Source organism: Ochotona princeps, chromosome 1, assembly GCF_030435755.1.
Source record: "Ochotona princeps isolate mOchPri1 chromosome 1, mOchPri1.hap1, whole genome shotgun sequence".
NCBI classification, from domain to species: domain Eukaryota; kingdom Metazoa; phylum Chordata; class Mammalia; order Lagomorpha; family Ochotonidae; genus Ochotona; species Ochotona princeps.
The window spans coordinates 13,068,476-13,645,191 of NC_080832.1; the positions used below are offsets into that span (position 1 = coordinate 13,068,476).

General features: G+C 41.3%; 2 protein-coding genes and 1 non-coding gene across 4 annotated transcripts; 1 reads left to right on the forward strand and 2 right to left on the reverse strand.

Moving 5' to 3' along the window:
- Nucleotides 1–4,500: 4,500 nt before the first annotated feature.
- ESR1 (estrogen receptor 1) lies at nt 4,501–362,724 on the reverse strand. 2 transcript variants are annotated; one of them, XM_004598354.2, is made up of 9 exons: nt 362,589–362,724; nt 235,071–235,592; nt 206,276–206,466; nt 168,430–168,546; nt 123,583–123,918; nt 79,408–79,546; nt 41,807–41,940; nt 9,318–9,501; nt 4,501–5,621 (listed from the first exon to the last, which is right to left on the reverse strand). In XM_004598354.2, exons 2-9 carry the CDS (start codon nt 235,514–235,516, stop codon nt 5,387–5,389), a joined length of 1,782 nt encoding a protein of 593 aa, XP_004598411.2. In that variant the 5' UTR covers nt 235,517–235,592; nt 362,589–362,724; the 3' UTR covers nt 4,501–5,386. The 2 variants fall into 2 exon arrangements, with proteins under 2 accessions (XP_004598411.2, XP_058520139.1); XM_058664156.1 differs by lacking the exon at nt 362,589–362,724 and adding an exon at nt 237,565–237,684.
- An 81,680-nt stretch (nt 362,725–444,404) lies between these two features.
- On the reverse strand, nt 444,405–560,741 carry CCDC170 (coiled-coil domain containing 170). The gene is made up of 11 exons (XM_058664079.1): nt 560,641–560,741; nt 534,746–534,874; nt 529,753–530,009; nt 518,033–518,177; nt 514,682–514,867; nt 495,244–495,549; nt 481,447–481,647; nt 477,144–477,317; nt 473,846–474,088; nt 448,671–448,907; nt 444,405–445,924 (listed from the first exon to the last, which is right to left on the reverse strand). The coding sequence occupies exons 1-11, from the start codon at nt 560,710–560,712 to the stop codon at nt 445,724–445,726; spliced, it is 2,151 nt and encodes a 716-aa protein (XP_058520062.1). The 5' UTR covers nt 560,713–560,741; the 3' UTR covers nt 444,405–445,723.
- On the forward strand, nt 448,481–448,582 carry LOC118758410 (U6 spliceosomal RNA). The gene has a single exon (XR_004995701.2). It is a non-coding gene; the product is annotated as a U6 spliceosomal RNA (small nuclear RNA).
- Nucleotides 560,742–576,716: the final 15,975 nt, after the last annotated feature.

The window sequence follows — 576,716 nt, forward strand, 5'->3', positions numbered from 1 at the left end:
CAGTGCTCTCCACAGACGAGCCCACGTCCCCCCAGTGATGCCCCAGGTAAGTGGCACCAGCATCTTCCTTTGTTCCCTGGTTTGAGTATGATCTAGTTGTGTGACCCAAGGGTTCCTGTCGGTGTGGAGGTATGGGGAGGTGGTAGATGCTCGGCAGCTAGGACCTAGTACAAGATGCCTCTCCAGGCACTATCCTTGGAATGAATCATACAGTTCTCATGGGATTCCCGTTCTGTTAGAACAGAAGTGGCTCACTGGGTGAAATCTATCACATTCACTCCTGCCACAACGACATCCATTCTGTGATGTTTTCCTATGCTTTGCTGTTCTTGAGCCTTCAAAGCTTCAGCTAAGCCAACCTCTTCTCTTGGTAAGTCAGCTGGCTTCGAGTATTTTGTATTGCTATAAACAATAAATGAATTAATTTTACAAGTAAGGAAACTGAAGATGTGGAAGAATTCCCTCACCCAAGATTATACAATGATTAGTAGAGTGAGGATTTCAGCAGATCAATAAGCTGCAGAGCGGTATGTATTACAGTGTTTCTCAACACCTCCATACTTCCTCCACTACCAAAACATCAATTCACCCCTTAACTCACAGAGGCAACACACAGAAGTGAGTAAAAAGAGACACAGGTGATTTTGACAAGTGAAGGGAGCGCTGAAATGGAACCCTGTGCTGGGAGTAGGCCAGTTATTCCGACTTTACTTTCTGGATGGTAAAAAGGACTTTCAGCTGATTGTGCATCTTAAGCTTGACTCATTCATTCTCTAATGGACTCACTAGGAACTTTCTTCTATCTTCTCCTTAACAGGGAAGTGAGAGGGACGAGGCATTAGAAGGCAGCTATTTTGTTGAGCATCTTTTCAAATCCTCATGATTTTCCTGTGGATTCGTTGTCATTATCACCATCGTGTTGATGGGGAGGCTGAAGCTCTGAGTTATTGTCAGTGATCATGAGATGCGCAGGTGCTAGAGCCAAACATCAAGGCCAAGTCTGCCAGATGCCAGGACTCACACGTGCCTAGGTGTCAGGAGAGAGAGTGAAGGAGGTGGGGGGGTGGCTTAGATACAAATTCACTGTAATTAGCAGATCCTTTAATAATTCTAACTTCAGGTAGTCAGTAGTGAACCAAAAGCAATAAGTTCGGCTTGTAAGCACAGACACACACACACACACACACACACACACACACACACAAACTCTTATTTTTTTTATTTTGACATCAAATAAGTTGAGAAAATGGTTACAGGTGCTCTAGCATCCCGCCGAATTCTTTACTTTTCTTAAGGTGCAAAAGAGGTTTACAAGTGTAAATTTCATTAAACAAAGCAGTGCAGCAACAAAACAGAATCACATCAATAATAGTATGCATTGGTAGAAAGGCAGATTGAATCTACCAGACACAATGTGGCGTTTGAGCCTTTTCCCATAAATCAAGAGCTCTACACTGAAGAGTAGGTAGTGCACAAAGAGCATGTTTATAAGCTGTGAAGGAACATAAACTGGCAAAATGTCACTTATGGTTTCAAGTCTCTGTGACCAATGACCTCTCTGAACACAAAGGGGTCCATGTCGTAGGCACCTGCTCATGGGACTGTATGTTGTTTCCAGGGTGCACAGCTCTGTACACATATACACATATGAAACATGTATCTGGGATATGGCAGCATTTACATATTTAAAAATTCAGGCACATCTGGATGCAAAATAAAAATAGAAATTTGTCTTGAATTTTCAAAGGACAGTGCAAAATTGAAGTGCCACACTAGAGGCAGCAATTACTTATGAAACAATTTTGAATGACTTAAAAAGAGGCCATACTCTTTTGATGTAAAGGCAATGCAGCTAGAAACAACAGTCACATGGATGAAACGATGGATATTTGGGACCACAGGTAAATTCATTTGCTTCAGTTGAGAATGAGTAAATGTTCTTTCCTCAAAGAGATTCCCGGTTGCCTTGGGAGCTACTGTGCTGTTCTATCTACCTTTCCAATAACTGGGTTCTCCATGCTAATCTGTCTGTGAATATTGGACATTATCACAGTCCTGTAATCATTCCCAAAGTCCACAGTCCATATCACAGTTGAAAAGTATGATAAAGGATTTGTAACTGGTTTCATGTAGGGATAGGGGTATTCTAAACCAACAGCCTAACACAATAGCACTTCAAAGTAGATGATTTCTATGTGAGACTACCTAAATGTCATTAAAAGCAAATATTATGGTATCTGTTCAGCTAGCTAAAGGCATGGGAAATGCCCTGGTTAGATTAAGGAAATGCAAACCAAGACCGCACTTATTTAAGGGTTAGATTCTACAATGTAGTTCAGTGGGACTTTCTCTTTGGATGACTTTGTTTCTCCTACTGCTGCATGATAACTTTAGAGGATCTATGCAACAGCTTAGGCAATAGCTAAGAAGAATACGGAGCCACTAGCTATTGCTTGGACTTCAAAGCTAGTGGCCTGTTTTCTTTCCACAATTAATGCTGCCATTTGGCGAATGGCTGCCAATGGAGTCTGTTGTTTTGGATAGTAGTGCAGATTTCGAGTACTGAAACCTGGTGCACACTCCAGGCACTAGAAATGATCTGCCTCAGAATACTTTCACAATTTTCATTACCATATTTCCCATTCTCCAAATTCCCTGGCCCATTTTCCCACCCTCTCTTGGCTCCTCAGGTGAATCAGGCTTTTGCAATTTGAAGTTTCCTCAGAGTGAAAAAATGGCACAGGTAACATAATCTAGCAGGTCCCCTCCATCCTACAACAACATCAGCTGGAGAAAGCTGCCCATTAGTGGCACTTCAGATCAGCATCAAAAGAAATTTCCAAGACATTGAGACTCTTGGGCTAACCTTTCAACCATCTGATGGTCTCTGCCCATTTCAAACGTAGTAATATCTTAACATGAATACAAGTACATTAGATGAATAATGTAAAACCCTCTATTAATGTTTGGATTTAGCTGGTATTACATCATCTATAATCCTAAAGATTTTTTTTTGTTTTCTTTTTATTTTTTTAAAAGAAAATCTAAGTATAAACATTAAAAAGAACCCACTGACCCATTAGCTACTGTCCAAAAATATTACTACTACTGATATTTTGGTAAAAGCAAAATTAGCTGCCCTGAATAATTTTCCTGTTCAGGCATAATCTCTGCTACATAAGATTGTCTGTCATTCAATATCCAACAATAGGCATCTGGATTAGTGCTATTTTGTCTACTGTGGATACAAAAGCTGATATGAAATGTGATCTTCATTTAAATGAATAATCACCAGGCTTTAAGCATCCATGACTGCATACATGACAAGATACCTTGAAAAGTATACATAAAAAGCTAAATATTTTCCTTGGTTTTTGTATGTTAACCCAAATTAAATCCAGAACAGAATCATTACATTCAATTGTCTGATAAACAATGCCATTTCAAAAAAATATATATTATACTATATAAGGTGCCTCTTCAACAAACAAAAGAACCGTGCTCTTAAACATATTCTTAATGCAGATACATGAAATTATCTTCAAATTTAGATACACATATGTGAAAAAAAGTTTATTTGGCCCTCCCAGTCCCAGTTCTTTGGTGCTCACTTAACTGGGTAATCCAAAAACAGGGAAACATACTTAACCAGACAGAGCACACGGAGAGAGCTTAGCAGCTCACCTGGGTTTTGGCTTACATCATCTCTCCACAGGGTTGAAATTGTAGGCAGTGAAAGCAATAAAGGAAAAAGTTTACTTTCTTTCTAGTGAGCTAAAAAATAATAACTTCTAATTGCACTAGAGAAGCCAAGACCCAGGGCAGTCCTCCCTGTGTGTGGGATAAGCCTTTTTTTTTTTTTTTTCTTTGAGGGTTGAAGGATTCATGGGACCCAGTTATGGCCTTCTGATTCTCCTGCCTTATGAAAGGTAAGGACATGGGCCATGGAGAGCATTGTGAGGGATTCTAAAGCCAACCCTGGTTTTGGGTCATCTCTAAACCACCAAGGGCATGTGTAATCTGACCACAGGTGCCTGGCAGCCTGAGAGCTGAAGGCACACAACTGCCCATTACACTGCTTCCCATCCTGGCTTTGTTAGGCAGGGGAGAAGGGGAGAACTACTTGGTGTGTGCCTGCGCAGCCCCACTATTAAGTGCAGGGTCTTGGAAGCTGCCAGCTGTGCCAAATGACTCTGAGCAAAGGCTCAACATGCCTCACAGTTTGATGCAGTTCCTATCCCACTTCCCTTCTGCTTCTCTCTCCTCTAGCAGCCACAGTCATGACACACATTTATTACTTAGCCCTGTACCCAAGGGCTTAAAAAGAAAAAGTATCACAAGGGTGCTGGCTCAGTGAAATTTCTTGGGTCATTCATTGGCTGGCAGGTACAAGGATGAGCCAAGTAGAGCATCCTCTATGGGTAGATTTAAGATGCCCCCTCAGTAGTCTCCATCCCCAATGCTCCCCAACCCCTACAGAACAGGTCTGGAAGTCAACTTTTCTCCAATACCTGGGAGGAGATTTTGTCTCAAAAGATGAAAATGAAGAAAGTAAAACTGGAACCCATTCCTTGTTTGGGGAGATTGGCATGGTCAACAGTAGAGGTGACTTCTTTCCACTGATTCTTTTCCATAAGTCCATGGGAAGCAAGAGAGAATGGGAACCCAGGACCTGTTTGCGATGCCATAGAATGCCAGCAGTAGTGTTTGAAGCCTGAGGTGCAAGGTACTAAGGTGCAATAGTCTTGACAGGTATGGAATCTTCCCCCCTCCCCCATGCATCTTGTATTCCTATAGGGACAATGAATCAACCAAACATTGTGCTACAGTCATGCAGTGAAGCAACAAGTGTCATCACCTTCAACAGTTGATGCATGACTATAGGAATACAAGAGAATGCTAGACCAAACTCTTGAGCTAGCTTTCTCCCAGCCAGCAGTGAAAGGAGTCACTTTAAATTCCTTCCCAGTCTTATTCTTAGAGCTATTACAATTATACAGTCTTATTCTTAGAGCTTTTCAGGGGTGATACTGTCTATTTCCCAGGCCTGGCTCAACAAGCAGATTAAATGCACATAGTCATCCCATGGACTGAGTTCTGTCAGCAAGAGCTACAGGAATCCTTTTTGCTTAATCATGGAGCAAAGGGGCGGCGGGGAGAGAGCTGTTACCAAGATTTAGCCCTGGAATCCCTTTGGCTGTTCCCAACAGAAGACGTGTCACTACTAAGAACTGTGCAAGCAAATGAATGGCCACTCATATTAGAAAGCCACTGGTGGTAGATGCATGCTGAACTATGCGCAGGAGACAAAATTCCACTAAAGTGATACATGGCATGGGTAAAATGCTACAGGGATTCGCAGAACCTGTGGGGATGTGGGGAGCTCTCAGATCGTGCTGGGGAAGTTCTCAGCCTCTCCAGGGATATAGTAAGTTTGCAAGGAATGTGCTGAAGCAGAGCTGGTGGTAGTCATCTGGCCTTGAGGGGGCTCCTCCATGGGCACACCTCCACGGTTGGTTGGAGCATGCAGGCGGTGGGCATCCAGCATCTCCAGCAACAGGTCATACAGGGGCACCACATTCTTGCACTTCATGTTGTACAGATGCTCCATGCCTTTGTTACTGCAGAACAAAGAGAGGACTTCATAAGACAGCATGAACCCCAGGATGGCTGGGCTCTCCAGCAACCAGAGCAAGAACCCCAGGGAGATTCCAATCCTTCTCCACTGTTTAAAGAACCATTTTTAGCTGGTGGCTGCAGAGGCTAAAGGCTTTCTGAATCTTCAGCCTGGGTTTCAAATGTATGTCCATAGCTGTCATCTCCTACCTCCTGTAAGGGCAATCCCACTCTCCTAACCCCTCCCTTCAACCTCTTCCAGGGTCTTTGTTACGCAGGTGACCTAAAGCGAGATCTCCCTCTGTCCCCAAAGTAGGTGGGAAGCCAACAGGCCTTGAGGTTCTAAATGCAGTTTATCCCTCTCTAATGGCCTCTCACTGATCTCAGAAGGAGATTAAATTTTCTGTGTATGCCATGCAGCAGAAATTTTGCCTCTATCCTCACAGAGCTCATCTTTCTCCCATTCCCTTATTCTCCGTAGCCACAGTGGGCTCTGTCCTGCGGCTTACAGGAGTTAGGCTCTCCCGGATGTATGTGATCTACACCCACGTTAGCCTCATGCCAGTTGCACCTTTCCTTCTGTGAGATCTGTAACCGCTGTCTGAAGCCCTGGCAGCCGCAAATACTGTCTTGCATATTACTCCATCCTTATCACAACTATAAACCAAAAATTTTGCTGCCTACAAAGGGTCCTCAAGAAGTTCATGGGAAATGCACATTATTTTTAAAAATGTAAAAAAAAACCCTGATTTTTAAAATTCTATTATCCATCAACTTTTTTGTAATACCCCTCTATTTTTGTTTCGTATCCCCATCTCCCTTCCCTACACACAGATGTTTCAGAAGGATGGGGATTTGTCCTTTGGTTTGGTGAAGGCTCAGAAAATGGGACAAATGATAAGAGGGGAATGTAGGCAAATAACGTCTCCCTCTCCCTTTCTCCTCCACCAGTTATAACACTGTTCCCACCACACCACTGGGGTGGAAGCATGGAGGAAAAAAAAATATTGTCCACCTGGATTTTTTTTCCAAAGGAAATGTACATCATAAGTAGGTATCACCAAGAGTATGTCCTAGAAAATGACTACATCACTAGCAAGGGGAAAGCCATGGAGAGAAGCACTGAGACAAACGAGCCAGCAACACTATCTGAATCAGACATTGAAGGGTTACTTTTGCTTTTTCATTGACAATGCTGTCAAAGTTGAATGCCCCTTGGACCCCTGGACCTGCTACTGTCTTCTTCCTACAACCTAATGAATCATATTTACAATTAGATGAAACCCACTGTTGAATTCTGACTAGCACCATATGGCTGAGTCCAAGCTAACAAAACAGAGTTCTGTGCTTAGCTGCAATAAGGCACCAAAATATTTGCATGAGTGTGTGTGAGAGACAGAAAATGTTGAGCTTTTAATACACTAACAACACCTCTCCAGTTTTGCGCACAATTCCAGCTGAATCCAGTTCTTTCATCACAGCTGCCATCTGCCAAATACTGCCAGCATAATCCATCAGTGCTGAATATGTACTGCATGAATATGTACTGCAAATATGTGGAGCATTAACTAATAAAGCATGCTAAGTGCTCATAAGCAGAAAAGGCAGGTAAAAAGTAAATCATTTCTATCAACAGCAATAACGAGAAAGCACTTCTGCCTGGTAAAGGAGTATGCCCAGTGCATTTTCTCCAACGATTAGTTTACTGGTTTACTCAAGGCGCATGGCAGAGGACTTGTTATTCTGATCCCTGATCCCTTTACTGCCTATTTACTGTGTGATAATCAAAAAGATAAATGGGCAGCAACCTATGGATATGGCTACTGTGGATGCAGACTCTTACTCTACCCAGCAAATGGGAGTTCTAAGAACAGAGATTACAATCATTCCCTCAAAATTTTGCCAAGGGTGGAACTTTCTCCTTTGCGAATTCTGAATTTGTAAGGCAGTGAAAATGCTGCCACAATTCATGTCTTCATCCACTCATCTGTTAATTTGTTTCCTCACTGATAATACTGAGAGCCCATACAATGTGTAAGGCTTTTTGTTTGACACTTGTGGTAATACAAATATAAAAAGATGCATCTATTTCTGAAAGAAGTCAGATTTTGCAGGAGTGTCTCCAGAAAGGATGGCACCTGCGCTTTGATGGGACAAACTTGAGCCATAAACTCAAGATTTAAAGGCTCTGTATAAATTAATCCAATGCCTCTTGTGCACTCTAGTCCTTCCCTCCCAGTCACTAACAGAGGGAACCTTTGTTCCATTGTTTGGGTGCCAGCATGAGACCAAGGTCACATGGGCTCCATCTAGTATATGTCATCACTTCCTGCCATTGTCATAGTCTTTCTGGAATCTGAAGAAAAAAACCTACCACTTTTCATTTCTTCCCTGGTGGATCAGCTTGGCATATGAGAATGGCACACCCTAGGCTCTTGGCAGCCAAAGCACGTGACTCGCATTGTCACAATTATTTACTTTGCTGGTATCTCTACTTGATTCTTACAGAAATTCCCTTCTGTCTGTTTTGCCCAACATTGCATTAGGTGGTATTGGATACAAAGAGCATGCAAGACAGATGATAATTTCTTCACACAGTTTAGTATCATGTAAGACAGAAAAGGGTCAGTTGTAAGGGGGAAAACAGAATGTTAAGTCTCAGCTAGGTCAAAAGGATCAGAGGATGCTTCCTACAAGGAGTGATACCTAAGCACTAATAGATTGGCCTGATTACAGCTCAAAAAATCACAACCTCTGCCAGGTTTTTATGATCCTTGACTATACATTCTGCCATGTCATTGGCCTATCCAGGGTCATCTCACCAACCTGCTGAGCTGTGGCTTAAAGCTGAGTCTTCCCCTCCACCTGTCTGACATATGGATGAACCTAGCTGCAATAAACGGGGCTGTTCAGCCAGTCTGCAATCTATAGTGTAACCTCCCTGGTGCCTCCTACAACAGCTTATCACAGCAACAAACTCAGACTCCCAAAGCAGGATCATAAGGAGTAGCTTACACAAAAATAGCAATATTATCTTTCAAGTCAACAGGAAGCCACTTAGGAGTTTTAGGTCACAGGAGAGAGTGATTTGATTTGGCTTTAGAATAATCATCCCATACAACCACATCACGAACGGCAGATTAAAAAATAACCAAAAGCAAAGACAGGGAGATGTGGTGGGTGACCAGGGCAGAGATCCAGCAGGAAATGGTGATGACTTGAGCTGAGATATTGGCAATGGGGTGACAAGAAGGGTTTGAAAGATATGGGGGAGTCTGCATTGACTCTAAATGAGGCATCTGGCCTGAATGAATTTCCTCATTTAGGATTTTCCAGGGTAAGTAGGATGACATTGAGGTGAAAAGAGCCAGGGGTGTGCTCCGTGCTTGTGAAGTAGGCTCACAGAGCTCCCCTGATTGGCCTCCTGTTCCCCCTGTTCACTGAATACACCTCCATTCACAGCTCACATGCTGCCATTAGTTCATATGACTTCAAACCAACTCCTGCCCCTTGCCTCAAGTTCCTGGCAGACTCAATGCTCCATGCTTCTATCCCCCAATAGCATTCACACCTACTGTGTACCAGAGCAATTCCAAGGGTATCCTGCACATTAAGGCTTAAGTCTTGCAAGGCCAGCACTCCCTGAGATTTGCAGCAAGCTCTGTGTCTGTCTCTTTTGGGAACATGCATAGATGACTCACCTCATGTGGCGGATGTGGGAGAGGATGAGGAGGAGCTGGGCCATGCGTCGATGCTGTTGTTGCAGAGTCAGACCTGCCTTGGCCATCAGGTGTATCAAGGTGTCTATGATCTTGTCCAGGACACGGTGGATATGGTCCTTCTCTTCCAGAGACTTGAGGGTGCTGGACAGAAAGGTGTACACCCCTGAATGTGCAGGGGGAGAAAGAAAAATTTTCATAGAGGATGTGGTCTAGGGGACCTGGAGAATCCATGGGACACAATCTTGTCCTTGAATGGTGCAGGACAACAGTGGGGATGTTTAAGACCCATCTGGAAGTAAATAACCATGTACAACTCCTAATGAATAAACATGTCTGAGAGCATCAATGTACCAACATGGCTGCCTATGCAGACAGAAACTGGACGCCAGGGCTGTAACAGAGACGGCTATTGCTCCTGCTCAAACAGATATCAGCCTGTACTGTGCATTTAACACTGAAACAACCCGGAGAGGAAGCCATCACTCTCCAATGGAGAAAATGTAGACAGAGAAATGCATGAACCAACAGAGGTAACTTTCACAGTAGCCACCAAACTCAGACTGGGACACAGTCAGCTGACTCCACATCCAGTAAAGAACATGGAGGCAGCAGAAACTCCTGGGGAAATTCACAAGAGAAATTGAAGAAGGACTGATATGTGAAAGGAAGGTGAAGTTTCCAAAGAGGATTTAATTTGTTTCTCTTTTTAGAGTGAAGTCTGACACCTAAGCACTTTTCAACCTCAATTGAAAGGTTTGTGATATGAGTGGACATATGCGGACTTTGGAAACAGTATCGTGCAAGTTTTCTCACAGTTTTTTTTCTTCTGATCTCAGGGCCACACATGGACCAGGTCAGAGTCAATGCCATCATGGTACTCCAGGTTTCTAGACCGCATTAGTCTTACCCTGGACACACAGACTTTCTCTACATGAACTATAGATAGAGGCTGTAAGATAGAATACTTTTCCTCCAGGGTTGCTAAGCTGGGATAATCAGACAATTGTACAGGATTCTGAACATCCTTCCTCACAGCACACACAGCACCAAGGAATGGCTGTGTGTATGGCAGCAGCAGCAGAGACGGCGGGAGGGAGAAGGTGTGAGGAAGAGGAGGGTGAGGGAGGGAGACACACAGACAAGGCAGGAGAGAAGGAAGGAGAAAAGAAGAGAGCAAGAGATGGAAATCAATCCAGGTTGCAGGGCAGGGTCCTACTACTTAACCGTTGACATTTGACCTTAGTTCTTTCACAGTATCCTTCCTAACATATGAATCAATGAATTCCCTTTTGCTCAAAATAATACAAGTTGGGCTTCTTTCTCTTACAACTAAAAGGGTAAGTTGTGTGCTCAGCATGAGGATGAGGAAGGTTAGTTAGAGCAGGGCAGGATGGAGCAGGCCTGCATCACTGAGACAGAGTCTTCAGAGCACCCGTCTACCCCAGAAATAAGCTGCAGCCTGCATTGTCACACTGCCTGCTAGGAGACAGATGGCACAGAATGTATCAAACTACATATTCTGTACTGCTAATCAGCATACTGACCACTTCATACCCAAATTTTTTTTCTGTCTCCACCCTCTCCAGCACCTTTACATTAAAGGCTTCTAAGTGTTTACAGTGGTCATGTAGTGAGGAGTTACTCCTTCCATCAGCTTCCTGGAGATTGGCAAGTAAAACACCTACCCAAGGTCTGGGGACCACCCACCACCCTCATTGGGCGGTGAATGGGATTGGGGAGGGGCGCGACCTTGGCCCTGGGGATTTAAACTTCCAACAGCCGGGAGGCTGTTGGTGGGCCCCAGGAAGGGGTGTCCTGCTCAGATCCTGACTCCAGCCACCATGTGCACGTGGTGAACTGTCCCTGGGCAGCCAGTGCGCCATTTGGCACCAGGCTCTGCCTGCTGGCCGCCCGGCCAGGGAGCTCTGGGGTATTGGTTGTCTGAATCACTGCTTAGGTAGCTCCAGGTTGATCCCACTGTGCTTCTGGGATCTTAGTCAATCCTAAACATTCCCAATGGCGGTAACTCTTCCTTTGAAGAAATTGGTAACGGAACGGAATGTACTGGGCAGGACTGAGCAAACCTTAGCCTACCAGTAAAACTAGAAACCAGCATGGAGCACAGGTCATGCTGAGCCATGCTCTTGCACCTACTGGTCTACTTGAGTCAAGGACACTAAGCCACACTGTAAGGCAGAGGCCAGGACAAGTGAGGGACTGAGACAAGCTGAGTCAGAGCAACCACTGGCAGGCACATGATCTACGGCTAGGAACAGGCCCAGTTGGGGAGCTAAGGGGACACCTTAACAGGTTGAGGTTCCCACCAAGGGGCGCATGTGCTGGAATGGGGGCTGCGTTCTATCTAGGAAACAGTTGCAATCTCCCGAGGCACTAGTGTGGGCTGGGATTGGATGCACCAGGCCAGGCCAGACCCCAACATCATCTGGTGTCCTGGAGAACCAGGGTGGATGCGGGACTGAGTAGGCTGGGTCTCAACCCCCTATGAGCCATATGTGAGCTGTACGTGGGTATGGACGAGCCATGGCTGGGCTGAAACATCCAACAACAAGAACCAGAATGGGGTGAAAGCTAGCCAGGAAAAGCCACTGTTCCTGCTAAGACAGGAGGTGAACTGAATAGGGCTGGCTGAAGGACCCCTGGTATGCGCAAAATCTGGCATTGGGAGAGGTTCTGATGGAGGAGCCTGGGCAACTCCTCTGGCAGGACACAGTCCCTGCAGGTAAGCGCAAGAAGCATGATAGGAAACAGCCCAGAATAGGCCATGGAAAGTTTCCCACTGGCATACATTTGGCATGGGTCAGGGGCAGACCAGGCTGAATCAGTTCATGTCATCCACTGGCAAATCCAAACACCAGAACAGAGTGTGGGTCGAGCCGGGACTGGTCGCAACAAAACCAGTGCACGCTATGGAATGCTAGGGTGAGGTTGCCTGTACTGGATTTGACTGCAGCACCCAACCAGCACACGCGAGATCCAGGAACGGAGGGGCAGAGCCGGCAGGGGGATTAAGGGGCTGGTCCCCTCACCAAACAGCTACTCCCACTGGAGAGCTTGGGCTGGGATGGGGACAGAACAGACTAAGCAAGGCTGCAACACCTGTGCGTTGCACGTGGACTAGATCAGGGAAAAGCCAGGCTAGGCGGATTATTCCTGCTGGTGCAAGCATAAATTAGAGTGGGTGAGAGATGTTTGGGCTTAGCCACAGCATCAGCTGGCAGAAGCTGGCACTGGGGACTAATTCTGTCAAGTCAAACCACAGAACCACCCGAAGAGTGCATAAACCGGGACTGTGAGAGACCTGGGAGGGAAATAATGGGTTCCCCCCTCTTGGGTCACTTGTCCCGCAGGAGGGCATGAAAACTAGGATGGGGGCTGGGGTGGCTAGACTGAGAGGCACTCAACAACATCCGTGAGGGCTAGATAGTTGGGTAGATGGAACTAAGCTTTAATACCCACTGACAAGTACAAGAGCCAAATAGGATGTGGGACAGACTGGACTAGTCTGCTATACATACTGGCAAACCAGGGTAGGGGCAGGCCTGGGGGGGTTATTGTGGGTCGCCCCAACTGGGCTGCAGCTCTCACTGGTTGGTGTGGGGGCCGAGTGTGTGCTGGGCAGGGCCGGGCTGGACTACAACACCCATTGGCTCCAGTGCAACTTGGGACTGAGAACAGAACCAGCCCTGTGGTTGAAACCACCAGCTGATCATGGTGATGGACTGTGCCGGGCCCTGTGCTTGCTGGAGCATACAAGAATCTGGTCTGGGAATACCTCAAAGTTTCTTTGGAGATCTCCCCGATCGAACTGCTGGACTCAGAACCCTAGCCAGGAAGAGACAGGACAGAGCAACTACCTCAGCTATATGTTGACAGCGAAATACTGGGCAAATGAAGACTCTATGATGGACTGTGTCAATCAGTGGACAACCTCATCGAACGAAACTGGCAGCAATTCATAACTAGAGAATTATTAAGACCATTTGAGCAAGGATCTCGGAGCGTGCCCCATATCCGGGACTTGGGGTGGGTGGGAGACTGGGTGGGGCTTCTCCCTCAATATCCCCCTTTACCTCAGATACATGATGGAAACAATATGGACATAATAGTATTACCCACTTCCCTATACCCCCTGAACTTTTTTTTACTGTAATTAACTATGTAAAGATTGTCAACAAAAATACAATAAAATTCTTATTAGCCATTTAAAACAAAAACAAAAACAAAAACAAACCACCTACCCAGCATAATTTACAGTAGATGGGGTTGTCATTGCCTAGAATGGAAAACATCCAAGGCCTAAACCAAACCAAAGAGCCAAGGCTTAAACCAACCCAAATGACAGCAACACAATTAGAATGCTGAGGATTTCAGGAGTTTAGCTGCTGCAGAGTGGAATAATGCAGTTTCAGGTATGATCCAAAGCAAACACAGCTCAGAATGAGTAAGCAGCAGAAAAATTGCTTGATGACTTCATTATATTCCATCTGGACTGCTAAGAGGGAAGAACGTGCCCATGAGAAAGACAGGCAGACATCCAACAGCCATGGGATTGGCTTGGAGGATGCAGGTGTCAGGGAGGTGTGGCTGGGAGCTGGAGTCTGGGGTGGCCTTAGCCGCAGTCCAGTTCTGCCTCTCTGGGTCCTGTATCATCAGAAACACCTCAGCCCCACATCTCTTAGAGGCTCTGCCTCTGGCTGAACACCCCAGGAAACCATCCGGGCCACAGAGATGAATAGTCCAATTGGAAGATGTACTTTGTACCAATTCCTTTGTCATCACCCAGGATCCTGCCCTCATTCCCTGTTCAAGGAAACCACAGGATCAGGCTTTTGTGGTGGTCTTTCCAAAGAGGTTAAGAGACTTGGCACCCAGGCTCCAGCAATCAAACCTTCTCTCGGGCTGGCAGTTCCCTGTTCCCTTCAGTGTATACAGACACATATGTCTTCCTTCATCTGGAATGCATTTATTGAGAATTATTGAGTGCATGACATTATGAAGGAGCAGGGGTTCCTTTCAAGTGTTAATGTTTCAAAGGCAGCTATTGCCTTTGGAGAGAAAATTTTCTTATCATGGGCTTGCAGGATATAAGCCATTTTCAGCGCAAGCCTGTTTTTACAGGCCTGTTTTGGCACCAATACAGCTTATCATCCCATTCTTGTCAGCAGATGCCTCCTAGTTGAATAAATACACTGACAAATAAAAATACAGTGTTGTTGAAAATGCCAATAACTGACAACAGCAGCCATCATCTTTTGGACTTTTCTGGCAAAAATCAGTTCTAGTTTGCTACCTGTTGCCCCTGAGGAGTGACTGGAGAGCTGCTACAGCAGCACTAATCCCCAGGTTCCTGGTCGCCTCTGCCAGCCTGGAGGGTGACACCTGCTTTCCCAGAAGCAGACAGCAAGGACCCTGAGAAGGATATGTGCAACCAGACAAGCTTTTGCAACTCGGGGGCCTGCCTCACATCTTGAAGACAAAAAAAAAAAAAAAAAAGAAAAAGAAAAAGAAAAAATCTGCATGTTGTTAGCTAATCTCGAAGCTTGGCAGGCAAATCTGAGGTCCTGAGCACTCAGCATCTTGTCCAATCCTGGGTGACTTGGGCAGAGGCCATGGGGAAAGGAATGGGGAGTAAACCACATGGCGCCCACATGCACAGGGGTCTTCCACAAGTTCGTGGGAATGCGGGTGATTAAAGAAAAGCTGCACATGGATTTCAAACTCTTCTGCTCCAGAATAAACCAAACTTCTAATTCTGCATTTCATGAACCCTTTGAAGTATCTATGTCAGAGAGCTGGCGACTGAGTGCCTCTTCTCCATATCTCTGCCTGCTGCTCGCTCTCACCTCCTCATTCCACTGCAACTCTTTCATTCCCATTTTCTGGCTTCACCCATGGAAACTCCTCTTCCACTCCTCAGTGCTTTCCCAGATAATGAAGTCAGCTGGAGGAAGGTGTGCACACTCCCACTGCAGCTAACGCATGACAGACCAGAAGCCAGCACTGCCACCATCAGGGGACCCCAGTTAGCTCCACCATGGATCTCCCCCAGGGGCCACTGCTGACTGTTCAGGGAGAACCGAGGAATGCTGAGGCTAACAGCTTACCAGAAACACTAGGACAAATATTTCAAGTGAGGCCATGCTTTTGTTTTTCTTTCCAAAAGGAAGAGTGATTGAACAGCCCCTTGGAGAATTCAGTTTGTGACTGCTTCATTTTTTTTAAAAAAAGTAAAAGATCAAAAGGAAAAAGATAGCAAAAGAAAACTCCTTACATTCACGGCTGTAAGCAGCCAATGCCAGGAAGCTGCCACTAGGCTTGGATAAGAAACAATTTCCAGTGCTCAGAGGGGATCCAGTAGACAATTGGCATGTGAGCCTTTTGGGTTTTCTACTGGAGACTGCTCCAGAGACTAAGTGGCTGTTGCCTCTAATGTACTGTGTGTGCACAGCGCTTGCCCGGTCTTGCCTTGGCTCTTCAGGCGATTCTCTCCCCAGCCTGTCTCTGCTGCCACCCCACAAGAAGGGCTGTGATGGATATCCTGGAAGGAGAAGGACATTCTCCATACTTCCTCAATCTCCTACTGGTCTAAAGTAAACGCAAATTTGAAATGAAAAGCTTCAAAAAGCTTTTACAAACCTATATCCAAAAGGTCCAGTATTGCAATTGGTTATAGAGAGGAAGTTAAATGGAATACTTTCTCTCCAAATCATTAAAGTTTTCACTTCATGCAATCTGCCATGGAGTGTATTATAGAAACTGTAACTATCCATTCAGTTATGATGACTTCAGGAGAATGTAGAGGCACTACAGAAACACAAGTGCTTGAAAATGTGGTGGCTATATAAGGCTCTTATGAAAATTAGAACTGATAGGTATAAAATAGTACACTTTGATGAACTATTGAGTTATTGCCTCCGAACCACCGATTGTAATTTCATTTTGGAATATAGATCTGCTTTGTTAAAAGTACATGTAAAAAGCATTTGGGGGTTCTTTCTAGCTCACATTGAAACTGTCTCTGGAGTTTTCTCACACTTTTCTCAATAGATTCTTATGTGTTATTAATTTAAAAAAATTCTTTTTATTGCAAAGTCAGATATACAAAGAGGAGGAGAGACAGAGAGGAAGATCTGCCACCTGATGATTCACTCCCCAAGTGTGGCAACAGCCAATCCAAAGCCAAGGAGCCAGGAGCCTCTTCCAAGTTTCCCACAGGGTTCAGGGTCCCAAGACTTTGGGCCGTCCTCGACTGCTTTCCCAGGCCACAAGCAGGGAGCTGGATGGCAAGTGGAGCTGCTGGGATTAGGACACGGCAACCCATATGGCATCCTGGTGCATTCAAGGGGAGGACTTTACCACTAGGCCACCTGGGCCCTGGTCTTCTTTTTTTTTTCTCCTCCATCATCTCTTTTTTGTTGTTTATCCAATGGACAGTGTCTCCAGGGCCTTTGAAGCTCTAGAGATGGAATCCTAAGAGAGCCATCCACTTTGTCTTTCCTCATTTGTATGACAAAGGGGATCAACATAACAATAGGCTTAATAAAACCCAGCTCATTTGCAAAATTACATTGCTTTTTCACTTTTCTTCCACAGTCATTTTTCATTTGCCATCTATTACTAAATTGATTTATTTCTATACAAATAAGTTTGGGTTAGTTTTTGTTTTTCTTATTTTGGTGTACACTTCTGGCTCTGTTTTTCATATACCTATACAGTTTGGACAGAAAGACTTTTAACCATCTTCTTTTTCCGGAAACTCATTATATTGTTTTATAAATACAAATGAGCATTTGAAGATTTTACTATGCTTTCTACTTCGGTTAAGCCTGGGAATCTGTATTGAAATATATATGTATTAGCTCATATATATTTATATGGAGAAGGATAGACATTCTTTGATATTCTATATATGTCACATATATAGAATATTTTATATTCCCTGGTTTACTCTGCAAATGCCTGCAATCACCAGGGCTGAGCAAGCCAAGAGAAGGAACTCAGCTCTCCCATACTGGTGGCAGAGACTGAAGCACTCAGCCCATCATGTGCTGTGTCACGGGCACCTGGGCAGGACGCTGCATCAGAAGGCAGAGGCAGGGCTAGACTCAGACGCTCTGTTTGGGGTTTAGGCATCCAAGGCAGGGCTCTATTCCCCTGTGTCACAGTGTTCTCCCTAAAAATTTTTTAAATAAAACAGACCCCAAATCAGATATAAGTCCTAAGCAATGTTTCATTATATGCATACATTCTGTAATATCCAGCGAGGGTCAGTATATTTATCTGTTCTAACATTTCACAACTCTTCATAGAGAAAACGTTCAGAAGTTCTCTTAATGTTTTTATGTGGAAAATACGTCGTGAACTATAGTCATCTACCTTCTTTTTAGTGTGCAATAGAATCTCAGACCTTCTTACTCTGATCTGGCCATAGTCTAGTTGAATTATACATATAGCAGTCTAGCGTCTACTTCATATTCAGAGTGAAATCGATGTGTATATTTTACTAGGCTGATGGTTTTTTGTTGTCAATTCCAGGAGTTTTCCCCAAGCTTTCTAATTTTCAAGTTTGCCTATCTCTTAGAGTGTCCTATACTTTTTTTCTGCTAAAATCAAATTCTATTTGTGAATTCAGCAAAATAATTTTTATAAAATAAAACAGCAAAATATTTAAATAGAATAAGGTAATTTTTAGACAAGTTCCAAAAAAATTTGCACATTCAAGTTCTCAACTCTACTTTAAGTACAATATTAACCAATGAGTTCCTTATGTTTAATCAAATGTTATTCTGAAATTATGATATCTGTTATATTAACTATCCAGTAGTTTAATAATGGAAAAGGAGCCAGGACAATTGTTGCTTTCAAGTAAAATTGTGACTGAGCAAAAAATCTGGATGCTGGAGCATAATAGAAGATTGTATCTGGGGCCTGGCACAGTGGCCTAGCAGTTAAAGTCCTCACCCTGAACATGCCAGGATCCCATATGGGCGCTGGTTCTAATCCTGGCAGCCCCTATTCCCATCCAGCTCCCTGCTTGTGGCCTGGGAAAGCAGTCGAGGATGGCCCAAAGCCTTGGGATCCTGAACCCACATTGGAGACCTCGAAGAAGCTCCTGGCTCCTTGGCTTCAGATCTGGCCATTGCAGTCACCTGGGGAGCGAATCTTCAGATGGAAGATCTTTCTGTCTCTCCTCCTCTCTGTATATCTGCCTTTCCAATAAAAATAAATAAATCTTTTTCAAAAAGGACTATTTGGTGCTTGTTTTGTTTATTTGGTAGAGCTTATTAGGTGAAACTTGTAAAACTTTCCCCCTGCTGGATGTCATGGATGTGGAAGTCATCAGAGTCTCACCTCCGCACTAAGAGGTCTCGTGCATTTTTATAAGAGGCAGTTGCCCATGGTCCACCCAAACCTGTTGACTGGAAGCCACGCGTGGAGCCCTGAAGTGTGTACTTCTCACAGCTTCTCATTAATGAGTCATGCACAGTTACAATGATCAATCATGTAGTTACCGTATTTATTCATATCATCATTATGAAATCTTGAAAATATGGGCTACATTTTTCTACTCTGAAAAATGCCCCTCGCCTTGAAAGCCCCGGCATCCCATATGGGCGCCGGTTCTAATCCCGGCAGCTCCACTTCCCATCCAGCTCCCTGCTTGTGGCCTGGGAAAGCAGTTGAGGACAGCCCAATGCATTGGGACACTGCACCCACGTGGGAGACCCGGAAGAGGTTCCAGGTTCCCGGCTTCGGATCGGCGCACACCGGCCCGTTGCGGCTCACTTGGGGAGTGAATCATCGGATGGAAGATCTTCCTCTCTGTCTCTCCTCCTCTGTATATCTGACTGTAATAAAATGAATAAATCTTTAAAAAAAAAAAAAAGATACACTGACTTTAAAGTGATTGACCTTTTTCCTTCTGCATACCATTTGTTGCATTATCTCTGGGCTGATGAAAAGGAACAGAGCTCCTGGGAAGATCTGCAATGCCTTTTGCTTAAGATATTGAAGCCCGGGAGACTCGCAAGATGGCCGACATAGGAGGAAGACCATGAGGGAGCTCACAGACAGAGAGGGCTAGAACGTGACAAAAGCGTAAGTGGAGCAGCATCGAGCTACAGGGAGAAGAACGTGAAGTTCCCTGGACAGTGTGGAGCCAAAAAAATCCACACAACCCGGAAGAGCAACCAGGGAAAAACAAAACAAAGGGCAGGGAAGACGGCTTTCCGCTCCTGACCTGCTGAGTCACCTTTGAGTGCAGCCGCTGAGAGCCGCAGTCGACCTGCAGACCTCAGGACCCGCAGACACTGTGGCCGTGAGGACCAGCAGTGATCAGGACCCGCTGGCACCTGCCCACCATAGTCGCCAGGACCCGCCAGGACCTGCACCCACTGCAGACATCAGGACCTGAAGTCATCAGGACCCGCTGGCATCCGCCCACCCTAGTCGCCAAGCCCCGCCAGGACCTGCACCCGCCTGCACCTACCGCAGTCTCCAGGTCCCATCGGGACCCGCTAGGACCTGCAACGGATGCAGTCGCCAGGAGACGCACCCGCGGCGAGGGTTCCCACCAGAGGAAGAGGCAGACTGCAAGAACCTGAGGTTTGAGTGAGTTGGGTGGGGACAGTGGTGGGTTGGAGGCTCCGGGAGTTGGCCCCCCAGGGGCATGCACAGAGCCTGAACACCCTCAGTGCTCATCTCCCTGCCCCTCTCCCCCGAGACTCCAGCATCTAGGGACACAGGGTGAGTGCCTTGAAACTGCCAAAACTGTGTGTTGGAGGTGACGTACAGCGGTCCTGTGCACTGAGGAGAAAGGCAAAAGGCACACTGAATACTCCCCCGTGCCTTTGCGGTCTGGCACTCAGCTGGGCGGTGCTATCCCACAGGAAACCCTCGCACACCTCTGGGCTGGGCAGTCCCGTGCTAGCGCTGGGGCGGTCGGTCCCCTGCAAGCACTGGGGTGGGCGGGCCTGCGCAGGAGGCGCTTCCAGAGAGCACCTGGAACACCCCACGCCCTATAGTCCCGTGTTTGGGAGAAGCACCAGGAGGACACTGCGGAGCCGCGTGCAGGAGGCGTTCCCAGAGAGCACCTGGAACCTCCACGCCCTGCAGTCCCTGGCACTGGGGACACACTGAGAAAGCACCTAGAATCCTCCGAGCCCTGTGATCCTGCGCACAGGGGGCGCGCACAGAGTGTGCCTTCACTCCCCCATGCCCTGTGGTAGCATACCTGTAGGGGACGAGCTGAGAGTGCGCTTTGAATCTGCTGGGCCCTGGAAGTGGCGCCCTGAGGTCCAGTGTTCTGGAGACGCACCAAAAGTGCCTTGAAAATTCCCACACCCTGCTACTCCACGCCTGCAAACTCTGATCTCTACGGGACAGTGCTTGGAGACCCCTCAGCACACTGGTGCCTAGGTCTCTCAAAAAAGAAACACTAACACAATGGGAAGAAATACCAGAAAAGGTAATGATCCAGATGAGAGAGCCAGCACCCCACCAAAAAAGGATCAAAAGCCAATGTCTATTTCGGAGATGCGAGATGAAGACATAGAAGATCAACCAGACAAGGAATTCAAAAAAATAATGTTAAAATATGTCAGAGACAAAGAGAAGAATTGGGAGGACTTCAAGGAATTCAAGAACCACATAGTCACAGAAATACAACAAATGAAAAGTAAAATCCTTGACTTAGAGCACAAAATTGAGAGCCTAACCAACAGAACAAATACAGCAGAAGAGAGGATTTCTGAAACGGAAGACACACAAAACGAACATACCCAGTTCATTAAAAAGCTGGAGACAAGTCTGAACAAAGCCAATAAGACCATACAAGAAATGAAAGACAACCTCAGAAAATTGAATATTAGGATTATTGGCCTTCCTGAAGGAGCGGAAAAAGAGTCAGGAATGCAAATGGTGCTCAATGAAATTATACAGGAAAACTTCCAAAACACTTGGAACATGAACCCAGCCCAAATCCAGGACAGTCAAAGGACTCCCAGCAGATATGACCCAAAGCGATCTTCACCCAGACATATGGTGCTCAAGTTCCACTCCAATGAAGACAAAGAAAGAATCCTGAGACAAGTACGAAGCAGAGAAAAGATCACATACCGGGGAAAACCAATCAGGATCACTGCTGACTTCTCTGAAGAGACCTTATAAGCAAGAAGAGAATGGACAAAGATCTTCCAAATCCTGAATCAGAACAACTGTCAACCAAGAATATTGTACCCAGCAAAGATCTCATTCGTATTTGAGAACGAAATCAGATACTTCCATAGCAAAGAGAAATTAGAAGAATATGCCAGCACAAAACCAGCTCTACAAAATCTCCTTAGAAATGCACTAAATCCAGAAAAAAAGGAGGTGAATCATAAGCAAAGATGGCAAACAGGAAGGTCTCCCAACTAAAGTCCACACAAGGAGGGGCAATTACACAGATATCAACACCCACAAAAACAAGTATGGCAGGGCAAAATCACAACTTCTCAATTTTAACTCTTAACACAAATGGCCTGAACTCACCAATCAAAAGGCATAGATTAAAAGAATGGATTATCAAACAGCACCCAACTATCTGTTGCCTACAAGAGACACATCTAACCAGAAGAGATTCTAAGAAACTGAAAGTGAAAGGTTGGAAACAGATATTTCATGCCAATGGACGAGAAAAAAAGGCTGGGGTAGCTGTCTTAATTTCAGATGATGTGGACTTCAATCTGACACACATCAAAAAGGACAGGGAAGGACATTATATAGTGGTGAAGGGACTGATCCATCAGGAAGTAATTACCATTGTGAACATATATGCACCAAATTCAAATGCACCTAGCTACGTGAAGCAATTACTTACGGACTTAAGGGGAGACATAGATATGCACACAATAATAGTGGGTGATCTGAACACTCCTCTAACAACAATAGACAGATCAACAAAACAAAAACTCAACAAAGAAACAACAGAGCTCATACAAACAATAGAACAACTGGACATGATAGATATTTATAGAATTTTTTATCCTAAGGCTACAGATTATACATTTTTTTCAGCAGTGCATGGCACCTTCTCCAGGATCAACCACATGATAGGACACAAAGCAAACCTAAATAACTTTAAAAAGATAGGAATCATACCATGTACCCTCTCAGACCACCACGGAATGAAACTGGAAATCAGCAATTCAAAATGCCCCAGGAAATACAGAAACTCTTGGAGGCTGAACAATATGCCATTAAACGAACAATGGATCAGAGAAAAAATTAAAGATGAGATCAAAAAATTTATGGAAACCAATGAAAACTCTGACACAACATTCCAAAATTTGTGGGACACTGCCAAAGCAGTGCTACGGGGTAAACTCATCGCAATTGGAGCTCATGTCAAGGCCCAAGAGAGGCGCCAAATACAGGAACTAAACACACACCTCCAGGAATTGGAAAAACAACAGCAGAAGAGCCCCACACACAATAGGAAACAAGAAATCATCAAAACAAGGGAGGAAATTAATCAGATAGAAATAAAAAAAAGATACACAAAATCAATGAATCAAAAAGCTGGTTTTTTGAGAAGATAAACAAGATAGACACCCCACTGGCCCGACTGACAAAGAAAAAAAAGACAAGGCAAGAATTAACAGCATCAAAGATGAAAAAGGCAACATAACAACAGACACCGCATCCATTAAGGACATAATTAGAAATTACTACAAAGCACTGTACTCCAACAAATCAGAAGATCACCAAGAAATGGAAAAGTTCTTAGACTTCTACCACCTGCCAAAACTTAGCCCAGAGGCAACAAATGACCTGAACAAACCCATAACTGAAGCAGAGATTGAATCAGTGATTAAAGATCTCCCAACAAAGAAAAGCCCAGGCCCAGACGGCTTCACTACAGAATTCTACAAAACATTCCAAACAGAACTGACCCCAATCCTCTACAAACTCTTCAAAACAATAGAAAAGGAAGCAACCCTTCCAAACTCATTCTATGAAGCCAACATTACCTTAATCCCAAAACCAGACAGAGAACTAACAGAGAAGAAAAACTACAGACCTATCTCTTTGATGAACATTGATGCTAAGATTCTCAACAAAATCCTAGCCAACAGAATTCAAAAACACATCAGACAGATCATTCATCCAGATCAAGTAGGATTCATCCCTGGAATGCAGGGATGGTTCAACATTCGGAAATCCATAAATGTGATACACCACATCCAAAAACTGAAAAACAAGAATCACATCATAGTATCAATAGATGCAGAAAAAGCTTTCGACAAAATCCAACACCACTTCCTGCTAAAAACCCTAACCAAGGTAGGCATAGATGGAAAACTCCACAACATAATTAAAGCCATATATGAAAAACCCAATGCCAGCATCATACTGAATGGAGAAAAACTGGAACCCTTCACACTGAGATCTGGAACAAGACAGGGATGTCCACTTTCTCCACTACTATTCAACATAGTCCTAGAGGTACTCGCTGAGGCCATAAGACAAGAAAAAGAAATCAGAGGAATCCAAATGAGAAACGAAGAAGTCAAGCTCTCACTATACGCAGATGATATGATTCTTTATGTAGAAGAGCCAAGAGACTCAATACAGAGACTGCTAGAACTTGTACGAGAGTTTGGTAGAGTGGCAGGGTACAAAATTAATGAACAAAAATCAACAGTCATAGTGTATGCGAACAGCCCCAAGATGGAAAAAGATTTAACCAGCAAGATACCATTCACAATAACAGAGAAAAGTATGAAATATCTGGGAATAAATCTAACCAAAAATGTAGGACACCTATTTGAAGAAAACTACAAACTACTTAAAAAAGAAATTGAACAAGACCTCAAAAGATGGAGTAACATCCCATGCTTCTGGATACTTAAAATCAATATCATTAAAATGTCTATACTGCCAAAAGCAATATATACATTCAACGCAATCCCAATCAAATTGCCCAAAACATTCTTTATGGAAGTGGCAACAATGATCCTAAGGTTCATCTGGAAACACAAAAAGCCACGGATAGCTAGAACCATCCTGAATTACAGGAAACTAGCAGGGGGAATCACAGTTCCGGACCTCTGGACATACTATGGGGCAGTGGTTATCAAAATAGCATGGTACTGGCACAAAGATAGAGAGGAAGATCAATGGAGCAGAATAGAAACACCAGAAGGGAGCCCAAACAGGTACAGCCAAATAATCTTTGACAAAAAGACAAATGACAATCCAGGCAAATGGGAAGGTCTGTTCAATAAATGCTGTTGAGACAACTGGTTAATAGCCTGCAGAAACAAAAAGATAGATCCACCTCTCTCACCATACACTAAGATCAGATCTAAATGGATAACAGAACTAAACCTACATCCAGAAACCTTCAAACTTTTGGAAGAAAATGTTGGAAACACACTGCAACACTTAGGGGTAGGCCCTCACTTCCTAAAAAAGACTCCAAAAGCAGTAGAAATGGAGACCAAAATAAACAATTGGGACCTCATCAAACTAAGAAGCTTCTGTACAGCTAGAGAAACAATCAACAAAGTAAAAAGGCAACCCACAGAATGGGAGAAGATCTTCGCACACGACATAGGTGATAGAGGGCTGATCTCCAGAATATACAAAGAGCTACAAAACAACCAAAATGTCAAAACAAACAAGCCACTCTAGAAATGGGCACGGGAAATGGGCAAACACTTCACAAAGGAACAAACCCAAATGGCAAATAAACATATGAAAAAATGCTCAAGTTCCCTGGCAATAAGGGAAATCCAAATTAAAACATCAATGAGGTACCACCTAACGCCAGTAAGACTGGCCCACATGAATAAAAGCACCAACAACACTTGTTGGTGAGATTGTGGGGAAAAGGGAACCCTACTCCACTGCTGGTGGGGCTGCAGGCTGTTACAGCCTCTATGGCAATCAGTATGGAGAATATTCAACCAACTCAAAATCAACATACCGTATGATCCAGCAATAGCACTCCTAGGAATATATCCAGAACACTTGTTTTATGAGAAACCAACATGCACTCCTATGCTCATAGCAGCACAATCAGTAATTGCAAAAACATGGAAGCAACCAAAATGCCCATCAACAGAGGATTGGATAAGAAAGCTATGGTTCATCTACTCCATGGAATACTACTCAGCTATTAAAAAAAACAAAATGCAGTTCTTTGTGGCCAAATGGGCCAAACTGGAAACCATAATGCTAAGGGAAATGAGCCAATCCCAAAAGGTTAAATACCACATGTTTGCCTTAATTTAAGATGATATGATGTTATGTATAACATGTTATGTTTTGAATGTTATATGTTGTGTATAAACTAAAATTGAAGTATAGGTGAGGTGGTCACAGAAGGTGGCTGGGAACCCGCATTTACTTTTAACATATTGGTTACTCATTACTATGTCAATTAATTCCATAATGATGTAAATTTTTGCTGATGGTATGTTGGAGCTTTCAATTGACTGGGATGATACTCTGCTGGCTCTGTCTTCAGACCAGAAAGGGTATACCTAAGAAGCCACTGGACTTGACTGGACAATAAGATGCTGGACTCTATGTTTGGTATACGCTTGCAATGGGGGAATCTTAACTGAACTTGAGCTGTGGTTATGCAACAAGGTGGAGGAATCCACCATGGTGGGAGGGTTTGTGGAGGGATGGGGAGAACCCAAGTACCTATGAAACTGTGTCACATAATACAATGTAATTAATGAATTAAAAATAATAAATAATAAAAAAAAAGATATTGAAGCCCATGTCAGCCTGAGTCCCTAATTTCCAAATGCCAGATTAGAACACTAACCCTCCCTGTGGACCAAGCACTGGTGAAGTAACCAAGAAATGAAAATCTAGGTGTTGGGGCCACATAGCCTTCTCCGATACAAGTTAGAAATAAGTTTTGCATGACTTTCTGGCAGTGAGATGCATACATTTGTACAAAAAGAGAAAAAAAATCAGTTCTGCGAATTTCCTTTAGTTGCTTATACCTGCATTTTCGAGACCTAATGTTTTCACAGTTGATCTAGGAATCATTTCTTTTTCCAAGTACACATATTGCCACACTTTATTATAAAAATTGTAATGTAAATTCTAGCAATCTATGACAACTGTTTTCATAGTTATTTAAGCTTTTCCCACACATTGCCACACTTTATATAGAAACTGCAATCTAAAACCCAGTCAAGCCTTCTCATGCCAACCATTCATTCTGAAAACTACTCTATTTCAGCAGACAGTTTATTCAAGGGAAAGCTAAAGTATCGGATTGTCTAGACTGAGATAACCAAAAGATGTGGCTGTCAACATTCCTAACGACTTTAAAAGCAATAATCTATGCTAGGGAGGCACAGCTTCTCATTTTGTGAATTGAACAATGAGAGCTTTGCTTTGGAACACATTCATCCATACATGAGAAACTCCAATTCTACTGATCAGTTATTGTTGACCTGAAAGAAGGAGAAATTTTTCACCACCCAGTCATGGGCACATACTCAGGGCTTGTGTTGTGACAGAACAAGGTACCTACAATGTGAGCATCCCATTGGGTGCTAGTGCCTGTCCTAGCTACTCCATTTCTAGTCAAGCTTCCTTATAATATTAGCAATAGCTTAAGTGCTTAGATCTCTACCACTCATGTGGAGGGCTAGATAAAACTCCTGATTTTGGCCTGACCCAGCCCTGGCTCTTGCAGACATTTGGGGAATAAACCAACATATGTGACATGTTTTCTCCCTGTCTCCTTCTCTCTCTGTAACTATTTTTCAAATAAATATTTTTTTTAAAAAAAGAAAAGATCCATGCATTCACTCACAAAGTTTCTAAGTGGCATCAAACAGAGGGGAATCCCAGTGAAAATGTGTGTTCCTGCTAGAACCCGAATAACAGAACATACTGGTCTTGCTTATTTAGTATTGCCATATCTTGACAGATGACCTCTTAGCACAGCCTACTATGGAACGATATGCTTCTGACTTGGTGACACTTATCAATATTAGTGAGATATTTTAGTAAAATTTACCAGGCTTAGAATATCCATACATTTAAGATGACTCAGAGACAAATTTCTTAATGATAACTTCAGATGGTAAAGCTGATTAACTGATCCAGTTGACTAGGAAAAAATCTTATGCATGAATTCTAAGAATAATTAACTGGCAGCCTTCTATCTCACTTTTATATATGAGCTATTTTTAATCTTTGGAATGAGCACTCTCCTAGTGTTATAACTTTTTATGTTCTCTCCAATTTAAGCCAACCTTTATGCACAATAAAAAATAAACACATATATAGATAAACATGTGTATACATGCATTCTTATACCTTTTCATACTAAGCCATCCAGGCTATAAACTTTGCTTAGGAGCCTTATTCTTGTTAGCTATACTTGTGACATAGTAAAGTTCTGAATTTCCTATTTCCTAGTCAATTACTATCTTTGTATTCAAATAGGAGATTCGCTGATGACACTTGATGAAGAATTTTATTCCAACACATCCAATAGGAGTTCGAACAAAATGTCATGTCGTAATTCTTCACGCCTAGTCCCACTGAATTGGCCTTATCTCACTAGGCCTTCAAGTTTACCTTGTTACCCTAGAAAAGGTAGGCTTAAGTAACCTAGATGAATTTGCTTCCATGAACTCCACTTCTTTCTATCTGACAGTTTTAACTTCACAGAGCAGAAAGTACCACTCTCACACGTTGTGGCTGAGTTTCTGTTTTAGAGATGGCCACAACAATATCTCCCATCTACATCAGTTTTTACAAGGTCATCTTGACATTCTTCATGGCAATGTAATATCCATACCGCCCCATAGCCCTTGGATCTAGGTGAACTCATGATTGACCTATAATCAACAGAGTGGCCAACTTCTAGGAACAACTGATAGAAGATCTTTCAGTTTTTGCATTGTCAGCTAGAATATTTGCTTGTAGATGGCTTGCCATGCTATGGAGGCCACAGACAACCAACAGCTCCAGCAGGTGGTTTGCCCAAAAGCCAGCTTTAATTCTTGGCATGTGAAAAAGATACCCCAGTGTGATTCCAGCTCATAACCATCATGTGATCCGTAGTAAAGGATGTTCTCTGAGACTCCATGTACTATGAAGAAGAGACAGACAAACAAATCATTCCCAATATGCCCCAAAGAGAATTCATAACCAGTTCCAAACTTTTCCTTTCCTGTTAAATTTTATGTCCAGTTATTGCACTTCACAGTAACCAGAAACACATAGATACCTATACCAGGTAAGGGAAAGTTATTCAAAACAGGCAGATTGGAGACGAGGCTCCCTGTCTGCTGTGCCTTTGGGTACTTTCACCCGTGAAGGGAATCCTGCTGCCTATCAGTACCTTAGCCCAGCCCTGCTGATGCAGTGAAAACAGGGCAGTAGCAGTCTATCCTGTCAGCTACAGCATCCCTTTAACCCTGCCCACTGCCCAAATGACTGCCAAAACATATAGAATGGCCCTAAATTGTCAACCCCAAACCTACACTCTAACCTCTCCCCAGAGGATAAACAAATTTGAATTTTCAATTACACAATCCTCATCAAAGTCTGGGTTCTCAGAAACAGACTTCATAGAGGTCAGTCTGAAGGAGAGTTTCTATGTTGAGCAACTTGTCTATTTTACTTTATTTTTATTAAAAAATCTGTAAACTTTATAATGGGTTGTGCTGTCCTCTTTGCTTTAGCCAGGAACGTTTTTGCATTTTCTAAGCTGCTTGCCATGTTCATGAATTTTGTCAACACCTGGACTATGGAAAGGAAAGCATGGCTGGTGAATGGACAGTCCCCAGAAGAGGGACTATTGTTGGGTATCGCTTGTTACTTTCCTGATATTTACATAGCTTCGAAGACTGTTCACATTTCTGAATGTTTTACGAAGCTTCTCCTTTCAGCATGATGTGGAGCTAGCCACGTGTTGCTACAGACTTCTTGTATAATTCTTCTAGTTGGAAATACGTCTGCCGTGTACATCACTGGAACTGCAGCTCATCCATGTACACAAAGGCTCCAGAGAATGACAACGTGTCATTCCTGGAGGTCTCGCAAGTTGCAGCGCTAAGAAAACAGAGTGTCCTGGTTTGACTCAAAGGTACTAAGGGGTTGCTCCTACTTAATGTGAAAGTTGTGATTGAACTGCATGACTAACACATGCTATTCCACAGGAAAGTACCATTCCTTCCCTTGCAGGATGAAAGTGAATTCTGCATTCTGGGTGTTACTCATCACTGTTATTGATGCCAATTTTAAGGAATAAATAAAAAAGCAAGGGCCCGGCGCCATGGCCTAGCGGCTAAAGTCCTCCCCTTGAATGCCTCGGGATCCCATATGGGCGCCGGTTCTAATCCCGGCAGCTCCACTTCCCATCCAGCTCCCTGCTTGTGGCCTGGGAAAGCAGTTGAGGACGGCCCAATGCATTGGGACACTGCACCTGCGTGGGAGACCTGGAAGAGGTTCCTGGTTCCCGGCTTCGGATCGGTGCGCACCGGCCCATTGTGGCTCACTTGGGGAGTGAATCATCGGACAGAGATCTTCCTCTCTGTTTCCCCTCCTCTCTGCATATCTGACTTTGTAATAAAATAAATAAATCTTTAAGAAGAAAAATAAAAAAAATAAAAAGCAAGCAAGAAAGAAAAAGTGGCAGGCAGTGGGTGAAAATAAATAAACGTCCCTGCCAGTCCCCCTGCCACTCAGGCTTAGCTGTCCCAAACCAGGCCAGGGAACCCAGCATTTGCCTTCAATTGCAGAGAACCAAGAGGTTAGAAAACACTGGCTCCTGTGTCTCCATGGCACTGAAAGTGTGCCATTGAATTGACTGGAGAAGGGCATGACTGGAGTGACATTGTGCCGTGTACTAAGTTGCTTCCCTCAAGCTATTTACTGATGAGGAGAGTTACATCAACTACCAGGAACCTACAGCAAGTGGAATATCTGAGGAGCCAGCTTACACTTCCATAGAAAAATTTCAAAGCAAAAATGCACTTACTTCATTTCTTATCTTTCAGTAACCTCAGAACAGTGGCAGAGGGTAAGACATAAAAATAGTACCCCTGCTTTGATCACCTGACTTCAGAATAAGGGCTGTTTGCTAGCAATCTGTGCAAGTAATAAAAATTTTTAATTGATGTATTTATGTGAGAGGTAGAATTACATAGAAAGGAGGAGATTCTCCAATGGCTGCAAAGGCCAGAGCTCAGAATTGCATTCAAGTCTCCCATGTAGGGTGCAGATGCCCAAGAATTATTTTCTGCCTTCCAAGGTGCGTTACCAGGGAGTTAGGTTGGAAATGAAAGAACCTGGACTTGAACCAGTGTTCATATACCAGGCAGGCTTTGCATGCAGTAGCTTCATGTGCTGCATGACAGTGCCAGTCCCCTGAAGTTATAAAACGTACAGTTTACATAAAAAAGCACCTTTGTATGTCAAAAAGTCAAAGCAAAATGCATGGTGAAAGATTACTTTCTTCAGAAGGAAATCTCTTTCTTACTGACTGTAGAATTCCGGACAGCTGCACCGTGCAGTAGAGAGCAGTGTCTGGCAGGTAGAAAGTGTGTGTTCTCTAAACTAATCTCAGCCTGCATTCACCTCTTTTTCCACAGTTTGCTCGAGTAATGGGTAAGTGCACCCAGAGCTTTAACAAAATGCTTACACTCCATCCATGTCAGCATACTTTCCCAGTGACATGTGAAAAAGTAGCAACTACAAGGGGATAGGGGGCCGGCGCCATGGCCTAGCGGCTAAAGTCCTCCCCTTGAAAGCCCCGGAATCCCATATGGGCGCCGGTTCTAATCCCGGCAGCTCCACTTGCCATCCAGCTCCCTGCTTGTGGCCTGGGAAAGCAGTTGAGGACGGCCCAATGCATTGGGACCCTGCACCCACGTGGGAGACCTGGAAGAGGTTCCAGGTTCCTGGCTTCGGATCGGCGTGCACACCGGCCCGTTGTGGCTCACTTGGGGAGTGAATCATCGGATGGAAGATCTTTCTCTCTGTCTCTCCTCCTCTGTGTATATCTGGCTGTAATAAGATGAATAAATCTTTAAAAAAAAAAGGGGGGGGATAGGGACTGGCACTGTGGCACAGCAAGTTAAGCCGCTGGCTACAATATGAGCAAAGGATGTGGCAGCTCCATTTCTCATCCAAATCTCTCTGCTAACGAGACTGGGAAATTAACAGAAAATATACCAAGTACTTGGGCCCCTGCCACCCATGTGGAAAACCTAGGTGGAGTTCCTGGCTCCGGCCTTTGGCCCGGCTCAGTAACTGTGCCGTTTAGTGTGCAAACCAGCAGATTAAAATTTTTCTCCTCTCTCTCTCTCTCAAATAAATAGAACAAATATTCTTCAAATGTTAATTTTTTTAAAAAAGTGAACAAAATACGTATGAAAATAGAATGCAATGATTTTCCATAATACTGAAGGAAAAAAACCACTTAAGTATTTAAAAGTATCAAATTTGTTGAATAAATCATGTTATTTCATAACTGATTACACTTCCAAACTTATTTGTAAAGGATGTATAAATAATCACAATTAAAATATATAATATAAACAATCACACCACACAAAAAGGTTTCTAAAATCAACTATGGGACACATAGGAGTGGTCTCATAAAATCGTAGTAAGTTTTAAAAATTTCCATCTCCCAGTGATATTGTAGCCAGACTGACATTATATTGTAATGCATAAGTTCTGGATTTGTGGTGATATTGATGTAAACAAATGTCCATGGTGCAAGTCAAAGAGAAACATAGTACATACAGTACATCATACTTGATGATGATAAAGAACTATGCTCCCAGTATATGTTTTTAGTTAGCTTTTCATTATTTTGAATATATGGATAGTTATAAAAGAATAGTGGAAAAGAGTGTTCTGGATTATGGCAACAACAGCCTCACAAATCCCATGCCTACTGTGTGTCCAGACTGTCCAAAGGTCCACACTAAGTGACGGACTCACACCATCCAGGAGTACATACACCACATGCTGTTCACATGTAGTTCTTGGCTCGTTTGCTTTATGTTCGGTAGCACACACAGAAGAGATGGAAAAGAAAATAGCTCCTAACACAAACAGCAAGCATTGTTCTGAAAGCTGACTGGCACGAACAATGCCCAGGTCAGCAGCAAGATACCACAGGCAGAAATGGTGCTTGACTTAGGGGTGACTCCTTCATTGTTTACACCGTGTCCACTCTCGATAGGCCCATGAAGTCATTTCTGCGGAGTCCTTTGAAACTCAATCCACATGCCTCGCTCCATGTAAACCACAAAGTGGAAACTATTCTGTCCTGGATTTTACAGATGGAACAAGCACAAACAATTCTGTGTTCCCAATTTATAGCATGACGGTTGGAAAGCAGTCAGTCCTTGACAGACGGTAGGCTGGTAATGCCTAGTAGTTCACACAGCCACAGACATCATTCATTTCAGTAGGCTATTGTTGGCCCTAGAGGCCAGAAGAAAAACAGAATCCCCAGAGCACAGATAAAGACAGAGAAAACAGAGCTGAGCCAACCTCCAACACACACGATAGAAAAGTACACTGCTCTGAGTACTTAGTGTCCAAGAGGAGGAATGCATCACGGGAAGATGGGACTTACAGCCGAGCAGTGCTTTTCTATTTCTCTCTCTTCCTCCCTCCCCCTCTCTCTCTGCTTTCCTGTAACAATGATTTTCAGAATTAATAAGCCTTAAAAAACATACCTCCCCAAGTCTGTTCTTTGAGATGTCTACATCAGAGTATCAAAAGTAATGAGTTCGAGCCAGTGCAGCAGCCTAGTGGTAAAACTTCTCACCTTGAATACACCAGGATCCCATTTGGATGCTGGTTCATATCCCAGCCACTCTACTTCCCTTCCAACTCACTGCTGGTGGCCTGGGAAAGCAGTTAAGAACAGACCAAAACCCTGGGACTCTGTACTCACATGAAAGACCAGGAAGAAACTCCTGGCTTCAGATTGGCTCAGCTTTTGTTGTCACTTGGGGAGTGAACCAGCAGATGGAAGATCTTCCTCTCTGTCTCTCCTTGTCTCTGATTTTCCAATAAAAAATAAATGAAAGTGGTAAGTTCTACTCCTGGTTCCAGCTCCTCATTCCAGCTTTCCACTAACCAATACAACACTGGGATGTAGCAATGATGGCTCAAGTAATCGAATTCTTCCTACCTGTGTGGGAAACCTGGAATGAGTTCCTGGATCCCAGCTTCAGCGCTGCCTTAGTCCTGGCCTGCCTCCAGTTATGATGTGTGTTTAAGGCATGAACCAGCAGGTGGAAATTCTGTCTTCCTCTTTCTCTTCTTCTCAAGGAAACAAAATTTAATGTCAATAAAAATGTTTTAAAAGTGGCAGATATGTGGCCTACCATTTAAGGACCAACAGAGACACCTGCCTCCCATACCAGACTATGAGGGTGTGAGATGCAGCTTGGCTGCTGCTTCTAGCTTCCTGCTAATGCGCATCCCAGGATGAAGTAGGGAATGACTCAAGCAGCTGATTCCCAGCCATACACCCATGTGGGAAACCTGATTGAGTTCTCAGCTCCCACCTGCAGTCGGGCCTAACCTGGCCAATCACTGCAGACATTTCTCTCTCTCTCTTGCTTTCTGTTTCTCTTGTTAAAGAAAAAATGTAACAAGATGAAGGCCCACCCCAGTGGCCTACCGGCTAAAACACCTTGAACACACTGGGAATCCATATGGCCGCCGGTTCTAATACCAGCAGTCCTACTTTCCAATCAGCTCCCTGCTTGTGGCCTGGGAAAGCAGTGGAGGATGGCCCAAAGCTTTGGAACCCTGCATCTGTGTGGGAGACTTGAAAGAAACTCCTGGCTCCTGGCTTTGGATCAGCTCATCTCCAGCCATTGCGGTTACTTTGGGAGTGAATCATCAGATGGAAGAACTTCCTCTCTGTGTCTCCTCCTCACTATATATATGACTTTCCAATAAAAGTAAATCAATCTTTTAAAAAAATGTAAGCAGATGAAATTGAAAGTATAAAATCTTAACAGGCATTCCTGAGGCCACACGTACTTGGCCACACTCCCTGATTCTCAGAAAGGTCAAGAGCCTGTTCCCAGACAATGCAAAGCCCCATGCGTCACAGCCAGGGCCTGAGCCAACATGTGGAGGAACCTCTCCTTCACAAGACTGCAGCCTATAACCCTGCTCAGAGCTTCCACGCGGGAGGGTCCTATCTGTTCAGGTGTGATCTGGGGAGTTTGAGAACAGATGACACCCACCGATGTGTGCTGATGTGCTGAGCACAGGGCTATGTACTGCTTCTAATCACTGCGCAATTCTGGGATGGGAGTGGCAGTTTCAGGTTCAGGTAGGCACCTTACCAAAGGGCTGCTGGCACCCAACCAGTGAGGGACAGGATTGCTTTTTGAATCCAGGTACTTTCTGAGAGCAAAGTTTATGACACCTCACCTTTCCAGGGAATGAATGGAGGTCATGAGGCAGGGAAAGCCTCCAGACGCCAACCTGGCTGCCTACAGTCCAGTCACTGATGAGAAAACACGTGACCACAGAGGAGTTGTGAGGCACCGTTTATTAGCAAAGTTACAACAATAAGTGAGCTCCCTGGAGAGGAAGTGTGGTATTAAGGAAAAAGAAACTCAAAATTATAACCAGACCTTCATGAACATGACAGCACCGGGCATCCCTGACAATGTGCCCATTTGCGATTTCCAATGCCTTTTGCTGTCAGAAGCTTCCAGTGGTTGAAAATGAGTGATTCTCAGTGTTGACAGTCAACACGTTTAAAAAAAAAATTCTTTCATCTAACTCTTGTGATGCTGAATCCTTGACTTATTTCCACTCTGAAATATATAAATGCTGTGAGTAATTGTCTAATACAACAGAGTGAACACAAATGAGGCAACTATGGAGGGCAGAGGCTTGCTTTCTGGCAAGAGCTTGTTGTGATCAGTCATGAAATAAATGCTGCTTTGACCAGAGTGTGGCCAGAGATGAAAATATTTAAGCAAAAACAGTATGACATTGACTTCTCCATCATTTGCTTCGGAAAGCTGCCACCATGACACCACACATCATGACAAATCTCCAAGAGGTGATAGACAAGGACTCACATCGTTTTGTTTGTGATCTATACATTGCTGTTCAGCAAAACATGTCCCATTTTTATGCCAAATGTAGACCATCACCCATGCTTTAGAGAGGTTGCTATAATTCTTTCTAGTATCCCTGATTCCCCTTGACTTTTAAGCTTGGAGTTTTAAGTGTCTATGGATTTGGCTACATGGTCCAAATTAGTTCATTAATTAAAAGAGAACCATTGGCTAAAGGTCAGTTGTGAGTGAACAGGTAATCATGGCGTATTTCATCAGACATTGCAGGTATAACAAGGGATGCTGCTGGTCCCAGAGGAGCAGCAGGCACAGAGAAGATTCTGTGAAGCTGCTAAAGGCTTATGGTTGCAAAGAGGACAGAGTATCCATGAGCAGAGGGCTAAGGAACCACAAAGAGGAGTCTGACGAGCTATCCAGGGAACCAACTGGTCAAAGGTATTGAGCAACAAAGACTATGAAGCTCTTCCGGATGAAATATACACTACTCTGCTCACTGCCTAGGTTTCATTGTACCTAGACAAGGGTTATTCTGCTAGGAGAAAAGCAGCTAATAGCTGGCAGGCATCCTGGGCTTGCTTAATGCCAAATTTATGCTAACACTGCCAGGGAAACTGTCTATTCCCTTTTTTTAAGATATATTGGGGGCAGATGCTAGCATGCCAGCAGACAGGGTCTGAGGATCTGCACATGAGTTTGTGGGCCCTGGGTGGGAAGGCAAGGCCCCAGGTTGCCACAGCACACTGCCAGAGGATCAAGCTTGGGAATATGTGGGCATAGGGAGCTCCGGATTACCCAGGGGAGGAGGGTCTAGAGATGTGTGGGAGGGAGGACTGTTGAGGGAGAACATGACAGGTGAGGAGTGACTTCTCAGGGACTTCCAGGAACCAGACTACTGCACTTGCAGGCAGATGAAAGGGGTGAGACTGGGTGGTTTCCAGGAGGGAAACTGGATGACCTTGGGGGACAAACCAATATACCCACCAACAAGGGAGACCTGAGCTGAACCTGATAGTATAAACCACTGCCTACTGATGTACACAAAAGCATGGCCAGGGGCCTGCCTGGCAAGGCTTAAACAGGACCCACTAGTGAATGTTAGGGCATGTGATGGACCACATCAGGCTGGGCCATGACACTAATCAGCCTGCAAGAGAACAGGGTCTGGGAGTAGATTCTATGGGGGATCATGGGCTCACCCTTGTGGGACTGCCATACCAACTTGTTTGCTCAAGGGCCAGGGGGGAAACAGGCTGAACTAGGCATGACCATGGAACTCATCATTCATAGGTTCTGGGATTGGTCCAGGCTATAGCACCCACGGGAACACTGAAGAATTGGATGTGGGCAGGCCAGACCACAACATCGACCAGCACACACAAAGGCTGACACTAGGAGGCAGACTGTGCTGGATAAGGGTCTAGCACCCATTGACATGCAGGAGATCTGGGTCTGGGATTGGGTCTGGTGGGGAAACTTGGGGACAATCCTGGTGGGTTGTTGCTCCCACTGGTGAGCACATGTGTTAGAGCCAGATGTTAGTAAGGCCAGGCGAGAGTCTGGTTCACTCCCCAAGTGGCCGCAACAGCTGGAGCTGAGCCAATCCAAAGCCAGGAGCCAGGAGCTCTGCCGAGTCTCTCACGTGGGTGTAGGATCCCAAGGCTTTGGGCCATCCTCGACTACTTTGCCAGGTCACAAGCAGAGAGCTGGATGGGAAGCTGGGCCGCCGAGATTAGAAACGGCGCCCATATGGGATCCCAGGCGTGCAAGATAAGGACTTTAACCACTATGCGATCGCATATGTCATTTCAATGGACCTTGGAAGGATTTGCTCAACCTTGGAGCAATGAAATCAACAGCATCTCAGAACTATCAAAACCACTGCAGCAGTATCCCAGAGCATGCTCCACTTTGGGGACCCTGAAATGGCTTCAGGTGACTGCGCCCCATTCCTGGGCACTGATGCAGTTGTGCTGCTGGGAATGGCCCTGTCCCCTTCTCTTTCCACTTTCCCCAGAACAGCAAGAGAAATGGAAATTGGAGGCAGCTGTCTTGTCCACTCTCCCCCACTCCTCCCCGCCCTAATTGGTGGTCCGCATGGGCATGCATCCCTCTCAACTATGTTAACATCACCACAAAGAAAATGAATCTATTATTTTTTTTAAAAAGAGACTCAAAAAGGGTGTATAAACAATCATTAAATTGAAGGTCAAAATAAACCTTAGAAAATACGTGTTTTATAGTCTGACGTGTTGATTCTGAAGAATGACAAGATCCCAATCAGTATATCCAAATGACCTGTTTCACTCTAACATTTTTCTAAACATTATTCAATAGGGTAATTAACGAAGTCTAGTGTAAGGTCAGAGTCCATTCTGTTATCCTCGAGAGCCCCACATTTCTTTTGTAAGCATCATTGAAGGCTTTTCAACTAAAGCCCTTAATCACATTGCAAAAAGTACAGAGTACACTCAGGGTAAGCCAGAGATTCTGGTCAATTCTGCCATTGGCCATGGGATACTGTGTTGCATTAGCTATGTATAATGCGTCTTTATATACCGTTTCTCCTTTAGTGAGCATACCAAGAAAATGGACAGTGTCTCTCCCATTCAATTGTCTGATCTGATCTCAATCCATGGCATACTGACAAGGATAACATGTTTCAGGGAAACTTGTACTTTCTAGGTTCAGCAGGTAAGCATCTATTAAATGACATGTTAGACTTGTTGACAGACCACCAGCTAAACATTGGGAGGAATAAAGAGCTTATTGGGAAATTGGTACATATATTCTTAAAAAAGAAAACAGCATAGGCCTGGCGTGGCAGCCTCGTGACTAAAAGTCCTTGCCTAGCACGTGCTGGGATCCCATATGGGCGCTGGTTCTAATCCCACCAACCCTGCTTCCCATCCACCTCCCGCTTGTGGCCTGGGAAAGCAGTCGAGGATGGCCCAAAGCCTTAGGAATCTGCACCCCTGTGGGAGACCTGGAAGATGCTCCTGGCTCCTGGCTTTGGATTGGCTGATCTCCAGCCGTTGAGACCACTTGGAAAGTGAACTAGTGGGTGGAAGATCTTTCTCTCTGTATTTCCTTCCCTCTGTATAGCTGACTTTCCAATAAAAATAAATAAATCTTAACGAGAGAAAACAATCCAGACTTAAGCACACAAAAGTGTACCAAAAATCCCACAAAACTGTTTGGCACATAATTTATAATAGCAACTCAGTAAATGTTTAATTATTAGTTAAATGAATGCAACTACTGAATAAATTAGTAAAAAACAGGCAATCAACTAATGTAGATGGTATACTGACTTAAAGAACGAAAATAATCCAAAGAACTTTTATTAGGAACTGAGGTAGTTGCAAGGCTTTCTGACTAAGGCACGATTTGAGTGAGGCCTAGGAGATTTACACGTATTTACGAAGCAGCCACGGTCAGCGGAAGGGTTACGCAGAGCCCGCTCAGTCCTTTGGCTACTTTTTCCCAGCCTTTTCTAACTGAACTCATCTGCTCTCTTATAGCTTGCTTCCTTGTTCTCAGTAACTCTTGAAGCTGACATTGACTTTGCTAAGGCATCTTTGGCTGGCATTGCTATGCCTCTGTCCTCTGAGGTGGCATGGAAAAACAGTGCTTGTCCTATGGAGCATTCTGAGATTTCGCAGAAATCAAGACAAAGTATCTCCCACCTCCAAAAAGCTGCTAAGAGTGTTTCCCATGGGAATCCTGGCACCTGGGATACCACCTCAAAACTCTCAGAGGGACATTTCCAGCAGGTTCTCACAACCACCCTTCAGTTTCCTGCATGTCTCTGCCTTCGGATCAGGGCCAATATGAACACAACTTCCTTTGTCAACAGGGGCTCAACCTAAAACCTTGGGTTCCTCCGCACACGGAGGTTCTGTTTTTCAGACATCAGAAAGGCCTCTTCTAATCTGATTTCCTGATTCCTTCCCAGCTTGGCTTCTGTTGGAGATTCCTGAAGGTGGAATCACTTTGTAATTTATCTCATGATAAATAGTTATCCCAGACTGGAGCTATGAATCAGTTGGTGTTTTAGAAAAAATTCCTTTCTCCAGCTGAGGAGACAAAAACCACTCATGCCAGTACCCTTCATAGCAAGGATTGCTTTTTCACTCTGAAATAAATAAATAAATAAAAGGCTCCAAGTACCAGTCCAGATTCTGTGTTTCCAGGAACGATGTCAGACACCAGGAGTTGGGTTCGGTAGGATATCTGATTTTCCAAAACATGGCTCAAATTCACAATGAGCCAAGTGCATCCCCTTGTCTGGGGCAGAGGCACAGCTTCTGTTTCCTGCCTTCCTGAGCCAGCGGCACCGACCTGGACAGAACAGATGAGCTGTTGTCCCATTATCTCAATGAGCAAAACAAAACTGTAAACTATGTCGGCATACAATGTCTTGCATTTCCAGAACAGTGCTCCGACCCTCTGAGAGCAAAAACACAGAAAACTCTAAGAAATAAGAGGACAGAGGATGAAAGCTCAACCAGGGTGAGAAATCAGATGAATACCAAAGCATAGAATGGCAAAGATCGCATTGACGATCTGCTGCTAGTATTTAAGTAAATTAATAAATAAAAGACTTTTGAGCACAACACATTTCCCCCCTGTGCTGTAAACTGGCTCTACGGTTCTATGGATCCCATGGTCTCATAGAAAAAAAGTCTTGACTTTTCATGCTAAAGAGAACCCACTCAATAGTGCAGGAAAAGGTCAGATGAATGAGAAGGAAATATTTCTAATTCCCAAACCAGAGCCTTCACTTGTGCTGTTGATACAACTCTGGCTCAGTTCAGTTGCCATCCTGTGTTATTCTTGCCTAACTGAAGTGGGTGGAGGAAGGCCTTATCCTAGACAGACGCGTGTTCCCTGAAGTCAACAGCCCACCTGAGAGCGAGCTGCACGTGCCAGACCTCCAGTGCAGAAGGAGCAGGTTCAGGACCTGGCACTGTGCAGCCGAGTGGCGCTGCTCCCAGAATTCTCTCCCAATAAAGAGCCATTGTGATATCCAAACCCTTCAATGCACAGGACAAAAACCTCAAATGAACGACACAATGCAAGTGAGTGGGACCTAAAACTCGAATGAGCAGCAATCACTCGCTTAGAGCAGATCACGTTATTTTTCACGCAACTTCACTGAGAAATTCATCCCTTGCCTTCCAGAATGGTACAGACTTCCAATTATCAGCTGATAAGTGAGAATGATTAGAGCAAAAATCATTCAACAATATGAGTTACTAGAAATGGAGGGAAAGAGAAGTGGAAAATGGTTAGGGGAGGCTCAATAGGAATGAGACTCAAAATGAAAAGAGAGAGAGAAAAAAAAAACCGGGAATAAGAAGGAAGCATTGAATCACCGTGTGTGTGATCTATACAACCACGGCTATAGAGTTGAGAAGCTGACATCATGCACAGTGGGAGAGGAAAGCAGAGCACACCCAGGCTTGCAAACAGCTCTGATTTCTCCTTGGAAATGAGAATGATCCAAACAGTGTGGCCAGAAGTCCAAGCCCAGGTTAGCTGCACCTGTCCTGCAGCTGATACCCGACTGTCAGGGTCGGATCCCAGATCCTGAACATCAGTGCCTCGGCCCGAACGCTGAGAGTCTGGAAGGAATCAGGGTGCTATTCTGGGCTAAGTCACAGTTTCCATCCAGGTGACCCTCCCACAGCAGCCAACCTTATACCAAATCAAAGCAAATAAACCAACAGGTGTTGCTCTTAGCTAAGGTTTTTTCAAAAGAATCAACAGGAGAGGAAAATAGAGTTGGTTCCCATATATCAAATGAAAATGCTTTTTCACCTGTACCCATTTAAGAATTTCTCCAATTTTCAAATCAGTTTTTTTTTTTCTTTTTACCACTCAGCCAACCCTAACTTTAGATCATTAGCCATTACCTGAAAAAAGCAAAAAACTCAGTTTCAAATGACCCTCAGTACCTGGAGCTTGGAATTGGTAACAAGATCTTAACAAAGTCACTTGTTCTACTGGCTTTCTAAACTATAGATACATCTAATGACACATGATTTTAACCACAATATCCTCATGTATGTGAAAGCACACACACATTTCAACAAGACCATTTGATTCAGTGTCCAGCCATCATGTGCCTTTCATCATATTTGACCAGCAGGGTTCTACTTCCGTAAACAATCTATAAGATAATGGTGTATTTTAAATGTATATCACTATTTTCTTTCAATTTATGACATTTTTCTTTTGAAGTGGGTAGATTACATCTGGTTGAAAATAGATATGAATATTTTCCAGAATCCAGAATTGTAGACACTCATGCTGTCAACTCACCAGAATTCAGTAAAATGATTGATTTGAGGCACACAAACTCCTCTCCCTGTACATTCATCATACGGAACCGAGTCGATGTCGCCAGCAACATGTCAAAGATCTCCACCAAGCCCTCCACACATTTCCCCTGGTTCCTATGAAAGCACAGGGAAAAAAGTGTTAAGGAACAAACAAGCTTCTGTAAACAGGATCAGATTTACATTCACAAAACTTCAGCCCATTCTTAGGGCACAGATATTTATTTTAATCAGAGAAGGCAATAAAAAGAGGATTTTATATAAAAAAATTTTAAATTCTTGGAAGAGATTTGTTGTTAAATTCTAAAAGATGCCACACTAAATATGGATGATTTAAAAAAGAGAGGATAATCAAAAATGACCGGAGTATAAATGATTTTTATCATACTCATTTATTCAGCTATGACTATATTCTAGACAGTGTGGTAGTTATGGGAATAAAAATAAAAACCTCTACTCTCAGGATGATAATGGCCTTGAATTAGCATAGCAAGTCCTAAGTAACGTATTCTGAAGTGCTTTTGAACTGCAAGAAAAATGACAATAACTGTGGAAGATGATTGGGCTACAACCACTGATATTGCAGAGGATGATAGGCAAAGATGTGCCTACTAAGTGCTTTTTGAATTGACATCTTAAAAGGATGCAAGATTTCATGAAAGAGGTGTGCCTGAACCCTGCAAGTGGGTCCTAAACAACCCAAGGAGGAGCAGCATCAATGAACATGGAGCCGTACACTGGAGGTAAGGACCTAGGAGATGATAATGTCAGGTGAGAAAGGACCTTCTGCAAACCGTGGAGAAGATTCTTCATAAGAGATCCTTAAAATCAGGATTTAGCATCCACAGTTGCAAACTTTATGTAGTTAAAATTGATGTTCCATGCCATGTAATATTTAAAAATGCAAATGTCACTGTTTTTCCCTACGGTTGATTCATGTATTAGTGACATACTATGTATAAAAGATTCCATTCATTGCTTGTTGCCAATTTAAATGCTGAATGTGATCTATTGGAAGAAATCAGAAGAGTTAAAATATCCTATATATCCAAGCAAGTTTGTGAAATATGCAAACATTTGAAACATCAACACAAAATACATTGTTTATAAACTCATGTTTTAATGAACAGGATGTGACTCCCATAACCAACTGCTTAAAACAAGTAGATTATTTCTTTTTTTACTTAAAATGGTACATTTTTAACACTTTTTTTCTGGGCCTACCTTTTATTGTTTTCAGGGATTTTGCTGTTACAGAATTTTACTTAATGACTATCCTTTTGTCTTTGGATATCAATAGTTACAGGAAAGTTACTACAGATAAAATTGCCAGACCAAAGAAACTATGCATTTTTAGTTTTGATAATTCAATTGTTGCTTTCAAATTGTTTATACCAATAGATTATTGATAGGAGAAAATATTCACATTAGCTCTTTCCCTGAGATGTCTCCTCCAGTCCTCTGCCCATATAGTTCTGGTAGGCTATTGGTCCCTTTCACATTGATCCTGAAGAGTTATTTATATATGATAGCAATCAGTCTTCTCAAATATATTTTGAATATCTTTTTTTTAATCTTTTACCTTTCATCTTTTATTGTCTTTCACAAAACAAAACAAAATCAAAACTGCTGGGCCCAGCGCCATCCAGCTCCCTGCTTGTGGCCTGGAAAAGCAGTAGAGGACAGCTGTAGCCCTGGAATCCTGCACCCGTGTAGGAGACCTGGAAGAAACTCCTGGTTCCTGGCTTTAGATAGGCTCAGCTCCAGCCATTGCGGCCACTTATGGAGTGAACCAGCAGATGGAAGATCTTTCTCTCTGTCTCTTCCTCTCTCTATGCATCTGTCTTTCCAATAAAAATAAAATAAATCTTTAAAAATTTATTTCAGAATCAAATGCAATAAATTTCATTCATGGATCTAGTTTATCTTGTTTGCATAGAGTATCAGCCTTCTAAAAACAAATAAGAATGATATTTCCTTCTAGTTTAGTTTATCTTCAAATCTTTGTCCTAATGAATTGGATGTATGAATTTTCAATAAAATCTTTATTGTGCAACAATGATATAACTTGCAATTCACTTACTTAAATAAAAACATTCCAGAGGGTTTGTTTATTCACAGAACTGCATTGCCATCAATTGGATTTATTTTGGTGTAAGACACAAGGCAAGGATTCAGCTTAATATTTTCTCCAGGTAGCTATGTGTTATTTAGGGACTAAATCATATTTTTCACACTGGCTTGAAATATGGTATACAGTTTTCATTTACTTCTTAAAATTGATTTCTAAGCTAAGCATTAATTTTCCAAATAAGACAAACCACATTGTCTACCAATAAGAAGAAAGGATTCCAACAGGATGGTTTTGCCTTCCTTCCTACATAAAATTTATTTAGAGCCAGTTGCATTCCATTCCTTGTGCTAGACATTTGGATACAGAGACTAAAATCATGGGTGCTTGGACAAAGAGATGTAAGTCAGAAAAAGATAGACAAGAAATAAAACAGAGGCAGTGCTATGGGATACATCTCCAGAAAAGTATAGAAAGGAAGTCTCTAAAACCAAATGCTAGTTCTCCCAAGATCAACCGTTGATAATATTGAAGCAACCATCACAGCATTTTCAGAGCAGTTAAAACGAGGTTTCATATGAAGTGCTTAGGCTGAAGCGTGGTAGTGGACTATACTTAATCATTAGCTGTAGCTACAGTATGCACACATAGAAACTCATAGACTTCAAGGGAGAACTTGACCTTTTTATCTTTAGTATTTAGGAAATAACTGTGGAAATCTGGATCCACTAGACCAGCAACGTCTGAACTCTATTACTGCAGAGACAAGGATGGTCACACGAAAAGGTCAGACAGTCCTATTTAGACATGGCCGGATAGAAGCTGGATTTTGGTCAGGTATCTGATTTTCTTTAAAAAAAAAAACAACAACTGCATTTTCTTTTGAGTGAAAAAAATAAACAAGGAAGAGAAAAATGTTTGGAGCATGGAGCTTTAAAAATAACAGCTCACAGCCAAAATAGAGAAATGTTCCTTTCTCAGGATAAAACCTCTGTTTTCTTAACAGACTGCACACTGGCGGGGGGGAGATCTTCGTGTGGGAGGGAGCCTGTGCTCGCCCGCTGTGAGCAAAAGTTCAGCTCAAAAACTGAGAAAGTGGATTCTCAATAATTTTCCCTTCTTGTACCTTTTCAATAATCTTGCACATTTTCCCATGTGGAGCTGGTCTTAAGCTCTTCCACTGGGGGAATATTTTTCTCAGCCCTTTCTCGGTGGATTTCCTGTTATTCCCAACCAGGGCCTGTGCCTGTTGACACTGGAATCCTTGTTCAGCCAGGCATGTGACAAGGTGTGGATGTGCCCTCAGACATTGATGTACTACAAACTAAACTCAGTTCTCCACGCACGCATGCATATGTGTGCATGTTTACTTTCTTCGCGAAGGTGAAGGGGACAAGTGTTGACCATTTGTCAACAGAGATACTATCGTGGAGGACACGCCAGCCTGCCTTCATGTGACCATGTCCTGCTGCATGTTTTGTGACTGTGTAATTGAATTTGGAGAGCTCATGGAATGATATTTAAGGCAGTGAAATCAGAGTTTCTAAGCAATGATATGACAGGTCAAAGAAGTGTACCCTGATGACCACGTGAGAATGAACCCATTAGTCTTTTCAACATAAACAACTAAGTTGGTCCAAGTACTTCAGCCAATCCACTATTTGTGCAAAAATAAAATGGTGCATTTTGATTTTCCTGATGAGATTTTCATTAAATTATTAAAATGTTGCCTCCATCCTAATGACTGGATGCTTATGCCATATCTGCTTGTCTCTCAGGTATGTGATTACAAGGTGAAAAACCATGTCATCAGAGCTGAGGAACAAGGGACAAACCACCATGTGACATCTTGGATGAACCTATGTGGACTTTGCAAGTTACCAGTCACCTACATGAAAGAAGAATCCCTCACCAGCTGCTGAAGTCACTGCACAGGGTGGTCAGGACCTCGGTTCTCCAGTGCTGTTGATAGTTTATAGTGCCTTCCAAGAGCAAATTAGGCCAGGACATTTAACTCCATTTCAGAGGGAAAGGATGAACTGATGCAACCAGAATCTACGTGATTACTCAGGATCAGGAGGTACTATTTGTGTAAGATAAGGTGAGTCTTAAACCTCAAGGCTGGTCAGTAGGCAGGTTGTGGAAAAACAAGATGATTTTTACAGAAAGCACAGCTTCAGTCACAGATCAGAAAACAGAGCAGACTCCATCTCCCACTGTGAGACGTGACAGGCTGCAAGGAAGAACTCCTCCTCCGATAATATCAGTCTGGTTTTCTGCGTGCCTCAAAATCCCCTTGTGGGGAGACTTGTTCATCCACTTATCCTTTCCAAATGCTGTCCATTTGCACTTGGGTAATGGGGAAAAGAACAGGTCCTGAAAGAGTTCCTGCCCACGGTATGCCCTGGAAGTTTCTCCTCTATAAAACTGAAAGTTTGCTTTCCCTGCATCCCTAAGGTACCTCTCCCAACACAAGAGAAATAAAGAACTCTAAAGAGCACATAACCAAACTGCACTTGTAAGTCTTCAAAAATACACCTTATAAACTTGTTGTCCATGAATTTGTCAGTATAAAGAAAATGGAAAAGTACAAGCAGAAAATCCAGCAGATGAATCCAATACTTTAATGAAGATGTCCCAAAAGAAAGTATCATATGATTAGGAAAGAGATGTCCCTTGAAATCAGTCATGGCAAGATTATTTGTAGTTGGATGCGACAAAATCTCAAAGCAAGCACTCTGAAAAACTGATTCGATAAATGTAAGAGCACGACGCTTACATCTGTAACTCATGGAAGCATGAAAAAAGTGCTAAAGATGGAAAACTGTAAACTACATCTATCTTAAAAATTAAAGAAAAGTGGTTCAGATTGTGGAGTCCAACTGCCCGAATTTAAGTCCTGACATCATCGCTTCCTTTTTTTATTTTTAAAAGTTTATTTATGTTTATTGGAAAGACAGATTTACAGAAAGAAGGACAAACAGAGAAAAATATCTTCTATCTTCTGGGTCACTCCCCAAATGGCCACAGAAGAAGGAGCTGTGCCAACCCAAAGCCAGGAGCCAGGAGTTTCTTCTGGGTAGCCCATGCAGTATAGGGTCCCAAGGCTTTGGGCTGTTCTCCATTGCTTTCCCAGGCCACAGGCTGGGAGCTGGATTGGAATTGGAGCAGCTGGGACACAAACTGGTGTCTCTATGGGATCCTGGCACTTGAAGGAGGAGAATTATCCAATTGAGGCAAGTTCTGCATCCTTGAATGAATACAAAGAAAGAATCACGCTCACTGCAGTATAAGAAGAATAGGGAAGAATTAAGCCACAGGGATTTGGTGATTATTATATAGAGAAGCTAGCTCATGTAAAACCACATGAGAGTTAGAGGAAAATAATAATCCCAAAAGGTCAGATACCACATGTTTGCCTTAATTTAAGCTGAAATGCTGTCAATCTGAAAAATGGTACCTGTAAAATGTAGTATTATTTCAACCTCTAACAACCTGTAACTCATAGAACTACATATTGTGATATAATCAATGAACCAACAGTCAATGTGAGGCAGACTGCTCATGATTTTCATCAAAGAACTATAAAACCTAATGCAATTTTAAGACCCGATGCTTCTCGGTAATGGGGAGGGAGAGCAGAGAGATCTTCCATCTCCCTAGAATGGGTGAGGCAGATGTAGCATAAACTATCAAGAACATAACAGGTAACTTAAAGACAACAGACTCGAATCAGCATCAGACAATAGTAAAACCACAAAGACATGGAGGGTGTTAAGAGCGACCCTGACAACCTCTTAACAGGAAGTCATATGCACAGAGCGGGGGGATTCCAGAGTGGAGCAGGTGGACAAGAGGAGACTTGTATTCCAACCCTGGAGACTTCCGGATCCTCACCAAGGACTACCAGTATGGGCACCAAGGACTACATCCCAACTGCCAAGGAGACCATGGGGAATTGGAGTGCCTTCGGAGGCTAAGTACTCTGAGGTCATCCGCTCCCACTTGAATCTCCCACATAGGATAAGTAGTAGTCCAAATCCTTCCTTGCAGAGCCCAGTGTCACCGGAACAACAGCCAGGAGCCCTGAGCCGTCTAAAGAAACAGAAAAACAATAAAATCCCTCCAAGACCAGGGAGAGGAGCTTTCTCTGGTTCTTGCTTAGTTCCAGTACTGGATCCCTGCCCTCTCTTGCAATGACCATCAGGGTCGCCCTGGAGCCCCCCCAAAAAACAAAACAAAACAAAACAAACAACAAAAAAATTAGAATAGACAGAGAACAACTAGGAAAGCTTAGAACTAGACAGGAAACAATCAGAGGGGACTCACACATACCTTACCAGGTAGGACACGAAAATAAACTACTCCTAACTAGGGTATGGAGGATTTCTCTGCACACCCCTCCCAACAATGTTCTATGCCTCAATGGGTGTCACATGCCTTGCTAAAGGTATAAGCCAGTTTAGACTACCCTAAAATCTGGCAAGTTCAGTAAAAATTATGCTTCAACACAATAAACTGCTAAATACTGAAATGAAAATAGCCATGAGATAGCTGAATGGTATCCTATAGCCAATTTAAGGTAGATAGAAGCCAGTTGTATGCAAACTATAATTGAAATGTTAAGGAAGTAGTCACATGATGTGGTTAAAAACTCGCATTGTCTAACATATCAGTCACTCATTACAATGTTAATTAACCCCATAATGTTGGAAACTGTTGTTGATGTTATGTTATGGCATTAAATTGGTCGGATTGATATTCTGCCAGCTATGTCTCTAGACCAGAGTTGGTCTCCCCAAGGAACTGTTGAGTTGAGCTGGACAATAAAATACTCTATGCATGGCACATGCAAGAAACAAGACTAGATTTGAACTGTAATACTGCAATAAGGTGGAGCAATCCACCATGGGGGAAGGCACCGGGAGGGGATGGGGGAACATCAGAGCCTATGAAACATTGTTATAAAATGAAATGCAATTAAAAAATATATGTAAATAAAAAAATTCCTTATTGTTGCACTGCATAGTAAGGAGATCACAGTTCACAACAACCCAGATATATTTTATGGAAAAAATTGAAGAAAGAAGCTCCAAATCTGCAGTCATAAAAAAGAAGGGGAAATATTAATTACCATGACTTGATAAGTATATATTGTGCATATACGCATTCCAATGTCAACATACAGATCAAAATCATGTACAATTACTGTTAAAAATTTAATGGAATTGGTACTAGATGTAGAGTACTCCCATTAAAAATGTTTACTTTGTAATGTCACACAGTGTGGAAACTGAACTTAAAACAAGGTAGGAAAATATGTAACAGCCTGCAGAAAGTTTATTCTGAGATAACTTCAAAGGCAGACCACATGCCTACAGATGTGGTCAGGACACAAACTGACTCTATCCCATGGATACTAGAGATGCCATTAGCCAGGTATCACAAGGAAGGTGTGAGCCTAGCAAGAATTGGAAGTGTCTCAAGCAGAAATTGAAGAGAATGGAAAGAGATTAAGTTCAATGTTCTTACAAGTTTAGCAAAAAAAAAAATTCTTCTAGTTAGAAAATATCAATAGATGAAATTGAAAAGCAAAGTGCATATGAAAAAGCCTGGTTAGATTTTTCCACTGACAAAGTAACTCAGTCTTATGGAAAAGGGTGACATCCAAATATCTGACCTTCCCATCCAGGGGAATTGTTTCAATAAATCATGAGGGAAAAGCTGAAGGAGAAAGAAAGAAACCTAAGAATATTTAGCTTGTTGAGGACATGGAGACAGGGGAACATTGATACACTGTTAACGGGAACACAGCAAAGAATGTGATCATATATCATACACACACATACACACATTACACCTGCACTTAGAGGATACACACCAGCCAGTATCACTCAGCCTTAAAGCAGAATGATTGCATGTCATTTACAGTAACATGAATGAAACTGGAGGACATTAAAGTGAAATAAGCCAGGCACAGGAAGCCAGATATTATCACACAATTCCTCCTACAAGGAATCTCAAATTCTCAAAAACTCTTTAATCATGGAAGCAGAGAGAAAATGGTGGTTCGCAGAGACAGGGCTAGCAAGGAGATGTTGGTCCGAGTCCAACACTGCAGTTGTACAGGAAGAACATACTGCTGTTTAACATGATGACTATGGATAATAGTAGTATATGGCACACGTAAAAATTGCTGAGAGCATAGATTTTAATGTTCTTACTACAAATAAACAATAATTGTGAGAGGTGAGATAATCTTTATGTTAATTATTTGGATTTATTCAATCAAAATTGGATGTATATTTCAAAACCCACTGTACTCCATAAATAAGTACAATTGCTGTTTGTCAATTCAGAAAATAGATAACAATAATTTATGAGAGTATATCAGGCTTAAGAATAATTTCCAATAATGGACATGGACAAAAAACAGATACAAGTCTCCTACGCTTCTCAAAGAACGGTACGACCACAGAAAGTGTGAGCCTGAAGCAAGAAGCAAGGCTGCTGGACGTTCAACACTTCAATCCTGGGGCCCCAGATGTCTGCTGACTAGAAGTGCCGTGAGCACCACCAAGACAGGATTCTCAACATCAACTTCAAATACGGCCACGGTGAACAAGGGGGAAAAAATCCCCCAGCAGGAGAAAAGAAAAATATGAAGTTAAGTTTTTTGTCAGAGAGTGTTAACAATCAAAGAACTGTTCAGCTTTTCATAGTAGAATCCACATCAATTCTACCCAGTAAAATTCCATAGCTTTTGTGGAAAGTTATGCTAGCTACCCTCTGCTTTTTTTTCTTTGATGAATAGAAATTTTCATTGCATTTCACTTGCCCTTTCCCCATCACTGGTTATTGCATGCACAGGTGAGATGAGGGTGCCTAACCAGTGGCAGCTGCAAAGTGCCTGACACAGAACTGCACATCACAGACAAAGCACTGAGTTGGCTGCTGGGGGTGGATGTGACTTTGTCTCCCGTGGGGAGTCACAGAGTGTGACACACGAAGGGGATGAATGGGAACTTGGAATCCAGAAGTGGAGTCCCTCGGAAACAGTCTGCTGTCCGCACCACAGAGCTCCCTGTGCTCCTCTGTTTCCTAGTAGAGCCTGCAGCGTTTCCAAGCTTTCCTTGCGAAAGGTGAGTATGTGACAGAGTTCCGGCTGATGAAGAGTGAGCAGAAGCTCTTTCCATCACCTCTGTGGTGAGCGAGTTAAGTAAGAGGTACGGTTTCTCAGTACTTTTCCCTCATCAACAATGAATTAAGAGCATTTCATAAACCCAGTAGAGGGCAAAGCAAGAGTGTGGGCTCCTCAATGTGGGACAGTCACTCAGTAAGGACAGTGACTTGAACAACAAATGGTTATTGTATCAAGTGACTAACATTTAGGAATATCTGATTTTTCTCCATCTCAACATACTCCAAACACACATAATTGCACAAAAGCATAGTTCTAATTGTTCAAAAACGACAGTTATCTCCTATATACATGGTTCCTAAATAAACAAAGGGACAAGCAAGCTATTTCCCAGGGAATCTGGCCTTATTAATTCAAACTCTTTTCAACTGGCATAATTAACTTCACAGAAGTTGTGTAGCATTTGATGCGGGTATCAAGGGATTGGAGGAGTGAGGAGGAAGGAAACTGATTAGCAACAAATGCAGAAATGGAAGAAGATAAGGCATATTTGAGGACTACTGAGTAACCTGACTCATGGAGTTTGGTGTTCATAAGAGAAACTGACAAAAGCAGCTCAGTGTCCACAGAGTTGATAACAGTAATTGAATGATATAAAAAAGATCATTTAAAGCTTACCAGTGAATGACATGTACACATATGAATGTATAAATGCCCCTATTGGTAGGCATTTACACTACATCAGTATGTATCCGTAAAATACATTGCGTTTTTCAAAATTGTTCTTTACTGTTTACTCACAGGAAATTTTTATTATGGGACATAAATTTTGTTACATCTATAAAAGGGGAGAAAATTTCATGTATATCATATATATATATATAATTAATTAATTTTTACTGCAAAGGCAGATATACAGAGGGGGGGAGAGACAGAGAAGAAGATCTTCCATCTGATGATTCACTCCCCAAAGGCCACAATGACTGAGGCTGAGACGATCCGAAGCCAAGCAGGGAGCTGCATGGGAAGCGGGGCTGCTGGGATTAGAACCGGCACCTATATGGGATGCCAGCATGTTCAAGATAAAGACGTCAGCTGCTAGGCTATCACACTGGGCCCTTTATCATCTATAGTTTTAAGAATATAACGATACTTCCCATCCTACCCTTCCTCACTGCTTCAATCTCATCCCCATTCCTCTTTTTTTTTTTTAACTTTTTCTAAGGGAGTATTTTCAGTTTACTTTATAATCACAAGCTTAATTGCTAAAACTAAACAATTCAAAGTGTAGTAAGTAGAAAAATCACTATTCTTCAGAAGTATTGAGAAAATCTAAAAGCAATAATCAAACCGCACAATGCCAATGAAATTATTCTTACTAGTGTGTTTTTGTCTTCCATACCATATAACATTCTTCCTCATTCAACATATTGAGTACCAATGATGTGCCATGATTAGTCACTAACAACATAGTGAAAAGCAGCAAAGAAACGGGCTGCTTTCAAAACGAACTTACAATCTATATGGATGGAGGTTTATAACAATTTATAAAAAAATTTTAAAATAAATTATATGGTATGAAGAGGTAAATTATGGTGTTTCACAATCCTGTGAAGAGATGCTATGTGGAAGAGAAATTGAGATGGCCATGCTGGTTTCAAAGAGATGTTAGTGAGCTGCAGATCTGAGGATTACAGAGATATTTGTTCTGGAAACACAACTCTGAAACTTGCCAAAGGAGAGCACAGAGGGCCAGAACACAAAATCCTGGAGAATAGGGCCTAGAAGCAACATGACCCTGCACAGGACACAGAGGAGAAGCAGCGGAGGCTACAAAGGAACCAGGAGGATGGGCATCACAGTGTCACAGAGGGTGTCAGTAATGTGGACAGTTCAGAAAAATCAGGGAGTATAGGAATGCATTTGTAGGCCAGACCAAGAAGGTAGTGTGGTTTTTCCCAGTAGCCTTGCAAAGCCTAGGGATGAAAGTGGAAGAAGACAGTGGGTGTGACCCAAGATAGGAGACTGACTGCTTGGGCATGAACAAAGGTTAGGGCTCAAAGATTCCAGAATGTAATCTTGCAATGACTGATTGCAGGGCTGGAGATGACCCAGTGAGGCAGGGGTGAGGTGGAGGAGGAAATCAGAAGATTGTTTGAAATAGTGGTGGGCATTTGGTATAGCAGGTAACATGCCACTTGGAGCCTGCCTTGTGCAGAGCACCTAATTGCAAGCCCTGGCTCTTCCTGGTAGCGCGCACTTTGGAAGGCATCAGGTATGGGTTCAAGTACTTGAGTTTGTCACATGTATGGGTGATACAGATTGAACTCCCAGCTCCTGACTCTGACTCCTTGCCCTGGCTGTTGTAAACATTTTGGAAGTAAAACTTCCTCTTCCTTTCTCTACCATTCAAATAAACCAAGCTTGATCTGGAACTGTAAAAGAATAATATAAATAGAAGCCATGAGTATCAAAGCTCAAGTAGGTTCAGTCTGCATAAGGGACGGGGCAAACAGGAACCACAGAAGAGGATGGTAAGACAGGGAGCTTCCAGCATAAGATGCACTGGCAGTCAACTTTAAGGGAAGGTCTCCAGTGTAGTAGAAAAGAAGTCAAATACATAAAATGTAGAGCCTTAACAACACTGAGATTAACAGCATTATTATCACAACAAAACACACTGTATTTTCCTTATTCAAGAGAAAGGCACAGAACAAAAGTGGTTGGGAGGAGAGGGAGAGGGAGAGACAGGCCTTTCATGGGTTCACTCCCTTACAGGCTGAGTGAGTTGGAGCTCAGAGTTGAGAACTCAATCCAAGTCTTCAACCTGGAGGGTAGGAACCCAATTACCTTAGTCATCACCACTACCTGCCAGGCAGGACGCTGAACTCTAAAGCTGAACCTGACATTGAATCCAGGTGCAGTGATAGCGATAGCAATGGTTCAATAGTATCTTTAATCCTAAATCAAACTCCTTCCTCCAAACATGACATGTCATGGACTATAATTCATAGAAGGACTGACTTCTGTCAAACATGCAGCACAATGGTTCAGTTGGCTAAATTTTCCCCTTGCAAACACTGGGCTCCTGTATGGGAACCAGTTCATCACCCATCTGTTCCACTTCCCACCCAGCTTCCTGTCTGTGGCCTGGGAAAGTAGCAGGAGATGGCCCAAAGTTCTGGGACCCTGTGTTCATGTGGGAGACCCAGAAGAGGCTCCTGGCTTCAGATTTGCTAACTGGCTATTGTGGCCATTTGGGGAGTGAACCAGCAGATGGAAGATCTTTCTTTCAGTTTCTCCTTCTCTCTATAAATATGCTTTTCCAATAAAAATAAACAAATATTTTTTAAAAATCTGATAGTTCATTATTCCTTATTTTCAAAGTCTTCCATAGGTTGAGGTCTTTTTTAATGATGATTGTGCTGAACAAATGGAACGATCTGAACATTAAGTTATAAGAATGGTTATGATGGGGGCTGGCTCTATGGTATAGCAGGTACAGTTTTCATCTTTTGTTCCAGCGCCCAGCTAATGTGCCTGGGAAAGCTGTGGAGAATAGCTCAAGTCCTTGGATGCTTGTCCCCATATGGGAGACTCAGAAGAAGCTCCTGACTTCAGACCAGCCCAGCTCTGGCTGACCACTGCAGCCATTTGGGGAGTGAAGCAGTGGATGGAAAATCTCTCTCTGTCTCTTTCTCATGTTGCTCTCTCTTTCTCTCTCTCTTCTGCAATTCTGCATTTCAAGTAAAAATAATGTTTTTTCAAAACTGAAGGAAAAAGAAATGGGCTTCATGAGCTCGTCAGAACATATCTTCCTCATGCCTGGCCTTCCTCATTCACAGCTGTCAACATGTGAACCCAACAGCCCCAGACTGCAAGTGTCCTTGTATGTCAGTATGCTTTAACTACCGCGAGTTATCCATCAAGGAAAATATGCAAAACACAGAATGATGACTAACAGAATTTTTATTCCTCTTACGGGAATGCTTTGCTAGAAAACTAAAGCAGAAAAACAGAATGAAGTAAAATGAGAAATTTTAAGGACACGGCCCGAGGATCATTTTTTTAGAGTTATTATGAGAAAATGGAAATAAAAACTATGTTGTATGATGCATTTAGAAGGATTAGGTTTCAAGTGGAAATGACTTTTGGTCCATTACCTTGAGAAGAGTTGCTATGAGACAGAGAGCCAAGAGTTGCTTCACTGAGAGTCTGAGGAATAAACGCACCGAGCAGTTCAGCTAGCGTTTCAGAGAGGTAAGACTCTGAAAACATATGCTCCAAGTCTAGCACAACTTGCCAAAGCCAGAAAGCACAAAAACGTTTTCAGCTTCTTCTTTTTATTAGCATGTGTTCATATTTATTTTGCTGCTATTGTTGATTTTTATTTTAATATAAATAGGCTTAATTTTCAGTTCTAGAATTGGGCAAGATAGAGCTCAGATAAGCGGATTTTAAAACCTTAAAAAGACAAAAAGGAAGGTCTTCATTGTTATAGCAAAAATCCATATATAATGATTGATTAGGAAGTGACAGAGGCTACAAAATAAAGTACATTTCCTTGTTGTAAGAGAGAGAATGTGAAAGAGCAAAGAAGTGAATGAATTCCCGATGTTGAGAATTGACTGCTCCCCAAATGCCTGTAACAACCAGACCTGGGCCAGACCCAAGCCAAGAGCCTCGAACTCCTTTGTATGAGGCAGGAACCATGTAAACACAGCTCCTACACACACGGCAGGAGCTTGAGAGATTCATAAACCCTCTCAGGGCACACCATTGCCAGGAACAGCTCAGACACAAAGACACAAGGATTCTAACATGGATGGGGCTGTCCACAGTTGTAAATGCTACACCTAATGCTTACGCCTGTTTTTTTGTTTTTTTGTTTTTTTTAACTTGTGGAAGTCTATTAGAAAATCAGTCAACATGGGCACCCAGTGACCAGATTTTTAATGAAATAATAATAATTCGAAAAATCAGGCAAGAACGATGCTTTAAGTGTAAGTCTGTGATCACTGAAAATCAAGAAAGGTGCATTCTTCTAAGGCAATTTTATCAAGGTAAGGACGATCAAGTTCACAGAGAACAGAGACTTCCTCTTCTGAGACTCTGATTACTGCCCATATAATTCATGTGGCACCCCTCCCAGAGGGAAGGTCTAATTCATGCTCTCCCACCATGCCCAGACTGCACCAGGAAGATGCTCCTCCTCACCTCTGTGTCCTTCCAGTCATCTCGGAGGGTGTACCTGGGCCGTGGGAGCCTCCCTCCAAATCCCAAGCACATGGACAGATCCTGAGACATACACTTGTCATGTAGAGGATTCAGACCATGAATAATGCAAATGGTTGTTGTAGAAATTACACAGGGAATGGCGGACTGACCTATCTCAGAGATGTGTCTGGATTTTCAAGCACTTCAAACACGCAGTCATATGATGTCCAGTTTATCTTTATTATGCTACCTGCACACAGGAGTAAAGATCCACAGAACCATTTGCCGCTTACTTTTCTCACATAAGGAGGCTGATAGCTGAAAGTGTTCTTAAGCACAGAGATCTTCTAATAGATACAACAAATCTTCACATGCACCCTTTTCATATACTTTTAGGTGCTAAAGTGGCGAGAAGGGAGGTTGAAGTTGGTTTTATAGATGCTTCTTTCAGAATGTGTAAAACACACTTCTGGGTTTGAATGGTTTGCCAAAGGGAGATGGAATTCTGCACTTCTATAGATAATGATCCACTTAAGTTTCCTTGTTGAGTTTATACAGTTTAAGAGCCGAAGCAAGTCCCTAGAGGAAAATTCCATAACAGTTGTGCCTACTCAAACTCCCAGCAGAAAATAAATCCAATCAATCTTTAAAGATGCCCCTATCAGTTATGCAATATAAGGAAGGTCTCAGTTATTCATCTTTCATAGGGATATCTTGAGATTATACAGAGTAATCAAGCAGTTTTTCCCACTAAGAGTAACCAACTGGAATGATGGGAAATCAGCGAACAAAGAGTGCTAGTGAGGATTCTATTACTGGTAAATCAAGAATTGCCTGTATACAAAGAAAATAGGATTAATATTTCTCTTGTTCTTTATGTCAGTTTTAGTTGGGCAGTGGTTCTCCAGCCCATCTATACTAGAGCCCCTTCTAGTTACTAGGGAAACAAAATTCAATTTCATTCATTCATCCCTTTCAATAGACATTAACTGCATCAGAACCTAGTCTCTCCTAGAAACTGAACCGACACACAGGGTGTGACAACCAGCACATCAGACATAGCCTTGCCCTGCTACAGCTGACAGTTCAGCAAGGGAGCAGACATCAAAGGTACACACAATGATGAAGTAAAACTATTAATTATGATAAATGGCAATGGAAATGAGGATGAACAAAAGGCAAACAAGCGATGGACTTAAGCAAGGTGGGAACTGTTAGAGGAAACCTCTTTAAGGATGTGAAATTCAATCTGAAAGGGAAAAAAAATTGGAACAGTGTTCCAAGGAAAGAGATTGTGTGGACATTAGGAGAAAATGCTTGAAGGATTTGAGGAGCTGAAAGAAGATGGATGACCTGGAAATTAGGTTTCCCAAGAACAGGTGGCACAGGTTAAGGCTACAAGACAACACCATAGGAACGTGGTTTTAACATCTGGAGCAAGAGGCATCACTCCAGGCTTAAGAATGACTAAGATTTGTGTCTTTCAAAGACTGTAGGGGAAGGCATTTTTTGCCTATAGGTTAAATCTTAAGTAGGAGACCCTCTTCCCTCATTGTAACTGCTGGCTTCTGTTTCTGGGTTAGCTTCCCGCTAACGTGGAGCCTGGGGGCCCAGGTAATGGCTGAAGTAACTGACTTCCTGCCACTCAAGGTCAGGGACCTGGACTGAACCCCTGGTTTCTGGCTTTGGTCTGGCCTGGCCCCAGGCATCCTGCCATTTGTTGAGTGAACCAGCAAATGCAGCTCTCTCTACTCATCTGACCCTTCCCTCCCCAACCCCCTTATTTTAAAGGAAGACTAAATCTGCCCTCATGAAACTCACAGACAAAATATTTGTCTCAAGTCTAATGGTAAAGTTGACATTTCTTAACATTGTATTTGCAAAAGATCTTGTGTAGACAAAAATCTAAACAAAATACAATGTAAAATATTTTAGAATCAGTTAATCACAGCCATCAAAATGTCTGAAGAGAAATAAATGCCTTTCTTTAACCCTTCCTTTTACATAAAATTTCAATCTAGTCACTATCCTTCAGGATGAATGAAGTGTTGGAATTTCAACAATCAAACTAATGACCAGGAATGTTGATCTCTGTGAGATTCTAGAGTTAATCAGTACCCTTAGTTAGGAGTTTACTAGATCCTCAGCACCCTGCTGGCTGCTCAAGGTCCCTTACTTTTCCGGAACCAAAAGTGACCCAGTGTATAGAGCCTCAGACCAGTTGCTGTCTGTAGGAACCAAATCATCTCCCATTTTAATATGAGCTCTAACAAAACTGGCTATCTTGTATTTGAGGCTGTGACATTTGAAGTGTATATCAGGCTGCTTTGAGATTATCTCAAATCCATCTTCAGAATAGAAATTTCCAGAAATTGCACATTAGGGCAAGTAAGATGTAGTTATTTTAATAAGGTTAGGAAAAGGTGTACTGCTTTTGAAATCCAACAAGGAAGACTAAGAAATGTAATGCATTGAGTCAAACAATGCAAAAATTTTAAAAAGTTAACAGTGGCTTCCACATTGCCTTCCTCTTAAAAAGTCAAATCTCTCCATCCCTGAGTTGGAACCACAATCCTGAGAGAGTCTTGGCCTTCCCTGAATCAGGCCACCGATAAGGCCTGCCATCAGTGACCACCACAGGCCGGGTTCATTGAGTATATCTCTCCTGATATGTCTGATTCTTGCTGTTAGTTTGCTTCTTTCATTCCTCTTAGTCTTTTCAAATTAGTGTTAATATTGTCTTGAGTTCACCAAATAATTTGTATCTTTCATACTTGTTAAATCTTTGAGTTAAATAAAAACACAAATGTAAAATAAGCACATGTATCGGAAGATGGCAAGTGTCACCGGGTTGTTCCCCAGTGGGCATGGGGGAAAAGGCTGTGCATGTCTCAAAGCCTCATTTCTGTCTGAAGGTTTTACATGGCCAGAATGAACTGGGAGCATATTTTCTAAAACATTTCTTTTGATCATATTAAAATACAAGAAGTGCCACATTGAAGAGCATCATGTCACTGGGGAAGAACAGTATATTGGGAAGGAATGAATCCGTGTCCTTGGCACCAGTCTGTGGGTCAGTGGTCTGCCACACTGGGCACACCACTCGGCCTGTCTGGAATTCCATTTCTTTATTTGCAAACCAGGAGGCTGAACTGCATCAGTGGTTTTCAAACCATTTTAAGGAGTAATATACTCATAATCAGTTAAATAAAATGTGATGTTCCAACTATGCAAAAGCAGCCCTGGAGGAACTAGGAGCATAACCTAGAGACCTAGCCTTAACGCCTGTGACTATCTAACCTGCACTCACGAGCAGCTAACTTAACTGTGTCAAGTCTCCTTTCCCAGGAGAAAGATGTGCTTTGTAATGTCGGTCACAGAAACCCCACGGACACATGAGAGAATAAGTGGAATGGCAGATTATAAACCACAAGAATGACACAGATGATCAAATTATCACTTACAATTTTCTATGTTTTCTATAATAATTGACTGTAAGGCTCTTTCAAATCAATGCAATATGAGAGAAGGAAAGTAATAGCTTAGGAATGTATATGAGAAACGGAAATGAAAATTAAGAAAAATTGGGAGCCAGCACTGTGGTATAGTAGGCTAATGCTAATGGATGTTGGTTTGTTTCTGGCTGTTCCATTTCCCACCTAGTTCCCTGCTTATGGCCTGAGGAAACAGCAGAAGATGGCTGAAGACCTTGAACCCTGCACCTGCTTGGGAGATTCAGAAGAAGCTGCAGGATCCTGGCTTCGGATCCACTCAGCTCCAGCCATTGTAGCCACTTGGGGAGTGAACCTGTGGATGGAAGATCTTTCCCTCTGTCTCTCTTTCTCTCTATAACTCTGTGCTCCAAATAAAAGACAAAATGAATAAATTTTAAACAAAAAGAAAAATTCACAGAGTTTTATTAACAACAAGGCTCAGCATCAGCCAGGCGGTTCAAAGGCAACATGAACCTACCCGGATCCAACCAGCATCTGTACTGCTGTAATCATGCTTATTGGCATTCTCAGGGAAGAAGTCATTTTCTGGATGATTTATGCGTCAATATTTCTAACTCCCCACTGTCCCACAAAGGGTATTGTTTTCCTTTTTGATTTCCTATTCCTTCCCCCTCCACTACCTCCGCCTCTGTTCTCCCACATCTTCAAGCTGTAGCATACATAAAAACACAGTATCTTCAGTGTAACACGACAACACTAAATCAAGCCAGTGCCATTTCTCTGGTTTACCAAAAGCTTCTCCAAAAAACAAAAATGAAGTACTGACACAAGTACAATCGTACTATTTTACCAGTGAACAGCGCCACCACATTATCCTGGGAACAAGTGGTAAACAAAATTTGAGCCCATTTCTGGGCTTTTAGACAAAAAAAAAAAAAATACATTGTTATCTTTTCTTCTCCCACTCAGCCTACTCCCAAGGACTTGGTGCTGTACTCTGCTGCCCAACCAGCCTCAATGATGGTTAAAGCTGATTCTGAACCAAGGTAAACAGGGTTACTCCCAAGAGTCTGGAGAGCTCCAGGCAGGAGAAAGCTAATGAAGTCCTTGAAAGAGCCTGCTTCTCTTCCACCCACACTTCATCGAGATGCTTCTGCGTCTTATTGTGTTGTAATTACATGCTATAGAAAACTCAACAAACATCTATTTCAAGATTGGGCCCATACTCTTGCTAAAACATTTCAATTCCATTTCCCTGAGCATCCAATCTCTAAATGTATCGGTGAGGGCTCTCCACAAGTATTTTCATTTCACATTTCAGAAAACTTGAGAGTGACGCAGGTTCCTAACTTTCTTGATCCCAGATGTAAACAGAATGCCATTATCAGTGGTATGGGGTTTTTATTTCTCTTTCTTTAATATATCTTTAATATAATTTAATCCACAAAAAGTTGCATTAATATATACTATAAATCATAATACAAATAAATACCTACTTCTTCAGCAACATTATTCCTCTTTTACTTTATTAAAGATTTTTTTGAAAGTCAGACAACATTGTCATTTTTTCATGGCTAATACTTTCTGCATCGTGTTTAAAAAATAATTCCAAATTTCAGATTCTTGGAAAAGTTTTAGTATTGGCTCTACATTAATTTTTTTATTCATCTGGGATTAATTTTTTTCAGATGATATGAGAATCATAATTTTATTGTAGTTAGCCAAATGTCTCAGCCTCATTAACTTAATTTCATTACTCACTCTGGAGCAGGTAGATTTCATGAATGTCGGTGCAGTTTCCAATCACCTGTACATTTCACTACTCAGTAGGCTTATTTCTATGCCAATATCACATTAAGCATTGATTATTTTTATAAAAAAAAATAGAATTTTTTTACCCTTTCTCGCAACCTTCCTTTGTGTCTTCAGATGTATTTAATCATCTTGGTTTGACTAAAACTGCATTGACTTTGACCACTCTGTGGAGAACTGATACATTTTTGAGAATCAATCTTCCTAGCAATAAATAAAGCATAACTTTATTTTCTGATATTGTTTGTGCTTGATTTCTTTCAACAGAAACCTATAATAATCACTATGGATTTTCAATTTCTTTATGAAATTTATTTCAAAATGTATTCTAATTTTTGTTGCTAATATAAAGCCCATGTAATTACAAATAAAAGCTTACCTATTATTTATTTCTGATGCTGGAATAATTTTTATTAGTCAATTTTTCAGTTAAAATGTAACACTTGTGCTTTATGGAGTAGAGTGTAGTATACAGTGTATACAGTGTAATCCAAGCAGGTGTTCCTACCTCCCCACCTTTTCCCCACGTTTGGTGCTTATAAGCTATGCTCCTTTGGTTCTTTACATAGTATATAAAATATTATCGTGATTATCATGATCTACAGTCACCATGGTGAACTGTGTAACTCCACATCTGATTATTTAGTCTAACTATGTTTTGGTACCCATATCTAATCCTCCACATCTTTGTCTCTCTCTCTCTCTCTCTCTCTCTCTCTCTCTCTTTCCCTCTCTCTCTCATCTCACTTTCCTCAATGGAAAAGATAATCCAGACATAAACACCAAAAACACAATACCAGTGTACTGCATCACAGATCACCCAGACCTAACAAATAGTTTAAAGAACATTTCACGCAACACCTATAGAATACACATTTAAAAAAATAGAACACAGAACATTCTTTAGAACAGATAATCATGCCACAAAACAAGCCTTAAAAAGTTCAAAAATATCAATATTGTAATATGTGTTTGATCACAGTAGAATAACTCCAAATGAATATTGCATTTGAGCTACACAAACAAACAGAAGCTGAACAACAAAATCTGAACAACAGGTCATTTAAAATAGAAAAAGGGAAATTAAAATATTTTCTAAACAAAATAAAAATGGAAACCGAAGATACTGAAACTTGTAAGATACAAAAAAAAAGCAGTGTTAGGAAGGGGGTTAGCATATGCATTTGTGCAATTATTGTTCACTAATTAGAGAGGGTGAGAACCAGAGAAGAGAGAGAAACATGTAGATGCTTTTATCTACCACTTCACTCTCCAAATAAAATCCAACCGAAGCTGCAGCCAAGAGCCAAGCATCCAGTCCGTATCTTCCACATGGGTGCCAGCAGCCCAGGCACTCCTGCCATCACTGACATCTGCATTAGCAGAAGTCTGGAAAAGTCGCCCAAAATTAAACCTAGGCACTCTGACATAAGACATGGATTTTCTGACTAGTATCTAAACTGTTAGGTCACGATTTTACTTTCTTTATTATTAAATAGGCTTTCTTTTAAACATATTGATAAGATTGAAAACAATTAGATAAGTTCTTATCTAAGAATGCTTTAAACAGGATGTATCAAATCTGCCTAAATTGTCCATGATTTTAAAAACTTGGACTTTTTATTTTATGGGATGCAGCTGCTAGACATTGTGAAATAATCTCATAAACTTTCCTATCTCATGTTTAGTAAAATGTAAAAACTGAGTATACCAACTCTAAACCAGCTTCTTTGTGCAAATGTTAACCTCATGTAAAGTTAGCAATCAACTATGGCTCCAGAAATTAAAAGACATGCCAACCGAGGAAAATTCACCTGTGCAAGCCCGTGTTTTGGTTCAGCCTGTTTGATGACAGATCATATTGCGTCTGTTTCATTTTTAGCTGGTGTCTTTTGCTAATTGTTAGTAACTATTTACAATGATTTGGATGTTATTTATATGGGTCTGCTTTGACAATTCAGCCCTTGACAGACTGCTACCACAAAGTCAATAAAAATTGCAACCCAGTATTTCAGAATGAACTTAAAATATAAAATAGCCAAAGACTTGAAAGAATTGTTTGTACATTTCTGAAAAAGAGAAGTCAGAAATGATAGGATCACATAACAGAAAAAACTAAAAATTGAAAATAAAATTCGAGTAAGGGAAAATCATTCACAGCATAAATGAAATTATGCAGGATTAAACAACAAATCCATTATGACAAATGTTTTCCAAGGAGTAAAGGATGGAAAGGTAAAAGTGAAACAAAATGGACAGGCTTTGTACACCAGGATGAAGAGGCTAACATCCCATAGTAGAGTATGTTAGCTTCAGTTTGGGCCCACGTTCCAGATTCCAGTTTCTCACTAGTGTGAAAAAAAAAAAAACCACCTCCAAATGAATATGTAGAGCACAGGTTTTAAGTCTATTAAAATTATTCTGCATAACACATACATTAATATTGAACACAAGTCACCATGAATTTATCTATACACACAGAAAGCATGTAGAAGATAAACTGAAGATCTCTACATCCTCTGTTCCATTTTTCTAAATCAAAAACTGTACTAAAAATGAAAGTCAATTTTTTTCATTCCCAACAACTATGGGAAAGAAAATCAGGCTGTCATCCAATTTCCTAACAGCAACATTTTATAGCAGCAAATAATGGAGCCATAATTTAAAACACTTAAGGAAAAATGAGCCAAGATTTTGTATCCAGTTAAACTTTGCAGTTGAAAGAACACATAAAAACAATTAAAAACATTCAAAAATAAAATCTTGTCTTCAATAGTCTCCTGAAATTTTTTCAAAAATCAAAAGAAAGAAGAAAGTCGCTAGAAAATCAAAAAGATTAGAGAATCATCAACATATAGTGAGAGGGTGGACATTAAAAATTGGGATCAAATGAAAGATGACAGGCTGCAAAGAATGATGGGATCTAATAATATGTAAAATCAGTAGCGAAAGTTAGATGAGGATGCAATAGTCATTATAGTTATTACTAGTTTAATCAATTATCTCATGGATACGAACCAAGAGTTGAGTGATTCTGACGAGCCATGCAGTAGACTTGACACTTTCAAATATCATACTAGGATAATACTAATGATTAACAATAGGAGAATGGTCAGGTGTTGAATGATTCAGCTCACTTCATTTTAATATGTAGTAAGGAATTAAAAATTTCCAAAGTAAAAGTAGAATAAGTAAATATAAATCTAACAACCAGAGCAAAACCACAAAATACCTACAACTAAATTAATCAAATCGATCAATAAGTAACAATGGAATAATTTAATACCTGAGAAATGTAAAATAATAAAACAGAATGTGAATCAAAGCGGTGTTGGTATCCATGAACTAAGCCTCCTACTAAAACATCCTATTAAAGCATTTATTAAGCCACCTGTTAAAGACATTCTCAGATTGGCTAACAAAGTAAAATTTAATTGTACACAATATAAAATAGAGACCTAAAATGATTATTTCAATGTTAGAAATAAAGAATAAGAACAATATTTTAATTAAATGAAAAATAAAAAACAGCGGTCATGATCTAGATGTCAAATAGAGTAAGATCTGATTCCCCTAAATGATCGATAAACCAAAAACTTTAAAGCACAAAAAGTGCAATGTATAATAGACAAAGAAAATATAAATATTTATGCAGTAGATAATGAGTTATGCTTCCACTAAGGAGAAACTGTAGGTTACAAAGTGGGCATGGGCAGACCATCTTTTATCTTCTATCTTAGAATAAGTGAACCTTTATCCCAAGAATATATGAATCTATACACTCACACACACATATATATGACATTTAGAAAAGCTGTAATATATAATTAGGCTATTATGACAAATGTAGTATGTTCCCAAAGTAGTTGAAATGGAAGCAATGTTTCTAAAGCAAAATATGTTTATTAATAACAGAACAAATGATTGCCCTGACAATCTAGAAATTAAACTATTTCAAAACTCTTAAATAAAACGGAAAAGGAAACATGAAAATGCAAGTTTTACAGAAAATCATGATAAGGAAAACAAAATATTTCAGAATTTGTGAAAAATAAATTTGGGAAAATTCTGAGCACTAATTACACACACACACACACACACACACACATCACAAAATGAAAACAGGTGAAATATCAAATCTAAAGAGAAAAATTAAAATGTTACGTGACCCAAAGCTTAAAAAGGACTGACTGAATTGCAAAATATAACTTAATAAGTTAAAAAGAAGAAAATCAGTAGAACTAGTTTCTAAAAGCAAGCTAGTTCTTTGGAGTAAAGTGTCAACAAAACAGAGGTACAGAGAACAGTAGGTTATTAGCTGATCTCCACTTTCTAACAAGGATGAACAAACAAAATAAATTATAAGGTGAAAATAGCCATTGGGGGGATAAATTTTTAATAAATCATTAGTAAACATTAGTCAACCAAATGCCACAAATTCAAAAACCCAGATGAGGGACATTGCTTTACTAGAAAAACGATTTACAGTTACACAAAACTGACTCCAGAAGGAATAGAAAGTCTAAAAATCAATTACTATAGGAGATCCAAATTTTGAAAAACGCCCCCATAGAAGACAACATCAAGTTCAGATGATTTAAAGGGAATTTTACCATTCTTTTAAATATTAAAAATCAGACACTTCGCATACTACTTAAACTTCCCTGAGCACTCTAAAGTTCTGGATGCAAAATATTTTGATATTTTGATGCAAAAATAACCATTTCATTCATTACTAAAACAATAGTTTAATAATATAGAAATGCCTAAATTCTTGCTATATAAATATATAGGAATAAGAAAATGGTACCTATGGTTCCTACTATGAGAAGTGCCTTAGTTATTTGGGATTAAACAGAAAAATCAAACAATATCTATTTGCTGTTACATGGTTATATACCACCATGAGAATTAATGGAAAAACTAAAGAATAAGAATTTAGTCAAGTAGCAGTCTATAATATGCAAAACATAAATTATGTATCACCATAAAAAAAGAAATTAAGATATAATAGAAGCTTCTGTTAATATTACTATCAATAATTTACACATTTACATCTGTATGTTAAACATATATGTACACATTTTAAAAATTGTAACTATATGCATACATTTGTGCTTAATGGTGAGGCACAACCTGAAGATAGGTGAAAAGTATATAGAATGTTTGAAAGACCAACTTTGTACTTTCCCGAATAAGAAGATTCAATGTCAAAAACATATCAATACTCCTGAGCTAATCTTCACACAATCCTAAAGCAGTTAACAATGCATTTTTATATGTTAAACAAGGGAATTCTAAAAATATCATAGAATAAGAAACCAAGAACCATCTGCAAAACTCTGAAAATCCAAGGGGGCAATAATTAGGTAATAGTGTGTCCAGATTTAAGACAATCTGGAGTTTCCACAGACAAATATGTGCTGTATTGATTTATAAATAGATTTTTAAAACTTTAGTAGATAATTGGAATCTCAGAAAAAAAAGATGTAAGTTTACAGGGACCTTTAGTATGCAATTAAGAATACATCTCAAATCACTGGAAAAAATATTGACTTTTTTATAAATGGTGTTGGGACAACTGAACAGTCATTTGAAAAAACATGAAAGTCAATCTTTATTTCGCACATACATCAGGAAAAATTGATTTTAAAAGTTCCCCCTGTGCTGCTGATATCAAGTACTGGACCCCAACCTCCTTCCTCCTGCTTCCCTCACTGGCAAAGACCTTTAAGATCTGAAGACACTATCTGTACCAGCAATGTCGGGACACACTTAAATAACAGACTGGTGAAGCTATGACTCCTTATGAAGGACTCTACAATTGTAGCAACGTGTGGAAAACCTGTTGGAGGAGTGGGAGTTTGGGGGGGGGAATCCCAAATAAAATAAAAATTTTTTAAAAATGTGAAATTCTAATCTTAAAAAAAAATAATAAAAATCAGAAGTACTGGGAACTGGGATTTTCCCCTGTACTACCACTAGGCTTCCCAACGATGGTGGTGCTGGCAGTGGCAGAAGGCACAGCTCCCAGGAACCTCCTGGTCATGCTAAGAAACCGCCTGATGACACTCTACGGTATTGAACTGTGATGGTTAGTGGTACTAACTGCATTTTCTTCTTAGGTACTTCCAACTTACAATATCTTCAACTTAATGCATTCATGGGGACATAACACCAATAGGAAGTTAAAGAACAAATATAGAAAGAAAAACTCACATTCCCACAGCATATATTCTCCCTCCTGTCTTTTACATCCTTTTGTTTGCCAAGATGACAACCCAGAAACCCTTCTTCTGCTCCCCAGACACACTCACACAGAACTCAAGCGCTGTCTCAGGTTCTGCCCTCCTCACAAACAAGGATCAATCGCAGGCTCAATGATTTCTGTGATTTCTGCACACAGAAATCAAACTTGTCTTGACCCAACACAAAATTCTAGACATCTGACATAAAGGGTACCTTGGTTGGTAAGGATGCAATGAACAGCATGTCCTTCTCCAAAGACAAAAAAATAAAAGATATTTGATGGATCTTGCAATCTATGCCAATACAGAGTGGTAAATATGTAATTTTGTCAAGAAACTGGTTCTCTGCTGTGGTATAAAAGGAAACATGAAACTGATAGTGGGGATTTTATATCTCCTTTCTATTTGATTAAACAAAAATAGAAAATAACAAATATGAATATTAAGTGAGCTTTTAAAACATCTCTAAAAGCATTAGAAGAAAAACACCACCTATACGTAATTTTTTTTCTTAATTAGGAGCCCACAAGAATTTTTATTAATAATATGGGGTGTAGCGACTGGGACATAATTATAGACTACAAGGGCAAATAACCATGGCACTAATAATAAAGGCAATTTCAAGTTTAACAATCAATGGAGATAGACGTACTATCTGTCTACTTTCAGGTCAAATCGTTATTCGTTCAGAGGTTACTATCCAAGCAGTTCTCAGTCTTTGGTCTATGAGACTTCAAAGATACGGAAGCATCACTATCCTCTGCCTTGGTAAGCCCCCTCAGCACTTCTTGCTTTCCTTTTTCCAGTCTTCAGAAGGCCAATTTCTGGGATGACCCCACTGCCAGACTCATATGAGATCAGGTTACTCTTTGAAATGTGATAAATCAAAAGAGCTATGATGAATTCTCTGCATGAAAATGTCAGGAATGAATCAGTTTACAAATGCAATGTAAGATAAGGACTGTTTTTTGCTCAAACCTGCTGACTTTAGAAATTGGTTAAGACCACTTAGCTGTGAGTAATGTGAGGGTCTGCTCTGACGTCATTCATTCATTCATGCTGCTTTACAGCTAGGCAGTAAAGTCCCCAAGAGCATACCAATATCTTTCACATCTCTTATTTTGTATCCAACAGAATTCTAGCTACATGCATATAGCCTAAAATGACATATGTCAACTGAATTAGATTAAACTGAATCTTAAAACAAACTTAAAGGAACCATATTGAGCCCGGCATGTTAGCCTAGTGGCTAACGTCCTTGCCTTGCATGTATCCTGGGATCCCATATGGATGCCAGTTCATATCCCATGTGCTTCACTTCCCTTCCAGCTCCCTGCTTGTGGCCTAGAAAAGTAGTAGAGGATGGCACAGGAACTTGGGGATCCTGCACCCACATAGAAGACCAGGAAGAAACTCCTGGCTCTTGGCTTCAGATTGGCTCGGTTCCAGCCACTGTGGCCACTTGGGGAGTGAACAAATGGACAGAAAATGTTTTTCTCTGTCTCTCCTTCTCTTTATAAATCTGGCTTTCTAATGAAAAAAAACTTTAAAAAATTTTCCCTGTGCCCCTCTATTTTAAAGAAAATAATCATGTCCCCTTATAGCTATATTTTATCAATAATGATTAGAGGGACTTTTAAATATGAACAAAGAGAGCAAGTTCTAGAAAAAGAATATATTAGGGTGGGATTACTTGGCTAATGTGTATGGCTGAAATACATCAACTTGATTTTAAAATTAAGCTCTCAAAATGTTTTGATTTATATTTTAACCAATTTACACGATGTCTGAATGTTGATAATACATTGGAAATTTTTTTTGATGTGTGATAAATGTAATGCAAGGCAATTCTGCTCCTATACAGGGTTAATTGTCGGAGCGGAGCTGTACTATGCTGAGTGCATTATGACTGGTCACAGTACAAGTCTCCTAAGGACTAACAGACTTGTGGTTCAGCAAATTTTACACTGCTAGGTTGCTGAACAGCTTTGGTTTTTAAGGAGAAACCTTGGTTTGAATATATGGTGCTGCAGCTGACCCGCTCCCAGCAGGAACCTTCCGACCACTCTCCTGACTGACGGTTCTATGGGTAAAAGTGACGTGTCTGATAATTCCAACCTATGTCTGCTTGCTTGTGTTGAGTATTTCTATTGAGATGCAGCTCACATATCATTCTTAAAGTGTATAATTCAATTGGAGTTTATTCCAATAGCTATTTTGATTCTTTTTCTGTTAAAGGATCAATAATAATGATAGTTTGGCTAATTTTTTTCCTTCTTTTGGCCTCAATTTTGCTCCTTTAGAGTTTCATGTTACCAGGATCTGTCCAGGGAACTAAACCAAAGACTTTCAAGAATCAATCAACTGACACCCTCCTTTGAATTGTATTAAATAATGAAGGGGTCAGAACTGGATCTGAGACTAGAATGTAAGCCAGCAGAACTTTTCACTTGCCAATAGTCTCAGATAATGTAGGAAAATATAACCCATAGCCAGAGTGAATACACTAGAGTTTACTACATGTTGGCTTACTTTTTTTTTAAATCCAGTTCCATATGATGGAGTAAAGTGTATGAGAAATGTTCTTACGATATGGATGTGGCAGAGAAGCCTTCACACAAAAATGCACAGAGATTACACCCCTCAGGAAGATGAGCAGCACTGGCACGCAGGAATGGTCTTGCAGAGCAGCTTTGCTCACAGGTATCCCACCGCGTCCCCTCCTTCCAGTCTAACACCTGCTGCTACCCCTCCAGTGCAGCACACACTTTTTCCAGAGAATTCTGAGAACATAAAAAGAATGCCCTCTTTTCATGCCCCAAAAGCACAAATGAATGATTTACATTTTGAATCCATCAATTTGACTTATTGCCAAACTTCATGTTTGTATTCTCAGAACAAAGCCAGAAAATAAATTTTCTAATGGTGTCTATAGAAACACAGCCAAGAAAAGTGCTAGAACATTGCTCTGATGTATGATCTGTCCTAAATACATATAAAAGAACAACCTCCATGGAAAATGATCTTATTTCTAGAAAAAGATGACTTTTCTCAGCTTAAAATTAATAATAATTGGAAAACAGTCTGCATTTTGTTAGAAGAGACAATGTTCTCTCTGCTTCTGCAAGCTGTTTTTCTCTTAAGGTTAATTCATTCCTGCTCCTTGCCTACAAATAAAATATTTTTGTTGTTGTTCAGTGCTATTTCCTGCAGGCAGGGTCTCCTGATGACTGAGGATGGAAACACCTAGATCAACAACTTCCTGGCCAGACGCTTGGTGGAGGCAATATTCTGCTCATTAAATTAGGACCTGCTTTTCAAATGCATGAATGCTTCCCCTCCTCCCCCAAGTGAACAGAAGTCAAAAGAGAGCACTTCGGCTTCCCTGAAAAATCCACAAATATTTCTTAGAATTTCTTAGTACAGATGGTGCCAGCAAAACAGAATTAGGCATCCCTTGGAAAGTGGATAGTCTTATTGAACAGGCAATTTGCATGATTTCCTCTAGCAAAACATCTGCCTTCCTGAGATAGTAAACTTACTCTCACAACCAAAAGAAACGCCACCAAGAACGATGCACAAAGAGCTATGTTGCCCCTGTCGTTAGCCTATGGTTTTGCAGTATGGGCATCCACATTGGATATAGCAGATATATTTTGTGTTTTCTGATGTCAAAACATACCAAAAGATTGGGTGCTAGAATGGAAAATGAATCTTCCATTTCCTGATGATTTTCACAGGCATTCTTATTAGCATTAATTCTCTCATAAATATGCATACATATAGCCTCCAAATCACTGGGTTCTTTATTAACACCTTATAATAACCTTTACTGCTCAGTTCTCACAAAAGAGATGACTTGTCCTTCCCTGCTGGAGGATGGAGGGGAAAAGTGGACCTTATGAGTGTCTAAAAATGCATAAAACTACCCTACAAGCATATGACTACCAAGACAGTTATAAAACCCCTGAACCAAGATTAGATTTGTGGTCAGAGAATAAATCAAGCAGTTAACTCTTTGTAAGTCAGGGCAAGATAGGCAATACAACTGCTGCTCTCAAATGTGAGAAGGCAAACCAAAAAATGTTCCTTTTCCTGTTTAATCAAACGTTACTGGCCAATGCTAATGTCTGAATAATTGCCAGAGAAGAATGGGACACCGCCTATCCTATGGATGGTTTGGTAAGGCACAAAGGCCTGGATTAGATCAATGGATCTGAGAGAACGGGATCTTGCCTTAATCTACTGCAGATAGACGATGATTCCTATTGGCAAACAAGTTAATCCCAGCAAGCAAGCCAGGCTACTTGCCGTTTTTGGCTTTATTTTGTCCCCATTTCTACACAAATGAAAGCAGGCTGTGAAGGTGATAGACTTGGGCATTCTAGTCTGAAGTGTAATAAAAAGGATAAAGCTAACATCTGTCTGCTGCCAGCTCAAGATCAAACACTTTGCTTTGGAATTTACAGATAAACACTTTTTGTTGACCAAAGGATTTACTCCACAGAATGTGATGAAAGAGCGACAGGAAGAACAAGATGATGTGTGCGAATCAGGGAGATTCCTTTAACCATGGCACTGGAAACCTACAAGGAACAAACATAAACTGCTTCTCGGTTAAGACCCAGACGCCACTGCACACATGTACAAATTTAGAATGGGCTAATGGTCATAGTATGTCTTATTTTCATGCATCCACCAATGTCATCTGAAGCAGATATCCTCAAACACCAAGACAGTAAATTCAAATTTACTAATAAGGCCTATGCTAATGATTGCAAAAATGTTTTTATACTACTTACGATACTTTGAAATATTGCTGACATTTATTTATGTACTTTACTCATCCTTAACTTGCAACTATGCATTCCATATTAGACCCAACTCTAGAAAAATAAAATCCTCTGTTTATCCACATCTGGAAATTGTGTGTTATATAACAAGTTTGTAGAATACAAGCAGAAGTTTAAGCCTAGTGAAGTGCTAAATCCTTCCAAAATAGGTAAGTTGTAAATTCTACAAAGTCTCCAAAGGAATAAGCCAGGAAGTTGGGAACAGCAACGACAAGGAGTTGTAATGACGCTAATAGCTGAAGGATAACTGGCAGTTGTGGGTTCTCCACATCCTGCCGTGGGTGACCTTACTCATGCTATTAATATGTGACGGGTATCATGGAAAACTTTGTACACTGCAGGTGACACAAAAGTGAACAAATCCATTTGCTGACCACAAGAGGTTTACAAATTTATAGGAAATACTTCATTGGGAAGAACAGGCCAAATACAATAAGAATTTAGATCAAGGAAAGACTATTTTTACCTAGGAGGAGCGAGTTTGAAGAAAGGGTTGTAGAAAAGTGGGATGAGCCTTTAGAAATGAGTAAGATTCCAAACAAAAGATGGGTAAATAAAGAAGGGGGTGGAGGGAGGTAAGAAAATACAATTATATTCCTAGGATTGCATAAATGAACAACATTGAAACTGTTCTTTTTGTTTTACTACAACATTATCATGAGAATCAATGAGAGTTGTGTAGTAATTATCACGTAGTTGCTGCCATCCTGAGAATCTACCCTACCAATAAATATTTTTAAAAAGAACAGAAGATTCTGACAAGCAATTGTAGAGATGGGAGACTTTTCAGAGGACTGAATGTGTCCTGCCACATTTAGAGTTCTCAGGGCAAATTCAATGGCCAGGTACGTTTCACCAAAAATAGAGAGCAAGTGAGAAAAAAAAAAAAAAAAAAGAACACATAGATAAGGCCACAGTTCACCTGACTGAGGAATTCCTGGCAGAAATCTCATAGTCTTGTAAGATACGGAATGAGATTTTGGCGTTACTGAAGGAAAAAAGTCTTCCGACAAAATATTATACCCAACAACGCTATCATTCTCCTAAGGACAAATAAAGACATCACCAAGTAAATGAAAGTTGATAGAATTAGTCGCAGTCAATGCTTCATTACAAGAAATGATGATGGAAGTTCTTCAAACTGAAAGAAATACTGATAAAGAAGGAAAAATATCCTGAAATAGAAAATTCACTGGCTGGAATAAATACTACAGAAAGATGTAAAATGTTTACCAACACAGTAGAAAAAAAAACTCTGTTTACTATGTAAATTTTTAAAATAAATTAATAATCACAGTGCAATCAGACAGAAAATATAGAAAGATTTTAAATGGGAAATAACATGTGGGAACAAATGGATGCTAGTATTTGTATACCTTTTCTTTTGTGATTCTTCTAGCTTTATAGCATTTCAAGTCATTATTTCAAAATATGTAAAATCATAGTTGTCTAATTATACTAATATCTAACTACATTTACACAAAACAAAAATATTATAGAGTTAGCAAAAAATTCAGAATTGGATCAACACTTACTATTATATAAGATCACTTAACCAGAAATAACACTGTAGGGAAGGAGGAGAGGAAATGTAATACAACTAGAAAAGTATCCTACCTATAATAATTACCACGCATACAAATAATTAAAATTCCTAACTTTTTTTTAAAAGATTTATTCATTTTATTATAGCCAGATATACAGAGGAGGAGAGACAGAGAGGAAGATCTTCCGTCCGATGATTCACTCCCCAAGTGAGCTGCAACGGGCTGGTGAACGCCGATCCGAAGCCAGGAACCTGGAACCTCTTCCAGGTCTCCCATACGGGTGCAGGGTCCCAATGCATTGGGCCATCCTCAACTGCTTTCCCAGGCCACAAGCAGGGAGCTGGATGGGAAGTGGAGCTGCCGGGATTAGAACCGGTGCCCATATGGGATGCCGGGGCTTTCAAGGGGAGGACTTTAGCCGCTAGGCCATGTCGCCGAGCCCAAAACTCCTAATTAATAGACACTGAGTGACCAAATAGATTAAAAAAAAAAAAACCATAGCAATGTACTACTTGTAGGAAACTTGTTTTAGCAATTGTCATTGTGCTGTAGCAGGTAAAGCTGCTGCTTACACCATCGGCACCCCTTACATCACCCATTTGAATCCGGGATGCTCAATCCTGCTCTCTGGTAATACGTCTCAGAGAGCAGCGGAGGATGGTCCGAGTTGCTTAGGTGCCTGCGATGCATGTGGGAGACCCAAAAAGAGGCCCCGGTTCCAGGCTTCAGTTTGGTCCCATCCTGGTTATTATGGCCACTTAGGGAGTAAGAAGTAAACAGAAGATTCATTCTGTATATTAACTCCCTTCTACCTCCCTGCTCCTCCCTCTTCTCTCTCTCTCTCTCTCTCCTTTCTCTCTCTCTCTCTCTTTTCTATCACCCTCCCTTTCTCTCTCCTTCCCTCCCTCCTACTCCTTATCTGTAATTCTAATTTTCAAATGTATAAACTTTGTTTCTCTATTTTAAAGACATAAATATAATGAAAATATCAGGATAGTTAAGACATTACAGTTATAAAAATTCAAAAGAAAGCAGAACACCCATACTTTCTAAAACAGATAAAATAGATTTTAAAGTTAAAAAAGAATGACATAATGTTGAAAGATCCACTCCAGCACGATGACATACCAGTTGTAACATACGTGTTTGTAATCTTGGAGCATCCAGACACACAAAGCAAAAATTAACAGAACTAAAGAGAGATGGACTCTAGGAAAGAATATTATGGAATTTTAACACTATATTTTACCAAAAATGTCCAAATAATTCATAAAGAAAATCACCAAAGATTCTGCACAGTTAAATCATACTTTAGATCAAATTGCTTAGCCAACATATGGAGAGCATTCCATCCAACAGCTATAGATTACATATTCTTCTCAATAGCACATGGGTTGTTTCCAAGGGTATATTGTATGACACATCACAAAACCATTCTCAACAAACAAAAAAGATAAATTGTATTCTATTGTATTATGTTTCTGTATTGTATTGTTTTATAGGTTAGAAATAAGTAACAAGAAAAACTTCCAAAAGTACAAAGAAGATGGAAATTAAACAACCTACTCCTGAACAATCAGTGAGGAAAGAAAGAGAAAATTAATAAGGAAGATTCAAATTTCTTGAAGCCAATGAAAACACAAATACAACACACCAAAACTTGAGATAATAGCAAGACAAGTACAGCAGAGAACTCAACAGCCACTGTTAATATTTATATCAAAGGAGCAAGAAGATCTTGAATAAAGAACTAGAAACACAAGAACAAATCTAACTTAAAATTAATAGAAGGAAAGAAATAATAAAACTCAAGGAAGAAGTAAACGAAATAGAATTTAAAAAAATTTATCCAAAAATCAATGAAAAAAGAGTTGGATCTTTGAAATGATAAACAAAAACAAACACTTATGTAGATTAACAAAAGCGAGAGAAGGTTTAAAGATGAAATTTAAGACAAAAAGACAGACATTACATTTGACACAAGAGAAACACAGACCCTCTTTAGAAATTATGATGACCATGTTAAAGCAACACATTGTGTAATAGAATGCCTAAGATATTAACAATGAGTAATATAATGTTCATATTTTCAGTAAGAAAAACTTAAGATTGGATGAGTTGATTTCTGAATTCTACAAAACATTTAAAGAAGAATTAATACCAGTTCCTCTTGTATTATTCCCTGAAGTAGAAGAGGATGAATTTCTCCCTGTTTCATCTGAGGCCAACATTATCCTGATACCAAAACCAGAGAAGGACACAGCAGAAGCAACACCAATACCGCTGCTGAGAGGGTATGGGGAAAAATCAGCAAATACCAACAAATTAAATCTAGCAGCACATTAAAGCAACTATTTATTATGATCACTGAAATTCACACAAATGATGCACGGATAGTTCAAAATATGCAAATCAACAAATGTGATATACCACAAAAGCAGAATAAAAGATACAAATAATATGATCTTCTCAATAGAAGTAGAAAAGGTATTTGGTGAAATCCAACATTTCTTCATAAGAAAAAAAAGAATAGATTAATGATAGAAGAGATAAAACTCCACATTTTAAAGTTTATGTATATTAAGCCACCAACGAACTTCACAATAAATAGAGGAAATCTGAAGGCTTATTCTTTACAACGTGGAAAAAGACAAGGCTGTTGATGTTGTCACCGTGGTTCAGGTAGCCCTAGCCAGAGCAACCAGGCAAGAGAAAGAAAGAAGATACATTTAAGTTGGATATGAGAAAGGCACATTGTCAATGTTTGAAAACAACATGGTCTTATATAGAAAAATCTCAAAGATTCTGAAAAAAATTTAGAATTAATAAATCAATTCAGGAGGATGACAAGACAGACAGTCTGTGTACAAATGTACAATCATTAGCACTGCTGTGCACTGACAGCGGGAAGTTCTTAAATAACTGCTCTATTATAATCAGATGTGAGTAAAAAGTTCTGGTGCTCCATTACACTGGTTTTGCAGTTTTATTTTAAAATGTATTTATTTTTATTGAAAAGCAGATTTATAATTGAGAAGGAAAGACAGTAAGAGCTTCCATTTGCTGGCTTACTCCCCCAAGTGGCCACAGTGGCCGGAGCTAACCCAATCTGAAGCCAGGAACCAGGAGCTTCCTCTGGGTCTCCCAAGCAAGTGCAGGGTCCCAAGGCTTTGGACCATCCTCTACTGTTTCCCAGGTCACCAGCAGGGAACTGGGAAGGAAGTAGAGCATCTGGAAACAAACCAGCATCCATATGGGATCCTGGTGCTTGCCAGGGGAATATTTAGCTACTGAGCCATCGCACCTTCAGAGTAATAATACGTAATGTTAACACACCATGTGTTTCTCTTTTAGAAAACTATGACGAAAGGATTTTCAATGTTTTAACCATAAAGACATGATAAATTTTGAGGAGACAGACATATTTACCTCGATCAGTTATTACACAATATATGTAAACAACATATGGTAACCCATTAGTAGGTATCACTTAAAATTTTTTTAATATCCATAGTAGCTAATGGCGTGGTATAGCATGCTAAGTCACTGGTTGTAATTCCCATATCAGAGCTCTGGTTCAAGTCCTGGATTCTCGTTTTCCAATCCTGCTGTCTGCGAATGTGCCTAGGAAAGCAGCAGAAGATGGCCCAAGTACTTGCGTTCCTGCCACCCACATGGAATGCTCAGATAGAATACCCGTCTCCTGGCTTCAGCCTGGCCCAGACATGGCTCTAGTGGCCACAGGGGAATAAAGCAATTGATGGAAGAAATGCCTCTTGCTTCTATCTCCTCTTCGTCCTCTCTCTCTCTCTCTGTCTGCCCTTGAAATAAATAAAACAATTCTTCGACAAAATTCTTTGATTTTAAAGCTAAAATATATATTAATACAAAATGGCAACACAGTAAACAGTACGTTATTGAATTCTTTTGAACCTTGATTAATGTTTCTGTAGCTCTGTTCCAGAGAATGCTGGGGTAGCGATCCAGGGAGTGGGGCAGGAATGGAGAGATAGTATGGTATTCCAATGTGAAATTTCATGAGCTGTGTGATAGGAAGTCAAGTTACATCGGAGTGTGAAATGAGCTTGCAAGAAACAGCAATTTTATGGTTCCTTCCTAGACAAAAGCCAAGATACATCTGGAAGCAGAGCTGTGGTTCCAAGCCAAAGGAAGCATCGCTGAAGAGAAAAGTATGGAAGGGAGTAAGTCCCCAGGACAGAAGACCATAGGGATGAGGCATAAAGATTCCGGATGTAGATTCTCATGCCCTTCCCAGATGGTTCTGTGCTTTTTGTATCTGAGCCTTAGTGGTGAAAATGAATTTTGAGTGTTTCATCTCCCAGGGCACTGTGAATGATCAGATAAGACCATGTGCCCCTCATACTTGGTAGAGTTATTGGTGTAGGGTGAAACCATGCTCAGTGACCGTTGATACAGCGTAATGCTTAAATTCTGTTACTCTAAGCAAAGACCTAGACAGAGAAATATAATATCCATGTCCCAAGGGAGCTCAGGAGGAATTTTTTGAAAAGGCAATGTTTGAAAACTGAAGTGACTCCATGACTTTCAGAACTTTCTGGTCAAGTTCATTTTACTGGTGGAAATAATGGATAAAAATAAAACTTCTGGGCTTGGTGTGGTAGCCTAAATTCCTCACCTTGAAAAGCAGTCAAGGATGGCCCAAAGCCTTGGGACCCTATATCCACACGGCAGGCCTGGAAGAGGCTCCGAGCTCCTGACTTCAGATTGGCTCAGCTTCAGCCATCGCGGCTGCTTGGGGAGTGAACCATAGGACACAAGATCTTACTCTTTATCTCTCCTCCTCTCTGTATATCTGACTTGGCAGTAAACATAACTAAATCTTTTTTTAAATAAAACTTCTATTATTGTTTGAATCACAATTTGATTTTAATTAAAGCAAAGCTAATCATCATTTTTATATGACCCATGTTGAACAAGAGCTAAGTAATTGCAGTTCATTGTACGGCATGGCATGATGTGGTAAGCGTGTGTGTGTGTGTGTATGTGTGCATGTGTGTATTCGAGCCAATAGGGGTCCTCTGAGAAGACTGTAGCAGAACCTTATCCTAAGCTTTCCATGCAGTTACTGGCCTTTTGCACCCAAATTGATCCACTTGTAAGGCAAACATACCTAACTGAAGTTTCAGAGACTTCTGAATAAAACAAGGTCAGTGACCAAGAAAAATAGGAATCTCCCAAACTATAATCAGGTCACTCACCTATCCAGGGGCAAGTTGGGAGCGAACAGAAGCTTCCCTGGGTGCTCCATGGAGCGCCACACTAGACCAATCATCAGGATCTCCAGCCAGGCACATTCCAGAAGATGGACCTGGTCGTGGAGGCCCAAATCCACAAAGCCTGAAACAAGATAGAAAGAACTTTGTTGACTTGAAACGAAAAGTCTGTATTACTGGTGAAACTTATCCAACCATATATATTTAAGCGCAAGTGTCCACATTCAACTGATGGAATCAGGTGTGACAGAAGCACATATTACAAGAAAATACTGTTTTTCAATCTAGTGATAACAACGAATCTCAACATTCAGTTTGCTAGAGCCTTAGTGTCACGTCTACAGGAATGTACAATTCATGCAACCCTCTTAGCCTTCTAGAATGTTCTGTACTAAAATTGCATTAAAATGTCAATTCCTACTTTTAGACATTTTAATAGCCTCAAATGACTATTATAAATCATTTTTTTAGAAGACCAAAGATGTAATATAAATTATTGACTTAACACCAGTCAGGACCAAATTCCTAAATTCCTATGTCTTTGCTAATCTATGGTCTTTCTTTTTAAACATGTAAAGAAACATCTCTGATACAAGTATGGGCCAATACATCACTTGGGATAACAATCCAGATGAACGATGAAGACGTTATGGCTACTTCTGGCAAAAATCAATGAAGTATGCTCTTGCTTCCTATCGGTTGATGAAGAGGACAAATGTTTTTCTAGTCATTAATAAAAATATGTTGGGAAGGGACAGAGTCGGGGAAAGGTGCAGAAAAACATGCCAATTAACTTTCCAACAATACAATAAAAGTGAAACAAAACTGTAAGATCAAGTGTCTCCTTCCTACAGTTTATATAGTTTTGATGCTATTTTGCTCCTCATTCTGTTGTGAAAAAAAAAATGTTCACAAACACTCTCAATTCATACACAATAGGGAAAAGTAACACAAATCCCAAACAGAATTAAATCAATCCAACTATATATAGATATTAATTTCCAATCTTTAGGTTACTTTTTCCTATAAACATGAAGAATAATGTAATACATAGTTACACATTCAGCTGCTACAATGACTTCAGGGATTAAAAGTGTATTTTTTTCTTGAACAAGTCAGAGTGGCATAAGCATAAATACAGGAACATGGCAGTGGCTTTGGTGTCAGAAGTAGAAACCCTCTCAGGTGGCAGAGTGAGAAGTGACTGCTCCCTTATCAGTGGAGGAGCCCCACCTCCACACCCATGAGCAGAGGCCCGTCCATGGGTGGAGTCCACACCAAAGGGCCACAACAGTCCTACAAAAAGCTAGAATATGTTCTTCAGACAAGGTGGAATCAGATATTCAGAAATGTTATTTTAAAAATTAAATTAAATTTAAAAAAAAATTTTTTTTTAAATTAAACTAAATCACACTGGGCCCAGCTCAGCAGCCTAGTGGCTAAAGTCCTTGCCTTGCACACGCTGGGATCCCATATGGGTGCTGTTGGAAGCAGCCCTACTTCCCATCCAGCTCCCTGCTTGTGGTCTGGGAAAGCAGTTGAGGACGGCCCAAAGCCTTTGGACCCTGTACCCATGTGGGAGACCCGGAAGAGGCTCCGGGCTCCTGGCTTCAGAATGGCATAGCTCTGGCCATTGCGGCCACTTAGGGAGTGAATCATCGGACGGAAGATCTTCCTCTCTGTCTTTCCTCCTCTCTGTATATCTAACTTTCCAATAAAAAACAAATATATCTTTAAAAAATTAAATCACAGAAGAGTCTTTCCTCTTATCTACATTCCCAGTTCTAGTACAGAAGTATCCAGAGATGAGATACAGTATAGCGAGATCTTCAATTCCACCCCAGCTTATGCCTGGGGAAGACCTAGCTGGCTAAGGAAACTGAGTCTTCTTATACAGAAAAAGGCAGCTCCCTCCACTGTGCACCCAGCTCCTTTTTAGCCTGTTCACCAAGTAAAGGCATGTCAGCTTCCATCCTCCAGTACCGAGGAACCTGCTCACTTCCTCCCCAAGATGGTGACATTTGGTTTGAACTTCATTTTGATGGCAAGTATCTGCCCCCCACTTCTCGGCTATCCTCTGAAAGGCACTGAGCACACATTGCTTAATCTTCCTTGGCACACAAACAGATCCTGAAGGTCCCATCCTCCCCATCCTCCCTTACTGGGTGGGGCAAGACTCTTGGAAATGTTGGAAAGTGTTCAGGGATCCTTAGGCAAAATGACTCACAGCATCTGAATGCTTGTTAAGTTACACTTTGCCTTGGAACAATACATTAATCAGAGTAGCCCTTCAGTAGAGACACGAGAAAGACTAAGTACTATAGTAATTACATTTGTTATTTCCAAGGGATACAATCTTTGAAGATACAAAGCAAAGTAGAAAGCCTGTGAGAGATAAAAAAGCATATTTTTCTGGGGAGTACCATCTACAAAACTAGAAGCCAGGTGGTTGGCTCCCTCCATAAATCCACTGGAAAAAAAATATTGGTTGTCTGACCTTCAAAAATTAATCATGTTCTCAGTCATGGGATGACAGCAATAGTCTCCAAAATGTCAATTTCAAAATTGCCTTTTATATCTTTTTGTGCATTTCCTTTTTACTCAAGGTAAAAAGAGCTGAATAATTCATCTCGCTTCCTTTGCTACAGGAACTCAATGCAAGCGAGGAGTAAGTTAGAAAAAATAAACCAAGAAACCATGGAACGTAAGATGCTAGTGCAAAAACAAATACAGACCAAATAAAACTTTAAATTCTGGGAGAAAATCTTTGGTACAATAATGTCAGAAGAACTTATAATACTCCACTTCGGATATTTTTTCCCAGAAAATACTAACTTAATGACATATCATGAAAAATAGGCCTTATGGTATAGTTGAATATGGCCTTCATTTTCTCAAAGAAGTTTTGAACTCCTTCTTATAAATGGACCCATTACACAGATTCCCATTATATTATAGGTATTTCTAGCAATAGCACAAACATTGAAAAGTCATTTTTTAGAAGAATAAACTCAATTCATTGAAATAAGTTATACCATACAGCATTCTTATACAACATGTATCCATAAAATAAGTGTAGTACAGCTCACTAAAATATACAGTAATCGAATATGTGTTTATTTTGGGGAAAATACTGTGGAACACAGTGCAAAGGCAGGGGTTTCCTCCCAGACCTGCCCTATGTCAAACCACTGGGTGATCTGGCTTTCTTTTGCTATAGTAATGGAAGCATGAGCAGGTGCCACTGTGACCTCAACTCTTATATCACCTATCCAACACACTTACATAGCCACCAGATTAATAGCCACCTTGTCAATGGCAAGCTACCTTTTTCTTGTGGCTAAAATAGCTCTTATCCTCAACCCTAATGATGAGTACATCCAAATTCTGGAACATATTGATTATCTGAAATGAATACCCCTCCCTATTCACCACCACCATGAGCATAAGATCAAAAGAAATCAAAACAGAAGGAGCTGAAATTTCAAGTGGACCTGGCTTGCAATTATTTGGTGGCCTGTGGCCAATTACTTTAGATGTCTAAGAGCCTGTCCCACCTATAAAATCCAGATGGACTAACAAGCCCATAAAATGTACGGGGTGAGCAGACGGCCCAGGCTTCTAGAGCAGCTACTCTCCTTACGTCATCCCAACAGGTTGCAATGTGTGCCCAGCTGAAGGGAACACTGGTTTCATAAAACACCAAGAGAAACATTTTGTTTGAAAACACTTTGGCTTTAGAACTGCAATTGTAAATGGCATTTTGTGTTTGCTCTAATTTATGATGTCATGTTGTGTTTTCTGTTTATTTTTTCCTTTTGATTTATATAAAAATAGACTGGTAAAAAGGATAAAAGGCTTTCTGGACATAAAACAACTCTCACAAAACATTTTTCATGATTTAAAAGTAGACGAAACAAGGGCATGTGGGTTATATTTTACTGAAAATACATATGGAAAATAGAGACGAAAGCACGTTTTGGATGTATTGCACTCAAAACATTTCAAGATGTTGAGCATTTCTAGAAAGGAACTGTTTTTGAACACTTCCAATCTAGTTGGGATGGTTTTCTATTGAATCCAGTCACCTTTTACACTACATTCTCCACCCTTTTAGGGGTAGACAGAACCTTGCCCTGTGGTAACAGCTTGCCCCGGGAAACAAAACAATTTTCTTCAGGCAACTTCATGGCCGTATTACTCTTACGGCCACGGATAGCCTGTTATTCCGTTTTTCATTATTTCAATGAAACACTTGAGGTGTGGAAAGTTTGTGAAGACAAGTTTAGTTATCTCACAGTTCTGAAGGCTTAAGGGCTCATATCTGGTGACGGCAGACTTGCCAGCACAGTCCCAGGACACAACAGGCATCACATAGCAAGGAAACAGGGATGCATGTGTGTTTATTCTAATAAAGCCACCAATGTTCAGCTGCAGAGCTCCACACTTCCAATCATTCCCCCAAAATTATCAGCTCTAAATATCACAGTCCAATTAAGATCCTGCCTCCTTACCACCCCACAATCGGGATTAAACTTCAACATGACTTTTTTGAGGGAAATAATGTATTCAAAATACAGTCACAGCCAGTAACTTTGAGTTAAGAAGTGACCAAATCAGAACCTTCATATATTTTAATCTAAAAGATACAAACCTCAATATTAGCATCTTGAAATAGTTATGGAAGATGACAGTTATTTCTATAGAAACTACAACTTCTTCTTATAAACTTATAAACTACAAACTTCACAACTTTGACTATGTAGTCTTACAGCAGAATCATGTTATTTCATGTGATAACATCGTCATCAGATCCTTCAAAACAAAGCAGTTGAATCTGACACCTCTTCCACTGAGAATTAATTTTGCATTTTCAGATTCAAACATGATGGCTCTAATGCCCATCCAACATAAAAACTGACAAGTATTATTTGTAGAAATTCTGCACCTGCCTCAATGTAAACAAAAGAAGAAAAATAAACTGAAGTCATGGGGTACTTTCTGGACCTCTCTCTCGCAATACAAGCAGCAGGTAGAAACCAAATGCAGAAATCTATTTTTCCTCTGACAATGGTCTTAGGTAGAAGAGGCAGCCTACTAACTGTACGCTACTCTTTGATAAAAGAAGTCTGAAGACAAAATAGATTTCAAGTTTGCAAACAATTGTCATCCACTTTTAAAAGCCATCCCAGAACCATCTTCAAGGAACCATACCTATTGTAATGCTCCTCTGAAAAACTATCAAACTTAACCCCAGGAGTTTACCAGGCTTTAAACCTTTTCTAGCAATTTTTGCCTGACCTGGACATTGGCCCATGTTTACTATTTAATCATCAAATATATTTTTAAGTGTGTGTTTTTGTGTGTAATATGTTGTGATTGTATCTTCTCATCCAGTAGAATTTGACTATTTTTACACATCAACATATGTTCTATTAAAAAGAATTACTGCTGTTCCTACATGGTCATAATACACTTCTGAACATGAAAGAAAAATGGAATTACACTGAAAAGGTGCCTCAGTTGGAGTTACAGATCCCAATGCATACAATGTACTTACAATACAGAGGAAATTCCATGACATATTTCTCTTACCTTTTACTTACCAATTTAGTTTGCCACACACCTTTAATGAGTAATTGTTTTCTTCCCCAGCCCAAAGTTGTATGTATCTTAATTCTGATCACAGCATAAAGAAGCTTGGAATATCGAATATTGCTTAAGTTCCCTTAATAATGATAGCCTCAGTTTCTATAGGAAGTTGATATGAGAAGATGCCATCATGTCTATGGCCAAAGGAGAGAGAAGACAGTGGGTTGTTTCACCTGAGTAGGACAATTTCTCTCCATGTATAGCAGGAGGAAATGATTTTCTTCTCCTGAAGAATTTATATATACTCTTTCCTGTTGGCTATGAACACTGAGAGAACTGACCAGACTGTGTGTAGCCTTACCATTAGCAGCAAAAGATTTTTAACATGATCTTCAAAGCAAAGCCAACTTTTCCTACTTCCTAGGAAAATTGTTGCCTATTATTCCTTCCTCTGGACCTCATTGTCAATGTGCACTTCAAATCAGACTTTGCAAAATAGAGAAGTTATGAAAACATCCATATTTGCTTTCACACACACATAATTATGCATCATTTCCTTTATTTAGCAATAATCATGTTGCATGATGACAGGTGAGGAAGTAGTTTCACAGGAGAAAAGAATTCATCTTGCAGCTACATCTGACTCCCAAAAGAAAAAAAAAAAATGTTAGGACTTCCAGATTTCAGGATCACTCTTGGGGATTAAAAAAAAAAATAGTCCCTCAGAGAAAACAAAGCAGATGGCAACGGTACCTTGTTATCAATCCCATCTGTATTGCACTCAGAGCCCTGGTTTATGGAGAGAGGGTTGTCATGACGATAAGCATTTGAGAAGAGTTCTAGAGAAGCTGATGAATCTAAGCATGTCTTCTTGCTTCCCAATTTTCCAAACACGCATGAAAAGCCAACCTCCACTGCCATCCAAAAAAACGATTCAATTACTTCTGGCAGGGACTACAGTCATTCTATATGGACATGAGACTTTACACTCATGTTACAATCCCCCTGAAAGGCCTAGAACAACACCCTAGTCTGATACCATACAGCTTGAAAGTAAATTTTTGTCTTCAATTTCTTATCCAGCAAAGGCTATTATATTAACTACAATTTTTTTCCTTTTATGAACTCAGAAAGAAATCAATTTCAGCTTAAATGAGAAAGAGGACAACGTAAAAAATTATTTTCCAGTTTCTGAGAGTAGTTGGCAAACTAAAAGAGGAAACGAAATTAATAAGCCATGAAGTGAAGTACTTAAGAATGTCCTTTTAAGGGTTCATCAAATGAGCAGGAAGGCCAGCCACTGTGGAGCGATTCTGAGTTCCCTGACAAAGAGCACAGACTGGCTGTATTTGAAAAGTCAACAGGCACTTGTACCTTGGAACATACATTCTTTCCCATCCACCTCAAAGCAGACCTACAGGACATTTCAAATATAATTGCAATTTAGTCTCAGTTGTCCAGATAACTATATGCTCTGGGTAAACACTATAAATGTCACCAATACAAAGACCTTAAAAAGAGAGTGAGGGAGTCCCCTTAAAAAACGTATTTACTTATTTTTATTAGAAAGGCAGAATACAGAGAGAAGTCGAGACAAAAATCTTCCATTTACTAGTTCACTCCTGAAAAGGCCACAATGGCTGGGTCACCTACAAGTAGAGGGTCCCAAAGCTTTGGTTCATCCTCCGCTTCTTTCCCAGACCATAAGCAGGGAGCTGGACTGGAAGTAGAGCAGCTGCGACACAAAATGACACCCAGATGGGATCCAGAACTTGCAGCCAGGGGTCAGCCAAATGAAACACTGTGCCAGCTCCAGAAGTCTACTTTCTATAGCAAGTTCCTCCAAGCAAATGAATGATGATGGTTGCCTCCCACCTCCCCTCAGTGAAGCCAAAACTGATGCTGACAATGATCTGATAGTGTTAGTGACGGCTCTGTCACGCATACACATGCAGATATTTGACTTGAAAGTGCAGGAAAGCCCGGTGTTACCAATGGCACATGGCATTCTAATTCTACAACAAATTAGGAAAAAAGACAAACTGATTCTACCATTTTATGTAAATTCAGAGTGGAGTAAGGCAAAATCATCAGGAGCTATCCAAAAGTCTGAGCATCAAATCACATGACATGCTTCTGCTGAGTCCCACACTGCACACCAAGAAGGAGATGCACCAGAAAGTCCGGAGGACTGTGGGGGTTCTGCGGGAGTGAGAAGGGGATCTTATGACCACACAAGCTTTATTTAGAACAAACTTCTCCCTCGCTCTGGCCTTCCTATAGTTTCCCACCTCCCATAATTGTTCCATTCCCCTAAACAAATATCAGTAGCAGAGAGCACAAGTATCAAAAGGAAGAAAAATCATTCTACATCTTAAGTTGATGATTTCTGAACCTATAAACATCATTCTAAAAAGAGGATGAAAGGATATTATATTATTAAATGCTAGAGAGCCAAAGAGTTATTTGCTTTTAACCCTGGTGGAATCTTTTTTCTTAGTACCTCTTTGTGAGGTCATTAAATAACCACTCTAAAAATAATGTGGATAGACAGAACAGCCTAAAAGATTCTATAAATTCGAATTAGCCTGGGGGTAAAAATTATTCCATCAGTTGCTGGCCAAACATGATCCCTGGCTCCAAACTGCATGCCTTCAACTATGATGAGTTTGTAAGGATTACAACAGAAACTACACTTGCATCCCTAACAAAGAAAAGCATTCATTCTGTTAGTTGTCTAGGACTGCTGTAACTAGTACCTAGGAGGCACAAACCTAGCCTACTAGTGAAGATTGTAAAATCTCTTGTTTTCAGATTATAAATGGGATATGGTCTGCACTGAGATAACTAAAACACACGAACCATTCCACAAAAAAAAAAAAAAACACAAAAAACTCACAACAAAATAAAAACACACAAAGAAGGACACATATACCAAATGAAAAGCAAAGTTTATAAAAACTAAGCAAGGTGAGGAAATAGGTTATCTTTATCTTTTCTTTAAAATAAGGATATTCAGTTGCCCTCAGTGAAGTGGCATCCTCTTATTTTTATGCCATGGTGATATGATGAGGGGCAGACCTGGAAGCAAACTGGATTATTCCAGGACATCCTGGTTGGTCTTTGATTCACTCAGACACTGCTTCAGGGGACAAAAGTAGAATTACAACTTCACAGTCCCACATGTCTCCATAGAATTTTTAACTTTTTTCCATGTAGAATAGGTATTAAGAAGATCCAATACGTAGTAAAAACGGTGTTGGCCACTGATGGACTTTTCCACTTGATAGTTATGTGGCCTTGGGCGAACCTTTTGACTGTTAGGATGATTCTGTTTCTTATATGTTTTACAATTTTTTTAATGAATGAGTTATTCTAGGCTTCAACTTCTTCATCTAAAAAATGAGACTGTTACTATCCAAGTATGTTATGATGAGAATTACAAAAAAATATATGTGAAGAACATATTGCGGTGCCTGTACATACTAGTGTTCAACAACTAAATAACAGCTCTCAATACTATTAGTTCATTGTTAAAATAATGACACAGGACCAAAATATTTTATTTTAAATAGTACATAGCACCAAATCCTGTTAAAGTGATGCATTTTCTTCTTTCTGCTTGACAAGTATTTGCAACTTAAGATTTGTAGGTTGAGATGTATTTACGACCGGGTTGTAAGCACTGGCGTTCCATTTTGGGTTCTGATGGAATCTATGGATTCCTTCCCAGAATCAGATCTTGAGTGCATAAAACAGCGTGATTATTAAAATCATAAGGCAAAACAGTCTACTGATATCCAGTTCTTCCGAAGAACTTTGGGCATTCCTGTGCCCCTCATTAGCAGCCTACGTTGGGTTAAAGACACAAATCTGTGATTTCCAAGATAACAAAGATGCTGGCAGTTTTTCTTGTTACATCCTTTCAGAAAACTGAGACATGCCTTCCTTCATTACATATTGACTTCTGAATCTAAAATAGATGAACATTTCAGCGGTGCTGCGATACAAACAGGGAAGTCCCTTCTTTATTTTCTACTTTTCTTGGAATACTCAAAAAATTATTTAAAGGCAAAAAAGCATTATTAACTATCAGCAGGGTTTGGTACAAATGAAGCAAAGATATTTGAGAAAAGGTTATAACAATGAGACAGCTTCTGCTTTAGAGCAGGTGCAGCAATTGGCCTTCATGACTCAATTTTGATGAGTCACTTCATAAGCTATTAAGAGAAATGAATAATATCCTTATCTAACTAAAGAATGTCTGTGAAAAATTATCAAAATTCAAAGGTTAGAAAATCAAGCCCTAAACTAAGATTATTAACTTAAGTAATCATAAAAGGATTTTGATGCACTAAAAATATATATGCTATTTAAGTGATAGCAAAATCTGTTAAGGCAAAGCTACATATAAAAGACACAAGTAAAATCTCAAAAACATCATTTCCTTCCATCTTTAAAATCTCTCCCCAAAGTTTGCCTACTTATGAAGCTTTCTTTGGTTCCTGAATGTTAAATGGCTGGCTAAGGACTGCCCAAACAGAAGAGGACATCCACTCAGCCCCTGAGGCTGACGCTACCTTGGAGGTAGCTGGCACAGTCAGACTGTTCACTAAGCCTGCTTTGGAGACAATCTATGGGTTCTTCCCACAGCATCTTGAAGACCAATGATCTTAGAACTAGGGACCAAGGACAACAGCTCAGCATGTAAAAACCATGCAAATGTGTGAGCTGTCTGCTTTGGATGGTAAAAGGAAGTGAAAAGTCTTACATTTGCTGATGTCACCTGTGCAGAAACTGTTCATAATGCATGGAGAATCGTCACTCACAGCACATCTGAATATGCTTAAGGAGACTATCAGTTGAGTTTCCAGTAGAGTCAGAAGGACTATACATGTTCAATGGCATGTGATTAGGGGGAAAAATGTAATTGTTGGACTGAATGATTTCTGATCCTTTTCCTTAACCTTCTAGAACCAGGTTCTAGACAATATTCCACGTCTAGTATTGAACTATCTATGACATTCGACATAAAAGAGAAGAGAATACAGTCTCACTCATTCATTGCTTTTCTCAAAGATTCTAGAACTGTGCATTTTTTGCAAATACAATGTTCTGAAAATAAGCAAGAAAAAAAGGACTGATTTTATTGGCTACTATAACATCCTATATTATATGGCTTGCCATACTAGGCAGCCTTATTTTTGAAGATTTGTGTAAATGTCACAAACACTTTACCTAACCATTAAATACTACTTAAATTGGGATTCATCAGAGAAATAACCAAGGTGAAGAAAGCAAATAACGGTCCTAATGATGCGCTATTACCAGGACCAAATATTTTTTCTAATAATACACCCAAGAATGATATCTACTTTCTTCGACTGAATATGAAATCAATGGATTAATGTCAAATATCCATATAAAATATAGATAATAAAACATTTGGAAGATTCTCTAAATAAATCCTCCATCTAGGGGGTAAGACGCCAAGTGACCAGAAGGGATGGACTTTCTCTCATCACTCCTGAGAGATTTCAGGGACACATCCCCTAGACTCCCTTTGACTTGCTGCTGTCAATGTCTCCATTCTCTTTTACTGCCCTGATTTTATTTCTGTATTTTTCTCTTCAATTGCTCCTTCCAACAGAGTTTTAGCAAAGTGAACATGACTTAAATTCTGAACTCTAACAAACACTCTAGATAACTTTTGCCCTCCTAAAAGCACAGTCAGCGTTGAAAAAGTGACAGAAAGAGAAATGGCAGCTTGTTGAAAAACACCTTCAGCCCTTGGATCTATTAGCTTTCAGCAATCATAGCTATTCTAAATTTCATTCTCATGGTGCGTTTTTTTCCTGATGCATCAGTATTAACAATCATAATGGGTTATACTTGTCCATTTGAAGTTCCTGCAAGTATAATAGTCATCCCAGAGAACCTCAGGAACTCCCAACTCATTTTGAAATAGTGGAACTACGTTTTAAAACATTATCAGAGTGTAAAAAGCATCCCAAGTGCCCCAAGGTTTTTACAAAAACGATATCACTTAACTCAAGCTCAGGGGTTGGACGGGATTTGTATTACCCAATGTCTCAATTTCTATTTCTTAAAGAGTCACCTACAGATATGTCATTATTTAGTAGTTAATTTGCACGTTAGGTCTTGATAACATGTATCATTAAACTAATCATATTTGGGGAAAATCCAAAATCTAGACCTATACAACCTAACTATTCATAAAGATTAATCAAATCTACTCCTATAATTTTTGCTTTATTTTCAGTTGCTGGTTTTGCTTCTCTTTTAACCAGGACTGGAAAGGGTGTTAATGCAGGAAGAGAGAGCTCTGCTTTTCAAAGGTTCATATAACCACATTTTGTCAGCTAGAATGAAGAATTGGGATGACAACTTAAGATGTATCCAAAATCCCCACCCTTTTTTGTCACTCCGATTTCTCTTGTCCGTAATAAAACAAGGAGCAAATGGGTCCATACCCTAAAACATGGGATTCCCTTCACTTTCCTCTGAGTCTGGCCCTTCCTTCTGGGTTTGCTCAGTGAAATCAATGTAACAAAAATATCATTTACATATTTACTGAAGACCAACGTGTCCCAAGCCATTTAAATTTTTTCAGAACTACTGTGTGTGAAATTGATCTCTCACGTTCTCTTTCAGCCAGGGTATTATCTATGTATACAAATGTTATTCATTTGTATCTATTGGCTTTATATATTGCAATTTTGCCAAACTCTATTAGGCTCAATAAGTTGACTTTACCCTTTCTCAATGGTGTCCCTTTTTTTTTCCTTGTCTAATGTCATTGATCAAAACTTACAGAAAATGACTGAGTAGTAATGGTAAGAGTGGGTGTATTTTTCTGTTTATGTATCTTAGTGGAAATGCTTCTAGCATTTCCCCCAATTAGTATTATGCTGGATGTGACATACTGCCTTGATTATACAGAGGTATTTATCCTGAAAGAATATAACATTTTATCAAATGCTTTCTTGACATCTGTTGAAAAAATGAAATTGTTCCTATTCAATTTTTGGTGTATCATTTTTATTCTTTGCGTATGTAGACCTATTCCTGAATACCTGGGATAGATCCCATTTTGAGACTTGATTACTATTTGTAGCCCTTAACTGTACTCCTGGGGAACAGTCATATTTTTCTAATTACTGGTTGCTGAATTCTTTATTTACTGTAGGGTTAAGCTTGAGATTATAAAGTACATTGAAAAATACGTTATTGCAAAAATTAAAAGAAAAAGAAGAAAAGAAGAAAGAAGGGCTAGCGCAAGGGAGGGAGGGAATCATGGAAGGTATTATTATGTTCTTAAAACTTTTTTTAAAATACATTAGATTTGTGCTTTTCAAAAAAAATTAAACAGTTTTAAAGATGGGTTTATGGGACTTCATGTGCAAGCCCTTCAGAATGCTCTGTGGTGCACTGTATAGGGAATGAAGCCTCTGCGCTTACCCTGACTGCATTTTCAGCATTCATTCTTGATAATGGCTTTTGACGCTTCCCTCTGCCACACATGGAGCAAGAAGGAGTGGACCTGACCTGTGACCTGAGTCAGCAGCCACGGAGCACGACACACAATAAGCAGACCACTGAGCTTTGCACTTTATTTCGAGGAATATTTTGCAACGTAAGAAGTTTCTATTAAGTACATGTACTTAGGCCTGCTAATACGAGTGGGAAACCAGAGTCATGTGTGGAACATTTTTGGCAAACTTAGCCGAGTTCACTTCTTCCAACACCAGCATGCTCAGACCTGGGAGGCAGGGACAATGGTTCAGTTGCTTGCATTCCTCTCATGTGGAAACTGGAATTGCATTGCTAGCCCCTGGCTTCAGCTCTAGTACAGCCCTGCCACTGCAGGCATCTAGAGAGTGAAACAGTGGACAGAAGTGTTTCTCTCTCGCTCGCTCGCTCGCTCTTTGTGTGTGTGTACAGGCACACAGGTCTCTCAAAAGAAAGCTTTTTTTGCATGCCTGTTTTATGCAATCCAAGCCAAAAAAAAAATTCACAAAGACAAAACCACTGAAATTAGCAAGCTAAGTATACATCCACATGCAACACAGAGAGCTGCCACTGGTTACAGTAAACATGCCACTCACTGTTTCCTGAGATTTGATGTCCTCTGAAGCTGCTTCTCTTTTCTGCCACTGGGATAAGTGACTTGGGTAGTATCCCTCACATTCATCATAAAAACAATCATTCTGGGCCTGGCACTGTAGCCTAGCAGCTAAAGTCCTTGGTTTGAATGCTGCTGATTCTAATCCTGGCTGCCCTGCTTCCCTTCCAGCTCCCTACTTGTGGCCATGGAAAGCAGTCAAAGATGGCCCAAAGCCTTGGAACCCTGCACTCGCGTGGGAGACCAAGAAGAAGCTCTTCGCTCCTGTCTTCAGCTCAGCTCAGCTCTGGCCATTGCAGCCACTTGGAGAGTGAACCAGTGAATGGAAGATCTTCCTCTCTGTCTCTCCCCCTTTCTGGATAGCTTGCAAACTCAAATTCTACATAAGACAAATTTCTCCTAAGATATAATTCATTTATGGATAAAGAAGCTTAGGAACATAAGATTGCAGTAAAACATGATTCAGGATTTCCACACCTCAGAGCAACTCAAAAGTCAACATCTTCTGTGCAATCAAAGGAAACGGGAATCACATGTGCCAGAAATGTGCAATCACGATGGAGCTAATCTTTTAAAAATTGGCTTCAAGCATTATATTCGGCAAAAATTCAGCACACTGAAAGAAACTGTCAACAAAGTGAAGAGCTAGCCAACAGAATGAGAGAAAATATTTACAAATTTATGTAATAGATAGAATGTTAATATCCAGGTTGCATAAGGAGGTTAAGAAACTTAACAAAAACAAATCAAACAATCCAGTTGTAAAATGGGCAAAGAAAATAAACACGCAATTTTCCAAGAATGAAATATAAATGGCCAATGCTCACATGAAAAAGTTCTCAGATTCACTAGTCATCAAGGAAATGCAAAGAAAAACCATTGTTAGATTTTATGCAATATACATTTGTATTTTCTCTTTTCTATCCCTCTCCTTTCCAGTACACACACACACACACACACACACACACAATCTCACAAAAGGGATATCACTAAAGAAAATAAATAAGCAAAAAGCACTGTATTGGTAATGAATAATCATGATTTCTACTGAATTTCAGAGAATGCTTAAATAACTTATTTAAATTCAGTAAACATATATTTGATATTATGTATACATTACATAGTATATAATGTGTATGTATTATGTAGTATATATTATCCATATTTATCAACATTATTACCTAAACACCTATCTGTTCAAGACTCATGAAATGGAGTCGTATCAGAATGCTATAAGCCCACATGATAGATAATGTAACTATACATATCAAGAAAAACAAACTAGGAAAGAAAAAGTGGACAAAAACCAATCCTCACTCTAAACACACGTAGACAAAGCATAATTAGAAAACACTGAAGTTCTAACAGATACGTAGTCTAACTTTTAAGCATCATTGTCATAATACTTAACATAAAGTTATAGTGAAACTAATGTTTGTATTGGAAATATGCACAAAATGTTGCCTTCAGCTTGCCACAAAGTCCCAATGATTTCAGAATGTCATTATATGTCAATTAAGTGTAGATTTATTTCATTGTGCTGCATAAATCATTTAAACTTACAATACTTCATTTATTGATTTATTGATTTATTTCAAGCATCAAGAGACAGACAGAAAGAAAGGTATCTCATTTACCAGGGGCTCATTCTCCAAATGTCTGTAACAGTCAGGGCTGGGTCAGCTCAAAGATGAGAGAACTTAGCCTAGGTTCTCCATGTGGTGACAGGTGCATGGCCAGCTATCATCACTGTCTACAGGGTCTACGACAGCAGAAAACTAGGCTCAGAGTGTACCTTCCTGGAAGAGCCAGGAAAGAGAAACAGACATCTTAGCTGCAAAGTCAAATGCCTGCTCCTGGCTATGACCCTAATTATAATATTCTATAATACTTATGAAGTTAATTATTTTCAAATTCACAGAGAACCACAAATTCCATAATGTAAGCACTGCTGCTACTTTTCTTAGAATTCTGGAGAAGGCAAAAAAAACATACTAATAATATGTAAATCTGCCATAGTCATTAAATCATGTGTGAAACTTTCAACACTTCCCTTTGCTTTGACTTATATTTTTAGTAACTAAGAAATTATACATTGCTAATGGCAGGTCTGCTTAACAGGTCTTAGATTTTAAAGGCCTTGAATGAGCAAGGTCGGATAAATGCCATACCAACAAAAGTATTCCTACTTAATTCATGATGACTAATAGAACTCTTTACATATTGTTAATACATGAATGCTTGCCTTCTAGTTGAAGTATTTCATATTATAAAATTTATACAGTTAAATACCTAGAGTACACATCAGAAAACTCAAGAGGTAGGATATCATCTTTATGGAGACATTAGTTATCAACACAACATACAAACTTTAACTTGCATTCTTTGTCTCACATGAAGATTGAATTACACACACACATACATACATACTATTACACATGATTGATACTTAAAGGATATATTGATAATATTCAAGAACCTATTACATAATAACAGCATACAAAGGGACACAATGTTACAAGTGCTATCACTGGAGGGCTGTAAACTCAACCACAGACTCTTCCAGGAAAACATGACTGAGGGGTGATAGAATATGAAAAGGAAGTGCAGTTAAACTAGACTAAAGCCACCACAGACTCAAGGGTGAGAGCCTCTATTCACAGCAAAGCTCCTGTAGACCCAGGCTAAGGGAAGAGAAACAACTTGTAAAGAAGTTTCCATAACTGCCTTTAAAAGGCCAGTGCTCCCAGGGTAGCAATTCTTCCATGTAAGGTAAACGGATGGTTCAGCTACCTTGGCCAACCTTCCCAAACTGAAGCCTGCCTGGCAAAACAGACTTAAACCTCCTCTCCTTCTTACTTTCTCTCTCCCTCTCATCATACAGCAAAAACCGGGAAGATAAACTAGAAAGGAAAGTGTATAGATCAAATATTATACCCTTATAAATGCATCAAAGTTAGAAGTCAGGATATTCTACTTATAGTTGACAAACCAAGTATGAAAAACACAAGCAAAATGTTTAAGGTTGTGGCTGTGGTCTCCAGGACTACCAATGAAGACTTTGAAGGGAATATGGCAAAAGGGACAATTTATGACATTTTTCAGTTCATAACGAATTGCTTGTAGCATTTGGCCTCATGAATATACCTAATGATTCTTCAAAAATGGATCTAATAGCTTAGTTAGTCCAAAACATGTGTTGCAATTATTTAACATCCATTGTTATAATCCACTATTACACTGATCGCAATTTATTGTCCACTTTTACAATTTTATCAATAGCATTGTGTCTAGCAGCCATTACAGGCACAAAAGACCTAGAAATTGAAATAAACATAAATTGTTATACCCAAAGAAAATGAAATCAGCATATGCAAGAGTTATCTCTACCACCATTCAACTAACAGCACCTCGATTCACAGTAGCTAAGACATGGAATCAATCCAGACTTCCATCAACTGATGACTAAACAGTGTAGTAAACAGTGGGATATTTAGTCAGTAAAAATCAATGAAACTGTCATTTTGCAACAGACAGATGCAACCGGAGACCATTATGCTTAGTTTAATAAGTCCAACTAAAAAAAGACAGCTATCTTAAGTGTTTTGCGAGTATAGCTAATATGTAGGACACACACACACACACAAGCCTAATGCATATCAAGCTAAGCTGACATCTGGTGACTCAATTGTTGTCCATAATCCTTGTTTATACCCCATGGAACAGTGGTCTTGCTGCCTTTAACTTGTACAACCAAGTTTAGAGAAGCACTGAGTCTGAAATTAGAAAGTAAATGTATGTTGTCACAAAATGTTAAAAGAAATGAAAGAGGAGGGAGGAAAGCATTATATTTTTGAGATTGTATCTAAGAAATTCATGAAATCTGTTCCCTATGGATTAATGAATAACTAAATGTAATGAAAACTATTTTAAAGCTATAAGTATTGCCCTACTCAACATACTATGAGGGCTACCTGGACCACAGAACTACTTTGGCAGACCATCGGCATTTCTGTAGACCATGCCCAGTTTCAAAGACAAATTTTCAACGTCCTACTACAGTCACTCCGTGAGCATGGAGACCAGGGAGACTGCAATACAGTTACTATGGCACTGCTCCGTTTGCCAGTGTTGACTGATACACTGCACTTGTCCAACACGTAACAGAACTAGGTTTCTACCTACACTGACACACTACTTCCTATTGCAGCAATTTATCATCTCTAGTATAAGTGATGAAGCTGCTAAGGTGACGTAGGATTAAATTACTTGTTCAAAAACTACATAGGAAATTGACTTTGAAACTGGGTTTCAGGGCCCCAGGATCATGTCTTTTTCTTTTATGATTGTTCCAAAATATTCAAGCATAATGGGTACTGAGTCACAAAAGAAGGTATAATACGGTCTGCAATTCCACCCCACAGTAGTTAGACTGCACTTTAGGATACTACTTAGATATTATATGTTCCAAAGAAATTAAACTAAGTATTTTGTGTATTTTTGCCACAAAAAACCAATCAATGTTTGAGGATCTAAATATGCTTACCCTTGTTTGAATGTGTGTATCAAAACATCAGGGCCTGGCATGGTAACCTAGCAGCTAAAGTCCTCGCCTTGCACACATCAGGATCCCATATGGGTGCTGGTTCATGTCCCGGCAGGCCCACTTCCCATCCAGCTCCCTGCTTCTGGCCTGGGAAAGCAGTTGAGGATGGCCCAACAACTTAGGACCCTGCACCCATGTGGGAGACCTGGAAGAGGCTCTGGGCTCCTGGCTTCAGATCAGCATGCCTCTGTCTGTTGCAACCACTTGGGGAGTGAATCAATGGATGAAAGATCCTCCCTTCTGTCTCTCTTCCTCTCTGTATATTTGACTTTCCAATAAAAATACAAAATAAATGTTAAAAAATCACATGGTACCCATAAATATGAACACCTTCATGCATTATTTTACAAAATCATAGTAGTATTTTTAAAAATATCTACAGAGAACTAGTATAATAAGACATTGGAATATAAAGGAAATTAAATAGTCTACAAATTCATTACAATTTTCTGAGATTTCAGTATAAGTATAGTTCAGTCTCTAGAACAATGAGTCATACAAACACAGAATATGCTGATGGGCAATGAAGAGGCTTACTTAAGAAAGCAAGTTATTTGTGCTCCTGAGAGAAATAAAGTAGAATCACATAGATAAAATTCATAAAGAGGAGTCCATCAACATTCAAATGACACCATATATTCAAACAAATCGTTTGTGATAATGAAGACTAAAATATTATGCACAAAAGCTCTGGATTTGCACACAGATGCCATAGCTGTTGATTTCAGCACATTTTCAAGGGCAAAAACCAATTCCAACTTTTTGATCTCTAGAATTTTGTTTCTCCGATTGGACTTACTAAGACTCATTACTTCCATGGAGTTGACTATGAATAATCATTCTAACTTTTAGTTCAATGTCTCTGATGTTGCCTTAAGCTATGTTTGTTGAAAGGAAAAAATAATAGCACAGATGAGAAATAGCAATATTATAGACAAACAGAGGTTTAAATTTTAGGAAACCTTCCCTCCTGTCATTGGAAGGATGAAGAAATACTTTAAAAAAGCAGAATCAAGGAGAGCAGTCAAAATCTCCTGTATTTAAAATTCTAAAGAGTAGAAATTATTTCGTCAAGTTAGTGTTGAAAATCCTTCTAAATGTACAGCCTGTTCTGGTCTGTGATTTTGTGTTTTGGGGTTGTGCTTGGTTTGTTCATTTGTTTAATCTTAAGGGAGAGTGATTAGTGGAAAGAAAGCACTACAATCAACTGAACTTTGCAAAGTTAGAAGTTTGCCAGAAACTCAGGCCTGTAAAATACGCCAACAGGCTCAGGGCTCTATAAAGATCTTTGTTAGCAACTGGGTCAACCATTATCAGAATTTAACAAATCATCTATTCGTCTCAGGGACAGTTCCAACATTCTAGAAACATGATAAGCAGTGATCATTTCCACCACTGTCCTCTAAGAGTCAAGGAAAGAGCTAGAATAAGGAACAGAATTTGACTCAATTTGGGTTCACTGGAAAAGGCCAATGAGCTAATGAGTAGGGAAGGAGGAAGGGAGGGGCGAGAAAGAGAGAAATAAAAGATCCAGTGAAAGAAACAAGCAGACATGGAAGGGAGGGGTGGAGGGAAGAAAAAAAAAGAATATCATTGTATCGTTTGAATTGTATGTATTAACTATTTGCACATGTTAAAATTTTAAAAATTAATATAAAGGGTCCAGAGCAGTAGCCTAGTGATTAAAGTCCTTGCCCTTCATCCATCGGGATCCCATGGGGGCACCGGTTCCTGTCTCAGCTGCTCTATTTCTAGCTCCCTGTTTGTGGCCTGGAAATGCAGTCGAGAATGGCCCAAGGCCTTGGGACCCTGCACTCACGTGCGAGACCTAGAAGAAGATCCTGGCTCCTGGCTTCGGATCAGTTCAGCTCTGGCCGTTTTAGCCACTTAGGGAGTGGACCAGCAGATGGAAGCTCTTCCTCTCTGCCTCCCCTTCTCTCTTTTTTAAATCTGCCTTTCCAATAAAATAAATAAATCTTTACAAAAACAAAGTTAGAATCAAATAAAATCATTAATAGCTAACAGCATTTACTGTTGCTATGTTTCACCCTTTTAAGGGAGTAAAGTGAAGAGTTTCCCCTCCTCTGTATGCGGTGAGTTCCGATTGGCATTTTAAGATCCACTGTCCTGATTCTTTATTAACATCTAGATCTGGGTGTCCAACTATATCATACCCCACTTATCATAAATCATCCTAGAGCTATACTAGCTGATATTGTATCCACTAGACACTTATGGTCATGTCGCATTTAACACATGGTTATGCTGCTCAGAAAACAAATACAAAATTTTATTGAATGAACCTACATTTTAAAACTTATCATGGGGCCTGGCGGCATGGCCTAGCGGCTAAAGTCCTCGCCTTGAACACCCCGGGATCCCATATGGGTGCCGGTTCTAATTCCGGCAGCTCCACTTCCCATCCAGCTCCCTGCTTGTGGTCTGGGAAGCAGTCAAGGACGGCCCAATGCTTTAGGACACTGCACCCACGTGGGAGACCGGGAAGAGGTTCCTGGTTCCCGGCTTCAGATCAGCACAGCACTAGCCGTTGTGCTCACTTGGGGAGTGAATCATCGGACAGACGATCTTCCTCTCTGTCTCTCCTCCTATCTGTATCTCTGACTTTGTAATAAAATAAATAAATCTTTAAAAAAAACTTATCATTCAATTCTCAAAATACTTTAAGAATACTAGGAACAACATGAATATACTTCATTGATTCTAAAATTCATGAGATCTAAGAACAGATATCTCCGGTGGGAATGTATTTTTCAATTTGAAAGTTTATTTTCAATGTATCTGAAAGAGAAGGAGACAGAGATCATTGGTATACCGATTCACCCCACAAATGCCTACAATGACCCCACAAAGAGCTGGGTCAGAAACTCAATTCAGGTCTCCCCCACAGGAGACAGAGACAAAACTACGTAAGTCATTACCTGCCAATTCCCAGGGTTCACATTAAGGGGAAGTTGGAATTGCAAGAGGAGCCTGGATTCAAAAAGAGACCCCGATATGGCACCCCAAGAGCTGTACGAAATGCCTACCCTTTGTGTGAAAATTTAATATACAAACTAAGAAAAATCACAAGTGTACAACACAAAATGAATTGAAAGCTTTAGCATAAGACAAAGAATTAAAACTAGTTTTATATTGATTATATATTGAAATGCTATGTATTTGATTAAACAAACACTAGTAAAATTAATCTAGCCCACTGGTCTTTTTACTGTTTTAATGTGGCTTGAAAATTTCAGATTGCCTATGGGCCTGAATTAGACTTCCGCTGCACTTGTACCACTCTCAGACATTCTAGAAAAACTTTCTAAACACGATTCATTGAAATAAAAATTTGATACTTTATGCCAGTTTAACTAGTAAGGAAATAGAACAAGAAGTAAATTTTGGACCAGGTCTCTAGGGACGTCTGGTCCCAGCTCTCATCATCCTCTTCCCCGGTGTCTGTGTGTCAGGCAGCTCATTAGAATATGAGCCTTTCCGCACAGGTCGCCTTCATCATTTTCACACATTCACCAACATACACAAGAGAAACAGTCCACACAGTTTTGATTGAACAGATTAAATACATAATTACTGAGTGAGATGAGATTTATCAATGTTAATATGTTTCTAGCATGTAAATGATTTTTGAATACGATATAATATTAAATTCAGTTCAACATTACAGCTTGGAAAAAGAATCTGATAAAGAAACATTGCAGAACTTCTTAACGTAGCATATGCTTTTGTCAAAATAAACGGGCTCCTTTTTGAGAAAAATGGGTTCAGTTGGACATGAAGAGTATATCCTCAGGTCAGACAGACGAGACGCTGGAAAAGCAAGTGGGAGATAAAAAAAAAAAGTCCAGCAGGGGAGGAAAGCTACTAAATAATAACACACATCTGCATTTTTTATTACAAAGTCAGATATACTGAGAGGAGGAGAAATAGAGAGGAAGTGGAGCTGCCGGGATTAAAACCAGCGGCCATATAGGATCAAGGCAAGGACCTTAGCCACTAGGCCACGCTGCCGAGCCCCCATACAACTGCATGTTTAAAGATACATTATTTTTCCTGATACAGTTCCTTCCACTCAGGGATTCCTCGTGCCCTACCTTCTCGCCCCACTGTTCTCCCCTATGTTGTAACAACGGTTAGTCCCTCAGCAACAGGCACAAGTCTATCATTCTATTTAAATATGTCCTGACACTGTAGGTATAGAGAATTTTTAAAAGTCAAATAGTTCAAGTTGCTCAAATTCGTGTAGCAATAATTTTATGTAAATATAACAACCTAATATTCTTAGGTTTATATTTCACCACACACTTTTTTAACTGGCACTCTCTATATATTTTTCAAGTCCACCCTACTGGACTTGATGTGTTACCAACAATTTCATAGGTTTAAATGGGGATTCATTTTTCAGGGAGACAAATTAAAGGTGCCTCAGAACTGTTTAGATATGTCAATCTTAGTATTTTCTTGAAGTTGAACAATTGTGCAACACTATTTTCTTTGCACCTAAGTATCCTTCTTAGAGAAAAAATTTAATTCAGTTTCACAAAATTAGCCAAAAGCTCACCGTGTTTGATGCTGGTTTTTAGAAAGTAAGCAAGATAATGAATGATATCTTTGGTCACTCCTTTCTGTTCTTTTCTTTTTCTTTCTTTCTTCCTTCCCTTCCCTTCCCTTCCTCCCTTCTCTCCCTCTCTCTTTTTCCCTTTACAGAACCTTGAAAATGAGTCATTCCTTTATGAGTGGAAACATGTGGGGAAGGAATAGTACAAAATACAAGCTTATATAGCAGCAAGGCAAGATAAAAGGCCCTGAGTTCCCCAGTGCAAGTATGAAATGAAGAGGACCAGGGCTACAGCACAGCTATAGATAAAACTACTCAGAACACACTGGGTAGGACCTGAGAAATAAGTCCAAATCTAAAGTTCATGGTCTGGTCATTCATAATCATTAGAAAATAGTATCTCCTACTAAGACACCTGCAGCCATTTGAAAACTTCAGATGGCTTTAGTCAGCAATACTCATCTATCTGAATTTCTTTCAGGGAAGATAACATAAACAAACTTCAGGTTATAGAGAGCTGGGCTAATCCTGCCCTCGGTAAGTCCTTCTAGAAGAGTCTCTCTGAAGAGTAGTTAACTGTGCCAATTAGTTTTCTACATTTTGTCACCTGTCTCAAAAAGCTTTAGATTATTTAGGGAAAAAAATGTCTCCTTTTAAGGAAAATAATTACATATTTTTCCCTTTGTTGATTTTCACCCCATCAAAGTCCAGAATTGGTCCTTGAATGAATGCCAGACACTGAAAATTACTCAAAGCATTATAGTAACACATCAAAGAGAGAAGAACAGGAAATTAATTGCCAACAATTTCTTTTGGACACTCCAACAGCTACTTTAACTGGTGTGTAGGAGTGTCAAAACCCAAGACTGCAAAAGGGGAGGACGTAAGAGGAGGAGTACAAGCGGGAATGTAGCTGACCATTCGGGTTTATTTTCTTGTCTAGTAAAATAAGCAAGCAATGTGCTCCAAGAACCCATCACTTACCAATCAGCTAAAGGGCTTTTTCGCAAATGTGACAACTAAAAGTGCACTGGTTGCTCAAATCCTTCAATTGGAAGGAAGCAAATATTTAATAAAATGTCTTTCATAAAACATATCTGTGTGAAAGTAGACAGTAAATAGCAATTTGAAAAATCTGTTACTCTTTCTAAGTTTTTACAAGATATATTGTATAACACAACAAAATACCTCTTACTTAAAAATCAACAATCTCTGACCCCAGATACAGGATGATATTAGTGTGGAAACAACGGTATTACCCACTTTCCTGTAGCCCTTGACCCTTTGTATCCTAATCAACTAAGTAAGATTATTAGAAAAAAATCAACAGTCTCCAAAACACGCCTTGTTAAGATGAGAACAAGGAAACCTCATTACATTTCAATGCCAAATGTGTTCACAATATGGAAAATACTGATAAATAAACAAAGCAAAATCACAAACAATACTAAAGAGGAGGAAGACTTATTCTTGTCAGAAGAGATTTTTCTTTGAGAACTTCAGAAGAACTACACACAACTAATGTTGAAATGGCCAATCATTATCTTCTGTCCAATAAAATGGGTTCCAGAATCTACTTTCCAATTTTAGTCCGTTTATCTTCTATACAATAAGTCAAAATATGATTTTATGTGAGCTTATTTTTACAGAAAAAGTAGAATTAAGAGCAGTGAGGGTTTTAAAAATGAAACATGTCAGCCCAATAATAAAATTACAAAATGGGAAAATACTTTAAATTCTCATGGAAAGTCAAATTAAAAGATAAATTTATTTGGAGGCAAAAATTTTGAAACCCATAAATAGAGGAGTCCTCAGTAAGTCCATGGGAAATATGCTTTATGAAAATGCATGCATGAATTAAAAAAATTGTACAAAAATAAACCTAAATTTTATTTCCATTTCCATTAGCTGGTGCTTATTTTTATTTACTTAAAGCCTCTTGAGTAATTTCATATTTAACATCCATTTTCTCTGAAAATTACTGGAGGATAAAGAGCCAAGTTTAATCCTCCAAAAGAGCTGTGTTCTCTACCGTTTCTGCAAGATGGAATTGTACCACAAACACACATATGATTGCTTTAGCTGGTCCCTGTCCTTTCAAAGGTGGTTTCCGAAATCTTCATTCCCTAGTTCCTTAGAATGTAACCATATTGGGAGCAGGGCCTTAAAAAGGAGAATAAGCTACAACTCGGTCAAGGGGGTGAGGCAGTTTGATCTAGTCTTGCTGGTATTTGGTTACACCGAAGGGGCATCAGGGCTGAAGATTCCTAGAATTTCTCATCACCCTGCCCTTCCAATCCATATTATCTTTCAACCTTCAAATTCAATGCTTATTGATTCATTCGTCAATGCATATTTTTCTTGGCTCACACAATTCTAAATATTGTGCTCACTCTTCCTTCTTCTGTAAGTATTCTTGCTAGAATAACTCTATGTCTTAAGCCTGAATTACATCCTGCAATATGTTCCCTAGTTTTGTGACAGGAAACTATTTTATCTGATAATACTATTCATCACAATCATTCTTAAAATGATCTTGCTATTACGCAACTTGAAAATGAAAATTATACTCTGTGTGTGTCAACAGCATTCCATCAGCTTCTCGTTTTCACGGTTGCTATTAAAAAGCCAATCATCCTATTGCCTCCCGCAGGTTATCTGTCTTTTCTCTCTGGTTGCATTGAATATCTCTTTGATGTTCTCCAGGTGTCTTGGCATGACTTTTTCCTGTGTAGTCTGTAGGCTTCCGGACCTCAGGATCTGTATCTTTCAACATTTCTGAAATATCTTCAGCCATTATTTTTTTTAACATACATTTCTATTCCTTTTGCCATTTTCTATCTGGATCTGATTAGAATTTATTATACCTTCATATAATTGTCTTCACATCCCTTAAACCAGCACTCATTTTTTGCCATGTGTCTCTTTCCCGAAGCTTCATTCTAGATGAAATTTCTGCTTGTTTTGTTGACTACGTTTTCGTTTGGTTGTATCTATTCCACTGTTTGATCCATCAGTGACTCTGTTTTCACTATTTTCAGTCTCTCTAACTTAATTCAAATCTTGTTTGTCATTTTTCAGCTTTTTAAAAGATTTATTTTTATTGGAAAGTCAGATATACAGAGGGAAGGAAATATAGAAAGAAAGATCTTCCACCCACTAGTTCACTCCCCAAATGGCCGAAACAGCCAGAGTTGAGCCGATCTGAAGCCAGGAGCCAGGAGCCTCTTCCAGGCCTCCCATGCAGATGCAGGGTCCCAAGACTTTGGGCCATCCTCCCCTGCTTTCCCAGGTCACAAGCAGGGAGCTGGATGGGAAGTGGGCCCACCGGGACATGAACTAGCTCCCATATGGGATCCCCGTGCATACAAGGCAAAGACTTCACCCTCTAGGCTACCACGCCAGGCCCCATTTTTAAGCTTTTATCAGCTGTTACTCTCACCTGAACTTTTAGAAAAAAAGAATTAACACACTTGTGTTTCTTAAATGTATTTCCTTGTCTGTCAAGTACCAAAACCTCCAGTACCCACACTGCATTATTTTAACAGTGTTGTCTTTTTGCTCTGTCTCCCTCATGGTAATCTGTATTATTTGTGATTTCTGATTAGGTATGCCTAGTCTGAAATATCTGAGGACCAATTGTACTCTTTGAAAATGTTCTCTTTCCATTCCTCGGGCTGCTGGACTCACTACCAACCCAGTTCCACAGGAACGCACACTGCTGTGTTGGGGCATTTTTTGAACTACACAGATGACCTCAGTCCTAATCACAAATGACATCACAGAGAGCTCCCGGTAACTGTCATCCGGGAAGCTATGATGCTTTCCTCTACCTGGAGCCAAAGTTGCATCAGCCAAGTCAGTTACTGCTCCATTCTGCCGAGAGTTTATTTCTTGTTCATGTTAACACTATTAGGGATGACGTTTTTGGAGCCTCAGATGTTTGCAGGAGACTCTTACTGGACTGTGTACAGGTCAAAATGGAAACTTGTTTGAGAGATTCCCAAATGTCTTCAGGTTCTCTTCCCTCCTGGGATTTCTGCTTTCACCTTCTTTTGTTGTCTACGATGGTATACTTGCTTGCCAGCTCAGCAATGCATTATGAGTGACACCTTTTAATACATAATTCATTATTTAAACTATTTGCAATGGCTTCTCTGGGCTATCTTGCCACCAAACTACCTGCAAAGTCACTCTCCAAGTGGAGTCCAAGATTTCAAAAAGCTTCAATTTAAAATTTGCCTAATTTTTGAATGGTAAATTTAAACTGCATACTTATATAATTACACATATTTGCACATATATAAAAGTACTGCAAAAAAAGTTTTCTGGAATATGGGCTTCAAACAAAAGCAGTTGAACAAAATCGTAGTTGAACTCAGCCAACTCTCACACCTGCAGAACAGAATTTCTGAGTCTTAGGTAAAAACAAGCTAAGCTTTGGTGTTGTCAAACAGATAAACCACACTGCCACAGGCTTCCTCCCTTTTTCCTTCTGGCTCTTTTTTAAATGAAAGTATGAAGTCTGTTTCATTGATCATAAAATAATTTTTTTTCAAAAAGGAATACATTAAAATTCTTGGGCTACTTAAAGTAGTCATCATCCCCATCTTTGACAAACAATGTTATGAAAAATTAACTAGATTGTCAAAAATATAATAAAAAAAGAAAAAAAACAAAGAAAAATTAACCAACATATTCTCATGTCCCCAAGCCACACTGGCAGAAATCCACCAGGGAGTGAAGAACACTAACACTCTGATTCTTCTTTCCGAGGAGCCTCCAGGGGTTTGCACGGTGGCATGGGGGATTAAGCCACTTGCTGTCACCCCTCAATCAGTGCACTACCTGAAGTCCTGACTGTTCATCTTCCAATCCAATTCCTTGCTGATGTGCCTGGGAATGAAGTAAAGGATAGCCAAGAGTTCATGTCTCTGCCACCTATGTGGATGACCCACATGGAATATCAGGCAACTGGCTTCAGCCTGGCCAATCTCCAGCACTTACCTGGAGAGTACCAACAGGTGAGAAAATTCTCCTCTCGTTTCCCCTCTCCTCCCCTAATTTTACTTCCCTTCCTCTCCATTCCCCTGTCTTATCTCCCCTCAACTGCCTTTTAAATAGATAAATCTTTAAAAAGGAAGATCAAGAAGAAGAGGAGGAGTAAGATTTCTGCATTGCACAGGATACTGGGTTACCCAGAATGACCAAGATTTTGACTTCAGGTTTATAGACATGATACAATAAGAGATTATCACAAGAGATGTGTTCATTTTATCCTGTAACTGTATTTTTTACATGGAGAGAGAGAGAGAGAGAGAGGGAGGAGAGAGAGAAAGAGAGAGAGAGAGAGAGAGAGAGAGAGAGAGAGAGAGATATCTTTCATCTGGTTTACTCCCCAGATATCCAAATCAGTTAGGGTTGCACCAGGACAAGGCCAGGAGGCAGGTCTCTCATGGCGGGGGCCAGGAGGGGGACATGAATTCAATTATTAGAACCATTTCTACTGCCACCCAGAGTCAGAATCACTGGTAAGTGGAGTAAAGACACAGAGTCAGGAGTAGAAAGCAGGCATTGCAACAGAGGACATGGGCATCTCAACCACGGCTAAATGTCCTCTCTGTAAATGGCTCCTATGAGATCAACTTGGTGCCCACCGATCAACTCCACCACTCAACGTTACTGCGAAAGTACTTTTAAATGCAATTCGGATGTAAATCCCACTCTAGGTAGTCTTTATACAGAAGACTCTCCAGAAGGTGGGTAGATATTGCCCGATTTGTTGAAGTCCTTAAAGGCAAAGACAGACACTTCCTTAAGAATGATTTCTGGGCCCGGCGGCGTGGCCTAGCGGCTAAAGTCCTCGCCTTGAAAGCCCCGGGATCCCATATGGGCGCCGGTTCTAATCCCGGCAGCTCCACTTCCCATCCAGCTCCCTGCTTGTGGCCTGGGAAAGCAGGAGAGGACGGCCCAAAGTTTTGGGACCCTGCACCCGCGTGGGAGACCTGGAAGAGGTTCCTGGTTCCCGGCTTCGGATCGGCGCGCACCGGCCCGTTGCGGCTCACTTGGGGAGTGAAACTTTGGATGGAAGATCTTCCTCTCTGTCTCTCCTCCTCTCTGTATATCCGGCTTTTCAGTATTAATAAAATGTTTAAAAAAATAAAAAAAAAAAGAATGATTTCTACCTCAAAATTACAACAACAAAAAACTCTGCCTGAGTCCTTAGACTCCTGGTTTTCTCTGTAGATTTCAGACTTGCCAGTAACCACAGGTACACGCACCAGTTCCTTGCAAATACATTGTTCTCTCCACCTATGAATAGACAGACTAAAAATACTTAACTCTGATTCTGTTTCTCTAGAAAACTGACCGATAACAACAAATGCATATAGAATGTTACTAGAATGTTGCTATTTGGCTGCATTAGTCTCCTGCCTCAATCCCTGATCCCCCTTAGGTCTCTTCTGAATCCAGCACCCTGAATGAACTCTTGCAAAATATAAAGCGTATTATGAATTTTAAAATCCTGCCAGGAACCCTCACTTACCTAAGAATAAAAATGAAAATTTTAATCCCCACAGGAATTCACACTCACTCATCCAATGCTGTCTCCGACTGAAGGGTTCTCCAGTCCCAGGCTCACTCTGCTCTCCTGCTCCAGCAACATGGGTCTCCTTCCTGAACCTAGAATATTGCAGAACTGCCCGTTGTATCGGAACTCTGCAGTTATATTGGTGTATTGCTCCTACTGCATGACTTACTCTCTCCACCACGCCAATAATTCCTTCCTCCTTCAGGGGTTGCACCAGTGACCTCTAGGCAAATCTTCTCTAACCGGGGGCTCTCATCCTGCTCCCCATCAACAACCCCCAGCACTGCTGGTCCTGTCTTTCTTTGTCCAAAATCCCAGTCATTAAAAAAAAAACTGATTTACTTATCTAATTGGCTTGTTCCCTGCCTTTCCTGGTAGAATGTTAGCTAGATGTAGGCAGAATTTGCTATGCCCCAAGCACTCACAACAGTACTGGTCCCATGGCAAGTTTAATAGATGGCTGAGTCAACAAAGTCGCGAGTAAACCTGCCGCTGCCATTTCCTGTCACATTCCAGGTTCTTTAAGGCAGTGTTCGGTTATTTTTCCAAGTGTGGAAATTCCATGCGAACATCAGCAGAAACTAAGGGTCTATCTCTAACACTCGTCACCTAACACACATACATTAGCTGATGTCATTTTAGGGAATGTTGATTGAAAAACTCCATAGTAACCAGAAAACACTGGCATCAGTAATCCATAAACTAAATTTGTTATGTAACCATTCAACAATATTGTATATACACTTAATATGTAACACTTATCGTTCCAGGAACTTGCAATAAAATAAAATAAAATGATAAAAGTGTCTGCCTTCATACAACGTCTATTCTCCTGGTTCTTTGGGGTACTGGCTCATTGAACACATAGTTCACACACGGGCGAGACACATTAATCAATGTGGTCATGTGAAGATTGGACATCTTAGCCTAATGCATGAAATTTCAGAGGAAGGAACCATCTTCTTAAGGGGGAGAAGGTTACTTTTGATTGGTCAAGAAATCTTTTGAAGTTCAAACTACCAGGCAAAACGAGGTTGCTTAGTATTTAGTTGTTCTCCCTAAATTAAACAAAATTCAATTCAGTTCAATTTTTCTCATTGAAGTGGGAAGGGGTAGAAATGGGAGAAGGCTGAGACACATCCTGATAACACGCCAACCCCCTGGGTTTATGAACTTCACATTTACCACCTGTTTCTCAGGCAGCCACCACCTTCACCAACCTCCCGCAAAGCTAATGGTTGTGTGGAAGCCACCAAGCACTCAGCTCTGCCCTTCAGGCCTGACAGGCTGAGATAGAAAAGCATGAGTTTAGGGGATGAGACAAGGGGGTTGAGCGCCTATTCATAAAAATAAAGAAAAAAGCTAAAGAGGGGAAGGAAGCAAGTGAGAAAGGGAGAGGTAGGAAGAAAGAAGGGGGGGAGAAAGACTGACTCGTGAGAAAATAGTCATTTGCGTCTGTTCACTGCAGAAAAGGTGTGTGCTGCACCAGTAGTTTCTAACAATGTCAGAGCTCGGGCTTTCACAGATGACTGAGCAGTCTTTCCCGGAGCTTGATTAATGGGACGATTCCAACAAAGATGGGAGAACTCAGCACAGCTCTGCAACTGAGAACGCAAGGGTTGAAGAGAGGACATTTCCTGCTAAAGGTTACCTACCTGTTAGTACAGCTCCCCCTCCTCTGCACCCATTCTATCCTCCTGCCAGTCCCCAAGCAGATACATGGAGTGCCCTCACACACACACACACACTCAAAACAGTTCAGACAGGGCACAACTTAAACTCAAATAGAGGGGCCCAGCATGGTAACCTAGTGGCTAAAGTCCTTGCCTTGCAGGTGCCAGGATACCATATGGTCACTGGTTCTAATCCTGGTGGCCCTGCTTCCCATCCAGCTCCTTGCCTATGGCCTGGGAAAGCAGTCCAGGACAGTCCAGAGCCTTGGGACCCTGTGCGTGGGTGTGAGACTCAGGAAGAAGCTCCTAGCTTGGGTCGGTTTAGCTCCCGTTCTTGTGGCCATCAGTCAGAAGATCTTCCTTGCTGTCTGTCCTCCTCTCTGTATACCTGACTTTCCAATAAAAATAAATAAATCTTTTTAAAAAACAGATAAATATTTAAAATTCAAATATAGGGCAAAAGTATGAGTGATACAAAACCATCAGGTGACAGAACCCGCTGCCTGTTCATCAGCACAGAGCTGGATTCAAGCACGTGGGAAATTGGTATTTCCTGAAGCCAAGTAGGGGATGTTAGTCTGCCATTATGCTCAGAAAACATCCTCTCATATAGGAAAAGAAATTGCCTTATAAAGAATAACAATAATTCTCAAATATAAGCGAGTGTCTTTTGGTCTTCAACTCACATTTTAAAGCTATGCATGCATGCAATAGCATGCATACAGAATTCCAACAGTCAAAAGTCGGGCCAGAGTTGTTGACAGAGCAGTGACAATCCTGATGGTGACTGACTGCAATATTGAAAACCGGCTTTGAGTCAGAAAATGCAGCTGCTCCCAGGATGGACTTCTGGGCACACAGGAAGTAGACTGTTTGGGGCTCTGCAAGCCTTTCCATGATAACATGTTTGGGAAAGCTTCTCAGCAAAAGCGCCCTCTACCTCTTTAGCCTTAAGGTGGCCACAGTAATATCTACCTCACAGGGACACTGGGAACTTAACATTCAGAGGCGGTGACCTTTTTCCCAATAAGCCCTTACTTATTATGAATTCATATTTTTCTTCTGATTATTTTTTAAAAAAACAATTATTTATTACTGGGCAAAGCTGAAGCCAGGAGCTTCTTCCAGGTCTCCTGCATGGATAGAATGGGACCAAACACTTAAGCTATTTTCCACTTCTATTCACAGGTCACTTAGTGGGAGGCGAATTAGCTGTGGAGCAGCCAGGACATGAACAGGCACACAGATGGGATGCAGACAGTGTGGGAGAAGGCAGATTTACCTACTACGTCACAACATTGGCCCTGTGATTTGTTCTTACATTGATGAAATATTTACGACAACTGTCCATTCAACTTGTCATATTAAAAAAAATCAGATTTTATTCCAGAACTAACATGGACAGCTTAAAGACTGTATTTAAATAGTCGACTCTACTTTCATAAGGCTGGAATCATGTATTTCATACGCAAATGTTAAGTACTAGCAGACAGACTGATTCCATCGGACTATATATTTGTGTATTACTTTTGAAATGTTTAAGTCCTTGATCATCCATCTTAGCAGAATCCTTCAGTTCCACAAGATCAATGTCAGGGCAGCACTGTTCTGGATCACACCTTTGGGAAATCAAAATCTACCTGGGGAAGGACTATACATATTTTTCAAAAATTTATTTATTTTTACTGGAAAGTCAGATATAAAGAGAGGAGGAGAGACAGAGAAGAAGATCTTCTGTGCACTGATTCACTCCCCAAGCAGCCACAACAGCCAGAGCTGCATCAATTCGAAGCCAGGAGCCAGGATCCTCCTCCAGATCTCCCACGTGGTCCCAAGGCTTTGGGCTGTCCTCGACTGCCTTCCCAAGCCACAGGCAAGGAGCTGGATGGGAAGCAGAGCTGCCAGGATCAGAACTGGAGCCCATATGAGATCCCAGTACACGCAAGGTGAGGACTTTAGGTGCTAGGCTACCATGCCAGGCCCATGGGCAATATATTTTTGAACTCTTATCTCTGAATTGCAAACAATAGTAAAAGGAATCAAGTTTGATTATCTTCCATGTCTGTCTTATTGATACGACAAGGAAGATACTACAGATGAAGCTAGACTGTGTGCATTTGACAAATACTCTTTCACAGGGAAAAGCTTTGGATGATTCTTAAATCCAAAGCTTTTATCAGTTCATCTCCAATGGCCTAAGCTAATATAGGCAAGTACTTTGACCACGTAAAAAGAACCAAATATTACAACGTGATGCACTATTTCAAGAACAGACATTTTAATTTCCTCCACAGACAGGACTGTCCCCCATTTTATTAGATTTTTTGTTTAAGAAGCTATCAGATAATGAGTAACTGAAACACTAGAAAAAGAAACTTGGGTTTCTTCTAGAGAAGGACGCTGGCACGACTTTATTAAAACCCCCTTCATTTAGCAGCCACACTTCCCTATGACTGCATTAGGGACTCCCATAGATACAACTAAACAGTAAGTTCTAATCTGAATGTCAAGGCCACTTGTTTTCTAAACTAAACCATAGTGAATCAGTCTCAAGAACATTTGAAGAGAACCTAGATTTTTAAAACAGCAACACTCTACTTACAAAAGGGAACCAGCCTTTCAAGGTGCAGCAAACATCATGGGACAGCTTGGTAACCAAGGAAGCAGAACTGAAATCCTAAGGTTCCCCAGGAGGGGGACTCCCAACTGGGCAGAATTAAATTTATCATTTACCCTTTTGAAGATGAACTGAATATATATTGGGCAGTTTGCGGTGGCTCAGGCGAGATGAAACATTAACAACCCAAGCCCATGCTCACTACTTAATGTTCAAACACCTTAAGCAATAGGACTTCACCCCTGTGTTTCCTAATACCTCATCCTCTAGGCAAAATACCAGCAAGTAGAATGGGCACCTGTTTCCCTTAAACAAGTACCTCTCTGTTACGAATCCTTTTACAACAACAATTAACATTGTCTGCTCTGAGCAATGAATTTCTTGGTTTGCAAAGATTGTTATTTGATTTAGAGAAAAGAAACACATATTACATCTCGTCTAGTATTAACACTGTTCAATCTGTTTCAAGGTTAAGCACCTGCTTGAGGAAGCAGATTTATTTCTGAACTAGCAAGAAAATACTTAGCAAGAGTATTTGGAGGCTAGGAGTGAGATGAGGGGAGAGAAACATTAATTGTGCCAAAAGTAAACAGATTAGATTCTAGTGCATTTTACAGACTACCGTGAAAACCTATTAACTGTAGACCTTTGGTTCTGGTAAAAGATGGGAAAGCACAAACGTGGGTGGCAATCAAATTTCAAACTTGTGTAGTGAGGTTTCTCTAGAAAGCTATTAGTTCTATAGAAAATTGCATGGGAAATAGGTGAATTCAATCTTATCCAACAGATTCCTGCCAGTGTTCTTACTGCTTCTGATGGCTCCACCTACTTGGATCTGATTGAGGCTGATACTGAACTTCTACCCTCTTTTCAGCTTTCTGACCTTTCACCCTAAAGAAAATTAGCATCTAACATGAATGGATTATATGGATGCCTGGGGCACAAAAAATTCTAAGCATACCACTTTTGGGGATAAATGGATTCGAAGGATCTAGACACAGAATAGCGTAAGACAGAAACATGCAACATAGTCACTTGCATTTAACATTAAGAAGTTGTAAAAATTCAAAACCATCCTAGGAACACAGGTCTAACATGAAAAATGCACTATATTCAACTTATATGAAACCTGGTGAAAACTTATTTTTCAATAAAAAGATTTGTCAAATAATGGTCATTTCACAGCATTATCTGTGTAGGTCTCATTTAAATGAAAGACACCCTTCCTACATTAAAACATGATTCATTGAATATACATTCATTGTGCATATATACAACTTTTAAACAACAAGTTCACGGATTAAGCAAATTAAAGCCATGTCACAGAAATATTTTTCCTTTAACGAAATTCTCTAGACAAAATTAGAAACCCAATCAACAAAATCTAGTCATCTTTCTATTTCAAAAAAATAATCAGCTATAGTGTTGTCAAAAGCCCAAGTTATGACCATTTATTATAAAGGTCTTAATTGGCTTTATTTTGCTTTTATGGAATTGAGCAATATTTCATTCCATATAATAGAATAAGTGTTCCAATTGCAGAACAGGCAAGGTTGGTTTTATAAGCAGAGAAATACTGAAGAGCAGAAACAGAATAAAATGTGGATTGGTCATCCCAAGGTTACTTTCCTTGTAAGGAAGGAACAAGAGATTGAGCAACAGAGAAATAGCTGATTGGTTAATCTCAAATTACTTCGTGTCACTTTTTGTAAGGATTGAGGAGGTAATAATTAAAGCAAAGGGAATCTCATTCTCATGCCAGTTGAAACGGGCCTGCTTGGGAATCTTGGCTGCTGTTTCTCTCTCAGATTCCAGGAAGGTCAGATAAGAATTTAGTTTCACTTTGACTTTTACGATGACTGACTCCATGTTGATTTTTTTGTTGGTGCCTACTGCAGGAGCTTGTTCCAAAAAAATGACATCCTATAATGTTTTATTTAACACGACAAATGAATTATCCAGCAACAAATCCACCATGAAGGAAACAAGAAAATATTTCGCAGCTGTTTCTGTGTTTTGAGCCCCAGTTGATTCAGTTGCACAATCTACTTCCGGCAAGATATTTGGGACCAAGAACTGGTTGCCCTGTGGGGCGAACTCCAATCAATGTCACAGTGTTGAAGGAGTTTGTTTCAGGGAGGAAGTAGTATCTAAAGTTCTCCTTTAGAGAAAAAACGAGCATAAACTTTGAATAGAAAGGGCAGACAAAACTAAAATAAATACCTCATGTGAAGAAGACAAACACAGGGCAAGGAATGGACCAAAGAGATTGTCTAACATAAGCAGTACTTGTTGGCAAATAGGACGCAACTAACTTTTCTACAAGGATTTGTCCCGAAAGTTTGTTTACACAAGGTTAACTTAGTTAGGCATGTCAAAACACATGAGCTTCTATAATTAAGCTTTAAAGAATGTTATCATTTATGTTAGAACAATAAATTAGATAATAAGGTCCTGATGCCAATTTGAAACTGAATATTTGGTCCCTAAAAGTCATATTCAGCCAGAAACTATATTTGAGTACAACTATATTTGGAAATTGGGTCTTTGGTGGGATCATCAAGTTAACATGAAAGCATTCTGGCTGAAAGTAAGATCTAAATCTAGGACATCTGTCATTCTTTTAAGAAGAAGGTACTTTGGTAACAAAGACATAGGCACAAGAGAGAATATCAGGCGACAACTAACTACAGCAGAGACCAGAGAGATGCAGCTAAAAGCCAACCAATGCCAAAGATGCCAAGCAGCCACTAAAACTGGGAAGATGTGGCATGGAATCTCTGGAAGCCACGGTCCCATGCAGCCTTTGATTTCTATAAGAGAATACTGTTGTCTTAAGCCAACCTGCCACAGCAGTCACAAGAAATTTGTACAGGTAGGGTGGCATTGTGACATGATGATTTGTAGAAACTGGGGAATGAAGTGACAAAGAGAACCGATTGAAAGAGGAGGCTGCAACCAAAAAGATCAGTTAGGAGGATATTTTAGACTTTAAGCCTGAAAAATAAATTCAAAGGTAGACTTAGATTAGTGACAATGAAATGGAGAAACATGGAGGTGTTGACAAGGAAGAGTGACTGACAAAGGATAAAGACTATCCAAGCCCAGAGATAATTTCACAGTTGAATAAGGAAGGATGGAGACCCTGGAAAAAATGGACCAGGAGAAACAAACGGATTTGCTGGTGAATTGGAGAAAGGGAATGATGGCTAGTTTGACACAAATGTGCCATTTAATTGTTGTCTGTGGCTGAAAGAACTGACCAATGAGATGCTTAGACTTCTGTGACTCATGAACCTAAGTGTAGATGGCTGCAGCTCTGAATGCACTCACGCTTCCACTTGGCGGAAAGATTCAGGAGCACCCTGAGCCATGCACGGAGCATCTGGGGGTCACTGAGAACAGAAGGGGAAAGAGACAAGGAAAACCTCACACATCCTTCTTTTTCTCTCCAAGGGGAACAGTTTGATTTCCTTTGAAAAGTAAACAATAGTACCTGTGGATACCTCGCAGCCCTGGTGTTGTCTCCACATCTCAAGCCTCAAGACCTTTTGTCTTATCTTTCTAAGATGAATGGAGAGTTGCTTGAAACACTCAAACCAGACACATGACAAAGAAAAGAGACTTGGGGAACTCCCAGTTTTGAAGGCTTAAAGTCCAGAAAAGGGCAGAGCAGTCCACACGGCTGCTGGTGGGGACCTAAGGTCAGCTGCCAGGGTAGGAACTGAGGCAGGGAACAATCCAGGCAGGAAACCCGGGGAGGACCAGGAGCCAGGCTCACTTGCTCTCCCTTCTCATGCCGACTCCTGAAGGTAACCCAGCTCCTAGAGCAGAGTCCCTACTGACTGCAGGACCTCCCACAAGGTCCCATCTCCTCGAGGTTCACACCACACCGAGAAATGAGTCTCTAATTCCTGTAATCCCGGGGAACAAATCCCATCCAAATCACCCAAGTTACCAAATAGAAACACTGATCATACAGATATTTGTCACTTACTAATTAGATGGATTGCTATAAATAAATGATTTTCTTCTTTTAATTTCAGAATTGGGAAAAGTTAACTATATCTTTGACACTACTTTAAAGACTGAAAAACAGTCAACATCTAATGCAAGATGTCTAAAAGACTTTTGAAGAATGCTTAACAAATGGAAAGAAAATCTGGGCAGCTCCCATTGTAAAGCCCACACTGGAGTCAAACCTCCTGCTGTATGCCACAGTGAATTCAAGTAGAACAAAGACACCAATGTACCAGGAAAACATTCCTCCGTAGGCTAACGTCTTTTACAAGGCAGCGACCAGGTGGATGTATAGCACTACTGGAGTGCCAAGTCAACTTCAAAGTCGGAGCACATGCTAAGGACATTCTTTTGCAGGGAGAGCAGAGAATGCATAGGAGTAAATGATTAACCATACCTACAAAACCAACCATTCCTCTTCAATTAGCTTTAGTACACTTTCTACTCACTCTCTAATGGCACACATTCAACGTAGAAAAAAGATGCCTTTTGAAACAACAGAAATGGAGTCCTGGAGCCTGAGTGCCTCCCTTCAAGTTGCTCCACATTCAAGGTGCTAGCAAGGGTGTGACCTCTCCAGGTCCTGGGGAAAGCTCACTGCCGCCTCATCTAGCTTAGGATGCCTGCCTTTGCATTCCTGGATCTGGAGACGCACCACTCCAACCACATAACCTTTACCTTGCGCACATCTATCTCCTTGTCGAAATTTCCATTGTAGTAAGAACCCCAAGTCATTGGATTAGGCCTCTATATTGATGATATTCAACTTGAATTTGAACCTCTAGAGGGACCCCACCTCTAAATAAGACCCCTGAGGTACCACACATAGGGATACCAACATATCTTCTGAAGGAAGCACAATCAACCCTAAGACTTCCCTAGTAATATTACTTCATAGCACACAAAAAGTTAATAAAACCTGACACTGTCCATTCTAAATCCCTTTTGGGCATGTCATGGCTGTGGGACAATACTCGACAAAAATGACTGGGCGGGGAGAGAGGGAACCATTTAGTCACTATGCTCAAGGCAAACATGCAGGTTCTGAGGTCCAGCCCACATCCCTGGAACACAGCCTGGCGTACAGACTGGCCAAGAGATCTAGGTGGGCCATTTTGCTCAAATACTCTCAAAATGAGTACAGGATTTTTAAAGGCTTAAAAGCATGCAAGCCAAGAAGCCCTGATGAGGCTACACAGTTTCAGACAAAAGGAAAATCAAATGAATAGCTGCTTTCCTTGGGTTCTGCCAAGAGCTTCAGAGCAGCCATGCAAAGCTGGGCAAGGCTGACATGAAAAGGCGCCTTGCTGGGTGGTGACAGTCAGAGGGTGCCACCATTCATGCCTCACGGCTCAAGGCTCTCAGGAAGGACGGGCTGTAGAACCTACACGTCAAATGGTGCCTTTCAGTACTTGCGTCTGTCACCTCTCCTAGGAGCGGCCCTCCTTCCACATCATCTTTGTACTATCCTGTAGCAGGCAAGAACACGTCAACCGTCAGGGAGCAGGGTCTGTTGGCCTGATCACACTTAGGCAGCACAGTACTGGGAAGTCCGGCCAAGTCCCTGGAATCCACAGGAGCCTCCCAAAATAGAATGTTTTCCTTGAAAACGCTCCCAAATCCCAGACTGAGGGATCATGCCCTCTCCCTGCCCTCGTGCCCCACCCACTGTAAGTTTTCAAGTCCCCTCACTAAGTGAGACTCACTAGCCGATAACAACAAAGGTCTGTTAGAGCTGGTACTCCTGTCTTCAGCTTCCTCCACACGGCTCTCTCTGTTCTTCATTAAAAAAAAAAAAAGTTTGGAAACAGGGTCTCCCTGGGACAGCTGCCAGAGATGTCAGAGCAACAGGTGGATTTTGAGGAGAGGTAAAAACTGTGAACGTTGCAGCCTTAGGAAGCAGGAATGAAATAGCTCTGCATTGTGGCAAAAAGTGAGTTCTAACAGGACTCAGAGACCTTGGAAAATGAGTTTCCAAAGTTGCCATTCATTAGCCATTTATTCCTTTATTCAAGCCCCTCCTATGCTCAGTCCATTGTGAACTTTAAAGATGAAACTAGCATAGCCAGGAAGCCAACTTCTGGATCCCTGTGGAAGGCAGAAGCAGAAGTATAGCAGCCTGTAGCCGCAATAGCTGAGACAACCATGCAACATCAGGAACACCCCAGACTTCTGAGCTCGGAAATGGGTCGAAGACATGTTCGGTAAATGCAGATCCTGTGTTCCTGGGTCGAAAACGAGCACAGAAGAAGTCTAAGATACACTAGCACGGAGCCTGGCTCAGGGACAGCAACAAAGGGATGCATCAGAAGGGAAGGAGGGAGGCTGCCTGGTTTGAACTGGCACAGAGGCAGAGGCAGCCGCTTCCAGCTCCAGCAGCCGTTCCCTCACACCCCTCTTGCAGGGACTCCAGGACTGCGCCCAGCCTGCAGGAGGCCAGCACGCCTCTCGCTACCAGTCAACATCTGTCCAAATCTTCAGGTAGCATACAAAACTAGAATGCAAACTTGACGAATGAAATACCATTTGAACTCTGTAAAATTAGAGTGAACTTGGAAAAAAAGGCTTAATTGTTAAAGTTGCAAAGCGACAGCTGACACATTCTGAGCTCCTGCTTAAAAATATATAAAATCTACCACTCGATGATGTGGAAATTAAAGATGGAACAATTTAAGCAATTTCCCAGTATCTGACCTTCAGTTAAGTGAGTTAACATTTACTCACTAGCTACACTGCATGCAGGATAGTAATAAAATTAAGATCTAATGACTTGACTCTTTGAAACTAAATATCCACCAACATACAGATTATAAAATAATAAAATTTTAATTCAAACTATAAGGAGAAAAACCTTTTCTAAAACGAGTGAAATAGAAAGAGCAAGCAGATAGCACAGACTACTACAAAGTCCTCGTCAGAGCTGGGTAAGTGCATTTGATCATTCTTGTTGCCACAGTTATTTGTAAATCACAAACGGAGACATGATTCCTCCGTGTCATCTTGGTCGGATCTTACCGATTGGAGCCTGCCTATCACACTGTGTGATGTATTATACTTTCCACAGCTACATTCTTAGTAAAAACAAACATCAAAAAACGACATGTGCTGAAAACCTAAAGACAAAGAAAAATTCTATTACTAATTTTTACTATGATGTAAATTGAACTATTTTATCTAGCTGACAAAACAAAGCAAAAAAGTGCCCAGTGCGGTGACCTAGTAGCTAAAGTCCTTGCCTCGGCCTTGCATGTACTAGTTTCTCATATGGTCACTGGTTCTAATACCAGCAGCCCCACTTCTCATCCAGCTTCCTGCTTGTGGCCTGGGAAAGCAGTCGAGGACAGCCCAAAGCCTTGGGACCCTGCACCCGCGTGGGAGACCCGGAAGAATCTCTGGGTTCCTGGCTTCGGATCCGTGCAGCACCAACCACTGCGGCCACTTGGGGAGTGAATCATAGGACGGAAGATGTTCCTCTCTGTCTCTCCTCCTCTCTATATATCTGACTTTGCAATAAAAGTAAATAAATCTTAAAAAAAAAAAGCCAAAGCAAAAAGATAGCAAGTAAAGGAAAAAGAAGGAGTGTGAGAGGGAAGATGGGACTATCATTTTCTTCTTGGAAATGTATCTACACATTATAAAATAACATTTTGAATGTGTTAAACATTAAAATCAAGCACAAAAAAAGAAAGAAAAAGACAGAAAGGAAAATTCAGCTTGTAATCGCAACATCTGAAATTCTGCCAATATTGTTAGTGAAAAAGATTTCTGGAACTATTAAGTGCCCAAAAGTGTTGATTAATTGACAGTCATCATTTAGAATTAAATCAATGCACAATTTCAGTTCTATTCACAATCACCTTAAGAATTACCCATCTCTTCAGCAGGTACCCAGAGCTAATTCCAATGACTTCTAGAACCATTTTCCTTGCTGTTCTTGCTAATGATGTGTTTGATGCCCTCCTTTGCAAGTTGTTATTATAGTCACACATTTCCCATATAGTATAACACTGTCTACATCAGATTTTCAGGCTATTTTTTTTAAAGATTTATTCGCTTTATTACAGTCAGATATACAGAGAGAAGGAGAGACAGAGAGGAAGATCTTCCATCTGATGACTCACTCCCCAAGTGAGCCGCAACGGGCCAGTGCGCGCCGATCCAAAGCCGGGAACCAGGAACCTCTTCCAGGTCTCCCACGTGGGTGCAGGGTCCCAAGTCCTTGGGCCGCCCTCGACTGCCTTCCCAGGCCACAAGCAGGGAGCTGGATGGGAAGCGGAGCTGCCGGGATCAGAACCAGCACCCATATGGGATCCTGGGGCATTCAAGGCGAGGACTTTAGGTGCTAGGCCATGCCGCTGGGCCCCAGGCTATTTTTTTATATGACAAATGGTGTTTAAATCTATAAAAGCTTTAAATTAGAGCTTTGTTAATTTTTCTGAAGACAACAACCTTCATAGTTTTACCGAAGACATTTTTATTATCTCTTATTTCAACTTTTCTAAATCAATGACTATTTCTAATTTTCTTGGTCAGGAAAGCAGGCTTTTAATATACCAAAGCTGTATCCCAGTGACACAAATACACATTAAAAATGTATATGCATGCCTTTTAATTTGATTTTTATATTTATAAAATTATCAAGTAACAAGATATAGTCTGCTCCAATTATTTTGGAATCATTCAGGTCTTTTAAGTTAACATAATGATATTATCATATTACCACAAATTTGTCTAGGGGTAGGTTTATCAATGGGATGGATATGCATGGGCATTATTTTTTTCTTTCCCTGTTTTTTGTCTCCATTTCACCCCCTAAATTCATAAGATAATTGTCATGGATTCTTTCATCTACCAGTAATGCAGTTTAACTTAATTTTGAATCACTTTAAATGCTCTTCAAAGTTTGATAATTATAAAAATGTCAGGATGGGAATCCACTAATAAGTATGGAAAATATGACCCTGTATTCTGCCAGCCAAGATTTAACGGGGGAAAAATATATGCTAGCAGGACGGTAAAACTTAGTAACAACTACAACTCGGCTGTCATGGAAGTGGCCACAGGTCTTTTGCTGCCTTATTCTCTTCTCCCGAAGTATGAAAAAACAAGATTATAGCTAATATAAAGGAAAACATACAGTTATTTTGCATTTGGATTCCAACATGCACATTTAATGTATCTGCTTCATTTAAGAAAGAACTTTTGAAAACCTAAATTTTCCTTTTATTTCCCATGCTTTCAAAGAACCCAGTCTTTGCGACACTGTCCATTTATACAGAAACCCTTTAACAAATGAATCTTGGTATTGGTGCCTCCCCATGTAAAGTACTGCATGTTGAAATCTTGGTATATAAAAAATACAGTTAAGAATATCTGAGGCCAGACACATGACCTATACCATATCAATGGTTCTTGAAGTACAATATTCCACATTTTTCCACTTATTTTCAAAAATAATCTTTGATCAGATAATAATTAGCTTAATCTATAAAAGGAATCAAATGAACAAATCTGTCAAAAACCATCATCCATTTGCCCTAGGGGTTGAGAAAAGAGAATTAACTTCCTCCTGCCTGGCTTCGTCCTTGTTAATTCCTGAATTGGGTATGTCGGGGAATGGAGAAGGTCACTTTCTAGTCGTGTTTTCATAATAACCAGAATTATTCTCCCGTATCAACAAGAGCAGCCGTCACGTCTTACAAAAACACCACTTCTGAAAAAATCAATGCGAGGACTAAAGCGTCACTTGAGCCACTGTATCTTTTTACAGGCTCTTCCCAAGGATAAGAGCTAATTGATTTTTCTATTTTATTTCCCTTTCTGCGAAAATACTAAGCATAGACTAGTTCAGCTAAATAATTGGCACAGTACATAAACCTATCATTATCACTTTAGTCCAGAGAAAAGATTTTAAAGGTAGAATGCTTATTATTGAAGTGTTTGAAATAACAGTTCTCAATAATATTACAAAAAAAACAGGTTATGGCTCATTTAATGTTAAACTCTTCTAACATTGTGATCATATGATAGTAAACATATTTATCAGTTAGGGCCTAACCCAAATCATTTTGACATATATGATGGGATGAAAACAGATCAATGAACCAAGTAATAATTTTAACCATTTCTATTGTGATGATAAAACATTGTTTCCTGATTTACAAGAGAAACATTGTGTATGGATATTGAAAGTTAACAACTTCCGATGTAGTCTTGAAACAAGTAGACTAGCAAGGCATTATTTCTTTTTCTGCTGCAATTTCTCCCATGTCATCACAACCAGTTCTTGAAAAGATGCTGATGCTCAAAATACAAGTGAGGTTTAGTGTCCTTACCTGGAACCCTTTTTGCCCAGTTGATCATGTGTACCAGCTCTCTGTCAGCCAGGTTGGTTAACAGGCCCATGATTGAAGCCTCGCTGAAAGGTCTGGTCTGGTCGTACTCAGAGTAGAGTATGGGGGGCTCAGCATCCATCAGGGCACTGACCATCTGATCAGCCGTCAGGGACAGGGCTGGGCTATTCTTCTTGGTGTGCTTAATCAACAGAGGGCTTGGCCAGAGGTTGGCTGCTCTCATGTCTCCAGAGGGCCCTGTGTCATTCCCGCCATCCCCATCGTCTCTTTGGCGCTTGTGTTTAAGCATTCTTCCTCCTCTTCTGTCTTTCCGTATACCTGAAAGTATGGGTGAAAAATTAATTTTTTTTCCTCATGGAAGATTTCATACAAAGCCCAACCTCAAATATATTTCTCTTCATTTTTTTAAATACATGCTTAGGTCGTAACAACTGGTTCTCCAATAGAAAAAGAACAGCAATTGGAATTGTAGAGTTTGCCAGTCTCCTGGTATAAATATTACCATCATAAAAAACTTTAGAACACTTCTCCGATGTCATATAGCTGATAGAAATACTGAAATCTAATTCCAAGACAGCTTTTGTAAACCAGTAGAATAGAAACTGGCTTTGGCATATCAAATGTGTGTGTATGTGTGTATGTGTGTGTGTGTGTGTGTGTGTGTGTGTGTGTAAAATAAATGTCATAAAATTAGGACTGTAACAGTCATTCTTGACAAACAGGAAACACCAAAGACTACATTTGTAAATGAATAGTCTTTTAACCATGAATTAAAAGAACCTTTTTCAATAAGCAGGGGCACATCTGGTGGCAGCGTATAACTCCATAGTGATTACCTCCCAACAGAAATGTCTTCAACAAGTAACCAGAGGACAACATTCTTGAGAACTAAATAATGCAGATGAGTGAACAAGGTAATACAAAAAATGCATTGAACAAGGCACAAAGGAAAGAGTTGTTTAGGTCATCCATGTGCCACCCCCCAGCAGGGCAAAATGGAGACACAAGACTGAATGGGGGAAGGAAAGTAAACAAAGTCCAAGCCTTAGACTTGAAACGCATGCCAAATCCAACACGGTGAAACCAAGGACTGGACAGACGCACAGTTCCTGCTCCTTAGTCAGTACCCGAGGATAGAGCACCAGAATCCAGCTTAATCAACACAGCCAAGGGTTTATCTCTTCTTTTCCCAATCTTGAGAAGCACAGAAGAGAGCACAGTCCATTGTAGGAAGAAATGACTACAACATCATGCCTTGGAACGCAGGACTGGGCTCCCCATGTAGAAACTCAACACTAGGGCCAAGCACAGTAGCTCAGCAGCTAAAGCTCTCATCTTGAATGCCCAGGATCCCATATGGGAGCCAATTCTAATCCTGGCAGCCCCACTTCCCATTCAGCTTCCTGCTTGTGGTCTGGGAAAGCAGTTGAGGACAGCCCAAAGCCTCAGGACCCTGCACCCACATGGGACATCTGGAAGAAGTTCTTGGCTCCTGGTTTCAGATCAGCTCAGCTCTGGCCATTGCGGCCACTTGGGGCATGAGTCATCAGACGGAAGATCTTCCTTTCTGTCTCCCTCCTCTCTATATATCTGGCTTTGCAATAAAAATAAGTAAATCTTGAAAAAAAAAAGACACTCAACACTCAGCAAAACACAGTGGACCCTGGTCCACAGACCAGGACTCCACAACAGAACTCCATCCTTTTCAGAGACAGTAATAAACCCTGATGAGACAGATTCTAGCAGCTGGCATCAGCTCTAGCCGGGAGCAATATTTCCAGGTATAACTAGAGCACAACAACATGCACATCATAGAAATATGGATTTTGGTGAAACGCTTGTCTTCGTGACTTCAAGTCTGGGTGTGATTTAGTATTGTTACATCTGCAAAGTCACAGGATCTCATCTCACTCCCAAGCCCAGGGAGCACAACGAGAAGAGTCATTTTCTGTTATGCAAAAGAGTGAGGGCGGTGGAGGGTGGTAGTTGTGGTGGGGATAGACACAAGAATTGGTTAAGATCCTGGGACTAGACTCTACAGTGTCAGACAGAACCATGCAAGGCCTCATCACATGTTACTGACTATGGGCAAATACTCTGGATCCATCCCGGCCTAGGGTGGAGGCTGGTGGGGAACGCCTACTCTTGGCAGGCACTCCTCAAATCCAATACAAAGAACATACTAACTGCAGGTTTAGGAAAAATTGGGTTTGGCTTATCCTCTTGTGCTGAAACAGTGACAACTCATGAAAGAAGTCTGGTAGTGCTACTGAACGTAGGATGCCATCTAGTGCTTCAAGAGCAGCAATAACCACAGGCCAACGTGTAAGGAAAGCTGGATTCCACCTACTGGAACAGTCATACAATGCTTCAAGGTGCAGAGATATCATGTGTCAACAAGGACAAGCAGCTGTCATGGAACTGTGAACTCGTCTGATGAAAACTGACCACAAAGCAACTGATATGTGAAAACTCTCCAACAGGGAATTCAAATGAGTCATTTCAAAGATCCTCAACAAACTTTAAGAAAACCCAAAGAAGCAGTTTAAGAATTGACTGGAGAAAATGAAATTTCTATGAAGGAGATTGAAGTTACATATTTTTAAATATCAAATAGAAATTTGGAGATGAAAAATCATACTGCAAAAATTAAAAATTGCTCTAGAAGTAAGCAACAGCAGAATCAAACAGAAGAAAGAACCAATGAGCTCAAAGACTGGATATTTGAAAATATACAGGTAGGTAGAAAAGGTGGTGAGGTGGAGGAAGATAAAGGTGAATGAAGAAATTATGGGAACATGGGGCAGCATTGGAAGAACAAATATTGGGTGTGAATTGTGTGGTGACAATTTATGTGGCTCCTTGGAATGTACACATCCCATATCAGAGTTGTAATCCAAGCTGCTCTGCTTCTGACCCAGCTTCCTGCGAACGCAAGTGCTTCAGTCTCTGCCTCCCACATGGGAGACCTGGATGAAGCTCGCTGTGTCGGGCCGGGCTAGCCCTGGCTTTTGCAGGCATTTCTGGAGTGAACCAGCAGATACGATTCATTCTCCCTAATTCTGTCATTCATCCATTCTCTCGCTCTCCATCCTTTTATCTTTCTGGGTCATGTTTGACAGAATTTCTTGTACACCTACACTTTATAGCATTCTTGTGAAAAGTAGATACATTCAGTCAATGTGCATATATGAATATAAATGCAATGTGTTCTACTTTTTTCCCTTTATATTTGCTTTAAGCTTGACTTTATGCTTGGGGAGAATCTAGCAAACAGAGAAACTAACGGCTACTTCCCTGTCAGGTGAGTTGTGGCTGCTGTTAAGGTTTATTGTCTGCTTAGCATCTATTTTTCTCTCATGAAATACTGCCGTGCTCAAGAGAGGCTATATTGAATGGCGTAAAACTATGGAACTAACTAGCGGGAACAAAAGAGAAAATGATCTAAGACATTGGAATGATTAGAGATGGTTTAAATAGGAACACAAAGAGGCAACAAAAGTAAAAACATACCAGTGGAATACGTCAGAATAAAAAAAAGTCTGCACAGCAAAATGATAAACAGAGTGAAGAGAGCTCCTACAGAATGGCATTTGCAATTTACATCCTTGACAAGTTAATAACTGGAATATAGAAGGAACCAAGTCAACTCCAAATAGTACTATAAATCCAATTTGAAAATGTGTAATTCCCCCAGAATAAGATACACAGATGGCTCACAGACAGATGAAAAACATTCAATATCATTAATTATGAAGCAATTCCAAATCAAAACCCAGTGGGAGATCACCTTACTTTAGACTATTATCAAAAAGACAAGAAATAACCAGTGCTGGTGAAGATGTAGAGAAAAAGGGACCTTCCACTGTGGGAAGGTAGACTAGGACAGTCATTACAGAGCACAGTACGGAAATTCCTCAAGATAATAAGAGAACTACCACATAATACAGATTCCTCTACCGATCAACAGTCATTAATATTGCAAAGCTGTCTGCACTTGCACGTGACTGTATCTGTATTCATAATAGCCCAGAGATGGAAATCACCTGAGTCCAACAAATAATGAATGAATTAAAATACCAGTATACATAAACACTGGGCAATGCTATTCAGCCATTCAAAAGCCAAAATTCTGTCACTTACAAAGTATGAATGGAGGGCATCATGTTGAGTGACATACGCCAGAAAGACAAACACCATGTTTCCCACAACAAGAGTTACTCCCTAAATGTTCACAACTTCATGTGTCTATTAAACACTATCCTATTTTTTAAAAAATTATAAAATGTACATTTTAAAATCATTTAGTAAATATGCTTATTATCCACATATACCTTTTAATGGAAAGTACTAAAGAGCAATGATTTTCAAACTTAACATTTGTGAGGAACCTCTAGACTGCAATGACTTAAAGTCTTTCACGTCCATCCACCGAGTTGTATCAGATCAGTTTTTTACAGAAGCAAGTCCACCAGGTAGCTCTCACTTTTCACAAACCTTTTTCTTTCCCAATATAAAAGTTTTAAATAGTTGAAAAAAAATTCTCCTCAAAGGTGCAACCAGCTGTTGTTCTCAGCAACTAAATGATGGAATGTGGCAGAAAAAGTTGAGGCAGTCTCTCTGAGGTGCTGCTTCAAATGCTCAGCTCATCAGCTTAGAGTGGGAAAGAACATGCTATGCATCTAAAATGTTATCAGCAAAAGCAAATATTTCTGCCTGTGTTTCCAAAGAAGTTCAGAATTACAAATTTGTCAGGCAGTAGCAGTTCCTACATTTATACCAAGGAAACAATGGATTGGGTAAAAAGTTTACACAACAATTTTAATATTAAAAACATAAGAAATACTCTTATTATCTTTATTACATGACAAATGAATATCTAACATGAAAACTATGTGAACGCCATCAAAGAATTTGAGGAAATGCATGTGTATAAATTTTTCATGCATCACTTTTCATACTTTCGTTTTAAAAAAATTATGTTTGATGTGATACCTAGGCAACAGATCTTTCATCTACTGGTTCACTCCCTAAATACCTGCAACAGCCTGGGACAGGCCAGGCTAAAGCCATGAACCTACAGCCTGATTGAAGTACTCGGCCCTTCACCTGCTGCTCCCCACCTCAGGGGTCGCTATAGCAGGCAGGTGAAATTGGAAGCAGAGCTGTGACTCAAAGCAGCATCCACAAATGGGATGCAGACCTCCCAAGTGATGCCTTATCCACTTTACAGAACAGCTTAAAAAGAAGCAGAGAAGGCACCTCCTCTTCCTGTAATTTTTTTTTTCAGCTGTAGAAGCAGGATTTTATCAGATTTTAATAAACGATTACAGAAACTGTTACCACTAATAGGCACTGAGAAAGACATGTTTCATACTTTGTATGTAGTTTAAATGGAAGATTATAACTAGTTTAGTCCTCACAATTATCCTGTAAATCCTGAAAAATCAGTAGTGAGAGAGGTGAATGATCGTTTTCTGTAAAGTCAGATTCCATATGTAGGTTCCGAAATGAAGGAGTTACTTCTTTGTTTCGTTGATTTGTTAACCAGCTATTTTGAATTGTATTTATTATCAACACAAAATTAATCATTTGAGGCACACTGAGAAGCAAATCGGGTCCAATTAGAATAGCAGTGTTTGACTAGCCATCATCACATATCTCAACTATCTGATTGCTAGAGGAAATCATTTAGGGAGATGAAATTACCTCTCTACTCTGTGTTTCAAAGATCATGCACACAGCATCCGGCTCACTGCTGGATGTTTCCTATGCCAGGGTATGTCGGAAAGCTCATGGAAAATAACAGAACCAAATGTGAAATCTTTGCCACACGTTGTTATCATACGCATTTCCATTAAATTATTGGTGACCCCTATACTCATGGCTTCAATTCTGTTTTGCATCAGAATAAACTTATTTCTTAATTCAATTTCTCATGGACTTTCTGTATTACTCTCACTGGAGAACACACATACCAATTAGAGTAACTAGAATAGTGTAAATATATGAAGTCGGGTCACGTGGAGAGGACTCTCCTAGAGATGAAAAGGAAGACACAGGAAACACAAGCAGTGCTCTCAAATGGGCTGGGCTCTACAAGATGCACTAAATTTTACCTTTTTGAGCCTAAAGGCTAAAAACATCAACAGTGCATACAAACAGTGAATTTCATCTTACAGTTTAATAAAATGAAAAGTTTGTATCAGTCATTGTTGATAACAAAAAATGAGGTCAGTTCATGGGAAATGGTGTTTTGTATCTCTGGAAAGTCCAAGAATAGAGCAGGTGAAGAATGTAAACGGGCATTTGTGACAAACCACTAATGTTCTTTCCTTGAAAGAATTTAGAAATGGATCTCCCAGTTCAGTCATATCAGTATTTAGAGCAGTAACTTCAATCAGGAAGCCATTTGAGTGTTACAACTAATTATGGAGACTGTTGAATACAAGCTAAAACTGACAATGGGCCTGGCGTGGTGGTGTAGTGGTTAAAATCCTCGCCTTGCCCACCTGGGATCCCATATGATCACCAGTTCTAATCCCAGCGGTCCTGCTTCCCATCCAGCTCCCTGCTTGTGGCCTGGGAGGGCAGTTGAGGACAGCCCAAGGTTTTGGGACCCTGCACCTCTGTGGGAGACCCGAAAGAAGCTCCTGGCTCAGCTCCAGCGGTTGCCGTTATTTGGGAAGTGAACTATCAGACGGAAGATCTTCCTCTCTGTCTCTCCTCCTCTCTGTATATCCGCCTTTCAATAAAAATAAATAAATAAATAAATAAATAAATAAATAAATAAATAAATAAATAACAATAAAGTACAACTGGACATGTGAAAGAGAGTCAACTATAAAATTATCAAATATGGTAGATTAAATTAGCAATAAAAAGCATTTTTCTAGCTTACCCCAAATGAACTATATTTTAAGAACAAAAGTTCCTACAAAATGTACAAGCAAAACGAAAATAGAAAATTTTAGATTTTACTTGGCCAACTATAAATGATAAAATCCAGAATATGACTCAAAGATAAAGGCATACTTCTTGACTTGTAAGTAGCAATTACATATATCACAGTGAAAATATTGAACACATACAGCAGCTTTTAAAATAAAACTGTTCAAAACAGAATGGAAGAAAATAAAAATAATAGAACCTCTATTTCTAATTTACTCTAGGTTAAGTAACAATTGAAGATCAGAACCACTGACTGCAAGCTGTTTCAAAACAACATACGTAATTCTTCCTTATGCAGAATAGTGGAGTACAGAGGTGGCCCAGAGAATTGAAACCCAAGATAAAATTAAAAAATCATTGAACGATCTCTTTCAAGACCATTTCCAGAATTATTTGGAAAGCTGCACCACAGAATAATAGTCTTACCTTAAGCTCACTCTACTTTGTCTGATCTTTTTTTCACTATAAAGAAAAAAGTAAAAATACTAAATGACTAGAGAGAAAAGAAATCAATTGGCTTAGATCATGCAGCCCAGTAATTTATTTGTGGCAAACAGTGTTTGGCTTGTCATGCCATACAAGCAAAATGAATTGTTATAGAGTTCAAGAAGATGTCATTTTTCCAGAATGGTTGAGCAATACACTCAACAGCACAATAGAGATGTCATACATGGGATATGTAGTGCAAACACAAATTGTATTACTGATTATATAACATTTACAACAAAACAAGTTACTTTGTGCCCTCTTTATAAAAACTCAAGCTGAGCGCTTTCCTTAGCAGGCTTCTGATTTTATAGAAGTAACTGAGAAAGCAAACTCTTTAACCTGGCAAGCTCATCATTAAGTTGGAATGCCATCCACTTGAATTCTATCTCTGGGTTAAGCCAACTCTAATATCCTCAGGACATTGTTGTATGAATTTGCTAAGGCCGAAGGAAAAGCCTCCACTTGATAGCACTTAACATGGATTTGAGTTATCCACTCTAGGAAGAGTGAATTCAAGGCAATTTATGCCAGTAAACAATGAGAATGAGAATGAAAGGGAGATGGGTAGCCTACAAGGCATTATCTAGAAAGGTAGCAAACGGTAAATCTTTCCCAAGGGTGCCCCGTGTGGCGGAGGTTGTCTAAGCCATGATACAGAGGTTAAGTCTTGGCAAAAGCAAAGGAGGTAAAGATTTGTGAACAGTATGAGCAGTCATGTCCCGGCCATAAAAGATTTGTCTTAATGAACCAAACGCCTTTAGGTATTTTGTAAAACTACTTCTAATTACTTTAGAGTTTGAGATTTTCATTGTTCCTTATGCTGTGTGTGTTGGCTACTGCGTCTTCGGAAAAATTAACATATCTGAATATTCATTAATGATCAAATCTAATGAGTTCTTTGCTTTTAAACCATTTAATTTTTAATCTTCTCTTAATATCCTATGCATTCTACACAAAACTAATATAACATTAATAAAACTGTTCTTCCAGTTTCCTATAACTACTTTAAAGTGTCATTAAATATTTCAAAAAATTGCATAATCATCTTTCTTTTGTTTCTCAATTATTTCTCATTACTCATGAGATATTTAAAAAGCCAGATAAAGAAGTACACTAAAAGGATTTTAAAATTCAAGATGTTGAAGAAAACAGAAGTGGTGATTAGTGACAAATTAAAATAAGAATTAGTAAAACTGGTCTTGGAGAGGATTAGTTCTAATGCTCTCCCTTCAAATTCTTGATATAAATCCCATAAGGTAGGTACTGTCACTATACCCCGATTAGCAAAGAAAGAAATGCCAAAGTCTCACAATGTTCAAGTCTTACAGAGGGCAGCATGAGGGTCAGAACTGGGCTGCATCACACTGCCAAGACTCTGGGCCACAGCAGCATTCGTTGTAAAGCCTCCATAAGACTGATACAGTAGGCTATAAGCTTAACTTCATTCAAGCAAAGATGAACGTTATCATCACAATCGAAGTTCCTAACTATGTCGAGGAACTGTGAAACATTCAGTTCATATAAAGCTACTGAATGTTCTTTCTTTCCCTGTACTCACAACTGCCATCCTATATATGCATAGCATGATTGTATGGGGATTGGGAATAACTTGAAAAGAAGTTTATTGGTAATATTAATTTGTAGTCAAGTTACACAGTAGAAGGGAGAGATGGAGACAGAGACCATCTGCTTATTTGCTCTCCAGATAACTGCAAAAGGTAGGGCTGGGGCCAGGCCAAAGCTGTGAACCAGCAGCTTCATCTGGGTCTCCTCCATAGGTGGCAGGAGCTCAACCATGTGGTACCTTCCACTGCATTACACAGGTCATTACCAAAGAGCTGGACTGGAAGCAGAGCAACCAGGACATTTGACTGGTGGCCAAATCGGATGCTGTGTTTCAGGTGTTGACTTTTCCTGCTAGGCCATGATGCCAGCTTGCATCTTAAATTTTAAAACTCAACAATCTGCTGGAAAAAAATATAAGATTCATGAATTTCCAGACTATCCCAGGGTACCTTTCAACTTTCTTTATAAATCCCATTATTTTTTATGAAGCAGGGAGAGCTAGGCCCTTGTTTGCTTGCTTGCTTATTGTTTTTGTTTGTTTGTTTCATACTATTTCCCCAAATCACTGTATTGTGTTTGTCTTAGCTACCCTCTAATTTAGGCTTCAAAATACAAATTGAAGTCCCATTTTGTGCAGAAAGTCAATCTTACACTTCTGCCCACTCTACTGATTCCACCACAACATTCCTGGAGCTTTTCTTTCCTGTGCCATTCACTGGGCAACTGTCATGTCCTGAGCTCCATATTAAAATATACATGAGTCCCTCCTCACTTGCTGTGGCCCTCAGCATCTGTAGGCAGAAGTGCACCCATCCTAGGGCTTCATCCATTTGTTTGCCATTTCAGGGGAGAAGAGGCCTGCACTATTTGATATCCAAGGGTTATTATAAACAGCCATTCAGATACTGTGTCCAGTTTCTTATTTATTTGTTTGCTTTACTTTTATGCTACTCCATCTTAACCAAATGCAGAAGTTACCAATAATTATCTGGGCCTCAGGTTTAACAAAACCCTATATCTTTATCTTGCCTATGTTGGCTATCAATTTGAAATCATCCACTTTTTTTTCTTTTAGTTTTATTCACAAGGATCTTGCTAGAATTACCTTTTTTGTCTCCTGTAAAGTGTAACGGCCAAGGAAACTTTCAAGCCCAATTTGAATAGATGAGGGCACCTACTACAGAGAAGCACAGGGATCCCATCTACCTGCCCCAGATCTAACTCTTCAGTCAAGCACTAAGTTCAGGGGCCTCGTCTCCTGAACCTTATTCTCTTCATTTCTTAATGAACCATGGTTCATTGTTTCCTGGCTTCCAAGCTTCAATCCCTGCCCTCCCTACTGGCTGCCACGAGAATACACCCTCCACTTCTGATCATTGCTCTTCCATCTTAATTATAATGGTCTGAGCACAAGGTCGTTGTTCAGCTGTAGAGAACCCAGAGAAAAGAAATACTACTTGAATCAAGCAATCAATGTCAGCATCAACAGGGCTAAGGCATGCTAATTACATACACCTCTGACAACATGTGGTAAGAATCTCACATAACCTCTGTTATCTACCTTCCCAAAAACATTCTAATGAGAATAACATCACAAAAGCCCAAACTGGGAAGCATCCTACAAAATATCTGATTATTTCTGCACAAAACTGTCCAGATAATCAAAACCAAAGTCTCAGAAGCTATCGCAACTGGGGACAGCTTAAGGAGCCACGATTACTAAATATCATATATCCTGCCAGGATCCATGGACGCATGCAGCAAAAACACAGGAGATCTGAATACTGTATGGGAATTACTTAATGAAGAATCCATAAGCTGTGATGACTGGATCATATAATTCAATGTTAACAATGGAGGAGGTTGAGTAGGGGTTATGAGAATTCTTACTATCTGATTTTAACAATCTCAAAGTGACCTACAATTAAATTTATTTTTTAAAAGCAGCCAAGTGCAAAATACTGAGAACACTTTCGTGGAATACTAAAATTAGTTATATGCTGTCCTTCCACTGTCCAGAAGATGACAGTGTCACTAAACCTGCTATAGTGAAGGAAGACAGATGAATCCTGCTAAAAGTTTGAGCCAGGATATAATTTTATATAATGATTACATCATACAGAAGGACACCATCAAGTTGGCAAATAAGAAAATTAAAGCTGTCAGCAACCCCAACGTGTAAAGCAAAACCACATAGATTTTATCAAACTTCAACCCTGCTGTAGCTTTTCCTATGTGACTAGCATGCACACAGGACAGGAGACCTGTGAGGACTTCAAAAATGTTGTGGAAAATGCAATGCAAAGATAAGTTTCCTTGGTGCAAAAATTTTTTGAAGTCCATGCATAGCTTTTTTTATGATACCTTTCTACGAAGATCCTTCTTCCAAATGCCTTTGTTATGCCTCAAAAGTGTCTCCTCTCCTCTACCTAGTTCTTCTTTATCTCATTGAATCTAGACAAATGCCCTTTCCTCAAAGAAATTTCCTCTCCATTGGCCACCCAAAGTACTGCTGTCATAGCATCTGATGCTTCTCCTTCATGGCACTTGTCAAAATCATGACTAAAATTACAATGATAATATCAACTTGCACTTCAGTGCTTAACTGAACATGTGTTCTCAAATGGCACTGAGATCCAACACAGCCAACCTGAGGTTAACATGCTGTAACCTCAAAGTCTACCACTAACTGTGGTAGTCCTCACTATTTGTTGTTGGCGATTCTGATCATTTTCAAAGCCAATACCTCTCAAAAGTTCTAAGAACACTAAAAGCCTAGATGATAAATGGCATGATTCTAAAAATTCTGGTCCAACTACCTGGCAAACAAAATTTTCTCTAATTGGGGAAAGAAAATCAAAAGTGCCACTGAGGGAAAGACAAAGGCAGGAGAGAAAGAGAGGGAGGAGGAAGAAAGGGAGATGGAGGGAATCATGTGTATATAGAGCTCTTTCACCCACTTCTTCATTCCCCGAATGGCCACATGGGAGCACATTCCCCACTCTGGTTAACCTAGAACAGCCATCAAGCTCAGTCTGCCTCCCTTGCATGAGAAGTAACCAGAGCCCACCAGTTGCTGCTCTCCAAGCTCAGCCTGGTTCTCCCTTACCCGTGGCCCACAGCCAGGTTCCTCCTGTGGCAACAGAAACTCAACAAGCAAAGCACACAGAGCAGCTGTAGAGCATGACTAAGGAAACCATAATGCTGCTGTCAGCCCTGCCTGGCCATACCTCCCCACACAGGGCATGTGCCCACAAGTTGAGAGCAGCCTAACTCTGCCCTGTCAAGCGCATGTGTTCCAACACAGGGATTTTCTTGCAATAAACATGGTACTCCAGCGATTTTGTGGAAAAATGGAAGTAAATAGTGGCTATATTTTGCTGTAAAAATTCATTATCCAGGCATAACTTTTCCTTATCACATAATTTCCATGGACTTTTTGAAGACTGCCTCACATGAATGGATTTCAAAATTTGGGGCAATAGTATAGTTATATTTTAATTTCATTGCCTCCAGGTTTTTGAAGTACTCTTCTGCTTTTCAAATCAATTCTTCTGCAAAGCAAACAGATCCAAGTGTTAAGCTTCCTCTTTTGCCAAATCATGTATCAAAATCATTACCTTGAAAGCATTTGTTTCACATTGAATTCCTTTTTCCTTCTTAATTTTTTAAAATGCTTATTTGAAAATCAGTGTTACACAAAAAAGGGAGAGAGAATTCTTCTATCCACTGGATCACTCCCCAAACGGCTGTAAAACTCAGGGCTTTGGCAGAATGAAACCAGAAACCAGAAGCTTCTTCCTGGACTCCTTTGTGAGTGCATGGCTCCAAGTACATCACCATCCTCATCTGCTTTCCTAACACTTTAACAGGAAGTTGGAGGGGAAATGGAACAACCAGGATTTAACCAATGCCTATAACGGATGCCTGCATTGCAGACAGCTGCTTAACTTACTATGCCAACAATATCAACCCCTCAAAACTTAACTCTTAAAAGGCATTTCATTGTTCCTGTCCTGACTGGTTACTGTGCTGTTTAAACATTGTTTCTGTTGGAAATCAACGTGATTGAGGAGATAGTCCTTAGATAAGGACTTCAGAAGGTGCCCACAAGTCCAGGAAGGGAGTGGGAAAAACTGAGAATCAGTCATGGTTGTCATACCTTTATTTGCATATGAAATCATGTTACCTTCTTCCATTTTCAAAAAGCAAAATGCGAGGGCCAGCTCAAGCAACTGCTTCACATAAGTTCCCAATGCTACCCACTTAGAGTCAAAAATCTAATTTTCACTCTTAAAACTGACTATGCATTTTATTTCAATAAAAATCCTGTTTCTAGAGACAGCTGTGGCAGGCTGTTCTGTAAGAATCAAACTTACTAACACAAAATATATGGGTGAGGAGAAAACCAGTATGTATTTTCTTGCTTGGCTTCATTTCCCTGTAATAGCTAAGTGATGAGTCTCCTGCTGGCAGGCATTCCGTAGCCAAAAGGTTCAGCGAGGTTCAGCCTGGGAAGTCTTTTTTCTCCTATTCCTCCACAGCTAAAAATCATAGCTTTTCTTCTCTCACTTGTGAAAGACACAGTCTGCTTCCTCACCTCCCCATACAACTCTTAGTCCCCTGCAGTGTTGAATATAAATAATGTCCCTTCATCTTTTACTTGATTATGCAAGAAATGTCTGGGCCTTGCCTATGGTCCCCGACATAAAATTATACTCTCCTGAGCAAGAAGCACTTGCCAGTGGGATACTTGGCCTGTCAACTGTCCTACAACTGAATTCACACACTAGCTCCCCAAAGCTCTCAACTGGGAGCAAGTCACCGTTCTTGAAGCTTAAAGAGGCCTATTCCTCTTCATTGTCTCGTGTGTGAATTACATCACCTTAAGCGTGGGATATCCAGAGCAAAAATGTCAAGCAGGACTCTTTTCTAAAGTAATAATCTGTACAATATTAATCATATTGAAGGGTGATAAAATGGAGAATTGTCAACAGCCCTTATGACCACAAAGTTCTACTAGTTCTACTGACACAATAAAGTTCCACTGGTATAATTTTAAGGCACAAGTCATCAAAAGAAAATAACTCTCACCACCAACTCCTTCTCACTATACTCATCGCAAAGAAAAGTCCCCATTGCAGTATTTCTCTCCGAAACAAGCAAAAACTTCTCTCTGAATTGTAGAGCTGCTGGTTGAAACGCCATTTGTAACATCCACATACCCTAACAAATGGCCAATTTAAGTTCTGGTTGCTTAGCTTTCAAACTCCCTGCTGATGCACCTGGGAGGTGGCATAGGATGGTGTTGTTTTGGGCACCTTCTACTGTGTGGAAGATCAAGATGTCGTCCTGCACGCCTGGTGTTGACCTGTCCTAGCCCTAGTGCTACGGGCTCTTGAGAGCCAACCAAGGAACAAACATCTCTTTTTTGTGTTTCTCTCTCTGTCTCCTCCATTTCAAGCAGGTAAAGCAATAAATGTTTTTATAAATGTCTAACAATAAGGATTGTGTCTAAGTTCTTTACAGTTCTCTAGTTAATTACCTGTCTTATAAAGTACCTTTCCTAAGAATGATCAATGACTCTTGGATGCACTGACAACATTCCACAGAGGCAGCTGTGGTGCTCCAGGGTCAGTGCTCTTCTATGGGATTTTCCCTTTCCTTTTCTCTGACTACATCTTAGCATTAGTGACTCCTCAAGTATTCAAACAAAGCAGCAGGCTTATTAGAGTGTGGTTTATTCCTGAATATCAAATATCTCACCCCATCTGATTTGAATTCCATTATTCATTCTCACAAGTTCTTATCCACTTTTCAGAAAAATTAATGCATCATGATGCAGGTGGCATGTCCACATCTGTTCACCTCAACAAATACCAACTCTATCCTCTGACAATTGTGAAAGCTGAAATTGCATTGAAAATATCTTCAGCAAGCTTAATCATCAAATGTCAAATGCTAAATACAAATTGCTCCAGAATATCTGCACTTTAGTAGAAATATACTTAGCAACCTGACATGACTACTGGATTCCTACAAAATGTAGATTTTATTGCCAAGCAAGGAATCAAGAGTGTGTGTGTGTGTGTGTGTGTGTGTGTGTGTGAAAGAGAGAGAGAAATACAGTGAGTCAAAGCACCTTCAGTCAAAATACAAAAGCATATTCCATTGATGTCTGTAATAGCCAGAGAGACAGATAACATCCCAAAGGAAGCTTACCAGGTAAGATATACTGAAAGTCTTTTCTTCTAAGATATACTGAAAGTCTTTTCTTCAAGTATTATATGTAGTCAGCTCTTCAGAAATGGTTAGCAGTCCAATCATGGTAAGCAGAACATACAACAGTATTTTAAAAGTTGAAGGAACATTGAATTAAAAGATAATTTTACTTTGGCGCAAAAAACTTTAAGTACATGTAGTTTATAAATTTCTAAAGCCCCTTCATTAGAGCTAGCTCCAGCCCAACATTTGTCTGAAGTCCTAACACCCTGTAAAGATGATTCAGTGGCTTCCTGCCACTGCCGACCTTGTCCCTGTGTTAATTTCTAAAAGTAATTCATTCTTCACATGTGGACTAGAAGTCACAAGTTATGACAATGAATAAAGGATTCCGATTTAGAATGGAATATTTCAGCCTGAAGGAAAAAATGCTCCTATTTAGATAATTTCAGGAAAAAAAAACCTTACAACTTATTTGCAGTTCAAAAATGATGATTACAGGGCTGGCACTGTGGCACAGAGGATTAAGCTGCTGTCTGTGGCAATGCCATCCCACATGGGCATGGGGTTGAATCCCAGCTGCTCCACTTCCTACAGCAAACTGCTAGTGGCCTGGGGTGGGAGGGACACTGAAAATGGCACAAGTACTTGGCCTTGCATCCACTTCAGGACCTGGTGTGTAGTTCACCTGGCCAGTCGCAGCTCTGGCAACCATCTGGACTCTGCACCTGCCTCTCCCTCTCTATCCCTCTCTGCTGTCTCAAGTAAATAAATCTTAAAACATACATATACAAGGGTTTAAACTAGAATTAACAAGCCAGTTCCATGTATCCTTGATAATATTGGGGTTTCCGCTTTACCTTATCAAGAGAACACAGCAGGCATGTGGACCCCTTGCATACAAACTAGTGGGACATAACACAGACAAGTTCATCAAACTTTTGGTACTTGACAGCTGGAGAAGGTAGACTTTTCTTGAAGTTTACTTTCACTGTGACTGTAAATCTCCCATAACCAGTATGATAGCACCTAATTAAATTTGCAAGGCTTTAATTCTATGAGAAAGAGACTTGAATAGCTATATTCCTGGACTTCTCAGTGCATCTCTTTCTAAAATAGTTATTTATTTATTTATTTATTTATTTATTTTTATCATATAGGCAGATTCACAGAGAAAAGGAGAGAGAGCGAGAGAGAAAAAAAAACCTTCCATCCACTGGTTCACACAATAAGTGGCTCTAATGACTGGAGTTGAGCCAATCCAAAGCCAGAAACTAGGAGTTGTTTCCTAGTTTCCCACACGGGGACAGAGTGCCAAGGCTTTGGTCCATTCTCTACTGCTTTCCGAGGCCACAGGCTGGGAGCTGGAAGGGAAGTGGGGTGGCCAGAATATGAACCAGCGCCTATATGTCATCCTGGTGCTTGCAAGGCAGGAACTTAAGCCACTAGGCTACTGTGCCAGGCTCGATTTTCAGTGCATTTCTAAGCACACCACTGTGCCTGAGACCTCAAACATTCCAGAAATGTGTACAATCATGGCCAACAATGACAGCTGGATGCTCAGACTCCAGGAAAGCTGAGGAACACTATTTGCAGCCAACAATCATACCTGCACATTAACCAAATTACAATATCTTTTAAAATGATTTTGTCAAAAATTGCATTCATTCAATTTGTTAATTCTTTCAAGTTCATACCCAGCTCATGGTGACAGTAAAGGTATGAGATAGTGATACACACAGCATGTTGATCAACAATGATTGAAGGAAAATGGTTCTCAGTTGAAAAAAAGTTCCAAGTTTCTTATCCTGAATTCAACATACAGCTGTCTATCTTCAGGAAGGGAATGTTCTGGAATGCTTATTGTACTACATAGTTTGGTGGTGTTTTACATGTGACTTTGTTGAAATATGAGATAGTAATCTTTATTTTAATAAATGAAAGAAAGTAATAGTTGCCTAGCTCAAAGGCAAGCAATTCAGGACTGAAAACAAAGATCATCAAAGCCGCAGCTCCACCCATCGTCTATGCCCTTATTCCTCTTCCACTACTCCCACTACTGTCGAGATATATTCAGTTTATAACAAATGCTGAACCGCCTCAGGGGCTTGTTCACCTGATGCGCCATATATGCAGATTATTTTTTCACTCTCAACACTGCATTCATAACAAACCATCTCACTTCAATTTCACTGCACACAACCTAGTAACCTAAATATGCTAGAAAATTCTTTCACATTGTATGATGACTTATAAACCCCGTTCGGCATTTACTTAATTCAGTATGATTAAGGAGGACAAGAAGTTTTCCTCAATCAGTAAGCAGATAACTTTTAAATATGACAATATATATATTGATGAAGCCAAAAGGCTGAAGTCTATTTTAATGAAAAAAGTAGACACATGTACAACGGATAATCTGGGAAGCTCAAAGAAATTGAGGGCCTGAATAGCAGAGAATGGGGCTGAGTAAAAAGTTCCTTAGAAGAGACACAAGAAAAGGGAGAAAATTGGCTTGCGGAAAATGATGCGGGAATTAGAGACAGGGATAGAGAAATGACAGTTATTTTTCCCATGATGCTAAAGTGAAGGAATAGAACACAGAGCTCCAGAAACTCAGGATTTTATTTCTCAAGAAAAAAGCACATTAAGACCACATGAAGTCAAGAAAAGGAAAATTTAAGTTCTGATTAAATGTTCTGAATGGAAACGAGAAATGAAATAAAGTGTTCCTAAAGATGCTGCTTGGGAAATGTCAAGATTATCACAACTATTAAAAAAGGAATCATTTTTGAACCAAGGAGCTGATGGTCAAAATAATTTTCTAGTAATTTGGTGATGCTTGTACTTTTTAGCAAAATACATAAAAAGATAGTCATATTTTCCTTTTAATACACTTCTGCAAAATTTGAAGCATTTCACCTGAGATGTGGCTTCCTTTGGGACCATGAAATTAAAGCTGAAGACAAAGATGAAATAAAAAGGAGGGGAGTCACTTTTGTAAACAAATCCTATAGAGTAAGTTGTTCTGCTTAAGTTTTATAGGTATTTTTCTGGGACAAACCTAGATTTACTACCCATTTATTATGCGCTAATAATTATTACCGAACACAATAACTGGCTTACCTCTCAAGATATTAGTTGAACTGTCATTTTAATAATTCTTTCTTGTACCTGCAAGTGTCACTATTCAAAGGAGGGTGAAACTTAACAGAATGAACTTGTTAAAAATAAAGTGTACGCAGCTACAGAATCTTAATTATAATTACATAGTCATTTGCGATCATTTTCAATCGTCCTTGGCAAAGACAAATGAGCGTAATGAGGTCCATTAATGGACCAAAGTGTTCTGTATGTGTGTGAGGAGGGACTGAATACAAGGGCTGTCAGGAGGGCATACAGAGTGAAACAAGTGCTGGAGGTGGAAATCGGCCTCACCGTGGAAGTAAAGGTATCATGAATTGGATTTCAAGACATTTGGAAAGAAAAAACAAGATTCACCAAAAGTTAGCCTGGTAAAATGGCTACTTGTACCTTTGAGGCTTTGAAGATGTGGAAAAACTTTTAAGGAAGTGGTTCTGCCACTTCTGATAGTGTTTATGATCTCACCGGCACTCATCAGATGTTTCCATCAATGCATTACTGGAGTATGAGATTTGTCCCTCCCAGGGATTTTGCAAATGTCACGGTGTAAAGCATTACTGATACAATATTTTCCTTTAGTGGAATGAGAAACCTTGGGGTTATTTTCACCAGCTGTGCACTTCTTCCATAGAACAATACAGATTTCAGAATGAATCACTCCCATGATTAAATTGTTTTAAAATGGTGTACACAACACACACACACACACACACACAGAGATTGAGTTCTGCTACACTAACAAGATATATTGAACAAAAGCAAGCCAAACCCATCATGTAAAACTAAAACAGGCATCAGTCACAGGTATTAATGAACCAAAATAAATTTCAATTGAACTTGAACGTTTTAATAAAATGGAGTGAGATTGTGGCACAGCAAGTTTAAGTCATCACTTGGGTTACATGCACAAATCAAACTAAGTCCTTGCTGTGCTGGATCCTATCGGGTTTCCTGCTAATGCGTCCTGTAGCAGAAGATGGCCCCAGGGCTCTGGCTGCTGCAACCCACATGGGAGACTCAAGCAGAGTTTCATTATCTTGGCTTCGGCCTGGAGCAGCCCTAGCTGTGTGGGCATATGAGGAGTGAGCATTTGAGGTGGAAATCAACCAATCAATCTCAATCAACCTCTCTCTCTCTCTCTCTCTCTCATTCAGATGAAAATAAATAAACATTAAACATTCATAAACTATGTTTCAGATGTGGTATAAGCCACAGCATCAACCAGCTCCACAGAAGGTGCTGGACTTTCGTCCTCCTTCATACCCCATCTCAATGGATCTCAATTGTTAACACTATCCATCAGAACTCCCTGTGCTCACAGATGTTCTGAGCTGTGTTCTCCAATATTGCAGCCACAAAGCACTGTACAATATTATTTATAGAATTTGCTTTTCAATAGACACCTGTTACTGGTGGCACCCACTGGACCATGCAGTAGACTAATTTGTAGCAACAACAACAACAACAACAAACATCGTTGTTCAATTCTGGATGCTCACTACAGTACCCTGGGTAGCTGGGGCCACAACTCCATTCTCACCATAGAGTTTAATTCAACAAATTGAGGAGTGCAACATGGCATTGCTGCCTCTGAATCCCAAGAATGCATGAGGCTTTGTAAGGAAGAGAACCCCAGCATCACAGCGTCTGTCATTTTCTTCATTTTTCATTATGGATAATTGCACCTGAGCAGAAAATGAAGCCTCCCAAAGCTAAGTCAGCACAGGTACAAGAGGAGACTATCCATTCCAAAAGCTCTGTGACGTTGATAAAGTCAGAGGAAACTATAGAGACAGAAGGCAATGGGACATGGAAAAGGTGAAGCAATGGAAAGGCAATGCACTGAGTACAAGCAGAATTGTAACATCTGTAACAAGAAAACCAGCTGAGATCCTTACTGAAAATATCATGAAAACAGAAACCATTCAGGATCCACACAATACTCCAGAAAGGTCATGCAAAATGGAACTAAAATGATGCACACATAATCAAAGAAGCATGAATACGGAAAGTCTTCCAAAAGATCATAAAAACGTACATTATGAAAAAAAACTACTCATGGATTTCAAAATGTTTTTGTGCCAAAATAAACTTATCTTGAAATTTTATCTTTCATAATCTTTTTTTAACATTATGTATTACTAAATTATCAAAATATATGAGAATAGGCTAAACAAGGAATCAAATTGGGTAGTGTCAGGGATAGCTCTCTCCGAAGCCATTTCATTTGACGGAGTCTGACCTAAAGTTATCTAGAGTTTCCTCATTTAGGCCTCAGTTAGTCTTCTTCCTTGGTCCTACAAGTCTCAAATTGAAGATCCATGCCATGATCTGATTCACTTAAAAAACAAAATCACCTTCTTTTGCCGAGTTGAGAATGGTTAGCAGACAGACAGCAGTCTGTGGCCAGTGTCATTGGATTTTTTTTTTCTCTGCGATTCACTTTTGGGAATGAGATAGTATCCATGACCTTGACATCATTAGTACCAGGCTCTCACCAGCTGAGCATCTCAGAGTTTCAGGAGGATTTTAAGGTCACAGAGATTGGGTTGCCATTTTTCCATTTTTTTCCCCAAAGATGGGGTGAATTACATTGATTGCAGGTGTTGACCAAATAAAAATATTGCAATTTTGAGATCTTTCAAAACAATGTGTCCTGGTAGTGGAGTGAGAGCCAGCAATCAGGAGGAGCTGCATTGTAGCTGCTACAAAAACCTCTGAAAAGACCCCTGATGACAGTAAGATCTGCTGCTGGGGGCGGGTCTTAAACGTAATATTATCAAACTCGCTTTCCACTATTACCTACAGAAAATACATTCAGATAAAAAGGTGACGCAGACATAAGTTATTGTCAGAACAAGATTTTCTCAATCATTTAGGGAGAGTTCGTTTTTCCCGAAACCTAGTTGTTCCTTATTTGTATCTCAAGAGAGAACAAGGAGAGTGTTTTTTTGTTTTGTTTTATTTTTTAAAGAATGAAAGCTAACTTCTCTAGTTTCATGAAGTCAACTCCTGAGTGAGCTACAAGGGTAAGTAAGGAGGGACATGGACATATAATCAGCAGCTTCTCAGCATCTTGCCGTTGGCGGTAGTGGCTGCCTTCCTTCATGGAAAAAAATGTGTGTAAGCCACAAACAGCTCAATATCTAAGAAAATAGTAAAACCAGCCATGGGCTATTGATACCTCAACACCATGAGGATGACACTGAATGAATTCACTCAATGGCATTTATGAGCTCACCTACAATGTAATAAAATAAAAAATAATCGAATGAAAAATAAGTGAACGAATTATGAAGTTTATGAGCTAGATGTAACAATGACAGTACACATAGTTGTTACAAGACAGTATGTCAATTTCACATCTTTCCCTATGTGATAGGAATAAACAATTAAAGCAGTCATATAAATAGGAAAAGAATTACACAAAAATATTCCCAAAAAATAAATAGAACTATTATCTTACTAAATGTATATAAAAAATTGAATTACATGTTACATTCACAAATAATTCAGGGGTGTTATACAGAGAAGAAATCAAAATCATACACAATTGCTTCAATTGGACTCACTGCTGTTAGCTCTTTGTCATGTAACCTCCAGAATAATTTATCCACTCATCCATTCACTCTCCTTTTCACAGAACAGATACAGTCTATATAACATAAAACGCTTACATGCTATTAAAAATATAATTTCTTCACATGTTCCAAATCTATATATATCAGTTTCATAATTTTAACACACATACTCAATGTACATACTCATATATGATATAATATCAAGTCTAAACCAATCACGATTGGGATTATATATTCAAGAAAAAGTGCATACCTTTGAACCAGGCTTTCAAATTCAAGGAGTAAATCTTACGAATGCTTATCACAGTATGCAAATATTACACAAAATGGATCTTTACAGGTGTAGGTGTTTGGTACAGTGGCTTGGCACAGTTAACCACTCACAGTTTGGGATTCGCACATCTCATATCAAAATACAGGTTGAGACCTGGCTACTCCACCTCCAATCCAGTTACACAACAGATGATGGTTCAAATATACCATGAGTCCTTGCCACCCACGTGAGAGAACCGGCTGGAGTGCCAGGGTCCTGGCTGTAGTCTTGCTTGCCCAGCTCAGACTGTCACAAACATCCAGAGAGTGAATCAACAGAGACAAATTTTCTGCCTCTCTCTTCATCCTGTCTTTCTCTGTATCTCTGCCTTTCAAATAAGATAAAAATACATTTTTTAAAAAAATGCTTATAGTTAAGTTTAAAAAGTTTAAGTTAGAAGCAATGTATATAAACAATAATTTAGGAAATAGTTAAATAAATGATATTATGCCATGGCAGAATATTGATGAAGCTCCCCCAATAAGTTTGCTTTGCAGATATCCACCAGCATGAGAAAATGTTAAATGGGTATGTACTATAATCTCAAATTTGTAACATTTTCAAAAATATATGATACAAATGAACCAATTAAACAATGTGATTTTTAAATATGTCTTGAGAATACCAAGAAGATGGGCCCGGCGCAACAGTGTAGTGGTTAAGGTCCTCGCCTTGAACACACCGGGATCCTATATGGGAGCCAGTTCTAATCCCGGCAGCCCTGGTTCCTATCCAGCTCCCTGCTTGTGGTCTGGGAAAGCAGCTGAGGACAGCCCATAGCCTTGGGACCCTGCACCCATGTGGGAGACCCGGAAGAAGTTCCTGGCTCCTGGCTTCGGATTGGCTCGGCTCCGGCCGTTGCAATCAATTGGGGAGTGAACCATTGGACGGAAGATCTTCCTCTCTGTCCCTCCTCCTCTCTGTGTATCTGCCTTTCCAATAAAAATAAATAAATCTTAAAAAACAAAGGAAAATACCAAGAAGATAGCTATGAATTTTTTAAATGTGTACAATCTTTTGAAAGAAATTGAAAAACCTTGGGTAAGTAATTTTCAAAGACCTAAAATAAATGGAGGGTTATATAACATTAATGGGAAGAAAGATTATCACAAACATGTCAACCCTCCTTAGATTAATTTGTAAGTTTAATATAATCTCATCAACAGGTCTATTTTAAATTCATCTAAAAGCAAAAGTCAACATAAACATCAAAAATCATTTTGAAGATGACAAAGTCCCATTCTAGAAGGACTATGGCATCTAATTTCAAAGTTTCAGAAATTAAAACGGATTTTAGTGTGAGCATGCACGAATGGAGCAGAGAAATGGTGGCGGCATGAGAAACATTCTCACACACAGGGGAACTTCAAACATCCTGAAGGCGTTTCCCAGGTCAATGAGGGGAGGGGCAAGTACATTATTTAATGTAGAGCCTTGGAGCAACTGGCAAAAAAAAATGAAATTATACTGTCTCCTCACTTAATATACAGAAATCTCCTCATCAGTTGCAATTTGTAAAAACGTACAAGTAAGGCAAAAGGGACATGAGAAGGGAGTTCAGGACTCCTGGCTTCAGCCTGGCCCAGCTCTGGCCATGGCAGCGATTTGGGGAGTGAACCAGCAGACGGAAGACATTTTGTTCTCTGTCTTTCCCTGTCTTTTTCTTTTTTTTCTCCCTTCCTCCTGCCATCCCTCCCATCCAGTCTCCACATAATTCTTTCAAACAAATAAATAAATTTAAAACCAGAGGTTTAGGCATGGAAGGACTCAAAGCACAATCTACAAAGAAAAAAAAATATTATAAATTCCAGAAGTAAAAAATTATTTTTTGAAATGTGCAGCACATTAAGCAAAGTCAAGTTCCACGCGGGACAAATTAGCATCCCAAGCACAGGAAGAGACCTGAAAATCCAGCAAGAAATACAGAGCTGCTGCCCACGGTTTCTCCCTGATGTCTCTTGGTGTGACCGTGCACATATGCACTCAGTGTGATGTTTGCCCGAGGAATTATATGTTAAATCTAGTCAATTATTTTCTTACCATTTGTGCAGTCCATTTTCAGTAAATGCAATGCATATTTTATGAGTCCTGGATAAAATTCACTATCAACTTAGTTTTAATAGTAATTATATGCTGTTCATTTCAAGATTTCAAGCTGCTTTCTTCTTAACTAGATAAGAACTTATATGATTTCTTAACAACTATCATCTGTTGTACCAAGAACTTACACATTAAGTTTCTTAAATTGAAAAATAAACTAAATTGTCATTTTAGTGGATCGGGGATATGGAGTCAATTGAATTCACTCTTTTTGACCCACCTTACCACTTCAGTTGATAGTTTTAAAATACCTCATCCTTCTCAATGACTTATAATATGCAACTTTGAGATGTCTCATTTGCTAGGTCATTTCATTTTCTAACGTTAACTTTTTGTTAATGTATTAATCTATTAACCTTTAAGTATCTTAAGCTCAGTAAAATAAGCAAGTTTCAAAAAGACAAGGATTGCACCTTCTCCGAGTTTGTCAATGAACACATGCAATACAAACACCAATGTGATGTATATGAAAGAAATTGACACCTTGAGATTTGATTATTGTAGATAGCCCTTGTCTGCACCATGCAAGAACAGTAGTCCTTTTACTGACAACTTCTTGAATTCTTTATATAGTGGGGGATTCAACTTGCAATTATAGTCAGTTGAAAATACGTCATAATAAAATTGAAAAAAATAAATAAATAATCAATTTTCAACCACCTCTCAGGTATACACTAAAATTTAAAATCGATTTTATTTTCACATTTTGAGACACTATTTTTCTGCTGTCACATAAGAAAGCTATCTTGGGCCCAGCGCAAAGGCCTAGCACCTAAAGTCCTCTCCTTGAACATGCCAGGATCCTATATGGGCGCCGGTTCTAATCCCACCAGTCCCACGTCCCATCCAGCTCCCTGCTTGTGGCCTGGGAAAGCAGTCAAGGATGGCCCAAAGCCTTGGAACCCTGCACCTGTGTGGGAGATCTGGAAGAAGTTCCTGGCTCCTGGCTCCCGGCTTTGGATTGGTGCAACACTGGTAGTTGAGCTCACTTGGGGAGTAAATCAGCAGACATAAGATCTTTCTGTCTCTCCTCCTCCCTATATGTGATTTCACAATAAAAAATAAATAAATCTTTAAAAAAAGTTATCTTGCCTACAAGTTATGCTTATGGTGCTTATAAAATCTGTCTCAGATTTCTGTATTTTTTCCTTAAATCCCCAAATGCCTCAAATGTGGAAAACCTACTTCCTGGAACCACTTGCTACCCTACTCTTAAGCACAAAAGTGTCTTTATTTTTTAATTGAAAAGTCAGTTCTATTAGTCTTTCTTAGAGGATTATGCCCTAAGTGCAGGTCTCTAGTTACAAGAATGATTCCTTTGATTCATGTCCCTTATTATATTTTCTTTTTTTAATTTATTTTTTGACAATAGACATAATTAGGGTAAAAAGGCTCAAGCGCTACAGGAAGATGGACAAGACAATTAGTTCCATATTTTTTCCTTAATATATCTGATATGAAAGGGGTTTTTAAGGGAGAGGCCCCACCCAGTCTCCCACCCCAGGTCCCGGATGTGGGGCATGCTCCAAGGGTCTTGTTCAAGTGGTTTTGATAGTTCATCAGTTCTTAATCACTGCCACTCTCATCATTCCAAGCATGATGAGGTCATTGGAGACTCCACTGATTGACATAGTCCATCACAGAGTCTCCGTTTGCCCAGTTTTTCACTGCCAACATATAGCTGAGGTGGTTGATTGACTTGTTCTGTCCTCTGTCTTTTCATGGTTAGGGTTCTGAGTCTGGAAGCTCAATTGGGAGGATCCTTAAAGAAACTTTGTCTGAGGTGTTCCCAGACCAGATTCTTATATGTACTAGCAAGCACAGGGCCCAGCACAGTTCATCCCCCAGATCAGCTGGTGGTTGCAGTTGCTAGGTTGGTTCTGTTTCCATCCCTGTCTTCCACTGGAATCAATGGGTGCTGCAGTCCAGCCTGGTTCTGTCCAGCACATACAAAGCCCTCACACAAACCAATGTGGGCTTCAGCCTAGTCGGAGTGACCCACAATAACCCCTACCAGGCCCGCCCCCTGCCCTGGTTTGCCAGTATGCGTGGCATACTAGTCCAGTCTGTCCCACATCCCATTCCGCTCTCATACATGTCAATGGGTATTAAACCTTGTTCCATCTAACCAGCTCAACTGTCCAGCCTTCACGGATGTTGTTGGGTGTCTCTCAAGTTACCCAAGCCTCTGTCCTAGTTTTTGTGTCCTTCCATGGGGGGTGGTAACCCAAGAGGGAGGAGCCCACTATTTCCCTCCCAGGCCACTCACACTCCCAGATTATGCACTCTCCAGGTGGTTCTGTGGTTTGACTTCACAAAACTAGCCCCCAGTGCCAGCTTCTGCCAGCTGATGCTGTGGCTAAGCCCCCAAAAACCCTCACCCACTCTAATTTCATTTGCACCAGTAGGAATAATCAGCCCAGCCTGGCTTTTCCCTGATCTTGTGCACATGAGGCGCATAGGTGTTGTAGCCCTGCCTACTCTGGTCTATCCCCATCCCAGCTCATGCTCTCCAGTGGGATTAGCTGTCCAACAAGGGAACCACCTCTTATTCCCCTGCCGGCTCTGCTCCCTCCCTTCCTGGTTCTCACGTGTGCTGGTTGGGTGCTGCAGTCACATGTGGCACAGGCAACCTCACCTTGGCATTCCATGTTGTGTACTGCTTTTGTTGCAACCAAACCTGGCTCCACTCACACTCTGTTCCAGTGTTGGGATTTGCCAGTGGATGACGTGAACAGATTCAGCCTGCTCTGCCCCCAACCCATGCCAAATGTATGCCAGTGGGACACTTTCCACGACCTCTTCTAGGCTGTTTCCTTCCATGCTTCTTGTGCCTACCTGCCGGATCTGTGTCCTGCCAGAGGAGTTGCCCAGGTTCCTCCATCAGTACCCCTCCAAGTGCCAGATTTTGCACATACCAGGGGGTCCATGAGCCAGCACTACTTAGTTTACCTCCTGTCGTAGCAGAAAAAGTGGCTTTTCCTAACTGGCCTTCAACCCATCCGTTTCTTGCTATTGGATGTTTCATCCCAGCCACGGCTTGTCCATACTCATGTACAGCTCATATATGGCTCAGTTGGGGTTGAGACCTAGCCTAGTCCATCCCCCATCTACCCTGGTCCTCTAGAACACCAGAAAGTGTTACAGTTTGGCCTGGCCTGGTGTATCTAGTCCCAGTCCACACTTGTGCCAAGGGAGACTACAACTGTATCCTGATCAGAACGCAGCCCCATTCCAGCTCGTGCGCCCCTTGGTGTAAACCTCCACCCAGCTAGGGTGTCCCCTTAGTTCCCCAACTGGGCCTATTCCCAGTCAATGTTCAGCATGCCAGTGATTGCTCTGACTCAGCTTGGCACAGCCCATCACCTGTTGCGACCCCTGCCTTAGACACTGGCTCAGCGTCTGTGGTTCATGCAGACCAATTGGTGCAACAATCTAGCTGGGCGTGTCTAGTGCTCCATTCTGGTTTCTGATTTTACTTGTGGGCTAAGGTTTGCCCAGTACTGCCCAGTGTGCCCATTCCATCACCATTTCATACACTGACGAGCCATTTGAGCTACTTTGCCCAGCTTGTCCGACCCCCAGGTCTGGACCACCTGTTCACCAGTGGGAGCTATGACACACCAGAGGAGTTTCCCAAGTTTCTCCCCTTGATCTCCTCCCAGACCTAGTTCTCATATATGCCATTGGGTTTTAGGCCAGTGCCTGGCATAGTCTGGCCTTCCTTTTGGCCTTGCATGAGCTGGTGAATGTTGTAGCCTGGCCCACCCCACACCCTATTCAGGAAGCACATTCGGGTGGTGCTGCCTTGACCAGTCCAGACTGCCATCAGTTCTTCAATCTGTGATTGATGGCAGGCTCCTTGGTCACACCTAGCTTAGTCCATCACCACTCCATCTCTTGAAGTAACCTGTGGGGCTAGAATTTCCACAGGGTTTGGCCCACACATCCCCCACAGAATCTTCCCCTGGATATGGTTCTCTAGCATGTTAATGTCACGGCCCTGCTTAATGTGACTGGTCTCCACTGGGTCAGTTCTGTTTCCAGCCCTGTCCATCCACTTGGACCAATGGGTATTGTAGTCCAGCTCAATCCTACCCATTTCATACTTGGTCCTCACGCAAACCAGTGGGAGCTGCAGCCTAGTTGGGGTGACTCCCCATAACCCCCACCAGGCCTGCTCCCTTCCAGAGTTCCCATGCATGTGAGTATGTACTGCAGGCTTGTTCAGTCTGTCCCACCTCCCATTAAGCTCTGGTACTTGTCAATGGGCATTGAAGCCTAGTTCAACCCAACCAGCCTACTATCCAGCCCATACACCCATTCTGGCAGGTGCCTTTCTGTTTAGCAACTCCTGCCCCTGTCCTGGTTTTCGTGCTCTCCAGTGGGAGTGGTTACCCACGAGGGAGGTGCCCACTATCTCCCTACCAGGCCACTTCAACTTCTGGATTGCACACTCTCCAGGTGGTTCTGGCATTTAACATAACAGAATTTGCCCCCGGTGCCAGTCTCTGCCATCTGATAATGTGGTAAAGCCCTACCAAAGCTTGCCCATTCTAATTTTGCTTGCACCATTTAGAACAGTCAGCCCAATTAGGCCCTTTCCCAATCTAGCTCACATGAGGCCCACAGGTGTTCCCCTCACCTGTCTCAGCCTTTCCTTTCAATGCTGTGGCATAGTTTCCCTGCCTCCCGTAGACCAGTTGTAAGAGCCTAGGTTGGAATGACATGTGCTCCATCCTGATTTCTATTCTTTTTTTGTCAGTTGAAATTTGTTTGGTCCTGCCCAGTGTGCCCCCTTCCAGTTGCAGCTCAGCCCAGTCCACATCCTGTTTTACGATGCTCCTTCGGGTGATGCTGCCTTGACCTGCCCAGAATGCCATTGGTTCCTTTATCCATAAGTGATGGCAGGTGCCATGGTCACTCCTAGCTTAACCCCTCGCCACCCCAACTTGCGAGCTAACCTGCGGGACTTGTATTTCCACAGGGTTAGGCCCACACTTCCCCCATAGAGGTTAGGCCCGGACCAAATTCTCTCGCGTGCTGGTAAGTGTCTTGACCCTGCCAAATGTGACCAGTCCACTGTTCCACCACCCAGTCAAGTAATGGTGCCCAGCTAGACAGGCCCCCATCCATAGCTTTGGTGTGGACCGGTGTGTGGCAGTGATGCTCTATGCTAATAACCCTTCCAAATTCCTAATTTGGCTGGTGATTCAGTCTGACTCAAATAGATCTTATGGACCCTCCCCTCCAAACCATCAGGTCTCAGTCTCCATACTTACCCGAAAGTTTCAGTACCCTATAACCGGAAATCACCCAGAATTCATCTCTCATGTACACTAAAGCTGGCTTTATTCACAGGAGTCTCTAAGCAGCAATTTCATACCCTAAAAACCCCAGAGCTCGCCGCTGGGCAGCCAACAGGCAGAGCCTGGCACCATTTGGTGCACTAGTCGCCCAAAGCCAAGGACTCAGTCACTGCCTTTTGATAGTGGTTTTGTCCTGCTGATTCCCGGCCTTGGATCCGGCCTGGCAGGGGCATCCCCCATAGTTGCCACACTGTGGGGGGCTGCCATCCACCCCCAACCCCAAGGCCCGGAATCCTCCCAGACTCATCCTGGCGCTGGCTTTTGGGGGCATGATGGAGCTAGGACTATAACCCCATTCCCAAGGTTCCCTCGTGGTGCACTTACCCTGAGGGAAGGTTCCTCTTGGGCCTGGGAAATAGGTGAGTATACTCAATTAAGACTGGGACCAACACGATAGCCTGTTGGCTAAAGTTCTCAGTTTGTATGTGCCAAGATCCCATAGGGACACCAGTTCATGTCCCAGCTGCTTTACTTCCAAACCATTTCCCTGCTTATGGCCTAGGAAAGCAATAGAGAATGGCCCAAAGCCTTGGGACCCTGCACCCATGTGTTAAGACGCAGAAACAGCTCCTGGCTCCTGGTTTCAGATTGGTTCAGCTCCAGCTGTTACACACTTGGGGAGTGAACCAACAGATGGAAGATCTGTCTCTCTGTCTCTCCTCTATGTCTCTCCTTCTCTCTGAAATATAACTTTCCAATAAAAATGAAATAAATCTTGAAAAAATAAGAGTTCTGTTTCTAGAGCCAAGTGTTCATTAAAGTAAGCAGAATGTGATGTCCTACACTTTACACTAATTATCCAAACACAGACATATATTGTAATAACTAACTTCTTCATTCTTATTTAATTAGGATGATCATAGCCCGCTGGGATTGCATTTCATTTAGAGTTCACATTAAGCACACAAAGCAAAAAGAAAACGCAAGTGTACTCTTCATCAGCCATCATAAGGGCTCAGTAGAAGCCAAATGCAAACTGAACGCTTTGACATTCCCACTTTTGCAGGCTCACTAAGTATCCACTATCTTTCGTGACATGTAAGAAAACCGAAGGTTGATGAGGCTGAGTATCCTATTTTCCCACACCAAGAAACAGAACTAGAATCTGAATCCAGGTACCCCAATGCCAAAAACTAGAGACTTGAACCACAATGCTACACCATGTATGAATACTAATAACTAGCATCTGTTTCCCTCTATGTAATTAACAAAACACTCGAAGCCTTTGACTATCAGAGTACTCTCAAAATACTCCTGTGAGACAATATTTCCACACAGATTTTTCCCAAGAGAACAGAACCAATCAAAAATGACTTTACATTAACTCTAAGTTAAAACCTACCGAGAGCCAGCAAACCTGATCCCGGAGAATGAAGTTAGAATCAATGCATAAGTTAAAAACAGGGGCCCAGCGGTGTGGCCTAGCACCTAAAGTCCTCGCCTTGAACATGCCTGGGATCCCATAAGGGCACCAGTTCTAATCCCAGCAGTCCCACTTCCCATCCAGCTCCCTGCTTGTGGCCTGGGAAAGCAGTCAAGCATGGCCCAAAGCCTTGGAACCCTGCACCTGCATGGGAGACCTGGAAGAAGTTCCTGGCTCTTGGTTTCAGATTGGCTCAGCTCCACTGGCCGTTGTGGTCACTTGGGGAGTGAATCAGCGAACAGAAGATCTTCCTCTTTGTCTTTCCTGCTCTCTATATATCTGAATTTATAATAAGAATAAATAAATAGATCTTTTTAAAAATAGGAATTTTGGAGCAACTCCCAATCTGGGTCTGTTGAGGAATGACAAGGTTTGATCATTTTTATGGGAATGACCTTCACATCAGTAGGTTGCCTAGTGTTTGTGGGCTGTTAGTGACCACAGTTCAAATCCCCCTAGGTCTATAGCACCTTCAGTAGACGTTCAACAACTGTTAATCTGTGAATTATTTAGGTTAACTAATGAGAACTGGGTTTGGCATTTATAACATAAGATGTTCTCAATAAAATAGCTAACAATTTAGCTATAAAACAAATAGTGATTAGCCCCTTCAAGTAAGATTTTCAAGTTATAAACACTAAATATAATTCTATATTTATTTTTTACTAATTATCATTTGCCCAGGCAAACATAAATTAAACCATGTGTTTTGTTCAGGCCTGATCAGCATATTTGTTTATAAATGACTGCATCTACACTTCACCTTAGGATCCCTATGATGTCCGGCATATACTTCTCCAATTTCCAAAAATTCTGGCCTCAAGTATACTGGCTTATATGCACTGGATAATTTTTCAAGCAAGCAGTCCCTGATCAGTCTATGAAATATTGACCAGACAGTTCTTGAAGATCACTAATTTATCCATTTTTTTCTTATTCCTTTTTTATTCCACAATGCAGAAATGGGGAACAAGACAGTCACCAGCTCTAGGGCTCGAAATTTTGGCCACGTCTACCACATTGCCAAAACCAGGAGAGTTCTGGTAACTGGCTATCTCAACACACTCTGTTACTAAGTTCTTTCATGTAATTCAATAACTTTGCTGTGATGACAGAAGTAAAACTACCTTCAGAAGAGATTGTTTTCACATACGTCAATGAAGGAAATAACCTTATTCATTGCAACAGTTCACTCCATTATAAATCTGAATGCAGATCATATCACATATTTGAACACAGTGAAAATCTTCAGAATGCAGGATAAAGTGGCTTTTTAAAAATTGTAACAAATATTAAGTAATAAGTTAACATGAAAGAAGTCTTAAAATATGCATTATACTGTATACAAATGTTATTGGGAACTTCTACCACACAACTAGGGCAAATATATTGAGATGTTTTGTTGAAGAGAAATGGTATTCTGGGTTCACAGTAATTATTATTTTTTAAAGAATTATTTTTATTGGAAAGGCAAATTCGCAGACAGAAGGAGAGACTTAAAAAGATCTTCCAACTGCTGATTTGTTCCCCCAAATTGCTGCAATAACCAGAGCTGAGCCATCCAAAGCCAGAGGCCAGGCACCTCTGGGTCTTCCACATGGATGTAGAGTCCCAAGGCACTGAGCCATCCTCCACTGCTTTGGATGGAAAGTAAAGCACTTAGGACATGAGCCAGCCCTGATATGGGATACGGGCATTTGCACGCACAAGATTAGCCAATTGAGGGATTGTGCTGGCCCCACACAGTAATTATTCTTAAGTCACAATTTTGATTTATGGGATACTAGCAACTTACTATGCGTGCACCTATCTTTCATATTCTACGTCATGTGCAGAACAGTTAGGCAGGGCAGTACAATGAAAAGTGCACTGAACCAGTTAGATGTCTTAGTTTCTTGCCTGAGCAGTTAACTGCCCATATGACCTGCCCAAGAACAATGAGCTTAGAAACAATGCAGTGTGCGAGGTGACTGCAAGTTCTTTTCAGTTCGAAAACTATTCATTACCCTAATCACAACCACCGAAACATCAGTAAGCATATGAAAATTCCTGGGGTCTTAGTCTAACAATTTAAAAGTAGCGATTGACTCAATGACTGTTCCCCAAATTTCTAAATTTTCTGGTCTGTCACCTCAAAGAGTCCTTATATCTTCTCAAAAAATGTTCTGATTTTGTGAAAATTAATTATAGGAATAAGAGAGATGCATTTAAAATGTTTGTCTGGCCTTGAGTCACTGCCAACACTTCTTCAAACATTTAAGGCAAAACAGCCATTTAAAAATTTGAAAGAGAAGGGAGAAGAGAGCGAGAGAGAAGTGAGAAAGTGAGAGAGAATTACAGAGAAAGAGAGAAAAAGCTCCCACTCTCTAGTACACTTCCTAAATGCACATAAGGTTGTATCACACAAAATTAGCAACATAAAAATTAACTTGGGGCCCGGCGGCATGGCCTAGCGGCTAAAGTCCTCACTTTGAATGCACCGGGATCCCATATGGGCACCGGTTCTAATCCCAGCAGCTCCACTTCCCATCCAGCTTCCTGCTTGTGGCCTGGGAAAGCAGTCGAGAATGGCCCAAAGCCTTGGGACCCTGCACCTGCATGGAAGACCTGGAAGAGGTTGCTGGTTCCCGGCATTGGATCGGCGCAGCACCGGCCATTGCAGCTCACTTGGGGAGTGAAATATCGGACGGAAGATCTTCCCCTCTGTCTCTCCTCCTCTCTGTATATCTGACTTTGTAATAAAAAATAAATAAATCTTTACAAAAAAAATTAACTTGCCATAAATGTATTGGGAGTCCCACCTGCTATTGCCTTAGTTTGGACAAACCCAGTGATTTCATGGATCTTATACAGCCCTTGGATGCATGTTCCTCAAGCCTTATCTAAACCATAATTGTATATAGATATATTATATATATATATATTTATATAACCATTTATTTATATATTATAACCATAATTATATATAAAATATATATTACATATATTTATTCATATATATAAATAAATATATATATATTCCAGAGAAGAATTTTAAAATGCAAAAATAGACTGCTAGGATTATACCAAACTAAAAGGCTGCTCCACAGCAAGAGAACCAATCAACAAAGCACAGCACAGATCTCTAGAATGAGAAAATATTAGCAAACACAATCTCAGAAATGCATAGCATCAAAATAGGTAAGCAACTCAAACAACTCAGACAGAAAACAACCTGACTGAACACAGACATAGAAGCTGAACACAGTCATTTCTCAATGGTTTCCATTTGTATATATTTTGTTTCAAAATACAGGATTTTACTCATTTGTATAACTGATCATTATTTCCTAACGTATATATACAACAGTTTCTTTATCCAGTCATGAATTGATGGACACCTGGGTGTATTCCATTTCTTGGCATTGTGAATTGAGCTGCAATAAGCATGAGGGTACAGATAACCCTTTCGTGTGCTGATTTCAATTTGCTCAGGTAAATTTCCAGGAGTGGAATAGCTGGGGCATAATATAGATCTCTCCTCAAATTTCTGAGGACTTTACATACTGTCTTCCATAATGTTAACATTAGTGTACATCTCCACCAAGAGTGGATTAGAGTACAATTTTCCCTATATCCTCACCAACATTGTTTTTCTATTTTTGGATGATAGCCAGCCATTCTAACCAGAGTAAAGTACAACCTCATTGTGTTTTTATTTGCATTTCCCTGATGGTCAGTGATGCTGAGCATACATTTTCATGTGTCTGTTGGTCAACTGAATGCATCTTTTTAAAAAGTGCCTGTTCACATCCTCTGTGCATTTCTTTACTGTTTCTGGTTCTGTTGTTGCTTTTCCTGAGCTCTTATAGATTCTGGATGGATATTGCTCCTTTATCAGTTGCATAGTTTGCAAATATTTTCTCTTATTCTGTCAACCGTGATTTTTTTTCTTGAGTGTTTCATTTGCAGTACACAAATTTCAGAGCTTGAGGTAATCTGATTTGTTGATATTTTCTTTTATTGCCTGTGCTTTGGGATCTTGATTAGTGTACAGTACATTTTAAGTGTTCTCATCATAAAGAAATGAATAGGGTATATAATTAATATATTAATTGGCTTGAGTTATACATCCTACAATGCACTGATATTCCAAAACATCATTAATATAAGATGCTTATGATTTATTTATGAAAAAATATAATTTTTAAATTTAAACAACATTGCAAATATAAGTTAAGAGCAGAATCATCAATAATTTTTGGTTACTTTAATATGTAGTGAGAAAATTTACTCAAATATCAAAATACCTTATACATGATCCTTTAATCTCTACTCATAACCACTCATAACATATACATATATATATAAAAAACATCTGAATCTATGAGTGAAATCTAGCACACCTGAAAATATCCAGTATTTCTTCAGAAGCACTGATACATCCATTTCTAGGTTGTCCTGCTTTACTGTGTCCATGCGTCATGTATACAAGACAGGCAGGAAAAGAAGGATATTTCTAAATTTTATTTTCCAACAAAACTGCTCAGGGGGAGTCCTATCTTCATCAGTGAAGAAAAGCAGGTTAGCTCTAGGTCCTTCCAAACCTAACACTCTATGGCTATATTTATTTTACAGCTCTAAATCTGAAAAGCTCATTTTTTGGTTGAGAAATAGATTTAAAAAGAAAACAGTCCAAATTTGTCAGCCTGAAGTTCTGTCTCCATGCCCCTAGACTCAAACTTTTGAGCTGTTCAACCCTTGGATAGCATCATACAATACAAGGAAAGGCTTCAGCAAGCTCGTGATTTGGGGCTTTATCATTTTTGAGTCTTTGCCATTATCATGCAGGCATGTGTGCACCAGCCTGCCAAAGGCAGAGAAAGACATGAAACATATGAAGCAAAACTGAGTCTTCCTGGAGCTCTTGCCAAGCAGCTCCTGAGAGAAGAGTGAGCAGCCAACATAGGCAGCTCCTCGCTGCGTCTCCCTGACATGTAATAGATGCTCATATTTATCAACTCTTGAGATTTGGGGGATGATATATAACAGACTACCTACTATGCCAAATCTTACTTTCCAGCATATAGTCTCCCTTAATTGGAAAAACAGCACTCTTGATCCTCAGCACATTCAAAGCTCTGTCTCCGTATCTTCAATTTTATTCATTCGTTCATTTTACTAATCCATGCACAGCATTTTATTGACTGCTTATGATATGTAGGCCATTATCCAAGTGCTTATAAAAACTTACGGGAACAAAAAGTAAAATAAGCACTTTAATTATTTGTAAGCTGTGTTTTAAAAGCCACTACACTCTAGTGAGGCAGACATTGAATAACAGAAAGCACTTTTAACTTAATTGGATATATTAAAAGGTGGAAATATTATCAATGAACAAAGAAGGAAAACTGAATTTGGGCATAGGAACATTAAGAGGGCAGCAACCAGGAAGCAGGGGAAGCAAATAGCATTGCTAAATAAGATGGTCAGAGTAAGTTTCCTACATAAAAGAATGCAGAGCAAAGAACTTGAGGGACATGAAGGATTAGCCACACATACACATACAATGGTTCACATAAAAAAGCAGCAATAGGGCCCAGCGGCATGGCCTAGCACCTACAGTCCTCGCCTTGAACACACCAGGATCCCATATGGGCACCGGTTCTAATCCCAGCAGCTCCACTTCCCATCCAGCTCCCTGCTTGTGGCCAGGGAAAGCAGTCGAGAATGGCCCAAAGCCTTGGAACCCTGTACCAGCATGGGAGACCCAGAAGAGGTTCCTGGTTCCTGGCTTCGGATCGGCATAGCACCGGCCATTGCAGCTCACTTGGGGAGTGAAACATTGGACGGAAGATCTTCCCCTCTGTCTCTCCTCCTCTCTGTATATCTGAGTTCGTAATTAAAAAATAAATAAATAAATCTTTTTTTTTTTTTTTAAAAAGAAAGCAATACTGAAGGAGGAAAGAACTGGTCAGATTCTAAATGCTCTGAAGTAGAGCCACCAGCATTTCCTGTGTGGTGAGGTGGGAGAGAAATGGGGCTGAGTCAGTATTTTGGCTTCAATGGATCGAGACCTAGAGTTATGAACTAAGATGGGTGAGACTGCAAAGCGTAGCTGGGAGGAAAACAGCAGATTCAGATTTGAACAATCTGAGAAACCTTCATTATTTTGATACCCCTCTGAAGAGAACATGAGCAGTTGTACATACGAGTCAGTGGCTTGGCAGGGAGCTTGAGCTGGAAGTACAAGTTTTGAGGTCACTAGCAAATGAATGGTGTTCAATGCACCATTATTTCATTTTTTCAATTGCTTCATTTTTCTCATCCATGCTAAACTAATGGACACGTATATTTCCCTTTTCCTTGGTATTTCATACATACAATTCCTTTATTCTGGAATATGATCTCACTGATTCTATTGTCTGGCAACAGTGTAGTCATTATCTACATTTTGTTTCAAACTCTACAATTCAGTTAGTCCCAATACATTTCACATCCCCTGCTCCTAACACAACTGCTACTGTTATTGAAGCAGGAATGAAAAACTATTCAGGAATTAACTCTGAATCTTCCAGGACAAATTTCCTCAGTTCCCAGGTCAAGGAAGCACTGACATGATAAAATCTGGAAGATTAAGATGGCTAATTGTACCCCTCCAGAGTATATGTATGTGTACATGTACACTGAATTATAAATCACCTGTATTTTTAATGTTATTTTTCATGATGAATGTGTTAGCATGGCAAACCAGAGTGAAGAGATGTTCTGCAAAGAAAAAGCACTCTGGGAACTAGTACTGTGATACAGCAGGTTAAGCTGCTGCCTGCGATGCTGTAATCCCATTTCGGTGCTAGTTCGAGTCCCAGTTGCTCCACTTTCTATACAGCTCACTGCTAATGTGCCTAGGAAAGCAACAGAAGATGATCCAAGTGCCAGGTCCCCTGCACCCCCATGAGATGTCCCAAAGAATCTCTAGATTCCGCCCAGCACAGACTTGGAGACTCGGACGATCTGAGGAGTGAAGCAGCAGATGGCATCTCTCCGTATCCCTCCCTCTCTCCTGACAATTAATAATCCCGAGTTTCAAGTAAATAAATAAATTTAACAGAAAACAAAGAACAAGCACTGCGAGTCTAGAATGTGAGATTCCAAACTCACTTATGTATGTAATTCTAAGACTTCAAGTGAGTTAATTTTTGTGGACTTTGGTTTGAGGAATCTCTAGGTTAGACCAGTAATGTGTAAACTGTGTTCCTAGGAACACTGGCCTCCCAAAAAATAAAAAAGTTTCTCATGAATACCATATTTGCATAAATAGAGAGCATGACAAGTCAATCCAGTTTATTTTTTCAGTATCTGCTTCTGCTTCTAAGGAGTTTGATTGCTTTAAAATATTGCAAAGCATTGGATTCATTCGTCTTTAAGGACCTATATGATTATATTACCCGATTCAACATGTTTCTTATTACAAATGAAGAATCATGGTAGGAGAAAAATCTTCGGATATGAGGAAACCTTTGGATATATTAAATATGTTTATGGTATGAGCAGACAATATTTAAAGTTATAAATATATAATGCCTTGCTTAAAATAACCACAATCTCTTTGGCAAAGTGAAAGTGGCTTTTCTTTACCAAATCAAATATTAAACATGAACACACACATCTGCATTTCTAAAAGAAACCCTGAAATCAGACGCACTTACACTTCTTCTTAAATCAGTGGATAACCTCAAGAAAGCAGTTGTCATTTGGGTTTGCAATGTGTTGTTCTGGTCCCATCACTATCAACATTAAATTGATTGTACACTTTTGCTAAAAGATAGTCAAAGTTAAACTAAAGGGAAGTTCATTCCATACATAAAGTGAATTATAGTAACTCATAACAACACATATTAAACTTTGGAAATAAGAAAATAATTACCTAATTCTTCTCTGCATCTGAGCTATTCTAGACAGATACATATATTTTCCCACCTAGAATCAGGATATTTCAGAACAATCATTGAAACAGAATTATAAAATAACTTTATTCCTACACAAAATTATTTAAATATGAATTTTCTATCAAGCTTCTAAACACTCTTCCTTTACTACTTTTTCACTTTAAAATTCTAACAGTAAGAGTTGGTACTGTGGTGTAATGGGCAAAGCCACCACCTACAATACCAGCATCCAACGTGGGCTCCAGTTTGAGTCCCAGCTGCTCCACTTCCAATCCCCAATCCAGCTCCCTGCAAATGCACCTGGGAAAGCAGCAGAAGATGTACCAAGGACTTGGATTCCTGGAACCACATGAGGAACTCATAAAAAGCTCCTAGCTTCTAGCTTCAGTCTAGTCCAGTCCTGGCCATTGTGGCAGTTTGGGAGTGAACCAGCAGAACGGAAATGCCACTCACTCACTCTCTCTCCCTCTCTGTAACGCTTCCTTTCAAGTACATAAATAAATCTTTTCTTAAAAAACTATACTAGTGACTTTGAATTCTTGTTTTAGAATATTTCCAAAAATTACAGCATGGCACTGTAACTAAAATAAACCAGAACTAGCAGACAGCCGCTACTTTGATTCAAATTTCTCCTTCATGTAATTGTAACCAACAAGCACCATGCAAGAGTCCAGCACAGTGATTATTTTCTGCGTGCCCATTTGATTATTGACAAAATGAAAATCTGGCTACCAACACACCTTTGGAATACAGTACAAGGAAAAACCTTCAAAAATTATTGAAATATTTGGAATTATAAAATAGTAACAAATCTTACTCACCCTACAAGTATATCCAGCATGTGAACCCAAAGCTTAAAAAAACACAGTTGTCTAAGAAATCATTGCTGGTGCTGTCTCCTGCCCAAACTCAGTTACAGTCAACATTTAGAATGAAAATATCCCCCCCTTTTTCTGACAAATCATACAAGAATCTTATAAATAATCAGAAATCACAAAACCACTTTCACCATAAATTTACCAATGAGCCTGAAGGTTGTATACTCTTTCAGCTCTTTATCTGGATGATTTTTCCCAAAGGTATAATCTGAGGACATAAGTGACTCTAAACTCTGTTTATTGTCAGCACAAGTTTACACCAAGAGCTTGACAGCCTCATAATCACAACTAAGCCAGATTTTATTCTCTACAAAGAAATTAGATATTCATTCACAGTAAAAGTCACAAAAATAACATTTTAATTTTAATTGAAAAAGCAGTAACACTCAGATATGGTAAAGTTCAATGAGATAGGGAATTACTTTTAGGACAAAAAAATATAATAGCTAGCACTTATGCAGTAGTTTAAATTCATATTCTCACATATTGTGATCTCGGATCAGCACAACAAATTGGTTAAGTATAAGCTACTTAATTCCATCCCATGTCTGAGGACATGGAAGCTCACAATGTGATTTTAACTGAGCCGCTCAGCAGGCATGAGGAGTAGCCACTGTCTGAATCCAAATTCCTAAGAATACATAACGTGCAAGTGAGATGACCTGTGCAATATTCTGGTTGGAATAAAGCCAGGACTGGTTAACCAACACTCTGGATTTCCAGCCTGAATTTCAACTATTTGAACCATCTTTCCACTCAGTCAAGTCTTCACATGCAAATATCCTCTTTGCACAATGAAGACTTTGACAGTAGGGACCAGTATCTTATTTATGCTTGTTTTATCCAAAGTAATGTGGGTGAAATCTGCTCTAAGCAAATAACTACTTGAATAAATTGCATCAATTAATTCACACAAATACATTTTACTAAATACCTGCTTTGGGACTTAATGTTTAGTGGCAAGATCAGTAGAGGCAGCCTTCATCATGGGATTAATGGGCTACGGAGGCAGACAGAAATTGTACAACTGACCCTAGCAGTCATGGGGACTCAGATAAAAACTTCTTGCTATAAACCCAGAGCACAAGCATCCAACCTATACACAGAACCAGGAGGGCCTCCTTGCAGAGCCATTTAATCCACAGTCTAAGTGGAAGGGAATGGAGACAGATGTAGAGTAAAAAGCAAAAAAGACAGAAAGCCCAACAGACGCATTAAGACGCAGAAGCGCAGCCTCTAAGTCACATCTTACATTCTGCATCTAATGGTTCAGAACATAATCTCACAAGAATTTCAATATTTTCAGGAATTATAGGCTTTCTAACATTAAAACAGATTTAATCATGTAGATAATTGTGCATTCTTGAATGTTTAGAATTATTCTTCAGTAAGTTTATTTCCCCTTGCTATAAACATAGGGATATGTATGTGATCTCTTTTATCTGAAACCAAGCTTTTTTTTAAGATTTGTTTATTTTTATTGGAATGTCAGATATACAGAGAGCAGGAGAGACAGAGAGCAAGATCTTCCACCCACTGAATCATTCCCCAAGTGACCGCAACTGCTGGAGCTGAGCCAATCTGAAGCCAGGAGCCCAGAACTTCTTCTTCTGGGTCTCCCATGTGAGTGCAGGGTCCCAAGGCTTTGGGCTGTCATCTACTGCTTTCCCAGGTCAGAAGCAGGGAGCTGGATGGGAAGCAGGGTTTTGGGGATTAAAACTGGCACCCAAATGGGATCCCGGCATGTGAATTCAAACAATTTTAGCCACTAGGCCACTGCGCCGGGTTCTGAAACCAAGCTTTTTAATCCCACATGTAAATATTTCATATCCTCATTGGTAACTACCTTAAGAAACCAGATTGCTGTAAAGTCAGTCAGAAAAAAATTGTATAGATGCATTAAGTTACCACTATTAATTTTAAGCGACAAATGTTAGTTATCATTGTACTTTCAGTTATAACTGAAACATTCAATGAGATGTTGAGGAGTTGTTATATAAGGTGTCTTGAGGCTATGTGCTTGTTACCCTATGTAATGGGACATAAAACAAGCTATTCTGCCTTGTGTACTTATCATTAAAATGAGTTGCTCAAATTCTATAGTTTCATTATTTTGGTTTTAGAGTGTATAAACTGACATAAATACATAAGTCCTCATGATATGTATTTGTTTGTCTCCCCGAAATTTCTGTTGAAATCCTAACCTCCAGAACTTCATAATGTGACTGTATTTGGATATAGGGCCTTAATAAGACAATTAAGATTCGATGAGATCCTAGTTTTAGGATCATAATCCAACATGACTGACATCTTCCTAAGAAGAGCCACCAGGACTGTGAGAACAGAGGAAAAGCCATCTGGGGACAAAGGAGCAGGTAGCCCTCTGTAACCAAGGAGAAAAGCCTCAGGAGGAATCAAACCCGAAACCTCAATCTCTGACTGCAATCTCCAGCAATGGGAGAACATTAATTTCTGTTTTAAGATTAAGCCATTCAGTTTGTGGGATTTTGTTACTGCAGCCGGTTTTGGGTCAAAGTCTCCCTATATGACTGTAATTGGAGACTAGTCCTTTTCAGGGATAAACAAGTCTAAGTGTAGTTATAAGGTTAGGGCCCTAACCCAATGGGATCAGTACCCCCAGAGAGTGCATGAGTACAGAAAAGGCCATTTGAAGATCTCAATTTTTGACTTCCCGCCTCAAGGACCATGGAGAAAACTAATTTATGTTGCTCCAGCTACCCAGTATGTGAAATTTCATTACGGTAGACCTGGAAAATGAACATGGATATTTATTTTACAGTCATAAATATACATATGCTAGTGTTTGCATGCTCACAAAAAACAGCTGTGTGTAAATTATCTATATTATTATTTCTTTGCATATTAGAATTTCTGTTAGGTTAAAAATGAGGATTTACGATTTATATAACAGCATCCAGATAATTAGAGGGACAAAATAATGATTTCTGTAAGTTCAGGCCAATGTATGTTTGCAAAAAAAACATATTTTGTGCACACTCACAAGTTGATTATCATAGTTTCCAGAGAGCCTGTGCTTAATCTACCATTAATTGCCAGGTAACAAAGTTCATCTTAGCCTCCAGTGCTTCAGATAAAACTGTTCTCAGGTAGCTGTCTTATTTCTGTTACTTAGCAAGTTGCTACCTTCATAAGCTTTTGGGAGTTTAATTAAAACTATTTTTCCTACAGTATAAAGATGAATTTCTCAAATATTTAATCAATTTATGAATCTAATTGTCATTTTCTTCATGTGGCTCTTAAATGATTAGAATTAATTGCCCTTTGATTAAGGCTGATTTTTCAGACATTCAAAGCCTACAGATCAGGCCCAGCACAGTAGCCTAGCGGCTAAAGTCCTCGCCTTGCAGACCCCAGGATCCCATTTGGGAACCAGTTCTAATCCCCAAAGCCCCACTTCCCATCCAGCTCCCTGCTTCTGACCTGGGAAAGCAGTAGATGACAGCCCAAAGCCTTGGGACCCTGCACTCACATGGGAGACCCAGAAGAAGAAGTTCTGGGCTCCTGGCTTCAGATTGGCTCAGCTCCAGTGGTTGCAGTCACTTGGGGAGTGATTCAGTGGGTGGAAGATCTTGCTCTCTGTCTCTCCTGCTCTCTGTATATCTGACATTCCAATAAAAGTAACAAATCTTTACAAAAAACATACAGATCAGCTCACCAAATGTATAAATGCCCTCTATTTACCAGAAAAATTTATTTCAAATGCTGTACTAAAAATCTCAAGCTAGTGGGCTTACTTAGACCCCAGAACTAAACGTGCAGTGTATGTAGACATTGGCACAAACAAGCATGCCTATTTCTTGCTCTTATTTCTGTGTTTTTCCTCTTTCTTCATCTTTGCATAAATAAAGCATTAGCTATTTTCTACAGTTCTTTTTTTGCTGTAACTTTGCTCTCTCCAACTCACACTGTGACACCACTGGCCTTCCTCAGAAAGCCTGTTTCTCATCCCACCAGCAGGCAGCACAATCACTGTGCCTCCCTTCCTTCCCACCAAGCAAAAACACAGAATGCATCTGCATTTCTATTTTAATGAGACATTGTCTAATTGCTCTCCTTTGTTGCGTTGACAGTTATCCAAGACTAACAGTCACGCTCCTCAAAATTAGCTTCCTAAGAATGTGTGGCAATCGATCTGGCACCTAAAGCCCTCAGTTTGGTACTTCAGATTCCCTAATAAGATCACTGGAAGATTGGACCCATGAAAAGACAGGGACTTGCGCAAACCCTATGCACATGGGCCCGCAGCCTGACTGCCAAGTGCTTGGAAGTTGCTCATACTCCAGTCATTGAAAAGTTCCCAATACCATGCTAGACGTTAGCAAGGCTTGGAGTGACTCAGCTTCTAAAGGACAAAGCTATCTTTGACTGAAATTCAAATTTCCTTGGACATTTTGAGAAATTGAATGCTTATAAATGAGCTGTTTTGCCTTCATATGGAGTAGTTTCAACTTCAGGAAAGGACATATCCAATGATCATTTTCTAGCATTAGCAACACAAACAGCAACAGAAAAATATTTCTTGAATAATTCACTGAACAGTCTGCCTCCTCTTTCACCTCCACCTCCCACACATTTTTGGTTTAAAACACGTTTATGTTGAAAATATAAAACATGGTCATGACAGAATTTCCAATTTCAAATGCTTCCAATTTTTAAATAAATGAAATGTACTAGGAAAATATTTGTGTGGTAAAGAAAAATAAGAATGGGAGAAAGCTAACTAGATGAGAAAACATTAAATATCAATGGCTACTGAAACAGACACAGCCAGCACTGAGAGGTACCCAGGCCATCCGTATCAGGAACCTCATCAGCTCACTTACCTCCTTTCATCATCCCCACTTCGTAGCATTTTCGGAGCCTGCAGGCCTGGCAGCTCTTCCTCCTGTTTTTGTCAATCGTGCACTGGTTGGTAGCTGGACACATGTAGTCATTATGCCCTACAAAAGCAACAAGACAGAATTATGACTGCCAGAAATTCAGCCAGCTGGAATTCACAGGGAAAGAGAGTGGAAAATGTATTCCCATCATTCCCCTGAACTTGCCCTACAGCAACTCGGTCTGCCTTCCCTTTGTCCTTCTCTAACTGTGGTTACAATGTCCCCTAGTCTTTTTTTCACTGATTTTAGCCCATCCCAGCCTCCACACTGCGGCTGGTTAGGGATGAATCAGCGAATAGGAGTTCTATCTCTTTATATCTCTCTTGGTCTTACTCTCACACTTTCACTTTTGTTCTAGCATTCTACTGTGGAAAAAAAAAGCCAAATATATACACAAAATGAAGCACAGAATACCTAATTCCTGTTGAGCGTTATGGGATGGGCCTTTGGAATGTTTCATCTGTAAGTCAGTAAACTAACCCATCACTTGATAGTAAAGAATGTGGAGCAAGCTACTTAAGTTAGCACTTCTATGTCTCACCTCCTTCTGTGATGAGGATAGGAGGGAGAGTGAGGGAGGAAGCAGGGGAAGAAGGGACGGAGGGAGGGAGGGACACAGGAAGAGAATATCAGAATATCAAAAGTTTATCTACAAATCATATTGCTTGTTAACAACTAATTAGAATTCAAATTTAAAAAGGAGATGTACCAAAAGAGAAAAAACAATAAGCAAGTATTCAAGGAACTAAACATGAGGATGTAGGTTTACCATGTATCACCATGCCCTAGAAAAGTACTTAAAAGATATTGGCTGTTGTTACTGTTTTAATATTCCTCTTCTTGCTTTTCTTTGTGTATTGAATCTCTCAGGCACAAATACTGCTTTTCTCATTGACTATTGTCACACGTAGTCCATCCTAAAATGATGGTTGCTCCCGACTTCACCTCACTCTCTAATTTCATCTTATCTCCTGTCCTTTCAGTCCATTAGACCCCTCACCAATTCCCACACTTGAGTCTCCTTCGCTCCACCTACACTCACATCAGTCTGTCTCCAGCATAACCGTTGGACCACTCAGTTTCCCGGCGAGTAGCAGCACTCACAGCAGCAGCTGAGCACAGCCACGCCTCTGTGCCTCTGGAGACCTGCTTTGGCTTTGGTATCTGTCACACCACACTCTCCCCGAGTTCCTTCTGCCTTCTGGGACGTGCTTTCCCAGTGCCGTGGCACATCCAATCTTTTCCATTCAATGCTTGGCCAGAGTTGCAGAGAGCTCACAGGAAGGCCACTTTCTCGTCTAAGGCTTCAGGTTCTCCCATGACAGAGTCAAGCTGTGTGTATGGCTTCCATTGCCACTCAAAGGAATGTGGACTCCCAAAACAACCCTTCTTCTCCAAGTTCAGAATGTATACAAGAGTACTTCAAAAAGTTTGTGAAACTGAATGAAAATAAGCTTATTTTTCAAATGGGTGCAGTTGAGGCCTTCAAGGAGTTAATGACTGTGTGTAATGAAAATTACCCAGAGATTTTGAAATCTCCCCAAAATAAGCTTACCTTTTAATTCCATTTTCCCATAAACCCTCAATCATACAAGTACCCATTGGAAATATCTGTCCTAATACTTGCTGCCCTATTTCCTTACCCACTGATGAAAGTCTGCTTCATACTGTACAGAATATATCACTTCACAAATTGGTAAATACTGGTAAATACTTGCTACTTATCTTAAAGAAGTGTCCTGGATTTAGACTAAGAAAATGATACAGGTTGTATTAAAACACATATCTCATTCTCCAAATAAAACTAAAAGTGAATACATATTCCACCTGCTAATTCAGATTCTAGCTTAGGCTCTACTCTCACTAAGGACAAGATGGAGCACGTAGTGACAGATCTAAAGAAATACTGGTCTCATAAAATTTAGTCTTCATCTTTAGGTATACATGATGAAAGTCATTCTAAAAATAGGCTTTAGACCAAGCTAACATCTGCATTCTTCTGCTACATAAAGGAAAACAGTAAATCAGCGAGCAGAGTGATAAGCTTGATGCTTCAGAGGGAGACCACACGCAGCCACAAATATTCTAGCACAAGTTTATTGAATTGTCCACAATGAAATGTAAATACAAGCAAGTATTAGAACTAAAAACTTGTTTGAGCAGGTGCTAATTTTAAGCAAAAGGTGTATTTTTTTATACCATAAGGAAATGTGCAGTGTTTATATCTTATGGTGCATTTTATGTAATATATGTTGATACATTTTCATTAAAAATATAAGTATACGTGCTGTCTCAAAAGAAAACAACTAAGTCATTCAATCCAAATATTGTTTTGGCTCATTTTTTTCTCCCCTAAAGTCATGTGTTTTGCAAGGCAGAAAAAGATAGGAGGAATGAATTAGGTCATCAGCCATTTGGCTGCATCTTATATTTGGATTGGCGTTCCACTATTGGCTATCTTTATAGAACCAAGTGACATTCCTGAACTACCATGTCTAATGTATAAAATGCACTGCACTTGTGCAACTAAATTCATTCCTCAAAAAGAGTGAAAAATAGATTACAATGGAATCATTTCCAAAAACAAACTTCAATGACACCACCAGGCTTCCTCCTGCCAGAAGTATATTATAATTTTGAAATGCTAAACAGGCAAAAAATGATTATATATTTAACATACATAATACAAATTCTTCTTAACCAACACCAAAAACAATGATTTGAATATCTCCAGCATACATTAGAAGAAGAAAAACAGTGATATGGACTTTTATTCCTCTCCTTAATGAGTTTAACTTGGTTGATATGTGTTATAAAAGAACCTGATTTAAGTTTATTTAAAAGGAAATTCTTTTAAATATCATTATTTGATCCATTAAAATCAAAGTTTGGGAAAAATTCTATTAAAAATTTTTAAAAACCTCTTAGCAATTATATTAGTAAAACATACAATGTTTTCAGTAGGCAGAGAAACTCTGTACCTGTAACATGCTGGCCCAAAGGGCTCAGATGAAGCACAGATTTCCAAAGCCAAGATGCAATTAGGATCAGGTGGAGATTTGAGAATATAATCACCACTATTCTCTTTTTCACCAAAACAACCACATGAAAAGCCTTTGGGGAAATCCATGATTTGAATAACAGGAAGTGAAAGGGGAAAAAAGAAAAACAAGTGAAAGAACTAGAAAGACAAACAGAGTGGGAAGAGAACTCCTGTAAGCAGCGATTGCCAAGGTTCTCTCACCGCTTCATTTCCCCTATTCCTGCTTTTTCAATAAGTAGCTTCCGCTGTTATCACCACTCAGAAAGTTTATAGCTGTGATTTATATGAAACTAAACAATAATCCATATTCGGAAGTGTGAGAGCAATGTGAACACAAACCAAATTAAAACAAGCAGTAGCATGACAGAAATCTAATACTGTGGTTCTTTTCTGGAGTCACTCTCCTTCAGGAATTTAGGCATCATCACAGACCAAATCCCTTTCCTGGACTCCAGATGGCATGTCCACCTGTCTCTGTCCATCCAAACAGTACTCTCAGACCCTTCATGCTGGAAATGCCCCAAACACAACAGGTCAACCTTCTTACGAATGACAGAAAAAACCGGATGGCCTGGCCTCCAACCTTCCTCTGCCAACCCTTCTGTACCATGTTATCAGTGTGATTTTTCTTAAACGATATACTATCATGACATTCTCCCACTTTCAGTTTCTAAGGATACTGGATATTCTAAGGGTAACTAACATCTAAATGTCTTGGCAAATCTTTCAAAGCTCTTCCTGACTCTCTTCTTAGCCTCTCCACTGACTCTCTTAAGTAATATCCAAGTTCTAGCCACACTTACTGTTCAAATGCACTACACATCCCTTTACATGTTCTCTTAACATGGGAATAACAGTTTCCCTACTGTTGTCCCACTGTTTTCTCTTCCAAGCATGTCAGTCAAAATATCAACTCATGTGATCCTCCCACCATACTTAGTCTGTGTCCTAACAAAGAACTCATGCATTGGGTTGTAACTGCTTATGTCATTTCTCAGATCAAGTTTGGTATAGCAAGAGATGACCAATCTGTCTCATCCATCACGATTGGTCCTCTGTCCTGCACTTAATTAGGCACATGGTGGAGTTCCAGCAGAGAGGCTACAGTTTGGAGTCGTCCCCACTCCTCAGATTCATCTATAGAACATATCTCAACAAAAAGATTGAGGTCCTACAAATGAGGGACAACTGAGAAACAAAAGAAAAGGCTGCTGAACCCAGAACCCCAAGGTTCAGGTCTATGAGAATAAGACTGTGTCCTCAGATGGTCCTGGAAGCAGAAACCAGCCATGGGAGAGAGAAGCCCTCTTTTCAACATTGGGTAGGTACCAACTCTACTCTAAAGCAGCTGTTCTTCACACATGAGAAGGAGTAATGCATAAAATCCTCACCAATTATCCCCACTGCTGTTCTGGTTTGGATACCTTGATTTCTTTTTTTATTGATTTATTAATTACATTGTATTATGTGACACAGTTTTATAGGCACTGGGATTCCCCCCACCCGCTCCCCAAACCTTCCCCTCATGGTGGATTCCTCCACCTTATTGCATAACCACAGTTCAGGTTCAGATGAGATTCCTTCATTGCAAGCATATACCAAGCATAGAGTCCAGCATCTTATTGTCCAGTTAAGATCAACGGCTTCTTAGGGAGACCTTCTCTGGTCTGAAGGTAGAGCCAGCAGAGTATCATCCCGATCAATTAAAAGCTCCAACATACCATCAGCAACAATTTATTACGTAATAGAAGTAATTGACATAGTATTGAGTAACCAATATGTTAAAAATAAATGCGAGTTCTTAACCACATCTTGTGTCTACTTCATTGACATTTCAATTTTGGTTTATATACAACGGGTTCTATACATCTCTGAAATCCTTGCTCAAGTGGTTCCGATACTTCACCTCATAAGTCCATGCCAATCTCGCCATTCCAGGTACGATGAGGCTGGTGCAGAGTCCACTGATTGATATAGTCCATCATAGAGTCTCCCCTTGTCCAGCATTTCACTGCCAACATACAGCTGAGGCAGTTGATTGACCTACTCCATCTTCCATCTTTTCTTGGTTAATGTTCTGATTCCTCCATTTCGATTGAGGGGATCCCCAAAGAAACTTGGAGGTGTTCCCCAGACCTGATTCCTATATGTACTAGCAGGTACAGTGTCCGCCTCAGTCAGCTGGTGGTTGCAACCACTGGGTTGGTTCTATTCTCAGCCCGACCTCTACCAGAACCAATGAGTGTTGCACTCCATCCTGGATCTGCCCATCACACACTCGGCCCTCACCCAAACCAGTGGGAGGTGTGCTGGTTGGGTGCTGCAGTCCCATCCGGCACAGGCAGTCTCGCCTTGGCATTCTGTGTTGTGTACTGCTTTTGTCGCAACTGAACCTGGCTCGACCCACTCAGCTCCAGTGCTCGGACTTGCCAGTGGATGACGCGAGCTGACTCAGCCTGGTCCACCTTCAACCCATGTCAAATGTATGCCAGTGGGACGCTTTCCATAGCCTCTTTTGGGTTATTTACTTCCGTGCTTCCTGCACTTATTTGTAGGGTCAGTGTCCTGCCAGAGGAGCTGCTCAGGTTCCTCCATCAGACCCCCTCCTGGTGTCAGGTTTCGCGCATAACAGCAGGTCCATGGGCCAGCACTGCTCATTTCAACTCTTGTCCCGGCAGGAACAGCAGCCTTTTTTAACTGGCCTTCAACCCATTCTGGTTCCTGCTGTTGGAAGTTTCAGCCCAGCCACGGCTCGTCCATACCCACATATAGCTCATACATGGCTCAGTTGGGGTTGAAACCCAGCCTAGTCCGTCCCACATCTACTCTGGTCCTCCAGAACGCCAAACTGTGCTGCAGTCTAACCTGGCTCGGTGCATCAAGTCCCAGTCCACACTTGTGCCAAGGGAGATTACAACTGTGTCCCGACCAGAACGCAGCCCCATTCCAGTTCCTGCACTCCTTAGTGGGAAACTCCACCCAGCCAGGGCCTCCCCTAGCTCCCCATCCGGGCCTGTTCCCAGCCAGTGTTAAGCGTGCCAGTGGTTGCTCTGGGTCAGCTCAGCACATCCCGTAGCCTGTCGCGACTCCTGCCTTGTCACCACCAGCTCTCCTAAGCCATCCAATGGGGTCAGAATTCCCACGGGGTTTGGCCCACACATCCCCGACACATTCTACCCCTGGATATGGTTCTCAAATGCTAGTCAATGTCATGGTCCTGCCTACTGTGACCCCTCTGCTGATCCCTCATCCTGTTAGGCAATGAGGACATCCTGCTGGACAAGCCCGGAATCTTGGCTCTTGAATGAACTGGTGTTCGATAGTCTGCATTATAAAGTGATTACAGGTTCTTCAGAGGAAGATTTACTGCCATAGAGAATCTTTAGGACTGATTCACGTCCCCAAAGCACTGTGGGCTCAGCATGGAGCTACCAAAGCAGCATATCAAAGAACCAAAATCCCAGAACTCCCTGGCCGGGCGGCCAGCAGGCGGAGCCTGGCGCCCGGGAGCCACTCACCACGTGTACCTACATGGTAGCAGGAATGTGTGTTCCAGGCTCGAGCCATGCCCATCCCAAGGCTCCCTGGCAGCCAGGCGGCTGCCAGAGGTTTAACTCCCCAGGCCCAGGCCCAGCCCCTACTGGCCACCTTGCTGATTTCTTAACGTGAGAGCATTTTATGGTTGCTTTAAATAAAAATCACCATATACTTTCTGTATACAGAAATGTGGTCATGAATTTAAAATTATTTTTACTCCTCTCACATTTAGGATATATATGAATTTTAATAGAGTCAATTTTATTATTAATGATTTTTATAGGATATGAAATTTCTACTTCATGATTTTACTAAACCCTCAGGATTAGCAGTTTCTTGAGTTTCTATCCTCCATCACAGCTACCAACAGAGAATACACTTAGTATGAATATAAAACATCCATTTTGACTGACTTTAGAAGATAATAATTCTTATACATACTTATGGATCTTTTACGAATAGTAGTTCTTACAAATGAATTATTAACAATGTCAAAGTTCTTCCTTACTCCTTTCTCAGCCTCTCTCCTGACTCTATTAAACACACACAAGTTCTAGCAGTGCCTTCCGTACAACCTAATCATATACCTCCAATTCCCCAGACTTTGCATGTGTTCTTGCTAGTGAGAGTATGCATTCCCTATTCTTGGCCACACAGGCTCTTCCACATACACACATGTTAGAGGAAAAGGGACATTTTGATTAAAGGGTTTCCTACTCAACTATCTAGACTGTGACTGACTCATTTTACAGGACAAACTAAAGTTCAAAGTGTTTTACTTATGGGTGAATATAGATACTAAAAATATTTCCTTAGATCATAAGCCATAAATCTGAAGATCAATTTTTGCCAATAATTCAGCTTTGTTACATAGGTGTGCACTATAGTCATTTCTTCTTTTATTACTCTCTAACTTTGTGAAGTCAGAAGTTGTACCTGAGCAGGGCTTTCTAGCTATTTCTACTTGCAACTGATACTTTTCAAAATGCTTCTCAGTTCACCTGACAAAGTACACACTCAGTTTTAATCATGATCAGAAAACGTCAAAATATATGACACCAGCTCGTTTTATTACCTTTTTAATAAATGAACTCAGTAAACATATATACACTACCATGAAAAATGCATTAAAATCAAGGAGTGGTTCATGAGAATGGGCAAAAGGCCAAGTAAGAAAACCAAAAAGGTTTTTTATGCCAAGGAATAAATATTTAACATTTCCTATTACCAAGGTTGAACACTGAGCTAGCTGCTCATATTCCAAACCATAAAAATGAAGATAAATTCTCAAGGAAATTTAACTTTCCAATATTTAAGCAGCCAATTTCAGTTAATTCTATCTAAAAGAATCATTGGAAGATGCTAACAAAGTATTACTTCATCTTTGAAATCAAATTATTTCATATCTGATTTATTCATAGAGATAAGATCTATCAAGCATGCCTGCCAGGGTGCCATTGTGATGTAACAGGCTAAACCACTGCCTACAAGCCTGGCATCTGGTGTGAGTGCTGGTTTGAGTACTGGTCTAACCACTTCCAATTCAGTTTGTGGTTCATGAGCCTGGGAGCGCATGAGAAGACAGACCACTTGGGTTCCTGTCATTCCATGCCAGAGACCAACAAGGACTCAAGGCTCCTGGCTTCTGCCTGGCCCAACACCAGCCATGGCAGCCACTTGGTAAGTGAACCAGATTACCTCTAATGTGTCATTATTACACGCTATCATTGAATAACTGCAAAAAATTAATGGGAGTTTACTAGGATTAAATGTGGCCAAGAGATTAAAATGGCAGTTTAAGTTGCCAAAGTATAATATAAAAAATCTAGATTTCTTTTAAATTCTGTTTATCAACATGAACTTTTAAGGTGCTTAATAAAATTTTAATTGTGGAAGCCTATACATGCTTGACCAAAGGAAAATCCAGAATGCTTCAGTTTTATTAGTGCATGATTTTGTTCAGACAAATGCTCCTCAATCTACAATAGGTTACATCCTAATAAATTCCAAATCAGTTGAAAATATTCTAATTGGAAAATGAATTCATGTGGTTGTCTCACCTTTCTCTCCAAGACAACTGACCTTGTTAGGCAGTGAGCATTATGTGTCAGCCACTGTATTTCACATGAATTACTTCATTTAACTGGGAAGGAATTATATTAATTCCCATTTTACAGATATAAAACAGAGTACAAAATTACTCCAAGCCCCACAGCAAGGATTGAAACATAGGGTTTTGAACAAAGATCTCCTTCACTCTAGACACTGTGTTCTTATGGTTTCTAACCACCTGTATCAATGGAAGACTCAACTTCCCCTAAAAGAAAAGATCTTCAGTCAAGGACAGTGTGTATCTATGTTCTAGATGTTATTAACAGGAAGATTATCTGCAACTATCTGACCACTAAATTATCCTGGTGTGTAAGGAACTCATACATAATAAAATAAAAGTGAAGTTTTTCACTGAACATAAGGGTCTCCAGTTTGGACCAATTTGTTGTAGATGCAGAATTTCATTCTTTTTAATGGCTGAGTAATATTCATAGAGTAGATACACCACTTTTTTTTACCCATTCCTCTTTCAGTGGGCATCTAGTTTTTCTGTCTTTACTATTGCAGATTGTACTGCTGCAAATATAGAACTACAGACCTTATCTACAATGTCATGATACACTCAAATAGCAGAATGATGGACTTGTTACTTTTGCTTAAGGATTATACTATTTTAATATCATAAGGAGAAACAATGGCATTACTTATTGGGAAGGGTGAAAGGGGAAATCCCTGAGGCTATGGAACTGTATCATGAAAAATAAAAATTTTTCAAAAAATTAAAAAGTGAAGCATTAATTTGGCCAAGTCAGTATTATTGATTTTCAACTAACATACACGCAACATAAATAAATACTAAGATTTAATTATTGGGGCAATAATTAAATTCTCCACGGACTTGCAGTGGGGAAATCTGCAGTTCAACTCTCCTAGACACCAGTGAACTGATGAACAAAAGAATGCTCTCACATCCCAGGAAAGATGCCAACTTCATACGTTAACTGAATCTACCCCAACCCTGCACCCATGAGTATGGCTTTGTCTAGGCAATGCTACACATGTTATTTACTGTTACCAAAGGAATGAATTGTTATGCGATTGCATAACAACTGGTACTTTCCATGACAGTGAAAATTCCGTGACTACCCAATAAGGCATCAGGTGAGCCTTTAAGCAATCACTACTTCTGGCTTCAGGAGCTCAGAGTTCTTGAGAGCTGCACTGCATCATCACAGAGGGCTCCATGCTCACACCGAGGAGTGAACAGATCCTCTGTGTGCCTCAGGGACGGAGTGGGGTAGGTGTGCTGCCATCGTGGGCACAGACTGGGCAGCTGAGGTTGTGACGACACCAGGTGTTAGGATCACACCCTCCTCCCTGCTGACTACAGAGGAGATCTACCATGTTCAACAGAAGAGCGAATGCATGAGTTTAAAACAATACATGACACGGATGAAAATAAAAATCTACTGGGAAATACAGATACTGAAGAAAAATAAAAATAAAATATTAGGAATGAATAATTCAATTGGACACATAAACCATACAGTGGAAAGCCTTAAAAACAGACTTGGTGAGGCAGAAAAAACAATCTGATCTGAAGGACAGATCCTTAAGAATATTTCGAGCAATAACAAAATAAACAAGAGAAAAAAATTAGAAAAACTGAAAGTAGTATTCAATAATCATGATCTTAGCAGTTCCTGAAGGTATAGAATTAGAAAAGAGGAAATAAAGTTTTCCTGATTTTGGAGAGCATGATTTTATACATAGGGAGCCAAAAGACTCTACTGTGAGACTATTGGAACTCATAAGAGAGTTTGGCAAATTAGCAAGATACAAAATCAATACACAAAACTTGATGGCACTTGTATACAAACACAATGCCAAGGCTGAGAAAGAACTGGTAACATCAGTTCCATTAACAATACTTACAAATGAACAAGGCAATGCCTTGGGATAAAGTTAACCAGACATAAAAGATACTTGCAATGAAAATTGTAAAACATTAAAAAAAGTAAAAGAAGACATCCAGAATAGAAAAAAATCTTCCATGTTCAAGCACTGGACAGAATAATAACATCAAAAGTCTATACTACCCAAGGAAATTAACATACTCCATGCAATCTCAGTAAAAATAATAAAAGAAATTCTCTTCAGATCTGAAAAAAACCTGAATATTCATATGGGATCACAGGAGAACATGATATCTAAAGCAATCTTAAACAATAAAAATAAAGCTGGAAAAATCACAAAACCAGACTTCAAGATATAGTAGAGGGCAGTTATAATCAAAACAGTCTGATACTGGCAAAAGATTAGACATACAGATCAACGGAACTGATTTGAACTGCCAGAAACTCATTCTCACTTCTACAACAAAGGGATCTTTGACAATCTAAAGATGCTCTCTGAAGAAAGAACAGTCTCTTCACAATGACTTTGAGTCACCATGTGCACATCTGTGAAACAAGGCTGTCTTACACCCTATCTATCAACTAGCGAAGGATCAAGAACCTGAAGCCAATATGTGAACCAAAAAAATTACTAGGGAAAACTCTGCAAGATGTTGAGATAGGCTAGGCAAGTGAAATGCCAGAAGAACAGGCAATTAAAGCAAAACAAATAGGATTATATCAAGTTAAGAAGCATCTGTACAGCAAAGGAAACGCACAACAAATTCAAGGGACGATCAACTGAAAGGGAAAAAATATTTGCAAACTTTATATCTGATAAAGGATTAACATAACACATAAGAAGTTCAGAAACTAGAAAATAATTATAATAAAAATACTCCTGTTGAAAAATGGGCTACATATATGAATAGGTATTTTTTCAAAAGATGAAATACAAATGGCAGACACATGAAAAGATGCTCAGGATTACAGGTCATTGGGGAAATGCAAATAAAAGCACCACAAAAGTTTTCCTTCACCCCAGTAAGAATACCATTCAAAAACTTAAAAATACTGGCAAGGATGTGGGGAAAACTATGCTGTTGGTGAGACTGTAAACTACTATAACCAGTAGGATAGTATGGCGATTCTTCAGAATGGTAACAATAGATCTACCTTGTGACTCAGCCATTCCACTTCTGGGAATCTACCCTAAGGAAATGAAATCAGCTTATGAAAGAGCTATCTGTATTGCTGTGCTTATAACAGATCTATGAACAATAGCTACCAAATAAAATCAACATTGATATCCATCACCTGGTGTTTGCATAAAGAAATTGTACTATATAGGCCTGATGGAATACTGCCCAGACATAGAAAAAGAATGAAATCCTGTCTTCTGTAACAAAATGAATACGACAGGATACCATTGTGCTTAGTGAAATGAGGCAGTCCAAAGAAGGCAAAGTGCATGTTTCACCTAAACTTATATCACTACTCTACAGAGTAAAACAATGCAATCGATATGAAGGAAATTCGCATTTTGAAACCTGATTATTGGTTCATAGCCCTTTTCTCCTAAGAACAGTTGTTTTCCAGCTTATTATCTGTTGAACCATTTCTTTAGTGGATGGTTAAGACCGTGAGTACAAAGTAAATTGAAAACAAGTCATAGAAAAAGTTAAAGGAAAAACAGACAGGAAGGAGTATAAAAAGTGGAGACATGGGAAGGTGGTTATGGTGGGAAGCACCTTTTATTCCCCTAAAACCGTATGTATTAAATGCATTCCCATTGTATAACAGACTATAAATAAAAGACTAATCCAGTGATCATAAGGATAAGTGGATACATAACATGTAATAGGTAAATACAATGGCATAGGGGTCATCCTTTAAGAAGGAATACAATTCGGACTCAAACTATAACAAGAATGAACCTTGAGAACATTAACAGAGGAGAAATAAACCAGACACAAAAGAAAAACAAAGTGATTCTACTGAAATGAAGTATCTAGTGCAGTCAAATTTATAGGGACAGAATACAGATCAAGGAGTTGGCAGGAATTACAAAAAAGATGAATGGTGAACTGTTGTTTAATAAATACAAGGTTTTGGTTTGCGATCACAAAATCTCTGGTTCCCCAGCAGTGTGAATGTACTTAATGCACTGAACTGTGTACTTAAACTGGTTAAAACTCTACACACACACACACACACACACACACACACACACACACACACACAATGTTTAAAAATAAGCAGAGTTCTAGGAGCATCTAGATGAGGAGGGGCAGTTTAATTTGTTTCATCCAATATAGTGACGTATATAGATTTCTTTCTGCCCAACAATAATTGGGTTCAAGAACTGATGAGCAGAATGGGCCATGTATTTCCCTTGGTCCAGGTGCTATCCTGGACCAGCTTTTTGTCTAATCTAGTCATCACAGCGAGTTGGGCTGCCCTAAATCCCAAGCTGTAGAAGCAAAAATCAGGCATAGGCACAATTGCTCACCTGGCTACTCCTCCATCTCTAACTTGTGGCATTCCAATGGGTACCCGTTTGTGTTCCAGTTTCTTCACTTCCCATCCAGCTCCCTGTTTGTAGCCTGGGAAAACAGTAGAGGATGGCCCAAAGTCTTGAGACCCTGTACCCATGTGGGGGACCTGGAAGAAGCTCCTGGCTTTGGATCAGTTCAGCTCCAGCTGATGCAGCCATTTGGGGAGTGAACCAGTGAATGGAAGATCTTTCTGTCTGTCTCTCCCTCTCTCTCTCTGTACATCTGCCTTTCCAAATACTTAAAAGAAAAAAAAGCAGCAGCAAAAACTGCCACTCTAAGAGAGTGACTAACTCCTTGAAAGTTATTTGGCTAGTAAAGGAGAGAACTATGATTGTAATCCAGGACTATGTCATTCCAAAGTCCTTGAAACTTTAAATTTGAAACATCATGACAGACTTGATGAAACAAAAAGAACTTAATATTAAATCAGAACATTAAATAGCAAACTGTACTTTAATAAATAAAGGTATAATCCTGTGACAAAATTATTAAGTTGTATTATCAGGAAGGATTTCATAAGAAACTATAAAATTGTTTCCAAAATCAATGATTCTTAACACACCAAAAGCTCTAAATCCCAAATCTGTGATACATTAATCATATGAAAGGTAGTCATCAGATTAGTATACCTGTTATCAAATATTTCTGAAAAATTACAGCATTTAATAATGAAAGAATAAGATAATAGGAAGCAGGGTATTCAAGAAATAAATGAGAAATTTACATCCTATGAAAGAACAACTGCACTATTATGTTTGGAAATAAATTTTGACTCAGATAGCAAAGCAAATATCCTCCAATTTACAGCCAACACAATGAGCCAAACAAAATGAAACATAATTTGGCTCTCCCTGTGAACACATTCCTAAAAATCCACTGAGGACATTCAATGTGCCATGATTTGAGCTATTTCCCAGCCACATCTGTATGTAACAGCATGCAAATAAAATCAGCATGCTTTAAAATGCCTCCAAAACCATAGCTGATTCTACTTAATCTTATCAGTGAAAATAATCAACTCCAATTGACACTTTACTTTTATTGTTTAAGTGTAATAAAAAATGTTATTGGCATGTGGGTGCATTTGCAATGGATATTTTCTTAAAGAGATTACAAGAAAGAAGATTATCTTGGCAACTTATGCACCTGGAAAAGCATCATACCAACAGCTTCAGTAAAACCTAACATAATGAAATCAGTGACTACCATACCACTGCAACACCTCCAAGACAATGGACCACCCTTAAAATCCTTTCTCCCTGCTCCATTGTTCTGAAGCCTAGAAAAAAAAAGCCTTGTGATATCGCTCCTTCTGGGACCATAGATAAGCACCAAACAGGAGAAAAGGGACCACCGGTGTGGTCAGTTCAACTGCAGGCAGCATTTAGCACACTTCTGGATCCCTTCTTTCGTGCCAGTTAGCTGTTTCCAGAAAGTTCTCCAAGGTTTCTCCCTATTTCAACTTACTGAAAGTCCAAATCCCACTGTCAAAATAACAGAAAAAAATTGCAACCTGCCTTTCTCCCAAGCTGAAAGAACAAGCAAGAGGAAAACCAATAACAACACAGAAGTGCCGAGCAGGGCTGCGTTTCCCAGCCCACATTTCTAGAATCAGATATAAGTGCTTCTTCCCACTCTTCAAATGGGTCAGATCAGTGCTGTGGGGAAGAAGGAAAGGTTTACATTTATCAAGACATAGTGCGGCATGCAATATAAACGTACTCTGGGCTTGCCACACCTCAGTCTTTCCTTATCCACTTCTGACTCTCTAACTGCATGCAAGGGATTTGATTCACCTTCAAGAATCCTATCATAATTATGTTCTACAAAAAAAAAAAAAATTCCTCCCAGCCATCCCAGTAAGATGAATGCAGAGTCTCAGATTCAATGGGAAGATGGATCTTCAAACACATTTCTTAAAAAAAAAAAATAAGATTCATTTATTGGTTTAATGATTAATTTGAAAAGTAGAGTTATAGATACAGAAGGAGACGTGGGGAGGGAGAGCTTCCATCCACTGGTTCAGTCCCCAGATGGCTGCAACAGCCTGGGCATGGCCAGGCTGCAGTCCGGAGCCAGGAGTTTCCTCCTAGTCTCCCACAAGGATACAGGCAGCGAAGAGCTTATCCATCTTCACCTGTTCTCCCAGGCAATTAGCAGGGAGCTGGATTAGAAAGTGGAGCAGCTGAGAACTGAACTGGAGCCCATATGGAATGACAAGCAGCAACTTAATGTGCTAAGCCAAAATACCCACCCCAAGCACATTTTTACCACAGAAAATTATTCTAACCTACTTCAAAAATAGGAAAACAATCCAAAACACAGTCTACTTGCTTACTTTCGCAAGAGAGATAAAAATTTCTAACAGTAAGAATTGACGAATACCAGTTTTCATTCTTTTATTATCATCGAGTCTTTATAGAGTGGTTGTTGCAAAAACAAAATTAAATCTTTGCAGGAAGAGACATGACTTGCACTTATTTTTTACTTGTATGATAAATTTAATCCAAAGGAGCCCAGATAAACTCATACATTTGATAATCCTCACGATAGGGGCCAGTATCTGGAACAAGGACTTTAAGGAACTCATGAGAAATGGGAATTAATTTTATTTTGTTGCAAAAAAAATGACATCCATGTATAGCTTCACAGACATGGATTTCAAAACTTCTTTAATTAGTCTAAATTTATCTTTTAAGTCTAAGTTCCATGAACTTTTAAGAATAATCCATATACTGCCACAGCACTTGCATGCTGGCAAACAGTAATGTTAATATCAGATGTACTGTGAATGAAGGCAAATGTGTCAGGGAAAACTACACTGCCTGTCCATCCAGAACACTGAAGTCTATGTGGTTCCACTGCATGGCCTGGAGAATCCTCTCAGATGACATCACAGTCCTGGGCAGTGGGGCTCGCACTCCTCAAACATGTTTGCCTACTGGGTCCACAGTTTGTCCACAACCAATTCTAGCTCATGAGAATAAACAAGCCTGGAGTCATCTGGAGTCTGTTTGTCCCTGTCTGAAACTAACCGAAGGAAAGCAAATGGCCCCAGGGTTCAGCCTGCAGGAGGTATCTTAGGGCTGAAGGATACTCTCAGATCCCCCTGGAAAAGGGAAGGAGACAGACCCATGAATCAATACAGGATCTCCTATCTTTAAACTTCAATTACCCTCTTTTTTTCCACCCTTTTAGTCCCACAATACCTTTTTACTTCATTTCTCGACATTTTGGGTAGTAATCGTTTAACTATTTCCAAAGAGTTTAGCTTAACTTATTGGTCACTGTACCAGACTGTCACAATAAAGACATGTTTAGGAAATGGCACAGTATTTGAATCCCAGGCTCCAGGCAACCCTGGATGAACTAGGTAAACTCTACCTACATACATGACCACAATTTTATCCAGTAAGATAATATGTATAAACAATTTGTCAATCATCAAACTGTGCCAATAAAAAATTTTACTTCGTTAAGAACAGCCCTTTAAAATAATGACTGAATGTTATATGTACTGAAAGATACCCAAGCTACATTACTTTGTGGGAGAAAACTAAGTAGAGACTAATGTGTAGATAAACACATGCTGTATGCATATATACAGTGTCTATACATTATATACAGTATATATATGTGTATAATACATTAAATACATTATGCATATGTGTACACATAAGTACATTGCAAATATATTGTATGTAAATTATATACATACAAATGTTAAAATTCAGAATAAATGCTAGTTTTTAGCCTATTGAAAAAGGGACTGTGTTTTAGTATAAAAAATGGAAAACCTTCACTTTCATTATGTACCATGCTGTATTCCTTAACATTGGCATTTGCTGTTGTTTTTTTTTTTAAAAACAAATAATTTCAGAAGGATGGATGGATGGAGAAAGAGAGAGAGAGAGAGAAGAAGTCCAAATTACCAACAGCCTAGCGGCCACAATCTCTCTCTTGGCTCTGCTATCATACCAGTGGTTATTTCTCTCTACTCAGCCACCCCCAGACTAAGCAATAAACTTCACCACCAGAACATTATCAAGCAAGAGAAAACTACATCATTTGTTTTAAACAGCATAAAAAAGAAGACCAACAGTGAGCTATAGGTTTATTTTATTTTATTTTACTTTACTTTATTTTACTTTGAGAGGGAAGAGGGGAGGGAAGGAGAAAGAAGAGAAATCTATATACTGGTTTATGCTCAGGAACTAGGAACTCAGCCCACATCTCTCATGTCTGCAAGGGCCCACCTACTTGAGCCACCACCTGCAGCTGTTTCCGGAGGGCACATTAGCAGAAAACTGTAGTCAGGAGCCCAGCTGGCATCTGAACCCAGTCAACACGGTGATGTGCACCAGGCTGGCTTCTTAATCACTGAATCAAACACCTGTCCTGACCTTTGTCAGTCTTGATACTCCAGCAATGAAAAAAACAACAGAAAGTCAAAGTGTGGGCAAATGTTCAGTTTCTTTCTATTCATTTCATCACAAAGTTACCTGAATACATCCATGGTCCTTCTCTCCAAACTGGACCCTCATTTTTTTTCCCCCATGAATCCAAAATTTTATCCCTAAGGGGCTTACTCTTCTATGCAGAGGGAGATGACATCATCTGTGACCATCCTATGTTTTGTAGAACAGTAATAACCACATGGATGGCTGCCTGGGACCTGCCCATTGTATGGTAACAAATCCACGTCCTACTGTCAATTGCCATATACACTCTCCTGGCCCCCTCCTCTTGCCTGCCAACCGGGAGCACAAGGTGCCAGTCTTCACCTCCACTGTTTCCTTGAGAATCACTACAGTCCTAGGGACCAACATTGTGACACAGCAGGTTAAGCTGTGATCTGCAACACCACCACCCGAGACGGCACTCTCTCTCTCTCTCTCATTCATTCTCTCACTCACTCTCACTCTCTCACCTTCATTTTCTTTTTTTTTTTAAGATTGATTTAATTTTATTGCAAAAGGCAGATAGACAAAGAGGAAGATCTTCCATCTGTTGATTCATACCTCAAGCAGCCGCAACAGCCAGAGCTCAGCCAATCCAAAGCCAGGAGCCAGGAGCTCTTGTGGGTCTCCTACATGAGTGCAGGGTCCCAAGGCTTTGGGTCACCCTTGACTGCATTCCCAGGCCACAAGCAGGGAGCCGGATGGGAAACAGGGCCGCCGGGACTAGAACCAGTGACCATATGGGATCCCAGCACAAGCAAGGCGAGGACTTTAACCACTACGCTATCGCCGAGCCCAACTCACCTTCATTTTCAAACAAATATATTTTTTTAGAATTTTATATAAAATACAAATTAAAAAAACAAGCATTACTGTCCTTGGTTGAGTCAGGATCTGTAATCAGATGAGTTCAATTGAACTGTGTCTTACACATCTCACTTTTCTTGTCTGAAACAAGAGAGTAATTAGAGTGATGAATGTCTTCACAAAATTTTGTGCAGGACTAAAAGAAACAACACATATAAAATGCAGAACACAAAGCCTGGGGCAAGGCAGGTGCTCGCTGAAAGTTAAACGGCATTATTATTTGATCCTAAATCTCCAGACAGGCAGAGTCCACATTTGTGCTATCTAAAAAGTAATGCCTCCAACCCAATCTATAATAACATATCATTTTCTTAGTAAACAATCCATTTTTACCCTAAAGTGATTCTCTTCACATCACGCAACTTTCAAGGCTACATTTATTCAGTGAAGTGCAGATCAGGCATACATGGGATCCTATCCAGAAAATCAGGGTTGGAAATTATTTTAAAGGTTCAGAAAGCAAGTAAAAATGAAAGAAAAACAGTCATGTTTCTGAGTCGCCTAACAAAATACAATCAAACCCCCAAGATTCAGCCTAATGATCCAGGAATGAGGGAATGTCGCAGGATGCTTCTGAGAGGGTCTGACCTGGACTCGTAACGTGCTCCTGGCTTTCGATGTGAGCCTGATCACCTCCCTGTCCAGGAAGTTAAAGCACAAAAGTTGCCTGTAGTCCCAGGTACAACTCCAACAGGCTCCAGCACAGAAACACACTGCTCACCAAGTCATACTACCTGGATGTTTTTTTACTGTCTAGTGAGAATAGGGAAAATAGACTATATTTGATCTAACAGAATACATTTGAAGAAGTGTTAAATATGTATAATGATCTGTTTGAAATCTATTCTTTTGCTACTAATTAATAATTTGGTGCATTCCAAACTATGATTTTGAAGTAGCAATTATACAGGTTATTACAAAGTTTGGAGATTTCTACAGTTACTAAAAATTCTAAGCTGTTCAGCTATACAAGCAACTCTTTGCATACACTTTTATCAACAGAAATTACATTCCTAGGAATCACTATCAAAGACATAAGAGACCAGTCATGACAGAAAACATATTAAATAATTTATGCATTCCAAATTTACTTTAAAATCATTACTTCCTGTATATTACCTTGGCTATTTTTTAAAGTAGATTTTAAGTAAAGGATTCCTAGCTTACAAAAAGTGACACAGCAATAAAAAAATTAATTCAAGAAATATTCTAGGTCTCTGTTCTATATAAGAAGCTATGAAGTTCGGGCAGGCGCAATGGTGTGACAAGCTAATTCTCTACCTGCTAGCGCCAGCACCCCATATGGGTTCCAAATTGTGTCCCAGCTGCTTCACTTCCAGTCCAGCTCCCTGCATATGGCCTGGGAGAGCAATGGAGGATGGCCCAAGTCCCTGGGCCCTGGCACCCACGTGGGAGAATCGGAACAAACTCCTAGGTGGATCATCTCAGCTCCAGCCATTGTGGTCATGTGCAGAATGTATCTGCAATGGGTGATTTTTCCCTCTCTGGAATTCTGCCTTTCCAGTAAAAATAATATTAAAAAAAATCAAAGGTTAGAGGTATAAATCCAGTGAGATTTTCAAATTCTGCTCTCTTATAGCAGAAATGATAACTAATTTTTCAGGTGCTCGCTATGACAAAAATAATGTGCTCCGGAATGGGCATTTGTCCCCTGTGTCTGGCTGCTTCACTAGCACAATGTCACATCCATGTTGTCCCAAATGGCAGAGCCTTATTTCCTTAAGAATTAACTACATATATGTGCACATGCATGCACTACACATGGTAGTCAAAACTGCATAGAAATGTGCATTAGGAAAAATGTATATGTTTAAAATATTTTGTATTGAAATAGATATATTTTGAAATTCTTTCAGAACATACATATATGTGTATAAAGACAACATGCTGCTGACCTTAAGCATGTGTGATGCTAATTTAAAAATAATTTTTATCAATAAATAAAAATGGAATAATGATAGCTTTAGAGGAAAAACAATGACATATTGAGCTATTTGCTCTATGCAGAACAGAACTAAAATGGGTGGAACCAATTCAAATAATCGCGACATTCACTCTTTAGAGAGCACCCTCTGAGGATTAAGTGTGATCAATAATCACTACTTCATCCCAACAAGAGAGCACTACGTAACATTTATAACGGAAGAACTGAACTTCAGAGACATTAGGGGGAGGTGCTTGCTAGGTGAGACTTCTGCTACCCCAGACAACTGCTTCCACTTTCCCAAAAGCTAGTCTGAACTACTCACTCCAAACTGGAATCCCTAATTACTACACACAATATTTGGTATTTCTGTGGTAATGTATGACTCGTAAAACAAGTTCTCATGTTAAAATCATTTCTATCAGCTACAATATATAAATTGTGACAAATATGATGCATTTTTTAAGAATGCAAAAACAGATTGAGGATAAAAAAAGACGTGTCATTTTGTGTCTTAGAAGTCATGGAAGTTTTAAAAAATTGAAAGAATCAAGACAAGAAAAGTTAACAAACCAGAAATCCTCTTTTTCTGCTCCCCCCATGACTGCTGATATACTGGCAGGTTCTACGTAATGACAGCTCCTGTGAAGTCTTTCTTGAAAGAACACTATTGCAACCTGACTCATAGACTGTTTTAAACAGTAAGCTCCACTTAATTAGCAATGAAAACAAAGCTGATTTAGAAGAAAGGCACAATTCTAAGTCTTGCAGAAATAAATCAATCTGACCTGTTATTTCTTGGAAAATGATTCAGTCTTTAATTTCTATTCTTTCCACTTCAAATATACTATTAAGTATTTAAAAGGCTCCATACCATGAACCATGCATAAATCACAGTGATTTGATGTAGTTACAGTTTTAAACCACAAATGTATCCTAAACAAGACTGCATCAAAAACCAGGTAAAACTGTGATCTTCAGTCTGCTTAAAATACAAAGCTAAACCCCTTGGAAAGCATTGTGCCCTTGGAAGCAATCTATTAATTCACAGTTAAAACACCAAAACAAACAAGGAGGAGGCAGGTGTTGGGCCAGAGTACATTTCAGATGTAATTCCCTTCCAATCCTAGTGCTCAGTAACTTAAATAGATCACCTTGAAAATTTTTCTTAAAGTCTCATCCTTTCAGCCTTACCAACAACTTTTCAGAATCACCTGTAAACCTCTTCAGTCTCCACAAGTCAATATGATATGAATCATTGCCAATTCCACTCCCTAATAGGTTTAGTCTCTCCTTGGGCAAAGGACACTTTCCTTCACATAGTGAGAGGATGAGGCCACAGATCCTGAAACTTCCCATCGGTCTCCACAGTTCCACTCAACTGTTGTCTATTTCAATGGTGTCTTAACTTAACCATATTTCCCTATATGCAAAAAAGTCTGCACAAGAGCAAAGCAATTCATCTTATTACCATTATCCTACCACCATCATCATTAACCTCACCAAAATTGTTTAAACAGTTCAATTTTTTTAAAAAGATGAAAACGAAGGTGTTAAAGAACAAATGACTCAAAACTACGAGCACAGGTGTTTTCCTGCATTGTGAGAATCACATGAGAAATTTCAGTGCAGATATTCCCCCCAAAAAATCACAATCACATTCTCAAAAGAACAAACTCTAAGTAGTCATATAACATAACACTCTTTCTTCTCTTACATAAAAAGTGAGAGGGAGAAAAGCTCATTGTAGAGACACAGTACCACAGAGAAGTTGTGCTTGGAGGAGCCGATCCCACCACTGAGACTGTGCTGAAAGAGGTAGAAGCTCAGAACTCCCTGGAACCTCAGATGACTTGGTTCCAGAAGAGCAGAACATCAGTGTCTTGCAATGATAGTTTTCTGTCAGAAGAACTTGTAAAGCTGCAGACTGAGGTGGAGGTGGAGGTGATGGTGGCGTAGAAGCGTAGTAGAAGGAGCAGGACAGGAAAGCACAAAATAGCCTCCACCACCATTGCCATGACAAACCTAAATCCATTATAACCAATTATAATTCGTGGTCTACAATATTTTTCACTTCAAGATGGCTTTTTATCCTTCGTATAGCTACTTTTCTATGAAGAAAATGCTAGAAGGAAAATGAAATCACCCTTATTCAGAACTCTACTAACAACACCTGTTGGCATGCATTTGGGGAGAAAGGTACTCTCCATCACTGTTGATGGGAGTGCAGGCTAATACAGCCACTGTGGAAGTTAGTTTGGAGAGTACTAAGGGAACTGAAAATTGATCTGCCATATGACCCAGCTATCCCATTTCTGAGGATATATCCAAAGGAAATCAAATCTGCATATGAAAAAGAGATCTATAATCCTATATTTCCAGCAGCACAACCTGCAATAGCAAAGAAATGGAAACAACCCAGATATCCATCAAAAGAGGAGTGGATAAAGAAACCAGGGGCACATTTATTCTGCGGAATACTACTCAGCCATTAAAAAGAATGAAATTCTAGCATTCAAAACCAAATGGTCCCAACTAGAGATCACTATGCTCAGTGAAATAAGTCTATCCCAAAAGGATAAACATCATATGTTCTCTCTGATATAAGGCAACCTTCATGCAAAATACAAGATCAATAGATATATATGTAAACTTGCATGTACATACAGTCACCTAGAGGAACTATACAATACAGACCATTATATAAAGATGTGAAGATTCAGTGCAGTATGCATCTCTACGTCCAAATCAAAGATAGACTCCCAAAGAAACCATTAAATGCATCTTGACAATAGAATGCTAGACTCTGCCATTCTGCATATCCACAATGTCAGGATATATTGGGGTCCCCGGGGTCTCCCGTACCTGCGAAGAAATCACCCGACACTCCAGGCTCTGTTTCAAGAGCCACTTTACTTCCAACCAATCTTTCTTCGTCTTCGTCGTGGTCGTGGTCGTCGTCTGTCCCATCCGTCCGTCCTCTGTAGCTCCCTGTAGCTCTCTCTCGCTTGCCTACAGCGGACTGCTTATATATCCTTTTTTCCCTTGGGTCCACTGGGTGCTACCTGATTGGCCAGGCCCTGGAGAGGAGGCAAATTTGCCTAACCTGCTGGCAAGACCAGCTCTCCTCTCTCCACTTTGCAGAGCAGCTGCCGGTCCTGGGTTATTGGCCACAGCTGCCACTGCGGGGCTTTCTTCAGCAACCCGCTCCCCACAAGGATACACTGAAATAGCAGACGATGGACTTACAACTGTTTTCTAAAGGACTGTATTATTGTAATAAAATAGGGAAAATGGAGGTGGAAGGAGAGATGGAAGGAGGGGAGGGGCAATTCCAGAGCCTTTGGAACTATATCATAAAATAGATTATTTTTTTTAAAAGACGAAAATTCATAACTTGTAAAGAAGTGGGGGAAAATGAATTGCTGGTGTCTATGTCTGGAATCACTCTTAGTGTCATGTGGAGTTGTGGCTTAAGGTATGCCATTGAGAGGAGGACCAAGCACAGTTTTCAAATGTTGAAGTTCACCTGTGCAAGGTGTTTTTAATGCATGTACAGCCCGTGTCAGGTATGTGTGAAACTATAATCAATGATGAACAACCAAAGCTCCTCCCGGAATGCTGGCCCCTCCTCCCCAGAACTATGGATGAAGCAAACACTTACTGCTTGGCGGAATGACTGAAATACACTACCCTTTCTGGTCAAGCCAGCACCTAGAAGGCCCTGGATTCCTGGTGATATTAACACAAGGCCTTTCGCCTGCTATGCTATGTGCAGTTTCACAACAGCCCTGAAGGAATGCTATTGTACTGGCCTACCTAAGACTACCAGATGCAGGTTCACCTGGGCTCATGAGTCATAAAATGAAAGCAGCACTTCAGGGCAAATCTATCCTCTTGCACAGAGTAAAGTCATCTTGAAACAAAGTATTAAGAGTTGGTAGATCCACAACACTCTTTTTCCACTCAGTGTAGCATACAGAAGGTTGTAACACGGATTTGTAAAATGATGTTTTCATTTTACAAATAAGAGATAACTATTGTAGAAAAATCAAAACACAGACACATAAAAAGAATAAAATTGATCAATAATCCTATCCTATCATTCATAGTGACATTGGTGTTTTCTAGTACATATTCTAGCACACATTAAATATATTCCCTCTCCTCTCTCTCTCTCCCTCCCTCACTCCCTCTCTCCTTCCCTCCCTTCATCTCCCTCCCTTTCTCTCTTTCTCTGTCTGTCTCTCTCTCTCTCACACACACACACAGTGTGAACACAAAGCCTTTTCTGTCATAATGTCCCGCATACAAAGATTCGAACAACTGTGGATCAAAATATTTGAAAACTAATTGCCTCAATACTAAACATGAAAAGATTTTTTCTTAACATTATTCCCAAATAATATAGTATAACAACTGTTCACATACAATTTACATTGCATTAAGTATGTTACTTTTAATATACAGTAGCATCCTCAGAGGTTACACACAAATATAGCCCTGTTGTAAATGAGGGACTTGAGTTCCTAGGATTTTGGCATAGCAGGATGAGTCCTCTTCAGATATCAAGCAACAACTCCATATTTTGTGTACATACTTGTATTTGTTTATTTTGATACACACATATACACACAACGTAAATGAAAGTTTTACAAAAAATGAGTTTGAATCAAACTCTTATGCTTGCATTGTATTCAGAAAAGGTGAACACACATATACAAAGAAGTGTTTTAAAAGCAATAGCTCTTACTTGGGGCACTTAACCATCCATGCGTTTCTAGGAAAATAAAACCTAAGAGAGAGATGATGACACCCTTACTTGGTTCAGAAGAAGATATGGGAGTAAAAACAGGGGAGAGCAGAAGGACATCTTGCCCCAAAATTGAACATTAATTCTTAGAAGCCAAAGTTTCCACCTATTTTTTAAAACATCCTTTCATAAATATTTCATAGAATTAAAATCAGGGGAAAAAAATCAAGATAACTGCAAACCCAGTGTTAGAGTCCAAACGCTGGGTAAGTAACCATTAGCTAAGGTTCTCTCCAAATCAAAGTCAGTGTATTTTCCTCTATACAAGTTGACTACAGAGAACAACGTTTATGTTGATTTAATATCACTCCCATGTTAAACTTCCAAAATAAGAATATGGTACTCTCATCCTGGAAAATGAATAAAGTATTACTCAGTCTCAGGAGAGAAAAGAAGCTTATTGCTAATGACTCAGAGAAGATAGGTAAGTAATAAGAATATTTTTGAAATGGAGCACAAATACTCATTATTCTAAAATACCATATCCTGCTACCATGCACTGAGCAAGCAGAGTTGAGCATGGACTTAACATCAATAAAGTGCAATATGGTAACAATGAAGCAGCTCTCCCTTCACAGGCTGTGAGTAGACACCAACTTAAACTCTTGTCCACAAATCCTACTAGCACAATCCAGAGCACTATACTTGTGCCCTCATCTGAAACAGAGCTTTCTGTCCTGAGATACCTCCTGGTCCCTCTAGACTTCTTTAAGGTAGGACTTCATCTTCCAGGGCTTCATGTATTCACAAAAAAACACCTTTCACGTGTATCCAAGCTGAATCCTGAATTGCATTTGGGGGTCTATGAATGATATATTTTTGCATTTAATCTAACAGTAAAATAGTATGCTCATCCAATCAATAGCCATTATAAGTTCATATATATGTAAGCTCCTAAGCTCGACAAGCTAACCCTGTCAAGGGAAGAGGATGTAGGTAATGTGAACACGGGGGTATCTCAATGCACACAGAGTACACTCGCACTAGGAAAGGTGACATGAGGAGAAACAAAAAATTGAGACACAAGGGTGAGGAGCAGACTGGCTGCCAGGAGCTTGAGACTTAGAAGAGCAATCTGAATGTTATAATTCAGGAAAACATGCAATGCGGGAGAAAAGCATCTCCTCAGTGATCATGTTACACCACCAAGGCACCGGCTAACTCTAGTGCTCAAATACAAATTGAATCATGTTCAAATGCAAGCCTTACTAGCGTTGCTAAAACACCAAAGGAGCAAAATAATTATAAGTTTTGATGATATTAAAAACCATAATTTATCTTCCAAAATGTATAAGGACAGTACTATGGATCGTACATCATGAGCTACTCTAAGCAGTAATGGCATTTTTCTGAACCAAAATTACATTTAGATTTCAGCCACAAATAATCCATGTTTATCAACATGATCCAGCCATTTATCTTGGATAATGATTTAAGAACTTTCTCCTCATTCACTCTGTTCTTATTGAGAAGTACAAGTGAATTAGATGTAAAAAATGCTCATTTGGCCAAAATTTTAAATCCGTAAATTGTTTCTCAAAGAAAACACAGCAAATGCCTATTACCGCAAAAAAAAAATTATACTTTAATAATTAAATTGTTTTTGTTCCTTTCCTTCTTAGCATCTAAAAAAACAAAAATGTTTATTTCTAATAAGGGAACACAGAAATATGAGAAAAATCGTGAGTATTTTTCTCACTTTATTGTTTCTCAACTAAGACATACATATCTTTGAAGAAAACAAATCAAGTTTGAGAATCAGTATAATAGCGTGAAAAAGTTGTGCAAAGTTGATGGAAGACTGAAATAAACTTTTCTTGCATGCAGTTTTTCAGCCAAGTAGCCAAGCAGGCAAGTTGCAATACAACCAGAATACATACTACCAAAACAGCACAGTACTCAATTCAGAAATAACCAGTCTGCTTCTGAAAACATATTGTCCTCTGAATGAGAATCAGAAAAACACACCATTCTCTTCTAAGGGGTTTAAAGACAGCTGCAGATTGAAATTTGGCAGGACTGGGTCACAGACCAACACTGGAAGATTTTGTAAGAACAGTGTTTGCAATAATTTTGAGGCCTCATTGGTGCCATTTGAAAATGTTCCCATTAGAGCCTACCTATAATTTTTATGGGAAATTATTGCCACTCATAAACAGGGCTTTCTAATGGAACTGTTGATGAGCTTAACCACTATATACAGCCACAAACTACCACTTTAATGGAAATAGCCGATGCCATTGACCAGGCCAGTTCCACTTAGTAGGGAAATTGAAAATTAAATTTCAATCAGATGAACAAAAAGTGAAGAAGAATGCTTGAAGTAGTAGCATGAAAAATACCAGTGATTAAAAACATTTGGAACCTTTACTTACTCTTCAAAGGCATTTGTTGCCATGGTTTTTAAAGACCTCTGAAAGCTTCAGCTGTGTCCACAAAAGCTGCCAAGAAATAGGGGTTCTATATTGATTTTGTCAGAGGCATTTTGTCTTAATTATCTCCAAGATAAAGATCATTTGGCCAAAAGGGAGAAGGAAACATTGTCATATTATAAGGTAGGAAGACTGTGCCTTTCAGCCCTCCCTGAAATGCACACAAGCATGTGTACACACAAGAGTCTCATTTTATTCTATAACACTAAAAAGAAACAGAAACCTGGGGCCTGTTAGAGTGTGGGGAGTTAAGCTGCCATGTGTAGTACCAGCTTCTTATGTGAATACCAATTCAAGTCCCTGCTGCTCCATTTCCATTCCACTCCCGGCTAATACAAGTTGGAAGACCTTGGAAGATAGTCCAAGTCCTTGGGCCCCTGTACCCACCTGAGAGAGCAGGAAAGAGTTCCTGGCTCCAGCCATTGCTCCATTTGATGAGTGAACCAGTGAACAGAACACTTCTCTGTCTCTCCTTTTCTGCAACTCTTCCAAATAACAACAAAAACGAGAGTGACTTTATCCGGACACTGCTATCATGGAGCGCACTCTCAGGTTGAATGAAACTTTCCAGACTTGAGTTCCCTGGTATGTCTCTTTATCAAAGAGAACCAACAGCCAAACGTCTAATAAAGTTATCATAACCTGGGGAAAACAGCTTCCTTTTAAAAAGGCTCATTATAAATATTTTCATTTGAAAACTACATAAGTAGTGGGGTGGCATCTAGGGCTAAGTCATGGATTAAGACTCACTGTATCCCACACTGGAATATCTAAGTTCGCTTCTCAGCTCCAGCTGAAGATGCCAGCTTCCTGCTAACACAGACCCTGGTATGCAGCAGGTGAAGTCATTAAGAAGTTCAGGTAATTCAGTTCCTGTCACTCAATGGATTGTCTTCATTCCTGGATCTCATTTGGCCCAGCCACGGTAGGCAGTTTAGAGTGGACAAGTAGTTGGAAGTCTTTCCCAGACCTTCTCTCCCTGCCACCCATTTTCCCTCTCTCATTCTCTTCATCATTTCTGTTTCTCCCTCTCCCAAATATTTTGCCTATCAAACTTTTTTTTTACAAGAAAAACATTATGATAGTTTTGCTGTGTATGCACTCAAACATTTCTCCCCTTGGCCCTCAATAGTTTGGTTTCTCTGATGTACAAGATGCCATTACTACAAGACAGAAAGTAAAAACCAGGAGAAATAATGGACAGATCAAGCCAACTCTAGGTCAGGAAATGAGGGTATGAATTCCTGCATTAGAAACCATTTGACAAAAAAAAAGGAAAGAAAAAAATCTTTGTTCTTGTTTGAATACCATGAAAATATTTAGATTGTTCCTACAGCTGTCCATGTGTGAAGATTAATGTGTTGCCATCAACATATTCTCTTCTATATCATAAGCCCCTGCGAGTTAATTTGTGTTTTTCCTGTTAAACATGTCCCTGAGGCTACATTTCTGATCACAGGCGTGTTTCTTTCAAGGTTTTGTAATCAGGAAGTTCTGGAAGTTATTCCTCCATTACAGAGGATGTGCAGCCTTCAAGAATTATTCAAGTTATTCTCTCCATCAAGTTCCTTCTAAATTCATCACGAAAATGATCCAAATCCCCATCCCTGGAAAATCTGAAAAGTGCTGTTTGCATTTCTGTGGCAACCAGGTAATCCCGTTCTGGTATTCAGACATCACCTCAACCTCACCACTGAATTTGCTCCATCCTCCCACCCCCTGCAAATTGGCCTCCTTGATTCCACAGTTCACCCATTTCCCTGTTCATTCTCCCTCCATTTGAACCTGCTCAGCTCCCTTTTCTTGTGGACAGCCCATATTTAATCACACGAAAGCAATGTATTTTCATCATATCTTTCATCCTATTCCCTTTTTCCCATTTTTTCCCATTTTACAAATACCAAAAAGAGCAAATTTGTACGAGTAAATTAGTTCAATACTGGTCAAACTATGCTTTCATTCTGTCATTTTGCTGCCTTCTCCTGTATATGCTTCTGGCAGCTCAATCCCCATTAAGATTGTTTCATCCCATCTCTTACATACTGAGAAAATATTCGAGTGTTGCCTGAAGCCTACACATGGATCCCAACCTTCCTCTCCATCATTAGCTCGTTCATAGAGGCACTCCCAAAACATAAAGCCTTAATTATATTGTTCTCTTTAAAAAGCTCACCATCTGTTTGGAAGAGAACACACACAAATATATTCAATAGAGTAAGACAAAGCAATTTGGAGGTCCCTATAGGAAGAAAGTAAGGCATAAGCATTTGATGACAGTCATCTTTGATTATGATAGAAAAATTGTTAATATGTACATCATGAGAGATTTTTCTAGCCAGATATTCATATATGCAGAAAAGCAAGTGTTTGTGGGGTGACCACTTCAGAAACAGAAATAAAACTAGAAAAAGATTCAGAAAATCCTTGTTTAGTTGTCTAAATTTCTTCCATGGGAGATAGAAGTCATTGATGGATTTTGTGCAGAATATTGTCATGATTATTGTTTTTGCTTTAACAACAGCATTGGCTAGGCCCATCACAGTAGCCTAGCGGTTAAAGTCCTTGCCTTGCATGCACCAGGATCCCATATGAGAGCCAGTTCTAATCCCAACAGCCCTGCTTCCCATCCAGCTCCCTGCTTGTAGCCTAGGAAGGCAGCTGAGGATGGCCCAAAGCCTTGGGGCCCTGTATGTACACGTGAGACCCGGAAGAGGCTCCAGGCTCCTGACTTCGGATTGGCACAGCTCAGGCTGTTGCGGCCACTTGGGGAGTGAATCATCAGATGGAAGATCTTCCTTTCTGTCTCTCCTCCTCTCTGTATATCTGGCTTTCCAATAAAAATAAATCTTTTAAAAAAAGAACAGCACTAGCCTGGCAGTGTGCCAAATGTCCTCATGATAGAAAAACAAGTGAAGCAAATGACATATGTAATGTACAAATGACAAAGCAAACAGAAACACCAAATCGTGGCAATGGCCCTGGCAAAAGAGAATGGGGCTGATCTTCATAATGAGAATGATTGGAAATACAAGAGATATCCAAAAGGTTTATAAAGAATGGAATTAAAAGATAAGTTTATGTTGATACAAAAGTATTTACTTTCTTCATGTTATGTACTCCTTATGAACCTTCTGAGGAGCTTTTGTACATAGAAGAAGGCAAGGACTGGGTCCAGTGCAGTAGCCTAGTGGCTAAAGTCCTCGCCTTGCACATGCCGGGATACCATATGGGCACCTGTTCTAATCCTGGCAGACTTGTTTCTCTTCCAGCTCCCTGCCTGTGGCCTCAGAAAGCAGGCGCTGGCTATTGTGGCTGCCTGGGGAGTGAACAGTAGATGGGAGATCTTCCTCTCTGTCTCCCCTTCTCTCTGTATATCTGACTTTCTAATAAAAATAAATAATAAATAAATCCTTTAAAAGAAGGCAAGAACTGCATAAGGCAAAGGCAGAGCAAAGGCTGCAAAGTGTAATGATGGACACAACTAACCCCAAGTCATGAAGTGTGGAACCCAGATGGGGTAGTGTCCAGAATACACAAAGAAAATAACCCAATAACCATTAAAAAAAGCCAACAAACTGTATTTAAAATGGGCAATAAGTTTAGACATTCCTTAAAAGAACAATTACAAATGGCCAATAGATACATGAAAACTGTTAAGCTGGGAGCCTAGGACCCCAACTGGATCTTCAGTGTGGGTAACAGGGTCCCAAGGAATTGGACACCTTCCACTGCTTTCTCAAGTACATTCACAGAGACTGGGTTGGAAGTTAAGCATCCAGGAGTCTATCCAACACTCATCTGGGAGGTTGGCGTTGTCAGAGGCTGCTTAACCCACTGTGCCACAATGTCAGCCCCCAAACAATATTGTTTGAAATTAAGCAGATCAGTCACACGAAGACATATAGTGTGTGTTCTCATGAATACATGAATATACGATGCTGTAAACATGATTGTGTTTACCAGAGGCATAGGGAAAGGTTGGCCAATGGGTACTAAGCAACAGTGGGATGGAAGAAATTCTGGTGCTGCACTGCATATTTCTGTGTATTTCAAACAAAACCAAAAAAAAAGTAATCATTTTAAGATTTTCAACGCCAAAAAGGGATAAATATGTTACTAGTTTAATAAGTTTAGCTTTAATTGAACACTGATAAATGTATTGAAGCATCATGGGATACCCCATAAATATAATTTTATGTCAATTGTAGGGGGATATAAAAGTAATAAAGGCAAGCTAAGGAAATACTTTTCAACCTCGGGGCACTAGTTTACAGAATTACTCTTGGAAAGATAAATGAGGAAGACCTATGGAAAGCAAATGTGGGCAAAGACCTGAAGCACGGAAGCTATCCATCAGAGACCTGGAGGCTTTAAGCCAGAGAAGACCGCAGGTGTGCAGTTACTAATGAAGGAGCATCCAAGTTTCTTGGAAAAAGAGAAACATCGGAGTATTTTTTATGGGAGTGAATGATGGGGAGGGGCTTGGTAAAGTAAGCAGGGGTAGTAATACGTAGAATGTTTTAAGTCATAGAAAAGAAATGGTACTCTAAGTATATTGGGGATTTCAAGTTTCAGAGAATGTGATCTGGCTGATAGTACTCTATATTGAGGATTTCAAGCTTCACAGATTATGGTTTGATGGACAGATCTAAAAGGCCTCTCCTGCTGCTGTTCCATGGAGACTGGGCTGTAGAGAAATATGACAGCCAAAGATTTAGAGTAAATGTTTTTCAGGATCCCTGGAAGGCTTTGTGAGACGAGGGAAGCTTCCACTTCTACACCACTGCCCCACCTTTTTTTGCATATGAGAGCACATGCATTGGGAAACTAACATAAAAATAAATATGAAAAGTAACCTGCTACCCATTAACTAAGTTACAAGCAAAGTGAACAAGAGTGAGTTCTCTTATATACAACTTCGTAAAGCAAGTTGAGTCAGGCCAATGGCCATAATTTTTTTTTTGAAAAATTATAATTGTGCTTACCATGCAAAACTGTTACGGGAACTATCCAGGGTGCTGGACTATCTCACCATGGAGTTTTCCAAGGTCTGTGAATCAGGACCCCAGTTAACCTTCCCGGACCTAAGACCACCACCATACTGAATCATAATGAGACTCCACCTTGAGATGATCTTCTTATGGTCATAGATAACTTGTAAGCCTGGAAGTCTGAAGTCATCAGCTGTATGCTAGCATATTCAGCAATTTATACATGAACCTTACCAAACGAATAGGATTTAGTGGCACAGTTAGTACCAAGCAGATAGGCTTGAGCCCTACACTGTGCCTAATCATCTTTTGAAATACTATTTCAAGATAAGCAATGAATTCAGTGGAGTTCCTCTTCCTTGGAATAAAATGCAAATATACTTCCTGGCTGGCTAAACCCAGAACCAGAATCACTTGTATAAATGACTCCAAAGTCTCCATCTGAACACATCTTAAGAAACACTACTTTGTTTCAAATTATCAATAAATTCATAGCACCAAATTTCATTTTTCTGACTTAGAAAGCATCCTTTATGCTCTCTGTCTCTCTCTCTATATATATAATGTGTGTGTCATATATATGTATGTATATGTATATATGTATATGTGTGTGCACATATAAAGATACATATATGTGGGGAAATATATATACATAAATATTCAACTGGAAACCATTACTTTACTTCTTAAGTAATCAATTTTGTACACTAAGTAGTGGATGAAAATTTGTGTGCTTTCAAATCAAACACTTTAACTCTTCAACCAAAACACTTAGAAAATAATCTGATATATATACTTATTTCTAGCTCTTTTCATAAGTAACAAGAAAAAAGGAGAGCTGTAGCATCTTCAGGACTTTCCATCTATGTGTCAGGTCCTTCACTATCTTTAAATGGATTTCAGGGGCCATAGGATTTATAAAAAGCCAAAAAGTTCAGTACAACTTGTTAGTTCTAAGTTATCAAGACTCTGATGAGTAAACAGGACCAGAAAGCCTTTATTTTTTTTTCTGTTATTCACCTCTTATATGTACAGTCATACCAAACAGATGGAAATAGAACTAAAGGAAAAGCAAAGTAAATTACTTGGTCTTACACAATCCAAGATTAAATTCATGGTTGATCCAGAAACATCTTCGTCTAACCTAGTGCTTAATTAATCTTATCTATTTTAATGCACAGAACTTCCCACATTCTTCCTTTATTCCTGGTCTTTATTCATATGCTCATTTCCTATTAATGAACACAAACGTATTCCTTCCTGTATCGTGTTCACTTGATTCATCCACCCAACAATGTTTTTCAAGAGACCTTCTCTGAAAGCATGATGCACCCTACCAGGACTTCAGGGACTTTGGAAAGACACAGTATTCACCTCCAAGTGAACCCGTGTCACACTACAATTTATCTGCAAGTTTATTTGTTCATCCCTTTCTCAATAGTGTAAGTTCAATAGTGGTAGGAATGGTCTGTCCTCTTAATGTATCTTCAAGACCTTGCACAGTGCTTTGCTTAACAGAGATAATTAATGAATAAAAGAATAGTGAATTTAACAAATTTAAGCTTGCTCATTACCTTAAAAATGTATTATCTCACCTTGATTCTAAACTCCTTATAAACTGTGGATTTAATATACATCTCCTTTAAGAAACGTTACAGGACCTGGCACAGTGGCCTGGTGGCTAAAGTCCTCACCTTTAATGCACCGGGATCCCATGTGGATGCTGGTTCACACCCCCAGCTGCTCTACTTAACTTCCAGCTCCCTGTTTGTGGGCTGGAAAAACAGTCCAGGATAGCCTAAAGTCTTAGGATCCTGCACCCATGTGGGAGGCCTCAGAGAAGCTCCTTTCTCAAAGCTTTAGATTGGCTCAGCTCCAGCTGTTGCGGCCACTTGGGGAGTGAACCAGCAGATAGAAGATGTTTTTCTCTGTCACTCCTTCTCTGTATGAATCTGATTTTCCAATAAAAATAAATCTTTATTAAAGAAACATTATATGTGACTGCACATATATAGAAAGTGCCTGAAATCAAGTATAAATTGTCATTTTTGATATGGCAAAATTAAAACGAAATCCAACTGGCTAGTCTAGGTATACAAGATGGAAAGCATCATGTTTTGAAATCAGTACCTCAAAGCACTTTTGTGCTGACTGCAACACTGTTCACAACAGACATGAACTCAATCAACATGTCTTAATGAATTAAGTTGAAATGATGGAAGATACTCATAAATATACAATGGCATATTATTCAGCTCTATTAGAGAGTGAAATCTGTGACTTTCAGGAAAATTGATGGAACTAGAGGACATTTTATTAAATTAACTAGGTCAGACACAGAGAAACAAATCCCACCTCATATTGGGTGGGTAAAAAATTATCTGAACGTAGGCTAGAGACTGTTAGAGGCTAGACAGGAGAGAGGGAAGCAGAATAAAAGAAAGTTGGGTAACAGATACTGAAACACAGTTAACAGAAGCAAAGTGGAGTTTAACTCAAAATAATGTATGTATTATATCTTATTGAAAACTAGAAGAATCTGAAGTCCCAATGCATTACCAAATGATAAGGAAATGAACTACCTAGTTACCTAATTTTATAAGTACATGATTTATATACATGTTGAGACATTTTCTTGTATTCCATAAAACTGAATAAATACTACATAACACAAAACTTTTTATTTCTTTGTATTACTTACATACTAATCAGCAAAAAAAATTTAAATATACTTGATTTTGACATAATGCCATGCTAATAAAATACCCTTTTCATAAGCTTCATTTTCAGCATTAGCTTATATGTATTTTAACATATGCATGTTTTCTGTTTTATGGACTGAGAAATAACATTAAATTTGATGGTAATTTATGAAGTATGTCGCTAAATACTGAACAAACACAATGAGGATAAATTGTGTTTTGTTATTTTCTTTTTTTGAGGAGAAACAACTCTACTCTCTGTATCTTCACATTTATAATTGATAGAAATGTGTTTTCTCATATGTGTTGAATGTTTTCCTTATCTTTTTCAAACAGGTAGCATTTCCTCTACATTCTTGTTCTCTGTGTCATGAAAACAAGAGTCTCCGCCTGCTCAAATAAATTTCAAATGTAAGATAATGGATTGTGTGTTTGCACATCTCTCAGTTTCCCTGAAAGCATCTAGACAGGAACAGCATAAGTTCTCAATAAAATGTGAATAACCAGAACCTCAGATTTTAAAACCAACTATTTCCTATCCATAAAAATATGGTACTTAAATTACATGAAACCAAACATTGAATTAGGGACCAGCAAATTACAGTGCATGGCCTACTTCTGGTATCTGTCTTTATAGGATTTAAATTGTAATGGCACATGGCCATTCCCATCTCTTTCCATAGTGCCTATGGCTCCTTTCAGGCCACCATGCCAGTATCTAGCAGATACAATGGACTGTAGCGCCTGGAAAGCCTAAAAGAGTTATTGCCTGATCCTTTATAGAAAACTGCTACTGACCTCTGCTCTAAATCATTTTTCCTGATGAGGGAACTCCATCTCAGATAAACAGCATATCTAAATGTGCTGTCAAATCTTTCCACTAACTGTACCACTGTCAGATAGTTTTTACTACCAGAGTAAACACTTAGTAAAAATAATGGCTTTAAAATTACCGAAAACCAAATACACAAGTTATAATGGTTGTCTAAAGCCATTTAACAGTTTATATTAACCTGAAACTAATTATAAATATTAATTTTCCAAATTAAGATAGTAACCTGTGGTATAACTAAACAATTTGTGTGAACATAATCATCCAGCACACACACAAAAACTTTTCTATCAGAGAATATTAATTTTTATAAAATTATCAAAAATGTCCAAGGCGTTCTGCAGAGCTTTAACAGACATGGAAAGCAATAAGTGTCAAAGAAAATGCTTTTTTAAAAGGACCACACTGACCTCACATGCTACTCGATTAAGAGACAAACAGTTTTAAAGAAAGAAAGAAATCTCACTGTCAATGGATGGAAAAATAGAGTGCACCACCCCCAGCTTTCATCCTATATCAGGACAGGAGAGATGAACAAATACAGGACCATCACTTCTTAAACCAGACTCTTAACCAAATCTGGTTTTCAACAAGTTACTTACCTCTGGATATCTCTAGAGTCATAGAACTTCATCTGAAATATTCTTATATTTATTACACTAAGCTTCACTTAAGCTTAGGCAATAAAAAGAGAGGAAAAATGGCCCTCTATGATAATCAAGATTAAACTCAGTAAGCTGAAATTTCCCCCAGACTCTATTCCCAGTAGACCAAGCTACTATAGCATATATATATTTTAGGTAGTAATAATGATGTTTCCCAAGCTATCAGATACAAGGAGTGCCCCAAGAGTTCATAGATAATGTATATTCTGAAAAAAATCTAAGTGTAGCTTTAAAAAATTTTTGTAACAAAATAAACTCATCTTGAAATCCCATTTCCCCTGGGCTTTTCTAAGTATCCCTATATAAAACAATTATATAGATACTTCTAAGATAGAAATGAAATATGATTGGCAGGATATCTGAAAATCTGTAATTAGTAAACAACATACAAGAAAATGTTGAAGTAGACAAAAAAAATATGATTTTACAGTAGGATCCTTACTAGCGCATAGTGCAGATGGCCCTTCCCTATCAGAAGTCCTCAACAGCCAGTCTGCTCATGCTAACAAGAGCTTACACCATCCATTTAAACAAGACGGGGATGGAAGAAGAAAGAGAAGAAGCCACTGAGGTGGTATGGACCAAAGTCCAGAGAAGACTATGTGTATAGAAGTGGCGGGTGTACAGCGATAATGATGTAGAACAGTTGGTATCACAGGGCATCACAGAAGCCTGGGTACCTGAGAAAACACAATACCCTTCTCTGCCATCTCAAATCAGGGTGGAGACATTTCTGTATGCCTCAAACACCCAGCAGTGGAAATCCTCTTTGGATAGAACTTGTTCAATCTTGTTTGACTCTCACCAAGTGAAAGAAACAGAACTGCTGAGTGACACCTCAGTGTACATCCATCAACCCCTTCAGGGACCCCATCACTTTCCCATGTTTCCACTAAGCACACTAGAGGACCTACCAGGTAATAAACATTTTTCATAAATGGCTGATCACAAGTCCCTCCTGTTCATAGGGTCAAAAGTGAAGCAACATAACCATTACCTTGAATACTTCTCTTGAAGAAGGCTTTACAGCCCTCACAGGACCAGACTCCATAATGGTAGCCCGAGGCATAGTCATTGCACACCGCACAATAGCGTGTCTCCTTGGCAGATTCAATGGCCATGCTTCCTCTGTCACCGCTGCTGGCCAATCTCTCCCGGCCACCCTGGCGTCGGTTATCTGAACTGGGCCTAGGGGAGGAAAAGGGGAGAGAAAAAAAAAGCGAATCCTCCATTATCATTAGAAAAGCAAAACATTCACTCTCTGGGCCCGACGGCGTGGTCTAGCGGCTAAAAGTCCTCGCCTTGAAAGCCCCGGGATCCCATATGGGCGCCAGTTCTAATCCCGGCAGCTCCACTTCCCATCCAGCTCCCTGCTTGTGGCCTGGGAAGGCAGTTGAGGACGGCCCAATGCTTTGGGACACTGCACCCGCATGGGAGACCCGGAAGAGGTTCCAGGTTCCCGGCATCGGATCGGCGCGCACCGGCCCGTTGTGGCTCACTTGGGGAGTGAATCATCGGACGGAAGATCTTCCTCTCTGTCTCTCCTCCTCTCTGTATATCTGGCTGTAATAAAATAAATAAATCTTTAAAAAAAAAAAAAAAAGCAAAACATTCACTCTCTTAGAAAGAGTAAGGGTTTAGGGCCATGTAGCAGATCCACTTTATTCTGACATTTTGAAATAATGAATCATAATGTAAGCTAATCTTTCATTACCTCTTGCCTTCTGTTGCAGCATAAGGTGTTTGCCTATTATATTAACCTTGAGGGGAAATTGTTCATGGTAGAGTTGCTGAAAACCTGACTGCCTACCCTAGAATACATGACTCAGAAAACAACAAAGGGAAATTAGATGATTTTTAATAGTTTTCATTTTCTCAGAGAGTCACAATTAATGCAGCACCATCAGAGACCAATATTCATCCCAATTCTCAACCACACCATGTGTCTTCAGGAAACAAACCATCAAGTAGAGCTTTAGAGAGTCAAATAAACTGACACATTATACAGAACGCATAGCTAAAAACTAAAAGCTAAAAATTTTGTCACTGTAACCAGTAATATGGAATACCAGTTTTTATAACATAACCCTATAATATGAGGATACTGTTTAATAATCAATACTCCTCTTTAACAACATGTCAAACAAGGAAAGAGACACAACTGACCCCAAATTTTTACAAGATTCTATGGAAGAAATAAATAACAGAAAGGAAATTAAGAGTGAGCAATGAGAAAATTCTAGAAGAACTAAGTAAATGGAGAAACAAAAAGCTCAAAAAAAGAAGAAATATTTAATAAATATACAATGAGTGCTGCTGATTGGGACAGAAAATCCCAACAAAGAGCTCATGAAGTGAACATGGAGTTGACCAAGAGAAAGCTTAGCAATTAGTTCTTGCAGAGGAGCAAACATGGCACAAGCCACAATCCATCAGCTGGAAGAGTAGAGGGATGTGAGGAAATTTAAAAATAATCTGGATGAAAATTTGAAGAAAAAGAAACAGGTGAGAAGCTAAGGAACATATTAAAAAAAGAGAGAGATTTTTAGAATTAGACTTGACAAAGTACTCAAGGAATTGGCCAGTAGAAGGGAATGGCTGAAGATTCAGAAACAGAATTAAAGACAAAGGCATGAAGAAAATGGCATTAGTTAGGATTATAGTCACCTCCTTGAAGTAGACTGGAAGAAAGACGTGAACGAAACAATTAGGTGAGTGTAGGTCTGTACCTCTGATCTGATCAGGTGTAGAGGGGAGATAGTATAATTCATTCAAGACTTACTAGGCATAGGCAAACAAAAGTGGCAGAAGGAAATTGGCAATACTCAACGCTAAGTCTTTGCTTCTTACTCACATTTTACAACGATCTCCTCCTTCTCATTCATTAATATGGCATACAATTTTGTGGCAAAGCTTGTAAAATGATATTTACCACAATATTCCCAAAATATCAGCTATGTGGATTGAGCACATCTGGCTTGGCCAACATTTTCCATTCTAAATATCATAGCTCTGAGGTTGACAGCCTCAAACAAGGCTTTTGATTTTTAAAGATCCTTAGAGAAATTTTAAGGGACCTCAGAGAACACTGGTTCATTTTTCAAGCTGAGTTCATGTTATACAACACATCTTCTTCCATTTCACCATCATGCTGTTGAACTACCCCCATCATCAATGTTAACGCTTTCTATTCTTTATTTACTAATCTCATATGCATGATTCAAGCCAGTAGGGAGCACTACAAATTGTTAATGACAGAAGCATAGTGCCTTTGAGGTTGGGAATTAATAATGAGCCAGAATGGAGTTGATAGATTTATTGTTTTGTAAACCTTATAATTGTTGCTGCCCTAATAACTTAGTTCCCAGCACTTAGCAGCATTCAACACATGTGTATTGAATGACTGATTGAGTGAAGAAATGAATGAATGAAGCAAATGAATGGCATATGTACGGGCAAAAGCTCCTTGAAGAAGGAATCAAGGAACTCTAATTGTGCTATGATTATACAGAACATAAACTTTATCATCAATTTGACCACTTCTATGTGTACAATTTATAAGTGTTAGGTGTATCCCCATTGTTGTGCAACAAATCTTCAAACCATTCTCATCTCACAAAACTGAAGGTTTATACACATTCAACAGTGATTCCTTACTTCCTCCTCCCCCAGCTCCTGGCAACCACCATCCCACTTTATGTCTCTGTAAATCTTACTGTTCTTTAATAGTCAAACTAGAAAAACCATACAGTATTCATCATTTTGTGCCTGGCACACTACCCTGAGCAAAATATTCTTAAGATCCATCCTTCATATCACAGCATGTGTCAGAATTTATTCTAATTCTTTTTTGTAAAATGGCTAAATTTCCACCCGAATGTATATCATATTTGTTTGTCCAGTCATCCTTGAGTAGACCTTTTATCTGTTGTAAATGGTGGTACTACGAACGTGGTTTGTGGGTTTCGGCCTCACCTCTTTTCTGCTGTCCCTTCACTGCACTTGTGATAGACACGGCATTTTCAGCCTGGCATTTCTTGGTATAAAGTGCCTATTCCACATCTAATACAACCTTCCTTTTCTTTCCCCAGCCTGAGATTCTTTGGTTTCAACTTCCTTTCATAAGACCAAAATTAACCACGATCATTCTTTTTATACTCAAAAGTGTTTCCAGGTTCTGCCTTCCTAATACAACTTCACAAATTCTTAAAAAGCATTACTCCATATAAGTAAGCACTTAACTAATTCTTTAACAAAACATCTCCTTCCTTCAAAATACTTACATCTAACTGAATTGTCACTGAGATTTTACAGTTTTTCATATCAAGACTGTCTCATGTGTTGAGCAGCTGATCAGCTTACCAAACCTCACACTACCACATCAGATGTTCTTGAGTCCACAGACATCTTTCAAGATAATGTGAGGAGAAGAAAGCGGAACCTCAAGTGGAGAATAGAGGAATATCTTATATGAATTATTCAATGCACTAAAACCTTGAAGCACACAAGTGCCAGAGAAAGGATGGCCAGAGAGATACAAGACAGTACGAAATGGAGAGCAGCACTGCACCTTGAGAAACTAGAAATTCACCGCAGAGATTCACTTTCATGTTCATTGTGCTCACTGACTACTGAAATTTCCATTTAACATAGCAAAGAGTGATATCTGAAGGGATTCATCTTGGGCCCAGAAAGTGGGCTGTATTGGCCAAAATGAAACAATTTAAAAAAAAACACTTGCCAATATTTTCATTAAGCAAAGGAAAAGTCCGAAGCCTAACATAATCAAACACTGTCATTTTTCCAATTATAAATAATAATAATACCAGATATCCAAAAGCATTGTTCCCCTGATTAGCTAAACATTTAAAAAAGAACTAAAAAGCCTTGGTTTCTAGAAGAAATAATTTGCAAAGCAAAATTAAAAGAAACAACAAATGTCCATTCCCATGAAATGTGACTTAATTAAGTGCTAGTGATTGGACTTCTTAAAGCTCCTTTACCAAATCAAGTCCCTTATGATTTGTGCACTCAAAATTCTCTCCACTTCTTTGCTTAAGAGATTTAGTTTATTTATTTGAAAGGCAGAGTGACACAGAGTAACAAACAGATCTTTTCAGCCAATGGTTTACATATCACATGGCTACAACAGTCAGGGCTGGGTAAGACCAAAGTCAGGAGGCAGAATTTATGTGGGTTCCTACCTGTGTGACAGAGGCCCAAATACTTGCATCGTCTTCTGCTGTTCCTCTCACAGACGCATTAGCAGGGACCAAGACTGGAAGCAGAGCGGCCAAGGATGAAACTGCAAGGTTATATGCCAGTGTCTCCAGAGGTCTAACCAGCTACGTCACACAATGACACCTTTGCTTCATTTATCACCCCCAACTCCTCTGTTTACATGGCTGTTGACAAATACACATTCCCCTCCAAGATGGTATGTAGCACGCCTCACTGGTTCCCAATCTTAAATGACACATGGATCCTCAATGTGTCATTTAGTGTGCCTCCTGCATCTAACCCATCATCAAATTCAGCTGATTATTATTTAAAACCTTCTACCAATTCTTCTTTGCCTTCCTTGTAATCATCATTCTTGTCCAAGAGAACAACATTTCTCTGTTTGAATTACTAGAGTTCCTAAACAGGATCCCTTCATTTCTCAGATTCATGCTGCAAGCCACTGCCGAAGAATCAATTATCATAAAACACCATATTTACTCATTCACTTTTCACTGTGTGTATCTGTGAAAATACACAATAAACAACTCTCAGCTTGGGGCTTTATTATTAGAGAGATGGTAAACCAAGAGAATTCATAATTTTTAAGAAATCGTGAACATAACAAAATTAAGTCTAAACTGGCACTGCTCTTTGCAGCTCCCTAAGCAAAATTTTTCCAGTTCCTCACACAAGTCTCCCACACATGCTCAGTACTTTCTGACACCTAAACACATTTTGTCTCTCCTGGAAAACCTAGCTTTAGTCACACATCACTCATGAGCTTCATCCTAACATTTCTGACTCATACTGGTTCTGCTTTGAATTCTAATTGTACCTCAAATCTTCATCACATTGTTTCAACATCTCATTAAGACACTAGCTTCTATTTGTGGAGACTCCTCCATCTGTACTTTTGCCGCAAGTATCATCTTCCACCAGCCTCCTAAAATGCCAGTTTCCTTCAGCACTCTGTCCTCAGGCCTCTGTTAACACCTGTTGCGTGTTCTTATACCATTTCAGCCTTGAGAGTAGACACTCAGCTGCCACCTTCCACCCTCCTCCTAGACTTCAGACCTCCAGCGATCTAATCCAAACTCTTGCAACTGTGGCAAGGCCCAATAGTTTGAGCCATCTCTGTTGCCTCTCAGGGTCTGCATTAGCAGGAAGCTGGCATCAGGAACCAGAGTCGGGCATCCAATCAAAATATTCTAATATAGGAAACAACAGGCTAAATGCCCATTCCCCCAAGAAGGTTTGATCTTTTATTTACATACACAGTTGATTTTGCTTATATTCTTAAGGTATTTCACGGTCCTCCTTAAAAATCCATGAATATGTCCACGGGAGATTTCAGACTGAGACCCACTGGCCTAAGGAAGGAACACCAACTCCTCAGCAGCACCAGTCCTTCGTGATCCCGCTGCTGTCTGTGTCTTGAGCCACTGTGCGCCCTGTGATGGCTCATCTGACTCCTCTCACTTCTCCAACTAAGTTAGGATATCTCTCTGGCCTTTGGCACCACTACTTCATATCTAAGGCAAAAGTCACGAGCTCCTGTATTAAAGTCTTCCTTACTAGACGGCAGTCACTGACCTTCTCAAATAACACACATGTACCACATAGGGTCACATATGTGACTCTCAGAATTCTCCAGGTAATCACAGAACAACATGTTCACTGTAGGTTTCTGGGAAAGTGGTTATATAGTAACAGCACTGTTTCCCAGTTTCCAACATACTACTGAGAAGTAGTAGGCACTCGATATGTGACTGTGGAATGAGCAAAATTCCTCATCCCAAAGAGGACATAAGCCATTCAAGAATAGGAATGATACATTCTTAGCATCTGTCTGACCATCAAAGTATGTGCTATGGTGCACTGCACACAGGAAGTAGCCAATAAATACTTACTGGAAAAGTTAGCCAATACAAGACAAAGAACAATGTTGCCAGAGGCATAGCTGAAATTGTTGTTGTAACAGAATGATGTGATGAGGCAATGAAAAGGCAATTATTCATGTTTGCCCATAAACCAACACACAATCTAAAGTGAATCTTTTTGACTTCAAGTATCAGAAGGGATGGGAATTAGCTGAAGGTGCTTTGCAGCTATAACTACAACGAATCTTTCAAGTATTTCTTACCTGTACTTCAATTTAGATATAACTTCCATTTTTCACAGAAGCAAGTAGATATATTTTAAAAATGAACTCCACCAAAAATGGTAGTCCAGAGAGGATTTGTTTTTAGGCAAGTTCAGGGTAATCCTGCGGACCATGTAGTACTTCTCTTGTGGAATAGGAAAATTTAAATATATTTTGTCACATAACAAAATGTGTCCCTGAAAGTCATGTTGGAAATCACTCTAGTGATTATACATGGTTAAGCCCAAAACAACATGTCTTCTGTTTCATGTTATCCATTTAATAAATTTTATTTTGATTTTGATTGAGCCTTTTTGCTATAAAATGGAGGGAGATGGTGCTTTTCCCTCAAAGATACAGAAGAACACTCCCTAGAAAAAAGACTGGAGATAAATGCAATCCTCGACAGGGAGAAACTTAGAGCCTGACTTCAGACCACATCATGGACTTCTGGAAAACCTACCTGACATTTGTTCTAGTAAGATAAAAGCCATACATCCAGGAGGCAAGACAATTTTCATTATAAACTGAAGGTTGTGACAGACACTATTTTAAGTGCTTTATGTGTATTCAGATAACCATGAAAACAACTCTAAACAGTGTTATTGTAACTTCAGTTGTTTTAGAAGTGAGGTAACCAAGGCACAGAGATTAGCCAACTCCCAGTCATGTAATCGGGAAACACTAGAGTCAAGGGCCCAGGAGTCTGACCCCAGAGCCCTGGCTGCCCAGAGGACAGAATCCTTGGGAACTCCACCCAAACGCAACAGAAGCCAAGGGCAAAGCCTTTCACATCTGGGACAAAGTCATTGCCTCAGACTCATCCCTAAAGTCATAAATCCCAGTAGAAACTGTCCACAATTCTTTGTTACAAGATCAGTTGTGGATTTTATTTTTTCTTTAGGTAAAATGCCAGTTAATTACTAGTGCAAAATGAACTCAACTGATTTTCCTTAAACAGGCAGTGGAGCTGCAAGCCTGTGGAAGAATGGCTTGCTCAAAGCTTGAAAATGTCTTAAAATAGGATTACAGAAATCATCTACTTTAACCCACAGATAATGTCACTAATGTGCATATGCAAGAGTTCTGAAATTCTTTATAAGCAAAGAACATTAGCAGTCACCGCTCAAATTTAAGTTTCCTTGTAAAAATGTCAAGAGGTTTTCCCACCCACTTAAGCAAAATGTCTTCACCTCAACCCTGAAGCTTTGATTTTCCACACTAATGGAAAATAAGAGGAGCCTGGTCTAAAGTTGCCTAAAAACTCCATTTATTCAATATCTTTTTATCTTTTATCAGTTACTAACATGTAATCAAATGACCCGGTTTGAGTTTCATCACCTCTGTTTTTCTACTCACACCCATATGTAACAAGTGCTAATGAATGGTGCAGACTAGCAGCCCAAGAATTCAAGAAACAAGGGGTAAGGATGGCTGAGTAGTGGTACATGAAGAGGCAAGAGAGCGCATGCACTACAGTTTGACACCACACTTTTTTAAAAAATGATTTCAGGTCTAATTTTCACAGATGACACCATCATCAGAGAAAAATAAGCTTACCTACATGCAGAATTAAAAAATCCATTCATTTGTTCAATAGCAGAGAGAGAGCATCTAGCTACCATCAGAAAGGGTGTATATTGGTGTACTGGGATGAAGAACCGAGTCAGAGGAGGAGGAGGAAGGGTGGGGGGGCAGGGGCAGTGCAAGGGAAGGGAGCACAGTAGGAAATGCAGAAGGCCAACATCTGGCCTGGAACACAGACAATTTCAAGAGGAAGACGTGGACCTTCGGGAAAACTGACTCCAGGCAAGAATCCTAGACCCACTAGCACTAAAGCGCAGAAGTCCTACGCCAGAAACAACCCCATTTCAATGCTGAACTTTGGCTTGGTTTTGATTGTGATCCCTAAATCTTTTCTTTTATGATCCCATCTGAGAGCATTAACCAACAAGTCACCATATTAGAATTCCTCATAAACAAATGCAAATGGAAATTTTCTCCTAAAAATGCATTTGGGAATTTGCACATCATCATGGATCACACTGTTGCAAATGGGATAAGCCAGGATAAGGGGACAGAGTTTTGTGGTGGAAATGTTCTAGACGAAGTCAGACTCTTGGACACTATCCCAAAAGCTGCCAATGACAGCTGTGTGGTTTAAGCAAGTCACCAAGCCTCTCAGGATCTCTGTTTCCTAAACTCCTCTCTGTCTCTACAATTGTAACTTTATTCCATCCCAAGGCTTTGATCAACAGTAACATTTATAGTCAGCTAGAATTTCTCCAATGGGCCCCCTGAGAGCATGGCCCATTTTTCAAAACTGTTTCCTAAGAATAATACATGCATAACAGATAAGTTTGGAAGAGGAACTAGCACTCAAAACTGCTATGAAGGACCATCAGTAATACCCATTGTCCTTGCAACTGCTCAAAGTTCTTGCCCACAAAAAAATGCCTCTTTTCTAACACGAGGTGTTGGAAAACCAAAAGGAAAAGAGTATCAAAGAGAAGGAATATATGGATAAAGAGAAAGGGGAAAAAGTACTTCTCTGTGTCTGACCTCATCTTAATTCACTATGCTCCACCAAGAATGACAACAACAAAATGAGTTGTGATATCAAAGGTAAAAAGAAACATAATCCATTCTATGATGGCATGACCCAGGTTAGCACACAAGGCTGGGGATAGCTATGAAGCAAATTCATGATTCCACTTGAAAGCATTTAGATAAAGACAGCTTCCTTCACACAGAACTTCATCATGGAACATGCTAGCACTACTTCTCTATGAACATGGTTTCCAGAATATTTCAACCTCTTTCTTCAGACTCATACCCCGATTCTCCTCCGCCATTCTGCATTAAGATGCAAATAATTATATACCTTTCCCAACTTGCTATGCTTTTCCCTACTCCTCCCTCCCCCAACAAATCCCTTTGCCTTGAGTCATGCTGTTCCTACAGGCATATCCTTTCACAGCCCTTGTGATCCTGGAGAAATCCTTACCAATTCTGGGACCCAAGTTCACTCAGCTATTCTGTGTTCACATTTCCTTGACCCCCTCCATTCTAACCCACAGCTGCTTAGGATGCCTACGTGTCACACTGCAGAGTCCCAGTAAACAATATCTAATATTTGGGAAGCAACCAATAAATCCTTTGAATGTATTTAATTAAAATAATTTCATTTGAACTGCATAGAACTGGCTCCATGATATTCCTTGAAATAATTTAAAATGCCTTAAAAAGTTAGTAAATCAATCCTGATACATCCATTTACCTAACCAAATTTCCCACAAGCAAGAATGGATAATATGCCAGAAGGAATTGTGAGTTTGGACACGTCATGTATGGCTCACCAGGATTTTCCTAACCACTGCCTAAGGAGCTTTAGAGAACAAGATATTTAACATATAAGTAATGATGTGTCATGTTCCTCATCTGAAAAGAGGACCAAGATTAACTGTCTCCTGAGAGTTGTTAGCACCAGAGAAATTTCATGAAAAGAAATTTTAAATTAGGAAGCCAGATGTTTGGATGTTCATCTTTAAAACCTACTTAAACCAAAAATTCTAACTCCCCAGCAATTTTTAACCCTGCTTTTACTGGCCATAACTACTGGTCAGAAAATCCCACCAACCCAGCTGCCAAAGTGTAAAGCAACTCCAATTCTTAATATTTAAATAAATAGTTTTTATTTTTAAAATACATTTGTCTTTCACATGAATCCTCATGCATTAGGGCATATGGATACATATGGAAAAGTTTACCTACTAAATATAATTGCTGAAATTGGGTGGGTTGTTGTGTTTTTCCATCTCTATAAATGTTTGCAAACTTGCATAATAAAAAGCCAGAACAGGTCATCTCTCTTTTCAGAACCTTCTACTGGACCTTCAGTCCACAGAGACACAAAGCTGGAGTTCTGAGTAGAATCCACAAAGATCTTGCTGGCTCTCACCGCACACTCCTCATTAGGTATCTCCAACTACTAACTCCACCACAGTCAAACTGGCATCTGCAACTTAACCTACGACACAGAAATGGTCCTATCTCGGAGGTTTTCACCACTGTGCTCTCAACTTCCATGCTTTTAAACACCACTGTCACATTGGATACTTTCATGATCTCTTTGATTTGTTCACTTGCCTAGTCCCAGAACTTGACATGGAAGCAATGGTCAGTAAATATTGGTTGAATGGTTGGATGAATGAATGAATGAACGAACTGAAGCAGCCATCCAGTGACGTTAACAAGATATTTGACAACACGGAGTTGGATAAAAGCATGTCAGATGGGCATGTTGCTTGCTGCAAGCCAGACTGCCACACAATTTCAATGACCCCTTACAATGAAGGAGAACAAGAGTCTAATACGGTAACAGAGAACATTTTTTTCCAAAGCCTGGGTATTAGGCAGCCTGCAGATGAAGCTGCCCTGCTACACTGCTTTTAGACACATTGATACCGCAGTCTTCCAGCACTGACTGGCACATCCTAGCCTCTGCACTTGAAAACCCCTCTCTCATTTCCACATAGTCTCTTCTAATTATGTATAGATGATGCAATCAGAAGGAACCTGAAATCTCCAAGGATAAGAGTACAGACCTGTAGCCTCCACCACAGCAACTCTATAAAATTCGACCATGCTCAGAGGTAAATTGGCATTTTATATCTTTATTATTGCTGTATGTGGTGCTTATGACTTTTATATGTAGCTCAGGAATAGTTTTTCAGATACTTCCGCTATTCTCCAAGATATTAGGAAGCCAATAAGCCAAAAGCAAACTAGGCCTGATTTCCAATTCCCTGCTCTTCCCTTCCCCAGCTCTCAGCACAAACCTGGGCTCGCACCCAACTGGGGCAGAATCACTTTGTTATGAGTCATGCTCCAGCTGCTACCAGCCAAAGGGACACATTTCTCAAGCACTGGAGAACACAGTTTTAGTCCTTTGCACAGTTTAGGGGCAGGGGTTAGAAACAGAAAGAGGCAAAGAGAGCATTCCTACTGGTGGCTTACTCCCTAAACACCTCATAATAGTCTCCCGCTGTGGCTAAAATGGAAATTTGCTTCAAGTCCTTCACGTGGGTGGCCAAGAACCCAATGATTTGAACCACTTACCTGTCGCCTCTCAGGGTGTGCATGAGCAGAAATTCAGAGTTAAGAGCAGAGTCACGTATTGAACTCAGATGCCCCAATATGGGACTGAGTTGAAAATATCCACCCCTCCCCCCCAACTTTTACTTCCTCCAACTTTTCCTCCCAACTGCAGCTCCAAGTGTGACCCTCAGAGTTCTAGAATACCCTCGGGTTAGGACAAAGTAAAAATAAATATTTCAGAGGATTTGAGGACTCTCACAATCGATTCTCCATGGTCACATCAAAAAAGACTTCAGACAACTTCCCTTCAGAAAACTGCACAGACCAAGACTCAAAAAACTACTTCAGTATTTCTTTCTATCAGTGACTCCCACATACAGGCCTTTGCAAATCATGGCCTGGATTTCCTTACAAACGCCACACCAATCGGAGATTCCCTGTACCTACAAGGTCATCCTAACCATGCACCCCCTGACACAGCACACTGCATCCCATGCTGCCACAGTCAAGCTCAAGTTCTCCTGCTATCAATCCAACCCCTCACCAACAGCGCTAAGCACTGCATGAGTACACAGAAGGGGTTTTATCCAGATAGGATGTGCACGCTCTTTCCTTATATTTCAAGCACTGGAGAGTATTTCAAGGATTTATTTTTCTGAACTATACAAACACCCAAAAAAAAACAAAAACAAAATGTTATCAAGAAAATCAGTGCAAATATAATTTCTATATTCCTCAACACTATTCTTTCATAGAAATTAATTTATCCATGGTATTGAATCCAAGGACTCTTACTCTTTATTTTCCCCTTATGCATCATAATATGTCCTGAATGCTTTATCTTCAACATTATCTAGAGTCAGAGTTATCAAGAATTATAATTATCTGAATAATAATGTCATTTTATGCATAATTCCTGTATACTGACCTTGTTACTCTAAATAGGATGCCTTTGTTTTTCCTTTTTTTTTTAAAGATGTATTTATTTTTATTGGAAAGGCAGACTTGCAAAGAGAAGGAGAGACAGAAAGATCTTCCATCTACTGGTTCATTCCTCAAATGGCAGCAACTGAGCTGATCTAAAGCCAGGAGCCAGGAGTCAAGAGTGTCTTCCGGGTCTCCCCTGCCGGTCCCAAAGATTTGGGCCATTCTCTTTTGCTTTCCCAGGCCACAAACAGGAGCTGCATGGGAATTGGAGCAGCCAGGACATGAACTGGCACCCAGATGGTATCCCGGTGCTTACAAGGCGAGGATTAGTCACTGAGCCATTGCACCGGCCAATGTTTTTCTTTCAAGATTTTTTTAATTTGAAAGGCAGACTTAGAGAAGGACAGAGAGAAAGATCAAGACATCTATTTACTGGTTCACTCCCAAAATACCAGGAGCTGAGCCAATCCAAAGCCAGGAGCCAGAAGCCTCTTCCGAGTCTCCCACTTGGGTATAAGAACCCAAACACTTGAGCCATCCTCCACTGTTTTCCCAGGTTATAAGCAGGTCACTAAATTGGCAAAAGAGCAGTGGGGACATGAACCTGCACCCATATGGGATGTCAGCACTTCAGTTAGAGAATTAGCCTGCAATATCATTACCACGGCACTAACAGTGTGCTTTTAATAAAAGGAAATACAATTGCCTAAGTCTAGAAGCATTGTTTGTTTAGGATGACAGAGATAATTAATCCCATCACATTTTTGTTCATGCTTTTTAACAAGTGGCAAAAGTTTATTTAGGACATAATTAGGGATTTTAAAAGTGCACTCATTCTTGGGCTGGTAGTTTTTCACATTAACTTTATGCTCACCAGGTTACAGAAGTTACCTGTGAGTTCAGAAGACTGAAGAACTCTGTTTCATGTAGCCTAAGTCCCCAAAGAGGAGCTTCCTCACCAGTCACATGTGGCAGGGAGCTTCAATACATCTGTCTCACTTTCCTGCACCTGTTGCCACTCTCCTTTCCGGAGATGCAATTAAAACGTTTTAGCCTAGACTTTGAGAAGATTAAAGTGATCCTCTTTCTAAGAGAAATATTAACTTACACAAGGCTGTCGTTGAGGCAACTCACCTCTGTTTGGTATTACTTGCCACCAAGGATCCAAAAAATGCAGGACACACTCAGCAAAATGTATCTCAGAGTAGCAAGGGGATGGCTTTGTCGTCAATTCTTTGGCAGAAGTCATTTTGTTGAGAAGATAATGACACTAATTTAAGAATCAGAAGAAAATATGTTTGGCCTACAATTTTTCACAAAGAAACAAGATAAATGTAAAGGTCAACTTTAAGCAATCTCTTATTTTCTCCAACCCGAAGGTTTCTTTTATTTCTTTTTCACATACAAAAGTCTTAAAATATTGGCACAAACATATTTAACTCCTACATGTTTTAAAGTGTAGTGAATTACTATGATTAAATTAATATTTCCCTTTGGAATGTTTTCAGTGGTAACACTAACAGTTATTTAACTCACATTTAAAATGACAGTGAGGGCCCAGCGCGGTAGCCTAGTGGCTAAAGCCCTGCCTTGCATGTGCCAGGATACCATACGGTTGCTGGTTCTAACCCCAGCAGCCCGCTTCCCATCAAGCTCTCTGCCTGTGGCCTGGAAAAACAGTCAAGGATGGCCCAAAGCCTTGGGACCCTGCACCCGTGTGGGAAGAAGCTCTTGGTTCCTAGCTTCGGATTGGCTCAGCTCCAGCCATGGCGGCTCACTTGGGGAGTGAATCCTCGGAGGGAAGATCTTGCTCTCTGTCTCTCCTCCTCTCTGTATATCTGACTTTCCAATAAATACAAATAAATATTTTTAAATGACAATGAAAAACGCTACAGTCTTGCTTAATTATAAATCCTATCTTATATATGTCTACAGAATAATCTTGTCCTATTTTCTAGCATTACTACAATTATAACTCAATCACTCCTTGAACACATTTATCAAGAACATTAAATATACTTCTGACATATGGCTCCATCAATTGCTATTCTTACTAAGCTTACATTTCATTTTCAGGGACAATATTAAAATCCAGGGAGAAAATTTTAATAGTCAATAGTATACAATGAATACTAGGTTCAGTAACTACTCCAAGAGAATACTTGTTTCCAATGTAGTAACCATGTAACCAAATGTTTCTTTTGAACCCAGCACGGATTAAATTTTTAACTTTGTCAATACTAGCGTGAAATATCTGTGATGAATTAATGCAAGTTCTGTTTTCTCATTGTCATAGGAGAATAAAAATAGAGCCGTTTCAGAAATCTGAAAGGAACTGGCACAGATCTCCAGGGAAATCTGGCAAGGTAATTCCTGACCTCTGAACTCGAGAAGCAGAAATAAGGAAAACAACAAAGGAATTTTTTTCAAGCACAAAGTAAATCAGATACAATGATCAGACCTGAGAGGAAATGATCTAAACTGAAGTGGAGAAGATAACTCCCGCTTGCGACCTAAAACTGATGCAGCAAATACAATTCTCGTGTAACATCCATGTGGCTCCTGGAAGCAGCAGGGGTTGTTCATGTCACAGGATGCCCATCATGCATGGGGAAGACCTGGATTGAGTTTCCCACTCCTGGCCCCCGGTCCTGCTCAGCCCAGGCTGTCGTGGCCATTTGGGGAGTAAATGAATGCACAGGAACACTTTTGCTCATTACCTCTCAAATACATAACACAAATAAGTATGGATTTAAAACTCTTGAATAAATCATTTGCCAGTAAAACGTGGTCAGTCCAATGACACTTTCACTTTGCCGTTGTTATAACTCTGGTACCCCAATCCAATAATCCACACATCCAATCTTGTTGAGTTGTAACTATAAATACCAAAAACACAACATTGGGTAAAACAGGGCCTCCAAAGCCTCCATGAATAGGTACTGACCAGGCCTGCACGCGGGAGGTGTAGGCAGTGGACAGGAGGCACACCTAGCGATCACAGTTCTGATTCCATCACCACTTGGAGAAATCACTTCCCCTACCTAAAATACATGACTAAGATCCCTCTTAAATACAAAATGCCACCAGCCTATGATTTCATCTGTGCAAAATCAAAATGGCAAAATTAGATACTGCTTAATGTCCCTTCTGAATGAAAATCCTGCGATTTTCTGACTTGATCTGTGCAAGAGGGTTATACCGAATACACAGCCTAATTCGGTCCAGACTTCGCTTGGTGTTTACATGCAGAGACATGAATAAGTTACTCTCAGCAAGTCTGAGTTTTCTTTTTTTCTCTTCCTTCTTGTTTTTTTTTTCATTTAATGACTTGTGATACTAGGATGGAAAAGAACTCCCCTCCCCACTTAATGGGAATTTGTTTAAACATGCTTTTAGCAAACATAAAAATAGCCATTTCCCATAAAACTAAAAGCAGCTGCTCAGGACATATTCCAAGATGAAAGCATTGTCACAACTAAAATAAAGACATTACAAGAAATTAACAAACCAACTAGCCAGTAAGTTGATCAGCAGTAGAAAACATCCTGCCAATGTTTCTGCACAAGTATAGTCTGGTCAAAACTTCGGTCCCAGAGTCCAACTTAGAATCCTTAATCCTCCAATATTGGCTTTCACCTTGGGAAAACTTACTTCTCATCTCTCTTGTTTTGTTATGTATAAAAGGAGAAAAATAATATTCTGCTTGGTGTATCTGGGGCACTGGGCTCAAAAAAAAACCAGAAAACCACTAGTTACCAGTATTAGAATCATTTCCCTGATTCTTAACAATATGAATTTATTAATTTGGCAATTTGTCTCTGTAAGTTATTGAACATTCATCCTGTCCAAGAACCTAAGATGGAACTGCAGGGTGTAGAAGGATAAACAAAATTTAACTTCTTTTTCATTCTCATCTTTCTTTAAAAATGAATAAATACATTGCTGATTTACTTGAAAGAGTTACAAAGAGAGGGTTGAGGGGAGATGGAGAGAGAGATCTTACACTTGCTGGCTCATCACCAAAGGCTTTTTCCCAGCCATTATCAGGGAACTGGATGAGCACAAACTAGTGTCCATATTGGGGGCCAGCATCAGTTCTCTGTGGTACACCACAACACCCAACAAAACCCCAAGCTGCCTTTCATGGCCTAGCAGAAGGTCCCATTCTTAAAACCCCAAGCTGCCTTTCATGGCCTAGCAGAAGGTCCCATTCTTAGAAACCCCAAGCTGCCTTTCATGGCCTAGCAGAAGGTCCCATTCTTAGAAACCCCAAGCTGCCTTTCATGGCCTAGCAGAAGGTCCCATTCTTAAAACCCCCAAGCTGCCTTTCATGGCCTAGCAGAAGGTCCCATTCTTAAAAACCCCAAGCTGCCTTTCATGGCCTAGCAGAAGGTCCCATTCTTAAAAACCCCAAGCTGCCTTTCATGGCCTAGCAGAAGGTCCCATTCTTAAAAACCCCAAGCTGCCTTTCATGGCCTAGCAGAAGGTCCCATTCTTAAAACCCCAAGCTGCCTTTCATGGCCTAGCAGAAGGTCCCATTCTTAAAAACTCAACTGAAAGTAGCACTTGTTCCATCCAACCTTCCCAGACCTTTGCCTCAAGGCACTGATGTTTGACACTCCTGGTAGTTTTTCTTCTAACACAATTCTTCACAGATTTAAATTCATCTTTGTGCCCATTATCCTCCTTCACAGACTACAAACTCCTTGATGACAATGTTCCCAATTTCTGTAGCTATTACTCGAGTCAGTACACTGCCCAGTAAAGCTTGCTGACTGAGTACAGAAGTGAGTTAACAGTGTCCACTAAATCACCTTCATCCATAGCAGATAAAGTGCATTAAACAGGAAAGACAAATCTATTTACAACAAAAATGAAAGGGAGTCCACAGAGACTACGATAAAGTCACACCAAAAAGATTCTATTATCTGCTCAATGTACAGGAAAGGAATTCCATATGGCACTCACCCAGTAAACATAACATTCATCTGAGCCTTGACTTCTGGGTAGCAGTGGCTAACAGAGATTCAACAAAAGGAAGACAAATGGCACGGATGGGATGAATCTGAAGAACAGTGTAGGACAGTGCCATCTGAACATGATTTTAAGCAGCAGCTCCAGACCCTCAATAAAAATCTGATTAGAATCCGATTATATGCACTTGGCATTGTAGCACAGCAGGTTAAGCAATGGCATACAATGCCAGCATCTCATATGAGCACCGATTCCAGTCTAAGTTGCTCCACTTTTAATGCAGTTCCCTGCTAATGCATGTGGGAAAGTGGCAGATACTCCAAGTATTCGGTCCCCCACCACCGACATGGAGACCCAAATGGAATTCCTAGCTCCTTGCTTTGGCCTGGCCTAACCCCAGCTATTATAGCCACCTGGGGAATAAATCAGAGGATGCAATCAATCTCTTACACTTGTGCTCTCTCTAACTCTCTCTCTCTGTCTCTCATGCACTCTCTCTCTTTTACTCTGACTCTAAAATACATAAATAAATGTTTAAAAGCATCCAGAGACCACCAGGCATAACAGGCTAAATATCTGTGTATGGCACCGGGGCCAGCACCAGCCCAACATCCAATATGGGTGCTAGTTCAAGTCCAGACTGTTCCATTTCCAATCAGAAGGTGTCCCAAAGCCCTGGACCCCTATACCAACATGGGCAACACAGAAGAAGCTCCTGGCTCTCAGATTTGGAGCCCAGCTCTGACTGTTGTGACTAGAAAGGGAATGAACCAGTGGATGGAAGATTTCTCTCTCTGTTTCTTTCCCTCTTTCTCCGTAACTCAGATTTTCAATTAAGAATAAAGTTTTTTCAATCATTTAAAAAGAAAAGAATGAAAAGGGTTTAAATGCCACACTGTGGAAAATGCATGTGTTCTGTGATGACTAAAAAGGCACCATAGCTTTTTCAAGTAGAGAAAGGACTAGATCCAGAATATAGGCAAGTACATATTATCTTTCAGTTCCATTCTTGAATGAACTTTTGAAGTGTACTCACATATAGGACTTCAATAAAATCTTGTAAAATGAAATGAAACATTTAATTTTGTTTTAAAATATTGAAATCCATAAGAAGGTTCTTCAAACAGTTCATGAGAAATGCATATTATTAAAATCTGATTTATTTTACAAATTTTTGCACCAAAATAAATCATGCAATGCCATTTCCTATGAGCTTTATGACACACACACACACACACACACGCACACACACACTGGGTAGTACCTTAAAGTGTCAAAGAAAGATTAGAATTTGAAAACTCAAAAGCTATTAAACCAGTGGCAAACTGACTGCAGCAATAACAGAGGATTGGCCATGTCTACAAAAAGGAGAGAATGACACAAGGAGATTTGAGAAGAAACGTTTCCATTTTGAAGCTGTATCAGAAAACGATGGAAGTTGCACTTAGGTCAACTCTAGTTGCTCAAAGTAAAAGGTCTGGACGCAAAATTCTTCTACCTGTCACTTTATCACTTTACTATTTGCAAATCTCAAGCACAGAGTTCTTAGAAAACTATTCAACTCATTACAGAAAAGTCACTTTTATTTCATCCATCCCAATCTTTAAGTATCAAAAACAAAGACCAAAGAAGCAAGGAGCTGTGGGTTGTTAGCTCCTCATCATGAGCTATTACAGTCTGTTGGTCAAGTAGTATTGGCACTAGAGCAGGCCCAGGGACACTTCTAAGGCAAGGAGTGGCATTTGTGGGGGAGTCTGAGATCTCAAAGACTTGCTTTCAGCTGCTTATCCTGGGCAGAGTCACCTGAGGAAAAGAGTGGCCCTGCTGATTGAACAGTTCAGGACAGGAGGCTGTGCAGACGGTCTGAAGCTCCAGAGCCAAACTGGAGTGTTTAAGTGCCTTTGCCTCAGCAGCAGCATAGCCTTTTAATATTCAAGGTGGGTGTGCTAAAGACAGCCCACATGCTACTACCTGTGTCAAGAATTCTGCAAATATTTCAGAAGGGATTGGTTCTGGAAAGTTTATTTTTAATATCTGTTTATTTGCAGAAGCATAAAGAGACAAATAGAGAAAGAGCTCTCACCCCTTGGTTCACTCCCCAATTGCCAACAACGGCTCTGACTGTGGCCAAAGCCAGGGGTAGGAAGACAATCTAGGTTTCCCACAGGGGTAACGGTGACACAATTTTTAGAGACACTTGCTGCCTTATAGGTTCTGCATCAACAGGAAGTTAACATCAAGAACTGGTTAGGGATACTGAACCCATGTACTCCAGTGTTCAGGCCCTACCTGGCATCGCAATCACCAAATGCCCCCAGGAGAACTCCGAATCCGCTTCAACACTGATGACTTGTTCTTGGATTTGAACTTGAAAGACTTACTCAACACATTACTGGCAACAATTTGCTATTAACTTAATGCCCTGATACTTAGGATTTAAAAGCTGTAGATGCAATGGTAGTGGTTATAGTTACTACTGACAGTCAGTGTTGTGGCAACTCTCTGAAGAATGTGAATGAAAAAGAATACTAGTGCAGGAAAGGTATGGGGACTCCAATTACCTTCAATTACCTTAACAGCTAACAAAAATAAGATTATGTAAGGCATTTACATAGGTGTATGTTTGTATCCGTGTTTTATGTTTATATCCTACAGCAAAAGTCTATATTCTCATATTTTTTTCCATCTGCTTTCTTTGTAGATATCAAGTGCAGTTGTCTACCTCAACTCTTATTTTGGAAGGACAGAGTAGAAATTAATGTTACTCCATCTTCTCTTCAACACGCCTTTGGTCCTCTGCTTTTGAAACAGAAATGAGGGTGTGGAAATTGGCAGTTCTAGCCTGCACACCTGCTCCACAGGGTTCCGGCAGAGCGAGTCCCGAGGCCCACCGGGACCTTTAGTATCTCCACTTCTCCGTCTGAAACATCCCATCCATCTAAAGCCAACGGAATCTGAACGGCACTAACTCCTGCAGATGAGCTGGGAAACTGAAGATTTCAAGGGAGAAAAGTTCTCAAGAATTTCATTCGTTTTTATTTTTCTTAATTGCCGATTTTAACTCTAACTCCGGAACAATTATCTGAACCACTGAGATAGATCCTTGGTCTCAGTAGTTTGAATCTTCGGAATAATTCTGCAATCACTCTCGATGCCACTGTGCAGCCAGCACTGAAAATCCACCCCTCAAACCTAGCTTCCACCCCTCGGCTTTCCCTGGCGTGCTCAGGTCCTGGTCACACAGCAGTGCCCTGCTTGCCAGGGCACTAACAACTCCACTGCCTCCCTCTCTGGGATTACTTCATAGCACAGTATTCTTGCCCACCCCGTCTCCAACTCTCTTATATTAATTGATTGATTCTTACTTCTTTGACATGTGTTAGAGTTTTGCTTTGTTTTTCCAACCAAGAAACTGGCATGTAGCAGGTACTTCAAGAAATACTAACTTCCTGCTTCCTTTTGGTTGGAAAATTTTAACTTGTAATCACAATAGAATACAGAAGTCGGTTCCTTGAACACAAATGAGAACAAACGCAGGGAAGTTGTATAAACTTTTCAGACCAGAGAGCTCCCCTATTCAGCTTTGCAATATATAAATCTCTTCTAAACAAGAAATTAAAAAAAAAAACAGTGGCTTGCTGAGCATATGCGAGTCATGCCTTAAGTCCTGACATCTATGAATTCATTTAATCCTCAAAATATGTGAAAGATACAAGCTGACTTGGTGTTTACAGGTGAGTAAACTGAGCTACTGTTGCCAGCAATCACAACCAGGTGAGAATCAAGAAACATTAGCTGCCTGTCTCCCAAACACATACTAAGACCATGCTCCTCCATCAAGTTGGGTTAATGCTGAAATGCCAAGACTGAATCATTACGCCTTAGGGGAAAGATGGTAGATTCCTGGGAGTCTCTGGTCAAGGCATTTTTGTCAGCCAATTAAACACATCCTTGTTTAACATCCATATCAACTTAAGAACACTTTATTTAATACATACTGTTCCCTCATTAGCTGCAAACTCAGCCACCAGCACTGTAACCATGCCTGAACAAAGTTCAGCTATTTCATGTGCTCTGTGAGACACAGTACAGCCTTGCTTCACTTGGGATTACAGGAGGCACTTCCACCCTATGGTTGGGCCATTGGAAGCAATGAAATCCGCAACCTGACAATGAATAGCCTGCAGCAAAAGCACTGGCTCACAGTAAGCGCTGGAACAGAGAAGGCCAAGTGTCACCCTGTTCAGCCTCAACTGGAAATGTGAGCAGTGGAACACTCAACATTGTTGCCTCCTCACATATCCACAAAGGGTTAAGAAAACACTCAGTGAGGAATCTTACAACTAAAATCTAGTAAGTAAGCAAATTTGCAAATATAATATGAATATTGACATGTCTTGTGGAGTCCTTTATTTCTGAGAGAGGGAAACCCACAGATATCCCATACTTTTCCAACAACATACAAAAACTCCTGTCTAAATGGCCTTGGTCTCTCTCCGCTACAGCTCTTAAATCTGAGCCAATCCACACAACTGGTACTTCCTGCCACCGCCATGCATTCATTCTACCTACAGCTTCTTAGGACTGTTCTGTGTCATGTGATTTGCTAACATGGTGTCTGCTTGGACCAGTGACCAGGGACTCCAGAGATTTCCTAAGGGGTCACACGTTATTTTTTCTCATAATTAATAATGACCCTAATAGTAAGCTCTCAGTGCAACTAAGTTGTTTCTTAAATCCAAAAGCATATCCTTGTTCTCTGAATTGCAATATTCCAGCAGAAATTAGATAATGCAAATGATTCAAAAAGTTGACAGAAACTACATATGATGAAAAACTGTGCATACATTCCAATATTTCTGCACCAAGATAAATTTATCAGGCCTCTCAAAAAAAGTAAAAATCAAAGTCACCACAAAAATCCCATGAAATCAATTGTTTCAGACAATGTGACATGGCATTCTGAAAACTTGCCCCAAAAATCACCATTTAAAATACCTTCATGACGTAAGTAGCTGTGGATGTACACCTGACTGCTAAAAAAAGGGGGGGAGCAAATTTGTTCACTGAATGGGAAATCACGGTTGCCATAAATACCTCTTTCAAGTCCATAAGAATGTAGAACTCTGAAACATGATCCACTAGCAGACAATAGGTAAGGTAGCACTTTGATTATTCTCAACTCTACCATTCTAAGCAAATGTTAGTGACAGCAGTTTACCCTGTAAGATTTTCCAACTGTTCTATGCAACATTATGATATGAACTCCTGAGAATGCAGAAACATATTTCATGTGATCTATGCCCCTCTGTGAACTACTTAGTTTGGAATAAAACCAGCCAAATGAGTGAACTATCAAAGCAATCCAGTCAGTGGACATTCCTTCTCGGATTTTGAGTTTCTATCCTTACAGTTAAGGGAACCGAAACTACTTTTGAAACGTTTAATCTCATCAATGTCATGCTCATGCCATCTGCTTTCCTATGGTTAGCAAGAATTCTGCTGAACCTTTTTCCAAATGTTATTAAAAACAGATAAAACAGATTAACAAGAAAATAAATCATAAAAAGAAAAATGTTAGAATACAGATGGAACACTAAGAAAAAGAAGAGTTTAAAGGGAGGTCCAGGCATCAACGGAAAAAAGAAAACTATTCACTCAAAAAACATTTGCAGAGGAAAGAGGAAGTATACTGGTCAAAGTGATGGCTTCTATCATCATTTTGTTGCAAGAAGTTAAAAAAGGAAAATTCTCTCAAATGTTCAGGGCCTTAGAAGAAATCCCATCTATAAAGGAGTCCAGGGTCCAAGAACACTGGCGTGAGCTGGTGAAACCACTGTGTGGGAACAAGCAGACTGTCTAATCAAACAGAACAGGAAGGACAGAGACCCAGGAGCCAGGCTGCTGGGGCTAGACAGTCGTTCAGCTTCCAAGCTGCAGGTGAGAAGCAGGGTTCCTCATTCCTCACAGGGCTGATGACATCTGGGGACCTTTCAGAATGAACCCCCTCCGCGCACTTAACCAGGGCTCACTTAGGAATGTCTAGACTTCAATGTTAGTAACTTCACTAAAGTGAACTACAATGCACAGGAACTTCAGAAAGCAGAATATGACACAACAAAGAAGTCAACTTAATTAAAAGCGATGCATTTCTATTAAAGTAGAAGATGTTATGGCAGCAATTAATGACACAATTTGTCCTTCCACAAAGTTAAGAGGAAAAGCAAAGAATATCCAGACTTGTTTGGTTTTTAATTTCCTGTATAGCAATCATAACCCTGTGATATTACTGATAATACAAACGTTGAAATTTTCAGAATATTACATTATAACCAGACAAAATAAAACACAAGAATATGTGAAGGATTTGATTTCTGTAGAAGATAAACATCCCCAGGCTATAGAATAGGTGAAATATTCCCTACCAAAATGGAGACCAACCCTTCATGACATCATCATCATCTTTGCCATTTGTATCATTATCATCATCACGACCTTCCAACTCACTAGCAGCTGCCATAACCCACTTTTTTTTAAATTTAGTTAAGTTCCTTTAAATTATCTTACTAAGCAATATAAAATTTTGTCATTCAGAACCAAAAAGATCCCTTCCTAGCTTTTGTATTTTTAAAATCGGACCTGAAAATGTAAACAAAATTTAGAACACTATGGAATTCTACAGAACTGTGATCACAACTCCTAACACTGTTCTCTGAGGTACAGAACCCAGGGCTCCTGGTGTCTTCCATCCTGGGATCAAAGTGTTGGCTAGAAGTGCCGCCCTACCTCCAGCCCACTCAGCCCGCGGCTTGCCCAGGACAGCAAGACAATGTTGCAGCGATGGAGTAAGAAGCAGTTGATGGAAGGCTTTGCTTTCTTGATGACATTATCTACCCAATCACCAACAGAGTTTTAAATATAAAATAAAAAAGCTGGTGACTTTGATGAATTGCCTCCTGCCTGTGAAACCCCTTACACTTTCACTTTGCTTGGTTTGCCTTTCTATATATCTGCGTTTTGTTTCTCTCTTTTTTTTTTGGGGGGGGGGGGAGGGTCAGGGAGGAACAGTTTGTGGATTTACATAGCACCTTTCTCAGGAGGATGCATTTGGGTTCTAAACAAGTGTAGCCTCTGCATGTTTTGTTTTCTCAAACAGGCAACCTGAAACTTGGAATTCAACTGAGACATTTTGCTCCTATCCTTTCAAAGTATCCTGGAAAAGAAAAGAACGGAGTTAGCATACCGCTCTCTCGATGGGACTCCTCGCAAGTCATATTAAAATTAATGCTAAAATCACAGACAGGAGCTAGCTATATTAACATTGTGATGTTTATGGGTTTTACAGAAATTTAATTAGTATGTCTGTATTTATGTAAAATTGTTTTCATATGATCTGGCTTTTGACATTTTACAAATGTATCCATAAAATAAGTATTATCTATGATAACCCAGGCAATACAAAATAATGCTGTAGATGACAAAAAAAATCTTATCTAAATCTGACTTCCACAGAAAAAGATTTCATACTAACACCTTCCTGTCTACACACTAAAACTTTTGTGCTTCCCCACATTTTAGATTACAAATGCACTAAGACACATATTATTATGTGGCTAAAATAATTTCTGAATAGTTAATACTGTATAGTTTATGCACTTCTTTCACAGTTATAATCTCACTTGACAAAAATACCATTTTCTCATCCTTCATGAGAAGTTTGACATTTTTTATAGTTTTTCCTAATGTGAGTTCCCTCATTTTTATCCTCAAAAGTCTAAGAAACCAAAACCTTCAACCCAGATTTTTCCCAAATGATGATCGTCATAACCCAAATATATTCACAAAAGTAAATTACAGGCAGCCATAGCCAGGGATCCAAATTAACTGAGTGGAGAAAGATTAGAATAAGTGGCAATTATCCTCCAGGGGCTCTCCACCGAACGGGCACAAGCCACATGGAGGAGGTGAAAATGAAATGGAGATTGAAAATGTGATTCCGTTTTCCTCGGAAAATGCACAGGCAATATGTGGCTTCAGGGACTATTCTCAGCCCAGCGCAGAGTGTCAGGTGACAAGGACAATTAACATGAAGGAAAAAAGTAAGAACAGAAAGAAAGGGGGCTGAAATATCACCCAGGTGCAGGGAAAGTATTATGGAAACTTGATAATGAGCATCTCGGATTTCTCTATGTCCTGTTCACAACTGACTCACGATGTTAAGTGGCCATCAGTAGGCAAACTAGTTATCTTGGAAACAAATGACCAGAGCTCTGGCGTAGATGCAGAGGTGTTGTGCACTTGTCAAGCATTTTGGAGGAGGGGGGTGATTAACCTGTAAGATACTGAGTAATAAAGCTAAAATAGACATACAGCATCAAATACCTAATTTGGATTTCTTTTTTTAAAAAAGGAACTATAATTATTTCATCTTAGTTTTACTTTAACTCCTAAATTCTTTGATCTGCAAAAGTGAACGCCAGGAAAACATGAATCCCAGTCACCTTATGAAATTTGAGAGAAGACACATCTTGTAAACCACTGGTTGCTTGCTTCGTAACAAATTTATGACTCCTTCATAATAATTTGTCGGTATACGGAACAATCTTTCTCACACGACTTTATGCCCAGAGCCATTTAATCTTTTTTTTTGTTAGAGATGACGGTCCTTACAGGGCTCATCCCAGCACCCTGAGGCTAAACAACACACACTCCACATAAATTCTCGGTGCATGAAAAGTCTCATGAAAAATGTCGATCTACAAGAGGAAAAGGAAAAATCAGAAACTCTTACAGCTAAGTCTAACTGACCTAAAAGCACCAGATTAATTTGTAATAGAAAAATGTAGAGTATCAAAATGGCTATCTTGTTTGTATATACAGAATAACCACTCCAGGCCTGCATTTTTTGTTGTTTGTTTTCTTCTGAACATCACATCTTAGGCCAGCATCTTTCAAACTTCTTTAACCTCAACCCAAAGAGAGATATTCTATATCAAAATCAGCAAGCACACCCAAGCACACATGCACATAATTAAATTTAAATAAAACTCCTCTAAGGATAACACACTCTGATATTTGCTGCAATATTCTTTTTCACTTTGTCTTTTAAGGAAAAAAAATAAGTTGCAGGTGAACTAAATTGATTTTGTGATCCTCTGTTTCAAGACACACAGATTGAAAACAACCCCAAAACTTTTAGTAACTTTTTAAGAAAATTAAAACCTCCAAAAATGACTGATTTCTTTCATTCTACAGAGTTACTTTCGAGGAGGAAAAATGAGAGGGAGAAGAGTAATAACATCCGATCCTTTGAATCACTTTTATAGAAACTTTTTCCTCCCTAAGTAATTGTAGCAGGAATCCGAACCAGGCAAAGAAGTTATGGGGAATAAATCCCGGAGGAAAAACCATTCCAAGACTGAATTTCCTCACAGAATCCCCCGGCACAAATTCTTTATTTTCAAAAGTCCCTTGGCCTTTTCTTATTATTATTATTATTAGTAGTAGTAGTAATAGTAGTAGTAGTAGTACTATTATTCTAAAAGTACTTCAACGTGACGTCATCTGAAAAGTTTAAGCTAGGGTATATGATACTGATACTATTCACCACTGGGCTGATGAACAGTTTTGAACAATACGCGATCCCCTCTTTATTTGACCACATTCACTTTGTAATTATTAGCAAGGCAGTAAACAGTCTGCAAGGAGTCTTCTCATTAGTGCCCATTGAAATCTAGTGGCACTAATTTGCAGTGAAAGAACTGAAAATTAAAATGGAAAAGAACTAGTTTCTAGAGTCCACCATAAAGTGATGGAATTCACACCCCACCAGTGCCTTCCCTCAGAGCAAGCAGTTTAAAACGCTGTGTGAATTAAACTTAATTGCAATGTTTTGTTCTTTCATTTAGAATTTAAAAAAAAAAAGTAGGCAGAAGAAATTCTCTTTCTATTTTAACCTTGAATTACGAGAAATTAATTTGAAATAGGTCAACTTTTTCAAGTTTTGTCCACTGTGTTTTAAGTGATGGCACCCTAAAACTGCCTAGGAAATGTTCCAGAATACTCTAAGCAGACCAAAGATGCTATGTTTGGATTCCAAGAATCCTCCGGTGCCCTCTGGGGTGAACCTGCACCTTAGTCCTATTTCCTCTGCTATAAATATCTCTGGAAACACAACACTCGAGCGAAGGGTGCCCGCAGCTTGCGCTGGCATCTGGATCAGAGCAGGAAACGGGGTAGAAGCTGGTGCATGGCGGGGAAGAACCGAAGTCACCGCCTGCCTGGTAGACGTGGGCCTTGAAGCCTCCAAAACCCTGGCCTGGGAGCCCCAGCCTCCTCTCTGGCAGGTGTTTCCCAGAAAGACACACTCTGTCGGCCCCTTTCAGGAGAAAATAAAAACAAGGACACCAAAGACCTGCCAGTGAGTTGACCAAGTGCTGTCCTGTGTCTTGGACCAGGGCTCCTCCACCATGAGCACCTGGTGCATGCTCTGCCCAGCAGACCACAGGCAGGCAGCAGATTATGAGCAACCACTGGTGCCCTGATAAGGCAGGTTTGAAACTGGCAGGAGGCAGGCGTTCCACAGGAGCTGTCTGTAAGACAGAGATGAGTTTGCAGGACTCCGTGGCAGAGCAGCAAGTTGTGGGGACCCATTACCCTCGGCGATAGCCCTGCTGAGCCCCTCAGTTCTACCCCAGAAGTCCGGAGCCAGGGTGGCATGGAGGGAGAACAGGAAGGGGGAGGCCAGAGGGGGCTGTGGAAATTGGCTTCTGCACCTCAGCCTGCACATTTCTCACCCCCCCCCCCGGATTCTAGAGAAAAAGAAATGTTGCCAGAACAAAATCAGGCTGTAAATAGGAAAGAGCAACAAAACTCTCCAGGTGGAGTTGCTTTAACCCCCAACACCTGTAGCTTCCCACGCCAAAGCTGGACTTGAGTCCCTCAAAGCACCTCTTGTCGGGGTGCTTGTGGTGTTCCCCAACATCACCCCATCCCCAGCAAAAACAAAACAAACAAACAAAAAGCTGCGTTGCTAGCTTTGCCAAAGACTGCTTAGTAAGAACGCGTGAGAGCTTTTGGATCCTCAGCATTCCTAGGAGGGCAGACAGCTAGGATGATGATGACGATGATGGTGGTGGTGGTGATTACATCCCCCCTTTAGTTGCCCATGGCAAGATCGCGGGCTCCGCGAATCACCGCCTGGCTGCGCGGCGCACGCCCTTGGGTCGCGCACCCAGTGGCTCCCACAGTCCCGCACTGGCCGGGGCTCCTCTGAGGTGAACAGCTCCGGGGCTGGTGGCCTCCAGCGAGCTGCGCGAGGCTCGGCCCCCTGGTCAGCACGCCCGCCCGCCCGCTCGCAGGCCCCCTCCCGCCCCGCGCGCGGCTGACACCCTGACGGCACGCGTGGCGGCGGCGCGAGTACCTGTAGAACGCCGGAGGACCGGTCTCCCGCATGCCGAAGCCGCTCGGCTCATTCTCCAGGTAATAGGGCACCTGCTGGCCGTGGGGGTGCAGGAAGGGCGAGAGCTGCGGCGGTGGCGGTAGCAGCATCAAGGAACTGGGTGACACGCTGTTGAGCTGAGGGAAGCCCCCCAGGCCGTTGGCGCCAAAAGCAGCCTCCGAGCCCGGGCCGTAGGGTAGGCCAGACTGGCCGTAGACCTGGGTGCTGGCGGCAGCGGCCGCGGTGTTGAAGTCGTACGCAGCGCCCTCAGGATAGTTGTACACCGAGGGCTTCCCGCTATCCACGTACACCTCACCCAGTGGCCGCTCCAGGGGCATCTTGAGCTGCGGGCGGTTCAGGGGCTCCAGCTCATTCCCTTGAATCTGGTGCAGCAGGGTCATTCCAGAAGCTTTGGTGTGGAGTGTCATGATGAAGATCAGTGGCCCTGGGCAAGGCAAGAGCCTTCTCCCAGTGCGGCAGGGGGCTCAGCAAAGGAAGGACCACCTGGGAAAAAAAAAGAAAGCAGAGTCCGCAGTTAGAGGCAGCACAGCGCAGATCCTGCCTAGAGCGCTTTTCCAGCCCTGGTCCTGGCTCCGGAGCCGGCGGGTCGGCGGGTCGGGTGGACCTGGGGCTTCCAGGGACGAGCGAGTGCAGCCCCGGTGTGAGGGAGCACAGACTCCGCCAACTCGTGGGCTCCTAGGTCTCCAACTTTTAAGTACTCTTCCTCCGAGCTCATATGCATTACAAAGCTTCTGGAAGCTGTCCAGGGACAGTTGCCTCGCACCAACATTGTTTTAAACATCACTCTAGGCGCAACTTATTTTGGAGCGGTCCCAAAGAGTAGCTTCCCTGAACTTTACTTTACTTGTGGTCGCTGCCTGTTGAAGGCTGATATTCCACCACAGGCGGGGGAGAGCGCAGAGCGAGCTCCTAAAGGTGGCCCAGCGAAGACCTGGTTTAAAACAAACACTAAGGACTAAGCCTGGGGAGGGCGCGTTCCAAAGCGCTGCCTTATGTGCCCCTTGCCAGACTCCAACCTATCTCTGTTTGGCTCCCCTTCTGCTTGATTCACGCTCCTCGTTGGCTAGAGAGATGTCCTGTGTACATAGGATGACCCTGGGGAGGACTCCTGTGTAACTGAGATATGCAGATAGGATTGGAGGGGGGTGCATATGCAGCCAGCCACAGACAGCTATATTTAGCAGCCTCAGGAACTGGTAGGAGGCATCTGGGGCTGGGGAGGGGGAGGGTGCACTGGGGAATCAGAGGCACCCCATTTTACACCCAGCAGACAGTGGCTAGAACTGTTTCCCCATCTGCAACATGTACTTTCCAACACCCTCTTCTGCGACCCCCCTACACACACACACACACACACACACACACACACACAAAATTTGCCTATGGTTGGGCAGCAACATTTTATTTTCTCCCATTAGAAACCCTCCTATGAATGATTCAGAAAAGAAGAAGAAAAAAAAAACTTTGGTTAGGCACACACGGGTATTAATGCCTACCGCAGGTTAGCCAGCCAAAACTTTGAAAAACTGAACATGAAATGTGACCTTTTCGCAACAGAACATCCCCTCAGGTCATTAAGCAAAGCTCTGGCAATTATATCCCCCTGCTGATCTCACCACCAAATTTTAAAATGTATTTCTGTTCTTGAATCCTACAACCGGCCCTTTTCAGTTCACTTACGCTAAAATATTGGATGGAAAAGAAAGTTTTGAAATGGAGTAAAAGGTAAGTATTTATAAGCATTCACTCTCATTTGTGCATGCGCGCACACACACACACACACACACACACCTTTTAATGAGACAAGATAAGTATATCATACATCTGAAATCTTATTTTTTACTTTTCAATCAACTTGCCTTGCTAATAGACAACCACGACACCCAACAGAGTACCTGGCCAGATGTTGATCTATAAATGCCAAGGTTGTTATTGCTAATCCTAACTTTTAAAAAATATTTTATAAACATAAGCAGACATTTTTTTTTAGTTCTTACCCAAACAGACCTTTTTTGAATAATGTGCAAAGGTAGCTGGTTTACTATGAAGCCGAGACTGACGTAGGCATTAGAAACCATAGATTATAACCAAAGAGAGGGTTAAAAACAGATTAGATGGATCACAGATATTTCTCTTTATGGTCAGTTTTTAAAGCATTTTTCTTGCAGATGATTTACTTTTTGTAAAATCACACTTTCCATTTTCAAACGCCTCTTTAAAACACATGCGAGAGCACTTCATGGGGCTCTTAAAAATTCTGAACCTGCCAAATTATACACAAATGACACAACGAAGCCTACACGTCCTGAGAGAAAAAGGAGACACACATCAACCCCCCCACCCCGGAAGACAGCAGTCCTCATCTCCCGGCTGGGATACAGACCCCAGGCAGGAAGGTAAGTTGCTTTCTCAAAACGCTCAAGCTACAGAGAGAGAGAAATCAAAACAACATTACCCTGCTGGACCAAGAACGTCTTTCCAGAAATGTTCCATGGGCTTGTAGAAGTCAAGGGCCGGAGCGTGAGGAGGATGGCAGGAGTGTGCCCGCACGTGTGAGTGGCTCAGTGTGTGAGCGAGGCAGAGCGTGTGTGGAAGTGTTTGTGTGTGGAATGGCAGGGAGTCGGGAAGCAGCCAGTAGGCAGGGCACTTGGCAGCCCCTCCCGGCAGACGCGGCAGCTGGGCTGCTGCACGGAACTGGATGAATGGCAGCAAGGAATGAAGGGATAACAGCTCAGTCAGCTTCACCCAGAAGACGGAAGTCAGCCCCTGTGCTCCCTACCTGGGGAGCCTGGAGCATGTCCCCTATTTTTCACTGCCACCCCCGGCAAGAGGGAAAACAGGTTGGCTATAAATCATGGGCTTAAAGCTAAAATAGAATGCTAGTCAAAAGTGCATGGATATCAGGTTTACAAAATGTGACATGGGTGGCTTTTCCTAAATAATCTAACAACTAAAGCCTTTCTGGCCCCAGTTCCCAGTGTCAGCACAGACACACCATGGCCATTCCCCGCCACTGCACCAGGAAATCGGGCTTGGGAATAAATGCCTTGGCATTCTGGGCTGAAACATAACAATCCTCTACTTCGTTAACCAAATCCACAAATCTCTCCACAAATACCACATTGACTGCTTTATGTATCCATATGAGAAAGTATTATTAAACACCTAGGGTACAGAGATCAAACAAAGGTGGGTACTTTTGTTTTAAACTGATTTTTAAGCTTTCAAGTTGAACTGGCCATGCATATGGGGAGAAGTCTCTTGGTTCCCAGTCATGCCCACAGGATTCCACCTGCTCCTCAACTTTTCTGTTGACCACAGTGATAGCAGAGACCATGAGGTGTTCCTAGTGCACCCAGGGTCCCAGGATACATGATGCTTAGTGGAGCCATAGTGGCCAGACCTTAGTCACCATCTGTGGTATTAAATGACTCTAATCACAATGCCAGGAGTGCTAGTCTCTGGCTCTGGGACCCTGTACAGTTACCAAGGGATTTATAAGTGCCTGTTGAATTCAGTACCCAGAAAGATATTATAAATGCTAATATGTCACAATGCAAATATATATACAAGCTTTGAAAAATGCAAAATATCACCGTGTTGGGGCACAGTAGTGCTCCCTCCAGTTTCAGCAATGATAACAAACATTGAACGTGAGTAAGTAAACACTACTACACTACCCCCTGTAGGTCAACCACGGCCACTATGCACTAGGCTGGCTGAAATTAAATGAGTATACAAATAAGGAAAATGGGAACAGAAAGAAGAGAGGGAAAAAAGGGGGAAGGAAAGGGAATCTGACCGTTAATGTTGAATCCAGGACAAGAAGCTACAAGGACTCAGCGAGGTTATTCAGGAAAGTACAATCACAGTGAAGCTGAGATGTCCCTGACCACGTCCACCCTGGCATTTTCTGTCACACCCTTCTTGGCAAGCCCATCTCAGTCTTGGTGACAGAAAGGATAGGAAAGCACCCTGCCTGGTGGGGAACCTCTCTGCCTCCTCCCATCTCCTGTCTCTTCTCCCTAGAGCCCACTGCCTGTAGATCTTTCTGGTTCTTTATCTTCCAGCTCCACAGTTGCTCTGGGAGTCCGACCGCTACCCGCTCTGCCTGTAACCCCCCTTTCTCACCTGCCCTCCCTGGCATGTTGTCTGTGCTCCAACAACTCAACACATCTCTCATCTACCCAGGATCCTCATTGTCCTGGACCTTTGGGCAAGGAAACCCTTTTAAAAGCCCAGACCAAGTGCTTCCCTTCCCATAATACCCTCCTCCATTCCCTAATTGAACTGTGTCCTCTCCTCTGAAATCCCATGGCAGTTTTCATTTATTTATCACGTTCTTCCTTGAATTGGAAGTATTTGCATATTATCCCTCCATTCCGCTCAGAAATTCCTTCAGGACAAGTTCTGGATAAATTATTTTTTTTTTATAATTCCGGGTGCCTCAAACTGTGTCTGCCCATGTTAAGTCATCAAATTTTATCTCACCCATTAATCCATACAGTTAAGAATAAAATAATATCACACCGGTCTGAACAACCATCTCTAAAACCTTGATTTCCATGTGATATTCTAGGATTTTTCAAAACTGTTTTTGCTAGAAGATTATCTTGTATCTTCATACTGACTAAGGCCATGAAGTCAAAATTCAAATCGGTACAATCTCGAGGCTTACGCTTGCAATTCTTGGCAGCATGATTCACAAGAGAGTTCTGAATTTTTAGTTCGTAACCAGATAATACTATGACCAAACATAGCTTCTTCTCTAGCTCCATTAAAAGCTTTTTACATTTACAAAAACATTATTCCTACAACAGAAACACAAAAGAAAATAAATGTGGAAATATCTCTGTAATAGCTTAGCTTACTAGAAATGGGTTCTTCCCTGTGAGAAGTAGGTTAGGCATGTTCAAAGTGATCATGATATTAATTATAAATGTTCTATTGAGGAGTTAGTTTTGAGCATTTATTTGACACCATCTGTTTCTCACCAACACAGAAAACTAATCATTGCAAGTTCCCACTCATTTTCAGATGTTTTAGTCATTTGCTTTAAAGGTTTCTTTTATATGAGCTTCTACACGATTTTCACCTGACCTTGGATTTTGTTCTGGAGATGAAATCTGCATATGACAGAATGTATGTATCTGAAGGACACAGGTGAGTGTGTAAAGATGCAGCAAACAGCCCAAACAACATAAGCAGCATTTCTATCACCCCGAGAAGATGCCCGGATGCATATCCTGGTGAATGCCTAAATCCTTCATGTCACCATGGTTCTGATTTCTGTTACCACAGATGTAACTGACCACTGGGATATCTCACAGATGGAAAGACATATGCCCATTTGCAACCACTGGCACAACCAGGACTGGGTATGTGGCTTTACCTGGCACTAGGGTACCAGGCTCTCCTGTAATTCAAGCCCTTTTCCCTGGAATGGGGACCCTCATGGTCACAGACTTGTGCTATCATTCTATTCATGGACATTTTAAGTATGACAGGAGTTTAATGTTTTCAAATGTTACCTAAGCCTGCAAGGCTACACACTAATGAGACACTGAGTGGAATCAATGTCATAAACATATTTCTAGATCGCTTTTTCTTCCTCACTGCCTCTCAGAGAAGAGTGTCATGATTCATGCACCATGAACCAAGTAAAAACCCTTAATCTTGCAAACCTCAGATGCTACTTCCCAGCTTCTTACCCAGGACTTGATGAAGAGCTTTTGAATTTTTGGTTGTCAGGAAGAATGGCTAATCATTATTATGAATCAACGAATGATTCAGATTTAATTCACTTGCTTGATAGAATTGAGTAACTTCCATCTTACATTTTCTTGGAATTTTTTTCCTATATTGTATGTAGTAGAAAAAAATTTAGAAAGTAGTTTCACTATGAGTGCCATGACTGCTACAAGAATTCTAATTACCCTAATTACTGTTACACTGTTCTTCCTCCCTTTATCTGTTATTTACTTGAGGAATCTCATAGCCAGCTTGGGGTATTATTTCTCCATGGACAGCAATAGCCAGAGAGTGTGAATTTTAGCTGGCATCAGATAATCCTACCTAATGTTAAGCAAGTCCCTTACACACACACACACACACACACACACACACACACACGGGCAAGAGAGAAAGAGAGAGAGAATGAATGAATGGATTGATGAATGAATGAACCACAATTTCAGAGCCAGACCTAGCCAAATAATATTTGGCAAAAAATGATATTTATGCATTTGGAGTCTTTTTTCCCCTTACAATTGCATCCCCATAGCTGCCTCCCACTCCCACTAAGAACCCAGGATTGCTATGCCACCAAGTTCTTAGCTCCTCTCCCAACCCCCTCAACTGCAATTGCACTGGGTTGAGGGAGGAATATATTTGCAAAATCATGCCAACAAATGACTCATTCGATTCAATTCAATGAAAAAAATATGATTTCCTCTGTTCAGTAGGACCACTTCTAGGTGTGGGACTCTGGCTTGGTAAGCCTGGGCCCACCATATTTAATCAAATACTATAGTGCTGGGAGACTTAGGCAGCACCTATTCATTTTCTCTCAGATCAGGAGGCTGCAAGTCCAACATCAGAGTGGCAGCATGCTACGTTCTTGTGAAGACCTCTTCCTGACTTGCAGGTAGCCAGTTTCTCAGTGTGTCCACCCATGACCAGGGGAAGAGAGGCGGGGAAGAAGACATAAAGAAGGCCCTTCTGCTTGTAGTAAGGGCAGAGTTCTATCAGCAGGGTCCCATTTGATGACCTGATTTAACCTTAATTGTCCCCTAAGGATCGTGCCTCCAGATACATTCTCATTGAAGATTACGCGTCAATATAGGAATATGAAGGCAGCAAGGTTCAGCCTGTAAAAGGTACCAAAAAGTAAACAAAAATCTCAGCTTTCATATAACCAAACAGGGTTTGTGGTTCAATTCCGGTAATTAATCTTATCCAATCTCTTTCCCATTTACTCTCAGGTGTTACTGCTCCCCTGGACCCAGGTCCTTCATCTCTTCTCCTCCACATTCCTTCCCTTGGATGGCCACCAAAAAGGTATGATGTTTCCTCTGTACACCAAAACTTCAAAATAGGAATCTACACCCAAGATCTCTCCTCTGGGTAGAGATCCACATTTCCAGATATCTTTTGGGCAATTTTTACTTGTATGTTTGTCTAAATTAGTTTGTGTTGAGCACCTGCTATGCAATATCACTTGAGGCTCAACTCGGTTTTTTTTTTTTTTCAGCTTTTCTTTTACCTATCCTGCTTCTCCCCCTCCATTTCTTCTCTCTGCAAATGGCACTACTGTTCAGAGAACTGCAAGTGAGGAAAAGATCCAGTCCTCACCTTGTTCCCACTCCATCTCATTCCTTACGTGTGACCTGCTGAAGATTTCTATTTCTGTTCTCTTGATGCAATATGTGCCCCCTTTTCTCGCTCTCTCATCATCTTCAGGCTACCATCTCCTCTTTGAAGATCATGGCCTCCATGTTTTTCTTAGTCATTGCCCACATCATAATGTATCTCAAAGGAACTTGAATTACTTGAACTTGAACTTAAATTTCTAGCGTTCCCATCCCCAGGAAAGTTGGCTAGCCTGTTACTACTCAGCCTGTGGAGCTATTTGTCAGTATCTCTCTTAAGTTTTTGCTAGACTCTATCGAAGTAGGACACCCTTACTGCTCTGTTAGCAAGATTCATGTCTGCTTTGTTAAGTTATTGAGAATTTCTTTCCTTACCTAAGATTCTTAAATTCTAAAATTATCAATATATGGCTTTTAGAACTATTTAATTGCCTATCTCTGCCATATGTGTATGAAGTTCTGTAAAATCTTACTAGAGTGCTACAAACTGCTGAGTTATTGTAAATCACAACCAGTTTGAGATCTTTTATCAGCCTCTGTATGATTTATGTAAGTCTTATAACAAGCAATTTGTTAATGGGCTTTATATTCTAGGATAAATGTTTTTCTGAGACTATTAGGGGTCATAACAATTGGTAAAGTATAATTGTTGTAGAGAATCTAACACTTGCCTATTTCCTGACTAGATGCAAAGTGGCTTTAGTCTTTTCAAAGTTCAAATAAGTTTAATTGATTATGGGTTTAAATTCTTTATCCTCTATGAAAAATATTTTTCTTAATTCAAAACTGTTAATGCTAGATAAAATCTGACTCCACTGAAACCTTGAAATTAAACTTGTAGTCACTGTCCTACTTGATGGACTTACAGCCTATCGTTAATGCTAATCCGTTCATTGTTCCTGTGCTCCTTCAATAATCTAGATACAATCCTTTACAGTTCAGGGATGCTTCCTGTGTTTTATTGTCTTTATTGACTTAATTGTTTGTAAATCTTAATCTAGATCGTGTGACATTTACTCTGACAGAGGTTTAAACCTAAGCTTTAAAGACACACTAGTTTGGAAGTAATTATAACTGTGTTATGTTTTGTTATCTAGACTTCAACAAAGAGAAGCACTTAAGCTCCAATCAATATTTCAAGCACCTGATGTCTTTTACCTTCTATCAGGACCCTCTAAATGGACCCCTTGAAGAATGCCCTGCTGTTGTCCCTGGCCTTTCAACACCTCTTTTCAGCTTGAAGCAGCCAGAGTGGTCATCAGCCCCTGTCCCTGACAGCAGCAGCTACGGTCCATTCTCCTGGGGGGAGGAGGGGTGGGAATGTGAGGAGTCAGATGGGGTAATAGGCAGCTAGGATCTCTACTCCCTGGTGAACTCACCTTTTAATTTCTACAGGGTGCAGCCTCCATGGCCCCATATGTGTTTTAAAATGACCAGCTGTGCATTTGACATCATATAGCCTTTACGAATGGTAGTGATGTTTTCATTTTGCATCTTACCTCTTGTGTTGTTTAATTACATGTGCCTTAATATGTCTTTTAAAATCTTTGTGACAAGAATGATACCAGTGCCTTGGATTTCAGTCTGACAGAATGACAAATGGAAGGGACCCTGAGAGCAGGCACACAACGGGATCCTCTCTTCATTTCTACACTGGATGCAGCAAGCACCTGGCCTCATCATCACTGCTGCTGTCTCTCTCGTTGCCACTGCAGTGTCTATGTATCCTCGACTCAAACCATCAACACTGTAAGAACTGTGATTAACATAACCATGCTGGACAACTGTGCCCTTGGGACTCAAAATTAGGTCAATTACTTATAGATTCACCGTACTAGCTTTCCAATAGAGACTGGACTTATATCAAAGACATCTAACATTTTTGTGACAGGCGTTCTGCCTGCAGTGTGATGTTGTAACAGATGATGTTCTTATGTTAAATTTTGCCCTCAAATGTCTGTTCCAACATCTTAGAATTCACAGAACATAAGGCCCCCTTTTGGCAAAAGGCTTGGTGGTAGAATTTGCTCCAAGAGCAGAGAGGGGGAGATTTGGGCAGTTGTCCCCGGGTCTCCGTCTGCTACCTTGTAGATGTGGCTTGCAGCCTACCTGAAGCACAGCTTCCAGCCCTGTATGCAGAACCTGACCTCTGACATGACTGGAAGATCAGGGGAATAGACATGCTCCTAGCCAATTACAGCGTCTTTGGCAGGAGGGGGCACAGCCAGAAGATGCTCTCCTGCCCTCCCCTTCCTTAATCTTTAAAACCCTGGAATTTGTGCTGAATAAATGGACATTCCTCACCAGCTAGTCTCTGGTGGTTTTTATGGCAGAAGAACACAATCACCTCAGTTACCTCAAAGCCTGCTGGAAGGATTAAATCCCGAGACACAGAGAGCATTTACCTCAGTGACTATAACACCAGCCCAGTAATGTATTATTATTATTATTATTGTTGTTGTTGTTAGTTCATTCATTTGAAAGGAAGAGAGGAGATGGGATTAGATTAAATGAAAGATAATGGCAAAGAAAAAGAGAGAGAGAGAGAGCACTTCTATCCACTGGCTGATTACCCAAATGGCCATAACAGTCATGGCTAAGCTAGGCTAAATACAGGATGCAGGAACTCTATACTGGTCTGCCAAATATGTAGCAGGAGCCAGTGACATGAACTGGCACTCTCATCTCAGATGCCAGCATTGTAAGCAGCAGCAGAGCTTGCTGAATAATGCCAATCCCATACAGCAGATTATTAAAATGAATTGTTCCTTTAAGTGGTTGAGTGCAAACTTCTCAATGTAATTGTAAAGAAACTGAGGCTCCAAAAGGCACAGGAACCTTTTTGAAAATATCACATCCAATGGAAATAGAGAATTCTTTTCCTCTACCCCAAGTCTCTGTGTATAGATATTGCATCATTCTTGTAGTATGGGCCATGCTCAGCCTAAATCAAAATAAGGCAAAATCTTTGATGGCTCATAAGTTATTCTTAGAGCCTTAAAAATTCTCTGCTCCTTAGAAAATGCAGGACTGCTTCCCCATTCCCAGATCACTGGTAAAGAAATGCCTTGGGATGAGTTTGAGAACATGATGTTTTTAACAAACACTGAAACTACTTATGTTCAGAGACATGATTTGCCTTAATAGAACATGAAGAAATGAGTAATCCACCTTCCATTCATTACTCTTCAGAAAGAGTTCATTGAGGTCTCACTGCTATAGCCATACAATTTGAATTGAACTTTCTAGCTAAAGAACAAATTTAAATCCTTCCTGTATCTGTTAAATTGCAAAGATGTGCAGTTGCAACGCCATTAAGCAAAAGAAAACTAGTTGTTTTACCTTATTTCTTACATTTCCATTTCTAAAAGAATGTAATTGGAAAGACACCAGATTTCCTTTTTATTTTGCTGTCTTCCTCATCAAGGAAACTGCTCTATGGCCAAAAAGTGAAACCCTTCCTAAATATTATTTTCTTTGAAGAGTTAGAAAGCTTATTGGCAATTACGTAAACATCCAAAGGCTAAGAATTTGGTAGCAAATGTTTGGTTGATTCTTGAACGAAGATATTACTTGTAGTGAAATTAACCAGCAGTTTTTGGATCATAAACACAGAGGAAAAAAACAGCAACTCCCTAAACACTACACCAAATGCCTAAATTGTAAAAGTTGTATATTTCCCCCATCTCTCCATCCTTCCTTGATAGACCAATGTGTTCTCTTTCACAAATATCCTTAACTCCCCCAACCTCCTTTCTCAATAAAGATGTCTTCTTAGAACTATTTTTTCAACATAGGCTTCTCAGGCTCTCCCCTTCAATAGGATACCCAGAGGTCAAGTTCTGCAGCTTCTGCTCCACCTACCTTCTGCCTCACCAAATTCCCAATGTGCTCAAGATCTCAGGTTCTGCCTCCAATTTTAGAGCATGTATGACTGTGCTAGTTTCAGTCCTACCTATCCTATTGGATTTGAATTCTAACAAGGGAAATTAAACCAAGGAAATCCCCACTTGTGGACTTAAACAAGGGAAAACAAAGGTCTTGGCAAGAGGTATGAATGCAGTACTATCATGCTCTTCTTTTGCAAGAGGCTTGGGAAGTCACAAGAACGTGAGCTGTGTAGCTCCTTGAGTGAAAAAGTGAGTTGTTCACATCTCAGTAAGGATGTGTGGCTCTTACCCTCAAGCAGATCATCCTTGCTCTTTGGTAAGCATTTGATAATATATGTAAAACAAATGTCAACGGTGTCTGGAAGTGGAGGTAGGGTTCGCAGAATACGTGCTAAAACAGTTCAGATGATTTTCTCAAAAGAAAACTAAAGGCGCAAGGATTCCCATATACCAAGAACTTATTCACTCACTACTAGCAATGCCAAAGATAAAACACAGTCATTCATAAAGTCCTTTTCTAGAGTAAAATGCCCAAAAGTTTAAGTCTAAAAAATTCATTTCCACTGACTTTTCCTACAGCAAGATGTGATCTTTAATACCTTCTAATGTGACAATTCAGCTATTTCAGAATGGATGTAAGAACAGTTCAATTCAATAGAATTCTTGCACAGTCTGGACATACTTATTCATTAAAATAAATTCTACATTCATCTAAATGAACATTTTCCAATCAACTGAAAGTCATCTTTTACTACATATTTAACAGACTTCCCCACTTCTGCCCACCAGATCTGTGTATTATTTGGAGCAATTTAGAACCTGCTGAGTGACCAGGAACACCTCCAGTGCCATTTATGGACACTTCATTTTGTTTAAAGAAATCTGAAATAGACATCCAGAACTATTACCTTCTATATCTGTGCCTGTATTCCTGTATCTGTATTGTGAGATCCATGAAATGTGTTAATCTCATAACTAAGGTTTTTTAAAATTTTAACATCTTTCTAAAGCTGTACTTGTAAAATGCCCCCCAGCTCTATCTGCCAGACATCAAGTTCCCATCTTTGAAGACAACACGTGTTATCAATTTTTTGAAAGTGTCCTTCCAGACGGAACTCTTTTAATTTCATTCTACCTTGTCATATAAATTAAAGATGCTCATAAAAAAGGGGAACTATATACCAATAACTTTAATGAACAGTTTGGTGTGATTTGGGATACAAAATCAACATACGGAAGTCAAAAACATTTTTTTATCCGCCAAGAGCAAACTTCATGAAAAAGAAATCAAAAAGTGTATTCTATTTACAAAAGCTACAAAATCTCAAAAAAAAAAATCTAGAACTAAGAAATAAATACTCTCTACCATAAAAACTACAAATTAGTCTCAGAACATATTGAGAAAGACACAGAAAATTTAAACATTGACAATGTTCATGGATTGGATGAATGAATATTAATATTTCATTAATTCTCAAAGGAATTTACAGTCAATGAAATCCTGATGAGAATGCCAATTAAATTGCTCATAGAAACAATTTTGAAATCTTAAAATTCATCCCAAATTACAAGGATCCCAGGTAGCAAAAATAATCCTGAGCAAAAAGGACAAAGCTGGAGGCATGACACTCCCTGATTTCAAAATACCCTACAAAACTATAGTAACCAAAACAACATGGTAGTGTTATACAAAATATACACAAATGTGAGCCCAGTGAATACACTGATATAACATAGTATTGGTATGCTAATAAAGAACCCAGGAGTAGGTCCACTCAAGTACAACCACCTGATCTTTGATAAAGGCTCCAAATCATACACTGCAGAAAACACAGCCTATTTAGTAATGAGTTCTAGGAAAACTATACAGAGAAACTATGAACCTACTGGGAGGAAACAAGGGAAACACTTTAGGAGATCCAGATAGGGAATGGTTTTTGTATAAAATCCCCAAAACACCAGTAACCAAAGCAAAAATAAATAAACAAAATTATATCAAACTACGAACACTCTGCACAGCAAAAGAAACCACAAAGTGAAGCAGCAACCTGCCAAAAGGGAAAAACAAAATGTACAAATGAGTATTATTGACAAGAGATTAACATTCAGAATACAAAAAGATCTCAAAAAATCCGACCCCAAAATAATATGATTTCTTAAAATTGGTAAATCGGGAAGGTTGTTGAGCCAGGGCTTTAGAAGCCAGTTGGGGTACCTGTACTCAAATTAGAGAACCTGTTCGGACTCCTGGTTAACTTGTGCTGATCTGGCCTTCCCATAAGTATACTCCTGGAAGCAGGAAGTGATGATCAAAGTGCTTGACTTTCTTGCAGCCATGAGGGAAACTTGAATTGAGTTCCAGGCCCTGGGCTTTTGCCTGGCCCAGACCGTGATGTTGTGGCCTTTTGGGGTATACATTGGTAGCTGCAAAATCTCTCATTGTCCCCCTCCCTCTGACTCTTTGCCTTTAAAAAATATATAATAGACTGTGAAATGTAGTATCATATCCAATAGCACATTACTTAACTTCATGGCACTGTAAATTTTTATTTTTTCTTCCTGTTGTTGATTTTATATTATGGTTTTTCATTTAAGGGGATGTATAGTAACTGTGTAATGGAGATTATCATGTCTATATGTGAAGAGACAATGCAGTATTCATCTCTACTTGCAGATCACAGACAGACTCCCAATGAAACTGTTTCCTGTATCTTGAGAATAGGATGCTGGACTCTGCCATTGTCCATGCCCACAATGATGGACATATGACTGTGTATGTAGAACTATACTATAATAATAATATAGAGGAATTCAGAGGGGGTGAGGGAGGGGACTTAGGGAAGGAGTAAGGGAAAATCCCAGGGCCTAAGGAATTATATCATAAAATGATAAGAAGAAGAAGTAAAACTACCTAAATAAATAAATAAACCGAAAAGAAAGAATAAAAGATAAAATAAATAATTTTAAATGGACAAATGATCTTTTGGACATTATTCAAAAGGAAATATATAAATGCTCAACAAAAGTGTGAAGAAATGCATATCAAAACCAAAATAGTGTTTCATACTAGCTAAAATGATTATAATCAAAAAGACAAAAAAGAAAAAAGCAACTTCTGGCAAGAATTCAGAGAAAGGAGATGTCTTACACATTTTGGTATGAATGTAAATCAGTACAGCTATTATGGAAAATAGTACGAAGTTTCCTTTAAAAAAAAAGAATGCCCTCAATATAGCTCTATCATATGACCAATTTATCATTCCACTACTGAGTTATATCTGCAAAGAAAATGAAATCAATATACCAGAAAAACATCTGAATTGTTGCTTGTTGTAGCCTTAATTTACAATAGTCAAGACAGAGAGACAACTATCTACCTTGAAAGGTGCATGCACAGGAAAATGTGCTAACTACACATAATGCGATATTAGTTAGGCTTACGAAAGGATGAAATCTGTCATCTTCAGCAACATGCAGAGAATGGAAAACATACTAGGTGAGATAAGCCAGGCACAAAAAGACGAAAACTGGATGTTCTCGATGCACTTAAGCACACAGTGATCATTAAACTGTAAGGATGGTAGAAGACAAATAGAAGATCAGATCATAGGCACCAAATACAGTTACATGTGAATAAGCTATAGGGTTCTACAGCACAGCATGGAGACTTCGGTTTATGCAGTTTATTATTGTTTTATGAGTACTAAATGGTGGTGCACATTTGAATCAATGATTAAGAACTTGTTTAGGGCTCCTGCATCCCAAAGCACCTGCATTGCCTGTTGATGTGATCCTCCTTCAATGGAGATATTTTTAGATAAGTAAAATTCCTTCCAGCGACATGTCATGTATATTTTAAAAAATGCACATACGAACATTTCCGTTTGGTAAATGTTGCCAAGTGTCCTCACAGTTACTAAACAACTTAAACTTGAACTCACATCTTCATACGAAGGCCTTTAAAATGAACTACCAAGTTGGGACAAACCCAAAACTAGCATTACAAAAAGAGTCAATGAAATCATGTTGTCAGTAAAGTAAGTTCTTTTTGGTGGTTTGCGCCATTCTTTTCTCAGCAGTTAACAATCACTGAGGCCCCAGAAGCACAATCTAATAATGAATTAAAGGTGACAGCAAGTGTGATAAATACCAGGGTTGTGCAACCTGTGAGCTTTAGATGAAACAAAGAGCTGCTATGGAAGGCTTGCTTACATGACTTCCAAAGTGGCAGCTGCCTAACACAACATCATTGAAATTCAGTACAGATCAGGAATACTTTCCCCACGGATAGAAAATAACCATGCATACTGACACTCCAGGTGATCACAACATTAACACCAGCAACTATAAACTGGGAAATGAAATTCACCTAAGAGTCCAGTGTGTTTTTGAAAATGAATTGCTGCAATGCCAGTTTTTACTGCTTTAGTATGTTTTCAGGCCTCTGCAAGCCATCTCCTATTGCTCCCACAGAGGTATTACACAGCACAATATCCATCTTCAGATTGTAAGGCTCTATAAATAAATGGTACATGTTGACAAAACTGTGGCTGTCATGTAGAGAAAAGGACTGTGGCTTTTACAAACATAAAAAGAAATATTTTGAAACAGACTGTCAAATATCATGTTTTAAGATGCTTTGATATACAGCTAAAATGTTTGGGGCTAAAACAGCAAATGTGCCTGCAGTCTAATTTGAATCCTATACGTAGAAACTCTTCAGGAAAATCGAAACTGTAAATCAATAAATTTTTTCGATGCATTGTATTGACCCTAAAGGAGAACCGATTCTAAGATTCCTCTCCACTCTTAGATATGCTGTATTTCAAAGTTTTAGAAACTATATAACTTATCCTTAATAATAGCATTATTTAAAATGTTTCAAGCACAAACCTGGATCTAAAATTAAGAGCTAGGTAAATTTAATTTCCCTATGGTGAGTGGTTAGGTGGTCAGTTACAGGAGTTGTCACTTTTTTAAGAAAAAAAGTTATTTATTTGAAAGGCAGAGAGAGAAAGGAGAGAAGGGGGAGAGAGGGAGAGAGAGAGAGAATGAGACAGAGAATGAATCTTCCTTCTACTGATTCTGCAAACAGCTGTCAGGCTAAAGTTAGGAACAAAAACCCCATTTAGATCTCCCATTTGGGTCCATAACGAACCTGTGCAGTCTTCTGCTACTCATTCCTAGCTAGCTGGATTTAAAGCAGAGCAGCAAGGACTTGAACCGGCACTCCGACATGAGACACTATCATCACAAGTAACAGCTTAACTCACTGGGCCACACTTTGTGCTCCAGGACTTGTCATATGCATGACACATTGTTTTACTGTTGTTGTTGTTTTCTTGACTTTCAAAATCAAACAAATCCCTTTATGCCCCTTGAAAATTACCAGCCACATATTGAGTGCTCCTTATAAATGTGCTAGAAGGGAATAAGTGAATGAATAAAGTTTCTTGAACTTACTGCTTAGCTTCACATAGCTGTAAGCTGCTTTCCCCAGGTTCCTTCCTGTTGGGTGTTTGGTATGCTTTGGGCATGGTTGAAGTGATTCTCCCCAAGTTCCACGTGCTGGAAGCTTCATCCTCAGAGTGGCAATGTTTAGAGTCAGAATGGAGCCCAGGGGGAGGTGATCACTAAGAAAGATTACTATTCTACTTTCAACAACTGAATTCTCATCATGCAGGACATCCCATCAGAGCAACAGCTGACATTTCTTTGGAATTTCCTTTGCTTTCTAGAGTACCATTTGATCTTCCACATGCATTCCCATGATGGTGATGTCATCTGCTATGAGGTCCTCACCAGAAATAAGCTCAACTCAGCTCTGGCTGCTACAGCCATGTGAGGGGAGAACCAGCAGATGGGACCTTTTTCTCTCTCCTTCTCTCAGTAAACTGCCCTTTCCAATAAAAATAAATAGATCTTTTTAAAAATCATTAATTCCTTCTAGGTGGAAGTAAAAGTTGAGGAATCAATTCACAAAGACACATGTGGGGATTCGATTGCCAGCTTCTTCTTCACCCTTTCTTCCACTATTGGAGAAGTCAACAAATGGCTTCCCTGATAGCTTACATGCAGCAGAGTACAATTTGTTGAGCCAGAAAAGTCAACAGATTTTCTGTTTTTTGTTCAAGAATATACTTGATGTCTGCTGCAATAAATGCCTTAATAATCCTTTATGTATCAAATGATAGACTTTTAAAATAATCAACAAAGAATACTTTAACAGGTTCAATCTACCCTTGTGTGTTAAACCAAATGTCTTTTTAAGCAATACTTATGAATAATTATTGTTTGTTGTTGATATTTAAAAACACAAAATTGGCAAAAAAACGAGCACGTTCATTAGTTATTCTCTGAATCAAGTGAAACAACGATGGACAAATGGGCTACCCAGTTAACAGGGAGCCAGGCTCTACCCAGTTAGTGCTTTGTGGAAAAGACTTTGTCCAGCACAGCTGTGGCCCTGAAGCCTACCTGGATCTGGAAGGAAGGGCAGTTCTTGCTGAGCTGTTAAAGGCTGATTCTAACACTGCTAGAACCAAGAAATGTGTCTCAGGAGACAAAACAACTCCCTGCCACTTCTCTAGCACCAGAGACAAAGTCTTGTGATTTAATGTGAAAATTGTATCAGTCAGAAGTGTTATAAGCACCCCATGAAGACAAGACAGGGAACCAGGGGAAACAAACAAGAATTGAGGAGTACTTTGGATGCCATGTGGTTTACTAGTTCTCAGCTGCTTCTCTACTCACATAAAGGATGAGACACAACATTAACAAACTCAGAGTGCTCTGGTATACCAAGTAAAGCCACAACCTACTAGGCTGGCATTCCACTGGACACTGGTTTGTGTCCCAGTTGCTCCACTTCCAATCTAACTCCCTGTTACTGACCTGGGAAAAGCAGCAGAAAAAGGTCCAAGAGTTTGGGTCCCTGCCACCAATGTGGGAAATCTATATGAAGCTCCTGGCTCTTGGCTTTGGCCATTAGCCATTTGGGGAGTGAACCAATGGATAAAGGATTTCTTTCCTTCCTTCCTTCTCTCTCTCTCTCTCAAAATAAATAAGTTAGTTTTAAAAATACAACAACAAACCCTAATTGACTCCTGTGTACCACTCTGGATTTGCCACAGTCTCTACTGTGTCAAGATTTTCCTTCCACAGAAAACTTCAAAGTGGAAAGAAGGTAAGTGGAAGAGAAACCATGTCCTTCACACAGCTCCCATACCGCATTTGAATCACACTTTCCAACAAACCTCATTGCTCAAGTTACCCATCATAACACATTACAGAATCGCTTTGTTGCCCCTCTACCTCATACAGAGGGAGAAACCAGTGCTCTGATGGTGCACTGGGTTCAGTGCATCGCCCGGAGTTACAGTGCAGAGTCATGGCCAGATCTCTTCCTAAGCAGGATGGGATTTGTGCTCAGTGTCCTCTCCAGGTGAGCCTAGCGCTCACCTGCTGCAGTCCTCCACCCTTGTGCTGTGTTAGGATCTTTTGATCTTTTGGAGTTTCCATCTTGGCTCCTTTCTTCCCAACTGAACTGCCAGCTCCAAAGAGAATGTGAAACAGACATGAGGAGGAAAGGGGTCATGCACGAATGGACCTTCCCAGAATTAGTTATGCAACAATGGTTCTCAAACAGCAGCATCATTGGGGAAACGGCAGAAATGCACCCTTGTTTTAACCAATTCCTTCCCTTCCCTAATATCTTTTTGTATTTCAGCCCAACTGTCACCCCTCTTGACTAGTTCATCTAAAGGGTACACCCAGTACCCCCTCTGGGTCTTCTTACTGTCCTATCACCTGCTCCTATGTGTAAGGGTCACTATCACAGTTTTTGATGATAACCTGGCTAAGCTGCAGAATCCAGTTATTTAATCAAACAATAATTATTCTCAGTGTTGCTGTGAACGTATTCACATGGACATGTGCACAACACCTCCCATCTGGACAGAAGTCCCATCCATAATGTGGCAGGACTCACATGATCATCAGACAGGTTTCCTAAGGAACAACTTTAGCCTCAAGCTCCGGTGTCATTCCTGTCCTGGTTTCCAGCCTGCAGCCCACCCCACAGACTGCAGACAGCTTAGTCTCCTCAATGGCACAAAGCACTGACAAATAGGAAAATGACAACAAGCTCATGGAAAATGTATATGGTTTTAAAATTATGCACAGATTTCAAAGTATTGTGTCAAAATATTCTTTTCCACTACCTTTTCAGAGTATCCTCCCTATATGTTGGACACCCCTAATCCAAATATCTGAAACCTTTGGAAAATTAACATGAGGTCACAAGTAAAAAATGATCCATTTAACCTCATGAGACGTGCCTAACTCAAAATAGAGGAACCCCAGAAATAATGAATAGGAGGTGTACATTTTGCGTAGTACTGAAAATGCCAGTATGATGCCAGTATCCCATACCTGACTTAAGCTTCTTCCTCAAGTAGACCTAGGGAGGCACAAGAAATTGGATCCATGGCAGCAACATGGAAAATCTGAGTTGAGTTCCCAGGTCACAGCTTCCATTCTGGCCCCACCCAAAACCGTGGGCATGTGGAGAGTGAACCAATGAACAAGGACACTCTGTCTCTTCCTCTTATTCTTTTTCCTCTTAAATAAAAAAGCTTTAGAATATTGTATAAAACTGCCTTAAAGCTGTGTGCATCAATGCATAATATAAAACATAAATAAGAATTGTTGTGGCACAACACATTAAACTCCCACTTGTATTGCTGGTATCCCATATCAGAGCAAAAGTTCAAGATCCAGCTGCTCTATTTCTAATCCAGCTTCCTGCTGATGTGCCTGGGAAGGCAGTAGAAGATGGCCCTTAGATGTTTACCATCCAATTTTGCTCCTGCACTGGCTGTAGTGGCCATTTGGGAAGTAAGCAGGAAGATGGAAGACCTCTCTCTCTCTGTCTCCCTCTCTCCATCCTTCCCTCCTTCTCTGTTAATCTGCCTTTTAAATCAATCCTTCTAACAGTGAGAATTTCAGATAAAGGATTTCAACTTGTATTAAGAAATAAAGGAACATAGACAGGGTGTAGGGTAGATGGTGCTTACGGGGAAACTTCCCCAAAAGAGCGATGCACATATGCAAAGGCCCATGGCAAGACGGAAATAAATGAAAATAACCCAAATTAGCACTGACTGGAACCCATGGAATGCTATAGTGGTCACAGTGACTGTGTCATGTGGCCCAAGGGCAGCCACAGAGGGCGTTATCCATTCCAGAAGCAGAGGCCTCCAGGGAGCTTTGGAGAGGCAAGTACAATCTTAATCACTTGTTGCCTAACTTAGCTTTGCACACTTGTCAATTTTCTTATCTTAGTACATTAAAATACAGACACTTATTATTAGATTACAAGCAATCAATAGAATTGTATTTGATGGAAAATGGAATGAATAACACCCATTAAGAGAAAATTTAAAAAACATTTTCTTCTATTGACTCCATTCTTAGATGGTGTTTTCATTTGTAAAAAATACATCTTCTCCCAAAGCTGGAACAGCTTGAGCAATAAAATAAATTAGTACTGAATCATATCCCAAAGTATAAAATAAATATTCATGAGTCTATACTGATATAAATAAGTGACTGGGTAAACAGCTAAATGGGAGAGATAGATAAATTTCTCATGCAGCATTCCAAATCATTTATATTCATACTCCACCAAGAAGGGAGAGAAAAGTAACCCTGCTCTCCCTAAGTGTGACATGCACATCATGACTCCTTCCAAGGGTACAGTGTGAAGAGAAGGCCAGGAAGAAAGCTTACCCTGGGAAATGCCACAAACACTCCCTCAGGCACAGGATTATGGTGACCATTAAAGGCCGTAAGCCATGGTGACCATATACAGGCTTGCGTGAGAGTAGCGTTCCACCTCCATGGCCTTCCTCCAAAGAGAATCCATCATTCCATTTTAATCATGAGAAAAACGTCAGAGAAATCTCAGTTGAGGAACAACTACCAAATGCTAGGCCAGTACCTCCAAATTGCCAAGGCTCTCAAAACCAAGGGGAGACCGTGACAATGTCACAGCCAAGAGGAGATGACTAAATGTAACATTGTATAGTGTCTTCCAACACCACACCCTATTAGACCACTATGAGATTAATCCATTTTACTCATTGTTGGCATTAGTGATTGTGAGGCTTCTCCAACCATGAGGGCTTTCCTTTTCCTGCACTGACAGATGCCCCTTAGGAATCCTTGAGGCAGGTATTTAACCGAGTGGCTAAGACACTGAATCCTATTTCAGAGTCCCTAGGCTGAAGTTCGGGGTCTGTTCCTGATTCCTGGGAAGCATCAGGCAGTGGTAAAAGTAGCTGGGCACCTGCCACTCACATGGGAAACCTCAGCTGCATTCCCGGCTCCTGACCTCAGCCTTGCCAAACCCCAACTGTTGTAGGCATTTGAGAAGCAAGCCAGCAGAATGGAGAACTCTCTCCCATTCATTCACCTTCCCCCTTCAAATATTTTTAAATGAATAAATAATAAAGATATTTTTAAAAGAACTCAGTTCCAGCCGACAAATTGTTGCAGTACTTGATCCAGTGAAAGAGCTGGCAACCCCTGAGAAAATAAAAAGGCAGAAAAGGGGCTGCCAATGAATCCTCTGGGACATGTAAGAGAACTGGCAGTCAGCGTTCCTTTTGCTTAACACACACAAGCCTTGTGCAAAAGTGTTTTGATTTGGGAAGATTAGGCCTTGATATGCCAGCCATCACCTTCTCGCCCAGCAGTACAAGCTACTATGCAATAAGTGTCCTGGGGACATGGATATCATTAAGGCTATAGCAGATGATGTGTGAAGGCATTGCTACTCAAGTAGAGGGGCCAGTCCAAGCTACAGCAAAATTCACTTAACAAACTACAACATTACAAGTCTCTAGGATCCTATAAATTAAGGCTAACAGGTCCCTGTGCAATAGTCTGGTAGCTGAGGTCCTTGCCTTGCATGTGTCAGGATCCCATACAGGTACCAGTTTGTATCCCAGCTGCTCCACTGCCCTTTCAGCTCCCTGCTTATAGCCTGGGAAGGCAGTGGAAGATGGCCTAAAACCTTGGGAACCTGCCTACATGTGGGAGACCCAGAGCAAGCTCCTGACTCCTGGTTTCGCATTGGCTCAGCTCCAGATGTTGCGGCTGCTTGGGAGTTAATCAGCGGATGGAAGATCTTTCTGTCTCTCCTTCTCTCTGTAGCAATAAAAATAGATTAATCTTAAAAATTAAGTTAAATACATTTTATCTCAGTGATTGTGCATTCAGTGTTGTCAGGTGGAAGGACTAGTCGCAAGAGTATTTCATATTTCCACTGACTTCACATTTAACATTTTTTTCTACATTTTTCAGGACTTAGTGATCCATTCACACATGAAAAGCTCTTTGGAGGAGAGTCATAATTCCAGGGAGGCTTGGGTTACAGAAGGTGGCTATAACACTAGGGAGTGATGAAATGTTCAAATCTGTGATGTGCTGCTAGATATTGTACATTGAACAGTTCCAAAGGCTGGAGAGTTAATGAGTAAGAAACCAGCATCTGGTGGGAACCTTCGGGCTGTGTCATCCCATGGTAGGAGACAAAAGCACAAAACAACAAAGAGGAGTTGATACCTCTTGACGCGACTACATTGCAGAGTTTCTGCTTCCTTCACCCACACAAAACTAAAAGGACTATATTAAAATAATCCTCAAGGATTCTTCCACTTATGAAATTCTACTTCAAAGTTTTAGAAGAACTGTATGCTTTTTAAAGAAAAAAATAATTAGTTTCAGTGGTATTTTCATTCTATGACAACAACTAAAATCTAAATATTTCGGGGCTATTTCTATTTTAATAACTCCCTACCACATTTTTATTAAAATAGTAAATTTTAAAAATCAAGGCGATTCCTAGTTCGAAATATCTACGATGCTATAAAGCATTGCAGTTGAAAGAAAAAGAAAATAACACTAAAAAACACACTTAAAGGGCTGCGGAGAATTAGAAGCAGAACTTAAATGGTCAGTCTTGTGCCATGATTTTGACACAGTTGCTCTCACTGGATGTTCGATGCACGGAGCAGCAAGAATCAATGACAACAAACACACACCTAACCCACAAGGAATTTGCCAGAATCAGGGATGTACCTTCTTGGACAGACACAGAAAACTTCAAGCTCCAGCAATTTCAACCCTGGCTGCATCATACAGCCAATAATGCAATTTTTAATTATGCATGCCCATACCTCATCCCATCCCACACCAATGGAATCAGAATCTTGGGCTCAGCTTTAGGCAATTTTTAAGTGACCCAAGTAATTCTGTGACCCCAGCTGAGGAATTAAATAAGGAAGCATATTAGAACTGATGAACAATAAATAAAGCAAGTGGCCGAGCGAGCTCTCCTCAGTGATCTACAGGTGTTTGTAACTGCTTTTGCTACTCCATCCTCTGCACTGTGCCCAAAACAGAAAACCACGAAAATTCACAAGTCAATACAAGGAAAGAATTTAAGAATAAGAACTGTTGGTGATTTGTTAGGAAAGTGGGAGCATCTTATAAAAATGAGGCTTGGAAGGAATTGTGTCTTGGGGAGTTAACTGTCATGATGTGGGTTTCCTGGTTTTACACAGTCTCTTGCACATATTTTCCGTCCACAATCATCTCCTGACTTAATTACCCTGCTCTCTAATGGTGCTTGAATGTTCATTCTCACATTAGCACCTTTCCACCACAGCCTGCAGCTCTCAAGAGCATTAATATTCAGCATGTATATTCAGTGAAATTCCAAACTCCCCTTTCCTGCCAATTGCTACAACCATAATCCAAACCTATAGCTTTACTTGGAACTGGTAATCTGCTGATCACAGTCGGTGTCATCCAGATCATCATAAAAATTCAGCACATCTTCCTATTAAATCCTACTCCTGGGTCTGACTTCTGACCTAGGGCAGTCTGAGACCTAATAAGAGCCAGCCGGGGCTTCATCTTCTGCAGCAGTTTTTGCTCTTCCTATTCCCTGGGATGTAAGCTGAAGAACTGTGTTCACTTGCTGATACAAATACTCATCAACTTATGCTGGGGACACAACGTGACAAACCCCCGACAGCTGAGAAAGACCATGAGTTGAATGCACATTTAATACAATCGACACACTGAACACAACAGGGTATTGGTTCTTGTCCCTTGTGACTGAGACCTGATTTGAAGCTGTACTCATGGTTGAAGCCCTGTGTCAGATAAAATGGGATCATACAGTGGTAGCTTTGAAAATATTCATAGTGAATATTCCAAATAAAATTCATACTGAATCAAGATCAGTTGTGTATCATTGTGCAGTGGAAAAGAACTCTGAACCAAATTGGAAGTCAAGGACTGACTCTCCTGATGAGTACTTTTTTCCTCTGGGATATCTTCTGTAATAGCTCTGACTTACTTATTTATCTATCTAGTTAGTTTATTAGTTAGCTAGTTAGTTAGCTAGTTGACTGACAGGCCATAAAAGAGAGAAGAGAAAAGACAGAAAATCTTCTATCTACTCCACAAATGGCCACCACAATCAGGGTGGGGTTAGACTGAAGACATGAGCCTGGAACTTCTTCCTGGTCTCCTACATGGTGCAGAGGCCCAAACACTTGTGCCAGCCATCACTGCTTTCCCAGGCACATGAACAGGGAGCTGAATCACAAGTGGAGCAGTTGGAACTCCAACCAGTGCCTCATAGGATGTTGGGATCATGGAGGTTTAGCATGATACACCATAATCCTAGCCCTTCATTGTCCTTTAGACAGTCACACTTCGCCTGACTCTCCTTTTTACCCTTCCTGCCACTCCAGTTGCTACCCAGTGATAAAAAACAGCCATGTAAATAAATGCTGGCATTCCACATTTTCCAAAATTAATAGGACCCACAATGCTAGATATTGCCTATCCTCCACCCCTCTTTCATTATGGTGAGATAAGGGAGAGGTCAATTAAAACGACACTAAAAGCAAAGTGACAAGCCAAAAGAGTTGGAGCAAACTTTTTGTAGTAACCTGCTTTAGCCCAGAATTTTTTCTACTTACCTACTCGGTTTCTGTTTCTGTGTCAATAAAGATGTGGAAATGTCTTATCTTCTTCTGGCCTCACTCGCAAATGCTCAAAACCAAGGATGGAGGACACCAGCGTAGACTGCTTACAATGGTCATCTCTAAGCAATGTGGTCATCACAGACTTCTACACACAGAAGGTGGTGAAGAAAATTAATGACAACCCAGCCCTCCTTCTACTGGATCACATATAATTTTAGATATTCAAGAAAGACCACATGCAGAGCTACTACCCATCCATGACTAATTCATCCCCAGTGATCCAGAAACTGTTACCTGTTCTTGGTATACCATGACTTGTTCAGAGACAAAACAGTTCAAACAACAAAACTTCAAACAAAATGTCAAAGTTATTCATTATTCACAGAACAGCCATTTGTCCTTCCCCACATTGTTTTCTGTGAGATGCTGTACTTCCCAAAGTGGCACCTTTCAATAAGATCAAAGCAAGCTTTTGGAAGAACAGCAACACGTCAAAGTGAGCAATATTTCCTATCTGGAAACTGGTAAATTTCATCAACTGTAAGATAGGTTCAATCCCAGTTAAATACAAGGCAATTCAACACTGAGAAAAACCGTCCAGAAGCCTTCTCCAACTCCCTCGTGGCAATATTCCCCATAATAATCCTGGTTAATTTTATTCTGGGGCTGCCACTGTGGTGCTGCACCATTTGCGTGCTGGTTTGAATTCTGCTGGCTCCACTTCTGATTAAGCTCCCTGAGAAATCAGTAAAGGATGACCCAAGCGCTTGGGCCCCTGTACTCACACGGGTGATTCAGAAGAAACTCCGGGCTCCTGGCTTTGGAGCCATCTGGGGAGTGCAAGACCTTCTCTGCATCCCCCCCTTTTTCTTCTGTAGATCTGTTTATCCTAACTCTACAAATACTTATTGGACTCAAACATTCTGCAAAGCATCACTTTATCTTGATCTGTTCCTCACTCTTATTTTAGAAAATTTTCCCTTTACCAAGGATAGTAGATATGCTTATTTGGTTGGAAACCATCTGACACCACATTACTATTAACAATCCAATAAAGAAATTAACCTATCAGAATTGGTCTGGAAGGTTTGAGAAAGGTATTCAAGCTGGTGGGTATGACACCAATGAAGATGCCTGTGTCCCACACTGGAGTACTTGGCTCCTGATGCCAGACTCCAGTTAGTGCAGAACCCAGGAGGCAGCAGACAATGGCTCAAGTAACAGAGTTCTGAGCAGATGATGGCTCAAGTAACAGAGTTCTTGCCAACCATGTGAAAGCCCTCAACTGAGTTCCAGCTTCAACTATCGCAGGCATTTGAGAAGTCAAACAGCAGATACAGCTGTCTCTCCAGCTCCCACACTTGCTCACCTTTCTTCCTCCCTTCTTATCTTTCTGTTCCAATATATTTTTAGTTAATTTAGGAATAAGTTTTATGACCAGAATCTTCAATCACTGGGTGACAAAGAAGAGATTAGTTTATAAAGACAATTCAACTCTGTCAGAGAACTTTGCCATGACTCTTTGAATAGCAGGATATGTCATATAAGTCAGTGAACAAGCAAAGACAACAAAGTAACCACAATTACTACTTGCCCCAAGACACATGGAGTGAGGCAAGAGCTCTGGCTTTCCCGAGTCACCAAGCTACCTGCCAAGAAAGCTACTAGACTTCTTTTCAACTGGGACAAGCGTAGAAGTCTCTGGATGTCTCCCAGCACCTGCTTTCAGACTCTCTATAGGAAGCAAATTCTCCTTTCTCGGTGATCTTTAAGCTTCTACAGAAGAATGGGTGAGAATGTTCCCCGGAACTAATGATGTAGCGGAGGAGAGGGGTATAGGCTAGCAGCTAGGTGGCTGCATCAAAAACAGGAAATAGAGCCATGACAAATGTGCTGTCTCACTTTCTCAAGGACAAAAGCTCAAAATCAAAGTGGTGGCAGGAGAGTTACTAAAGGCAGTTCCATCAAGTCTTCTTTGTGGTTCTCTGCAGTTTCTGTTGTCTGCTTTCTCTCGGCTGTTAGGAGAATCATGCCATTCTCTGCCTTTTTCTCCACATGGCTTTCTCCCTGGATAAGTGTCTATGGCCAGATTTTCCCTCTTAATAAGGTCACAGCAGGCACATTGATTTAAAGCAACATTAAAGACCTCATTTTCACCACATTAGCTCTGCAAAGACCTTCTGTACCAATTAAATCACATTCTAAAATACTAGGTTTTAAATCTCAACCTCTCTTCTGAAGGTAGCGCAATGTAGCTCCTAAGCTGGAGATTTGAAGATCTTGGAGAAAATAGGGTGCTGAATAACTCAAGCAGCAATAGATTTCAGGCACAGCACAACAAGGAGAGGGATTATTTTATGAACTGCTGAGAGGAAAAATAATTTCATTATTTTATACTTTGTCTATAAAACAAAAACAGTTCAGAGATTTTATCTTTACAACTTCCCTTTCAAGCAGTACTTTAGCATTTATGATTTTGTCATCGAGACTATACATCTGATAAGAATTTAAACTCGTAATGGTTGATTGGATAATCATTATTTTCCATTTAATAGAATCCAATTTTCAATTCTTGCTGGCATGTAGACTGTAATGGAACAATCATCAGTCTTAGCTCCTTTGTCATTCTAGTCTCTCTACACTCCCTCCCCCCTCAAATGGGGTCTTGGCCATAAATTTCCTCAAACTAGATTACATCTGATTAACAACTGAACAATCTGCCATGTGTGGCTAAACCCTGACCTATGGATTAAAACTTTTTTTTAAAGATTTTATTATTATTGGAAAGCCAGATATACAGAGAGGAGGAGAGACAGAGAGGAAGATCTTCCGTCCGATGATTCACTCCCCAAGTGAGCCGCAACGGGCTGGTGCGTGCCGATCCAAAGCCGGGAACCAGGAACCTCTTCCAGGTCTCCCACACGGGTGCAGGGTCCCAAGGCTTTGGGCTGTCCTTGACTGCTTTACCAGGCCACAAGCAGGGAGCTGGATGGGAAGTGGAGCTGCCGGGATTAGAACCGGCGCCCATATGGGATCCCGGGGCTTTCAAGGCGAGGACCTTTGCCGCTAGGCCATGCCGCCCGGCCTGGATTAAAACTTTTTAAAGTGGATCTTGTGTAATCCAACGTTTTGTGCATGTCTGTGGCCACATACAATGCAGCTTGCCCTTTTGTGGTACAATTTTTAAATTACTATAAAGGCTATTGAAAACAATTTTCTTTTTAATTCTATGATAGGAACAGTTTGAAGGTGTTGGGACCAGTGTACACATCTTAAAGGTCACTCTTGCATGACCTTTGGGTACTGTGTCACAGTGTGCAGCGAAGTTGAGTCCTCCATTGGTACCCTACCTCCGGTTCTCCCAGCTCTCCCTTCCTGCTTGAATTCCATAAATCACCTGTTCCAGAAAGCAGGGGTTCCCATTGTCCTGCCCTGTTAAACGCCCACATCCCTTGGTTTACCATAAAGACTTGCATGTCACATTTGTTACTGAAAAACATTAAAAGGAGGCCTTTAGGCAGAAGGTGGGAAGGTTGAGCTGTTCATTTCATTAGAAACATTTACCTTTTCTTTTCAAAGCAGCCTCCTGAGAAAAGCAGGGGAGCTTTGATTTAGTAAAAGAAAATAGTGTTCAAGCAGCATATCAACAAATTAATTATTCCAACATATTCTCCTCCAAGTCATTTCTTACTCCCTGTAGTTATTTGCCAGTTGTTTTTAAATTACAAAATAACACTTGCTTATTTTAAAATGCAGAATTGTAGAAAAGTAGAAACTATGTTATACAAAGTAAAAATTTCACTTCACTTTCCCTAACTTCTTCACTCCCCATGGGTAATCACTGCCTAAAATGAAGCAAAAATCTGAACATGTACTTTTAAGCACTACAACTGCTTATTCACAAGAAAACCTGAGAGCAAGCATCAAGCACAGTAGTTGAGAAGCTGTTTGGGAAGCTGCCACACACATGGAGGTCTGAACTGAAGTTCTGGATACTCCGGATTCCCCATTCCTGTTTCTGTGGACCCCTGGAGGAAGCAATGGACAGTTCGAGTGGCAGGCTCCTTGTCAATTATGTTGATGATCTGGGTTGGGATTCCAGCTCTTAAGCTTCGGCCGGGCCCAATTCATTTGTGCTCGTTCGTTTTCTCTCTCTCTCTCTCTCTCCCACCCCCAATCCTCCCTCTCTCTTGTTCTCTATCTCTCCTTCTCCCTCTGAAATAAAATAAATACATTTTATAAAATAAGACAATCTTGACATTCACAAAATAACTTCTTTTTTTTACTATATTAATATGGACTTTCTTCCTTTTATAATATATTTTTGTAAAAGAATACTATTTTATTTTTTCATGGATGGTGAAATAGCAACAGATGGTGTAACTACACAAACAAGAACAGCTAGCCTTTCACCAGAAATTCCAGCTATATCTCTGGTGTAAGACTAAATTTTCAACAGGTTATCCTGGAAAAGTGGAAACTTTAGAACAAAGCTAACTGAACAGTATTTCATGTGCTGTGGACAAAGGTGGGGGATTTCATTACTTCCAAGTGCCCAATTTTTCCACTAAGAGAGGATAAACGCTTTCAATTACACGAATTCCCATCAGGCAGACAACAATAGGCATGGGTACAATTCTATAGCTCTTGAGCAATAAAAAGTATATCACAGGATGGAGAACGGGACAAAGAGAAACAGCTCCGTCTTCATAATAAGGAGGAGAGAGTTGTTATCTACAAAATGCTGCTGAAGCACATTAGCAGAAAATTTTAAGCAAATCAGTTGTACACTATTTCTGAGTGATTTGCAATACTTTGGGAGAAAACGCACGTACCATCCACACACCAGCACCCATGTGAGCCATCTCACTGGTAGAGGGGCTTCCTTTGTGTCCCTATAGCTGTTCTTCTTCTTTCGTTCTTTCTCTCATCTTCAAATGTTTCTCTCTCTAGTCTAAATACTTTTGCATCTACTGTTAATTTATTTTTGCTTAGAAATAAGTGAAATAGTCACACTATTCAGGTCCAGGTCTAATTTGAGGAGCAAGACAGATTTTTGGAAGAGTCTTCATCCATATGAAATCATTTTGCCTTCTATTCTCACAGGATTTGGGGGGGAAAAACAGACTTGACCAGATTTAGAATTACAGACTTACATACATATCCAGTTAATTATACCCAACATACTTAATGCCTAGCATTCAACATATCAGTTTAATTCTCCCTCTGCCTGTTACATAATTGGACCATTCACATACATCACATTCCGCTCTGTGAAAGAAGAAAATCATTTCAGGATTTTTCATGCTTCCATTTTATACTTGCTATGTCTATCAATCATTTGGCTTAAACATTGAATATGAGTTTGTTACATACTAATTGCATTTAATAACTGAAGTATCACAAATTACTTGAAATAATGTTTAGCTTCATTAGCAGACTATAAATTCTAAACGAAAAATATTTCAACAGTATTTCACCCCAATTTAATAAACATGTGTAATGAAATCTCTTCCAAGCAAAAGAGGGCTTTTCAGTTTTAATTTCATTAACATTCTAAGTTCAACTCTTAGGAAATGTGGCAAGTATTGCGTAATGTTTTCTTATTTATAAATGAGAAAATAAGAGCACATAACACTGAAATGAATTGTCAAGTCTTTCAGAATGTCAACACATAATTTAGATTTGCATCTGAGTTGGTTGTTTGGGCAAGGAATTAACTCTTTACTCAACTGTAACGAATTGTTCCTGTCTTCCCATCGCTTTTCCACTCAGTCCAACAGAACCTGAGGTTCTCCCAGCTCCTCTTTGGATCTTCAATCCACATCCCTTCTGTAAGCCACTGCGCCATCACATCTTACTGCAGTCTCTCAGGTTCAAAGAAGTCTTAAAAATCTCATTTTTTCAGATACCAAAAATATAGGCAATTCAAGTCAAAATACACAGATGTAACTCTGTAAGACTGAAAAGCTCCTGTGCGGCTAGGGAAAACACACTCTAGCGTAGAGGTAAGCAATAGAATGGAAGAAATTTTTTTAAAGATTTATTTTTATTGGAAAGTCAGATATACAAAGGTGGGGGAGAGACAAAGAGGAAAATCTTCCATCTGTTGATTCACTCCCCAAGCAGCCGCAGCGGCTGGAGCTGAGCTAATCCGAGGCCAAGAGCCAGGAGCTTCTTCAGGGTGTCCCGCACGAGTACAGGGTCCCAAGGCTTTGGGCCATCCTCCACTGCGTTCCCAGGCCACAAGCAGGGAGCTGGATGGGAAGCGGGGCTGCAGGGATTATAACTGGTACCCCTATGAGATCCCAGGCACATGCAAAGTGAGAACATTAGCCACTAGGTTACCGCACCAGACTCTAGAAGAAGGTATTCATACACAACACAATAGGGAGCTACTGTTCATCCAGGATCTACAAAGATCTCCAGAAACTCAGCAACAGCAAAACAAACAACCCTGTGAAGAAATAGGCAAAGACATCCAGCTCTCTGCTTACAGTCTGGGAATATAGTGGAAGATGGGTCCCTGCAGCCATATGGAAGACCTAGGAGAAGCTCCTGGGTCCTTTCTGGACATGAGAGTGCCTTGTTTGGATCACAGCTCTGCTCCCGATCCAGGTTTCTGCTAAGGCAGACTGTGGGACAGCATTTAGCACGTGGGTCCCTGCCTGGATTTGGGGCTCCTAACTTCTGTCAGCAGTTTGGAATTCGAGCAAAGCAATGATAGAAGATCATCCTTCTTCCAGTCCACACAATCCCCTTCAAATACTGTAAATACAGACTCTCAGAAAATGGCAATGCAAAATGACTCTGTGTCTTCTGTGACATTATTCAACCACTGATTTGACGGACTCTGGATTCAGCCCACCTGACGTCAACAGAGGATCTCTTCTGTGTGTGATAAACCTCCCAGTTGTTAAAACCAGTCTGCCTTGATTTCCCTCCCCCACCCCATTATTTTTTTTATTGCTAAAATGCATCCTGATAATTCCCTTTTCGAGAAAGTTTTCTAAGAGCCACCACAGGTTTTGAAGAACTATTCAAAATGTGAATTAGTGTTTAACATTACTGAAAGTTTTTCCATTTAAAGAGAAACCGTATCTGACTTGTTATTCAGACAGAATAAATTCGTCTTACAAAAGGCAAAGAGTATGAAAGAAGAAATGTTTATTCTTTTTCTTTTTTAGTATTTTCCTATTTATTTGTACAGTAGAGTTAAAAAGTCACAGGGTGAAGTGAAGATGGGGAATTTTCCATCCACCGATTCACTCCCAGGTGGCCAGATGCATCAGTCAGGGTAGGCCCAGCTGAAGCCAGGGGCCAGGAGCTTCACCTCGGTCTCCAGCACGGGTTCAGGGTCCCCCAGCCTCAAGCTATCTTCCACCGCTTTCCCGGGTGAACTGGCAGGGAGCCGGATCAGAAGTGGAGAAAGCATGACTTTGCCTGTGTTGCAGGAAGCTGCTTACCTGGCTGCACCCCAGCCCTGAGCCCCTGCTCACTTTCCTGACTCCTCCAAAATGCAGCCCACCAGGCCCCGTCTGGCCGCTTTGCCAACTATTTCATTGTTTCCCCACAAAGGCCATAGGAATTAGATATCAATAATCACATTTTCGGAAAAAGAAACTGAACTCAGCATTTGGTAACCTGTCATCACAGGATTCCTAAAAATTAGCATTGAACTGTAAAATATCTAATGTAAAACACAAACTTTCTCTATCACCTTTTGTAGACTTTTATTAGGTCTGACAAAAATGTCAGTCCAATCCCAAATCTGGTAAGCAGATGATTAAAATGCTATAAATGGTATGTGTACAGTACTATAAACTACTGAAGAAATTTTGGATATATAAATGATAAAAATATGTACATCGATACATATCCATCTATGAATATATATATATATCCCTTTCCTAGAAATTCTTTCATAGCAACTTGTTTCATAGAAGTAAAAGATAGATGTTTTATGGAAGTTGTTCAAGAAGCAATTATCTTTTATGAGTAAATTTTGGCACAAAATTTAGTAACAGACTATTTTATAAATATTATAAAAAATTATATGGACACTGTGACTAAAAGTTGAAGATTTTAATATAAGTCAAAAAGTCAACATAAATCTATTTAACTATAAAATATAGTTCTGAATAAATGGACTCAACTGTTGTATTTGAATTCTTTCTACCTACCTACCTACCTACCTACTTTTCAAATAAATTTTTAAAAAATAACTGCTTAGAGTCTAGATTTCTAGAGATAGCTATGCAACAATATAAACCTTTGCCAAACATGAGCTTGATAAGATATTTGCTGTGGCCCAAGAAGCCCAGCATGAAGAGGTGCCTTACAGAAACAGACTTTAAAGTCCCGATTCCCAATAAGATGTCGGCAAAACCACTGACAGTTCTAGCATTTAACACTACACACATGTGTGCAATATCATGATAACATGTTATTATCAGTAATATAGATGAAAACACAGAGAAGTATATTCTTGCATGTCACAGGAACACCTAGATTTATGTATTTTCATGTTAAAAATTAGGACATCAGTGGTCAACCCAGATTGTTACAACAAAATATTTATTCACAGTTAGACAGCATTAAGCACATGAAAGTTTATACAAATCTCCCTAGTTTTACAGGTAAGCCTGGCTTTACTCCTTTATTTTAAAATAACTTCAGACTTCCAGGAAAATATGTAAAACATACTGCAAAACATTCTCATATGTGTTGCCTTAAGTATCTATATGTCAATATTTTATCGCAATTTCTGTACCATCCTATGTTCCATCTATCTGTGTATCTATCTATATTACTCTGAGCTGAGAGTGAATTGCATATCTTAATATGCATTCCAGGGCCTTTTTTTCTTTAACTATAGTATAATCATCAAAATAGGAAATTCATATAGACATACACTATTTGCAAATCTGTACACTTTACTGAAACTTTTTCAAATATTTTAATAATTGCCATTCTTTGGTTCAGAGCCCAGTCCAGGATCACACTTGCATCCACTCATCATTGTCTCTTCAGCCTTGTCTGGTCGGGAACAGTTCACGACCTTGATAATTTTCCAGACTTCTAGACAAGCTGTTTCTTAGAATGTCCATCAACTCGGGTTACATATTTTCGGCAGGCACACTACATGAATGACGCCGTTCACCCTCTGTGGTTCATACAGAAAAGCAATGACCTTAACTTCACCTACCACTGATGTTAGCTTTGATCACATGATCACGTGGTGTCTGCCACATTCTTGCTCTCCAAAAGTTCCTATTTCCCTTTGAAATTAATAAATACTTAGCTGTGAAAGCATTTTGAGAAACTAAAACGTTTCTGTTTCTCACCCTGCTTGCCCTCACTAATTCCAGCGTTCAGTCATGATTCTCACTTTAACAATTATGTTCTATATTCTCTGGCTACCTTATTCTTGAATGCATAGCTAAACGGATTCCATGTCCTCTTACATCCAGGAGGGATGAAAACCCCAGGTTTAATTCAAAAAATTATGATTGTGAGTAGCATCTGTCCGCTCCGTGGGAAAGCTCCCAAATATCTCCTTTCATCTTACAAGTCTGGTCTTGACAAGACCAGATGCTGAAGACACAGCGGAGTACTCTGAGGAGAGGCTGGTCATTACAGAGCCACACCCTTGGTTTTGTACCATTCAACCGGTTCTATCAGCCTGCATGAGGAAAAACAGGCCTTCATCTTCACTAACGCTGAACTGAAATTTAGCATCTCCTTCATTTGTGAATACCAATAAATGCACCACACCTGTGATTTTGTCAAATATATTCTATCTATATCACACTATGCATGGCATAGATATATTGAACTAGTTTGCCCATCACTACTTTGAAATTGAGTTGAAATATTAGTTATTAAGCCTGTCACTATGTTTTGGTTTTTTTTTTCCCACATTTAGGAACATTATTTACAAGGAGACTCACCAGCTTCTCGGCTGGATGGTTACAGGCTCCTGGGCATTAAACAGGTTAACACTGGGGAAAGCAGCTCCCTGAGTCACAGCACTGTAAGCACCCATACGGGAAAACAGACGGGAACTAGCTCTGTTAGCATTTGTGTGACAGAGAAACAAACACTGAGTGTGTTAGCTGACATTTTTTATGTTTGTCCGGCAGTTATAATTTTCTGTTTCAACTACTTACAGAGAACAGAACTGTAAATACATACAGTATGAATAAAAAACAGGTTAAAGTCATGGAATTAAATAAGATTATTAAGAAAGATAATTAAAATTACTATATGATCCAAAGTGATTTATAGGTCAGTGAAACATCTATCAAAACACTAATGACATTGCTCCCCAAATCAGGAAAAACACTACTAAACGTTGTGCAGAACCAAAGGACCCTGACTACACAAAACCTTCCTTAGTGTACGACTAATTACATTACCTGACTTCAACGTGTGTTTAAAAACTGCAATAATGACAACAGCATATAGAAACAGGCACATAGGCTGATAGGATAGACTCTAGAAGTTAACTCACACATTAGCCACCTGATCATCAAAGGTGCTAAAAACACAAGTTGAAAAAAGAAAGACTTGGGCCCTGCGGCGTGGCCTAGCAGCTAAAGTCCTCGCCTTGAACGCCCCTGGATACCATATGGACTCCGGTTCTAATCCCAGCAGCTCCACTTCCCATCCAGCTCCCTGCTTGTGGCCTGGGAAAGCAGTCAAGGACGGCCCAAAGCCTTGGGACCCTGCACCTGCATGGGAGACTTGGAAGAAGTTCCTGACTGCTGGCTTTGGATCGGCATGGCACAGGCCATTGTGGTCACTTGGGGAGTGAATCATCAGACAGATCTTCCTCTCTGTCTCTCCTCCTCTCTGTATATCTGACTTTGCAATTAAAAATAAATAAATAAATATGTCTTTAAAAAAATACAGTGAGCTGTCCCCTCACTCCAAGTAGACTAGCTATCCCCAAAATACAAAAGATACCAAGTTATGGTAAAGATTTACAGAAAGGAAATCCTGGCACATTGTTGACTGGAGTGTAAATTAGCACAGCCACTGTGTGAAAACAGTACTCAAATTTAAAAACAGAGCTGCCCTATGGTCCAGCAACCCCTGGGCAAATATCCCAGGGAAATGAAACTCTCATTAAAGAGACACCTGCAGCCCCATGTTTATTGAAACTCTATGCACATTAGCCGAGAAATAGAAAAAGCACAAGAGTCTATCACTGATGAATGGATAAAGAATGGGTTGTGCATACACACGAAGGAATACCATTCAGTCACAAAAAAGAGTGAAATACTGCCCACTGCATCAACATAATAGAAATGGAAGCAATTATGCAAAGTGAGATAAGCCAAGCACAAGAAGTATACATAAAGCGTCCTTAAAGATGAGTATGATGTTGGGTACCAGCAGACAAGGAAAGGAGAGGAGGGCAGTAGAAAAGCAGGAAGTTCTGTTTTATCAATAAGTAGGATGTCTGTTGATAATTATAATGTGCCATATATTTCTCTTTAGAAAAAAACAGAAAAAATATTTTCACCATTAAGAAATATTGAAAGTTTGAGAGTTTTTTTACCCTGATTGGATATTATGCAGTGTCTATATGCATGGAAACATCACTTCACACCACATAAACAAACACAATTATTATGTATTAGTTTGAAAATTTTTTTTTAAAGATGGGGTCGACATTGTGGCATAATAATGGGTGAAAATGCTACCTTGAATGCCAGCATCCTCTATGGGCACCAGTTTGATTTCTGGCTGTTCCACTTCTGATCCAACTTCCTGTTAATGCTCCTGGAAGAAGCTTCCAGGCAGGTGCAGGGTCCCGAGGCTTTGAACCATCCTACGCTGCTTTCCCAGACCACAAGCAGGGAACTGGATGGCAAGTAGGTCATCTAGGACATGAACTAGCATCCATACGGGATTGTGGCATGTGCAAAATGAGAATTTAGTCACTGAGCCATTGCACTATGCCCTAAATGAATATTTTTTTAAAGAAGGGTCTAGACAGAAGGAAGAGAAATAGAAACACGAAACATATGGTACAAGAGATGATATAGAGGACTCGCAAGATGGCCGACATAGGAGGATGGTTGTGAGGGAGCTCACAGACAGAGAGGGATAGAACGCGACAAAAGCGTAAGTGGAGCAGCATAGAGCTGCAGGGAGAGGAGCGTGAAGTTCCCTGGACAGTGTGGAGCCAAAAAAATCCACACAACTCGGAAGAGCAACCAGGAAAAAAACAAAACAAAATAAAACAAAAGGCAGGGAAAACGGCGTTCTGCTCCAGACCTGCTGAGTCACATTTGGGTGAAGCCGCCAGGAGCCGCAGTCAGGAGCCGCAGCCGCAGCCGCAGCTGCAGGAGATGCAGGAGCCACAGAAACCACCGACAGCCACAGCACCCGCCACACCCACTGCACCCTCAGCGTAGGTCCTCACCAGCAGCAGAGGCCAACTGCAGGAACCTGAGGTTTGAGTGACTGGGTGGGGGTGGCAGTGGGTCAGAGGCTCCGGAGTTAACCCTCCAGGGGCACGCACAGAGCCTGAACATCCTTGGTGCTCATCTCCCCACCCCACCCCCCCTGGAGATTCCAGCATCTGGGGACACAGGACAAGTGCCTTGAAACTGCCAAAACTGTGTCTTGGAGGTGACGCACAGTGGTCCTGTGCGCTGAGGAGAAGGGCAGAAGGCGCACTGCATGCTTCCCCGTGCCTTGCGGACTGGCACTCAGCTGGGTGGTACTGACCCACAGGAACCCGAGCACTCCTCTGGGCTGGGCGGTCCCTTGTGAGCGCTGGGGTGGGCCTCTCGTGGGAGCGCTGGGCTGGGCGGTCCCCTGCCAGCACTGGAGTGGGCGGACCCACGCTGCTGGGGTGGGCGGACCTGCACAGGAGGCACTTCCAGAGAGCACCTGGAACACCCCACGCCCTACAGTCCCGTGCTTGGGAGACATACCAGGTGGGCACTGCAGACGCTCATGCAGGAGGTGTTCCCAGAGAGCACCTGGAACCTCCACGCCCTGCAGTCCCTGGCACTGGGGACACACCAAGAAAGCACCTAGAATCCTCCGAGCCCTGTGATCCCGCGCACAGGAGGCGCGCACAGAGAGTGCCTTCACTCCCCCACGCCCTGTGGTCGCATATGTGTAGGGGACGAGTTGAGAGTGCGCTTTGAATCCGCTGGGCCTTGGAAGTGGTGCCCTGAAGTCTGGTGTACTAGAGACACACCAAAAGTGCCTTGAAAATTCCCGCACCCTGCTACTCCACGCCTGCAGACTCCGATCTCTGCAGGATAGTGGTTGGAGACCCCTCAGCATGCTGGTGCCTAGGTCTCTCAAAAAGAAACACAAACACAATGGGAAGAAATACCAGAAAAGGTAATGATCCAGATGAGAGACCCAGCACCCCACCAACAAAGGATCAAAGGCCAATGTCTATTTTGGAGATGCAAGATGAACACATGGAAGATCTACCAGACAAGGAATTCAAAAAAATAATGCTAAAATATGTCAGAGACAATGAGAAGAATTGGGAGGACTTCAAGGAATTCAAGAACCACATAGTCACAGAAATACAACAAATGAAAAGTAAAATCCTTGACTTACAGCACAAAATTGAGAGCCTAACCAACAGAATAAATACAGCAGAAGAGAGGATCTCTGAAATGGAAGACACGCAAAATGAACATACCCAGTTCATTAAACAGCTAGAGACAAGTCTGAACAAAGCCAATAAGACCATACAAGAAATGAAAGACAACCTCAGGAAATCGAATATTAGGATTATTGGCCTTCTTGAAGGAACGGAAAGAGAGTCAGGAATGCAAATGGTACTTGACGAAATTATACAGGAAGACTTCCAAAACACTTGGAACATGAACCCAGCCCAAATCCAGGACGTTCAGAGGACTCCCAGAAGATATGACCCAAAGAGATCTTCACCCAGACATATGGTGCTCAAGTTCCACTCCAATGAAGGCAAAGAAAAAATCCTGAGACAAATACGAAGCAGAGAAAAGATCACATACCAGAGAAAAACAATCAGAATCACTGCTGATTTCTCTGAAGAGACCTTACAAGCAAGAAGAGAATGGACAAAGATCTTCCAAATCCTGAATCAGAACAATTGTCAACCAAGAATAATGTACTCAGCAAAGATCTCATTCATATTTGAGAACGAAATCAGATACTTCCATAGCAAAGAGAAATTAGAAGAATATGCCAGCACAAAACCAGCTCTACAAAATCTCCTTAGAAATGCACTAAATCCAGAAAAAAAGGAGGTGAATCATAAGCAAAGATGGCAAACAGGAAGGTCTCCCAACTAAAGTCCACACAAGGAGGGGCAATTACACAGATATCAACACCCACAAAAACACATACGTATGGCAGGGCAAAATCGCAACCTCTCAATTTTAACTCTTAACACAAATGGCCTAAACTCACCAATCAAAAGGCATAGATTAACAGAATGGATCATCAAACAGGACCCAAGTATCTGTTGCCTACAAGAGACACATCTAACCAGAAAAGACTCCAAGAAGCTGAAAGTGAAGGGGCGGAAAAAGATATATCATGCCAATGGATGATAAAAAAAGGCAGGGGTAGCTGTCTTAATTTCAGATGATATAGGCTTCAATCTGACAAGTATCAAAAAGGACAGGGAAGGACATTATATAGTGGTGAAGGGATTGATCCATCAGGAAGTAATTACCATCGTGAACATATATGCACCGAATCCCAACGCGCCGAGCTACGTGAAGCAGTTACTTACAGACTTAAGGGGAGACATAAATATGCACACAATAATAGTGGGTGTTCTTAACACTCTGCTAACAACAATAGACAGATCAACAAAACAAAACTCAACAAAGAAACAACAGAGCTCATACAAACAACAGAACAACTGGACTTGGTAGACATTTATAGAACATTTTGCCCTAAGGCCACAGATTATACATTTTTTTCAGCAGTGCATGGCACCTTCTCCAGGATCAACCACATGATAGGACACAAAGCAAATCTAAATAACTTTAAAAAGTTAGGAATCATACCATGTACCCTCTCAGACCACCACGGAATGAAATTTGAAATCAGCAATTCAAAATGCCCCAGGAAATACAGAAACTCTTGGAGGCTGAACAATATGCTTTTAAACGAACAATGGATCAAAGAAGAAATTAAAGATGATATCAAAAAATTTATGGAAACCAATGAAAACTCTGACACAACATTCCAAAATTTGTGGGACACTGCCAAAGCAGTGCTACGGGGTAAACTCATCACAATTGGAGCTCATGTTAAGGCCCAAGAGAGGCGCCAAACACAGAAACTAAACACACACCTCCAGGAATTGGAAAAACAACAGCAGAAGAGCCCCACACACAATAGGAAATAAGAAATCATCAAAACAAGGGAGGAAATTAATCAGATAGAAATAAAAAAACCATACACAAAATCAATGAATCAAAAAGCTGGTTTTTTGAGAAGATAAACAAGATAGACACCCCATTGGCCTGACTGACAAAGAAAAAACAAGAGAAAACAACAATTAACAGCATCAAAGATGAAAAAGGCAATATAACAACAGACACCACAACCATTAAGAACATAATCAGAAATTACTACAAAGCACTGTACTTCAACAAATCAGAAGATCACCAAGAAATGGAAAAGTTCTTAGACTCACACCACCTGCCAAAACTTAGCCCAGAGGCAACAAATGACCTGAACAAACCCATAACTGAAGTAGAGATTGAATCAGTGATTAAAGATCTCCCAACAAAGAAAAGCCCAGGCCCAGACGGCTTCACTACAGAATTCTACAAAACATTCCGAACAGAGCTAACCGCCAATCCTCTACAAACTCTTCAAAACAATAGAAAAGGAAGCAACCCTTCCAAACTCATTCTATGAAGCCAACATTACCTTAATCCCAAAACCAGACAGAGAACCAACAGAGAAGGAAAACTACAGACCTATCTCTTTGATGAACATTGATGCTAAGATTCTCAACAAAATCCTAGCCAATAGAAATCAAAAACACATCAGACAGATCATTCATCCGGATCAAGTAGGATTCATCCCTGGAATGCAGGGATGGTTCAACATTCAGAAATCCATAAAGGTGATACACCACATCCAAAAACTGAAAAACAAGAATCACATGATAGTATCAATAGATGCAGAAAAAGCTTTCGACAAAATCCAACACCACTTCCTGCTAAAAACCCTAACCAAGGTAGGCATAGATGGAAAACTCCACAACATAATTAAAGCAATATATGAAAAACCCAATGCCAGTATCATATTGAATGGATAAAAATGGGAACCCTTCCCACTGAGATCTGGAACAAGACAGGGATGTCCACTTTCTCCACTACTATTCAACATAGTCCTAGAGGTACTCGCTGAGGCCATAAGACAAGAAAAAGAAATCAGAGGAATCCAAATGGGAAACGAAGAAGTCAAGCTTTCACTATACGCAGATGACATGATTCTTTATGTAGAAGAGCCAAGAGACTCAATACAGAGACTGCTAGAACTTATACAAGAGTTTGGTAGAGTGGCAGGGTACAAAATTAATGAACAAAAATCAACAGCCACAGTGTATGCAAACAGCCCCAAGATGGAAAAAAGATTTAACCAGCAAGATACCATTCACAATAACAGAGAAAAGTATGAAATATCTGGGAATAAATCTAACCAAAAATGTAGGACACCTATTTGAAGAAAACTACAAACTACTTAAAAAAGAAATTCAACAAGACCACGAAAGATGGAGTAACATCCCATGCTCCTGGATAGGTAAAATCAATATCATTAAAATGTCTATACTGCCAAAAGCAATATATACATTCAACGCAATCCCAATCAAATTGCCCAAAACATTCTTCATGGAACTGGAAACAATGATTCAAAAGTTCATCTGGAAACACAAAAAACCATGGATAGCTAAAACCATCCTGAAGAACAGGAAACTAGCAGGGGGAATCACAGTTCCGGACCTCTGGACGTACTATAGGACAGTGGTTATCAAAACAGCCTGGTACTGACACAAAGATAGAGAGGAAGATCAATGGAGCAGAATGGAAACACCAGAAGGGAACCCACACAGATACAGCCAAATAATCTTTGACAAAAAGACAAACGACAATCCAGGCAAATGGGAAGGTCTGTTCTATAAATGCTGTTGGCACAACTGGTTAATAGCCTGCAGAAACCAAAAGATAGACCCACATCTCTCACCATACACTAAGAGCAGATCTAAACGGATAACAGATCTAAACCTACATCCAGAAACCTTCAAACTTTTGGAAGAAAATGTTGGAAATACTCTGCAAGATCTAGGGGTAGGTCCCGACTTCCTAAAAAGGACACCAAAGGCAATAGCAATCAAGACCAGAATAAACAAATGGGATCTCATCAAACTAAGAAGCTTCTGTACAGCAAGGGAAACAATCAACAAAGTAAAAAAGCAGCCCACAGAATGGGAGAAGATCTTCACACACGACATAGGTGATAGAGGGCTAATCTCCAAAATATACAAAGAGCTACAAAACAACCAAAATGTCAAAACAAACAAGCCACTCAAGAAATGGGCATGGGAAATGGGCAAACACTTCACAAAGGAACAAACCCAAAGGCAAATAAACATATGAAAAAATGCTCAAGTTCCCTGGCAATAAGGGAAATCCAAATTAAAACATCAATGAGGTACCACCTAACGCCAGTAAGACTGGCCCACATGAATAAAAGCACCAACAACACTTGCTGGCGAGGTTGTGGGGAAAAGGGAACCCTACTCCACTGCTGGTGGAGCTGCAGGCTGGCACAGCCTCTATGGAAACCAGTACAGAGAACATTCAAACAACTCAAAATCAACATACCGTATGATCCAGCAATAGCACTCTTAGGAATATATCCAGAACACTTGTTTTATGAGAAACCAACATGCACTCCTATGTTCATAGCAGCACAATCAGTAATTGCAAAAACATGGAAGCAGCCAAAATGCCCATCAGCAGAGGATTGGATAAGAAAGCTATGGTTCATCTACCCCTTGGAATACTACTCGGCTATTAAAAAAAACAAAATGCAGTTCTTTGTGGCCAAATGGACCAAACTGGAAACCATAATGCTAAGGGAAATGAGCCAATCCCAAAAGGTTAAATACCACATGTTCGCCTTAATTTAAGATGATATGATGTTATGTACAACATGTTATGTTATGTATGTTAAATGTTGTGTATAAACTAAAATTGAAATGTCAATGAGGTGGTCACAGAAGGTGGCTAAAAGCTCGCATTTATTTCAACATATTGGCTACTCATTACTATGTCAATTAATTCCATAATGATGTAAATTTTTACTGATGGTATGTTGGAGCTTTTAATTGATCGGATGATACTCTGCTGGCTCTGCCTTCAGACCAGAGAGGGTATACCTAAGAAGTCATTGAACTTGACTGGACAATAAGATGCTGGACTCTATGTTTGGTATATGCTTGCAATGGGGGAATCTCAACTGAACTTGAACTGTGGTTATGCAACAAGGTGGAGGAATCCACCATGGTGGGAGGGTTTGGGGAGGGGTGGGGAGAATCCCAGTACCTATGAAACTGTAATTAATGAATAAAAAAAATGGATGATATAACCCTGACAGTATACTTCTAACAGTGAGATTCAGAAAACTAATTTTTTTTCTTGAGTGAAAAGCATAACACTTTAGACTTATTATACTAACTTCACTAGTAATTTTCTAGCTATAAAACTGAAATTTACAGAATCATGATTAAAATTTAGATTTAACCTTGATATTCTAGTTGGGAAACAGGTTGGGTGAAAATTACAGAAAGGATACTCTATCATTTTAAAATGTCAAAGAGAATCAAGACATCAGATCACAATTGGCTTGGGTTGGTGCAGAGAGATTTCATGTCCTGAGCAACGATGTCCGTGGGTCCCCAGGAAACCAGGTGTGGATCTCTCCAATTCTCCCCTCAGTTCCTCATTAAGGATCTCACTTTCCTTTACCACAAATGGAATGAGAAGGACATGAGACGGGTGCTTTAGGCTGTACAAACAGGAGTCATATAGGGCCATGGAACTCGAGCTGTACTTGAATAAGTTCCCTCAACATGTGTTGTAACTATGTTTTAAGAGCACCTTGTTTATTTACATGTACTTTGAAATGCCAGAAGCAAAAAGAGAAATTTTTACGTCTGCTGGTTCACTCCTCAAATGCCCACAACAAGCCAAGGCTGGACCGGACGGAAACTAGCAGGCAGGAACTCCACCAGGGTCTGCCACAGTGGTGGCAGGGGTCCAAGCACTTGAGCCGCTATCTGCTGTTTCCCAGATGCGTTAGAAGGAAGTTGGATAGGAAGTGGAGGCAGGACTCAACTGCAGGCGCTCCAATACGGGATGTAGGTGCCTTAAGTGGTAGATTAACCACAGTGCCATAACATTTGCTGCATGGATATGAGACCCTGCTTGCATACCTTAAAATGTAATTACAAAGTCTAGGTCCAAAAGAAAACATAGATTCACATGACCACAGCTTGTGACACAAAACTGCCTTTTCTACACCGAAAGACTAAGTGGCACTTGGGACAAACACTCGCAAGCATGTACACGAGTGACAAAAGCACTGTGATGATGGTCCTTTCATTTTATCCCACCGCCCCTCTCACCTGAAAGCGTTTCTCTTACCTCAAACTGAGGAAGCAGCCCTTTCACACAGTAGACACTGGCAGAACGTTTTCGTAATCCACTGCCACCTGTGAGGAACAGCAATAGAGCCAGAAAAATTGTGACCTACGGTACCAAAGAATTCTCCAGAAAAGTGAGACTTCTATGAAAACTGCCAGAAAGTGACAATCCTAGCAACACCGCCTCCTTCCAGATTCCGGAAGAACGTGCTGCCATCTACAGGGAGCATACAGAACTGATGCCTGCCCAGAGAATCCACTGGATTGTAAACAGCTAAAAGCGAGCCCAAAGGAGACAACAGAGCCCACTCTGAATTCTTAGATGTAACATATTTCACATCTTTGCTGTGCAATGCATAAGTTAGTGGCCACAAGCAGATACTAAGTGTTCGAAATGTGACGTATGGTGGATAAGTAGTCTTAAGTGCTTGTATTCAAGAACAGGTTGATTTATATTATTTTTTAAATAAGAGATAATATATATAGTTGAAACTGAATATTTAATATGTAAACCCAAATCACAATGAAAAGATTTTCTTGATACTTTGGGGGAGCCAGTATTTTCCAGTTATCAATTTGAAAATGAAATTATGGATCCCGTAAACCAAGAACACAGGTTAGCCTTGTTAGGGTTTTTTTTTGTTGTTGCTGTTGTTGTTAAATTTTTATATTTATATAAGGGGGAATTTTTTCAGGTATTTCATACATACAGATTTAAGAGCATAATGAAGCCTCCTGCCTAATCTTCTCTCCCTTCTTTGCTCACATTTTCCCTGTTCTCGTCTCTTATTTGGTTTAATTTTTAATTTGCTTTGCCATCACAGATTTAGCCCTCCAATAAATAAAGAATAAGTACAGAAGAGGCCGTAGGTGATAATCAGAACTCAAAATGTCTGTAGTCAGAACATCACTCCCTTCCATCCAGGGTTACTGCCTTCTGCTTTTGAAGCTCGAAGTAGAACCTTGACTACTAATACAAGACAGACTTTTTTTGAGATGAAATCCAATTCCATATTTTGTAATCGCCATGCACCTACGACAGCTATTTCCAACGCTATATGTGTGCCCCAGGGGACAGCATCTGTCACCTGCCCAATTCTTTCAAAGGCTGAATACACGGTTTATATCACTGTAGAGTCAGAATGTTCTGAGCAAAGGTTTCATCAAAGTTCTACTTACTAAAAAGAAACGCATTTCACTATTATTAAATTAATTATGTTAAAGTTCAGAATTTAGCCATTAAGAACTTTTTAAGCATGCTCCCAACACTTAAATATATAAATTAGACCACCTTTTTCATAACTAAATTTTCAGATATCTTCTTGTACAGGTAAAACATTCCTAATAAAAATTTAAATTCCAGCTGTATATGTTCTGCAAGTGAGTAATGCACACCAAATCCCAAACTCAATACAAAGAGAAATATGTCTCAGTAATTTTACATCAATTGCATAATGGAATTACAGCTCAGATTTATTTTGTCAAACAAAATTATGGCTATTAATTTCATTGATTTCTTCTGTGTTTTTCAGTGTGATTACTGGAAAACTGGAAATGACAGATGGTTGACATCGTTCTGTTGCACAGTCCTATTCTAATTCAAAAGCCAAAATTTAAAAAAAAAGGAGGGTGAGGGTACTCAGTGCCTTCAGAATCACAGGAAATGCTGTATTTACGCTGATCTAATTCAACCCCAAGATACATTTAAAAACATGCAGCAGACATCAATAAGTGCATTCATGTAGCCCAATATTTAGAAAAATGAAAATTTCCGATGATCTTCATTGAGACTGATATCTTAAAAGGGTTCAAAATTTGAATCTTGATGAGAGGAACTACCTAACATTGCATGGTTACTTGGTTGACAACAGGAACACCACACTGCAAAGAAAATCTTTTGCTCCGTTTCTGCCATGCATGCCCAGTGCGATCTCCTAGCCCTGCTTGTGCACATATTACCAGGGCCATCCTTCCACACTCCACCGCCATTCTCCTGGAGACAGGGCGTGCACTCCCCTGCGTCCCCCGCTGCGGTCTTCAACTATGCCACCCAGCCCTCTCCTCCTCCCCAGAGCAAACATACCAAAGACCTCTTCATCCAGTGTACAAAAATCCTTCCTCCCCTTTTTCTTCCTTGCCATGTTCCAGCTTTAATATAACCTTCTGTTAGACAGGAAAAACAAAGCAAACCAGACCGGCCCAGGATTCAGCTGGCAGATACCCACATACAGATAGGTTGTCCAACCGTTCTGGTTTGTTTGCCCAAGACTGCTTTGGTTCAGGAATGGAACTGATCTTCTAACTGGTGACAGCAAAGGCAGGGCGAGCAGAGCTGTAGCGAGTGTGCCTGCAGGTGTTACCTCTTCTCCCCTCCCCCATCACTGCCCTGCTCCTTACCTCCCCTAATCCTACCTGACTTCCAGGAATCTTCTGGGTACTGTTCCCTTGCCAAGTCCTCCTGCTCTCCTCCACACCGAGGCAAGTTGTACTTCCCACGCTTTATTATAATCCTCTGCCCAGTCAGTCCCCAGGCCTCCCACAGCTGTGGGCTCCCCAAGTCAGGAATCCAGCTGTTCGTTCTCCTTATGTCCATGCATAAAAGCTAAGTCTGGGGGAAGGGGAGTGGATATGTCTTAGAACTGCAGGCAATGTTCTCAGCCTTCTCTCACCTAAAAATGCAGCCCTCTTCTGGAATCACAGCAACCAACTGGAGACAGGAAGACTGCATGCCCAGCTTTGGGGGATCCTTCCCTTTTCTCCCCTTTGTCACAGAAGTAGCATCAACCATCAGTAACTACCAGTTCAGCTCATCCTCACTGTACTCCCCCAAAGCACAGCCACGACCTGTGCCTCACCCTCAAACAAAACAACTCAAAAATGTCTCACTTTCACTTTCTGTGCAGAACAGTGATTTTCGCCTTTGGGCATTGGGATGACTCAATATGCCTATTTCCTTCCAAGCTGGGGGAAAGGGAATCTGTATTTGTTACTGAGGAATGCAGCCAGGTGCAGCGATTGCAGAACAAGGAAAGCAGTGAGCCTGCAGGTGACCACCCACGCAACAGCACCAAACAATCCTTTGGCATGGCAGGTGTCAAAAAGATGCCTGGAAGTCACTTAAATGTGTTCGATAAAAAGCTACACAACATATAAGGAAATGAATTCTTTGCAAATACGGAGGAAAAAATTAAACATGAACACTTTAACATACATACACTTATGTATTTTAAGTACCTATTTTAATAAATGTGAGCATGATTTAGATATCTTTATTTTTCAAAATATGAAGTGTTTACATTTAAATTTGTAAATTTTTAACTAAACCTTCCTTGCATTTGAAAGGCAGGAAAGCAGAAAGAGATCTTCTGTCCACTGATTCACTCCACAAAGACCTGTAAGAGCCGGGCCTTAACCAGGCCAAAGCCAAAAGCTCAGAACTCCACTCCAGCCTCCCAAGTGCATGGTAGGCACACAGGCTACCACCTACTGCTTTCCAGGGAGCACATTAGTACTAAGTCAGAACTGGGACCAGAGAAAGGAGTCAGACCTAAGCACTGTGTTGAGGCACTAGGTGTCACAAACAGCCTGTTAACCACTTACCCATCCCCCCTAGTAATGTTCTTCATGAACTCTACATATCATCATGTATGAAAACACAGCCAAAGTACTCACATCTACAACAGAATATGAGTGGTCACCTTTGAGAACTGAGTAAAACCATAAGAATAAAATGTTGAAAGGTAGTAAGGTTCAGTCATGTTCTCCATGTTACACAGCAGTCTATGACAGAGCGAAGCACTTGGCTGAAGGTCACGGACTTGTTGAAGAAATCCCATGAGGGTGAGAGCAACTCCCTGAGCAGCAGAGAGACCTCTCCAGTCTCTCCAACACTCACACAGCACATCAGCAAAACTAATTTATAAAAGTAATCTGTAAAGTGCCGTCGACCAGCAGCAACACTACCTACGAGGCACACTCTTGACAGTCTGGGAAAAGCCGGAACTGCAACCAGACCCCTTATTGCCAAAAGCGGCTGCGTTTATACTCTTCCGCCACTGTTTTTTTGCCTGTAGGTCTTAGCTTTTCTCTGCTGCTTTTCTAGCCCTCTCTCTGCTGCTTTTCTCCCCATTCTTGTCCCCGTAGGTCTTACTGCTTTTGTATCCCTCTCTGCTTTCTCTCCCTGTACGCCTTAGCTTTTTTCCCCGAAGATCTTAGCTTTTCTACCCCTCTCTGCTGCCCCGTTCTTCTCATTCTGCCTGTCTTATTGCTTTCAGCGGCTGCTTTTACACTGCCCTCCACCAATCACTTCTCCCCGGGATCCACTTGGCGCTACCTGATAGGCCAGTAGCAATGACATAATCGCAGCAAGGGCATCAGCCTATCTCTGTGACTTCCTATTTACCTGCTGGCGAGACCAACACCGCCTCCTGGCCCTGGGCCAGCTGCCATCCTGCGACGGTCTTTCCTATTCCTGGGAGCAGCTTCGGCATCCTGCTCTCCACAGCAAATTTCAAGGCAATATTGCAGCATGCACCATGTTGCTTTCCCACAGGGTGTACAACATGTTCCCAGGGAAAGCTCCAAAATATACTGCCACCTTGGTAGAGAGATGCGCACCTCTCTCAGGAAAAGCCCATGCATGAAAGGAAAGATAGTGGGATTGCTAGAACAAATCCACTTTCTCCCTCATTGAAGTTAGAGTTATTACGGTTTTTTGTTTTAGTTTTTTGTTTAACATAAAAGAGACTTTAGAAATGTTACCAACTTTGGCAGTTCAATGAAAACTCCTGGGAGACTTGGAAAGCCACTGAGTTCCTGTTACTACCTGCTGAGGCTTGGGTTTCCTTGGCATGAGACATAACCTGGGCACTGGGATTTTTAAGTTTCCCAAAGGATTCAGTTGTGCAGCCAGAATAAACACTACTCTATTTAGAGTAAACTATGGATTTTCAAAGTGTGGTCTGTAGGTCAGTAACACTAACTTTATCCAGGAACTTATTAGGGATGTAATTTGTAAAGAGAGCATTTGGATAGTAATAGACACTGGTTTAGAGGCCCACATTGCATATCAGAATGCCCCAGGTCAAGTTCCAGCTCTAGTTCTTTTTTTTTTTTTTAAAGATTTATTATTATTGGAAAGCTGGATATACAGAGAGGAGGAGAGACAGAGAGGAAGATCTTCCATCCGATGTTTCACTCCCCAAGTGAGCCGCAACGGGCTGGTGCGTGCCGATCCGAAGCCGGGAACCAGGAACCTCTTCCAGGTCTTCCACATGGGTGCAGGGTCCCAAAGCCTTTGGCCGTCCTCGACTGCTTTCCCAGGCCACAAGCAGGGAGCTGGATGGGAAGTGGAGCTGCCGGGATTAGAACCGGGGCACACATGGGATCCCGGGGCGTTCAAGGCGAGGACTTTAGCTGCTAGGCCATGCCGCTGGGCCCCAGCTCTGGTTCTTGAGTCTGGCTTTCTGCTAGCACAGACTCTGGGAGACAGCAGGTGATGGCTGATGGTTGGGTACCAGGAGACCTAGATTGCATTTCTAGTTCCTGATTTTAGCCTGATCTAACCTCTACTGAATTTGGAAAGTAAATCCCTAATTGGGAATTTGCACTCTATCTCAATGAAAAAAAAAATGCATGTGGAATCTCATTCCAGATCTACTGAATAAGAAATTCTGAGTTGTACCAACAAATGAGGAGGTGGGGGTGGGAGGATGCTGTCCCTTTATTTCATCATGTATAATGTTCAAAACAAGGTAGTTAGTATTTTAATTTTGCTTAAACTGTTTTCTAGTTTTTAACCAGCATAATAATTGTCCACAGTTCACAGGAGCAATGTTTATTTTAGCCTACCTTTCAGGTGATTCTGATCACAGCTGAGTTTGAGAACTGCTGATCAAGTCCAATTCGTTCATTTAGAGATAACTGAAGTGCAGAGAATTGAAATAATTTGCTTAACGCCAACTGACTCAGCAGCAGAACTGCAAACAAAATGATAATAATAGATACTAACATCTATTGGAGGCTTATTTGCTCTAGGAGCCCTGCTTTCCACTAATTCATGACTAATTCATGACTAAGTTATATAATCACTATAACTACCCTAAAGAGACAAGTTCTCTTATGATTCTGCTTTCCAGATGAGCAAGTTGGGCCACAGAAACCACTCAGCATCCCAGAGCTGAGTAGCAGAGAAGCACGGCTTGAACCACCTCTCCAGTCAGCAGTGAACAGCCGAGAACCCAAGACTCTTATTCTAAGGAACAAGAAGGGTTGCCATGAAACAAATTCCCTGCTTAGGAGTAGGAGTTAAGTTACACAGAACGAGTCTACAATGTATACCCAACTGTTGGTTTCTGTCACAATCATGTCTATCAGAGTAAAGTTCTCCATCCAGGACAGGAAGTTGGCCAGTAGCCAGGTCACTGATTGAGACACTCACATTCAAGTTCAGAATGTCTGAGTTTGAGTCTCAGCTCTGTTCCTAATTTAAGCCTCCAAGGAACACACACACTGGGAGGCATAGGTGATGGTTCCTGCCACACAAATGGCAGACATCATTGAGTTCCCAGCTCCCTATATCAATCCCTCAGGTCATTATGGGCACTTGGGGGAATTAAACAAAAAGTAAAAACTCAGTTTCTTCAAGAAAATGTTACTTATTTTAAAATCTTAATACATGCCAAAGAAAGATATCTTAAAAATAAAGATCAAGAATAAACACTAAAATGAACAACTAGGTGACAGGCACCAAAATATTATCTACTTGCTTCCTTTATTTTTCTTTTTTTTCTTTTTTCACCCAAACTTGCATATGTTAATTAGTAATAGGGGAATAGTATTGGGCCAGATACTAACAATATTGTTGGTCCACCTACTATTCCTCAGGAGTAGCATGAATAATATGATAATAAAGAATGATATATTCTGGAATCAAGATGGCAGAATAGGGTGAGGACACATTTAAACAGAAGGAGAGACATTAGCCAGGGTGAAGCAGAGAGGGCACATTCCAGGAAATAGGAGAGGATAGATTGCTGGCAGAGGGGGCACTTGGAGACTTGTGGACTGGAGACAACGGGGTGTTGTTGCAATGACCCGATATGTCAGCGGCATTTAGCAAGTGGCAATCTGAACTTCACTGGTGATTGGAACTCCACCAGCAGCAAGGTGGGGAGGGGATTTCACTGGGAACTCAGCAGGTGACCCAAAGAACTGCCTGTCTTGCTGGTTTGTTTGATTTGACCAGGAGCAGACAGAGCAGCAGATCTCAAACAGTCAGTACAGGAGCGGGATGGATTTCACAGCCGAGACCTCTAGTAGAGCTGAATCAGGCACCATCTTGTGTAGAGAGGCAAAGGCTATGGAACAGGACTGCACACGAACTAAGACAGCAGCAAACTTATTTCAGGTTCAGTGAATCGCATCCCTTAGGTTCCACCCAAAATAGGTTTAGGTAGCCCTCAGAACTAATACCTACAGGAGATACATCTCACCAACAAAGATCAGCAGAAACTATACCTCGTGGATTTTGATGTGTTTTAGTTTCATTTCTTCAAAACACAAGTTGCACATCAGGAACCATTTTGTACAGTGTGGCAAAGGCGTTGAGACTGAGGGACCACAGTGAACTGCACATGCGATGAGCTGTGAGCAAACTCTCTGAGCTCACTCAGTTCATTGCCCTGGTCCCACATCAGAAAACATATATATCGACTTTTGCACCTTACAACTCAAAATAGGTCCAGGTGGCCCTCAGACCTAACAACCAGCAGGTTCTGGCAAAATCAGCACCGCCAGCAACCTATCCGGGACACCTGGTGCCTCCCTAACCCTAGGAACTGCAAGAACCAGAAGTAGGAAAAACATTGCACGGACAACAGTGCTACAATAGCACAGGATCACAGGAAGTAGAGTGGTGAGCCAGAAGCTAGGCTATGGAGATCATGGTAGAAGTCTAACATAAGAGCCAGATCTGAAACTCCCTGGAGGGAGTGGCACAAGTGACTGCAAACAAAGAACCATGTACCAACCACAATAAGGAAAAAAATCAAATTGCAGACCTGTGGGTGACACAGCTTGGAAACCTGCCCTAAGAAGAAGAATCTGATAACCAGAATTACAATGACCAAGAGCAAAAGAAGAGACAGACACACAATGAATATTACTGAAGACTCCCCTGCAAAGGAGCAAAAGCCTTTGCCAACCTCAGAGTCAACTGAGGAATACATTGAGAAAATGGAGGATACAGAATTCAAAACACTTGTTATAAAGCTTCTTATCAACAATGAGAACTGCATGCAAGAATTTAAGGAATATGCCACACAGCAAATAGCAAAATCAAGCTGAACAGAAATAAAATTAAGCCGAATTATTGGAAATGAAGAATGCAATAGAGCAGATTAAAAATTCAATGGAAAGTCTCAACAATAGAATGAAGAAGGCAGAAGAAAGAAACTCAGAATTGGAAGATATTTCTTGTCATAATGGGGAAACAATTAAAAACCTAGAAGCAGAGCTGGATCAAGCTAATAAGAGTATTCAAGAATTAAGAGACACTATTAAAATGCCAAATAAAAGAGTTATGGGAGTTCTAGGAGGTGCAGAAAGAGAAGGTGGGTTTACAAATGTATTTAATGATATAATAAAATAAAGTTTCCCTAGTCTGGAGTAAGAATTGGGAAACATCCTGGAGGGGCACAGAACTTCCAAAAGGGTTGGACATGATAGTCAAGCTCTCTCCAACAGAAAATAAGGAAAAGATCCATAAATGTGCATGTGGAAAATCAATTGACTTATAGAGGAACGGCAAACAGAGTCACAAGACACCTCTCACAGGAAACTCTACGGGTCAGAAGAGAATGGAGTAACATATTCCAGATTTTAAAAGCATAAAATTGTCATGCCAGAATAACGTACCCAGCAAAGTTTTGCTTTGTCTTTGAAAGTGAAATAAAATTCTTCCACAATAAAGAAAAGTTAAAAGAATATACCTCTTCCAAACCTGCCCTACAAATGATACTTAAAAATGTTCTCTTGACAGAGAAAGGGAACAACACCCACCAAAGGCAAATGTGAAGAACATTCCAGTAAATTAACAACAGAAGATTAAATCAATGAAAAATCCATTGCTAAATAACAGGAACATATTACCATCTATTCATATTAACCCTGAATTAAATGGTTTAAACTCATCAATAAAACATCATAGAACAAAACATTAAGAACAAAAAACCCATCTATTTGTTACCTACAGGAGATACATCTCACCAACAAAGATTAGCAGAAACTGTACCTCATGGATTTTGATGTGTTTGTTTTTAGTTTCATTTCTTCAAAACACATGTTTTCTCATTGACTTCTTTAATGACACATAGATCATACAGTAACATTTTCTTCAAGAAGATTCTAATTTCCTTTTTCATTTCTTCAGCAACACATTAGTCATAGCATGTTATTTAACTTCATGGCATTGTACGTTTCTATTTTTTCTTCCTGTTGTTGATTTTGTTTGGTGGCTTTTCATTTAAGGGGATGTATAGTAACTGTTAATGGAGACTATCATATCCAGTGTCATGTTGCTTAACTTCATGGCATTGTAAATTTCTACTTTTCTTTCTATTGTTGGTGTTGTTTTGTGGCTTTTCACTTGGGGGAATTTACAGTGACTGTGTAGTGGAGACTGACATGTTCAGATGTGAGGATATGGTACATTGTGTATCCTACTTCCGGATTCAGGATGGACTCTCAATGAAATTGTTAGACATGTCTTGACAATAGGATGTTAGACTATCCACAGTCCATGCCTGCAATGATGGACTTATGACTGTTTATGTGAAACTATGCTGTCGCAATGATGTGGGAAGACTCAGTGAGTGGAGGTGAGGTTAGGGGATGGGTGTAGGGGAAATCCCAGTGTCTATGAAACTGTATCATAAAATGATAATAATAAGGAAAAAGAATGATATGTTCTAAAAAAACATTTTTTTTAGCCATAGTCCATGGAATGTGGACTGATATATATTGACAAACAAAGTAAGTTCACATGATTATTCTCCCATAGTCCATAGTGAGTTTCAATCATAGGGTTTGGAATCTTTGAAAAGGGCCAATGAAAGTTTGATCCATCCATGCATCACTGTTTGAGATTTTTATCATTATAATCCCTACCAACTTCTTTAGCACCTATGAAGGATGAGTCTATAGCTTCACAGCAATCTTTCAATTGGTTCTCCCAACAGGTTGTAGAACAGGAATGTGCAGTGAATTTCCTGCCATGGAAAGGGAAGAGGGGGAGAGAGAAAATGATCAATGAGAAAGAAAGCCACATAGAAGGACTTGGGGGCAGCTTCTCACAAGAGAGCCAGGGAGCAGGCTGGGGATGTAGGAAGAACCCAACCTTGGGATTCCACTTTTACTATTAATACAACCAGGAAAGACAATAAAAACAAAGGTTGAACCAAAATTCTGTGCATAATACAGCAAACAAAACCTGAGAGACTGGGATTGCCCTCCAGAAAGAAAGAGGAGGAAAGAGGACAGCAATGAATACTAAAGATAATGAAGTATGGGAGAGACAACGGACTTCAAAAAAGATTGATTTCTTTTTTTTTTTTTAAAGATTTATTCATTTTATTACAGCCAGATATACACAGAGGAGAGACAGAGAGGAAGATCTTCCGTCCAATGATTCACTCCCCAAGTGAGCCGCAACGGGCCAGTGCACGCCGATCCAAAGCCAGGAACCAGGAACCTCTTCCAGGTCTCCCACGCGGGTGCAGTGTCCCAATGCATTGGGCCGTCCTCGACTGCTTTCCCAGGCCACAAGCAGGGAGCTGGATGGGAAGTGGAGCTGCCGGGATTAGAACCAGCACCCATATGGGATCCCGGGGCTTTCAAGGCGAGGACTTTAGCCGCTAGGCCACTCCGCCGGGCCCGATTGATTTCTTTTTATTAGAAAGAGAAATTTATGGAAAGAATGAAAGAGAGAAAAATCTTTCATCTGTTGGTTCACTCCCTAAGTGTCACAATGACCAATAGCTGAGGTGATCTGAAGCCAGGAACCAGGAGCTTCTGCCAGGTCTCTCACACAGGTGCAGGGTCTCAAGGCTTTTCTGGGCTATCCTCAATTGCTTTTCCACACCTCAAGCAGGGAGCTGAAATGGAAGAGAGTAGCCGGAACACAAATCTGCAAGAATTTAGGTGCTGAGCCATCATATCAGGCCTGAAACCATGAGCTTTTAAGGAAAGAGATGTTAATATTCTATCTCTAGGTGCCTGTTTTTGTGATGTAACCCTTTCATCAGTAGTGTGCCTTTCACCATGACGTCTTGTTGGGTGCATATTGTGGAAATCAAAGAGAGGCAACGAGTTCTACCTTTCAACACACTCAGCATAGAACAAGGTCAGGACACATAGGAGAGTAAAATGATTGGTCAATGCATAACTTGGGAATGGTGCCACAGATAGCCCTATAGAAATATGTTTCCTGGAAAGACATATACTTTGAAAATCTAAGGGAATTGGTCTTCACAAACCAAGGCTGGAGCTAATCTCACCTAGAGTTTACGACTGCATCATGATCTTTGGTAAGAGCTAACACATATGCACTTGCTTCAGTTGGGGTGTTTTTAGTAAACATGTATAGATTCACCTGGTACATAGATTGGGACACATTAGATTAAGCTTCTACTTATTTCGTGACCTCAGGAAGTCTGCTAACTCTAACAGATTCTGATACAAAAGAAGAGAACTAGAGATGCAGACTCTAGGACCAGAAAAGAACACAACACCTTCCTGAGAATGGCCCCTGGAAGGTTTGTTCTACCTGAGAATGCCATCTGATGTACGGCTGCAACATTTCTGAAATGTATTAACAGGGTTCACTATTTTCATCATGAAGGAAACTAAGGCCCCAGATTTGTGCTGTCCAGCAGTTTTCTGCAGCATAACGTTCTGGAGCATGGTGGGGCAAGGAAGGCCCAGGAAGCAGTGAGAAAGCCCAGATGATCTGAACATTTCTACTACAATACAATTGTAACTTAAGAGTTCAATCTTTAATGCTCTATGCATTCAAAATCACAGGAAAGCTCAGACCTTCGGTTTTCCAGAGTGTCGAGCAGATGCTGATGAGCTTGTTCTTGCTGTTATTCCAACAATCTTTATATTTTAACTCTGTGTGGTGAGTTAAACATGGGAAAGAGACTTGGAAAGACTGCTTTCTTTAGATAGGTAATGAAGTATGAGAACCATACTTATTCTGGAATGCCCTGTGAAGTTTGAACACATGCATACATCATGCCCTGTACAACACAGGAGAAGCAGAACTATGGAAAGGCAACTTCAATGCCCAACTCTGTCAGGAGATCAGCATGAGCTGTAGATGTATGGCAACTCTTCTTGACCCATGGTTTCCTCTATTAAAGAAGACAGGTTTGGGCGAGGTGTTCACTAGAGTCCCAACATGCTACTATTTTTGGCCCTAAATGCACCCTCATCCTGCATCTCAAGTGGTATTATGGATCTCGTTCTGTAGAACAAATGGATTGAAGACTACTGAGTGAATGCATGAAAAGAAACAGAGAGGATGATGTATTTTAAGTCGCACTGATGAGAGCCGACCGCTGAGGTTATCTGCAATAATAAAGAGGTTTGCATCTTGGCATCTGTTTTTCTGCCTCTGTTAGGGAAAACAAGCAAGTCAGCCCATAACAAAATTGCCTAAAACTAAATTCATATTATGCAGGAGTCCATAAAGGATGATAACAAGGGAAGATGCAAAACTGCAGAGAATTTATATGACATGAAAAGTCAAAACTCATGAGGAATTTAGAGATTTGTAAAACTTTGTATTCCTAAAGTTTTACAAGCTATCTTACCATTTAGAAACTGTCCCATTTCAGAATTCATTTAAAACTGCATGCCGGGCTTGGCAGCGTGGCCTATTGGCTAAGGTCCTTGCCTTGATCCCATATGGCCGCTGGTTCTAATCCCAGCAGCTCCACTTCCTCTCTTTCTCTCCTCCTCTCAGTATATTTGACTTTGTAATAAAAATAAAATAAATCTTTAAAAAAAAAAAACTGCATGCCATTCTTCATCAAGATCTAGTTCAGAAGCACTTTTCAGTATTTTCAGTATTCTTCTCAAGGTCAGACCATTGTCTTATTAGAAAAAAAATGAATGAAATCATTCCTAACTCACTTTTTTCTTAAAACCTACCTCCTGCTTGCTGTTTATCACATCACATCCCACAATTTCTGTCTGCCTCACTCTTTTTCATTGTGTGTGTGTGTGTGTCTGTCTGTCTGTCTGTCTGCCTCCTTGGTTGGGTGCCTGCTTTTAGGACCAAAGCTTGCGTCTTAGTTCAAGCTGGGTACAAGGAAGCACATCTGCGTAAGTACCAACAAACAAAGGTCTAAGTGAGAACATTTACTTCTGGATGAAATAATAGCTAAGTGAGTGTTTAGTAATAACAAACACACACAAGTTCAGTCATCCAGAAAGTGATAATCGGATCAGCACATCTGAGGTCAGGATCTAGTGTCAAGGCCAGCTCCAGCCCAGTCTGCTCTGCTGGTAACATATTTCTTCCCAACTCTTCAAGGTCTTGCTTTCAGCCATTTGGGGCATGAGGAAAGAAGATGAGAAGGAAGAAAGTGACATGAGAGATGGAAAGTTTTTAATATGTCCTTAAAAGCCTCTGTATAGAGATGGGTAATCAAAAGATTGGGCCAGCAAACATATTCAACCTTTCAACATTTTTTCTAAGCAATTATAAAACCGAAAGTCTTCTAAGGTCAGAGTTAAAGTAATACAGCCTTGTTTTTGAATTTTAACTGCTTTTTAATGGAATGTTAAAATTGTCTCAGTGCTAGTAAAAGGTGTGTACAGAATATAGATTTGATTCAGAAAAGGGGCAATGGAATTCAGAAAGCAATGAGACTGCAAGCCGTTTGATGTCAATTCCACTCTAATGTGGAGTGAAATTCTTAAAATCATGCCCCTCCCATGCACATACATTTTCCCCTTCTTATCCAATCAAATAATGATATACCATGAGTTCATTTCATTTGTGTGAACAAATTACAAATCACTATCTTTAACTCATTCAAAAAATATACATTGAAAACTTACCATGTGCCAGGGACTGTTCTGAATGTTTCAAAAATAGCACTGGACAAACAGACTTGCCCTCACAGACCTTATATTCTAGCAGGAGTGAACAACAAATAAGTGAAATTCACCATACACTAGAAAGTAACAGAGAGTGGCTAACTAAGGCAGGCAGAAGAGTGCACGTGGGGAAGGGAGCGACAGTGGTGGCAATTTTCAGTAGGGTCGTACAGGAAGATCAGGCTAGGATGAAATCTGAGTAATCACCTGAAAAAAAATGAAGGCTCAAGCCATGTGTTTGAGAAAACAGCCAATGCAAAAGATCTAGCTCAGAGGCATGTGCAGTGTGTCCAGCGAACAGCATCAAGGCCAGTCTGAAGGTGACGAGTCAGTAATAAGTCAAAGAGGCAGATGTGAGGGGTAAGGTGGCAGTGGCTTTGATGGAATGAAAATGCAGGTGAGCCAAGTGTCTTGAATAAAGCATGGCATGGTCTGACTTCCATTCTAAAAGGAAAGAGTTGATCATTTGTGGGCAGGAGAGGCAGGAAGTGCAGAGCCAACTGGGGCCACTACAACAGACCCGACAGCAACTGGTGATAGCTAGCAGCACAGTGGTGGGAATGGCAGCAGCAAGAAGCATTTAGACTCCAGATACAGTTTGGTCATAACTAAACAGCATTCTCTGATACTTGGATGAGTGGTACAGAAGCGAGGGGCTGAGAATTATTCCAAGGTTTGGGGCCTGCAACCTGGAACAGGGTCTGCAATAGACCAAGATGGGAACAGTTGTAAGAAGAAGAGATTTGGGGGAAACTAGGAATTTGTTTTCAAATACATTAAATCTGAGAAACCTCTCAGACAGCTGAGCAAAGGTGACAAGTGAGCAATTGGAGTTCAAGGGGAGATGGAGCGACAGACTGTGTTTAAGGTCCTGATATCACATGTGAATGAGACAAAGGAGAAAAGAAGTCCAGAGACTGCATCTTAGGGAGCTTTGACCTTGAGAGATTGTGAAAACCAAGGAGACTGAGAAGGAAAAGGCAGAAAATCCAGAAGAGTGGCATATGTTGGGAGCCGGGTCGTGGGAGGCCTCCAGAAAGAGGGCACAATCAACTGGGCCCAAGGTTGCTGAGACATCAACTAAGAGAGCAACTGACAGTGCTGTAGCACAGCCACCAACCTACGTGAAATAAATCAAGCTTTGCCTAAATCAATTGAAATCAGGAGGGAGACCTTATCATCTTCAGTTGTTCTTTGTTTCATGATTTTTCTCGATAGGCCAGAAAGTACATATAATACACATTTATGGTTCTATCCCTTATCATGGGAAATAAGAAAGGTTTATACATCCCCTCTAATGACAGACCTAATAGCAACATTTCTTAGCTAATAAAGGAACAGATACTGATATTTTTAATTTTTAGATTCAGGAAATTGTGAGAGTCTTTTTTTTCCCTTTGATTAAAAATAAACTATGATTTCTTTTCCAACTTATAACTGCAGTGCAAACTGTTTATTTCCACTGAGCAGTTTGACTGAAGTGATAATTCTTCCAGCTCCCCTCTGCTTCCTGCTACTCCTGAAGATTTCAGTACGAGCACCTCCAACTTCTTCCTTGCTTGTCCCCTGAAAGTCTTGGACTCACCCCCAGACTCTTGTTCTTCCTACTTGAAACAATTGGACCCTGAAGATTTTACCCTACTTATTTCCACACCAGCAACTAAAGGGACATGGTGGATCCTAAAAGCAGGCCAGCAAGAGGGAAAGGAGATAAGAGAAAGACAGAAGCTGAAAGTAGACATGCTTAAAAGTATTCATGCATTTCCACTATCTTCCACAAAAGTTAAACCAGATATTATAGCATTTAGAAATTCCAGAATGGGCCCGGCGGCGTGGCCTAGCAGCTAAAGTCCTCGCCTTGAATGCCCCGGGATCCCATATGGGCGCCGGTTCTAATCCCGGCCCCTCCACTTCCCATCCAGCTTCCTGCTTGTGGCCTGGGAAAGCAGTGGAGAATGGCCCAATGCACTGGCACCCTGCACCCGCGTGGGAGACCTGGAGGAGGTTCCAGGTTCTGGGCTTCGGATCGGCGCGCACCAGCAATTGTGGCTCACTTGGGGAGTGAATCATCGGACGGAAGATCTTCCTCTCTGTCTCTCCTCCTCTCTGTATATCTGACTTTGTAATAAAAATAAATAAATCTTTAAAAAAAAAAAAAGAAATTCCAGAATGATAAAATCTGGTCAAGCCCTTAATATATATTTAATAAATAAATGTGAGGGCATTATTTATGCACCCAAACTGATAGTGCCTGCTGAAAACTGTTAAAACTCAAATAACCAATTTAGAGAATAATTCGCTATGTGCATTTTTCAAACTGCTTTGTGTAATCAAGATTGTCTAATTCTCAATGGGCAGCAGTACAGATCAACATTGTAACACTCTGTAGGATCTTTTTTGGCAGGATATCATAATTCTTTCTAACTACAGCATGTCAACAGCTGAAAATGTGAAAATGTGACTAGGTGGCTATTCCTAGTGTAATGAACATGTCTAAAAAAGCTACAATTTAAAATGTTTAATTTATTTGCTACAGTGAATCTACAAGGTGATCGGCAAATAGAAGTTCCTAACATGTTCTGCATTAGGCTTGATTACTTCATATTCTTCATGCCTTTGAAAGAATCATGACTGAAAATGAAGGTAACACGCTTCAGTCACAACCAAATGAATTCTTTTATTGCTCTGTTAATCTTATTAGAACCTAGTGACTCCGTGAAAAAAATTTACTCAACAGATGCCTCACTTCTGCATCCTCCTTTAAGAGGGAAAAACCAATAAAGCAAAAGAAAGAAACTTCACACTGCCCAGAACCCTCAGGAATATTGTCAGGAAAAGAGTACCAAATGTGTAGGGGGAGGAATGCTGAGAGCATTCTAAACTATGTGATATATATATTAAAAATAACACTTCAGGGACAGGCATGGTGGCATATCAGGCGAATCAGCCACTCATGGCATTAGCATCTCATATGAGTGCTGGTTCTAGTCCCAGCTGCACCATTTCTAATACAGCTCCCTGCATATAGCCTGGGGAGCTGGCAGAGGATGACTTAAGTTCTCTGTACCCATAGGGGAGACCTGGGTGAAACTCTTGATTCCTGGCTGTCTTCACACTGGCTCAGTTCTAGCTGTTGCAGCCATTTGGAGAGGAAACTTGTGGATGGACGATCTCTGGGTGTTTGTCCTCTTGTAGCTCTGCCTTTCAAATAAAAAAGAATAAATCTTTTCTATGAAAAGAGTAACACTGTAATGGTATATTTGTAGTCATTCCCATATGGTGACTGCAAACACAGAATGCACACACAAAAATACGTGAGAGGAATGAAATGGTCACACTGGAATGTGATTGTTGTTTTTAGTCCATGCTTATTATCCTGTGGAACTGTGGCTTTCCTGCTTTATAATTTTTGAATATTATGATTAGTGAATTAGTGAAAAGTTAGATCTCTGCAAATAAAGTAGATTAAAATTATGTTTTTTCAAAACTGATGAAGAGAGGAAAAGCAGAGAGCAAAAAGGGAAAGAGGGAGGAGGATTTTGAGGAACAACACCATGAGGTATGTGTGGTTCTTTTCTTGGAACTGTACTTACAGAATGCACAAGATCCACCCTCTTCATATTAATTAAAAATTCTCCTAAAAAAATTAATTAAAGCACCACACAGAAATTAAAAAGAGAAGTCAACAAAAATGTTTTTACTACATCTTTGCAATTTGGAACTGATCATTTTTACTATCCTAGTGAGAAAGCTTGGCAAAAACATCATGGAAATGGCCATACTGAACATACGGCAACATTATAAATATCTAAAGAAGCAGCCACAATGTTGATTTAAAAATTAAATTCAAGGCCCAATGAGGGTAGCCTAGTGGCTAAAGTCCTCGCCCTGCATGCACAAGGATCCAATACGGGTGCCAGTTTGTGTCCTGGCTGCTCCACTTCCCATGCAGCTCCCCACGTGTGGCCTGATAAAGCAAATAAGGACAGCCCAAGGCCTTGGGACCCTGCACCCGCATGAGAAACCTTGAAGAGGCTCCTGGCTGCTGACTTTAGTTTGGCTCAGCTCCAGCTACTGCGGCTACTAGGGGAGTGAACCAGTAGACAAAAGACTCTTTTTCTCTCTCTCCTTCTCTCTGTGACTTTCCAATAAAAATAAATAAATCTCTTTGTAAAAAAAAAAAAGATTTAGAATTAGGTAGTAAACTGTATAAGACAGTATTTTAAAATAATGCAATTTACAGTTTTTACTGACTGTACATTTTTCCTTATAACTCAATATTAATAACACATTTCTGAGTATTTTACTTTACCACTGCTAAGTTTTTCTTATTCCACCAGAGTACATGATTTTTGTTCTTTTTTTAAAGGATATGTTAAGTAGTAACTGCAGGTGCATGGCACTTACTGCTAATTGGACGTGGTTGCTTTTAGCAAATCTGGTAGCTGCTAAAAGCCACTGTTTCTGTGGCGCTGCCTTGCTGGGAACTGCTGCTTCTCCCTTGCCAAAGCAGTGTGTCTGCAGGATCTGCCAACCCCAATAGGGACCCACCTCCTTCACATAAATACATAGAAACAGCCATATGAAGGAGCCACCTGCAAGGTCGCCACAAGAAATTGTAGACTACATCATTCACGCTAAATATTTCCCCCTTAAAAAGTGCCTGCCTATTATAACCCATCCTTTGCAGCCTGCATCACATGGGGTGGGTTGCAAAATGCAATGCTATTAGCACATTATTATGTATCTTCTCTTTGCGTGCAGTAATAACTGCCTGATACACTAGGCTTTTGGAAAATATTAGGAACCATGTCATAGCTCTGTCTCATATCAACGTTTGTTTATGTAGGATATTCTGAGAAATCTAAAAACAATTTGCTTAAATTGGATAAAATTTTTTACCAGGAAAGCTAAATCTATTAGGTAACTCTCCTGATTTGAATATTAACTCTTGATGATCAAATCCATTTTGCTCTGTTTCTACATTTACAGCATGCTTATATTGTATCAATACTCTCTAGAATTGATTTCATAAAAGTACTCAAAGACAGACCAAAGTATCCTGTGACTATCATCATCTTTCCCATTCATTTTGCTAGATTCTTTGTGCCTTATTCTCTGCCTTTGACACAATCTGTGGCAGTAATCTGGGTTATCAGAAAACAGCTATTAAGAACAAGGAAGTAGGGCCAGCACAGTAGCCTAGTGGATAAAGTCCTCACCTTGCATGTGACGGTGATCCCATATGGGCATCAGTTAATGTCCCAGCAGCCCTGCTTCCCATCCAGTTCCCTGCTTGTGGCCTGGGAAAGCAGTCAAGGACAGTCCAAAGCTTTGGGACCTTGTACCAGCATGGGAAACCTAGAAGTTCCTGCCTCTAGGCTTCACATAGGCTCAGCTCTGGCCATTGTGGCCACTTGGGGAGTGAATCATCAGACTGATCTTCCTCTCTGTCTCCCTTCCTCTCTGTGTATCTGACTGTCCAGGAAAAATAAATAAATCCTTTTTAAAAAGAACAAGGTAAAAAGAAAAATCAGGAAAAGTAACATTAGCGTAGTCAAGCATAGACTCTCAAATAGCCAGTGAATGAGCTGAGTAGCCGGACAATTATGGATGAAATCTATGTAATATTTTACCAACAGCATATGAACCATCCTTTCTCATAGCTAGGACCCCATAGATCATAGCTCTCAAGAAATTCCAGGGAGTTGTATTGTGGCATTATGAGTTAGGCTGCCACCTGCCACGCTGGCATCCCATCTCAACATTGATCCGAATCCCGGCTGCTCCACTTCCAATCCAGCTCCCTGATAATTTACCTGGAAAGCAACAGAAGATGGCTCTAAGTCTTTTGGCCACTGCAGCCACACAGGAGACTTGGAGAAAATTTTTGGTTCCTGGATTCAACCTGGCCATTACAACCATTTCAGTAGTGAGTCAACAGCATGTGCAAGATCTGATCTCTCTCCCTCTCTCTAATTGTAACATATATAAAATGAATCTCTAAAAAACAATGATAAAAAGGAGGATGAGGCTATCCCAGCAGAGTTTCCTTAAAATGTTACCACCATTCATTTTTGGAACTACTGTATAGGATCATATGGCAAAATCAGGCTCAGCCCAAAACTGTGTTCCCTGGTGCCGATGTCTCCTTTGTGATCATGGCTCCCTGGGCATCTCAAGTGTCAACCAAATCCTGCTTCAGGTGTCAGATCCTCCTGCTGCTGAAATTTCAGTTCTCCAAACCTGGCTGCTTTTACTGCATTTCAATAAAAGCCATTTATGTATCTATTCGAATTATTTTTCTAGATTTCTCCTCGAACACACATTCTGTTCCTGCAGTGAAAGCTTACAGAGGCAGGAGGATGCATGAACTCTGATCTTTGTTTTCCCATTGAGAGAAAGTGAGGTATTTTTCTAATCACAGTCATAAAATTAGGCTTGATTTCCAGAACAAGGCTCACCTGATTGGCAATGACTTCTCAAATCCTGTGTCTTCAAAATGGTTCTCTCAGTGGCAAAACAAGAATCTGTCAGAAAGGTCTTGTTTTAGGGTTAGTGTGAGGGAGAAGAGAATTTTATTACAAGAAAATCAGAGGATTGTTTTTCGCCCTAAAGGGAAACCAGTTGAAAAAAGCTTGGCAAGTTTTAAAAACATCAAAATTATATTTTAAATTTTTTTAGCTTTATATTTGTCAGTGGCAAACTGGGAAGGGTTCACCAGAGACCACCTTTTGTCTAATCATAAAGAAAACTTACTAAATGGTGCTTTATGCTGGTTCGGGTCTACCCTGCTCTCACTGCAGCTTCCTGCTAATACAAACTCTAGCAGGCAGAAACTGATGGCTCAAGCACTTGGATCCCATGCACTCACTGAAGAACTGCATTGAGTTCCTGGCTCTCAGTTTGAACCTGGCACAGCCATGACCTTGGCAGGTATAGGGGGAATGAGTTAGTAGACCGGGGCACATTCTCTCTTCTCTCTCCCTCTTTCTCCCCACTTGTCTTTTTGCCTTACAAATAAATAAAGTTTTAAAAATCTTCTCAAAACTACCTAGAAACACAGGAACAACCTGTCCCTGAAAGTCTGAAAGTTCCACGGGCAACAGCATTGCAGGCAAACACCGACCCAAATCTGCGAAGGAAAAACAGAACACGACCTCTCCTTGTCTGCTGCAACTGACTGCTCCACAAATTACAAGCCACAGACTCTTGATCAACATCCAATTGCCATGGCTTAGAAGTACTTATTACACACATGATTATGAGGATGGTTACTTGGGTCATTTTTGCTTATCAGGAAATGTTTGCCATAGGAAAAAATGTTCAAAAAAAAAGCTTATGAAAAAGAATGGATAACAACCAGAGCTGTTGTTTTTTTCATGGAGAATATTGACTTATACGAAGCCTCTGGGTCCATGCCAAAAATCACAGCGTGAATAAATATCTCAAAAAATAGGCATAAGTTCACACAGTAACAAACTTATCTTAAATTTCCCTGACTACTATGCTCATAACCCCGTTTCTGTGTATATTTGAGCACCTTTGTCATACAATTAATCTTATAAAAATCTTTCTCTTTTTAAATTTATTCATGAAGCAGAGAACAATACAAAACTCCCGTCTACCGATGTATTCCCCAAATGCCCAAAAGGCCAAAGCCAATGTTCCAACTAAGGAACTCACTCCAGGTCGCCTCACTTGAGTAACTAAGACTCAAAGGCTTGAGCCATCTCCAGCCATCTCCAGCTCCTCTGTGCAAGAACTCGACAAGTGTCAGGTGAATAAACAAATGAAACAATTAACTTATTTAGCAAATGCTTATGCTATGCAAGAAAGCAAACACAGACACATTTCTGAGCCTCCATATATTCCAGAAATTTAGTATCTTCAACTATGATATGAAGTTCAATATCAGCAGCTGTGAGAAGTTGAACTTCAACATTTATAATAACACAATGGATCACACCTTCTAGCTCACATTCGCTTTCATCAAACCATTCTTCACCCACTACATTGGCCAAAATGGAAAAGCCTAATAATACACAAAATTATTTTGGACAAATTTAGGCTAACAAAACTACTGGTAATGGTCTACAGCAGTGTGACTTATTTACCTATGATTGTGTACACAAATGTACTACAAGACAATTGTATGCCAATGTTCATGGAAACATTAATTATTATAGAATAAATACTGTAACCAGTCAAATGTCATTCCATATAAATAAAAACCATGTATGTGGATTATGATGTCTTCACAAAGAAATATCCTTCCAGGAACCAAAGGGAGACTGGTTTATGGTAGCAGTTAAGATGCCATTTGGTATGTTGGAGGGGAAGTACTTGAGTCCCCCACCCACACAGAATACCCATTCTAAGTTCCTGGCTCTTGAATTTGGCCTGGCCAAGTCCTGGCTGTTGTAGGAATTTGAGGAGTGAACCTGTCGATGGGATATCAATCTCTTTCTCTCTAACAAATATTTTGAAGGTGTTGTCTTCTCTCCATAATGGAGTCATCAATCACAATAACAGGTCCCTGGACAATGAGAAGCTCAACCGGTAAAAAGGGCCCTCCAGATTCTTCTGTGATCTCTGACAGATCTGTTCTGCTTCTGGGGGAGCTAAGGGCATCATCTCAGGAATACACTGCTGGAAACTGTTTGCCAATGGCTGCCTGGTCCTGGCTTCTCAGAATATAAGGCATTCCTGGATAAGAGGCTGGAGCAGTGATGGAATATGTGAAAGTCTTGTGGGAAGACTGATAATCTTAACATTTTGGTGACAATCTCTTCCAAGTTCCCTCACCGTACAGAGAAATGCATGGTCTGCTTGGGTTCCTTTCTTGATTTTGAAGGTCGAAATGTAATTTTTGAGAATTCCGTCATGGAGATACGCTGAAACCCTTTGATTTTTTTCTGGCATTCCTTTATTAGATCACATATGATAGAATAGTTGGGAATCTGACTCTACTGGAATTCTGGTATGAAGCATTCTTCTCAGCTGAAGGAAATCCACAATGATCTAAAATTATTTAATCCAATCTCACTTAACTACTTGCATAAAGATAACATGAAATGCAAAATTGTACTGGCTTAATTTTTAATGTATGCAAACAGTTGTGGGCATTGCCATTTTTAAAAAAGGAACGAATGAGAGACAGGATCTTAAAGCAGCATGTGTCAGGCCATCATTTGTGAGATCAGCATCCCGTACAGGTGTCAGGGTGAGTCCTGGCCACTCCTTCCTTAGTCCAGTTTCCTGTTGAGGTAACTGGGAAAAGCAATGGCAGATGACCCACGTGTTTGTGCGACTGAACCAATGTGGGAAATCTGGATGAAGCTCTAGAATTCAGCCTGGCCCCACCTCAGCCATCACCGTCACTTGAGAAATACAACTATACATAGAAAATTTCTCTCTGTCTCTCCCTATCTCTCTGTACTCTGGCTTTCAAGTAATGATTTTCAAGCAGATAAAAGCAACCTTTAAGAAAAGAACAAAAAAATACAACTGTTCAGAAATTGGTCTCAGGTACACTGTTACATGAAAAAGATAGTAAGATAGTAAGTAGGAGAACACTCTTATACGTGTATACATTGTAAGTGCATAGACAATTTTAAGGCTAGGAAAAACTGTAATTCTGAAAGTTAGCCTGGATTTGACAACACTTCTGCACTGTTTCAATTCAACTATTTCTCTATGAATAGTTTAACAGCTGTTCAATACAAAAGATAGTCCTACCATTTCTTATCCATTATGACAAGACAATAGTAACAAGTATTCATGAGAATGTAAGGAAATTGGTATTCTAATTTAGTGCTGCAAGGATTATACAAAACTGCGCAACCATTTGGCAGTTCCTCAAAATGCTTAGTATAGAGGAAGCACACCATTTAACCAATCTACCTTCAGGTATCCCAAGAGAATGAAAGTCACGTCAACACAAAACCCCATACACAAACATTTAAAGCAGTAGCATTATAATACCCAGAAAGTGGAAACCTAAATATTCACCGCTTCAAGAGCGGAAAAACAAAATGTGGCAAATATCCATGTAGTGGAAACGTATCCAGCAATAAGCAGAATAAAGTACTGATATTTTTATAAATGATATTTGAAAACATTAGGCAGAATAAAATAAGCCGAATTCACATTTTTTGTTCATATTAAAGGTCAAAAACAGGACTCTGGAGAGAAATTTGACAATGTTCTAAACTGAGATCATGGTCATGGTTGCACAACTCTGTAAATAGACTATACACTGCTCAACTTCACACTTCAAGTTGGAGAATTTTATACTCGTGTGAAATGTATCTCGATAAAGCCACAAAATTCTCTTTTCAGCAGTACTGTCACATGCGTGATCACATTCAGACTTCACATTTTTCCTAAAATATGATGGTTGTGAAAAGCAGGCAGAATCACACGCAAAGAAACACAGAAAACAAAAGTCAAAAATTACTTTCAAAGTGAGTCTATCATTGCCAATAGCACTCTGGGTGATAGAAATATTTCTGCAGTGAAATAAAACATCTTTCGGAGTTTACTTCCCACAACCTATCTGCCAATGCCATGATTCATTCATTAAAAATTTGTACAGTCACCAAAACGCACCAGTGATGTATTCACACGTGTTCCAGTGTTCCCCGTGCATTCACAGTCCAAGAGCGTCGGGGTTACAAAATGTTCTACCTCTGCGCTTTCAATTTATGCTCTGCTAATGCTTAAACAAGGGGGGATTTTTCGGGTTTGTGATTCATTCACATTTTAAAGCCACTCAATTAAATACATATTTGCAGCTCACAATATCAACATCTGGGATAATATAATGAAGGTGGAACAACCTAAGAATTCAGGGCCTCTGTTAGAAAATCAGTAATAAAATATCATACAGTGCTTTCTCCATTTTGTCTCAAAATACATTTTAATCTAAGTAAAAGCTAGAATTCAATTCATAATCATTCTAATTTATGTTTTCATTGCCTCAAGCTTCCACAAACACATTCAGTAAGTACAGCCTTTAAAACACAGTCAGCATGTACTTTCTCACACCATCCCCAGTGCAACGTGACTCTATTATCTCTTACCTGGAGGACTTTATCAGTTGTTTGTTCTATAGGTTTTGATGTCAAGTCAATATGATGTATTAAAAAGTTCAACGTTTTAATTAAACTACATAGATTTTGTTACCAAACACACAAAACAATCATGAACCATTTAAGAAAATCATTAAAATCCCTTTTAGTCTTCACAGGGAAATTTTAAATAATTATTTTCTTCATGAACCGTGTTTAAAATAATGCAAGTTCCACCAATTTTAATGATGGGATTCAGTGTAATCATATAGCAGGTTAAAATACCACCTATGATCCAGCATCCCCTATTGGAATTCCAGTTCAAGTCCTAGCTGCTAAGAGTTTTCTGCTAATGCTCCTGGGAACATGAAGATTCGAGGATTTTTATAGCAGATGAACATCAGAGTCCCTGGATCTACCTAGCCAAGCCCAAAAAGGTTCTTCTCTGTTCTCTCTATTCTCGCTCTTCTTTTTCTCTCATCTGTGTGTGTCATTTTACAATTCAAATAATTTTTAGTCTAAGAGATAAATTTACATCTATTATATTATGGGTCTGTATATGCCTCACACAAGCAAAGTAGGAATTCATTGTGCCAATTTGTAGGCATAATGCATTTTCCCCTAATTTTAACTGTGTTTTCCTAGAGTAATGCAGTAATACAGATGACATCCCAACAGGAAAAAGGATGACTGATCTACTCAAATTTTTCAGTCTGCAAGTTTGATTATCCTCAGTATATCCCCTGTAGTTTGTTCATCATCAGCTTTATGAGATATGTCTCAAAAGAAACAAAGTAAGGAGATAGACATTTTCAGAAACAGCAAAAAACGTATGCCGGAAAATAACTGTGGGCTAAGAATTGATTGCTTAGAAACATAGGAATATGTAATAGGAACAGTCAATGCAGAAAACCTAGAGGAAAATAAGCCATATTCAGTTTGATTGCTCACATAGCTGATCACAGAAACCCAGCCCAAAGACACAGAGAGTCATTTTCTTTGATGGTCATGTTTGCCTCTGAAACTCTTACGAAGCAACCATAGTGGGAATATGTATTACAGCGCTGCAGCAAGCAAGCAAAGCACAGCATACATATGTAACACAACTGAGTCCGAAGAAGATAGGCTGAGTAGTCAGAGGTAACCAGATGGCTGGGATTTCCTCCATAAAGCTAGGAGACTGACCGGCTAGAGGATATAAGAGGCCATGAGTTATACAAGTGTTTGAATTTTTTTGAGGACAAAGGGAAGAATCAGCCTTTCTGAGGGAAAGCATCTGTATGGAAGAAGTATAACTGATAGCAAGAAAAGGGATCGAGATGAACTGAAGAAAAAGGGCTAAAAGTGAAGAGAGACCAGTAAGGAGGCTATTGTGATAATCTTGACAAGATTAAATGGAAACATTAAATAACTTGGTCCTTTGGCATTAGGCAACTGGATATATGCATACAAAAGATAGCTTGACTTTGTGTCTCCAACCATACATAAAACTTACATCAAAATAATCAAACTTCTGAATATGGGAACAAAAGCTCCATGCTGGTAGCCTGGGAAAGCAGAAGAGGCCAACGCCCTGGGACCCTGCACCCACATGGGAGACCTGGAGGAAGCTCCTGGCTTCTGGCTTCAGATTGGCTCAGCTCCAGCTATTATGTCCATTTGGGAAGCAAACCAAAAGATGAAAAATCTCTCTCTATCTCTCCTTTTCTCTGCCTTTCCAATAATTAAAAAAAAAAGATACCAACTGGCTAAATGAATTTAAAAAAAGAAAACACCTCACCAACAAAGATACACAGACTGAAAATGAAAGGACATAACGATATTCCATACTAAGAGAAAGCTTAAAAATATCAAGAGTAGGGCCCAGCCAAGTAGTCTAGCAGCTAAAGTCCTCACCTTGTATGCACCAGGATCCCATATGGGCATTGGTTCTAATCCCAGCATCGCTGTTTCCCATCTAGCTTCCTGCTTGTGGCTTGGGAAAGTAGTAGAGGATAGCCCAAAGCCTTGGGACATTGCACCCACATGGGAGACCCTGAAGAAGCTCTGGCTCCTGGCTTCAGATAGGCTCAGCTCTAGCCATTGTGGCTACTTGAAGAGTGAATCATCAGATGGAAGATCTTCCTCCTTACCTTTCATCTCTGTATACCTGCTTTTGCAATAGAAATAAATAAATCTTTAAAAAAAAGATTAAGAGTAGTCATACTAATAGCAGACAAAAGAGACTTTGATACAAAAATGTTTAAAGATAAAAGGTCCTTATGTAATGATTACAGAATAAATCCAACAAGAAAATGTGATGACAGTAAATATATGCACTCAAGCCCATGACATCTGGCTACTTAAACCTAATGGTAAAGGATCTAAAGGTATGTATAGATGCCAATAAAATAATAATGGGAAATTTCAACATTCCACTTCTATAAATGGACAAGTCACCCAGACCAAAAAAAAATAATAATAATAACAAGGAAAAAATAGAACGAATCTACACTAAGGAATGGACCTAATTAACATCAACAGAAAATTTCATCCCAAACCTGTCTTTTCATCAGTGCATGGAGCAAGCCATGTTTAAAGGCAACATTGCTCAACATAATCAAGGCAGTGTATGACTAACCCAGTCAACATCCTACTGAATGGGGAAGTAAACATTCCCATTAAGACCCAGACCCAGGCATCATGTGCACTACCACCACTGGTATTCAATATAGTCCTGGAAGCTTTGGTGTAAGCCATAGGCAAGAAAATTAAAAGGTTACACGTTGGACTTAAGGAAGCCTGATTATACCTACTTGCAAATGACATGATCCTATATTACTGAGAAAACCAAATGACACCACTAAGAAACTATTGTAACTTATAAAGAGTTTAATCAAGTCTCAGGGCATAAAATCAACACACACAAAAAAATGAATAGCCATTGTATACACAATGACAAGGCGAAGAAAGAATTTGTAAGGTCCATTCCAGCCACAAGAGCTACAAAAAAAAAAAAAAATCAAATAGTTTGGAATAAATTTAATCAAGGAGGTGAACTATCTCTTCTGTAAAAATTTTTTTAAATTGTAAAGAAATAGAAGAAATCACAAAAGCATCTTCCGTGTATGTAGATTGGAAGAATATTATGAAAATATCCATACTACAAAAGCATCTTACATATTCAACGTAATTCTAATCAAAATATCAACAGCATTCTTCCTATATCTAGAAAAAAATGATGCTAAAATTGATATGGAAACATAAGAGAACCTGACTAGTTAAAGGAATCTTTAAAAAAAGGGTGGGGCCATAGGCATTACAATACCAAAATACAAGACATACAACAGGGCAATCATAGCCAAAACAATCTGCTACTGGTACAAAAATAGACATGTAGACTGAAGGTACAAACTAGAAACCCCAGAAATTAACACAAGCATCTAAAATTGGCTGATCTTTGATAAACAAACTGAAATCAACCTTGGAGAACCGGAAGTCCTTCAACAAACAGAAGTGGAAAAACTGGATCTATGTATGTAGAAGTATTGAACAAGGCTTCTACCTTCTACCTTGCATAAAAATCAACTGAAAATTGATCTAGAATCTAAATCTGTGACCTAATACCATCAAATGATTAGAAGGAAGTATCAGAAAAGCTCAAAAATATATTGGCACAGGTAAAGACTTCTTGGAAAACACAAACAAAGTTTTAAAAATAGACAAATCAGATGATATCAAGCTACGAAGCTTCTGCACACGAAGGAAACACTCAACACAATGAAAAAGCAATCAACAGAAGGAGAGAAAACATTTCCAGATCATGCAACTGACAATAGGGTTCCCAATTTCTTTCTTGTGAAATTATGGCAATTTCCATGCCCACCTTTCTAGGATCTCTCTTTTCTGCGTTCAACATACACTTTGCTAAAGTCACAACTTCCCTCCTTTGTAGGTCCTGAGGCCTGAAAGGATCAGCCTGCGAAACTCTGTTCTACTTCCTAAAATGTTCTGAATCACTTGGTTGTTTTTGTGACTGTGTATTTTACGTCTTTTTCTTCAAAGGTTTATTTAGACATTTAATTGAAAGAGAGAGGGAGAGAGACAGACAGAGACTTCTCCATCAGCTGGCTCCGTTGGCCAGGACTGAAGGCCAGAGTCAGGAGCTTCTTCCAGGTCTCCCACATGAGTGTAGGGACTCCAGCACTTGGCTCTTATCCTGAGAACTCTAGAGTTCACAACCCTTTGGTGAAGTATAATTGTGCAAAAAGTGTATAATTGTATAAAAACAGGTAACTGTTTCCTTTCTAACTCCTTAAACATGCAAATACTTCTTTAAAGTAACTTTGAACTAATGGGTAAAATTCTGTTCTTTCAGTGCAAGATGGCTATCTCATAAATTAGTATTAAGGATTATTCAGGATGTTAATTAAAGGAACCTCTAGGTAGAGGAGAATGACATGGAGAAAGCTATAAGCATGAAAATATATTCTTGGTGATAAAGGTTAAGAAAGTATTTTTTTAACTGACCTAGATAATATGTCATAGGCAACTGCCACACACTAATCCCTTTAATAAAGATCTTCTGTGTTTCAGTGAGTGGTCTAGGTAACAAGAATTTATATTTCTTGACAGAAGTTTATTGTGTATACTGCTATTCTGACAGAGTCTTAACTGTTCAGAAAAACTGAGTTCTAAAAGAGTTAACATTATCTGTTTGTCTTAAAAATGTTTGCATGATTACCTGAATTCTGATTGGTCCTGGCCTACAGAGCTTTGGTTTAAAATACTCAGGTTAAACAGATTACTACTTTTATTTTGACCAAATGATTTGAACCTCTGACAACTCTAGCTTTAAAGTTCTGACTTGAGTCTTTTGAGTTTGAGGCTCCCAGTTGGATCCTGGGGAATCTCAAGATGAGAGACTCCCCACTGAGAGAAATTATAGTTGTTTGAGTCCATTTAGAGTCTGTAAAGCACATTGTGGGGTTATAAAATGATGCCAAACCTATTTTGTGCTTAGATGAAATTCTGCAGGGATTGACACAACAGGCTCAACCCCTGCAAATGAGATATGGTTTCAGAGTGGACCTAACCCCCAAGTTTTGTATCAGATCACTTGTCCCACATGCGGTTCCATCATAGGAAGGTATTGTGACAGAGTTTGGCCTCTCTGAAAGCTGTGCCATTTCTTCCAAAGCCAGGCCATTGAACGTGGAACTACCCTGAGGGTCAAAAGACCTCTGGTCAGAATTGCAGACTGCTGGCCCTAAGCTCATAAAGCCCTTCATTCCATGTGTCTTTTAAATGGAGGGAATAGAGTCTGGAGTAATTGTTGACACAGCAATAGGATCATGATTTTCCTGTTAGATACAGTAGCCACCTACTCTGCCAACCTCTTATTCAGGCCAAGTTTCCTTTCAGTCCAGTCAAGTAATGGGAGTCCATGGGCTGCCTTCCCCAAGGAGGTTCACATTTCAGTGCCTCATGTTAGGAGATGGATTTACAGATTCACCTGCAGGTCTGAGCCCCAGGCACATATCGTCAGGCGTTAAACACCACTCAATTATTATTAAGCCCAAAAAGTCCCTTCTGTGAGTATATATTTGCTTTAAATGGTCCAAATGCCAAAGCTTGGACAGGCTTAACGTGCCAGCCTGGTCAGTGCTGCCACAGCACTTATAGACAGCCCAGTCCCTGTTTGGGCAGATTCTCATGGAGAATCTAAATCACTGATTTCTTGAGAGAAATGGAAAGACAATCCAGCATTAAGGTGACTTGTTCATCTGTTCCTTCAATTGAGGTACTGATCTTGGACACTTCAGTAACACCCTTAACTTCCTAGTAAAGCATGGCTAGAAATCCAAGGACAAACACCATACGGGCCTTGTCCTCATCCCCACAGAATGAAGACTGACCCCAGAAAGATTATAAGCCATTCAATAAATGCAAATTCCTGCCAACTTTAACAAGTTATGGACCCCAGCAGGTATAGGGAAATAACTAAGCTTCTATATCAACCTTTCAAGAGTGAGGCATAATAGGGCCCCTTCCTTTAAGAAACAATGAACACAGGCTTTGCCCAGGTAAAGGCTGCCATGACCAGGCCCCCTGCAATAGGACTGCCAAATTCAGTCCTACAAAGCAGGCAGGTCTCGGGCATACTAATGAGTTCCCAAAGGGGTATCCATGCTATGTGCCATGAAGAAGGTTGTTTGAGAGTCAAACTTGTCAGGGACAAAATTACATTCACTGTTGCTTAGATGAGGCCAGATAATTCCAGGACCATACCTCCCAGAGCTTGAAGTTCTCGTCCAAAAGTACACATAAAAATCTCAGTTATTTTTTGTTCTTGGCAATTAAGCTTCCATACTCTTAATGCTTCTATTTGGACCATGTGCCTTTAATGAACTCATTTTCTAACAGAATATAGAACATCCAGCTGCAGAAGGTCATGAGAAGTGCTTGTAAGGCCAGCAAGGAGGGCTGGCCCATGGAAGCACCAGTAAGCACAAGACTTGGCATAGGGAGAGGTTCTGATGGAGGAGCTTGGGAAACTCCTCTGTCGGAATACAGCCCCTACAGGTGAGCACAAAACCACGATATGGAGCGACCCAGACCAGGCCAGAGGAAGATACCCACCATCATACATATGGCATAGGTGGGGGGGCAGACCAGGCTGAACCCCTTCACATCAACTGCTGGCGAATCCAAGCACCATCACAGAGTGTGGGTCAGGCCAGTTTCAGTTGCAACACATACTAGTGCACATTAAGGAATGCCAAGGTGAGGTGAGCCGTAACAGATGTGCTTGCAGTGCCCAAACAGCACACGTGAGAACCGGGGGGCGCGGGGGGCGGCAAAGCCGGCAGGGGAATGCGCACATGCCTCAATCCTCACAAGCCGGTATCTCAGCTCTCCAGCTTCTTCAGTGCACCCTGCCCTGGTGGAACTCTGCACCAGTTCCAATCCTATGTTTCCACCAGGTATTGCCCTAGTGGAAGTGCTCTGCAGTGGTTCTGCTCCTGCAACAGGCCTCTGCTTGGGTTCCCAGTTAGTGCAACACTTCATTTGAAATCCTGTTTTCTTGCATTGGTCCCTGAACACGCGCACACTCAGACAGACTGAACACTGATGCATGCAACTTTCCAGGATTTCCTGGAAAACCGCTTGTCCCTTTCTTCAGTGGGTGTCTTATGTGCCTGGAAACTTTACTTTCCTAGGATTTCATCCACAGCTCTAACACAGTTCCACTAGGCATTGTTCCACACAGGTCTCCAACCCCTCGGCACAACTCAAAGCCTCCCACGCTTTGAGATGTTGCTGGAATTTGCCATAACTCTGTAATTCTTGCATTGTGTTCACCAGAAAAAATAAGCTGCATTTGGCTTATCCCAGTTTCTACCACAAACAAAAGCCAAACCTGATTTGCTTGAATCAGTAGCCTCCAACTACTTCGCAGGCAAGCTAGAATCCGGCACTGACCTTGAATGAACATGGTGCTCCAGAGTTCTTTTCTAAACGGATCCTTCCCTGAAGTCTTTGTAACAGATTTTCATTCCCAAATCTCTAATGGAATTCTAATGCAAGAGGTTGCTTCAAAGATCTCTAAAATCTTTCGGGTTCTTTCTGTCACTGCTTGGTTCATGTAGCACATGGCTCTCTTTACAGCAGCTAGGCTGTCTCCACTTCACTTCCCTCTACCAAATTTTTTCTTCCTTCTCCAGCCATACTGAATTTCCAAGACCCTTCCCTTCTGTTCCTTTTTGCTCCTGATTCTCATGGTCAGGTTCCTAACAGCAGCCCATAAGACACATGCTGAACATCTCCACCAAAAAAATGGGTCCACCACCTTAAGGTTAGCTCTCCCAGAGTCTCATGACAGGAATACAAAAAAGTCACATTCTTGGCCATCATGTTGCAACGTTGAGTCTTAGTCCAGTTCTCAACAAACCCATTTTGACATCTGAGACATCAATAGAATAGCATTTTCCATCCACGTTTATCTCAGCTTCCAAGCCTTTACCAGAAATACCTTAAAACCCTTTATAGCATTCAAAACTTCCTCTGGCTTGCTCCTCCAAATTCTTCCAACTTTTCCTTTAAACCACTTCCAAAGATGACTCCACATTTTTAAAGTTTGTTAACAGTAACAGCTCTACTTCCTTAGTACTTACTTTCTACATCAGTCAGCTTTGCATAACTACAACTAAAAGATCTGGGAAGGGTCATTTATGAATGAAAGGGGTTTGGTCTTGTATTACAGCTTTAGAGGTCACATTCCAGGAGTTGATGAGCCCCAGTGGTCCGGCATCTGATGAAGGCACTGGATGCTGGAATGTTTATGGAAGGAGAAACTCCTAGGCAACCAGGGCACAGAAACAGGAAGTGTGTTCACCCATCCATATGACCCTTCCTTAGAAAGCCATCATGATTCAACCACAGGATTCTACCCGAGCATCCAGACCCTATCTGGTCACCTCCCAGGGACCCCATCTTCAAACGTCTAATTTGACTCAAAATTCCACTATGTCAGCAAAATCAATCTGCAACTTTGTGACTTAAACATCTACATGAGTTGGAGAGCCAAATCCTGTTCGAACCATAGCAGGCTTGTGGAAAACTTAACCCTTCAGGCATGTACCAGGAGGACGTCTACAATCATGGCTGTGCTGGCAACAGTTCTATTTTCCTTTGTTTTTACAACTACTCAAAACTAGACTTGGAAACCGTTTATGTTCAGGAAAAAGGGGGGAAGGAAAAAGGTGGAGAGGATTAGAGTTACCAAATGGCAGATTTGTCCAAGGGTAATAAAGTTCCTCTAGAAACGCTCTCCACTATAGTTTTATGCCATGATCTTGAGTATCTGAACCAATGAATGACATTTCATTGACCTCAGCAATGATCACAGGGCCTTATCATCAGCAGTCATTAACATTTATTTAGCAGTTACATGCCAGGAACTTTACTTAATACTTGTCATGCCTTAGTTCACTGAGTCCTGATAACTCCTAAGCTAAGCACTGATATTGTCATGATCCCTGGTACTATTCACAACTGAAATTAAAAATTGAATAACTAACAAGACTTTGATCACCTAGTATTCAAGCCAGGACTACTTACATTGCAGACAAACTAATATGTTACAAGAAAATCAGAGTAGAGAAGTCTCTACCAAAGCCCATTCCACAAAATGTAAATTGCTGCAGATAGCCTCCTTCCTTCAGATTCCAGGAAAACCCTGGGGGATTAATATTCCAAGCTAGCAGAGGTAGGGCTTGAGAGAAACTAAGTTTCAACACTATACCAATTTCTTCCTTAATGGACATTCAGACACCAGCAGCTCCCAAGCCAATATGTAGCTAACCAGTAATTTTATCTTAATCAACTCCAATTCAAAATTAAGCTTACTTCGACCATCTGCTCATGCTCATTAGAAATTATTATACAAAGGAGGTAAACCTAAGATGAAACTAATTCATACATAATAAAAGTCCTGCAAATACAAGCTCTCAGACTGCTTCCGATTTGTGATATTCCTTTTACAGAATACGTGGAGCTGAAAGGATGCCATGGGAAAATTCCTTTTTCTTAAATTATGATAGAAGCGTTATATTTAGAAAAATTTATTCTCATACCCATTAAGATTATGATGGTTTTATAAAAAGCAGAAAATATCAAGTATGAGTGAAGATGTAAAGAAGGTCAAACCTTTGTGCATAGTTGGTGGGATTGTAAAAATGTGGCAAGCAATATGGTAGCTTCCAAAAACTTGAAGAGAGGAGTACTACAGAAGACGTTACACTCTCATACATAAATATGGGTTCAAAAGAACTGAATCAGTTATAAAATATAAAATCACACATCCATGTGAAAAGCACCATCACTTACAACAGCCAAACCTTCATCAAAAGAATCCATGTTAACAAAAAGACGTCACTGACTTAAATCACCTGGGAAAATCATACACAAACCAAATCAAAAATATTGATAAAGGACTTCACTATATTCACATCAAAACATACAACAAAACTCACACCACCCACAGTCAGTCCAGGAGCATAGCAAACTAATCCTCAGCCTACCATGCGAACATCCCATGTGGGCACCAGTTTGTGTCCTGGCTGTTCCACCTCTGATCCATCATCTTGCTTATGACCTGAGAAAGCAGCAGAGGATGGCTCGAGACCTTGAGACCCTGCACCCATATGGGAGATCAAGAAAGAAGCTCTTCGGCCTGGTGCCATGGCCTACCACCTAAAGTCCTTGCCTTGAACACGCCAGGATCCCATCTGGGCACCAGTTCTAATCCCAGCAGCCCTGCTTCAATCCAACTCCCTGCTTGTGGCCTAGAAAAGCAGTGGAGGATGGCCCAAAGCCTTGGGATCCTGCACCCACGTGGGAGACCTGGAGGAAGCTCCTGGCTCCTGCTTCGGATCAGCATAGCACCGGCCGTTGCGCTCACTTGGGGAGTGAATTATCGGATGGAAGATCTTCCTCTCTGTATATCTGGCTTTGTAATAAAAATAAATAAATCTTAAAAAAAAAAAAAAGAAAGAAAGAAGCTCTTGGCTCCTGGATCCGGACTGGTTCAGCTCCAGCTGTGGCAGCCATTTGGTGAAAGAACCAGCAGATGAAAAACATCTCTCTCTCTCCTCTCTCCCTATCTCTTCACATAAAATATGCTTTTCAATTAAAAATAAATAAATCTTTTTAAAAACATGGATAAGACATAAAATTGAAAGGACATAAATAAAACATAACTGGAAGGATAGTAATAAAATGTGAAATAGGGCCTAGCGTGGTGGCCTAGCAGCCAAAGTCCTCTCTTTGAACATGCCAGGATCCCATATGGGCGTCGGATCTAATCCGTGGTTGTGGCCCTGCCCCACATCCAGCTCCCTGCTTGTGGCCTGAGAAAGCAGCCAAGAATGGAGCAATGCCTTGGGACCCTGAGCCCACTTGGGAGACCCAAAAGAGCTCCGGGCTCCTGGCTTCGGATCGGCGCAGCTCTGGCTGTGGCAATCACTTGGGGAGTAAATCATCAGATGGAAGATCTTCTTCTGTCTTTCCTCCTTCTCTCTATTTATATGACCTTGCAATAAAAATAAATAAATCTTTTTAATGTGAAATAAAGTTGTCAAATCATTTGTATCAAATCATACACATTTTACATTTTACTTCACAATAAAGATTTGCAGATTACCATCAATAACAAAAGAAAACCTCACAATATAAAAATTGTCCAAGGAATACTAACAATTACAAAAGAAATGCCCACCGCCAATAGACAGATATGAATATTTGCAGTCATTCCCATACAAAACAAGCATGCAGAAAAATAACAGGATAATTATTATCTGAAATAATCTCCAAGTCATGTTGTTATGTGGAAAAAACCAAGGGGGCAAAAAAGTCCATGCGGTATGCTTCTGTGTGAATAAACACGCATGCGTGTGCCCACTACCCTTCCACATGCGTCCACGTATATGCATGGTGACCCAGGGAGACTACTCAAGAAAATGATCGCAGCGGTTGCTTCCCAAGAGAGTAGCTGAAGGATGTGGGAAGCAGGGTGTGAAGGTGCTTACACTTTTCACTACTGAATATTTTTCACTCAGTAAAAATTTTGAGCCAAGCACATTTATTCAACGGATAATCAAAGTTCTTACATTTTTAACTTCTTGTAAATCAAAAAGAAGCGCATGGAAACTAGAAACTTTCTGGGGTTTTTTGTCTGTTATATACAGTAGAACAGACGTGACTCCAGTGCATCCAGTGGGCAGGGAAACAGGTGCCCTTGTCCAATGCTAACATTAGTAGAACATGAAATTATTTTTTTGCAGGACAATTGGTCAAGGAATAAAGAGGTTGAGAATCGGCATCTCCCCGCCTTGGCCTCAGCCACTCTAACGTGACTGCAGGAACCCAGTGTCAACAAACAACCAAGCATGTGTCTAAAATAATGTGGGATGATGGTTACTGAAGCCTGGGAAATAACATAGACATGTTTCAGTAAGAAATTTAATTACAGAAAGTATGTATGTTTCCATGCAGAGGAGCATCATGAAGCCAAAACATTCATGGCAATAATTATAACCTAAAAAGTACCACAGGGGAGCTACTTTGTAAAAGAACAAGTGTCAAGAAACTACTGGTTTTATTTTTAAAGATTTATAAATACATAAAAATACAGAAAAGTGCCTATCGATATTAACAATTTCTTCTAACAAATAACTCTGATGGGAAAAAAATGGTTACTTTTCTTCTTACTTTTTTCCCATGTTTTTGAACTTAGTATTAACTATAGAACAGTTTTCAGAAAAATGAACTTGGAAGCCACACTCCAGGACTTAAATGCTCACTCTGCTGCTTGCCACAGGATGAATCTGTATAACTTACTAGCCTTTCTGTGCCTTGAACACTGTGCCTCTTTCTTATCTGTAAAATTAAGATACTAGCTCCTAGTGCAAGGGGCTTCGGTGAGCTCAGGGAACAAATAGCAGCAGTTCACCTAGAACACTGCTTGGGATATACAGAAGAATCTTGCTGTTACATTTAGAGTTGGAAGGGAAATCTTTTAAAGTCAATTTTATTGATCTATTACAGAATTCAAACTTTCAGTTGATGACTTGTTATTAATAACAAAAAGTATAAAAGATTTGGGGTATAATGAATGGAAAACGTTTAAGCAGGAGATTCCTAAAATGAAATGGGGTAGTATTAATTTGTCCAAAAACATAACCAACCTCCTATTAGCATTCTTTTCCTAATGCAAAATCAAACAAAACAAGCCTGTAAAAACCAGACATGTCCCCTACAGAGGCGATATCCCTGAAATCACTTTCCAAAAGGAACTAGCTTTCTGAGATTCAGCAGCCAGGCCTATTTTTCTACTAAAATAGTTTAAGAACAAGTTCACACACACACACACACACACACACACACACACACACAAACCCCACAATGTAATAATAATAACAATGCTCTAGGGGTATTCTGTGGGTGATAAGGAACACAAAACTTTTCCCAGTCTGTGGGAGACTGATGAGAAGGACCTTCCTACTTAAACAAGAAATCTGTTGCTAGGATTCTAGCACGTCAAAACTCTGCAGGATGACAGCGGCCTGATGGAACAGGCTTGGCAAGAAAGAATCAGAGACCAGGAGGACCACAGCAACGTGCAGTGCAAAGAAACCTGGTCCAAGACCAGGAAATAAATCTGTTGGTGTTTAGTTGTCTTATTAGCTCTCCCCAGAATAACACAGTTATTAAAACAGGATCCTTGTCTAATGACAGGACACTCAAAGAACATGATTTGCCTGCTCACAGCCTGCTTTGTGGAGAGGCCTTATTGTAGATTTTGTTAAACCATCCATTGCCCATTAGTGGCTAAGCATCACTTCAGTTCATGTATTTGTTATCTCTTGGGGACTGGCTTTGCCCTTGGACGGGAGGCACCAAGCTGCAAACAGTACAAGAAAAGGTTATGGGGCCCACTCCCCACTCAGGGTGGGACAAGAAAGAAGGGCCCACCTCACGCCAGTCTCAGGCCACAGATGAAGCTCTGTCAGCTAAAAACTGGGCAATGGTATTACAGCACCCAAGGGAAGGCAGAACAAGATTTGCATTTTAAGCCAGTGACAGAGTCTCCAAAGACCACTCGGGGGAATTGAAATCCAGTTGTCACTCTGTGAATCTGTAGAGCTGGCACCTTCTGCGGCAAGTCACAAACACAGTGCTGCTTGCCTTACGGTCATGTGTTTCATTTTCTGCACCTGTACAGGGTTTCCCCTTCGCATTCTCTCACAAGCACCCATGCCTCTCAGACAGCAGCTAGCTGAGCCTGGAAACCAATAAAAATACTCATTGTTTAAATTTGTCGGCTTTTGCATTTTGTAAGATCTATTTATTTGAAAGAGTTACAGTGAGAAAAGAAGAGGGAGTAATGGAGATCAATTCTACCTGTCCACTCTGCAGATGGCCACAATGCATGTGTGTCTGGCTCCAGGTCAAAGCCAACAGCCAGGCACTGCCTCCAGATCTCCCATGAGGGTGGCAGGGGCTCAAGGACCTGGGTCATTCTCCATTGCATTTCTCAGGTATTGACAGGAGTTTGGACTGGAAGTGGAGCAGCAAGAATACAAACAGGCACTCATACGGGCTATCAACATCACACATGGTGGCTTAACCTGCCACATCACAATGCTGGCCCAGCTTTTCTTCCCTAAAGAAACTCTATGTTCCAAAATAACCTCTCAATAAAATAGGTTATTAATACTTTCACCTTGGAATACTTACCACTTTTACTGGTACGGTCTGAGGTGTTAAAGAGCTAAGTTAGGAATTGAGTAAATTGTTTCCCACTCCTAAAATAGGAGGGATAACCCAGTCAGTCAGTCAGTCACCCACCCCAAGAGAATTTATCAACTAAACAAACAGAAGAGAATAAAGCAAGTAAAAGCAATGATGGGGGCTGAAGCATCATGACTCCATGACAACCAGGGTGAGCATCCCAGTCCTCCTCCTCAAAGAGAGCTACATACAACTTGAGCACCCTAAAATCCACCAAGAGGAACAAAGAAATCCTAGTGCCTGGGTATGCACCATTCATCACATCATGGATTTTTCCTCACCTTCTCAACTTGTTTTGTCTTAAAGAATTGAGCATATAGTGAATACTGGGTGAGGAGAAGATCCTGGCACCCAATGAAGGAGTCTCAAGCCCCTTCAATGCAAAGTCTTCTCAGCCACAAGAGGAACAATATGAACCTCATTAGGTTACTAGGAGACTTCTCTGGAGCCAGTATCACCTAATACCAAACCCAGATACAGATGCAACAGATGAAAATAGACCCGAAGATCCTCAACTACATACTATCCAACAGGATCTAATTACTAGAACTGAATCTAATTTATGCAAAAAATGCATACATAAATATGCCTAATGAGTGGTGTATGACTGTGATGATGCTGATGACGATAACAATAAGTTATAGAGCACCTATTTTGTGTGGTTTTGAGTGCTGGAAATGGTGCATATTCATCATAAGTAACACAGAATGAAGCAGGGGTATTCTCCTGGCATTGGTTATCTCTGCTACATGTTTATACGATTTTATAATACACTGCAAAGTATGATAGCTAATAATATGTGTTCTTGAGTTAAGGCTGTCTGGGTCCAAATCCTGGCTCTACTGCTTGTGGTCTTTAATGCCTTTAGTGTCTCAGTTGCTACAGCTCTAAAATGGAACCTGTTTCATCGTAGTGAAGATTAGAAGAATCAGTACTTATGTTATTTAGAACAGCACCAGATGTATAGTGAGGGTTACATAATAACACCACCTGTTATTGTCATCAGGAATTTTCACAAATCTTCATGGCATAAAGGAACAAGAGAGGGGTAAGTGCTGGTCATCAGGCGACAAAGGGGCTGCTGTAGAGTTTGTAACCAGACAATTTTGGGAGAAGTGGTTAGAGAAATTAGACCCACAAGGGCAGAGATCTTGAGCTCTTCTGCTGTCCGAAGGCAGCTACCCTTTTCAATCCCAATATCATGGTAATATCTTTCATAGCTCATGGTGGCAGTGGCCACAGTTTCAAAGTAGCAAGACTCCCATGTCAACATATCCCGACTAGCATCTGTGAAAACCCAAAAGTCTTTTCAACACTGGAGCTAACTATGAGTTATACTACTAAATCTGGAAAATTCTTTCAAATTGTTGAATCAACCAAAACAATAGTCAAGTCGAATACCCACTAGCACAGAAACATGAAATACATGTATCTCATACAATCGCATGCACACAGACACATACACACGGCATCTTATATTATAATGTGTAAACCCTGAAAGCAAAACTTCCTCTTTGTTTTTAATCAGAGAGCTATTATTCCTTTCTCATGAACAGAGGAATTTCAGTTAGAAAAGAGAACTAGATTCATAGTTCTTCGTCATTCTACTGGCAAATTTATGAAATCATTCTATTTTTCTAAGCAGGATTACACATGGTATGTGACAACAAGCCATCAGTTGCTTTTCTATTTTAGCTAAGTGACTCATACATTTCTTACAATGTAAATTAACTGCCTGATGAGACTAATAACCCTATGACCTTGAATTGGCTATTTATAGTAGCAATTTTATAATTGAAGTAAAAATTTTATCCTGGAAAAGAGCCTGGTTTTCCAAATCTCTAGTACAAAAAGCTGCAAATTTCAACTTGAAAAAACTTTCATCCTCAAATTTTATATCTTTAAAAAGTTAAAGAAAGACTTTTAGAATAAGCAGCAATTAATAGTGGAAACCTGTGTGCAAGGGGGAGACAGGATTTATGTCTATCACTGCTCATAGTTTCACGTGCCTGCTCCGTCTCTCATCTCCTGCTTCTCAGTGAACCCATTTCATTAGGACTAACTATTTCTCTTTCTGATTAGGGGGAAAACAGTATTTTCTACTAAGTAGAAGCCTGCTATAGCATATCAAGACATAACTGTGAAGTTAACCTCTATCTTGTTCCAGCATAATGAAATTCGTAATGCGGACACCTTATACCATCTCCCTGATGAGAGAAAAAAGACAATTATGAAGGTTATTAGAAACCAAAGACACTAAAACTGAAATTCCGCAGCAATCATGTGGTTCATGTGCCCTTGTGACTAAGATAAAACAGATCTACATATCAGTGTTGCATTATGGGGAAGCCATGGCTGAGGCACTAAACTGATGTAAACTCTGGGAAGAGATACAGGAACCAGCCAGGCAGGAAGCAGCAGACACATGACACCATCTCCGTCTCGCTGTGAGCTCCAGGCCTCCACAAAGAGACTGCAGACAGCCACTTCACATTGACATGACTCCAGGTGCTTGACCACACAAGCCAATCCTTTCAAAAAACATACAAACAAAACAAAGCTTATCTGCACTCTTGATTTTGTCTGTTAATAAACTTTCCAGGAGGACATGAACAAGGCACAAGAGAATGAGTGTGGCTCTTATACTTAAGTGATAAGGCACCTTTCCAGAAAAAGGGACAAGGAAATGTCTTTGTTATGATTACAGTTTTTTTTTAAAAGAAGATTTGTTTATTTACTTATTTGAAAGGCAAAGTTAGAGAGACACAGAGAAGGTGAGATGGAGAGGAGAGGGAGAGAAGGAGAGAGAGGAGAAGTATGAGGCAGAGAGAAGGAGGGTGAGGGAGGGAGAGGGAGGGAGAGAGAGAGAGAAAGAGAGAGACAGAGAGAGAGAGAGAGAGAGAGAGTGAGTGAGTGAGTTTCCACCCACTGGTTCATTTCTCAAATAGCTGCAATGGCCAGGGCTGGGCCAGGCTGAGTTTAGGTGCCTAGAACTTCATCTGGGTCTTCCACATGCGGGGCAGGGCACCAATCCCTTGGACCATCTTCTACTACTCTTGTAGACACATTAGCAGGGAAGTGAACTGAAAGCACAACAGCCAGGAGTCAAACTGGTGGTTGGGATATGAGTGTTGCTGGCTGGGCTTAATCAGCTGTGCCACTGCACTGGTCCTTATGAGGAATTTTATACAAAGACGCTAAGAACTCTAGTTTGGTTAGACAATTGAGTTTTCTAACCAATTGGTTAGAAAATTGTGTCTTTTTAATGTAATGAACTATTAAAATTGTGCGAAAGTGGTCTCAGTAATACAAGGAAAAGTTAGCATAAGCATTTCACCATTCCCATTGGAAAGTCTTCAGTGCACATTATCATATAATTGCTCAGCTGTAACACATACAAAGCCTAGATCCATGTAGTGATGTTGAGCATTCAGTGTGAGATGCTGCTCCCATGGAATCTACTGGTTGAGAATTGCCAGGAACATGGAAGGAACTGATTGTGAAGACACCTATTTGTTAACTCTTCATGCACCAAGGCCAAAACTAAATCAACAAGGCAGAGAAATTGCAACAGGTATTTGTGATGAAGTCAAAAAAAGGCAGGTACAGAACTGGCCGGATGTCAATAAGCTAGAATTTAAAATCCTTCTGAGAAGCAGCAGGCTGTGTAGACAGACAGCTGTGAGAAGCGGGAGCCTGTAGCAAAGAAGATGCGCAGAAAGTGGGGAACCAGTGAGTGAGCCAGATTAGGCCAAGGGGTGCAGGGAGGATATCCCCATGAAGGGTTCTGGGAAGCCAAGGGTCAAGAAAGGACAGACGAAGTAGGCAGAGAGCAGAGACAGAAACAGCAAATGGTCAGAATCAGGAATTCAAGGCAGAGTCAGGGAGAGAAGCCCAAAGTCAGGGTTGGGGACGAGAATGTCTGGCCCTACAGTGAACACAGGGGCAAAAAAAAAAACCCCTAAAATTCAGAGATTGGTGTCCACAGCTGGAACAAAGACCTTGGAAGGGGACCAAAGGAGAGCGCAGGAGACTGTAGCAGCCATCAGCAGGGAATTAGTCACTAGACTCAGGGCCCAAGGGCAAGAATACAACTAATGGGATTTTGAGTCATAGAGGTGATCCAGGCTCTGTCCATCCCCTCAGCTAGCAGTAGTCATTCAGGATTTGCAACCTTGCCAAGGCTCATTCCAAGGCTTCAGTAGATTCCTTGACTTCTTTAAGTTCCAGTTTCACCATCTGTAAACAGGGTAAGGGACCCACCTTATAGGAAGGCTTAAATGAGAAAATGCAGGCCACCCATTGTAGCATTGTGTTTAGCACATACAGGGTTTAATAAGCATCACTTAACGCTCCTTTACCCTTTTGCTCCTTTCAATTTATCTTACTAAGCTCTAAGTCATTATTGTTTTCTTAAGGTATGTGAAAACGTTATTAATCCTCCTATGTCTCCTGTCCAGGTTCTGCCTCAGCTCCAGGGCCATCCAGGCCTCAGTATTAACACTGCGGTGAATCAAGCTGACAATGAGATATGTCTTAGTCCATTCAGGTTGCTAAAACAGAATACCATAAGATGAATGATACTTCCATATTCCACACAGTCCTGAAGGCTGGGAAATCCAACGTGGAGACAGTATTTACACTCCTTTTTCTGACCTGTGGCATCATTTTACAGAGCCCACAACTGGTAGGAGGGACAAGCCAGCTAACTCTCTGTGGTCTATTTTTTTTTTTTAAGATTGATTTACTTCTATTGAAAAGTCAGATATACAGAGAGGAGGAGACACAAGCAGGAAGATCTTCCATCAGCTGATTCACTCCCCAAGTGGCTGCAATGGCCAGAGCTGAGCCAATCTGTAGCCGGGAGTATGGAGCTACTTCTTCTGGGTCTCCCACACAGATGCAGGTTCCCAAGGCTTTGGGCCAACCTCCACTGCTTTCCCAGGTCACAAGCAGGGAGCTGGATGTGAAGCAGGGCAGCCAGGATACGAACTGGCAACCATATTGGATCCCACCTTGTGCAAGGTGAGGACTTTAGCCACTAGGCTACTGGGCCAGACCCTCTGTGATCACTTTTAAAGGCACGAATCCTGCTCCTAGATGTTCTACCTTTGTGACCTATTCACCTCCCGAGCGTCCTAGCCCCTATGCGATCACCTTAAGTTCCACCATGAATTTGGTTAAATGCAACATTCAGAGCATCACATTCAGTCCTCATGAGCATTCACAAATAAACACCCAAAGGATGGTGCAGTGGCTTCAGAATATAAGGTTTCATGTTTCAGGGCATACCTTATAATATATCCCTTTGGCTGCTGAAAACTGTTCAAATAAAAGCTTTTGTCTGCATGCATTTTTTGCTGCATGTTTTAGAACATGTGGTTCACACTACATCTGTCCATTACAATGCAGTTGAACTCCAGCGTGGAGCAGCACTCTGGCTGCCTTCTTCTGCAGGGTTGGCTTAGCTAAGGTCAGGCTGCTTGGGCGCTGTCAGAAAGCTCTGACAGACTGAGTGAAAGGGGCATGGGATTTCCACAGGAAGCCCATCCAAATGTGATGGTGGTAGGAAGGAACGTTCCTCATGATGATTGGCTAATCATTTAAGGGTTACAAACAAATATCAAAATTCTGAATTATGCACTTGAAGTATGTGCATTATCTTGTGTCACGTTTATCTCAAAAATTTGTTTAAAAACTTAGAGGTTTTTGGAAGCTCTTGAGCAGTGCAGATAGCATAAAAGAGTTTTAGAAATTATATAAGATTTTGGGTGAAGCTAAAACATCACATGATTAAGTATCAAAAATTATTTCCTGTGAACCAAAATCTTTTTCAGATTTTAAAATTTTTCTATATTCATTGAACTTCCTAACTATAGCATGTCAAAATGGAGTGAAATTGTAATCATTGTGGGCTGAGTGACCTACACTCTCTAACAATGTGCTGTATCATTTCATCGTTTGTATAACCCTGACAAGACGCCCCCCATGTGTAAAGTAAGACACTTAGATGGAACGTCACACTCCATGGAAGAGGCAGAGTGGTTCGTGTGAGTTCAGAGGCTCAGCTTTTCCATCCCAACATTGTGCTGCCTCCACTTGGGTACAGCATCTCTTCGTGAGGGAAGACTGTGTCACGGACGCACAATCTGGCTTGGCTATGGGAAAGTCCTCTCTCTCAGCATGCTCTCAGACAGGCTGCTCTGTCTTCCTCTGTTATTGCTGTGAAACTGCCTCCAATTTTTTTGACAAAAGATAATATATCACAAGCAAGCTGAATTTAGCTCAGTGGTGAAAAATGTATTTGAAAATCAAATCATAGAATTCACCATATCAACTAAAGGATAATATTCATACGATCTTCCCAATAGATGTAGCCAATTTTGATAAATTTATATTAATAGTAAACTAAAACATTAGCTTAACTGATTTTTGTATTAACTCATTAGTTTAACAGTCAATCAGTCAGACTGAACTATTTAATCTGATCAAAGGTATCTACAAAAGTCTATATAGCAAACATCAGTCATAACTGGAAAATTTTACAACATGTCTTGCTATCAGAAATGAGAAAAACTGCCCATCACCAACTTTAACTCATGTGACACTAAAGGTTCCCAGATGGTGTCAAGAAAAAGAACAACGTTTATAGAGTTATAAAAAAGATACAAGTGCCACAATTAATGTATGGCATAACTAGATACTTGGAAAATTTGAAAAACACTATATATGAAATATTATAATTAGTAAGTTAAACTAGCAAGTTTACCGTATATAAAGGCAATATTCAAGAATCAGTTGTTTTCTATGTAGCATCCAAAGAAATTGAAATTTCTAAAAATATCTTTGGCAATAGCATAAAAGTGTCAAATATCTAAGAACAAGTATAGTAAAAGATATGCAAGTCTTCTACATAGAAAACTATTAAGACCAGAAAAAATAGAGAAATTAAATAGGATTTAATATAGATACAGGAATATACTATGGTCATGGATTAAAGTCTCGATATCATAAATCTTTTCTCTGTGCACGGGAGCCAGAGCTGGTTTGGTCTCCTTACTGCTCCATCAACTTCACTGGTCCAGATTTTGAATTAAGGGTGCCTCTCCACCCATACAACTGTTTTTCTCATTCTCTGTCCATCAAACAGGCCCTGCCCTTTCCATATTTGAATTTCTGTGTTTTAATTCCTCTCTTTTCCTTTCCATCTGCCAAAATCCAGTCACTCAATATAGCTCATCTTTTTTATAAGTTCTTCCTTGTGTAACTCAGTGAAAGTTCATTTCTTTTGCCTAGAGTTTGATAATAATTAACATATGATTAGTCGCAATAGTTTGCCAACTCTTGAATTGTCTGTGTATCAATATCTGTTATTTATTTTTTCACAACTCATTCCCCAGTGACAATGTTTTCTCCAAAATGACAAATCTCAGGCCTCCTGTTTCTTTGTCTCACTCTCACACAATGCCTCCCACATAAGAATGCTCAGCACACGTTTACAATTATGATGTGTTTTGGAAGCATTCGATTGCCACAATCAATGGATAAGAATTAAATGACAAATTGATCTGATACCTAGGAGATACAATAGCCCAAGATCTTAAAAACCTAAGATTTATGTGATTTTCATTAATAACTGGAACAGTCTGACCATAATCTTCAGAGATTTAGAAATTTCTAAGAATTCACCCAGAAAAACAAGAATTGGAGATGTTACCCAGAAACTCTATAGTTCTAAATTGAACAACATAGCCTTAAACAAACAAAACAAACAAAAGACTCAAAATTCTCTAAATAGATCCAATGTTCTTGGGATTTTACAATACTAGGGGGACACAATTAAACACGACCAATCCCACATGACCTTCAAACACACAAATGGTAGTCTCAAATACAAAAGTTAAGCTCCAATCAACACAAACTTCTAAGATCAAATCAACAATCCGGGGAGGTGAGGAGGGGTTATGGATTTAATGGGTTTTCATGGAGTACAGTCTACAATTGCTTAGGCTAGATGTAGGAAGGAGAATTTTAATAAATCTGTAACTGAAAGTCTCCTGTGAACTCACACAAAATTATTCTGAATTTAAGATATGCAGAGAAATGCATCAAATGCCAGTGAATGTGCTCCCTGATTTTGTTTATTGATGGTGCAGAACAAAAAAAACCCTTAAAATCCAGAAACTTGGTTCTTCAAACAAAAGCATATTTCACATACATACCTGGCACGGGGAGATGCCATGATCACAAAAGCACGTTGCCCAGATTTCCTGAGACTGCCACAAGCTGCATTATGAAACCAGGTGCACAAAAGTGTCCCAGATGCTGCCAACCATAACAACTCTGAAAACAACTCCTGAAAACCATCAACACCAAGAACAGGGAGCAGGGTAGACCTGGGCAGACACAGATGCTGCGGATACTGAACAGATTTGCTGAGGTTCAGGAAAATGGCTCTTCAGGGTAGAGCTGGCTAACAAGAAAACACACAGACACACACCATTTGGCAAATAGTAGCTCAAGAAACGCACAAAATGTTCTACAGCTTGTGTGATCATTCCCACAGATCACAAGTGTGTGTGTGAGTGAGAGAGAGAGAGAGAGAGAGACTGTGTTTGGTTTCTGCTTTTCGTTTGAGCATCTTCCAATCACATTTCTACAGTTAGTCACCTGATCAATTCTCCCTTTGTCCTGGTCAGGTTCATTTTCTCACAGAAGGTGTCTTCAGACTCCTGTCCAGCAGTCATGGCTGGCATCTGAGACAGGAGAAGCCAGGGGTCTTGCATTCCACCTGACAATCATTGATTCTTTCTGTTCGGGAGGACATTTACTCCCTGCTGCTGAACTCCAGTGGTTTAGAGATTTAGAGTATGTCTGTGTCCTTTTTTAAACACTTTCCTCCAACTCTATTTTCAGCCCCCATCCCAAGACTAGCCTTTGAAGGCAACTGTTGCCTTTGATCTTAACCTCTGTCTCAGGGGACCCCATTATTTGATAAGCTTGCTTTTTTGGGCCCCTAACCCCACAGGCTTGGATCTCACTTGCTCTGGCCTGTGGAGCTGGGCACCAGTCACCCTGCAGCTTGGCTCCCTCCAACATCCTGTGTATTACTACAGTTCTCTGCTCTGCGCTCACCTTTGTTCATGTGAACTCACAGGAAATTCGTCTTTTTTCATTCCTTTGTCAACATTTCAGTAGTGCTTTCAACATGGATTTTCTAAATTCAGTCAGAAGCTTCTAAGCACATACATACATAATCTGAAGGACATCCTTTAATCTGAACAGTACAACACCCATAATGCCCAACCTACCCCAACCCCCATTCCTTTGTAAGCCATAGATTAAATATTTCTGGCATTTTGCTTTCATGTACATTAAGAATCAAAATTGAAAAATGCAACAAATATATTTTTAAAGAACTGCAAAATTATTTATATCCTGAGACTTCAAACTGATCTAAAGTTTAATATTTTATGCATATATCATCAACGTAAGTATCACCCACAGCCAACATTACTGCCACACTTACAGACATTTTACAGCGGGAGAGAAAGACTTCTAAATGTTATGAAATAAACCTTAAAAAGGACTGTTATTCTGCCTTCCATGTCTTCGTTCCATCATGCTGTGCAATAATAATTCGGATAAAACTTAAACTTATTGCCTCAGTGACAATAATATGTTACTCGTGATTAATATCATTTTATAAAAAGATGATGGTTCTAAGAAGTCTGGATTTTCATTTCAACATAATTAGACTATAACTTTGATCAAATTTTGAAACATTTCAGTATCTGTAAACAACTGGAAATCAGCAGCAGAACTGTCATCAGCAAAGGGGCCACACTCATTCCAGCCCATGGGCGACTTGAACACTCGCTCTCAGTACCGTTGCCTCCCATTGTCTCACTTCCTCTGTTCTCCTGAACACGTCAGCTGTCCTCAGCACAGTCTTGGAGGCATTTTTCGGTCCTGCTCACCTCACCTATGTCTGCATTGTACTCTACACTATCCTGGGCAGAGCCATGTTCCTAAGTAAGGCTCTTCTGCAGGTATGCATCCTACCCACAGGGATTTCTCAAGTCCTTGTCTCCATCATGTTTAAGCAGCTCCAACGACTGTTTCCAACAGCTAGAAGGCAATATTTTTTAGCAGGTGGGTCAGTCAAGGTTTCCACAATCAGCAAACCTACATACTCAAGTTTAAGCCCTCATTCCTCCCAGGATCCTTTGCACAGGAGCTGCTCCCATCCACCCAGAATGTACCTCCTTGCCTCAATTAGCCCCTCACAAGTTTCGGAGATACTAACTATATTCTACCTCCATAACAAGAGCTTCTCATGCCTATCAGTAAGCCAGTCTTCAAATTAGTCTTTCTCCATCTGCAGCAAAGAAAAATCCTATTTTTCTGGTTTACACTGACTGTAGAGTTACATCACACAAAGTGAAACACCCTTGTCCTGTATCCCCAGCTCCCTAAGGACATACCATGGTGCCATACATACTGACTTAACAAATGCTTGTCAGATGAATCAAGGCAAGCCCCTGGTTCCCGTTGTGAACTAGTCAGAATCCTGTGATGGAAGGGCCAGAGTCTGCTCACATCTCACACAGGGTCCTATTCTTGCAGCATCGGCACAGTGCCTCTGGCAGAGTGAACATCCCATGGACTGTCATTGAACAGATGGCAGAAGGCTAGCATCCTCCTTTCCAAATAGTTTTGGTCAGGCTTTCCAAAGAGTTAGTGGGTCTGTCCCAGTTTCACTACCTAAAATTTCTTCTTATAAGTTTAAAACGCCAGTAGATAGTCTTACATGGCCCTGTATTCCTCTCTCCCCAGGAATCTCATTCCAAATTATCCATTATGCTCCATAACACAGCCATGCTGCTATCTTCATACTCACATCTGAGTTTTGTTCTATACGTATTGATAGTCTGTTGGGTTGTACCAAACTCTTGAGTGACCTGATCATTCCAAGTCTCTCCACAGAACTCTGCACTCCATCTACTATGGACTGCTTAGAGCTCCCCAAACATGTCAAGTCCTTTCTTGTTATCCAAACCTGTTTCTTGCTGTCTTTTTCTTAAACACGCATCCCCAGCCTGTTCCCTGGTAACCATGAATGTATCCTTTCATCATGAATACATCCTTTTAGATTCAGTTCAAACCTCAGTTGTTTTTGGAAGACTTCTGATGCCTTTGCTTCCATAGTGTTTAATGATACATGAATAATTTTTCATTTTAAGCCTATGAATTATTTGTGGAAGTCATTTAGAGGCCATTTCACATCAGTATACCGAAACACCTTAGGCATATGTATTTTACAAAGCAAAACTGTCTATGGAGCTAACAATTTTGGAAGCTGAAAGCCCAAGATTGGGTGGCCTCATCGCACTGGCCTCTGGTGAAAACCTCAAAGTGGACAGTAAGAACAGCAAGTGTAAGAGGAAGTGATCCCTTTCAGCAGATGCAAGAGCTGGGTCTGGGAAAGGCCATGTCAGGTCATAGTATACATCAGTACAAGGGAGAGCCAAATCTGAGGACAAGCAGGGCTGGGTCAGGCTAAAGCACTTGCTGGCCCACATGAGAGCTACGACAGGGAACAGACTTGGTAAGGGCTCTAAGGGGTCTCCCCAGTTAGGCTGTAGGACCCATCAGCTTGCATGAGAGCTGGACCTAAGGGGAAGGTCTGGTAGAGGTTCTTTGAGTTTTCTTTTATTAGTCTATAGCCCCCACTGGTATGAGCAAGAGTCAGGACTAGAGGCAGACTGAGCCACTGTACCTATCGGCATACATAATAGCCAGGTTTGCAGACTGGGTTGACACCAGTATTTAGGAGTCTCCCTAACTAGGATATCACACCTGCTGACAAGCACAGGAATGAACATTAGGGGCAGGCTGGGCCAGGCAAGTATACCTGCTGGGATGTGTTTAGGAAAGAGCAGGGAATGGGCTGGACCAGGCCACTACAACCCAGCACACGTGACAGTCAGGAGTATGGACTAGCCTAACAGGAACAGGAACTCTTGGACAGTCTTCTCCGCTGAACTGTCCTAGCTGATTCATAACCTCAGGGAGCATCACACCGGCAGGTGAACCTGGCTCAGAGCAAATGTTGCAAGGCTGGGCAATTCTGTTGCCAACTTCTGTGCAGAGATGAAGAACACACCCAGATGCACATGCAAGAGAGAATGCCCAGCTCCTTCAATTCAACAGAAGACTTGAAGTATCTCTTCCAAAAGAGCAAAAGGAAGCAGAGTTCACAACACCACAGGTCAAGTTATCCAGCAAATTCCAGGGGACGTATTGAGATAGACATAGACAACATTTCAGAGCCCTTGAGACCATGCCAGGGGCAGCTCAGGACATCCTTCCCCCCACTGAGGTCTCTGGGGGCTATCTCTGTTGCCTGGCACTGATGTGGTCTGGCAGCAAAGAGCAGGGCCACATCTTCCCCACCACTGCGGTCACAGAAGGGAGAGGATGGAAGCTCTTCCTTCGCGCAACATTCCCCGCCCCATCCCTCTCCATCCTAATCAGAGACCCACATGGGTCTGCAATCCTCTCACCTCCGTAGAAAAAATAATAACAACAAAATAAAGTAAAAATAGTAGTAATAATAATGAGTAAATTTTGCCCCTGGAAAAAAAAAAGAAAAAGAAAATAAGATGGAGTGATTGTGTCAACAAACATGAAGCCAGATGCATCTGAGGGATGGACTTGCTCTTATAACCTGTTCATGGGAAATGTCAGGGTCCTATGGGAGCCATCCTCATCCCTTCTAAGAGAAGCTTCCTGCGTGGCCTAAAGACACCAACCTACCCCAACTACAAACCACATCTGATGTTCCATCACCTCTCAGACAGCCACACTGGTCATCCAACTTCTAACAGGCACATCTCTCACTGACGGATGAGAAGTATTCTATTCCATCCCAGGGGATCTGTTTATATACTTACTTTATATTACCAGCACCTAGCACAACATCAGATATTTAACAATGGTTCAACCAACTAATTACTTCTGTAAAGTAACAGGCACTTTCAAAGAAAACCAGTACTATAAACAAATAAAAACATATGTTATTATTGTCAGTATTTGCAAGGCTAAAAGTAAAATTGATGATTCATTGCAAAACCCCAATTTTTAAAGAATTCATTCCATTTTTGAGTTGTATGTTTTCATATGACACTTTCTGAATTGTTTCCCAAATAATATTAAAAAAATTATACTGTTATACTATTCTAAAATGGGGTTGCATGATCAAAAAGTTTGGGAGACAATGGGATAAACAAGTTAATCAGGTTTCTGCGCCACAAACTTCCCAAAGGACTTCATGTGCAAACCTGCATTTAGAGGAAGCAGAGAGTTTGCAGCATTTTTCAAAAATTAGCTATGAATTTTGTAACAAGGCATCTTGTAGAACTTAGTTAGCAAATGTTTCTATCTGCTTAAAGATGTCTCCCTCCACTTATTTAAACTTAATTTTAACAAAAGTAGGCAGTCAAAAGAGAGAATAATGACGTGTAGCACTTAGCAGATTGTAAAATATCCTGAAGTTCTTCTACAACCTCTCTGTCCTCAAGTCCCTTACCTTATGATGTGAAGCTAATGATGATTGTTTCAATGGGCAGAGAGTAAGCAAACTTTGAATAAAACAAGAGACAGACATAAGCACATTGCCAGGAAGATAAGGGATTATTAACAATATCACTTTATTATCCTATACCCTCAGGTTGACCTGAAAAATGCCAGTGAATTATCCAAATCATAAAATTTCAACATTCTTCCCCCTTCTTCATTATCACCAACAGCCAGGTGTTGACTTCACATTCTGTCTGAAAACTATTAGTTCAGTCATGAACTAGTCACATTTTTAAACACCCATCATAAGTCAAGTATTTCTATTCCTTCAATTATTAAAGAGAAATCTATAAATACACTCACTGTTAACTTGAATATATTTCTATCTCACTGGTTCTGGGGAGAACCATCATTTTCTTTGGCTACTTTATAACTGTTTCCTCTGATGAATGAAAAGGGAGAGGAGTTGACAAACAAAACCCTCCTCGAGTTCAAAGGGAAGACCACAACTTTCAAAATGTTTGCCAATCAAGTTTTCACATAAAGGTGAATTATCGAAATAGTACCAAACTAATTTGAGAAAGTTTTCCTTTAAGCTTACAGAAACCATTACCATTTGAATTCCCCAGCTGAAAAGCAGTTCACCTGCCCCTGTCCCCTCTGGCCTTCCTTCTCTTACTGGTTTCCAAGCACTCCTGCCTCCCGTGACTCTCCATCCCACAGCAAGGTTCCCACCTCAGAGCACAGCACTGTCTCTTCCTTCTGCCTGAAAATTTCTTCCCAGATATTCACCATCTTCTCTTCACCACCCTTGTGTGTTTGTTCAAGTACCCCGTCTTAGAAAAGCTCATGTTACCCAGACTTTCGCATCCTCCCCGAAAGCCCACTATCATTCCACCTTTGCTAGCAATCACCAACAATAACCTTTTTCTTTGATCTAATTCTAATTTGGTTCCGATTATCTATATTGCCTCTCTCTCCTCCCACTTTCACCGTCTTTGTTCACCACCATTCTGTGTTCAGACTTAACTTGCTTTCTGTTTCTTACTTCCTCATATGAACAGGAATGTACAATATGTGGCTTTCTGTGTCTGACTTTTGACTTCATATGATGATGTCTAGTTCCAACCATTCTGCTGCAAATGAAAAGATTTCATTTTTAATGGCTGAGTAGTATCCCACAGTGTATATGCATCACATTTTCTTTATCATTCATTAGATGATAAACCACTTGGTTGACTCTATATTTGGGGCTACTGTGTACAGTCTTGCTATAAACAGTGCAGAAGGTATAATGAGTTAACATCCTTTGAATATACATTGAGTCGTGACATGGCTGAATCATTTCCTATGTTTGGTTTGTGGAGATTTTTTGCCTTATTATTATTATTATTTATGATACAATTCCATGGGTTCTGGGATTTCTCCTCCCCCTCCTCAAAGTCATCTCCCCCAAACACATACACTGATTTCACTATTAGTATTACAATGGGTAGTCCTTCATGAACAGTAGTAAGTCCATCATTCCACTATTGAGGTGTTTCCAGATATTGTAGGCATGGACAACGGCAGAGTCCAGCATCCCACTGTCAGAATATTTCCAACAGTTTCACTGGGAGTTCATCTTTGGTCTGGATGCAGAGATGCATACTGTATGTCTGCACATCTGGACAAGTCGATCTCCACTACACTTCTACTATACATCCCCTTAAATACAGAGCCGGAAAACAAAATCCAAAATAGGGAGAAATTCAGAAAATTTACTGCCTGCTGCGGTAGGCTAGCAGCTACGGTCCTCACCTTTCACTCACTGGGATCCAATATTGGCACAGGTTTAACCCCAGCAGTCCCACTTCCCATGCAGCTCCCTGCTTGTGGCCTAGGAAGGCAGTTGAGGATGGGTTAGACCTTGGGAACCTGCACCCGTGTGGGAGACCTGGAAGTAGCTCCAGACTCCTGGCTTCGAATCTGCACAGCTCCGACCATTGCAGTCACTTGGGGAGTAAATCAGCTGATGGAAGATCTTCCTGTCTGTGTCTCCTCCTCTCTGTGTATCTGACTTTTCAATAAAAAATTTTAAAAATCTTAAGAAAAATGATGCTACTGCATAGCTCACATGACACTAAAGAAATAAGTAAGAGAAATAAATGACAATAAAAGCAAAAATATCAATGCCCATGAAATGTAGCAAAAGCAGTGTTAAAAGGGACATTTACACCTTCTGATGCTTACAGGAATTAAAATGTTTCATATCAATCATCCATAAATAAATCTCAAGGACTTACTGAAAAAGAAAAAATGAACAGATGTGTGAAAAGATCAAATTCTCAGCAAAAATAAATGAATTTGAAACCACAAAGCTACAAATTGAAACAAGAAAGAGCCATTACCAAACGAGAGAAAAAAAACACTTAAAATTAATTATAAACTGGGTCCAAATAATGAATCAATCAAACAATACACCTCAGGATTGTCAATAGAAAAATTGATGAGCGGAATAAAGAAAAGAATTTTCCAGAAATATTAATCTAATCTAATTTTTGGAGAATAGACAGGTTATTTAATAGTCAATGCTTTAGCAATAAATTGAAATTTCCATTTTCCTATAAAAATAAAGCCAAATGTTAAAAATACTAAAATAATTTTTTTTCAAAACATAGTGTACTAAAATGTTAACATAGAAAAATAGAAGAATTTTTGGAGAAAGAATTCAAGAATATATGAGGTGGGAAGAATTTTTAAAGTGAGACAGAAAATCTTTCATCTGAAAATAGTGAAGATTTGATTGTGTAAAATCATCTTTTGTTTGAGAAAACAGATAAAATTAAAGGAAAATTATTAAGAAAGACATAGCTACTAATGTAAAAAAAAAGACCCTCAAAAATATTCAACATCGCTAATCATTAATCATCAATGAAGTATAAATTACAAACACAATGAAATATCACTTCACACCTATGAGAATGCTAGCATCTAAAATTTAAAGGTAACAGGTGCTAGTAAGAATATGGAAACTGGGCAAGCCTTTCATTCTGTTGTTGGGAATGTAAATTAGTCCAGTCATTATGGAAAACAATGGTGAGTTTCCTCAAAAACTAAATATGATCCAAAAATTTTACTACTTGGTATAAAATATATTTGAAAGAACCAGATCAGTAGGTCAAAGTGTCATTTGCATCATCATGTTTATTATAATATTATTCATAAGAACCAACAAAAGAACTCAAACTACCCATCAACTGATGAAAGAGCAAAGCAAATGTGACAAATACACACAATGGACTACTTTCCAACCTTTCAAAAAGAGGTAAATTCTACAAATCAAATAACATGGAAGAATCTGGAGTACATTATGCCAAGTGACATAATTCAGGCACAATAAGAACATTACCAGAGAGCCTGGAACCATAGCCTAGCAGCTAAAGTCCTCGCCTTGCACATGTCAGGATCCCACTTGAGTGCTGGTTCTAATCGCAGCAGCCCCGCTTTCCATCCGGCTCCCTGCTGTGGCCTGGGAAAGCAGTCGAGGACGGCCCAAAGCCTTGGGACCCTGCACCCTGTGGGAAACCCTGAAGAGATTCCGAGCTCCTGGCTTCAGATTGGCTCAACCCCAGCCGCTGCAGCCACTTGGGGAATGAATTAACAGATGGCAGATCTTCCTCTCTGTCTTTGCTCCTCTCTGTATATCTGACTTCCCAATAAAAATAAATAACTGTTTTTAAAAAAAGACCGTTACCACAGGCCTCATAGGTGGAATGTGAAAGAACTGACCTTTCAGAAGCAGAGAATAAAATGGTGATTACCAAGCAGTGAGGGTTGAAAAGGTGAAGGTTTAAGAATATGTTGGTCAAAGGACCCTAATTTCAGTTCTATGAGGGGAATAAAACCAAAAGTTCTATAATTATGTAGTATAGTGATGATGGTTAAGGATAATATATGCTGAATTCTTGAAATGTGCGAAGGGAAGATTTTAAATATTCTCTCCACAGAAGCAATACTTTGTTAGGTAATATACATGTCAATTAACTAGATTTAGCCATTCCATGATGTATAAAAAATAGCTTGTTCAAAATATACTGTTGAATATGATGAACACATACAATTTTCCTTCTTTTTATAAATCTGTGGAGTCCAAAGAGATGTAATAAAAGCAACCAGGGAGGGAGAGAAAATGGGCGAAAGAAAAACACAGGTAATTGATAGATAAGGAATCCAAAAGAACAAAAATCATATTTAATCATAGCCAACTTTATAAAATTCAAGGAAATGAAGAATAAATTAACAATGCTTACTCAATAGACCAGGAAACCCAGAAAATGGGGAGATAGGAGATAGGTGGAAAATGCGGGAAGTTAGCCTTGAACATCATGAGGAGGACTGAAGTTTTCAATAGTATTTTTAGAAAATACTATGGAAAAAGCTATTAAAATTTAAAAATATACACACCCTTTGAATTGGCAGACCTACTTCTGGGAATCACACTATTAAACATAAACCCATCAATAGCTAAAAATATGTGTCTATGAATATTTCTAGTGACAGGCTTTATGCATTGAAAATTTTTCTTGACACAATGCCTAGTGATGGCAAATCACTTAAGTAAATTTTAATAAATTCATACTCATAAAAATGTTGAAGAGAATAAAATAGAAAAATATAGGTCTCAGAGTCTCCAAAAGGTACAGCAAAGTGAGAATGCCAAGATACACTGTAAGTCACACACACATATTGTGTAAGCAGACTGAGCCCACACTTTAAGATAAATGGAGACCATTACTAGAATATCAATGTGTGTGTGTGTGTGCACTTGCATATGACGTGTGAGCATGGACAAAAACATAGGGATGTGCCTCAAGCCCCATCAGCTGGCTTTTCTAAACATGGTGCAAGCAATGAATAGAAAAAATAAAAAGTTATTTTGGTCCTGTCATTTTAGGAATGGGTTGTCCATTGGTTTAGTCTTCTGTTGTCATTTTACTGGGATGTTCTTCATATTTGCCTTTGGTTTTGGTAGGTGCTATTCCTCTTCTCTGTCAAGAGAACATCTTGAAGTATCCTTTGTAGGGCAAATTCTTTTAACTTTATTGTGGAATAATTTTATTTCATTTACAAAAACAAAAGAAAACTTTGCTGGATATGTTACCATCCATACATATTAAACTCTGAATGTAAATGGCTTAAGCTTAATCAAACGTCATAGATTAGTAGCCTGGATTAAAAAACAAAACCCCATCTGTTTATTGTCTGGAGGAGACATACTGCACCAACAAAAATCAGCAGAAACCGTATCGCATGGGTTTTGTTGTTTTGTTAGTTTCATCTCTTCAAAACACTTTCTTCTGATTAAATCATTCAATGACTCGTAGATCATACAGTAGCATCATTTTCTTCAAGAAGGTTCTTGATTTTTATTTCTTCAGCTACACCTAAGTCATTTAGTAGCATGTTATTTAACTTCTTGGTGTTGTTAAGTTCTTTTTTCTCCCTGACGTTGATTTTGTTTTGTGTGTTTTCATCTAAGGGGATGTATAGTAGCTGTGTAATGGAGACTACCATCCAGATGTGAGGATACAATGTATATGCATTTCTACTTCCAGACAAAGATGGCCTTACAATGAAACTGTTCACTATATCTTGACAATAGGATGCTGGACTCTCTGCCATTGTCCTTGCCTGCAATGATGGACAAATCACTGTGCATGAAGAACTATATTTTAGTAATGATATAGAGGAACTAGGTGGGGGGGAGGGAATTGGGGAGGGGATAAGGGAAATGCCAGGAGCCTATGGAACTGTATCATAAAATGATAATAATAATAATAATAATAATAAATGTAAAAAATTTTTAAAAATAAAATAAAAAGTTATAACAAAAACCAGTTAGATTCTAACATCATAGAAAATATTACAGCACAGCATAAGAAAGCATGGAAGATAAATTCTATCACATCAATAACGGAGTAAGTTCATAGGCTGGGACTAAGGGTAGCAATATGGCTTCATTTCTAGAAGGACTTATAGACAAACATTGTTCGAATTTTTTCAAGAAAGTTTCTACAATCGTTGTTTGAAATAAGTTGGGAGAAATCGGGACTGGCACCATGGCCTAGCAGCTAAAGTCCTCGCCTTAATGCCCCGGGATCCCATACGGGCGCCAGTTCTAATCCCGGCAGCTTCACTTCCCATCCAGCTCCTTGTTTGTGGCCTGGGAAAGCAGTGAAGACGGCCCAAAGATTTGGGACTCTGCACCCGCATGGGAGACCCGGAAGAGGTTCCGGGTTCCTGGCTTTGGATCGTCTCAGCACCGGCCCGTTGCAGCCACATGGGGAGTGAATCATTGGACGGAAGATCTTCCTCTCTGTCTCTCCTCCTCTCTGTATATCTGACTTTGTAACAAAAATAAATAAATCTTTAAAAAAAGAAGAAAGAAATAAGTGGGAGAAATCTAGCAGTATCCCATTAAAATCTTTAAACTATTCCTTTTTGACATTTTAATTTCATTTTTAAGAATTGTTCTTAAGATTCGGAAATCCATAAAGGCGATACACCACATCCAGAAACTGAAAAACAAGAATCACATGATAGTATCAATAGACGCAGAAAAAGCTTGACAAAATCCAACACCACTTCCTGCTAAAAACCCTAGCCAAGGTAGGCATAGATGGAAAAATCCACAACATAATTAAAGCAATATATGAAAAACCCAACGCCAGCATCATACTAAATGGAGAAAAACTGGAACCCTTCACACTGAGATCTGGAACAAGACAGGGATGTCCACTTTCTCCACTACTATTCAACATAGTCCTAGAGGTACTCGCTGAGGCCATAAGACAAGAAAAAGAAATCAGAGGAATCCAAATGGGAAACGAAGAAGTCAAGCTTTCACTATATGCAAATGACATGATTCTTTATGTAGAAGAGCCAAGAGACTCAATACAGAGACTGCTAGAACTTGTACGAGAGTTTGGTAGAGTGGCAGGGTACAAAATTAATGAACAAAAATCAACAGTCATAGTGTATGCGAACAGCCCCAAGATGGAAAAAGATTTAACCAGCAAGATACCATTCAAAATAACAGAGAAAAGTATGAAATATCTGGGAATAAATCTAACCAAAAATGTAGGACACCTATTTGAAGAAAACTACAAACTACTTAAAAAAGAAATTGAACAAGACCTCAAAAGATGGAGTAACATCCCATGCTCCTGGATAGGTAAAATCAATATCATTAAAATGTCTATACTGCCAAAAGCAATATATACATTCAACGCAATCCCAATCAAATTGCCCAAAACATTCTTCACGGAAGTGGAAACAATGATTCAAAAGTTCATCTGGAAACACAAAAAGCCACGGATAGCTAAAACCATCCTGAAGAACAGGAAACTAGCAGGGGGAATCACAGTTCCGGACCTCTGGACATACTATAGGGCAGTGGTTATCAAAATAGCATGGTACTGGCACAAAGATAGAGAGGAAGATCAATGGAGCAGAATAGAAACACCAGAAGGGAACCCACACAGATACAGCCAAATAATCTTGGACAAAAAGACAAACAACAATCCAGGCAAATGGGAAGGTCTGTTCTATAAATGCTGTTGGCACAACTGGTTAATAGCCTGCAGAAACCAAAAGATAGACCCACATCTCTCACCATACACTAAGATCAAATCTAAATGGATAACAGATCTAAACCTACATCCAGAAACCTTCAAACTTTTGGAAGAAAATGTTGGAAATACTCTGCAAGATCTAGGGGTAGGTCCCGACTTCCTAAAAAGGACACTAAAGGCAATAGCAATCAAGACCAGAATAAACAAATGGGATCTCATCAAACTAAGAAGCTTCTGTACAGCAAGGGAAACAATCAACAAAGTAAAAAAGCAACCCACAGAATGGGAGAAGATCTTCGCACACGACATAGGTGATAGAGGGCTGATCTCCAGAATATACAAAGAGCTGCAAAACAACCAAAATGTCAAAACAAACAAGCCACTCAAGAAATGGGCATGGGAAATGGGCAGACACTTCACAAAGGAACAAACCCAAATGGCAAATAAACATATGGAAAAATGCTCAAGTTCCCTGGCAATAAGGGAAATCCAAATTAAAACATCAATGAGGTACCACCTAACGCCAGTAAGACTGGCCCACATGAACAAAAGCACCAACAACACTTGCTGGCGAGGTTGTGTGGAAAAGAGAACCCTACTCCACTGCTGGTGGGACTGCAGGCTGGTACAGCCTCTATGGAAATCAGTATGGAGAACATTCAAACAACTCAAAATCAACATACCGTATGATCCAGCAATAGCACTCCTAGGAATATATCCAGAACACTTGTTTTATGAGAAACCAACATGCACTCCTATGTTCATAGCAGCACAATCAGTAATTGCAAAAACATGGAAGCAGCCGAAATGCCCATCAGCAGAGGATTGGATAAGAAAGCTATGGTTCATCTACCCCATGGAATACTACTCGGCTATTAAAAAAAAAAAATGCAGTTCTTTGTGGCCAAATGGACCAAACTGGAAACCATAATGCTAAGGGAAATGAGCCAATCCCAAAAGGTTAAATACCACATGTTCGCCTTAAGATGATATGATGTTATGTATAACATGTTATGTTATGTATGTTATATGTTGTGTATAAACTAAAACTGAAATGTCAATGAGGTGGTCACAGAAGGTGGTTAAAAACTCGCATTTATTTTCAACATATTGGTTACTCATTACTATGTCAATTAATTCCATAATGATGTACATTTTTGCTGATGGTATGTTGGAGCTTTTAATTGATCGGGATGATACTCTGCTGGCTCTGCCTTCAGACCAGAGAGGGTATACCTAAGAAGCCGTTGAACTTGACTGGACAATAAGATGCTGGACTCTATGTTTGGTATATGCTTGCAATGGGGGAATCTCAACTGAACTTGAACTGTGGTTATGCAACAAGGTGGAGGAATCCACCATGGTGGGAGGGTTTGGGGAGGGGTGGGGAGAATCCAAGTACGTATGAAACTGTGTCACATAATACAATGTAATTACTGAATAAATATTTTTAAAAAAAGAATTGTTTTTAAGAAAATCACCAGAGATACATTTTTCATATGTTCTTTAAAACAGCAAAATTGGGATGGGCATTTGGCAGAGCAGCAGTTGCTTGGGAGGACTGCATCCCGTTTTGCAGTCCTTGGTTTCAGTCTCAACTCTTCTTCCAATCCAGTTTCCTGTCAATGTGCATATAATGGTTCAATACCTTGTGTCCCTGTCATCCACATGAAGGACACAGAAGAGGTCCTGATTCCTGGCTTTCAGCTTGGCTCAACCCTGGCTATTGCAGGCATTTCAGGAGTCAACCAGTAAACAGAAGGTATTCTCCTCTCTCTCTCTCTCTCTCTCTCTCCCTCCCTCTCTCTCTCTTTCTCTCTTCCTTTCTCTTTCTCACTCTGTGTATGCTTTTCTTTCGAACAAAATGAAAAAAAATATTAATCCCTTAATTGCTGGATACATCATAAAGATAATTATATTTCAATTTTCCACGTATATACCAATACATGTGTGTTTGTGTGTTCCATATATAAAAAGAATTTTCAAAAAGTTGTGGGAAATGGTACTAAGTATGGGTTTCAAATTTTTGCTGTAATAAGTAACTTTTAAATTTATTTAATTATTCATTTATGTGGAAAGTAGAGACGCATTGCAGACAGACAGGGTCCCATACACTGGTTCACTCTTCAAATGCTCACCATGCCTGGGACCCAATTTCTCAATCCAGGTATCTCACAAGTGACAAAGATCCAACAACAACTATCATCTGCTGCCTCCCCAGGTGGGCACTAACAAAAAGCTGAACTCAAGAGCAGAGTGGGGTCGGGCGCAGCAGCCTAGCGGCTAAAGTCCTCACCTTGAATGCGCCAGGATCCCAAATGGGCACCAGTTCTAATCCCGGCAGCTCCACTTCCCATCCAGCTCCCTGCTTGTGGCCTAGGAAAGCAGTCGAGGATGGCCCAAGGTCTTAAAACCCTGCACCACGTGGGAGACCTGGAGGAAGTTCCTGGCTTCTGGCTCCGGATGGCACAGCACCGGTTATTGCAGTCACTTGGGGAGTGAATCATTGGATGGAAGATCCTCCTGTCCGTATATCTGACTTTGCAATAAAGATAAATAAATCTTAAAAAAAAAAAAAAGCAGAGTGATGCCTCAAATCCAAGACCACAAATATGTGATGTGGCACCTCAACTGGCATCTTGACTGCATGGTCAAGGCTAGGCCTAAGCTCACCCCTTTATCCCATCTTCTCCATGAAGTTCTTGAAGTACTTTGGACTGTTGCAGATGTATACCACAAATGTAGGAAAAATCATTACATGCCTCACAAACAGCATGTGGGTTTTCATTAACATTAACATTATATCGTGGCAGCTTTTATATTATTCAATAACTGAAGACATGAGAAAACATCAAGATATCCTGGTAAGTGAAATTTTAAAATAAATTTGTTTCTATACAGAAAAAAATGAAGTCTATGTTACAGACCTTTCCAAATGGTTATCAGAAATATATATCATGAAAACCTTGTGTATATATTTTTATGAATTTTTAATTTCCTTCATATATGCATATATACATATATGTATGCCTATGCATAGAAATGTTATTAAGCAAATGGGCTAAAAGAAAATGTACTAGAGTATTTTTAGAGCCTTATTCTTATCACATAAGAATATATGTGATTTATGCTTAAGCCATTATCCTTATCACATCACATCTTTAAACTTGTTACAATAAATATGCACTGTATAATATCAAAGAAGCAGAAACCACTTTTAAAAGGGAGTGTAAGAAAAGCAATGATTTGCTTTTAAAATAAGACAGCACTGGGCCTGGCGGTGTGGCCTAGCAGCTAAAGTCCTCGCCTTAATGCCCCGGGATCCCATATGGGCGCCGGTTCTAGTCCCGGCAGCTCCACTTCCCATCCAGCTCCCTGCTTGTGGCCTGGGAAAGCAGTCGAAGACGGCCCAATGCATTGGGACACTGCACCCGCATGGGAGACCCAGAAGAGGTTCCCGGCTTTGGATCGGCGCAGCATCGGCCCGTTGTGGCTCACTTGGGGAGTGAATCATTGGACGGAAAATCTTCCTCTCTGTCTCTCCTCCTCTGTGTATATCTGACTTAGTAATAAAAATAAATAAATCTTTAAAAAAAAAGGAGACAGCACTGTTAGGCAAGCCTAAATGTTCAAAACTATAATGTTCCTCTCATGTTCATTCAACCTGAAGAAGTGGTTTTCAGACTTTGAACAACCCATCCTGCCAGCTGTCTCCTTATTTGGTTTATGGTTGCCTTTGTCATGTAAGACTTGATGAAACTCCATTTGCTTTCTTTGGCTTATATTGCCTATCCCGTCCAATTCTTATCTCCCTCTGTCCCCCCAAAAAAATATCTGAAGGAAGCAATAAACAGACTAGAGAAACAACTGACAAAATGGAAGAAAATATTTGCACAGTATACTTCTGATGAATAATTAATCATAAGAACATATAAGGAACTCAAAAATGCCATTGAAAAAGCAACACACCTAAGAAGTGGACCAGGGACCAGAATTGTGATCTGGCAGGCAGAGCCACTGCCAAGCATCTCATATGGGCACTGGTTCCTCCCCAGCTGCTTTATCTCACATCCATTTCTCTGCTAATGATCTGGGAAAAGCAGAAGATGGCCCAAAGGTTTGGACCCCTGCCACCCACAGCAAGAACCTGGATGAAGTTCCTGGTACTGCGCTCACCATAGCCCAGCCCTTGCAGTTGCAACCATCTAGAGAACGGACCAGCTGATGGAAGATTTTTCTCTCCTCTCCTTCTCTCTTTCCCCCACCCCTCTCTCTGTAACTCCTTTACATAAATATTCCTCAAAAAAAAGCAATAAGCAAAGATTCCAGTTTTCAAAATAAATACAAATGACTAATAATAATTAATGAAAAAACAAAATGCTCAATATTGTTTCTGTAGGGGAATGCAAACAGTACACAATGAGATATATCTCACTCCAATAAAAGTGATGATTATTAAAAAAAACTAAAAATGTTGATGAAGGTGTGATGAGAAAAGAATCATGGGACATTGTTGGTAGAAGCAAAAATCAGTGCATCCTTATGGTGAACAATGTGAAATTTTCTCTGAAAACTACAACACATGTATCCAATGACCCATCTGTTCCACTTCCAGGAATATATCCAAAGAAAACAGTATTAATAATATGGAAGACATATTTGCAACACCATGGTCACTGCAGCACTAGTCTCAGTAGCAAAGTGACAGAATCAGCCTGACCATGGATGGATGGGTGGATGGATGAAGAAAGGAAATGCAGTCAGTATAGAAAACAGAGTATTATTCAGTCATCTAAAAAAGAAATTCTGGGCCTGGTGCCATGGCCTAATGGCTAAAGTCCTCACCTCGAACGCACCAGGATCTCATACAGTTGCCAGTTCTAATCCTGGCAGCCCCACTTCCAATCCAGCTCTCTGTTTGTGGCCTGGGAGAACAGTTGAGGGCGGCCCAAAGCCTTGGGACCCTGCACCGGTGTGAGAGACCTGGAAGAAGCTCTTGTTTCCTGGCTTCTGATTGGCACAGCTCCAGCCATTGCGGCGGCGTGGGGAGTGAATCATCGGAAGGAAGATCTTTCTCTCTGTCTCTCCTCCTCTCTGTATATCTGGCTTTCCAATAAAAATAAATCAATATGAAAAAGAAAGAAAATCCTGAAATTTTCAGCATAACGGATAGAATGGGGGATCATTAGGTTAAGTAAGACAATCCAGACAGAAGTGGAAGAAGACCACAGTCTCTCTTACATGTGGAAGTTAAATACGCAGGTGTGCATTCACAGAGAGAGTCGATGTGAAAGTAAAGTGGGTTTACTGGAGGCTGAGAAGCATGGAAAATGCAGATCTGACACAGGCCACCAAAGCACAGGGAAAGTAGTGGGTTCTTATGTGCCACTGAAGAGGAGACGACCAAGCTGTGGTTAAGAAAATAGAAGAGCCAGTAGTCCGCTATGAAATGCTGCTTTACGTGCCATAAAACATGCAGCTGTTTCATGTCAATACCAAAAAATAAATATACATTTGGAAACAATTCAGAGCCTACACATGTGTTTTAGCATCATTTGGATATGGTGGAAGTACAGAGCCCCCAGGTGAACAAACCATCCCACAGGCACACGAACGCCAGGGTGCCGGGAAGCTTACATGACGACAGGCGCCTCACGTAGGCACTCCTCAGAGAGGCTGCCCAGGAAGCCTCCTAGGACTCAACAAAGCTCCTTTTGTTTTTCAGTCACTATTAACTTCATGGTACACTTCCACAGGCACAGGGATTACCCCTCCACCTTCTCATTCCTCCGCCCACCACCACCGTTTACCCCTGTATTGTTGTAATAGTACAGTCTTTCAGCAGTAGTCACAAGTTCAACATTCTGCTATCTATTAAAGTGTATTATGACATTGCAGGTATTGTCATGGTAGAACGTCTAGTACCCTATTGTCAAGCTATATCTAACAACTTCCTTGGAATTCCTCCTTTTATTTGGGAGTGGAAATGTATACTGCAATGTAGCTTCCTTTCCCAGTATACTAGTCTTTATTACATAAATCATCTATGAGAATATATATATATAAATATATAAATACACATGTTTACCTATATTTCTATTTGTTTTTATTTTGAACAAAGTTTACCTTTTATTAGAGAAAATATTTATCTGTCCTTTGGGGACTGGCTTCTTTCAATTAGTGTAATAGTTTCCAGTTGGGACTATTTGGTTACAAATGGTAGATTTTCATTCTTTTTAATGACTGAGTAGTGTTCCATGGAGTAGATATACCACAGTTTCTTTATCCATTCCTCTTTCAATGGAAATCTACATTGCTTTCATGTCTTCACTATTGTGGATTGTGCTTCTGTAAATATAGGGGTGCAGGTCACTTTCTCAAACGAAGATTTCATTTTATTTGGATATATTCCCACAAGTGGAATAGCTGGGTCATACAGTAGATTAATTTTCAGTTGTCTTAACACTCTCCATTCTGACTGCCACAGTGGTTGCAGTAGCCTACATTCCCACCAACAGGAAGGTAGGGTACTTTTCTTCCAAAATCCATGCAATCAGCTGTTATTAGTAGAATTCTTAATGTAAACCAATCTCACTGTGGTTAGGTGAAACCTCAATGTGGTTTTTATTTGCATTTCTCTGATTGTTAGGAAACAGAGCATTTTCCATATCTACTAGCCCTTTGAACCTGTTCTTTTGATAAGTGCTTGCTCATTTACATTGCCCATTTATTTTTATTTTTATTGGAAAATCAGATTTACAGAGAGACGGAGAAATAGAGAGTAAAGATCTTCCATCTACTGGTTCACTTCCCAAGTACCCATAAAGACAGGAGCTGAGCAGACCCAAAGCCAGGAGCCAGGAACCAGGAGCCTGGAGCTTTTTCCGGGAATCTCATGTGGGAACAGGGTTCCAAGGCTTTGGGCCATCTCTACTGCTTTCCCAGGCCACAAGCAGGGATCTGGAAGGGAAGTAGAGCAGCTGGGATAGGAACCAGTGCCCATATAGGATCCCTGAACATGCAAGGCGAGGACTGTAGACACTAGGCTGCCATACTGGACCTCTTTGCACATTTATTGACAGAGGTGGGGTTTTTTGTTTTGTTTTGTTCTCTTGGTTTTTTGTTTTTGCTGTTGTTGAGTTCTGAAGTTCTTTGTAAATCATGGATATTAATCTATCAGTTGTGTAGTGTGTAAAGATTTTCTCTCATTCTGTTGGTGGTTTCTTCACTTTATTAGTCATTTTCTTTGCTAGAATAGAAGTTAATTTGATATAGTCCCATTTGTTTATTGTAGCTTTGACCTCCTGTGCTTTGGGTAAGTTTTCTCAGAAGTCTTTACCAACATCTACATCTTGAAGAGTGCTTCCTTTGTTTTGTCCTAATAGTTTGATGTTTTCTGGGTGCAAGTTTAGGTCCTCGATTCATTTAGAGTTGATTTTTGTGTAAGGTAAAAGGTGGGGGTCTTGCTCCTTGCTTCTACATACTGCTACCCAACTGTCATAACAGCATTTGTTGAAGAGAACGACCTTTTCCCCTGGATTATTTTCAGCTTTCCTGTCAAAGATTAGTTGGATATACATGCGTGGGTTCACTTCTGCAGTTTCTATCCTGTTCCATTGATCTTCTTCTCTGTTTCTGTACCAGTGCCAGACTGCTTTGATGACCACTGCACTGTAGTATATCCTGAGGTCTGAAATTGTGAATCCTCCAGCTTGACTTTTAGTCTTCAGGATAACTTTGGCTATCATGGTCTCTTGTGTTTATAGATGAATTTTTGTATCATCTTTTCTGAGAAGAATGTTGTTGGGATTTTGATTAGGATCACATTGAATCTGCATATTGGTTTGGAAAATATGGGCACTTTGATCATGTTGATTCTACCTATCCAGGAACATGGTAAATTTATCTATCTTTTAGATATTTTGTCCTATTTTATTTTTTTAATGTTTTGCTATTCTCATAATGTCTTCCATTCTTTTGTTAGAGCTGTTTTTTATATTACCTCTCCTGAACATTCCTGGGTAATTTCTTCAGATTCTCCATTTGAGCACATTTCCAAACTTTGCTCTGATGTCTCAAAATTGAAAACATTCCCTCCACTTTTTCTCTCATTCTGCCTCCAAGATAAAAGATTTCAACTAAGAAAAGATAGCAGTAGAGTGGGAAGGCAAACAGGCCCACAGTAGGTGCCAGGTATACTTTCCTGGCACCACAAGAACAATCAATCGGCTGTCCTACCCCAGAAATCCACCCTGAAAGGACCGGACAAGACCATAAGTGCAAATCAGCCCTCCAAGGCCTGCTTCTTCCCTCTCATTCCCTGCCTACCCATGGGCCTTGGCAGAACATTGACATGCTAACTGACACAGATGAGGATTCTCTGCCCCACACTTTCCCCATGTCTCAGTGAGATTGAAGACAGATCAACAGAGACGTGCATGGACTTCTTCATGGATTTCAACAAAGAAACTTGAAGCGGTGTGTTCTGCTTGTGTGAGCTAAGTAGAAAGCACATTCTCAAGAACTTTCCAAGTTTCCACTAGCAGCTAAATATGATTTACACTTTGTTGGACTGCAACATACTATTATTTAAATAAATGTTCCCCTTTCTTTTAATGGGAAGGAAATGTACACATGGGTGTACATGTATGCTTAGTTGACTCCAACTCCTGGTGTCTGGCCTTTTCTGCCTTCATGAACTCAAATTTCCAGTTGACTAAGATTTTCCAGTTGATATCACATACATGTATCTTTACATTGAATAGAAAATCTGGTACACCTTATTTTCTACTACATATCACATCAACAATATGAGTACAAAACTGGCATAATTAGCTGCATGGCATTGTTGTGTAGACAGGCCAAAAGAAATTAAATACACCAAATTGAATCTTTTGATTCAATTTACCATAACCGAAGTGTACATCAAAACTCCTTCTAGTATTTATGTAGACTGATGCATTAATAAAAGAAATCCCTTTGTCCTACAACCTCATACAAATGTTGGGATTACAAGATACAATAACTGAAATAGATGGTTATATACAAGATAGTCAAAACAGAAAACTTAGAGCAAATCAGTGCCAAAAAGAATGAAGATACAACAGAAAAGTAATTTGTCCCAAATGGTGAATAAGGAATGCTATGATGGTTTACTTATTAGCAGAAATTGACACATACTGTTTTATTTTGTTGTTGTTTTAAGGATTTTTTTTAATTTTTATTGGAAAGTAAGATAGAGAGGAGGAGACACAGAGAGGAAGATCTTCTGTCTGATGATTAACTCTCCAAGTGACTACAACAGACGGTGCCAAGCAGATCTGAAGCCAGGAACCTCCTCTGTCTTTCCCATGTGGGTGCAGGGTCCCAAGGCTTTGGGCCATCTTTTACTGCTTTTCCATGTTACAAGCATGGAGTTGAATAAGAAGTGGGGCTGCTGGGACACTAACCAGCGCCCATATGGGATCCCGGCACATGCAAGGCAAGGACTTTAGCTACTAGCCTACCATGTCAGGCTCAACACACATTGTAATACTGTAGCCAGTTCTTGGTTATTCTTATGTGATTTGTCAGTTTCATGGATTATCCTTTCTTCTGCCAGCTTTTGCACATCTGAGTTACTTCTTTCTATCTTCCATTCATGTGTCCAATGTCTCCATGGCAACAGTTAACGTTAACCTCTGTCTAATTGATGAGTTGGCTATAATTCACTGATCAAAGACTCCTTCACCTCTCTCACAGGTAGTGATGCATTTTAACTATTGGGAGACATCAGCATGAAAATTGTGATAGATGAAAATAGTAGGCAGCTAACCTATGTCTGCCACCCTTTTGCAGAAGAAGGTTGACTCAGACATATATAATCAGTGAACTGTATTTAGTATCAACAGGTTGGGGAATGTATTCATGCAATAATGAGAACTGGAAAGGCCCTGTAACATCTTGGACTCACAGTTTTTACTCTGTAGATGAGCATTAAACAGTAAAAAAGAGATCAAAGGCAGAGATTTAAGACAGAAACAAATATCATCTCACAGTGCACAAACACCTCAAGGAGACAAGATATCTCCTTTTATAATGTTTCTGTACTTCCTTTGGCATCTCAGCCTTTGTCTGTTTTTATAATCTGGAAATCCATATTTACCATGGCCAAAATCTTTTATTATTGTTACAAGTTCAAATCGTGCCATACCTCTTACTAGCACATGATTCTTCCCAAGTCTTGATTTGCTTCCCCAGAAAGTGGGAATAACAATACCTATTCCTGATGCAGTTTAAATGACCAAATAAGCTTTCTCTGCAAGCATAAAGCACCAAAAAAATAGAGTGATGGATCAACCTATAGCTGTTATAACTGCTATTATATAAACTACTTGACTGAGCAGGAATTACAGAAGCAGGTCATAAAAAGAATAGAATTTTAAAGAATTGATTTCTGTAACTTGAAATTCACATCTGGAAGAAAGAATCTGTGTGGAGGAGGTGACAACCCCCTACGTGGGCACTGTATCAAAGTAGGGTACCATTTCACATAGTTTACTTATAGCCAGCCCTTAGATACTTTCTACTGAAAGCCAACACTTCAAAGAGTCAAATATATTTGAGAATGGGAAAAGCACTGGTAATCTTGTTTATAGAAAATAAGTAAAAATAAGAGAACGGGCGACATCACTGAAGTAACACTGGTCCTTGGGGAGAGTCACTACACACACCTCGGATGGCATCTAGGATCCAATTGTTGGGTTCAGAATTCTCTCAAAGTCCAAGAAGCAGCACAACCTTGAACTTTTCTAGAATAATCAACTTTGAATCCAGGATTTTACAGCAGGAAAAGGTACACAAGACAACTCGGAGCCCGATAGCACACAGAAACCCAGAAAGGCAGAAGGGAGGTGATGTAGTATGTTGTAATCTAAACCCCCGGTGGTTTACAATACATCTCCTGGGCTTGGCTCTGGCCTGAAGAGGACTCATTTATTTGTGAAAACTCATTCCTTCCTCTTCCTTCGTGGTCATTGCATTGCCATGCAAAAGAGGAGCCAAGCTAACTGCCCTGCTCCAGCACTAACTGCTGGGTGCATCCACTTAGAAAGAAGAGGCTGCATCAGTTCACCCCGATGGCACCTGTGCGATTCACTGGAGAGCCGATCTAAGGCTGTTCGCGTTGTCACTGAGGGGTTAGGATTTTAACTGCTTCAAATTCCTGGAGCCAGAGAGGATCAGCAGAGGAGCCTCTGAACCACCTGCAGTAAGTCATGCCCTTTCAGACCAGGCTCTGTGGCTTCTGCTCGCCTGACTGGCAGGCGCTGCTCCCCACAGTGGGAAGACTGGCCTGAACTGCCCCATGGTACCTTGCTGGGCAGTAGGAAGGCCTGAAGTTTCTGACACTATTAAACATTCTGGTGTGTCACTAAATAAAATTCTGTCACTACAAACGTTTATGTTCCATGAAGTAGGCAAGCTCCAAAACTGAAAATTTTCCTGAAGCCCTTGCTCCCAACAACCCAGGTTTACAAGTCCCCACTCCATGTAATATGTGCCTTTGGGACCTGAGTGGAGTCAAGTTTAGTCTCTTTCTAGCTGAGCCCCACACATTACCCCATGCCTTGCGATCTGGGCAGGTTGCATAAAAATAAACCTAACGGATCATTCCGTTGACTCAGACATCCTGTGCCTTCAAACATTTTGAAGGCTAGCATGGTATTTACAAATCACAGGAGCTCTTAATCCTTTATACCAAGTGCTTGCTCAATTCGCAAACTGCTACATAAACATACTGTCTCAAGTTGGCTTCTGGGCAATGTGTACTTTCATTGTAACATAGCGATGGCTTCTCAAGAGGTTTGTGAACTAGTTTTAAAATATTGTTTGGAGGAAATGAAGAATGCACTTGAAGGTCAGTAAATTATTTTCTCTTTTACGTTTTAAATTAAGCTGATGTGGTTATTTGGTGACCATGGACAGAGGGGCAGTACCTATTTATCCATCTAAATGGATTTTTTTTTCAAAATATCCTTGTTCAAATGTCATCTATCACTTTGAATAATTAAATTTAGTACAAATAGCTGTTGATGGGGGTGGGGAGGACCAGCATTGCCATGCAGGTTCAGTCACAGCCTATAATATCAGCATCCCGTACGAGCCCCTGTGTTGAGAACATGCTGTTCACTTCCCATTTAGACCTACGCTAATGCACCTAGGAAAGCTACACAATGTGACTTGAGTGCCTGCACCTCTGACACACACACATGAAAGATGAAGAAGGTGTTCCAGGCTCCTGCCTTCAGCCTGGGGTAACCAGCTGTTGCAGCCATTTATTTGGATATGAAACCAGCATGTGGGAGATCTCTTTCTCTTCCCTCTCTCCTCGTCTTTAACCCTGCCTTTCAAGTAAAGAAATTTACTGTGCTTGGCTCTAAGCATTGGCTACTTTTTCTGCCATATAGCAATGCCTGAATGTCTGCGATAAAACCATCCAAATGGTCACAGTAGGTACTACTGTGTTGCTGAGCACATTCAAGACACTCTAGACCAATAATTTTTTTCCTAAAGGAATGAATGGCCTTTCAGAAACAGAAGTCATTCCATACATCTGACTACCAGAAAGGCTGGTATCTGTTGCACAATAAAAAGATTACAGAAAATGATACAGCATTGTGCATTTTTCTAAAAAGACAATAAATGGAAAGTTTCACATTGCATTATATAGCATCTTTAGAATCATCAGGTATATACTGAAAGAAATAAAAGGGCCAGTAGACTACCAACTACACTTAAGGAATGAGAAACATCTGCTCAAATTAAGTAGTTTATGGTGTCCATATAAAATAAAAATAAAATACCACAATGACCCTGAAGCCCAGGTGGTTACTTAAAGTTAAAAAAATAATAATAAAGGTATTCATTACTATATTCTACTATATTCATTACTATATTCTACTAAAATTAAGAAGATATGGAATCTGCCACCTAAAGAAATGATAAAGTAAAATAGTAGCAGTTTTCAGTGGAGAATTCACAAGCACACACACACACAGAGAAGGACGAGGAAGAGTGGCTAGCTAGATATAATAGTCAATGATTTAAAAAAACTTTTTTCACTATAAGTCAGTTTGTGTGAGTTCTATCACTTCAACTCACTAGTCTAAAATAGTGAAATCAAACCCTTCAAATACTCAGAATTAGACATGCACAGATAATACAGATAAGGTGAAATTTTGCACAAACACACAGCAACCTTGGTAATGAACTCTTTCGACTCCTAATCTTTTAGTCTTGTTCTAAATAACAACATGAAGCCAGGAGTTGGCTGTTACACATTAAATTTGGACTGTGGACACTGACCCAACTACTTGACATTCTACCCTCACTCCTGATCCTATTTTCAGTCCACTTTTTCACCCCACTGTGACTTTCTGGTTATGTATTATCCGGTTTGGCCATCTCTCCTGCCCACTTTAGATAATTGCTTAACTCTCCACTTGGCTTCTTGCTGGGTAGGCTTGACCCAAGTAAGAAAGATCCAGAATTTTCCTTTGATGCCTCAGAACTAAGGAACCCATTATATAACCTACCATAAATCTTGGCAGTCAGGATTGACATGAACTTCCAGACATGCCATAATATGACACCATTAGTTGATTCATTGTGGATTCCGCCATTTTTTCATTAATGTGAACTTGGTACTCCAATGTGTCAGTGATGAAATATTTTTCTTAGTTCCCTTCTCAATATTTTTGAAGGTTTCCTTGATTAATTTTTTTCTTCTGCAATCTCAGCATCATATGCCAAATGTTCTAACTGGCTGTCTTCTGCTGACGCTGAAGTGCACAGATGTTTCCTTGTGGCCACAGCAAATACCACTCCTCTGAGAATAGGTTTGATAAATAAAACTGGCAATAAAGAACTAAAGAGCTGGGTAAAGAAATCAAGTGCAGCCCATGTTAGCTACACTTTTGTAAATCTACAAACTTGTCTGGTGTAGCCAACTCTCCAATCTTGATGGTGGTAGATTCTAGGAGTCCCATCAACAAACGAAAGCCTGAAATAAGCCCGAAACCTCCTTCTCTGTAACAGTATAAATCCTTTTCCCTACTAAATATGTTAAAACAGCTTCTAGCAAGTAGAAAATTGGCACATTTAAATTTCAGTTCCAGTCCAAGTGCTGAGGGAGGAGTAAAATGGACTGAATCCAGATGGTGAGAAAGAAGTAAAATAATAGCCCGGCAAAGTCGGAGCAGGAATACTTCGTGAACTACTCTTTGTGAATAATACTTAACTACATTAATACAGCTTATGCAACACGAATGCCATAGTAAGCACATCTTTGATTTCCACTCTTTATTTCCTAGAAAACATTGTTCTGTGAATTTTTACCTTCATAAACTAAATTGAAAGTGCTCATTTTCTTGAGCTGTGAAAGCTAAATGATTCAGAGGTATCACCCACAAAACCAATCTGAGCCATTTTCTTGTTGCACTCCAAATACAGAGGGGAGACGTTGTACACCACAGGCACACACAGAAGTCCAACAGCACAGGAGTCTTATCAAACTCACATTAAACGGCCTTGCCTGCCGGGCCTTTCCCACCAACAACCATCCCCCATAGATTCTTTGCATTTTTGTTGTTCTTACCTTTACCTTTCATTACCCCTTAGAAGAGAACACAAAACAGGAAGCAAGAAGACATAATTCTCACCCTTCCCTAATCACTGAAATCAGTATGTAGATAGCTGCAAGAGATATCACAATTGTCCCTGACAACTGGAGTCCTGCCTTAATGGAACAATGACACGTCTGTCATTTGTTGCCAGCCAGATGCCCCCTGATTTGATTGTGCCTGTGATACTATCTCAACCCATCATGGTAAATGGAGGCTGTTGCAGGTAGCAACTATAGCATCACAAAAAGGCACAACCAGAGGAACCATTCACTTCCCCTAGTCCAACATCTCTATCCATTTTGTGAGGGTAATTAGGCCTCAAATGCCGGAATTGCTCAGAACCCAATATGAAAGTTCCATTTAAGAACCATAAATAATTCTAATGCTAATCTAATAAATATAAACTATTTTCTGAATCCACATTTATCCAATTCTGCTATAAAATATTCTAAGAGCATTTAAGTGTTTAAGATATATTTTTAAAAAATACATTTATTTATTTATTTGAAAGACAGACATACAGAAAGGAGAGATACAATGAGATCTCACCTGCTAGCTCACCCTCCAGATAGCCACAACCACCCAAGATGGGCTAGACCACAGCCAGAAACCAGGAGCTTCATCTGGGTCTCCAGTGTGAGTATGGGAGCCCAATGACTTCATTCATCTTTCACTGTTTTTCCAGGCACATTAACAGGGACCTACCTGGATCAGAAGTGGACCATCCAGGACTGTAACCTATATCCAAGGCTGATATTACAGGCAAAGCAGCTTAATCTGACAAGCTACAACGCTGACCCCAGATGTGTTGCTTTTCAAAATTATGTAACTTTGTCTTCACTGTGTCACCCATATAATGCAACTTTTTGGGCAATGGATAGTTGCTATGTCACTTTACAATCAGGAAAAGAGAGTACAGGCAACTTGTTTGCTAAGCATACCTGTGGCAGGGTAATATCTTTGGACTTCCAAAGCCCTTGTTTCTCCACTTGTAATTTTTGGAGGGAAAAATATTCTTTACAATCAAAAACAACCAATTCAAATCTAGTCTTGGGCTAGCTGATAGACACAGCAACTAAGACACTACTTGGAATACCAACATGCCAAGTTGGAATGCCTGAGTTCAAGTCCTGGCTCTACTTCCTATTCTAGCTCCCTGCTAATGTACACTCTGGGAGGCAGTGGTGATGGTCCCTGAAACCCAGAGGAGAGACCTAGACTGAGTTCCATGTCCCTGCCTTCAGTCTGACCCAGCTCCAGCTGTTGTAGGCATTCTTGGGTAGTCCAGCAGATAGAAGATATCATTATTTATTATTTTTCTCTCTGTCTTTCCATCTCTCTCTCCCTTCCTTCCTCCCTCCCTTTTTCTCTTCTTCTCTTCCTTGCCTATGATTTTTTTGTTTTACAAAACAAGTCCTTAAAGGTTTTTCAAGTGTTCAATTTAAATTTAATTAAGATTTTAATTATTCGATTGAACAATTTAAATAGTTGACCATTCCTGAACCATTCTGATCACTTTCAAATTTTCACTGTTCAGTTGAAAATGTTAGTCTACATGGTATTTCCTGAGGCTGTTTGTATTTCATTCCAACTCTGCACACAAATTTTTAATGCTTACTCCCCAAAGTCCAAGCCCCTTCACATGACAATGAACTCTCCATTCCTTAGTGATCTGATACCTCCTTGCTCTTACGTTCTTGTCAAACTGACTAATAGTTCCCCAGAAGCTTTGTCCTAGTTGTTCTATTTCCTGTGAAAATAGTATCCATCCTGTCAAAGCTATTGCCAAGTATCACTTACTATCAGAAACTGCCCTTTGCCACTTGTAACAACCAGAAATAACTTCCCTTCCTCAAGCTCCCATAGCATTAAACCATTGAAAGACTTGTTTGGTGTCAAAATATATTTGAAAGCATTACATGGCCTTTCACAATATGCATTTTCCATTGATGTTTGGAGTTCCCTCATGTATGTCAAACCCCCCAGAGGGACCAAATGCTTCCTAAGGCCCTATATGCAAACAGGAACTAAACACCATCACACTGCACCTTAGGTATGTTCAGTCTGTCTGGAGGCAAAGATAGCATACAAAACTTAATGATCATAGCAGGGCCCTAGCAGATATTATTAATATCTCTTAAATAAGATTAGGAAAAGAATTTACCAGTGTGAGTCAAATTGAACCACCTCAGATTCTGAGCAACTTTAATCACTAAATCTCCTTTAGTACAATTCAATGCAAGCAGGATTTCAGGAGCCCTTGCAGGGCAAAAAAAAGCATAAAAGTGTATTTGTCACATAGTTTTAAAATGAAACTTATTAAAATAGATTTCATGTTCATTGTGGATTCATCTTTATTAATCATCTGTCCTTATCCGGTTTCAAGGGATTGAATGCCAGAAAATGACTGGTTGTTACAAATAACAATTAGAGTACAAAAGATAAATGTTTTCTGTCAGATAAACTGAAAACGTCTTGTGTATTTCCCAGTGTCATTATGGAAATTTTCAGAGGAAATATCCCAGGGGAATGACAACAGAGAAAAAGAAGTCTCAGCAAGGCAGGTCACCATTGCAAAGTGACCTCAGCAGCCCTCACTGAGCCTAGGCTAAAGGAACACTGAGAGTGGTCACCTGAGGGTCAAGTGAAAAGAAGTATCAAAGTCCAAAGGCACTGATCCTCCCAGAAAAGGGCAGCAACCATGGCCACACAGTCGTGAGCCTTCTGACACTTCCACAGTGCCCAAGAATGGTCATGCAGGCTGTCCATTCACTGATGTGATCAGCAGTTGTAACACAGGACCTGGACATTGCCTTCAAGGCAACAAGGAAATGGAACTAAAAGATTCTGCCCCAGTCTCAGCAGTAAACCTCAAAGAACCAGGAGCTATTGACAGCTTCCAATAGGAGACAGAAGCCAGATGAAGCTCTTGGAGGCTGTGCTCAGGAAAACAGAGCTCCAGGTCTGCACTGGATGGGAATATTTATGATTCTGAAAACATAAAAAGCTAAAGCAGCTCTCTGCCTCTCACCTCCACAGAACTATCAGCATGTATCCCCCAAGGCTGCAGGGATGCGCCAGGAGAGGATCCCCATCCTCCCTCCCAAACTCCATGAACGCTATGCCCTGCCGCCTACCTGAGACTTGCTGCCTGTACTCCCACTGTTATATCGCTCTCACTTCTTCGGAACAATTTTTCTCTTCCACCCTGTTCCCAGCTCACACCTCAGCTGCCCTCATGTATCTCACACCAAGATTTCATGTTACTAAGTAACAATTGATGACTCCCACCTAATAATATGCATTTGATTAAAAAAACTTTTATAAAATTCCCTAATTTATATCATTTTATTTAATCCTCATCACTAGCCACAAAACTTCTGTAAGTCAAATTCATTCCCATTACACAGATAAAAATAGGCATGGAAAGGCTGTTATATTGTGTTCTATCAGTCTCAGATACACAACTTACTTCTTCAAGGCAAGGTTCATATTGATCAGAACTTTAGAAGTTAATACTATATCAATTAGTGGCTGAATGCATGGGCTTTGATATTAGATCAAATCGTCTTCCAGTCCTATAACACCACATGACATGGGATAGGTTACCTACCTTTGCAAAGCCTAAGGTTCCTCATTTGTAGAATGGAGTCATCATGTTGTTTAGTCCATGGGGTCATTGTGTAGATCAAAGGTAACAATGCTTATAAAAAGTAGCACTTGAGGAGCTTCTTAGATGACAGATGCTAGCAACTCCCCTTTGCCCCCTGTGGACACTAAATGCATATTTTGGGGTATGAGAGTGACTCTCGGGTCTTCGGTATTTTGAGTTACAACTTCAGTACAGAACTTTGTGTGTGCTCAGACATTTTCCCCAACAACAAAGAAAAATGCTTCTTTTAAAACTGTGTTGTAAAATTTATTTTTGTGAGAGAAAGAATTATTTTCCAACTGCTCATTCACTCCCCAAAAATGCCCAGCACAGTTGGGGCAGGGTCAAGCTGAAAACAAGAGTCCAGGATTCAATCGGAATCTCTCCTGTGAGTTATGGGGCCCCAAGTACTTTGCTATCACCTACTGCCTCCCTGAATGCATAGCAGCAGGAAGCTGAGAGCAGAATGGAGCCAGGATTCAAATCCGGGCACTGCGATATACTCTGATGCAGGTACCCAAGCAGCATCTTCATCATGGGCACAAACATCCAAGCCCCCAAAATCCCTCTTTTGACATGAAAGGGAATATGAAGCACTTGTGACATTATGGCTTGTTCATCTCAGCAAGATATGTGCTGCTCTTTCTCATCACAAAGGGATAGGACTGTCCCGGCAATCACAGCGGAAAGGAATGGTGGGAAAGGACACTGCAGGCTTCTGGGCTTTTCCTTCCAGCATTTCACAACCATTCAAAAACAGCAACATTTCAACAGGTGGGATGGTTAGCTAGTGGGAGTGAGTGCCCTTAACTTTTCAGGTCAAGTTTCCAGTGGAATTCAACTCTTAGCAGTTAGGATGCTGACCCTGCATTCTATTCATTTATTCAACCAACATTTACTGAGTACCACGCTTGGTATGAAACTGACTTCCTCGGATTGAGTTTCAAACACTGGAAGACTATAAGATGTTTAATAAGTGGTTTAATCTCATAGGTTCTGTGTAAATATATTTAGTAATTGCCCTTAGAATCTCTAATTTGCAGCTGAGAAATTGAAGGCCATGGGGTGAAATAAGTTGCATAATGTATGTAGACAGAAATTGGTGAGAGCTGTGCAGCAAAATATTTTGAGGGGTGAACGAATAGTACAACCCCTTCCCCCCCCCAAAAAATCCACAAACTTTGAGAAAATTTTACACTCTTAATAAGATCTACGACATTCTCTGATATACAGGGTTTGCTGTGTGGTGCAATGAGTCCGGTTCAGAACCATTCAACAGAGATGCATCATCACCATCAGATTTGGCAAAATCTGCCTGCAAAGTACATGTCCTTTAATAGCACCTCATTAGACACGGTGCATGGGGTGGGGCAGACTCCATGGTCTCTCTCTCGCGGAATGTGATGGACACTCAACTCTGATAAAGATGGCTGACCAGGACACACGTCTCAAGCACCATGGGTGAAGCATGTCAGGTGAGTTTTTACAAACAACAGATGGTCTTCTCAGAGCTGGTCACTCTCCTTTTCCTCGTTTTCCTTGCATCTAACATGCAACCATGGAATCAAGCTGTTCTCTATTCACAAGAAGTTAAAGCTCAGCCACCTGGCCCTTACACAGCAGCTGTGCGACCAGCAGCACTAAATGGAAACCGACAAACACTCAGAGATGGTCCCTGGATAATCACACAAAATGGTCAGCAGGTACCTAGCATAATACTCACAGCCCACAGAGTGCAGAGTGAGGGAAAGGTTCTCTCTAAATCCTTAACTGGATGGAAAACTGAGTTCATTGCAAACAGAGAGTTGTTTGATTTTCTCCTTGCTGAAGGCTTGACTCACAAATAACAAAACAAAGCCTCCAACTGTCTAAGAAAAAGATCCTAATAAACATAACCTTTCTGTGCTCATATCCAGAATACTGTTTTTTCTTCACACAGTGTCTGATACTAATTTTATATTTATTTTAGTATTACTATTTTTATTACAGAATTCTTTGAAAATTAACAAGCCCTGCAGATTGGACCCAACCACTCCAGCTACCTTATCCTGACATTCCAAGGCCCAGTGGGCAGCCTTTGGAGGCTATGAACAAAAACATAACAAACTTTCACTTTTGAGAAATAGAGAGGAATTTTGTAAAACTTAAACGTGCTCTCTCTCGCTCAACTCTAGATCCCAGATATTCACATCCGACTCAATCACATTGGGCTCGCTGGGCATTTAAATTCAGTTTAAATACATCTACATGACATTCTTAAATTCACTCTTGACACTAACACGTACATTGAAGGATTGCATTCCAAGCTGGGGGAGTTTACCAGCAACTCCCTACTTAGCAGTGGTTCTGTCAGCCTAGGACTTTTGGCCCAGAAAGCCGTGAAAACTCTGGCGCCTATGAACAGGAATCAGCGCCACAATCTGAAGTCCTGATAAAAAAACCGACCCTTCTATTAAGTCATTTTTAAAATTTTATTCACGTTATTTTCTATGGGCATATCTGCTAAACCAAAACCTGGTTGACTTCTGGACTAAGCATGAAACTTACAACTTCAGGAACAATTCCTGACACATGTGGTATTCCTCTCCCCAAAACGAAAGTAACCTGCCCTGTGGTCTGTGCACGTCATCTTGCAAGCAGCTCGCTCTGTGTAGTGGGGTCCCTGCACACTCTTGCACCAAAGTCATTGATAGCTTCTTCTCAAATCCAGGAAAACAAAGACAGCAATACCACAAAACAAAGGCAAACACACCAGCCAATAAAACTTGCCCAAATCCTCGGGTGATCTCAACACAGGGTGTCTCTCGTTCGGCTATTACTAGATAAGGTAGCTTTTTAGAAAGTTCGACTATCTTCAGGAAACAAGTAACAGTTCATTCAGATTGCTTAGCCCAAACTCACATAAGTAAACGACAGTGATGCTTAAGAAAACAGGTAGCGAGTTCATGTTAGTCCATGACCAGCCCGGTGGCAAATTTCCAAAATCCAACACATTCTAGCCATACAGTATCTCACAGATAAAGCTGATCCATTAACTGTACATTACCTGGGGCAGGCAGGCAGCTTGGCAGTGCTGTACTAAGAAAAGGGTAATGGTGCTGCCCTCTGACTCAGCTGAATATTACTCCAAAAGTGAATTTCCACAGTACCAAGTTCAGATTTAACATTTTAACGTGGCAGTGCTGCTTGCCAGTAACTTTGCAAAAATATTCCTGGGGTACTATGAGAAAGGAACATCTTTCACCATGAGAGGTTAGCTCTGGGGTTACAGCCTGCTTGTAAACAGTTGCATATTACAGCAAAAAGAAAAAAAGAGAGAGAGAGAAGAAATAGGAGTACCTACTTGAAGAGAAGAATGTCATTCAGAGACTGTCTTCTTACGCTACAGAAGGGGCAGGAGAGAGGAGCTGGAACCTTTCAAGTCTGGGAAAAACCTTCCAAGCCTGGAGCCTGCATTTTCAGTTTTGGTAGAAGCCGTCTGAAGCTGTTATGATCATGAAATTAGGAAATACAGTTACTCAAAAATAAAGAACTAGCACCACCATTTGACTAAGACTGGAAAGTCTCCTTTAAAACAACAACAAAAAAAAAGTAGAGGAGGTGGGGTGACCTTCTTTCCTCCAAAGCAGGTCTGACTGTAACTTTCCTAGCACTTGCATGAGGATAGATGTTTAACAAGGAATGAGTTATGGGTTAATCTAAACCCCATTTAGATAGATAGATAGATAGATAGATAGATAGATAGATAGATAGATAGATATAGATAGATAGATAGAATTCAGTCAACTTTTTTTTTTACTTATAAATAAAGCTTGAAGTCCAGACAGGCACATCAAGCTGGAAAGAAAGGAATAAAGCACTCATTCAGGACATCCATTTTGTTCATCCAAAATTAGCCACAGCTAAAAGCAACGGTGAGGACAGACCTTGTGTGGGCCTTTCCATTGCTTTCTTTTTCAGCCACTTTCTTTTTCAACCGCTGTACTTCCCCTCCTGGCACTGATTCATTGTCCTGACTTGGGCAACCTGCGAAGGTGTAGCTCCTCTCTGACTCCAGCTCCTTCCATCTTTCCGTGAACTGCCTGACATTTCCTACAACAATGTAAAATGCAATAGCTTTGTTCTTAGTGCTTGATTTGCCTTTTTTTTTTAACATGGAGATAAACATTCTCCAGTAGAAAAGGGGGTTCAAAATAATAAAGAATTTTTAAAATAATACTGACATTTTAATAGCTTATAAAGTCAGCTGTGGTTTACACAATAACGTTCATAAAACATTTATCAAGAATATGGTCATTTTTTTTCTACTCCATAAATCTTAAGAAAGACAATTTACTGGAAGTAAGAATGGCAGAAGGGAAACGTGGCCAGAGTCTCTTGGTATTGTATTTTGGTGGCCAGGGCAGATTAACATATGTTGAGTAACAGGCAAGTCTCAATTGGTTTAGGAGAGAAAGAAAACTAAAGTCTCAGGATTAATGGTTTCAAATATTTTGAAGTAAATCACCTTGGTAATCTGCAGTCTTCTCTATACTTGTCAGTTGGCTCATACAATAATTCCAATATGCAAGATAATCTGATATTAACTTATTCAGACTACATAGAGAAGAATACGTCATTTTAATCAAAGATAATATTTCAATGAGGTTTATCTGCTCAAGCAATCATTATGCATATTAATGAAGCATTGGGGGTTGTTAGCTTTTTCATGTGTTTATTATGATTTCAGGTGAAAAGTAAACTAGTGAATAAAAGATTTTGAACAATTTAAGTATTTTAGAATATAACACTTCCCTCTAAATTGTATCTTACAATTATTTTATTTGCTAAAATGGGTGAATTATGCTTTTTAAAAAGCATTTGGCTACCTGTTAAAATCAATGCACATATCATTGCACTGAAAATAACCTAGAGCAACAGTTCCCAAAATAGGACATCCTATGGACTCAGAACTGAAGATTATAGATTATTTCTTCTTCATCAGAAAATATAAACAGATAGAGATAACTTTCATTTGAAATGAAATTATCAAACATTGATGGAAGACATCATCAAGGACAAAAAAATGCGAAGATATTGTTTATGGATTGGAAGAATCAATATTAAACTGTCTCTACTACCTAAAGCATCTACCGATTCAATATAATACCTATTAGAATACCAACGGCATTCTTCACAAGATAGGCAAAGTAATATTAAAACTCATATGGGGGCCCAGCGCAATAGTGTTGAAGTCCTCACCTTGTACACGTTGGGATACCATATGGGCACTGGTTCTAATCCCAGCAGCCCTGCTTCCCATCTAGCTCCCTGCTTGTGGCCTGGAACAGCAGTTAAGGATGGCCCAATCCTTGGGACCCTGCACCCTCATGGGAGAACCGGAATGCTCCTGGCTCCTGGCTTCGGATTGGCTCAGCTCCAGCCGCTGCACTCACTTGGGGAGTGAACCAGTGGACGGAAGATCTTCCTCTCTTTCTCTCCTCCTCTCTGTATATCTGACTTTCCAATAAAAATAAACAAATCCTTAAAAAGAATAAAACTTATATGGAATCACAAAATATTCCAAATATCCAAAGTGATCCTGTGCAAGAAAAATCATGCTGGGAGCATCACAATATCTGACTTCAATGCATACTACAAAGCTATAATAATTGAAGCAACTAGAATTAAAATCAATACATACATCAATGGAACAGAGTCCAAAAACTAACACACATACACACAGCTAAATGATTTTCAACGAAAGTGCTCAGACCATACAGTGGAGTAAAATAATCTCTTCAACAGTGATGTTCTCACCACTTAGCAAAATTAACTCAAGATGGATCAGAAACCCGAAGTTAAGACCTGAGACTCTGATGTTGCTGGAAGAAAAGGCAGGGAAAACACTCTGAAACATTGCTGTATAGGATGACTTTTTGGATAAGACCCCCAAAGCAGTCAGCAACAATAAAACTAAACACGTGAAATTGTATTAAACTCAGAAGCTTCTGCACAGCAAAAGAAATGATCAGTTAAGAGGCCTCCAACAGAACAGAAAAAATATTTGCAAGCTATCTATTCAGCAAAGAATTCATGTCCCAAATATTTCAGCAACTTTATAAATTGAACAACAAAAACAGTGAAGAAATGGACAAAGGATCACAACAGAAAGTTCTCAAAAGAAGAAATATAAATTGCCAATGAATATGTGAAGTAAGTGCTGAACATCATTAGTCATCAGAGAAGTGCAAGTCAGAGCTGCAATAGAATACTGTCTCATTCATAGAATGGTTCAGATCCAAAACACAGAGTAAACAAACCCTACTGAGGATGGGAACAAAAGGGACTGCTTCCTTCTACAGTGTCGATGGAAATGCAAATTAGTGCAGCCACTGTGGAAAAAGTGTGGAGATTTCTTACAAAATGGGAAATAGACTTGTCATGGAAACTAGCAATCCCACTTCAGTGTATATACCCAAAAGACATGAACACTTTGTAACAAACCACCATAGTTATAGCAGCACTGGTCACAATAGTCAAAATATGAAATCTTCCAAGGTGTCCAGCATCAAATAAATGTCTAGAAAAAATTATAAATATATAATGCTTATATATGTGTGCGTGTGTGTGTGTGTATACACACACACTATTCAGCTAGAACAATTCTACCACTTGCAGCAAAAGAAACACAACTGGAGGACATCATGTGGTGTGAAATAAGCCAGACACTGAAAGACAAATATCACATGTTCTCCCTTATGTGTGGAAGCTAAAGTTTAAAAATGGAAAAAAAAGAAGAAATATCAGTGTGCCAGTACTGTTGCAAATATAGCTTTGTGAAGCTTTCTCTTTTTCAAGATTTACCTTTTCTTAATTTGAGAAGCAGATTTATCAAGAGACGGAGAGATAAAGATAGAGATTTTTCATCCACTGGTTCACTCCCTAAATAGCCACAAAGGCTAGAGCTGAGCTGAGCTGACACAAAGCCAGGAGCCAGAAACTTCTGCTGGGTCTGCCTCATCGGTGCAGGGACCCAAGGACTTGATCCATACTTGACTTTTCCCATGCCGTAAGCAGGGAGCTACATAGGAATTGCAGTAACCAGGACAGGGACCAGTAACCACATGGGATGCTGTTGCTACAGGTGAAGGATTAGCCTTCCGCACCGCTGGGCTGGTCCTACACTTTTTATTTGTTAAACCTTTTATTCAGTGAAGATATTAGTTCAAAAAAAAAAAGCAGGGGGGAGGCGTGGGGGAAGAAGAAAAGAAGGGAGAAGTGGAGAGGGAGGGAAGAAAGGAATCTCCATCTTATTATGTTCTTGGACTTGTAACTATAAACCATGCTGAATCTGCTATAAACTAATTTAGAAAAATCACAACAGAAAATAAAAACTGATACATACATAACACAAAAGTTACATAAAGTATAAATAAAAATTCAGCGTTCTATAAAAATATATAATTGCTACACATTTCAAATACGTGCTTTGGAGGGGGTAGAAGAAAATCAGAATAACAGCAAAATGTTTACTGGACTTCTACAGGTGCCAGGTGCAATGGTAGAGCAATCACAAGGACCCACCGGGGCAGGTACTGCCAGAAGTCCACATTCCAACTAAAGAAGCCATGGCACACTGATGGTCCAGGGCTCTCGTTCACGGCCCAGCTAAAGAGCTCATATTTTCAGCAGTCCCCGCAGCGCACAGACGCACACACTAGGACACACTGTGCAGACACACATGCTTTGTAGGTGACATGAGCAGAAGCGACTGAGAGGTTAACCCATAACTAAGAGTATTTTCACCGGATCGATATAGGAAAACTATTAAACTTTATCATTCTAATGAAATCACAAAAAGAAAAATGTATATTTGAGCTAATTTTGTTTTAAAATAGTCTGCACTTTTTTTAATTCAAAAACAATCTTTGGCTAAAAGTGTCTAAATTGCATTCACCCATAAGACTAAATTATGAAAAAAAAAAGAAAAAAAAGAACATAAATGAAGCTAAATAGTATAATTGAAACACATATACTTTAATCTCATAAGTATAATTCAAGATTTCTTGCCTTGATGCCTGATTCTCTAATACATATTTTTCACATTAAAAGAAAAATAAAAATCCTAATACTTGATCAAAATCATGCTATCTACCAGGGATTTATTTAAAATAAATAAATAAGAAATAAGAATGGCTAGCACCCATATTCCTTCCTGGTGTCATAGTATGCTAGTTAGAAATCACAAAAGGCTGAAATTCTAGCTAGTGTTTCTGGCTCCCACCTTTTTTAGCGTTATTATTCATTCTGCCATTCCAGAAGTAACAGTTAACAGTCTGATTCCACAAGCAAAGTAGAAAATTGATGCAATCGACCTGGGTCATTCATGCGAAATCCTCCTGTGAGACACAACCTAAAAAATTTTTTTAAATCAAGATTTTTTTTTAATTTGTAGTATGTGTTGTTATCTTACAGGGTTTGGAACTCAGTTGCATATTTAGTTGCCCGAATGTTTCATTTGTCCTTATTAGCAAAGATATTTCCACTGAGCACTGCTCAAAATACTCTCAATTCCATCACGTGGTAAGAAGAGGCCTGAGTTCCCAGCTTTCTTATGAAGAGCAACCTCAACTGAAACTGTTTGCCTAAAGATATCAATCACTCTCTGGCCACCCACTCTCTCATCTTTCCAAAGGAAATTACCCTGCCCTCAGCTCTGGTTTCCTAAGCAACCAAGTGATGTCCACACGGCCTCCCACCCAACCAAAGAACAGCCAGATGGACTGCCATGACTGAGCACATGAGCCATTGTGAAAGAGCTGAGCTCACCCAGTCACACTCAGACAAATGCAGTAAACCCCAAAAAGAGCATAGCATAGGGTTGTGAGGAGGCCCAAACAAAGGCCTTTAGCTCATACAGTTGGTCAGGGAAAACCAGTGAACCAGGGAAGGGCAAATGTATGGTCCTGAACCCATGACCAAGTCAGTGTGGCTTGGAGCTGCTGCTACAGTCGGATAACCTTGCAAGAATCCCACAAATTCTTCAGTAGATCTTTCTTTTTTCTTTTCTTTTTTTTTTTTTAAGACTTACTCATTTTTATTGTAATGGCAGATTTACAGAGAGAAAAGGAGAGAAAGATCTTCCAGCACTGGTTCACTTCCCACATGGCTGCAGCCACCAGGGCTGAGCCTATCAGGAGCCGTGAGCTTTTTCCAGGTCTCCCACATGGGTGCAGGGTCCCAAGGTTTTGGACCATCCTCGACTGCTTTCCCAGGTTACAAGCAGGGAGCTGGATGGGAAGTGGAGCATCCAGGACACAAAACAGCATCCATGGGGGATCCTGGCACTTGCAACGGGAGGATTAGCCAATTAGTCATCGTGCTGGGGTTCCTTCCGTAACTGATGCTATCAGATGTCCCAAAGAGCCTCTGTTGGCTTTCACAAGAGCCTGGATCCCACGTGCTAGTGTTTGCAACAGGAAACACAGAATCCTATGATCCCATTTTCAGAGTGCGGGCCCAGGTGTCGGCAGCAGAGGGACAATGTGACCAGTACCCAATGACACTTCATACTGTCAGGGTCTCAGTATTGAAGCTCATAGGAGTAAAGAACATATTTTTTCAAGAGAAGAAGAGGAACGTCTTTTAACAATGTCAAGCAGAAAGTACTTTTGAGAAAAAAATCAACAAATTCAATTAAACCTCGTACTTTGTCTATAGAAATTTTTTTTTAAAAGATTTATTTTTATTACAAAGTCAGATATACAGAGAGGAGGAGAGACAGAGAGGAAGATCTTTCATCCGATGATTCACTCCCCAAGTGAGCCACAACGGGACGATGCACGCCGATCCAAAGCCAGGAATCTGGAACCTCTTCCAGGTCTCCCATGCGGGTGCAGAGTCCCAATGCATTGGGCTGTCCTCGACTGCTTTCCCAGGCCACAAGCAGGGAGCTGGATGGGAAGTGGAGGGGCCGGGATTAGAACCGGCGCCCATATGGGATCCCGGGGAGTTCAAGGCGAGGACTTTAGCTGCTAGGCCACTCCGCCGGGCCCTGTCTATAGAAATTTTAAATCTGATTTCGGAAATTGCATGCCTCCTCTGCATATAGAAAACACACACACCAATGAGCATCCTGTAAGAGGAAATGATTACTGAAAACTTTCCATTAAAGGAAGAAATGAACTTTCATATCAATAGAATTATTTACTTTGTGAGCTAGAATGGGAATGCTATTCATTCTACTGAACAAAAATGGCTCCTTGATGCTTCTTGGCTCCCAAAGATCTGTCCCGTCATGCCTCCTTTTCCCTAAGCCCCATCCCATAACCCTTGCTCCCTCCCCATCAGCAGATACACAAAACATACCCTTATCTTGGTGAGCAAGGACAAAATTAAGATTCAGAGAACGCTGACTTTTCCAGTAGTTTATTTTTATCTACTGCTAAGGAGTACATCTAAGAAAGAGGCGAACTCCACGAATTTCATCCAAGGACAAAGAGCCAACGTTGGCAAAGAAGTAATTCTTAAACACAGCACAGACTCTGTCAGTAAGTCCCAGCTTAAACCAAAACCAAATCACAGTGAAAAGAGAGCTTGCTTTACAAAAGAAAAGTGTCTACAATCTATGGAAACAAATGGAATCTTGATTCCTAATAAGACTAGAAATGTGAACCACATAACAAGTAGAGTCATCCCCACTTGAAGCTTTGTGCACCATCATAGCTGTCAGTACCTGAGGTCCCATCCACAAAGACTCCTTTAACCAGCATCAGTGGCAACAGCCTTGGCCAACCACACTGATGGTTCGCAAGAGCCTGTGGTAAGATATATGTTCTGGAGTATCTGACCATTCACAGCCCCTCTCACCTACTCTCTCACCCTCCAAACACCAGGAAGGAAGGCTGTTAACTGTAAAACAATCAGTGGGGAACAAGTAAGAAAGCTATTAACTTGCTTCTTACTATTTCCATTCTGGCGTTTCCCCTGGGGCTGGCATATTCTAGACACTTAGAAGAGAGATAAGCATTCTAAATTACATGTGCAAATTATCTCCAGTCTCCATCCTTTCTATTTCTTCCCTGAAATCACAATTCAGATCCTTTTCAGACCTCAGCGGGGCTAGGAGCAGCATCCTAAATTGTCTGACTGCCTTCCACCTCTCCCCTTCTAATGGGTCAAACTTTCAGCAGGTTCCCTTCCAAATCAATCACTTTCTTCACATCATAACTTAAGAAGATTAAGTATCAATCACTCACCGTATCTCTGGAGAATAATTTGGCCCCAGCACATGTCAAGGGTCTTGCACAGCCTCCAAGTGGCCTCCTTCCTTGTTACCTTGCCTGAAATGCATCTTCTCTGCCTGTACTGGTTATTTTACCATCTCTTCTTCAACGTTCATCTCAGAGCATCTTCCGCAGGCAGCACTTCCTGCTGACCCAGCTTGGCCTGGTCTTACTTTCCTCTAAACCCCACAGTGCAGTGCTTTTGTCTCTCTCCTCTGGCAGTTGTGCTTTTGGAGTTTTCCTACATTCCAGGAAAGGTCAAGTGTGTATGACCTTGAGAAGCGTATTTGGGGGACGGACATCACAACAGATGAACCTTATGGCAGTCTGACACCTGACAAGAACTCACGCTTTGGCAGAACACTCAGTGGTGCTCCAGGGTGAGCAGTAAATGCAGCCCAGTCTTCAGTGATTTAGGGACCTCCCACACCTCCTGGCAGCAGTTGACTGCAGGTTATAAGGGGACTATATCTTTCCACTTGGATCACTAGCAATAATTCACATTGTGCCCAGTGAACAGACCTTTTATTTTCATTAAATGTAGTTCAACTTGAATTCGGGTAGAAAGCTCCATCACTTTCCAAACCATATACAATGGCTTAAAAGACCAACATTCACCTTGATCTCCAAAAAGGGAAGACAGGAGAATCTGACCATACACGTGGATATTGAATAACCTTGACTCCCGTGCCCATCTCTGCTTGGGTTTAGAAAGATTCCTTTAAAATACAAAAAAAAAAATCTATACTGGAAACTATTTTCCTCCAATCTCAAGACCTCCAAGGTTCTACAAATAGCGTCAAGAAGCAAAAATAAGAAACAAAGGACAACCTTGAATAATCACATAAGACAGGATATAAAATAGTTAAATATTATGATATTGGCATTAATAAGAGAATAATAGTAAATAAATACCAGGTATGTAGATTACTAGGTCATCATAAACAAAAGGCATGTTTAAAATACATGGAAACATGAGTACAATTTATGTCATCACTTGGGCAATGAAAATGTTTAACATTCACACTGGTTACTCACAACCATGTCAATTCCATAATGTTGCAAATTGCTGTTGATGTTATGTCGGGACTCTTGGTTGAATGGGATGATATTCTGCCAGCTCTAACAGCGGACCAGAAATGGTCTCCCCAAGAGACTGTTCAACCCATCTGGACAATAAATAGCTGGACTTTATATTTGGTATATGTTTGCAAGGAAAGAATCTTGATTGAATTTGAACTGTAATACTGCATCAAGGTGGAGGAAGCCACCAGGGGGGAGGGGCGTGGGGGAGGGGAGGATTCCCAGAGCCTGTGAAACTGTAACATAATGCAAAATAATTAATAAAAAAATGAGAAAAAAAAGAATGTTTAACATTGTTTTCCTCACAAACAAATTTTGTCTGATTATCACATAATAATATTTCCCTTTCATAAAACCATTCTAGCCTCTACTGTTTTGCTTAATCCACCCTCCAAAACAAAAATCCACGTGGGTAGTCCCAGAGCATTTGAAATTCTCCTGAAAACATTTCCAAGTTCCTCGGTACATTTTACTTGTAAAAGTCCCAAGAGATCATTGTTTGTTAAAACTTTAGCTCTTTGGAGAAATTGCCAAGTTGTGATATGAACCAGCCCCCAAAGTTCCAAATGAGTAACACTTGGACCTCACCCACTCCTGGAAGATCTACTCCTGCCCTTGCCTTTGCACCAATAAAAAGCTTTATATTGAAGGAAATGAAAAATCTGAGACCATGAAATTGTGTCAACTTCTGCCAGCCAGTGCAATGGTGCTATATATTTTTCTGCATATGGGAAAAGCAAGGAAATAGAGTGGAAACCAAGGTATGAGCCAAAAATAGGCTACAGAAGGAATTACCTGGGCATGGAAAAAAAGATCTATGTGAAAATCAGAACCCTATAGCAGGAATGTTGTACATGCTGAGGCATTATGTTAACAGTTTTCCTACAAACGGGTGGAAAGCTGATGAACCTATGAGAGGTTATAACTCCAGATGTTTCTGAGCTTTCAGTTTCTCAGTGCTTGTAGTGTTGCTCCATCTGCCTTCGATATGTCTAAGCTGTAATCACAGCCAAGTTCCCGCAGTGGAGGGCCTTGGCATCTGAAGGTCAGCAGGTCTTCCCAAAGCCTTCAGCTGCCCCAGAGGGACCTTGTTTGCTGCTCGTGGAGACATTCAGAAGTTGTTGGCACATCCACATTCCCAACAGGAGGTGTGAAGGAAGACCTGGCCCCACCTTGTCCAGCTGTGGGCTCCCACCCAAGAAAGCCACTGATCCCATCAAAACCCGAGGGAGGAGTCAGCCGCCTGTCCAAAAGAGTCCATGTACTGTTTATTCAGGCAATGAAAGGATATTCATCTCAACCAGCAAGGACTGAAATGTTAGGTTATGTAACTGGGAACACAGAGAACGGGGCTGCTGGCTTTTTTTTTTCTTGTTCCTGGAGAAAACTATTGTGAAATACTCCAGGAACAGCTTCCAGTTCTAGAATTGCTTGTGCTTCCAGAAGCTTCTATCTGAGAAGATCCGTAGAGGTTTGAGCACATCCATAATCCTAAGAAGCCAGGGGCGGGGGGCAGGTTGATGGGCACAAGACTGGCACCCACCCAACCACTGCCCTTCCCCCATCAGGAGCCTGGGACATTCTGGCCATATATTCAACTCTTCATCTCAGACAACTTCAGACCAATGACCCCGAGGCATTTACCCACCTTCCCACAGTTGATAGCAGCCTTAGGAAGAATCATGATTTATATGGTCTGTTGCACAGGGCAAGCCTGAAGCATAATGAAAGATCATTCAGGAGTGCTGTAGCAGAACTGGGATTGAGCAGTGAATGCAGCCAAGGAGGGCTAACGGCATGCTTTTCAAGGAAAAGAAAATGGTCCCAAATGTGATCTCATTCAGCAGACCAGTCCACAGAAAGAAGCAGATGGGGCATGATTGCCGTAAGACAGGGATCCAAGCCAAGACTTCAAGTTCTGGCTGAGCACAAACAAGGAAATAAGCAGTAGTCATCCCAGTGGTTGGACTCCAGGTAGGGAGGCGGCGTGGTAAGGCAGGTTAACAGACCGTGAGAGCCTTCAAGTCTCCCACAGATGGGAAATTCCACCTCTGGAAGACTAGGGCATAAACACAATACTTAGTCAAAACAAGTCCAGGCGAAACTAGCCACTTGAACAGGATTTTGTGGATCATATAAGAGCGTGGGTCATTTTTCTACTCAGTGATTACCATGCCAGGCACTACTGCAGATGTTGGAGACATACCAGTAACCAAAACAAAAATCCCTGACCTCATGAAGCATGCATTCTGGTAGAGAGAAAGGTAGCAAGCGATACCTAGTGGACTACAAGCTCATGTGCCCCCTAAATTGGTATGTTGAAATGAAAATCCCCAATTTCATGATTCTGGGAGGTGGGGTCATGAGAGCACAGCAACATGATGACATTAGTGCTCTCATGAAACAGGGGTCTCTTTCTGCCACCTGCAGCTGCAATGAAAAGGCAACCATTTGCAGCCCAGAAGAGGACTCTCACCAGAAGCGAACCACACCAGCGTCCAGGCCCCAGACTTCCGGTCTTCAGAACTGTGAGACAGAAATGCTATCAAGCCACCCAGCTTATCATGCTTGTTGTAGCAACCTGAGTTAATAAACAGGTCATGAATAGGTGTAACAGTGGTAGGGAACAGAGAGAGGGTGTGCAGGAGCAAGGGCTGAGTGGCTTGGAAGAATGGCATGGAGCAGCTTCCTGAAGATGAGGAGGCAAGCAGCTATCATGTAAGTGGCCAAAGCTGTAGCAACTGCAAACATCAAAGAATCCCAGGCATAGCTGACAGAGAACAAACAGAAAGCCAATGTGGTTGAACAGGTGATACCCCATGGCAATAGATTCTCACTCTGAGAGTGCTGAAAACTGCCAGAGGCTCTTAAGGAACACTGCCATGATCTGGCCTATGTTTGAGAGGCTCATAAGTGTGACTGATGAGATGGGAAAGCCTGGGACCAGGAAGGCCACTGAAAATAACCATGTTGTCTTAAACCATTTGTATTTCTATGGCAAAAATGCCACTGACTGGTGGGGCAGAAATGTATTTCTCACAGTCCTGGAGATTTGCAAGTCCAAAGGCAACAAGTCAAGTGCCTGGTGAGGACCCTCTTCTTGGTTTACACATAGCTGGTTGTATCCTCACATGGCAAGGAGTAGAGACAGAAGCTAGCTCCCATGTGCCTCCTTTTTTTTTTTTTTTAAGATTTTCATTTATTTTTTTTTTTTTTTTGAAAGTCAGAGTCACAGAGAGTGGGGGAGAGAAAGAAAGATGTTCTATCTGCTGGTTTGTTCCTCAGGTGGTTGCTACTACCAGGACTTGACCATGCCAAAGCCAGAGGCTAGGAGTTTCATCCGGGTTGCCTGCATGTGCATACAGGGCCACAAACAGTTGGGCATCTTCTACTACTTTTCTCAGGCCGCTAGCAGAGAGCTAGATTGGAAGTGGATAGCCAGGACATGAGCCAGTGCCATGTGGAATGCTGGTATCACAGTAGTAGCCTTACCCACTATGCCACAATGCTGGCCCCATTATGGCTCCTTAGAGTATTAATCACATTCACTAGGACTCCACCCTCACAATCAAATCATTTCCCAAGCCCCAGCCCCGGCCTTCTAAACCTTCATGATGCCATCATGTTGAGGGTTAGAATCTGAACATATGTATTTGGAAAGGTACAAAATCTGAAGGCACAGCACAAGATGAGAAGAGATGGCATTGCGACCTGGGGGGTGATGGTGAGTGGTGCTGAAAGGTAGAAACAATGTGGTTCTTGATAGTTGGGATACTTAAAGGGTGAAAGAGAAAACCAGAAAAATGGCTAAGTTTTTGCATCCAGAGCCCTCGCTTGGAGCTGTCTCTGAGACTAGGAAGCTCTTAGCAGGTTGTGGTTTCATGAAGAGAGGGTTCCATGAGCCAATTTTAGATGTGTGCATCTGAGACATCATTTATGCAGCCAGATGGACATGGTAAGTTGACAGCTGGAGGTTAAAGGAAGAGCTTAGGTAGAAGTGTCACTTTGGAATCATGGCTCTATGGACAGTAGTGGAAACTTTGAAGACTATGGCAATGACCCTAACATCTCTTCCTTTCCCTTCTTCTTCCCCATTCCCTGGTCACCTGCGGCTTCTCTCGTATCTAACTTTGCTGAAGTTTGCCTTCTCTGTTTCTGTTAACCTCCTCATTCACCTCCAAAACATTTCCCTTTCGTGAGTCCCTGCTCTCAGAACTCGAACAGATGTAAATCAGTTCTAACAGATAATTCGGAAAGAATGCAACAGATGGATGAAAAGCGAACTTAAGATCTATCTACTTACAAATTACCTTTCCAAGCTAATGCTAGTGCTTGTTAAGTAGGGACTCTTCATCTGTGTCAGAAGGAAGAAGGTCATGCTTGGGTGTGTAGCTTCCGTTGACACGCTTGGGACATGTGATCCTTTGAGTCAGCAAGGGGAGGACATTTGGCTCGTGGCTGAAGGCAACTGCCTTGGAGATATGAAACAGATGTGTTGTATCTAGGTCTGAAACAACCTTTCCATGATTTCCATGACTGGACCAAGACCTTTGAAAATGTTTTTTACTGAAAAATTTATTGAAATGTCACTGCAATTTGAAAAAAAGGCCACAAATATTTTTATTCTATACCACTTTATTCTATATTTTCATAGTACCCTAGAGACTTCAGGATCTCAACTGAAGGAAACATTAAAGAAAAAAAAATCAGAAAAAGAAACATATAGTACAGGAGCAGGACCAAAAGAAGCAGCTCGCTGAGATGTGTGGGCCCAGACAGGTGTGTGGAACTGAGATGCGACAGTTCGGATGTGGTGTGTCCTCTAGTTTCATGTGTTAGAGGCTTGGTCTCTGGCAGAGAGGTAGGAGATGATGTGGTCCCTTTAAGAGGTGGGGTCCCACACATCCTTAGGTCATTGAGGGTGTGCCCCACCCCCAGAAAGGATTAGGCAAATTCTTAAGGTATCCCTTGCTACTTTTTTTTAAAATAAAGAATTATTTATTTACTTACTTGAAAAAGTGATGAGAGAATAGTGGAGAGAGATCTTCCATCCACAGGTTCACTCCCCAAATGCGGAATAATCAGGATGAAGTCAGGCCAGACCCAGACTCCATTCTGCTCCCCCACAGACGCGGCAGCAGCACAGGCCCACAGGCCATCAGGCACTGCCTTCCTGACGCACTCCCAGGAAGCTGGCTCAGTATCAGAAGTCAGGACTCAATCCAGACACTCTGATAGGGATCCCACTCTGTAACTTACCTCTCTGTACAACAGTGCCCACCCCCTTAGTAGTTCTCATGAGAGAATTATAAAAACCAGGGTCTGGTCTCACCCAGTCCCTCTCTGCATGCTGTTCAGTGATGTTACCCTTGTTCTTGCGCATACCCCACTATTGTCGCTAGCCCTGATGGGACGCAATCAGGAAAGGCCCCATTGTAACTGAGCCCGTGCAGGACTTGTACCTAGAGCCTACAAGTGAACTAATCAGACCCCTTTTGTTCATGAAGTTGGTTTGTGTCAGAGTATCTTATAGCAGTGAATTTAGAAAATCAAGTAGGTAAGACCTCTTTCTTGGAAAAACTTATGAGAACTACTTTTTTTGTTGACTCTTGGTGGCTCTAAATCCTGGCTGGGGAGACTGTACAAATCCCTGTGCCACTCTCTACCCTCAGATGCTGTCGCTTCTGGAGAGAGACCAGGGCATCGGCATTTTTTTCATCTCCAGGTGACTCTAAGGAGAGTTGAAAACCAGTGAGTTGGCTCTCCATTTCTGTAAATCTGCTTCACTCACCCCCATTCCCATCACCTCCACACACAGATTCTAACAAGACTATGACAGCCAGTGCCACACACCACTCTCTGTCCATTTACTTCCTGCCCTTTCCATTGCATTTGTTTTAACGCATTTTATTTTTGATAGATTTACCAAGTGAAGAGCACTAATAAGAAAATTGTAAATTCCCACTGATTCATTAAAAGTAATTGGTGAGAAACCATTTCAGTGTGAAAATAAAAGCTACCACAACACATTATTGCAAGTTTCTACCACGGTCTCCTCCATTTGCAAACTTGACTTCAGAAATTATACCGCACACCCATTCCCAGTGGGACTTGACTATTAACAATGTGGGTACAGAGGTAAACAGAGAAAGTCATGCTCATTTCAAGCCATGAAGAAGCACAGGCCAAAAGAAAAAATTAAATCAACCTTTGCCAAGTGGAAAGAACAAAACCAGCAGGGACTAAAGTTCTATATTCAGTTTTTTAAAAAAGAGTATGCCAAGCAATAAAGAACAGACACTGTGCAATCAGTCAAAGATTTACAAACAATGTGACAGAACAATGCAAACCAAGTCAGCACTACTACTGCGCGTGCGCTTACTCTGCAAAGGAAAACTGGACACTCTGGACTTCATTCCTAAGATGACAGAACACTTCACGTGCTTGCATTCATTCACAGTGACTTCTGGACTTCTGAACTCTTCTTTGAAATATTATTAGCAAACACTTTGATCCCCATTTTACAAAAAGGGAAATAAAGGCAGGAAAAGGTTAATTACTCTGATAAACATAGTGCCAGTTAAGCTGCCTCAGGTGGAACTAAAGGTAGAAACCAGTTGTTTCAGGTGTGAGCACTAACACCAGATTTTCCAGCAGCGTTCTCTAGGAGAGCCACTGTCCAGATGTTGATGATCTGAAGCCTAACTCAGATTTTCCTTCTTTTCTGAGAACTCTCTTATGTCTTCTCCCTTTCTCCCTCTTTCTCTACACTGCATTCCCATTCCCCAGTTGCCTTACACATTTTAAACTCTGTTATTACTAGCTTGAAACAACTGTCCAGAGAGCTTTTCTTCTGCTAGGAGTTTTTGATTGTCTTATGCTAAGCATCCATCTGTTAGGATGCTCTTGGTCTTTACTGGTGAAGCAGCTTAAGTGAGAGGCAAGGAGTAGATGGGAAGAGGGTCAAGACATCTCCAGAATGCCTCCCCACGAGGGGTGCTAAACGCAGCATTCGAGCGTGCCAAGTCAGGGGAGGGAAGGCTGCCCACGGGTTGGCTCTGTTAATTAGCACGATTTGAAGATAATTATGACAAGACCACACGGCGAGAGCATGATGCTTCAAACATAGTAGACCACTAAGTAAACAGGAGCAGCAAACAACATCTCCTTGGTGATCGTGAATAATCTTCCAAAAGACGGACAGTGGGATGCTGTGGGCCCCCAAGCTTACACTGGGAGGCATGCCCCTTCATTTCCTACTTTCCCTGCAAGCTGGTCATGGTTTCGTTTCTAACTCTGTTGCTTTCCTCCATTCTTCTCAGATGCAAAATCAAAACCTTGACTTTTTCTTCTAACTCAATGCCAACCTCCACTCTTGCCTTGAAAATCAAGGGCATGTGTTGGCCTGCCATGTGGCCAACTTCAGCCAGCTCTCTGCTGCCCCCACCTGCTCCAAGGCAGGCTCTACAGAAGATAATGCCACCAAATGACCCTTAAATCCAAAGATGCTTCCCCAAATTTTTCCCATCAATGTAGGTTTGGCTAATTTTGTTTTATCATAACCTATCTTAATTTAAGGGACCCAAGAAGTTCTTAATGTTTCAATGGCCTGGATACACTGATGATTAGATGAACTCCTTTAGGAGAAGCACTTAATTGGAACACAAAATGATGGTAGCAATGTGAGTAGGCAGAGAAGTCCAGCCTAAAGTGATGACTTCTCACTAATCATGAGACATACCACAGTTACTCCAAAATGCAGCCACGAATGTAACATTAATTTTTTTTATTCTCTGTATTTAAAATTTCCAGTAATATTCATGGAGGATGTGGAGGAAGAACGAGGGGAAGGAAATGATTCCTAGTGCCCCAAGCAAACACTAGAACAAATTCCAGCATCTGAAGCCACTGAACTAGCCATTCCACAGTCACATACAAAGTGGCAACAAGGGCACCAATTCAGACCTGACTTGTTCAAGTCTCCATCTCAGGCTCTGGCTGGAGTCAGGCTATGAAGTAGCCCCTCATCAGTATCACTGATTCTGTCAATGAATGTACGTGCAATCAGCGGCACTCTGGACACCACACGGACAACCATTTCACTGTAAACATTTCTTGTTTTAGATAGCCTGACAATTAGCAGCACCTATGTTAATACGTAGAAACTCAATAGTGCCGGTGCCATTCTCCATCCTCTTACATGCTTGATTTTTCTCACCCTCACAGTCCACATTAATAGTCAAAATCTGGCTTAGGATTGAAAGAAAATTTAATTCTCATAAATCACCAAAGCACTTCAATGCACTAGTTGGAAACCACCAAATGGCCAGAAACACATCTCTATATTTTCTTTTCCTTGAAAACAGTTGTTTCTCAGTGGAAATCTAATGCAGTCCAAGTGATGATATCTCGTCCATAAACTTGTAAGATATCTGAATGGTATTATACTGCAGCAGCTGCCTTTGGGAGGCTTAGAAAAATGGCCCCAGCTCGGCATGCTGCTCCACTGGAAGGCCAGACTTTGGGGTCCTGTGTGGCTATGTGGGCGTAAGGGCTGTGGATTGTCTGGAGAATGGGGTTGAGGATGTGGGTGGAGGCAGAACCACTGAAGAAGTACATTACAGGTAAGGGATGATTCCAGGGGACTACCACAGACTGGGCCACTAACGTACAGGTAAACAAGGGAACTGAGACAGAGTTCTTTGGAGAAGGGAAACCAAAGGACTTGTCTAGGTCAGAACAGGACACCTGCCTACGTGAGGGCCTGCGTGGATAAGTGTGGGGCACATTAGGCTAGGCCATGACACTAACTGGCATATGAGAGAATCATCTGAGGGGTGAGGGGAGGCAGAGTCTGTGCAGGACTTGTGGGCTCACCCAGTGGGTCTACAATACCCACTGGTTTGCACAAGAGCAAGTGGTGGTGACAGCTGAGCTAGGTATGACCACGGAACTCACCAACACTTACGGGCATCCATCAGTACACACAAAGGCTGAGACGGGGGAGGGAAAGTGAACTATGCTGGGTAGGGTCCCAGCGCCCATTGGCACACATGAGATCTGAGTTTGGGAGCAGGCCTGGTGGGGGAACTTGGAGAGCTCCCCTGTTAAACTATACCTCCCGCTGGTGAGCACAAGCGTTGGGGTTAGGTATGAGTCAGACCAGACATCACTGCTCCATTTGTTGGCAGGTGTGTGGGCTGGGTGAGGGAGTAAACCAGGAAGGCCTGGGCCAAGTCATAGCATAGATTGGCACCCACACACAGGAGCCAGAATGTGGTACAGACCATGCCAGCCTAGGCTACCATACCTGCAGATTCACATGAGAGTCAGGGATGGGGGTAGGCTGGGCAGAATTAGGTTACAACATTCATTTTTAAGACTTGGAACTGAGGGCAGGCCAGGTCAGACTGTAGCATCCAATGGCAAGGGCCAGTGTAGGAAAAGGCCCTGCCAGGCTGGGTCAGAGAAACCATTGGCACATGCAGGATCTGATGGGTCTGATAGGAAAGTTAAGGAGGCTCCCTTGATGGTTTCAGTTCCCACTGGGGAGCACAAGAGCCAGAACTGTGGACAGAGTAGACAGAACATGACTGCTGCATCCCTCTACATATATGTGGGCTGGGTCTGAGAATGTGCCAGACTGGGCTGGGCTGGGCCTCAGTACCCGTTGCTGCTAGCAAGAGCCAGAGTGAGTGTAAAACAGCCTGGGCTAGATCACAACATCTACTAATCCACATGAGAGCCAGGTCTGTGGGCCAACAGGGGCTGAATTGGGCTGTGGCACCCACTGGTGAGAGCCAGAATGGGTATGGGCCAGTCAGGCAAAACTGCAATACCCACTGGCAAATGCCAAGACTGGAAGCAGGCCAAGTCACACTGGACCAAACACCCACCAGTGCATGCAAGATCTATGACTGGAAGCTGGTCTGATAGGGGAAAATGGGGGAATTCCCTTGATAGGATGCAGGTCCCATTGGTGGGTGTGACAGCAGAGGCTAGGCTTTAGTACCTGTCACCATATGCGTGGGTCAGGTTTGGGAGCAAACTGGGCTGAGCCAGTTCATAGCACCCACTGGCAGACAAGAGAGTCAAGATAGGGTACAGGCCAGGCCAGATTGGGCCAAAATACCCACCAGTTCAAATTAGGGTTGGGACTAGGGGCAAGCCAAATGGAGCCATGCTACAGCACCTGCTGGCAAATGGTAGGGTGAGGTGGACCATGCCAGACTGGGCTGTAGCACCCACCAGCACACGCAAGACCCTGGGGCAGGGGCAAACCTGGTGGACGGGGTATGGGGACTTCCAGTGTTCACCTGCTGAGCCACTGCTACCACTGGTAAGTGAAAGAGCTAAGATTTGTGGCACACCAGACTGTGTAGGACTGCAATAATTATTAGCTTGCATGTGAGCTAGGTTTGGTGGAGAGCTAGACTAAGTTAGGCTACCGCATCTGCTGGCACATGCAAGATCCAGAATAAATACAGGCTGGCCGGGCTTTGCTATAGCATCCATTGGCAAGTGTCAGTACCGGCTGAAATCATGTCAGACTAGACCATATTACACCCTGGAAAGTACAAGATCTGGGGCTGGGAGTGGGCCTGGTAGAGAAACTGTCAGCACCTCTTTGTTGGGCTATAGTCCCTGCTGGTGAGTATAAGAATCAGGGCTGGGGGTGGGTCAGGCTGAATAAGGCAGTAGCAGCTGTCAACATACATGTGGGCTGGGTTGTGGGGTTGGGTGGGCTGAACTGAGCCACAACACCAATACATGTGTATGAGACCTGGATGGGATGTAAGATGGACCAGGCTACTCTACTGCAAATACTGGCATGTACAAGAACTGGGGCTGGGTGCAGACCTGGTGGGAGTTATCAAGAGTTTCCCCAACTAGACTGCAGTTCCCACTGGTTCATGTGGCAGGCTGGATTGAAGTAGGCCGTAGCACCTGTCAGTTCGTACACGCATGGGGCTGGGGACAGAACTGACCAGGTAGCTGCAGTCACCACTGTATGTAGAGGCTGATGCGGATGACAGACTTAAATAGACCCTACACTAGCTGCCATAATCAGGTCTGCAGACACCCCAGGTCACTGGAGGATCCCTAGCTGGACCACTGGACTCAAAACTCCAGCCACAGGGAAGATCTCTGGGTTTGTCGTCCAACCTTGGAATGCATGTATCAGGACTGGGCCTCCTCGATTGTTGATGCCTGTGCAGTGCCCAAATACACATAGGGGACGTGGCAGCAGCTCCTTGAGGCCAGCAGAGGATGTCGAGTGCCATGTCAGAGATGGAAAGCAGAACAGGTGGACAACTCTCTTAGGCAACTTATGGCATCCAATGTCTGGGCAAGTAGATACACGGAGGTGGACTCTGTCAGCCAATAGACCTTGCAAAGATTTTCTCAACCCTGCAGCAATGAAGCCAACAATGGCTCAGAACTATCAAAACCATTCCCATAATACCCTCAGAACCTTCTTTTCCACATCGGGGTTTCTAAGATGACATCAAGTGACCATCCCCCATTCCTGAGTGCTGATCAGTTTGGCAGCTAGGAGCAGGCTCCTCCCCTTCCCTAACTCTTCCCACCCAACACAGGAGAAAAAGGGGAAAAAATGGAAGCATTTATCCTACCCACCTTCCCCTATGCCTCGACCCTCCATATGAGCATACATCCTTCTCAATACATAAACATCAAAAATAAAATAAAATTATTTTTTTAAAAAAAGAACAGAGTTACAATTTAAGCCCAACAGAAAACTGTAGGAACTAGCACATTGGCATATCAGGGAAGGCTTTCAGCACCAGAATCCCATATGAGTACCAGTTCAAGCTCCAGCTGTTCCACTTCCAATCCAGCTGCCTCCCAATGTGCCTGGGAAAGCAGCAGAAGACGGTACAAGTGCTTGCACCTATGTACCCACATGGGAGACCCAGAGGAGGCTCTGGGTTCCTGACTTCAGCCTGGCCCACTCCCATGGTTACAGCCATTTGGGGAGAAAAACAGTGGATGGAAAGACCTCTCTGCCTCCCTCCTTTCTCTCTTTCTCTCTCTCTTCCTCCTTCCTTCCTCCAACCCTGCCTCCGTCCCTCCCTCTTAATGTTTGTGTGTGTGTAGACCTCTGCCCCTTTCTCTGTCTTTTCATCTTTCAAATAAATCAATAATTTTTTAAAAACGTGAAGAAAATTATACACTTTTTTCATAATGAAAGAAAACCTCTTGGAAAAGATGTAAAACTGTCCCCCCGCCAAAAAAAAAGACAAAAGTTTAAATGGACTCTTGCTCTTTTTTTGTAGATCTGAGTAGATTTAAGAGATATACAAACAGAAAATTTCTGAAGGCTGAGTACTACATAACGGATGTAAAACTCTGTTAGTGACTCTTGGAAGAAGAGTCACTTAATACCACATTACTTTGACTGAGGTATGGAAACACTGCCCAAAAACAGGAAGGCAGACATTCCTGTAGGAGGTAGAACAGTCAATAAATGGAAGGTTCCTTCCCCCATGGCACCTACACATGTAAAGCAAAGCTGTCTAGAAATCCAAAGCCCGCTTAATATTTTGACTTGGATGTAGATTAACTTTACATTCAATTGTGTATGTTTTCTAATAATGGGGAGGCCTTTTAAAATTTTTATTTGCCTATTTATTTGCTTACTTGCATATCTTCCAGGCAGAAAGTGTGTGATAGAGAGAACCAGGACACCCAGCCACTGATTTCCTTCCCAAATGCTCATAACAACCAGACGAGGCCATGTTCAAAGCTAGGAGTTGAGAATTCAATATGGGTCTCCCAAGTGGATGTAGGAATACAAGAACTTGAGCCATCAGCATTGCCACCAGCGCTAGGTGGGCATTAGTGGGAACTGGAGCTAGGAGCCAGAGCCTGATGCTGAAACCAACAACTGTGAAACCAAGCCGTGAGCCTCTGAACTAACACCTTAACCGGTCAGGAGCTTTCCCTAGTAGAAAGATATTTATGTTCTAGAGACTTTTTGTCCTTTTATCCTCCAGTAGTTTATAAAATTAGACTATGAATACAGGCACTATGTTAAGAAAAGATAAAAATCTTTATTTGAAAATTAGGGTGTGTGTACATATATGCTTCAGAATCAAAGAAATTAAATATGATATCTAAATTATCTTGAAGGCAATCAAAAAGATGCTTCAGACCTAAGACCTACAGAATAAAAGCTGCCTTAAATGCAGCTTTAAATACATATATTATTCACAAAATGTCAATTTCATTAAATATAAAATATTAAGACTTGAAAAATACATATTGAATGATCATTTTAAGAAATCAGAAAGAAAATCTAATTAAGGAATTTCAGGGGCCAGCATCGAGGTGTGCAGGTTAAGCTGCTGCGTACAAGGCTGCCCCTCGCACAGGCGCTGTTTCAATTCTGTCACGCCACCTCTGATCCACTACATTAGTTGCCTGCCCGTGTTCTTGAGAAAGCAGTGCAAGAGAATTCAGATCCTCCCAACCTTTGTGGGAGACAGGATTCCAAGTTCCTAGTCTCAGCCTGGCCCAGCCATTGCAACCACTCAGGAGTGATCCAGCAGGTGGGAGATCTCTGTCTCTCTTTCTCCCCGTCTGTATCCCCTGTCTCTGTAGCTCTATCTTTCAGATAAATATTAACAAGAAGAAATTAGAACCAAAAAGAAAACAAAACAGAATGACACATTCAATTCAAAAAATTCTTTTTTCTTAAAAGACAAATGAAATTGTTTTAATGCTGATACCCAAAAAGGGGGCAAAGAATTAAAATATATAAAGCTAAGAGTGGGACCTGGCGCATTGGCCTAGCCTAGTGGCTAAAGTCCTTGCCTTAAATGTGCCAGGATCCCATATGGGTGCCAGTTCTAATCCTGGCAGCCCCGCTTCCCATCCAGTTCCCTGCCTGTGGCCTGGGAAAGCAGTCAAGGATGGGCCAAAGCCTTGGGACCCTGCACTCGCGTGGAAGACCTGGAAGAGGCTCCTGGCTCCTGGCTTTCGAATTGGTGCAGCACCAGCCAATGCAGCCACTTGAGGAGTGAACCACCAGATGCAAGATTTTCCTCTCAGTCTCTCCTCTCTCTAATTTATCTAACTTTGCAATAAAAATCAAATAAATCTTTTTTTTAAAAAGTTAAGAGTAAGAAAATTGTTAAGTTTAGAAGTATACATACATAGGTCAAATTTTTAAAAATTGCCTGGCAAACCTTCCTACAAAAAAAATCAATAACTAAAGTTGACCTCATAAGCTGAGGGAAAAGTTGAGTAGATCCATTATCACAGACAGCAGGACAGGTGATGGAAGAGCCACCTGTGACATAAGAAGCTAAGTCCCACACAACAAAGAGAAAGTCTGTCAGCCCCAAAAGCATCGAATTGCAGTGAGTATGGCTAGAGTTCCCAAACATGCATCATTCTGCATTCACAGCCTCCCACGTGGGTACAGGGTCCCAAGGCTTTGGGCCGTCCTCAACTACCTTCCCAGGCCACAAGCAGGGAGCTAGATGGGAAGCGGGGCTGCCAGGCTTAGAACTGGCACCCATATGGGATCCCGGCCTGTGCAAATTGAGGACTTTAGCCACCAGGCTACTGCACCGGGCCCACAAACATCTTTTTTAAATTAAAAACATTTTTTAATTATTTTTATTTATTTAAAGCTAGGGTAACAGATATATGGAGAGACAAGTACAAAAAGATCTTCCATGGTGGGTGTAGTGTGGGTTATTGGGGGTCACTCCAACTAGACTGCAGCTCCCACTGGTTTGTGTGATGGCCAAATGTGTGGTGGGCAGAATCAGGCTGGACTGCAACACCCATTGGTTCCAGTGGAAGACAGGGCTGGAAACAGAACCGACCCAGCAATGGCAACCACCAACTGATTGGAGCAACGGACTATGCTGGACCCTGTACTGGCTTGCACATGTAAGAATCGGGTCTGGGAACACTTCAGATGAAGTTTCTTTGGGGATCCTGCCAACTGAACTTCCAGACTCAGAACCCCAACCATGAAGAGAAGTGCAGGTTCCACGGTCTGACCATGAAGTGCAAGTGTCAGAGCTGAGCCTCCTCAGAGACTCAGACGGAGCAGTGGAAAGCATATCCAGGTGCACATGGAAGATATGGCAGTCCATCGGAACCTACAGAGGACACCTAATACCACAACAGGGGACAAAAGACAGAACAAACTGATCAACTACCCCTGTCATGTGTTGTCATTGAAAATCTGGGCAAGCGGAGACTCTAAGGTGGACTATGTCAACCAGTGGATTCTGCAGCGATTTCATCATGCTTGGAATGGCGAGATTGGCAGCAAGTCAGAACTGTTGAACTATCAAAACCACTAAAGCAGGACCCTCAGAGCATGCCCCACATCGAGGACCTGGGATGGGTAGGAGGCTGGGTGGAGCTTTTCCCTTTACCTCCCTCCTTACTCCAGATACAAAAAAAAATTAAAAATAATAATAATAATACTGTGGAAACAATAGTCTTACCCACTTTCCTATATCCCTTGGCCCATTGTGCCCTGATCAACTATGTAAAGATTATCAAAATAAAATAATTACAAAACTGAAAGAAAAAAAAAAGATCTTCCATCTGCTGGTTCACTCCTTAAACAGCCATAATGGTTAGAGCTGAGCCAGCCCAATACCAGGACGCAAACTCCTCCAGGTCTGCCTGCTAGTGGCAGGGACCCATGCTGTGCCATCTTTCACTATCTTCCCAGACACATCAGCAGGGATCTCATTTGGAAGCAGAGCAACTGGGACGCAAGCCTTTGTTTGATATGGGATGCTGGCATTTAAGGCAGTGATTAGCCAGCAGCACCACGGCACCAGCCCCAATAAACTCATCTGTTAATCCCATTTCCATGGAATTTTGTAAGCACATGGTGTAATTGTTCTTCCTAAGCTTCTTTAAAAATCACCCTGATGATAATAAACACCTACATAGCTTATCACATTTCAGACTACGTTCTGAGAGCTTGCATTTCACGCTCACAATCAGCCCATCCAGTGGATACTCTCATGATTGCACCCTTACGCAAATACAGAGTCAAGACACACTGTTCATTACTTGTCCAAGTCCACCCAGAGGACAACGCAACCCCTCCAGGGCAGTCACTGCCCTGCACACCTCACAGTTAAGATTTTTCCTCCTCAGGTTCCCTGCGCTAATTTCTCAAGGACATCGTGGCCCTTGATTCCCCGCTCACCTTCTCTATGGACTGAGAATGGTGGGCTTCACTCCTCCAACAGCTCCTGGGAAGCTCCTGTTGGACCCTCACCCACTTGTCCAGGCACTACCAAATTGCCAGAAACCCACACCCCATACAGACAGCAGGAATCACTTCCTGACAGTTCCTGCTCCCACGGTGCTTCCCAGTCCTCAAACAGCTTTACCACCATAGTCACAAATCTCCTTGAAGCCCAGCTCTGGCCATCTCTCTGCTCAGATACCTGCTATGGTTCCACCTTTTCCATAGAACAGAGCCTGGTCACAACCTGCTTTTCCAAGCCAATCCACCATGAGTCAGGTTCATGTAAGCTTCTGAGGCTGTGCTGCACTCTCCCTACCCCCCACACCATTCCCAGAAATGTCAGGTGTCTTCCATGCATCTTGATCTTCATTCCACCTGGAATTCTACCCCAGTCCCTAAATGCCCACATACTGTTGAGTCCAAAGACCAAACCCAAGCAGCATTTCTCCAGTGTGCCTCAGAAAGCCCTTTTAAATACTCAACATGCAAACCAAGTGGAAAGCACAGGTAAATAAGTGGAGGTCCTGATTTCTCCCACTCGAACGTCTGTTCAGCAATACTTGCACCATGAATATGCCCTTCACCTTCAAGCAGATCTCAGGCTCCCTAAGACTAGATTCCTTTTTACTCCCTTAGCACCTTGCCCATGAATTCATCTAATGGTTGCTAACGGAATAAACACATGTACACAGCAATAGATACATACCTTCCTAATTCATTGCTATTTTCTACACCATTCTTCCTTACCACTTCAAAATTCAGGCTTGTTTTTGAAACACCTGTTTCGTGAGCTCGACGTGGCTTAGCAGCGTATCTTCTTGTCTGTGACACACTTGTGGGCAACTCCCTCTTTCCACAGAGATGGCTTACTGCTTTCATCCCAGGCCAGCTCAAGTTCAGTCTTCCAGAAAGTCACAGCGTAGCTTACAAAGTCTTCAGGGTCTTTGTAGGCCGTGGCCTTGTCCTCTTGAGTTAAACTATTCATGGCATCAGGCAGGGGTCCCAGTAGGACCAAAATCACAGAACATTTGGCAGTAACTAAAGCAGCTGTCTTACAGCATGGTTGAGAGCCCTGTGGTGTGCAGAAATGAAATGACTTCCCCGAGGTCCTGGCTTCCAACAAATGTTTAGTTGTTTATTATGAGCACCTGGATTAGGTGCTGGAGCTATCAGGACACAAACCTGTGGCCCTGCCTCCATGAGGTTGACTATCAAGGTGAAAGAACACTAACAAGCAACTTTGAGTGAGATCAGGTGCTCTGACAGCTGAAACTTCGGTTTCCACAGACATATGCGGCCGCCTCACAGAAGCCACAAGTGTTGTGTGTAAGGCATAAATAGAGGAGATGAAGCAGCGAAGATAAGACGGCTTGAGCTAGCTTGTGAGATCTAAGACAGGCAGCAAACCTATGACTTTCTGTTTCGCCCTGTTTTCTTGTTTGTTATTCATTTTCACTTTGAAATGCAGAGAGACAGACCGCAGGAGAGCGCTCTTCCATCCGGTGTTCACTTGCCAATGGCGCAACAGCCGAGCTGGACCAAGGAGCTAGGGATGCAGGCCTGGTCTCCCACATGCATATCAGCAACTCGGACACATGAGCCACCGTGCTGTGCCTCCCAGGGTACACACCAGCAGGAAACTGGAATTGGAAGCCAACCAGGGTTCTTCTAGGAGATAGGATTGTTCCAAGTCACATCTTAACCACTACACCCTGTTGTTGACTTCTAGCTCTCATTCCTGCTCCTCTTACAGTTCTAACTTCCTAAGACATTTCTCTTCTATCTTGTCCTTCCACCCTCCCCTTCTCCTTCGCTCTAGCCTAGCCTTTCCCACTCAGTTTGTCCTACAGCCTCCGTCTACTCACTCCAGCACTTGAGGATGCTTCCACTGTTTTTCCCTAGGTTGAGATGCACTGAACATACCAGCAGCGCCCTCAGCCTCCACTTTGCACATTCACACATGCCCTCATTCTTTCCATAAATGCTGCTGCCAGCCACTTGTTTCCAGGAGAACTCAGCAGGGGACGTCTGGCGGGGGGAGAGGAACAAGTCAGCCAGGTGAAGATTGCCCTAGCAACAGGACGTGCAAAGGCCCAGAACTCCAGCACCTGGAGCCAGCACAGCATGGGTAGAGGATTGCTAAGCAGAGGACAGCAGTGGGCCCCGCCAGGCCATCTGAGGCCAGAGGAGGCAGACAGGTGAGCTGACCACGGAAAGTACTTGGTCATTTTCATGTACCGTGAACATGATCGCTTTGTGCGGACCTTCTTCCAGACACTGGGAACATGCAGTTTTATCCACAGAGCTAGTTGAGAGTTTTAGGCAGAAAAGCCACCAGGAAGGCACTGGCCGAAGGAAGCCCATCTTTATTGCTCCATACCAACAGCACAGCCTCTCCGCCTTCACTTCAGAAGAAGAGTGACTGTCAGCCACCCTCCAGGTGTGGGACTTGTTGGAATTTTTTTAATATCTCCAAATCTAAGATTTAATTTTTCAAGATAGCTGCTATCCGCCACACACCAGCTCCAAAGCACGTCCTCACAGCATACACGCTTCAGCAATTTTCTAAGAAGAACCTGAAGACAGTGAAATGAGCCAATTTCTTCTCATCACGATAGTTGTGCTAATGGAATTTTTTCAATAATTCTTAGTTTCCCCATGCAATTCTTTAGAATCCTGACCAAGTAACATGTAATTTTTAAGTGATATGAGAAAATATGGAAGGAAATCACTGTCAAAGAGACTTAGGTGAAATGAAATAGAATACTGAAAATGATATGAGAAGTAGAATGGTACAAAATTCTAGTCTCTTGTCTCCTTGGAGTAATAATTTCAGATAATGTCTCTATATGCCTAAAAGAGAATGTGAATAAAAAGTGAAATTGCTTCACCATTGTGCTTTCCGGAACTGTGATACATTCTATATTAGTCCTTGTCTTAAGGTAATTTTGAGATTTTTTTAAAGCAGCTTAAACCTACAAGCCATGGCCTGGTGGGTATGGGCCACGGGTAGGGGGTGCAGAAAAAATAAAAAGCAGCAGCAGAAGCCATGAAGAGAGGTAAGGAAGACGAAGCAGGTGGCTGCCCCTCCCCTACCACTCCACCGGCTGGCTCACTTTCAGGGAAGTGGACCCTACATTTATAGTCAAGGAGCAACATTCACTCCCATCAAGGCAGGGGCCGGGGACCAGGGGCCAAGGGGTGGGCGGGCAGAGCAAGGGCAGCCGGAAGCTGGAAATGGGGTGCAGTTGTGGACAGTAGACCATGCCGGCAGCCATCCAGGGCAGGCAGTTTATCCAGTGGTGTCCAATTCTGGGTAGGCTGCTCTAAGTTTTGAAGTCAACATCCTCCAATGTGCGTAGTCTCTTTTAAAAAAAAAAAATCTCTGTGGCTGATTCAACGATGACATTAACAATGATTTATAGGCCACGACAGCCACCTCTAAAAAAAAAACAAACCACTTAAAAATATCACTGAACCAGAACTGGGTCCAAGTCCCTTGTTAGCCGGCTGTGTCTCTGACCCTCCCACCCTCTTTGTTGAGTGGAGGAGGCTTAGGGCCAGGAAAATTAGCACGGATCCAACAGAGACAGCCAGTGTGAGCAAAGGAAGGGCCTTAATGCTACAATGCTACACGATCCTGCCATTGACATACACACACACACATATGTAAACACACATACACACACAGGACACATGCATGACTGATTCCCGCTATGCACACAACACATGCACCCATGCATATACAGGTGGAACTGGGGATGTTCACAAAACTTGGTTTGATTTTTATCCCTGTTTTTAGTTCAGAGGAATAACAACAAAAATAATGCTTAAAAAAATGTTTTCAGGACAAGCTCCTGGCAGCTACATCTTCTTTTCACCTGTTAAACAATTGAAAGCAGTAATTTGGAAAGTACTTATTATCTTGTAAACCCAAACTTGTCAAGATAATGAAATCATTTTGAACTTGATCACTCTTCTTCTAAAGTCGTTTTAAAGATAATTCAGTCTTCCTTTCCTATTCTGTTCTGAATAAAAGTGGGAGATCAGCAGAAGGAGGGTTTGCTAGAGGTATTTAAAAGTTTGAATCAGAGGCAGAAAAAGCAGACACCTCATGTTTTCGACAACACCAAACGATCTCTAAAGCAAAAAAGGGAAATTTGCTTTACTGTCTTTTCAACCTTCAAGAAAACAAGGTAGTTTGGACTGAGGACAACTGTATCATTGTTGGCAGCAGGAACCTGTTGGGGTGCTCCATTGCTAATCTGGATGGGCTGCAGAAGAGAGATTTTGGCGGGTCGCTCTGGCAAAAAAAAATGGTTTATCTTTCTGCCAAAAAATACTGTCATCTCGTGTGGCCTAAAACTCCATCCCTATCATAACCTCATTATTTTAATGGCTGTTGATTAAGTGAGTTTGCAGTAAGCTACTGGACCAAATCAAAGGTCATCATTCAGAAATGGTTTGTGCATCTACATTAAATCTCTCTCATGTAAGTTGCAAAGATGGTAACAGAGCCCGTTTATCTGCTATGACAGCAAGTTGGCATCCCTCCAGGAGGCTATCCTAAAAGCAATGGTCACCTTCAGCAGGTGGGATGTGAATTTTCCACATGTCCTGGGATCTAATTTGGCTTTATCCTGTGTAATCTATATTGCCGTACTCTAAGTCACCGTTAGAACTTTGTGAAGTTTAGGAGCATAATAATATTTCCCACTCCATGCTCCCACCTGTCCAAGTGCCCCACTCACCCTCCTTCCTTTCATCTTTTTGAAATTCTTACAATGGCTTATTTTCATTTTACTTCTCAATCACAGTCTTAATACTCCATTGAGTAAAGATTCCAAGAAATAACAAGTAGAAGAAGAAAAAAAATTATTCCTCAAGAGCACAGACACGGGCTGTAAACAATAACCAAGTCTCAATATGCCCCCCTCATATATTTTATACTCTGCCTATTTAACTTCAAATTTTTCTCGCCTGCTCTGCAAGAAAATGATATAACTGAAACAGCCACAAAAATATAAACCATGGAGGGTGTTGTGGTGCCAGAGGTTTGCCTTCTTTCTGTGATGCCAGCATCCTGTCTGGGCACCAGTTCAGTTCCAATTCTGCTCCCTAGCAATGGCCTAACCTAAGTGCTTGTTTCCCTGTACCCAAATGGTATAACGGGAAGAGGCTAGTGGTTCCTGGCTTCAGTCTGGCACACCAGTGACTGTTGTGGCCATTTGGGGAGTGAAGCAATAAATGAGAGAGATATCTTCTATCCACTGGTTCACTCCCACATGGCTGCAATGGCCAGATCTGAAGCCAGGAGCTTCCTCCATACCTCCCAGAAGGGAGCAGGAGCCCAAGGACTTGAGCCATCCTCTGCTGCTTTCTCGGGCAAAAACTAGGGAGCTAGGTGAGGAAGTGAAGCAATTGGGACTTAAAGCAGCACCCACATGGAATGCTGGCACTGCAAGCGGAGGATTAGCCTACATGCCACACACTAGCACCCAGAAGGAAACTTTAATTGGTAAAGTCCTAAGGTGCAGACAAAAGAGACCGAAAAAAAGAAGTCAACCCAAACAAAAGCATTTCCATTGAAAATTACATGCAATTTTCTCTTTTTTATGCTGTGCCTGTATCACATTTCTTTACTGTCTGGGACAATGGCTGCTTTTAGACCACAGCCATAAGACATATAACCTGTGCTTGCATTGTGCATTATTCTCAGATTCGTCCCTAATTGCTCGCTGTGTAGGCTTTCCTGTCCAACAAGATTGTCATCTCCTGGATATAATGCTATTTTGGGGGGAACCTCGATGACCAAGTCTGGGGACACAATGAAAGTCCAAACTGGAACTGAATGAGACTGACTAGAGCAAGACAACAAACTCCATTCCATGGCAGTGATTATTCTGTCTGATGATCCAAAGAATCGTATTAATGCTTCAATTGCTATATGCAGTTAATATTTTTAAAAATGGAAGGAGTGGTACCACCCTTTTGCTGCAAGCTAAATTTGAGTTTAGGACAGTCAAAATGCTTTTCACCATATTGGGCACAGTTCTGGCAGTCAAATTGTTCAGCAGATATCTTATTTGGCCTCTACTCTTGAAAAGAAAAATAATAATAATATTTATTTATTTGAAAGTTGGAGAGAGAGAATTAGTTTCCATCCATTGGTTCACTCACAGAATACTGCAACAGCCAGGGATGGGCCAGGTCAAAGCCAGGAGCCAGAGATTCATCCAGATCTCTCTCATAGGCGGTAAGGACTCAGGAACTTCCAGGCCATTTGCAGAAAGTCGGATCAGAGGTACAGCATCCAGAGCTAGAGCAGTGTCCATATGAGATGTTGGCATCATAGGCGGCAGTTTTACCGGCTATGCCACAATGCCAGACACCATTTTTAAATAAAATCTCTCAGATTGCCCATAAAAGATATGAACACATAAATGTGATTGATGTTTTAAAGTGTTAAAGTAAGATTTGCAGGCCATTAGTTAATCTACTTTCGGTACAGAAGACATAACCACAGACAACTTATGTTCCAGGCACTGTGATACTGTGTATACTATGTACACTGTGTATTGTGAAATGCTCTGTTTTTGTTCCATATGTCACTGAGTAATCGCCATATTGGAAGTAGAGGCCCAAAAAGATGAGAAAATGTAGCCAAATCTCACCTGACCATTGGGCCAAATTCTACAGTTTAATAGCTGAGAATGAGGAAGGAGATTGTGCTAGCCTAAGAGACTTACCTAATGCCACAGTGAACTTAGAACTGAAGCACCCCTGCTGCCAAGTCTCCTAAGTCAGCCCCTAGGCATGATTTCCATTACACAGAATAAACAATGACTTCATTTATTGGCTGTGCAAAAGTTTAATGAGAATTTTTTAGAGAATCGTAGGAACACTCTGCATTGTTTTTGTTCAAAACAACCTTCATTTTCTAAATGCATGATAAAGACCTTACGAAATAGCTCTTGCAGGTGATTTTGAATAGAGGCTGAGATGTGATGAGTCCTCCCCCAGTTCCCTGGATCTCCAGCATCCCTGGTGGAAGACCCATCTCAGAGGGAGGGCAGAGCCAGCCAGCACCTCCTGGCACCCATCTCCTCAGGATGCTGCCGCTTTCTCCCCTGTGGTCCTCTCTGCTCCTCATATTACACCCATGAGTATACCAATGTGAAGTTCAGGGGTGAGGAAGCAGAGAATTTGGCATGGGAGTCCAGGACGGCACAGCAGAGACCTTGGGTTTGGTTCGCAGCCCAGACAGACCTGGGTTTGAAATTTGGTTCTCCCTCATCCCAGGGTCAGGTTCTTTTACTTCTATTTCCTCTGCCTTGAAAATGGTGCCTGCCAGACCAATGGCAGAGGGATGGGGGCGGGTAGTGAGGTATGTTAGAAGAGATTAAATCATCATCCTCAATTGGTAGGAACCATGATTATTATTGTCCAGAACTTAAAGCAGGCCTGTAGGGTTGCCCATACACTATTTGCTGATAGCAGAAGAAAATGGAGGAAGAAATGACTAACCTTTTACATCAGGGGAACTTGGAAAAGCTCAAAACCATCTGGTGCACACTGCTAAGGCCCTCTGATTGCTCACTGCCTAAATACCTCCACATCAGCTTTTAAAGACTACCCGGAGTCACTCTCCTGCCACCCCAGCTTCCAGATCCTCCCCAGGACTGCCGCCCAACTCCACACCATCAGGCAATGAAGCAACGAAGCAGGGGCATGATTTCAAAAAAGCCTTAATGAAATTGGATATAGACAAATATACTTGAAAATAGTAACAGCTATATATGCCAAACCCATACCCGACATCATATTGAATGGAGAAGAGCTAAAAGCACTTCCACTAACATCTGGACCCAGGCGATGGTGCCCACTCTCAACACCCTAACTCTTTATAGGTCTGAAAGTTTTAGGAAGAGCCATCAAACAAAAGAAATAAAAGGCAAACAAATAGGAAAGGAGGAAACTGCAATATCCCTGTTTGTAGAGAACGTGATTTTATATACGGGGAACCAAAAGACTCCACCAAAAGGCAATTAAAACTAATACGTGAGTTCAGTAAAGACGCAGAACATAGAAAAGCACACAAAATTGGTAGTGTTTTTATACACAAACAATGAGCTCACTGAGAAATGATTTACATGAGCAATCTTCTTCACAGCAGCTACAAAATAAAATATATACCGTGGGATAAATGTAAGCAACGATGTGAAAGATTTCTACAGTGAAAATTACAAAGTACAAGGAAGACACACCCAAAAATGAAAATATCTCCCCTGTTCATGAATTAGAAGAATAAATGTTCACATTACCCAAAGCAATTTACAGATTCAATGAAATCTTCGTTAAAGAAACAATGACATCCTTCACATAATTGGAAAAATTCTTTCAAAAACTTTTTGATGGTATCTTTTATGTATAGTATTCAAACAATAATAGGAACAACAGCCAAATACGGTCTACCCAAAGGAGGAGGCAGAACACTTTCAGATTACATAAAGCCTATTCTTCGCTCCATATTCAGAGCAAAAAATATCTGCTCTCTGCTTTTTTGTCACAGATACTTGTACTTCTAAGCAAGAGCTTGTTTACTTATTTGAAAGTTTTCCTGACTAGACTGCTACTCTCCATCTTCATCTGAGATTTTGTGTGGGTTTTTTTTTTTTGCTTTTATTTTTTGTTTTTTGCTCAAAACTGTGTTTGGGTAGATTCCAGGTATTTTGCAATTAAGCCTCATAGCCGTCCCATGAATGATGTTTGGCAGGTGTGAAACTGTGTCATGAAAGGTGAATAATTTGACCAGTGTCACAAACGAATGGAAAAGGCGGAGTTGGGGCAAGATTTGTCCATGTCAGAAACTTGCACCCGAACTAGATGAAAACAGCCATTGTACTGAACTTGTAGCAAAACTGGAAGAGTATGAAAAATAAAATCAGCATGCAGCAAAGGTAGAAGTTTAGGAACACACTTGTGCCTTTTCATCATATCTGAACTCTGTTCTGCTTACTAAAGTTGCAAGAGCAATCATAAGGTTCTGTGGAGTTCATCACAAACTTGACATATCTTATAAGATGGATATGTTCATTTCCCCTACCAAGAGAATGGGTACAATTGTTGTTCCTTATAACTTCTTTGAAACTGTTGAACTTTGAATTGCTAAACATGTGACTAAACAAACTTCTATTGTAAGATGGACAGACTGCAGATGGGGCGGTGCTAGCAAGTCACAGATTCTTTTTGCCTCATTAGTAAAAGTAGCTACTAATTGTAATATGCTATATTTATTTATTTATTTATTAAAATATGTGATACAGTTCCACAGGCTCTGGGATGTCCCCTGCCCCTCCCCCCACCAGTGTCCTCTTTTCTCCCACTGAATTCCCCTCTGTTATTTGAATGCATAGTCCCTCATGAATAGTCATAAGTCCATTATTTCTCCATTTAAGGGCATCCTGACATTGCAGGCACGGACAATGGCAAAGAGCCCAGCATCCTGGTGTCAAGATACAGTTAACGGTTTCATCGGGAATCCATCTTCAGTTTGGTACTAGGGCTGCATATTGCATTGTGTCTTCACATCTGGATTTGAGAGTCTCTATTATAGTTACTATACATCCCTTTAAATGAAAAACCATAAAACAACGCCAGCAAAAGGGTGAAAGAGAAAATTTACAACAGCAGGAAGTTAAAATAACATGAGCCAGAATGACCTATGTGTAGCTGAAGAAATGAAAAAGAAAATCAAAAACCTTCTTTAAAAAAATGATGCTACTATATGAACTATGTGTCACTGAAGAAATTAGTAAGAGAAAAAGAAAAATAACATTTTTGAAGAAATGATAGTAAAAACAAAAATATCAAAGCCGATGAGGGGTAGCAAAAACAGTATTAAAAGTGATACTTATAACATCGGTGCTTATAATCAAAATGTCTCGTATAAGTGATCTGATAATGCATTTCAAGGACTTATTAGAAAAAAATGAATAGAATGTGAGTAACGATAAAATTCACAGCAAAAATAAATGCAAGAGAAACTTAAAAAACTATAATTGCAAAAAGAAAGAGCCATCTTTTAATCCGAGCAAAACTAAGTGTTAGCCACATTAACAAAGAGAAGCATGTGGGAAAAACCAATTAAATCAGAGATGTAAATTTCTGCTCTTTAGGTGGGTCATGACACAGTTGACACAGGCAATGGTAGAAAGTCAAAATAGAGTAAAAATGGCAGAAAAACAACAAAAATATTCTGTTGTCTGGTATATTTAGAAGATTTATTTGGGAGTCTGCTTTTATTTCGTATTGGAGACACAGTCTGTCAATTAACTTTGATTCCTGCTACTCTGGACTCCATTACATCCTTCGTTTGTGAGGTTAAACATGCGTGTTTATGTCCCTTGATTTTTTTTTTGTTTTGTATTTTTGATGGAAGTTGTCTTATATTGGAGCAAACATATACTATTTTACCTTTTGGGCTGAACTCATTTCACTTAGCATAATGGTCCCCAGTTGGGCCCATTTGGTCGCAAAAGAGAGAATTTCATTCTTTTTAAACTTGAGTAGAATTGCATAAATCGGATGTACCAGAGTTTCTTTATCCGGTCCTCCTTCACTGGGAATCCAGGTTATTTCCATGTTCTTGCAATTGTTAATTGTGCTACAATGAATACAGGGGTGCAGGCTGCTTTCTCATGTGTATGTATCAGTTCTTTTGGGTATATTCTCAGCAGTGGGATTGCTGGGTCACATAGTAGGTGAATTTTCAGTTGCCTGAGTATGCCCCATATCAACTTCCATAGAACCTGAATCAGTCTACAGTCCCACCAGTAGTGGAGTAGGGTACCTTTTCCACACATCCTTGCCAACAGCTGTTGGTGGTGGTTTTCTGTGTGTAGACCATTCTTACTGGGTTTAAGTGGAACCTCAGCATGGTTTTTATTTCGATTTCCTTTATTGCTAGGGAGCTTGAGCATTTTTTCCCTATGTCCGCTAGCCATTTGGATTTGTTGCTTTGAAAGGTGTCTGCTCATTTTCTTCACCCATTTCTTAACCGGTTAGTTTTGTCGTTATGGTTTTTCTGGAGTTCTTTGTGTAACCTGGGTATTAGTCCCCATCCACTGTGTAGCGTACAAAGATTTTCTCCCTATCTGTTAGTTGGATTTTTTACTTTGTAAATTGTTTCCTTTGCTGTGCAGAAGCTTCTTAGTTTAATATAGTCCCATTTGTTTATTTTGGTCTTGACTACCTGTGCTTTTGATGATTTTTCTAAGTCTTTGCCTACACTTATATCACAGTATTTCCTTCATTTTCTTCCTATTGTTTGATGGTTTCTGGGTGTAGGTTTAGATCCTTTATCCATTTACATTTGATCTTTGAGTATGCACACTTCTGTAGGTCTCCACTCCCATGTATTATTTTGCTCCAGTTGCTCCAGCTGTTGGTGGTTGAGCAACCTGGTCTTTCACCGCCTCGCACATTGGGATTCGTGGAGCTGTTCACAATCCGGACTCTGGCCCCCACGGATCCAGCATTTCCCTTTTGGGTGGTTCTGGTTTCTCTCCAGGAGTCAAAGTCAAAAATCCTCAATGTGGGGTCTCAATCCACAAGGTAAAAAAAATGGAAAATATACATGTTTGTACCCATGAACTAAAATGCAAGATCCCTCCCCAGCTGCTCCCTCCCCAATGCCATAGTCACCTTGATCTGTGAGGCAATTGATTGGGGGCCTGTGGGCTTCTGCACTAGTGGTTTTTTGCCTACCACTGTCTCCTGCAGAAGCTCCCACCTGGAGTCTGTGCTTTGTGTTGGCTCAAAATTCACTAGGCTTTTGTCTGTGGGTTGGGGTGCTCTCCCATAGCTCACCTGTGCTCATCTTCCGCTTGGGCTGCTGGCTGTAACTTCGGATGCTTTCCGTCATCTCTCCTTGTCCGCACATCTCCTGCTTCCCTCTGGCAGTCTCCAGGGACCTTGGTTCACTCCTTCAGCTCTTTATTTCACCTAATTTTGTCTCCTAGTTCTCTCTGCACTCTCGGCTACACCTGCCTAACCTGATGGGCCATCTTTTCCCCTCCTCAATATGCTATATTTAAAGACTAAGCTTTCTTGTTCCACACAATTTTCATTTTGATTTTGGTGTTAGTAATCAGCCAAAATATGCTATGAATTTTAGGTGTAAACCTTTTAGTTAATGTGTACAAACATGTATATTTTCCTTTTTTTTACCTTTGTTGAAATTCACAATATAGCTCTTTGTACTTCTCTGCAACAGATAGGTCTCAGAGAGGATGAATCTTTGCATGAAACACATTTGCCCTATGGATCATTCCTATCAAGAATCAAATCAAAGCCCCCCTCCAAAAAGAATCAAAATCCCAGAGGTACCCAAAGCCAAGTTGTGGAACCTTCTTGCAGAGAGGAGTTCAACATCCTAGATATCAGCTGAAAGCCTCATGTTTGTTAACCATAGAAACCCAATAAAGAGTTTGACACTTACATCCTTGGATGAACTAAATGAAAAACCACTTCATGAATGGAGCTTTGCAGGGTGAACAAAGCCACCAGAAAAGGGAGTAGATGCTTGAAAATCAGTTAGAGATTTGGAGTTAGGACTAGTCACTCCTTCTTGAGGCAATGTTTGCCTTAGCATTTATTAGTTAGGCATCCTACTCTAGGACCCTAGGCTTAGCCGCCTGCGAGGAAACTTCTTCTTGCCCATAGCAGTTGCAAAAAACCTCTTCTTGCTTATCTATGGATATGTGTAATACAGAACTGAGAACCTGGGTAGAGATGTAGGCTTAGCTGCTTCACCTTTTCTACAATTTTAGGCACATGAATCCTCTAAGCCTCAGTTGTCAAGTAAGAATAACACACTCTCCCGTCACAGTAAGTGAGGGTTAAATGAGATAAGACCTTTCAAGTTCTTAGGACACTGTCCAGCACACAGTAGGTGCCCATTATATGATATCACTGTTACTTTTAAATAACAATGTTAAATGTACATATTATTTACAAATGTATATTTAGTATTGGCATCTAACTTTTACATGGAAAGGAAAACTAAGTGATATTCTTGGCTTAATGAAATGACCAACTCTCCTTAGCAGAGGGTTAGGTGCATATGGGGATCAACTCAAGTTTTTGTTTTGTTTTGTTTTGTTTTGTTTTGTTTTTGCAAAGCGTGATACCAACACTTCTGAATCCTCACAACATCCAATGATGTCCTTTGCAGGCCAAGATGTCCTTTGTAGCAGGGACCTGAAGCAGAGAAGTCAAACAAACCTGCTCAGTCCTGGCTTGGGGCCACCAGAGCAGCAGGTGAAGGGGCCGGATCTAAATTCAGAAGTTAGACCTCAGTCTTGGGAACACCCACTACCAGACTTCTCGGGGTCACAATTTTACCAGTGAAGATTATGTGAAGGAAGAAACGCCCAGATGCCTCACCCAATGGGCGAATTAGCAGTTCATGCAGAACTGGGGAAGATGTCAGAGGTGGAGCATTAGCCAGCAAGTGAACGAGGACTTGAAGAGCACACGTGCTGACGCAGGCTGGAATCGTACAACTGGTGAGAAGATGGAGAGCAGGCCTTCTTCAGAATAGCCAGGGACAATGTAAATGAATCAGTGGTCCATCCAAGGGTGACCAGAGCGAGTGCCTGTGGGTTCCAAATGGGAGAAACGTTAGAAACAGAATTAAAAAAAAACAGCCACTCAAACTGACTTTATACTAGGAATGACCAGAATGTCCACTCACATTAGAAAAGCCAATGATGTCTGGAACATAACTACTGGCAAATAATATCCTACAATATAAAAATTTTGTCCTAAATAGCCTACTTCTTTTCCTGCAGGTACGTGCTAGTCCCTTTAGCAGACTCTGTTCTCTCTCCACACCAGACTACGCATGGGCGTGGAGCCCACCAAGTGGATTGCTGACGTATGTCTCATAACTACCCAACTGAGCTACAGACAGGATCCAGGAAGCCTTGTGGTCTCTGCTGTGCTCCTTGTTTCAGAAAAGGTTGTTTGTTATCTGGCCTGCCCACTTCCACCTTCTAAAACTATACACAGAGGAGCAGGTCTGACTTTTGTGGAATGACTGGTCAATTTTGTTGAGTACATCATTTTATAAGCACAAAGAAAAGCTAAAACCTTCAATGTAAAGCATAATGTAGGAATAGATTTATTACAACTACCCCAGATTTCAGAGGTAGTAACACAACCATCAAGATAAAAATCATCCCCATTATCATTGGTTATTTTATAATAATTAGGCTACAAGTTCTAGGCAAACATTACTAATGCATTTGCTTTTCTTCAACAATCAGAAAGGTACACAAAGTCTATCCCAAAACTTCTAAGCAATGTTCATTAATTAAAATTAAGTATGCTTACAATACTTTGCCAGGATATAGGAAATGAGCTAAGATGATACAAAATACTTCTCTTAAATTTTAATTTTACTTCTTTCTATTATTATCATTATATGATACAGTTCCATAGGCCCTAGGATTTCCCGTATCCCTTCCCCAAACCCCTCCCCACCTCACTGAGTTTCCCTATATCATTACTGTAGTATAGTTCTTCATACACAGTCATATGTCCATCATTGCGGGCATGGACAATGGCAGAGAGTCCACCATCCTACTGTCAAGATACAGTAAATAGTTTCATTGTAAGTCCATCTTTGACTAGAAGTAGAGATGCATACTGAATTGTATCCTCACATCTGGATATGACAGTCTCCATTACACAGTTACTGTACATCCCCTTAAATGAAAAGCCACAATGCAAAATCAACAACAGGAAGAAAAATATAAATTGTCAGCCCAGAATAATGTACCCAGCAAAACTTTCCTTTGTTTTTGAAAATGAAATAAAATTCTTCCACAGTCAATAATAGTTAAAAGAATATGCCTCTTCCAAACCTGCCTCACAAATGATACTTAAAGAATTTGTCTTGACAGAGAAAAGGAATAGCACACACCAAAATCAAAGGCAAATGCAAAGAACATCCAGTAAAATAACAACAGAAGACTAAATCAATGAAAAATCCATTGCTAAAATGACAGGCTCAAATTACCAACTATTTGTACTAACCCTGAATGTAAATGGCTTAAACTAATCAATCAAACATCATAGATTAGTAGACTGGATTAAAAAACAAAACCCATCTATTTGTTGCCTACAGGAGACACATTTCACCAACAAGGATCAGTGGAAATCTATCTCATGGATTCTGATTTTTTTTTGTTAGTTTCATCTCTTCAAAGCACTTGCTTCTGACTGAATTCTTCAATGACTCATATATCATACAGCAGCATTATTTTCTTGATTTTCATTTCTTCAGCGACACATTAGTCATTCAGTAGCATGTTACTTAATGGTGTTCAAAATACTTTTTAAAAACAAAATTCAGAAAAAGCTAGGGAAGGTCATCTTTGTGTTGTTGACACAATGTATTTTGAGAGGATTCAACATTAGAAATCATTTAAAGGTAAATAAGATTGGCAACCATAAAATAAATAGTATCTATAAAATAAATAGTTGCAGAAACTATTTTCAAAATTTTCAGCTTTGGGTTTCTGGGTAGGGCAAGTTCAAGAAGATGAAGAACTGTTCTTGGGGAAACGTGCAGGAAGACACCGGAGACTGTCATCACCTGGGCATGGTAACATCGCAGGGATCAGTCATTTGCATCGCATCTGGAGAACTGACACACGTTTAACAAAAGCAGCAAAGAGCAGTGTGTCTGCAGGTGAGTGAGGTCACATAAAACACTTCTTCAACTCAAAGCACAAAAGCGCAGAAGGAGAAGGAATCTCAGGAGGCAGGAATGCTTTTGTAAGCCATTGCATCTACATGGGTGGGAATATTTAGAAATGCTGGAAAGGCCAAACCAACCTGAACCCCAGTTTTATTAACAGAAATGCCAGCGATATTTTGTAGATTTCATCAGATCAGCATCAGGACTTTCACAGATATTTGCTGAGCATCTGCTGCATTCAGGATGCTGCTGTGGACGGCGTTTGTGTTCAGTTGATTGGGAGAACAGCAGGCACATTGAATGACTGAAGCTTAATTGGGGAGACAGGTAGCATAAAAGCACATCTAAAAGGGAGAATTCTGGAAAAAAAGCCTACAAAGCTTTCCAGTGGTTTTTAAGGCATTTACACTGTACACGCATTGAAAATATATTAAAATATGAAGCTTAAACTAAGAAAAAAAACACCAGAAACTTCACATTTTTTTTTTGCCAAGAACCTCAGAGAAGAAAGATAATAGACTTAAATCAGTCCATTTTTACAAAAAAAAAAAAACTCTAGAAATTGTATAGGGATCAATATTAATTTCAGTAAACCATTTTTTTTAAAGATTCATTTATTTATTTTGTTTGAAAGGCAGAGTTGCAGAGAAGGAAGAAAATATGAGAGAGGACATTCCATCTGTGGTTCACTCCCCAGATGGCTGCAGCAACTGGAAGTGAGCCAGTCCAAAGCCAGCAGCCAGGAGCTTCTGCAAGGTTTTCTGCACAGGTGCAGAAGTGTAAACATTTGGGCCATCTCTTAGAGATTTCCCAGGAGCATTATCAGTGAGCAGGATCTAAAGCAGGACAGCCTGAAGTCAAACCTGCGCCCATATGGGATGCCAGCACCTCAGGTGGAGGCTTATCATTCTACACCACAGGGCCAGGTTCACCACCATGAGCCTGTTCTTACAGCTGAAGCTGTATGTACATAGGTGTAACATTTAGTGTCTGTCTGCTATGAACCCATACTAATTCTTCCTGGGGTCTTTTCAGACTGAAGGTGGATTTGGAAAATAAAAAAGTTTATGTTTAAACAAAGGATTTGAAAAGTTAGCAGAAAATATTTATCCGTGATGTAGGACATTTCACTCCATGCATTTCGTAAAGAGCAAGAATTGGCATACTCATCAGAGATCTCCAGGAAGCCAGGTCAGTGCAGTGATACCACCCAATAACAAATTTAAGACCAATTTCTCCCAGAAAAGGACTCCTTTCGCTGAAGATATTATGCAAAGTATTAACAACTATGGAATATAATTATCACCCAAAATATTTAACTTCATGTAAGATGGAATGTTATTGAAGGCAATACAAATTTATAATAACTAAGATTTTATTAGTCAATTGCTTTAAAAGCTGACCAGCTTGGAAACTTTTCCTATTTCAGTGGTACTGTAGATATTAAATTTTGAAATATGTATATCAACAAAAAAACTGACACTCAACACTAAAATTTTTCCAACTGTAAGCCTAAAATCTACTTTTTTTAAGACACATGATAGCATTACCTGAAAAGACAAAAAATAAAGAAAAATAATAAGCTCTTGGTGTGTAAGATATAAACTGCTTATAGCTGGCATCATGGCATATCAGGTTAAACTACCACCTAAAACGCTGGCATCTCATTTAGGCACTGGTTCTATTCCAGACTGCATCACTTTCTAATCAGGCTCCCTACCAATGCATTTGGAAGAGTGGTGGAAGGTGGCACAAGTACTTGGGCCCAAGCATCCATCTAGGAGACCCAGACAAGGTTCTAGGCTCTTAGCTTCAGCTTGGCTCAGCCCCTGGCAATAATAGCTATGTGGAGAGTGAAATCGTAGATAGAAGACCTCTCTCTCTCTCTCTCTCTCTCTCTCTCTCTCTCTCTCTCTCTCTCTCCCCCCCCCTCTCTCTCTCTCTCCATATTTATCTGTAATTCTGTATTGCATATAAAAATATTTTTTTAAAAAAAGATATAGACTGTGGCAGGTGCTGTGGCATATCATGTTAATCTTCCACCTGCAATATCGGCATCCCATAGAGATGCTCCACTTTGTATCCAGCTCGAAACTCCCTATTTATGACCTGGGAAAGAGGAAACAGAGAAGGGCTCATGTCCTTGGACCCCCGCACCCTTGTGGGAGTCCAGCAAGGCGTCTGGCTCCTGGCCTCAGATCATCTCGGCTCCTGCTGTTACTGTCACTTAGGGACTTAACTAGTGGATGTCTGCCTCTCCCTCTCTCTCTGTAAAATTTGTCTTTCAAATAAAAATAAACAAATCTTTAAAAAAAAAAAAAAGAAGATATAGACTGTCTTAATTTGGATAGTGTAGTTGTGTGGCTATCATTTCTTTATCATCTAAAAATTCTAATTTTAAAGATTATCATCATAAATTGGGAGCTCTAAAAACACAGGGATCACTTTGAAGCCAGCAGCCACAGTGTCGGTGCATACCCCACACTTAGGCGTTGGCATCAACGCAGGAGATATAAATGTTCTTTCTGCCTTTATGATTTTAATGTGATATGTAATACCTTGGTCTGATTGCATCCTTTTATTGCAATTATGATAGTAGATTATCTAAAGTAAATCCAACGCAATAGAAACTTGTCTTCTCTGGAAGCTATAGGAAATAACTCCCAGGCACCCAATCACATGCGCTAGTATCATACTGTGGAGATATTTGAGGCTTCGCATTCATTTGCCTAACTGCTTAGACCCTTGGAACTCACCAGAACAGAATCTATTGCAAAATACAAAAAATAACAAACAGTTGTCACTGTTGTTGCTTTGTTTGGGGCTAGGCTTACAGTTTGGTCAGCAACTGTTCACAAGAGTCAGTGAATTGATTCTGCTTTTAGGATTTTCCTCACTTAAAGAAAGTGCAAAATAATTGTCTCCAAAAACTCAGGGATTTTTTTTAAGATAGCAAAAGTGCTCTTCACAGCAGAAGAAAGCACTGGCCACCTGGTGTCCGTGATGAACACATCCTGAGCTCATAAATGTGGTGTAGCAGGCCACAGGCTTTTATTCAGAGTCTTGGAATTGGAAGGTTGTATTCAGGAAGGAGGTTCTGGAAAGCAGTAATTACAATGTGCAAAGGTCTCAAGCTCTTAATTCATAAAAGACTCTTAAAACTTCGTCTTTACAATAGAACATGTGGATTGAAAAGCTAGTACAAAGTTTACAAAAGGCAAGACACCAAAAGCCAGGGACCTTCATGGCTTAAAATCCAGTCCTGTGGGTAACCAAAGAATTACAGCCTCTGCTATCTGCTTCTCAAATAAAATCAAAACAAACAAATGCATTTTTAAAGGGAGTGTGGGCAATTGCTCAGTTTTTAAGTCGCCACCTGAGAGACATATATACCATGTTGGAGTGCCTGGGTTCAATTCCTGGCTCCAGCTCAAGACTCCAAATTCCCACTTATGTGCCTCTCAGGAGGCACAGGTGTCGGCTCAACTACAGGATCCCTCTGACCCTTGAGGAAGACTAAGCCTCAGCCCCAGTGCCTGGCTTCTGCAGGGCCCCATCCTGGCCTTTGCAGGCATCTGAGCCAGCAGATGGGAGATTCTTCCCCCTTTCTTATCAAATGAAATAAATGAAACTTAAAAAAAAAAAAATAGAAAGCCTGGCGTGGTAGCCTAGTGGCTAAAGTCTCACCTTGCACATGCCAGGATCCCATATAGGCGCTGGTTCTAATTCCAGCAGCCCTGCTTCCCATCCAGCTCCCTGCTTGTAACCTGGGGAAGCAGTGGAGGACGGCCCCAAGCCTTGGGACCCTGCACCCGCGTGGGTGACCTGGGAGAGGCTCCTGGCTCCTGGCTTCGGATTTATGCATCTCCAGCCATTGCGGTCACTTGGGGAATAAATCAACAGACAGAAGATCTTCCTCTCTTTCTCTCTTCCTCGCTGTATATCTGACTTTCCCATTAAAAAAAAGAATCAGAGATTTCAAAAATTGTATGCTACAAGTTTTTAAATACATGATAGTAATGGTGCAGTAAATGGGCACTCAAAATAGCACTAAAAGTGTCGATAGTTACATTCCTGAATAGAAATTTGACATTATTTCAAAATCTTAGACTAGTCAAAAAATTAAAAAAAAAAAACTCTCTTTTATCTCATCTACAATTAGGAATAACCTGACCAAAAACCACCCCACTCATAAAAACAAAAATTGCAAAAGGCACAGGTGTATATGTAATAAGATGAGGCAAAAAGATTGGGAAATAGACTACACACAAGCTAAATGAAGAGAGACTGTCAGAATCTGAACAATACAGAATGCCATGGACTCAAAAATTTTAATGTTATAAATATATTTCTAAAATTGAGATCTTCTAGAATAATAAACACATAAGGAAAGCATAAACATATCTGAAAAGAAATATAGGGGCCGGGGACATGGGGGAGGAAGGAGGAGGGAGGCATGTGGCATAGTAGGCTAAGCTTCCGCCTATGGTGGTGGTATTTAATGTGAGCACTGGTTTGTATCCTGCCTGCTCCACTTCCAATCCAGCTTCCTGCTTATTTCCTGGGAAAGCAGCAGAGGATGGCCCAAGTCTTTGGGACCCTGCACTCACGTGGGAAATCCAGAGAACACCCCTGACTCCTGGTTCCTGGCTTCAGGTCAGCTCAACACCAGCCACTGTGGCCATATAGGGAGTGTATTAGCAGATGGAAGAGCTCTCTTTCTCTGTCTCTCTTTCTCTCTTTCTCCCTCTCTCCCACTGTCTGTCTCTCTCTCTCTGTAACTCTGCCTTCAAATTGAAATTAAATAAATAAAATTTAAAGGGAAAAAAGTAGAAATATGGGGAAGAATCTCCTTGCAAGCTCTTACTGTTAAGATCTATTACTATTGGTTCCAGTGCAACTCGGGACTGAAAACAGAACCAACCCAGCAGTTGCAACCACCAGCTGATCGGGGTGATGGACTGTGCCGGGCCCTGTGCTTGCTAGAACATACAAAAAACTAATCTGGGAATACCTCAAAGTTTCTTCGGAGATCTCCCCAATCGAACTGCTGGACTCAGAACTCTAACCAAGAAAAGACAGAAGACAGAACGGGACAGTCATTCATCACAGCTATATGTTGGCAGCAAATTATGGGGCAAACGGAGACTTTATGATGGACCATATCAATCAGTGGACGACCTCATCGAGCGAAACGGGCAGCAATTCATAACTAGAGAACTATTAACACCACTTGGGCACATATCTCGGAGCATGCCCCACATCCGGGACTTGGGGTGGGCGGGAAACCGGGTGGGGCTTCTCTCTCAATGTCCCCCTTTACCTCAGATGCAGGATGGAAACAATATGGACATAATGGCATTGCCCACTTTCCTATCCCCCTGAACCTTTTTTTTCCTTTTTTCTTTTTTTTTTTTCTTTTTCCTTTAACTGTAATTAACTATGTAAAGATTGTCAACAACAATACAATAATAAAAAAAAAATGGTGATTTTCCAAAAAAAAAAAAAAAAAGATCTATTACTATAAAACTAAGATAGATGCTGTCACCAAAAGTTCTATCAAGGAACTAGATCATAGATTTAAAATAGGACTGCACATATTTAATAATTTAGTACATGATGAGGATAACATTTCGATTCATGAGAAAAACCCAGTATTTTTTAAATAATACATATTTAAACAGACTTATTTATAAAGGATACATTTTAATGTATACTACATAGCATAAACACTCAAAAGAATATTAATTTCAGCAAAAACATTAATATGATAATAGCAGAAAAATAATTATAACCTTGAAGAAAGAGTCTTTTCAGGCAAATATTGATGTGACTTGATGCCTCCTACCACTTATGGAGTGACCGTTTCTTGCCCAGGCAAGCCAGGCTTTCACCTCTGTTAGGTATCAAACAGACTTCTGGGCATTCAAATGTATTTTGAGGTCACCTCAATTATAAGTTCACATTAAGTCCTCTTATCTGAGGGGGCAAGACCCTCTCCTTTCCTTCTTCAAAGGTTTTATGCCAATTCTTAACTCTTTACTTTCTATGAAAATTTAGGATTGTTTTACCTAGTGTCTTGGAAAATCATGTTGGGGTTTTCACTGGACTTGAATTGAACTGAATAGCAATTCAGGGAGAACCAATAGCTTTGGAACACGCTCCTCATGCTTAAGAAGATAGTACAATAACTACTTATTTGGGCATTTGTTAACACCTCTCAAATTTTTATGAAATTTTTCCTCCAATAAATCCACATTTTTTGTTTATTTATTTGTGGATCCATGAATCAAGGAAAATGATTGGAAACGTAGGGTTACAAAGAAAAGCAGGCAGAGACTGAAAGATCTTCCATTCATTGATTGACTCCCTCAAGGGCTGCAACAACCAGCACTGCACCAGGCTTTCTAAATAGTGCACTGAAAAATTACCAACTTTTATATAAATTGTGTGTTCACCCATATTATTGAGTTTTCCTTATATATCTGATTTGCCTGGTTTTGTTAGCCAAGGCAGACGGACAAGCACGACTTGAGCTGCTCTGAACAGACCCTCTCCCCAGGGAGGATCAGCAGCACACGGGGAGGAGAGATGGTCAGAGGCTGCTTGTTCCCAAGTGTCCACACTAACTCTCATGGCCACTTTCCAATTTTTAACTCAGCTTGTCCACCTACAATCTTCTAAGCACCTGTCCAACATATATCCTTTTTGTCTAAATTAACTGAATCAAGTAATCAAAGAATCCTAACTGAAAATTGGTACTGTATCATTGCCCTTCTAAAACAAAAACTTAAGCAAATGCATTATTCTGTGAATTCCTTCCTGGCTAGAGAAAATGGGTTACACATTGTCATTTACTTGAGTGAAAACTCAAAATTATTACCAACCCCTGCCAAAAATTGATACCAGTTTCTCCTGATGTGTCTGCTGGGTCCAGGTCATTGCTTCCAAAACACAATTGTGACTATCAGATTGGTTGTTGGGTCAGATGGACGTCACAATCATCAGTTGCCTCTCAGAAGTGAGCCAGCAGGTGGAGGAACTCTGTCTCCCTCTCTGTGTCTCTCTTTCTTTCTGTATCCAGTCAAGTAAATAAACAAATATTAAAATAAAGTTTCTATAAACAGAAAAAGAACCCAAGATGTCTTCTCAAAATTCTTGAGTTTATTTAATCAAGAAAACAATTTTCTTCTTTTAGGATTGAGAGATTGATTGATTCAAAAGATGCTGTTGAAAAGAGAGACAGGTCTGTTGCTTTAATCTGCCAGATACATACAATGGCCAGGCCTAGGCAGGCTGAAATCAGGAATTCCATCCTTGTCTCCCATTTGAGTGACAGTGGTCCAACAACTGGACTATCTTCTGCTGCCTTCTCCAGCCCATTAGAAAGAAGCCGACTCAGAAACAGTGTCCAGGACCCAACTGGCATTCCAATACAAGATGATGGTTTTACAAATGGCAGCCTAACTTGCTGTGCTCCGAATAGTCAGGAAAGTTGGGGCCAGCGTTATGGTCCAGCAAGTACATCATCCACCTGCAGTGACAGCATCTCATACGGGCATCAGTTTGTTTCTCAGCTGCTCCATTTCCAATCTAGCTCCTTGCTCATGACCTGGGATGGCAGCAGAGAATCGTTCAAGTCCATGGGCCTCTGTACCCACTTTTTGGGAGACCTGGAAGAAGCTCCTGGCTTTTGGCTTTGGATTGACTAAGCTCCAGCCATCTGGGGAGAGAACAAGCAGATAGGAGATTTTTCCCTTTGTCTCTGTATGTGTGGGGGTTGGCAGTGTTTTTCTCTGTATCTCTACTTTCAAGTAAAATTAATCTTTAAAAAATGAATCAGTGGGGCCCGGTGTGATGGTGTAGAGGTTAAAGTCCTCACCTTGCACGCACCTCGGGATCCCATATGGTCGCTGGTTCTAGTCCCGGCAGCCCTGTGTCCCATCCGGCTCCCTGCTTGTGGCCTGGGAAAGCAGTCAAGGATGGCCCAAAGCCTTGGGACCCTGCACCTGTGTGGGAGACCTATAAGAAGTTCCTGGCTCCTGGCTTCGGATTGGCTCAGCACCAGCCGTTGCAGTCACTTGGGGGGTGAATCATAGGATGGAGAATCTTCCTCTCTGTTTCTCCTCTCTGTATATCCACCTTTTCAATAAAAATAAATAAATCTTAAAAAAAAAAGAATCAATGAAGCTCATCATAGGTAAGACACAGACTGAGGAATCAGGAGGAAACTGACTGCACTATTCACTGGAACTCAGAATTTGTGTAATTTAGCTTACCCTGTGATCCCTTCCTGTGAAAACGGATGCTTATTATAGTATATTGTAGATTATTTGAAACACTATGCAAGAATATTTGTATTGATGGAGTAGGTGTTTGGTTGACACACTTGGGACACCCACACAACCCTCATCAGAGTGCATCCTTTTGAGTCCCAGTTCCAGCTTCATGCTAACGCGCCACCAGCATGCAGCAGATGACTTAAGCACAAGAGTACTGATCGGCCATCCAGACTGAGTTACAGGTTCCCGGCGTCAGCTCAACCCAAGGTGTTCAACACGTTGGTTTGTCTATCTCTGCCTCTGACACTTCATCTTTCTTTACAAATAAATAAATACATAAGTTTTTAAATGCTTATTTTGTTTATTTGAAATAGAAAGAGGGAGAAGTCTTCTACCCCCTGATTCACTCCCCAAATAGCCACAATGACCAGAGTCGGGCCAGGCCAAAACCTGGAGCCGCTTCAGGGTCTCCCGCATAGGTGCAGAGGCCCAAGAAGTTGGACCATTTGCTGCTGCTTTTTTAGGTACATCATCAGGGAGCTGGATGGGATGTGGAGCAGCAGGCACTCAAACCCGCATACATACAGGAAGCCACAGTGACATCTTGTCGCCTTTCAAAAAGCACCTGTAATGCTTTCCAGCTATGCATCAGAGAACTCAAAGGAGGAAGAGGGTAGAGAGGAGGAGGAGGAAAAGAAAGAGTTGGACTAAGATTAGAGAAAGAAACTATTTCTAGCAAATACACCATGGTAACAAAGCTTAGCCATGAAAAAAAATAAATATGTCCCACCATAGAGCAAGTTGGGTATCATCATTATTTCACTAATACAATTAGGAGTCCATAGTGTATTTATCAAAATGTTTAAGCTATAAATGGAAGTGCAATTCAATGGAGGCTCATAAAATGTTACACTTACAGACACCTTAGAAAATATTACTTTAAGCACATCATGCATTCAAAGATTAGGGAGGTTAAGGAACTTTCTAAGCTAATGTGAGGCAGGATATGATGGAAAGATATCAAGATGTGGAAGCTGGATTTGGAACTGTACCTCTGTGTCATACCATTTTCATGTCATTTAAAAATCTTTCTTGTGTCATTTAATAATCTACAGCAATTTATAGTTTGACATCTTGGGAAAGAGTAGTCTAACTGCTTTCTCAGAGTTATCCAGTATAATAATAATATACTGTGAGAATAAAACACTTGTAAAACTAAAAGCACTTTGTAACCTGTTAGTTGCCAGGCAAATGTTATCCATTAGTAATAAGACACTTCAAGAAAAAGCTCTTTCTGTTCTCTAATTTTCCTGGATTCCACAGAGTTCCCAAAAAGTCCTGGTTGTCTCGCTCACCATTGGTACCCAAAACCAACACAGTACCTGACATCTGAAAGACACCCAACAGATATTTAAGTTATGGTGCTGTATTTTTAAATGATGCAATAGAGGAAATATTTCCTTAAATCACAGCATTGGATAGTTTGCTGAGATTTTTATTTCGCCAGCTTCCACTGGATAAAAGGGAGATAAGACGGTGGACTGAGCCAGCTCTTCTGCATCTCCACATCTGGTGCCACTGGAAGGGTGAAAGGACGTCTATTCACGTGTTAACATTCCTTTCCCTTGCTCTCTAGACAGAAGCACCTTGCCCTGAAGTGTTTAGTGGCATTTCACAACGCCTATTCTAACACCTGATTCTGTTTCTCCTGTGTTTTCTATCTTGCGTTTGAAACTCTTCTTTTCAGTGATATTTATATTTTGGCACTTCGGGGGAGAAATAGTTCAACTGCTTTTTCATAGTTAAATAGTATAATAATTTGTACTGAGGTTCGACAATGATGCCCTTTGTACTAAAAAGCATGTTGTAGATTGTCAACCAGAGGGTGAAATGATATGTCATGAGGTAAAGTCATTCCTGGCTTGGGGGTGTGGTACTCCCATTTACTCAGAGTGAAGCCAGCCAAGCCGCCACACTAGTTGTGAGTGCACACCGACTATGCTGCTGTTGGCTGCCTGGCTGCTGCCCGTGTCTTCCCGTGGTAACTTCGCAACCAGGCATGCTCTTCCTGGTCCTCTTAGTCATTTACGATGAGGGCACCTCTAGATCCACTGCGGTTTTTCCCCCCAATCAATCCAGTTCATGACTTTTTTTTTTAAGTCTGGGTCTTCTATAGCTCTTAGCAGATCAGGAGTATCCTGTTTAAAAGAATGATTATTAAAACTAATTTTTAAATGTTATGCCAGATTCAGAATTTTTAGCATTAGAGTATGAGTGCATAGAGAATGGAAATAATGGAAGACAAGGAACACTAAATACAATAATGAAAACCTCAGACTGAAAGACCAAGGTGGGGCCCGGCGCAATGGCCTAGCAGCTAAAGTCCTCGCCTTGAACGCGCCAGGATCCCATATGGGCGCCGGTTCTAATCCTGGCAGCTCCACTTCCCATCCAACTCCCTGCTTGTGGCCTGGGAAAGCAGTCGAGGACGGCCCAATGCTTTGGGACCCTGCACCCTGTGGGAAACCCGGAAGAGGTTCCCAGCTTCGGATCGGCGTGCACCGGCCGTTGCGGCTCACTTGGGGAGTGAATCATCAGATGGAAGATCTTCCTCTCTGTCTCTCCTCCTCTCTGTATATCTGACTTTGTAATAAAATAAATAAATTTTAAAAAAAAAAAGAAAGACCAAGGTTAAGTATAAGCTAAATTATATGAAAGAGTACTATAAATAATTAGTGCAGGAACTATGAAGAAAGGATCCTAAAATGAGACACAGAGAATAAACTAGAAACAGATTTATCATCTAAGAAAGCAGAAACACAATGTCATACTTGTCATCAGTTACTCCAAGAATGACAACAGTTAAATAGATATTTCAAAGGTCAGGATAGACAAGTAAGTGCTTGGCCAACCTGTTAAGCCACCAATTCCATACTGGAGTGCCTGGGTTCAATACCTGCCACCAGCTCCTGACCCCAGCTTCATGTCGGTGAAGACCTTGGGAGGTACTGTTGATGGGCAGCTTAAGTGATTGAGTCCTGCCAGTCATATAAGCAACATGCATTTACTTCTTGGCTCCAAGATTTGGTCCCTACCCACCTCAATCTTTTTCATTCTTTACCTCTCCTTTTCTTCATCCCTCCCTCCCTCTCAAATAAGTAAGTGAATAAAATTTTCAAAAGTTCAGAATCCAAAAATGTCTGAGCTCAACAAAATCTGCGAGACCAAATAAATAGCTATTAACTTGAAAGTCACAGAAACTTCATTTAGTCACAAATTACCATTGAAAGCACTACGGGGGCTATTCTACAGGAGGAAACACATTAATCCAAGACACAGAAATGAGATCAAAACAGTTAAAATTAGGAATTTGAAAATAAGCTGAAACATCTGTGGCTGACTGATTGTCACAGAACACCAAGACAATTTAGTGGGAAGAAAGAAACAGGGCTGGCCCAGTTGGAGAAGGTATTGCAAAGGAATTCAGTTGGCCACCTACTCTTATTGTATAAATGTTCCATGAGGGGAAACTACACTGCTTCTCTCCCCTTCCCCTCCCAAAGAGCTAGGCCAAATTTGCTAAGCTGGAAATGCAAGCTAACTCTGTCCTGACTCAGGAAATAGTGGGCAGTCACACTGGAGACAAGACCATTTTTAGGGCAGAGAGTGAACCCACTGCACCCAGTGACTGTGGTTTGGGCCTAGGCCACAGTACTAAGAGAACGTGGGTTGTGGGTGGGTTCCTGTACAGCCACTCGGTCTGACTTTGGAAATTCAGAGCTCCCTTCATTGCTGGGGCCAGAGCTCACAGAGGAGCTGAGAGCTTACAAGAAAGTGCATTGCTGCTGTGCCTGCTCCATGTGTTTGAAGGTGGTGTGCACATGCCGTAAACGCACCCTATGCTCTGAATCAGCTAGTTTTCCCTGGCACAGATAAGGGCAAGGACTGTGAACACACTAGCCAGCACTATCACCCCCTCATCCTCCTGATTGTGGCCAGATGTACTCCCATGTGTCACTCTGGACTCTCATCCTCACCAACAAATGGCACCGCACCCAGAACTTCCTGGCCCCACAAGGAACACACCCCTGGCACGCCAGTGTAAGGCTCAGGCACTCCACCAAGCCACAGGGGCACATTTCCCAGAACAAAGCCTTCAATAAAAAAAAAAAAAAATCTCCCTAAGGACAGAGTAGTAAGCAAAGCTTTAAAAATCATAAAAATCATAAAAATCATCAACATCCAAATACAAGAAACATGAGTAAGACAACATGACTCCCCAAGAGAAACACAAAAATCCATTCATGCTGGACTGAGAAAGATGAAATATCTGAAGAGCAATTCAAAAGATTTATTGTAATCTAGTCAAAATACACAAAGAAATGGTTAAATGAAGTGAGGACATCTATACATGGCATTGATGAGAAAATCTGCAGAGATGGAGATAATTGAAGAAAAAACAAACATAAATATTACAAAGGAAGTATTCAGGTAAAACAAAAATGAAAAAAATAAAGAAGGTACCCTTAAAAACAAACTCAATGAAGCAAAAGAAGGAGTATCTGACCTATAAGACATGTCTTTGTAAATTATCTCAGTCAAAAAAGAAGAAAAATTGGAAACATCAAAAACAACGTTTGACATCTATAGGATACCAGCAAACAATGACATACATGAGCTTTTATAGGATAAAAAAAAATGGCTTATAAAACTTTTCTGGTGAAATAATAGCAGGAATTTCCCCTAATTTGAAAAAAGAACATTCAAGTACAAAAAGTGCATAGAATTCCAGCTATGATCAGGAAAATTTTCACCATAACTAAACACATTATTACCAAACTTTCAAAGGTAAAGCTTGAGAAGAATATCCTAAAATTTACAAGAGAGAAGCATCAGAATATCTTAAAATGAATTCCCATCAGATTTCTCAACAAACTCTATAGACCAGAAAAGAATGGATACAGTCCAAATCCTAAAAGGGAAAGAAAAAAATTCCAGCCCAATATATCTGACCCAGTAAAGCTTTTGTTCATAGGTGAAGGTAAAATAAGACCTTCCAAAAAGAGAAAATGGAAAGAATTTGTCATATTCAACTCAGTCCTATAAACAATGCACATATAGACAAAGAATAAATATCACTGAAGAATATAAGGGCATAAAAACCTCCTAATAAAAGAATAAAGGAAATCCAAAGTCAACAATAGGATTATTTATGAAAAAAAACAGCCGGACAGTTTTTAGTTACTTATCAATAATAACCTTGAAGGTAAGTGGATTAAATGTTCCAATTATAAGATACAGGCTGACTGATTAAAGACAAGCCTGAATTAGATGCTGCCTATAAAAAAGACACAACAACAAACAATGCACAGACTGAAGTGATAAACTGAGAAAAGATATTCCATGCAAATGAAAACCTAAAGCAAGCAGAAGTCATTTCTTTCATATCAAAAAATATACTTTAAGACAAAACTGTTAAGAGAGATCAAAAGGTCATTATGTAATGACTACAGGATCAACGCAGCAAGCTGTAAGTACAATACATGTATAGGCACTCTATGCTGGGACACTTAGTTTCAAAAAACATTGCTAATGGATCTAAGGGGGAACACAAGCTCCAATAGGCATTAGAATGGGTATCAGTCAAACTTCAAATAAATGCCGGTGAGGATATGAAGGAAAAGGCACCCTAATCATTTGTTGGTAAAAACATGAACTGATGGAGGACAATATGGGAATTCCTCCGAGATCTGAAAATGGATCTATCGTATGCCCCAGCCATCCCACTCCTGAGAATATACCCAGACAGAATGAAATCAACATATGAGAGAGTTATATGTATGCTCATACTTACTGTAGCTCAGTTCACGATAGCTAAAACATGGAACCAACCCAGATATCCATCAACAAAGGACTGGATAACAGAAATGTACTACTCAGTCTTGAGAACAATAAAATCCTGTCTTGGCACAAAAAGGATGCACTGGAAACCATTCTGCTTAGTGAAATAGGCCAGTCCCAAAAAGACAAATAATATGTTTTTCCTGACCCAAGATAACTAACATACAGAGTATTTTTAAAATGTAATCTACATGAGATCGACACTTTGAAATAAGACACAGCCTTTGTCTAAACTCTTGAAAAACAGTAGTTCTTTTTTTCTACTTTTTATATATTCAATTCTTTACCTAATGAAGTATTAATCTTGCTTATAAAATGAAGTAAAAGTTGCATTGCAAAAATAGAAATGTATATCTAGCTTTTTTTTTAAATGATATACTGTTGACCCAACCAACCATAATGGGGACTGGGGGACTGAAGACCCAACTTAACAAAATCACAGATGAAAAAGATGTCACAACTGATACCACAGAAGTTCAAGGAATCTACACATTATTACAAATAGCTGTATGACAGGAAACTGGAAAATCTAGAAGAAATGGATGGATTTCTGGATACATACAATTTACCAAAATTTAGGCACAGAGGCATAGAAAACCTGAACAGACTATCACAATCGATACTAAATCACTAATACACAGCCTCCAAAAATAAAAGAAAAAGAAAAGCCGAAGACGAGACAGCTTCCTTGCTGAATTCTACAAAGCTTTTAAAGAACAGGTAATATCAATCCTTCTTATACCAGTTAAAACAATTGAACTCTATGTGACTAGCAGTACCTTAGCTCCAAAAACAGAAAAAGGATACAAGAAAAACAGCCAATTATAGGGCAATATCCTTGATTAATATAAAAGCAAAATCCTCAACAAAATTCTAAGCAAATTGAATCCCATGGCACAGCAAAAACATAATTTACTCTAAACAAGTGGGATTTATCTCAGGAAAACAAGGATGGTTCAACATATTTAAGTGGATGTGATGCCTCACCCAATAAAATGAAGGCTACAAACCCTAATTATCTCAATCTATGCAGGGAAATCAATCAGTAATGCAGCATCCTTCTCTCTCTGTAACCCTATCTTTCAAATAAAAATAACCAAAAATTTTTAATTGGGGATAAGAGGAGCATACCTAAAGGCAATTAAGGTATGACAAACCCACAGTCAGCGGCATATATTTGGGGAAAAGCTGGAAGTATTTCAACTGAAATCTAGAACCAGAATCTCACCACAATTATTCGATATATCTCTGGATATTTTATTCAGAGCCAGTGGGAAAGAAAAAGAAACAAAATTTATGCATATTGGAAAGAAGAAAGCCCAATTCTCTGTTTGAAAATGACATGACCCTTTCTATGGGGGAACTAAGACTTTGCTGGAGTGAGTTAAAATTTATAAGCGAATTCAGCAACAGTGCAGGCTATAAAACTAACACACACAAATCAACAGCACTCTTGTGTATGAGCCATGCTCCAGCTGACAAAGAATTTATAAGATCAATCCCATTCAGAACAGCTAAAAAAGAAAATTAAATTTAACCAAGGATTTGAAAACTCTCTTCATTGTACATTTAAAAACACAAGTGATCCCCAGTTGTGGGCAGTGGCCTAGGTTGCATTATACGTAGGCAAGTGTTACACTATTGGGAGAAAAGCAGTTATTAGCTGTGGGCATCCTGGGCCTGGTTAATGCCAAATCTGAGTTAACCATACCAGTATGCCAGCAGTCACCTAGCCTATTCTTTTTTGTAAAACAGATATATGAAAAGCAGATACTGGCATGTCAACAGAGTCTGGGGACCCACGTACAAGTGCGCACGGGCCCCATGTAGATAGGCAGGGCCCCAGGCTGGCATGGCACACCATCAGAAGACTGGGCATGGAGGGCTGTGGATTGCTCAGGGAAGCGGATCTGAAGATGTGAGGACTGCTGAGGGAGAATGTGTGAGGTGACTTCTGGGGGACTTCCACGAACCTGGCTACAGCACTTGCAGCTAATGAGGTGGCTGAGACCAGGCAGTTTAGAGGAGGGAAACCAGAGGACCTTTTGGGACCAAACCAATACAACAGCCCACCTGGGAGACCTGAGCTGGGATTGTTGAAATCCCACCAACACACATAAAAGCAATGGTTGAGGGACCTGCCTAGCAGGGCTTGACCACAGTGACTTCTAGTGAGTGTTGGGGCAGGAGATAGACCACGTTAGGTTGAGCCATGACTCTAACCAGCTCATGAGAGAACTGGGTCTGGGAGCAGACTCTGTGGGGCATCATGAGCTCACCTCTGTGGGACTGCCATACCAACTGGTTTACTCAAGGGCTGGGCTGGTGACAGGCTGAACTAGACATAACCATGGAACTCACCAACACTCATGGGTACTAGGATGAGAACCAGAGCTAAAGGTGTCGAATTTCCAGATTCAACATGACCCCATTCAAGATACCGAGGACATTCTTTACTGACCTAGAAAATGAAATCCTAAAATTCACATATAAATACAAAGACCCAAAGCAGTCAAATATGTCTTAAACAGTAAACACCACAAGAGAGGAACCACAATAACAGATTTCAAGACATGCAACAGGGTTTTTATAATCAAAACCGAGTGATATTGAACCAAAATAGACATGCAGACCAATGAAACAGAACAGAAACCCCATAAATTAATCCATAAACTACAACTAATTAATCCTTGACAAAAGAGCTAAAATCACTCTCTGAAGAAAAGACAGCCTCTCCAAAAAACCACATTGGGAAAATTGGATTTCCACATGCAAGAGTTTGAAATAAGATCCCTATCTCATATCCTAAATAGAATTCAACTCACAGTGGATCAAAGATTCAAACTTAAGACCTGAAAACATCAAATTACTAGAGGAAAACATTGGGGAAAATGTTGCAATATATTGGCACAGGTAAACACTTGCTGGATAAGATCCCAGAAGCACAGACCACAAAAGTAAAAATGGACAAATAGGATTACTTCAAGCTAAGAAGCTTCTGCACAGCAAAGGGAACAATTAACAAAGCAAAGAGGCAAACTAACAGAATGGGAGAACATGTTTACTATGAATCCAATGAAGAATTAATATCCAGAATTGATAAGAAGCTCAGGAAAACTCAACAGCCGCAAAGCAAACACCAGTTAAGAAATGGGCAGTGGGCCCAGTGCAATGGCTCAGTGGCTAAATCCTCACCTTGCAAGCACCAGGATGCCCTGGGAGCACCAGTTCATGTCCCCACTGCTCTCCCATCCAGCTCCCTGCTTGTGGCCTGACAAAGCAGTGAAGGATGGCCCAAAGCACACACATGGGAGACCTGGAAGAGGCTCCTGGCTTCGGATCACCTTGGCTCTGGCTGTGGCAGCCACTTAAGGAGTGAACCAGCAGACGGAAGATCTTTGTCTCTCCTTTTCTCTGTATATCTGCCTTTCCAATAAAAATAAATAAATCTTTTTTAAAAATGGGCAAAAGATGTGAATAGATATTTTTCAAAGGAAGAAACATAAATTGCTAAAAGAAACATGAAAAAAAATGCTCAAGACTAGCAGTCCTCTAGGAAATGCAGATAAAACTAAAATTAAGCATCATCTCACCACATTTAGAATGGCTTTCATCCAAAAAAAATAACACTACACTAAGTGCTGGTGAGAATGTGGAGGGAAAGGTATCTAATACATTGCTGATGGAAATGTAAACTACTGCAAAGGCAGTATGGAGCTGCCTCAAAAAACTACAATTACACCTACCACATGACCCCGCTATCCCACTCCTGGGAATTCACCAAAAGGAAATTAAATCAGCGTATAAATCCACAAATAAATAGGTACCTGCACCCTCACGTTAATAGCAGCTCAATCCACAATAACTAAGATAGGGAATCACCCTAGATGCCCATGAATTAATGACTGAATAAAGGAAATATTGTATAGACACACACGCGTTGGAATACTATTCAACTACTAAAAAAAGAATGAAACCTTGTCTTTGGCAACAAAATTTTGCAAATGGAAATCATTATGCTAAGTGAAATAAGTCAGACCCAAAAGGACATATTACATGCTTTCTCTTATTTGTGGTAGTTAACATATAGAGTATAAATTATGTAGATGTTATATCGCTTGGTATATGCTTATAATTATTGCTTCCATGAATCAGACCATATAACTGACAATATAGTCTAACTTCACATATTGACAAAATGGAGATGGGGTGATATTCAGTACACTTGGAATAATAGTAATATTTTGTTCTTATTTGGATGTTGGTTACAAATATGATCAGATGACAATGTATTTATCTGTATGCTTATGTCTATGTCTATATATTGATATAAATATATGCAATATTTCAATAAAATGTATCTGAGAAATTGAAAAAAATTTAAAATAGACATTAATATGATTGAACTTCTAGAAATAATGTAAATTTTAATATTTGCTCAACAATAAATGCAATAGTAACCACTGAACAAATTACAATCACTGGATCCAAACAGTTTTATAGGACAATTCTACAAAGTTGTCAAGAATCAGGAACTGTAGGGCCTGGATCAGTGCCCTAGCAGCTGAAGTCCTCGCCTTGAAAGCACCAGCATCCCACATGGGTGCCGGTTCTAATCCCGGCAGCCCCGCTTCCCATCCAGCTCCCTGCTTGTGGCCTGGGAAGGTAGTTGAGGACAGCCCAAAGCCTTGGCACCCTGCACACATGTGGGAGATTGGGAAGAGGATCCGGGCTCCTGGATTCGGATTGGCACAGCACCAGCCTTTGCGGTCACTTGGGGAATGAATCATTGGATGGAAGATCTTTCTCTCTGTCTCTCCTCCTCTCTGTATATCTGACTTTGCAATTAAAAATAAAATAAAAAGAATCAGGAACTATAAATATACACTTAAATAGCAGATTGATGGACTTACAACTATTTTTGAAGGACTACGCTATTGTAATAATATAAAGGAAATCAAGGTGGGGGAATCCTGTGTAACTACATCATAAAATAAATTAATCTAAAAATGTATCAATACATATATATCAACAGGCATCTTCCGGTTAGAAAATGTATATAGCACATGTTGACCCCTTCGTTTCCAGTTTTCATAAATAAGGTTTTCTTGGAGTAAAACACTCCCAGTCTTGTGCAGAGTCTAGGCTGCTTTATAGCTACAAGGACATAGTCAAGAAGATTTGACTGGCTTGCATAACCTAAAATACTCACATCTCCTTTACACAAAACATTTGCCAAACTCTGTACCAGAGGGAGAAATTCAAAAGCTAAAACAGGCGTGGGAGTCCTGAGCTATGTACTACCCAGATCTTCCTGGCAAGTCCCTTCCCGCTAGGACCACATCCGCTACTGGGGACATGATGGCTATGCTTCTCAGGGGCTGTTGCGGGCTAGAGATAAAGCATGGCAGAGCTGCTAAGGTGGATCCGTTCCTGAAGACACAGAAGTGCCCTGCCAGGTGATGCGACTTAAAGCCCCTGGCACCCAGGTGAAAGGTTCTTGGAACCTGTCTGTTCCCACAGCATCCTTCTGCTCCCTCTCCCCTGTTTCCCCTAATGAGCTTCCTTGATACCTAAGAGTAGCCTTAATATCTGCTTCTGAGAATATCTGAGCTAGTGTAACATAAAAACCACGACTCCTGAACATCCATGCATCAGGAGAATGTGTAATAAAGCGACAGTATACCATTTCTCACTCAATCAGATTATCAACATTTGGTAGTATCACTTGTTGGCATCTGTAGATAAATGGATTTTTTCACACCCTATCGGGAATAAATTGTTGGACTATAAAGGAAAGTCATTTGGCAAATGAGTGTACCATTGAACTCAGTAGCAATACATCTTTAGAACAGCTCCATGGAAATGCTTGAAATATGATTAAGCAAACTAGAGGGAAGTTCAGAAAACAGTTTGGGTGCAAAAATGTTGAAGCAGGCACACAGCTTTTTGATAAATCACATTTGTTGCGACCTTTCTGAAAAGATCACATGTAAAAAATTTCACTGCAACATTATTTTTAACAGTAAAAATCTGGGAGTATTCAACAGCACGGTTAAATAAATTATAAACATCCATGCTATGACATAACAAGCAGGATGCCACAGGTCAGTCCACATGCAGTGAAAGGTAGAGTGAAAGTACTGAAGGTCTCCAGGACAACCTATTAAGTGCCTGCCATAGACTCAAGTGTGCTGTTAAGTATTCACTTGCCGAAGCTCTAACCTGCAGTGTGGCTGTTGTTGGAAATAGGGCCTTTAGTAATATAATCGAGATTAAATGATGTCATAAACATGGGGCAATAATCTGATAGGCTTTGTATTCTTAGAAGAAAAGGAGACACCAGACCACATGTGTGTCCTCTCTCTCTCTCTCTCTCTCTCTCTCTCTCTCTCTCTCTCTCTCTCTCTCTCTCTCACACACACACACACACACACACACACACACACGATTGAGTTTTGATGAGGGGATAGAATAGGGGATGGTGAAGGGAATTTTAACATTACCTGATTTTTTGGTTAATACCCACAAGAAGGACCTACTCATAAATTGTTTTCATGAGATATACTTACATATTTTTTAGTTCAAGTGGTATCCATTTCTCCCTTCTCCTCCCAGTAGGCTACTGAGTAATATTTAAGACTTTATGAGCACCACATGTGTGCTCCAGATGCAGGGTAGAGCGATCCCTCCAAGTATCAAGGGTCTCACCTAATTTGAGGGTTCTAATTCAATATAAGAAAACATCCTAATCCATGCCTCCTCACCTGCTTCCCATGAACTCTGATAGGAAAGGAAGGCAGGAAGGGAGAGAGAGGTGGGGGGTGGAGAAAGAGAATAGACAAACAAGAACAAATGCACATATATTCAACAGCTGTCTACACCTGTCAAAATATAGATAGCTGTGTATAAGTAGTTTGTGACTTGCTGTTACAGTTACCCAAACTAAGTGTCAAAAAACCCCTGCTGCTTCCAGAGCAAGTTTTACAGCGGGAGCTGTTGGAGCATGCAGAATTGAGAACACTGTTCTGTCATGATGTGAATGTGGTGGGTGCCCCATCCTGAGACTCAACATTGGATCAAGTTCTCTGTGAAGACCAAATTGAGACTAAAAGAATCTTTCCCAGGTTGCCCCATTTTCCCCTCAGCAACCACACTTGCATGGGACTCATTTCCTAAAGGTGAAATAACTTATTTATCTGCCGTAATCACCCATCTGCTGCTCATACCTCTCCAGTGAAGCACACACCATTTCCTAATGGTACCGGAGTCCATGTTTTGACTTCCTCTGAACAGCATCAATAACTCATAGAGTTAATGTCTTGTCTCCCTTAGTACTCTCTTCCATATTAGACCTGGAGCAAACAGTGGAGCAAGATTTGGTAATCATGGAAGCAACAATGTTTTCTTAGTGTTTGGGATTTTATGGCTGTGGATGGCAAACTAAGAGATCATAGAGGTGAGTGACTCAAACTCCAAGGTCCATAAGACGATGGGTTATTGCCTTCAGGTGATGAAGCCAACCCATAATCTTGCCCTTTACACACCTTTGCTGTGGGTGTGGTCAGGACAGCCCTGCTCCACACGGGATTCTTAAGTGTGAGTGTCCTTGGTCTGAGGCAACCACAGTACAGAAGAATACCAGCAGAAAGCAGCACAATGTACCTTGCGCCCAGGCCTGGCTCATCTCTACTTCCTGAAGCCAGTCTTATTCTAACCACACCTCTGAATTCCAGGGCTTCGTTTATCTCTTACATGGAGGTCCAGTTTTCCTCTTTGTACTGATACAAATACATGATTGCCTGTTTGGCATATTCATGTACTCAGCTTTAAATTGGTTAATCAGGACTCAGAGTTGGATCATTCCCATTTCCTAGCTCAAGCTCTTGAATAATATGTAGTATAAGCCCCTAGTGTGTTAATGCCATAAGCCATTCACCAAAGAACACATAATATTTTTTATCAAATTCAATTCCATGGGAGTTTTAGGATGTACTTAATATATAGTCATTCAAGCGACATGTATTAATCGTGTATTATGTCTCATCCAAAATGCACAAAAACCTGAGATCTTAGGAACGCAGCAGGTCTCAGGAACTTGCAGTTCAGTACAGGAAAAACACACAGAGAGACAAAAGAATATTGTGTGAATCATTGGCAGCTTTCCTGGTTTTCCACGGGTTTTCCCTATTTCTGAGCTTCTGATCTAGTACATAATCTGAGGTAAATTTCACAACAATATTTTTGCAACAATAAAAGAATTGTATGGTATTCACTTCCCTCATAAAATTATTTTACAAGTCAACAACCTTAATATTTTCCCAAAATCTTGATCATGCTGGCCAACAAACTTATTTCTCCTTAAAATATAGTTTTTAATTTGTATGTTTACACATGCTAAGATGAGTTTAAGTCCCTCAAACATTATTACCTTTTTAAAAGACTATTCTGGGAGTAAATATTTGCTAAAGACATATCTGATAGTGGGTTGTTATCCAAAATGTACAAACAGCTCTTAAAAACAAACAAGGAGAAAATGAACAAAACAATTTTTGAAATGAGTAAAAGGTCTGAGCAGATACTTGTATATAGCTTGGCATAAATACTTCACCAGGGAACTGCAAGCAAAAACAATCCTAAGATCCTACCACGGACCTGTGAGAAAGCCAACGCATCAGTTGCTGGTGCAGTGGGAGCAGAAAAAGCTCTTATTCATTACTGGTGAGAATATCCCTTTGGAAAACAGCTTGGAACATTCTTAATGTACTTTGTATATTCTTACATCTTTGTACATTCTTAATGTACTTAATGTACAAACTTAACGTACACTGCATAGAACCCAGCAACCAAGCTCCTCGACAGGGTCCAGACTTTAATGTTGATATCCACACAAAAACCTGCACACTAATGTTTATGTCCACTTCATTCCCAACTACCTAATTTTGGAAGCAGCTAAGATGTCTTAATGGCAAATGAAAGAATAAAATTTGGTGCATCTTGACAATGAAATCTTATTCAGCCCTAAAAATAAATGAGCCATCAAGTCCTGAGAAAACATGTAAGAACCTCAGGTTCATACTACCAAAGAAAATGACCTTGTGGTACAGCAGGTTAAATCACCTCCTACAAAGCCAGAATCCCATACAGGTGCAAGTTTGTGTACCAGTTACTTCACTTGTTATCAAGTTCCCTGTTAAAGCGCCTGGGAAAATGGCAGAAGATGGTTCAAGTGCTTGGGCACCTATACTCACATGGGAGACCCAAACGAAAATTTCTGTCTCAAAGCTTCCACCTCACTGGCCCTAGCCACTGTGGCCATTTTGGGAGTGAACCTGTAGATGAAGACATCCCTCTCATGAGGTGAGTGTGTGTGTGTGTGTGTGTGAGTGCGTGTGTGTGTAACTATGGCTATCAAAAAATAAGAGAAATCTATTTTAAAATGTATCTAATTTTGTTTGTTTTTGATACAATTTAGTTGGCACTGGACTCTCCCCTCTGCCTTCCCTAACTTCCCTCCCCTCCCCTCTGTTCTCTCCTCCAGGTTCATAATGAAAGATTGACAGAGGAAGGAGGAAGGAAGAAACGGAGGAAGGGAAGGAAGGGATGGAGAGAGGAAATTTTTTTAAATGAATCTAAAAATGCCACATACTGTATGATTCCAACTAAATGACAGTCTGGAAAGAACAGAGCTACAAAAGCAGTAAAATGGTCAGTGGTTCTGCTACGAGTGGGAGGAGATAATTAGCCAGACAGTAAACAGTGTGGTGCTGTAACAGTGGATATTTACACTAGTCATTTGTCCAAACCCATTTAATGTACACCTAGAGTGATTCCTAATATCCAGGTGATAATGGTCAATCAATGTAGCTTCATCAGCTTTAACAAATGCACCATTCTAGAGCCAAATATTGATAATGGGGAAGGCTATACACCTGTGTGTGGAGGAAGTTTGGGGGAAAATTATGTTTATCTGGTTTTTAAAAAGATTTATTTATTTTTATTTGTAAGGCAGATTTTGCAGGGTGAGAAAGTGTTCCACCCACTGGTTAACTCCCCAAATGGCTACAGTGACCAGAGCTGAGCTGATACAAAGCCAGGAGCTTCCTCTGGGTCTCCCACATGGGTAAAGGTGTCCAAAAACTTGGGCTGTCCTCTGTTGCTTTCCCAGACCATTAGGGAGCTGGATTGGAAGTGGCACAACTGAAACTCAAACTATATGGGGGCTGGCACCTCAGGCAGAGAATTCTCCTGATACATCAATGCATCACACTCATCCCTCACTTAGATTTTGAAATGTACCTAATTCTGCTCCAGAAAATAGTTTGAAAACAGTATTGATTTAAAAATTGACCTTTTATGCTTGATTTTTCTATCCTTCTTGTCACAAGTCTAATGTATTTTTCCCTGAAGATTTGTAATCTTCTCTATGTCCAAAGACTCAACTCATGTCGCCCAACATATTGAGTCAAAGTTAATGGGATAAAGCATTGTGGGTGCATACAATCAGGCCACCCAGGGTATCCCATGCAGCAAGAGCCTGGGGCACGACACATGTATTCATCAGCCACAAAGCACAAAATCTCCTATTATCCCGAACACAATAATGTGCAACTTCATTGAGTCAACTTCTTAGAGCTCTCTTAAAATAACCCAAATCTCTACTCTACTCCTCTTACTAACCACATGTTTTGGAAAAACACCATTAGGGTGAAACTGGCACAGACATTTTCCAAATAAACCATTGCTTTCAGAAAATATAAATTGTGCTGTGTTTCTGTTGTAAACACTGGTTTGGTTGGCAAATGGAAAAGGGAGTTGCAATTATTGCGGTGAGGCAGTTGGAGTGCCTGTGGCTTTCTTCATATTTTCACAGGCTGACAGCCACAGGGCTGGCTTCCTCATCATGCAGGAGTCCTAAGTCTCTCTCCAGTGCGTTCTGATGGACTTCTTGGCAGCAGGTGCAGATTCATGGTGCAGCTGCGCTTTGAACTTATCAAAGCTCTTCTCCTTCCCACAACTGTCGACTGGCCATGGGGACCACAGCACTGATGCTTTCTTGCGATTAACATGACTTTGGTGTAAGGTTACATCTCACAGTATTATGCAAGCACTATGGGGAATTGTTGAGCCACTCATTGCTACATAGCAAACCATCCAAAAAAACCATTGGCTTAAAGCAACAATAATTTATTATTTCTCATCATTCTTTGGGGGGTTGACGAGGTAGTTCTGTCCACAACTGGAATCCCCCTCTGTGGTTGCATTCAGTTGGAAAAGGAATTCAGGGTTGAAAACTGATTCAATTGGGATACTGGATTGCTGGGCCGTTGTCTTCAAGCAGTCTTAAAAGGCACTCTCCACAGCTGCTCGGGTCTTCTATTGCTCCACACTTGAGTCCCAACAGGGCAATGCCCCACAAACTTTTGCCTGCAGTGTGCACACAGATGTCTCAATGCCCAAAGCAAGTCACACAGCTGAATCCAGAGTGGGTGTGGGTTGGCAAGACTCACTGCCCAAGAGCATCAGTACTGGGGGCTGAGTCCTTGGGGACCATCCCTAGGACAGCCAGCCCCTGAGGGAGGGGGGAAAATGAGCATTTGATTAACTGTGAAAACATGATTTGGCACTTTAAGAGACTAATGTGAGTAACTAATATAATAGCACTTTGAAATGTTCATAGAGAACAGAATTATAGATAAATTTATTTTGGTGAAAAACAATTTTGAATTACACTCACTAAATTCATGAACATGCATATTATATAAAATGCTATGGATTTCAAAATGCTTTTGCATCAAGACAAATATACCCTTTTCCAAGCATTTGATTTACTTATTCAACTCCCCAAATGCCCCCCACAATATCTGGATTTAGGCACTCTGTCAGATCTCTGTAATGAGTGTCAGGAACTCCACCACCTGAGTCATCACTGGTGCTCTGTTGATCCACTACAGCAGAAAGCTGGAGTCAGGAACCCGAGGGAAGTGTCAAGCCTGAGTGCACTGTGAGACACAGATGCCTTCACCAGCACACTAACGGCCTGGGCAAATGTTCACTCCATTTCCCACAAACTTTGTAAGAATACTTTCATGTATATACTGATAATAATATCCTAGATACTAAACTAATCGTTATTTCATATCTCTAAGTATACTTAAGCCTCATGGCAACGTAGGAAGTCGCCAGGACCTCCACACCTCATTTGGTAGATGAGAAAACCAATACTCAGAGATGTAGGTAAATGACAAAAGGTGGTTTTGGATTAGAGTTCAGTAAGTATACTCCAGCACTGTGTTCATAGGCACCCTACTACCAGATCCTAACAAACTGATATAGAAGTCCCCCTACAGTGTATGCAATTCAGAAATAACCTTTATCATCCAATTGAAACCCATCAGTTTCTAGAAACACAAAGCAGACATATTTCCTCTTTGTCTGGCTCAAACTTGTGAGAAGCCTGCTGACACCTACGTGCAGACACTGTTCCTGCCTCAGGCAGGACAAGGCCAGCAATGTCCCTGGTCAGGTACCCACTTTCAGGGTCTGACCATGGGCTCCTCCAAGGAGAAGGTGAAATAGCAGCACAGAGAACCTGTCTCCAGGGTCAGACTAGCCAGTCATGGAACATGACACCAGCCTCTTCTGTCTTCCACTCATTCTTCAGCTTTAACATGCAACAAATCACTCTGTCTGCCATCTGTTTGGGGTACGTGTAGTTAAGCTTTGTGATGTGCTTGATGCAGACGTGTTTCTGATGCATAAATAGTAGGAACACTTATCACTAAGTCACTTCCAGAACTTGTTTGGAAGCTCTTCCATTTCTCTAAAACTCATCACCTAGTCAGAGAGAAGCACTTACACAGTGATACCATCTCCGCCTAAGACACCATGGTCAGCTCCTGACAGCACAACATTGTACATGGATTATGAGTTAGCACACATAAGTGGAGTAATCAAGGAAACATCCCCAAAAGATTATTTGACCTATACAGAACATGCTTCTCAAAAGTATGGGTCACATCTCCCAAAGTCATATGAGAGCTAGAATTACATATATCAGCTCAACCCCAGTGCCGAACAATCTAAAATCGAATTTCATGGGTGAAAAATCAAATTGACTTGTGTGGTTTTAATGATTTCCTTAATTTTATGATTTTGCTAAAAGATGAAAAATTTGGAAACAATTATTGAATTGAAAGAGTTTATGATTTTGTTACATTTCTCACATTTTTGCAAGCTTCACATTCTCCTTATTGCTATATTATAAACTGTCACATGTATGACAGTCTATTGAGCTAACTTTACAAAATAGAGATAATCCGGGGAATATTTTATGTAGTTTTCTAGGTTAATCAACTTGAGCTACCACAATAAGCCACCATACATTGGGTAGTTTAAATAACAGAAATTGATTTCTCACCATTTGGGAGAAAAAGTCTGAAAGGAAGTGGCAGCACTGTATGGTTCTGGTTCTGTTCTGACATAAGAGAGAGAGAACGAGCTCTGGTCCCTTCTCATGAGAACATGAACTCCATCTCAGGGCTTTGAGCCCTGATCCCATTCCAAAGTCAGTCTCCAAATATCATCCCACCAAGGGGTATGACATGAACAGTGGAAAGACACAAACATTTCAGTTCACAAAACTGACATATTCTTCCAGTTCCTGTAGACACTGCCACAGCCAAAGGATAACTCATGAATAATATGAAACTGCCATAATATCTGCAAATTAACATTTGAATTCTCTATTGAACTGAAGATATCAAGATCCTAAAATGGCAAAACACAGCTCAGGAAATTTTTAGATTAAAAAAAAAAAAAGGAAATCTAAGCACCCATTATGATGTCTCCTTTTGCAAGATCTAAACATTTTAGTTTCACAAATAATGTCTATTTGGAGTACTTATTTTTACACTTGTACTCACAAAACACAAGCTAAGACTCATCCAGAACTAACTGCAAATTTGACATTTTTCATTTTCTATTTAATACCTGATGCCCTTTTAATCACATGACCCTTCCCCCCACCCCATCGGCAAAAATGAGAATTCAATATTCTCCTTTAAGAACGATTGTGAGGGGATGGGCATTCAACCTAGCAGTTAAGACACCCACCTGTGTCCCACCTCAGAGACCCTACGTTGATGTCCAGTTCCACCTTCTGGGAGGTAGTGATGACGGTTCTCGTACTTGGATATCTGCCGTACACATGGGCAGTGTGTTCCCCACTCCTGGTTTTGGCCTGGCCCAGTCCTGGTTTGGAGAGTGAACCAATAAATTTTTATCTGTCTGACTCTCTCTTCCTTAATATTTCGGCCTCTCAAGTAAGCAAATAAATAACTTTTAGAAAGGATTGTTGTATAGCGCAAATTATTGCACATGAAAATGCTTGATTTCCCACTTGGTCCACAACAGGCAATCTGTGAAGTGTTTATTTGTTCTGCCTCACTCACAAGCTTTTCCTTTGAAAACCAAATTATCTTCCAACCTACACATTTTTTAAAACAGTCTTATTGAATGCTTCAATCATTGACAAGCATAAGATCTTGCCTAAAAGCTCTACTCAAAGAAATTAAGTTCTTTACAGAACTTAGCAGTGAAATTAACAACTGTCTTCTAAACATAGGTCATGTGAACCAATCACACAGTCACATTAAATATATATTTCCACATTCTTAAAGCTAATCATTGGGTTCTATAGGTACATGAAATACCAGGAACTAAACTAATATCAGCTAGTATTTTTCTTTTCTTCTTCTTCTTCTTCTTTTTTTTTTTTTTTTTTTTTTTTTGGTAACACAGTTAATTAAGCAGGGTCTTTGTCATCAAGACTGCCTTATGAGCTTAATCTATCCCCTACTAAAATTCCAAGATAGTTTCATTGTCTTTTCCCCAGATTTCCTGCTAGGTCAGTGTCAATCAGGTTATTATGATATAAGAACACTCTCATTCACATTAGAGAAGCTGCTGTCCCAAGGATGGGAAGCCCTTGTCCTGCTCCTAAAATCGCTTTATGCTATATTATAGAGCTAAGCCCTCTATGAGTGCCCTTAAATCCTTTTTGCTAACTTCAGAGTAAGTAACACTATAGAATAGTGACTATTTGGAATGGCACTCAACATCCATTTATTTCTTCTGTAGTGAAGCATTGGGTTTTTTCCCCAAATTTCCTGTTACCATCCATTAGTCACTCACAAAATCAACTTTGGATCAAGACCAGCATTTCTTAATGGAATACCATAGAGTGGCCTAGTGAAGCACAAGGTCCTCTGAATCTTTTTTTTCCCCCCAAGATTTGTTTATTTATTTAAAAGGCAAAGTCACAAAAAGAGAGGAAGAAACACAGAAAGATAGATCTTCCAAATGGTGGTTCACTCCCCAAGATCGTTTCAATGGCCAGGGCTGGGCCAGGATGAAAGCAAGAGCTTGGAACTTCATTGAGATCTCCCACATGGGCAGCAAGGGTCAGGCACTCGGCTCATCTTGTGCTGCTTTCCCAGGTGCACTGGCAGGGAGATGGAATAGAAGCATAGCAGCTAGGTCTCAAGCCAACATTCACATGGACAATAGCATCCCAGGCTGCCACAGCACAACACCAACCCCTGCATGTCTATATATACGTATGTATCTGAAATAGTTATTTCTGTGGGCAAGCATGGGGCAGACACATGGAGTTATACATGTGTCCTGAGAGGCAGGGTGTGAGACTATTTCTTGATCCAGTCGGCAGCTGCACTAAGGTTCTAGAATTAGCAGGAGAGGAGGAACTCTGAAAGTGATGGCTTCAGATTAAGGTAGCACCAGAGGGCTTCCGGATCCCAAACTGTTCTTAGTGCAGACATAGCAGCAGCTCTCAATGAAAATTCAACCTCAACTCTTTCTTCAGCCCTCACATGATTCCTTAATAAACCTGACCCTATAATAAATACCTTGTTGCTTAAGCTACAAGAAGTAGCATCCACCATGTGCTATATTCACTATAATTAACAGAAAGGGAAAAATGAAAAAAAAGAACAGTTTTCTGGAGGTTGGTGAGCTGGCAGAGTAGGCAAATCCTCCGTCTGTGGAATCTTGTAGGGTGCCAGTTCATATCCCAGCTGCTCCATTTCTGACCCAGTTTCAAGTTTACGATCTGGGAAAGCAATGGAGGATGGCCCAAGCCCTTGTGCAACTGTGCTCACATGTGAGCCGTGGAGAAAGCTTTGGCTGCTGGCTTTGCATTGGCTCAGCTGTTACAGGCATTTTGGGAGTGAAATAGCCGATGGAAGATTCATTCATTCATTCTCTCTCTCTCTCTCTCTCTCTCTCTCTCTCTCTCTCTCTCTCTCTTTCCAATAATAAATAAATAAATCTATTTTAAAGACAGTGTTGTTAGCTATCATGCACTGAGTACTTCCCAGGTGCCAGGACATGTTCTGTTTTACATTATTTAATTCTTACAGGTCTATAAGGCAAGGTGCTGATATCCTTGAGCCTTTATTAGACAGTTCCATAAACTGAGGGGTTTGAACAGCAGAAAGCTTTGCTTCACAGTTCCAGGGTGAGAAATCAGACATCAAGGCATCTGCAAAGTTGATCCCTTCTGAGTACCGTGTGGACAGCTCTTTCCTGGCCTCTAGTGCTTCACTGATCATCTCCAGTATTCCTTGGCTTACACTTCATCACCTTGGTCCTTTTATCATCATATGGCTTTTGGCCTAGATCTGTGTATATGTGTCCTCAAATTTTCCCCTTTTGTAAAAATGTCAGTTATACTGGCTTTGGAAAATCCTTGTGAACTCTTTCTAACTTGTTCATCTGCCAAGATGTTATTTCCAAATACAGTTACATTCACAGGTACATGGAGTTAGGACTTCAATACTAGCATTTAGGTGCCATCTCTCATCTTACAGAGCAGGGAACTGAGGCATTAGATGACTAATTCGCCTAACATGATGTACTGAAGAATTCATGAAGTGTAAGAAAAGAAGACTTGGGCAGGCCTCAGGAGATACTCACATCCAAAACACAGGAACTTGGCCCAGAATGCGACCACTGTGACTGGACCAGAAGCTCCATCAGCTACTTTCTAGTTTCTGGAACATGAGACAATATTCACTGAGTTCTGACTGTAGGTCAAGATCCCCAGTCCAAGGAAAGGCACTTAGCTTTGTGGATAAGGCATCCACGTCCCACATCAGAGAGCCTGAGCTAGATAGCTCTAGTTCCTGCTAATGCACACAGTAGCTCAAATAGTTGGGTCTCTTCTATCCGAAGCCACTGTGTGCATCTGGGGAGTAAAGTAGCAGCTCTCTCTCTCTCTCTCTCTCTCTCTCTCTCTCTCTCCTAATACTTTTCTCTCCCCTGATACTTTTTCAGAGATTCTCACATACACTCTTACCCTTAACATGAATCCATTGTTTCATTTTTGTCTCTTATAGCATTTACATTACCTGTATCAAGCACCCAGACAGATAGGATAAAAACAAGGTGAATGTTACATCATGGTAGCCAATGAAAGAATAGTTCAGAGCAAAAATGGATGATTGCATCGATGTTACAGGAATATGAAGTAAGATAAGCACTTTAGCAGCAACAACAAGTTTCTAACAAAAATTTTGAAGTGGAAGAACAAGAGAAAGCTGGTTGGTTTCCAGAGCATAAATGGGCAGTTTGACGAGAAAGACAGCAACACAAATACTACTGTCTAGGGGCTCAGCTGTGAAGTGGAAGAGGAAGATACGGCTCTAAAAAGAAGCTATTGTGGAGGAAAGGGAGTGACTTCTTTTAAGATAGCAGAGATTTGAGTGCATTTAAATATTGATGGAAATAAGTCACTGATTCTTGTAAAGTTGAAGACATTTAAGCGTGTAGAGTAATGGAAGGGACCAAGTTGCTAGGATGCAAGGGTCTGGGTAGTGGAAATAACCTGAGATAAAAAGACAGTAACAGGCAAGGACAGGGGGGTGGACCAATATAAGGCTAAATTAGGATGTGATATTGAAGGTGTTTCCTGTAATGGCTTCTATTTGCTGGGTGAAATCAGAGACAAGATTATCTGCTGAGTAAAGAGGGAAGAGCCCTGAGGGAGAGAAGAATATTTGCAATAGTCATTTTGGAAAATAGCAGTGAGGTCTAACAGGGAAAACAGTGCAGGATTACCAGTTCACACAGAGGACTCCACAGAGATCAAAGGTCATGAATTTGGGATGCCACTTAGCTGTGATTTTATATGATTTTCTCCAACCCCATTCAGTGGGGCAGGGTAAGCAGCAAAAAAACATTGGTAGTTTGGATTAATTCAAAGTTGAAGATAGAAGAGCAAGGGCACAAGAAGTCTAGGGTGTAGGAAGAGTATGATTGCAGAAATAAACCATAATATCTAGGCTGCCTCCAGAGAGAGTGAAGATTGGCAGGGCAAGGAGAGAGACAATAGGACCAAGGAAACTCCAGGGCTCTAAGAGCTATTTGGGAGTAAGAGACAAAAGTCTGGGGTGATATGAGGTTATAACAATTTCCATTTAAGATGTCAGAGCTAGGAAGTCCTAAATGATTAGAAGTTCCTGGTTTGACTCTGTGTGTGTGTGTGTGTGTGTGTGCGCGCGCGCACGTGTGTGTGTGGAGATTCTCCCTCCATCGTCACACGTAGAGCTGATTAAGCAGATGACCCTTCAATTTCACCCACCTCAGTCTCACTATAGGGGAAGTGGCATGAGATGCCACCTGATAAATTCATTCCCATGGCTGCAGTACCATGTTCAGGAACAAGTAGATGGCACGTAACCAAGAACTTGTCTGACTCTTCTCTGCGGCTTTCTACACAGATGCCTGGAGACAGAGAGATGCTCCCTTTCTCTGCTCATGAGTTGTAAAGACAGCACAGCTGCTTCTGCCACTCTGTCCTGGCAGCATGGAGGAATCTACTTGCAGAAGGAAAAAGCAATGCCAACCAACAAAGACCAGCAAAACTGAATAGAGATGTAACACAGGTGAAATGTTGAATCCCTGATCTATCCCGGCAGAAGCTGTTGTGGTCTAGGTTAGGGCCTAATATTTATTTCCCAGGTTCTTGCTTCTTAGAAAGCATTTTAAGTGAAAGCACCAATATGGCTTAAGAAAGTGCTATGGTTTAGTCAAAGGAAGGAATACAGACATCCATGGGCCATGTTCAGGGAGAGTGAGCCAGGAAAAGAAAGGGGAAGGGAGACAGATTGCTACCTTCTCTCCTTGGAGTCCAAGAGGCCAGGAGTGTGAGGGTGAGTGAGAGGAAGTGGGGCAAGGAGAGAACCTGTGAGAGAGCAAGAGAGCAAGCCCATTCCGTACATGGGCTTTTCAAAGGTTTGAAGGCAGAGTGGTTATGTAACACCGCCCCCTCAGGTTCTAGGTGATGGTAGGTAAGTGCCCGTTGACTCACAGGCGAGCTGAAAGGATTGCATGGGCATGGGAGCTGTGCCTTCCAAACTCATGACCCTGAACTAGCCACCTGCCTAAGACCATATCAAAGCCAGTCTGTCTCTGAACCTTGCAAATGAATCCCCACATTTTCCTTTTGGCTAGCAGTAATCAAAACTGGATAACTACACAGTCCTTTGACCTAGGAGGTAAGTATCTAAGGGCTGTGAAGGTAAGGTAGGGTCAGGGTTAGGGTTAAGGTTAGGGTTAGGGTAGAGTTGGGGTTAGAGTAGGGTTAGGGTTAAGATTAGCATAGGGTTGGGGTTAGTGCTAGGGCTTGGGTTAGGTTTAGTGTAGGTTTAGGGTTAGGGTAGGGTTAGGCTTAGGCTTAGGGTAGGGTTAGGGTTAGGTTTAGTGTAGGGTTAGGGTTAGAGTTAGGGTAGGATTAGGGTAGGATTACCATAGGGTTAGGGTTAGGGGAGGGTTAAGGTAGCGCTGTGGTTAGTGCTATGGTTAGGGTAGGAACAGGGTTTGAGTCAGGGACTTATACTGGAAGTTCCTGAGGTTATACTCCAGCATATACACTCGGATCATATACTAGAATCATAGAAAAATGGACAAGTAGAATAAAATTTTATGTTGTGGAGAAACCATGGTATTAACTACCCTGGACTCCATTTAGTTTGTTACACAAATCCTAATGTAGAATTAAAGTTAAAAATGGAAAACTAATATAGCACTAATACAATGAATTTTTAAAATATATTTGGCTAAATTAATCTCTGACAAAATAACTGAAAACAACCCAGGGAAAATGTCAAGTCTTTTCAACAAATGCTATTGTGACAATTGTATATCTGCTTGCAGAGTTAAGAAATAAAACCCTTATGTGTCATCTCATACAAAAATCAACTCTAAAAGGGATCAAGAACCTATATATGTGCCCAGAAACCATCAAACTATTAGAGGAGAACAACGGAAGTACTCTGCAAGATACAAACACAAAGATTTCTTTTCAAATACATGGATTTGTTTTCTTTTTAATGTTGTCTACATAGTAGAGAAGGACGTATGCCCATGTGAACCACTGATAAGGGTGGAAAGTTCAACATATCGGAAAAATTGAATGAGATAACTGCTTCTATCATATCTGGGGTAAGAGAGAGAGAAGAGGAATGCCACCAGCAGCCTAACCACATTAGGATCCGGGATGGGAGGATGGCCTCTTGATGTCATCCTAGGATCCCCAAAGTGGAGCATGTTCTGAAGGTGCTGCCCACGTGGTTTTGGTACTTCTGAAATGTTACTGATTTTGTTGCTCCATGATTGAGGAAATCCTTCCAAGGTCCAATGGCTGACATAGTTCATCCTAGAGTCTCCACTCACCCACATACTGGCTGTCAACACTTGGCCAGAAGAACTGTCCTATTTGTTCTGTCTTCCATGGTACCAGATGTCCTCTGCAGGTCTCAATGAACTGGTTGTCATGTCCCCCGTGTAAACCTGGGCATGTCATCCACTGAGCAGGCTTCAACAACTGAGGAGACCCAGTTCTGACACATGCATCCACAGTCAAGACCACAGATGCTGCAATTTTCACTATGGTTGGAGTTCTGAGACCAGAGGTTCAGTTTTGGGGGTCCACAAAGAAACCTTACCAGAGGTGACCCCAGACCTGACTTTTGTGTGTACAAGCCACTGTGGGGTCCAGGTCAATCCATCCTCCACATCAGCCTACCTACACACTGACGGGTATAGTTGCTCAGTGAGTTCTGTTCTCAGCCCCATTCCATATACAAACCAATGGATGCTGTGGCCCAGCCTAATACTGCCCACCATACACTCGACTAGAACTACAGTCTAGTCAGAGTGACCTCCCCCCAATAACTCCAACTAGGCATGCCCCCAGCCCCAGTTCCTGTACATACCACTATGTACAGCAAACCTGTGCAGCCTATCTCGCATCCCATTTGGCTCTTGTACACATCAATGGGTGCTGCAGCCTAGCTCAGCCCAACCAACTCCACTATCCAGCCCACACATATCAGAAGGTGCTACCACCAGTCCAACCAGGTCCGCCCCTAGCCCTTGCTCTCAGGCTCACAGGTGGGAGCTACAGCATAGCCCATCAGAGGGATGCCCACAGTTTCCCTACTAGGCTCACTCTCAGTCCCAGATATTGCACTTTCCAGGAGGTACTGCAGTCTTGCCTAAAAGAATTGCTCCCTGTCCCAGCACTTGCCAGCTAATTCTGTGGCAAAGCCCGATCAGTTTGCACTTACTTTGGCTCCTACAGGCACAAGTAGATACACCGTTGCTTAGCCCAGCCTGGTTCTTCCCCTTATCCAGCTCACATGCAAACCAATGGGTTTTGCAGCCCTGCCCAGCCTGATCTGCCCCAGGTTCCAACTTTCACACTCACAGTGGAAAAAATGGCCCAGCGGGGGAGCCCCCATAGTCTGCCTTCCAGGCTTGCCACCACCCTCTCTGGATTGTTTCATGTGCTGGCAGATGTTGCAGCCCAGTCTGACAAGACCCACTTCACCTCAGCATTTGCTGGTGGAAGTTATAGCATGGCTTGGGTTGGCCTGCCCCTAGTTCCAGCTCATACTGGCAGGAGGCAAAGAATTCTTAGAAAAATCACCAAAAGCACAGGTAGTCAAAGCCAAAATAAACAAATGGGATTCCATCAAACTAAGTTGTTGTACAGTAAAGGAAACAATCAATTAAAAAAAATCAAAGAAAAACCAATAGGATGAGAGAAAGTCTTTGCACACTAACAACTGATAAGGAATTTGCAAACAGCTTCAGTAACTCAACAATAGCAAAATAAACAACCCTGTTAAGAAGTAGGCAAAGGAAAATAGAAGGCATTTTTCAAAAGGACAAATTGAAATGGCTAACAGACATTTGAAAAAATGCTTAGGGTCCTTAAAAATTAGGAAAATGCATGTAAAAACTACATTGAGGCTCCACTTAACTCCCATGAGAATGGCCATATTCAGAAATCTACTAACAACAACTGCTGCTACAGATGTCTGTCTCACTGCTGGTGAGAGGGTGAGCTAGTGCAGCCACTATGGAAGTCAGTATGGAGAGTGCTCAGACAACTGAAAACTGATCTACCTACCGTATGACCCAGCTATCCCACTCCTGGAAATATGTCCAAGGGATGTGAAATCTGCATGTGAGACAGTGAGCTGCATCTCTGTATTTGCAGCAGCACAATCCACAATAGCATTGAAAGAGGAACGGTTAAAAAAAAAAACCTGTGGTATGTCTACTCTATGGAAAACAACTTAGTGATTAAGGCAATGAAATTCTACCATTTGCAACTAAATGGTCCCAACTGGAGACCATTATTCTCAGTGAAATAAGGCAAATCCAAAAAGGCAAGTATCATGTGTTCTCGCTGATATTTTGCAACCTTCATGCAAAATACAGGATCAACAGATATATAAATAAACATGTATATACATATATTCATCTAGAGGAACTGTATAAAGAGACTAGCATACGGGGAAGGGAAGTTACAGTGCAATATGAATTTCTACTCCTGAATTAAAGATGGACTTCCAATGAAACTGTTAGATATATCAAGACAATAGAATACTACACTATCTAGCACTGTCTGTAACTCTAATGCCATGATACACTTATATAGCAGAATGTTAGACTTGTGACTATTACTAAAGGACTGTACTACCATGATAATATGGGGAGAGAAGAAGGGTAGCTCAAGGGAGGAATTCCTATACCTACAAAACTAGATTATGGAAAATAACAATGACATTTTTTTTTATTTAACTACTGTAGAAAATAAATTTACAGAGGAAATGTACCAAAGTTATTAAAGATTGTATTTGGAAAACGAAAGTAGTGTTACAAAAACAACATACACACGACAAACACAACACACAGCTGCCATGTGCGTACACACTCCAGACACCCAGTAATGTCCCTTCCCACACCCCGGGTGAGATTGGGTATACAGCATCAGTGGTGGATCCTTGGAGGGTGAGAGCGGCCTCCCGAGATAGCAGGCCTCCACCTGAGAAACACACTATAACTGGCCGAGGTGATGTCTGCAGTTATACTGAACAGGTGAGTGTGTGTACTTGCCAACAGTACTTACTCTATCGTTGCACTTGAAGGAACACTGAGGACAGAGATAGCCGACCCCAGCAGAGCATGATCACTCCCACTCTGTGGGCCGGCCACATCCACCCTATAAATGCTGAGCCCTTTAGTTTTCTTCCACATAGTCCATTTCCTCTTTGCCCACCATCCACTCTACCTTTAGTAGCCTGTAATTCTGTTAAAAGAAGATCTTCACTCTCCACCTTCTACTTCATCACTACCTTTGTGTATGACAGTAGATGCGTGGATTTTTAGTTATTTCAAGTATAACAAACAACACCAGTATGTGTATCAAGTCTACAATATTAAAATTTAAAATTTATCATCTGGGGCCAAGATTATGGCCACTGCCTACAATGCCAGCATCCCACACAGGCTCCAGTTCAAGCCCCAGCTGCTCCACTTGCAATCCAGCTCCCTGCTCATGCACCTAGGAAAGCACCTCAAGATGGTCTAAAGCCCTTGGGACCCTGCACGCCAAGGAAAGATCCAGATGAAGCTCTTGGCTCCTAGCTTCAGCCTGACTCAGCCCTAATCATTGTAGCCATTTGTGCAGTCGACCAGCAAGTGAAAGATTTCTTGATCTTTTTCTCTCTCCTTCCCTCCTTACTTGCTTTCCCCTCTCTCACTTTCTCGTTCCCCTGCCCCCTGACTAGACAGACATCTAGTATCATCTACATTCCAGATTACTAAGTTGTTAAAAGAGTACTCTAACACTTTTTTACACAAACCAGCATCAGTCAAGTTTCAGCCTTTTTTACACAAACCGGGATTCAGTCAAGTTTGGTCGTTATGTATCCTTAATCTCCTAAGTTTAGAAGTTTAGGATCTCCTTTATACATGGCAATGGCTTTTGAAAATTCAGGGCTAGCTGTATGATGTTCACTTTCTCTTACTGTTTGGGTACACCAAATTTGTTCTATTCTCTTTCCTTTCATTAGATCCTAGGCTTGAGTCAGTGAAAATTTTAAAAATGTATGTCTCATGGTAAAAATAAGATAAATTATCCAAGAGTTGCATGAGTCTCAGTGAAATTAAATAAATTTGGAGAACATTTGTAAAAATACACATTTTTGGAAAGAGAAGAGAGTGTAAATGAAATTCTGAACCTACAGAATAACTTGCTGTGAATACACTTGATACATTAGTAAATAAAACCAAGTATACTAGGTATATTACCTTTTAAAGGAATTACATGGGTTACTGTCAGAAATCTGTGGGTTCCACCCACGATCACCATCTTGTGGTGGGGCAGGTGAGTTCATCCTCCGGGCTTGGATAGACCAACCTCCAAGCAGCGTGGCAGCTGCTGTAGGCATCTGAGCCAGATAGGACTCAATTCTTGGGGCCTTAGCCCCAGCTATCATTACCAAGCAGAGAGCGAATCCTAGGCTTGTAGGGGGTCAGAGTGTCGGTTGGCACTCTGGCCGCCCAGAAGTGAGCTATAGGATCTTTGGGTTGCAGGATTACTGCCTAGGGATATCCCTGGATAAGACCACTGTACGTCTAGGCAAGGAATAAATCCTGAGGGACTCCCAACGACAGGACCACTATCCTTGAAGGTAAGCAAGGGGACTGAAACCTGGTGATTTGGAGAGGAGAGACTGGAAGATCTGTATGGGTCTTACTGATACACCAGCCCATGCGGGAGTCCTGAGTAGGGCTTGTTAGCATGGAACATTGCTGACTACCACATGCCAGTCCATGCAAAAGCTATGGCTGGGGGTCTGTCTAGCAGGGCTAGATCCCAGTACTTGACTGAATGTCAGAACAGGGAACAGGTCACATTAGGCAGGGTCATGTCATTAACCAGCACACAAGAGAACCAGATTCTATGGGGGATATTTGGACCAAACCCTGTGGAAATGTAAGTCCCACTGGTTAGCTCAAAAGATGGGGTGATGATGGCCTGAACTAGGTATGATCATGAAACCTGCCACTCTCACAGGTACAAGGACCGAGAATAGTCTGGGCATGTCCAGGCTGCAGCGCCTACATGTGCATCCTAAAACAGGGTGTGGGGCGGGCCAGGCCACAACATTCACCAGCTCATACAGGGCCAAGATTGAGGAGCAGGCTATGCCAGGCAAAGGCCTAGCACCCACTGGCATACATGAGATCTGGGTGTGGGAGTAGGCCAAATGGGGGAATATGGGCAACTCCCCTAGTGGATCATAGTTCCTACAGGTGAGCACACAGTCCAGGCCTAAAAATCAAGCAAGCTGGGCAAGGTAGCTCCAACTAATGGCTAATGTGTGGGTTGATTTTGGAAAGGGGCAAACCAGGCAGGGCTGATCAAACCTTAGCTCAAAGACAAGTACAGAAACCAGGCTGTAGTACAAGTAATGCTGGGCTAGGCTGTCACACCTACTCATTTGCATGAGCCAGGGATGGGAGCAGACTGAGCAAGGCCAGGTTCCAGCACCCACTAGCCAGAGTAAGGACTTAGGGCAGGCCGGGGCAGGCCAGGCTACAGCATCCAAAGGAAAAGGCCACGACAGGTGAGGGACTATGCCAAGCTGGGTCAGAGCTACCACTGGCATGGGCACAATCTATGGCTGGGAACAGGGCTGGCTAGGGAGCAAGGGGACACATTGGCAGGGTTGTGGTTTCCACTTGTGAGTGCGAGGGCCAGAATGTGGGCTGCTATCTAGTCTGGGCATGGCTACAATGTCTCTCGGCATAAGTATAGACTGGGACTGGGGTGTGCCAGACTGGGCTAGTCTCCAGCACCCACTGGTGCTCGTGAGAACCAGGGTAGGTGTAAGATGGGCTAAGCTAGGTCTCTTCCCCTGTTGAGTCATGTGTTAGCTGTGTCTGGGTATGGACCAGGTTTGACTGGGCTGTAACACCCCAACAGTAAAAACCAGAATGGGTAAGGGCCAATCAAGAAAGTTCACTGTTCCTGCTAGGACAGGAGGTGGACAAAGTAGGGCTGGCTCCTGGACCCACTGGTGTACATGAGATCTGGCATTGAGAGGGGTTCTGATGGAGGAGCTTGGGCAACTCCTCTGCTGGGACACAGTCCCTGCAGGTGAGCACAAGAACCACAATAGGGATTATCCTGGACCAGGCCAGGGAACGATACCTACTGCCATACATTTGGCACAGGTCGGGGGCAAACCAGGCTGGATCAGTTCTTATTACCCACTGCAAATACAAGCACAGCACCCACTGGCAAAAGCCGAGGTGAGGTACATCATGCTGGCTGGGCTGCAGCACCAAACCAGTACACATGAGACCAAGGGGGGAGGAGGCAAAGCTGGTAGGAGGGCTGTGTGGGGCTCCCCTGCTGGATCCCACTCACACTGGAGAGCTTGAGTTGGGATGGGGGCAGACCAGGTTGGGCAGGGCTACAACACCTGGTGGCCTCATATGAACTGGACTAGGGGAAAATCAGACTGGGTTGACTCTTCCTTCTGGTGCATGCATAAGTCAGAGTGGGTATGGGTTGGTTGGGTTTTATCATAACATCAGCTGGCAGATGCTGGCACAGGGGGCAAATTCAAGCTGCTATCTATCAGTATCTGCATTAGCAGGTAGCTGAAGTCTACCAAAGGCTGAAGGAGTCATGGGAGCACTCTCAGCAAAGATTCGGCTGGCTCTGTAGTTTACCTTGACAGAATTTGCCAGTGATGGCTGACATAGTTTGCTTCTGCCACCCATGAGTTCCTAGCTTTAGCCTGAACCAACTCCAGCCATTGTAGGCATTTGGAAAGCAAACCCTCTCTCTGTCTCTCTTCCTCCCAAACCAACAGGAAATTACCACCGGGTATGATCCATTAGCAACATTTAAAACAGGTTAACTGTCTTCCTGGATGGGTACCTAAGTATCCTGCCTTTTAGAAAGATTGCATAGGTTACAATCACAAATATGTTACTTGGGACTTAATTTCATGATCACAGGAAGGTTTCCTTCCTTATGCAGGTGATTTCTACCAACACCACAAAGATTCGGGAGACACTGAAGCTTCTTGAAGGAGAAGGAGAAGCATGGCCTTTGATGTGGAGCCAACTGAATCTTGAGAAAGCAATATCGTACTTAGCCCCAGAGAGGTTGCCAAACAAAGTGATTAAAGTTTCTCCACATGCCCTTATGAGCATTAAATCAGCTGACTCATAAGCAGACACCAAGAACATGTTATCCCCTACTCACATTTCCAAGTGCATACATGCAACCTAGTGGAATTATCCTCAGTCCCAAGGTGACGGCAAGTTAAATAACAGGTGTTTTTACTGCTGAACAATTGCCGAAGGCTGGTACCTTTGAGATGCTTTAGCCAATTATGCATTGTCACTACATGATCAGAGCATAGATTCACACACAGACTACATTTAAGACACACGTGGACTTATGCCCCATCTCTGAGCCCCACCTCCCTCATGAGACACAAGTACTCAATGAAGAAATTTCACGTGGCTTTGCAGGTGTTCATCTTGCCCAGGAGTCACATCTTTGAGGCAGGCACAGGTGACAAAGTGATGCTGATGTGAATGGATCAGTCTTTCAAGACGTTTGATGATTTCATAATCGGGAAGAGCAAGATTGGTCACATTTAAGCCCAACATCTGAGACACAATCTCTCTGAAGTCCACCAGCTGCAATAACAAACAGAAAAGCATGAATTGCCACTGCAAGGTGTATCAACTATCTCTGGGCCAAAATCAACAACAAAACAAAAACTGGAAAACTCAGGTTTACATGAGATCAGTAAATTCCCTAAGCACATTAACTATAGTTCTCTTAAAAAATCAAATTGCTCATGAAACACTTCTATTTTCCTTTCAGGTGATGAACCAGTTGACATTGTATTGGCTACCAAGTCTTGAGACTCCGCCTCACTAAAATGATGTCCTCAAGTGAAGGATGGGCTTAACCATATACTCACTTCTGAATATTGGCAAGTGAAAGGATGACTAGGCATTCACATATCAGGAAAGGTTGATATGACTGTGTCAATGGATGATAAATCCTATGCATTGAAATTTTAGCCAAGCAATAAACTCTTTCTAAGAGATTTTTTTTATTTGAAAGTCAGAGTTACAGTGACTTATAGTTCATTCCCCAGGTGGCTGTAATGACCAGGACTGGGCCAAGCTGAAAGCAAGACCCAAGAGCTTCGTCTGGGTCTCCCATATGAATGGCAAAGGACCAAACACTTGGACCATCTTTTGTTGCTTTTCCCCACCATTTGCAGTGAGGTGGATTAGTAGTGGAGCAGCTGGGATGTGAACCGGCACCAATGCAGGATGACATGGCATCACAAGTGGTGGCTTTACCCACTATGCCACAACACTAGCCCCACAATGAACTTCTTAAACCAAAGGAAGAACAAATGATAATGAGTATAAGTGATGGAAAGTAGAAAGACTTCCAATTACTATCAAATCACATTGCAGATTGACACCTCACAACCCATAACACTGGGCTGCTTTAAAACAGTATTTGCTTAACATGAAAGAAAAAAATAGGAGTCCAGGGTCGATGATTAAAAATATATGCATGGGTACCAGTGTTGAGGTGCAGCACACTAAGTTACTACCTGCAACACTGTCATCCCATATCAGAGCCATGGTTGGACTTTCAGCTCCCTGCTAATGAATCGAGTCTTTGGACTTGGTTGGAAGGCCAGGCTCCCAGCTGCAGCCTGGCCCAGCCCCAGCCACTGCAGCCACTTGGGAAGTGAATCAGAGGTGCAAGGTCTCCTTGTTTCTTTCTCTTGCTTTCTCTCAGTCCCTCTCCCCTTAAATAAATAACAAAATAAATCATTAAAAAAAAACTATGCCTCACAGCTCTGAAACCTGTCGGCATCTCCATGGTTCCAGGTTAAGGCAGAAGCCGGCAGCTAGGATGTCTGAGCGACACCTCCTCATGGTGCCTTCCACTTTAGCAAAGACATGATCCAGCCTGAAGGCAGAGTCATATCCACAACTGTCTCCCAAATGTTCCCATTGCTTCCTAACCTCTTGCAGAGTCCAGTTTGGGAACTAATATGTCTATATGCCATGGTCTGAATATTCGTATTCCTCCAAAAATCACCCACATTGTTGAAACATGATAATGAAGAGGTGGGGCTTGGGCGGTGATGAAGTTTAGGTAGTTTTATAATATTTGGAGCTTCCATGATCAGGTTGGAACCCTTATAAAGAAAAACCCTAGAGAACAGCCTTGACCTTCCTTCCACCAGATGAGGACTCAGGGAGAGGGCTCCTTCCATGAATCGGAGGCTGAATTTGAAGGCACCAAGGAACTGAACTTCCCAGTCCCTGGAACTGTGAGAAGAGCGAGCCTTTTAGAAGTACCTGATCTATAATGTTCTGTAACAGTTGCCTGAAGGAACTTAGACAACTCTCCAGTCTCCCTGACAAAACATTTCCTCCCTTTCAAAGGTGGCCAAAGCTATTCCTTCCCAGCAAGCTTCATTTCTGAGACTACTTAGAGTGGCTTTTTCCCCACCTGCCTGACACACTAGCCCCACCTACTTCTGAGAGACAAAGCAGAAGCAACCAAAACAGAGACAGGCAGAGAGAGAGAAAGAAGAAAGCAAGAAAGAAAGAAAGAAAAAGAAGGAAGAAAGAATCCTAGCACCAGAGTCAACGCTCTGCCCTTTTGAACCTCAGAAAAAGAGTGACGTGAAAGCCAGAGGCAACAAGGGTCAGACTGCCCCGGACGTTTCTTTACGCCTGACCTCCTGATATGTTCGCCAGATAAAAGGCACAACCAGCCCGCCAACGAGGCCTTTTTTATGGCTAACATCTGGGCTCGGTCGACTGTGAAGTCTGGGTGCCACCGTGTGAGGCATGGGCCTGTTCCCTTCCCTGATCTCCGCGAAAGATAAGGCTTCCCACCTGAGGTCCAAGTCCTGGTTAACGTTACAAGATCTGGGATGATGCAAACTCCAGAGGCAATCACCAAACAATAAAACCTCACCACAAGCAGAACTTGGATTCTCACCAGCTTTCCACTGCTTTGATAAGAATGATCTTTTCTCTCTCTCTTATAATGCCACATCACGAAAATGTGAGTTATTTTTCTTCACAGGGTAAGTGATAACGGTTATCTGAATGCCAAAAAGATGCTGAGAGGGTGAATGGATGAGTTGAAATGATATGTAAAATCTTTGGAAGCTGTGTTTTAAGAATTGAATGAATGATGTCTTGTTTAAAAGTGCAAATACTAAAAATGGAAGGACACGGAGATCAGCATGTCTCCCAGCTAAGGATGACATTCATATTCATGAAGCAATTCGTATTTTTAAAAGCAAAGAAATGAGTGACTAGCAAACAAGTTTGGGACTGTGGTGTCATTTCCTAATCAAGGTTCTCCCACCAACTTCCTACCCACCTGCCTTTCTCTCTTTTCCGCTTCTTCCAGAGATTTCTTTAGTGTCTTCATTTCCCTCGTTACCACTTCCATCATGTTTCTGGCCCTTTCCTTGTCTTCCTTAGCATCATGTTCTGTGGTATCCAGTTCTGACTTGACTGACATCAGCTTTTTCTCAGCTCGCTCCTTCATCTTTTCCAGCTTGTCCCTGGATTTAGTTAGCTCTTCAAGGGCTTTGGTCTGTTCCAGAGTTTTAATCTAAGAAATCAAGAGGATGCTGGTCATTTCTATTGCATTTCTTTAAGAAAACTGTATAAGCAAGACAACTCAGAAGTCAGTGGAACTACTTAATAACTTATTTAATAACTTTATTAATAACTTAATAACTTATTTCATGAGTGAAGGAGAATGAAACTCATCGCCAAATAGGTCAACAGATTTTGCTAAACATTAGGTGCTGGATGAACATGTCTTAAGGCAGTTGTACTTTAATATATATATATTCTCAAATATAATATATATTATATATTTGAAAACAATACATATTTAATATATTTTCATATATATATTTGAAAGGCAGATTTTACATGAAGAGAAAGAGAGATAAGCAGAAATATCTGCTGGTTTGAGCCAATCCAAAGCTGGGAGTCAGAAGCTCCCTCTGGCTCTCCCACATGAACGCAGGGCAGAAGATGAGCATGGCACTGGCACGGGAGCTATTATCTTATGGGCACAGTTTCGGTTTGGGTTGAACATACTCCGAAAATGGATCATGGTAATGTTTGCACAAAAGTATGAATATCAAAACTACCACTGATCTTTAAATTTGATAATAGTTAAATAGCACATTTTAGGTACAGTTCATTTCACCATCATAAAAAAAATTACGGCTATTTCAGAGGCACACAAAAAATTTTAATATTTAAATGTTAAAATAAATGCAAATAAACTGTCACTTAACATCCACTAGTATAGCTAAAATAAACACAGACAATAACAGAGGGTTTATAAGGATGTGAGCAAACTGGGACTCTACCCACTACTTGAAAGAACATAAAAAGGCATAGCTGTTGTGGAAAATAGATGGACAATTTTAGAAATGTTAAATGTAGAGTTACCATGTGACTCAGCAATTCTACCCCTAACGGTATGGCCAAGAGAACTGAAAACTTATACCTACACAAAACTTGTTCCCATATACACAAAAAAACATTATTCACAATTTCTAAGAAGAGAAAACAACACAAATATCCATCTGAATAATGAAAAGGCAAAATGTCATACAGCCCCACAATGAAATGTTATTCAGCAATAAAACTAAATGGAGTAGGAAATGTTGCATGAATACAGCTTGAAAACATTGTGCTAAACGGAAGAAAGCTGACACAGAAAAAGATCTTCCATCATTAATTCACTCAATTCAATCCTAGGCCAAAACAAGGAGCCTAGCATTCAGTCCTACGAAAGCTACAACAACCCAAGTGCTTGAGCTATCACCAGATGCCTCCCAAGATGTGCCTTAGCAAGAAGCTGGATTGGAAGCAGAGGTGGGACTCTAATTGACATGCATGTGTCCCAGGTGACAGCCCAACTGTTCCACCACAATGGGAACCTGCACGTATTGCGTGATTTCATTTACAGGGGCTGAAGGACAAGTGGGAATAAAATGGGAAGTAACTAGCCGTAGGTTCAGTTTTTTTAGCTAGTCATGAAATGTTTAGAAATTAAACAGTGGTGGTATTTGTACAGTTCTATGAATAAATCAAAAACCACTGAATCTTATACTTTAGAAGAATAAATTGGGGCTAACATTATGGTACAGAGGGTTAAGCCACGGTCTCAACTACTCCATTTCCAATCCAGCTCTCTGTTACTATGCCTGGGAAAACAGCGAAAAATGACACTGCCACCCACATGGAAATCCCAGATACAGTTTCTGGCCATCTGAGGAATGAACCATCAGATGGATGATCTGTCTCGGGGTCTCCTGTTTTATCTGTAACTTCACCTTTCAAATAAATAATATAGCAAGTGTTGGTAGTAGAGTGGTGAGCTGCCTTCCGAATAAGTAATACAGACCCAAAAAGAGAATAGATATTTTATATGTTGCATTTATATGATACAGCTTTCATTTTTATGAAACTTATTTGAAAGTTCATTTACCAAAAAAAAAACCCTAATAGATATCAAAAGTAATCACTTTGAAACAAATTTGCATGGAATGAACAGAAAAAGTGCAAGTTCAACAAAACTGTGAATTTCATTCTGAACTTCCCAGCAGTTCAAACCAGATATAGAGGCATAGTCTCAAAAAAATCATCTTGTGTTTTAATTTTGGTTCAAATAATTTAATACTTTAAGAACAAATGTAATGAAATAAAATCTGCCAAATAATATCCATTTGATAGTTCTCCTCCTGTGCTCCCATCCCTTGCTTGCCAAGAACAAAGGATATTGTCTCATTTTATCTACTCCCATGCTATGCTTCCATGGGAGAGTGGGGTTAAAGGGTGTCAGGAAGAAAACCTTCAGGAAAAAGAGCTGAGACAAGGAGGGGAAACACAAGGGTCTATGCTAAGGTTACAGGAAAGACTTCCTGGAGAAACTTAGAACTTGAAAGAGAACTGGGAAAAGGTATAGATGTTACCTAGCAAGACAGAAAAAGAAAAAAGTAGTAAGAGATTCTTTAAAGTGCTATTACTCCTGATGAGTGAAATCCCTCTTCAAATTGTTTATATACAAAAACAATAAGTATATATAAAATAGTACATATAAAACACTAAAGTTGTTGGGTTAATGAATATTTTTTGACATAAGTTCATCTAATTTCAACTGGGAAGGTTCTTACTATCCCAGTAGAAAGTCAGAGTAGCAGCAGAAAAATACTCTAAGACTTAGGACATGACTGGGAAGAGACGTGACTGTTTTGGATATGGCTGGCTAATTGGAGAGTTCAGTTAATAACCTCTGTGACTTTATGAAATTGAGGAAAACACCTGCTGACATCATAAGCCACTTTTTACCAAGACACATATCGTTTCCTAAGATACTAAATTCTGTCAATTTATTTATCAGTTTGAAAGGCACAGCAACATAGAGGGAGAGTCAGAGACAGATTTTCCACCCAGATTAACTCCCCAAGGAGCCATAACAACAGTGTTGAGCCAAGCCAGAGTCAACAGCCTGGAATTCCATCCATGACTCCTCCACACACAGCAGGGACCCACATTCTTGGGCCCGCTTCTGCTGTTTTCCCAAGCACTTGAGCAGGGAGCTGGATCCGAGGCAGAAAGTCTGGGACTGAAACAGGAGCTCTGACAGGAGATTCCATCATCACAAGGGTGGTTTAACCTGTTGTGCCACAATGCTAGCGCCCAAAATGAAATTTCTTTTTGCGATGGTTTGACTGGTTCTGTCTCCCCAAAATTCATGTGTTAAAATCCTAACCTCCAATATGATTTCATTTTTCAAATGGGCCTTACAAAAGAGATTGCAGTGAGCTGTGCTGTCCCTTACACCATTTGTGACCATAAGTGAAAGACCATCTGTGAAGAGGAAGCAGGTCCTTACCAGATGCCAGATCTGCCAATACCTTAATCTCAGCCTCTGCAGCTTCCACCAATGTGAGGTCTAAACCAGTGTTCATTAGAAGCCACCCAGTTTGAGGTACTTTTCTAGAGCAGCCTGAGGCTAGGACACCTTTCCAGACAGAGAGGTGGCTGATGACAGACACGAGTGGGCAAGTTCATAGCCGTTGCACAGACTTCACTCAAAGGAATCAACCGCCCTAAGAAAGTGAAACAGCTGAATGGCTTGAAACCAAGAAGGTATGAAAACAACAACTGCAGCTCAGGACAGAAAAAATAAAATGCCCAGAGCTAACAGAAGGGACTCTCCATGTGCACAGGGAAATGCCACCTAAAGAGGGTGCTTTCAATGAGCTGGAATGGAGACCACCCCTGGATCCCAAGTTATCAGAATCTATATTTGAATATGGGGTGGATATCAGAGAACAGTATATGGCACAGTACTGTCCCAATGTTAATTTCTGAGTGTGATGAATGCATTGAAGTCATGTAGAAGAAAATCCTTGTTCTTAAGAAGCACACAGAAAAGTCTCTTCTCTCTCCATCTTTCTCTCCTCCTCCTCTTTCTCTCTCCCTATTAACCTTTATTATTTTAAATATATTAATAGAAGAGATATATTCAGCCTTTCTCTTGAGATGAGGAAAGCAGTTACAGTGGGCTCCCTACCAAAGGTGATGGAACACAGCTTGGAGAGCTAGATGCAAGTTGAATTGAATCCTAATGAGAAGACTGTGTTGCCAAGAATTTCTGAAAAACATGAGACTTCATCACAGTCCTAAGGACTGCCTGAATTCCTGTTGTCAGGAAGCAAATCCTGGAGCTCAGAGCCAAGCCACCAGGACAGAACTTGGAGCCAGCAGTAGTGACAGAGGCCTCAGCTGCCTGAAGTTAAACCAGTCACAGATTCCTGGGTGTGGGATAGGACTAACTCAGTGTCATTCCACCAGGGCCTGGACTACAGTAAGACCTGTACCCCTTGCTTTCTGTTGGGCAGGTGGAACTGACTGTAAACAAGACTGAAGAGCAAGCCCACTCCCCTTGGGGAAGCACACTACCTTAAGGGAAATGAAAACATGGTAGTCAATTCTCCCATATCATATGGGCCATGGCCCGGCGGGGGGGGGGGGGGGGAGTGATCAGGTTTGAAAATCAAGCGTGCTGGCTCCCCTAGAGAATCTAAATGTGCTACCAGAGGTCAAGGCTGCCCTCAAAAATGGTCATGGCAGGAACTGTTGCAAAGGCTCTGGGAATGTGGCAAAGCAGCAAAGTATGGGTGGCCCCTATGATCCCCAAGCCCCCTCTTTTTTTTTTTTTAAATCTATTTTATTGTATTGTTGTTGACAATCTTTACATAGTTAATTACAGTTAAAGAAAGAAAAAAAAGGAAAAAAAAGGTTCAGGGGGATAGGGAAGTGGGTAATACTATTATGTCCATATTGTTTCCATCATGTATCTGAGGTAAAGGGGGATATTGAGGGAGAAGCCCCACCCGGTTTCCCGCCCACCCCAAGTCCCGGATGTGGGGCATGCTCTGAGATATGTGCTCGAGTGGTGTTAATAGTTCTCTGGTTATAAATCGCTGCCAGTTTCACTCGATGAGGTCGTCCACTGATTGATATGTTCCATCATAAAGTCTCCGTTTGCCCCATATTTAGCTGCCAACATATAGCTGTGATGAATGATTGATCTGCTCTGTCTTCTGTCTTTTCTTGGTTAGAGTTCTGAGTCCAGCAGTTCGATTGGGGAGATCTCCAAAGAAACTTTGAGGTATTCCCAGACTAGTTTCTTGTATGTTCTAGCAAGCACAGGGCCCGGCACAGTCCATCACCACGATCAGCTGGTGGTTACAATTGCTGGGTTGGTTCTGTTTTCGGTCTCGAGTTGCACTGGAACCAATGGGTGTTGCAGTCCAGTCTGGTTCGGCCCTTACATCAACCAGTGGGAGCTGCAGCCTAGTTGGGGCGACCCACAATAACCCCCACCAGGCCCGCCCCCTACCCTGGTTTGCCAGTATGTGTAGCAGAAGACTAGTCTGTCCCCTATCCCATTTGGCTCTTGTACTTGTCAATGGGTATTAAAGCTTAGTTCTATCTAACCAACTCAACCATCCAGCCCTCACGGGTGTTGTTGAGTGCCTCTCTATCAAGCCCCCTCTTTAAAGAGGATCACTAAGACCTAACCAAAGCAGAAAGGTAGCAGAGATCAAGGAGAGAAGCTTACACCCTTGGCCCCTTTCATAACCCCAGGCCCCCAGGAGGATCTTCTCTCTCTGGCTCTGTCACCCTTGTATACAAGCTGCCAAGCAGAACAGTGCCAGTGGGCCAAGCTGGCCAACAGGCCTCTGCAGAACCCAATCAGGAGATAAGAAAACAAGATGAATGCTGCACTGAGTGGCATGGAGATGAGTCTAGAATGGAGAAGGAACATGGAGAACATTTGCCCTAATAGAGACATTTCAAGAGAGTTGGAAAACTGGAGAAACTTTCGGAGGCAGCTCAAGAATTTTATCCCCTTTGGGTGCTTCCATTGGAGACCAACAAAAATTAACAAGGGCTTTCTACTGGTTTCTGGTTTCTGACTGCTAACCTGGGGTTACAGATCCTTGCTAACTTTGCGCCATATGGTACAGCTGACAGTTCTCCATCAAATGGCTATTCTTCAGCTCTTTCTTACTGCTTAGGTTACTCACTTCTTAGGGTGACTCCCTATAAAGCATGTCCAGGGACTAAGTTCTAGCATTGAAGGCACAAGAAGTGTATCGCTCCGAGAAACATAGCAAACATCCACACTTTGTCCTACCTGGTGACTGCAGTAGCTGGAGCCCTAATAGCTACTTTAGGCCAAGAGGGGAGGTTGAAGATTAAATGTATTGGTAATATTCTAAAGCAGAAAGATAGAAGAAGCTTGGTTGCTGATGACTATGGAGTGAGTTAATATAGTGTGCATGGAAGGTCTTATCTCATACCATGCTTCTTTTCAGTGAGGGAAGAAAATGTCTCCTATCTAAGCTGCTGACATAATGGGGTATTTTAATATATTCAGTTCACACTCATCCTAAGAGATGCAAGCCATGAAGCAGTTGGCATTTTCCGTATCCTCTGGAGTTCTGCCACATGATTTCAGAGACTGTGCATGTATTTGTACACGGCTGTATTTGTGCCAACTAATAGCAGTGCTTTAATTGTCCTGGTTAATGAGAAAAGAGCAAAGGTAAAGTTAATACATAAACAATATGCTCATGCAAAGTGAAGGCCAAACCATGTTATGGTGGATATACAAATAAAGAATCTACAATAGTAAAATAAGCACATGATACAGTATCTGCCTCTTCATAGGAAAAAATAAAATACTGACATGCCCAACTCAAAGGGATCTGTACCACAAGAATCATACACTCCTAGCAATTTCAGTAAAATAGTATAAACATGGGCCCAGTGCCATAGCCTATTGGCTAAAGTCCTTGCCTGGCATGCACCGGGATCCCTTATGAGCGCCAGTTCATATCCCCACTGCTCCAGTTCATCCAGCTCCTTGTTTGTGGCCTGAGAAAACAGTCAAGGACTGCCCAAAGCCTTGGGACCCTGAACCTGTGTAAGGGACCCAGAAGAGGCTCCTGGCTCCTGGCTTCCAATCGGCTCAGCTCTGAACATTGCAGCCACTTAGGGAGTGAACCAGTGGGTGGAAGGTCCTTCTTTCTGTCACTCATTTTCTCTGTAAATCTAACTTTATACTAAAAAAAAATTAAGTTTAAAAAGATAAAATAAAAAATAGAACACATGGAAATATATCATTAATCATTAAATTCCATTTTTATCCTATGATTTGTAAGTTCCTTTAGATTTCATAATAGTGAAAGTGCAATAAGACTAACAAATGTCTACATAGCTTTAAGTTTGTACCTGAGTACATTATTTTAATGCAACACAATTTAGCAGAACCTTGGAAAAAATATCCTAGCCATGTTTAGGATGCACAGGATACTGTTGAAAGGGATATCTATAATCCTTCTCTTCACAAGCCAAATTAAAACTTAATAATTTTCTTGAAAGTTTTATTTTTTCTTGGTCTAAAATTCAGAGGAAATTTAATGTATGGCTTTTGTATTGGGGGTATCTGGATAACCCAGGAATCAACATCTTTCGCCATAATTTTGAAATAGACAGAAATACGTATAAGACATACACATGGATGTTCATATAAATCTTATTCACAACAGCCAAAATATGAAAAAATCCAAATGTCCATCAAATAGTAAATGGACAAAAAATATGTTATGTCCACATAATGGAATATTATTTATCCATAGAAAGCTATTGCAATGGCTAATTTTATGTGTTTACTCAACTAGGCTATGAGATTCAGATGTTTGGTCACACATTATCCCAGATATTTCTCGTAGACCAACATTTACGGCAAAGTCAAGATGGCAACCAGGAGCCCACAGGACACCAGCATGAACAGCTATGCACATATCAAATCACCCTCATAAGAACTACAGATCTACTTCAGTGATCAGAAGAGTTGTGTCCTGGTTAAACAGCCTTATAAGCCAGCCATCAATACCAGCAGCTGATGGGTATAGCCATGGAGAAGTGAGTCCACCTGATCAGCAGACACACCATAGCCCACCTCAACAGGACAAAGTGCTTTGAATTTCTAAATAGACCTCAAACAACTTACCATTGTGGCTTGAGGAACTAGAAACACAGGAACAAATCAAATCCAAAATTGGTGGAAGGAAACAGATAATAAAACTCAGCACAAATCAATGACAGACTTTTACAAGTTCAAATCACCATAAAATGAAAAGCTGATTCTTTGAAAATATAAACAAAATTGATGCAAAGAGAAGTTTCACATATACAGAATTAAAGATGAAAAGCAAACATTACCACTGACATCACAGAAATAAAAAGCATTGTTAAAAAGTAGAATAAACAATGACATGAAAACAAATTTCATAAGCTAAAAGAAACTCACAAACTCTTGGGCACACATATCTGGCACAGACTGAATTGTAAGAAAATAGCATTTCTAAACAAACCAGTAATAAGTAGTGAAACTGAATCAATAATAAAATTCCAAAAAAAAGACCTATAATCAGAGGGCTTCAATGCCAAATTCTACCAAGAATTTTAAAAAAGATTAACAGCAATCATCCCCAAATTATTCAAAAATATAGAGGACAAATGGGTTCTTCCAAGATCCACCCCATGATGCCAGCATTACCAAAACCAGACAAGGACACAACAAAAATGGAAAAATCTTCAACAAAACACAAGCAAATCAATTCCCATGGTACATTTAAAAGAACATTCACTGTTACCAAATAGAATGCAACCCAGAGATACAAAAATGCTCAACATACAAATCAATATATGTGATACATCGCATCAACATAATGAAGAACAAAATCATACGATCATCTCGATTGATGCAGAAAAGCCATTTGATAAAATTCAACATCCTCTCAAGATAAAAACCTCTGACCAAATTAAGTACAGAAAGAACAAACTTCAACATTAAAAAGACCATTTAAAACAAGTCAACAGCTAGCATCCTATTTAATGCAGAAAAGCTGAAAACTTTGTTTCTGAGATCTGGAAAAGGAAAAGAATGCCCACTTTCGTCGCTTTCTTTCAACGTCATGCTTGAAATTCTTGCTGGAGCAATTAGACAAAAAATCAGGGGCATCCACACTGGAAAACAGGCTGTCACTGTTTGCAGATGACAGGATCTCATTTACAGAAAACCCCAATGACTTCACCAAAATGCTGTTAGAACTAATGAATAAAATCAGCAGTCAGAGGAGACAAAGCCAGTAACATAGTCATGCACCCACAGTGAGTCATCACAGATGAAATCCAGACAGCAATCCCATCGCTAGTAGCACTAAATAAAGAAAAATGTTAAATACATGTGAACACATTTAACTAGAGATGTAAAGAGGTCCACAGTGAACACTATAAAACATTGATGGAAGAGTCTGGGAAAGACGCAAAGAAATGGAAGACACCAGTACTTATGGATTGGAAGATTCAACATCATTAAAATAGGCATACTACCCAAAGTGATTTTCAGAGTCAAAGCAATTTCTATCAACGCCACAACGACAATTTTCACAGACCTGAAAACAGAAACAAATAAAACACTGCTAAAATTTGTACAGAATCACAAAAGGTACCAAGTAGCTAAAGCAATCTTAATCAAAAAGAACCAAGCAAGAGCTTTTACCCGACTTTAAAATGTATTACAAAGGTAATTAAAACAGCGTGGTATTGACATAAAAACAGCTTTATAAACCAATGAGACAGAATATACCCTAAAGTAAACCCATGCCTGTACAGCCAACCATTTTTTCACAAAGCTGCTAATAACATGCATTGAAAAAATAATGATATTTCTAATAAGTGGTGCTAGGCAAATTGGACCTCCACATGCTTAAGTAAGAAACTAGATACCTAGCTTCCACCATTCACACAATCATATGAGACGATTACAAACCTAAACAGGAGATCTGAAACTTCAAGATAATCAAAAGAAAATACTTTATGACATGGGAATGGACAAGGATTTTCCGGGTAAGACCCCAAAATATCAGGATATAAAAACAGAAGCAGATAAATGGCATTTCACCAACTAAAAGAGCTGTTGTCAGCAAAAGAAACAGAGTAAACAGACTATCTAAAGAGATGTCGAGATGCATCCAACACTTTCACTGGGAGTCCTTCTTTGATTTAGAAGCAGAGATGAACACTGCACTGTATCTTCACATTTGGATATCAAAGTCTCTGTTATGCAGTTACTATATACTCCCTTGAATGAAAAGCCATAAAACCAAAATCAACAACAAGAATAAAGTTAAAAAAAATTTACAACACCATGGAGTCTGCCATTGTCTGTACTGGCAATGTCACAACACACTTAAATAGCAAACTGATGGACTTATGACTGCTTATGAATGACTACATTATTGTAATAATATGGGGGAAATCAGTTGAGAGGAGGGATTTGGGAGAAGGAGGAAGGGAAATCCCAGAGTCTATAGAATTGCACCATAAAATTTAGCCCTAAAGAATTGTACATAAAATTCAAATTTTAAACTAATAATAATAATAAAGTAACAAATTTTAAAAATAAAATAGAAAAAAATCAAGCTTGTGGCTGGTGTTGTGGCACAGCAAATTAATCTGCCACTTATGACACCAGCATCCCTGATCAGAGTGCTGGTTCAAGTCCTGGCTGCTCTTCATCCAATCCAGCTCACTGTTATTGGTCCTGGGAAAGCAGTGGATGATGACCCAAAATCTTGGCGCCTGCCACCTATGTTTGGGAAATGCAGATGGATTTTCAGCTTTTGGCTTCAGCCTGGCCCAGGACCACCCACTCTATATATTATGCAAATAAAACATTTTGAAAATAAGAAAACCATAGCCATAATCATGTATAAATGGTCCCCTCCATTTTTTTTCCTGAGAAGTAAAAAGAAAGATAGAGCAGACCACGTACATACCCTGGCTTACTCCTGAAGTGTCTGCAACAGCCAGGCTGGACCACACTGAAGCCAGGAGCCTAAATGAGGTCTCCCACCTGCAAGGCAGAGACTCAACAATCTTGGCTGGGACCCTGCCTCCTTGGGTCTACACCGAAATGAATGTGAGTCAGGAGCCAAAGCCAGGAATTGAATCCAGGTACTCCAGTGTGGGATGCAGGTGACTCAGCCATTAGACCAAGTGCATGCCCCTAAAAAGATCATTAAAATATTTTTCTCCTGTATAACTTGGTTCCACAAGGTTGCATTTGTTTCAGCTAAGCAGCAGATGCAAAGAGCTTCAGTACAAAAGCAGCTGTGGAGAGCCTGCTGTCTTCAGTTGAACTAAATGGGACATTAAGAATATTGCCAAGAATATTTTTTTAATGCCGAACTTATTACAATTGCTTTAAAAAGCTATGAATCATAAAGTATTTTACTTACATTAACCTGGAAAAAAAGAATTGGTGAAAATATTTGCAAGCTATATATCTTGCCAAGGGATCAATATCCAGAAAATATAAAGAATTCAAACAATTCAAAAAACAAATAAAAATCCAATTTTTGAAAATGAGCCATAGATTCAAGCAGAGATTTCTCAGAGGAAGACACACATGGCAGTATGAAAAGCCACTCAATATCACTAATCATCAGGGAAGTACAAATCAAAGCCACAATGAGGTGGCACCTTACTGCAGTAGGACGGGTTGCGGCCAAAAGGCAAGAGATGAGTGTGGGAGAGGATGTGCAGGAAAGGAAACAATTGCGTATTGTTGGGATACGTGTAAATGAGCACTTCCATGGTGGAAAGCAATACAACAATACTCCAAAAACTAAAAGCAGAAGTGCCACATGATCCATTTATCCCAATCCCGGGCATATATCCAGGGAAAAGGAAACCATTCAGTTGGGAAGATAGCTGTTTTCCCACGACTACTTCAGCACTGATCACAATGACCAGAAAATGCAAATAGCCTATGTGACCAGGAATTGATGCATGGAGAAATAAAACGTGAGATATAAACATTATGGATTATAACTCAGTTACCAAAAAATGTGAAATCTTATCATTTAAAACAAAACAGATGAATTTAGAGGTCACTATGTTAAAAAGTGAAATAAGCCAAGCACAGAAAGATAAATATCACATGATCTCATTCACTGGTGGATTCTAAAAAAACATGCGTGATCAAGATGTAATCTGAGCTAAACACTATGATGTGGTTTCCTGAGGCTGCAGAAGGAAATGCGGATGGCAGGTAAGGCAAAACCAAGAGACAAGAATTGGGTCACAGCTAGACAGGAGTAAGAAGCTAGACAGGATAGGACTGGTGCAGCAGCCTAGTCACTAAACCCTCACCTTACATGTGACAGGATCCCATATGGGCGTTGGTTCCTGTCCCAGCTGCTCCACTTTCCTTCCAGCTCCCTACTTGTGGCCTGGGGAAGCTGTCGAGGATGGCTCAAAGCCTTGGGACCCTGCCACCGCTTGGAAAACCTGGCAGAAGCTCCTGACTCCTGGTTTCAGAATGGCTCAGCTCCAGCCATTACGATCACTTTGGGAGTGAACCGGCAGATGGAAGATCTTTCTGCCTCTCCTCTCTGTAAATCTGACTTTCCAATAAAAATAAACAAATCTTAGAAAAGAAGAAGAAGAAGTTCTGTGGTTCTATTGCATGTAGGATAAAATGACATAATGTCACTTTGCTATAGATTTCTTCATACAAAATTGCAAGATGGGATTTGGGAATATTTTCACTAAAAATAAATGTTAACATCTTGAATGAATAAGTATATTTACTCTGAATGGAGGTTACACAATGTATGCATTTATTTAACACTCAAATATACGCCTTACATGTACAATTTTCATGTTTGCTACACTTTTAAAAAAATCCAATGCTAGCATTTAGATGGGTAGACTGAGTAAGGCATATTGCCCTCTCTAATGTAAGTAGAGACCAGTCAATCAGTAAAAGGCCTCAGCATAATGACTTCCCAGAAAGAATCATGAAAGCAGAATAGGGTAAGGACACGTTTCAACAGATGCAGAAATATTAGCAGGTGTGAGGCAGAGATGGCACATTCCAGGAAATAGGAGAGGAGAGAACAGCAGATGGGTGCCTGGAGACTGACAGGCACAGGAAAGCAGCGGACACATCGGTGTGGCGTTGCAGTCACCAATACCACAGTGGCATTCATCAAATGGTGAGCTGAACTCTACTGGCAGCCAGAACTACACCAGCAACAAGGTGGAAAGAGACTTTCACCAGGAGCTCAGGATATGAACCCAGACAAAGAATTGCCCATCCTGCTGCCGGTCTATTTGATTTGACCAGGAGCAGAGACACAGCAGAAGATCCCAGACGGGCAGTGCAGAAACAGGGTGTATTTCACAATGCAGTCCACCCACAGAGCTGAATTGGGTGCCATTTTTTTAAGGAGGCAAGGGCTATGGAGAGTACTGCATGTGTACTGAGCTGGGAGTGAACTCATTTCTGGCTCAACAAACTGCAACAACGTGGCATCCTACAGCTTCCACCCAAGATAGGTCTGGGTAGCCCTCAAACCTGAAGGCCAGCAGATCGGGAACTCTGCTGGTAGCACATCAGGTGCCATTTTGTACAGTATGGCAAGGGCTCAGTGCGCTGCACTGGTCCAACAGGAAAATAATACCAACTATGGTATCGTACAGGTCAAAACAGATCCATGTGGCCCTCAGACCTAATGGACAACAGCTTCTGGCAAGATGACCACCAACAGTAACCTAGCTATATAGGATGCTTGGTGTCTCCCTAATCCTGGGAATTACTCCAACCGGAAGTGGGAGAAAGGTTGTACAGACATAGTCCAGCCTAAGCATAGTTTCACAGCAAGTAGAGACTGGTGAGCCAAAAACTGGAGCTATAGAGACCATGGTGGAATCTAACATAAGAACCCAGACCTGGAATTTGCTGCAGGGAGTGGCACAACTGACTGCAAACCAAGAGCCATGTACCAACCGCAATAAGTAAAATCAAACTGTAGAACCGTGGATGACACAGCTTAGAAACCTGAGCAAAAGGGTCATTGCTAACCAGAGGTACAATGATTGCTAACCAGAGGTACATTGATAACCAGAGGTACAATGACCAAGAGCAAAAGGAGAGACAAAGGCACAATGAATATTACTGAAGACTCCCCTGTAAAAGGAGCAAAACCCTATGCCAACCTCAGAGTTCACTGAGGAAGACATCGAGAAAATGGGGGACACAGAATCCATAAGACTTGTTATAAAGGTTCTTATCAACAATGAGAAGCACGTAAAGCAGGTATTCAAGGAATTCAAGGAATATGTCACGCTGGAAAGGAATCAAATAAAAGCTGATATATCAGAAATGAAGAATATAGTGGAGCACATTAAATGTACAGTGCAGAGTCTCCAAAATAGAATGAAGCAAGCAGAAGAAAGAATCTCAGAATTGGAAGATATTTCCTGTCACCAGGGGGAAACAAACGAAAAGCTGGAAGCAGAGCTGGATCAGGCTAAAAAAAAAGTGTATTAAAGAATTGAAAGACACTATTAAGAAGCCAAACATAAAGAGTTATGGGAGTCCCAGAAGGCGCAGAAAGAGAAGCTGGGTTTAAAAATGTATTTAATGAAATAATAAAGGAAAAGTTCCTTAATCTAGAGAAAGAATTGGGAAACAACATTCAAGAGGGGCAGAGAACTTCAAACAGGCTTGACCAAAAGCGATCTTCACCATGACTCCTGATCATCAAGCTCTCTTCATTCAAACATAAGGAAAAGATCCTAAATGTGCACATGAAAAAAATCAACTGACATACAAAGCAATGCCAATTAAACTCACAGGAAATCTCTCACAAAACACTCTACAGGCCAAAAGAAATTGGAGTGACATATTCCAGATTCTATAAGAAAAAATTGTCGGCCCAGGATAAAGTACCCAGCAAAATTTTCCTTTGTCTTTGAAAATGAAATAAAATTCTTCCACAGTCAAGAAAAGTTCAAAGAATATGCCTCTTCCAAACTTGCCCTACAAAGGATACTTAAAGATGTTCTCTTGACAGAGAAGAAGAATAGCGCCCACCAAAACCAAAAGTAAATGCAAAGAATATCCCAGTAAAAAGACAACAGAAGATTAAATCAATGAATAACCCATTGCTAAAATGACAGGACCAAATTGCCACCCATTCTAATTAACCCTAAATGTAAATGGCTTAAACTCATCAACCAAATGTCACAGATTAGTAGACTGGATTAAAAAACAAAACCCATCTGTTTGTTGCCTACAGGGGACACATTACAACAACAAAAATCACAGAAACCACAACTAATGGGTTTTGATTTTGTTTGTTTTAACTCTTCATAACACTTGCTTCTGATTAAATTCTTCAATATCTCATAGATCATACAGAAGCATCATTTTCTTCAAGAAGGTTCTTGATTTTCTTTTTTCATTTCTTCAGTGACACATTAGTCACTCAGTAGCATGTTATTTAACGTCATGGTGTTGTTAATTTCTTTTTTTTTCTTCCTGTTGTTGATTTTGTTTTGGGCTTTTCATTTAACAGATGTATAGTAACTGTGTAATAGAGACTATCATATCTAGCAGCATGTTATTTAACTTCATGACATTGTAAATTTTTATTTTTCTTCTTGTTGATTTTGCATTGCTGATTTTTATTTAAGGGAATGTATAGTAACTGTGTAATGGAGATTATCACATCCAGATGTGAGACTACAATGCAGTATTCATTTCTACTTCCAGATTAAAGATGGACTCCCAATGAATCTGTTTACTTTATCTTGACAATAGGATGCTGGACTCTGTCATTTTCCATGCCTGTAATGATGGATATATAACTGTGTATGAAGAACTATACTATAGTAATAATAAATGGGCAGTCAATGAGGGGGAAGGGAATTGGGGAGGGGATAAGGGAAACCCCAGAGCCTATGAAACTGTATCATAAAATGATAATATTAAAAAGAAGCAAAATTTAAAAAAAAAAAAAAAGAAAAGAAACCTAAAAAAAAAGAGAGAAAAAGAATGACTTCCCTTGAACACGAGAAAATTCTACCAGCAGATGGCCTTTAGACATGAGCTGCATCATTTGGCCCTTTGGCTAAGAGCAAGTGCAGCCTTGAGCTGCACACCAGTTCTTCCTTAGTGTGTTCAGAATGCTAGCTCATCCTTCAGTTTGGACTTGACAGTTTCCAAAAGCATATAAACTACTTCCCTAAAATAAAATTTACCTGCTTAGCCATCTGTTTACACACACACATATACTCCTACTACTGACTCTGCTTTTCTAGAGAATCTTAAGAATGAAGTGCTGACACTCGGTACAACATGGATGAACCTTGAAAACATGCTAAGTAAAGAAAACCAGAAAAAAAAAGACTACCTACTGTGTGGTTCCATTTATATGAAACGTGCTGAATCGACAACTCTATAGATACAAACAGAAAGCAGACCCATGCACACGGGAGGCTGACGAACAACTGAATGGGATGTAGCTGCTGAGAGGTATGGGGTTGTGACTCAGGTGATGTCGGGGACGGTGGTGGAAATGTTCTAGCTTAGTTGGTGGTAATGGCTGCACAACTTTGTCAGTTATTAAAACCATTGAACTGTACACTTTTTTTTAAAGATTTTATTATTATTGGAAAGCCGGATATACAGAAAGGAGGAGAGACAGAGAGGAAGATCTTCCATCCGATGTTTCACTCCCCAAGTGAGCCACAACGGGCCGGTGCGTGCCGATCCGATGCCGGGAACCAGGAACCTCTTCCAGGTCTCCCAGGCGGGTGCAGGGTCCCAAAGGTTTGGGCCGTCCTCAACTGCTTTCCCAGGCCACAAGCAGGGAGCTGGATGGGAAGCGGAGCTGCCGGGATTAGAACCGGCGCCCATATGGGATCCCGGGGCGTTCAAGGCGAGGACTTTAGCTGCTAGGCCACGCCGCCGGGCCCGAACTGTACACTTTAAAAGAGTATTACACCATAAAATTACCCTCAACAAAAGTGTTACTCTTTATTAGCCTTATATCAACAGTGGAATTATCAATCTGGTGTAAGTTTGGCTAGTTGACTATTACCTACTTCCAAGAGCTGTGTTCACCCAGAAACTCAGAAAGTGAACTGAATAAGAACTTTTGAAGGCATAATTAAAGTAAATATTCCTTGATGAGATCTCCTGGATTTGAAAGAGCTCTAAATGCAACAATGGGTGTTTCCAAGGATGACAGAAAATAAGGGACACGCAGGGCAAAGATCCAGCAAAGAGAGACAGAGATAGGAATTGTGCAGCTCTGCACCAAGGATTTCTGGCAGCCACGAAAACCCACCAAGCAGGAACAGAACAAATTCTCAGAGCCTCCAAAAGAAAGCGGCCCTGATTTCACACTCCGGACTCCACAACTGTGAACGAACACACATCTGTGGCATTAAGCCACCCAGCTTGAAGTAATTGGGTAGCCTTAGAAACAAACACAGCAAGACCATTTTTGCTACTGTTGAGAAATGTTGCTTTCTCAATGGTAGAGTTAATAGAGGGATAAGCTTAGGCAATGTATGAAGATGGAGAGTTGATATTATTAATCCTTCTTAGACTCTAAGCTTGGGTGTTTCAAATAAAAAGCTATTTATGATTTCAGGAAATTCTTCTTTTTTAAGATTTATTTTGTTCTGACTGGAAAGGCAGATTTACAGAGAAAATGAGAAACAGACAGAAAGATCTTCCATCTGTTGCCTCACTCCCCAAATGCCCACAATGGCTGGAGCAAAGTGGATCCAAAGTCAGAAGCCAAGGGTTTCCTCCAGGTCTCCCACATGAATGTAGGGGCTTAAGAACTTGAGCCATTCTCTGCTGTTTTCCCAGGCCATAAGCAGGGAGCTGGATGAAAGTGTAGCAGTTACAACATGAACTGGCACCCATATGGGATCCTGGCGCTTGGAGGTGGATGATTCACCAATGGAACTATTGCACTAGCCCTGGAAAATTCTTTTTATCGTCTTTATACACTTTTTTTTAATTCTAGCTTTTAATTTAAAAGGTTTTTTAACTTATATTTGTTAAAACGCAGAGAAACTCCTATGGAGAGCTCTTACATCTACTGATTCACTCTCCAAATGCCTGCTAAGTAAAGTCTTGAGCTAGGAACTCAATCCACATTTCCCATATGAGAAGCAAGAACCCAACTCCCTCCCCGTGTGTGCATCAGTAGGAAGCTGAGATTGGAACCCAGACCCTCCAATACAGGTTGCAGGCAATCCAAACAGCAGCTTTCTCCCTGAGCCAAATGCCTTATCTTTTCTTTCACAAGGGGCCTGGCATGAGAGCCTAGCTGCTAAATCCTCGCCTTACATTTGCCAGGATCCCACATGGGCATCAGAGCATGTCCTGGCTGCTCCACTTCCCATCCAGCTCTCTGACTGTGGCCTGAGAAACCAACAGAGAACAGCCCAAAGCTTTGGGATAGTGCATCTGCATGGGAGACCCAGAAGACACTCCTGGCTCCTGGGCTCGGCTCGGCTTACCTCCAGCAGTTGCAGCCACTTGGGGAGTGAACTAGAAAACGGAAGATCTTTCTGTCTCTCCTTCTATCTGTAAATCTGTCTTTCCAATAAAAAATAAACAAATCTTTTTTTAAATAGACACTTTTTTTTAGAGATTTTATTTTATTTTTATTACAAAGTCAGATATACTGAGAGGAGGAGAGACAGAGAGAAAGTGGAGCTGCCGGGATTAGAACCAGCGGCCATATGGGATCAAGGCGAGGACCTTAGCCACCAGGCCACACTGCCGAGCCCAAAAAAAATAAACAAATCTTTACAAAAATACTCTCATGAATGATTTATATAGATCTTTATTCTCCCTCTGAAAGACAAACTTAATCATTCTTTTGAATGTTTAGGGGCCTGAGAAATTCTTGAGTTGGCAAAACCCGTGTCTCCTCCACCTCCCCTGTATCTTATTTGGAAAAGTGGAGATCTTTTTATGCAAAACAAAATAACAGGATAAACTCTCCAGCCAAGTTTGCTTATACTCCCAAGTTTTTTCCCTTTTTTTCTTCCAAGCATCCCACAAGAATCATGCATTTCCATCCCTTTTTCACCCCTGAATTTTGCACATTCTCAAAGCCTTCGGCCACCACCCCCACAACCTACCACTATACCTGCTTGAGTCACAGGTTTTCCTATCAAGTACAATGGATATCCCTTCCGTCGTTATCCTATTGCAGTACTTGACGCTGTGGATCACAGCCTCATCCCAAAGACCTCTGCCGTCTCTAGGTCTCTCTGCTTCTTCTTAGTCTCTAATATTTTTACCCTCCTGCTTAAAAACTCTCCCGTGGCTTCCCAGGACCTTGACGTTGCATCCAAGCATTAGCAGGACACACAGTCTGATGATCAAGGTATTATCAGCCACACTTCTGTTCACTTGTCTTAATATGTTTAATTGTCACTTACTTCATCCTCTACTCCAGCCAGAAGCAATTTTGTGTCAAACACCATGAGAGCAATAGGAAACAATCTGTGTTTGAGAAGGTTTGGCAAAAGTTTTATCAGAAAGCTACAGAAGGGCAGTGGCATTGTGGCACAGCCAATTAAGTTGCCACCTGTAACACAAGCACCCCTTTTCGGGGCACCATTTATGTCCCAACTGCACCACTTCTGATCCAGTGTCATGCTAATGAGCCTGAGAAGGCAGTAGAAAATGGCCAGAGTGCCTGAACCCCTACCACCCACATGAGAGAACCACACAGAGTTCCTGGCTCCTGGCTTCATTCTGGGCTCTGAAACCTAGCTGTTATGGCCATTTGGGGGTCAGGGGGTGAATCAACAGATGGAAAATCTCTCCACACACACACGCATATATATACACATATATACATATATAATACGGTATCTATATATATATGTGTATCTATCTATCTATCTATCTATCTATATATATATATATATATATGGCTTCTAAGTTCATTACTTCAAGACTCAGAAGGCGATTTCATTTTTCCTACTGACATGAAAGCCCACACAGGTCCTGACTGGCCATATCTGACCTCCGGGCAACCCTTCTGCAGGAGGAAGGAGGATTCCTTAAGGATTAGCTCACGCCTGTGACTTCTGATTTAGCTCTGGAACCCAACATTTTGCTTCATATTCAAATATCCGCATCACGCGTGGGAAATAATGACATTCCTTTCCCTCTCTTGTCCCATGACGTTTCCCAATTCCTGACTTTCTTGCCTCTGGTTTCCTTTTTAGGGTTCCTTGGTAACATACAGAGGCCTTTGCTTTTCCTCTAACTAGCAGTGATCCCGCAGCCCTACACAGCATGCAGGCCGGGCGGGATGAGTGTCTACAGCCCGGAGAAGGGCACCCTCCAGGCAGGAGCAGGGCAGACAGGCTCCCAGCCACACTGACTGGCCCATCCACTGCCGCATTCTTTGGAAACCAACTCCCCACCACTCGCACTCCAAATCATCAGGGTGGATGGTATCTGCAATTTTATCAGGTTCAAAATTTGTTTTCTAAAATAATAATAATAATAAAATTATAAATTCCTATCAAAGAACATAGTACACCTATACTTGTGTCAGAGTTTTCCTTAATACAATTTTAGAGTTATCTCCTTCAAAAGAACAAAGAATTGCTTTCCTTTACACAATGTTCAGTCTTTCAGGAATTCTCTCTATTTCTTCTTCCTGAGACAGTGTCTGGATGAAGGAAAAGCCTTGTGCTGTCAGGCAAGGTGACTGGTGCTTGAGGCTGTCCCCACATTGCTTCTGTGCCTACTGTCTGGGGAAGCTCCCCAGGGTTCCCCCTTCAGCATCAAGGCCCTATCTGATTCAAGGTCTGGCTGTAGAACTGATAGGGGCTCTGACTAAGGAAAAGGGGTCTTTGTTCACTCCCATCCGCCCCCATAATGAGCTGCCCAGCACACATCTTCCACTATCATCCACAACTCCCACTAGCACACAGGAGACTTGAACTCCAGGGAGTCAGGGTGAAACCTAAGGCCCCCTGCCCCGGTGCCTCCAGCCAGGGTGGGAACAGCTGACACTTACTTCAGGGCTTCTAGCTCCACCCCACCACCCCACCAAAGTCCCCATTAGGTGCTTTCTCTGGCTTCCCCCTCCCCCAGTATGCAATTATGTTGTCTTCTCTGCACCCCCACCCTGGGGCCCTGTCTGCACTCCCATTCTCCAGGGAAAAAGTCTCAAGTTCATGGCCTAGTCCTTATGACAGAAGGACTTGCAGGGAGGAAAGCAACTAATGAGCCAGAAGGGGAAAATACAGTGGGGAACGCTTTCCACAATATTGTACTCTGTCCACATGTTCAAGGGCTGGCTTAACTCCAGGGTCTCTTTCCCAGCTGGTTTCCAAATTCAGAAACATTCCAAAAAGGGAGCTTCAGAGTGCTGATCTGCGTGGAGCCAGAAAGTATTTTTGTTCTTGTCTGCTGCATTTATGCTGTGCATGTCTGCCAGGGATGACGGGTCCATAGGGAGTCAGTCACACACCATTGCCAGTGGCACACATGCATGGAATTTAAATATTTTGATTAAATCTTGTCACTTTAAGTCGTTTCTTCTGTGTTCATTAGAATTCAAACACCTCAAATTTGGGAACAAGTCCCCAGCCTGTCAAACCTCCCCATTGTGCCTGATATGGTGCAGCCTACAGAGTACAACAAGAATATCACTGCCTGCCAACTTCTTAGTAAACAGTTGTTTAATTTCTTCTTAAGAATCTATGGCATAAATCCTTGCATAATCTCCAATCACGCAGTCACCTAATATGGCACTTCCAAAAGTTTGTGGGGAAAATGAATTAAAAGATAATACGGTTGGGCAGGAATCATGATACAGCAGGTGGGCCCCTGCATCCATGTCACTGTCTGGGATCACAACTTTTCCTCTGCTTCCAATCCAGCATCCTGCTAATGCAGGAAGGCACAGGAGGCAGCAGATGATGGCTTAAATACTTGGATCCCTGCCACTCATGTGGGAGACATGGAAAGATAGATGCACAGATACCAGAGACCAGCTCCTGCTGACCTGAGAGCTTGCAAAGGATGCGTGGATCAGCGAGGAGATAAGAAGAGGAAACACATGGACCACTATGGCATGATGCTCATAATGGACAACTCAGAAAAGTTGCCTTCTTTATTTATACACAAATCATCACAAGCTTTTGCACAACATCCAACTGTTTCACTTTTGCTTCATTATAAAAGAATGATTACAAAATCAATCATAAAAACATTATTATTATTTACTTTAGAGAAAATATTTTCAGCAAGCTGTTACTCATTCAAACCTGCAGTGACCTGGCTGAAGCCAGGAACTCCACGGTTGGCAGCACATGCAGTTACATAGTGACAAATGGTTTACTTATATCCAAAATCAATCTTCACTAAACATAAACTAACTAACATTACTTAAAATATCAAGAGTACAGAATTAAAAGTTCAAAAATGAAAGGAATTTATAAAAGCATATATCATAGATTCTTTCTTAAATCTTATAATTGATCATGCATTAATTATCACCACCTTCACCTAGTGCTGATTCAACTGCTTTTTGTTCTTTTGTTAAAGGGCAGTGAGAGGGATCAGGGAATCTCAGCCATTCTACAAACAGAGGGCTTTACAAGAAACTTCCTGTATAAACTGTTTTCTTCCCCTAAAATAAGTGCCAATATGAGGTAGAAGATTTTATAAACTGTTTTCTTCCCCTAATATAAGTGCCAACATAAGGTAGAAATTTTAAGCCATTTTGGGGGGGTTCACAGCTGTCTCTCTTTAGAAGATGCCCCATATACCTTCTGCTTTCCGTGGTGAGAAACCAAAATGCGTCATTTCATGTGTTGTAACAGTTCGAGGCGCATGGTAAACAAACTCTTTGTACCTCCATGATTGCCATCTGTTCCAAGATATTATCAAGCCATTTCTTATTACTTATATTAGGACAAGCTCCAGGACAAAGGTGGACATATTACATGACGTTTGGAGCCCTTGTGGACTCAGTTGTACTATTGTATGCTTTTAACTGTGTGTCATTGCCTTACGTTGCTAAAGATGCTTTTACCATAACATGATTGATCAGTTTGAGGTGTTATACCAGTTACAGGAATCATCTCACATTTGCAGAAAAACAACAACAACACCCTCAGGAGAATTCTATGAAACATCAGAGAGGTGATTGAGTGTCCATGCAATGAGTGAGGCAGCAATGAGGTGACCAGAGATGTTCTGCCAGGCCTTGCCTCGCTGCCAGGAACTCCTTGTAGCCTTGCTAACAGAGGAGCAGTGCCCATCACAACCCTATGCCGTCTAACCCAATTGCATGGCTTCCCGCAGACAGATAAACGGAGACAAAAATACACAGCTAGATATCTCGCTGTCTTTCTTTCCCGCAGGACTTGGTGCCAGGCACTGCCACACCATATAGGCATCCTAAGCGGTGACTTTAGTCATGGTGCTACAATGCCTGCTCCTCCTGGTACATTTTCAAGAAATGTGGGGGTTTTGTACTACCCAATTGTGTTCATTAATTTCTTATTTAATCACTGATTTACTTTCCACAAGAGTTTTATATGATTGAGTCTGTAATAATTATACAGGTTATTTTGGGGATGCAGGATACTATTTCAACTCAGGTATTCAACATGTATCGATCAAATCATGGTAATTAGCGTTTTCATCTTCTTATCCTTTATGTTAAAGACTTACAGCTTCTCTTAGTTCTTCATAAAACACTCAATAAGTCACCTCTTCATAAGCCTTTGTTGAAACGCAAATTCAATTTATTTCTTAACTTTGGATTGAAGTATAATACTCGCACAGTTTTACAGGGTACAGCACACTATTCTAATATATGCATCCATTGTAGGCCATAACAACAGAAGTGCGAATTTTGTGATTCAATCAAACGATTGACCTCACACAGCAGCGATGGCTTCGCTGCAAATACTGAAGCCACAGCAAGTGGATAAAACATGCTCATTTTGTGTACTATCCCCACTTTCTACACCTTGAGAAAATCAGAGAACGCTTGTTTTCATCTTTATCTCTGGGCACATTACAAAGCTTCCACTAATTTGCATATACTTCAAATGTATTTTTTAATATTATTATTCCATGATATAGTTCTGTAGGCTCTGGGATTTTCCCTTCCGACCCAAATCCCTTTCCCCCAGTGACTTGCCCTATATCATTACCATAGTATAGTCCTTTAAAAACAGTTCTAGTCCATCATTCTGCTGTTTAAGTGCATCGCCATCGTAGGCATGGACAATGGCAGAGAGTCCAGATCTTATTTTCAAGATACAATCAAAAGTTTCATTGAGAGTCCATCTTTGATTTGTAAGTAGAGATGCACATTGCATTGTATCTTCACTACACTTACTATCTCTCCCTTACTATACTTACTATACAACCCCTTATATTTCAAAATTTTTAAGATTTATTTGTTTGTTTTAAAAGATTTACAGTTAGAGGGAGAGAAATCTTCCACCTGCTAGTTCACTCCCTCCAGGCGGTAGTAATGGCCAGCACTAGGCAGCCAGGAGCTTCATCTGGGCCACCAAGTAGGAGGAAGCGGTCTAAACACTTGGACCATCTACTGCTGCCTTCCCAGCAGGGAGATGGATTGGAAATGGAGCAGCCTGTACACAAATTATTGCCAGTGTCACAGGTGGTGGCTTGACCTGCTATACCACAATGTTGGCCCCTAAATTTTTAAAATTTGGAGAGACAGAGACAGCAAGTGAGCTGATTCATACCCCAAATGCCCACAACGTGCAGGAAGCAGGAAATTTAATCCAGGTCTCCTACATAGGTAGCAGGAACCCATCCACTTGAGCTGTCACTGCTGCCTCCCAAGGTCTGCTTCTGAGCAGGAAGCAGAAGCAGCAGTCAGGAATCCAACCCAGGGATCCTGATATGACACATATTCAGGGTGCAGACATCCTGACCAATGGCCAAACACCCATCCCATCACTTGCATATACTTTGAAGGTAACTAGCAAACAACAAACAAGGGAAAGAAGCTGTGTACTTACCTTAAGCTCATTGGTATCAGCCAGCTTGGCTTTGAGCTCTGTGTTTGAGTACCGACACATATTCAGATCCTTCTGCAACCTCTCCACCTTCTTCTCCAGCTTCTGGATGGTGAGATGGGCCTCATCCCTCTCCACCACCAAGGCCGTGCGCACCTGCTTCTCCTCCTCCAGTTGGGTTATTTTCCGCCGAAGGAGGTTCATGTGCAGTTCTTTACTCTCAAGCCTTTCTTTCTGAGTCTTCAGCTGGTTTGATACAACAGGATTTTTTTTTTGATAGTTGAACATCAATAAACATAAATTAATTGCATCAATTTAATCTACACTTGAAAAAGACTAATTTATAAACCCTCAAAAAGAAAAAGTCATTGGGTTCCTGTTTGGGTTGTTTTAGATCCATAATTTTTCTCCAAGAATTAATTTTGTAGTTGCAAAGTAGGAGACAAAAGAGATACAGAAAATGTGCGAAGGAGTTGGCTTTCTTCCAACATGTGATTCTCTCTAATATTATGTGCATCATAATAAAAATGTGAAATTACTTTCAGGACTGCTAAAATGGCCTTATCAAGAGCAGAGTATAATAAGACAGAGAAACAAAACGCTCTGCAACTCACATGACCATATACCTACACTGGTGTTTTCGGAAACAAGATAGGGTGAAAATCAGTACTGGCTAAGCTCAATCTCTTAGAACTGAGCCATATGGCACCCAACAGTTAAGTCACTATATTTTTTAAGTAGGATATATCAAAGATATTTTTTAAAACCTTTGTTTATATACTTAAGATAGTAGAAATAAAACAGAATTAAAGGTTTTAATTCACTTAATGTCCTTATTATATGCATGCACTGTAAGATCCATAAACCAAACAGAAAACAAAATCCTCAAAACATCACCACTGACAATCAAGTGGATGAAAGCAGAGTGACTTTTAGAATATAACTACAGATTGTAAGGGGAAAAAAGTCCTCTGGAGTCCCCCATGATGATGAAAAAGAACACATTGAATACAGAAACCACTGCCACCAAGGTGGAAGACTTGGATTGAGGTCCCTCCTCCCTGCCTGTTGAAAATGTCTCAATACGTGTGGCCCAGGGGTTACGTTGCTGCTTTAAACACCCACATCCCACACTGGAGAGCCTGGCTTGGCTACTCTGTTTCAAACCCAGCTTCCTGACAGTGTACACCCTGGGAAGCAGCCAATGATGGCTCAGGACTTGTGTCCTAGCAACCCACACTGGAGACCTTGGTTGGATTCTGAGATCCTGGCTTCAACTTGGTCCAATCCTGGCTGCCGCAGCTATTTGGGGAGTAAACCAACAGATGGAATATCTGTGTGTGTGTGTGTGTGTGTGTGTGTGTGTGTGTGTGTGTGTGTGAGAGAGAGAGAGAGAGAGAGAGAGAGAGAGAGAGCGAGCGAGAGAGAGAGACTGCCTTTCAAATAAAATTTAAAAATAAATGAATTTCTAAAACACAGAAGAAACACTGGGAACTGAAATTAAATAGAATTGTCAAATGTTCGAGCTGAAGACCCTCACATTTTCCCTACATAGCTACTCTGCCCCTGTCACCTGTCAGAAGACAGGAGGGGCTTACTGAAATGCTGAGCTTCTCAGCTCACGATGGAAGCTGCATCCCTGCTCACTTTGGTCAAGCTCCTTTTAACATTTCCTAGCCACCCTCCCTCGCTCAAACTTGTTCACAACAAACTCCGCCCTGTGCAAATTTACACTGGCAAGTTCTGCATGTGGGCAATTTTAAGAATCACTTAATTCTTAAGAAGGTATCACGCTGAATATTGGAAAGAAAGCCAATTATCTGAGGGGATCTTAGCAAAGCTCAGATTGATATCCGTGATGGTGAAACAGTTGCCTGTAAAATATTTCTCAACATGCAGTAAAAGGACAAGAGGCCAGATGTGACTGGGCATCATCTAGGAGCCAAGAGTTCAAACATGTTATTTGTTAGAAAGTAATAAAAATTTGGGATAGGTGTCATCTCCCACTTAATTATCAGGAAACAGACAGAAGGTCCAAGGTCACACATCTTGGCGGAGTGAAATTGGATTCCAGATGTGATTTGCTATGAAGCCTCTACCATAGATTTGTGCCATGGAATTGTTCCCAAGAACCATCATAAGAGCAATCTATGTTTTCCTATTTCTTCCCTCCATACCAATAATTGTACAACTAATAGCCCTTTCATCCTTTCACTCATTTACTTACACTGTTTCTGACTCTTCCTCTGAATAAAGGAAAAGGAAGCCACCCTTTATCTCCTGCATCAGCAGAGCTTACACATGCAAGCAATGCTACAAGGTCCTCTTATTCACCACAAAGTAACAGAAAGTGCAGTTCTGAAGCTGAACAAGTGGCTACCAAGAGTTAGAAATGCATTTTCCTTATTTTTAAAATTTGTTTTTTCATTTGAAAGGCAGAGTTACAGAAAGAGAGAAAGAGAGAGAGAGCAAGCCTTCCATCACCTGGTTCACTTCCCAAATGGCCACAACAGCCAGTACTGGACTGATCTGAAGCCAGGAGCCAGGATCTTCTTCTAGGTTTCCCCTGTGTATGCTGGGGCCCACGGAGTCAGGCCCTCTTCCGTTGCCTTCCCAGACCAACAGCAGGAAGCTGGATCCGAAGTGCAGTTACCAGAGTTCAAACCAGAGCCCATATGGGATAGTAGCACTACAAGCAGAGGCTTAGCCCATCATGCCACAGCCCCAGCCCCAGGAATACATCTTCAAGACTTCACTGTAATTAGGTTTGACCTTTGAAACATTTTGGCTGGGGGTATAAATTCATGTAGCAAGTTCTAGGCACCTTCCTCAAAAGACAGCTCCTGCGTATTCTTTGCATCATCGTATTCCTCTTTTTCTTCCCCAACAGTACACCCAAAGCCAGATACAAAGGTTCTAGACATCATTTTGAACCAAGAGAAAATGGGATACCACAGTGATGGGAAATTAATTAATGGAAACGAGCCTGGTTCGCTAAAAGTGTAGATAGGTAGGCTGGCACATGAGCCCTAAGTGATCTGCTTCAAGAAATGCATGTAAGAAAAGACAAAAATAAATTAAAAAATAAACTTTCACTTTTTAAGTCACTGTTGCTTGGAGTCCCGGTTACTCGCCATGAAACAAAACCTTGAGTGATAAACACACCAACACTTTAGAAACAAAAACTCAAATACTACATCTTGATATGATAACTATGGTGGATGAGAGTAAATTATTTTCCAATATTTTGGCCTTTCACAAATTTCTTCTTTCAACACTAGCCAACTTTTAATACCCCTACCTTCCTCTGTAAGTTGTGGGCAATTGTCTTGTTTTCAATGACTGCGTTGCTCTCAAGGCGGACCAGCTGCTCCGTGCGAGCTAAAACTACGTCCAGACGCATGTCAAAGCCAAGTTCAGCAGCCATCTGGTCCAATTTCATTTTCTCTGAAAGCTCATCCAGAAATTTAAGATACTAATCACAGGAACAAAGACAAAACGGGACACAAAAGTGGAATAAGCACATGATCTCAAGCATCCTTTTTCTTCCCCACCAACTGACAAGTAGTGTCCCTTAAACTCATCAGAGACCCTGGATCTTGACCCTCATACTTGGCAATGAAGTCCAGAAGCAACCTGCCAGTTCCACTGTGCTGCTCATCCAAAACCTCTCTGGATGCTTCTGATCAGTGACCTTGACGTTTGACCTAACATTTTTTATAATCCAGTCTTACAACAAACGTGGCTATGCTCCCAATACAACCTCATCTCTACTTCGGCAATACAATGCAACAACCATGTCCTGCCTCCCAGGATGGCCCAGCCCCCGGAACCCACCCACTCACACGCTCTCCACAGGAATATTTCCCACCTCCCTGGACACTGGCCTCAAAGGCAGAAGCTGATAGCTGAACTCCTGGCAGCCTTTACAGATCATTCCAAAGTTAAAGCTCTTTATTGGAAAGACACAAACACAATTTTACATTTCGTGCAGTTACGATGTTTTGAAAAATGTTTTTAAGATGCTAATGTATCAAAATTAAGTGAATGACACGCTAAAATATAGCAGGATGAGGGAAACCAAGACTCATACTTTAATGGCTAAATTTACAGTGAGATCCACGGTCTTCCTCCACTTGATTTCTGTAGCGAGTCTGGCCATGCTCAGAAACACAATACTGGTGAGAGTGTGTGTGCTTGTTGGATGAGCAAATCAATTAGTGGCTTCCTACGTTGGGTTCTCCTTTTGGGGTGGGGCTATCTTTGATATTGTCTTATTGGAATCACTTCTCATCCATCTGACATTTTTCAGGCAACAAACATTTAAACAAATATAAGTTCATGCTGACTGAAACAGTCTTAAGGACCAGAATTATACATAGTTGAATCTCCAGAATGAAGGTATTTCTATTTTCCAATTTTCTAAATAGCATACAAATATAATTTGATCTCTTCTTTACAAATCATATTCGTTACAGATGTGGCTTATTGCATTCTGATGTGACACTGTACATTGCTTTTGTTGCATTAAGTTGTCACATCTTAATTCTCTATCAGCTCTCTCTTGGGAACTTTTTCCAATCTGTGCGTACAACATGGATGTGTTAACCCCAGCATGGTAGCCTAGCAGCTAAAATCCTCGCATTGAATGCCCCGGGATCCCATATGAGCTCCAGTTCTAATCCTGGCAGCCTCGCTTCCTATCCAGCTCCCTGTTTGTGGCCTGGGAAAGCAGTAGAGCATGGCCCACAGCCTTGGAACCCTGCACCCATGTGGAAAACTCAGAAGAGGCTTTTGGCTCCTGGCTTTGGATCAGCTCAGCTCTGGCCATTGTAGCCAGTTGGAGAGTGAGTTATTGGACAGAAGATCTTCCTCTCTGTACATCTGACTTTGCAATAAAAATAAAATTAATCTTTTAAAAAGTGATCTGTTACTGCTTATATTTTACATAAAATAAAGTCCTATTTCTACATGTGACTCATCCACTTAACAGGTAGGACCTACAATAGCGGGGAAGGGCATATGATGGAACCATGCTAAGATCTCACAGAGGAAGTACTTATTTTAAGGACCTTGGCCATAGCCCACAGAAGACTTAGATTGTAAGAAATTTCTAACTATACAGAAATGAAGGATTGGTACGTATTTTGTTCATTTGAATCATAGTTTGGCATAAGTAAGAAACTATGCATTCTTTATTTTATACAAATGTAGATCACCTGCACTTAGCAATTCAATTTAGTACAACTTGGCCTTTCAATTTTTAAATAACGCTACCCTCACAAGGATATGTATTTTCATATGCAGTTGTTAATGGAAAGGCACCATGGGCAGAAATATCTTACATAAGGTGCTTTCATAACCCAGCATTATTTTAGCTTAATCCAAATTAAAATAAACAATTCATTTACATGGAGAGAAGGAACAAGGTATCAATCTATATGAAATTCTTGCCTTTGATATATTTCTTCCATAATTTTCAAATGATATGCATTGACTCTTTTTCTAGACCCTGGAGAAACATGGAATAATATATTTTCTCTGGCTTCAAGCAAATTGGAATACATCAAAGAAATACTTAAAAACAATCCAGAGAATAAGGAAGGAGGAAGATGGAGCGGAACAGGAGCAGGAGGTTGGGTGGCATGGGAAGTCTAACTATGCTCCTAAATCTGTATTATGAAAATACACAATATTTGTCAATCTTATAGAAATAAAACAATTTTCAAAACTCCAGGGCATGTGTTCCCCATTCCTGGGTACCAGAACAGTTTGGAGAGTGGGTACAGCCTCTCCATTTGGCTCCCCCACACCCCCAGATAGAGCAGCAAGAAGAAATTTGGGAAACAATGGTCTCATCCACTTTCCCCTGACCCTCAATCCTTCCTACTCTGATCAACAATGTAAATACCATCAAAAATAACAATCTTTAAAAATTAAGTAATCTAGGGCAGGTATTTGGCCTAGCAGTTTGCATGCCACTTAAGATGCCCACATCCTCTGTAAGACAGCCTGAGCCAGAGTCCTAGTTCTAGCTCCTGACTCCACCTTCCTACTAATGTAGACCTTGGAAAGGAGCAGGTACTACATCAACTAGTGGGCTGCCTGCCAATCACACGGAAGATCTAGACTCACTCCCAGCTCCTGGCTCTGATCTACTGGGCGTTTAGAGTGAACCAATAGATGAGAGTCCTCCTCCCCACAATCTCTACCCCTTCTTTGACTTTCTGCCTCTTTAATCAATGAAGAAAAGAAATGCTGAGGATAGTTTGGGCAAGAACAGGCAGATTACCACCACCACTGGGGGAGGAGAGGGACCACTCTGAGAAGTCACTTCAGCCTTGAACATACTTAACATGTTCATAAGCTATCTAGAGGCAGCAGTCCGGCTGGCAGTTAGATTGTCTCCAATTTACCACGTTGGACGCTAGCACAAACTTCCTTTCTAAAGTCAAAACTTTGACTTCAACTACATACCTTGTCAGATATCAAAAGCAAAACTTCTCTTCACTGTCCCATATTTCCCAAATCTATCCCATATCTTCAGTTACAAAGCTGTTTGGGCTAAACCACTATCTTCTTTGGATTTGGACTCTTTTAAGAGCCCACTGACTCAGCCCTCTGGCCTCTGATCTCAACGCCCTCTGAACCAGCTTGCCTCAGAGAAATATTCCTTTTACTCGGAAGCCTCCCATGATTTCCCACTCTCTGTAGGATGAAGCCTGCGGTGGGCGTGTCTTCTCTCCATCATCCCTGCCTGCCTGCATGCCGCCCCACACCTCTGGCCTCCACAGGCCCCGAGCTCCATTCTCCCTTGCCCCTCCTCTGCTTCCCAGGCCATCTTCACACACCTCCCTTCTTGCATTCCTCTCTGTGCTTTCTACTTCAAGTTTTTTCCCCACCTCTTTTCCCTGACAGATCCCTATTTGTCTTTCAAGGCCCCTGTCAAACCTCAGCCTTTCTGTGAGGGCTCATTTGCTCTCACAGGAGCACGGGGAAGAAGCCATCACCCCTTTCTCAGAGCCCCCCGCTCATCGGCTCCCTGTCTCTATTACAGCACTAATTGTACTACCTGATCTTCCCAGCTCACCTACCTACTTCCCAGACTGGATTTTCCAGGAACTTTCTGTGCATCTCTTCATATCCAACCCTCCATGATTTTTTTTATTTTTTTATTAGGTAGAAAAGAATAAAAATGATTAATGTGCCTATGTTCTAAATTGCACTTGCCTCTCTTTCCTTTCTTACCCTCCCTCCTGTGGAATCTCACAGCCCACAGATACAGTCCTCCCCATCCTGCCCAGCTTCTCTTGGTCCTGTTTCTCACACCTGCTGCCTTGTGCGTCTCTTCTCTTCGGCCTCCAGACTCTGCACCAATCCACATCTAAGTCTCCATCCCTGCCCCGTCTGGTCACATATGTCGGCTTTACTATATCCGCTGACTTTCATTAAAGAAGCTCCATGCAATGGGAACAAATCCATTGCTTCCTGGACTTTGCTCAGGACTAAACCATTCTAATGTCTGCAAAACTCAGAATATTTTCATGTAAAACTTTATACCACAACAGATTTTTCCACCCGTGACATTGCCCTCAGGTTATTACTTTTTGTTTCTCGAAATTCAAGCTGTCTCGCAAAACATCCCCAGAAACCAGCTCTCCCTCCAGGTGTGTTAGCTGAGCCTGAAGAATCTCTGACTTGTTTTCTGCATTCTGCGCCCTCTGGAGAGCTTTCTGGCGAGACCCGGACTCCTCGCCCAGCTGTCCAATAAGCTCAGAAATTTGGGCTTCCAACTGGGAAATCACCTGGAAACAAAGAAACAGAAAAGGAGAGAGAGCTTTGTTTTAGATGCAACAAATGTTCAAACCCACTGTCTGACCTGATAGCACAACTATAGAAGCTATCAACTTCCAGACTTTTTATAAATACTAAATTTAAAATTGGCCATTGATGGTTGTTATTTTCTCTGATTGAACATCCAAATGCATTATCTAATTTTAAAAATTCCTGGCTAATCGACAAATATTTATCGATAGCATTGACTTATTTCCAAAACTATCATTAATTTAGGAATTGACAGGCTTCTTTGGAAAAAAAAAAAAAGATAAGACAAAAAGTACTCTTAACATCTACACTTCGCATTCCTCATCACACTCTTCCACCACACAGAAGTAACTAAGGATGGGCCAGCGAGTGTCCCTTGACCAGTAATCATGCGGCCTTTCTGGAATTCGAGTACGGAAATACAACTTACAATTATTTTTCAGACTTCAGTGGAGTGTTGGCTACTCCTGTCCTAAGTCCCCATGATGCTAACCCCACACGACATAATCCTGTAGTAATATGATCTCAGTATTTGAAGGTCGAAGTCTCTTTAATATGCTGACACTAAACAGGGGTAGCAGCGATGGCTGGTAAGAGGGGACTCTGAGCACTTCCTTCTCTTCAACAGCACAAGAGCAGGACCCTTCCACCAAAGTCCCCTCTCCCCCAGTGGCACTCACACCCACCAAACCTTGCCCAAGGCTGTATCTTGTCCCTGGATGCCCCCCTCTTCCCCTAGTCCTGATTGTGCCATAAAGCTTGGAGCGTAAGTTAATATACGGGATAATAATAAAAAAATAATAAAAAAATAATAAATAATAATAATAATAAAAAAATAATATCATTTGATGATTTGTCCTCAGAGTTTCAATTGAGGACCAATAGGGATAAATCTGAAAAGAAATTCCACATCTAAGTTCCCCACCATCATAATGCAGTAATACATAACCACTAAAAAATATTCATCAAGGATGATGCATGACCGTGCAAAGAAAGAATCCCCTGCCTCTGGGATGGGATCTGTGGTGCAGCTCGTTAAGCTGCCACGTTGGCTACCACACTCCATGGCAGACCACTGATTCAAGTCCTGGCTCCTCTGCTTATGATCCAGTTTCCTTTCACCGTTAAGAATCAGTGGCTGACAGTCCAAGTGCTTGAATTCCTGCCACCCAAATGGAAGGCCCTGACCCAGTCCTGGCTAGTATGAGGGAGTCCCTGGCTCTGTTCCTGATCCAGTCCTGGCTAGTATGAGGGAGTCCCTGGCTCTGTTCCTGACCCAGTCCTGGCTAGTATGAGGGAGTCCCTGGCTCTGTTCCTGACCCAGTCCTGGCTAGTATGAGCATCTGAGGAGTGAACCAGCAGAGGGAAGATCATCTGATCTCTTCATTTCATTCTCCCAAAACAAAAAGAGAAACCCTCAAAGAGCCTATCATCCAGAAGCAACAACAAATAATCAATGTTTTTGAATATTTATATACTGTTAAAATAAGGTTGAGATGACATTTTATATCCAATTTTACATCTTTGCTTTTAACAAGTTTTATTGTTTATCTTCCCATGCCATTTAAAGTTCTTTTTTAAAAAAATCTATTTATTTATTTATTTGAAAAACAAAGTTATAGAGACACAGACACACAAAACACACATACCCATGTACACACACACACACATGAAAAGAAAAAGCGTGAGAATAAAGATCTACCCGCTGATTCATACCCCAAATGGCCACAACAGCCAAAACTGGGCCAGGAACCAAGAAGTTCATCCAGGTCTCCCACATGGTGCAGGTGTCATCTTTCCCTTCCTTCCAAGGTGGATCAGCAGGGAGCTGGACTGAAAGAGGGGCAGCCGGGGCCGGCACGATAGCCTAGTGGCTAAAAGTCCTCACCTTGAACGCCCTGGGATCCCATATGGGCGCCGGTTCTAATCCCGGCAGCTCCACTCCCCATCCAGCTCCCTGCTTGTGGCCTGGGAAAGCAGTCGAGGACAGCCCAATGCTTTGGGACCCTGCACCTGCACCCACGTGGGAGACCAGGAAGAGGTTCCAGGCTCCTGGCTTCGGATCGGCACAGCACCAGCCGTTGCGGCTCACTTGGGGAGTGAATCATCGGATGGAAGATCTTCCTCTCTGTTTATCTGACTTTGTGATAAAAATAAATAAATCTTTAAAAAAGAAAGAAAGAAAGAAAGAGGAGCAGCCAGGACACACACCACCATGCACATGCAATTCAGGCACCACAGACAGTCCATTAACCCACTAAGCCAAATGCCAGTCTCTTGAATTCAGCATTCCCTTCTAAGAAAGAAAAACTAGGCAACAAATTAGAGCTCCCCAAAGACTGTGGGAGGCAGGCAGTAGGTGTCTAGTCACTGAAGATGGCCAGAAGTGGCCAAGAATTTGTTCAGAATGTCAGAGTGTGAATTCAAACGCCATGTGGTGGGTTAGACCTGAGCTAAGTTGAAACTCTCTACTCTTGCACCTTCACAGCGCCAGAGGTCCCAGGCCTGTCAGTCAGTTATTTCTGTCCTTCTGTGTGTCTGAAATCAAATATTTTATGATAAACCTTCCAGACTCTCATCTAAGGAATTTTCTAAAATCATTTGAAAGACAAAGAGAGGAAGCAAATCTCCACCTTCTTGTTAACATCCCAAATGTGCACAAAGGAAGGGCTGAAGTCAGAAGCAAGAGCTGGGAACATGATCTAAATCTTCCAAGAGGGCGGCTGGAACACAATTATCTGAACCATCATTTCTGAGTCCCAAGATGTACTTTAGTGGTAGGTTGGAATTAGGAGCCGGAGCTGAGAACTGAACCCAGGCACAGTGACCTAGGACGGGGCATCTCGCCCACTAGACTGTCTACTCCTGCAAGGAAAATGTCAGTGCCATTACAGAACCTGAGTCTCTGAAAAGCTTCCATTGCCTATGTTCTACCCTAAGCATTTATCAAAAATAGGTCAGAACTCAATGTGAGGGAAATGATGGAGATGGCATTGTGGTGGTGCAACTGGCTCAGCCAGCACTGCCACCTGTGACAGCAGCGTCGTCATATGAGCATCGGTCCAAGCCCTGACTGTTCCACTTCTGACCCTGCTCGCTGCCAATGAGCTTAGGAAAGCAAGCAAAAATAACCAAAGTAGTGGGGCCCCAGCCACATAGGTGAGAGACCAGGTTGGAGTTGCTGGCTTCAACCATTTGAACCAGTGGAAGGAATATTTCTTTCTCTCTGTCTTCTCCTTGCTCTATATAACTCTTTCAGATAAATGATAATAAACACAGATGCAAAAATCCTCAACAAAAGATTAGCCAATCACATTCAACAACACATCAGAAAGATAATTCATCCAGACCAAGTGAGATTTAACCCTGGTATGCAGCAGGTATTTGTGTTCAGCACATGCAAATCAATAAATGGGATACACCACATCAACAAACTGAAGGATAAAAACCACGTTATGCTGAGAGCACATTCAATAAGTTCAACATCCCTTCATGTTAATATCATTAGGCAAATTAGGCACAGAAGAATCATTCCTCTACACAATATCTGAATTCTTTAAGGCAATATATGAAAAACCCAGTGTCAGCATCATACTGAACAAGAAAAGCTGGAGACATTTCCACTAAGATCTGGAACCAGAAAAGGATGCCCATGCTCATCACTGCAATTCAAAACAGTTCTGGAAGTTTTAGCCAGAGATATTAGGAAAGAGCAAGAAATCAAAGAAATATAAATTTAAAAGGAGGAAGTCCAGCTATTCCTGTTTGCAGATGACATGATTCTCAATATAGAAGAACCAAAGGACTCAACTAAGAGATTATTGGAAATTGTAAGAGTTTGGTAAGTCTCCGGTACAAAATCAATGCACATAAATCAACAGTCAGTATACAACAACAATTCCATGGCTGGAAAGAGCTTACAAAATCAGTCCCATTCACAACAGTGGGGAGGAAAAAAACAAAATCAAATATCTTGCCATAAAGCTAACCAAGGACATGTGGAATCTACACAAAACATTAAAGAATGAAATACAAGAAGACATAAAATCTGGAGAAATCTGCCATGTTTGTGGATTGGTAGAATCAACATCATCAAAATGTCCATTTTATATCCTCAAGTAATCTACAGATTCAACACAATTCCAATCAAAATTCCAATGATATTCTTCTCAGAGCTAGAAAAAGCAATGCTGAAATTCATATGCAAGTACAAGAGACCCCAAACAGCTAAAGCAATCTTAAGCAATAAAAAATAAAGCTGGTATCAGAATTCCAGACTTCAAGATGTACTACAGAACACTGGTAATCAAAACATTCTAGCACTGACACAAAAGCAGATCTAAAGATCAATGGAACACAATAGAAATCCCAGAAGTGAACTCACACATCTATAACCAACTAATTTTTGACAAGCAAACCAAAATAAATCCAGGGGGAAAGAATAGTCTGTTTAACACATGGTGCTGGGGAAATTGGATATATATATTTACAGAAACAAGAAATGAGAATGAAGGAAGGAAAGAAGGAGATGGAATGATGGAAGGAAAAGAAAGAACACTACCTTGCACCTTACACAACAATCAACTCTAATGGATCAAGGATCTAAACCTACAACTTGACATTATCGAATTACTGGAGGAAAACATCAGGAAGACTCCATAGGACGTAGGCATAGGCAAAGACTTCTTAGAGAAGACCCCCCAGGGGGGAACAAACAGCTGAGAGTTTTCCCATCCCGCTGCACCACAAAACATAGCTTCATAAGCTTAGGGAATACCAGCGCACATGAGCTCAACAGGTTTTGTTAAGAGTTAATTTTATCCAAATATATTAACATTTCACCCTGACTCGCTTCTTGGGAAGCTCAAATGCTAGTGCCTTAGATGAACATACAAGAGAACTTCGAAAAGTTCATAGGAAAATGAAAATTTAAAAAATTTGTTTTGATGCAATAAAAATTGAAATCCGTGCATTTAAGGGGACTTCAAAAACATTATAAAAATGTACATCATTAAAATATGCATTGGGGGAGGGTGGGTGGTGCAAAGCTAAGAGTTATCCTGCTGTGTAGAATGCCTATATCTCATATTAGAATGCCAGTTTGAGTTCCTGCTTCCCCACTTCCAAACCAGCTTCCTGTTGATACATCCTGAGAAGGCAGCATAAGATAGCTCAAGTGATTGGCCTCCTGCCCAACTCATGTGAGAAACACACACGAAATAATTGGCTCCTGCTTCCAGCCTATCCCAGATCCGGCTGTTGGCAGCCATTTGGAGAGTGAGCCAGCCAGTGGAATATCTTTCTTCTGTCTTTCTATCTTTCTGTCAATCTGCTTTTCAAATAAATAAATAAATCTTTAAAAAAAAAAAAAGAGGGCCCAGTGTAATGGCTCAATGGCTAAATCCTCACCCTACATGCTCTGAGATCCCTTCTAGGCACTTGTTCATGTCCCGGCTGCTCCACTTCCCATCCAGCTACCTATTTGTGGGCTGGGAAAGTAATAGAGGATTATCCAAAGCCTTGGGATCTACACCCACATCAGAGACCCAGGAGAAGCACCTCACCTGGCTCCTGATTTCAGATCGGCACAGCTCTGGCTGTTGCCACCACTAGGGGAGTGAACCAACAGATGGAAGAGTTTTCTGTCTATTTCTCTGTAAATCTGGCTTTCCAATAAAAATAAATAAATATGAAAGAAAGGAAAGGAAAGGAAAGGAAAGGAAAGGAAAGGAAAGGAAAGGAAAGGAAAGGAAAGAAGGGAAGGGGAGGGGAGGGAAGGAGAGGGGAGGAGAGGGGAGGTACATGGGTTACCAAATTGTTTTCACCACAATAAACTTCATTTATACTTTGATTTTTTGTGACATTGTAGAGTGTCCATGTATATGTCCCACCAAACTAAACCTGTGTTGTTGTTGATCTCAACTTTAATGCGTGAGTAAGCTTTATTTCTTTTCTTTTCTTATATGTTTTCTTAGCATCTGTCATCATCTACCTCATATTCTATATGACAAACGTGCCAGAGATTCCAACACTACAGATGTAATACAGGAAATAGACCTTAATTGTACAAACAGAAAAGGCAGTGAAGTAAATTCTATTTCAAGAGCAGGCAACTGGGGTTCTGAAAGTGAAGTCAGATTGCCCTAAAAGAGTTAATTCACTTTCCAAGGATGAGTACTTTCTGATTTCACTGGAGACACATTTTGCCCTAAGATGAAACAAACAAACTAAACCAGCAAAGAAAGAGCCTTCAGGGTCACCTAAGGACCTGTGACTTTGGGCCATAAACAACTCCTTTTCAATTATCCAAGCTACTATTTTCAAATAGGAAAGACAGCAAATAAATCATCAGCTACCAGAAACTTAGCCTCGACACAATTCTCCTTCCCGTCACTGTGTATGGGCAGCACTAATCACACTCACCAGGTCAACGTCTCTTCCAGGTTCTCTTCCAGGTCAACCTCTCTTTGGGGTTACACTGGATTCTTGCAGAAAAGATCATGCTGAAGCTCCCCCTTACGCACCCCCCAGTCCCTCAATATGAGCTTATTTGGAAATGAGATCTCTATAAAGTGAAGTTCGTAGGATGACTCTACTCCAATATGAGAGCCCTTATCACAACGAGAAATCTGGACTCCAAGATGACATTCATAGCGGCCACCAATGTGCTGTAGTAGGCTAAGCCTTTACCTGTGGTGCCGTTAGAATCCCGACTGCTCTACTTCCCATCCAGCTCCCTGTGTATACCCTGGGAAAGCAGTACAGGATATTCCAAGCTTTTGGATCCCTGCACCCATGTGGGGGACCCACAGGAAGTTACTGGCTCGTGGCTTTCAGACCAGCTCAGCTCTAGCAGTTGTGGCCATTGGGAAAGGAACCAATGGATGGAAGGCCTCCATCTCTGTCTTTTCTTGCCTCTCTATAAGTCTGCCTTCCTTTTTGTCACGCATGCTTTGGTTACTTAGTGGTGCGTTATTTTATCAGGGTGCTATAATTTGTTGTTGATGCTGTTGTTATTGTTGATATTGATGTGGTTGTTATGAAATGATGTCAGTCCGAAAACCAGTAATATTATTTCAACTCCAAACAGCCTTATCTCACGCAATAAGATATTGCGAAGTAACCAATGAACCAACAATCGATATGAGTCAGACTGCTTATGATCTACATCAAAGAATTGTAAAACCTAATATGCTTGTCAGGTCCTATGCTACTCAGAAATGGGGAGGGAGAGCAGAGAAATCTTACTTCACCCTAGAAGGTGTGAGGAAGACGGGAAGTATAACCTATTAGGATCATAACTAGTAACTCATAGACAACAGACTCGAATCGGCATTAGACAATAGCAAAACTAAAAAGGCATATGTGGGGAATCAGGAGCAATCCTAACAACCTCTTAACAGGTGGTCATATGCATAGAGCAGGGGGAGACCCCAGAGTGGAGCAGGCGGACAGGAGGAGGCCTGTATCCCAACCCTGAAGACTCCCAGTTCCTCACCAAGGACTATCAGTACGAGCACCAAGGACTACATCCAAACTGCCAAGGAGATCACAGGGAAATGGAGTGCCTTAAGAGGCCAAGAACTCTGAGGTCACCACCCCGTTTAGATCTACCACATGGGATGGAAGAAGCCCAAATCCTGCCTTGCAGGATCCAAGGGCATCGGAACAACAACCAGGAGCAATGAGCGGTCCACAGAAACAGAAGAACAGTAAACTTCCTTCGGGACTACGGAGGGGAGCTTTCTCTGGTCCTTACCCGGTTCCAACTTTGGATCCCCACCCTCTCTTGCAATGACCACCAGGATGGCTCCAGAAACCCCTCAAAACAAACAAACAAAAAAACTAGAATAGATAGATAGAGAACAATAAGGAAAGCTTAGAAACAGACAGGAAACAGTCAGTGGGGATGCACTTATAACTCACTGGGTGGGACACAAAGATTAGTTACTCCTCACTAGGGTATTGAAGATTGCTCTGCACACCCCTCCTAAAACTGTTCTGCACCTAAACTGTTGACATATGTCTTGTTACAGTTTTAAGCCAGTCTAGACTACCCGGAAAACTGCCAGGTTCAGCAAAATTATGCTTCAACACTATGAACTGCTAAATACTAAAATTAAAATAGATACGAGACAGCTGAATAGTAACCTATAGCCATTTTAAGGTGTATAGAAGCCGGTTGTATATAAACTAACATTGAAATGTCAATGAAGTAGTCATAGGATGTGGTTCAGATCTTGCATTTTTTAACATAGTGGTTACTCAATACCATGTCAATTCCATAATGTTGTAAATTGTTGCTGATGTTATGTTGGGGCTTTTAATTGATCAGGATGATACTCTGCCAGCTCTACCTTTAGACCAGAGATGGTCTCCCCAAGAAACCGTTGAATTTATCTGGACAATAAGATGCTGGACTCTATGCTTGGTATATGCTTGCAATGAAAGAATCTCAACTGAATTTGAACTGTGGTAATGCAACAAGGTGGAGGAATCCACTAAGGGGGGTGAGGGGTTGGGGGAAGGGGGGGGGAAATCCCAGTGCCTATGAAACTGTGTCACATAATGCAATGTAATCAATTAAAAAAAAAGAAACAAAAAAAATAAAAATAAATTTTAAAAAGAAGTTAAACCAAAAAAAAAAAAAAAAGATGACATAGAGTGGAGATGATGTGAAGACAGAAGGATGGCAGTGCACAGCAGTCACATGGTGCCCAGGGCTGCCAGAAGGCAGGGAGACATGTGGCGTATGGTCTCCTTTGAGGTCTGCAGAAGGAACCAACTCTGCCAAACCCCTAACTGTAGACCTCTAACTTCCAGAACTGATAGACAAGAAATGTTCATGGTTTAAGCCTCCCTCCTTGTCAATGTACTCTGGAACTGTAGCCCTGAGGAAGCAATATGAGACAGACTGGGAAAGCGTGTGAGCCTCTTCTCCATTCATTCTCCCAGACACCCTGGTAGCCAGCAGTGACGGTGGGAACACAACTTGGCACAAGCAAATGTTAGTGGAACCATGCTGCTTCCTCTGGGCAACTGCTAGCTTCTGCAGCTGGAGAGGTCCAGAAAAGAACAGGAGGGTGAGGATGGGGCTCCACAGCCAATCAGGGGAACACACTGCAGGTCCCAGAGTATCAGGCTGAGATCCCACTGCTCTTCCAGGACCGCCCTCCCCCCCCCCGACCGCCCCGGACAAAGAAAGAGTCCTATGGAGAAAATAGGATGTCCAGATAGATGTTTCTGTGCTCATACTGATCTGTTTTTAATTTAGGAAAGGACACAGATTGGTCACGGTCACGTTCTCTCTGTACATAATCTGTTCTAATTGAGATGATGAGTCAGTCAGGAAATATCTAGAAGCAGGAATGAAGAAGAATGAGTAAGAGTGGCCACCATTTGACGCAGTGGTTTAGATGCCCATGCTACTATCAGTGTCTGGGTTCAGTATCCACCTCTGCCTCTTGCCTCCAGCTTCCCATGAACACCGATCCTGGGAGGCAGTGGTGATGGCTCAAGTGAAGGAGTTCCAGCCACTCCCCTGGCAAGGCTGGGGTGCATTTCCAGCTCCCACCCAAAGGTGGTCCCAGCCCGAGACTGCTGTGGACATTGGCAACAGTCTCTCTCGCCCTCCTCTCTCTCAAATAAATCAATAAATCTTTTAAAAATAAAAACATAAAAATGCTACAACTTGCTGTCATCACATGAAACCATAATTTCATAAACATCTACCACGGGTGTCCTGAAATGTCATAGCTAAATAATACTTGATGTTTATCTAGAATTACTAGGAATTGGCCAGAGCATGCTTCTGAGCAACAGTTTTCCACCTTGGGGTGATTCTGCAACCAGAGGACACTTGGCAACCCAGAGACAACCTGTAATTGTCACAGCCTGCGGGGGAGGTGTCACTAGTGTCCGCCGGGGAGACACCAGGGTGCTGCTACATGTCTTCCAGTGCTCAGGGCAGCCCCTTGTCACCCACGAGCCAAGTGCAAACTGCCAGTCGTGCCAAGGCTAAGAATCCCTACTGTAAGATCCAATGCAGCTTTTTAAAAAGCAGATTGAATTCTAGCAGAAGCAGAAAGCAAACAACAAATAAAACCCACTTGCTGGGAGGTACCCTCAGTTCCACTGAGAACTGCAAATGCAAGAGAGGGAAAGTGGGCAGCCCAAAGGCCAACAGCAAAGCAGCATGCAGCAGACAGAAGTGGACCAGTAGTGGAGAGATGGGCTTGCGGGGCCCGGGGCCAATCCTGAACAGGCCGCTGGGCCTTCACACAGGCTTTGCTCATCTGGGGACTGAACTATAGCCACAGCAGCTGGCAGGGCTGTGCGGTCTCCTCAACAAACAGCTTCATCAATCTGTAATGCTTTCACTCTTTAAAAACATTTCTAAGACAATATACAAAAATCCATTTTCTCCTGATTTTACTTGAAAATGAGTCACCCAAGACACAGCAATATGCTTGATTTCAGGCTTTTAAACAGAAAGAGTGGCTATTGAAAAAAATTACAGGGTAGGAAAGCAGACAAAGGCACTAAAAAGACGCTGAATCACTCTCGTGTTTATGGGGAATGAGGGAGGGCATATCCAGCTTCCCCAATTTGCATCACTTTACTTTAGAAAATAAACATACACATCACGCTGGCAATTGTATGCCAAGCATCACATGCTGGCATTAAAATCGTTTTAGTGGAAAAAATGGAAATACAATAAAGAGGGAGAAGCAATAAAATGAATGGCAAAAGCCATCAGCTCCTATATCTGTTATCACTCAGGGTGGATTTATTAACGAAGCTTCTCTCGTCCCCAAGCAACCCAACGCAGACTGAATCACAAGGACATCTGACTTGCTTTCTAGGACACTCGAGGTGCTCTGCATGCGCACCCCAGAGACAGCAGCCTGCAGCACCTGTGCAAGAAGCTTCTGGAACTCCCCTTGGGCCATAAGGACTGCTCCTGGGGCGTGAGTGAACTTTGGAAAACTGTTAAAGGGAATTTAACTTTTTTGTTTCTTAGAAAAAAAAATTACAAATACAGCCTGAACTTCGAGAGAGTGAGCCCTTTGGGGTTTTCAGCAACATTTGAAGACATGAGTGGGCATTTAGCCTCATTAAGACACCTGCACCTCGCATCAGAGTCGGGTTCAGTTCCCAGCTCCTTTGCTTGACCCCAGCTTCTTACTAATGCAGACACAGCAGGTAATGGCTTCAGTGTCCGAGTCTGTGGGAAACCTGGATCAAGTTCCGGGCTCCCGGCCTTCCTCTATGGCCCAGCTCTGACCAGTGTAGGCATTTGAGGAGTAAACCAGTGGATAAAAGTTCTAAGTTCTCTCTCACCCCTGTCCCATCTCTCTCTCTCTCTTTCTCTCTCTCTTAAATTTAAAAACAATTATGAAGAAAAATGCATTTTCTCATTTTTGATAACATGACATCAGTAGAAGAAATAGTTCAGAATGCAATTACATATGCAAGTTGGTTGTCATTTACCTTAGAGTATCATAATTAAGACTTCAATTGCTTGAATTTGACGATAATTGAAACTGACACTGGGCTAAAATTGAGAGTGTTAAATAAACCTTCATGGAAAATAACAGTCGCTGATAGTATAAAGAAGCTGAAAAAAATTAAACAAGCCTCAATCATGTGTGAATTAAAACACATTTATTCATTTGATGAACTTCCCCTAAAACACTGTCCTGGGTACTACTCGTAGTTTAGAGGAGAGAGGCGGGAGGAGAAGAGACAGGAGAGGCGACAGCAGCAAGACTTAGTATTTATGGTTGTGATTCGCAGACAATACACTAAGGACTTTTTTCATTTAATGCTTGCAATAACAGTAACTTATTTGGAAGATGCTCTAAAAATCTGTATTTGCAATTCCAAAATTCAAAAAAGATTTCTTTTTTATTTTTTTTTTTTCGTAATTCACTTACTGGATAAAATCTGGCCTGACCTGACCCATCTGGGCAGCAAATCCTGACGTAAGGGCCACAGGTTCTTCATCCCACTCAGAACTGCCCCAGGCCTTCTTGAAGACCCACCAATGCCCTCATGATGGGGTCAGTACCCAACCCACTGTGGAGACCCCGCAAGGCAACTTTCTGTAACCTCTTCCCAGACGCCATCTTCTCTCTTGAAACCCTGAAAGGCTTCGAATTCAAATTCAAGGGTGGATATCTTGCACATCAGTGAGAACATTGCTTGGGATGCCTACATTCAAGTTCTGGTGAAGCTCCTGACTCCAGCTCCCTGCTAATGCACATCCCGGTAGACAGCAGGTAGCAGTCCAAGTGCTCACCTCCCTGCCACCCACATGGGAGACTTCGATTGAGAATTCTTGGCCCTTGGCTTCAGCTTGGCCAAGCTCTGGCTATTGTGGACAAGTGAGAGTGAATCAGCGGAGGAGAGCTCTCTTTTTCTGTGTCTGTCTTTCTCTCTCTGCCTTTCAGATAAAGAAAACCATTAATGATAAATAATAAATGTTTTTAAAAACCACCCATTGAGTCGCATGGGTCTCAGAAAGGTGGTTGTGAACCTAAACACTAGCTGTCTATGACATGAGACATCTCAGGCTGTGACCTCAGGAAGCTGCCAAGGTCGCACTGCAAGCAACTAGCTATGCAGTTCAGACTGAATGCAGTGCTGAGGTAGCTCTGACCTACATCAAAGTCAGCTTGGCCCTTTCTGAGTTTTTAATGCTAAAGACTGGATATGGTTGGAGTGGGTCCTTCCATAGTTCAGGTCCTAGAAGCTTGGTTCCCAGTAGGGCAATGTTAACAGGTGGTGAACCCTTTACCACTCAGCAGGAGGTAACTAGGCTAATGAGGGTATAGCCCTTGGAAGGAATTAAGGCTGATCCTAGGTGTGAGTTAGTTCCCAAAAGAGTGGAAAAACAGCTGTTAGAAAAGAACGAAAGTAGTCCTCTGCTCTCCCTGGCTCCCACCATTGTGGCACCACCCGCCAGGAGCTCTTTGCCAAAGCTCTGGGATCTTCAAAACTGAATTAAACCAACCTATTTCTTCACAAGTGCACAGTTTATTGTTATTATTGTTGTTGCTGCTGTTGTTATTATTATTATTATAGCAACAGCAAATAACCTGATCAACTGTGATAGACAGGATTGCAACCAGATTCAAATTACACTTCCAGCTAATGCAGACACTACAGTGACTGTGTCTGTGGTTCCTTAAGAAGCCAAGGAGGGGGAGTGCCGGCACGATGGCCTAGTGGCTGAAGTCCTCGCCTTGAAAGCCCCGGGACCCCATATGGGCGCCGGTTCTAATCCCGGCAGCTCCACTCCCCATCCAGCTCCCTGCTTGTGGTCTGGGAAAGCAGTCGAAAACGGCCCAGTGCGTTGGGACCCTGCACCTGCGTGGGAGACCCGGAAGTTCCTGGCTCCTGGCTTCGGATCGGCACAGCACCAGCCGTTGCGGCTCACTTGGGGAGTGAATCATCAGATGGAAGATCTTCCTCTCTGTCTATCCTCCTCTCTGTATATCTGACTTTGCAATAAAAATTAATAAATCTTAAAAAAAAAAAAAAAAGAAGCCAAGGAGGGGCCTCCTTCTCACCCTTTTGCTGGTGTCTTCCTGGCTGCCCATCTCTCGAATCCTCTCCAAGAGGGCGTCCTCTGTGGACCCAGTGACGCCCGCGCTGCCACTCAGGAGGGCTGCGATTTTCTCCCGAAATGAGGAGTGCTGCCTCTGGGAGGCAGTGGCTGCCTCTAGACTTCTCTCCAACTCGCACGAGCTTTTCTGCAGGACGCTCAGCTCCTGCCTCGAGGCCTCCCAGGCCCGCTGGCCCGCATGCAGCCTTTCTTCCAGGATTTTAACTTCCTTTCCAAGAGCTTCTTTTGCTTTTACAGCACTGAGCAAGTCCTACAATAATCACAGAAAGTAGAAATAATAACATTGGCAATCAGCATGGTATCTGCCTTTACTACAATGGTTACCTCTTTTACTAAGGATTTCAGGGAGCTTGGGTTCAATGCTTGTTCAGTTCTGAACTCTAAGTTCCCCGTCACCTTTGCCATAAAGCCATCACATCATAAAGGCTTTATCAGAAAATGTAGGTGTCTTCAAGAAAGAGAAGTGGGATGGGCATGGCCTACTGATTTAGTTGCTGCTAAGGATGCCTGCATTCCACATAGCAGTGTGTGGGTTTAAACCCCAGCTCTGCTCCCAATTCTAGCTCCCTGCTAAAGCACACTTGACGGCAGCAGTGATACTCAGGCACGTGGAGCCCTGACCCCCAAGTGGGAAACCCGGATTGAGTTCCAGGTTCCCATCTATCATGGGGCCTAGCTCTGGTTGTATGTTGCAGGCATTTGGGGAATGAATCAAATCTTTCGATCTTTTTATCTCACTGCCTATCAAATAAAATAATTATAAAGCCTCTTTAAATTTTAAAAATACAAGACTATTTCAAAAAGCTCACGACAAATTCAATCAAAAAGTTTGGTTTTTTTTTCAACAATAAAATTAATGCATAGTTTCCTCATAATACAAACTTTCCATGAACTTTTTGAAGAGCTCCTGGTAGAAAAATATTCTAATAAAAGCATCGCTGCATAGAGGACAACTCAGTCTTTCTTCCAAAGTTCATAAACTTTGCACCTCCTTGTCTTACAGAGACAAAACTAATCCTAGGGCCAGTGTTGTGGCATAGCCAGCAAAGCTGCTCCCTGTGACATCAGCATCCTATAGGGCACCAATTCGTGTCCTGGCTACTTCACCTCTGATTTAGCTCCCTGCTAGAAACCTAGAAAAAGCAGCAGAAAATGACCCAAATGTTTGGGCCCATATCAAAGGCCCCAGACAAAGCTCATGACTCCTGTCTTCAGCCTAGCTCAGCCCAGCAGATGAAAAATCACATTCTCTCTCCCTTTCATTGTAACTTTGCCTTTCAAATAAATACACACATAGTTTTAAAAAAAATCTGATACAGATAAAACCTGAACAAAAAAAGAAAGAATTAGGATTAAAAATAGAGGTAGAAAAAGTGCCACACTGAAAATGAGAAGCTTAAAGAATACATGGTTAGATTTATGAGTTATGGTGGTCATAGTGTTGGTTCCCTGTGCATCAGCTTCTACTTACCATAATCTAGAATAGTTCAAAGATACACCAAAGGGGCATCTTATAAATCAGTTTGTTAAATCACTTGTTGACATCACATTCAAAATATGTGGATTCACATCAAGTAAGACAGCCAGCATCTCTTCTCAGCCTTTTGGCTAAGATCGAGTGAAGATAGCCAGCAACGCTCTACAATGTATCTACCTAGTTAACTGGAACAAATATTTCATTTTTATTTAAAAAAAAAGTATGCTGAAGCAACAAGTACTAAAAGGAAAACAATATCCTTGAATAGCACCCTCTGCATCTAACTTGGCTTTGTAACATTGCTGGCTGCTAGTTTAAATGCAGACACCAGTCAGGCATTAGAACTATGCTTTAAGGGCCCAGAAAGATGATTCTATTGGGTAATCCTTGCCTTGCAAGTGCCAGGATCACATAGGGCACCAGTTCATGCACTGGCTGCTCCACTTCCCATCAAGCTCCCTATTGTGGCCTGGAAAAGCAGTAGAGGAAGGCCCAAAATCTTGGGATCCTGCAACCACGTGAAAGACCCAGCTCCTGGCTTTGGATCAGCTTAACTCCAGTCACTGCAGCCATTTAAGGGATGAACCAGCGACAGAAGATCTTTCTTTCTGCCTTTCCTTCTCTACATAAATCTGCCTTTCCAATAAAAATAAATATAAAAAAAGAACTATGCTTTAAAAGGAACATTATCTCCACCAATAGCTAGAAAACATGACAGAGGTTAAAGGAAACGAAACGCTAGTTCTCAACAGCATCTTACTTTTCTTCTTGGGGTGATTTTTTTTAATCAAGGCAGTCTCAAGCACCAATTTGAAAGAAAAAGTCCAGTTATACTACCTACCCTGGAAACACCATGCTTTCCAAGGTCCTGGCTGCCTCTTACTAAGCCCCTCCTGGCTGCGCTGCAGGCACCACTGCTGTCAGTTACAACATGACCCTTAGAGTAAGGACACCTGAACACACACAGTGTTTTATCCGTTTATCGACTTCTTCATAAACAGTTACACAAAAACTGCTCACTCGCTCAGAGTAACCAGTGTCTGTCCTGAGGAACATTTTACCTAGAAATGACCTGCTAGCAATGTAAATTTAGAAAGCTGAGATCCTAAATGCAATGGCACAGGATGAACTTCTGAATTCTAAAACCACACAGAGGGACGTAGTGAACTAATCTTTCACCTGCCACACTGGCATCCCATATGGGTGTCAGTTCAAGTTCCAGCTGTTCCACTTTCAAAACAGCTCCCTTGACTGAGGATGGTCCAAAGCCATGGACCCCTGGATCCATATAGGAGACTCTAAAGAGTTCCTGGCTCCTGGCTTCAGATTAGCCAAGCTCCAGCTGTTATGAACATCTGGGGAGTGAACCAGTGGATAGAAGACCTCTTTTTGTCTCTCCATGTCTCTGTAATTCTGCCTTTCAAATAAAAATAAATCATCAAAAATACATAAATAAAATTGTTCAAACCACACAGAACACTCCACTGGTCATACATTCTTTATCTGAAATACCTGGGACTAAAAAAAAAAAAAAATATATATATATATATATATACACATATATATACACATATATACATATATATACACACATATATACATATATATACATATATATATGGTGGATTTCAGAATATTTGTGTATATATGAGATGTTGTGGAAATAAGCCTTCAGTGTAAATATTCACTCATGTTTCGTATACTGCTTATTCAAACAGCCTGAAGGTAACTCTTTACAGTATTTTCAATGCGACCGTGTTTTGACTGCTTCCCCTCAGACAAGGTCAGGTGCAGAATTTTCCACTTAGTGTCTTGTCAGTGCTCAAAAAAAAAAAAAAAAAAAAAAAAAAACCAAGTTGTGGATTTTCTAGCACTTCTAATTTCAGAGTTTTGGATTAGGGATACTCAACCTGTATATTAACTTTTATACAAAAATAAAGCCCCTAACCAAAAAAAGACAAGGGAAGCTTCCAAGGTAAGTAGAGTGATGTTTCTAGCCAACTACTCAGAAAAGGCCCTCGAAATACACAGAAGACTTATCAAAGGCTTAAGCTCCATGAATTTACTGTGATCAGGTGCAGCTACCACCAGGAAATCCACAAGCAGAAGTGACATATCTCAGCTAAAAGGACGCTCTCTCTCCATTAGAGGCCTTAGTTGCAAGAGCCACAGCAGCCCCACCCAAAGCATTTTTCCCTTTTAAACCTCAACATCAACACCTGTATCCAGGAAATAAATACATACATACATACATACATACATACAGGTAGTTTGCGATTATACAAAAATATGACACCTGTTAGCAGATCAGATTTCTTTTTTCTGGACAGGTACAACCCAGTGAGCTATATGTTGATCCTTCTACAAAAGAAGGAGGGGTGAGGGGGCAGAAAAGTAAAAAAGACAAGGAGAGGTGAATTGCAAGCCCCTGAGAATAGCCAGTGCCCCTGGATTCTGAATCTAGGCTGTGGGATTTAGGGGCCCTGTGCTGAACTGCAGGAAACACAGGTGCTCGCACAGCTAGGATAATCACGTGTACAGCTCCAGGGAAAAGGCCTCCGGAGTCAGGCTGGCTTCATGGCTGCCTCAAGGATGCACTGAAGCCAGCACAGCATCACAGGCCCCGGGGCCATCATCAGCCCACACCAATACAGAACCAGACACCAGCTTCCCCTGAGCAAACTCAGAGCTGGCCTCCGCAGAGGAAATAACATTGTTAAATGAAAGCAGGCCCCGCCGAGATGGTGAGGGGAATCGGTTTTATATATATATAAAACTGATATACAATAAACCTTCAGGTTTAGTCTAACATGGGAAATCAATAATACAGAACATCCAAAAGTTTGTATTTCTAAAACATAGTTAAGGGGCTGGCATGATGGCTCAACTGCTAATCCTCCACCTCAAAGCACCAGCATCCCATATTGGTGCCAGTTCATGTCCCGGCTACTCCATTTCCCAGCCAGCTCCCTGCCTGTGGCCTGGGAAAGCAACAGAGGTCAACCTAAGTCCTTAGGACTCTTGCACCCATGTAGGAGACCCAAAAGAAGCTCCTGGCGCCTGGCTCCTGGCTCCTGGCTCCTGACTCCTGGCTTCGCAGTGGCCCAGCTTCAGCCATCGCAGCCATTTGGGCAGCAAACCAGCATATGAAAAATTTTTCTTTCTGTATATCCTTCTCTGTAAATCTGCTTTTCAAAAATAAATAAATAAATCTTTTTTAAAAATACACAGTTGATTCCCATACATTGTTAACTAATTCCATGGATATGGATACACGGAAATCAAAATGCCTCTCAAAAACACGATTAATTACCAGTTGGGTACAGAACCTCTGGACGTACTTTCATTTCTCCAACAAATAAATTTTGTAAAATAAAAAAAATCACCTGGGAGGGCAGTATTGTGGCATATCAGGTTAAACTGCCACCTGCAATCACCCTGCATGTGTACCAGTTCAAGACTCACATGTTCCACTTTGGAGCCAGATTGCTGCTAATGTGCCTGGGAAAGCAGCAGAATGGTTCAAGTGCATGGGCTCTGCCCCCACATGAGGCTTCAGGCCACTGGCTTAGACTTGGCCCTAGCCATATCTGTTGTGGACATTTGGGCAGTGAACTAAGATATAAGATCATCTCTCGGTCTCTCTCTCACTTGCTCACTCTCAGTAACTCTGCCTTTCAAATAAATAAATAAAGTGTTTCTTAAAAAAAATGGGGGGCCTGGTACAATAGCCTAGGGGCTAAAGTGCTTGCCTTGTGTGTACCAGGATCCCATTTGGATGGCCTGGCTACACACTTCCCTTCTGCTCCCTACTTGTGACCTGGGAAAACAGTCAAGGATGACCCAAAGCTCTGGGACCCTGCACTCACATAGGAGACCCAGACGAAGCTCCTAGCTCCTAGCTTCGAATCAGCTAAACTCCAGCCATTGTGGCCACTTTGGGAGTGAATCAGCAGATGGAAGATCTTTCTGTCTCTCCTCCTCTCTATAAATCTGACTTTGCAATACAAATAAATAAGTCTTTTTAAAATACTACTTGGTTAGTTTTATCTACTGCAGTTAACAAACAAGAAAGTCCCTCCTCCAAATAGGAACCCTTATATATCACCAGTCTAAGAAAAAAGCAATATGCACATAATTTTATGCCCTGAAATTCTGATCCTAAGAATATAAGACAGATTGCTAAATGTGCAATATGAGGTCTATGTAAAATTATTTAATTATAGCAAAAGATGAGGTTCTATATGAGTAACTGTTGATGACTTGTTAAAATACATGAGATGTGCATACTGTGGAATGTTGTACAGTTTTCTTAAAATGAGGACGCTTTCTATAGAATAAAATGAAAGACTCTCCAAGAAATAGTAGGAAAAAATAGGACTCAGAACAGTGTGTGTGTAGCATAGTAACACTTGCAGCCGTATGAAAACAAAATCTCCAGAGAGGCAGAAGCGACTGCCAATTCTACTCATTTCCAGAAGAGGAAACTATAGCTATGAGGCAGAAATGTAAGGAAGAAATGACAGAATAGCGGTGCCAATGAAAACATCCCAGGGGCTTAGAGCCGTTTATGCTGCTTTTAAAGACATAAAAACCAAACACAAATACACACACAGCTGAGGCTGCAGCAATAGAATGAAGGAGGTGATATTCCACTCAATTTCTCTTGAACTCTGAAATTTGGGTACTTAGTTCTGGGGATCAGATTTTAATATCAATAAACTCCAAACTCCTCCCCAAAGTGTGCTATTCAAAGTGTGAATTACAATCTAATGTCATCCCCACATACTTAGTTCTCAATGATAATAATTCAGCATTGAGGGGAGAGGGTTAGTAATTTCCCTAGCAATCTGACACTGAGGCAGGGCTAATGCAGAGTAGAGCGGATGACATGGACCCACTCCAGCTTTGTGGAACGTGTATAGTGGGTGGCAAATGGCGCACATCTCGTACCTGCTGTGTCCTTCAGGGATACATGAAAGCTGCAGTATTGAAAGGTTTGTTTGCCAACTACAACCTAAAAGTAATACAAAGAATCCAGAACTCATTTTTTTCATCACTAGATAATTTAACTATACTTTTATGGAATAAATTAATTCAATGGTCTACAAATAGAGAAATGAAAATGGACTTTAAGAGTACATTTGTTTCTTTTTGGGTACATATAAAAATGGCCTGAAGAAATTGTTTTTTGAAATCTCTTCTATTTTTGACAAGTATTCATATTAGCTTTCTTGTGTAAACAATTTACAAGCAAAACATGCACCCTACAAAGTTGGATTGTCCTCAACCCAACCACAATGACCCAAGTTAACAAACAAGAAACTAGCTCATTCTGACAATCAAACTTCATTGGCACATACCATATTCATTCAAAGCATGCAAGCTGAACTTTACTGTGGGAAATTTTAGCCATAATTTTCTGCTCCAATATTATTGCCAAATAAAGAAAGTTATGAGTATCAAATGATTTTCTATATCACTCTCTCACATACATGTTTTCAAAGAATCTGCACAGTTTATGTAATTTCAGTTTCCTCTTGTTTATTCTGACTATATTTGCTGAAATTCACTTCATACCTGCAGCTTTGAATACTTAAAATTGGGACTGGTATGTTAAAAATGTTTAAATGAATCTTTTATTAATTCATTTATGTTTTATCTTATGGAACTATTGGTCATCAATGGGTTGACAATAAAGAAAAATTACTCCTCCCCGTTAAGAGTCTGAAGCAAACTGTCCCAGGATGCAATCAGAACCCAAGAAGGAGAAAGAGGATATCCAAAAGGCACATTTCAAAGGGAAATATAAAAACGGAATATTTTTCATGAGAATGTCTTCAAATCATTGAAAAACTGTTGTGTAGAAGGGTTCAGTTTATTCTGCTCAGGGCCATGATTTAGTGGAATAGAAACAACAGAAAAGGGCCTGGTGTGATGACTCAGTGGTTAAATCCTCACTTTGCACACACCAGGATCCCATGTGGATGCCGGTTTGTGTCCCGGCTGCTCTACTTCCCATCCACTGCCCCCCTGCTTGTGGCCTGGAAAAGGAGTAGAGGTTAGCCTTGGGACCCTGCACTCGCGTGGTAGACCCAGAAGCTCCTAGTTCATGTCTCCTGGCTTCAGTGTGGCTCAGCTCTGGCCATTGGAGCCACTTGGGGAGTGAACCAGCAGATGGAAGAATCTGTAAATCTCTCTTTCCAATAAAAATAAATTTTTTAACAAAAAAGCTTCAGAATAACATTTAATTCAAAATGGAAAAACTTTTCCCATAGTTGAGATGTCCCAATAGCATCATCAACCTTCAGAAATAATAAGATCTCAAATACAAACTTGAAATTCTCACTATCAACAAATCCAATGCAATTGATAACGATTTTAGCTGCCCACAAGTCCAGCATATTCCTGGACCTCAAAACAATGCCCTAGAGTTGTAGTGCCTGAGGACCATGGACAGTTCCCACTGGCCTTCAAGACAGGAACATTGGCAAAACAGAAATGAGTTCAGAAAAAAGTGCCAAGATGAGATCCTTAATTTAACAAATAGCATGTAACCATGCCATTTTATTATTTTAGCTTATAATTTTAGCTAACACTTTATTTTATTTATTTTAGTTTTTACTTTTAGCTGACACATTGTGATGTCTTAGCACATATATATCCATTGTATAAAGTTCAGGTCAGACATTTATCATTAATTTGCAGGGAAAACATTCAAAATTCATTCTTACAACTTCTTATTTTTTAAGAAAAATACTCACATACTCTTGTTAATTATAGTCACTCTGCTACACAATATCAAAACTCTATTTCTCAATACAAGCTGTAATCAAGTTCAAGAAACTTTCCTAAGTAATGATATCAGACATTTATTCTTCCCATAAAGAATTGAGGACCCTGAGAATTGAATCATGTCAATACATATCTGTTGTAGTATTAACTGGAAAACTGGGTGTTTTTTTTTAAGAGTTTCTGAGATTAAGGACCAGGAAGTCAGGAGAAGTCACAATAGGACCATAAGGAAGCTGCCTAACGATTTTTCACCAAAACTCTTGCAAAATTGCACTTCTCTGATGGGAGCAATGAGAAGGAGTACTGTGGTGTTGGGAAAGGCTCTCTGGTGGAGATTTCCTGGATGTTTTTCCATAAAGCTTTGTACAATTTTGTCAACAAAACACTCTCCCAATAAATAGATGTTATCATTGATTGGCCCTTCAGAAAGTGGAAAAGTAAAATGCTCTAGCATCCTAATAACCTTCTGTCATCACCTTTGCCTTGAACCAGTCCACTCTGGCTTTGACTGAATCAGTTCTACCTCTTGGCAGCCACTTTTTTTATGTTCTGCTTTCAGGATCATACTGGTAAAACCATGTCCCAGCTTCTGTCGCAATTCTCGGAAGAAATACTTTAGAATCTTGAGCCCATTTGCTTAAAATTTCCATTGAAGGCTCTGCTCTTGTCTGCAGCAGTTCTGGGTACAAAAGTGTTAATGTCCATCAAGAAGAAAGTTTGTTCTCCTTTAGTTTTTTTTAATTAATTACATTGTATTATGTGACACAGTTTCATAGGCTCTGGGATTCCCCCAACCCCTCCCCTTACCCTCCCCCCAATTCTCCTTTACTTTTTCAGTCAGAATTGGTGCTGCCTAATATTCCCACTGTTAATTGTTGGTCCTCTTTAATTGGGACACAGCAAGATTTTTCTCACCAACTGATGCGGATGGACAGCCACTATGGGCTTCATCTCCAACATTATCTGTCCCTTCTTAAAGTGCGTTATCCATTTTTAAATCATCCCAACAGACTTCATATAAAGCATCAATGATTTCACCAAACTTTACCTTAAATTTGATGATTGTTCTTTCTTCAATATTATCAGAAGTCATGATGCTCTGACTTAGGGATTTTGCAGACTGATATCTGATCCTTTTCAGTACCTACAATAGGTCCTTTTAGTGTTTATTTTGTAGGGGAAAATATTTTAAATCCATGCCTAGCTTTTTTCATGAAATTCATGATCTGTATTTTCCATTAACTTTTTGAAGACCATTTTTGTAACTCAATTCCCATTAATCCACCTTCTGCCTTCCTCCCCTCCGGGTTATGAAATCAACATTTTTAGACTCTTCCAATGAATAAAATCATGCCAGTGTTAACCTTATTTTAAATCCTGTTTTAACTGACTCAAACTTTTTATATTGAATATAAAGGTGTTGAACCACTGATGACTTGACTAGAGTTGCAGAGTATAACTTTTGACAATCTAAATACAATAATATGACAAAAGCTGGGAAATAGAGTAAGGAGGGAAAGGAGGACAGTTTTTCATATTTCATAGTAGAACAGCTAAAAACACTATCTCAAGATGATAAATCATGAATAAAATGTGTTTTAATTATTAGTGGTAATTATTAGAAAAAGTAAGGGAAAAAGGAACTGCTAAAGGAGACAGGAGTTTTTTGTTTTCTGTTTTTTGTTTGTTTGTTTGTTTGTTTGTTTGTTTTTAATTCTGAAACACAGAGAGGCAGCTCCCATTCTCCGGTTTACCTGTCAAACATCCAGGGTTTGACGGGGCCAAAGTCAGAAGCCAGGAACGGAATCAAGCTCTCCCTTTAGGCAGGACCTAACTCCAGAAACCACCAGCACTGCTTCCCATGACGCATGTGGGCAGCAACCTAGCGTCAAAAGCTGGAATCAGACATCCTGGGGGACACATGAGCTACCTAATCTTTACCAAAAAAATAAAAAGAAAAAGAAATAAAAGAACACATGACATTTGTCTTTCTGAGTTTGGTTTATTTCATTACCATAATGAAAGGTGTTTCTTATATGCTAGAGAGGAGTAGATAATCTGGACTCTAATGACCAACAGGACATGTCCAACATTATGATTCTAGAACTATCAACACAGCTTTAAAGTCGTTGGCAATTTACCTTCTCTAAATATTGCATATTGTCAAAAATTTCTACTCTTAAGTCAATTTCATGTTTATTTTAATCCCTAGAGAAAAGTAAACAACTAAGAAAGAAAAATAAAAATATTGAAATTGATTATGTCAGGGCTCCATATCTGGTTTTTAACATGAACACTTTCTTCCTTGTTATTATCCCCCCAAACGACACATAATAACAGCTATTGACATAGCATTTGCACAGCGTTAGCTAATAAATAACCTAGAGATGATGTGTAGAGGAGGTTGTATGTAGATCCTATGCAAAAAATTACAGTTTCGTATTTTGCATAAGGAACTTGAGCAACATGGGCATTGGTCTACAAGGAGTTCCTGCAACCAATGCCCCACATATACCAAGAGAGAAACAAATATCATTTAATCCTAACAATAATTTTTCCCTTTTTATTTGTTTGTGTTGTTTTTATCATTTCCCATGATAGAGTTTTATAGGCACAGGAATTTCTCCCTTTCCCTTCCCGTCCCTCTTCTTCACTTTCCCCTCCCATTCTCCCCACCTTATCATAGCAGTACGGTCTTTTAGTAACAATCACAAATTTAACATTCTGCATAGAAAATCCTGTATCGTACTGTCAAGGTACTGTCAAGGAGTCCTCCTTATATTTGGGAGTAGAGATGCATACCATAATATATCTTCACTTCCCAGTAATAATAGTCTCCAGAATAAAGTTCATCTATGAGAACATACATAGAAACGTGCTAACCTATATCCTAACAACTTTTTAGGCTTTATTTATTTGTTTGGAAAGTCAGAGTTACAGAAGGAAGAGATATATACAGGGACAGACCTTCCATCTGATGGCTCACATCTCAGATGACAGCAATGGCCAGGGCTGAGCCAGGTTGAAGCCAGGAGCCTAGAGTTTCATCTGAGTCTCCCATATGGGTAGCAGGGGCCCCAACCAGTGGCTTTACTCACTACACCATAATGCCAGCCCCTAATTCTACAATATCTTTAGGAGATTAAAAGTTAAATTATTTCCCCATTTTACAGGTCATAAAACCCATGAAGTTCAAAGAAGTCACATGTCTGAGACCACGCAGCCAAGTGATTCTGGAGGCAGGACAAACTCCAAGTGGCATAACCCAGAAGCCTGGCTACTGAGCCGCTCTCCCTGCATCTCTCAACCTCCTTCCTTATAAAGACCCCACCACAAGACACACACCCAGAAAAGCTGACAGAACATCATTCCAAACCCAAACGGTCTGAGACCAGAATCAGTATTATTTCCCTGCTTTAACTCCAGTTGGTAGAATCACAAATGGTATGGATGGCCTAAAAGGAGAAAAGCTATAAGAAATGAGGTAATGGCTTGTGTATACAAGATGGTTACTTTTTGGTTTTTGTTTTTGTTTGTTTGTTTTTTCAAAACAACCAAAAGAATATGAACCAACTGCTAATAGTTTTTTTAAATAGTTTTCTAAAAGGTACTTTAATACTAACTACTGAGGGTTTTCAAATACTGCATTCATGATATATAAGATAAGCTTCCTGGATGTGTTTGCGCGTGTGTGTGCATATGTGTGTGTGTGTGCGTGTGTGAAAACCTTTAATTATGTTACTTTCTGAGAATTTTGCATATGCGCCCACATACACACACACACACACACACACACACACACACCACACACATCCAGAAAGCTTATCTTATATATCATGAATCTTCAAGCAAATCAGAAAACCTGATTTAGTAAGAGCAGCACCCAAAAGTTGTGAGCGCCTCTACCTGGACAGTCCTTCTGGACTGCATGGAAAGAGCAAGTCTCCTCCTCACAGACAGCACGTTTGAGAGCATCATGAAGCCTCTCCGGAGGCCATAAAAACACTCAACAGTGTTTTCCAGCAGTCAGTTTTTGCAGTCACAACCCTGTGAATGAGCACTTTATTAAAGACCTCAAGATTTTTTATTACCCATATTTTTTGCAGGTTTTATGATCTTGGCATGAACCTCCCGCCAAATTGAATGTGTTCCCAAATGCTGAACACCACTGCATTAGTCATTTGCAAGTAAAGATGGTTACATAAGAGAAGCAATGAATTCTGGTTTTTCAACATATTATTACAACACATTTTCTTGCTCATTTCCTACTATAATCTCCAGAGATACATTTTGATAGATAAGCAATAAGTCTGTCCCAACTTCCAAGTTTTAATAATTTCATAACTTGTTTTAAAAATACTGATTTACTTATTTGAAAGGCAAGAAGAAGCACAGAGAAAAGTTCCATCTGCTGGTTCACTCCCTAATGCTCACAACAGCTTTGGCCAGGCCAAAGTCAGGACCTTGGAACTCCAGCCAGCTCTGCCACATGGTTGGCAGGAAACCAAGTACTTGGGTCAACATCCACCGCCTTCCCAGGTGCCTTACCAGAAAGCTGGATGGGAAGTGGTACAGCTGGGTCGGGAAATGTAAGAGTGCGGCAGGTTCACAGCACCTGCTTGCCAGCTTGATTGACAGCAAAGACAATGCGGAAACAGGTTTCATGGAGGTTCCACACACCACACCCTTCCTACCTGCTCTGCCATTCAAGTTAACTGAATGTTTAAAAACAGGCTCTGGAGGCTTCACAACTCCCCCCACCCTCACCCCACCTGCTCCCACCAAGTGCACATTCAAGCTAATTGACACCGCAAAACCAGCTCCAGGGGCTCTGCCCACTGAACCCCTCCTGCTTCCCATGGCACTACTTAGATGAACTGTATGAGACTTTGGGCTCCTGCAGCAACCTTCATGCCTCCTGCCACTTAGTTAATTGAATGTTTTGCATTTCACATGAAAATGTCTTTGTACTGCATGCCTCTCAATCTGATTGGAGGATGAGAGCTTAAAATCCCTGACGCTGGCAGTTGGCCACAATAGCTGCTGGAGTGTAGTGGGAGCTGCTGTCACCAAGTTGGCCAATTAACACTCTTGTAACATCGTACATTTGTGCCTTGTATGATCTCTCACTCTGTAGGAACCAGCACTCCAACATGGATGAGGAAGTCCTAAGTGACACTTCATCCATTGTACCACAAACTCCACTCTCATTAGTTATTTTTTAATTAAATTAGAAGCTACCCATTCAGGAAATCTGAATACCTATTTTTTTAATATTTTAACATTTACTACAAAAGTGAGAGGATTGCAACACCATGTGGGTCTCTCTAAGCTACTCGGAAATGGGGCGGGAGAGCAGAGAAATCTTCCATCTCCTTAGAATGTATGAGGAAGACATGAAGTATAACCTATCAGGATCATAACTGGTAACTTGAATCGGCATTAGACAATAGTAAAACTAAAAAGGCATATGTGGGGAATCAGGAGTGATCCCGACAACCTCTTAACAGGTGTTCATATGCATAGAGCAGGGGGAGACCCCAGAGTGGAGCAGGCGGACAGGAGGAGGCCTGTATCCCAACCCTGAAGACTCCCAGTTCCTCACCAAGGACTATCAGTACGAGCACCAAGGACTACATCCAAACTGCCAAGGAGATCACAGGGAAATGGAGTGCCTTCAGAGGCCAAGAACTCTGAGGTCACCCACCCCCATTTGGATCTACCACATGGGATGGAAGAAGCCCAAATCCTGCCTTGCAGGATCCAAGGGCATCGGAACGACAGCCAGGAGCAATGAGCGGTCCACAGAAACAGAAGAACAGTAAACTTCCTTCGGGACTACGGAGGGGAGCTTTCTCTGGTCCTTGCCTGGTTCCAACTTTGGGTCCCCACCCTCTCTTGCAATGACCATCAGGATGGCTCCGGAAACCCCTCAAAACAAACAAACAAAAAAACTAGAATAGATAGAGAACAACAAGGAAAGCTTAGAATCAGACAGGAAATGGTCAGCGTGGATGCACTTATAACTCACTGGGTGGGACACAAAGATTAGTTACTCCTCACTAGGGTATTTAAGATTGCTCTGCACACCCCTCCTAAAACTGTTCTGTACCTAAACTGTTGACATATGTCTTGTTACAGTTTTAAGCCAGTCTAGACTACCCGGAAAACTGCCAGGTTCAGCAAAATTATGCTTCAACACTATGAACTGCTAAATACTAAAATTGAAATAGATACAAGACAGCTGAATAGTAACCTATAGCCATTTTAAGGTGTATAGAAGCCGGTTGTATATAAACTAACATTGAAATGTCAATGAAGTAGTCATAGGATGTGGTTCAGATCTTGCATTTTTTAACATAGTGGTTACTCAATACCATGTCAATTAATTCCATAATGTTGTAAATTGTTGCTGATGTTATGTTGGGGCTTTTAATTGATCAGGATGATACTCTGCCAGCTCTACCTTTAGACCAGAGATGGTCTCCCCAAGAAACCGTTGAATTTATCTGGACAATAAGATGCTGCACTCTATGCTTGGTATATGCTTGCAATGAAAGAATCTCAACTGAATTTGAACTGTGGTAATGCAACAAGGTGGAGAAATCCACCATGGGGGAAGGGTTTGGGGAGGGGTGGGAGGAATCCCAGTGCCTATGAAACTGTGTCACATAATGCAATGTAATTAATAAAAAAAACAATAGAATTTTAAAAAACATATGGGTCTCTGATTAGGATGAATGGGGGGAGAAGATGGATGAGATAAATGTTTCAGTTTTCCCTTCTGTGTCGACAGGACATGGGAATAAGGGGGGAAATAAGTGCAGAGAACAGTGATTCACTCCTTTGCATAGCTACTTTTATTATCATTAAACTAACAAATAATTTCTGGCATACGACTTGTATGTAGGATAGAATTATGACTATATAAATATTGCTGAAGTGACATTGTGGCACAAGGAGTAAGACCATCACCTACTTTCGGGGCAAGTGCCGCTCTTCACAGTGTGGTGGCTGTGGGGGGTGCCCCTGCCGGGTTGGACCCAATGCTGGGGGCTCACGCCAAAGACACTGCCGCAAGGCAGTGAATGAGTCCTCGGCCTCACCCAGGGCGGCCAGTGCACCATGTGGTGCCAGGCTTTGCCTGCTGGCCACCCGGCGGCCTGCTCTGGGGTTTTTTAAGATATGTTTGCTGCCTGGGGACACCCATGACTAAGTCCAATTTTAGTGTAGGTGAGTAGTGAATCTTGGGAGATTCCCAGTGACAGGGTAATGGAAGTTTTAGGCATGTGTGAGGACTGAGACCTGGTGGTTTGGAGGGAAGTACCCAGGAGATAATTACGGTTAGTCAGATACACCAACCGAATTCGGAATCCAGAAATGGCCTGTTTGCCTAGGACATCACTGATCGTCACACACCAGCCCACACCAATACTATGGATGGGGGCCTCTTTGGCAGTGGAGTGGTGGAGTGGTCACATTTGGCAGGGTCAAGACTGTATCCAGCAGGCGAAAGAACTTGGTCTGGGGTTAGACTCTATGGGGTTGTGTGGGCCCAACCCTGTGGAAATATAAGTTCCCCTAGTTGGACACCCTAATAGGGTTGAGGTTCCCACCAAGGGGCGCGTGTGCTGGAATGGGGGCTGCATTCTATCTAGGAAATAATTGCAGTCACCCGAGGCACTAGTATGGGCTGGGATTGGATGCACCAGGACAGTTCAGACCCCAACACCATCTGGTGTCATGGAGAACCAGGGTAGATGTGGGACTGACTAGGCTGGGTCTCAACCCCCTACTGAGCCATGTGTGAGCTCTATGTGGGTATGGACGAGCCATGGCTGGGCTGAAACATCCAACAACAAGAACCAGAATGGGGTGAAAGCCAGCCAGGAAAAGCCACTGTTTCTGCTAGGACAGGAGGTGAACTGAGTAGGGTTGCCTCAAGGACCCCCAGGTATGTGCAAAATCTGGCATTGGGAGGGGTTCTGATGGAGCAGCCTGGGCAACTCCTCTGGCAGGACACAGTCCCTGCAGGTAAGCGCAAGAAGCATGATAGGAAACAGCCCAGAATAGGCCATGGAAAGTTTCCCACTGGCACACATTCGGCCTGGGTCAGGGGCAGACCAGGCTGAATCAGTTCATGTCATCCACTGGCAAATCTGAACACCAGAACAGAGTGTGGGTTGGGCCGGGTTTGGTTGCGACAAAACCAGTACACATTATGGAATGCCAGGGTGAGTTTGCCTGTACTGGATTTGACTGCAGCACCCAACCAGCACACGTGAGATCCAGGAAGGGAAGGACAGAGCTGGCAGGGGGATTAAGGGGCTGGTCCCCTCGCCGGACAGCTACTCCCACTGGAGAGCGTGGGCTGGGATGAGGACAGACCAGACTAAGCAAGGCTGAACACCTGTGCGATGAATGTGGACTAGATCAGGGAAAAGCCAGGCTGGGCTGATTATTCCTGTTGGTGCAAGCATAAATTAGAGCGGGTGAGGGATGTTTGGGCTTGGCCGCAGCATCAGCTGGCAGAAGCTGGTACTGGGGACTAATTCTGTCAAGTCAAATCACAGAACCACCTAAAGAGTGCATAAACCGGGACTGAGAGAGACCTGGGAGGGAAAAAGTGGGTTCCCCCTTCCTGGGTCATTAGTTCCACGGGAGGGCATGAAAACTAGGACAGGGGCTGGGGTGGCTAGACAGAGAGGCACTCAACAACATCCGTGAGGGCTGGATGGTTGAGTTGGTTAGATGGAACTAAGCTTTAATACCCACTGACAAGTACAACAGCCAAATGGGATAGGGGACAGACTGGTCTACCACTACACATACTGGCAAACCAGGGTAGGGGGTGGGCCTGGTAGGGGTTATTGTGGGTCGCCCCAACTAGGCTGCAGCTCTCACTGGTTGATGTAAGGGCCGAATATGTGCTGGGCAGAACCAGACTGGACTGCAACACCCATTGGTTCCAGTGCATCTCGGGACTGAAAACAGAACCAACCCAGCAATTGAAACCACCAGCTGATCGGGGTGATGGACTGTGCCGGACCCTGTGCTTGCTAGAACATACAAGAATCTGGTCTGGGAATACCTCAAGGTTTCTTTGGAGATCTCCGCAATCGAACTGCTGGACTCAGAACTCTAACCAAGAAAAGACAGAAGACAGAACAGGTCAATCATTCATCTCAGCTATATGTTGGCAGCGAAATATGGGGCAAACGGAGACTTTATGATGGACCATATCAATCAGTGGACGACCTCATCGAGCGAAACTGGCAGCGATTCATAACTGGAGAACTATTAAAACCACTTGAGCAAATATCTCAGAGCATGCCCACATCCGGTACTAGGGGTGGGCGGGAAACCTGGTGGGGCTTCTCCCTCAATATCCCCCTTTACCTCAGATACATCATGGAAACAATATGGACATAATAGTATTACCCACTTCCCTATACCCCCTGACCCTTTTTTTTTAACAGCAATTAACTATGTAAAGATTGTCAACAACAATACATTAAAATTAAAAAAAAAAAAAAGACCATCACCTACTACAGCTGTATCCCATATGAGGAATGGTTCGAGTCCTAGCTGCTCCACTCCCGATCCAGCACCTTGCTGATGGCCTGGGAAAGCAGCGGAAGTAATCCTCTGCCCACAAGCACCAGCATTCCATATGGGCACCAGCTAATGTCCTGGTCGCTCCACTTCTCATCCAGCTCCCTGTTGCTGGCCCGGGAAAGCAGTAGAGGACTACTCAAAGCCTTCGGACCCTGCTCTCACATAGGAGACACAGAAGAGACTCCTGGCTTTGGATCAGCTCAGCTCCAGATGTTGCAGCCATTTGGGGAGTGAGCCAGTAGATGAAAGAGCTTTCTCTCTATCTTTCCTCCTCTCTGTAAAATCTGCCTTTCCAATAAAAATAAACCTTAAAAAAATGGTCCCTGGTGGACACATCAACCCTACCCTCCCCCTGCTTCAGTCCGAGGGACTTTATGGATTTTTCCTTCCATCTCCTATGTCAGGCCATTTATTTTTCTCCCACATATTTTTATTGGCCAATTACACTAGCTTATTTCTGTTTTGAGAAATGGGTCTTTGTTAGTAATTCCATAATGAATCTGTCAAGAAACTTAAAAAAGATTATAGAGTGTTAAATTTGCAGTATTAGCTCTCATGCTTAAACAGGTTCTAACAAATTTTAGAAGAACAAGCGATTCACTCTGTAAATTAAAATTTATATTTTGGTCACATCCCTTGGGCAATATCTCTCAAAATTACAATATCTGTCTCCTTTGCTCCAACAAGTCTACATCTAGGATTTTTGTCTTTATGTGATACATGACACACAAGAATTATTACAGATGGAAGAAAAAAATACAGTGTGTACAGAATGTGTTAGCACTTGGGTTATACACGTCATATATAAAACATGTATTGTGCTCCATAGACATACTCTAGAGACATACATAAGGTACCTCCAAAAAGACAATCCAGTGGTTATGGGGGAGATTGAAGGGAAGAACCTCGCACCCTGTATCTTACCCTACATTACACTGAGAACTCTGTGAGCATGGGCAAGCATTTAGTGCAGTGGTGAGTCACCACTTAACGTTACTTCTAACTCAAATCAGAGTGCCTAGTTGGAGTCATGACTTCTCTGCCACCAACCCAGCTCCCCGGTACTGTGCACCCTAGGAGGCAGTGGGTGTTGTTCAAGTACTGGGTCGCTGTCACTTACATGGGAGAACTAGATGCAATTCTGGGCTCCTGGCAACAGTCTGGCCCAACCCTGGTTGTTGATAGCATTTGAGGGGTAAACCAGCAGACAGACATCTCTCTCTTTCTCTCTCTTTTCCCTCCCACTCTCTGCCCTTTTAAGAAAATAAAAATAAAATTTTTTTAAAAATGTAAGAGTTTTGTACTTTTTGCTTAAAATAAAATTCAAATTTAAAAGGCCTTATTAAACCCCAGTAAACACAGCAAACCCTTTCCTCTTTAAGTTCTTTTTTTCCAATTGGAAAAAAAAAAAAAGGTTTATTGAATGGCCTGTTTTAGTCCCTCAGTTCCTCCCCACTGGTCTGCGTCACACACAGGACCACAGGTACTGTACCTGCTCCAACTGGTCTCTCTCTTCAGCCCAGGAGGCAGCTTTCTTCTGCTCTCTGTTGACTTCGGAAGCCAGCCGCATGATCGTTTCTCTGTTAGCTTTTGCCTCCATCTCATGGACGTTTATAGTCTCTTCAAGAGTTACAATCCTTCCTTTCAGCACAGCGTTTTCCTTGCACAGTTCCCTAAGCTGAAGAGAAAGCGATTACTGCTGTTCTGTGACAATGAAGCGTGCCACTTTCTTTGGTGGCAACTCACCATGCATTCCCCCTGCAACAACAGAAAAAACACTACCCCTGGAGGAGACGCCAAGATTATCACTTCAAAGGCAACCTGGAAATTGCTGCTGGGTGCAAACTCAGCAGCCAGATCCAAATGATTGACAAGGTGGCCTTAAGGCAGATGATGGAAGGTTATCCTAAAGCCTCCAGGTCTCTGGCAGCTGACCACTCAGGCAGGTGACGTCCCACAGAACTCCCAACAGACAACACACCAAGCAAAGCATCCAGCACAAACACTTATGCCTGCAGCACTCCAGGAGCCATCTGGCACCCGTGGTTGGTTGGTTGGTTGGTTGGTTGGTTGGTTGGTTGGCTGGCTGAAGGGTTTTTTTGTTTGTTTGCTTGTTTGTTTATTAAGATTTATTTATTTCAAAGAAAAAGAGAGAGAGAAAGAATGCCCCAAACAGCTAGGGCTTAGGCCGAGTTAGTTAGAAGTCAAGAATTCCATCCCAGTCCCACATGGGAGTGACAGGCCATCATCGGTTGCCTTTCCACATGCATTAGCAGGGAGCTGAGTCAGAAATCTAGTAACTGGCACTTGAATTGGAATTCCAATACAGGATGTGAGTGTCAAGGTTGGCTTAACCCACTGCACCCAGGACTACTACTTTTCAAAATTCTCCCTTGTATTAATATGAGCACAGAAATATTCTGAATAATATGTTCAACAGTGGTTACACTGCAGAGCGAGGGGAAGGGAGCATGGCTACGATGAACAGGCCTTTTTGCTCTCTATGTTGTTCACAAGAATTTACTGGGAACTTTCACACAAGATTCATAAGGACAGAAAACAAAAGCAAGCAGCCTCCTTAACCTCAGCCACTGGCCAGCCCTACACGCCAGAGACAGTGACATACGTTTAACGTCACTCAGCACACCCAGCTCAGCACGGCCTCCTCTTCCAGATTCTTGCCCTCACAGTTACATGCCTCTTCTCTAAGCTCCTGCAAAATGTCCCCCAAGACTCACTCCTTGGCCAGTTACCCTAAGTCAGTCTCCTACTGTCACACCCCCTGAGTGTGGACTTTCGTACTTCCATTACATCCTTCACTACTGAGATAACATTAGACACTTATTTATTCATTCACGGTCTTTATGATGATCAAAGCTATACAGAAACATAGACTTAGTCTGAAGCACTCACTGTGCTTTGGTGGATAAATGAATAGCAAAGGAATGTTGCTGCTGCACCAAAGATCTTTGGGAGTAAGGGTACAGCTGTCTACAAGACCATGAACAAGTGAAGGCATGGTTTTGAAATTCTTGTTCCACCTCTCAGGCAAACATCCATGAGGCTGCAGCCTCCGCTAAGCAACAGATTTCCTGTTTGTTTTACAAATAGCCACCTGCTCTGGTGGGTGGGGAGCTGAACTTCCAGAGTCCAGCTGTCAGTTGTGACTTCCAAGTTCCATCATCATTCAGAGATGGTGAGGCCAAGAGATCAGGAGATAGTCACCCCAGAGAAGACATTCTGTCACAGCTCCTGAGTGCAGGGGACGTGCTGTGCTACCAGGGCCACCCAGGGCAGCACCAGCGCCAATCAGCAGGCTTCAGATGGGCTCCTTTGGGTTATTTTAATGGTTCTATAGAGTTGCAGCTATTCACAGCTTTCTGGCATTTAGCCCTGGGAGGATTAACAGGGAGAAAGATAGCTCAGGAGTGCAGAGGCCAGAGAGAAAGTGCAGGGTGTAAACTGAGTTTTGTTTGCACAGCAGCAGCGCTTCCAGGCGACTCATTTGCCATCTCTGAGCATTGGCTGACCTTGGGAGGGCTGTCTCTCCCTGTTCAGTCAGTCCCTGGATATCCAAACATTAGAAATACAGGAAGCTGAAGGGCAGGAGTGATACAGGACAAACACCCAGATTAGCCTGTAGCAGACATCTTTGAAAGAGCAAGGGGTGCCATGCAAGAAGGAGCCTCTGAATTCCCTTTTCTTTTCCCTGCTGCTTGCCTTGAAATTCAACCCCTTAAACTGCTTGTGGTGTGTGGACTTCCACAGCATTGGTCATGTGTTAGCCACAGTCAGAGAGGAGGGAAGGCATTGTGTACCCAGCACCCATGAGGGCACAGAGCAGTCTATACCCATGAATGAAGTGGACTACTTCCTGCAGCTTCCAGAGAGCATCATGGAACCTTACAGGTACAAAACTGAGAGGCAACCTTTAACAACAACTGTCTGATGGGGCCAGCATTTTGACATAGCTGGTAAAGTTGCCACCTACAATGCTGGCATCACACATGGATACTGGTTCTAGTCCCGGATGCTCCACTGCTGATCCAGCACCCTGCTTAAGTGCCTGAGAAAGTAGAAGATGATGTCCCAAGTAATTGGTCCCCTGCACCCAAGTGGGAGAACTGAAAGAAAGTCCTGACTTCAGGCTGCTGGCTTCAGATCGGCTCAGTTCCAACCATTGTGACCATTTAGGGAGTGAATCAGCAGACGGAAGATCTTTCTCTCTGTTTCTCCTTCTCTTTATGAATCTGCCTTTCAAATATAAATAAATAAATAAACAAATAAGGGCTACATGCAAATCTTTCAGGAGGCAACGATACCCGAGCTCAAAAATACTTCCAGAGATGGAAGTATCCACCACATGGATTCTCCAGGTGACATCACAGCTCTCTATCCCAATGGCACTCTCCCATTTAGGTAGGATGTTTACAATTTGGTTTTCATGTAGAATTTAAGGAGTAAATTAAATTAAAACTCACCTTGACCTTACACTCAGTAAGAATACCCCAAAACAACACTCAGCTGATTTTGTCTGTGTCTATGTTTGTAAGAACAAAAATAAATTCCTTAAAAAACATCATAGAAATGAATGATTTGTTATATCAGACAACTCAAATATATCTTAGACAAAATAATGAATCCCTTTTGGAGAGCAATTTATACCAACAAATGTTAGAAAGGATCTTGGAATGGAGGCCCAGAGGGGTGACGTGGCTTATGCTAGGTCACACTGTGACACATGTGGCCTCCTGTCCTGCAACCCTGCTACCCCCTGTCACGGCTGCAACACTTCCTGCCATGTCACCTCTCAGAATGACCACTTGTTAACATGCACAAACACCTTCACAATGACTTCCTCATCCGATGTCTTTTCTTCCTTCTTGTCTGGATCCAAGCAGTCATGCAGCTGGGTGAGAAATTCCTGATGTTTCCTGCAGCTCTCTGAGATCTGGGCCTTATTCTCTTCGTTTTCCTTCAAACACTTTCTATCAGGCAAATAACAATAAGGGAGGGTTTAACATAGCAGAAAGTAACCTTGGGAAAATCAAACCAGAGTTCAAGCTGTCTAGGGGAAATCACTAATGTGTGTGAGTCCAAGCACAGCACAGCCTCCCAGGCCACACTCAAGCCTGTAAAGGACAGAGAGGCTTAGAAGCTGTTTCCGGGCAGCTGCACTTTGCAGAAGTGTGTAAAATCCCCTGGTACCCATTCCCAACAACAGGAAGGGAGATGTACTCTTTGCCTCCTATAATTCACCGTTAGGATATCCAGAGTAGAGGCTTCTAGTATGCACACAGGTGCCTTCCCTAAGTCGTCATGGTTCACTTGGCCTTGGGTCTTCACTGGGCCTTTGGAGAAGGACAGTGCTGCTCCCTAGCTTTCAGGGAGCTTGCTTGGCTTTGTTACACATGAGCCATAAGGGACCTCAATCAGGGACAGGCATTACCACCACAAAGAACCACATCAGGAGCAGGACTTCCCACTTCTGCAAAACAGGGGTGCTCAATCATGCGTACTGATCATTGTTAGCTTTCACACAGCCAGAATCTTTGAAGAGTATCAGAGTATCAGAATTGCCAAAGAAAATTAGGAGACTGATGGTCTGTTATGAATACTTTCAGATCTCAGAAAACTTTGTTAAAATAATGTGGTCTTTTTCTAATGCTTTATATGCTAAAAAACTGAGGTGATAAAAAAATACTACATTTTAAAGGACAATTAGAGAATCATGTCAGTAATTTAGTAACATTTTTTCAATATACTAGATAATAAGCATGATTATTGCTTTACTGTTTCACTGTGCTGAGTGTGTATCGCAAATCTTTTCTCTCTATTCAAAATCAACAAAGCACGTAATTGCATATACTCAAAAGCATATAATATTTCTATTTAGAAAAACTGTACCACAATAAAAGACTAACAACATTCTCTGAGTTTTTATTTTTAGCATATGGAAAGTAATATTTGTTGAGTCTTTTGGACCCAGGCGAGGCACAGTTTATGCCAGGACTGTAACTGATTTACGCATTAAGTTCCCATACATTAATCTCAAGATCTCAAGCTTAGGTCTCCATTCCAAAGGCTCCTGCACTGCATCCACATCTGTTCACATTTCTCTTGAATCAACAAAGTTCCAGGAATCTACTCTTAGTATGTAATCACATGAATGTGAAAATAGGAACACATATGGATACTCATTACAATTTGCAACATATATATATATATATAATTCTTTTTAAATACTTTTTGTATTTAATTGAAAGGCAGAGTTAGAGAACAGAATCGCTGTGGCTGCAGGGATGACACAAGCAAGAAAGACACTGCTATGGATCAAACGTTTGTGCCCAACCCATCAAAATTCACATATTTCGGGAATCAAGATGGCGGAATAGGGGAAGGACACGTTTAAACAGACGGAAAAACATTTAACCAGGATGAAGCAGAGAGGACATATTTCAGGAATTAGGAAAGGATAGAACAACAGCAGAGGGGTACCTGGAGACTGACAGACACAGGAAAGCAGACAACACAACGGTGTGGTGTTGCAGTGACTGATACTCCAGTGGCATTCAGCTAACGGTGATCTGAACTCCAGCAGCAGCCGGAACTCCACCAGCAACCAGGTGGTAAGAGACTTTCACTGGGAGCTTGGGAGGGGAACCCAGACAAAGAACTGTCTGTCCTGCTGGTCTGTTTGATTTGACCAGAAGCAGAAACAGAGCAGTAGATCCCAGATGGGCAGTGCAAAAACAGGGTGGATTTCACAGCCCAGTCAGCCCCATTAAACTGAATTGGGTGCCATTTTGCGTAAGGAGGCAAAGGCAAGGGAAAGGACTGAGCATATGCTGAGCTGGGAGTGAACTCATTTCTGACTCGGTGAACTGCAGCAACATGGCATTCTACAGGTTCCACCCAAGACAGGTCTGGGTAGCCCTCAGACCTGATGGCCAGCAGATCAAGAACTGAAGTAGTGGTACGTCAGGTGTCATTTTGCACACTGCGGCAATAGCTTTGGGACTGTAGGGAACAACAGTGAACTGCGCAAGTGCTGAGCTCATGAGAACTCAATGAGTTCCATGGATTGCACTAGTCCCACAGGAAAAAAAATACCAACTGTGGCATCGTGCAAGTCTAAATAGGTCCATGTGGCACCCAGACCTAACGTCCAACAGGGTCTGACAAGATTAGCACCACCAACAACCTAATTATATAGGACACCTGGTGTCTCTCTAATCCTGGGACCTGCTCCAACCGGAAGTGGGAGAAAGGTTGCAGAGGCAATGGTGCAGCCTAAGCACAGTATCACAGGAGGTGGAGAGTGGTGAGCCAGGAGCTGGGGCTGTGGAGACCACGGTGGAAATCTGACATAAGAACCCAGACCTGGAACTCACTGGAGGGTGTGGCACAAGTGGCTGCAAGCAAAAAGTTGTGTACCAACTGCAGTAAGTAAAATTGCATTGTAGACCTGTGGGTGACAGAGCTTAGAAACCTGCCCCAAGGAGAAGACTCTACCAACCAGAAGTACAATGATCAAGAGCAAAAGAAGAGACAAAGGCACATGAATACTACCCAAAACTCCCCTGCAAAAGGAGCAAAACCCTATGCCAACCTCAGAGTTAACTGAGGAAGACATCACAAAAATGAGGGACACAGAATCCACAAGACTAATTTTAAAGCTTCTGATAAAAAATAAGAAGCTCATGCAAGAATTCAAAGAATTTGGGCCCAGGAGCGTGGCCTAGCGGCTAAAGTTCTTGCCTTGCACGTGCTGGGATCCCATGTGGGCACCAGTTCTAATCCCGGCGACCCCGCTTCCCATCCAGCTCCCTGTTTGTGGCCTGGGAGGGCAGTTGAGGATGGCCCAGAGTACTGGGACCCTGCACCCGCGTGGGAAACACAGAAAGAGGTCCCTGGTTCCTGGTTCCTGGCTTTGGAGCAGCACAGTACCGGCCATTTGCGGTCACTTGGGGGGTGAATCATCGGATGGAAGATGGTCCTCTCTGTATATCTGACTTTGTAATAAAAATAAATAAATCTTAAAAAAAAGAGTTCAAAGAATTTAAGGAAGCAATAAAGCAAATCAAGGCTGGTATATCAGAAATTAAGAACACAGTAGAGCACATTAAAAGTACAGTGGAGAGTCTCCAAAATAGAATGAAGCAAGCAGAAGAAAGAATCTCAGAATTGGAAGATATTTCCTGTCATCAGGGGGACGCAAACAAAAAGCTGGAAGCAGAGCTGGATCAGGCTAAAAAAAAGTATTCAAGAATTGAAAGAAACTATTAAGAGGCCAAACATAAGAGTTATGGGAGTCCCAGAAGGTGCAGAAACAGAAGCTGAGTTTGCAAATGTATTTAAAAAAATAATAAAGGAAAATTTCCCTAATCTGGAGAAAGAATTGGGAAACAACATCCAGGAGGGGCACGGAACTCACAACAGGCTTGATCAAAAGCGATCTTCACCAAGACACATGATAATCAAGCTCTCTTCAATTGAAAATAAAGAAAAGATCCTTAAATGTGCACGTGAAAAAAATCAATTGACATATAAAGGAATGCCAATTAAAGTCACAGGAGGTCTCTCAAGGGAAATTCTACAGGCAAGAAGAGAATGGAGTGACATATTCCAGATTCTAAAAGAAAAAAATTGTTGGCCTAGGATAACATATCCAGCAAAGCTTTGCTTTGTCTTTGAAAAAGAAATAAAATTCTTCCACAGTAAAGTTAAAAGGATTTGCCTCTTCCAAACCTGCCCTACAAATAATACTTCAAAATGTTCTCTTGACAGAGAAGAGGAATAGCACCCACCAAAACCAAAGGCAAGTGGGAAGAATATCCCAGTAAAATGACAACAGAAGACTAAACCAATGAACAACCCATTCCTAACATGACAGGACCAAAGTACCACCCACACATATTAAACCCTGAATGTAAATGGCTTAAATTCAATCAAACGTCATAGATCAGTAGACCGGATTAAAAAACAAAACCCATCTATTTATTGTCTACAAGAGACACACTTCACCAACAAAGATCAGCAGAAACTGTATAGCATGGGTGTTGTTGTTTTCAGTTCTGTAGTTTCATCTCTTCAAAACACTTTCTTCTGATTAAATCATTCAATGACTTGTAGATCATGCAATGCCATCATTTTCTTCAAGAAGGTTCTTGATTTTCATTTCTTCAGCTACACGTTAGTCATTTAATAGCATGTGATTTAACTTCTTGATGTAGTTAAATTCTTTTTTCTCCCTGATGTTGATTTTGTTTGGGGGCTCTTCATTTAAGGGGATGTATAGTAGCTGTGTAATGGAGACGATCATATCTAGTAACATGTCATTTAACTTCATGGCATTGCAAATTTCTTTCTTTCTATTGTTGATTTTGTATTATGACTTTACATTTAAGGGGATGTACAGTAGCTGTGAAATGGAGACTAACATCCAGATGTGAGGATACAATGTAGTATGCATTTCTACTTCCAGACAAAGATGGACTTACAATGAAACTGCTTACTATATCTTGACAATAGGATTCTGAACTCTCTGCCATTGTCCATGCCCTCAATGATGGACATATGAGTGTGTATGAAGAACTATATGTTAGTAATGATATAGATGAACTAGGTGGGGGGGAGGAATTGGGGAGGGGATAAGGGAATATGGAACTGTATCATAAAATGATAATAATAATAATAAAATGTAAAAAACTTTTCACATATATTGAAGGCTTAATCTCCCACATGATGGGGACTCTGGGAGATGTGTGGGTTGTGAGAGCAGTCCTTGTGAAGATTACTGTACTCAGAGGAGGAACAAGAGAGATAATCTCACTCCACCACACAAGGAGGCAGCAAGATAGCGGCTGCCTGGAAACCTGGAAATGGGCCCTCCCAGGAATCAAAACTGGCCAGCAAACTAATCGTGAGTTTCCCAGATTCCAGAACTAAGGACAATGAATCTAATTTGCTCCAAGTCACGCCATTGGTGTTGGTGTTTTTTTAAAGATTCATTTATTTTTCATTTGAAAGACAGAATTACAGAGAGAAGGAGAGACAGAGAGATAGAGATCTTTCATTTGCTGGTTCACTCCCTATTGCTGTAACAGCCACAGCTGGACTGCTCTGAAGCTGGAAGCCAAGAGCTTCTTCCGTGTGGCCACCCAGCAGCAACACTAAAATGACGAGGCATACTCTGGAGGGTCTGGGAAAAGCCGGAACTGCAACCGGACTCTTCACTGCCAAAAGCTGCAGTGTTTCAAATGGCAAACAAACATATGAAAAAATGCTCAAGTTCCTTGGCAATAAGGGAAATCCAAATGAAGACAACAATGAGGTACCACCTAACTCCAGTAAGGATGGCACACATACATAATACCACCAACACTTGCTGGCGAGGCTGTGGGGAAAAGGGAACCCTTCTCCACTGCTGGTGGGACTGCAGACTTGTACAGCCTCTATGGGAATCAGTTTGGTGAATACTCAAACAACTGAAAATCAGCATACCATATGATCCAGCAATAGCACTCCTAGGAATATATCCAGAACATCTCCTACACAAGAAACCAACATGCACGCCTATGTTCATAGCTGCACTATCTACAATAGCAAAAACCTGGAAGCAGCCAAAATGCCCATCAATAGAAGACTGGATAAGAAAGCTATGGTTCATCTACTCTGTGGAATACTACTCAGCTATTAAAAAAAACGAAATGCAGTTCTTTGTGGACAAATGGGCCCGACTGGAATCCATCATGCTAAGAGAAATGAACCAATCCCAAAAGGTTAAATACCACATGTTTGCCTTAATCTGAGATGAAAAGATGACAACTTGAAAGATAGTACCTGTATATTGTAATATTAGTGCAATCTCTAACAACCTGTATCCAATGCAATAAGATAACGCGATATAATCTATAAACCAACAATTAATGTCAGAATACTTAAGATCTACATCAAAAAACTGTAAAACCTACTATACCCTCAATACGCTATGTTAACCGGTAATGGGGAGGGAGTGCAGGGAAATCTTTCAAGACCATAAAAAGAGTGAGAGAAAAAAAAAAGTACAATATAGCTTATCAAGGTCAAATCTGGTAATTCATAGACAACAGACTCAAAGCGGCACTAAACAACAATAAAACTACTATACCAATGCATGAGGGGGGAATCGGGTGCGATCCTGACAACCTCTTAACAGGAGGTCATGTGCGTGGAGTAGGGGGGCACTCTAGAGTGGAGCAGGTGGTAAGGAGGAAGCTTGGATCCCAACCACGAAGACTCCCAGATCTTCAACACAAACTACTAATACGAGCAACAAGGACTATACCCCAACTGCCAAGGAGGCCACAGGGAATTGGATGCCCTCGGAGGCTGAGTACTCTGAGGTCACCCACCCCCAACCGGAGCTTCCGCAGGGGATGGAAGAGGTCCAAACACCACCGCACAGAAACCAACGTCATCGGAAAGACAACCAGAAGCCCTGAGCGGTCAGCAGACACAGAAGAACAATTAATGTCCTTCGGGACCAGGGAGGAGAGCTTTCTCTGGTCCGAGCCTGGCTCCACCTCTGGACCCCCGCCCTCCCTCACAGTGACCATCGGATCGCTTCGAAAACCCCTCACAGCAAACAAACAATCATACAAACTAAAAAAAAAAAAAACAAAAAAAACCCTAAAATAAATAGACAAACAACAGAAAGTAGAGCTTGAAATCTGACAGGAAAGAGCTGGCATGGATTGGCTCATGCCTTGCTGGGTCAGACACAAAGATTAGTCACTCCTCACCATGGTGTTGAGGATTTTCCTGCACACCCCCCCCAAAAAAAAAAATGTTCTGCACATTAAATGTCGACAAATATCTTGTTAGAGTTACAAGCCAGTCTAGATTATCCCAAAATCGGCCAAGATCAACAAAATTATACTTCAACACAACAAATGGCTAAATACTAAAATGAAATAGACATGAGACAGCTGAATGGTACCCTATAGCCTTTTCAAGGTATATAGCAGCCGGTCCGGTCCTGTATATAAACTAAAATTGAGATGTCAATGAGCTAATCATAGGTTGTGGTTAGGACTTGTTTTTTGTTATTTTGTTCTTTTTGTTGTTGTTGTTGTTGTTGTTGTTGCTGCTGTTGTTGTTGTTTTTTAACATACTGGTTACTCAAAACTATGTCAATTCCATAATATTGCAAATTGCTGTTGATGTTATATTGGGACTCTTTTTTTTTTTTTTTTTTTATTTTTTATTGTGGTTATTTTTTTTTAATTATTTATTATTTAACTTCAGTAATTACATTGTATTATGTGACACAGTTACACAGATACTTGGGTTCTCCCCACCCCTCCCCAAACCCTCCCACCATGGTGGATTCCTCCACCTTGTTGCATAACCACAGCTCAAGTTCAGTTGAGATTTCCCCATTGCAAGCGTATACCAAACATACAGTCCAGCATCTTATTGTCCAGTCAAGTTCAACGGCTTCTTAGGTATACCCTCTCTGGTCTGATGACAGAGCCAGCAGAGTATCATCCCAGTCAATTGAAAGCTCCAACATACCATCAGCAAAAATTTACATCATTATGGAATTAATTGACATAGTAATGAGTAACCAATATGTTAAAAGTAAATGCGAGTTCCCAGCCACCTTCTGTGACCACCTCACCTATACTTCAATTTTAGTTTATACACAACATATAACATTCAAAACATAACATGTTATACATAACATCATATCATCTTAAATTAAGGCAAACATGTGGTATTTAACCTTTTGGGATTGGCTCATTTCCCTTAGCATTATTGTTTCCAGTTTGGCCCATTTGGCCACAAAGAACTGCATTTTGTTTTTTTTAATAGCTGAGTAGTATTCCATGGAGTAGATGAACCATAGCTTTCTTATCCAATCCTCTGTTGATGGGCATTTTGGTTGTTTCCATGTTTTTGCAATTACTGATTGTGCTGCTATGAACATAGGAGTGCATGTTGGTTTCTCATAGAACAAGTGTTCTGGATATATTCCTAGGAGTGCTATTGCTGGATCATACGGTATGTTGAATTTGAGTTGTTTGAATATTCTCCATACTGATTTCCATAGAGGCTGTACCAGCCTGCAGCCCCACCAGCAGTGGAGTAGGGTTCCCTTTTCCCCACAACCTCGCCAACAAGTGTCGTTGGTGCTATTATTCATGTGGGCCAGTCTTACTGGCGTTAGGTGGTACCTCATTGATGTTTTAATTTGGATTTCCCTTATTGCCAGGGAACTTGAGCATTTTTTCATATGTTTATTTGCCATTTGGGTTTGTTCCTTTGTGAAGTGTTTGCCCATTTCCCGTGCCCATTTCTTGAGTGGCTTGTTTGTTTTGACATTTTGGTTGTTTTGTAGCTCTTTGTATACTCTTAATTGACTGTGATGATATTATACCAGCTCTGACTTCGGACCAGAAATGGTCTCCCCAAGAAACTGTTCAACCCATCCGGACAATAAGTAGCTGGACTCCATGCTTAATATATGTTTGCAAGGAAAGAATCTTGATTGAATTTGAACTGTAATGCTGCATCAAGGTGGAGGAATCCACCAGGGGGGAGGGGAGAGGGAGGGGGATTCCCAAAGCCTATGAAACTGTCACATAATGCTAAATATTAATTAAAAATAAATAAATAAATAAAAAATAAAAAAAAAAGCTGCTGTGTTTAAACCCTTCTTTCCGCTGCCCCTGTCCCCATTGCACTTAGCTTTCCTCTGCCGCTTCTCCAGCCCTCTCTCCACTTTCCCTGTCCGTCTTCCCCTGCCCTATTTTTCTCATTCCGGCCCTCGTTCTCCTCCCCTTCTTTCTTGTCGTAGTAGTCGTCGTCGTCATCCATCCATCCATCTGTCCGTCCATCCCCGCCTAGCTTTTACCGGCTACTTTTATATCATTCTCCACCAATCACTTCTCCCCGTGGGTCCACTTGGCACTACGTGATAGGCCAGTAATCACATCGAGGGCATTAGCCTATCCCTGTGGCTTCCTGTTTACCTGCTGGTGAGACCAATTCCACCTCCTGGCCCTGGGCCAGCTGCCATCTTGCAACGGCCCCTACCAATCCCAGGAGCGGCTTTAGCACCCTGCTCCCCACACTTCCAGATCTTCCACATGGATGCAGGGGCCTAAGCACTTGAGCCATCCTCTGCTGCTTTCCCACATACATTGGCAGGAATCTAGATAAGTATAGCAGCTGGGACCCAAACCGGCACCTATATGAGATGCCAGCACCACAGGCAGAGGCTTAGCCTGATACTAGCACCAGCCCCCAGTTACTATGTTTGTGAAGAAAAGCACAAACCAAGACAAAAAAAAAAAAGATACCAGGAGCAGGGGTCTGTTGATATGAGTAGCAGAGGTGCTGCTGTAACATACACAGGAGTTTCTAATCACTCAAGAAGAAATGGAATTAAAAGATAACACAACTCTTTCTAAAATGTTTGAAGCCCCCTTATACCTATTGCAATAAAACAGGTGAGAAGAGCTAGTGATTTAGACAAAATTAGAAGAAATAACTGTGACAATGGGAAGCAGTTAAAATTCAGAATTATTTTGAAGAAAAATTTGATGGGATTTGCAGAGGGAGAGATCAAGGGTTCTGAATTGATTGACGAAAAAATGGAATTATATCTAAGTGAGAGAAGGTATACAGATTTTTGTAGCAGCACCAGTTTTAGACATGTTAAGTTTGAAACTCATTGTATGTCCACATAGAGATGTCCAAATAGGCTATATGACAACGTTGCCTTGATGTCTCGAACGAGGCTCAGGACAGCCACACTGATGTGGGGGGTCCTCAGCGTTTAGATTGCATGGAAGGCCATGAGACTGAATGACAGCACCATGGAAGAGGATTTAGAATGAAAAAACAAAAGTTTTGAGAACCTAGCCCTGAAGCACTCCAACAGTTGAAGTTAAGAAACTGAAGAAGAGCAAAGGAGAATAGCTCAAAGAGTATGTTAAGGGCACAGGTAGTGTCCTGGAGGCCCGGAGAAGAAAGTGGCTCAGGAAGAGGTCTCAACCATAACTGATGCAGCTCACAGGGCAGATCACCTAACTTGCACTGTGTGCCCACTGATGAAGATCATGAGTGGTTTCCTGGAATCCAGAGAGAAGAACTAGAGACAGCAAGTGCAAAAATGCTCAGGCGTGTTGGTATATCTGGAGAGCGAATCAGCGGATGAAAGACTTCTTTCTCTGTTGCTCCTTCTCTCTGTAATCCTGCCTTTCAAATAAATCTTTTCAAAATGTATATTTTAGAAGCACCTAGTTCCAAGTTTTATCTCAGTAAATAGCATTCATCAGAACTAAGTATGAACTAGCAGCACAATCAGTAATTGCAAAAACATGGAAACAACCAAAATGCCCATCAGCAGAGGATTGGATAACAAAGCTATGGTTCATCTACTCCATGGAATACTACTCAGCTATTAAAAAAAACAAAATGCAGTTCTTTATGGCCAAATGGGCCAAACTGGAAACCATAATGCTAAGGGAAATGAGCCAATCCCAAAAGGTTAATACCACATGTTCGCCTTAATTTAAGATGATACGATGTTATGTATAACATGTTATGTTATGTATGTTATATGTTGTGTATAAACTAAAATTGAAATGTCAATGAGGTGGTCACAGAAGGTGGTTAAGAACTCGCATTTACTTTTAACATATTGGTTACTCATTACTATATCAATTAATTCCATAATGATGTAAATTTTTGCTGATGGTATGTTGGAGCTTTTAATTGATCGGATGATACTCTGCTGGCTCTGTCTTCAGACCAGAGAGGGTATACCTAAGAAGCCGTTGAACTTGACTGGACAATAGGATGCTGGACTCTATGTTTGGTATATGCTTGCAATGGGGGAGTCTCAACTGAACCTGAACTGTGGTTATGCAACAAGGTGGAGGAATCCACCATGGTGGGAGGGTTTGGGGAGGGGTGGGGAGAATCCCAGTACCTATGAAACTGTGTCACATAATACAATGTAATTAACGAATTAAAAATAATTTAAAAAAAAGAACTAAGTATGAACACAAAGATACACAAAGAGGCAAGTTAGAAGTAAGTTTAGGGTGATGGAAGTGCCACTGATGTGGTCACTGCACATGACCTACTCATACTGAAATGTCACACTGTATTCTCTATAGGCACAATTATCATATGCAAACTCTGAAAAATAAGTGTAGAAAACCTAGGTTTGCATGAACTGGTAATAAAATCTCACAGGAAGTTTTGGTAGCACTTTAGAATGCTCTGGCTTCTAGATTAATTCTAGAACTTGCTCCTGAATACATACCTCCTTCTGTGTACTTGCCTGCCACTTAAAATGACTCTTCCCAACTCATTACAAAACTTTGTATCCCTAAGCTACATCTACTTAGCACAGTTCTGTGTGTTGTGAAATGAATGACTATGGCATTGTAATTAACTTGGTGACAAATAGTAGAAGAGGGAGATAAAGAGGAAGGAGACTTGATCCCTTATGCTTATAGATCTGTATCATGGGGGGGAGCTATACTGCCATATGCTTACCGGAACTTCTCATCGAGTTGCACAGCTGTTTTCCTGAGTTCCTGGTTCTCCTTCGCTGCAGCCTGAGCCATGATTTCTGCTTTAGTTTTAGACATGGCAAGTGCAACAGATTCTTCCTCCAGCTCCTGCGTTCTGTCTCTCAAAGAAGTGAGGAGGGATGTTTTTCTGGCATTGTTTTCCTTATAGCTCTCCATTTCGGCTTTGAGCTCTTGAAAGCAAACTTCTTTAGCAAGCATCTTGGAGCGGAGATCCCGGAGCTAACAGGCAATGAAGGGAAAACAGGAAAATGATGCAGTACCTTTAAAGTCTCAAAAGCACAATTTAAAATTTCATTGCTTACTTCATGACTTAATCCAACAGTATTTTCTTTTTCATATTTGTGCCTGTATGAACAAGTGGGGAATTATGCTGAATAATACACTTCATACATTTAATGTTCATTTTTATTTCATTTTCACCTACTTAAAAAGCAGAGAAACACTGACATATCTTTCATTCACTGCTTCGTTTCACAAGTATATTCCAACAACAGGAGCTAGGACCAGCCCACAGCCAGGAGCAAGGAGCTTCACACAGGTGTCCCCCGTGGGAGGCAGGAGCCCGCACTTGAACCATCCCCTGCTGCCCACCAGGATGCATGAGCAGGGAGCTGGATCCAAAGCAGAGGAGCTGCGACCTTTCAAAGTGGGATGTTACTCAGCAGCTTAGCCCATTGTATCACAATGTGTGCCCTAGTGCGCATACTCAATCTGAACATGAAAACCAGTTAAGCAATGGGAGGTTGATTCAGTCTCACTCCAGAGATATTTATTGGGAATATTACAAGAAGCAATGAAATATTTTTACAGTGGCCACTCATGTTCTAAATCTGTTTTGTTGCTGATCAACAAGGAACCTACAAATACTACTTGTGAGTCATGGCCACAACTGTTTCCTAAGTAAATCCACACAACTCAGGGCAACGTTAAGCTTCTTCCATTGACCTTCTGGACCATAATTTTGATGACAAAGAAAAAAAAACGCATGTTTACACTTCTGAGTAAGAAATGGGGGAAAAAAGGAAAAATACTTGCAGAATTTACACATTTTAACTGTTATGAATTCTGTGGCATCAGAATGCTGAACAATACAAAAGGGTTCTTCAAAACATTGATGAAAAGTGCATCAAAAGGTTAATTTAGTGGCATGTCTTTGGCCTGAATTAAACACCAGTTAAAATGCCCATGTCCTTGCAGTGGGAGGGACCTAAGGGGAGTTCAACCAAAGGGCTTCGGTGGAGGGGGGAGCATCCAGCAGCATGCCGGCTGCTCAGGGTACCTGAGCCAGGTCGAACTCAATACTTGGGTCCCTGGTCACAACCACCACTGCCAAGCGGTGAGCTAGTCCTGGGTTTTGGGTGGCCAGTGTGCCAAGTGGCACTGGGCTGTGTGTGCTGGCTGCCCGGCGGCAGGCTCTAGAGACTTTGGGATATGTAATTGCTGCCTAGGGACATCCATGGATAAGCCCACTGTGCGTGTAGGTGAGGAATGAATCCTGTGTGACCCCCAGCATCGTGGCTACTGTACTTGCAGGTAAGTGAGGGGAATATGAGACCTGGTGGTTTGGAGGGGAGAGTCCAGAAGATCTGTATGGGTCAGACTGATTCACCAGCCCACATGGAAGTCCTGAGATGGGCTGTTAGCACCGAACATTGCTGACTAGATCCCAGTACCTGACTGAGTGTCAGAATAGGGGATGGGTTACATCTATTAGGCAGGGTATGACACTAACCAGCATGTGAGACAATCATTTGCGGGGGTAGATTCTGCAGAACATAAGTGGGCCCAACCCTGTGGAAATAACCCAATCCTGCTAGTTAGCTTAAGAGTTGGGGTGGTGGTTGGCTGAGTAGCTAGGAGTGACCATGGAACCTGCTGACACTCACAGGTGCAGGGGCTGGAAACAGGCTGGGCATGTCCAGGCTGAAACCCCCACATGTGCATCCTAAAACAGGATGTGAGATGGGCCAGGCCACAACATCCTCCAACTCATACAAAGGCCAAGATGGAGGGGCAGGCTAAGCCAGACAAGGGCCTAGCACCTGCTGGCACATGTAAGATCTGGGTCAGGGAGGGTACCAAGTGGGGGAAGCTGGGAAGCTTCCCTATTGGGGTCATAACTCCTGCTGGTGAGCACATGTTTCAGGCCTGGGTGTTGGGTAGCCTGGGCAGAGTAATTCCAACTCTTAGCTAATATGTGTGGGATGGTTTTAGAAGAGGGCAGACCGGGCAGGGCCAAGCCAACCTTAGCTCACTGGCAAGAGCAGAAACCTCCCCCAGTCTGATCCCCCACCGCCTGATCCCCCACCAGCCTGAGCCAGGTTAAGCACCCCCTGGCAAAAGCCAAGGTGAGGCAGGCCATGCCGGACCTGACCATGGAACCTAACCAGCACAAGCAAGAACTGGGAGGGGGCTCAGGTAGAGAGGGGGCAAAGCCAGTAGTGGGGCTGCTTGGGGTTCCCCTGTTAAATCACCATTTCCACTGGAGAGCATGAGTAGGGATGGGGGCAGACCAGACCGGGCAGAACTACAACACCTGTTGGCCTCATGTGAGCTGGACCAGGGAAAAGCCAGGCTGGGTTGACTATTCCTACTACACAGGCATAAATCAGAGTGGGTGTGGGTTGGTTGGGCTCTGCCACAGCATCAGCTGGCAGATGCTGGCACTGGGGCTAATTTTGTCAAGCCAAACTGTAGAGCCACCTGAAGAACGCATGACTCGAGAGGGGGAAACAGTGGGCACCTCCCTCTTGGGTTTGACATTCCATCTGGTGAGCATGAGAACTCGGACTAGGGCAGGCATGGCGAGACAGAGAATGACACCCATCAGCACCTGTGTGAGCTGGATCGTGGGGCTCCTTGGGGCTTCAGTGCCCAGTGACATGCAAGAGAGCTGAACGGGATGTTGGACAGACTGGACCAGTCTGCTCTACATACTTGGCAAGCACAGGAATCAGGACAGGGGGCAGGCCTCGCGGGGATATTGCAGGTTGCTCCCAACTAGGCTGCAGCTCCCACTGGTTTGCGTAAGGGCCAAGTGTGGTGGCCAGGATCGGGCTGGGCTACAACACTGATTGTTTTGTGTAGAAGACAGGGCTGGAGGCAGAACTGATCCAGTCATTGCAACCACCAGTGTGTACATAAACTGATTGGGGTAACAGTCTGTGCCAAACCCTGTATTGTCAAGCACCCACAAGAATCTGGTCTGAGATCACCTCAGATGAAGTTTCTTTGGGGATTCCCCCAACTGAATTGCTGGACTCAGAACCCCAACCATGAAGAGAAATGTAGGTTCCATGATTTGACTTTGGAGTACATATATCAAAGCAGAGCCTCCTCAGAGGCTCAGACAGAGCAGTGAACAGCAATATTCAGGTGCACATGGAGGATATGGCAGTACATTGGAACATTGCATAGGACACCTGGTACCGGAATAGAGGACAGAACAAATTGATTAACTACCCCAGCCAAGTGTTGGCAGTGAAAATCTGGGCAAGGTGAACCATGTCAACAAGCAGATTCTGGAGAGATTTCGTTGTATTTGGAATGGCGATATTGGCAGCAATTTAGAACCACTGAACTGTCAAAACCACTTCAGCAGTGCCCTCAGAGCATGCCCCCAATCAGGGAACCTGGGATGGTTGGGAGGGTGGGTGTGACTTTGCCCTTTGTCTCCCCACCTTCCCCAGATATAAGAAGGACCCTTTTAGCCCTAATAAACTATGTAAAGATCATCAAAATAAAAAAATTTTTTTAAAGATGCCCATATGTCAGGCCCAGTGCGGTGACTTAGTGTCTAAATCCTTGCCTTGCAACTGCCCCGGGATCCCATATGGATGACAGTTCATGTCCCAGCTGCTCCACTTCCCATCCAACTCCCTGCTTGTGGCCTGGAAAAGCAATCGAGGACAGCCTAAGGCTTTGGGATCCTGCACCAGTATGGGAGACCCAGAGGATGCTCCAGGCTCCTGGCTTCGGATCAGCTCAGCTGTTACCATTGTGGCCACTTGGGGAATGAACCAGCAGATAGAGGATCTTTCTCTCTGTCTCTCCTCCTCTCTTTTTATCTGACTTTGTAATAAAAAATGAAATAAATCTTTAAAAAAATTCTCCAAGACACATGAGCAGCAACCAAAAGCCACCAAATGACCCAAACCTCTCATGATTCCTGAGCTCCGCCGAGATCTAGGAACTAGTCCAGACACTCTGCCGTGATGCATGGCATCCACATATGGGGGAACCCTTCTTTTCCTCCCAAGAGACAACTGGATATCTACCACCTCATTTTCAGGCCACAATAACTTATCAACTTAAAAGTCAGCCTGCTATAGATTATTGAATGTCGAGTCCCAGTGAGCCAGACCAAATGATTTTTCAGGATTTATATAGCCCAACAGGCCAGATATTCCCCACCACCCGAAACCCTTTCAGAATTCTAGGGAATGGATACAGTGTAAGAGAAAAAACATTAGTTTTAGAGCAGGTACTGGATCACAACAGGTCAAGCCACTGCCTACTGTGCCAGCATCCCTGAGGGACACTGATTCAACTGCTCCACTTTTGATCTAGCTCCCTGCTAATGCACTTGGGAAAGCCATGGAAGATGGCCCATACACGTTGGCCCCTGTATCCATGTGGCAGCCTCAGATAGAGCTCTTGGCTCCTGGCTGCAGCCTGGCCTAGCCCCAGGTGTTACAGCCATTTGGGGAGAAAATTGAGGTGCGGAATCTCTTTCTCCCTCCCTCTCTCTCTATATATATCTCCACACCTACCCTCCCACCTCACCCCCAGATCTCCCTTTTTCTGTAATTCTGTCACTCAAATAAATAAAAAAAAATCTTTTTTAAAAACCATAAATCTTCATTTTACCATCTTATTTCTAATTGCCTCTGTGCTGCTTAAGTTCACAAGAAGCTGGGAAGGTAATTTCTGAGTCAGGGGCATGCACAACTTACCTCACACTGAGCACATTCAAACTTGACCAAAGTTGCCGCAAGGTCGCTTCGAGCATTTTCCGCCACATTCCGGTAGTGGTTTAACTGCTCCCGAGTGACCGGGACTTCCAAAAGGTGATCATAAGTTTCCTGGTAGAGGTTCAAAAATATATATATATATATGAATGTTAAACAGTGTTTACCGTGAAGCTGTGCGAAGATCCGAAAGAACTCATCTTGGTATCCCAGCGAAGTGAAAAGTGCTATCCAAAATGTGTTGCTTTCAGATCATTTTGTTTTCATTTTCAAAACTCAAAAGTAGCCCAGGAACAACCCATATACTCCTTCAGAATAATGGTGGGATTTAGCATTTAACTTTCTTTCCACCCAACTCAGAGGCTATTTAATTTCTTCCCACAGAGAAAGTTTGCAAAGAACTACATCCTACATAGGCAAGAAACCAGTTTCTTTCTTTGTCTGTTCAAAGACTACATAGACGAACTCTTGTTGGCTGAGTACAGCATCTTCTTTGCTTATCAAAGCTTCACATGAATTTAAATGCAAAAGGCTGTCTCCATGATGGCCCATGGTGCCTCTTCTCCTCCACCTCATGCCCCCTCCTGAGTGATCCACAGGGACACAGGAGATTGGAGGCCACACGGAAATGCATGGCCAGTCATTGGCCCACCTTCAAGGGAACAGCTCTCAACTCCACGGATGCCTGCCCACAGGAAAATAAGTGTCCCAGTCAGGCTGAATCCTTCCAAAATTTTTCAGACAAGTCAGTTGCCCAGGTTTAAATTTCAAAAATCCCAGTTTGTATAGCTTATGAACAAATTTAAAAGTTTTATAAAGAAATACTATGTGAGTCAAATAAACACATTTGCAGAGCAGGATTGGTGGGTTGAGCTGGAGGTTGCAATGTGCAACTTCTGCTTGTTTCTGTCTTGTGTGGGTCACATGCCTGCCTCCTTCTAGAATTACTTCAGAGCTTGAACAAATATCCCACAGTCACATCTACAAATATCCAGGCCAAGGAGTCTTTGCGAAAAACAAATGAAGAAGCCATTCACTTTTTGATGGATTATGCAAGAGGTCACATAAAGGTAGATTTCTGGGAACTGTTCCCTGGCTTCAGGGAACATGTCAGTAAAACTGGTTTATGACCCTTAGAGGTTATTCAACTGCCACAAGCTACTGCTTGAGATGCTCATGAATGCAAACATCATCTTAAAAGCCCTTAACTTGACAACATGCTTTGTCATAGTATGTTCCAATCACAAAAATGCCTTAACAAAACCTCAGGGTACATAGCAACTGCTAGTGTTTGCTGCTCACAACACATCCAAGGAGATGGTGAATATGTGCTCCTGGGGAGAAAGTGTAAGAAGTTTAGCTGACTCCCTTACTGGAGTGCCACATCCTCTTCAATATGCAGCAGAGTCCTGGTTATCCTAACTACCACATGGCCCAAAGGAGGCCATGTGGAGACACACTGCACTTGGCACAGGACTGAATGCCAGTGCTTGTGGGGCACACCATAAAACTTACTAGGAAATTAAGTTCCTCAATGGCTATGATTCTTCCTTTATATGACTAATACCATTTTTTAGGAAATTATGGAGGCATACTGCTAGGTAAAAGACAAAAATTAGCCTGTGTGTGTGGAAGGGACCAGAGGAAAACAACACCTGTAGCCGTGGAAGCAGCGCAGAATCTTACACCGCACTGCCAACTCCTGCCTACGCCCCAGTAACTTTATAGGAGGTCCCAATCTTCCCTGCCAAAGAAAGCAACCTAGGAGAAGCCTCTCTGCCAAGCAGGCTACACGGTCTGATGACACTGGGAAACAAAACCTTAGGAGGAATTTCACAGCCTTCTGTCCAGGAGAGAAGAGTTGGGTGAGGGAGAAATGGCTGAAGGAACTGGACCGTAATCTGAATGAAAGCTGGGCATCCTGTGTCTTGGATTCATCTGAACAGATGCCAATTCATCCTGACAGATGTACTACCTGATAAAACCTTGTCATATTTTTTATGGAAAGCATTTTATACTCCAGCCATTTCCAGTAACAATACCTTCATTATATTACCCCTTGTATGAAAAAGAGAAGTCTCCATTGAACACAATGTTAAGAACCAAACATGAGAGCTCAAAAATGCCCTTCACTTTAAGAGGTTACAATCTATTGCAGAACACTACAGCTTCAAAGATTCATGGATGAAACAAACTACGTGTTAAGGCATCAGGACCTTGTCACTATAGCAGGGCCTACGCTGGGAAAACTCTGAGCTCCTGAGTTTAGAAGTCAGTTGCTAGATACCCAGCACTCCTCCCATTCCAACAGAATGGAGACTGCTCACCTACCAGTACACAATAGCATCTTACCTGGACCAGACCCTAAGCTTGCCTTGGAGTAACGGAAGCAAACAACTCCCTTCATATTTACATAATTACAAACTGAAACAAATGTTTGGAAAGGGGAAAAAAAAGCAGCTGACAAAGGAAACTGACTCAACATTGGGGAGGTGGAAAGAGTTCCCTAAAAAAGCAGTGATTAAACGGGAATTGAACAGACTAGAAATGACTAAAGTAAGAGCAGTTTATAGTGTTCAAGTAAGGAAAAGCCCGTGCATGGGCCCTGTGGCAGGAGTACAACCTGCTGGGCCAAGATCTGAGAGAATGGGCAGTGAAGTCGAGGCACAAAAGCAGAGGGACAGTGGCAACAGGGCCTGGAAGATGATGGCTGGCTCATTCACTTATTTTAGAATCTGCTAGGGTTTCAGAGTGTGCTTGGCTGTTCTTACTTGTTCATTTTACTACATGAGATTTCAAATCTGCTTGTCAGATTCTTTTTTTTTTAAGATTTATTTATTTTATTACAAAGTCAGATATATAGAGAGGAGGAGAGACAGAGAGGAAGATCTTCCGTCCGATGATTCACTCCCCAAGTGAGCCGCAATGGGCCGGTGCGTGCCGATCCAAAGCCCGGAACCTGGAACCTCTTCCGGATCTCCCACGCGGGTGCAGGGTCCCAAAGCATTGGGCCATCCTCGACTACTTTCCCAGGCCACAAGCAGGGAGCTGGATGGGAAGTGGAGCTGCCGGGATTATAACTGGCGCCCATATGGGATCCCGGGGCGTTCAAGGCGAGGACTTTAGCCGCTAGGCCACGCCGCCGGGCCCAGCTTATCAGATTCTAAGACACTCTGTTAGTGTTCTCATTGGGGTGGTGTTAATTTTATAAACTTAAGGAAAATTGATTTTTTGTAAATATTGTCTTCCACCTAAAATCCCTTTGTCATATTAGCTCAAGATGTCTTTTTTAAGATTTATTTATTTTTATTGGAAAGTCAGATATACAGAGAAGAAAAGAGACAGAGAGGAAGATCTTTTGTCCATTGGTTCACGCCCAAAGTGGCCTCAACGGCCGGTGCTGAGCTGACCCAAAGCCAGGAGCCAGGAGCTTCTTCCAAGTCTCCCATGCTGGTGCAGGGTCCCAAGGCTTTGGGTCGTCCTCCACTGCTTTTCCAGGCCTCAAGCAAGGAGCTGGATGGGAAGTAGGTCTGGTAGGACACAAACCGGCACCTATATTGGATCCCAGCACATGCAAGACAAGGACTTAAGCCAATAGGCTATCACGCTAGGCCCTCAAGAAGACTTACAAGTCTCTTAATAATAACTTGAAAGTATCATGTTTTGCAATTCACTTTTACAAATATTAACTTTTGATAATGATAAAGGAATCTACATATCCCAGGAAATTAAATATTCACGTAGATATATTTTTATATGCCCTAGAATAGTTTTCAACTGATTCTCCTAGATTTTGTACTATAAGCATGCAAGTCATTTATAAATGAGAATAATTCTACCCCTTCTTTCTCATTTTTATATCTGTACTTTTTTCTTGATTAATAACCTTCGGGCCCTGATAAACAGTAATACAACCAGTGGACATGTTGTCTTGTTCCTAACTTTCATGGGAATGTAGTTCCCCATTAAGCACAATAGTAGACTTTGAGTTGCGATAAAAACATTTCACCATGCTAAGGAGGTATCCATCTATTCAAGTTTTACTAAGAAGTGAGGTTTTGGCAATAAAAAATTAATTTTTAATCAGTTATTTTTACCTCAATGAAGACGATATTTTTCTCCTAGGCTGTATACTTTACTGATAGAAGCTTCATTGCTTCTCGGACTTTTTGGCTAAGATCAAGTGTGTAGAAGCTTCACTGTCTTGTGACAATAATGATCTCCCAATCTTTGGATGTGGACATGCTTTATTAGATGACATATTAAGTTCCTAGGAGATGTATATGGTGAATTTCCACAGAGTGAGTGACTTAATACAGCAGCAATATATCCTCTCCCAGTTCTGGAATCCAGCAGTCCAAAGTCAAGGGATCAATCTGGCATGCTCTCTGCAAAGCCTTCAGGAACAGTCTGCTCCATGCCTTTCACTGACCTTCTGGTGTGGCCAGCAACCCTGGGCATGCCTTGCAGACACCACTCCAGTCCCTGGCTCCCTCATCAAACACCATCTTCTGGTATCCATTCTCTGTATCTCTTTTCCTTTTCTAACAAGGGCACAACTGTGACCCATCCTTGGTGGTGACAGCAGTGCTGACTCAGAAAATGCTGCCTGCATTCAGCACTGATATTCACTGGGGCACACCAGTGTGGCCAACCAGTGTCCTTTCAGAACTGGTTCCACCTGACTGCATGGGGTCTTTTCTCCAGTTGTCACATATTTTGACTGTCATCCGTGTCTATGATTTTTGTGCTTCAGGGACTTCATTAATGTTTTTTGTTAAAGCTTGATTTTATGAGTAACCCAGTGGCACTCAGAGACAGTGCTGAGCTGCGCATATGCTGAACTTGGTCCCACTGGAAAATAATATCAACTATGGCATCATATGGGTCAAAATAGGTTCCCTCAAGATCAGCACCAACAATAACCTAACTATATAGGACACCTAGTGTCTCCCTAATCCTGGGACCTGCTCCAACCAGAAGTGGGAGAAAGCTTGTACAGACAATGGAGCAGTTTCAGCACAGTATCACAGCGGGTAGAGACTAGTAAGCCAAAAGCTGGGGCTACAGAGACCATGGTGGAAATCTAATATAAGAACCCAGACCTGGAACTCGCTGGAGGGAGTGACATAAGTGACTACAAACAAAGAGCCATGTGCCAACCGCAATAAGTAAAATCAAACTGTAGACCTGTGGGTGACAGAGCTTAGAAACCTGAGCAAAAGGGAAGAATCTGATAACCAGAGGTACAATGACCAAGAGCAAAAGGAGAGACAAAGACACAATGAATATTACTGAAGACTCCCCTGTAAAAGGAGCAAAACCCTATGCCAACCTCAGAGTTCAATGAGCAAGACATCAACAAAATGGGGGATACAGAATTCAAAACACTTGTTATAAAGGTTCTTATCAACAATGAGAAGTACATAAGTAGGCAATCAAGGAGTTCAAGGAATATGTCACACTGGAAAGGAGTCAAATAAAGCTGATATATCAGAAATGAAGAATACAGTGGAGCACATTAAAAGTACAGTGGAGAATCTCCAAAATAGAATGAAGGAGGCAGAAGAAAGAATCTCAGAATTGGAAGATATTTCTTGTCACCAGGGGCAAACAAACAAAAAGCTGGAAGCAGAACTGGATCAGGCTAAAATAAAAATGTATTAAAAATTGAAACACATTATTAAGAGGCCAAATATAAGAGTTATGGGAGTCCCAGAAGGTGCAGAAAGAGAAGCTGGGTTTATAAATGCATTTAATGAAATAATAAAAGAAAATTTCCCTAATCTGGAGAAAGAATTGGAAAACAACATCCAGCAGGGCCACAGAACTCCCAACAGGCTTGACGGAAAGCAATCTTCACCACACACTCTCTACTATAGTAATGATATAGGGAAACTCAGTGAGGGGAGAAGGAATTGGACAGGGGATAAGAAAAATCCCAGGGCCTATGGAACTGTATAGTAAAATGATAATAATAAACAGAAGTACAATTTTTTAAAAAACATACCTTATCTGATGCTGGGATTGTGATCCCTGGTCCCTTTTGTGTGCATTTCACTGTGCTTACCTTTATTCCATCTCTTTAAACTCAACTTTTTTTTTTAACTTTTATTTCTTTTTATCGGAAAAATAGATCACATTTATAGAAAGAAGGAAAAAAAGAAACATCTTGCACTAGTGGCTCACTCCTCAAATGACCACAATGGCTACAGTTGAGCCAGGAGCCAGGCGCTTCTCCAGGTCTCCCACGCAGACGCAGGGTCCGAAGGTCCTGGGCCGCCCTTGACTGCTTTTCCAGGCCACAAGCAGGGAACTGGATGGGAAGTGGAGCAGTTGGGACATGAAGCAGTGCCCACATGGGATGGTGGAACTTGTGAGGTGACCATTTAGCCACTGAACTATTGTGCCAGGCTCCAAATACTTAGCTTTCAAAAAACACGAGGGTACTTTAACCAACTCATTGATGTTGAATTGAATGCGCTAAGGTGCAAAACTCCTTGAAATTCATGCACAACATTTTCATAATCGGCATTTGCCTGAATTTTTAAAGGTGCCTCATAGGTTTCATCCTATTCTGATCTAGACAATATCTACTAATTCAATACAGCTGCTTTCCCAGACCACAAGCAGGGAGCTGGGTTTGATGTGGAGCAGCCAAGACACAAACCAATGCCTATATGCCATCCCAGCACTTGAAGGGTGAGGATTAGCCAATGAATCTATTATGCCAGGGCCAGTACTGCTTCTGCTATTTTAACAACAAGGTATGAAAAATGAGGAAATTAAACTGCTTGCACTAACTTCTCACTTTCCTCTCTTACTCTACCCAGTTTTCTTTTCAGGAAACTCCAACTATGCGTGTATTTACTCTCCTCTGCATGCATACTATTTCATTTGCATTTTTCTTACTTGTTTCACATTCTTTGTATGGATTTCTTCTTTCTTATTCTTCTCATCTCTTCCATGTGCCTGCCTATCTCCCTCTGCACCTTCCATTCCTGCTCTTATTTCCGTGATGATTTCAAATGTGTGGTTCCTCTCTTCCCTGAGCTCTGTCAAATTATATATCATTTCCTCTTCTGGCCTTGCCACATCTTTCTCGGGTTCCTGTGGCTCTGCTTTCTAGGTGTGCTCTGTGGCAGTGTTGGCTTCATGCAGATGTTGAATGAAATATTTGGTTCCAGTTTTTCTGTACATCACAGCATGTATTTGTTCTATTCCTTTCCTTGTTTGTTGCTATGTCTGCTTGAGGGGTACGATTTTATTGCACCAGCCGCATGGCAGTGCTTTGTGTGTGTGCAGCTCTGGGAGAGTGGGTCAGGTTCAAGCCTGGTGGGAGTTTCCCAAAGACACAGGGGACATCATGTATAATTCCATTTGCCCTGTATAGCATTCCTATCAACGGAGATCAACTGGGGGCTTTTCATAGCACAGAGTCTCCATGAGCCACTCCTCCATAGCTTCTTGCATCTGGCTCAGGATGGGCCCTGTATTAAGCCTGCTTTTACTGCCTGTTGAAACTGGGAGCTCACTCAGTTGGTCCACACACTTCCTCTTCTGTTGCAGACAACAGACTGGAACTTGACTCTTGCGAATTTGTTACTGACCTCTGACAAAGGAGCTTTTGGAGCCCTGCCTGCTACCTGCAGCTCTGCTGCTTCCTCTCCAGAGCTCCAGGGGACCTAACGCTTATCTCACATCTGGGGATTTCAGCCAAATTTCATTATTGTCTCAAAAAAATGAGTTTATTTCTCAATTTCCTTGCTGCTTGTGGCTAATTTCCAGAAATAGCAAATAGAAACGCTAATTGAATGCCACCATTTTCAAGTTTGAACTACCCAGATAAACAAATGGCTCTTTGGTGGCTTAGAGGAAATGGAAAAAAATTAATTAAAAATACCTTAAAATTCTCTTCAAAAAAAAATCTGATTTAAACTAGGTGATACACATTCAGGAAACCAGAAGAAAAGTCAACAGAAAGTTGAAAAATGGTCCTCACTATACAACCCTCAGAAAAATGTGCAATGGGAGGATAGAGGTTGCATAATTGGTGGTGAAAATATTGGGCAATAAACACTGAAAGTAATTACTAAGGGGGAAGAAGAAAGTTAAGTGCTTGTCTACACATTATCAATGCAAGCAAACTTAAGATTGTTTTAAAGTGCTGAATTTTAAAGTCAGAAAAAATGCTGTAGGAGGTATCTTAGAATGAGAATGACTCTGCTATGGTCTGTTCTGACTGCTAGAGCAAAATACCATAATCTAGGTAATTGTTAACAGCAGAATGTGCTTCTCACTGTACTAGAGTCCACACATCCATAATCAAGACACTGGCAGGTGGGTGTCCTGCGAGGTATCAGGTCCTCCTGGACAGAACTTCTGGCTGTCTTCTCACATAGTGCAAAGGACAAGGGAGCTTTGAGGGCTGCTTTCAGAAGGACACTAATTCCACACAGCAGAGCTGCACCTTCAGTAGTTGATCCCCTTTCAAAAAACCCATGTACACTAGCTGGAGTCCCGGCTGCTCCAGTTGATCCAGCTTCCTGCTAATGTGTCTGGAAAAGTAGCAGAAGATGGCCCAAGTACTTGGATCTCTGCACCTTGAGGAGACCAGGTTGAAGCTCTTGGCTCTAAGCTTCAGCCTGCCCCAGTCCTGGCCATCGCAACTATTTGAGGAATGAATCAACAAATGGAAGATTCTCTCCCTCTCTCTTTCTGTAACTTTTCCTTGAAAAAGTTTTTTAAGGCTCCACTCTGTAAATCTTCACTCTTCAGTTCGTTTTCGGCATGTGAATTTGGGAAACACAGACACAAATACCATGGCAGACACGGAATCTTCTCCAAGGCTGATCACAGTAGAAGCCACAAACAAGCCTCAGCAAATTTTACAATAATTGAAATCATACCACCATGCATCTTCTCAGCCCGTCATGGACTGAAACTAAAGACCAGCAACTCAAAATACCCCCAGATGATATGCGAATACTAGGAAACTGAACAACATGCTGTTAAATGAACGATGAGTTATAGAAGAAATCAAAGGGGAAATTTAAAAAGTGCTTGAAATGAATGAAGGCATCAACACAACATATCAGAACTTATGGGACACAAATAAAATTTTACAAGTAAACAAGGGGCTGGTGTTGTGGTATGACATGTTAAGGTACCACGTGGTAATGCAGCATACCATCTTAGAGCCCCAGTTGGAGTTTTGGAGACTCTGTTTCTAATCCAGCCTGCTGACAATGTGCCTGAGAAAACACAAGAGGATAGCTTGAATGTTTGGCCCCTGCCACCGATGTGGGAGACTAGAATGGAGTTCCTGTGGTCCAGGCTTTGGCCTGGCCCAGTCCGGCCATTGTAGTCATTTAAGAACTAAAGTAGGGATGAATCATCTCCCTGCCATTCATTCTCATTCTCTCTCTCTCTCTCTCTCTCTCTCTCTCTCTCTCTCTCTCTCTTTCTCTTTCCTTCTCTCTCCTTCTCTCCCTCTCTTTCTGTCACTCTGCTCTTCAAATATATAAAACAAATCTTACATAAATAAGAGAATACCTAACAGAAGGCACATCACCTGGTAACAACATTTACCCCTGGGGGTTACACTAGAGCGGGCCTGAAGGGAAGTGGCACTGATTTAAACTTTTCAAGGATGTGTTCATGCATTATTTGTGCAATTATTACATATAACTAAAGAGACCAAAAATACAGGAAAGAAAATGTTAAGCATTGTTATCTTTTTGTTTATAGAATAGATTTATTTTCTTCTATGTTTCCATATTTTCTAAATCCTTTACAACAACCATGTATTACTTTCATAATCATAAATAAATATTCCCTCTTCCAAGGATGGAAAGAAGACAAGAAGACAGCCAGCCCTGCTATTAGGCATCTTTTATACAGACGGTGAGGATAGTGAAACAGGGGCAGCCACCAGAACATGTATGAGAGCTGACATTTCAGGGAGTTGTGCTCTCAATCAAGCCCTCCTGTAGCTCATAACATTTTTTGAAAATTCTTCAACTTTGCCAGTAAGTATTAAACAATCTTTGCTTCAAAAAAAAATTTTCTACCCTATTCAAAATGGCAAGATTAAGAACCCATCCACTTGTCCTCACATGAGGACAATTTAAGTTATTAGGCACCTCTCAGCTAACCCATGAAGCAATTTTATATTAATTTTAGAGAGTCGGCTACGTATGATTTGATTCTGCTACTGATATTATGATAATGATTGAAATTGCCTCACAGGGTGGCTCACAGTCTTTTCAGAATAAAGGATGGTTTCGTAGCTCTCTGGCATAAAGCAAAGATAAGCTTATTCATAATTTAGTACACAATATGCCCAATTATCTGACCTGGGGACAATGTCTTGGGCCAGTCTTACTACTATGGCATTCAGTTGTCCTATTATCCCATGGACCAAAAAATAAGGAGAAAATCGCTGCCTCCCTCTGACACACAAAAGCTCCTCAATCTATTCCCTTCTCATCTTATGGTCCCATAACCACCTCCCCTTTGTTCCAGGGGACAATTGCATTACCGCAGGCTCTTCATCACGGAATGCTTTCTTGCGCCTTTTCCTCTCTCTTTCCCTTCTTTTTTCGTTCCATTCCAGGCTCCCAGTGTTGCATAAGCACCAGTTCCTTCTACGAATCCCCCTGTTCTCCAATTTCTTCCCAAGTACAGTTTCTTTCCTCACTTAGAATGGATACACACGGTCTAGCAAATCGCACACCACCCACCTCATCATTCTTCTGGTTGAAGGCTAACTAGTCACCAATTCTTCTCCCACCTAGGACTTCTCAGTCTCCCTGCTAGTGTTGCTTCTTGTTCTGCGTGTGCTTGGCTGTTAGCGGCGTCAATGCAGAGTGGGTCCAGGAAGGAAAAATAAGCAGCTACAGCTTAGCTGCTGCGGAAGATTTTGGGGGAAAAAGATATTTGTGTAGTCGAGGATTGAAAAGGCTGACTTGAATAATGTTCCCATCTTTTTCCCCATCGTAGAGCCCTACTATTCACCTTAAGTCCCTTGTAACTCAACTTTACTATTAAAAAGAACACAATATTCTTAAGACTATTTCTCTATGACAACATGTTGAGTCTTTAGGTGGAAAGGATTTGAGTGTTACAAACACTTCGTGCCAATCCCTTCAGAGATGTGCCTTTAGTATTATTTCTTTTTTTGTTAAGATTTATTTATTTATTTTATTGGAAAGGCGGGTATACAGAGAGGAGAGACAGGGAAGAAGATCTTCCGTCCGATGGTTCACTCCTGAAGCGAGCGCAATGGCTGGAGCTGAGTCAATCTGAAGCCAGGAGCCTTCTCGGGGTCTTCCATGTGGGTGCAGGGTCCCAAAGTCTTGGGCCATCCTCGATTGCATTCCCAGGCCACAGGCAGGATGCTGGATGGGAAGCAGGGCCACCAGGATTAGAACCAGCGCCCATATGGGATCCTGACGCATTCAAGGCGAGGACCTTAACTGCTACACTATCGTGCCAGGTCCTAGTATTATTTCTTATATAATTCTCATTTGTGTGTGTGTATGTGTGTGTCTGAGTGTGGACCTGGACATTGCAGCCAAAACAGTAGACAGAATGTGCCTCTCTCTCTTTTTCTCTCCCTCTCTCTCTCTCCTGTGTGTGTGTCTGTGTGTGTAACTGTATCATTCACATAAATAAATGCATCTGTTTTTTAAAAAGGTTTGTATGTTATTGTCAAAGGACACTGTAGCTTAATTCGTAATGTTCTAATTGAAAGGAAAAGCGGATGAGCATTTGGCCTTGTGATTAAGACAGCCAATAAAGATGCCTTCCTTCTACATCAGAGGGCCTGGATTTGATACTCAGCTCTGGCTCCTGATTGCAGCTTCCTGCTAGCACAGACAGGAAGGTTAGGACACAGTGAGGGCTCCAGTAACTAGGTTCCTGATCCCATGTGGACACCTGAATTGGGTTCCTCACTGCAGCAAATGGGAGCCATTCTCTCGTGTTCTCTCTCTCTCTTTGCTCTTTCTCTCTTCTCCCCAAGACACAAACACACAAAAAGGGATCAATTTTTTAATTTCTTTAAAAGGAAATAAAATGACTTGGAAGCATGTAGTTGCCTAGCAGTTAAGAAACCTGCTTCCCACATCAGAAAAACAAAAAGGAAAGAAATGACTATAATTTTGTATTAAAATTTCCTAAATAAGGGCCCAGCACGATGGCCTAGCGACTAATGTCCTCACCTTGAACACGCTGGGATCCCATATGGGCGCCGGTTCTAATCCCAGCAGCTCCACTTCCCATCCAGCTCCCTGCTTGTGGCCTGGGAAAGCAGTAGAGGACGGCCCAAAGCCTTGGGACCCTGCACACATGTGGGAGACCTGGAAGAAGTTCCTGGCTTCTGGCTTCAGCTTGGCTCAGCACCCGACCATTGCAGTCACTTGGGGAGTGAATCATCGACGGAAGATCTTCATCTCTGTCACTCCTCCTTTCTGTATTTCTGACTTTGCAATAAAAATAAATAAATCTTTTTTAAAATTCTTTTTTAAAATTCCAAAAGGTTAAATACCACATGTTTGCCTTAATTTAAGATGATATGATGTTATGTATAACATGTTATGTTTTGAATGTTATATGTTGTGTATAAACTAAGATTGAAGTATAGGTGAGGTGGTCACAGAAGGTGACTGGGAACTCGCATTTACTTTTAACATGTTGGTTACTCATTACTATGTCAATTAATTCCATAATGATGTAAATTTTTGCTGATGGTATGTTGGAGCTTTCAATTGACTGGGATGATGCTCTGCTGGCTCTGTCTTCAGACCAGAGAGGGTATACCTAAGAAGCCGTTGGACTTGACTGGACAATAAGATGCTGGACTCTATGTTTGGTATACGCTTGCAATGGGGGAATCTCAACTGAACTTGAGCTGTGGTTATGCAACAAGGTGGAGGAATCCACCATGGTGGGAGGGTTTGGGGAGGGGTGGGGAGAACCCAAGTATCTATGTAATTGTGTCACATAATACAATGTAATTACTGAAGTTAAATAATAAATATAAAAAAAAAAAAAAATTCTTAAATAGGGCCCAGCACGATGGCCTAGCGACTAAAGTCCTCGCCTTGAAAGCCCCGGGATCCCATATGGGCGCCGGTTCTAATCCCGGCAGCTCCACTTCCCATCCAGCTCCCTGCTTGTGGCCTGGGAAAGCAGCTGAGGACGGCCCAATGCATTGGGACCCTGCACCCGTGTGGGAGACCCGGAAGAGGTTCCAGGTTCCCGGCATCGGATCGGCGCGCATCGGCCCGTTGCGGCTCACTTGGGGAGTGAATCATCGGACGGAAGATCTTCCTCTCTGTCTCTCCTCCTCTGTGTATATCTGGCTGTAATAAAATGAATAAATCTTTAAAAAAAAATTCTTAAATAAATAGGTGGCAACTGTACGCATGATTAAAGAGCTCATTTTTATCAGCTTCTCAATTTTCACATTTTCTCAATACATTCACATGTGTTCAATACATGGAATACTATATGAAGCCCTTATTAGTTACACAGGAAGAAGGAAAACCCTGAAATTGAACCCTGGCACATAAATGAAAAAAAGGAGAAACACTGAATTCCAAAAGTCTTGGGGATGCATTTGCTGTGGGAGAACACCTGAGACAGGAAACTAACTGCTAAAAGACATGGAATATTAACAATACTACAACCCAAATATAAAGTATTCAAGATTAAAACAAGAATTCAATGATTCTTAAAGGGTTTTTTTATTTTCTGTCAAAAGATCTTCGGATAACAAAGAAGAAACAAGATCAATTCCTTTTTCTCTTGTAAGGAAGCCTTAGCCATACACAAAGAAAACTCAACAAAAGGTGGCTGACCACCACTTCTAACAACGACCTTCTCCTGTGAGAAGGAAACCACGGCCTCCAGATAGCAAAACAACACTCACAATGGCCCACTCTGGAAACCAAGGGGAGAAATGCTAAGTTTCACTTTAGAAAGAAATAAAAGGTCAGTTAAGCCACCACCTACAATGCTGGCATCCAAATGGACTCCAGTTCAAGCCTCGGCGACTCCCCTTTCCAATATAGCTCCCTGATAATGCACCTGCCAAAACAGAAGAAAATGGCCCAAACATCTGGACCCCTGGCATCCACATGAGAAACCCAGATGGAGCTCCAGGTTTGCCCAGCCCTGACTGTTGCAATCACCTGGGGAATAAACCAACATTTGGAAGACCTCTTTTTCTGTCTCCCTACCTGACTTTTGTCTGTAACTCTGCCTTTAAAATAAATAAAATAAACTTTAGGGGGAAAAAAAGCAAATTTCATGTGGTACCTAAAACTGGCCTGCACATTCTGTGTTTGCAAAGGAGTAGGGTCATGAGGTTGAGAGCAGGAGAACAGGTAAGGTTGCACAACAGTGATCATGTCAAGTCCACTGCCAGAATCTGAGGCAAACTGCATTCACGCACAAAGTTTCATTTTTGTCTATGTGGGCTACAAATATTCTAAGCTTAAACATTTCTTCAACTGTGGGGTACATATTTCCATTTATTTATCTGATAAGCAATGAATAGACAAACAGAGCTTCCATTCTCTGGTTAAACCCCCCAAACACCCACACCAGCTAGAGCTGAGCTAAGTCAAAGCCAGGAGCTGGGAACTCAATCCAGGGGATGGCAGGAATCCCTGCAGTCCTTACCTGCTGCCTTCCAGGGTTTGAAGCAGGAAGTTAGAATTAGGAGCTGGAGTTGGGTATAAAACCCAGGCACTCTGATACTCAAGCATCTTAACTGCTAGGCCAAAAATGCAACCCATTGTCTCTAAACTTCATAGTCACCACACAAGCACTCTGTACTTCAGAACTCACCAAAGAGAATTACCTGCTAAGTACCTAAACAAATTCGCTGTGTGAATGAGAAAATAACAAAAGCGGACTCAGCACCTCGGCTGCAGATCCTATAAGGAGCAGCACCAGGAAGCAACTTTCTCTAGAGAAGAGACTTCTCTAAGGTACAGCTCAATGTATCCAGCCTTTAGAAATAAATACTGTGGAAAGGCCTCCACGTGACTAAGAATTCTGCAATGAAGGTTAGCCAATCTAAGCCCAAGGTGCCAGTTTAGTTGGTTCCTGGGGAGGGCCTTTTTGCTGGCTATATTCTCACATGATAGATGGAGAGAGACAGGGTTCTGGTCTGTCTTTACCTTCGTCCAAGGATATTTACCATATGTGAGAAAGAACAAGTCAATCAACCACCTCAGCTATATGTTGGCAGCAAAATACTGGGCAAATGGAGACTCTATGATGGGCTATGTCAATCAGTGGATTCTCCAACGACCTCATCGTGCTTGGAGTGGCGAGACTGGCAGCGATTCATAACTGGTGAACTATCAAAACTACTTAAGCAAGTATCTCAGAGCATGCCCCACATCCGGGACTTGGGGTGGGTGGGAAACTGGATGGGGTCTCTCCCTCAATAATCCCCTTTACCTCAGATACATGAAGGAAAAAATATGGAAATAATAGTCTTACCCACTTCCCTATAGCCCTTGAACCTTTTTACCATAATTTACTATGTTTACAAAGATTGTTAAAAATATAATAAAATAAATAAAAAATAAATAACCAAGGATATTTACCAAATGTGAAGGATCCCACCTTCAAGAATTCATCTGAACCTAATTACGGCCCAAAGGCCTCCCCTCCATAAATACCAGCATATTGGGTGCCAGTGCTCCAATACAGGCTTTTGCCAGTGGGTACCATAGCATGGCCTGAAACAGCCCACCCCCAATTCCAGCTCATGCTGGTAGGGAATACATCATAGTCCAGCCAAGCCAGCATCCCAGTCCCAGCCCTCTTGTGTACTGGCACGTGTTGCAACCGAACCCGGCCTGACCCACACTTCATTCTGGTGCTCAGATTCGCAAGTGGGTAATGTGAACTAGCCCTGCCTGGTTTGCCATCAACCTGCACCAAATGTATGTCACTGGGTACCATTCCCTGGCTTGATCTTGGCTGCGACCTATTGTAGTTCTTGCACTGACCTGCAGGGAGTGTGTCCTGACAAAGGAGTTTCCCAAACTCCTCCATCAGAACCTCTCCCAAAGCCATTTCTCACACGACCAGTAGGTCCATGGGCCAGCCCTACACAGTTCACCTCCTGTTCTAGCAGGAACAATGGCCTTTCCTGACCAACCTTCAACACATTCTGGTTATTATTGTTGGGTGTTACAGCACGGCCTAGCCTGGTCCATACACAGACACAGCACACAACTGGCTCCCGCAGAGGCAAAAAACCTAGCCTAGCCCATCCTACACCTACCCTGGTTCTCACAAGCACCAATGGGTGCTGGAGTCTAACCGTGCCCAGTGAACTCAGTCACTCATACACTTATGCCAAGGGACACTGCAGCCATGTCCAGACAACATTGCAGCTCCCATTCCAGTCCCTACACTTACCAGCGGGAATCACAACCCAGTCAGGTCGTCCCCTTAGCTGCCCAACCAGGTCTGTTCCCAGCTATACATCTTGCACGTGCCAGTGGCTGCTCTGACCCAGCTTGTCCCTCACCTGTCATGACCTTTGCCTTTGGATGCTATAGCTTGGCCTGACCTGGCCTGGCCCATTCGACCACCCACTGGTGGTTCTCATGCTCACCAGATGGAATGTCAAACCCAAGAGGGAGGTGCCCACTGTTTGCCTAGTGGGCACATTCCCCCTCTCGAATTATGCACTCTTCAGGTGGCTCTATAGTTTGGCTTGACAAAATTAGCCCCAGTGCCAGCATCTGCCAGCTGATGCTATGGCAGAGCCCAACCAACCCACACCCACTCTGATTTATGCCTGTACCAGTAGACATAGTCAACCCAGCCTGGCTTTTCCCTGGTCCAGCTCACATGAGGCCAACAGGTGTTGTAGTTCTGCCCAGTCTGGTCTGCCCCCATCCCTACTCATGCTCTCCAGTGGAAATGGTGATTTAACAGGGGAACCCCAAGCAGCCCCACTACTGGCTTTGCCCCCTCTCTACCTGAGCCCCCTCCCAGTTCTTGCTTGTGCTGGTTAGGTGCCATGGTCAGGTCTGGCATGGCCTGCCTCACCTTGGCTTTTGCCAGGGGGTGCTTAACCTGGCTCAGGCTGGTGGGGGATCAGGCTGGTGGAGGTTTCTACTCTTGCCAGTGAGCTAAGGTTGGCTTGGCCCTGCCTGGTCTGCCCTCTTCTAAAACCATCCCACACATTAGCTAAGAGTTGGAATTACTCTGCCCAGGCTACCCAACACCCAGGCCTGAAACATGTGCTCACCAGCAGGAGTTATGACCCCAATAGGGAAGCTTCCCAGCTTCCCCCACTTGGTACCCTCCCTGACCCAGATCTCACATGTGCCAGCAGGTGCTAGGCCCTTGCCTGGCTTAGCCTGCCCCTCCATCTTGGCCTTTGTATGAGTTGGAGGATGTTGTGGCCTGGCCCGTCTCACATCCTGTTTTAGGATGCACGTGTGGGGGTTTCAGCCTGGACATGCCCAGCCTGTTTCCAGCCCCTGCACCTGTGAGTGTCAGCGGGTTCCATGGTCACTCCTAGCTACTCAGCCAACCACCACCCCAACTCTTAAGCTAACCAGCAGGACTGGGTTATTTCCACAGGGTTGGGCCCACTTATGTTCTGCAGAATCTACTCCCGCAAATGATTGTCTCACATGCTGGTTAGTGTCATACCCTGCCTAATAGATGTAACCCATCCCCTATTCTGACACTCAGTCAGGTACTGGGATCTAGTCCTGCCAGATAGGACCTCAACCATAGCTGGCTGGCCATATGGGCTGGCGTGTGATGGTCAGCAATGTTCGGTGCTAACAGCCCATCTCAGGACTCCCATGTGGGCTGGTGAATCAGTCTGACCCATACAGATCTTCTGGACTCTCCCCTCCAAACCACCAGGTCTCATATTCCCCTCACTTACCTGCAAGTACAGTAGCCACAATGCTGGGGGTCACACAGGATTCATTCCTCACCTACACGCACAGTGGGCTTATCCATGGATGTCCCTAGGCAGCAATTACATATCCCAAAGTCCCTAGAGCCTGCCGCCAGGCAGCCAGCACACACAGCCCAGTGCCACTTGGCATGCTGGTCACCCAGAGCTTAGGACTCGCTCATAGTGTGACAGTGGTGGCCATGGTCAGGGTCCCAAGCACTGAGTTCAACCTGGTTCAGGTAACCCTAGCAGCCGCCATGCTGTTGGATGCTCTCACTACCCAAATCCTTCTTCCTGCTTTTTTTACCCAAACCCTTCTTCCTGCTTTTTTTTGTTTCTCTGCCAATAGCAAGCATGGAACCTATCTGACACATCCTGGGAAAAACAGTTCTACCTCAACTGCCACCTTCTCCTACATCTAAAGGAGGCTTTCTTTTGTTTATTCATCTTCTCATGATGCCACTACCTTTATGCTTTTCAGAAGAGCACAAATACTGTGTCTTATTCCCATACGCTTGTGGTCTGTTTATGCTTCCTATTCCCATCCCCCTCTTTGAACGGGATTTAGAGAAGCAGAAGATGCGAGCATGCATAGTGAGGCCACGTTTTGAGCCAACCACCCAGATCAAGGATTAACACACCTATTTTTACAAAATGGACATGGAGACCCAAAGAGTGTAGGTAACTTTGACCAGGTCTCACATCTAGTGAATGCTGGAGCTGGAATTTGCACCATATCTTCTAACTTACAGCCAAAGGCTTTCACTCAAGGTGTTATAAAAGATACAATCATAAATTCTTTGTATGAGGTACTGTTAGAAAAGAAAACTCTCTCCAAATGAATGTTTTTAACAATTAACCTGAAACAAACCATGCCTATTGAAAGAGAAGTGGATAAAAAAAAACTGGTGGACCCACCACGATGGCCTAGCATGCCCCGCCTTGAATGCCCCGGGATCCCATATGGGCGCCGGTTCTAATCCCGGCAGCTCCACTTCCCATCCAGCTCCCTGCTTGTGGCCTGGGAAAGCAGTCGAGGACGACCCAAGGCTTTGGGACACTGCACCCGCGTGGGAGACCCGGAAGAGATTCCTGGTTCCTGGCTTCGGATCGGCACAGCACTGGCCGTTGCGCTGACCTGGGGAGTGAATCATCGGACAGAAGATCTTCCTCTCTGTCTCTCCTCTCTGTATATCTGACTTTGTAATGAAATAAAAAATAATCTTTAAAAAAAAACTGGTATATCTACTCTGGAATACTACTCAGCCACTAAAAAGAATGAAATTCTACCATTTGCAACAAAATACAACTAGAGATCATTATGCTCAATGAAATAAGCCAACCCTCCAAAAAATTATTATATGTTGTCTCTGATATAAGGCAACCTTCATGCAAAATACAAGATCAACAGGTATATAGGTAAACATGCACATACATACGGTCATTTGGAGGAATTATATAATAGAATCTATCATATCAAGACATGAAGATACAATGCAGCATGCATCTCTACTTGCAAAGCAAAGATGGACCCCCAATAAAACTGTTAAATATATCTAGACAATCGGACACTGGACTTTGCCATTGTCAAAACCTACAAAGACAGGATATACTTACATATCAGAATGATGGACTTACGACTATTTTTGAAGGACTATACTATTGTAACAATATAGAAGAAATCAGAAGGAAGAGGGATGTAGGGAGGGGGTGGGAAATCCCAAAGCCTATGGAACTGTGTCTACCTATAAATTAATTAATTAAAATCGATTGTTTTTCTCAGCTGGTTTTCTCAGCATTCAATTCAGTGTGACAATTTCATGCCACTTCCTGGCACATCTAACTCCTCTCACCTACTAGATGGTTTCTCTCTATCTCCCCTCTTCAAGTTATTATTACAGAGGTTATGATTAGGTTTTATTAATATGTCCTAGACATTTTAAAGTGGAAGTGTACCTTAAGACATGAAGAAACCAGACCTACAGAGATTAAGCAGTATGTTTAAGATAAAGAAGTCAGACCATTTCAGAGATCAAAGTGTTCAGGTATCTGGACCTCCACGTGAAGCTCCTTTTCTGATCAACATATATTTGCTAAATAAATAAATGATCAATGCTGTTACTGGATGCCTACCACAGAAGGCTTTTTTTTTAACTTCATATTCTTTCATTTGCCCTATCTGCTCACCTCCAATCAACACATGGTAAAATTCAACATGATTTTAAAATTCCTCCTTGTCCTCTCCCTGGAGTACCTATTAATCTCTATGGTTGTCCTTTACGCACACTGTCAAGAACCACCTGAATGCCAGTAGCTGCCAAATATTCAACGCTCACAGCCAAAACCCCTCTTTCAGGGTTGGAATCCGAATACTTGATTGCCTCCTGGATACATCCCAGAAACTGCACAGGCCCCTCATGACCTGCAAGTCTAAAGCTAAATCCAGCTACCTTCCCTAATCTTCTCTTTCTCCAAAATTCTCCCCCGTGGTACATGAAACCACAAATCCATAATTTCTCAAGCCAGAAGCCTGCATGCTCCTGTTCCCATGCACCTGTCATAGACTGCCACACCATTCTGTCTCCTTGTCCACCAGACATGTCTAGATGAGCCCCTCAGCCTCTGCACAGTCTCCCTGACATCAAGTTTGTTCCCTTCCCCCAACCAAGCTGCCAGCCATTGCTTACACTGTGACCACAGAGGTCTTTTCTATTAAAACACAGTAGTGGTCAGTGTCACCAAGCCTGACATCCTCCAGTGGCCTCCTTTTGCCTGGAAGATCAAATCCAATTTCCTACAAAGTTTTGCATGATGCAATCCATGCCCACCTCACCAACCTCATTTCCTGTTTCTCTAGTCACCTCATGGTTCCATCCAGCTCCACTCCAGCCACACAGGTCTTGCCTTTTGCAGTTGTTCCAGTGCTCGATACTGCTACACAGTCATCATTTACATGTGGTCTTCACAAGGGAGACCATTCCTCCAACACTGCCAAGCCCAAATCTACCTCACTAACTCACCTTCAAAACTCCGCTCTAAGTCCACTTCCTGGGGAAGACCACTGGGTCTCAAGTCCAGGAGACATTTTCTTCCTTGCTTGGCTTAGTCTTCCCTTGGCACCTGACTCAGGAAGAACCTGCTCCTTAGAATGCTCCTTACTCTCCTCCCATAAAACTACTTTCGCTTAACCATATCTCTTTTACTACTCCGGCCCTCCCTACTCCATCCCTCCTCCAGCTCATCTTCCTCCATGAACTTCCCCTTGTGATATTTGCTGTGCTCTGTCCTTACATTCATCACTCAACGCATTCTCATGGGCCTACTCCATTCTCTCCTGTGATTTCAACAACTTCTACTATCTGATGGCTCCCAAATACGCATCTATCTATTGCCCATCACCTGTGCATACTGATGGCACCTCCAAAGGAGCTTCACTCCTGGCCACAACCACTACCCAGTGACCTCAGCAAAGTTTTCATTTCCCTAATCATCTCTGGCCTTCTGGAACACCCTAGCTAATGTATCTTTCTCTCTACATCCTAACGTAAAGCCATAAATATGCGCCAGCCATGTTTGCCTATTTTTTAAAAAAAAGTTTTGTCTTACAAATTATTATTTATTGGGGCTTGGCAGTGTGGCCTAGTGGCTAAGGTCCTCGCCTTGATCCCATATGGCCGCTGGTTCTAATCCCGCAGCTCCACTTCCTCTCTATCTCTCCTCCTCTCAGTATATCTGACTTTGTAATAAAAATAAAATAAATCTTTAAAAAAAAAAAAAACAAATTATTATTTATTTAACTGAAACTGTCAGCTCAGTTGTTACCAAAGAATCTTCTACTTTGTAACTCCATTTATTTTCTGGGTCATAAATACTCTTTTTTATTTCAACCCTACAGAAAAGTTGCAAGAATAATCCAAAGAGGGCCCGGCGGCATGGCCTAGCGGCTAAAGTCCTCGCCTCGAACGCCCCGGGATCCCATATGGGTGCCGGTTCTAATCCCAGCAGCTCCACTTCCCATCCAGCTCCCTGCTTGTGGCCTGGGAAAGCAGTCGAGGACGACCCAAAGCTTTGGGACACTGCACCCGTGTGGGAGACCTGGAAGAGGTTCCAGGTTCCCGGCATCGGATCGGCACACACCGGCCCGTTGCGGCTCACTTGGGGAGTGAATCATCAGATGGAAGATCTTCCTCTCTGTCTCTCCTCCTCTCTGTATATCTGACTTTGTAATAAAAATAAATCTTTATAAAAAAAAAAAAAGAAGAATCCAAAGAACTCAAGTATATGCTGTATTTACATTTGCCAACCATGATAACACAGTGCCACCTTTGATTCATTCTTTTCTGTGTGTGTGTATTATGATTGTAATTGCTGGATCTTTTGTTAGCAATTGGCAAACATGTGGTGCTTTCCTGTTAAATGCTTCAGCAACACCTCCTGAGTGCGAGAACCTTCCTTCTCGAACAACTGTCCTAATGATCTTCCTTAACACAACTATAAATGAGTTTCATATGGTTGCCAATTACCTATAATCTGTTTAATCTGGAACAATATTTCAATCTTTGTCTTTCATAACATCAGTAAAGAAACAAACTGGTTTGAGGACCCTTCCTTAACACACTGAAAACACAACACAGAAAACAGAATTAAAAAAAAAAAAAACACTATAAACTACTAACCTAACTCTAATAATAAATGCCAGACACAGCCAAGTTAAAAAACATTCTACAAACCAAACTCACGCCAAACGCATCAACCTTATTTCCACCAAAACCTCCTGTTGCTTCTGCTGTCTCTAATGCCCTCTTCCGGTGCACTGTGGTCTCAGCCAGACATCGACTCAGTAAATCGGCCAGCTGGTCCACCCAGCCTACACAAACTGGGTCCCAGTCTTCACCCAACTCAGTATCCATCCTGTAACCTTGCTTTCTTTTCTTTCCAAAGCATATACCACTGTCTAGAACGACCTTGAATATGTTTGCCTTTCTACTTTATTTATTCATAAAAATACACCTTTTATGACCATGAGACCTTACCCAAAATAGTGCCTGTTTTAAAATCGGCACTTTTTTTTTAATCGTTGAAAGAAACAACTTCCAAATTTTCAGTGTCCAACAGAGTGTCACAATGAATGCTCCCCAAAGGGTGGCAGTGTCACAAAGTGGGATCCACCAAGCATAACTGTCGTAGTTCCTGTTCCCTCATAAATGCTCATTTTTCCTTACTCTGAACATTCACAATATTACAATGTCAGGACTTCCTTTTTAATATTCCATTATCCATTTCTTTTATCCCAAAGTGGATGAGATCTGGGTAGATGTGATCATTATTGTCAAGTCCTAAAATTGTTCCACTCTGCACTCACACTGAGGTTAGATAATGGTGACCATAATACGCTGAAAAATACATTTCTGCACAAAGCTAATGGAGAAGAGTAAAGAGGCAAAATGCAAGGCTAAATTCATTCAGAGAAGACATCTCAATAACTCAAAAATGCAACTTAGAGATACCTTTTAATAAGATTGAGGAGTAATGCAGATATTTATTTTATATGCAATATTTAAAATACTTCAAGAACTATCTAAACATAAGTATAAAAAAAACTACAATATCTGTGCTAATATCAATTAGAGGTGCTCTGGTCTGCCTCAGCAATGACTGTGAACATCTCTGCTATTAGATCAAAGCCAGCAAATCAAAGAGGCAAAACAAAGAAACCTTGAGCTTACAACAAGTGGCATAAATCATTTCTGGTACAGCAAATATTACTTCCTGTTTTAATTTAAAAAGTTAAAGTTTATCCCTGAATATGAAAAAAAAGGCAAATCTTTATAGCCAACGATATTCAAATGCAGACCAAGCAGTAGTTGGCATTGTTGGAAAAATGCATATTCTATTGGCGACACCACATGAATGCACAATCCCTTTAAAACATGCTAAAGGAGAACTTCCTGAGTTTTCTCCTATCTGTCCTCGGAAAGCTTTGTCTCATGCAGCATTCTAAGGCGGGTGGCCAATGAGTCCTCCGAGTCTTCTCTCAATCATGAGGTTGACACTTTTGAAGAATACTAACCGGCACTTCAAGTTGGCTTTGTCCGGTGTTTCTCCCTGTGATTTCATAACCGCCATTGATTTATAATAGTATAAAACCTCTTTTTATTAAAACAAGAGGAAAACCCTTAATTACTCATCCAATTTAGTCTCTACCAATCAATGATATTTTCTAAACTTTTTTCCAATTTATTATCTCATAGTAAAAAGGTCTTTATGCCCCTTGAACAAAGGGAGAAGCAATTGTACTGGATTTTGTTGTGCTCTCAGCCCCCAGCATTGGCCCTGAGCTGACCCTAGCTATTACAGGCATTCAGGCAGTGAACTACCAGGTGAGAACTTGCTATCTTTGTGTGTGTGTGAATTAAATATTTTTAAAAGGTACACACAATAGGAGTTCACTTAATAGAACTATTGGTGGTCACCAGGGGCAGAGTGGAGGAGGAACAGCAAGCTGTTGTTTTAATGCTTTGCAGGATGAGTAAGGATCTGGATTGCGGTGCCATGGAGGCACAGCAATGCCAATGTACCTGATGCCACCTCCTTTTACTTTCCCTTGAGGCATGGTCTGCTGCCTTTCCAGGTTGCCATGAGCAGGAAGTGGCATCCTAACTGTTACATCAAACGTCTGCCATGCCTTGAACCTCCATGTGTTCCCCAGCACGGTGCTGCAGGACAAGCACAAACCTTCTCCAGGACAAAGGCTGCCCTCCCTGCTCTACTTGCACGTAAGCCGTAAGCCGTCAACTCGTGTTTCCACTTTCAATCCCAATACAATTCAGCTCTTTCAAGCCAATTAACAGCTTGGGTTGATGGGGAAAATTTTTGCTAGATGGAGGTTTATCCTAAAGCTTTATCTAAATTGACAAGATTATTCAATCAGCAGGATCACTTATTTACTTCTAACAGAAAAAAGGTAACTTTACAGGTGAAAAACAATCTGACGGATACCAGCAGCTGGGGACATCACCAATAATGGGACAGCGACTCCACGGATCTCCTGAGGAGACACACATCTCATAAACAGTATTCCTACTGAAAATCTAACCTTCTTCAATTAAACATTTTAAAGCTGAGGAAGTGTTTCAGGTTTAAGCAGAATTAAGTAAGTATAATGTGGTTCTGGAATGAAGAAAATGTGTAATAAATGGAATAACTGGGATAATTAGCAAAATCTTAGTAGACAGTGTGCATTAGATAACATTACTGGAGCAATTCAAAATATCCTGAACTTCATCGTTGTATTGTGGTTAGCAGACACCCGTGATTCTTAGAACATACAGAGAACCTCGGGGTGAAAGAGAATAAGACAACCTAAAACACCAGTCTGTCTTGATTCCCAGAGGATACGGAGGATATGGATAAACTATGATGTCAAATATGAAAACGCCAGATGGAAGAGAAATCAGTTTTATGTCTAAATCCCTCTACTAATCGTCCACACATATGCCAAAAACTAGAGGAATCTCCATGTGGGTTGAATGCAAGGAATTGGGAGTGGAGGACTACGAGACTCAGTGACCCCGAACCATCAGTGGTTCTGGCCAGGGGCTGCACCCCATCACCTCGGACTGTTCAGGCTGCCCTGACTCACACGCTGGCGGGGGTGCTGGGGAAGGAGCCGCGGGCAGGCCAGGACTCCGCCGCCTTCGAAGAGCAGAGAAGCCGCTGCGCTGCCACACCCTGACGCCTCGGCGCTCCCCACGGTCCGCGACGGGGCCCGCGTCCACCCGGTGCCACGCGCGCACCCGCAAGGGAGAGGCGCCGAGCGCCCGTGGGCCCCGGCGGGGCGGCTGACCGGGCACGGGCACGGTGGCCCGGGACATGCCGGCCGGGCCAGCCCGCGCGGCCGCCGCAGGCACCGTACCTCAGGCGGGGGCGCCGCGGCGCCGCTGCTCTCCTCCCGACGCCTGCAGGCCGAGGAGCCGCCGCTACTCATGGCGGCCAGAGCCCCGCGACGGCGTTCCGAGACGGGCCGGTCCGGAGCGAGGAGGCTGCGCTGAGAGCCGGCGGCCGAGCAGTCTCCTCAGCAACCGGTAAACACTGCCGGGAGACGGGGCCGCCTGCGCCTCAGGGACGGGGTGCGCGGCGCGAGAGGTCACCATCGTGAGCGCAGGTAGGGCTGAGGCTTGTCCTACGTGAGGAAGAAGCGACGCAACGTGGTCACAGAGAGGAACCGAGCATTTACTGAACCCCCGCTGCAGTGTGCAAAGGTTTCTGTGCTCTCCAGGGAGCCCGCCAGGCCGGAACTGGGCGCGTGCATAGGCCCAGCTCCTGCACTTGGCTTCATGCACCATGGGCCACTCTGGGAAGTCTTGGGTGGTTTTTGGACAAAGCGGTTTTGCTTTTTTTGGTTTGTACTGAGCCCTGCCAGTTGTGTAGTCTGACCCAGGGAAGACCCCTCGCCCTTCTAAACCTTGCCTGGCAATCTAGATAGAGGCAATACGGTCAGTTGTGTAAGGATTTACAGCTGGTTATGTAAGGATTTACAGCTGGTAGCAAGAGTCTGCGACCTCAGACCTAAACCACAAGCAGAGCAAGGAACTGGAAGAACTGAGAATTGGTTCCCACGTTCACATGGCGTTAAACACCAGGTGGGCACCTGTGCCCGTCATGTGACGTCAGAGGCTTGGATTCCAGCCAGTCCTCCCGCAGGCATCCCTGATTGTGTCTGAGGGTTCCTGGGTTGGCTTTTTGATCTTACCCCATCCAGAATGACATCAGCACTTTCATTTGAAAAATCTCTAGTGGAAACCAGGACTTTTAGAACTCTTTTAGTAGTTAAAAAAAAAAGAGAGACAACTATTTTCAAGCTGCAGTCCTTGCGAAAGTGCCACAACCTTATTAAATCTGCCAGGACTAGAGGGAATAACCATTAAAGAAAACTCGAGGCTCGAGGCTGGTAGTGATCCAGCATGCAGAAGTCGCTTCTGTGTTAACTTTCACTCCGGGAGTTTGAGAATCCCATTTCATAAAATCTAACTCCAGTCTCTAATCCACCTTGCATCTCTGTGTCATAAGAACTGAAGATTGGCATCTCCACCATCTTGAAAATTTGCTGTGAGGCAGAGGTTTTGCTGCGTGAAAATCATGCCCTTCTGTGGTAAATACAAGCAGAAGATCAATGCTTGGCCTGGCTCCTGCCCAGATGCCTTAGAACGTTCTGGAAGATGAAGACATGAGCCCAGGGACTCCGCAAGACCGCGGCTGTTGATGGGAGTTGAGCAGGAGGGCTCTGCAAGCCGGACCCTGGAGGAGATAACCATTTGGAGCAGCTGGGTCTGGGGGAGGACAGATCAGGCTGGGAGTCAGAGCACTCAAAGTATGTAGAAGAGCAATTCAAGCAAAAGAGACACAAGAAAATGTGGACAATGGACTGGGCGTTTGGCCTTATGGCTTAGACACGCCCATACCCCGTATGTTTGGACACCTGTATTCCATACCAGGGTGCTTGGGCTGCAGTCCGGCTCTGCTCCCAATTCTCAGTTCCTGCCAGTGCACTTTGGAGGCACCAGTTGATGGCTCAGACTGTTAGATGACAGGTTGAGTGTGGACCTTGTGGTATGGGAACTCTGAGGCTGGTAAATTCTGGATGAGCAATACTGTGGATGCCACTCCCAAGAAGAGGTAGCAGGTGGGCTGCAACTTATGAGTCAAGCAGAACCTGTTGCAGGCCAGGTCAGAGCTGGATTAGAGACATGGGAGGAAGAAGATGTCTGGGGAATGCTTCGAGTGTGAGCTTTTCAGGCAAGCTGGAATATGAGGTCTGACCAGGAGCAGCAAGGAGACAGAGCTGACAGAAGCCAATAATGTTCATGTGGGATACGGACACATCCAGCTTAAACCAGAAGATGCAGCTCATTCTGCCATTCTGGTAGCTCTTACCCTGAAATAAGTGAATTGGCATGGATTGCTGAGGTGCGTGCCAAATCAACACGGCATCCAAGACAAGATTCAACTGCCTGGAAGTAGCTCGAAAGGCAGAAGAGCTCTTTCTTCTAACCCAGCGGCTCCTATCTTGGAGTGTTCTTTTTGATATCCTAAGTTTGTCTCTATGGCTTCCCCCTTTTGTTGATTTGAAAATGTCTGTTTACACACGTACATGCTACGCAGGAAAGTCCCTCAGGTGGTAACTTCTAGAGCTTTGAGTTGTTTTTGAAGGCTTCTCACTGCAGCCACTCCTGTGACATGTTAGTTGTCTGAGTTGGTTCAGAAGAATACGCTTGATTTACATGTTTTCCTTTAACAACTTGCTGTCATCCACATGTTACTGGGATGAAATTAGTGCTTTTTCACTAATGGCTGCAGCAAGTCACATAAGGGAGCAACAGGACATGTCATCCATCCGTAAGGAACGGGAGAGGTCTACACCCCACACCAGAACAGGGGAACCCATACCCCACACCAGAACAGGAGAACCCTCACCCCACACCAGAACAGGGGAACCCATACCCGACACCAGAACAGGGGAACTCTCACCCCACACCAGAACAGGGGAGGCCTCACCCCACACCAGAACAGGGGAGGCCTCACCCCCACACCACAACAGGAGAACCCCACACCCCATACCAGAACAGGGGAGGCCTCACCCCACACCACAACAGGAGAACCCTCACCCCACACCAGAACAGGGGAACCCACACCCCACACCAGAACAGGGGAACCCTCACCCCACACCAGAACAGGGGAACCCACACCCCACACCAGAACAGGGGAACTCTCACCCCACACCAGAACAGGGGAACTCTCACCCCACACCAGGAACAAAGGGGAGGCCTCACCCCACACCAGAACAGGGGAACCCTCACCCCACACCAGGAACAAAGAGGTAGGCCTCACCCCACACCAGCTCTGTTTGTACCTTTATCTTATACTTCCAGACGCCAAAATGATGAGAAATAGATTTCTGTTCACAAGTCACACAAAGTGTTTTTCTGGAGGAAAAAACTGAACAAAAATGTTGCCAAAGGCTGTCAACAACTGTTTTAGTCATAAGGGAGAAGACTGGTGAAATATAAGCTGATGAGATCTGCCACTGCAGTGAGTGACAACAGTAAAAAGCCTGTGAAGCCCTCTGCAGTCCATTTCTAGAGTTTTCTGTTTGGCTGATCCCTGCTTGATCTCTGTAATGAATGAGGGCTTCTGTAGCAATAATTGTGGGATTGTCAATCTGTTCTTGACTTACTCGATCATGATACACAGCTGGCTTTAAATAAGGTGTCACATTCACTTCCAAAGATCTTTATACGTTTTGATTTTGTTTATTGTTAAAGTCTGTTTCATTTATTTTTCTTAAACATGTTGCTGCAGATATTTTGCAGCCTAAAATAAAGTATGGTTGTATATCTTTAGGCTAAGCTTAGGAAGCCACTGGGTGCTCACTTTAAGGAAAATTATCCACTCAAAGACCTGCTTCATTCTTAAGGTAGATTGTAATTTTTCTCTAATAAAGAAAAATCAAAAATGTAAAGTACATTACAATATATTTTAGTTGGGTAAATACAATGTTTGCAAAAACACCTATGATACATATATTTTCTAGACCTGTAACATTTTGACCATAATCCAATACAGTGTAGCCATTTTAATCAATATTGACTCAACTGTTCGAAAATATTTGTCACATACAATATCATCATTCATGGTCTTACCAAAAGCATGTAGAATTGTAAGTTAAAATGGCTTAATATTTTAGGAAAAACTTGAAGAGACAAATTGGTCACTACCACCATTTTAAAACTATCAAAACCACTTGGGCAGAACGCTCGGAGCATGCACCACATTGGGAGCCCTGGGCTGATATCAGGTGGCTGTTCCCCATTCCCGGGTTCTGGGGTGGTTGGGAAGCTGGGCGTGGCTTCTCCCCTTATCTTCTCCTTCCCCCCAGATACAGGAAGAAGAAATACAGAATTTGGAAACAATGGTCACACCCACTTTTCCCTAACCCTCGATCCTTCCCACCCTGATCATCAAAATAAAAAATTTAACAAAAAAATAATCACTGTGTGTTAATACTTTTTCATTCTAAGGGGAGAGAGAGACTTCCTGGCAAACTGGCAGAAGGGCCTCCCAGTGAGTCACTTTATAGATAAGTGGTGTGCTTGTCAGGGCTGGTACGCTGGCCATACTGGATACTCCTCCACCTCCAAGCACCAGCTCCCTTTATGGGCACTGGTTCATGTCCTGGCTGCTCCACTTCCCATCCACCTTCCTGCTTATGGCCTGGGAAAAGAGGAAGATAGACAAAAGCTCTGGGACCCTGTGCCCACATGGGAGAACAGGAGGAAGCTCCTGGCTCCTGACTTCAGATCAGCTCAGCTTTGGCCATTGTGTCCATTTGGGGAGTCAATCAGCGGATGGAAGATGTGTTTCTCCTGTTGAGCTACAGCACTGGCTCTCAACTAGTCTTTCAAATAAATAAGTACATCTTTTTAAAAAAAAGAGGTTCAGATGTCAGAAGTGGTAAGAAAGACAGCAAAGGTTAATGAGTACATCAGCTAGTGCCAATGGGCATCACAACAGATGGACCTGAGAGGGTGCCCAGTTTGTATTCGTAATGGGGTCTATATGGGTGTGGGGTCTACTGCTTCCTACCATTTCTCCTCTCCCCTTCCCTGCTCCACTTCGCCCAAGAAAGGAGTTTCCTTGGGTGTAAATTAGATTGAATTTTTCAAAGTTTTGTTACCCAATGTTATCAGCTGGTACTGGGTAGGAGAGGATTCTACTGGGGAATTTTTCTCAGAAGGACCACCAATCACTCCCAGAAGAGCAATTAATTCACTGAGAGAGACCACATCAAACCCTTGCACTGGCCTTCCCCCCACGTGATTCCAGGCAATGGCTATTGTGTGCCTTGAGAGACCCCAGCTCATGTCCTGAGGTCCTTGCCACCCCATGTGAGAGATCCTGATTGAGACTCAGGCTCCTGGCTTTGGCCTGGTCCAGCTTCAGTTGTTTTATGCATTTGGGTCTCTCTCTCTCTCTCTCTCTCTCTTCCTCCCAACTTTTCCCTCCCTCCTTTCTGTTTATGTGTGTGTGTGTTTTTAAATAAATTAAAATGAATAAATTTCTTTTAAAATAAGATGAGATCACTTATAAGCTTAAGTTAGAGTTTATGGAACCCAACAAAAAATAGTGTGGAAAAAAGCCCAGCACTTAAGGCAAAGCAAAGTTACTTGACCTTGGGAAGGGAAGCTATTTGCACAGAGGAACCTACGAGACACTATGAGCATTTCTTACTGTTACCACATCACCATTTAAAAGGCACAGTAGTGGTGGTGGGTGAGAAGCAGGAAGCTCTTGCACCCGCTGGTTCACATCTCAAATGCCAGGCACTGATTGTAGCCTGGGAAAGCAGTAGAGGATGGCCTAAAGCCTTGGGACCCTGCACCCATGTGGGAGACCCAGAAGAAGCTCCTGGCTTCTGGCTTCAGATGACCTCAGGTTTGGTCATTGCGGCCATTTGGGGAGTGAATCAACAGATGGAAGATCTTTGTCTCTCCTCTCCATAAATCTGCCTTCCCAGTAAAAACAAATAAGTAAATAGATACATAAACTGAACCAGGGGCACATCAAGTTAAGCCACCTTCTGCCACATTAGCATCCTATGAGCAGCAGTTCAAGTCCTGTCAAGTCTCAACTGCACCTTTTTGGAAGACCTTGATTGAAACCCAGCTCTTGGTTTCTGCTTGACCCAGTCCTGGCTGCTGCAGTCCTCTCTCTAACTCTTTCAGATAAAAAATCTTAAACCACTACTTCCAGTTCCCACATCCATATGGGCAAATTCCCACATCCGTGTGGGCAAATTCCCACATCCGTGTGGTCACTGATTCAAATCCCATCTACTCTACTTCTGATCCAGCTTCCCAGTCTCGTGCTTGAGAAGGCAACAGAGGATGGCCCAGGTACTTGGACCCCCGTCACCCACGTGAAAGATCCAAATGGACTGCCCAGCTCCTGCCTTTGGCCTTTCCAAGCTCTGACTTTTATAGCCATTTTGGAAGCATAACAACAGAAGGTAGATGTATCTCCCTCTCTGTCACTCTATCTTTTAAATAAATGAAACGCATTTTTAAAAAAAAAAAAAAAAAAAAAGAACACATTCGTATTCTCTAGACACATTTCTTTGGTGCCAGCACTCAGCCCTAATTGAATAAACTCACTATTAATGGTTGACAATTGAGCCACTCAAAAAGTTTAATTTAAGCCTTATATCATTTTTTGAAGAAATTCTTTTACAACAAGATTTCATTTACTTATCTAATTTTTTAACTGTAACTTATTTCCCTGTGGTTGGAAACACTGCGATGAGTGCTTAGCCTGAGAATGTCAATGTTTGTTGTATTCCTCTAGCTTAGCTATAGGTCATTGTGTAGTAAACATAATACTTCACCATCTAAAAAAATCAAATAAACAAAAAAACAAAAAAAAAAACAAAAAAAAAATACTTCACCATCTAACTCTGAAAAACTTAATGCACTCTTTATTGTGTCTTGAAAGCAAGACATCCCAAATCCATTTTCTTCTTATCATTGTTTTGATATGACAGATAAAGTACCGGTTGTCACAGAAAGTCAATGCACATGGCTGTCTACATGTCATGGAGTTTGAGCTGCTCCCCTGTACTTTGTAGTTCATGGGTCTGAGGACTATGTTAATTGCACCATGGGTCATCTCTTTTGCAATGCTTAACTCCACTATTGTAGAATGAGAGCATCACAGCTGAACATAAGCAAGTCTGGCTGTCTTCCTGCAAACCTTTACTCATGGATCCTAAAATCTGAGTCATAAAATTTCATCTGTCACAAATATTCTTTTTATTTCAACTAGTTAAAAACACAAAAATCTTCATCTTATGAACATTAGAGTCATAGTTTACCAACCTATGATAGAATCCAGTATATGGGTAACAGCTTCTATTTGAAAATACATAATCTGGACCCAGCACGGTGTCCTAGTGGCTAAAGTCCTTGCCTTGCATGCACCAGGATCCCATACGGGTACTGGTTCTAATCCCAGTGACCTGCTTCCCATCCAGCTCCCTGCTTGTGGCCTGGGAAAGCAGTCGAGAATGGCCCAAAGCCTTGGGACCCTGCACCCGTGCGGGAAACCTGGAAAAATCTCCTGGCTCCTGGCTTCAAATTGGCTCAGCTCTGGACGCTGTGGCCAATTGGGGAGTGAATCAGTGGATGGAAAATCTTTCTCTCTGTCCCTCCTCATATATATATCTTTCCAATAAAAATAAATAAATCTTTCCAAAAAAGAGAAAATACATAATTCCAGGTAAGTTATGGTTGTACAAGAGGCTTGAAGCACAACAAAACTCCTATAGGTGATAGCAGAATGACTACAGTTGGGAAAACATTATACAAGAAAACAAGTGAGACTTCCTGGTAGCATTGAGTGAGCCCTCAAGGTTTATGAACATGATTTTAAGATTAAACCAGTAACTACATTCGTATGACTTTTCTCTACTGCCTCAATTATTTGGGAAAGTGGGACATACTGACCTTTGACCAGCATCTGAGATAGAGGAACATGATAATTGACTACATTTGCAAGGGAGAAATTATAATGAAAAAATGAAGATATAAAAAAAGGAAGGACTACAGAAGATTGAAGAAATAAAAGGATGAGCTCAATGAATGAGAAGCTGTGATGAATCAAAACAATGGGTCTACTCTAGTGAGTAAATTGAAAAAAACATTAAGAGGTGGTCTGAGATACTTAAAACCAGAGGTGGTACAGTTCCTGAACTAGGCTGTAACTATGGGAACAAGAGGCTCAGTTGAAATATAGGACACAAATTATTAATCCAGACGCAGGTAATCAAAAGCAAAGTTGCTGGACAAGTCACACATTTGAAGGTTGACATCAAAGAAAGACAGCCTAGAGCAAAAAGTCCACGAATGGATCACAACTAAACAGTCAGTGTCAGTCCACGGCCTTAGCAAGCTTGTTCCAGTTAAAGCCCCACCCTCTTTCCTGGCAGCAGGATCTGGTGATTACACAGAGACCTTGGGAGGCAGCAGGTGATGGCTCCAGTACCAGGATCGCTGCTACCCTTGTGGGAACCTGGACTTTCTTCAAGGTTCCTATCCAGCCTGGCCCAGGCAGGTAGCAGGTTGTTGCAGGCAACTGCGAGTTTTCTCTCTGTATCTCTGTCTTTCCACATTTTCAATTAAAAATGAGAATAAATCAACAAATATATGAAAAAGAACAAACAAATCTCACAGTGGAAACGTAAATAAAAGCATCTCCCCTAAGTTAGCTATCACTAGATTAATGATTAATTAAAATTCAATTATAAACAAGGTCTGGCTCTTTCACATACCTGCAAAAACAACTTAAAGATCTGCAATCCATAAAGCTCAAGACAGATCTTGTCCTTTCTTAACAATACTGCACGCATTTGGAGTTATAAATTGCTGGACTTGGAGATCCTCAAATAAGGATAAAAGGCACAGATTATGAAGTTAGTTTGCCTGGGTTCAAATGCTGACTTTGTCATTTTCTAGTTTTCGTTTTTGTTCAAATTACTTAAGCTGTTTGGGCCAATTTCTCCATCTATAATAGAAAAAGAACTTTGTGGTCAGCATTGGGGCCCTGTGGGTTGAGCCACTGCTTGGTATACCAGCATCTTTCTAGGCACTGTTTCAAGCCCTGGTTGTTCCTCTTCCAATCCAGCTCCCTGCTGATGCACCCGAGAAAGCAATAGCAGCTAGCCCAGGTACTTGGGTCCCTGTCGCTGCCCCGCCCCCTCCCCGGGAGACTCAGATGGAGTTCAGGTTCCTGGCTTCATCCTGGCTCAACCAGAGCCATTGCAGCCATTTAGGAAGTAAATTGGGAGACGGAGGATCTCTTTCTGTCTTTCTCTCCTTGTGACTATGTCTCTCAAATAAATGTATTTTTAAAAAGTGAAAACGTAACTTCAGAAAGTTCACCAAAAAATGAAATTGAAAATATGTATTTCAGGCAAAACCTGTTTATAGTGCATAGAAATATTTTGGAAACTTATGCTTCAATTTTGAAATATTTTATATTAGCATAGCAGGTTAATCCTCCACCTTGCAACCACATGGTAGACCCAGAAGAAACTCCTGGCTCCTAGCTTCTGATCAGATCAGCTCCAGTCATTGCAGCCGCTTGGGGAGTGAATCAGTGGACAGAAGATCTTTCTCTGAATCTCCTTCTCTCTGTTAAACTTGCTTTTCCAAGAAAAATAAATAAATCTTTAAAAATAAAATAAATGATTCTTTTTAAAAATGGTTTATATAAAAGGAACTGGATTAATTTTTAATTTTATTGTGTTTAAAATCATCTATTGCTTTATTTGAAAGACAGAGTTACAGAGAGGAGGAGACAGAATGCGAACTTGCACCTGCTGGTTTACTCCCCAAATTAACACAGTGTCAGGGACTGGGCTAGGCTGAAACCATGAGCTTGGAACTCCGTCCAGATCTCCCAAGTGGGCGCAGCAGTCCAGGGGCTTAAACCATCTTCCATTGCTTTCCCTGATACATCAGCAGGGATTTGGATAAGAACTGGCTCACAGCTGGGACTTCTATCAGCGCCCCTATCAGATTTTAGTGTTGTAGGCGATGACTTAGCACTCTGTACCACAACTCTTCTGGCACCAAAAGAGGGGATCACAATGAGAACTAGGGGAGGGAAAGACAAAGAAGGGAAAGACAGATGCTCCTGTCTTGCCCATGATAGCTTTTGTCTCACCTAAGTTCATAACTAAGCATTTGGGTTTCCAGAAGTCCAGACTCCATCTTATGAGGTAGTAACGAGGAGAGCAGGTTCTCCCTGCACTGAGGACCACCCCTGTGTGAGTCAGTTGTTGGCAGCAATGAAAACTGAAGGCAGCACATAGGATTCTGTCAGTGGACTCGTTGGAAAACAAATGCTAAAAATTCCTCAAAACAACATAACTTATTGAATGTTTTGTTCAAAACAACCTTCAAAAGCCAACGTGACATTGGTGAGCACATGGTCCAGGCCTGGGAGTCAAGCAACCTGGGCAAAGTAGCTCCAATTGTTGGCTAATATGTGAGTTGATTTTGGAAGGGGGCAAACCGGGCCAGACCAAGCAAACCTTAGCTCAACGACAAGTGCAGAAACCAGGTTGGAGTGCAGGTCATGCTGGGCTAGGCTGTCACACACACCAGTTTGCATGAGCCGGGGATGGGAGCAGACTGAGCAGGGCGAGGTTCCAGCACTCACCAGTGAGAGCTGGGACTGGAGGCAGGCTGGGTCAGGCCAGGCTACGGCATCCAAAGAAAAAGGCCAGGACAGGTGAGGCACTATGCCAAGCTGGGTCAGAGCAACCACTGGCACACACAAGATCTATGGCTGGGGACAGGCCTGGTTAGGGAGGGGATGCCCTGGCTGTGTTGTGGTTCCCACTGGTGAGTGCGAGGGCCAGAATGTGAGCTGCTGTCTAGTCTGGGCAAGGCTGCAGTGTCTCTCGGCATAAGTGTGGACTGAGTCTGGGGTGTGCCAGACTGGGCTAGACTCCAGCACCCACCGGTGCTCATGAGAACCTGTGTAAGTGTAGGACAGGCTAGGCTAGGTCTCTGTCCCTGCTGTGTCATGTGTGAGCTTGGCTAGGCTGTAATATCCAACAGTAAAAACCAGAATGGGTGAAGGCCAGTCAAGAAAGGCCACTGTTCCTTTTAGGACAGTAGGTGGACTAAGTAGGGCTGGCTCCTGGAACCACTGATGTGCATGAGATCTGGCATTGGGAGAGGTTCTGATAGAGGAGCTTGGGCAACTCCTCTGGCAGGACACAGTCCCTGCAGGTGAACACAAGAACCATAATAGGGAGCAGCCCAGACCAGGCCAGGGAACAGTACTACTGTCATACATTTGGCCCAAGTCAGGGGCGAACCAGGCTGGACCAGTTCATATCACCTACTGGTTATGATACTTCAACAGTTCTGAAGTCCAGCAATTTAGTGGGATGGCTGTCCTCCATCCCAGGGTGCAGTGATGTTTGGGATGCTGTCTCCCTGCTTCACCTATATACAGGAAGGAAAAAAGAAAATGTGGAAATGGTGATCTCACCCACTTTCCTATAGCCCTTAACCCTAATCACGCTAATCAACTATGTAAAAGTCATCAAAACTAAAAATAATAATTTTTTTAAAAGCCAATGTGATTTCTAAGTTAAGCCAACAGCCTAGCTTCTTCTAGATCCTTAAAATGTCCTTATTATTTTGGAAAATCTTGAGGTTTTGGGTGGGGAGAGTGTGGGATTTTTCTGACCCCTTTTGACATGTTTTGAATTTCTTTTAAAATTGGGCCAACTTTCTTTCAAAGGGTAACAAATCATGTCTTTTTTTTTAGAAGCTGAGAGCAAAGATGGTCTCTCATCTGTGCTTAGGGCTCTGGGCTCTCACTGTTGTCTCTAGCTTCCTGCCTGGGTTTCCACCAAAACCTGCCAAAACATTTTCATGGATTTTCTGAGGCAGACAAGCCTAGATTTCATGGCCAGTTGAAATTTAGCATATATGCTATATTTGGTTGTTTTCAGATATCCCTCATCAAAATGCTCTCCCAAAAATTGGTCTGATGTTTAGAAAGAGATTTTATCTGTTGCTGATTCACAGATTTGACCTCAGTTAAGATATCCTATTTATAAGCTTGCTTTTCTGATCATAAATTTCCTGGGTCTATAAAACTTCCTCTTACACAAATAAAAGAACTAAGCAAGTTAGAGGAAGCTGAACAACCTGCTCAGATTTCCCAGGGACACATATCTCTCAAGATCGTGCCAGCTTTGTCACTGGGTACAAAACACCACATTAAAACTGTCAACTGCCTGTGGCTGAAGTGGTAGCTCAACTGGCTAATCCTACGCCTTGCTGTGCCAGCAATCCATGTGGGCACCAGATCATGTCCTGGCTGTTCCACTTCCCATCTCGCTCCCTGCTTGTGGCCTGGGAAAGCAGTAGAGGACGGCCCAAAATCTTGGGACCCTAAACCCGCATGGAAGATCTTGAAAAAGCTCCTGGCTTCAGACCAACTCAGCTCCAGCCATTGTGGCCAGACCAGGCCAGGATGCACCATCAATCAGCATACATGTGGGTTGGGCCTGGAGGGCGTGTTGACCTGGGCCAGTCCACAGAATACAGTGAGAGCCAGGACAGGTGAAAGACCACTGCTGATGCCTGTCAGAAGTACAAAGAGGGTATGACAGTCAACTCACAGAAGATGTCAACTGACTGCCTGAGTAGAGGATGAAAAGCAGAACAGGTTAGACAGTTCCCATCACCAAGCTTCACAGCAGGTTGATGGCTCTGGGAATGCACTAAGGTGAACTCTCAGCCAATAGACCTTGGAAAGATTTTCCCATCCCTGAAACAACAAAACCAACAACTTCTCAGAACTATTAAAACCACTCAAGTAACACCACTCTTCCCCACATTGGAGTCTCTAAGGCATCATGAAATCATTGTCCCCCATCCCCAGGTGCTAATGTAGTTTGACAGCAAGGAGTGATACCTCCCCATTTCTCCCCTGCAGACACAGAAGAAAAAAAAGCTGAAACATTTCTCCAATTGCCCTTGCCCCATACATGACCCTCCTCACTAACTAGAGGTCCACACGTGCATCCATCCACTCAACTACGTAAACTATATTTTTTAAAGATACAAAGAACCCCACAGAAAATTCCATTCTGTTGAGTCCCTTGAGCTTTGGCTGTTCTTGTGTCTGAACAGCTAACATCACCTTAATCTTACATTATATTACTTTTGAAACACAAGAAGAGGTAAAGGCATACTGTAGCCTCCCTCTATCCAGGTTCTAAAAATCTAAACTATTAATATTTCCCTGATTTTTTCAACAGTGACAAAGACCATATTCAGATAGTTCATTAAAGTATATAAGAAATCTTCAAAAAGTTCATGGAAAATACATATTATAAAAAAACTGCACAAATTGCAATTTTCCTTGCACCAAAATAAACTTTTCTTGCAATTCCATTTGTCAAAGAACTTTCTTAAGAAACTTTGTATTTCTATAATTGCTTGATTTTATTATGTTGTTGTTGCTAAACTCTTTTTTTTAAAGATTGATTTATTTTTATTACAAAGTCAGATATACAGAGAGGAGGAGAGACAGAGAGGAAGATCTTCCATGTGATGATTCACTCCCCAAGTGAGCGTAACAGTCGATGCTGTACCAATCCGGAGCCAGGAGCCAGGAACTTCTTCTGGGTCTCCCACACAGGTGCAGGATCCCAAAGCATTGGGCCATCCTTGACTGCTTTCCCAGACCACAAGCAGGGAGCTGGATGGGAAGTGGAGCTGCCGGGATTAGAACCGGTGCCCATATGGGATCCCGGGGTGTTCAAGGCGAGGACTTTAGCCGCTAGGCCCTACTAAACTCTTAGTGTGCCTAATTTAGAAATTAAATTTTATCAGGTCTGGCACAATAGCCTAGTGGCTAAATCCTCACCTTGCACACACATGTTTATATCCCGGCAGCTCCACTTCCCACCCAGCTCCCTGCTTGTGGCCTGGGAAAGCAGTCAGGATGACCCAAAGTCTTGGGACCCTGCACCTGCGTGGGAGACCCTGAAGAATCTCCTGGCTCCTGGCTTTGGATTGACTCAGCTCCAGCTGTTACAGCCACTTGGGCAGTAAACCAGAGGATGGATAGAGGTTCTTTCTGTCTCTCCTTCTGCCTGTATGTCTGCCTTTCCAATTAAAAATGATTAAAAATAAAAATTAAAAGAAATTAAAATTCATCATAGCAGCATGTGCTCTGCAGCATAGGGTTCCCCACCACTTGTGGCTTCAGACAGGTGCTGGAGGTCTTAAAACGGATGCTCCTTGCACAAACAGAAAGCTATTGTATGTGAGATTTTTGCTTGATTTTTCTGGAGTATATAAAACATTTATGAAAAGAAATTGTGAATTTTTTTAACTTTGTATTTATTTTATTTGAATGGTACAGAAACAGAGATCTTCCATCTGTTGATTGACAAAGCAAATGCCTGCATAGCTGGACTGAGCCAGGCTGAGACCGATAGCCAGGGACTTGGTGTGAGTCTCCCATGTGGATGGCAGAGAGTTAAATACTTGGGCTATCACCTGCTGAAGCTAGCATGAAGCTAGAATTAAGAGCAGAACCAGGACATGAACCCAGGCATTCCAACATGGGATGTGCCGTCTTACCCACCAGGTCAAATACTCCCCTCTCCATCTCGTTTGTGAAAAAATAGGGCAATAAAATTACACAAAGGAAAAATTCTTCTTAGTATTGGGTCAGACCTGTAAGGTACATGAGCTGTGCGGTCCCTTAGCGTGTTCTGATGGGGACTAGAACAGCCTGTGTCTAGAGAACAGATTCAGGCTCTCCCTGAGTCAGACATTTATGGCTGTGTGGTTTATCTCAGGGGATGCTCCCCTTTTATGATACAACTGATGAAGCTTTACAAGGAAGCAGGCATATACAAATGATCATCCTGGGGCCGTCATGACACCAGCATCCTAGTTTGGGTTCTAGCGGCTCACTTTCACTGCAGTCCCCTGGGAGAGCAGCAAAAGATGGTCCAAATACTTGGGCGCTTGCCACCCAAATGGGAGGTACAAGTGGAGTTCCAGCAATTGGTCCAGTCTCAGCCATTGTGGTCATTCAGGGAGTGAACCAGCAGAAAGAAAATCTCTCCCTTTTTTGGCTCTCCTCTCTGTGTGATTGGGTCTTTCAAATACATTTTTGAAAGATAAAATGAAACAGATCATTTTGGCACTATCTTGCTAAGTGCCAAAATGATCTGTTAAGTTAAAAATAAAGATCTGGCCCAAAACCATTTGTGGTATCCCTGGAAACAACTTCACAGGATCCCGGGACCTCCTAGGAACACAGTTTGAAAGCCATCACTTCTGCTAATTCAATCACAAACTAGCCTTGCAGTCACCCAAAAACACCCTGAGTCTCCCTTATAAGCATGTGACAGGTTTTTTTTTCTACTGAGGCTTCAACATATCAATAACCCATAATGTGGCTTTTCATCCACAATATCATGGCCCAAATTTCCACTGGTTGTATATTCACTCATTTTTTCAAAAGCATTTGGAACAGGAATTTTGGTACAACAAGTTAAGCTGCCACTTGCTATGCTAGCATCACATATTGGAGTGCCAGTTCAAGCCTTGGCTGCTCTGCCTCGGATCCAGCTCCTGCTGCTATACTAGGGAGGCAGGAGAAGGCTTGAGTGTTAGGGTCCTCCATTGACATGAGACACCAGATGGAATTCCCGGATCTTGGCTTCACTGTGGCTCGGTCTTGCCTGCTGTGCCCATTTTGGGTGTGAATCAGAAGATGGAAGTTTCTCTCTCCAACCCCCTCTCTATCTCACTCTCTCTCTTCTTTCTTCTTCCTCTCCTTCCCTCTCTCCCTCCTTCCCTTCATCTCTCTCTATCACTCAGCCTTTCAAATAAGTAAATCTCTAAATATAAAATAATTTAATTACATGGCTATCAATTAATTATGCCCAAAAGATGGTAACTTCCTGGAGTCAGTGCAGTAACATAGCAAGCTAATCCTCTACCTGTGGCACCAGCAACCCATATAAACCTTGTGTCAGTGACTTGAAAGCATAATGGAATAAACACACTGTTCCAGAATTTTAATGAGAATATGATGCCTCAGTATGAGCAAAGCACTTAACATAGCCATGGCACTTCTTAAGTTGTGCTGGGAGGATCCTAATGTGTCTCTATGCTTAACATTCACTAATGGCCAAATGCTATCACAAAACTTGAAATGCACATCAAAGACATTTTCGTGAGTTTTGTTTCCTTCCTCCTACTTTAAACAGCTCTTTCAGAGTTCTTGATTTGGGGATCTTTAAAATACTTGAAGATAATAGATCTAAATAAGGAAAACATTCCAAATACATTTTCACCCTTTCAATTAAAAAGAAAT

Coding starts and splice junctions, on each gene's coding strand:
- ESR1 (XM_004598354.2), bottom strand. CDS start 235,516: ATGACACTCCACACCAAAGCTTCTGGAATGACCCTGCTGCACCAGATT. Junction 168,547..206,275: donor CTTCAAGAGAAGTATTCAAG/GTAATGGTTATG, acceptor TTGCTTTTGTAG/GGCATAATGACTACATGTGT. Junction 5,622..9,317: donor TCCCACATCCGCCACATGAG/GTGAGTCATCTA, acceptor TTTGTTCTGCAG/TAACAAAGGCATGGAGCATC.
- CCDC170 (XM_058664079.1), bottom strand. CDS start 560,712: ATGAGTAGCGGCGGCTCCTCGGCCTGCAGGCGTCGGGAGGAGAGCAGC. Junction 495,550..514,681: donor AGAGAGACCAGTTGGAGCAG/GTACAGTACCTG, acceptor TGATTATTGTAG/GACTTGCTCAGTGCTGTAAA. Junction 477,318..481,446: donor TGAATTTCGAGAAACAAAAA/GTAATAACCTGA, acceptor TCCTGTGATTAG/TATCTTAAATTTCTGGATGA.